Source organism: Balearica regulorum, chromosome 5 (genome assembly GCF_011004875.1).
Source record: "Balearica regulorum gibbericeps isolate bBalReg1 chromosome 5, bBalReg1.pri, whole genome shotgun sequence".
In the NCBI taxonomy this organism is placed as follows: Eukaryota; Metazoa; Chordata; class Aves; order Gruiformes; family Gruidae; genus Balearica; species Balearica regulorum.
This window is the reverse complement of record NC_046188.1, coordinates 29,690,182-30,266,897: the sequence shown is the minus strand read 5'-3', so window position 1 is coordinate 30,266,897 and position 576,716 is coordinate 29,690,182. Positions and strand designations below refer to the sequence as shown.

The following is a 576,716-nucleotide window of genomic DNA, read 5'->3' as shown; positions in this document are numbered from 1 at the left end:
TACCCGGCTTCCCAAGAGTCAGGGTAACTGTGGCCTGCAAAAAAAAAAAAAAAAAAAGCCAGTAAGTTGCTTTTCAAAATCAGTAATGCACAAATAGCAAGTCACGCTCCTCCGCCTTGCTTCTGCTCTGTCTCTTAAACTTTGAGTTCCCATCTGTCAGTATTTTCTCTGGGACATCTTGCGTCTCAGTGTAATCTTCCCTGCAATTTTCTTTGGCAACATTCACCAGAAGTCTCTTTGGCCATTAAGGCAACTCGAGGTGGACAAGATCTCCATTTTATTCACACTCCATGTTCTTTGAAATGTCTGGATGTCTCCTTTCATAAGGGAAAATGTATACAGCAAACAGCAGGTAGCCGTAAGCCTACTTCAGTCATGTACACGTTTTGCCTGGAGGTCAGATAATTAGCTCAATAAAGCCTGAGATGTTAAGTTCAATACGGTTTGAATGCCTAAACTCATTAGGTTTCTTTTAAAAACCTAACCTTCATTTGCGATATATTTTAACCCTTTAGGCTAGTTAATGACCTTTAAAAGATATTAATCTGGAAAACCTAAAGACATTATTGTATCCATAGGTCTGGGATTAGGGCCTTGGCATAGTGACAGGGCATTTAACGCCCCCCCCATCCATCCCCATCATCCTTTGAAAGACACTGCCTGAGCAACACACAGTTAAAGGAACAATCCAAGCCCAGAGCTGTGCTTCTGTTTCAAAATCTTCGGGGCATACAGTAAGGACGGCAGCTACATGGTGGCTGTGCACTTGGATTCTCAGCTACTGGTTCCTGGCCTTCAGCTGAGGAGCAGTTCAAGTTGACTGGGTTAGTCCTCCTGCCCCTTTCAGTGCCAAGTCAGGCAGATTAAGTTAAGCCATACTGGTAATGGTTTAACTTTGTAGTGAAATATATAAAAGAGTTTTCATGCATTCATCTTCTGCTTCTCATCACATTGAAACAGCAGGAATTTACTGTCTGGAGCAGCTGTGACATATTTACTTCTTAAACTGCTACAGCTGTTTCCCAGGCAAACTGAGGAGCTTGGCACTGACGCCCCTGTACTTTTCCATTCATGCAGCCTTTGAAGAGGAAGGCCAGACTCTCTTAATAAGCCTCTCGCCCTCTGAGGGCTGAAAGGCTTCCCTGCCCATTGGAGAAAAGGCTTCCTGGCCTAGGAAAATGGGCTGAAGAACAGGTGTAGCGTGAGGCTCTGGTCTCAGTCCCGGCTCTTAAATACCAATGTGCAGTCCAGAGTTGCGTCTGGCTTAAGTCACTCGACATTAACTCTTCTTGCCCTATCACTGTGACAAAGATCATGTGGCTTCTTTGGTAAAACCAGCTGTGGGAAATGGGCACAGGCTGTGCAAGTACCAGGAAAATTATGGAGCTGGCCCCACGAACAACCGCGGCCGTTGCCATACCTGACAGATTGCTGTCGTAACCTTGCAGAGGTGTGCTCATAAACCAATGCAGTGGTCATGAATGGGTTTACATCACTAGGATCTGAGTTTTACAGCTGGGATCTGTGCTCAGCATAGTTTGCACAGGAGATTTTGCTGCACTGGGACGCCAGTAGCTCCCTGAGAACGCCACAGGAAAGCGCAGGGGGTGAGCGGGAAATGGGGCAGTGCGATGATGGGCAGGCAGGACACTGGTAATATTGGCACAACGGCCCTGTGTGCACTACAGAGGAATACTCTGAGGCCACTATGGCCTTTTCACGTGAATGATTGATTCTCTCTGTCATCCTTTCTATCCCAGGAGAGGCAAAACAATCCGGAGGAGACTGAATTACTGAGCGTTTGTTGAAAATAAAAGAGGGAAGCTAATAATTACCTCAAGCTCAGCTTAGGAGTAAAATAGCAGTAATCAAATGAGCTGGGGATAGAATCGAGCCCTGTGCCTATAAAGGGACAATATGAAAAGAATAACAGGGGCTTTATACCATCATCATAATCAAGTTGAATGAGTGCACATTAGCCATCACATTGATGTTAATAAGAAGTGAAATCTTCTTTTCTGGATGCAGATTAACTAACAAATGAATCCTATGCATTAGTAATAGTGAAAATACTTTGTTTAAACCAAAGAAAATCAGAAACTGTAACTTTCTACCACCTTTCCTCATGAAGAAACTCAGCTGCAAAGATTTTTCAGCCAGCATGGAGCAAGGCTGCATGCAGGGCAGATCCCAGCATCATTCAGCCCTCTAGCAGCATTCACAGACTGACACAGCAGCCAGCTGCCCATCCAGCTCTCCCAAGGCTTGGCAAGACTTCCAGGGTCAATGCAATGCAATGCAATGCAATGCAAAAAAAAAAAAAAAAAAAAAAATCAGCAAGTTGTTCCGCACAGTCACTTGGGAAGTGCGGATTACAGTAGCAGGGGATGGCAGAGCTCTGCAAGAGAAGCTACAAGTATTTCAGCCCACAGGGGTGTAAATCTCTCTCTAGTCAGTGGCTGCTCTAACTGCTTTGGGAGAGCAGCCAGCTGGATATTGCATAGCTGCACTCCTGTCAGGGCCTGGGTGCTAGGCTTCTTTCCAAAGCCTGGCAATTAAACCAGGAAAACATTCAGTTGGGGGATAATTTAAAACCTGAACAGGAAATTCCATCATTTAACAAGATTGGTAATGGTTGTTTGCCCTGCAACGAAGGGAGAAGCATGGAACAAAATCTAACACTGTGAATAAATCTCTGCCCGCCCTAGCGAATCAAGATTCACCTTTGTAGCTATTTTACTGGGTAATTTCAACCTAATCATAAAGAAAGAGAAATAAAGAAGGGTCTTCCCTGCTCCCCCCAGAAGTGGTTGCTCAGCTGATGAGTGGTGGTGGGGCCTCACTGAGCTCTCCTGCAGGATGCTGCTAGCCAGCAGTTGAAGCATGACTGTCCTCTGCTAGTTATCTGACCAAGAAGGTGTGCTGCTTAGAGCAAGGACAGCAAGAGACCACGTATATATTTGGAAAAGAATCTCTGTCATGACATGTCAGCCTGCAGGTGCAGTAAAGACGGGCCGTGCTCGTGGAAGTGAAAAGCTCCAAAGAGACTGTCAATGGCTATTGCTCATCTCTGACAGTCTTTCGGGGCTATGTTTCAGCTCATTGGTAAACTTCAGGATGTTGACATGCCTGCCTATTAATTTTTGGTGGTTTCTTTTGGATTGTGAAGAAGAATGGAGTGATTGTAAAGTGTCTGTGTGTCTGTAGTGCAGGAAAGACCTGCTGAACTTTGCTTCAAACATTGCTTTGTTACGTATAAGTAGTAGTATTCCCGTTAGAGGAGAAACCGAAGCTCAGGACTTCCCAGGATGTGCCTTTACTAAGGCTATTAGACTGTTCTTTTAAGCTGTTTGCCCTATTGAATATTTAAGTGTTTTATCCAGACTATTTCATTCAATCTCCTCTAGCAGCAGGAAGTGGCAGTGCTAAATGACCAGGGAAGGCTTTGAGAAGGAAGAAGGTGGTGTAGGTAGTAGCTATGTCAAAATGTAGCTGGAATCTACTCCTACTTTCTCAGGATAACTTTTTTTTCCCCCATCTGCTTTTTGTTCCCTCCTCAGTCTACTGTTTGGGCAGAGCTTGATAGTGTGCTGGAGGGAAGAGGGAAAAGCAAGGGAGAGCCCTGCCTCCTCCTAAATTGCTGCCTGCTCACCTGAGCACAGCCAGGCTGTGAAGTGCCAGAGGGCCTGCCACACACTGAGGGGTTTTATGCTCTGTTTTGCAAGACAGGAGTGATGTAACATGGACACTGATGTCTAGAAGAGGGTGTAACTGTGAATCTTTATGGCAGTCTAGAAAGTGACAGCAAAGTCCATAAGCTCCAGCTTTTGTGCTAGAGTTTCTTGCTAGAAAGCTTGGGTTGTTGCCTGGTCTGTCAACCGATGTGTGTGAACCCCATTCTTCAGCACCTATTTCTCTCTATAAAACATGAAACTGTGGGCTTAGGACCAGGACTCACAAGGCAGCAGGATGCTTAAAATGTTGAACCTAATTCACTTTTAGGAATTAAATCCCTCTTTATTTCCTCTATACAGCACTGTTTGCAATCTGGCAAGTGCAATTAATTCATTTCTCAGTCTCTATAGATAAATAATGCTTTTCGTTTGCTTAAATCCCTCTACAAGGGCTTGCCTGTTTGAGAAGTCGTCAATAAGGCTGGCAGGGTGACTGCTGTATGTTTCTAATCCTTTAACCATTTGTTTACAAACAACAGTTGGGTGTCTATGCTGTTCAAATTAGTCAAGAAAAGGAGAATTTAACAAAAGGCAAATGAAAGAGGATTCAATTTTAACTGTTTATTTTTCAATTTCTAAGAAAATAAACAGAAATTCCTGGTTTTTAGGAATTTACATCCCTTAGTATTTGTTACCAATACTCAGCATTCCTTTTTGAGAAAGTTGCTCTGGCTAGCTGTCAGAGTCCAAGTCAGAGAGATGGAATGAGGCAAAAATATTTTTTCCACATTTGGGGATATCTTGAGTGAAAAAAACCTCACAAACTTAATTTAACATCATTAATATATTTTTTTTTAGTTCTAAAGCACCTAATTTGTATGCATGGTTTTCATTTGTACACTCTCATTCATGCACCTCAGCAAGCATGCCTAGTTAAACCTAACCCCTTTTTGCAAGGGAAACTGAAGCACAGATTTGAGTGCCTTCTGTTGTACAGCACACACCTGCAAATCTGTACAAAGTCAGGACCCCCCACCATCTAACCCAGGACACACAGGTATTGTACTACACCGTTAGGTATAAGTAGTGTATATATTGTTTTTAAACTTAAATTAAATTAAAACATCATCCATATATGAGCTCTTCTGTCATATCTGAGAGGTAACTATCAATTTATTATTAAAATTAGGTTAAATACACATGTACATAAAAAACAATCTTATCCTGAAGGAAACTAATACTAGAAGCCACTAATTTTCACAAATTATTTTGGTTGATAGTAGTTTGAGGTACCAAGCTTTAATGGACTCTGTGGAAAGATGCCTCAGCATGTTTCAAAAGGTGCAGGTTTTAAAAAATTCAAACAGTAGTAACCTGAAAATAATAGCCTATAATATTCTGTAGTGGGACTCTAAATGCAGTAAGTGTTGCTACATGCTTTTGGGTTATTTTTTTCTAGAATGCTGTAGTGTTTTTATAAGATTGTTTAGACAGATGTTTTTCCTTTTTTGTGTAAGAACTATTTGCTCTTCTGAGGCTCTGAGATATTCCTTCTGATGTTGAACTGACATCTGGTCTCTCTGTGGCAGGATGTCTGCAGGTAGAATTGCTGTGGAAATACATCTGTTAGCTAATTTAAGTACACAAAGTTTCAGAGTCATGTCAGACAACAAATTTATAAGATCACAAATCCTGACTGGTATTAAATGTACATCCTACTGAGTGTGAGAATTTAGGGATTTTTCAGATCAGATTTTTCTCTTAGAAGTTTCTGCTGCATTTTGAAAGTACAAGGACAGATCATTAATGTGACACTTAGTTCTTGGGAATCTGAACCATTATACAGTGATTTTTTTATGACTCTCAAGTCACAGACAAAATGGAGAAGTCCTGAGCCAGAGGGAGCAGTACTGGAGATACTGCGACTTACAGCTAGTTGCCTGGTTGTGAGACTGCTTGCTCCATGGTTGGGCAGTCAGTCAGTTTGTAGGGATGGATGATCATGGGAGAGGTCACAACAGTGCTCACCCTCACTGCCCTGTCCCACTAGGATGACGCAGTGGGATAACGGGATAGCCTTTCATCAGCTCAGAGAACTGATGTATTCGAATCAGTCAGTATCAACAAATGCTGAGCTAGTTATCTTTGGTATCTACTGACCATTGAACTGTTTTCACTTTTTCAGATATTCAAAGTTTCACACTAGTGAACTTGCCTCTTTCCAAAATGCAGAGCTCTCATACTTCTGTCCAGGATCTCCACAAGAAAAACATTTGCGTGCATGCCATTCATGTGCCATAAATCCAACTTGTGGATATGTCAGGCTCACTGTGCGTACATTTAGAGTCAACCTGATCATATTTAGTTCTTATCCACTCCAACCAGGATATCAGACATCCAGAAAAATAGCCAAACTCTTCCTCTTACATCCAGACATATCCAGAGTAACTCAGACACACAGCAGCCAAACAATCAGTGTGATTTCCTCATGCTTTTTGAACCCCTTTACAAGGACTGAAGTCAGAGATGAGAAATAATGCCATATTTTTTCTGTACAGACTGATGTTACTATCCTTCCACAGCAAACAGGGCTACTGTATCCCACAACCCGGCAGAAGAAGGAATCCCCTTAACTGGTGTGGAAGGGCTTGGTCCTCTGTGGTCTCAGCCCCTGGGTCCTGCACCCCCGTTCCAGCCAGGTCAGGTGTGAAGCCACCACAGTCCCCTTCAGATGGTTATTTGCATAAAGCATGAAGTCTGTTGCGATCAGTCATCCTTCCCTTTGGCAATTATGAGTTTCTGTTAAAGTTGTGTCATATTAGGAGCGAGTAAAAGAGATGGGAATGAAACTTAGCTGCCAATAGAAAAGAAGAAAGGAAATACAGCTTTGAATTATCCCATGTGTAATGGCAAATGCTGTCAGAAAAATAAGGTGTCTGTTGTAAGCTAAGCATCTGCCTGGGTCTGGTGCAAGAACAGGATGTTTGATAAGCAGTTCTCTGTTTACAGTTTTGCTGTCCCAGCCAAATTCAACCTTTTACCTATGTTTGCTTCTGGGGCCACCTTCAATGGGATAGCTCCCTGCAGAACTCCTGCGCTTACTGCGTTTACTGGTGTTCGTAATTCTAAATTTGAATGCATAACTGGGTAGCAGGGTGTCTTCTTATTTCAAAACATTGAATGCTAATTAAATATGAAACTACTCACTAATGAGTTCTGTATTCACTGGACCCTTTTCACTGTGGTACCTCATTATTTCAAGTCATATAATTGTCCTCTAACAGGAATTCTCATACTGAATCTTATTTCCTTCATGTGAATTTCCATAGGTGCGCCATTTTAAGGCACTACTACAGCTATGAGACATTTCAAATGAAATACTGCTATTTAAAACCAGTGCTTCTCAAGGACAGAAAATCCCTTTTTTTTTGAATCATCCCTAGTCAATCAGCTGAAAGCATCAAATTTGTCTTAATCTAATAGTGGTTCCAAAGAGTTAAATACATTCCTCTGGAGCAATGCCACTGAGACAAATTAGACATTCCAAGCAGAACCAGGTTCATTGTGTAGTTTGCACATGTGAGACAGTATTATTCATGGAGTTTTTATCAAGAAAAGATACTGAACTTGTCAGAAAATAGTATGTATTGGGCTAAATTGTGCAATTCTTATTCATGCTTGTGAATATTTGCACAAATAATGCACTGACTTCCCAATGAAAGTGTTTCATTATGATCATGCCTATTACAGTGATCATTATGTGATTTGAAATAATAAAGCACCACAGCCTCATTGACTTCAGTGACACTACTTGGTCCATCAACACAAGTAACGGCTGTGCGATGTAGTTAGGAGGATCTTAATAACAAAACCTCTGTTACCAAATTAAATATAACCCCCCACCACAACTCTGCCATAGAATAGTCACAAAACTGCATGGGTGCAAGCTCTCCTGTCTCCGTGCACACACGCACATCCCGCTCCAGTTTTTCTTTGGGAACAAAACCAGCTGTAACTAGAGGCTGAGTTTTACAAACTTAAAGGAGCTTGTAGCAAACAGAACAAAAGTGCTAGTGTGCAGAAGTCACCCTGCAAAGAATGTTGGCAGGAGAAGAAGCCAGAACCTTCCACTGCTGTAACCTTAAACTATCATTTGTTGATGTTGATGTATTCCTAATCAGTGAGGAAATGAGAACACAAGAAAAAGGGAGATGGAGAACTTGAGACCTTTTGGAGACTAGGCTTTTCACATTTTTATGTAGCCTGGCAAAGCAGAAGGAACTCTTTATTGAGTGATAATAGCATACACTGCACAATTTACCCTTACACTTATGTGAATGGGAAGTGCCATAATCTGCAGGCTTTTCATTTTACAGAAGTGAAACCAGTAAAGAAAAAATGCTTTGTTGCTCAAGTCCAAAGTGTAGACAGATACGGGATTGTGGCTCCAGTTTCAGAGAGAGCTGATGCTTCTTCACTGAGTGAGCTATTTAGCTATCAGATAAAGCAGTGTGATCTGGAGCACAGCAGTGCATTTCTTCAGTGTGAAAACACTATGAAGTTTGGTCTTCCCATGCACACTAGGAAAGAGTCTCATTTAAAAGAAAACACCATTTTAGTAGCAGCCTAGGGAGTTGCAGAGCCTGATGTATGGATTAGTCTACAATCTTGGGCTGGAGGGTTATCTTTATTTGCAAAAGAAAAATATCTCTTAGGCGTCTTCTAGTGGGTGAAGAAAACAAGTGAGTGTCCATAAGCAGCCGCTTTCTACGTGAGGATCTCTAACCACCTCAGAAATATTCAGTGTCCTTGCGCCCATTTAACAAACAAATTGTGACCAACAGAAATTGTGGTGAAGCCATGGCCAGCACCCACATTTGCTGGCTTATTCTCTCTTCCACCAGAACATACCAGTAAAAGGAGTTTCCTATGTCAATTTTATAGTAGTCTTTGACTTCGATTGGCTGAGGTGGAAATGACAGTTGCAATGAACTCAACAGCAATTTTGTCCCTCACTGCAGTGTCCCAGTTAAATAATGGATATTATAATAAAAATATTTCACAGCCATCAACCCTGTATGAATTATCAGCAGCTGTCAGTTTTTATACTGAAAGATAAAGGCCAATAAAAGACATGGTATCTTTTTAAGTTATAATGCTATAAGGATGAAAAATTCAGTCCATTCCAAGGGTTAAACTCAAGCTTCTTCTCTAAAGTTTCTATGGCAACTAGATGCAATCTATAGTGATATTGTAGTTAATGAAATGTTTCTTCCAGACCAACAGGGCAACATGTAGCATTCAGTAATGAGGGATGTCTTTGGGGAAAGAACAGCAGCATCAAAGCTGCCTTCTAGCCAACTATGTTGCATGCTAAAAGCCTGGGGTAAAGTGTGTCCTGAAGTCCAAATTCCCTTCTGTTTGTTCACAGTGCTTCCTTCATGTCTGTGCTGATGATGAGAAACACTGTTTATAAGAACATTACTTGAGAAGGAAGTGAGTAAGGAAAGAAAATATATTTGATCACTTCCTTAATTGAATCATAAAAAGGAAAAAAAAAGCTTGTGAAGATGCTTTTGTGTGTGTGTGTGTGTTTGAAAGAGATTTACTCTTCCTTATAAATGGAATAGCTAAATGTTGACATTTGATGTCAGCATACTATATCATATCTATATGTGCATGTGTGTGAATTGTGTGGATACAGATTAAGTCTCTGTCCTCGTCTTTACTTCTCAGAAGCTGAAACCTATGTTAGCCTCAATCCAAAACCCAACCCGCACATTTTTCAGCCAAGATTCATCCCATCGGATAAAAAATCAGTTAAAAGATGTGAAACCTGTGCATGTGTATCTGAGAGATGGAGGCAGCAACTTGGACACAACACGCTGCACTTGAGCAGTGACACAAACTCCCCTGATGCCCTCCGGTCCTTTATGGCAGGGGCTGACCGTGCTGCCAAGATGCTCTGCTCCTGGGAAGCAGTTCCTTCCCTGTGCACGGGGCAGAGCTCTTCTGAGGGAAGAGAGGGGGGTCAGGGCAGGGCTTAGGAGCCATCCGGTGGCCTTCTGCTCTGTGTGAGAAGGCTTCTTCCCTCCTCTGCTCTGGGGCAAAGCTCTGCAGGCTGCTTAGTCACTTGTTCAAACCTGTAGCTTTGTCCTAGCAGGCCCTCCAAACTTGTAAGAAATCTCACAAAATATGACCACAGATATCTGATTTTGGGTGTCCAGATTTAAGATGCTGGCTGTTGAATTTCTAGACATACTTTTCTTACAAACAGGCCTCGAAGAACTGCATTAATAAACAGTAAAAGTATCCTAATGGATATTTCCCAAACTGCCTCCCTTCAGTGCCACATGAATGCAAGTGTCAGAGCATGAGAGAAGGTTGGAACTTGCTCTCTCCCTAGCTAAAAGAAAGAGAAACCTAAAAGAGCATACCCAACAGACACAGAATTAATTTTCTGGGATGAAAATTAGTTGTTCTACTTTTAGATGCTATGTTTATGTTGTACACGATATACCTTATATGCTGTAGTAATACTGCTGTTATAGCTACGACAGCCTAAGGACATAAAAAAGCAAACAGGGTCTCCAACACAAAAATCCTTCTTCAGGGCTTGGAAAATAGCTTAGACGCTGAAATGCTGGTCTGCTTCTTCCAGTGCTGTAAATGGACCCAGTAAGATTAAGCATACATTTTCTTTCCACTCAGCTGGCCTGGCTTCAGATACATGTGCAGAAAAAGAGAATAAAACAGGTTACATGCAAAACAAATTCTTACCCTGGAAAGAGAAATGGGTGGCTTATGTCAGTGGGAGAGTTTCAGAAACATACTGAATAAGGACTTCAGAAGTTGGCCTTAGGGCTGTAAAGTGAGGAGCAGGATTGTGCTCAGTGCTCACGTGCTGGCCGAGGCACTGCGAGATGCGGTGCCATGATTTCTTAGCCACGAGGCAGATGCTTCATTAGGCTCTGATTTTTTCCAAAGCAGTGCTGAACAGTGAGAAGGCCACGTCCTTTTAGATGTCTCTTTCCCCAAGTAACAAGTGATAGGACAAGAGGAAATGGCCTCAAGTTGCACCAGGGGAGATTTAGATTGGATATTAGAAAAGATTTCTTCACTGAAATGTTTATCAAGCGCTGGAACAGGCTGCCCAGGGAAGTGGCTGAGTCACCATCCCTGGAGGTATTTAAAAGACATTGATGTGGTGCTTAGGGACATGGTTTAGTGGTGGCCTTGGCAGTGCTAGATTAACGGTTGGACTTGATGATCTTAAAGGACTTCTCCAGCCAAAATGATTCTATGATTCTATGGACCTGTCAAGGATCTCCAGCTTTGTAGGAGTGACTTCATGTGGTGTTAGCTGCTTTAGTTTAGGCATCTGCATTTCAGGATTTTTAGCAAATCTAGTTTTAAATACATAAACTGTACCCCCCCCCCAAAAAAAAAAAAAAACCAACCCAAAAAACAACATCATGGCTGTACCCCTACCTCTGTACTATTAAAATACACTGGAAAAGACTAAACTCATCTCTAGTGGCATGCTGGATAAAAAGCAATGTTTCCTTAGGCAAAATTACTGAGAATTTTCTTTACTCTCTGGTTCTTGAAGTGTCATTTACAGCCACAGGAAATAAAGAACAAGGTATCTTAAAACATCCTTGTAAACATTTTACAGCCACTTAAAATGAAGCATGGTAGTAATTTATTTGCAAAAGGTTGAACTTTGTAAAAATTTTTGTAACAGAAGATTTCCCTCTCCTTAGCCAGGTTACATTAAAATGCATAATGCCCACCCTCTGAAAGGCCTCGTGCCCTCTGTCTTTGCTCTTGTTGCTCTGGTGTTCTCCTTTCTACACTCATATCAAATATGTTTGGGGTTAAAGCATTGATAGTTAGAGCAGTGTTACGTACAGAAACTTCATCTTCATGGACAGGGATGATATTTGCCATTGTTTTAGCAGCTGCATAAAAAATTGTCCTACAGTATAAAACAGAAGCACTCTGTTTTCAGCTTTCTCCTTATTTTGGAAACTGTCTGGATCACTAAAATAAAAACAAAACTGTGCAGGCAGTAATTTATATGCCTGAGAGAAAGATTTATTGTTAAAAAATGCATTATGTTAGCAATAACAGTATTCATTTGAGTTAGATGATATGCAGTGGGAAGAGTTGAACACTTCTAAAACGGTATTTTTCCAGCCTTCAGCTGTGTCGAATACAACATCTCACTACAGATCTTTTGGTATTATCTATCTGAGGTTCAGAATAGCATTTCAGTTTGAGATTTCACCTCTGTAAAAAACAAAACAATCAACACAGTCTATCAGGATCACAATAAAATCTTGTGTCATCAAAATTCAATGTACAGTTCACAACAAATCAGAGCCAATCAGAGCATTTTAGTAGGACAGATAGTCATTTTGGTGTAAGGGTATTGCACGTGTCAGCATGGCAGCTGCTGTGCTATGAAAAGATCGCTGTGCATAGAGCTGAGGCACAAATAAAGCTGGCCTGGAACCATGTTAAGTTTGCTATGGCCAAAGAAATTAGGTTCTTCTGCACAAATAAGTCCACTTTGAGTTGAGTATGTGTTTTGCATTTGTAGAGATTTCATGCAAGCTTCATTAGACAACTAGCCTGTAAATACACTTGCTTTCTGAGAACGGTCTCAGAATAATTAATGTGTATGAACAGTGATCAGTTATCTGATGAACTGTGTATTGCAACAACAGAGAAAATTTTCTTTGACATGGATTACAGCTTGACTTTGTGAAGTGTTAGGATGCTGAAGATGCTGAATATGCACATCCAGAATATCTCAGGCTATAGACTGAGGCTGCTGAGAGCCTGTCCTCTCCTCCCGCCTTCTGTGGGCCCTGGTGCTCGTGTAGCTGTGTAATGACTTGTTTCAGAGAAGTGATGAAAACTTATCCTATTTCTTGGCTAGATCAGCTTTCTGGATGAGCAAAGCTAGGAACACTCCACCAGGAACAAGGGGGAAAGGCTTAGGTTGACTTAACTTGCCCTGGAGGCACTCTCTGAGGCTGCTTTCGCATGCCAGTGGCAAAATTCCTGAGAGGGGGGGATGGAGGACCAAACCTTTTGGGTGTATATTCAGTGAAATTTGTTGCTTTCAAGAGGAAAGGACCTGGAAATCCATGGTAGGAGGAGGCTTCTGCACCTTTGCCCGCTAGGTTGATCTAGATAAGCAGATCTGCATGTGTAGCTTTCGCTTTCCTTGTTCGCAGTAATTTGGCTGGTGTAGAGCTACAGACAATCCCCACGGTGAGTGGAATTAATTCCTTCTTGGATTTCTACATGGTACAGATAGAAGGTAGAAAATAGAAAATTCCTTGTTTGCCCTTTCCTGTTCTTTACAAGTAATTTTTGTAGCATACCTAAAGAAAGGGTGGTCTTACACCACAAACCCGGTACAAAACAGTACACACAGGATCCCTGCTCCTTCTATATCGTAGCAAAAGCACTGCATACTGACTGCAGTTTGTGAAGTCCCATGTTGCTGTTAGAAGTGACCTGTCCTTGCTCTTTCATTATTGATGCGTTTCCTCACTGCACTGAAAGATTCTTGACTCACAGAGTTTTTCAGCACATGACTCTCATTGCAGTGAATCAAACACTGTGATATTGCTAAAGATCATAATTTATCAAACAGGCACAGGACTGAATTCAGATCCAGTGTAAATGGATATATAAAGATTACCATACATCTGGTTTTACTGGGTCACTCTGTTTTCTGACAGTATAATGCTTCATATGAGCTGGGCCTATAGTGGCTGGCACTGCAGCTCTAGCAACACGAGATATTAGTTTATGCTGTTTTACCACTGTACCTACAAATTCAGTGTACAGCAGCTTTGATAAATATGATTGCATAAATCCTGAGATGCGTATAAAAGCACTGCAACCACTGCAGTAGGGAAGGATTTCTCCCAAAATACTGGTGGTGAAGTACATATAGGGAACTCGGTTTGGGTCCTGAACCTTTTCCCTAAGCCAGGAGAGCATGTGTGAGTTTTACACACAGAACATGTTTGGTTTTTATGAAGGACACTGCAGTACATCTTGGAGGCAGAGGTGTAGGGCAGTGGAAACCAAATATAACGATACTTCTCAGACACAGGGAAGATCGTAATCACAAAAGACCAGTTGAGTAAGGAGTCAAAGATGATTGAAAAGGAAAAACTGTACCCAGGGACAGGCCCCCTCTTCCTCTTTACATACTCTTCAGTCATTGTAGGTATGAAGGTCAAGGCTTTTCACTATTCTCCTGTCTGGACTCAGTGCCACAGCTAACAGTTTGTTGTTTTACGTGACGAATTCTTTGCTTCCCCAAATAAGTAAAACTGTCTGTATCAGCTTTGTCTGTCAAAAAGAACACACGCAGATTTGTACAGCTCCTGACTCCACAGGAAGCTCTAAACTTTTTCTTTTGTTGTTGTTTTTTCTTTTTATCTGTGTCATACCCATTAAGTAAAAAAAAAAAAATAAAAGGAATTTAGATAATGCTGCTTTTCATAATTTAAGGAATCAATTACATTACTATTACTCTGAAACTATAGGTGTGCTTTCTATTTCTAAAAGTACTTCTCCTAGAAAAACCACAATGTAATGGCCATCCTAAAACCTGGGGATGAAGGAGAAGCCTCATCTTGTCTTCCAGGATTTTTATTTTATATTAACTCCTTTCTTGTTGGACTGGCGTTGTCTTTTTTTATCTAATCCTATTCCAGAGCAGGCATTGCACCAGGGCAGGCCCAAATGGGCAAGTCATGAAGTCAATTAACTGCATATATACTGGATATCCCGGTCCTCAGATAAAGTATCTCTAGCAGGTACATGTGCTCTGACAGGCCTGATTCTCAGAAAACAAGGCCAGTGGTGCACCAGGTCGCGAGCTGGTGTGTACTATCATGCACCAAAATAAAAACCCCATGAGAACCTAGAGGCCTTGTAAGCACTGAACAAACACAGAGCTGGCTAAAGAGCCGGGGAGTGAAGTGGTGTGACAGGAGCAAGTATGTTGTTGCTGCTATCTCCAACACATGCTCATAATTTGTCTCATTCCTTGCACCAGGTAAAGTGCCTGGAGTGGTGCAAAAAGGTTTTCAGGCTCCGGTGGGGTGCAAATTCCCTGCATGGGCAGCGGGGCAAGACCCCGCTCGCAGACCCCTGCCCTGCCCTGCCATCAGCAGGGGTGTTGCGTGCCGAGCAGCAGAGACCCTGGGCAGCTGGTGGTAGAAACCTGGCTGTAAATGAGGCACCCTTCCCTGATTATGCCAAAAGCCATCACAGCCCCAGGGCAGCAAATGTACAACGCTGCTGCACGCCCTGGTGTAGTGCAACTGCCTGACGGCAGGAGGGACCGCTGCCTCCAGCAACCACGGCATCCCTTGCTCTGCTCCAGACTGGAACCAACTACTGCGGCCGTCCTGTCATTTTATTGCATGAAACTATACTACTAGGTGTGCACAGATATAAAAACTTTTTTTCTTGAATATTCTTCTACCACCGGTAATGTCACTAGGTGACCTAATTCCTTCATTCACACACATTTATTTTTAGTGAATGTCAGATAAAATAAGAGCATCGTTGTGCAGGAAAGAACAAATCAACTGTATGAACTTCTTTTCTAGAGGTGCACAGTCTGTGGGGAAATTAATGTCAATTTTGAATTACAATATCACAATAATATTTGACTCCCACTAAAATTTTTGCATTTCAAATGCAAGGGAAGAACTATAGTCTACTCTTAAATGCATTAAATAAATAAAGACAAATGTATACAAACCTACATTTGAAATGCATAATTTAACTGTAAAATAACTTAAAACGCAGCTGCTATTCACCTACAGAGGAGAAAGGAGAGACATTAATTAGTATAATTTGGCAGTTAATAGTCATAAATGTTATTTAAAGATTCTAATCATAATCATGCATAAGTAAATACCTGGAGACTATTTAGCACTCATAAATTTCTTCATGCTAATATATTTATATATTCTAATATAACACATACATATTACGTGTGCATATAAATATATACGTATAGCTCTGTACACACACCACATACATGGTACATCCATTAACAGAGAGGCATCAATTGGAGGTTTGCATCTATTGCAGATTGCTCTATAACTAAAAATCTTTTTCTTTCCCCTTCATAGGTACCAGGTGTGGTAGATATTGGCCTCAATGAAAAAAAACTTGTAATTTCAAAATAAAATTCCATTCAGTCATTTTACATGTAAAACAAAAGCTATATATGTGAATGTGGATGTACACATACACATTTATGACTATGATATTCATAATAGTAGTATGGCAGGGCTTAACATCTTTTTGAATGCTGGAGAAAAGACTCCACTGATGTGAAAAGTGAAAGTTGTCCTCAAGTATTCCCTGCATGCAAACTTTTTGCTGGTAAAATTTAATCAGTATAAACATTCTTCATTTTGAAAGAAAAAAAGGTCACTAATAATAGGTAATTAAGTAGAAAGAGAAATTACTTGAAATCAAATAATGTATCAGATTAGCTAGTGATTAAAATAGATTTTTTTTTTTCTATCAGGAATCTAACCATTAGTTCCAGGCAACAATACTTACTGTGTCAGTCCCAGGTTTCCTATAAGTAAGTTCATGTCAGCAGCAATCACCATCTAATCAGTGATGACCGAAAAGTTGTTCTAGATGTTGAAGGCTTTGATTTACGCAGAGAACAACCTCTGCACTGCAGTTCAATTGTGTGGCTGGGACCCAGGCTCTGTGAACCTGCTTCCCGCAGAGCCTCGCAGAGTTTGCGTCCAGGCCTGAACTCCGTGGCGTCGGTCTGTCAGCCCAGGCAGAGCTTTCCCTGTCCAAGTGACAACCCCTGATTTCCTTCAGATCGTTCACTATGAATTTTTCACTGAGACTAGACACGGGAGTTGTCAGGGAGAGCAGATTAGCTGCATAGGGGGTGAAATAGATGCAATGTAAAGGGCGAGATTAATTTACAGATACCTTTTATTTTTTGGGGGGAATGATCTTTTGTGCATCGGATTAGCAGTAGAAAAATGTTCTAGCTTACCTAATAGGTTTTTTGGCAGCATTATAAAGAATTTCCTGTGCAACACTTAGCATTGCTCATGAGGAAAACAAAGTCACGTCTGAAAGAGAGCCATAGATAAAAACAGTGTTAAGAGCACTCGTTTCTTAATGCCTGCTTGGACTCAATTAACTATAGCAACTTCTGCTTTGTGTCACTTGCCATCTGCTAGTCCTCAATTAGACCGTCCCCAGGGAACTGAGCTGCACGGCTCTGCCCTGACTGGTGTGTGCTTATTCCCAGGGTTGGTCCTCGAGACTACCGTGAAAGTGCTCCATGCTGCAAGGGTTGCCCAACCCAGCTCTTAGTCCCTCCAGAGGGACCAAGTGGATGGACCGTGTTCAAAGTGGTTGGCAGGAACTATTCTTTCAATGAAGGCAGCACCTGTGCCAGGGACCCTTGGGGTATGATGGAGCAGAGAGGGTGGGTGTCCATGCGCTGGTACATCTGATGGGAGCTGGAGCAGAACTGCATACTCTATTACAGTTCACTGACTTGCCACTCCTAAGGGCTTTTGTGCCAGTGCTATATGGGAGAGCAGGTCCTTTGCTACTTTAATGCCAGGGTTTTATCAGCCTAAATCATGGCTGTTATCTTAATAGCTTCATCTGCTGCTCAGCTGAGTGGAATTTGGACACAGGGAAGAATTGAATCCCTTTGCTTTACGAGGGAAGATCATCTTAAAGCACCACTAGAAATGTTGTAAAGAAATATTCCTTTGGAAAACCTCTCAGTGCCTGTCCAGTCTCAAGAAGTGCCTTTGCAGATAGATACTTCTGGAAATTTTGCCATTTGAGGAGTGCTGTCCTTCTGGAATTTAGTTGGCTTGGTTCTTCAAATGTTGCCTTTCAAAACCAAACTGGCACTGCAGCAGCCTACTAGAGATTCCTCATGCTGGAATCATTTCTTAAGCAATAATTTGCAGCTAAAATAACCAAGCAAAGTTTAAAACTATATGCCTGAATTCTAGGAAGAAGATTAAAGTTCTTCTGCTCTTTGGCACAGCAGCATAGTTTATTATTGCCTGTAGTCCCTGTGATGAGGATAACATGAACATGCTCATAGGAAGTAACTGAGGAAATGACCATTTATGCTGCTGCTGCCCAAAAGTTTAGAGCATATAGCTATTTATTTATCCACTGCAACAATTAGTCTGTAAACACACAGTACATTCTTGGAGAGAAACAAGCCAGTATCTCTCAGCAGGGAAGAGGGAGCCCAGTTGAGTGTCCCACCCAGCGAACACGGCCAGCCATTGTTCGGGGCTGCGTGCTCTGTTATCACGCGGAGGATCTCAGCCTGGGCTGAACACAGCCCAGAAAGCCACATTCCTGTGTCAAATGTCATCAGCCTCCGAGTCCAGATGAGAAACTTGAAGTGAAGCAGGTGAAGTCATCAAAAAGGAAGTGTTCCAATTTTGTGCCGATGTCCATATTAAATAAAAAGTGTGAGAAATTAAGCGGAGAAAATGATACTGAAGTAAAATCGTTATTAAAAGGATACAAATTCTATCAACAGCACTGAGTTCAGTAAATAGAAAGGTCATCTTTCTGCCTCTCCCTCACTCCCAACTGCAGCATGACTCAGAAGAATAAACAATTGAATAGGTTTTGTTAGATGCCTACATGCAGATTTGCCTGAGTTTTTTATTACTTGAAATTTCATTCAGTTCCCTGTTTGTACCACAAACAAAAAAATAAATTCTTAAAAAATGCAACTGTAAAAGCAATAATTTTTTGCATATGTTTAACAATCAAGTGTCCTGATTTCTGAAATATTTCAGCCACAGATCATTTTATTACATGTCCCTGCCTCGATGGAACTCTAGAAATTGAAGACAAGAAAGGGAAGGGAGAAGTGATTTGTAGATTTGTGCATGGATCCAGAGGTCGAAAGTGCATACACAGCAGGTGTGGATGTGCTTTAGAGATAACCATACCAGTAGTAATGGTTGTCGTAGTCTGAAGGGGAGAGGAATAAAAGGAGAGCTGGACACCACTGAAACTTCACTTAAACCATCAGATTTGAGCTGCCTCTCTCTCCAGGGCAGGCTTCTTTCCAAATGTTTTGTGCCTTCTGGGGCAGACAGAAAAATCTATTCCTTGTGACCTTTTTTTAAAAAAATGTGTAAGTAAAGTTTGCAGTATGATATTTGTATGCAGGGATTAGCTCTTGGTTTCATTACTTGGTACCTTAGGGTATATCTTTAAAGCACTACACAGAATTTCGGTCTCACTCGTCAACCTCCATTGACTTTAAACCTCATGAGTCACTTTGACAATATATCCCAGAGGCTTTCCATCTTACATTGGCTTTTATTTCAATTTCTCTGCTTTTTGGGGGTTATTTCTGAATTTGGGGTTAGCTCACATGGGAAGCTGGCTTGCAGGAGAATTTTCTTTGCATGTGGAGGATGGCTTAGAGATGTTCTGCCTTCAGCTTTTCACACAGTTATTTTCTCTTCTGTTTTTCTTTGTGGGAAAAAAGACGTTTTTGTTAGTATCTGCAATTTCTTTTGCTTATTTGGTTTACGCATGCTAGCAAGGGCTGCATTACCTCAAAGTCACCATGCACAGTCCCCTTGTGAGTGCTATTGTATCTCACATGTAACTGTAAAAGTATGTACTCGGTAAGACTCATAGTACTATAATGGCCAAGCACTATAAATAAGACCTAGCAAAGCATTTATAAATTACTTGCTTTGCAGAATGGCTATTTTCTTCTCTCTTAAGAAAAAATTCCAAGCTGATTTTCCATATAAAATCTTTCAGTGAATCACATGATGTGATAAAGCTTTATGAAAGTGATACGCTGCTCCATAGCAGTTGGATGCACACCTAATCCTCTGCCTGGTAATCTGTTAAGGTGCCCAGAACAGTGGATTGGCTTTTATTTGTGGCTTTCACATAGAAGTTATATCAAATAGAGAAATTCACAATGGCGAGAGAGACATTCTGTCCCTAGAAGGGATTTATCCCGATTCACTTCATCACTCTTCCAAAATGCTACATAAACAAACACCGTTAAGAATGGGAGCTCAGTGAGAAATAGGTCTGTGTTTTGCTAAATGCAGATGGCAACTAGAGTTACCCTTAGTTCCTCTCACTGACTGGTAGTACCAGGTAGGCTAAAAGACATGGCAAAGAGCCAGCTTCCTCGGTGCTGGAGAAATCTTGGTCAGTGTTAGCTGCCTTTACCAGGCTATGCCATTGTGTACATCTGGCTATAGCGTCAAACAACTGTTGCAAAAGAGTATTTCCCCTGAACTGTTTGGCAGAAAATAAACAGCGGGAGCAACTGTCAATAAATGGTTATTTCCTCAATAACATTCTGGTAACAATGGGAAGAGGAAGGAAAAGCCAAACAAACAGTACGTCTGTTATAATTGACACAATAGTTTAATTTCTCCTCTTGTGACTCTATGTGGTCATATGCAACTATGCAAATGACAATAAAGACTACCATTATTAAAGGCTATCGCTCGCCATCTGGGTATTCAGGCAGCAAGATGGTGAAAATTCAGGCTGAGCATTGTTTTCAAAAACATTTTCTACTTTGCCAAGAAATATCAGCTAATCTTCCATTTTCCCAGTGCCTATCTCATCTAACTGACAAAAAGTTGCTCCAGGATTGGTAAGCGTATCAAAACCACGAAACAATATCAATGAAATTCTTACTGTAATTGGACAGAGAAATTACACTCTCAGCCTTTCCTTAGTGCTTGTAAAGGTCTGGGCTATAACTACAGCATACATGATATTGCTGCACATTGTTATCAACAGTATTATTTTCATTAAAAGAAACATTTTCTCTAGTGTCACTAACCATTTCTCATTTGATTTTCAAATCAAACACTTTACTGAACTCTAATTAGCGTAGGTGTACTGCATTACCTTTGGCTAGATGGTTGGTTATCTTGGAAAAGGAAGATAGGATTTTGTTAGTATTTAACTATATTAAGTAAACTCATGTTATATTTCATTCCATTTTCATCGTGCCTTCAGATCAGATTGTTTTCCCCTTCACAACTCTTTGTTACATTTTGTTCAGATCAGTCTGATGGGCTTGTAGTGGCCCTGACCACTCTTCTTTCCCCTTCCTTGCTACTTCACATGTAGGTACTACACACGTGATTTTCTGGTTACTTGGTACCATTCAATTTGATAAATTTATTGCTAATACTTTGTATCAGACCTGGAACTTTCTGTGGCCCTTCTTTCGAAATTCAATCAAGGAGATGACCTAGCCCTTCACAGGTGGAGATTTGTTTCCAAGTCAAGACGAGTTCCATCCCCTTTTTCCAACCTGTCCCTGCTTAATTTTAGGAATAGACCTATATGTTCTTGAATAACTACCTCTTCCTTCTTGTATAATGAGCCTAATTTTATCTTTCCCTGCTTTTCAGTTTTATGACTAAAATGGGCATTGTTTTCATTTCCTTTGACTATTGAATATGTTGACTTTATTCTTGTACGTCCTGACCAGTAAATTGTGTCTTGGCTGACTGGTGTTTTTTTGTCATTTCCTTATCTTTGGTAATGTTTTTGAGACTTCTCCTACAATCTTCTGCCTTAGTGTATCAATTCCAGATAGGATTGGCGCCTTTGACTTAATGACATTCCCGCCTTCCTGAAAAAAGAGGTTTTTGAGCTTTTTCGCCTGGCTGACTTCACTAGTCCCCTCATTTCCTTAAATTTTGACCTTTTAAGTCCTGAGCTTTCACTATTATGTGCACTGAAACTCTTGCAGTAATAATAGTGCAATGTAAACATCCATGGCAGCTTTGAGTTATGTTATTCATGACCTGCTCTAACTGTAGCAGTTAGGTTTGCTGAGGCTAACTTACTCTATTTCTTAAGTAGGTTTTGCAGCCTGCCCTGAGCTCCAGGCTGCTTTACTTCACCTCCTGCTAGTGCCCAAGTTTATTACAGACTGCTGAGTTAAAGCCCTTGCTTTTTGTTTGTTCTTCCATCCATTTAAATTGCATCAACTTCAGATCATTCAATTCACGGTTATTTCCTATGACCAAGTTCTTTTATAAATGTCCTCACTACTAACAAAACCAAGCTTAAAATAGAATTCTGTCCAGTTGTTTTAACAATTATTTGATGAAAATATCTGTTGGTTATTGTACTGGGGAATAGCTGGCCTCTGAATTACTAGTGGCATTTCTCTCAATCCTTTTGCTTGGAAAGCTAATGTCACTTTCAATTTGTCTCCCTCCAAAGCCACAAGTTTCTCTTTATGTACACGGAATCTCCTCTAAATAGTTCTTGGTCAGAGGGAGAGTGTTTTTGACTAGACCTCATTTTGTCACTTGTTCCTAGGCAATAGTGTCTGGTTTGGCTGCTGTCTTTTCTATGATCTGAATAGTTGGCTGCATTTGCTCTTAAATACCTTCATTTCTCCTGTGATGGAAAAGTTACATGACTTGTTCCAGATCCAAAAGAAAACAATAGATGGCTATTTCTTTGGTGGACTTTCAGCTCCAGTTTGGTACCCTACCATTATCTCTTTGTGTAGCATCAACCCTGACCCTAATGAGTTAATTTCCTTTTGTATCCTTCTAGTTAGAAACAAGTGTTTGCAACACTTCTCTATGTATCTGGCGGAGATGCTAGCTGTTGCAGTGCCTGCTGATATTTGAGGAGCACTTGTTACTGACTTGTAGATGAGAGGCATTTCAGGGACGTGCTCTTAGGTATCGCCAAGTTGAAGAGTTACAAAGTCGGGGAGACTTCTCTCAAAGTCACAGAATAAACCTCATCCTTGTTCCTATGCACTGTTTACGCACTGACATCCCTTCAATGAAAATCAGATGAAAAATGGGTTTCTTAAGGAAGTCATGCTTTATCCATGGAATTTGGTTTGCTATTTATTTATTTAGTATTCTCAAAATTTTTGCTGAAAGGGTGGAAAACTGGTGCCTGGAAGTAAAATTGGAGAAAATTCAAAGCACAAATATAGAATTTTTCTTTGCATATTCATGTAGAATAAATATTCCACATTTTTGTCACTGTGTTCAGGATATTTTCTGCCTGAATTCACAGATAGTCTGTGGCTAAGTTTAAAAATGTAGTAGATCACCAGCCATTCTGTTTAAATAAATGTCATAATATTAAAAGGAAACTGAGAATATTAACTGTACAACACAAGGATTTGTGCTCATATTAATTTTATTTAAATATCTCTGAGAATCATAGTAATTTTTATCACTCTTTCTGAAACAAGTCAGTAAAAAAAAGGGTAGGGCAAATAAAATCCACCAGTTAGAAGCTTTCTATGTAGGATCTGTTAAGGAAGAGGGAAGTGTTTTTCTGCATCTTTTGCACTCATGATGTACTTTAACTTGAAGATGAGGCCTCAAATGCTCCACTTAAATTGCAGATCAACCTTCATTCTAATGCATTTTCATTTAAAAATGAAGTTTTAATTACACATATCAATAGAAAAATTCACCCATTCAGAAAATCTAAATCTTCATAAAATCGTTTCTTTTTGAGCCATGTTCTTCACAGTCAATACAAGCTATTTACATACAGGTTGGGCATTACCTATGTATCTATGTTTTTGATTCTTTTTTACTCTCCATGTGTACGTAGGGAAAGGCAAAAGAGGAGAGGGAGAAAGAAGGAGCGACAGAAAGTTGAAAGCCTCTGTTTTTATTGCTGATAAAAAGTTTCTGCAGAAGTGACTGGTGTTCAAGGAGGCTATAGAGAAGTTTAACCATCACAGTCAATAAACCATTTCAATGGTTTATAATCTCAAAGAGAGAACGCCTTTCAAATTTGTTGCCTCTTTCTATTACAAAATCTGCAGCTGGCTCTTCAGTATGCTTTGCCTGATATATTACGTTAATCAGTTCCCTTATTTTTGCTAGGCAGCAACCACTCCTTCAAAAACCCCACCTAATTGAGTGCACTATTTTGGGGTGTTTTGTCTTGCAGCTGGGAAGCCAGACTTTTTGCCAGTAATTTGTAGTCTCTGCTTATGAATGAAACAACTTTGTAGCTTCCTCAAGCTGGGTTTTTGGAAGCTATTTGTCAAAGCATTTTTCATAGTTCAAGGCAGAAGCCTCCACTGTGGAAGTAACGAAAAACATTTGGTAACTAGTGGAATTTGTTGATAGTAGTTTTTCTGTTTTTAATTGCAGAGGTGGTCTCCTGCTGGGATTTCCCCCCTTTATATAAATCTTCTGTAGAGAAGACATTTCATGTCTCTCTATTCTAAGATGTTTTGGATTCTCTAGATTCTTTTTGAAAAGTCTTTCTTCTCCTGTGACTTGCTTCTTTTCCTTGTTTCTTTTTTTTTTCCTGTGAAAACTATACATATTCAATAATATTTTTAGAAGTTTAAATTGTCCTTTTTTTTTTTTTTTTGTCTCCTTCAAGGCTTTTATTTTCTTGAAATTTAACAATCTCTGTGTTATTAAAGTTTAGTTCTTAGCTTTGCCTGCCCTTTCGCCTTTATAAGAGCAGTCTTCCGGTAACTGGTGCTGGAGAGACTGCAAAAATATTGACACGCTCTTCCCTCCCCCTGAAAAACTGCCTGAGACAGATTTCTTCTCCAGCCTGTTCCATTTCCAATTTAGTCAAGCCACTAGGATGCATTAGTAACTCCTTCTCAGTTAAGATTGTTTAAAGCAAATACTATATTTTCCTATTAAAGACTCTCCCTATTTCCCTCTGGAGAAGCACTGCTACCAGAGATTGCAGGGCTGGCTGCACAGCATGATGAAGTATCAATTTTTCCCTCACCAGCCGTGAATGAGCCTGATCACGGCCTTCAGTTTGATTAGGAGTGTTTGGATGAAGGTTGGCAGAGGGTGGAGGAAATGTATAAAGCATGGCTATTTCTGTTCACAGACACTGGTTGACAGTGGGTAGTATAGTCTTTCTCTGTAAGGAATGACCATTTCAAGTCTTTTGTTGGCTCTCTCTGCTGCTTTGGCAGATTCCCAGGACTGATAGGTGCAGGGTGGGCAGGCATGTTCCTGCTGAGGAACAAGGCCAGAGCACCCAGGGGATCGCCTCCACTGCAGGAGGAGTCCCACATGAGAGCTTTGCCACAAAGTACTGAAGACATGTTGTGGTTTAACCCGGCAGGCAGCTAAAACAACCACACGGCCATTTGCTCACTCCCTGCCCTCTTAGTGGGATGGGGGAGAGAATCAAAAAGAAAAAAAAGTAAAACCTGTGGGTTGAGATAAAGACAGTTTAATAGGAAAGAAAAGGAAGATGATGATAATAAAATATAGAAACCAAGTGATGCACAGCACAATTGCTCACCACTCAAAGCTGATGCTCAGCTAGTTCCTGAACTGCATCGCCTCCTGGCCAACTCCCAGTTATATATGGAACATGACGTTATATGGTATGGAACATCCCTTTGGCCAGTTCGGGTCAGCTGCCCTGGCTGTGTCCCCTGCCAGCTTCTTGGCTGGGGGCCTTCTCGTTGGCAGGGCAATATGAGAAGCTGAAAAGTCCTTGGCTGCTTGGCAACAACTAAAAACATCAGTGTGTTATCAACATTATTCTCATCCTAAATCCAAAACACAGCACTACACCAGCTGCTAGGAAGAAAATTAACTCTATCTCTGCTGAAACCAGGACAAGATGGGAAGCAGGATGCTAATGCCAGAGCCAACACAATCACCAAATATAGGACAGGATTTGGTGCAAATTGAATGGTTAGGAGTTCAGTAGGCTGAAGGCTGGAGAAGGAGAGCTCATAGTGACTGCTGAAAAACTAGAGGTGGTAGAGGTCTAACCAGAGGCAGTAAAAATCTAGCTATTTTGTCTTCCTCTTTTCCTAACATCTTATGTGTATCTATCTCATCAAAATTTGAAATTTTCAAGGGAAATGTTTACTTCTTCCTACTTTGGGAGCATGATGCTTGCTACAGTGCTGAGGCCACAGAAGGCAGGCAGTTACCTACTGGATTGCCTTCTACTTGGATTTTGCTTAGCTCCTACCAATAAATAATGATCTAAGAAGCTACACTTGTGGTATTTACAGCCTCTTCTGTAGAAATGAAAGGCATCTTTGCTATTAAAAGTGCAAGTGCATGTAGAGCATTCCCAAAGGTTCTTGACTTTGTTAAAAAGACCCTTTACCCAGGAGACAGTCTAATCTTTTAAACTTCCTTCCCATGAGCCCATTTTTTAGATAATCCATCTTTGCCTGCTAGCATACTACTCTTGATAATGAGCCTGTCATTACATCAGGTTAAAATGTATCACTACAATTAATTTCTTTAAAATATATTGTTCAGAGGATAATGAGAACTAAGCCCTATTTTAAAGCTGATCAGGCAGTGCAAGACAAGAATCTAATTCTTTTCATGAAAACTGACAGACTTTTACTTCAAAACCAACTACACTTCATTAAAACTGTGATAAAACCCTGCAAAGTAGAGCTGAAATATTGCAGCTGTGAGTTCTCCAAAGTAAGAGAAGAATTCTTATATTGTTTCATTATGACACAATGTGTATGTAATGGATTAACTCTATTTCCAGACACATTTGGACCTGAAGTATTGATTTTCTTCCTTCCTGTTCATATAACTAAAGGAATTTAGAGCCAGACCCAGCAAAGGACTTAGGCACCTTAAGTGGAACTTGGGTGGAATTTAGATGCCTATATCCAACATTTTAGTGCTGAAAGCCTCCATTTCAATTGCCAGCTGATGTTGAAGATACCAGAATTTGTATCTTTTGATTTAAAGCTTTCCAGGCATTTTTTGCACAAGCCCCAAACTGTCTCAGTTCTGTGCTCATGTCTAATCAAAATCACAAACTAGAGAGTAGACATTTTTCTTCTCACAGGCTTGAGGCTGTAGGTATTTCTGGAATGCATTAAATATTGCTGACCCCTCTAAAAATAAATTTGTGATAGCCACCACCTTCTTTTAAGGCACAAGAAGAAGCAGGTCTCGTTTCTTCCACAGTAGCCTAGGGCACTGAGTTACCCTCAGAGATTCAGGCTCAGTCCCCTCCCTTCCACCACCTGAGGAAATCGAACAGTGTCAGCAATGTATGGCATATTCTGAATGGGGCAGAAGGGAGAACTGAAGAGGATCAGAAATGTGATTAAAGACTTCACTAAGCTAAGTAGGAAGAACATAGCAGGTGGCAGAACTCTGTGACTAGGTAACTAAGGTAAACCTCATAGATGTTAGAGAGGTAAATTCTGCTTCCACATATCTTTTTCAATGTTTAATGTCAAACACTGTTTTATATTATCCAGTATCTTTTTGCCAAATAAACTGATTCAAGGCAAATTGATTTTTAGTATTATGGTGTAATTGTACTATGTTGTTAGGTTCCGACAGAATGGTGGTTTGTTTGTTTGTTTTAAATTAACTTAATGGCAAAGGTGCAATAAAAATACAAACCTATAAAGGAAGGGTAAAGCAAGCACAGAATGATGTGATGTATTTATCATGTACTTGTAGCTTGCAGCAATAGTTTGCCAGTTGAAGTCTTCAGGAAAAGTAATAGTACCAGAAATATGATGATCTCATCTGTATGTCACGGAAATACTTTGTGATTCAGGTGAGAGCTGAAACTCACTATCCTCTCGACCAATGAGCAGCTCAAATAAATAAAAATTCTAGGGATATCATTTTTATGAATAAACTTAGGGTAAGGTTTCTTATTGTTTAAAACATGAAAGTTAAAATTCCTTAGCTAGTAATAATTTCCCGTACATAAGAGCAATCATCCTAAGGGATGGCTTCGGCAGCCTGGCAGTGAATGGGCAGACACTCTGGGTGGATGCTCAGAGACACCCGTAGCATGACATTATGGAAAAAGATGGGTTACTAATAGTTCCATGTGTAATTGTGGAGATATTCCTATCAACTCATACAGTGAAACCAACTCGTCAGACACAGAGGAGGTCACTACAGGGGATGGCATTACATCTGGGAAAGCAAGATGTTGTTATGTAGCTTTTGTTCATCAGAAATGCAGACAGTGTGGTGATGATGAGGACTTGTCTGCTGGATGCTATAATGGACTGCTGAGAGACATCTATGGGACAGAATTGCAGTGCCACAGGAAAACACTTTGAAACATTTGTGGGTTCTCTGTGAAAACAACACAACAATGCATAGAGAATGTAATTAAATTTAGAAAAGGCATTGAGAGCAAACCAAAAAAGATTACTATTACACTTTGTGGACCTGTAGTGTTCCCACATCTTGACTATTGCATTAAGTTTGATGATTTAATTTCTAGATTAATATAGAAAAATTAGGAAAGAAGAACAGAATAGGACAATAAAAATAATCAACTTTTGCCTAACATCTACATGAAGCTAGAGTAGGACTTCAGGGGGAGGATAGATGTCCGTAATATCACAGATGATATGGAAAAAGAAAATGGGAAATAATTAATGAATATGTCTCACAATATAAAGGGGAACCTGGTGAAATTAGATTTTAAACCAAGCCAAAGGAAATTGTGCAATTGTACAAGTTCAGATGTGGAACTGAATATGTTGTCTAATCCAAAAAATGCTTGGAATAATTGATGAAAAATAAGGAATCTTCCTGACATGATCACATAGATCCAACATCTAGTTTAGGAAGTCCTTCTGTCCCTGACCTAGAAAAGGTTCATTCAACTTGTTTTTGCTCTGACTCAGTATGAATTTCTCAGGTAGAGAGAAGATTGTCAACATGAAAATTGTAGTTGCTGAAAGAACTATGCTAGCAACTTCCATAAACAGAAAATATTGCACAAAATGACTGAGAGAAAACTGTGAAAATTAATATAGACACCCTCTACAATCTTTCTCCCCAGCCCAATCAAAATTTGTGAAAACTTTCTAAGTCCTAAACTTGAAAAAACACAGAACTGCCCACTTCCAGAGATGCTATCTGTAGATGGTTTAAAGTTACTTATGATTGCAAAGCCTGCTACAATGTTTTAGGAGTGCTGCGAGACAGCTTGCAAATGAAGCAGCTGTAAGCCTTTTGTAGAAAAAGAGTAGAGAAGTTGAGGGGAGGGGAGCTTCCTTACTGGCCCCCAGTGAGAATTTTGATAACATCTTTTCTACCTCATCGTAAAGCCAGAAAGTTCTTTTTGGTACAGTATTGAGAAAAAATGTTGATTTACAGAAATAAATGAGTTCCTTAAAATACATTTTTTTAATACTGCAAAACATAGGAAGTACTAGAAATACCACTCCCAATGCTAGAATGTGTCTGTTTCCCCTGAAGACAAGCATTTTCATACAGGTCTAATCAGGATTAGGCCACCTTCTGAGGCTATGAATTTAGTGATTGATTTGTGAAAGGATATTAAAAATCACTGAAAATATTACTGAATTCATTGTCTGATCTGCCAGTAGGCAGCATCTGAACAAAAGTGTTATTTCCCTTTGTGAATCATGGGTACTATTGATTGTCTTTCCAGTAAATGTGGAATGCTATAGAAAGAATAGTAGAACTTGGCCCTGTAATTCATATTCTGAGTGAATGAGCTTTTAGAAGTGGAAGTTTTGGTGATTTAAATTTACAGCAACCCTGTCTGAATTTCAGGAGGATGCTTGTTAAAATTGTACCATGACGGAGCCTGGATGGCTTAGCCAGTGCCCGAAGAGCCACGGGACGTACAACTATTGTTGCTAATAATGAACAGAGCTCCTCCACCTCTCTTTCAGCACATCCTTCCCTGAGGCTGAAAACATGCAACTTCCCTACCTTGAAACAAGTGAGAGTTCAGATTATTAAAGCTGGGTGAGAAAAAACAAATATGTATATTAACTTTGTATCTATTTGTACTGGTAAGACATTTTCTCTTATTTCATGAGAGCCCAGTGCTGCAAGCTGCTGAGCATTCTTGATGTGCATTTAATGGAGGATGCTCAGCATTTTCCATTAGTCAGTTGACATATTTGAGCCCTTTGTGACCTTTCGATCTTTTGGTAATCCAAAGGTGGTGTATGCTTAAAAACATCAATGCACAAAACTTAGCCGTCATGAAATTTTAGCAACAAAGGAATTCTTGGGAAAGATGCTGAATCACCAACCCAGAAGGTAACATCTATCTACGTTCTGCTGCAACCAGTAGGATCTTACCTGTTGAATTCAGTGAAATGGGAAAGTTATTTCAGATGAAACTATAAAATTCACCTTAATCACTCTGCCCTAATTTTGGAATTGCTTATTTGGAATGACTATTGTATAAGTCCATCATCTTGCTCAACTGGGGTTTTTCAGCTCACTTACATCTATGTATATAATAATAATATAATGTAGAAAATCAACAGAACTCAGGTTAATGAGGCTGTATCACTTCTCTATCAATGACAGGGAAAAGCATGATTGTGTATTTGGTAAGTGTAAGAAAGGGGTGGACTAATATACCTGGTAGGACACGGCCAATATTTTGGGTTGACCTGACCCTCTCTCTCTCCAGCTACAGACACTTTCTTAAGAACTGAGAGGCATGATAACAATTCTGCTTTTTAAAATATTCATGTTGAATTATTCATTGCATTTTAATAGAGAATAATCATATGCAACAGGTGTTCCTCTTCTGGCCTGTTGAATTGCAGTATAACTAGCCTCCAGTTATTGGCCTCGGGGAAAGAAGCAGTAGAACAAATCAGCCTTATTTTAAAATAATTACTGCAATCCTACAGTGTCTGTCAGTTGTTATTTTGCTGTTTTATGTCAATGTACAGTACATGTACAAATAGGACTCTGAATCTGGGAGAAAAATGCAACCTACGAAATAAAATTTGAGAAAATAACTTGTGGATTTAGTAAATATGATTTGAGTAGAAGTGAAGGGCCCATTCCATACATTGTATTAAAATCCTTTTGAGCAAAGGAATAATGAATTGCTAGCACAATGATAATTGCTATAAGGATGTATTTGAGGGCCTCATTTTCTGGCTGTTACACCAGCATTTAAACAAGATTAATTTGATTTAAGCCGGATTAAGTAACATTTCAATAGGAATTGAAAGTATGTTTTACCACTCTGATTCTTTTACATTTCTAAAATACAATGGCAGTTAATAAGACATTAGTGCTATACCTAAGTGATGCTGTTTACCTATTTAAATCGACCGATGCAGTACGACCTTCTGATGGGTCCTGGATATTAACACGGGAAATCCAGCTCATTCCTCCCTCCCGCGCTTGTGCACTTACTTATAACCCTGCACAAAGTCTGCAGGTCAAGGGAGAGCTTGAAAAACAATCTCTTGAATTTGGGCCTCTCTAAAATCTACAGAAAACTCATATACTGGACGGGCCATTTTGGAAGAAGACTTAGTGATCAAAGACATGCATGTGCATGTCCACCTTTTCAACTGATGGTTCCTGTTAGATCCCTTCTCCCACACACTGCTCAGACTCCAACTCTGAATAATCTGTCTGATGCCAGTTCAGGAAGATGCTTCTTGCTGTGACGGAGACTGATACTGCCACTATTCTTGCAGCACATGTAGATGCACTTAGTAGGTGGAGTTCTCTGGTGCCCAGATATGACCCTGCTGAAGACAGTCACCCACACCTCGTGGCAACCATCCGTGACAACCTTTGAACAATATAGTGCAGCTCTATGCATCGGTTTAGGTCAGGGAGTTGAGGCATGCTGTTTTCAGAGGTGATAAATTACTCAAGAGAAGGCTTAGGACACACACTACTGAAAAGTTGCTATATTCCTCGTATTTTTTTGGGTCTCTCCCACGCTAACATATTAGCAGGACTGAGAGCTGTGGACTGCTGATCAGCTGCAATGCGCTGCAGCAAGACGTTGCCCAAGCATGCAGCTTTCCTTCAGCTGGTGCAGTGTGAGGTAGAGTTGTTCCCTGTAGTGGACTCAGAATATGAAAAATTTATTCCATTGTCCTCAGATCTACCCAGAGGAATGCAAAGACAAATGAGGAAATAGTTTAAGATCAAATTTGAAGTTATTAAACTTAGGTAAATGTGTAGACTGTTAAGAGGACTTTCACAATAATAAAAACAATATAAATGTTTTTGTTATGGTTTATTCTTGTAACCCCAAACCTGATAATTTTTTAATAACCTATATCTCTGCAGTGTTAGAAACCCAGGGACAATGTAGTTGCATTTCTGCATGAGGCTCTAAAGATTGTTTCTACTTTAACAATTAAAGATGCTCTCATAGCACAGACATGGACATAAATTGTTTATAAGTTTCATGTTGTCGCCTCACAGAAAATTATCTTCAGACCACGTAGTGCTATCCAAAAATTGAAAGATGAGATAAAAGCATATTTTCAGATTTGGAGAGTAATGTGAATAAGAGAAGATTTGTTGGACAATAGACTAAAAGAAATGAAGCTTTGCACCACAGATGATGGGTGGGAATAGCTCTTTTCACAATCTGTAGCATTTTCAGTAGCATTTCATAATGTGAAGACTAGATGATATACCAGCACGTAGGCAAATGATAACTAATATAACATATTTATTCTACTTGTTTTTAATTCATGTATTTTGTTATTTGGGTACAATCCGCATGTTAATTTTTTAAATAATAAAAGTATTCCAGTTAGATTTTTACACACAGAACATTAAAATAAGACAAAATGTACTCCTTGCATTTATTCAGAAATAATAAAAATTATGCATTTAAAATGTTAATGAAAGATGTTGAGTAATTAAATTTAATAATTTTGTACATTTATTCTTCAAATTATTCACTAGTCTTGTATTAGTGAAATATATAGATAATGAAAAGTAGAAAATAGACTTCACAGTTCAATTAAAGATAAAACAGAAGACACTTTAAAGGTTTTCCTTTCTATTCTATTTCTGTGCTGTACGTCTCCCTCTCTATTTCAGGGGGAGGCAGGAAGTCAAGGAGTTTCTGCTGTAATAAAAAGGCACTTCAAACACATGCATTCCCATTTCTCCCTCTTAGCTCTACGCAAAAATTTGTTTTCCTTTCCTTCACCCAGCCAGCAGACACACTGTGGGCCCAGTTCTCAATGCAGAGGAACTCTCCATGCCCATCAGTGAACTTACTGTGAACTTACTCTGAACTAACTAACTGAATTGTCACTAAAATCAGAATCCAACTCTACATCTCTGACAGGAGATGGAACAGCTGAACAAGAGTAGGCATGCAGGAAAGTCCTAACACCCTGCACTTTTCTTCCTATTTTCCTCCTTTGGCACCTTTGGCTTTAAACTAAAGTCGCTGGGGGAGGGGAACCTCAATCCATCCCACTCCTGCCAGTTTGGTGCCAGTGCCAACAATAGATGCCCAGAGCTGGGAGAAGGATCACAGGTCAGCAGGAGAGCACCTGAAGTGCAGCACAAAGGAATTCCAGCCACTCCAGCCAGTCAGTCAGCTCCATCGGGGCCCAACTGAAATGCCTCTATGCCAACACACATAGCATGGGGAATAAACAAGGGGAGTGGAGACATGCACATGCCTGCAGGGCTATGATCTCATTGGCATCACAGAGACGTGGTGGGATGGCTCCTATGACTGGGGTGTTGGAATGGAAGGATACAGGCTCTTTAGGAAGGACAGGCAGGGGAGATGAGGTGGGGTTGTTACCCTCTATGTCAATGACCAGCTGGAGTGCAGGGACCTCTGCCTGGGGATGGATGAGGAGATGACTGAGAGCTTATGGGTCAGGATTAAAGGGAGGGCAGGGACAGGGGACATTATAGTGGGGGTCTGCTACAGGCCACCCAACCAGGAAGACCAAGCAGATGAGGCCCTCTATAGGTAGATTGGAGCAGCCTCATGTTCCAGGAGGTTCCTGGAATGCATTGATGATCACTTCATTCTCCAAATGACAGAGGAGCCAACAAGGAGAGGTGCCATGCTGGACCTTGTTCTCACCAACAAGGAGGGGCTAGTGGGGAATGTGAAGCTCAAGGGCAGCCTTGGATGCAGCAACCATGAAATGGCAGAGTTCAGGATCCTTAGGGCAGCAAGGAGGATTCACAGCAAGCTCACTGCCCTGGACTTCAGGAGAGAAGACTTTGGCCTCCTCAGGAGTTTTCTTGGTAGAGTACCATGGGACAAAGCCCTGGAGGGAAGAGGGGCCCAAGAAAGCTGGTGAGTATTCAAGGGTCACCTCCTCCAAGCTCAGGAGCAATGCATCCCAACAAAGAGGAAGTCAGGCAAAAATGCCAGGAGGCCTGCATGGAGGAACAAGGAGCTCCTGGACAAACTTAAAGGCAAAAGGGAAGCCTACAGAGGGTAGAAGCAAGGGCAGGTAGCCTGCGAGGAACACAGAGAAACTGTCTGAGCAGCCAGGGATCAGGTTGGGAAAGCTAAAGCCCTGACAGAATTATATCTGGCCAGGGACACCAAAGGCAACAAGAAAAGCTTCTATAGGTGATTTATCAGTGATAAAAGGAAGACTAGGGAAAATGTGGGCCCTCTCCCAAAGGAAACAGGAGACCTGGTTACCCAGGATATGGAGAAGGCTGAGGTACTCAATGACTTTTTTGCCTCAGTCTTCACCAGCAAGTGCTCTAGCCACACCGCCCAAGTTCTAGAAGGCAAAGGCAGGGACTGGGAGAATGAAAACCTGCCCACTGTAGGAGAAGATCAGGTGCTCAAGTCCATGGGACCTGATGAGATGCATCTGTGGGTCCTGAGGGAACTGGCGGATGAAGTTGCTAAGCCACTCTCCATCATATTTGAGAAGTTGTGGCAGTCTGGTGAAGTTCCCACTGACTGGAAAAGGGGAAACATAACCCCCATTTTTAAAAAGGGAAAAAAGGAAGACCCAGGGAACCACAGGCCAGTCAGTCTCACCTCTGTGCCCGGCAACATCATGGAGCAGATCCTCCTGGGAACTATGCAAAGGCACATATAAAATAAGGTTATTGATGTCAGCCAACATGGCTTTATTAAGGGCAAATTGTGCCTGACAAATTTGGTGGCCTGCTACAATGGGTTTATAGTGTTGGTGGATAAGGAAAGAGCAACTGATGTTATTAACCTGGACTTGTGCAAAGCATTTGACACTGTCCTGCATGACATCCTTGTCTCTAAATTGGAGAGGAACGGATTTGATCGATGGACCAGCAATTGGCTGGATGATCGCACTCAAAGAATTGCATAAAAAGAAGGTGATTCTCATCCTCTACTCTGCTCCGGTGAAAGCCCACCTGGAGTACTGTATTCAGCTCTGGAGCCACCAACATAAGGACATGGACCTGTTGGAGTGACTCCAGAGGAGGGCCATGAAGCTGATCAGAGGGCTGGAGCACCTATCCTATGAAGAAAGGCTGAGAGAGTTGGGGTTGTTCAGCCTGACGAAGAGAAAGCTACAGGGAGACCTTAGAGCAGCCTTCCAGTACATAAAGGGGCCTACGAGAAAATTGGAGAGGGATTGTTTACAAGGGCATGCAGTGATAGGACAAGGGGTAATGGCTTGAAGCTGAAAGAGGGTAGATTTAGATTAGATATTAAGAAGAAATACCTTACTGTGAGGGTGGTGAGGCACTGGAGCAGGTTGCCCAGAGAAGCTGTAGATGCCCCCTCCCTGGAAGAGCTCAAGGCCACGTTGGATGGGGCTTTGATCAAACTGTTTTAGTGGAGTGTGTCCTTGTCCATGGCAGGGAGGTGGGAACTAGATGATCTTTAAGGTCCCTTCCAACCCAAACCATTCTACAATTCAATGATCTTCACAATTCCTCCCGAAAGCTGGAGCCACAGGACAAGGGAATCCTGCATTTACTCCAAATTGAGTATTCAGCAAAGGAAAACAGCTATTTTGCAACAAATTTAAGAGATGAGCAGCTTAGCTCTTGACGCCTTGTTTCTTATGAATTGTATTAATAAAAGCACCCAATTTTTTCCTGTCAAGTAACATATGGAGCAAGGTTATTTAAGAATTATAGAAGAGATTTGAACTATTTTAATATTATTTTCTCTTGAACCAGAGGGAAAGTATGAAATGTTTCTTACAATTTAAGTCTTTTTTCTTGTCTCTTACTGTTCTCATGGTGAATGATTAAAAGTTACTTAGGCGAAATATCAGCCTAAGTGAAGTTATTTATGGTGAATCTTCCAGTTGTAGCTCAAGATTTGATAGATCTTTCCTGCATTTTCATTACACACTTTAAAAGACCTACATAAATTCCAGGATTCCTTAATCTAAGAATGCATATGTGTACAGACTAACATGTCTTTGGAGAGATGGTCCTCAATTTATAGGGCTTTACCTCTGTTAGAAACAATATAATTGAGGTCCTTTTGGAATTTTGGATCCTAGTGGGATACTAAAAATTGCTCTAACAGGTGTAGATACTTAAAAGCTCAGTAGTACGTGCCTATGTGCATCCGCAGTTACATCAACATTTTTTAAACACCTGAGAGCTTTGAGTCAATTTTCAGAATGAAATTTAGGCTCCTAAAGTAATTTGTATGTCTTCATAAGTTTTACTCTGTATGCATTTTTTTCATGGTTTTGGTGTATTGCATCTACCAGTTATGAATTCATTTAATGAACATATCGATACAGAAATTCTCCTAAACTGAAAATATAAGCCCTATGATACTGTCCCACAAACTGGTTCTTATGTCATCTGTACACGGTTTTTATTTTCATCCTTTACAAGTTACATCTGTAGAAGGAACCACAACACAAATTGTACAGTTAAAATTGTACAGTTATTCAGCCAGTGAATTGTGACCAGAACCTTCTAATGGTTCTAACAATACTAATTAACCATCAGGGTCCAAAAGGTATGTGCACACTATCTTCTGCTTGGATTTTTTTTTTTTTTTTAATTATTTTTTTATTTTGGGTACTTGAAGCAGCCAGTGACACAGTACCTCAATTGTGTGCTTCACTAGAGAGGAAGATGCTTGGAAGTGTGTCTGTCACTATTGTCGCCTGCTGTAATTACCAGCATGCTAAGAGCTGTAAGTATCCTGGGAAGCTTGATTGCGTCACACATTAAGGAAAGGACAGCTCAAGAATCTGTGAGTCTTTTTAAATTAAAAACCCCACCATGGCCAGCCAAAGAAATAACCTTAGATACAGTCCTGGGTTCGGTGTGTTTGATCAAAAATCCTAGGTTAACAAAGTAATGAAGGTGATTTGACAAGGAGTGTCATTATAAGAGTTAAATTAAATAAATCAAGTGAATCTCTGATAAAATTAATTTACACATATTTAGACTATGGTTTGATTTGATCATCCTCAGTGTTTCTGGTTCATTATGATTATAGGGTCTGATTTCCCAGCTCTTTACTCCTGATTTATGCTAAAGAACGAGGTATACCGTCAGTGTCAGACTTCCTGTTTTAACTTAATGCTAAATTAACCTTAAATTATGGGTTGGATGTCATTACATTTCTGATTCCCAAAATTAAAAGTGTATTTGAGAAGCAGAGAGGGGGAGAGAGAGAGAATGCAAGGAAGAGAGAAAACAGGAGCACGATGTACTGCCCAGATGTCTCGGTAGGAACTGTCTCTAATGCCGGGAAGCGATACATTACACCGCTGTCCCTACTTCTCTTTTCTATTTGTGAATGTTTGCCAGAGATTATTATCACACTATTTCTCATCAGAGCTGGAGTTCTAGTTTATCAAAGTGTCAGCATAAGGACTAACACTAGGGCAAATTTGCTGCAATATGGCTAGACTGTGAGCTCCAGTCTGACAGCAAACTCACTAGACTGAAACCTATCTCTGTAGCTTAAAAGGTTTTGTAAAAATTATTGGGCAGTAAGGGACGGATTTTACAGGTACTTATGCCTTAAATAGTTCAGTGTGGTGTCTACTATTACAGTTTTCAAAAGCATCTGCATGTCGGGCACTGTTATTTTACTGGGAAGCAGGCATATAGGCATTTTGAAAAATCATAGTGATTTTTGTTTCTTGTGTTACTGCACGTCTGACACTACAAAGCGTATGCAATTTCTCAGTCATGGGGGCTTCACAAGACAGGAGGTGCCACACCTCTCAGGAGGCTCCAAACTTCTTCCTTAGAGCCTACGCTCAGAGTCACAAGGAGAGCTCCGTCTGGATTTATGATAGTCCCTCCCGTTCTGTTTTTCAATTGTTCTAATCATCAAGGAATTAATCGCAAATATTAGAGAGTTTCTAATTATGATGCATATAGCAAATATGAGCATGCATAGTCACTCTTTCTAGAAATTTAACTCATTTAACAATAATTGAAAGAAATGCAGAACATTGTGCTATTTTGCCCCATTTCCCTTGACAGCAGCTCTGCACCTATAAACTTTGGGTACTCCTTACCCCAAATCTTAATTATATTTGAGCTTTAAAAAGCTCTCAGACTACTTGCAATCTTTTATATGTTTAGCGTATTCATGAAGACAGAAACGCAAAGCTCATGGCTCAAACAGAGTAGGGGACAAAAGGGAGGCAGTAAGATGAGGGGCTGAACATACCAATGAGCTGACATTCATCGTTCTATCAATGGTAGCACATAGCTGTACGGACACCTGCAGTGAACTGGTTGGCAGCATAACCCCAAATGAGCACAACAGAAGATCGTCACAGAAAGGAGTCTGCAATGCTTTTTTTTACAGACTCCAACTCTGGCTTTGCGGCTCTGCATCACAGTATCATTCCCACTTACGTCACCTGGCCTTGCAGCATGAAGCTGAACAGTTTGGGATTTTAATTCCCATAAGCACCATTAATGCAAGTAATCTCATGGACTTCTCCTGGGACCAAATCTTCCCCAAAATCATGAACCCTTGTTGTATGCTCGGGTGACTAACTACAACTTTACCTCTGCCTATAAATCGATCGTTTATATCAGCAAAGTTTTTACTACACACATATTTTTCCTCAAGACGTGTTTGGTCAGTGGAACTAGAGTAAGTATTTCATAGGATGATAGATCAAAACTGAATGGCAAACAAACACCTTTACTGATCTTGGACTTGCTGCCTGGACATCATAGTGAAAGACACACTGGAAACTCGTGAATGGATGACCTGTCACTGTTCTCGGTGAAGCACCAAGTCGGCACTCAAGCCCCGGGCCTGAAGTGCTTATGCAGATAAAACACTGTCCATGGGAAGTCTGTGGGAGTTTTGCCCAGGTAAAAGTGGATGGAATGGTCCCAAAGAGCAGTCTTCTACAGGAGACCTCATGGCTTAAGGTCACTGCTGACTTTCTACAGGAGAGGGATCAAGGACCTTGTGCCAGGAGTGCTCTCCTGAGTCTAGTGACTCAGACTCCAGCATTGCTGACAGTCATTGTGGGCAGCCACTGTGATGAAAAATTACAAGCACATCTTTGAAGGGGTGTGATTTTTGTGATGTAAAGATTTTTGTTGTTTAGAAATAAAAGGCAAACCACACATGTTTAAGAGAGTTCTTTTTTCCTGTCACTGAAGGGATGTAAACATGAATTTAAGTAATTTTTTGTTTGTTTTTCCATGGCTCTGGAGCCTGTATCAAATTTCTACTGTTAGTTATTTTTCTTTTGTTTTAGAAGTACATGAAAACATTCAGTGTTCACTGAATATTTTCTCCAGAACAAAGAATCTTCTGAAGGAGAACATCAAATGCTAAAATGCTGTGTGACCCAAACCTGTTATTTTTAAAAGAAAAGCATTTCCTCCTTTTTGAAAGTTTCTGAATTATTATGAGCTCCTTTCTGTATCAGCTCTTTGCTACTACAAGAACTATTCTGAATAACCAAAAATTAGAAAAAGAAAAAAGCTAATTATAGAACAAAACTCCCCGAAGAAAAAAAAAAGATGATGCGAAATAACAACTAAAATACTGTCTTCTAACAGGTCTGTTTTTAAAATTGAACTTCACTTTCTTCTCTAGGGCTGTCACCAGACTTTTATTGCTAAACTGAGGTGTTTCATCCAAAATTTGAATAATACATTAGACCCAAAAGTGTATATTGGGGATTGAATGCTTGCCTATGTAATCAAGCCCCCCAAGACAGTAGTATCTCGCACTATGAGAGAGCCATGTGTAGGTGATGCTGTGTTGAAAGAAGCCGCACTCATACATGCCATTTATTACTATTTTTGTAATTCTTTTTTAAGGTGACTCACAGGACTTAGAATAAGGCAAATATATGGTTTGTGTAAGTAATGTCACTATGCTAACTCTCTAGGTTGGAATGGATTGCGAAAACTTCAGCTTAGTTGGAAAATGCTGTTGAAAAACTTATTTATTAGGGTTTGTCTGTGAAAGGCAGGTCTACTTGAGCTTTGTCCAAAGGTGAGAATCTGGCTTTAAATATACTTCATTTATTTAATAGAAACCTCTGCTGAATAATTCTGCCCCTGATTTTACAGCTGTGTGAATACGTTTCTGTTATATTTCAACTTAATAGCTTTTCTAAAACTCTGCTGTTTCACTTCTGGTCATTTTGAACTTACATGATTTCATTTTTGGGGGATGAGAATTTGTAGAACTGTGTTTTGAAAACATGCTGTAAATCTGGCATGCAGTTCACCTAATTGCCCCCTTCAGTGCAGGGTGCAGCTTCATGTCATACACCATTCGCTTTACCTGCAGTCAGATGCTAAAAATGACGCTCCTGTTTTCTTTGTCTCTCTGTCCCATATATTTCTACTGCATCCCTTATATGAAATCTAGGCTGAAAAATTACTTAATTCACTGGTCTGACAGTATTTTAGTTGTTATTATGCTTTTTTTTTTTTTTTTTTGGTCTTCTTCGGATGAGTCAGATTTCTGCTCAAGTGGCAAGCTGGTCCAACTCCATCCTCCAGAGTTAGTAGGCTGAATGTAAGCAAAATGAGGGGCAGACCATACAGATTGTGTATGGCACAAAATAGCAGTCTCAATGACTGTTCTTTACTCTTGATATTAGCTATGTCTGGGCCAAAGATTGTAAAGTTCTAGCATCACACTACAGGGGGCCGGCCAACATGTGGGGCAGAGCATGGTGCTCTCTGTGGGGTGCGGTGGGGTGACCCTCAGCAGCAAGGGCATGAGCCTCCTCATCCCGGGCATCCACGCTCCTGGCCTCTCGCCTGTCTACAATGGAAGTGGTAAGAGAAACAAACTGTACCAGTCTGCAGTTTCTTTCTGGGAAACAAAATGTGTAATATCGCACTGAAGAAATATATACAATCTTTCACAGACCTTTATTTTAACTGAGGAACTTAATCCTATGTAAATATATTGCATTTAAGTAAAACAATGCAAATATATATATATATATATATTTTCATGTAATTAGAAGACAGTTATCTGCCTGAAGGACCTTTTAATGATTTTATTGTTAGACTTTTTCCTAGAATGAAGAAAAATTGATGTGAATAGAATCATCTGAAGTCTCTGGGATATGTGTCCTATGTATCTTCTGCATGTGAATTTACATATATTTTGGAATGTAAATACAGTGACAGCCTACTTTATATGGGGGAGCATTAGGATCTAATAAAAAGTATAATAACAAAAAGTGTTGGTATGAATAATAGAAGCTTTTTGTTTACGCAGTAGAGAGAATAAGAATTTATATTAAATTAGGTAACTGGAAATATGTATCATTTTTACAATCCCTAGAAAAATACTTGGTGGAAGTCAGTGAGGGTAGTTGGTTACCACTGCCATTTGTCTGAGTATTACCAAAAGAGACAGTTGACTGGAAATAAAATACAGCAAATATTTTTAAAAGAAAGGAACAAATCACTGTGCAGTTCCTTCTTTATCATTCATAGCATGGGATGCATATTAGTCATCATAAATGCTGTGCTGGGGGAGTAGATGCTTTAAAAGCTTTCTTCCTCTTCTGGAAACATCTTGGATGAAGAGCGTAGAAGGAAATCCCTAGAGAAGAATAAACTATCATGTTTATAAGAACATCCTATTGACTGACTAATTGGAAGGATACTAAAAAATTCCCAGGGGAAATGATCTAGAGCTCTATGACTTTTACAGTCAATACTTAGAGCAAATTTCTTTTTATAACAGCAGAGAAATCCATTTAAATTGAAAATATTCTGTATCAAACTTCCTCATCTGACCATAGATTCAAACCCAACCAGTGACAGTGAAGAAAATGATAAAATTAAGCATTTAGTAGAGAAAAAAATTTCTGTACTGATGGTGTGGCTATAAGTTCAAGGCGGCTTTACTACTTAAATTTGTGAGAGTTTATTTCAGTAGGAAAAGAATCAAATACTGTATTTGACAAACAAAATGATTCCCTTAGAAGAAAGAAAATGAATGCCTCATATCTACAATCCCCTGTCCAAAGGGTTGGTCTCTCCTCTGTATTTCATTTTCATGCCACTTTCTATTACAACAAAAGTACTGCAAATGCAATCAGAGCGATGTCACCAAGGAAGAGTCTGCAAGCAGAAGCTGATGGGATTTCTCTCTTCACAGTAGAAAACATGGGAAAACTCATGAGCCTTTCAGGGAAGGGATAGGGAACAAGCAGAGGAGCAGGTCAGTGAATCCAGCATTCTACTTTTCTGGAGGATTCCTGCACCAACCATTGCCCATCTTTCAGTTTGTTTCTGATCTCTCGCCTCTTCTGTCTCCCCTCTCTCTCTGTCAAATTTCTTTCTCTTCAAGGAAATTTCAAGGTCATCTTCAAGAATTTACTATGTCAATTGCCAGCTACTTAGAGCTATCCTACAAAAAGTGCCAGTTACTCTTTGCTGTAAAAAGTTTACCTGATTATAGCAATATCTGCAGAAAAAACCACTCTATAATCGCTACTAACTGGTATGTGATTCAGCTGATCCATATCAGTTTATTTGAATGTCCAGCGAGTTTTTTTTTAAATTATGAACTGTGTTTTTGGTAAAAATTAATAATGATGAATTTGAAAAAGATAAAGTTTTGCCCCATATTTTTCTTAATTTCAAAGCTATCTTTGTAAGACAAGTTACAAGTTTGTTTTCAGTATCTTTACAGTGAAAATATCTTACACACTTATGAACTCGCAGGCCTGAAAAGCAAAATTCAGTTTATAAATCCAGTATGCTTTACCTGTCTGCTAGTAAATAAATATAAGAGAATATTCAATTCAGCAACACATTAGACCTATCCACACATCCTTTGTACTCTTCCCAGGGACGATATATACAATATGAAAGATTTATATGGATTGATTTCACATAATATCACGCTTTTCTTGGCGTTATGTTTTTTTGATAGCTTGTGTATATAACATCAGCATAGCCTAGAAGTTTGTTTTCATCTGGAGCTCTTCTACAGCTCTGTCTATCATATCAACAAGGAATTAGCATGGCTCTCTTCAAACACAATACACTCATTCTGAAGGTCTTTCTAGCTCCGACTGTGATTGAGCAGCATTCTGCTCTAAGTTCCTGTGTTATTTCACTTCATCCTAACATTTCATTCCCTTCGTCAGTTCTTTCTGGCAAATACAAATGATTCTCACGGTGAGGAACGAGAGGAGAATTGCAAAATAAGCTGTCCTTTCTCAGTGTCAGGCCTGCTCGCTTCCCGCTTCCCAGCTCACGTCTGGAACCTAAAGCATGGTGTGAACAGGTGTCTGCAGGCACACGGCAAGAGACAGACAAGTCTGGCCTGAAGTTTGTGGTCAGACTTATTTTTTCCAATGACGCTGTGCTATGTTTTTAGCAGCAACATGTTTTGAGAGCTCATCTGTTCTGCCAAACCGGAGCATTGCGGATTTTGTTTGGGAGTCCTAGACCATCAATGATCTGCATTGCCTAGGCACCAAGGTGCACTGGAGCGCATCCTGGGCTCCCTTTCTAAGGCAGCCTGTGCAGGTAGAGGTGCTGCACATCACGCACAGTTGCATGCCAGTGCTCCCTACAAACAGGGCAACGTAACAGTGGGTGCAACTCACCTGCAAGTCTGCCAAGTCTTGATAGCTCCTTAAATCCTACCATGCCCTCACACCTCGCACACATTGACCATCCTCAGGCACACATTGTAAAAAGTCCCTCGGTCCCACCTATTTGGCACCAGAGAAGTAGCAAAACACCTAGGAGCAACCTAAGTTCAGAAGAAATTCAGAGACTCTTCAGTACAAAGAGATGAGGATTCATCACTGCTCTGGCAAGGAGGCTGCCTGACAGGACCATACTCTGAGCATGGCAGAGTTGCCCTAGCATGGCTGTTCACAAAGCAAGGAAGAGTTACGCTTTAAGTCCAAAGCAGTATCCACATCTGTGACATTAACCTTTGCAGATGACACTAACCTTTGCAGACAGACAAGTCTCCAGAATCCAGGAGACCCACCTGTAGCTGCTTTCTCCTCCTCTCCCCTTCATAAGGAGCTGAAACCAGGACATGTGGACCAGCTAAACATCTGGAGAAGAGCTCAGCTGTGGTATGTTTAACGTTTTGGGAGTGGGAAGCAAGGGTTGTGTAGGTGATGGGAGACTGCTCTGCTTAGATTTGGGTCATCTGATAACGATGGGCAAGTTCTAGCCAGACAAAGAAAAAGGCAAAGGTCTCAGGTGAGAGAAGGAGCCTTTCAGAAAAAACTCACCCCTTCCCTATCCATCTGTTCTCCCCTTCTCCTGAACGAAGGGGAATTCTGGACTGCTTGTGGAGAGAAGCAATGGTAGGTAGCAGGTTGGCTGGCAACTCCACCTGGTAGCAAGCTGTGCCACAGCCAGGTTACTGCTGTGGCTGACTGCAGTGCTAGAAGGTGTTTTTTTTCCCAAGGGACATAGACCTTCCCAGGCACCTGCAGGTGACTTGTGCACACAACCCTCCTTCCCCCTTCTCTGCCAGCTGGATTAGCTGCCATGGTAGCATGTTCAAGTTGTTCTATGCAACTGCTGAAGGCAAATACACCATTCAGACTGGTAAACAATTACCTGGCAGGACTCTGTTATGATTACATGGCATGATCTGGTTGTGATCAGGCCTTCCCCACCCTAGCTAGACATCCTCTCAGGCACCTCCCCCTTCTTCTGGCCTTGGCTTGAGTCATGGGCTTGTTGAGGCACAAGTTAGCATCCTTCCCCCTGGGGATTTTCTACGCATGGTTCTGGTCACATTCCGGTTGCTTCACCTCCTCATTGCTAGCTCACCAGCAAAACAGGGTATGGCTCTGCACAGTATCAAATAACTCTACGAAGGAGAAAGGGGTTTCCTGGCCACCCACTGGGACAGTAGGACAAGTTGGTGACTGCTGCTTTCCTTCTGTGGAAGTTATCCCAGGTGAAGGGACAACAGTAGGGTTATGTGCCAGGTTTGGATAAATGTCTCACCCACTTGTCTCCTAGCTCCCCATGCCTCCAGGTCCTTGGTGAAGCTCCATTAGTAAGGCTTACAAACATCTATCCTCTGAGAATAAGGAAGTTTGGGAAGGGAGTGTTGTTGGTATCTCCCTGCGTGGACTCTGACAGACTGGTGAGGGCCATATGATCCGTAGCCCAAGGGTTGTACCATCTGTAGGGCAGGCGGGTAACTCAACATCATGAATGCCTCTGCTCAGGAAGGGAGTGCCACACTATGTGTGTTGAAAAATAACAGAATACCTGGACAGGAGAAGGTGAACTTGGTTACTATAACTGGTCAGGGCACCTGAGCCACTTGAAAGTGAGAAAACACAAAAGAACCCTTTCCAGGCATCCTATATTAGCTTGTTAACTTGGCTGTAGGTTTACATTTAAAGTGGCAAAATCTGAAAGTAGGTTCCTCAATTTTTCTGCAGAGAGGAATGTGTAACACTAGATTCGCATTGCGCACACGTATGCTTCATCCTTGTCCAGGCATTGCAATAGCTAAGAAAGACTTCTGGCCGTGGCAGGTTTGGAATGCTCTGTGGTTGGTGCTAGCTTCTCTTGTCGATGCCTGGCACTCTAAAAAAGTGAGACTCTTTTGCACTATACCTGAAGCCTTGTCTACAGACAGAGGCAGGCCAGGTGCACAGGTACGGGTCAGATGAGGCATGCTAGATGCCCCCCAGTTTGCCTAGACATCTGATAGAGGTGGAGGGTGGCCCTAAAGTGGTCTGGCTGCCCTTCAGTTTCAGGACAGAGCCTGAAGGACAGCAAAAAAATGAGATCTAGATTATTTAGAGCACGCTGGGGTGATCACGGGAGATATCTGAGGCAGGGGCGTTTACTGAACTTTGCATAGTATAAAAGCTTCCGGTTCTTGATTGCAAAGATCTGTGGGATAGTTCATGGTGCTCCTCTAAAAGCATGGGATGGACGTCCTGATGGGCCTTGCCAAGGCCAGGGCACTGGACTGGATCTGGCAAATGATATATGCACCTGTGTGCTGTTAACAGAGATAGAACGGGCACAGCCAGAGTAATCAGTTTAATTAAATGCTTTGTATCTATAATTTGTCTGATTTTAGAGCACATTAAATTGAAATTAAACTTCCAATATATTATTACAGGAACATATTCTGTTTCTTTTATGTCCCATTATAGCTATGATTAATATATTCAAAAGTATACATTACACTGCCACAATAATGAACAGAGCTAAACGAATATAAGTATCTGCAGTAAAACACAATGAAGTCCTGCAGTGCAATGTTAGTCATTTTTGCATGAACAAATGAAGGTGGAGTGTAAAATTCCATAACTCTGCTATGAACTAAAGTCTCCAGCTGGCATGGAGCATCAAGTCTTTGCAGGACCAGTCTGTTCTAAGTATTTATTGCTACTAATTTAATGCTTAGTCACAAAACAAACCTTTGTATTCTTCTAGGTGATTCCCTATCTCCACTGTGTTCCATTTTCATTCTTTTCTGGAAATGAAAGCTTGAGATTTGATTCTGACAGGGTCAATTTTGGATGTAAAAATCAACAGAGAAGCACTTGCTCCAGTCTCTTACAATAAGTGATTCAGCACTTGTGGCTGATTGCTGAGAATCCTTTGATGCTGAATTTTATTGGCCAGATTCATTGATATTTTTAAGACCAGAGAACAGTATCATTCAGTCTCAGCTCCTTCATAGCACAGACCATAACTTTAACTGAATTACAGCATATTTTAAAGAACAATAAAATCTTGTTTGCATAGAAAACTCCACATGCTTTGGTAAGCCACTCTAAAGATTAACTATTATTACATTTAAATATCTGCACCTTGTTTCTCTTCCCAATTATCTAGTTTCATCATTTTCATTCATTGTTTCTCTTACTTATGCTGGGCAAGTGGTGGAGTTTTTCTTTCAATAGATACAGGATAATAATCCATCCAGAACCCCGTGAATGTGCCAGTAAGTCTGCATAAAATATGGGTGGAAGCTCATGTTGGGAATATATAGATTGGCTTTTATTTTCAAGGACACGAAAAAATCTAAGAATATTTTGGGTTAATTCATAATATCTCTTCTATAAAGAAAATTAATTTATTTCTTCAACTGGCTAAATAAACTCTTTTAAGGTTTTTTATTTTAAAACATTTTTCAATTTCTCATTAGAAGTGCTACAGAAAAGGCTTAAACTCTCATTTAAAAAATGCCTTAATGAAAAAATTGAAGCAATTCTGAAAGACATTTAGCAAATGTTGAAATGAAATATTCTTATATTTCAAAAATTCTCCACATTCCTATTCATCTTTCTTTCTTTCCAGATACATTTGCCACCTTGTACTGAAATTTGTAATTTTCTTGGTTGTTCTGAAATACTACTTCACATCAAATGAATTGATTACCGAAATAAAAAAGTCAGCAACCTATAACTATTATTCCCTTCACTATTAGACTGAGGAGTCCTTTACTAGCCAAAACTTCTCCTGTGCAAATACATAGAGAGCATAAACAAGTCAGCCTTATTCTGTTTCTGACGTAAACTGGAGAAGTAAAAAGTAGAGTGTAAGACACACTTTCCAAACTTCTGCCGAAGCTTTGCAACTCTTTTCCAAAGTCTTTCTGATTTAAAATGCAAATTCTGAAAGGGTATATAGAGTTTCTAGTACTTCCATTACCAAATATGAGTACAGAAGTACTAGCAATGTATTACAGTGATTGATATTTGTAAAATTGGAGAATCGCGTAGTTTGGAAAGGATCTCTGGACCTTGTCTGGAACAACATCCTGCTCAAAGCAGGGCCAGTTGGAGTGGATAACTGAGGGTAATCCCCTGCCTGTACAAAGATTACCTTAAACCACTGCACTGGAACTTGTATTCAGATGTTATCTGCCATGAACCTTGATCCTTTCTCTGAGTCACCTCTTGCCAGGAAAGCGAGTGACAGCTAAAAAAGGAATGGTTTAGGTCTGTTGACCTTTCGGATGTGATCTCCATATCTTCCTAACAGATCCCCACTGCGTGTTAAAATGGTATAAAGTAACTCCAATGCATTTCTAAATGTGCTATTAAGGGTACCTTTGGCATGAAGGAATCCTGAGATGCCCCAAAGGCAGCTTTGTGTCTCTCCTTGCTGTCCCTGCCACGGTGACTTGTCAAGATTAGTTTGTGGAAGGAAGACTAAACCAGGAGCATCATTCACTCCATGATCAGTGGCTGGTTGCAAGATCTGTAGTTTTTCTGCTTTTATGGAAAAGTTCTAGCTTGTGTTGGGGCTTGCTTTGACCTCTGGTACCTTCTGGAAGAAGAGGAAGCCATTGGTTGCTGCCTTCCAGGGGTGTCTAGAACAAGGCCAGGCAGTCTCCTTAGCCTAGTAATTTGCAAACCTTTAGATCCCCTTTAATCCAGGCTTAGGAGGCTGAATAATCCAATCTGACAAATACTGCTGTGATGGTAGATCATGGACAGAGCCCTACTGCCAGGTTATGGGGGCTGCAAGAAAAAATTGTTTGAACTTAAAAATACACAGTTGCCTGCATCCCAGGTGAAGTGCTCTCAAACGTAGCAACTGAGCATTTTGTACTGCCTGCAGGTTTTAAGAGTTCTTGGATAAAAACTGTAAGTAGGACCAAAAAAAGTCACATTTCTACATCACAGCTGAGAGGTCCTCATATGAAAGGAATATGCACATTCTTCTAGGAATGTGGAAACAGTAGAAAAGGTTTCTTACTATTTATCTTGGTGATTATCAGGAAGAGATAGTGAGTTCGTGGGCTAACCACTTTTTTTTGACAAATAAAAGGACATTGTCCTACTTAGAGTTCAAATAAGGTTTTAGTTAAGTGTTTTGCTTTTTTCTGTTAGTGTACTTCTGTGCTGCCATCTTCAGCAGGTTATGCTTGAGCCATTTTTTTTTTCTTTTTTGAGACATTCACTATTTCTATTTTTGCAAATACAGTTGTGAAAACTATGTCAATGTCAAATACTGGGTAAAATCTGCTAGAGGTGACGGTATCAGAATATGGTTTTACAGGCTTGTATAATTTTTGAAAGTGATTAAAAAACAAGAATAGAAATTCCTTTCCTGACATGTTAATTCTTTTAAAAAGTAGGTTTTCTTTGTTCAGCATAGATCCTTGAAGGTCTTAAGCAATCCCACTAGAAACCTGATTTTATTAGCATTTTAAAATAAATAGTTGTGGAAAAAAATCTTTAAAATTTATTTGGAGATCTTTGGAACAGAGTTTTACTTTACTTATCCCTAGTATTGTCTGATCTTTTAAAATGAGAAGAGAATTTTGCCAAAATTGGCTAAATGTTATGATAGCGATGACCTCATGGTCAGTTGCAAGCTGATGGCTGATGGTACTGTTAAAATACTTAAAGTGTACCATTAATTCATTACTCCTCTGTATTATATGGATCTATCTAGGAATTTGTTAGTAGTCTTGGTCCTAACCCCTGAATCTGTCAAGCAGAGGCTTTTGGTCTATGTTATGACAAACAGTCAAGGAATCTGAATGAGAGGAAATAGAGTGAAAATGCTCAATTAGATTACAGCATAAAAATACATAGATAGTCTGAACTGAATTAAACTACTGACATTTATATTAAAATGTAAAAGGCTATAAGAACAGTATATACATTACTGAAATGCCCTAAGATAGTCACGCTTCATAAACCCCCACAGATTTACATACTTCTGGAAGATTTATTCAAAATGTATTTTTAAAAGATGAATAAAGAAGGTGACTATGGTATTTTTGAAAACTACCAAGAACCAAGGAGAAACTTTACCTGACACGGGAGAACGTATAGCAATCATTTGATAGACTACATTTATTTAAATGACAGATAAACTACTGACTTAACTTCTCAAGTTACTGTCAAATCTTGTAACTTTAGAAATGAAAACAATTGGAGGTGATTTTCTTATTGATTTACTCAGAAGTATGAATGTTATATTAAGAACATGATTTTTCTAAGATTTATGAAAACTGCAGCAGAGCAACTTGTTTTCAGACTTCAACTATAAGAGCAAATGAAGGGAATATAGTAACCATTCAGTGGAAAAAAAAAAACCAAAACAAACAAAAAAAACAAAACCAAAAAGAATGCTAAACAATGGTAAACCTATATGCAAAGGAATCAATTTTCCTATAAACTCATGAACACATGCATTTATAAATTCATAGAGTCATAGGATGGTTTGGGTTGGAAGGGACCTTTAAAGGCCATCTAGTCCAACCCCCCTGCAATGAGCAGGGACATCTTCAACTAGATCAGGTTGCTCAGAGCCCCATCCAACCTGACCTTGAATGTTTCCAGGGATGGGACAACCCGCTCCACTGCCTCACCATCCTCATCCTAAAAAAATTCTTCCTTATGTCTAGTCTAAATCTACCCTCTTTTAGGTTAAAACCATTACCCCTTGTCCTGTCACAATAGGTCCTGCTAAAAAGTTTCTCCTCAATTTTTTTGCAATTTTTTTGTAAATTATTGCAAATTATTTTACAGCAAATTATTTATTAGTTTTTCTTTGTTCAGATTGTCCGGTCAAGATTGTTAAAGAAATTCACAACACAATCTATAGTTTATAGCTGCCAAATTGAAATTAAATCAGTTAAGGTAGGCATCTTCCTTACTAGAAAATGGAACCAGAAAACACATCTTTTGTTATTTTAGGGGTCTCTATGCATTGTTTACTACAGATTTAATGTACAAATGGAAACTATAATCATTCTGCTATATATGGCATATCTTAGTAAAGCCACTTACCTATCTAGTCATTAAGGGCCTACCTGGAATTTAAGTGCATGACAGAAAAATAAAAGCATGGAAAAATAATCATGGATGTTATTTCTTCTAATGTCATTTCCTCTTATCCTGTACACAGGGAGAAGCTGTGACCCTGTAATCACTGAAATATATGCTTAACTTTACAAACGTCACATGTCAAACTTGGCTCAAAAGAATTACCAACACGTAGGAAGGTAACACATACAGGGATGTTCAGACCTATTACCTTAAAAAAATAATGACAGCAAGACTACTACTCTGCATTTTTCTGATGGTTTCTAGGTTTTTACAGATCTGAAATTAATGAGGCCTAACAATAACCCAAGAGATGACATTGCAATTTGTTTGTGGATCTGAGCTGAAAATCTGAGCTGTAGAAATGAAAAATTAGTTACAGTAAAAGGCAAAAGCACTTATAAATTAGGTGCCACAATTTTCAAGTTTAAGGTACCTAGTGCTAAGAATGGGTTCCAAAACCAGACTAGGTGCTCAGGGTCCCCTTAACAATTCATGCAGACTTGCTATTCAAAGCATCATCTGGCGAACGGAGAGTGATGTAAAGATGCTTGGCGGTTGGACTTGATGATCTTAGAGGTCTTTTCCAACCTTAAAGATTCTGTGACTTTATGATGCCCAAAGAAAGTTAGGGAAGCCACCTTAGGCAACACGCCACTACACCTCTTAGTTCAAAGAGCTGTGGAACAGAACACAGTGGAAAGTCATTTAGGGAAACAGAGAAAGGTACATGCTTGATGCCGTCTTCAGCTTTTCTCTTCAGATGGAGAGTATTCAAACTTCTTTTATTTCTGCAGAAATAAATCCCAGACAAGAGGCAAGTGTTTCCATTGGAGTTTTCTATTGGAGCTGTGCTGCCGGGCAGACGGGAAGAAAGGAAAGACTCATGTGACTGACACCGTGGTTAGGACAGTAGCTGTAAGGAGGATGCTGAAATGCTGGTCTTCCTATCCATCCTACGCGAGACAATCGCTAGAGGAAAAAGAAAAGAACCGAAGCAGTTTACAGCACTGCGACCAGAGTCCAGGATTCCTTACTCCTAAGGGAATGCACTGGGCAATACAACACAGAGTGATCTGAGAGTAGGTTGACAGGATTTTTCTGGATATGTTTGTGTTATATATGTATTGGTATTTTTTAAATCTGGCCGTAAGCAATTTGTCGATTCCACATAGCAATTTAACGGCAAAATTAATACATGCTTCTATACCGTGACCAGCAACTGTAACTCCTGCAGAGCGCTCTTGAAAGACATTTTAAAAGCCTGAGGCAGATGTCAGCAATTCATGTGACGTACAAAGGTGTGGCAAATAACAGAGAATCTGGTTACCTCTCCTGAGGGAGATAGGGTTTTTTGACAGCTGACAGAAGAGTTGATTCTTTTCATTGTTCGACCACAATGGATTGCGTATCACAACATAAGGTGGGGAAACCATGTAAGTATCTGGGCAAGAGTTGTTCCCGTATCTCTACTCTTGATGTAGGTTTGGCTCAGGTCTGCTGAGGTTTATTATTATATTATATTAATGAATCGTATACATGCATGATGAAAGAAATTTGGATCCTAGTGGTGTTATTGGCAAACATCCCACTGACTAAACAGGAGACTTGGTTGAACCCAGTGAAGCCTAAGGACATGGATGGATTCCTGTGGGGTGTTTCTCAGCAAAAATGACCTGTCCTGCAGCTGGCAACTCTCTGAAACACAGCAACCATTCACTATCCCATCAACTCTTTAAGTATTCCAGGTAATGTATTTAACTGCAAACAGAAATGAACTGTTACTTTTATTTTTCAGACAAAGATAAAATGACACTTTTAGAGAAGTGAAAATAAACGTTCTTTTTTAAAGCAAAGAGCAAAATCAACTAGTCAGCTTTCTGAATGCAATCTGTGTGATTAATGCGTCTCGAAGTACAAACATTTCTATAAAATATTAATTACTTCACTTCTGGACTGTATTAAATTACATTTAGCAGTTTTGAAATTCCTTCCATATATTTTTATGAGTAAATAATATTTATTAAATTTTTTTATCATGGAAACCACTTCCTGTGTAAATTTGCTCTTTTTGTTAAAAAAATCCGACTTGTTTGCCAGGCACAATAGAAGTCCAAGGAGCTTCCTAGGAGCAGAAATGACTTTTGTGAGCAGGAATCTGAGGAATGTGCTTATTTTTGCTTATAGTTATAGTGTCCAAAATTTCAGACACATGAATGTTGAAGAGTGACTGATTCTTTAAAAAAATATTTTATTTTTTTAACAAGACAGCATCATTGTAGCTTCTCTAATTTAAATGATTTACATAGGCAAATCTATATGAAAGTTATGAATACAGCTTAAATACTTGATTTACCTCAAAATACCCTGAATGACTGAAATGTGTTTAATTTTCTGTTTTACTAAAAAGAAAAATTTCCCTAACTACAAAAGTAATTTGGTGCCATATTAATTCTTTGATGTAATAAGGTTTATAATTCATAAATACATCTGTCACTTACTTAAAAAGATTATTTTCTGTTTTCCTTTCAGTCTTATTAAGATGAAACTTTGCAAAGAAGGACTAGATTATAAGATAACAAAATGGTAATACTGATAGCTACTGTTTAATAAACACCATATTTTTCTCTTATTCATGTGTTCAAAGATAGAGAGGAGTGCCACACCTCTTTCATGTGCACAACAGATTCACTGTCAGAAGAGGAAGAAGTTGGCAGGCTCATGAATAACGCTAAAGGAGAAGAGCAGCTGTTTAGCAACAAAACCTTCCTAGCAGAGCCTTTCAGCCAGTTGCTGCACCATTTGAAGTGGTACTCGGGAGAGTCTGCGCTCATGCGTACGTAACTGGAAAGGCAGGAGTCTAGGAAAAAAGATCACAGTGGAAGCACTGATTGTCATATTAATTAGGTAAACGTCATTTTGGTAAGAAGAAAGTATTTTAAGATTTTAATATGAAAGAACCACCTGAAAGGAACCTCTCCTCTGGCTCTTCTTAAACTTCGTTTTGTCAGCACGGCATATCTACACAAGGTACTCTGTCACTACTTCTGTTTCTGCAACACCCAGTCAGGTAAATCATGGCCTTCGGACAGTCAATCGAAATTACGTCATTTGTACCAACCAGATCAAAATTTTACCCTATGACTTTTCTTAGCTTTACCAATATACATGTATAAAATAATCATGCAATTGGAAAAGACAGTGTAAAAATTAATGAGGAACAAAAAATGGGAACTAAGAAAATCACCAAAAAAAAAAAAAGTACCTGAAAAAGATGGCAAAGAATGACTTTCAGACACCAAATGAGAAAAATGTCTATGTTGCTCTTTATTGGGACAGTTCCTGTAAATGTATATGCATGTAAGTTGTTCCTACTCAGCAGAGTAGTTCTCTTGACTGCAGACTGTATAGTCTATATATAGAGAATGGGAAGAATAGGCCTGTTATCGCAAATTCATACCACTGGGCAAAAGGAGAGAATTGCATATCTATTCAAGGCAATTAGCATCTATTATGAAAACATGGCTGTTCTGCATTCTTCACACAGGCTAAAGAGGCACATACACTTTTGGTGAAAAAATAGAACACATGTGCAGGAACAATAGGTTTCTAGAGGATATATTCCATAGCTGTATTCATTTGCTGTTGTCCAGGACTCCAAAACACATTCTTCACACCAGAGATTTAAGGATCCCAAGGTTTTGCTTTTCTAAGTAAGTAAAATATCTTTACAAGGATATTTTCAGTAGTAGAAGTCAATATAATCAATGGCGTGATCATTTTCTAACTGTAATCTGTTGGTAAAATTAACATTCCTGCTGCTCCTTACCGTAGAATTTGTTGCCTTTAAATCTCCTCAGATATTTCTAATTTGGAGGAAACTGTTCTTTTCATAATATTAAAAAACTGCAGTGTCTGACAACTTTTTATTAGAGAAGGAAAGGTGCTTGCCCTATAAGGAAGACTGCTTTGAAACACAATGCTTAGTGCTGTTTTTTAGAAACTTAGTATTTTAGCATATTTTTCTTGTAACAACTAAACTGTTAGTATCTGATACTACAACAACTTGGTTATTGAAATCACCTTGATATACTTGGAATTTGACCAGTAATATTGTAGTCAAATGAAGAGATGTATTATTCATGCTTAGTTAGGTCAGCTGAACACATTTCAGCCTTACCATGTTTGCAATCATCTTGACTAGTGTCATAATATTTTCCATCACCTCTCCCGAGGCACATTTAGCACCTTTTTTTTTCCCCCCTTTTAGAAAAAGAAATTCTCAATTATAGCTGTAAAGCAAACAGGCAACTGAAATCCACCCATTTCCTAAAGCTCTATTATGCCTGAAGCATCTGAAACAAAAACATATCGATACTAATTACTTAGCAGAAAGCAATCAAGAAAATCTTTTTTACTCACAACTCTCTCTTCTCCAGTTACTCCTACAACCAATGTGCTTCTGAACAGAAAAGCCTGAGTTGTCTGAAAGCACATAGGGAGACACGGTGATAGCAAAAGCAAGCCTCCTTTATGCCCTTGTCCCCAGGAGTCTTTTCTGGTATCTTCTCCTTGCAGCCCTCTTGTTCACCTGTGATAAGTGTAATCTCTTCTCAGCAGCTCCCAGTGCTTCACTCACTGATTTCAACAAGCAAGCAAGCAACAGAAGAGGTGTTGTTCATAAAAATCTATCCTCTTCTTCCTTCAACAGACTGACGCCTGTACTGAAATGAGTTATCATCAGTAAGTCCACAGAAACTGGTATCCAAACCGGTGTGGGTTACAGCAGTAGCTCTGTGGGCTGGAGAGATGCTGCGTGCATGCCTGTTGCAAGCCTCCAGCAAGGGGTGCGTGTGGGGTGCTGTGGGTGGCCTGGTGCTCTGCTGAAGCCAAGGGTGCTGTGAGGCTGCGCTAGAGCAGCCAGGGGTTTGGAGCAGGAGTTTAAACTGACTCATCGTAAGTAGAATACCAAACTGAAACAACTGGCTATTTCCTTCTGTACATTTAGCTAGGCAATAGCTCTCTCCTGAGTGTTTAGGTTTCATTAGTATATACATAAGTGCTAACCTTACCCTGAAAGGGTTTTTTTCTTTCTTTTTCTAAACTAAAACATGTAAGGTGTCTGTCTAAGTTTTTTTTCCAGTTAATTCTTAGAAATAGAATTGTATTCCATGTCTTTGCACACTCTCTCCCACGCTCTGTTGGTTCTTTTTGCACTCCTCTGGGATTTTCCAGTCTCCAAGAGTCATGGGCTTCATATTGGCAGAGTGGAACGTATCATGGCTTAGAAAAAAGGCAAGGAGTCATGGCACAAAGAGCTGATTATGTGAATCTGGTAGCTGTCATTCCTGATTTGGAGTGTGATATAGATGCTTTGATTCAACTGAAATCATTCCACAACTTCTTTAGTATGGTAGATTCCAGTTTACTGCTCTTTCATGGCAGAGTTTTTTGTGCCTTGCTCATGAGTACAGAGGAAGAGGAAAAAGAGCTTGCTTGTACAACATGCTCTGCTCAAAGCCCCCTTCAAAAGTGTTTTTTTTTTTTTTTACCCCTACGAAGTGAGTATTTTTCCAGTAGTACATAGAAATATGGTTAAGTAGCACCGTGTTGATTCACAGGAGTGATCAGGATGACAAGAATGTGATGTGTCAGCATCTAAAAGAAGACAACAAAAAAACCTGTTAAGTAGTAGCAGAGGTACTGACCATGCTCAGTTCCTATGGTTTGCCTACATGCTGCCCTCTATTAGGCAACATCATCTAAAATAATGGATTTTGTGGGGAGAAAAAGATAAATAATCAAAAAACCAACAAAAAACCTTTGGATGCTACCCAATTTTCTTACAGATGTGGAAAGAATAATGGTTCTGTCACCCACACTTACCCAAACCATAGTGAAGCCATGGAATGAGAAAAACGTACATAATTTTGTGACTATAGATAATAATAATCTTGACATAGAAATCATTAAACAAAATTATGATTTTAGGAGACACTGTTGCATATAGCCAACTTGTATAAAGCAGTGCACTGACATATTCAAATATTTATTTACATTTCAGTTTTCAATAGATAAAACTATCCTGCTGCACAAAAAGTCAATAAAAATTTAAGGGAAGAAAATCTTCCACAATTTATTTCCAAAATAATTGACTTCTAGAAATCCAAGCAGTGATATATGGCTAATTGATCATTTATTAATAACTTTCTGTATTTATGTGAAGAATCCTTAAGAGAAAGAGTACTGCAGGGAAAAAATGCTTGATTTTGCATAAGCCAGGTTCAGTGCAATCACTGATCATGCTCCTTACATTCCTTTTGAAATGACAGATCATCCAAATTAATAAAAAATGGTGATCAATGTAGTATTAAATTTAAAAATGAGTAAAAGATTTGTTTTAAAAAAACTCACAACCACACAAGCCAAACAGCCAATCAAGAACAAGGGTGGGGTTAGGAGAAAGGTAAAGAAAGGGGAATATTCTACCTACTGTCTGTTTTGCTGGGTGTACTGATGACCAGAAAATCAATAATGCTGCTGAGTTTTCCCCTTAACACCATGGAATTATGCAGTGATGTGGGTCTCTTAGTAAGTGAATGCATTTATTTAAATGACTTCTATTAGAAACCAAACAGGTTCTCCTTAATAATTTGAGAGATGGTGTAAGCATTTACGTTTCTATTTCGCCCTCTCTTCCTGTACACAAATGCTTTTACACGCAATGCAACGAATTAACATGAGTGTAAATAGTAGAACAATTTCAAAGTGTGTGAGGATTTTCTCACAGAGAAGGTGCTGTAACTTTGATTCTTAAACTTCATGCAAAACCGTGCCTTTTCCTTAGAGTGAGACAGACCTGGCAATTCTGCTGTTTAATGAGGGGTGTTGGGGAAGAGCTCTGAAAAGCAGCTTGGGGTAAAATAATACGTGCAGATTTCATGTTCTACAACCAACAACGGCACATTGATTTTTGGTTCAGTACACTGGTAATTTTGCTTGCTTTGCACTTCCAAGTGGTGTAAAGAAAGTGATGATGGAAGAGCGAAGGCAATTAAGAAAATGCTGTACCCACAAGAAGTGTGGGCAATGCTGATCTGATTTGGGGTTTGAAACAGAAACATGGGGAAAGTGAGATATGGATTTTTCTCCTGTTTGGCCCTGCTTAATGCAAAAGATTGAAAGAGGCTGGGAAATGGTGGATTGCTGCTCTTGTTTTGTATTCCTAGGGCCCTGCTGTCCAAAAGGAAAGACAAGCAAACTATCCATTACTTGCTTGCCTTGCAGAGGCTTCTAGATATCTAGAAGGTGCTTGCTTTACTTGTGTTTATAATCAGCCCTTGAAGTATGAGGGTGTTTCTAAGGGGAAATCTGCTACAGAAAAAGGCTCAAATCAAAATAGTCATTATAAATAACAAATGTTGCACATCGTTAGTGACTTTCTTCTGAGTTCCTCAAAGTTTACTAAAACATTTTTCTGAAATGTCTTTCTGTATAATTAACAAAACACTAGCCTAGCTGAATTATTAATTGAATTTCATTATTATACTTTATTTTTATGCCTTCTCTAAGTTATAATGCTCCCTGCTTCTTAGTCATGGAAAAGATTTTTTTCAAGATTTCTTTTGACAAATATTCACAAATATTTCTGAACTATTTTAATGAAATTTCATACTAAAAATACTTTGATCAAGTTGTTTTCATTTATCTTATTTCTTCATTAGTGACATGAAATCTTTAAGTAGCCCTATAGTTCTTACGCTCTCATAAGGGCATAAAACTACCTGTATGCCTACTGTTTTCTCATGGATTGGCAATTTTCTCACCACTTTCCCTCTGAAACTTTATAAACCTTGCACGTCTTCTTAATAAGCATCTGAAGTGGGCTATGTGCATATCTCTACCCAACAGTTAACACTAAACTGCAAATCTTATAAATTTCATAGTCTAGGAAAAACACTGTGTCGTAAATCTGCTTATAACCCTGCTTGCTGGTTCATTGGCCATAATTGTTGACTTTTGGTAGCTTTATCCAAAATCAAAGGGTTTAATAATCTCTGCAAAATCATAGCAAGCTGCCTATTGTAGCCTGCCAGAATTTTGCATGCTTCCTGGAAGGCAACAAGCAAATGGAGTTTCTGCACATCAGTTTCCTGTTATTGCAGTGAAGTGAGGAAATCTATATGAAAATCAATTTCTGACTTTACAATCTTCCTCTGGTATATTAATTTTTTGGGGAATATTTAGGGTCAGAGGAAGAAGAATTAGCTGGTCTAATTTCGCCTGGAAATCTGTTGCTTTCTTTCACCAAGGACTGGTTTGGAGCCAACGGTGTGTCTACTTGGGACTAACATCATGGGAGGCTACTTGCGCCTGTTGTCTTTCGTCTGGTCACTGTGCATCCTTGAGAAGACAGCACCTCAACGCTTCCTGTAACTAATGGTGTTGTCATCTGCCTCTAACTGACGCTCTCCTTGCTGTCCTTGCATGCTTCAGGTTTCAGCTTGCTGGGAAAGGCTTCCTGCTATTCCCAAGCTCATGTCCAGCTTAATTTCACTCTTTTTTTTACATCTATACCTATGTGAGCCTGCTCATTTTGCTGAGGTGGTTTGTTTTTTTTTTTGACTCAGATCAGGATCAAAGTAAGTGATACAATCAATTCCTACATGAGAGGTCTTCTACATGAAAGGTCTTCGACATGGAACTTTATGAAAATTCATTAACTGCTTCAGGTAATTAATATCTATGCAGTTTCATAAGGATACAGATCTCCTTTAAATTTCTAAGCTATGAAATTGCAGAAGTTGGATTTTTGTTTCATATGAATATAAGGTTTTAATTCTGGTAATGTGAAATGGGGCTTTAATACCCCAAGGTACGTATTTTGAACAAAAAAACCCACCCAAGAAACTCAGGCAATTCAAATAAAAATTAAGTTCTGATACTAGGCTTGTTCAGCTTGCCTGGTTTTTGTTTGGTATTTTTTGGGTAGGGTTTTTTGGTTTTTGTTTTTGTTTTTTTTTTTGAGAACTAGGATGTGACCGCAAAAACTCTTAAGTAGATGCTGTGATTACAGTGTCAAATAACGTTACATCTGAGGACCTACCTCAGAGAGTATTTCTAGAAATACTCTCCTGTAAGGCAGCGTCCACACAAGGCTGTTTGCTCAAATTTAACACAAAAAGGTTTAGCTAGTGAGAATTTTCTCAAAAATTCAAGTTTACAGGCACTTTGTCTTGAGAAAGGATCTGAATTTTTAAAACCTTTCATTTCATAATTTTCAGATGTAAAACTCTAAGATGTGCAGGCAATATGTAAAACTGCACAGAATGAACCATTGTGTTATTAAATATTATGGTTACAAGCAAAACCCTCAAAACTTGGAATGTGCCAAGAATAAGGTTGCTAGTAAACTATTGATTTGTTCCTTTGCATGTATACATGAAAACGATCTTTAGTAGTCAATGATGCACAGAATATGCTTTTCTGCATACGCACAAATAGGATGTACATGCATGATGCCCACAGATGCTGTCTCTAGCAGTGGACAGAATAGATTAGCACCTACTTACTATTTTTTTCGCTGTGTCCCATGGCCTCATCTACCACCACCTGGGGAAATGCATCTCCTAAAGGAGAATCACAAATACCTGCATTGGCCGCTTTGCAACACCATCACCGCGTGAATTCTTCACAGGCTTTAATTACAACCCAGGAGACCTCAGAGAGCGGGAGATGGATTTTTACCTCCCGCTAGCCACCAGCAAAATGGTGGCACGCGGGGATAACGCTGAAGAGCATGCACTACGTGGGGTTGCTTAATCTGACTCTGCAATTGTCAAGGCGGCTAATATTGTTGGCACCTCCCTGGCAGGTGATGCGCAGGTTACCTCTGCAGGCCGCAGAGCGGGCTCTGCTGCCAGGCATCACGTATTTCACGACTGAACAAAAATAAAGAAGTGCTGTGCTACACTGGCTAGACCTGGGAAACATAATTTAAAGTTACAGGCGGGCTGGCAGGACAGAAGTGGGCAAGCTGGGCTGACCAATGCGGCATTTTGGCATCTTTTAATCCCACCCCAGCCAACCGCCATTTTCTTCCCTTGGAGGCCCGGCTGCTGGGTGGGAGCACAGGCTGGGCTCCAGCTGCCTCCATCCCCTCGGCCGAGCCGGCCGCGCTCGGGAACCAGCCCTGCCGTCGCCTTACGCGCCGTGTGGACGGACACACCTCGGCGCCGCTCTCACGTAAGGAACGCTGCGGCGTCCCTTCCTGCGTCGCTGTCCGAGGCGGGACTAGAACCCACGGCCCCACGCCTCCCGGCTCTTCGCGCTACCCATGCGGCCACCGGGGCACAAGCTAGGCCCCCGGCGCGCGTGCCCGCCCGGGCGCGGGGAGGGGAGGCGGATCGGCGCGCGTGCGCGCGCGCGCGCGCAGCTGGCGGCCAGCCGCGCGCCCTCTCCCAGCCTTCCCAGGGAATCCAGCGGCAGCAGGAAGAGGCGCTTCCCCGCGCACGCGCAGCTGGCCGGGCGGGCGCGCGCTGAGCCGCGGCGGCGGGAGGGAGGGGGGAGGGGAGGGAAGCTGCTGAGGTAAAGTTAGGGGGAGAGAGAGACTCCGTCAGCGAAGCGAGAGCCGGGGAAGCTCGGCGGCCGCCATTACTGAGCCGAGAGCGCCGGGGAGGGAGCGGAGAGGTGGGACGGGGCTGCGGCGGCCGGGAGCGCTCGGGAGCTGCGGGCCGGAGAGCGGAGAGAGCCCCGCGGGGAGGAAAAGCCGCCGGGGGCGCCGGCGTGGAGAGAGCGTCCCGGGAATGCTGCCGCTCCCGCCGCTGCCGAGGAGCCGGATCCCGACGGCGCGAGGTGAGGGGAGGAATCCGGTCCCGTGGGACCTGGCCCGGCCCGGAGCGGCCGGCCCGGCGGGCGGAAAGGGAGCGGGGGGGGAGGAGGCGGCTGTAGCCCGGCGAGCTGGTGCGGCGGCCGCTGGCTGTAACCAGTTCAAAGGGCTGGGGCTGGCGTGGGGAGAGGGGAGCCGGCCCCCCCTCCTCCCTCCCCGCTCGTCCCCCTCGGCACCTCCACGCGAGGGAGGGGAGGCAGGAAGGGCAGGGAGCGGAGTGCCTGGTCCCAGACAGGTGATGAAGGCCTGAGCAATGGGAGGGTCTGAGGAGCCTGTACGAGGCTGCCAGCTGGTCACGGCTCTCCAGGGAGGGAGGGAGGAAGGCAGGAAGGGGAGCTTCCCTACTCCTCTCTTCTTCCTTCCTCATTCCCTTCTTCCCCCTACTCCTTGAGCTTCCTCCCTTCTTCTATTCCCACTGCCTCCCCCCCTTTTCTGTTCTCCTTTCTCTGTACTTCTTTTCCTCCTCATCGCTCCCTTCTACTCATTCTCATCTTCTCTGTCCTTTTCCTTCTCTACTGAATTTGAATAGTTGTCAATTCTTCTCCTCCTTCCTTTCACCTTCAAATATTGCTCGATATTAAATTTCAGAAAACTTCACTCCTAATGATGTGTGTGCAATTCTGTTTTTCCACCAGGTGGATTTTAAGGCTTTGAAATAGGGTAGCCAGTTGCAGTGTTGCAGCTTTAAAGCATTTTGTATCCCTTCAACCAGCATAACCTTTAGACTCTCTCCACCCAAGGAAAGCACCACAGATATACAGATATTATGCCACGGTGTTGTAAATACAGGACATAAGGACTATAAAACACTGTTTTAATTAAAAATAGAAAAAAAAAGACCATTTACTTATAAAAGGAAGACATACTTGTCACCTTCCCCCCAGAATCCACCCCACCCTTCCTCTGTACCCCCCTTTTGCCCTCTCCTGTATCGCTTTTGATATCAGCGTGGAATATTTCCTTAATAAGTAGGAGGGAAACGTTTTTAATCTAGACCAAAATAGGCCTGTGGGGGTATGTGTGTATTCTTTAGTTTAGTATCGTGCAGATAACTGGAGGATTTTTTTTTTTCCTTGATAAAGATCCTTGACAGAAATTTAAAAACTCTACCCTGCAGAGTAAAAGCAGTAAAGAGAGAGCAGCAATTGCTGGTCAATTGGACGTCCATTTTAAACATTGAAGCCAGTGCATTGAAGCCAGTTACAGCACCGATACTTGTATACTTATTTCATAAATGAATGAGGAGTTAATAGGTAGCTTTTTTCTGTTGTGCTGTCATACCTTTCTAAGGTTCTTCAGTATGACAGCTGTTTTCAGCAGTGACATTAGTGACCAGAGTTAAGTGCTTTGTAAAAAAATCCATACGTATTTAAAATTTATAGTACGTATCCAAAATGAGCCTATTACAGATATTCATCCAGGTGCATTTTCACAAGGGTTTATTTTCCTATGTACTTCTTTGAAAATTAAGAAGTGCTAAAATTCTTACAATTCTATTTATAGTACTCTACTGAAGCTCAGTGCTACTAGAGCTTAGGAAGTATGATGTAAATACAGTAGTTTTTTTTAAAAAAAGTCTATAGTATGTAAAGTATCGGAATTTGTTTAAGCATTTGTTACATTATCACTAGCTTTTTTTAATGTAACAAGTTACTCTTAAGCTTGGAACAAGTGGAGCTTAAATAGTAGTTGTTTTTTTTTTTTTTAAGTATCCCTATATAAAGCAGCTGCCAGCACTATAAAAATGTAAATAATTGCAACCAAATGCAACTTTATTTTAGCTAAGGTGTTGCATGTGTAACGTAATCCAATTAAATACTTTAGGCTCAGACTAAATTGTTTTAAAATGCTATATTTAGCACTAACAATCAAATGCTGTGCATGTTTTTGAGGTTAAAGATAAAATGTGCTTTCCTAAAGCCGTAGGTGTTTTTCCGTGTGCAAACTTTGTAGGAAAGAAACGGACTGATCATAATAATAGATTGTTCTGTATAAGTTTCCCCTTTGGGAGTTGTTATTTGAGTAGATGGTGCAAAAATAATTCCATTCTGTTTAATAAAGATATTTAAAGGATGCTGACGGTATCTTAAGACTTCCAAAAGTACTTTCTTAACAGAAGAGAAATCCCATGTACTGGCGTCCTTCAGGAGTATTTTGCATAAAACTTAAAAACACTCCACGTCGCTACTTTTAGTAGACTAATACGTGGTGTGTTCTTAAGGTTACAACATCTAAGGCATCCTTGAGGCAGGATACTCCCTGACCTTTCCTGAAAGAATGGAAGTTTGTGAAGCCAAATACTCAGCATTAAGTTCTGCTGGCATAGTTATGCCGGTTACCGAACTGAAACCAGTCACGTTTATGGACATGACGTACCTATAAGAGTAAAGCCCGTGGTGCGTTCTTGCTATACGGTAACGAAAGGACGCTTTTGGAAGGAGCTTGCGTTGTTTGGGGAGAGAGCTCACCGCGCCGCCGAGAGCTGCTTGGCCTGGCCTGGCCCGCACGGCCGCTAGGGGGCTTTGTAAGCATGCCGGTCCCGGGCAAGTCGGGCCGGCCGTGCCCGCCTGCTCCGCTGCGGGAGAACTTCGGTTCTCTGTCCATTTTAACTCGGTGCTTAAACTAAATAACGCAGTATTTGACCTAAGCTTCCCCTTGCTTTTAAAGTACTCCACCATGCTCATAACTATAAGAAAGGCTTTAGTTTCAGGGAGTCCAAATAACACTGGGAATTCTGCATTAGGACTGTCAGCATTTGATTTTCCCTGTATGTATTATTTCTGTCTGAATGGGTGCACAAAACTCTTAATAGTTCGTGGGTGGGTGGGTGTTTTTTTCCGTTTTATTTTTTTCTCCCCCCCCCGGAGAATTTTTAGCCTAAAAGTCACTGTAAGTGATCTGGAATATTCTTGGGTTTTTCCATCAGTTTTAAAAAGTACTTGTAAGGGCATTACATTTTACAGATTATTGTTTGAAGCCTCTCATCATTTCCTTATATTTGAGGATTTAAATGAAATATTTAAAGAAAAATGAGTTCAGAATTCCTTGCAGGAAAATCTGAAGCAATTGTTGTGAAGTTATTTTGAATTTGAGTATTAGCTGTGCTTTTCTATTGGAAGCCCATTTAATTAATCTGTGGCTAGTTCTGCACATTACATTTTGTGGTAAATTAGAGTTGTTTCTTTGGCTTTCAGTTACCATTCCCACACCTTTTTTTCAATTCTGCATCAGTTGACATACATGCATAACAGAAGAATGTTTGCATTTAAAAAAGTAAAACCAATACTTGCACACACAATTTTGGAAATGTGTATATTGTTGCTTCTTGGCATTAATCTGTTTAAGTTGGCTGATTATTATGCAGAATATTATTTGCTGCTTAACATACGACTTTTCACTTGCTCATTGCATAATTTAAGAAAGAAGTGGATAACCAGTGTTCTCATTTTACACAGGTAAAAATTACACATACAGCTTGTACAAGGTCAAACAACAAACTACTGTTTGAATTAAGTCTCAAAACTTATGGTGTCGGGTCCTGGATTGTCTGCTGCAGTTCCTCATGAAGCAAAATAATATGACATGATCCAGATATGTGGATCAGTGAAATTTGTTGAAGTTGCTGCTGCCAGGGTGTAAATTTTTCTTTTTGCAGGAAGTGCATTTTTAGCCCTTTATCTGTCCTTACTTTGATCCCTCTTTCTTCATCTGCTTCTTCTTTCTTCTATTTTATCAGGTCTTTCTTGGATCCTCTTTGTAAAATTTCTCCGTTAGTTCTTTTGTGTTCTTCCTGAATAACTTTGTAAATAAGCCTGATCAGGTAGTCTTGCACTAAGAAACTTCTGTGACCAGTGTGCATGTCTTCAGTAGGAGCTTCTGTGCGAAAATTATTAAGAATTTATTTTTCCTGTAAACGTGTAGTATTTCCTTTCCTGTTAAAATATAGGCTTTGAACACGTATTGAATGCTCTCAGATATTCAGAAATTTGTAGATAAGTAACTCAAGAGGCCTAAGTTCAGACTAGTGCAATACTGATAATTTGAACCTTTGCAGTTTACCTGTTTATTGTACCTTGATCTAATTTGTGTAGGTTGGTTTGTTTTGGTTTTGCATGGGTTTTTTGTTGTGTGGTTTTTTGGTTGGTTTTGGGGTTTGGGTTTTTTTTTTTTTGGTGAATAGCAACAATGATAATAGATGCCCCCTGAAATGCTAGATTCCAGCTAAAAAATGATGTTTTATTTTGGATTTAGAAATAAAGTTGAGGCCTTGATTTTAATTTTGGGTAATACACTGGCAGTCTTCAGAGTATTGTTATTAATAGCAGAAATTTAGTAAACTTAGTAAGAACTGAGAGCTTTGAACTTCTGTTTTTAAACACAGATTTGCATTCATTTGTAGTATGAAGTTGGGCAGTCAGGTTTTTTTTCTCTTTTTTAATAAATTGATTACTTTGTTTTGTATGCAAAGAACTACCTAGGCTACATAACTCCTTTAGGGGTGGTAGTGGGCCATCATACTAACCGAATCTGAAATGAATCATGGTTGGGGTAATCCATTGTCATCTTTCATTTACCTAGCATGACTAATCGCCATACTACTTAAACTGTATTCATTTTCACTCAGAGTATCACTATTGAAGACACTTCAAGGCATTGTCCTTTACTATCTTGTTATTACTTAATTGAGCTTATTTTCTGATAAGCGATCTGAATCTTTTTTTTCCTAGTGTTGGCTGGGACTTGGGGAATTTTACCAGGGACCATGGTCTTTACCCTTATTTTTATAAAGAAAATTTCAAGTATGGTTACGTAATTAAGATTACTAGCACTTCTGAAGGCAAGAATATTGGTGATGTTAGTAAAGAGGACAGGACACATTAAGTGGGTAGGACCTCAACAGACTTCAGTGAATTGAAATTGTTGATGACATTAGTATACTTTGTACCTGGTTTAGTTTCTAAAAAGGATTTTGATTTGAAGAGAAGATTTATTTCTTTTTATGCTTGTTTGAGTGAAAAAGATACCTCTTGGTAAATATTGAAAGAGAAGTAACAACGTTACATTAAGCTACGTCAACATTAGATATTTTTTTTATGGTTCTTGAAGTGAAAATGATTGAATTGTTATTCTGGCATGTTTTAGGTAGAGGTGTAATTACTGATGTGCTGATAGGCCTTGAAATTCAGATACCATACTAAATATTTTCCAAAGCCAAGTTTTGGTTCTCAAAAAGTGTGAAGTGAGGGATGACTTGGTATAAAAACTTACTGTCAGCAGTAACCTGAATCCAGAGCTGTAACTTCCTTGAGATCCTGGTCTTTGATAGTCGAAAGTGCTATGCATTCAAAACTTGTCCTACAAACCATTTCAGTGATATCTAATGTGTTTGAATTTACTTTGTGATCTGCTGTAGAGGTCACAGTAACTTTCTGTTGGTATATTCATATACCCTGCAAAGCAGATTAGATTGTGATGGCCCTTTTTTCACGTGAGCTTTTCTTCGCTTGGCCAGCTAATTTACACTGTCACAAGACTATGGTAATTGGAACTAACCCTGAAAAATACTGATCCGTAAACTATTGCATCTAGGCAACATTACAGAGTGAGTAAAGGGCTGTGGGAAAACACTCTTTCTTTCCCTGTTGGCATTGTTCGCAGCTGCTTAAATAGTTGTTGATCATGAGCAATTCTGTAGAGTCTTTCAGATGACATTTCTGCTTCAGCCATCTTGGGTCTGCAGATGGTAAACATTTTTAGGTTCAGAAAGCAATTTCGGAAGGTATTCAGAAACACTCAGGGTATTTATCTGTAAGGGACTTTCTTGGCTACGGACCTATCTACAAGTTCCTGTACAGCCACGATTACTAAGTAATGATAGGTGATTAACTATTTTAGTATTTATTAGTTGCTAATAATACAGCATTCTATGCTAATGTTTAGAATTAATCTCAGAAGACTTTGGGAGACACGTATTTGAAAATAGTGCTTTCTCTGGCCTCTTAATGCTTCTGGCTGATCTTGTGGGGGTCTGTCTTTGAGCTTTCTCTTGTGGCAGCATGACCTGCACAATGGCTGGTGTCCCCTGTCCCCAAGCCCCAGATGCATTCTGTCAGGCAGAGATGCTTTGCTCTTGGTGTGTCTGCTCTTCCCTATACTCTTCTTCAGAGTCCCATAGTCTGTTTCCTCATATGCAACTATCTGCTCTGCTCACCTAGCTGTGAACATAGAGTAGCGCTACAGCTAGGAGATAAGGGCAGGGAATGCGAGTTGCCTCCCGTCCTCTCTTTCAAGTGATAGAGTTTAGCTTTGCAGCTAGGCCAGGCTTGGTGTGGGACTGATAGCCTGCTGCCTAATGATTTTGGTGGTGTTTGGTACCTCAAGTTGAGAATTGCAATATTGGTATATTGCCTGTCGCTATCGCTGAACCTTTTTTGTCCAAAAGGAAGTTTAAAGCTTAGACTCTTTCATTTAGCTGTACTATTCCTAAAGCAAAGTGGAATTACTAAGAATATAATCATAAGCGACAAAACTGAAAAAAGCTCTACCATACCTTTTTGATGTTATGTTTAGCACATATACGGTGTGGTGCTACATCTTGCTTAAAAATAACGCCTTTCCTTAGTTAAAAAGAGGCTTACATCATGATCCAGTGCAAGTGCCTCAAGTTCCTTTCCATTTTTGCATCTTAATATATGCATCACTGTCCTGACATTCAAAATCTGGGTTTTGTGTGGATGCAAACTGAAGAAGTTCTGTGGCAGAGAGTTCTGGTTTTGGTTACTCTGTAGCAGCATCCCTGCCATAAAATCAACACTTATGAAGGTTATACTAATAATTTGTATCCTAGTTGGGAATTCATAATCTTCAAATATAATTATGCTTTCAATTTCTGATTTGTCACAATGTGCGAACTTTTATTTAGAAATGCTGTAGTAAAGGTAAAAGGGTTTTGAGGCAGACTATACTTTTTTCCAATAATAAAATTTATATACATGTGTTTAGACATACATTCATTTTATATATTTTGCACTTACTGCCTATACCAACTTCATCTTACAAACCTGTGGGGTTTTTATATTTTAAATTCCAAATTCTTCTACAAGTGATTAGTGATTTTTATATCTCACATTTTGTGTGTTACTTGAGACGCTATATTCATTTTTTTTTTTTCCAGAAGAGGCTTCTGCAACCTAGGTATTGTTAAAATACCAAGTTGAACTTATGGAATCGTGGTCACTTAAGAATTGTGCCCTGTCTGTCCCAAGTATTAATAGCCATGCTTACAGGATTTAAAGCCTCTAAGTTTAGAAGAAGACCAGCTTGAGCTCTGAGTTCTGTTTACGGGTTTAAAATGAGGAAAAAAATCCTCGTGCAGAGGTGAAGTGTTGTATGTTCTCTGATTGCTACTTCTGCTTTCATAATTTTGAAATCAATTAATAATTATTAATTATTAATTTTGTTTTCAGATCCCTCAGGGAAGGACTTACTGAAGGACACTGTTTAAATGTGTGACATTACTGCAGGAAGATCACAGCAGGATAATAATCTTGCTTTGCACCTTGTTTTCCTAGGGGTAAGTTTGGGCTTTAGGTCTTCATAGCCTTGTGTTTAAGGGGGGAGGTGGGTGAATAAGTACAAGATGATACACCTTATTTTCTTTATAACTACATTTGGAAATCTAAAAGCCTGTAGAGGCAAGGTCCTATGGTGCAGCGATTCTTCTTGCAGTGATGCCATACACTTTGTGTCTTCTGTAGTTCTTCAGAATTTTTCTATTTAAACACAGAAATGCTCTGTTATCTTCAATTTGAAGACTGAAATTAGTTGGGGAAATCAAACAACCCCTCCTTTGAATTTGTGACAAAGATGAAGAGGATGGGGGGCGATGAATTGGAGTCTTTTCAATTTGTTATAATAGAATTAGGCAGATTGAAGTAAGATAATCGAACTAACTTACCGTGAATTTCCAGTGTGTATATTTTAAAACTGCACAAGCTATATAGTACCTTTAAATTAGCGTTGTACTGAAAAGAAAAATCTTCCATTTGGGGAGCAATTTAATAAAGAATACATATTAAATGTTAAACCATTATGATGTCAGGTTTTTACCAGGTTTATTACTAAATTAATATAGATTTCATTCTGTGACTTTGCTTTGTGCAATCAGTGCAGAGTAGAAACTATATAAAAAATGAAAAGAAAACCACACTCATTTTAAATATCTTTACTGATTCAGCTCTCACTATGGTGAAAATCTTCCATGTCAGAAATTTTCTGAGAGGCTGTGTTTGTTTTCCCTTTGTCAGTGCCCCATTTCATCTTACTCTTTGTACTTACTCACTTAAAAATGTATTGATTTGACAAAACATTTATTGCTGAAGGAGGAACAACCTTTGCTACATGAGGATGTAGGGTATCTGAAAGTATTGATTGTTTCTTATAAACTAGTTGCAAATTGACAGCATCTTCCTGATTAAATAAAATAATCCCCTGGATGAAGATTTTTGTGTTCTAGTTTAGTCCATGTCAAATCTGTATTGTGCTGTGGTGAACAGAAAACATTTTATAGTGGAAGTGCTGACTAAACCTCTCATTCTAATAGTTTGAATGATGCTACTATGATAAGCTTTGCTTTAGAAAGAAAACACTGGGTTTATTTGTAGTAATATAAACACTGCTTGTGAAGGATTTACTTTTGCTAAGTATTTTTATTCCCAGAGCCATTTTCTGTTAGCTCTAAATTCTGTGTTTTAAGAACATAAAAAACCACAGTGGAAACGGAAAAAACCAAAATTTAAAATACAAGTTTTCTTTCTGAATATGTCTTTGAGTAAACTGACTTAAAAAAAGAAAAATCATTCCTAAAAGACAGCGTAAAAGTTTCAGTTCTTGCAATATAAAAACTCTCAAGTATAAAAATTAGACCAAGTTTACTTTCCTTTTTCATTTTGTAATGAAATTGATACTTTATTATAAAAAAACGTACTTTCCTTGACTATGATTTCTATAACTGAAAGCTGGTTTTATATATGTAGTTTTTATTTTATATTTTGGTCAATGAATTTCATTACAAATTTCATTACATAAATACTATGTTTCTGATCAGAATGTCAGTTTTCTATTTCTAGGTGTTAGTAAGTTGGAAAGCTCTGTTAGCCCAGCATTGATTCTATACAAGATATTAAAGGTTTCAATATTTTTATCTTCTATTGCAACTTTTAGTGATACAAATACTGCTTTTACTGCTGTGTGTCCTCAAACTCAGATAGGTTTTAGCAGTTGTGAAGTAGTTTTACAAGTATTAAAGCAGATTTTGAGAGTTTTTTGGATGACAGATTCTACACATTCTTTTTTTTAAACCAGAGGAAGGTACTACAGTACCATTCTCAACAAATTGTTGCCATGAATGACAAAATACATAACAAATAAAGCTGAGATAATGAGACTAAAATTTCACTATTGAGGATTGTTATACTTTTTCCTTCATATAAGGGCTATTTACAGGTTTGTTTACATACATTGATGTTGTTATTTAGTACTCCACAAATGTAAAACCAAATATGTTAAGTACAGTAGCCTGTACCTTTCATTTATAGTGCCATGTGACAGCTGTCTTTTTACCAAGAAAATGAGAAAAATATTTTTATAAAAATATTTTCACAAAATTTTACAACGATGTAGGAGGTACCTCTGGACAACCTCTGGACGTCATCTTGTCCTGCCCCCCTGCTCGAGCAGGTTGCACAGGACCATGTCCAGGTGGGCTTTGAATATCTCCAATAAGGGAGACTTTGCAACCTCTCTGGGCAGTTTGTGCCAGTGCTCAGTCACCCTCACAATAAAAAAGTGTTTCCTGATGCTCATATGGCACCTCCTGTGTTTCAGTCTGTGTCCGTTGCCTCTTGTCCTGTCATTGGATGCCACCAGAAAGAGTCTAGCTCTGCCTTCTTTGCACCTCTCCTCCAAATGTTTGTATGCATTGATGAGATGCACCTGAGCCTTTTCTTCTCCAGACTAAACAGCCCCAGTTCTCCCAGCCTTTAGTCCCTTAATCAGCTTAGTGGCCCTTTCCTGGACTCTCCAGTAGCTCTGTATCCCTCTTGTACTGTAGAACTGGACACAGTGCATCAGGTGTGGCCTCACCACTGCTGCATAGAAGGGAAGGATCATCTGCCTTGATCTGCTGGCCATACTTTGTCTAATACCGCCCAGGATACCATTAGCCGCCTTTGCCGCAAGTCCGCATTGCTGGCTTGTGTTCAGCTTGCTGTCTGCTGGGATCTGCAGGTCCTTTTCTGCAAAGCCGCTTTCCAGCCAGTTGGCTCCCAGTATATGCTGGTACATGGGGTTATTCCTCCCTGGATGCAGGACTTTGCAGTGCACGAGTTTCCTGTCAGCCCGTGTCTTCAGCCCGTCCATGTCTCCCTGCACGGCAGCGCAAACCTAAACCACTCCTCCCAGTTTTGTTATCAGCACACTTGCTGAGGGTACACTCTACCCCGTCATCCAAGTCATTAAGGAAGATGTTGAACAGTATTGGACCCGGTGTTGGCCCCTGGAGTACACCGCCAGTTACTGGCCCCCAACTAGATGTCATGCTACTGATTGCAACCTGCTGGGCCCAGTCATTCAGCCATTCAATTTTTTGTTTTCCTCATAATGTAATTGTTTCTAAAACAGTAAATATCTTTCTGCTTGCAGTATGTATATACGCAAAGTCTTCTGATTAATAACTGAGAGTTAGTGGTAATCATTATACTTGATGACAATTTCAATAAAGCCACTGGAACCTTGTAATAATTCTGTGGAAGTTTGAGTGTAGATATAGTAGGTTTTGTTTACAGTTATTAAAAGTTTTTGTTTTTTTCCTAAAGATGGAAGGAATAATAAAACATTGTAATCTCAAAATCTCAGACATAAGTCTTATTTTTCTGTACCTAGTATCTGTATGACAATATTTGTATTTTTCTGTAGAATTCAGGTTAGAAACTTCTCCTTAAAAGCAGTTTACTTTTTTGTATACAAATAAAGTAGTTTACTTTGGCAAATAGGTAGTGACTGAGCCATATTGCCAACATCCTGGTTTTACAACTTCTTATTTTGAAAGTTTCTTTACTGAAACCTAAAACCAAACATACAAATGTACACAAAAGTAGTGTTATTCATGCAGGTAAGCATGCTATCTAGTAGAAGTATGAGTGTGAATAGAAGTATATATAAGTGAATATTTGGTTTGGTGTAGAGTTTCTGTGTTGTGTTATCATAGTGGAAAATGCTTTCTTGTGCCTAGTGCCCATAAGCTATGAAGGAAAACAGTGATTTGGGGTGTGGGTTGGTTTTTTGGGGGGTTTTTTGTTTGGTGGTTTTTTTATTTTTTTAGAAGTCTGCTGATCACCTATCAAAATAGGTGATGAACTGCTATTAAACTATGCCTAAAACCTGTTTATTTTAAAATTTATAAACAGCATTAACATGAATGAATTATGAGTTTAAGACCTCATTTAAAGTGGTGGTAAAATTTTCATATACATAGAAAACAATTTCAGGGTAAGCAAGTAAATGTGCTATTTAAAATCTTTTCTGTCATGAATATTAGAAAGAAATACCTGCAATCTTTAAATTTCCCCCCCCCTTTGTTTTCTGTAGGAAGATGATGCTCCTCATCCTAATTATCTGAGGTTCTCTCAATGACAAGCTAAAGCAAGAACAACTGAAAGCTATTTCTGGAACCCTGGATATACAACTTAAATTTGTAGGAACTTTTCCAGAATGAAAACCACATACAGTTACCTCGATACTTGCAAAAGGATGAGAGGAAAGTTATGATGGCAAAAAACAAAGAGCCACGTCCCCCATCTTATGCTGTTAGTGTTGTTGGACTGTCTGGAACTGAAAAGGATAAAGGTAATTGTGGAGTTGGAAAATCGTGTTTGTGCAATAGATTCGTTCGTTCAAAAGCAGATGAATATTATCCTGAGCATACCTCTGTGCTTAGCACAATTGACTTTGGAGGAAGAGTTGTTAACAATGATCACTTTTTGTACTGGGGTGACGTAACACAAAGTGGTGAGGATGGAATTGAGTGCAGAATTCATGTAATTGAACAGACTGAGTTCATTGATGATCAGACTTTCTTGCCTCATCGGAGTACGAATTTACAACCATATATAAAACGTGCAGCTGCCTCTAAACTGCAATCAGCAGAAAAACTAATGTACATTTGCACAGATCAGCTAGGCTTGGAGCAAGACTTTGAGCAAAAACAAATGCCTGAAGGGAAATTAAGCATAGATGGGTTTTTATTGTGCATTGATGTAAGCCAAGGATGCAATAGGAAGTTTGATGATCAACTTAAATTTGTGAATAATCTCTATATCCAGCTCTCAAAATCTAAAAAACCCATAATAATAGCAGCAACGAAATGTGATGAGTGTGTGGATCATTATCTGCGAGAGGTTCAGGCCTTTGCTTCAAATAAGAAGAACCTTGTCGTAGTGGAAACATCGGCAAGATTCAATGTCAATGTTGAAACATGTTTTACTGCACTGGTACAAATGATGGATAAAACTCGTGGTAAACCTAAAATAATTCCCTATCTGGATGCCTATAAAACTCAAAGACAGTTAGTTGTTACAGCAACAGATAAGTTTGAAAAACTTGTTCAAACTGTGAGAGACTATCATGCAACTTGGAAGACCGTTAGTAATAAACTGAAAAACCACCCTGATTATGAGGAGTACATAAATTTGGAAGGAACAAAAAAGGCCAAAAATACGTTTGCAAAACACATAGAGCAGCTTAAACAGGAGCACATTAGAAAAAGAAAAGAAGAATACATTAACGCATTGCCAAGAGCTCTTAATACTCTTCTGTCAAATCTTGATGAAATTGAACACTTGAGCTGGTCAGAAGCCTTGAAGTTAATGGAGAAAAGGCCTGACTTCCAGTCCTGTTTTGTAGTGCTGGAAAAGACACCCTGGGATGAAACTGACCATATAGATAAAGTGAATGACAGAAGGATTCCATTTGACCTTCTGACTACTCTAGAGGCAGAAAAAGTTTATCAAAATCATGTGCAGCATCTTATATCTGAAAAAAGGAGGGTGGAAATGAAGGAGAAATTCAAAAAAACTCTTGAGAAAATCCAGTTCATTTCACCCGGACAGCCATGGGAAGAAGTTCTATGTTTTGTAGTGGAGGATGAAGCATTCAAATACATCACTGATGCAGATAGTAAGGAGGTGTATGGTAGGCATCAGAGGGAGATTGTTGAAAAAGCCAAAGAGGAGTTTCAGGAAATGCTTTTTGAACATTCAGAGCTGTTTTATGACCTGGATCTTAATGCAACACCAAGTTCAGATAAAATGAGTGAAATCCATGCAGTTCTGAGTGAAGAACCTCGATACAAAGCTTTACAGAAACTTGCACCTGATAGAGAATCTCTACTGCTTAAACACATAGGATTTGTTTATCACCCAACTAAAGAAACTTGTCTCAGTGGCCAAAATTGCACGGACATTAAAGTAGAGCAGTTACTTGCCAACAGTCTTCTGCAACTAGACCATGGCCGCTCAAATTTATACCATGATAGTGCCAACATTGATAAAGTCAATCTTTTCATTTTGGGAAAAGATGGCCTTGCGCAAGAATTGGCAAATGAAATTCGGACACAGTCCACTGATGATGAATATGCATTAGATGGAAAAATATATGAACTAGATCTGAGGCCAGTTGATGCAAAATCCCCATACCTGTTGACTCAATTGTGGACCTCAACCTTTAAACCACACGGTTGTTTCTGTGTGTTTAACTCTATTGAATCGCTGAGTTTTATTGGGGAGTGCATTGCAAAAATAAGGGCTGAAGCATCTCAGATAAGGAGAGACAAGTACATGGCTAATCTTCCATTTACGTTAATACTGGCTAACCAGAGGGATAGTGTTAGCAAGAATTTACCTATTCTGAGACATCAGGGACAGCAATTGGCCAACAAATTACAATGTCCTTTTGTAGATGTGCCTGCTGGTACATATCCACGCAAATTTAATGAGACCCAAATAAAACAAGCTCTGAGGGGAGTACTGGAAGCAGTTAAACACAATTTTGATGTTGTAAGTCCAGTTCCCACCATTAAAGATCTGTCAGAAGCTGACTTAAGAATCGTCATGTGTGCCATGTGTGGTGATCCATTTAGTGTGGATCTTATTCTTTCACCCTTCCTTGACTCTCACTCCTGTAGTGCTGCTCAGGCTGGCCAGAATAATTCTTTGATGCTTGATAAAATAATAGGTGAAAAGAGACGTCGAATACAGATAACTATATTATCATATCATTCATCAATTGGTGTCAGGAAAGATGAACTTGTTCACGGATATATACTGGTCTATTCTGCGAAGCGGAAGGCATCCATGGGAATGCTTCGGGCATTTCTTTCTGAAGTTCAGGATACAATTCCTGTCCAGTTAGTGGCTGTTACTGATAGCCAGGCAGACTTCTTTGAGAATGAAGCGATCAAGGAACTCATGACTGAAGGAGAACACATAGCAACAGAGATTACTGCTAAGTTTACTGCTTTATATTCATTATCTCAATATCATCGTCAAACTGAGGTTTTCACATTGTTCTTCAGTGATGTATTAGAGAAAAAGAACATGATTGAAAGTTCCTACATGTCAGACAGCACAAGGGAAACAACTCATACAAGTGAAGATGTTTTTCCCAGATCTCCCAGAGGAAGTTCCCTTGACTATAATTATCCAGATTCAGAGGATGATACTGAAGGACCACCGCCTTACAGTCCAATTGGTGATGATGTAAGGTTACTCCCAGCACCTAGTGACCGTTCAAAGTACCGATTGGATTTGGAAGGAAATGAGTATCCTATTCACAGTACACCACTCAATTGTCATGACCATGAACGCAACCATAAAGTGCCTCCTCCAATAAAACCGAAACCACTAGTTCCACGAACAAATGTGAAAAAGCTGGATCCTAACCTCCTGAAAACGATTGAGGCAGGTATTGGCAAAAACCCCAGGAAACAACCTTCTCGAGTGCCTGCAGCACCACCAGAAGATATAGACCAATCTGACAACTATGCTGAACCTATTGACACTATTTACAAACATAAAGGCTTTGCAGATGATATCTACGCAGTTCCAGATGATAGTCAGAATCGTATTATTAAAGTTCGAAACTCAATTGTTATAAATACCCAAGGCGAGGAAGAAAATGGGTTTTCTGACAGAATGTCCAAAAGTCATGGGGAAAGAAGGCCTTCAAAATACAAATATAAGTCTAAGACTCTGTTCAGCAAAGCTAAGTCTTATTATAGGAGAACACATTCGGATGCAAGTGATGATGAGGCTTTCACCACCTCTAAAACTAAAAGAAAAGGAAGACATCGTGGAAGTGAAGAAGACCCACTTCTTTCACCTGTTGAAACATGGAAGGGTGGCATAGATAACCCTGCTATTACATCGGATCAAGAATTGGATGATAAAAAAATGAAAAAGAAAACCCACAAAGTAAAAGAAGATAAGAAGGTAAGGCAATTGATTTAAATTCTACTTACAACTTCTGGTGCATTGTAAGAAGGGAAGAGTCAAAATATGCAAGAGTGTCACCCTGTTTTGAAAGAGGTGATTTAAAATTTTGATGTAGCATTGTTTGATTCTTGTACAAGTTTCTACTTAACTTGCTCGGAACTAGCAAACCTGAGGGAATGAGATGGTTTGTCTACTTAATCAGTTGTTCAGTAAGTTTCAGTTCTTTTCACCTCTGTACATGTGCAGTCTCCCTTTCCTATGAGTAAGTGAAGGCAGAATTTGGTCCACAGATCCTTCCTTGTTAATCATAACATTTTTTGTTTTTTAAAAACAAACAAAAAAAAGCTGCTTTATAAGTACTTGGGTAGAACTGGTTCTTTCAGTTCTTGCAGTTCCGGCTGTTGGAATGAAGTTTAGGGCTGGTGAACAAAAGGGGTGGTTTCTTTTTAATTCTCGGTTGTCTACCTGGAACTCTAAAACAAGAGCACGAAAAGGAAACTGTATAGTGTTTTTACAGACTGCTGCATTTTCCTGGTGTGGGCAAGCAAGTAATCATGTTGAAAGCTGTGCTACCTGTACAATTCTCTATTAAGAAAACCCCCAAAGGGAGCAAAATGCCTGCCCAGTGTGGGTTTCTAAATAATAATGTGATATTCTGCTTGAAAAATGTCTGTGTTTTATTTTGTTTTTTTTTCTTTATAGCTACTTATTTTTTGACTTACTGTTTTAAAACTTACTATATCAAGGTAGTGTTATGGTACAGGTACTGGATGCATACTCTTTTAGTATAGATTTCAATTTTTAAGCTAGATCATTGTCTCGCATATAGTTTTTGTTTAACATTAAATCAGGCGTATTCCTGGTCAGTTAGATTTTCTTTCTTGTCTCAAAATAACTTGACCTTTTTAATATTGTCTTTTGTATCATTTTAAAAACATTCCTTTTAGCTTAAATCTGACAGTACTTGAATAGCGTTTAGAAATAACCTTTGTTCAAGTAGACCAGAGTTAAATTTTACTAATAGATTAAATTCTGAATTGTACTCCCTAGTATGCAGCTGTGATTTGAATTACACATGACTGATTTAAAGGGCACTACATTTTCTTAAGGCTTACTCATAAGCATAGATAATGATGTCTTGTGGGTATAAAATAATTCGGTTAAAAATACTTTGAAGTTATTCTTTTGGGGAAGCTTAAATGTTACTAAAAACAATAATTTAGATAATTTTGATTGAAATAATCTTGCTACATAGAAATTGAAATACAGTATTCATAATCCTCCTAATGTCTCAGCTGTGTTCAGTTGACAGAAGGTTCCTCCGAGTTGGATATTTATGTTTGAACTGTATAGACCTACTGTAGTGGGATCTACTCTTCCTGGCACTGCGTCAGGAAATGCCCTGATATCTTTACCAAAGCCTTTACTTTTGGCTTTAGCCTGTTGAGAGGCAGACGGAGTCAGAAGCTTCAGGCTGTTCTAAATTTTTCTAGTGGTTAAGACTCTTGAAGATTACAAGAGACGTCTTTCAAGTTTTCTTTAACTTACCTCTTGGTTTTATTAGTGTGTGTTTGTTTGTTTTTTAACTTGCTAGTTGTGGTCCAGGGCTGATACTTTCAAATTGGAGAAAACTTTTAATAGTAGAAGTACAAATTATTGTAATGATGGAGAAAACAAGTTTAACTTGATAGCTAAAATGTTTGCAAGCATTCAAGATATCTAAGAATGTTGAGTGCTTAGTGCTTTTGATAAGTAGTGACTTATATGTGTGTTGACTTGCATTACGTTGAAGTGAGAGTGGTTCCAATTCGTTTGATGAGTCATTCTAGTTTATAATACACTCCTTTGGGTTTTTTAACTGTTGATTTTTTTGCAAGAGGCATGCAGGTTTCTTTAGTTTTGGAACTTATTCACCATGTTTTCCTGTGTTGGTTTAGATGATCAGCTAGAAGTCTTTAATTACAAAAACTCAGGAATTATTCGAATGGTCTTTTCCTTGTTGAATGTTATTTAGTCCTTGCAAGGGATGCTAGTGCACCACTATTTACAGATTACTTGCTGGTTTTTTTGAGAATTGTGACCCCTTGAATGTGAAAGGGATAAATAAAACTTTTGTACTCCTTTCTGAATATTTCTTAAAGCTCTTACTGATACTTTTTCTAAATTGTTCAGCTGTATGTAAAGAGAACATAAGATACACATGTAACTATTCTTGCTATAATTATAGTGATTCTGAAATACAGAAATTTTATGAACAAAATGAATTTGGAAAAACTCAGCCTTTGAAGTCTGAGGTTCTTGTCTCTGTCAAAGATTACAACTTGATCTCTCTCTCTTTTTTTTTTTTTTTTTTTAAACTGGCTTTGTAGTAATGCTGTTGCTTTTAAAAGCCCAAATAGGATGTAACATTCTTGATATTCCTTTCATCTTTGTTGGTTTGAGGAGTTTGAGATGTGGTGTTGCTGGGTGGGTTTCTTGTATGGTATTGCAGAAAGCTCCTATGCACAGTCGTTTCTGGGTTTTGCACTTTGGTTTTCAGTTATGCAAAGCAGGTTTCATCTAGAGACAGAATTTGCCTATGCAGATTTTTACATTTAGAATTAAAAAAAAAATAGTTGGGGGGGGGGGCATTGGAAGATAATGTGTTTCAAGAAAGAGACGTGACCTTGCTGAAGGATGCTCATTCTGTCCTGATGCTTTCAGACCCCAGTCTCCCAACTTACAAGATGAAATCATATAAAGGTATGGGCACTAGGACATATGTAGGGAGGCAGGAGATGGGTGTAGACTGATTATAGGATTCAGGTAAAAAAACTGAATAGAGGAAGGCAAGAGCTGGGAGGAAGGGAGTTTTGGCAAACATTAGGAAAAACAACAGTGCTTTTTTACAACCCTGAAATTAAGTCGTTGTTTGACTGATCTGCTAACACATATGTACCAATTTTTTTTAAATCTATTGTGAACACGTGTTATTAAAGTAAATACTCAGAATTGTTCTACTTGTTGCTCTTCAGAAGCATAAATTTCCAGCTAATGACATCCCACTGTATAGTACAGGTAGCTTATAGTACATGCATATTATAGTATGTACACATAGTACATGTATATTATAGTACATGCACATTCATTCTGCATAGTACAGGTTATAGTACATGCACGTTCCAGTGCATGATTTTTCCATTGGTCTATGACTTTGTCCTTTTTGTTGTTGAAACCATCCTTTTTCTGTTACTCCAGTTGTCACAGTAGATTCCTATATGCAGCCATCAAATGCCTTACTAAAGTCCAGATTGGTAAAACCAACCGATCATTGTAGTTTCGTTGCTTCTGGAAAAGAATACATGTTTTCAATGGAGAAGGTTGAATCAGTCTAGCATAGTCTAACTTGTGATATACCCTTTGTCCTATTTTATGTTATTGTCATGTTTCTAAATGGTCTGAAAAACTTATTGTACGGCATTACATATCCTGTTAACAAGTGCACTGTTATTATTTTTCGGGTAAGGAAGTATATGAAAAAAATGTGGAGAGGAGGAGAGAAAAAGAAAGCAGACTGGCTTCAGAGTCATAGGACTTTTTAGCCAAGTTGATGTGGAGTTGCATGTGCACACTGTGCTTCAAAGCTTTCTAGTGCATGTTGTATGCCAATATTTGTTAGGTTATGATGTGCTTTTTTTTTTTTGTCCAATATGGAACTTTTTTCTGTAAAAGTTTCTCTTGTGAAAAAGCACCTAGTCCTTTCTTCTGTTATTACACAAAGTATCTCTCAGATTAAATGCATTCTTTAGAGGGAATTCTCCCCTATATCAACATGCTTTCTATGTTTGATTATTTGTTTCCTTACCAGTGTTCACAAACTTGGAGGAACTAGGCACAGAGTATTTCATAGGCAACTTTGCCTCAGCTTTTTCTGCTTTGCCAAGTTACACCTCTGCAGCTGAGATGTGTGCTCATTCATCTCTGTGTCTTTTTCAAAAATTGCCAAGTGGGAACTACAAGTAGATGCTTATCTCAATTAGAATCTTTAACACTGTAATACGAAGGTCTAGTGTAAAATGTTATTGTGTGTTGGTACACAACAGTGTCTAAAAGCAGCAGCCTTGCAGGCCATATTATAGATTAATTTTGTCTTTAGTTTAACTTGATGAGTTTGGAGATATGGAGCAACAGAGAGAAAATGAAGAAAACTTCAGGACATGAAAGGGCAGTGAACATTCCTAGAGGATAAGGATCTTGCAGGAGGAAGCCTTCTTAGACCTCAGACGGGAGGAACCTCTTCATGTGTGTGCAATAACCCTAAAGCTGCAACTGTTATGCAGTTTATGCATTGATACAAGGCCCATCCCCAGTGCTCCTTGGCTTTTCATTCTTCTCACCATGTCCTCATGTGTTAACAAGCTTGTTAGAAATATTTTTTAAATTACTTATCAATTATTATTGATTTATCTATTATTACTGTTACTGCATTAAGTAATTGCAAGTTATTTTTGACCCTTGTCTTAATTCAGTAATTCCCTGTACAGCAGGAAGCCTGCCTGATCTGGAAACCTATAGCTATTGCATCTAGTTACAATTAATACCCTTATTATTTATCTTTACTATGGAATTTATAAGTATTAAAAATTTACCCATCTAATTTAGAGTCTTATCTTTGTAAACACTTGAGATATGTTGAGTGCCTAACTGTATTTTTCCCCCTCTTATATAGTATAGTTGTTTAATTTTTATCTTCCCCAGCATATCAAGAACAGCAAATATCCAGAATAAATTTCTGCAAAGGCAAAGGCAGAGCTTAATCTTGAAATAAATTCTGCAGATTTCTTGTCTTGTTATGGAAGAATTATTTTGTTAATACATTTGTAAAAGTAGGAATAAGATTAGTATGAGTATCTTTCATTTTTTTTATGGAAGACATTATTTGAAGTACTTCTGAAAACAAATCCTAACTACACAGGTCTTGTAAGCAATATAGTAAATTAACTGACCAGTGATAATTATTTGACATGTCATTGTTAAAAGTTATTAAATCTGAAAAAGTTTCACTATTTTTGTTCTGTGACCTATAGTCAATAGTTTTATTATTCAAGGTCTGATTTTTTTTAATTTTTTCTTTTTTTGTGACTGGAGTTTCCAGCTGTGTTGTTACATTAAATCTGAAAAACAGTGCTTTAAAACATTATGCCTTGTAACCTTGTTTGCAGACAACATTTGTTGCTTCCAAATAAGATTGTGAATTACATTCTTTCAATTTTCCTTTATACCAAGATGATTGTAATATGCCTTTTCATTTAAATTAATCTGAAAATTTCAACAAGAAAAATCCACTATCACCTGAATGAATTTGCAGATACCTTACTTTGACTTGTTTTAGAACATGATGTAAAATAGTTCAGGTTTGACATCTATTTTTCTATGTTCAAACTTGTTTGCTCTCATTATAATTTCAAAACTATATGAAATTTTATGTTGAAACTATTACTGAAATAGTGTCAGGAACTGTATAGCCCATGTGTGTTGATCGCAGTTTTAATAAGACTATTGTAAACATGTGACAAGTGAGAGATCAGCTTACATTTTTGTTCAGCTGTTCTTGTGTAAATTCAATGGTTGACTTAGCAAAGTACTGTCTACTTCAGACTGGAATATGCAGTGATTTTTATTTTATTTTTCCTTCTCCTGAGGAGTACAGGAAACATCAAAATCTGTACTTTCAGTTTTCATCTGTTCAAATTTAGCACTCTGAAAATGCATATTTGGAGCCATATGGCTTCTTGAGCCTCTGTAGTTTAAAACTTAGTGTAACAAGCTGGAACTGTACAAATGGCAGAAGGCATGAGGGGACGAAAGAGAGAGCATGTTAGGGACCATCATCTGCATTATTCATATGTTACATAGTTTATGATGAGGTAGCCATGAATTAGAGATTACAAATACTTTATTAAGCCTACAAAATGAATGTTGTTCATGGTATGTGGTTTTATGAAGTACTTTAATAGTCTCAAAAATATTGGCTCTGCCCTCCATGACCGTAGGGCTGACTGCAAATGAAGCAGGCAGAAAATTTCCTTTGTATTATAAGTAGTAGTGAAGTGTGTGGGAGGTAGAGAAGTGGCTGAATTTCTCCTTTGATAAATAAATGATGATGGCAGTTCTGGTGGGATGGAAGTGAGAGGAAAAAAAGAAGGGGAGCCCCTCTTCAACAGAGAGGACTTACTAGAGTGAGCAGCCTATCCATAAAGGGGTTTGATAAATAGGTTTGGACACTTTTTTAGTTTTCAAAGTTGATTTTAAAAGGTTGTTTCTAAGTGCATTGTACTCAAGACTCACAGCTGGCTGAAGTCCGAGTACTGCTTAGCTGGTTCCCTGGTACCTACAGTCAGGAGGGTTAATCTTGAGTATAATTTAAATCTACATTTTCATGGGTTTATGATTTTTAGAGTAATATTTCTAGTTTTGAAATCAAGAATTGGATACTGTGCCATGCTAGAATACATGTTTTCATGTTTACCTTGTCTTTTATTAAGAGGGCTTCAGCTGATCTTTTGCAACACACATTTTAGTGATTAAATTACTGTAATTAAAGCAATATTGCAGATAAATGCTTCTTGCTATTAGCAACGCAAGGCAAGTTTGGGATTCTCAGAGTTAAAATATTTTCCTGCCAAAGTACGTAAGGATTAGCTGGAGGTTTGGCGTTAACTTCTGTTAGAGTATGAAGAAAAGTTGTCTTTGGCAAGAAGCACGTGGTGAAACCCATGCTAGATAGCTCAACGTTAGTGCAGCAACCAATTATAAAAAAAAGAGATTTATATGAAAACTGAGGATTTCAGCTTTATGGTGTTGGGCTTGTGTTTTAACTACTGACATGGAAGAGTGGTATGTGAAACAATGAGCTTTTTGCTAGGATTAACTAACAAAACTTTTGTGCTGGTTCTTGTTGTCTCTAATATGGTGCCTACTGGTCCTTTTTTATTACGATATAGGAGGAGTATAGAAAATTGTCTTTGTGCCTAGATTAGTGCTCACTGTATGCAGTATTTGGTGACTGCTGTATCGTGGAGAGTAAGCATATTGGGCAGAGCTATTGAACTAAAAATACCTCTGGCAAAATCATAATCTCACTGCCAAAATTTAGGAATTTAGAAATTATTTACCTTTTTCAGGTGCTGTTTAACTAAATCTAATGTTTAACAGTGCTTTTGTTTCAATATTTTTTCATTAGAGAACTTCTAAAAGTTAATTTTACACAGAAATATTTATGGTATTAATTATCTTGCTTAGCACATTTAAAAGATCCATGCTATGACTGATGAATCGGAAAAGCTGCTATTTTCTCAGGGTTGGGAACAGGGATTAAAAAAAAGGTTTTACTAAAGCTTATTTTTGTTAGAAATAAGACCTGTATATTTTTCCTGAAGTCAGTTGATCTTTTGACAAAGATCAGGTCTTTTGCACAGTAACATGCCTTTTCATTGAGAACAAGTTCTCTGCTTAAGAAGTCTAGACATGCAACTTGAGTATGGAAGTCTCAAATCAGGAAATAACATGGTGGTTTTTTAATACCTTAAAGTTTTGTTGTTAATTTGCCAAAGTAATTTTTTTTGGTGAGTATTTTTTGGGGGGGCAGTGTTATTTCCAAGAAGATTTGGTCTATGCTGTCATGGGAGAGTTTACCCACTCACATGCCCCAAAAGAAAGGGAAATCAAGAGAGAGATATTTTAATAAATATTGGACAGGAGAGAGACAAAATACATAATGGGAAATAGCTGATAAAATTATTATCGTAACTGTCTGCCTTGTGAAATCCTAGTTTCATGTCTGTAGAATAGCCCTGCAATGATCATCCCTTTTCCTTTTCAAACTGATCTAAAAGTAGAGTAGGACTTCAGGGGTGTTTTTATTTTCTTTTTTTCTTTATTTTTTATTCTTTATTCTTTAAATTCTTTAGACAAATTCTCACTTTCCAAATTTGACATTAAACTGATTGTTTCAGGTAGACATTTCATCAAAGAAACATTTTTGCTTTTTTGTGTGTATAATGTCATATTTGATATCTCGATCCCTTACAACCATTCTTCTAAATGCAGGACAATTATTAGAGAAATACATTATTTATTTTGGCTTTGCAGACATATTTGATATTTCATACTATTTCCAGGTATTCTACAGAGATAATATTAATTACTATTATAATTGTCATAAAATTTCCATAAAATCCCAGTTTATTATTCCATTAACCAGACTGCTTTCCGCTCACACAAACAAAATTTGTTTATCTTATAATTATGTTATGCTAATATTATGTCTTAATCAGAGACACACAGTCTTTTTCTATCTTGAAATAACACAGTCTGAGTGTTGCTCCATCTATTCTAAGATGGTGGGGGTGTGCACAGAACCCCTGGTGGGGGGTGGGGAATAATTTCAATTTGTTTTTGCTTTTTTCATTGTGTTAATGTATGTATCTCTAAAATGGACTTTCATTCAACATTTGCCAAAAATGTTTTCACTGAATTTTGCATGTTCTTTAGCTTCAGCTTGGCCACTTCATCAGAACTGGATACATTTGTTGCCTAAATGAATACTATTTTGTCACTAAAGAGAAAATGGGCAATAAACTAGGTTGAGTACTGGGGACTTCAAAGCAGGGGACTGTCACAGTGAGAAGGAAGGAAGAAAAAGCTGTTTCTAATCTGAAGGCACATACTGGTTGAACCACCGGTATCTTATCCAAGATGAATAAAAGTTATGCAAAGAGTTGACAGCTGAAAAGAATGCTTTCAGATAATGTCTGCTTCAGTCATGAAAGTTTATCCTCAAGTTTTATCCGAAGTTTTTTTCCCCCTAAGCTTTTTATTAAATTTTCAGTTAATGTAAACTTCAGGAGAAATTAATTGCTGGAGAGCAAATTTTTTGTAATGTTTTTAATAACTGTCTAATAAATGCTCCTTTCTTCTAAATTATAAGTGCCAAACCTTTTACAAAAATCCAAATTTGAAAAATAAGCCTATATTTTTGTTAGCCTTCTGTTACCATGGTCAGTCATGGGTACTCTGCTGATTGGGTACTGATTTCAAGAAGCACAAGCTGTCTTACAAAGAAGCATTCCACATAAAAAGCCTTACTTGTTTAATTAGGTTATTGAAAGGCTTTGATTAACAGATTTAATTTTTAAAAATTTTTTTATCAAGTGTTGGAGAAGTAAATTTGATGGTACAAAAGTGTGAAGTTAACCTGTTGTTAGGATTTTTGTTTGGTTTACACAGAGATTGAGGCTCAAGACTTCTTGATATGTAAACCAGAAATGAGATATGTTTTCTTAATAGTTAGTTGAGGTGTAGTCTTATCTAGAAACCTTGTTACTAAATGTAAATCTAGCTGTTGTGCTTTTTTTTTTTCTTTTATCTTGTACTGTTAGATGTTGACTGAAGAGCTTTTATATGAAAATGTAACTGCTTTTAACTAACTTCTTACTGTATGTAAACTTAAAGATAAAATGCTAGATTTTAATGATGATGATCATTCAGTTGCCACTGTACAGCTAATTGATTGACCACTTTTGAATATTTTCATCAACATTCAGAGAGGAAACATGGTATCTGATACAATATAATTCTTGTAATCATCCAAAGGTGATTTATCAGTTGAACTGATGAAAGTACCTATCAGGGAAAAAAAATAATCAAAACAAGCAAGAAAACTCCATATGAAACTCATAGTCTTATTAGATTTTACTGAGTGCAAACCTCCTTTTGGCTAAAATCCTGTACATGTAACAAAGCAATCGTGCTTAATAGGGTTGCCTGTAACTCTTAAGTCTGAGATTGATTGCTATACATTGTGCATCATCATGTTTCCAGCATAGTTGCAATATAAAGATTATTTAGTATCTTTAGTGAGATTCATACAGAAGACACAAATTTTTTTTGTGTGTGATATGACACTTCACAATCTTATCCTAAAAAAATTCTATAGAGGTCTGGTTCAAGCATTATTCATGTAGATTCCTTTGTGAGTGGTGCCGAAAGCATGTAAAGACTTGTCGTAGCACTCTAAACTGGCGTGTTCATTTTCGTTCCTATAGTAGTTCATTTACTGGTGCATTGGGTCATCCAGTTCCTAATGTGATGCAAAAGTGACAAATTTATTAGAAGTTATTTGAGTGCTTTTTATCTAACATATGCTATATTAAAAGCACACTTATTTTTATTCAGTTTGCCACAGAGAAATTTTAATGTCTGATAGATGTATGATCTAGTTTTTTTACTGAATGATTGCAATGTGAGTTAGTTAAAACATTACTTGAATATCACTTAAATAACTCTGTTTTTGTTGTAGCCAAAAAAGAAAACTAAGACATTCAATCCTCCAATCCGTAGAAACTGGGAAAGTAATTACTTTGGGATGCCTCTACAGGATCTGGTTACACCTGAGAAACCGATACCTCTGTTTGTTGAAAAATGTGTGCAATTCATTGAAGATACAGGTAAGATAGGAGAACTGTTGGAGGAAAGACTTTCCTACTTTGCATAATGAGTAAAGCATTACATTTTCTGTTTTAAAGTACTTTTAGAATTTTTACCTAGAAATAAACCATTGTGGGAAAAGTACATTTTAAAAGTAGAATATGTTCTCTGAATTGTACACTTAATACGTGTTGGTCTTTTGTCTTTTCTTACACAAATATTTAATTTCTTTTTGACAAACATTTGAAGTTTAACATTTGTTTCCTGTAATTTAAAGAACTGATATCACTTTCTAATGCCAAATGACTTTTAACCCAATTGCATTCCAGTCTTACATGTCTCACTTGCCACTGTATTTGACTTCATATATTAAATAGCTCTGAAATCCGCTTTTTCCAGTTGCAGAAAACAGGTACTTGGTATGGCTTAATTAGTCAGTTTGCTTGCTTTATTTTGCTGGTAAACCTCGTTTAGCATTTTAACTTGTTACAGAGATGGAAACAGTTCTTTTCAAAATACTGTGTAATTCCATATGAAAAATGTTAAGCAATTTGTTTAACTTGCAGATTTCAGTTTAAGGTAAAATATTAATGTATATGTGTTTGCACGAGGGGAAAATTTCACAGTATGTTTCTTCATCCATCTCCTTTCTCCCTGGGTCGCTGGTTGTGTGTTTGTCCCCTCTCTTGCTGCTTTCAGCTTATTTACTGTGTGACCATGAGATGAGTAGGATGATCTTGGTGGTCCAAAAGAAGACTACATTTGGAGTGGGGAGTTGTTTTAAGGTTTGGGAGTGGCCTGTGGTTGGGGTTTTTTTGGGTTTTGTTTTGTTTTTTTAGATGGGGAGCATGAGTGTTCAGTTAGTGTCTACATCTTGCTTGCTCTGAAGTTGCATAAATGCTGTATTTGAAGCAAATGAGAGTGTGAGACTGGGGCTGAAACATAAGCAGGATCAGCTTTTGATGGGTGCCTGCAGTTCGATATTGTTTAGCATAAAGTGAAACAGCACCTTTTTTCAATGTTTTCTTAGTTCTGTAATACAATTTTGGCTGTAAGATGTCAGTAACAGTTTTAGCAAGAGTAAAATGGAAGGGTTTTCTTTCTTAAACTAAAATTCAGTCTTACTGCCATCTGTAAGAGTGTTTCCAGAAGAACTACTACAGGTTGTGAGCCTAGTAGCTGTTTTTGAAGATTTATATACTGAATTATTACAATCAAAAAAGTTAGGTGAAACCTCAGGCACTGATCTTTTGGGAGTCAGAGATGCAAGTATAAATGTCTTCAACCTTTACCTCCTATTGATTTCTTGCCTCAAGGTAAGAGCTGTATTTTCCTTCCCCTTGCTTTTGCTTTCCCCGCCTCACCCAGAAAAAAAAAAAAGGGGAAGGAGGAAGAAGGGCCAGGAGTAATAGAGTGGTATAGGCAGTTTAATATATATTTTGTATTTGCTACTGTATGTAAGAAAAAAAAGGAAAAAAGTCCAAACCACCATAATTTTATGGGTGAGTCACTATCTGAATTTGTGTTCTTTAAAAATGGCTACATACAGCTACCATGTAGAGCTATATAAAACAGACATTCACTAGTAATGAAGACCAAATGACTTTTTCAAGAGTTTGTAGAATCTAGAAGTAATATCTTAAATTTGAGCATGTTTAACTTTTAAGAAAGCTTTTGAACAACAAAATTATAAATCTAGATCTAAACAAAATTGTATTTGCTTAAAAAGTAATGTTTCCTGATCTCTGTTGACTTTGTGGTAGGTTTTTTTGAAAGAAAGCACAGTATTTCTCCCAAAGGATTTTTCACCAGCTTATGGGGTGAGAGAGAGAACTGTAAGAGTGTGGGAACATGATTCTTTGTCTCTTTTTCCCTCATAGTCATCAAATAACTCGAGCACCCAGAAGATTTAATGCTTTTATTCTTCTCTAATGACTTGTCTTTGAAGGATAAGATGTTTAGTTAACCTGCTGATGTGTTCAAAATGTGAGGGACTCCTCAAAAGCGTGACTCAGGAGTTACTGCTTTTCCTTTAGCTGGTTCAGTATACGTTGGTTCATCCTGGGATGCTGCTGTGCAGCTACTGAAAGCTCGAGAATTTTAATTCTAGCCATATGTGTAAGCTGGACAAACATTGTGCCATCTTCATGCTTGCTTTGTGGCTGCGAAGATGGTAGTTTTCCTGCTGTTTCTGTTAAGCATTTGGTAAAGATGGAACAAAACCTCTACTTTTGATCTGTATTACATTTTTTTTTCTCCTACTCTGGATTCTGTGTAAGTAACTGTGGTTGTCCTTTGCAACTTCTGTATTTGGCCATGGGAGTTTTATTTTTGGTGTGTATATTGGGTTAATTTGTAGGTATTTGAGTTTCAAGCAGTGTTCTGATAGAATGTATTTGTTGCCTTTGAGAGAGGAGGATGTTCACGGGCATTGCTTTCAAATCCTGTACTGAGATAGACTCACATCACTGACTTTGGGACTGAGGGAACATTCCACAAATACAGTTTTGCAGATGACTGGTCTGCAGAAGGCAAGTCAGGATCTATTGGCTTCAGGCTGGAGTCCCAGAATGGTACCATTCCCATTTGATAAAGCTGTTGTATCAGCTGTTGGCTGGGGAGTCATCCAGTACTTCAGCTATCTCTTAGCAAGTCAGTCTACTATCAGTACTAACTGAACTGAATACCAGCATTTACTGTCGTTGTCTTTTTAATGAAGAAGCGTAGTCTTTTCCAACTCTTTCTGAATGAGGCTAATCAGTGTATTTCTCTTACAGAAGACATATTTGTTTAGCTTTTCCTTTTAAGGTGCTTTCATGGAGTTCAGCTCCTTCCCTTTGTATTTCCACATGTAATTTGCATTGTAGCCAAATTACAGGTTTTTTGCAGATACGGTTAATCTCAAATTGAAGGGCTAATCTTAATTTTTAATGTTCCCTATCTCTGCCTAATGAAATTATATAAGACAGTGCTTTGTACCCACTCGTCTAAATTGTGGCTGATGCTAGAAAGTTCGCAGTGTGAAAAACAGTTTTCTCTGTTTTGGATGCTTAGATGAGAAGATAGTATCAGAAAGTGCCATTGAAGATTCTTGCTCCACCATAAACCTTAAAGAATTGAGCACATCCAGAATATACCATCAGATTTTTGTTTTATCATACTGCTCTGGAATATCCTCACCAAAAAAAAAAAAAAAAAAGTGTGCATCAGTAGAAGAGGGACAATTTGTTAAAAATAAAGTAAGTCCAGGAGCTGAAAAATTCTAGCCTTTTATTAATCCACAGATTTTTTCTTTTGAAGGAGCCATATGGATCCTGTCAGGCTAAAGGGAGATCTGGTAGAAATAAGAGACCCTAGGTCAGAGCCTACAGATATAGGTATTTTCTGTGTGTTTCTGTTTAGTTTGATATTTTCCAACCAGAAGTTTAATTCTGAACTGGTTTAGTTTTATGTAGTCAACTAACTACTGTTTTGGGAAGCTAATCTAGGGCTTGAATCTCATTGGAATCTTTTTGATAGTATTGGAAGTAGAAATTGAGGGAGGGAAGTGGTTAATACTTGAGCAGATCTAAACCTAATAAGTACTAACTATGTATTAGAACCTCCATTTCAGCAGCAGTGTGTATTGTTGCTGATATTAATAATACAAAGCAGTAATAGCACATAATGCTTTGTCTTGTTGGGACCTATTGATTAAAAAAAAAAAAGTACAATACCATGTAAGATTATCTTAAATTTAGTAACACTGTCACTTCTGGATAATGAATGAGGAAGGCTTGGCTAAATATCATAAACAAACTCTGCTTGTGTATTCAGGCATTGTCCATGATTATAGGAAAACTTTTTCTCTATCCAAGCCTTTAATTTTTTAATTAGTTGTAATTATAGCAGGATGAGTAATCTTTTGGTTGGTTGTCAGCTCTTTCTTGTTGGTTTATTGAACAGGATGAAAGAATTTTTATCTTTCAGGTAAGTAACTTGATAATGGTGAATTATCAAGTTTTCTACTAAACATCTTGGAATAAATGTATAATGTTTTCAGGAAAACTTTTTTTCTGGTACAGATATTGTGATCTTATCTGTAACCTTTTACAGACTCTATAAATACTTTTCTATCATTAGTGACATAGTGTAACATATATTAGAACTGCTAATGGAAAAAAAATAATCTATCCAATGTAGACTGTTACTTTTTTTTAGTACAACTCATTTTTTCTACATGTAGGCAGCAGAATTGAGATAATTGGTGAAGCTAAACTTCAGTTTGTTAACTGTATTAATAGCGGGAATTCTGTTTCTTTAAGAATTATGTGGAGACTAAGGAGGATATTCTGACACTCTGATAGTTTTGTTTGAGAGAAGAACACAGATTTCTGAATGCTAATTTAATGTTTAACTTGAAAATGTTGGTGTGATTTGAATTTTATATTGCAATACCATGTAAAAATATCTAGTGAATGTCTAATTTTTTTAAGTGTAAAAAGTTTACATGCTTATGGCAGGTTTGTACTTCAAGTCTTTTACTAGTAACATTTTTATCCTGTTGTACATACCACCAATTTAATTTCAAGTGTGGTTTGTGTGCTATTCAACACATACTGTTGATTATTTTTAACTTTCCCAAACTTATAATAATTTGGGCAGAAATTACTCATGCTTACTGGTAGTATTAGCATATGAGGATTTTTTTAAATACTTCAGTGTTTTTTTAGTTGGTGTTTTGGATTTACTTTTTTATGCATTGGTGAAAAGTTTGGTATAAATTACATTTCATTCTGTTTACCAAGGAAGGAGGCATCAAATATTTTTCTGGATAGATACAGTAACAATAGAGTTATAGCTGTACAATACATTTTGTGCCTTCCTCAAGTTTGTGAGTGATCCTAGAGTGGGTGGTGTGGTTAATATATTCAGAGTCAGAGCTTTTGTTCAGGGAAATGTAGACAAGCTGGAGGAATGGGACAACTGGTACCTGAGGGAATTCAGCAAGGACAAATGCAAAGTCCTGCAACTAGATTTGCAAGGACTAAACCCCTGCAGAGGTACATGCTGAGGGCTTGACTGGCTGGATAGCAGTGCTGCTGAAAAAGATCTGGGGTTCATGGTGGAGAATAAGCAAAGCATGAGTCAGTCGTATATCCTGCTAACGATGCCTTCTGAACTTAACTGTCCGAACAGAAGGGTAGGCATTACAGCAACAGAAGTGTTTATTCATTTTTACTCTGCACTTATTAGACCTCATCTGAAATACTACAAGAAGGGTGTTGACGAACTTGATTGAGTCTAGCAGAAGAGGATCAGGGGCTGGAGCTCCTGACCTGTGGGTTTGTTCAGCTTGGAGAAGGACAGGCTGAGGAGGTACCCAAAAGTGGCTTCCCATACCTGTGAGGAGGTTACTGAGAAGGTACAGCCAGGCTAAAGTACTGAAGTACATGCCAGGAGGATTAGAGACAATGATCATTAAACTGTGAAGTTTCAACTAGAAAGGAAGGAAAAACTTGCTCTGAGAGTTATTTAAGCACTGGTTCAGGTTGGCCAAAGCGATTGTGGTCGCTCTGTCCTTGGAGACATTCAGGATCAGATTTAGATAAGCAACCCAGTCGGAATTCAGTGTTGACCCATGTTTGAGCAGGAGGTTGGTCTAGATGACCTCCTGAGGATCCCTTCTGTGATCACTTCAAAATTGGCATAGAATAGGTTTCACTATTTAGGAAACTGTACACCAGTTTGTGTTCTGCAACTTTGAAATTAATCAACAAGGAGGAAACCCTGACCAAACTTGAGAGGAGGAGGAGAAAACAGGCATCAGTTGTATCTTCTAATGGAAGACTGACTACCAGACGGATGGAGGAGGAGCACGTGCATTAATTTATTAGTGTGTCAGAATCACTGAAAACTGTAAACAAATATGTTTTGCAATATTCATAAACACATGTTGTGCACTTGAGCTGTATTGCTAATTAAGGTATCTCTTCAAAGGAAACATCATGGGAATTATGTGAAGAATTTCTGAACAATGCAGATCGGTCTAAGATGTCAATATTTTTTGCAGAGTACTTAGGGTACTTATGCTGCCTCTCTTATTCACCTAGCTTTCTCCAGGCCCAAAGTGACCAAACAGCTAATATGCCTGGAAAATTAGAATATCTTCAGATGTCACCCATTTTTAAAGTAGTAAAGAATTCCACTACCTTTTCCTAGGCATGTTGGTCATTTCAATATTCTATAAATTATTTTATTATGAGAAGCAGTAAGACACTTACTTTTGGTTCTGGTTTTCAGTGTATGAATTGAATTCATGGATCTTTAAATGCCAGTGTTTGTATGCACAGATAAGAACACATTAAGAGTAGAATTTTAAATGTATTTTATGTAAGTAAATTTAGTGCTAGACTCTTCTTACTTGAAAAGAGTTTGGATTCTTTGCTCTGTGATTATGTATATTCTAGGTGTGTATAGAAGTTACCATTCTGGATCAGTGAGGTGGCAGTTCCTTTAGTCTTGTGTAGTCTGGGTAGCACAGGGGTTGAGAAGAGGTACACCAGGTCAATCTGTGGAATAAAATTACAGATTGATACAGATCACAAAATTTACAAAGGTAAGTATGGCAATGAATAGTCTCAAGTATTGTAGTGGAGAATGATTCCTGAAAAGTGAGATTGGTCATGGTAGGGTGCCTAAGAATGGAAGTGTCCTACAAACTAGCTATGTATGGTGGGTGCAGATCCACCTTCTCATTTTCTTTCAAATGCTTTGAACCCCATGTGAAGTTCCAGTTAGATGGGATGGAACCCTGATCACAACTGGCAGCAGAGAGGAAGGAGCAAGAAGAAAATCTGTTAGATGCTACGAGGTACTTCAAGAAAGGAATAGTCTAGACTAAGGAGATGAGCTCTGTCTTGAAGTAAATATCGGCTATTGTGACTTGAAATAAGGAGGATCTAATTCTTTAAACCTAAAGGTGTAGTAAGGCAAGCAGGACAGAGAAACAAATAAATTGGATGATTCTGATATATAATATTACAACAGTCATTGTGTCCAGTAATGATATCCTGAAAATTACAGCTGGACCAGAAGGGAAGCAGGATAAGAACATAGATAAGAATTCTGAAAATATCCACAGGCTTGCAGATGAAGAAACTGAATTTTTAAAAAGCCGTCAAGAAAAAATAAATGCTGTGTGTTGTCTCTCAATATGGGTATACATTATAGATATGCAAGAAGTTTAAAAGCTAAAACTAGTGAACTAGAGTGTCTTATACTTGATGAAGATGTTGACATAGCAAGTATTGCAGAGATCTGGTTGGATAATAAAAATCAACAGAGAGAATGGAAGCATTACTTAAAAGTTATACTTTCAGATTTCTAGCTGTGTGTACGCACACAGATTAAACTTGTCTCCTTGTGTGCCTTAGAGAAACAATATAACGACAGTTGACCAACCGTTTCATGAAGTGTTACTTTCTAGAATATAGAAGCAAGATTTTTTTTTTGTGTGTGGAACATAAAAGACTAATTCCGTTAGCTGAATCCAGAATTGCAGCACTTAGCTATTTTTGGATAATGCCTAAATTCAGTAGGCATCTCCTTGCTTAACCTGAAAATTTTCTGAAGTACTGTAAGTTATCATAGAATCATAGAATATCCTGAGTTGGAAGGGATGCATAAGGATCGAGTCCAACTCCTGCGTCCACACAGGACCAGCCAAATCAGAGCATATGACTGAGAGCATTGTCCAGATGCTTCTTGAACTCAGTCAAGCTCAGTGCTGTGACCATTTCCCTGGGGAGCCTGTTCCAGTGCCTGACCACCCTCTCAGTGAAGAACATTTTCCTGATATCCAACCTAAACCTCCCCCATCGCAGCTTCATGCCGTTCCCTCAGGTTCTATCACTGGTCACCAGAGGGAGGAGATCAGTGCCTGCCCCTTGGCTCCCCCTCGTGAGGAAGCTGTAGGCTGAGAACAAACCAAGGGACTTCAGCCTCTCCTCATACATCTTCCCTTCTAGACCCTTTCTATGTTTGTCTTTCTGTGTTTCTCAGAGCTGTACTGGTCTGAGTAAAGTGTCTACTACATGATAAAAAAAAAAAAAAGGAAAAAAAGCGCCCAGATACTGCAGTAGAGCATCTCTGTCTCCAGAGCAGCCCAGTAGCCCAGTTCAAGTATTCAAGGTTTAAATGCTCCTACTAAACAGTGACTGGATCACACTTCTCAGAAAATGCTATTGCAGCACATTCAATTCCTGTTCTGCAGAAAAAAATGTAATAGTAGTTGGATAAAACACAGAATACCCTGGAGCTTGTAGGGTCTCAAACTGAGAATTCTCCCATACTAAACAAAAGAGAATCGTCATCAATCCTAGCTTGTTCTTACCTACCAGTGATTTTTTTGTATTTCTTTATTTACAACTTCTGGAAGAGGAATGCAAAGCATTTGTGTCTGTGATAGCGTGTAGCACATTCAGGGCATTCTTTTGAAGATGGGTTTGAAACCCCTTCCAGCTGTGGAAACCACTGAATCATTGAAACTGCTTTTTGCCCCATGCCACCAAATTATACCTCCTGGTGCTTTTTGAGGACGTCAGTGAATGAGGCTCAGTTTTTTTGAATGGACTGTTGAGGTATATATTTACAAGAGAAAACTCTTGGCTATGAATTTGGAAAGCTAAATGATAGGTATAAAAGTTTATTGAAGAAAAGGTTACTAAAATAGCCTTGGTGCAGACAGTAGAGAGACATGTGAATTGATGAGGCATTAAGAAGGAAAAATTGACTTAGAAGAGTTCATATCAAATTAATTTGAATAAATATCCCAGCAGTATGAAGCAGTTATGTGCTTTCTGTACTTTGAGCATTGTAACAAGATTCCTTGTGTTTCTTGGTAACTTAAAAGGCGTACTCAGTGACTGTGGTGTGACAGAGGAGTTATGTATTGATCTGATAACCTAAAATGCATTAAATTACTGGTCTGTGATGGTAAAAAGCCAAGAGCTTTCATAAAGCTTTAAAACTTGTGAAATTTTAAATAGAACCATGTACTGTTAGGGAGATCTGGCTTATAGATAATTTTACACCCATAAAGGTAACTTGGAGAATTATGGAACTATAAACTGCTTGTATTACTTAATAGGTTCTAAATTAACAAAGAAAAAGATCTTGGGTAATGGTGTGATTAGCAGGATGGACGCTTTCATTCAGCGAGTAGCTGTGGGCAAAAAAGATAGCAATGTGATAGGAAGCGTAATCACTGCAATGGAGTGAGCAAATGTGTGTGTGTGTGCATAATAAAGGTGTATTTTTTAATGGCATTTACCTAGAATGGCTGCTGTAATTATGACAACTCCATTATGAGTAGTAAAACAAAGTAATAATGAGAAGCCTGGAGAACTGCTTCCTAACACCGTTCTCCCTCTTCCCCTGCCCCTAAAGACAGACTTGTAAATGACATGATAATTTACCTTAGAAAAGAAGTGAGGAGAAATGGATGCAAACTTTATAAAATATAAATGGTAAAAGGGAAAGTATGTTAGAAGATTAAGTCCTTGTCTCATACAGAAGTGAGACCATGAAATTAAAAAATCAGGAAACAATTACAAATGCTTGATTTTTCTGCGGAGTATTTTATTAGTGTGTGTTATTGCTTGCAATAGTAAGTTGTTAAGCCCAAATTGTGAAGACAGTTTTTAAAAATATAAATTCTGTGGGTACCAAGCCCTAGAATTAAGATTTTTTTTTTTTAATGATTAAAAAAAAATATGCAAATAACAGTCTTGTATCAGAAAGAGAATAATTTTGGGTAATTTATTCCACAGATGCTTACACTCAAGCTCTTGTTATCCTACAATATGGTTTCCTCTGGCTCGTATTAAATGGAATAGTGGACTCAATAAACAACTGGTATTCTGTGTTTTGGTAGTATGGTTAACATAGAATCACAGAACATGTTACTTTTTAGGCACTTAAGATTTGTATTCCTGCTTTTGGTTTCTAAATTACTAATTATGACTGGCTCTGTTTTGCTCTATATTATATAAACTTATTGTTGAATATTTTTTTTTTCTCCCCTACTAAGGATTATGTACTGAAGGCCTGTACCGTGTTAGTGGGAATAAAACAGATCAAGACAACATTCAGAAACAGTTTGATCAAGGTAATGACAGATTTTATTATTTAAAGCCAAAACAGAACTTGAATTCTCCATAGATTTATCAAAGTGTAATATAAAAGGATTGCACTTTCAAACTGATTTCCATAGTACTGAGTACTTAATGCTCTGGTATGTTGTATTGGTATAGTCTAGGTTATTACCAATGAAGCTGTGTATAAACCAAAGATGGGGTAGAATCTTGTTACAGCTGGGTTTAAGTACTGTTAAAATATTTTCTAGGTGGTATTCTAGTGTTTAAATGTAGTCCTAACTGCTCCTTGTGTTAATAGTTCATCAGTCCTAGGCATTAAGGCATTCACTTCCTCCTCTTATCCCCCCGCAAATGTAATACTTCTTGATTCTTATTTTATTGAAAGCTCTCTTAAAAAATATGGATTAACAATTAAATCTTGATACTAAATTTCTAACAGACCTTTTCTCATGCTAGAATATACTGGAATATGATTGGTAGATCATTAACATTTTGAGTGAAAACAGAGAGTCAGCATTATTTTTTTCCTTCTGTTTTCTCATGTAATTTATGATCTCAGTTGATATTTTAAAATGGAAACACTTCTTAAAAGTTCTTGGATACTAATAATGAAGTTAAGCCTTGTGAAAAGTTCCTCCTAGATGATAAGGAAAATAAATTTACTAGTTTTTCATGCCTCGCTATGCTGTTTCAGATTTTCTTCAGTCACCTTATTAAAGAATGATCTAGGGTTTCACGTGAAGTGGATATTTGAAAAGTAAATTTAGCATTTCCAAAATGTCACTTTTTAAATACTTGAAGTTCTGTGGCTTACAGTGGTTCCACTTCTAGCCTTGGTTTAATGTAGTCATGCTACATAATTTTTAAATTTCAACTAAAAATATCTCTAGTTAAAAAACCATAAAGCTTCTCTTATTTGGGAATCTAGCAGTAGATTATATGGCTGTGTGTGGTCACTTGTATGTTTTGTTGTCCTTTTTTAAAAGGCTTCATGTGGTCACATGAACACAATTACATGAATTCTACAAATTGCTGTGCCCTGTACCAGTTTTTAACAAAATTTTGGGAAATAGAATTTAAAAGTTATTACTGGGCAAAATTGATTAATCAGAAGCCAGTCAATGGCAAATAGAAAAGTATTTAAGTCTGTAAGGAGAATTAGACAACTGTATTTTTCTGATCTTCTGCTGTTTTCTTTTACTGTCAGATTTTCTTAAATTTGATTTCATGTGGGTCAAAGTGATGCAGTTTATCCATAGGTTCTCGTGCATTTTTTAACAGATGTTTGGCAACATTTTCGTTTTTAGTGTTTTGAATAAATTGTTTTCGTACAATACTAGGAGGAATGATAGCTATAGGTTTTTTCTCACACTGCTGTTTAATTTTGTTTTACAGATCATAACATCAGTCTAGAGTCTATGGGAGTGACAGTAAATGCAGTGGCTGGGGCTCTTAAAGCTTTTTTTGCAGACCTGCCAGATCCATTAATTCCTTACTCTTTGCACCAAGAATTGTTAGAAACATCAAGTAAGTAATAAACAATCTTGTCTTGATCTAATTATGTTATGTTGATTGCCCTTATTACAATTTTTACTTCATTGTAAGTTGAAAGGAATAACTGCACTGAAATATTTTTAAAATTACTTAGACATGTACATTTTTTATGTTCTTTAAAATTAACAGATCTATATGATGAAATAAAAGTACTACATGTACTTTTTTTTTTCCCCCATTCTGTGTTAGTGCTGTATATGATGAAAGCTCTTGAAACTGTATTGCAGCTGTTAACAGGGAAAAACCCCCTTGAATTCATAAAATCATAAATTCAAAGTAGGCTTTAGAAATCTGACACATCTCTGGAGTACCATGGTAATTTTTAGATTTTTTTTTTTACTTCTTTTTGAATTCCTTACAAGATGAAATGCTTAATTTTGTCTTAGAAACATTTTTACACGCTTCCAGGTGAAACGACTAAGTTGTTTCCTTCTATTGGCAGCAAACTGTTTCAGAAAAAAGACTGCTACCCATTTTTGCACAACTGTGACATACAATATTCTTAATGCTTTGTTGTTCAAAACATGAAAATACTAGTGTAAACCTAAGGCTTGGGCCTGGAGTTGATTGATATATAGTCCATTAGAAATTTTATATTTTCGATGGTATGTGTAGATACCCATTTGTGGCATTTCAGCTGTACTATTCAGCAAATTGCTTGTTTAATGTAATTACTTAGATTTTATTTTTTCTTAAAAGCATATCAGTTAAATTTCAGTCAAAACATGCAGTGGCTTAGAATATAAGTGGACTTACTGTTAAAATGCGATTAATACTGCTTTAAATTTCTATTTGGGATATATTGGAGCATATTAACATTATTTCTATGGTACTAGGGTACATGAAATTTCTTTTTAGCAATGCAGTCAAGTAATAGAGGTGAGCTTGTGTTCCTTTTTATGATATGAATCATCATGGAATAGAAGTATATTCTGCAGAATGTATGGTTCTACAATACTTTAGTGGTATTTTCCACAAGTGTTTTAGCAACATTTTTTTTTAAAGTGCTATTTTATTCCACAGTCCTTTCTTACATGTTGCTTATTTTCTCTTTGAAACATAAATATCTCCCTTGGGCCCATGAAAATCCCTGTTCTCCTTTAAACAGTATATTTAAAATAGCTGCACCAGGCTCATTCATAATCTTTTTATTATTTCAATAACTGATAAGCTTAAGATATTCTGAGTTCATGTGGATGTCTTCCTTCCCCCAAATCTTTATGAAACTTTAGTCCAGATAAATCTTATAGATATATATGTCGTAACATTTTGCAAGCAGAGGAAAATCTAACAAGAAATGACCCTGTCACATTGTTAGTTATCATTCTGCAAGCCAACAGTGAGCTAATCAAGTGATTCTTTGCTGTTAAACGCAGATAAATAATTCTGCTTAAATACAGAAAAGTGTTTTTGTGTTTAGCTAGTTACCTCTATAATAAAAAAATATTCTATGCAAAAGTATATGCAGATAGGAATTTTATCAAATATTTTCTCACTTGATATTTCTCTGTGGGTATCTTATCTGTACCATTAAACTAGGGAAAAAACTTAGCAACACATTCAGTATGTCTTTCTAGATGTGTCAGAAAATGTCACTTATTTCTACAGAAATCATGGATAAGACAGAACGGCTACACGAGTTAAAAGAAATTGTGAAGAAATTCCACCCAGTGAACTATGATGTCTTCAAATATGTAATAACGCATCTAAACAGGTTTAGTATTTTCCTACTAAAATTTTGTTTAAATTGTAACAATTGCAAAAAAAATTGTGTTAGTAACAATGAATTGACTACTGTAATTGAAAATTTCATGCTGTATTGCTTATCTGTTAGTATAAATGTGGAAAATGAAATTAGGAGTTAGATGTCGATTAGAAAAGGTTTGTATATTCTGTTCTCAGATTTTATTGATGTATAAATATCTGACATCATCGCTATTATAAAGTTATAAGAATGATTGGTGTACGTAACAAAAAAAGCTTGAAAGAATAACTATGCACCACTGTTACAGATCTCTCTCTTTCTCTCTCTCTCTCTCTCTTTCTCTCTCTCCTCTCGCTTTTCTGCAAGTAGCTATTAATAATATAATAAACCTAATATAGGTTTAAAGGGACCTGAAAGTCATTTGGCCTAAACCCACCCCCCCACCCCCCCCACTACCCCTGCCCCTTAAAGCAGGGCTGGCTTTAATCGGAAGCTAAAATATAGCACCCACCCAAATGTGGCCTTTGCAGTACTTGAGTAGAGGGGAAAGATCACTTCTCTAGACCTGCTGGCAGTACTCCTTATGCAACCTAGGATGCCATTGGCCTTCTGCCTCACAGGGGCACGTTCCTGGCTGGTGTTGAATTTGTTGTCCACCAGAACTTTCAGGTCCTTCTCTGCAATGGTGCTTTCCAGCTAGATAATTTTGTGTATACCAATAAGCTTTTCATGACATTTAAGTTGTTAAATTGTTCCAGATTTGTGTGTGTGTGTTTTTGCAGGTATTTGTAACAATCTAACTGGGCAAGTAATATGGGGGCTGAAATGAGACCTTTTAACTTCCCTATTTAGTCAACAGAGAACATAGGTGCTCTGTATTGCAGTTTGGGAGAAGTCTTCTCTTTTCACTGAATGTATGAGAAACTTTAGAATTTAGGCACCTATTTTTAGACTTCTTTCCACCACAGATACGACTTGCTAAAGCTTTATAAAGTTACCGAGTTTCCTTCACAGGGAAATGGATCAATTTTTCCGTTGCAGTCTTTCCAAATACAAATTCATCCCTAAAATAGATAAAATCGTATCACTGTATGTGTAATTATTCTATGCATTTACATATTACACACAAGCACATCTTTCAATTCTATATCTGAAGTAAAACAAAACATCTCAAACTTGACAAAGTTGTTAGTTACCTGAAATGTTTCAATAGTTCTTAATGGACCTGATAGACATTTTCGTGAAAGAGTGGCAATCTTTGAATTGTCAGAAGTCTTTAGCTGGTCACCTGTTAGCATAGCACAGCTGAAAGTACAGTGTCAAGAACCTGGATTGCTGCAAGTAAAAGAGCTAAATGTAATTTAAAAAAATCCTAAATAGGTTCTAATACATGCATTTCTACAGACAAATATATTAATTACAGACCTTATTGAAGAACAGAAGTGATGTACACTGACCTTTGCTCTCCAGTCCACTCTCTTTTAATGATGACTGATTTACATTGCGGGTTGCTAGTAACAAAATAATCTTAAGTAAAGAAAGGCTGTCATTTTTTTGGTCTCATTTGCAGTGTCAGGTAGTTGCGTTCCATTCAACGAGAGAACTGCTTGAGCATCAGCAATTGCATAGAGAGAGGTAGATATAGGTGGATGCCAGATCTTAAAGGGAACTTGTAACTAAATTCTTTACAGTCTGTATTTATTTTTAAGAGATTAATTTGTGATAAATTACTGCTAGTGTATAATTAAAATGGAAGTGTTGTTTGTCAAATGAATTGTTTGTTAAATGAGGTAAAACACTCTACTTAAATGATGGAAGACAGCTCTCCCCATCACAAACTGATGTTTTAAATGCTTAGTTTTTACATCATATGTCATTAGAGTAAAAAATGTGGTGTTGCTGTATAGTTAATAGTGATTGGTGCTTGATATTATTTTGGTGTGTCCACAAGGATAGAACTTGATTATTGAAACAAAAAATACAAGTGTTATCCAGATGAGTTTGCTATTGAAATACGAGAGACCAGTAACCGTAAGACTATAATAAATGGCAAAGTGAGATTAATTTTTCTTTAGTGTGATGAGCAGCTTCCAGAGTATACTAGCTGTCTAATTGTGGTGGATTAACTGTAAGCAGAAGTGAGTTTTAAAGATGGATTTGAAACAGGATGGTGTTGGATTGGCATTGGCTTTTTTGATATTGGTTGTATTTTATGTTTGTTCTTTGATAATGACTCCCTTTGTACATAAGGGCTAATATGGCATAATATGCTTCTGAAGTCTGGGAAAACATAGATGTACAGCTTTTAAAGTCTGATCATAGAGTGAGTTTACAGCCTGAAGTTCCTGAAGAGTTTGCAGTGGAGGAAAGCGGCAGGATCAAGAGAAACAGACTCTCTGTTTTTTCATTTTGAGTGAATATAGAAGGAGGTGAATAGACATTTGCTAAGCACTTAAGATTCTGAAGCAGTTTGGGGAAGTTTGGTAGGAGGTGGCATACAGGTTGGTACGTTTTTGTTTACCCTTGGAAAGGATAGAGGTAAAGTTTAAACACAGGAAAGAATAAAGTTGATTGTTATGTTTAATCTAGTTGTGAGCTGCAACCAGGAAAGAGGTGCAACGCTCTTCTCACTTCTAGCCATAGGTTCCCACGAATTCATTTGTTGGATCTAATGATTATGCAGCTGTGGCATCTTCTAAAGGAAAACAGAAATAAGGGAAATCTAATTTTCTGTAGAATACGCTAGCTGATCTCAGACACCCTGTGGGCACCCTGTGGTCTGATGCCAGAAAGTTTGTGGAGAAGGAGAAGAGGGGAAGAATGAAACTTCACCTGTTTTCCGCAGCAGCAGTCTACAACTAGATCAGATTAGATTTAACTAATGACTAACTAACTCATGACAAAGGGAGGAAAAAAGGTACATGAGAAGACCAAACATATAATCAAATCCTAGAGGTGCTTAAGGATGTCAGAGGGTATACATTTTAGCATATGCAACTGAAGAAGCCCCTTGAAAGATTTTTAAATTCAGAGCAAAAATGTCAGGAAAAAAGCAGTCTGCAAAACAGATGATCTGGCTTTTATTTCAGTATTATTTTATTATGTAGCAGGTGCTAATTTTTTCCCGGTTTTATAACTTACCTTGTTCTAGTTTGTTTTGTAATGAAACATCATTATAGAGCTTGAAATGCCTTTTGGTGTTTTTCATTGTACTCATTTTAGGGAAAAGATACAGGCAGTTCTGATTCAGAACTCTGACAAATTCATTGTCCTATTGCAATGTCTTACAATTAAATTTTATTTAATTCTTGGTAACAGTCTCAATCATTGTTCTATCTCTAGAGTATAGTCTAGAAGGAATTTATACACAGAATTCAGTGTAGGAAGAAAACTCTAATAAAATTGCTAAGCACGATGTAAGCTTACATTTATATTTTCGGGTTCTTTAATCCGTAAATGAAGTTAAAATGTAATTCTTGTAGGGAAAGAGATTATGAATATTACTGTCACTCAGAAATAGTATCCAAATATCCTTTCAACCAAACTAATTCAAAACAGATTGAGAGGCAATATTTGTGTACCCTCACACTATTTGGAATAAGTAATGCACATGTTAAAATGGAAGCCTACCCTTTATAGTTACCACTATACATGCATTGTAAATGAGTGAAAATATTTTCTTATAGCATTAATTATAGTGTTTACTATGGTTTTTCACAGTTTTTGAATCTATGGACTACAGCCAGCTGTCAGAAATTCTTGCAGTCTGCTCTTGTTAATCATCAAAATTGTAACTGACAAGTTGCTGAAGTTTATTTTTCTGTCTATTTCTGCAGGACATCTGTAGCTCAGTTGCCTTTGTGCTGTCTACTGTAATATAGGAATTGCATGTTCCCTGCTGAATGTCTTAGGTGTTTGTCACATTTATTAACACACGATTTTTTATGTATCTCACTAATTACTTCTAGATAAATTTGTGGTGTTACTTTAGAATGCAAAGTATTTTTAGAAAACAAAATACTCTTGCTCTTTCTAGCCTATTACTATGAAAGCAGTGCATTTTTTTTCTGAGGCGGCATTTAATTGTAGATGATAAATTTGGTAACAGGATGGTTTGTTGCATTTTTTTTTTTCTTATAATTGTATTGTATTAGTGAATTTAGATCGTAAGTGAAGAACCTATTTTGCCCCCTCCTTAAAAGCAGGAAATTTCTAAGAGGAGAAACCCAGTTGGAAGCCTTTGCGTTATATGTTAAAAAATAAAATTAACGTGTGTTGATATTAGTGAAATTTCCACTGATGATGTTCTTTACAGCTTGGCCAAATTCTATTGCTGGTCAGTATGAAAAAACCTGCAGAGATGTGCTTTAATCAACACTTGAATTTTTTGGTTTTGTGTTTATTTTTAGCGTGGGTTCTAATGTGATGCCTTTTTCTGTGAGTGCCATAGATGTTAGTTAGTATCTGGCTGTCCTACAGTAGGAAGCCATTTCTGTAATTTTTCTTCTAGATATTTTAATGGATGAAATTTTAATTTTATGAAATCCTGTAGCTAGTTGAGAAATTTAAAGCTTGTTTATTATCGTCACTTCACAATGTTGGTGGAATGTTGAATTTCTTTCTTGATTAAAAGCTCGATCAGATTTATATTTGTTAGCTATCCAAATCTGGAAAAGTCATGGTTTCTAAACTTTATTCTGCAAAATCACTTAAAAAAAACCCCAGGAATGGTTGTTTTAATGGATAGCTGGAGGAAATTACTGAAAATCTTGAGATTGTTTAATAATAACGCTTACAGTTAGAGAACTATGAAAATATTGGTAGTTGATTGCGTACCAGTTTTAATCCATTCTGTGCATGTCCTTCTCATTTCAGGGTTAGTCAGCAACATAAAACCAACTTTATGACTGCTGATAACTTATCCATTTGTTTCTGGCCTACTTTGATGCGACCTGATTTTGAAAACAGAGAATTCCTTTCTACCACCAAAATCCACCAGTCGGTAATAGAGACCTTCATTCAACAGTGTCAGTTTTTCTTTTACAATGGCGAGATCGTAGAAGCACCTAACCCAGTGGCGTGTCAGCCACCGCCTTCCAACACAGTGCAGATGGTGGAACCAATGGTACCTCTTCAGTTACCACCACCGCTGCAGCCTCAGCTGATACAGTCACAATTACCAGCAGACCCTCTTGGTATTATATAAATAGAAGATGATTGCAGGCAGCCTGGCACTGGACAGTAAAGACAAGCTATAGGCATGCATGTTTCAGGATACAGTAATGTACTTCATATTTATGAAAAATAATTCCCATCCAGCTGATTGGACATCTTTTTGTTATATCCCGTACTGTGTTCCTCATTTGTACACACTGCAGATAAAAAACTATGTGATAAGCATGACTGGAGAGGTTTAATTTTTAAAAGCAAAAATAGCTATAAAGTACAAAGCTGCTGCTGCATGATACCTTATTGCAATCACTATATCATTCCTGTGACGGTTTGTCACAATATATTGTGAATAAAATTTTTCTATAGAAATTTAATGATTTAAAAAAATTACATTTATGAAACATTCAATGCTTACAGCCTGCTTTATGGCTGTTTTTGTTATTTAACATGCTATTTTTGGCAATTTTATTCACATTCAGGCGTTCTGTGTAAACAACTAAAGCCCAGCTATAGTTTATTTTGTAATCTCCTGGCTACTTATGTGATGGTATGCTTAGGATGGTTTATGGAAGAATGCAAAATGCACTGCTGAGAATTTTACAATCCCTCACCATCCATCTTTACTTGTAAGTAAACCTGTGGACAGTTTGTTAAGGGTGGGTGAACTTGCTTATTATTTCTTACAGCACAATACCAAGGACATGCTTGTTGTAAAAGTGAGTTTCAAATATTGTACAAAAATTTTGATGTTGCCTACTTATTTCTTTATGTTCCATTACCGAACTAAACATTTTGTAAAACTGTTAATTCTGTAAACAGCTGCATGTTTAAAAGATCATTGATGGTCTTGTAAACTTAATCTAATATATTTTAGATATTTTAATTTTTCCCACTTGGGAATACATGTAGTGTTTAGAAAATAGTTCATGACATTTTCATATAAGGTTATATAACTTTTCATACATAAACATGAATTTTGTTGTAGTAAAATTCTCTAAACCAAACAATGTTTTAATCTAGGACTTCAATTAATCTATTCTTTAAATCTATTTTTATGTGACCCTTTAAAGATATACAAAAATGCATTGCTAATACATAGCAATAAATACTTTGGGTACTGACAATTAACCTCTTTGGAGTGTGTATATATAAAATCACATAAACTTGTATTCATATTTTTTTCCTGTGGTATGTTGTTCTAAAAATTCAGATGACTGATTTTATTTTTTTTTGCACCATATTTTTAAATTATCTCTTTTTTCTTTTTTTTTTTTTTCATTTATTTTCCTTTTACATTGGTACCAATTTGCTGTAAAAGAATGCTGCTTAATTTAAGTCTTTTGGTTAAATATTTTGTTAGTGGTAAAAAATTTAGAAGGTTACAAATTGTATGAAAGGGGAGACCATAGATAAACACTACCTGTGAGACTCTTCATAGCAGCTTTTTTTCTTTTGTGCTCAAAATATACCTTTTTAGGTCTGCAAAGAAGAAAAGTTTCGGCTCATTCAGCTGCTAGAATGTTTTGTGTAGTTTGAAAAAAAAAAAAAAAAAGCTTTATGATGGTCACTGTTGTAATCTTCACTTATAACAAGATTTAAGATCGTCTTGTATGTGTTATAGTAAATAGATGATTTTGAGAATTAAGGCTTTTAAGAGTTTGATTTGCTCCATTTTCCCAAAATAAAAATTGCCTTTCCCACTTATGTCCTAGGTATTGTACTTCTAATTATGACTTGGATTATCATTCTAGATTACTACGATACCATAAACCCGGCTGCTGTTGGAAGTACATGTATATTATAAATTATCTTGATATTGTGTTATATTCTTGCAAGTAATTATCTTTTCTAAGAAAACATAAACAAAAAAGAAAATTCAACCCTATTCCTATTGCAAAGCACACAGGAATTAATAGTACAATAAAGTCTGTCCTGTAAATTGTAGTATTCTTAACTTGTTCTACTTTACCTGTTGTCTGTATAGCTTTTATTTATAGTTGTCAGTCTAATCTTGGCATGTTTAGCAAAGAAAATGAAACTTCAAGAGTTTTATAAACTATTTCTAGGTTGCTAAAGAATTTATTTTTCTACTGTATATGGTATAGACAAAGCATCACCTGTACAGGAAACAAGTCTATTTCTAATAGAAGTAAGCTTAAAAATAAATGCCAGTCATATCCATATTTAAAAGTTCTATCTCTAGAGTATCTCCAGTCTTTGTAATGTGAATTACATTTTAAACTTTCTACAAATTCAAAGTAATTTGCCATAATATTTAACTAACCTTTGAATACTAATTTTTAGAATAATTTACATTCCATTTCATGACGAACTTTCATGTTGAACTTGTGATCAGAAGTATTTGCAGTATAGGTTGTTTCTTGTGTATGATGTTATAGCTAAATCACTTCATGATTTTTAAAAATCTTAACACTTACATTTGGCCAAATATGAAAGTGATATTACATTTACTGGACAAAACGTAAAAAGAGAAATAATAAGTTAGCATGGTGTGTGGCACTTGATTGTCACATGGAAGAGTTCCTGCATACTGTTTGCATTATGGAAACGTTATATGCAGGAATGTGGATATGTGTGTATGCGTAATATATAGACTTCGGTATTTTTTATGTGTTTGTGTGTTTATGTACACAAGCACATGTGCACAGACTTGCATGCACATACACCCACATAGTAAAGTTTTTTAAAAGATACTAGGAAATTATTCCATCATTATTAAAGATTTATAATAGAGTTTTCTCTATTATTATTTTTATTAGTGCTATAAAATGAGGAAGCATGTCATTATATACGAATTCCTCATACTTTGGCTCATGTAGTCCCCTCTAGTTTTAATGAAAATCCAAACAATAACAACTATATTTTTTAATGTGAGCATTTTTACAGTAATATCTATCTTGATAAAGATACAAATGTATATTATTTTTGGTTGAGCATCTCAGTGACACTTTATGGAGTAGTTTGTCTTTTTTATGTAAGATTGGTATAGACATACAGGTATTGTCTTTCAATGTTTTAGCAATTTTAAAATCCCAGACTTGAGCTACAAAAGTGCCATTTTAAGTAATGCTTAACAGGTTATTTCAAAATTCCTTACCCTCCATGATCTAGCAGAATTTTCACATATATAGTGTAAATAGTTTGCAGATGTCAACTTAAGCGAAAAGAAACTTATTTTCTTGTTGTATGTTTTCTCCATTATTGGAATCTTGGTTGCTAGGAAATTTATAGATATGTTTATTTTAGTTGCTGGAGTTTAGCTTCCAATATTTATGATAAATATAGAAAAACTATCAATTGGAGATTAAAAAAAATTGGCCTTAGCTTATGTACTTTTCAGGGGTTTTTTTCAGTAACTGTGATGCTGTTTGTCAACTGAAAAAAATGACACACATATAAAAAAAAATTAAAGTCAAAATTTTGTTCTTTGTTTATAATGTAATCTTTTGTTGCTACATCAGCAGAATACTGCAGTGAATTAAATATCAGTGAAGCTTATTCTGTATAAAAGATGCAACGAATAAAATACTAAGATGCTTACTGTGTATAATGTTCAGTGTAGTTGCCTACCAAATTTTTAAAGGCAAACCCAGCCTATTATCTCTTTCACATACACAGAGATGAAATTTAGCAGTAAAGCTTGCTAAACTGAGCGCACTGAGTGTTTAAGGCATTCTCGGGGGGAGGGTGTCTCTGGTTTTGCATCTGATACGCCTTGTAAGCTGCTGAATTTTAGAAGTGATTCTTACAGCGGTGAAGACTTCTGTAGGTCCCGCCCCCCCCCCCCCCCCCCCCCCCCCCCAATGGATACGTGCACGTGGTAGGGAACAGACCTCAGCAGGGACAGAACATAAGATGTTGGATTTAACTCTGTGGTGCATGTGAAATTGTGTGGCTCATGTGACCTCTTAGATTTTTCACCTGATGGAGCTGCTCAGCAAGAAAAGCTGTGGTTGTGCAAATCAGTTTTTTGGATTTCTACCATGCTAAAGGAACGAGTCTCTTAACGTTGTTTTCCCTATAGAATTTTTAAACCTGAAGTAAAATCTATGAGTTTTGAGGTCAGCTTTAAATTTTCAGAGTTGTATGTTATTGGTCATAATTCTGCCAACTATATGGGATAAATCCAACTTTGATAATAGTATTGATTTTAGTTCTTGAGCGTACAACACCTATGCTTAGTTTGTTTCTTCAGAGCATCTTGGCTGATGCAGAAATAACTGCAAACAAAAACTTCCGACAGCCTTCAAACTTGAATGCTGCTTGGATTTTATTATATGTCTTAACACTTTCAGATACCAGAACATTTTAATCTCAAATAAGATGCATTTTACCTATAACTTACTCAGTATGCAAATCTCAGTTTCTTAGGTTGCTGTGTCAGAACCCGTCTCTGCTGACCCTGAAGCCAAACGCAGTGTTCACAGAGCAGAGCACAAGTTCTTGAAGAATGGCTGTCCTGGAGGACCAAAGTGTAAAATCGTGTTCACTTGTGTCAAATTCGATCCTGCAACTAATTCACAGTTTCCATGGAATCAGAAGGGATTAATTTAATCTGTCATCATGGCTAGTGAAAGCGAACGCTTCCCTTTCTTATCGACAAATTCTTTCCCAAGTGTGTAGATGGTGCGCGCTATGGCTGTTGCCCATATGTTTCTCATCTTCCTTACAAGATGCAATGCACGTGCGTTTAGACCTGGTATTGTTGCTGAATTGAGTGTCATTGATGCCTAGCCAACATTCTGGTGCTTTTATATTACAGAATAGGGTTTAATAGACCTGATTGCATTAATCAGAATTTGTCCGTTACTGTTTTTCATTTGGTGTGATTTAGAAAATATGGAGAATTAAATAATTTCACTGAATGCCTACAGTGCGGTAACTGTGAGGATTCAGTCTTGGAGTGTGATAATAATGAAAGGCTGTTGTTGCTTCTACTTACAAGCTCTTTGAGTTAAGAAAAGATGGGAAGGGAATCTCGTGGTGGTACTTCCAGCCATGACTGCGTGTCAGTGCTTCAGATGTAGTTACACTGATTTGGAGAGTACCTCTGGCTGCTGCTGTGACTGGCCGACTTATATAGTGTAGCTGTAGCTGGTATTTTCCACAGAATTACGATATCACCATCTATCTGTCCTGACAGATTTTTCTGCTTCACAACTGAAGAAGTGAAGGGAAGGCAGACTAGCCTTTCTCCTCTCTTCCTGCAGTTCTCCCAGCTTTGCCACTGATGAGAATTGTCAGAGGCTCCTAAATTGCTCTTTGCCTGCAAAGAGCAGGCATGAATTGCCTGAATTGCAAAGAGCACCTGAATTAAAAGTAGAAAATGTACGGAGTTGGTAGTTGTGAAGTTTTTTGGTTAACTGACAGCGAGTGCAATGAATTGCTGAAGCATCTGGAAAAAACTCAAGTTGCACAATTAGTTGCAGGCGGTGCGGTCTCCCCTGGAAGGTTCCACCCTCGGTGCTTGGCAGCGCAACCTGGGTTTGCACAGTGACGGCCCTTACTTGCTCATACTGACCCTGTGCAAGTCAGGAATGAGGAGATCAAGAAACCTACCTCAAAAAAAAATCATGTACTTTGAACAGCTGCCTCTTAAAACACTGAGATGAAATTATTAAATGATAGAATGTAGCAAGAAAAAAAATTACAGAGAATGAAAAGTCTGTGGTTCATTATTGAAATATGTATGTATATACACACATGCTTTTTTTTTTTTTTTTTTTTTTTTTTTTTTACTTAGTAAAGAAGTAGATGTTGATATAGTGGTTCTAACATAGTAACAGGTGGCCAGCCTGCTATGGATAAATATTGCTTACAATTCAGATGTTAAGTTTTGAAAACTGAATGTAAACAGATGTATCTAATTTTGATATTCTATCTGTGAGTTGTCTAGCGCCAATGTTGGTTTCATTTTGTTATCCTATGTGGTCACACAAATAAGCCTGATTTTTATGTCCTTTATTTAACTGTATTAGAGCTGAAAAGTCTCTTCACAGATGACTGCTTTCTTTATTCTTTCTTCTCTTACTATTTCTTTTTGACTTAGTCTTAAAGTCAGAACTTACAATTTATAACATGATCATAATACTTGTGTCCTGTAAAACATGCTGGGTCCCACATAAAGTTTATAAAAGTCTGTCAATACTCTTTTGTCCCTTTTTGTCCGCACTTGTCTGTGTGCACTCATCTGCCATTTTGGGTGTGCAGGACCTGGGGCAACGTGGCACTTCTCTGTGTCTGGAGATTCTGATCTCCAGGAGGTGGAGATCGGGGTGATCCTTTTCCGTATCCTAACCTGCACTGAATGAAAGAGTGCTGGAAACAGCAGCTAGGAGATGGCTTTAAAATGGTGAAGGATAAATGTCAGGAGTTCTCAGTGTGTCAGTGAGGTGTAGATGCTCACCTCACTTCATTGCTGTGCTAGAAGTTTGCGTGTAGGGAGCTTTCAAGCCTTCCTCTGATCATGTACAGGGAGGAGAGGTGGGAAAGCCCTTCCCTATACCCTTGTCTCTGACCTCAAGGCCCGGCGTTATTCTGGCAGCGTTTGGGACATCAAGTCCTCTATGTCCCATCTGGAGTTTTGGCCTCACAGAAAGCGAGTCATGGATTAGCCTGGGGCCTTCAACCAAAATTGTTACAGCTAAATAGTGGGGATGGACATACCAACCTTAAATTGTTCCTCAGCATCCCTGCTCCCGAAGCATGCTGCCCTGAGAGACTTTTTTGTTGGTGGTTTTTAATATAAAATAGTTTTGAGTGGTATTACCACCATGACCTGCAGTTGTAAGCCATCTTTGCATCTCCTCATAGCTGGCTGGATTTATTGACCAGGATACAAAGCTTCCCTGACCTGAAATACTGGGGAAGTAGAAAGCAAGCTCTGTTCTCCTTGGGCTTCTGCATGGTGCTATCAAGTATTATTTTTTTCTCCCTTCTTTTCAAAGAAGGTGTTTTCTAAGAAAAACGAGAGGGCTGAACTATTATCTGTCAGGGGTGTGGTTTTGTAGCATGATAGTGACACCGTGCAGTAAATGCCCAGCTCATTGAATGAAGACATGGCAGTAGTGTATGAAGATGTGAATCCTGCTGGAATCGTTTGGAAGACTGTCCATGACAGAGTAAGTGAATCGTGGATCAAATTATCCTCACAGTCGTGGATATGGTTCCTCTTTGAAGGAAACTTAGTACTTTTTTTTTTTTTCTCCAGAAGGCAGGTGAACTGGTGTGTGTATAATGCAATTGTCAAAGCTGAGCTCTGACCCAGTGGGGAAATGAGCAAACAATTTGATGCCAGAAACACCCTGAAAGACTCTGCAGAAATCGGTATCTGCTCCTAGTATTCAAAGGATGGGCAGGAACTGGATGCTTCTGGTTTTCTCCCAGACTGTGTGTACTTCTCATAAGCTGAGGGGCAGGGTCTCACAGCTCCCTTTGGGTTGTGACCACTGCCCCACATCTAGTATTCTACTGAAAACATTGGCTGTGATAAATGTGTGTTTAAGCTGCTTTTTTTTCTTTTTTATTTTGGTGTTTTTTTTCTCTCCTCCTTTCCTCCCCTCCCCGGAAACAGCCAAGCTGCTCAGCTAGCATTCCTTCAATATGAAGAAGGGATTCTGCTTCAGGGCATTCTCATTTGGGGGTACTTGACGTTAGATCTCGCCTCTCCTCTGCACTACAAGAACGTAGGTTTGTTAACTTCTGGGCTTGCTACAAAACCTATTTTTCCCCCCCTCCCTAAAGCTGCTGAGGAAGAGTGGGCTGAAGCAAATGTCTACAGGCAGCTATTTATTTTTGTGCATTAATTTATGGGACAGATGCCCAGAGTCCTAGGATGGCAAAATTTCTTCTGAAATGTGAAGAAAAAAAATAGTTTATAACCTCTATGACTCTCTGTCCTACTGATGTGCTAGTTAAGGAAGCCTGCAGCTATTCTTGCACTGAACAGTAGTAAAAATTATGTTCTGAACTCATTTAGATGAGAAATGTCTAAATTCTGAATTGTCTGGCAAAAAAAGTAAGCAATTGCCTTCTTGCAGATAAGTGGTGCATGTACAGCTGAAGTGAAGGACTACTAGAGAGCGTGCTAAATATGAGCAAATAGCACATGCGACTAGTGTAGCTCATCAGTAGGAAGCGAAGAAAGAGTGGGAATTTTAAGAGCTTAGAAATTTTAAACTGAATCGAAAGAAATATTTATGGTGGGTTATTTTTTCCCTTCTAGTGTTTTGAGTGGCTTCTGTTTGCATTTTTATAATATGAGGACATGTTCCAACACACTCCATTCCCAGTGCTGCAATGCTCTGAACAGCCATCTAGCCGTACGCTTGATGAGGAGACTTGAAAAGGTGCTGAAGGCAGTTTGCACCAGCCTTTTCCTCTTCAATGGAAGAAGCAAGAGCTTTTAAAAAAATGCCCACTTACAGGAAGTCTTTTCTGCTTTCATGAGGATAAGAGACTTTCCCACCCTGACAAAGTTCTGAGGAATATACGTGGTTGGCCAAAACCACAATCTCTACAGTTTCTGTCAGGTTTTTTTGGGTTGGTTGGTGTGGGGTTAGTTTTGTTTGTTTGTTTTTAACTTTTTGTAAAAGGAGGGCAAAAAGAAGCTAATACACATTTTTATTGTTGAATTGGAAACCACATTTTTTGGGGGGGCTGGAATTTACTATTCAAAAAAAGTATTAGAATTAGCTAAGTAACCCTCTGGAAATATCAGAGAAGTATTCACATTGAAGAGAATAAACTTTTATTGTTAGTTTTCGTAGTGGCATCACAATTTTCTGACTAGCAACTAGATTCTTTCTTATGGCTTTGTCTAAGTATATTTTATTTGCAGGTATATTAATGTCATTTTAAAGGACTACAATTGCACTCAGTAGTTTCAAAAAAATCTTGCGTGGAAGTATCTGCTTATAGGAGGCCCTGGATTATTCTGTGTTCTGATGGTGAATAAAAGGGATCCAGATTTCTTACCGAGAATACAAAAAGGAGACAGCTGACATTCTTCCCTATTAAAGAATGACTGGGATGACCTTTTTTTTTGCCTGAACGGGTGAAAGTTTGTCTTCAGCTGCAACTGGCGCTACTGCAACTGCAACATCTGGAGCACCCATGTACAAAGGAAAGGGAGCCTGTACAGTTCGTGTACCTTTCCAAAGAGAGAAGGAAGAGGTAAAGCAGATAAAAGCATGTATTTCATTTTTCCTTATGGGAAATTTGGCTACAATAATGACTATCATAGCCTGTTTTATAGCCTTACCCCATAATCTTGCTGAGCATAAATGCCAAACTTACATTTTGTACCCTGTCTCTCAAAAATACTTAGCAGACCTGTGTTCCTATATTCATTATATTCTCATTTCTGACCTGTACCCAGTTTCTTTTAAAAGGGAAGTTGTCCACACATGTACAAAATTGTATTAACTCAGTGGCAGTATTAGTTCAATTTAGAAGGTTTAGTGAATGTTGTCAGAAAACAGTCTTTAGTTAGAGTTTATCTGATAGTTAGACCAAGACCTGTGTTATTGCTAAAATATTTCTCTCCTTCACCTTAAAAGTGTAGTAGAAGCTAACCTGAGATGGAAATGTTGCACCGCCTGCTTTGGTGAGGGTTCAATTAGCAAGGAAGGAATTACAGGTTTTGTTTATTCATGAAGTCCCCAACAGCCAACTTCTGCTTGATCAGTGGAAGTCTCACATGCGTGCTTGTACACATGGAGAGTTATGAAAATGACTGTCCAACACTGTTGCTTACTCGTTAATCTATTATTTCTCTGTCCCAAAATGTCTCAGATTCAGCTACGTACAGCACATGTTGAGTTTTCCACCTTGTGTTCAAAACTAAAACTCAAATTTACTGTTAAGTGCATGAATTTTTAGTTTGTCTGCTTCCTGAAGAGCATCCATGCTTTATCCACATATTTGGTGTTCAAGAAGCAGAGGAGAAATTAAAGGTGAGGGATTTTTATTTACCTCTGTTAATTTCAGCAAAATCTGGGAGTTTCTATATATTGGGAATTGGCCCCTGTTCTGCATCTGTGGAAGAGATCCAGCTGCACCGTTCCTACGGGTCCCTTGTGTCTTGTTTCTAGGCAGGGCAGAGGCTCAAAGGTTGGCCTTTCTTGTGCAGTTGTATCCTGGAAAGCCTGTGCTACATGGCTCTGTACTGCCCTCTTTAAATACTGCAGAGGGAGAGACCTTTCCTTCTGATTCTGGAAATAAGTTTAGAAAACCATCCTCTTGTTTCACATCAGCAATATGAGTATTTGCCCTTTTCCCCAAGAGGCTTAAAGGAACACACTTCTGTTCCAGAACTGCACGCTTTCCCTGATCCTTCTGATTTTAACAGATGTAGGAGATAAAGAATTGTGTAAACTAGTTTTCAGAATAACTGAATGGCAAAACGGAAGAAAGAAGTTCAAATACATACATGAGATCTTCTTGTGTACATACTCACTGAGCAGAAAATAATGAAGTCCTTTTCCCTTTTGACTCTGAAAAATAGTTGTTTTAAAGATGCATAGAAAAATGCGTGGGCACAAGTACAGTGGTCTTCTCAAATCTAGGGATGTGATCTCACCCTTTGGTTCATTACAAGAACTGCAAATGATATTCTGAGCAAGCCTACTGCTAAAAATTCTTCAGCCCTCTCTACTTCCCCAAATGAAACAGGTAGCAAAGAGCAAGGAAAGACGTTGCCTGACTCGCATCACCCGCTGCTACGCTGTGTGTCACCTTGCCCGTTTGTAATAACCAACTGTTGTGTCTTCCCCTATGCTTAAATCACAAGGTTTTGGAAGAAGAAACTTTTCACGCTGTGGGGCGTCTTTTTGGTGGTGCATCTAGGGATCGCACCTGTTATATAACGTTGAGAATAATTACAAAAGGCCAAAAAATAAGGAACCAAATATGAAAAAGTATAAGAAGTAGACTTAAGGCAAATGTTGTCCTAGTTTTTAAAGAAGTTGAAGATCCACTTCAAGATGCAACAGTAACCTACTTCAAACAGGAGAATGGCTGCATGTGTTAATGTAAGGGTTTTAGCTCAAGGTATGCAAGTGGGTTTACTTGACTACTTCTCTGTATTTAAATTGTTGTGCTGGTTTAATCAATACAAATGCTCATTAGGTTTTAAAATTTATACAGGTATTGAGATACAACTACTCGTGACCCACAAGAGATGTTATAAAAATAAATATTATCTTTGACTACAGAAATGTAGGTCTTAATCATTCTTGTATCTCTGATGGAACTTCACCTATGCTTTTCTTCTTCTAAACTTGTGAAATTGATTCCACAGCTTTCTCCATGTCTTATTTCAGTGATTCAGTATCCTTATGGGAAGAAAGATTCTCCTGGTAGCCAAGCTAAATCTTCCTTACTGCAAGATAAACTGATGACTTCTAGTTCTATTGCAGGTGGATATGGTGAATATTTATCACCGTCACCTTTATGGTGATCTTTAGATGCTGAAAGACTGCTCTGTCCCATTTCTCTCTCACTGCTTCCCACGACTGTCTTGTCTTTGTCCAAGTAACACATTCCTTTAAGCTTTTTTACAGTTTGTGTTTACAAACTAGGCTTTTTTACAGTTTGTGTTTATAAACCCTGTAGTATTTTTGTTGCCTTTCATGTATTGGTATATTGTTGGTCCAAACTGAGCCCAGTCCTGACCAGTCTACTAGTGCAAATTACACCAGCATAACATCTCTTATACCTTGTAAACAAGGTGTAAGGCTGATTAGTCCCTAAGCCAATATACTATAAGCCCTGAATTTCATTACCAGTGCATACTTTTAAAATGGTACCATTCAAACAGGGGCCCTGGCTTTAGCTGAAGCTCACGAGACCCAAGTTGTTCTGTTGCACTGTTCAGCATGTGTTTCTGTCCACTCAAGGAACTGAAATGGTGTGACCTGTTGGGGTGCAGGTGCCTTCTCAGTAAGCACATAAGTGACAGGGAGAAGATGCAGGATGGATGAGGTGTTCAGCAATTCTGCCTCTCAAAGAAGTCGAGAGGCAGGCGGGTTTGTTGTTAGTAGCTCCTGAGATACTAACGATTAAATCATGCTACAATTCTGTGATCCAACGCTGTCATTGAGAAGGACGATAGAGAAAACACGAAAGACACAGTGAGCCTTGGATAAAAACGAAGGCAGCCTTTCAAAATGGTTACTGAATTGAGTGGTGAGGAATAGAAGATGTGTCTCTTAAAGCATATATACTTAATGTGGGTGTGCAGTTTTCCTCAGTTATCATGGCTGGCTTGCTTTAAAAAAAATATTAAAATTGCTTTGTTCAGTGATGATTCTAGAATTAATGTTTGTTCTTTAGTGGATGCTTCTAACATTCAAGGGAGAAATATAGTTAGGTGACGTAAGTTAGATGTCTTCATTTCTGAATTACTTCGATGTATCCAAAATGTTAAAATACTTCCCATTTCTCAAAGCACCTAATTAACATTTTATAACTCCTTATTCTAAAATTGAAAGAAATGAGGATTTTCTTGCAGCGTTTTTAGCTTTGTCTGCAAAGATATATGTGATGTTGTATAAACAATGCAAATATCTTTGGCACTGAGTCCCATAATAAAGGTCTCCTTTAGTACACACTAATTTAAGATTTAATGTCATGTTTCCATAAGATTTGTTGACTACTAAATTTATGGCTCCTTTTGTCAGTTCCAGGACTAGATAAAAGCAACAAAAAACCCCAACAACACCCCCCCCTCCCCTTTAATTTGTGAAATAAATACCACTCTCTGAAAGTCTGTGATTTGGCCTTTTAAACACACAGCTGTCGTCCTCTCATTCTTCTCACTTTCTTTACGTTCACAGGAAGGTAAATCCATAGCACTGCGGTGTGACTCCTCATCGCAATAGAGGCCGTTAATCAAGTTATGCTGGTTTTGGAGTGTGATATCAATGTCATTCCCTTCGGCCTTTAGTGTTGACAGTGCGTTCCAAAATATTGAAGCAGCAGTTTCTTAAATAACACAGCGAACAACTTACAGTCCACCTGTAAAAGGTAATAACATGAAAGGATTGCTTTAAGAAAAATATCCTATTAGGGAGCATATTTCTCTAAGGTTCTTGTTGATATATTTATAGGTACAGCTATGCACACATGATACGATATCGAATGCACTGTATATTGTTCTAGAAATGCAATCCGTTGCAGTGTGAATGTAAAGGTTTTATTGACAAACATAGGACCAATTGATTGCAAAGCCACTGCAGAAAGCACTAGGACATATACAATAAAGAATATATAAATAGATTTATTTTCCTTATCTAGCATGTTTGTGTTTTGTTGAGATACTAACACAAAATGAATTTGTTTTCTTTCTACCCCAATTACGTCATCACTCTTCAACTGGAACTTTATTAAGGTATGTCTGGGAACCAAGAGGGGTTTTACTGGGGTACTGATCATGTTACCAAAGATCATGTGTCTTTGAGTTTGGTGTGGAAGGAGATCACCAATGCACTCAGGCTTATTTACTTACATCACATTGCTTTGAACAGGCACCGAAATAATATATATAACAGTGACATGTGAATTCTCTTGGCTAGCAAAGGCCTTGCTGTGAAGATGGTTTAGATAAGCTTCCTTCAGCATTGTTTCAATGGTTTGGGGGATCTGATGACTAGCTGGTGGATGTAGTGTTATTCATTTGGCCTGCAAGGGGTTATTTTATTCCCAGCAGCAGCCCACTGCTCTGGGTTGGCACGTGCGGATGTGCTCCTTGTGAAGACAGGGTAAGGTGCCATGTGGGCTGGGGTTTCCAGCCATAGACATGGTACTGTCTGTGGACCACAAGTTAGCTGCCTTCAGCTGAGATTCACAGCGGGGCCTCAGAGTGCAGTGAAGGAGTTTCTTTGTAATTATGAAGCAGGCAAAAAGAAAGCATATGACCTGGCAAGTAAAAAACAAACCCCAAAACATTCCTGTTGAAAGATAGCAAATGATTTATCTTTTCTTCTAGCTTTCTCTTCTCTATGAAATGCCATAGTGGTTTCAGTGAAGCGATAAGATTTGTGAAATATTTCACTACACATGCTTTCCATAATAATGTTTTAAAGGTAAAATGTTAATTTATTTAAAAATGCATATGTAATTGCTTGATTTATGAGATTTTACTCCTTTGAAAAATTAATTTATTACTTTAAAAAATCATACCTGCTTGAACCATTCCAAAAAATCACTTTCCTGTTTGCTTAAAATACTTTGGCCAGTTTTCATTTTCCTTCCCTTAACCAGATTTGCACATCTTGATGTTGATCATTGAAAGCATTTACTGCCAACAGCTTCAGGTTTCCTCAGGCTGAATTAGATGTAGGAGTGATCCTCATGTTAAATTTTCAGTCTGAATGCCTTTCTCCTTTCTCTCCTTCCTTTTTTTGGGGAAGGGATCAACTGCCAAGTGGTGGTTCTGATCAGCAACTCGGACGGCAAATCAAGCAGAACTCTTGCAGACCTTTTGCAGAAAGAAGTTGTTGAGCAACATCATACGAGTTCCTTCTCTCTCTGTCACTCACTCATCACTCTCTTGAGGTGATGGTTTGTATTGGCTGCAGGCCTCCAGCCACAAAATATTTGCTAGGGGACAGGATACACCTGAGTCAATGCTCCAGCAGAGAGACGTGCAGTAAGACAGCTCAAGGTCAGGAGGTCCCATGGCCCCATGTGCATATGTAGTGTAGAAATGAGGACAGGATGCCTTCCCTGGGAGGTTTGATATCATCAGTCAGATCTCCAGGTGAACATCTGGAGGCTGGCGTGCTGCCAGCCCCCGTGAGCAAACTGGCCGAGTGCTGCGAGCGTTCCTCTGGAGAACAGACCCCTGCAGGGTTCATATACCTCTGTTCCTTTCTTCACTTTCTCCCAGATCTCCCTTGGCCACAATGCTCCACTGAATGTTTGCTCGTATTTTATCACTGTGTTTTGGTTTCTTTTCTCACAGATGGATTACCTTGTATTTGTCCTGGCTAAAAATCTCTAATTCTGCCAATACTGAAACCTTCCTGAACCTCTTTTCTTGGTTACAGTGATGTTCATGAGATGTATTATTGACTAAGAATTTGACCAACATACTTCTCTCTTCGTAGTCTCCTCCTTTCAATTAATCAATATAGCCATTAAACAGAATGGGGACAATACGAGTCTCTGGGATGCAATGTTGTGATAAAAGTTTCAGCTTCATGTTATGTCATTTACTGTACAGCCAGTTTTCATCTGTGTGACTTGCACAGCTGGACTAGCCCTCAGTTGAAGACTCTGCAATAACTGTATTGAATGTATCATTACTATTTCATCTGAGATATTCTCATCATCTGTGATGTTCATTTGTACAAAAAAAAAGTTACACGTGGCATCCTCTCAGATGTGCTATTGATCACCTCTGTCTCCTTGTGTGGCCACTTTCTGCGCAGCCTAGCGTGCAGAGTCCTGCCATTTCCCCTTCCACCAGCAGCAAACCCAATAAAACACTGGATAATATGTCATTATTACATGGAAATTTATGAATAATTTTGGTGGGGAGTTCGCTTCTTTGATTCTCATATTTAATTGGTTTTCAGTATAGTTTCTTTTTTTTTAATGAGGTTTTTATGTTCTTCTGAGGTCCCATCTAGCTATTCTAGACTATCTAGAATTTAGAGTTAACTCATTTGGTTTTATGAAAGGTAGAGTAATAGTCTTGCTCACTCTAAAATAACTTTTTTTTCCCATTAACATACCTAGGCAAAGTGTAATCCCTCAGGCAAAGTGGATAGTGCTGTTCATCCAGTTCTCAGTGTGGTATCCTTTCTACCCTTTTCCTGAAACTGCGCATGGGACTTCATCCAGATTTATCCTCTGCCAAGTTTTGCCTTGTTTGCCTTAAAAGCACACATATGACTCAACCTGAAATTTCTTCTAAGCATTATTTTTGAATGTGAGGAAACCCAGAGAATTAAGTATTTTCATATTTCTAAAGGAATTCCTTCTTTTCGTCATCTAAAAATGTCTTTGCTTGAGTCTGTTCATGGTCAGAAAACAAGCATATGTAGTGGGTAGGACATAAAACAGAACTCATGGCATTCACATGTATTTTTGTGTTGGCTGTTATCTTGAGGTGTCCTTACCGTGCCTATAGTTCTTCAAGTCTGCATTGTAAAGAAAGCAGCTTTTCTCTTTCTCTACCACTGCGAGAGACTCACTACTGCCACTTTAAGTAATTAACTTTACGAAAAGGTATATTCAACTTGCCATTGCTGCTGTTACTTTATTTTGTCAGCAATGTGACGGAGGCAAATACTTCACTAAAATATCTCTGTGTTGAGTAATGACCCTACTGTAAACACTGACTATCCCTGTTTAATAGAATATGTAAGAAATAGTAATCTTCACCGTGTGTTAGTTTTAGAAAAGATTTTTTTTCCCCCCTATGTTTCGTACAGTAGGTTTGACCTCTAAACTAAAAAGAAAAAGGGCTGTGAAACCTCCATTCACGTTTACTGTTGAACCTTAGAGCACAGCAAATATATAGGAACAGGAAAAATAAAGACTTAATGCATCAGGCCTGCATGACGGACAGACCCTCTCTGCACATCACATCTCTTTTAACCAGATGTGAATTGTATTATAGCTAGAATAATGGTTATGTGTGCTAGAGGCTAATCTCTTGAATCAGAAAGCCATTTGTTTTATTATTCTTAAGGCTCAGACTGCAGGGACCTGCTGCAATTCAAAAGTGTGAGTAGACAGGCTGATGTTGCTGAAAGTAAATATTGCAAAAAACCTGTTTATAGAGAGAAGCATAAACTCATGTGTCTGATAACGTCATTTCCATTTAGAAGATTTCCAGTGTTGCATCAGTGCAATTCACCACAGATAATTGAAATTAATGTTGGGGTTTGTTTTGTTGGTGCAGATGTTACTGTGTCTTTGTGTCTACACGTACACATTTACTACATGTTGAAATGATTTGCATATTTTGACTTGCAACAGGTTAAAATAATTAACATTAAAAAAAAAAAGTCACTGCTATTTTTCTTTTCTGTCTGTGTCTGTGCTCTACTGAATGTTATGTACATAAATGTTAATTGAAGCAAAGATTCAAAGCCCAGTTTTTTAAAGTGATTGAAGCAGCCCACACCGTCACTGGAGATAGGACAAAAAATTTGAAAGTATCTCAAGAGGAGAGTGGATTCGGACACAGCTCTTCTGTGTCTCAAATGAACATTGCAGCCATTTAACTATGGGATGAAACTGAAAAAACACCGCTTGGTCTCCTGGTTTTGTTTTATCAGCAATGGCTGTTGGAGATACCACGTTCCAGGAGAAGGTTCACAACCACGATTTCCGCGCAGACGTGACCCCTAGTCCATATTTCTTCTGCCAAGACTGTTTTTTGTCCGCCCACTTTTTAGTTATCAAATCTTTCCACACATCGTAATGGAAGTCTGAGCCCCAATTCAAGCCTGTGTGTTGTACTAGCCCGTGAATGACGTGCCGAAAAATAGGGGCTCTGAAAGCCAACTGTGGATCTAGCCTGATTAACGAAGGGAATGCTCAGGCCTCTGAAAACCACCCGGAAAGGCTTGCGCCAGGACAACTTTTGCAGTAACTTCTCCAAGTTTGCTGCCCTACTCTGTGCATGTCCAAGTTGTTTATGATTCAGGGGCTTATGTTTTAGGTTAAAATGTAACATTTTACAGAGCACTATCGCTCATTTCCACATGCTTTAAAACTGTACCGTAATACGGCCCTTTGGGAGCTGTTTCACAAAGAGTTTGAAAGTCCATGCAGTGGAGATAGAGAGATGTAAGCTTGTCATGTGTCCCAAGGTAGTAGGTTCTGGATGGTTAATCAAATCCTTCGGTTAAAGCAGGGATTGGATGACCGCCTCCTTTTCTGTCCTCAGAGCATAATTTGAAAATTGGTGCTTAGAAGACTTAAGAGGTTATTAAAAGATACTCCTCGGAGGGAGAACTGCTTGCTTTGATGCAAACTAGTTGTCTAACAAGCAGCCAACTCAGATCCGTTTGCAGCGTCAGGAGAGGTGGACTGCAGGGAAACTTCTTTTGACTGTCTGTTCAGTTGTCATCTAGAAAAAGTGGTTTGATGTGCTGACATTTCAGTACGATGTTGGGGTATGTGCCTGATATCTTTTCAGAATTACTTTTTATTGCTTTTGTCTTGGTTTTGTGACATGAAACAGGCAGGAAGCAGGAGATAAAGGTAGTGGCTGAGAGACAGCAAGGCTTGTTTAGCTGCCTTCCTCATGCCATGCTGACACAGTTGTCTTTAATTCTCATTTGTATTTGGTACACTGGATTTACATTTATTCATACTTTTTTTGCTTTGCTCACCTTTATTTGGTTCTCTTTTTCAGGCAGTTACTCTGCTTTATTGTTCTTGTGTGCACAATTCCACTTCAGTTATATTTATGAAAAAGAGTTTAGCCAAACAAACCAGCTTAGCCTATGCTCCACAGGGACCTATTAAAGTTCTTGTTATTCTTAATATTCATGTTAATGCTTTGAATTTTAATTACTTTCATATGCAGATAAATAGTACATGTTCTTTATACTTGTAAAGCAGGTTCTATGAATTCTGTAAAATCACTTTTGTTTCATCTAGTATTTGTTATATAAGATTTTCAAAGGAGCAAATTCTGTAGAGTTTGCTGAGTTAAAATTCACATTAAAGTCCTTAGTGATTTTCATCTGTGCTAGATTTAACTTTTTACAGTGTTTTGTACATAATTGCAAGTTTTTAAAACATGTGTATATCACGTCCATGTTTAGCTGTATTGGCATGCTTTTAGAAAGTGAATGTCACTTGTGATCCTTTTTTGAACTTTAAACGCACACATGTGTACACACTTGAAAAGCTTAAGCAATGTTAGAGCACACCAAACACATGTTGAGGTCGTGAGGTAGTACATGTCACACAAATAATGATGCAGCAACTGAGTAAGATCTTATTGAGCCGCAGAATCAGCAAAGATGATTTCTAAGGGGGTTCACAGAGTGGTGTGGATGTGTTGGAGTAGGAAGACCGCTGCTCTCCCCAAATCGCCTTAGGAAACACCCCCATGGGCAGTGGCTGCTTCAGAGGCAGACGCGTTCCTTGCAACTTTCTGAAAGCCAGCTCCTTCCACAGACAACGTGGCTAAGGGCTGCCACGTTAATTTGTATTGCGCAGCTAATTCAAGTTCGGGAATGACACTTAAATCTGGCTAACATTGTAAGACACACAGCAGTGGAGTATATTATGGGTTGCAGTATTTTTCCAAGGGAAAAGAATGTTTATTGACACCTAAGATAGTGCTAAGAAACCATACAATGATTTCTTAATATCACAAGTAATTTGGTTGTTAAGTAAATGATTCCATATGTAGAATAAACCACAAAATATTTGGTCCTTGAGTTCTGTTGTTTGAAATGCCTCTCTAGCTGTGGATTAGGAAGGAGCTTTAGAAGACTTAAAAGGTAAAATCTCATAGAAGGAATTTAAACAGGAGTAATCTTTCATTTTTTGTTTTGATTTTCCCCTCAGAGAGAACATTTCTACCTCTGACAAAGGTTTTGAAAAGTTTAATGATGTTTGGGCTTTGCGCTTTGACTTTGATAGACAAACCCGTATATATTCTTCTCTCTTCCAACACAGATTTATTTCAGATTGTAGCTGGTATAATGTTTAAAAATAAAATTACATAGGTTTTCCTTGGGCTGCTGTAGGAAACCATGTTTTCCTTAAAGTAATGAAATTTATTTCAGCTTCCAAATTAATTTGTGCAGATACTTAATTCTCTAGAATATTTACAAGAAAAAGAACCCCTTAACTCCCTAATGATATAAAACCCAAACAAAGCCATTTTGATGTAATCTTCTAAATCAGCAGGTGAACCAAGATCTTTTAACTTCTTCGTAGCGTTGAAATGAAAATTTTAACTCAAATGATTTTTGCAACAAAGAAACAAAGAAAAATTAAAGCAGAAAAAACAATGCTTAGTTTTCACTGGAGAGTAGTATCCATTTTACTTAGGTTTACAACAGACCGGTTGTGCTCAGATGAACAGTTAGTACATCGTAACTCTTGCAACAAGGCTAACAGGAGTTCAAGCATTCATCATATTAAAACCTCTAGAGACAGGAAGGCAGCTTATATACTTTAATATTCTCTGGCTTGGTGCCCTGATTTAAAATACTCCTATAACATCTTTTACATGTACTTTGGATTGGCTGCGTTCAAAGAAATGGTATGCAAGTTGTGGTAGTTAACAACGACTTAGAATATATGTAGTGTTTTCCATCCAAAGATCCCAGAGCAGTTCAGCGCATAATTTCCTTGTGACCTTTCTCAAAACACAGCTTAGATTTTAAATCTATATCAAGACATATTATAACTGTTATGAGAGTAACTTACTGGTATTTTTTTATTCTTTCTTTATTCTCTGTTATGCATTTGGTTTATCTGCTTTGGAGATGGAATGTTACAGAGCCAAGCAGAATTACAGCTGGGGTGAATTTGGCTGGGTACCGGCAACCACTGCATGTATTACTTAAATTATTTATATGCTCCTTTGGGACACTTTCTTCACTTCTGTCAATCATAAAAGAAAAAAACAGACAATGAATACCTTGTGATTCTCTCTTTGGCAGGATGGGAGAAAAGGTATACAGAAATATTTGGGTGTTTCTTTCTTTCTCTTGGCATCTCTGAGCAATTTTGCATACGGATTGATTTTTCAGCTACTAGGTGGTAAGATTCAATATCCTCAGGTTTATTTATGAGGGTCTCCACATAAATGTTCTGTACAAAAGAAAGCAGAAAGGCAATTAGTTATTGGAACGGAAACAAGTAAGTTCAAGGGCAAAGCTGATATCATTATTGCAGAGGTTGGCTAGTTAGGCCAGATTCTTCAGCTTAACAACTGGGAGCTGTGGATCATTTCAAGTATTTCTATCCCTATCTTTAGAGTTTGTAGGGGAATGACGTTTACTAAAACCATTCCTGGTTTTTACCTACGGGAAGAGTGGCCGGCACCTCCTGGGGTCAGGGCTTTCACTCTGACCTGTATCCTTGATCCCGACCACCCTCGTCCAGCCCCACTGGCAGGTAGCGGAGCAGCGGGCAGGCACAGGTGGGTGTCTGTTCCCAGCTCCTTTGAGCCCAGACCGAGGGTACTGCTGCCTTACTGACCTGCCGGGCTCTTGCCCCTTCTTGGGCCCTTTCTCTTCTCACAAGAGCCCCGTGGGACTGTCCTGCCCCAGCATGTGCAGCCTTTGTGCGTCCCTGCAGCCAGCTGCACACCCTTTTGCAGGGCACTTCCTGGATAGCAGGCTTCTTTCGGATGTCCAGGTAAGCCACAATCATCACCCTCAACCCATCCCAGCCTTTTTTATGCTGTGGAAAGGGGGTTGAGATGGGGGGAGGATGCTAAGTCCTGATACTCAAAACTTGAGACTGCATCTTGGCTCTGCTTAACAGGAAAGAGATGGAGTGCCCTGGGCTGCAGTAGCCTGCAAGGGCTGACCTCACCCTCATGGCCCTTTTTACCTGGACTGCTTTTGGCTGTTGCATGTGTGCATGTTTGCGCAGTTTGTTTTCTTTAGAGTGGCATTATTCATAACTAAAACTCTCTTTTCTTCTGACTCTTGACCCTAAGCAGTGCTGGCTGAGATTTAATGCTTTCTCCCTCACTGGCAGTCCCTGCAGCTGGCTCCCGGTACAAGGCTGTGGCAGGACTTGGACTCCAGCAGCCTTAGTACGAATTCCAGCTCTTTCTCGTTTGGACTGAGAGGTATACAGGAAAAGCAAGCTGGAATTCGTAGTGTGTTTCATTATTGCTTCCACATTATGAGCAAGAAATAATATTCAGACTTTTTTTTTGCACAGACAGATGGTGAATAACTGAGCCTAATGAGGGGAATAAGTTGGATCATGGTGGCAGTGTCAAAGAGGGGATTACTGGAAGTCTGTCTTGTACAAGCTGAGAATGCAACAAACATAAATTGTAGCCAAAGTATATTGCTGCATGGTTTTCTTACTTAATTTCTTGCCTCTTTGCCAACATTTTTGCAACTATCCGTGTTACTGAAAGGTAAATCAATGCCATTCACCTATAGGCATGTGTCCTTGTCAAAAAATAGCTTTGAAATCTTTTTTCATGGCTCTGTCCATACGGGCATTTTAATAATTCTCCTCCCAGATCTCAGATTTTCTCTTTCTTTTTCTCCACGGTGATAGGAATTGAATTAAATCTTTTATTTTTCTGTTATTCATGTCGTATGCAGAAAACGTTTGGCAAATGTTGCTCTGCCTGAGGATTGCTCTGACTGGTGAACTGAGAACACTTAATTGCACTTTGCCGTCTCCGTCTGTCCTTGGGAGATTATGGTTGTGCGTGCGTCCCCAAGCCTGGCAGTTGGCCTAATTTAGGTTTAGGACCCATTGTATCTAGAGGTATTCAGGGCTGGCATTTGGCCAGGCCTATTTTAATTGCAGCTTCTCTCAGGCTCCTTCCTGGAGTTTGGCTTTTCTCTCTCCCCTACTCTTCAGTTGTGTGGCTGGAGGGGGCGTCAAAGAGCAAACCGCTCACAAAGACTTGAATCTTGGAAGGCACGCACAGGCAAACTCCTTTGCTGCAGACTAACCACCCATGAACTCTCATCATCCAACTGGGTAAAGCCTTTGGCACTCAGTGGATCCAGTTTTTTTGGACTCTCGATGGAAACAGGAGTGAGTTCAAAAACCAGGAAGGAAGATGTAGTTTTCACCCCATCTATCTCATGAACAAGTGATCCTTGCCCATGAAAAAGATTTTTGTTTGCAAAATTATGGCCTGCAGTCGGGCTTCGGTTCCTGAGTGGGTTGTTTAAATCAGGCTGTGCCTTATGCTTTTATTTGTCAGAGGATGAATCTTGAGCCAGAGCCCATTTACTGCTGCTTTTTGATTTGCAGTATGCAAATGCTTCAGCAGACAATTGAAACTTAGGGAAAGAAATATGATTATGTGTTTCTAATGTCTTAAGACATTAGAAAAAGAAGTGTCTTGGATGAGAGTTATTTCTTCATTTTCATGTTATCTTTCATAACTCACTTGCCATCTAACTATAATTTTTCTTCCATTTGATTTTACAGCAAGAGGGAAAGGAAACCTTCATGTAACTGAGCTCCAGCGTTGCAGATAGGTTATCTGCTTCACTGCTTGTGTGTGGAGTGATGTGGGAGCATTTCGTTCAGTAGGAAACTTGACTGCCTTTGTCCCCTGTCTTTTACTTCAGCTACAAAACTTATTTTCATTCCTTCCAAATCTGGTGGTACCACTCCTGCTTTCTTGCTAACACATCTTTTCATCTACTTACAATTGAAATGCAAAGTCATGAAGCTTAAAATGTCACATAAAAAAATTATTCAATACAGGGAGATGAATTGAGTTTCAGAGGAAGGTGGTGAATCCTCCTTAATATATTAAAAAAAAGAAAAAGAAAAAGAAAAAAAGGCAGAAACCTTGGCACCATATTTTAGAAAGAACATGCAGTAAGCTAAATGTACCAGCATTTCTCTCTTTCCTGGAAAAGATTTAGAAAATTACCTCAAAACAATCAGTCCTGCGTCCTATTGCCACTTTATTTGCAAGATTGGTTGCACATCTGGAACAAGGCTGAGAAGAAGTTTGTTTCCAAAAGGAAACAACTATTAGAGGAACTGCTCGTTTTTTCACCCCCTTTTTATTCCTTCCTACCTGGTCTGTTCTGCAGCATAACACGGGTGCTCCCAAGCACCTCTTCCTAATGTAATCATTGACTAGTATTTCCAGCAATAGAAAGGGCTGTCCAGAAAAGGTCTTTGGTTGACGGGTAATGATAGGGGATAGAAGGTGGGGAACAATTTGTGCCTATAATAAAAATTGCAATTAGATCTGCCAGTGAGAATAAAATTTACTTATCTATTGAAGTCAGCAAGATTTTTTTTCAGAAAAATTGCTCAGGGAGAATAATATTGGGAGACTGTGGCTCAGGGTATCTGCTGTGATGATACTGAAAAATCTGGTAGAATGACTAGCTAATATGGATGACTGACTTTCCTGATCACAAATTTGATTTGTGGTGATTGAATTCAACTGCATCTGATGTTACCATTGAAAGATCTGAAAAAGTTAAACACTGAAAAATACAGGAAGAAAGCACATGAACCTGAATGATTGCATCTGATTCAGCCAGAAGAAACTGCTGTGATCAATCCATAAGACAACCTTTCTTCTTGAAAGCTCGCGTACCTTGCACAGACTGCCAGCCTTTTATAACCAGTCCCTGTTCTCCAGAAAACACAAGCTTTAAGGCAGTCTCACCCTTCTCTGAATTTTTATTCTAAACACCACCCATACTGTGCCTGTTCACTATATTGGAATACAGATAAGATTTTTGCATTTCTGAACGGATGTTGCAGCTGAGCTTCCGAAGTCAGTTAGAAATGCTAATGAACGAAGCCTCCCAGGCTCACCTTGTTTGACAGCTACTGTTAGGCGCAGGTTTTCACAACCAAAGGCCCGCAGTGTTTAAATGAAGGACACACGTACAATACTTCAAGGAAAGAGAAGAAGAACTCAAATTTCCTGTCCTTCTCTCTTGAATATGCAGGTTCTCTCTTATTTCTTCTTTCTCTTCTTCTATCTCACAATAATAATAATAATAATAATAATATGGAGCTTATGCCTTTTTGACTCCACGGTTTGCTTGGTTCTTTTTTTCCCAGTGTGGGAATTTAATTTCACCTTTTCCTTGCCTAAAATAGGCAACGTTTTGTAAATTCTTGTTCTTTCAGGACTATCTCCAACATTCTGCTTTTCTTCAATTCTTTATTTTTGGTAGAAAAATATTTAACACATGAAATTTCTGTCAAGTTAATCCTGCTTCAGCTAAAATATTTTCCCGCCTTTTTAACTGTTTTATTTTGAAAATGTTTTAAATCTTTGGATTAATTTGCTCTGAACCAGACAGGGCTATTTCAGAGTCTTACCAGAATCAATCAGTAATCATAAAAATAATTTTAAAAAAAATGTTTTCCTTTTCAGTTAATCTGAAAAAGAAAACTAAACTAAATTTTTGAGAAGTCTGATGCTTCTGATTTTTTCAAAAGGTAAAACCACAGTTATACTGCAAAGGAGTATTTTGTCACTCCTTTGTCTATTTTCTGGTTTTACAAGGGCTTTTTAACGTGAAACTCTTTTTACTAATTGGGGGAGCAATAATGTACTATGCAGGAAATGTCGTCTTGACCTTCTCAAGCCCTGGAAGTGGTTATCCTGGAACATGAGGATTAATATTTCCTGGATTCTAATAGTGTGTTTTACAACTTGTTACATCACAAGATCTCAACAGACATCTGAAATATCGGTATTACTTATCTAGCAGCTGTGAGTACAGATAATACTTTAGAGCACTAACAACTGAAAAAAAAAAAGAGCAGAAGTTAAGGCAATGCTACTACTTATCTCTGGTAAAAAAAAGACTATTCTCTTAACTTCTGTTCTGTATGTGTATGATTGCATTATCTCCTTTTCATGGTTTTCAGAAGTACAACATTCTTCCTCTAATTTCTCTTATTATCAAAGCACCACCCTCTCTAGTTGTTTTTCTCTTGTCTTTTTTTTTTTCTTTTTGTATTAATTTTTTTTTTCAAAGAGATGCCATAAGTCAATTCTTTATCTTTTCAATATGGAATATAACATCAGTTTGTACGTCAAAACTTGCATGATAGGAAGGTAAGCCTTATTAGGAATGTATATATTACACCTTTGTCACTCCTTTGTCTATTTTCTGGCTTTACAAGGGCTTTTTAAGATTAAAATCTTTTACTGATCGGGGGAGCAGTCACGTACTATGCTGGAAATGTCATCTTGACCTTCTCAGCCTTCTCAGGGAGGGAGAATGTGGCAGAGGGGCTAAATAAGAAACTGGATTCAAGACCTAAAGCAGGAGCAGAATGGGCCACAAATGTAAAATTCATCCCATCAAGCAATCATCCCATGAAAAATCTCCCTGGGAGGCACTTTCCAGGCAAACACTCCATTTGAAGCTCCCTGAAAGTGAACATTTGCCTCCAGATTACTTGCTGGCAAGGATCCGGTCAATTTTGTGCTCTGAGCTATACAGACAAGATATTGGAGACTGCCAGCTCGGCCTTCATTTTTCCCAGGCCTCTCTCTCCTTTCCAGCCTAGCAATAGTTGCTGTTTATATAGCTGGGTCTGGTATGTTAATCCCATAAGAGATTTTTCTTTCCTTGACTCATATACAACTTATGGGAAACATGCCCATCTGATGTAAAGAAATTCCAAGTGTCACCTTTATTTAAGTCCATAAAATTCCTTATCCAATAGGTTTAACTAAGTATGTCCCATGTGTGCCCTACGGAAACAGAAAATTTCAAACACTAGTATTTCTTGAATTATCTTCTTATATATAAGTACATAACTGAACTTCTTATACGAGGAAATTTTAGGTTTTGGAAAAAGGTCACTTGTCACTACTTCCCCCACTGTAACTACTTCCACTCTAAAATCTGTCTACGTGCACTGGAGCCTACCTATTAAAATCCAATTACTGGCAATCAGGGTAGGATTTGTTTTCAAGCAAGTGTGGCATGATTCATCTTTCTTAGACCAGCTTATAGCACTTTCTTTATAACCCTTGATTAGTCTTTGGCTGTTAATATTAATTAGATGCTTAAACATCCTGTACCATCAAGGATTATCATGCTTCATTAGTATTTTTGTTTGAACTGAATGCCAAGAGAGTGTTTGGTCACAATCAATTGTAATATCTGTATTTTTAGAAACATTTGAATTTGCTGCCTCGCTTACTAAAAGGATCAAGCCTGTATCTCATTAAGACACGGGTAAAGTTCAAGTTATTAACAGATTTCAGATGCTTTTCCTGTGAAGGATGATACCATAAGATTTGAGTTAGGATGTTTTTGTGTAATATATTTACTTTCTTATGGTTTCTGTAGATGCCAGTAAATTAGCACATATATGGTATCAGTAAGCAATATACATTATCTACTGCATGTGCTAGGAAATTAGAACGCATTTGGCAATTATGTATTAGCATTTCAAACTCTTAATTACTGTGATAACTAGTGATTATTAATAACGCTAGGAATCCTTTTATACACTGTTGTTTAATGACAGAGGATGGGCATATACAGATAAGGATATGCTTATTTCCTGAAATAACCATCACCAAATTTCCTTATGAAAATGGCAACTCTGCATGTTCTGAAGCACTTTCTGAAAGGCGAGTCTTTGAATTGCTATCCATTATTTCAATTTCTTCTGCATTTGAAGCAAGTATCAAACAAAGTTGGAGCAGTCTTAAAAAAACATCACTAGGCTTTCAGTTGTGAACAGTTTGGTTTGTTTCTTTGGAACAACAATACCTATAGAAATGGGGGCAGAGGCTGCATTTCCATGCGGCAGACTTGCTGCTGTCAAAGAGTCACTATCTGTGGCAAGTTCTGGAGTGCCATCATTTGTGTGTGGCAGGTACATGATGAACCTATCATAATCCGTGCCTCCAGCTGCTTCACTGAGGACATCTGATTTCCAAGAGCTGCCCAATCATGTGGGCCAGCACAGTGGGGGATTTTTGATAGAGGAAGGATGGCAAATACTTCTCTCCTCCTTCCCCACCAGACTGACTCTGGTTGCCAGCTCCATTATCTCATACTTCTATTTTTAAAAGGTTGCCCTAAGCAGAAGTCAGTAATGTACACAACAACTATGGTGTGATGTTAGGAGCATATATTTTTTTCTGTTCGCCAGCTGTGTCCTAATGTGAAGGATCACCTGTGGCAGTTCCACATCTTCCTTCTTTGGTCTCTGGCGCACCTTCTCAAACAGCCGGTCAGGAGGTCTGTTCTAGGGGGTATGGTTGGGGAATGAAACTGATATCAACTGGGCTGAAAGGTTTAATGTATGGACAGTTACTGTGGACCAGCAAATTCATAGTAACGCTTTGTGTATGGGCTTTTGACCAGAAAAACTGTTAGGTAATTAGATGTAGCCCATTTTCATTGAAATTCATTAGTACAAGCTGCTATATAGACTAATTACCCCTGCGTATTAGTCAGACCGATACTGCACTAATGCAACTGGCTTGTTTCTGGTATTTGAATTAATGTTTCTGGAGGCAGCTCGGGTAGCTCACCTCAGGTTTGATTTGTGTGATGTAGACATACCGTGTCCCTGTTGTACCATTTAACAGAGCTATGCCAGGCCACCCCAGCACATGGACCAAGAGTAGGCAGTTGTGGCTCTTCCACATGTACTAGAGGTCAGGTCAAAGTTGATCCAAATCAGCCCTAGCAAACAGCTAGCTATACTACAAAATGCCTTATGCTTCTTGGGAGTATCTAGGATGCAGCTAAAATAGGTTGTAAGACTTCTTTTTTCTATGCTAAACAAAATCAATTTTTTTGCAGCCAAGATGTATATGCAGTTGTGTCTTCACTTTACTAAAAGTAGCCTTCAGCAAAATGGCTTAAAATCTTGAAAACACATTAAAGACATTAAAGTAGTGGGAAGTGTGTTTTCTTCTTCTATAGGTATATCTTTTGGTCAGTGCTTTAATGCAATGATTGATGAAAATGTTGTCTATGGCTGACATCTGGGATTATTAATGGATGTAGAATCAAATTTTTTTGGCATTAGAGGAAAAGAGTGATCTGTGTCTCACTAGATAAAATGTTCAAATGGGAATGGACCTTCAGTTTAATTTTAGGTATTACATTTTAAACCTGTCAGGCTAACAAATGATGCTTATTGCTCCTATTGCTTAGGTCTATATTGCTTATGAAAATGTGTAACTTGGTAATGGATAAGAACAAGAGGTTTGAATTCTAGGGCTAACATCCGAAGCTTTGACATGTGCAAAATTCTAATTGAAGCCGAAAGATGTCAAGTAATAAAGCAAATAGGCAAGTTTGGAAGGTGGCACTTTGCTCTGTATTTGTTACATTTTACAGCACTCCATGAGTTAAAAGTAGAGCACTGCACAAGGCTGCTATTGTGAGAAGCCAACTCAAGGATTTTTAATGCTGTAAGACAAAGGGTTCCCTTAGCTAAAAATAATCTTTTCTTTCCTCCTGCTCCTAAGCTTTTTCCTCCAGGGAGCAGGTTCATTATGCTGCATGTACGTGTTCAGTGCATTGCAGGAGTTGCTGAGGTTTATGACGTCATGGCTCTAAGCCTTCCTCTTTTGCCACAAGGTCTGCACTAGTAGCTGTTGCCCTTTGTGTCTTGCTAAAACGCCACTTTCATGTACTAATGTTCTTTTTACCTACGCAGAAGACGGCATTTGCCGTTCTAGGTCAGTAAATTTGCAAAGAGAAAGCATGGATAAAGAAAGCGGGCTTTTCTTGTTGTTAGACAAAGCTTCCCCTCAATTTTAGGGCTTGCTAATCAAACAAATCAAAACACACACCTCATCAAGATTTTACACGGTTCACTTGTCAGGCAGAAGTGTGCCTGGAATCCATTTCCAGTGGAGGTCAAAGATCAGAAGTGCTAAGGCAGCCAAGGGAATGATTCCCCTGTGACACTTTTGCTGTGTTTTGATGAAAGTGAAAGCCATGTGGTACATGGATGAAAAAGCAAACAGATTTTTTTTTTTTTTTTTTTTCCTGTGGCAGTGCTGAATTTTGAAGCTAAGCACAGCAGGTAGGAAGAGTCTAATATTTGAAAAGCACTGGTACATTGAGCCACCAAAGCACTTATCTCTGTCTTTTTAACCCCTTGCTACGATTCTTATACAAGTCTGTGTTTTTAAGATTCACAGTACTTTTTAAAAATTATTTATTTTTTATATTCTCCTAAGAGCCTGGGTGTTTTTCTTAATTAATCCCACACTGGGAGCAGGAGAATTGTGTATGTAATGCATGGGAGGTCATAACGTGGCAAATGATATGTATAATATCTTACTAGAAGAACTATACCTGCCCAGTAGAAATGGCCGTGTTAACTTAAATATGCGAGTGATAAATATTGGAGTATTACCTAAGGATGGGACTAAAAACCAAGGTTATAATTCACTTACTATAGCTTTTTCACTATGCCAGAAATAATGTCTTGTTCATACATTTGTTTATACAGTTCTGTTCTTCTGAGAGAATATTTCCTTTCAATGGGTAGCAAGCCTCTTACTTCCCACCCCTTTGACTGTTATATAGTGTTGATTCCATTGTATTGCCACATTTTGAGGGTCATTTAATGCAAATGCTTCCATCTCTTCTATGTGCAGCTTTTTATTATGCATTTTTCTGAAGCTTGATGAGCATGCAATTTTTATAAGATAATAAATAACAATACTGCAAAAGCCACCTAGAAAAAAATTATCAAGGGATTTTATGACTCAGGGGATCAGTAATGGAATACAGAGTTTTTCACCTCTAGGGCACTGATTCAAATATAACCTAGGTCATTAGTGAGCAAAAATCATTACTGGCAGCTGTTCAGTGACCTACAGAATGTGAAATGAATTTGTGGTCTCAATATAGTTTCTACCACATGCGTATACAGATAACAGAAAAATCACAGTCAACGTTGGCCTCCTTGTTGGCATCCTTACTGGAGAAACTAAAATCCAAACAGATGTATGGCGTGACTAAATGGGTCTCACATTTGTGAGTATGAAAAGCATTTGACTGTTATAAGGAAGGAGAGAAATCCCATTGACAGCATGTTTAAGAAAATGTACAGCTGACAGTTATTGATTGAAAATCCTCTCTCCTCTAATAAGGATAGATTCCCTTTCAAGTGACTGTTGCTGTGGACATCTGAAGGTCTTGAATTAGGCTTGTAGTGATTTCATTGTTGTTAACATATTATGCCGCCAATGAAGCAAAGAATTGTGGGTTGAAATAACAAAGCATTAGGACTGCCAAGAGATGAATTTCAGTTTCTTAAAGTTTAGGTGGGGATTGTGCAGCAGCACAAACAATGTGGGAGGAAAAATGTTGTGGGTGGTGGGAGGGATTTCATGGCAGCTCTTTCCACATGACTGAATTAGTTATTGCCTTATCTTCTAAACCAGTTATGTGTTCTCGCCTCAGCTGATGGATGTAGGAAGAAGATAGATTTTTTTTTTTCTCGGCCTTTTTGCTAAGAACAAATGTATCCTCAGCTTACTATCTGATACATCTTCTGTGACAGCCCTTGCAGTGACATAAATTTGATGAGCTCTGTAAGTCATTTCCATCTTAAACTACAGTGCAATTAGAGCTTAACTGACTAAGGATTTGACAGTGAGCAAATTTTCTTCCTGTGTGATTTTTATAGAATTTGCTAAATTCCTGGTTGCATTAATTTCTTCCTTTTTCTTCTAGTATTCCCAGCAAATGAGTATACAGTATTATAAATGCTTTCATATTTTTAGACAATTGATCAGATTTGTCAAATTTTATGACAGGCTTGGGACTTTCTTTTAAAGAATTGCAAACTTGATTGCACTTCAGATAATGTTTATGAGAATAAGAAAGATGTAGCCATGCTGTCTCTGCCACACTTAGTTAAACAGGTTAATTTGGGATAAATCATCCGTGAAGATGCCACAGAAAAAAACATCTGCAAGGGAGGTTCCTGACTGCATTGCTTTTAGGACTTTATACTATTTATCTAGGTATGACGTTAAATGATAGTGCTAAGTAAGAGATATGGAGTGCACAAAGCTATCCTCAGTTTTGCACAGTGGGCAAGGCAGTTACGGCTGTGTGAACGTGACCGGTAATGGCTGTATTGGATCTGTGGTGTTTTAGCTTGGCAGTAAAGTGTCTTCCTTCTCTGTAGTGCTCCAGTAACTTATCTCCATTTTACCTAAGCCCATTTCGTCATAATTTTCACTGTACCACCCTGATACTCATTAACTAAAACAAGTAGCTTTGCAAAGTAGATTATCCCTTATATAGTGAAACCGCCCTTGTTGAAAGCTGAAAGGAACCATTTGCTGAGTTTCCTCCAGCTCATTCTTCTGGGGGAGGGAGCAGGCTGTTCTTAGCGAGCAACTCTGGTATTCAGCATTGAAACCAGGCAGCTTTAGAAGACTGCAAGATCTCAGCAAAAGGACATAAAAGCCAGCGTACTGCTTCATTTCCTTCATTCCTGCATGTCCCATGTTCTGGCAGTGTGAAAGCCTAAAAGTTGTCAGCCAGAACAAGCATCAACCTGGTATAGCATAGGGGTGCTTATCAAGGGGAGAATTTGCAATATAGACTGGGGAAATCAGTACTGGCTCTGTTTAGCTGGACTTGGAAGTACAGATCTAGCGTACTCTGGAGATGGTGTCTTCATGGAGAGAGTACATTTGGCCTACTCTGACACACTTCCTTCTTAGCTCTGATGCAAAATTTCTGGGGGATCAGGGCAAAAGTAGAAGAACAGAAGCTCCCCGACTCAACACCCTGTGCAGCACCCTGTGCTCTTATTTCCTTTCTCCTCTGTGGTGCCATGAACAGTTTAGTGTAAGCATGGAAGGGCATTTTATTGATGGTTACCTTATTAGTCATCTTCTGTTAAAAAAAGTGAGCCCTCAGCATTTGTTCCTGTCCTAAAAAGAAGACAATCTAAGTAGATCAGAAAGGACAGATGTGACACACCACCTCCATCATTTCCCAGGTGAGAGCAAAGACGCAACTCACCTGAGGCCATGAGAAGAACCTGTGAACATTCAGGGTGACAAATCCCTGTCTCCTGAATTTCAGCTGCAAAATCACCTTTTTTCCAGCTTAGGTCATGAATAAGATTCATCTTTTTCATACATGAAATTGAAGTACTTGAAATGTGCTTTCTCTTTCTGTGAGGAGAATCTTGTTAAATGCCCTGGCTTCTCTCAGATGTAGGGCAATATCTCTGTAGATGCACAATCCCACTGGTATAAACAGAAGCTATTCTTAAACTCCACTAAATTACCTTGGAGACTCTGGCTGCTTTAAACTGAAAATCCAAAATCCAATAAAGGATACTACAAGGTTTGCTTGTGGCATCCCAAACATGTTAATGTATTTCAGTGAATTAATTTATTTTTAATTTAGGCCTGGCTCACCCGATTGTAGAAGAGGAGGAAAGGCACAGAAATCCCACTTCTTAGGTCAGATGGCTGACCCCACGTGGACGGGACAGAGATGGAACTGAGGTACCTCTCTGCAACTCTGATGGGTTTGCACAAAAAAAGGCCTTACTTCTTACAAACCTGTTTCCCTGATCTCTGGGCCTGGAGCAGGAGGGGAGGGATGACACTGCTGAGGCTGCAGTCGCTGTGGCACTATGGTGGACATTGAAGCTGCCACATAGCACAGCACAGCTTCTTATAGCTGCTCTGTTTGTATGTGGGCAACACATTCAGTCAGATGATGTACTTTCTTCCTGACAAGCAAAAGTGATTTAAAAATCCCTTTTTTTACAGTTCACAAAAATTTTAATCACTTTAAGCTGATTTTTAAATGCTTTCTTAATTTGATTTTCTGGCTTCAACAGACTTTGGAATAATTTCTCAACAAAAACACGGACATTTTCACAAGTTGAAGAGGATGTTTGTCATTGAGACAAGGTCGTGTCAGGCCTTCTCAACAGATGACTGTTTACTGCCATCACTGCTGTCCACTTGGCTTTAACACTTCTGTCTGTTTTAACCAGCTTTTGCCCTGACTTCTGGTTATCTTTTGCTTCTTATTTTATTCTGAAATAACTACAACAGTCGGTTCCACTAAAAAGATATTTCATAAATTGTTATTTTTTAAGCCTCTTAAAAGGCCAGTTACTCATATGGTATGCCAGGGCTGGAGGCCTTTCTGGAGGGTGTGAGGAGTATTCGTACTGTTGATCCTCAAGGGGGAAATTGCAATTTATTGATTGGAGGTGTAGATGAACCTGGGAGGATCTGGTATAGAAGTAGAAGAGGGATTCTTATATACATGCAGCATGTCTTTTTATCTGCTGTAAAAAAACAGGGTCAGACGGACACTGAGATAGATGCTCTGGGGGGAGTGATAAAAATATGGCAAGAATTGCTTCCCTTCTGAATTGCAGTGATCAGTTATAGCCAGTTTAGGCAAATCTAGGAGACGAACAGAAATTAAATCTCTAGTTTAGAGAAGTGCCTTAGAACCTTTTTGGAAGGAGGGAGCCTGTGGTGCTCTGCAGGGCCCTGGCCAGGCCACGGGGCTTCAGGCTCAGCCCCAGGCTCATCCCCTCCATGGTGCCGGAGGGCAGCCAGGCGTGGAGGTCAGCTCACAAGTTGCTCCAAGCTGCAGACTCTGTTATCATGATCCCAAGTCTCATGCTTCATGCTGAATTCATGTCTTGCTCCTGCCCCTGCCCTGAATCCTGGATCTCCTGCTGCCAGCCTGCCCCGCAGCCTTTGCTCTGCCTGCCTGCCTCCGCACCCAGCGTCCTCCTCTCAGGCCAGCCCTGCTCCCCCAGAGCTGGCTGCCCGCGCCGTGCTCCTGTCCCGCAGACACGTGAGCGGTACCCCATTTCATGGCCAGAGGCACAGCCCTGTGTCATCCGGGGCTGGGGGGGGGCCATCCCCATACATGCCCTTTGCCCTCATTACCCATCTTGAAACTTATGTTTTAAAAGCCACTTTATCCTGAGCTTCTCTTTCTGAAGCTTTATTATCTGAAAACTCATCCAACGTGAGGTTATTGCCCTCCAGGCTGGTTTCATTTATATTAAAATATGATCCTCTTTCTTATCCAAATTGCTTTCATATCCATTTCCATTCAGATAACCAAGGTATCACTGGGCGGCATTTGTGCAATGCCTACATTTGCATAATAATGTTTGAGTAGGTCATGATGACTAAGCAGTTTAATCTCTTCTGGTTTTGATCTTCTTCTTTAAACCTTTGTTATACCATATGGATATATTGCACGGTTCCAATTAACATAGAATTAATTGTTTAAGGATTTATTTCGCTTGGGTGGCAGGACTTTTAAAGTGGCAATTCCGTGACAAGACAGAGGTTGGTTATAACCATTATTGGTTAACTGTGTGGTCTTTCTGCCACCTGGTGGAGAAGAATCACTAAACTGTCAAGATGAAACCAAAAAGACAACATGGTTATTAAAATCCAGACTTTTCATAAACGGGTCTAGGAATTGCTGTAGCAGAATGAAAATCAATGCTCTCTCCAAAAATGTTTTACATTTAAAAAAAAAATAAAATGCTGAGATCACTAAACCCTAAACTGTTTGCAACTGTACTAAACTATTACCACATGTATTCCTTAGGTTTTGTTTTCTGCATGGCCTATCTGTATCTTCCAAGTGGAGCCCAGTGATGAGTGGCATTCCTCAGGGGTCAGTATCGGGACCGGCACTGTTTAACATCTTTGTTGGTGACATGGACGGTGGAATCAAGTGCACACTCAGAAAGTTTGCTGACAGCACCAAGCTGGTGTGATCAACACGCTGGAGGGAAGGGATGCCATCCAGAGGGACCTTGACAGCCATGAGAGGTGGGCCCATGCAAACCTCATGAAATTTAACAACACCAAGTGCAAGGTCCTGCACATGGGTCAGGGCAATCCCAAGCACAGCTACAAGCTGGGTGGAGAATGGATGGAGAGCCGCCCTGAGGAGAGGGACTTGGGGGTCTTGGTTGATGAAAAGCTCAACATGACCTAGCAATGTGCACTAACAGCCCAGAAAGCCTCAGTATGCTGAGCTGCATCAAAAGAAGCATGACCAGCAGGTTGAGGGAGGTGATTCTGCCCCTCTACTCCACTCTTGTGAGACCCCACCCAGAGTACTGCATCCAGCTCTAGGGTCCCCAGTACAAGAAGGACATGGACCTGTTGCAGCGAGTCCAGAGGAGGGCCACAAAGATGATCAGAGGGCTGGAGCACCTATCCTATGAAGACACGCTGAGAGAGTTAGGATTGTTCAGCCTGGAGAAGAGAAGGCCCTGGGGAGACCTTCTAGCAGCCTTCCTGTACCTAAAGGGGGCCTGCAGGAAAGCTGGAGAGGGACTGTTTTCAAGGGCATGCAGTGATAGGATGAGGGGTAATGGCTTTAAGCTGAAGGAGGGTAGATTTATATTAGATATTAGGAAGAAATTCTTTACTGTGAGGGTGGTGAGGCACTGGAGCAGGTTGCCCAGAGAGGTTGTAGATGCCCCCTCCCTGGAAGTGTTCAAGGCCAGGTTGGATGGGGCTTTGCCCAGCCTGGTCTACTGGAAGGTTTCCCTGCCCATGGCAGGGAGGTTGGAACTAGATGATCTTTAATGTCCCTTCCAAACCAACCCATTCTATGATTCATAACACTAGTCTTCCTGGCCTCCCTGGCTCACCCATTTTCAATAATATGGGTTGATATAATTGTCCTCACTTGGATCTGCGACTTCATAGCCTATTTTAGCAAAGTTATCATGCATATTTTCTAATTCAGTCATAGGACATGTAATTAGCCTAAGAGATGCACTAGCCTCTGTTCATTGGCTATGATGCGCGTCAGTGGTACCAGAGGTTCTTCATTTCTGTCTTCTAATTCCTGGCTGAGCCCCTAGAATCCTGACTGTATGTAGATACTGAAATTATGCTGTTGCCAAATGGGGAAATATCTGCCAAGTGTAACTAGGTTATCCAAAGATGAATTTCATCTGGAAGCATGATTTGTTTCACCCAGACATGTCAGAAGTTGTTAAGTGACTTATTTACCTATCATTCATTTGCAAAACCTTTAAGTTTTTGCTATACACTGTACATAGAAAGTTCAGATCATTGCAGCTCTGTGCATTACAGATCTTCAATGAACCAGGAGGTAAAATGTTTAAGCTTCCTGGCATTTGACAGTCAGTCAAGAAGTGTCCTGCATTTTCTTTCTTCTCTTCCTTCTCTGCTGTGTAAAGGACAGAGAATCCAGCTTCTTCCTTTCTGTGTGTTGGGACTGGAAAAGATCCAGTTCACTCCCACTCCCATTTTGCATGATCATTGATTATGTGAATGTTTTAAATTAGATATGGAAAGGAAAAGCTCCTTTGATTTTAGAGTGTTTTACGAAGATGGACTATTCAAACAGAAGGTTTTTCTCAGCCTACTTGTACTACTGTTAGAATGACATATGCCAACCAAATTTGGGTTCCTTTTGTGCTAGGTACTCTACAGGTATATACTAAGAGAGGTCACCCAGACATATTCTGATCTGATCAAGACAAAGGGTGGGGAAATAAAGATACATAAGGAGAAAAGTGTCATTACCCATTTTATACTTAGTGAACTGAGTTGTATGGAATGAATGACCAATGCTGCAGATAGATAGGTTTGTGAATAATTTAACCTATGTGAAAAGAATGTGAAAAGAAGGGGCTATTGGCATGAGTGAGATTTCTCATCTGCAGGACAATATATATGATTGCCTCTGAACCGTCCCAAGATCACGCAGATAGTGTACATCAAAGCCCCCAAATAAACTCAGATTTCTTTTATTCTAGTCAAATCATATAAACAGTTTTACTCTTCAGTATGAATGCTTCTATGGAGTAAAACATGGAAAGTATCTATTTAATAGAATTTATAAGTTTGCATATCTATATTATCCATTATTACAGTTTCTGAATTATTTCAAGTTTAGACATACAATTAATATTTTTAAATGACAGCATTGCGCTTTTCATAGATGACAATAGAAATTACTTTTTTGGTAGCTTGGCTTTCTTTGCTTGTATAGCTCTGCAGAGAAAGAGCTTGTGCATTAGTTTATCTTTGTTTTATTTGTTGCCTTTTTTGCCTGGTAAGAACAAATGATACAACATAGATGGTGGTGGTAGGAGTATATGTATCTTCTTTTTGATTAGCTGTGTAATTCCTGTCCCTGTAAAGAAGTCTTTCCCAGGCCCACTGTGCCAATGCCCTGAGTCCTCATTGCTTTGGGTGACAGAAATCTACTGGTATTTCCTCGAAGATCTGTAGCAAATAACCAACATTTTGTGGAATGCTTTTGGGGAATGCATTTTTGGTTTGGCAGTTCTGCTTTCAGTTCACTTGGCTTTCTTCTTACATTTCACTGCCAGATGTAGCAAAGAACACAGTCCCCAGCTTTTACTCATACTTTAACATGTAGTTAAATACAGGTTGTGAACATAAGTGTGTCAGAGAAATAAAGTTGGTTAGCATGCTGTATCTTACAGTATTTTTGACTCAATGTAGGCCAAAGCAGTACAGCAGAGGAAAGCACAATACAGATTGGAGTAAGAACTCTGCGTGTCACCTCATTCTCCTTGCTACAGAAGAGAGGAGGCAGATTTTCTGTGTTGCAAGTTGCTGCATTAAATCTTTCAGTGTCACGTTGGCTATCTTGGCACTCAATCAGGAGAAATCAACTAGATTTTCCTTTCTGCTGAGAATGACTATCACAACATGAAATTGCTTTAATTGCTGTGACTGTTAATTATCATACCTACCTATTCCACTGCACTGTTGAGAATTAATTCTGAGGTAAGTACCTGGATGCTATTTCATTGTTAGCTGAGCCCTGGCAAGTTTAATTGCAAAGAGATTTGGAGGGGGCTGTATGAGGGAAGCAGACACAAAAGCTGGAGAAGAAGGGAATTCCCACTCCCCCAGAGGGGCTGGCTTTTTGTTATGGCTGTCTAGCCTCTAACAACTTTTATCATCTCTGAAATCTGTCCTTCCCTTGAGGTATAAATACAAATGCTGAGACTGAGGTTAGTTCTGTGCATACGATATCGGGGCAGATACCCATACTTAAGAAAGAAAAAAAAATAAATAAATCTGTTTTCACTCCTTGAATCTATATTAAAAATTCTGTGGAGTTCCTGCCCAGGTGCTTCAGGCTGAGATAACTTTACAAAGAAGGAAGGTAGCAGCTTCTTCCTTGGTGCCTGTGTCACCAGGAGAGAAACTGTCTTGTCTGTGTAAATAAATGCAGAATATCACTGAAGAAAATGGGATCTTGACATCTGAGTCAACAAAGTTGAGCCTTAATTCAGTACTGTGCAGAACTGGGCCCAATACTTAGCAAATTCACAACTGGCAAGTTATTTTGTCTCTTTACTCCTCCTTCCTGTTATGTTGTTGTTTAAATAAAAAAAATAAATAAATAAATAAAAAGTTTACACTGGAATGTGTCCAGATCACTTGAGAGCGCCAAGCTCATCTAAAACCCTGGGCGGAATATTTTGATTAGGGAGGTTAAATTCATGGAAGTGCCGCAATGCAGTACCACGGAGGTACATTTTTCTGGCTCACCTTTGTGCTGGCGTAGGCGAGCTAGGTGGGCTACAGCCTGTGTTTTGTATACATTGAAATATTGCCTGTTGAATGAGCAATTCAAGTGGTAGGGGAATGATTTCTCCAGATATTTTCACATGTAGGATTTGATCTACTTTATGTAAGAACCTGCTGAACTATTCCTGCTTAGACTAGAAATGCTGGATGCTAAAAAGTTTTTACATTACTATCTTTTTATTTAAGGAATTTGCCTTGGAACATGTGGCCTTTTAATGTGAGAAATATATTCTATGTTATATTTAAACACCTACCAAAAAAAAAGAGAAGAAATAATTCCATTCATTCAAAATTCACACTTGAGCCAATTAATTTATTGCTCTCATATGACATATTATATGTAAACTCTGAGAATTTTAATATATACCATATGTAGAACAAACTAAGCAAGGCAGAAAAATGTATTAGTCGCTTGTATCACCTTCATTTTTTTTATTTTTTATTTTCAGAGGGCTAAGCATCCTTCCTTGAGGGAACATACCGGGGGTTGGAGTTTTATTGTTTTCCCTACGTAGTTTTTATATAAAGAGGTCAAATACCAGAGTGTGATCGGACCTGGAGGGCAGTGGCTGAAGCAAACGAAGTAGTAGCTACTGAATAAAGCCTTTTGATAAGCATGTAAATATAAAACCTGTTTCATAGTACAACTCAGAAGTGCTATTTTGAAGAGTGAGATAAAGTGGTAGGTGAAGCTCCATGTGACAATCTTGGCAGAATCTCTTCCAAAATTTTCCAAAATAAAAGCTCAAGTATAAAGAATTTTCAATGACATTTAGGATTCTAAATAGTTGAGCCAATCTGCAGTGTAGGATTTGGGACCTTAATTTTTATATTATTTTTTTAGATCAATTTAATCCCAATTACTGTCATGCTCTATTGCATAGTGGTAAGCTGTAGGTGAGGCATCCTACCTGTGTAGGCTAAAGTCTAGACTCAGGCGGTCTCATAGACTCATTCAATGTGTCAGTAAGAGGAAAAACTAATCTTCCAATTAGAGTGAGATGGTTTTATTGCAACTATGTCAGTCTAATGCCCTTAGGAAGCTTTAGCAGGTTTTACATCCCATGGTGACTGTTTGTCTCTTTCACACTTTTATGCAGAAGCTTAAAGCAGAGCAAAGCTGTGCTGAGATGTGCAATCTGCAGCTGACCAGTTCCATCTTGTCCACTGTTAGTAGCATCCAGTGTCTTGCAAATGAAGCTAAGAAAAGTCTTTTGCAGACAGCAGGATTTTCCCTACTTCCCCTGCAAAATCTGTGTAGAGGGGAATGACCATATGTTTCCCTGTCTTTGAGCCAAATGGCGTTGTGAGATGATGTTCATAGTCTCATTATCTCAGAGGTTCCATGCAATGATATGATTCATGAAATGATGGAATGTCTTTTGAAAGCTATGGAAATAGGCTGACACCTCCCATTGAAACTGTCAGAACGTAGCTGCTCGCTCTCTCTGAACCAGGAAACGCTCAGAGGGCTGGAGGCAGCATGATTCAGGCTGACATGTCTGAGGCCTAGGCTCAGGGAACAGTATCTGGGGAGACTTGATTGTCAGACTGGTTTCAAATCTGATGAAAGAGCAGTGAATAAATATTTGAAATAATAGTGAATTTAGATGCACACATTTCCTGTTGCATTTTAATTCTGCCAAAGCTTTCAAGCCATTAAATTGTGCCTCTTTCTAAGTCCTTAGTCTATGAAGACTTTGAATTCCACCTTAGAGCCCCAATGCTCAACCACTGTAGCCTAAATCTGACCTCAGGTGCTTGAGGCATGTCAGTCAAAGTCCTGCATGCCTCAGCTTAGCACAGGAGGTCCAGAACCGGGATGTTCCTATGTCATCTGCTATTTGTAACCCTACCTTGTTGGTTCAGGCCATTTTCAAGAACGGGTAGTGGTCTGTGTAACAAAGGTTCTGTTTTGTTTTTACAGGGGCAGTTTTGCAAGGAGAGCAGGCCTTCGTCCCTCTATTACCTACCGTGTTGCTTCTCACTGTTCCATCATGGCACTGGTAGGTACTTCGTATGCTCTTTGCTGTTATAAGTTGCCACTGCTCTTTCCTAGTTCACCTGAAGTCAGAGAGAGACCCTGACACTGCCATGAGGATATGCAGCATATATAGTGTGGGGTTTTTATAATATCTTACTGTTTTCCTACTTTCCACTCCCATCTAGACAAAAAAAGCAAAACAAACCAGCTTCTTCACTAGGAGGGTAGAGTAGCACTGGAGCAGGTTATGCAGAGAGGCAGTGGAAGCTCCATCCTTGGAGTTTTTCAAGACTTGGCCAGACAAAGCTGTGGCTGATCTGATCTAGTGCTGGCAGTAGTCCAACATTATTCATGGGTTGGACCAAACACCTTCAGAGGTTCTTTCCAACCAACATTTCTATGATTCATCTCTCCTCTGCAGCCATGAGCTATAAAACCTTGGAGGGGGATGACCCAGCGTAAGGAATGGATTCAGTTTTCATCTTTCACAGTGGAGCTGTGTCTGCTGCTAGTGTAACATGCATGTCTCTTCTTGCCTTGCAGTAAGATTACTCAAGCACATCTACTTTTATGGATTTTTTTTTTTAATTTTTTTTTTGCGTTTTGGTCATATCATAAAAGGGAGCAAAGGAGGGAAAAAAGAGAGAAGAACTTTGGTGTTACTACTTTCAGAGACTGAGTAGCTACAGAAAAGATGGAGTGGAAACCCACACCGCATCAGATTCTTTTGCAGATTCAAAGCGTACATGTTCCTATGCATATTTGCTGCTTTTGGGCAAATTTGGATGGTGACCAAGTGTAGCTTACCATGCATATTGCCAAGAAGAGATGATGTATTGAAATAGGTGCTCATTTTCCTGGCAAGACCTGGCTAAACTACCACATCACTCATCCCATTGGGAAAGAATGTACATCCTTAATTAGCCTGGAAATAACATCAGTGATGTGCCCAAAGGCATTTCTGGGATATCTCTCTCAAAATTATGACATAAAATTTATGGGAGGATTCCTGGAATAGTTGTCTCTTCTCTTTCAGAGTTTCCAAAATACCCTGTCTATAATGTTCAGTTATTTCTAAATGTTCAGTTAGTTCTATATCTTACAAAAATACATCTGGAAAATCCATTTTTTGAAAGGTAGAAAGCTTAATCTTTTCACAAATTGCCCTAGGATATGGAAGCTATGAATTTCTAACTCTTTTCATTTTACAAAAATTTTACTGTCATGCACTATGCAATAAATATATAACTCTCTATCCATGTTCCAGAGCAACTATAAAGTTTATAGGGAAGTATAGCTTATTAGGGGATTGTTCATTAAATTATGCTGCTTTATAGATGCTGAAGTTAGCTCTTTGCATTATTACTGAACGTATTTAAATCTTACTGCACAAAACCCCACAAATATCTGCCTTCAGGTAAGGAAACACATAATCTTTGTTCCCTTTGCCATCTTCTCTGTGGCTGTATACATCTTTAGGATACAGAAGTTACAAGAGTTGAAGAGGCAGACATTTTGGTAGTCTCATGTTGCACTACCGACTCTATTAGAGATTTGAAATAGTGCCTTGTAAAATGCAGAACAAAATTGTCACCAAATATCTGAGAAGTCAAATATTCTTGCAATCTTACTAATAACAGGAAGCAATTAATATTTAGGAAAAGGTAGATGACAGCCATTTAAGCAAACTATACTTTCATTCCCAATTGCACTAATATGATTGATATATTTTTTAAATAACCTGTCTAATAGGGAGAGTTTCTAGACAGACATTATAAAATACACTCAAGGTTTAACTTTACTGAAGAACATGACAGGCCACTCATTTCTAGCTTCTGGGAGCCAGCATGGGAGCTTCAGTGCACTGCCAACAGTTATTCCCTCAACAGTTACAGCAGGATGGCTGGTAGAGTATTTGAGCACTTTCAGGGAGAACTACTGGCAAAGATTAGACTTGTATGAGGAAATTATTGGTCCTTCCTGCTTGTGGAGCAAAGGGGAAAAGCCACCAGAATTTCTGTGCCAAGGAGGAGAGACAGATGGGCTGTGGGCTCGCTTCCAGTAGGGGAGACACTGACTTGGGCTTAAATACCTTTATTACAGTACGATGAGCGCTTGCTTGTGCTAGTCTGTCAGGAAGTAAGTAAAGTGTTTGATTTGCTTTTTTGATTTCTACAGCACTGAGCTCAGGTTTGCATTGAATTATTTATGAAGTCCACAAGATTTCATTCCTGACTCACAATGGACACCTCAGCACCTAGCACTGTATTTGCAAAATTAGGATAATTTGTCTTAGGTACATTACTTCACACTAATGTCTGCTGAATTTTATCTGCCATTTTAATGCACAGTCGCTTACTCTTATAAGCTCTTCCTGCACTTCTTCAGAGACAGCCATCATCTTTACTAGACCAAATAACTTAGAATTATCAACACACCATGCCACTTCACCTACCAGCAGAAATCCTCTGGTGACCTCCTTCTACTGTAAAAACTGTTTTCTCCTATCCTTTCTTTCCAGTATTTCATCTGAGAATTCCTTTTTGTTGCCAGGCTGCTTAATATCCTCGAGAGCCTGTGGTGAGAAACTTTTTTGAGTACCTTTTGGAAATCCATGTGGATAGTATCACCGGGACCTTTTTTGGTCATACACTGGCTGATGCCCTCAAAGGTCTCAGTAGATCTGTGAGGTACATGCTCCTTTATTAAAATGTGTGGTGACTCTTCCTCACTATGTTGTTTGTCACAAATTCTTTCTTATTCTACTTATTCCTCAGTGTAGACACCAAATTAACTTGTTTGTTGTTTCCAAGCCATTCTGTGAAATCCTTTTGAAAATCGGTGGCAGGTTTCCTACATGCTGTGCTTGAGTTACGAAGGCAGCATTAAAATAGGAGGTAACATACTATTGTTAGAATCTTAGTTATTTCATGTTTGAGTTTCTTTTGTACTCCTGATCCAAGACTGTGATTATATTAGGCTTTTTTACCTATTTGTTTCATAACAGCTTCTCAATACTTCAGTTTGAGACCCATCTCGTGACTCCCCTGCAAAGAGTTTTGGGGTATGAACTTTGTAAGTCTCTTCCATAGTAACTGTAGAAGTGAAAAATATATTTAGCTTTTTTGTTATGGTCTTAGCTTATTAGTACCCCTTGCATGTTCAAGAAGGAAGTTATAGCCTGTTTTGGTTTTGTGCTTGTGCAAGGTTTTATCCTCAAACTCTTTTTTTTTTTTTTTTTTTTTTGTCCCAACTTATCATATTTGAACTGCTATGGTTTATAGTCTTTTCTGCATTTCTCGTTTGGACATAGCTTTTGCTGTTTGAATGATGTCTTCCTGCCACTAAAATCTTTGCCCTGCTGCTTAGTGGCTTTTTGCCCTTCTATAGCCGTCTTTGAAAGATGATGTGTTTTTTCTGTGCCTATAAAGTGGTGTCCTTAAGTAGTGGGTCTCCAGTCTGCCTGCAAGGATTTAACTCTTAGATTCCTCATTCAGCTTCTTTTTAAGAAGCTGTTGATGTAGTATCTTTCTGAGTTGATCCAGTTATGGTGGATTGTTTCTCCTGTTAGGACACAGCATTTGTACATTACAGCATTACAGTTGAAGTTACAGATCAGCTTCTGATCATGACTTTTTGAAACAGGTCCCCTGTGCTACTCCAAAGTTATGTTAGTTTGATGTTACATTTTTATTCCATGCTACCAGCTATTCCCTCTTATCCCATACACAATATTTTATCCACCTTTCTCTTTTTGGGAGAATCACTGTATCACATCTTCTCTCTCCAGCACCCTTTTTAATTTACAAACCAGTTCTGTTTTCTCTCACATTGTTCTAAGATTTTTTTTAAAGCTTTTATTCTCAGCTTGTGCATGTCTTTGAAATTCTTTATGTTTACAAAGAAGGACTAACGTTTAATTTTGCAGTTTTGTAAGTTGGTCTAATGAAAATATGTCCTTTTCCAACTTCCCTTCTAGTACTGGTTGGTTTGATGGGATGCTGGTACCTTGATACCTCTGCCTTACGACCTACACAATGCCTAGAATAAGTGAGTTTTAAGAAGAGATTTCTTTGAAATTGAGAAGAAAGTTCTTCAGATGCTTACGAGGAGCTTTGCCAAAAAAAAAATTAAAAAAAATGCTAGTAAGCAAGAAGTTCTTGGGATTTTTTTAAGAGTGATGAAGTTTTGCACCTTAAACTGATTTGGAGATGGAATTGCAAAGAGATTGGTGTAGTGGTGATGAGTTAGGAAAAGAATTGAAATTGAAACAATTCACACTTGTGAGAAAGCAGAGGAGCGCAGAGAGCAATACAGGCAATGGGTTTAGTTTTAGTTCTATGGGAATCATAGAATGGGTTGTTTTGGGAGGGACATTAAAGATCATCTAGTTCCAACCTCCCTGCCATGGGCAGGGAAACCTTCCAGTAGACCAGGCTGGGCAAAGCCCCATCCAACCTGGCCTTGAACACTTCCAGGGAGGGGGCATCTACAACCTCTCTGGGCAACCTGCTCCAGTGCCTCACCACCCTCACAGTAAAGAATTTCTTCCTAATATCTAATATAAATCTACCCTCCTTCAGCTTAAAGCCATTACCCCTCATCCTATCACTGCATGCCCTTGAAAACAGTCCCTCTCCAGCTTTCCTGCAGGCCCCCTTTAGGTACAGGAAGGCTGCTAGAAGGTCTCCCCAGGGCCTTCTCTTCTCCAGGCTGAACAATCCTAACTCTCTCAGCGTGTCTTCATAGGATAGGTGCTCCAGCCCTCTGATCATCTTTGTGGCCCTCCTCTGGACTCGCTGCAACAGGTCCATGTCCTTCTTGTACTGGGGACCCTAGAGCTGGATGCAGTACTCTGGGTGGGGTCTCACGAGAGTGGAGTAGAGGGGCAGAATCACCTCCCTCAACCTTCTGGCCATGCTGTTTTTGATGCAGCCCAGGACACAGTTGGCTTTCTGTAGTTGTGCTTGGGATTGCCCTGACCCATGTGCAGGACCTTGCACTTGGTGTTGTTGAATTTCATGAGGTTTGTATGGGCCCACGTCTCATGGCTGTCAAGGTCCTCTGGATGGCATCCCTTCCCTCCAGCGTGTTGATCACACCAGCTTGGTGCTGTCAGCAAACTTTCTGAGTGTGCACTTGATTCCACCGTCCATGTCACCAACAAAGATGTTAAACAGTGCCGGTCCCAATACTGACTCCTGAGGGTCATCACTGGGCTCCACTTGGATATTGAGCCATTAATGCAACTCTTTGATTGCGACCATCCAACCAATTCCTTATCCACTGAGTTGTCCATCCATCAGATCCATGTCTCTCCAATTTAGAGACAAGGATGTCGTGTAGGATAGTGTCAAATGCTTTGCACGAGTCCAGGTAGGTGACATCTGTTGCACTTCCCTTATCCACCAATGCTGTAACCTCACCACAGAAGGCCACCAAATTTGTTAGGCATGATTTGCCCTTATTGAAACCATGTTGTCTGTCACCAATCACCTCCTTATTTTCCATGTGCCTTAGCATAGTTTCCAGGAGGACTAGTCTAAACCTATCAAGGTCAGATGCCAAAAGGTGGCTGTAACTGAGTCATAAAATGATGCCAGAGTAGATTAAATCTGTAGCTGTGCCTATGGACAGACAAGAAGGGCTGTGTCCTAAAGTCATAAGGCAGAAAGACCCCATAGGGTTTAAAGCCCATGGTCATTTTGCTGACTGTTGAAGAGGGATTCAGGCATTTGTTTTCCTTTGTTAAAGTAAACTCTGGCCTTTGGAGGAATAAACAAATGAGTGAAAGCAAAACAGGACAGGAGATGATTTCTGTATTTTCCATCACTGTTCAGTGGTAGAAGTTGGAAGTCTGCAGCGAGTACAGGAAGATTTAAAAATGTAGGCCATTGAGTTCAGAATGGCTCTTGCCTGTGTTTCTGCCTCTACTACAGAGCTTCTGTACAATGTTGGCCAATTTATTTAAGCTAAACTTCTGTCACATTGATACTTGTTTCCTTGTTTTCCTTGGGCCTGACTTGAAACCCTGGGAACTGGCTTGCTGAGTGCTCACAGCTGAAACTGAAATCAACAGCAGCTGTGCTTTGAATAGAAAACATGCTATAGGAAGCCATGTGCTCTTGAAAAGTCAAGTCTTAGATGCACAAAATTAGTCATACTTTTATTTTTAATCTTTGTGTGCCTTTGTTTATCTTCCTTAAAGCAGGATTAAAACCTCTCTCATTATAGGGATTTTGTGAGCATGAAGGAGCTTGGTTTTGTGAAGCTTTCAGGTACCCCAGTGAGGAATAACACAGAAAAGTTGACAAGGAAATTTAATCATTCTGCCTCTTGAATTCCTACAATGAATGACAGCCAATGGCTGTCCACTGAATGAGAATAAAACAGGATGAAGGAGCAGCATGCTAAATAAAGTTGACCTACCTTATATAGGGAATGAGATGGCATTCTCTAGATCGCCAAAAACATGGTCTGAGTTGAACAAAAATATTTCTGTTCATATAACATAGTGGGGGATGGACAATTATTTCACAAAACCCACAAAAAAGGTAAACCCACTATAAGCACAATGCGAAAAGACGGACACATAAGAGGACCAACATATACAAGCATTACGTAACCACAGTGAAGTAAGTGTCAGGCTGTCTCCTGTCATCGCCAGCCCTGATCCAGCATCAAGCACTCTCTGAGGTATGAACCCTTCCTGACCAAGCCCAGAAACAATATGTCAGAGAAATATGCAGTTTGGAGAGAGAGGTGAAACCATCTATTAGCTTATTTCTCCTAAAAGTGGGAGCGGCACAGACTCAACTATTTACCCTCAGCCAGTCAATTTATTTTACTAATTTAGCAGGAAATAAACCCAGCAAAAATTAGATCATTTTCTGCTGAACTACTAGTGAGTTAAATGGGCTGATGAAATTATCTGACAAGTTTCATTAGTGTGAGGGAAGGGGTGGAACTGCACTGCTGGAAAGTTAAGAAGAGACTAGGAAAGAAGGACTAAGATTTATCTTCTTTTGGTAGAAAGTGAACAACTGGATCAGCTCAGCTGCATTTGACAAATTTTTTTATGTAAAATTGTGGAATCCAGTCTTGCAATAGTAAGATCTCTTTTCTGTTTTCCATCCAGAGCACAGATGCCTGTGCCTTCCCAGTGGCAGGCAAAGGCCAGACTAGACACCTATAGGGGTTATGAAGCCATGGGGCAGTGTCAGTCTTGCTGTACCAAGGACTGCGGAGGCTCAGCCACACCAAGTGAGAATGCAGTCTTCAGAGACTGTGGCCAGTAACACCTGAAAAGTTCTACCAACACATGTGAATTGAGGTTTTGAGAGATTTCAAAAACTGAGAGCACGTGCAGGTTGAGTGATACAGGCAATTTGTTAGGGAAGGATGCAAGCAAAGGAGAGGAGATGGGCTGTGGCATAGGACGAGGAGGGTGGGGAGAAGATGTGGTTTTGTTGTAAGATTGGGAGGGGAAGACGCAATGATGCAGAGCCAGCTCAGGTCTACTAGGACTTATTAGATCAGATGCTGTGCTGTGTGAATGCAGCTGTACTGTCTTCAGGGAGAAGCAAGATTTTGAGGCTATGTGGTCTCTTTAAATACAGCACAGAGCTAATAATGCTGGTCCAGAGCCAGCTGTTTCTGTAGCTGTGAACTGTGAAGGTGCATTGGAGGGACCTCACAGGGCCAGCCTGGTCTCACAGCCCTGCTCAGTGGCAGTGCCCACCCAAGCCAGCCCTGCCTTTTAGCAAGAGCAGAGCTGTGGAGCAGAACAGCTGGTGCTGGGGACCTAACATTTACGCTAGAAGTATTGCAGGAGGTTTCACTGCAGGGTAGAGCATGTCTAGTTCCCAGGATTAAATAGTTCTTAGCAGTTGGAGTGCATTGGGTGCACTCATGGAGTGCATCTTCTGGTTTAGCTTTGTGAGAAAGGAATGCAGTTCATGTCCTTGGAGAACTCCACAGTGGATTTAAACCCAAGTACAATAAATGTGGATTATTGGGAGAGTTGCTTTAAAAATGTTTTCCTGCTTTGACCAGAAGCTAATTTAAGCACACACGTGACGATCAACCAGTCCTGGAATCTTGGTTTTTGTGTTTTGAAAGGCACCTGGGTGGCTTGACATGGCCTTGGCCACTCTGGGCCTAGGGGGACCATTGCATTCAAAACGTCACGGGGCTAATGCTGCCTCTCAGTGTTCTGTCCCTGGCTGTCTCAGGGGACCAGAGTGCCACAGGAGGATTGAGTTGCTACTGAACATCCCCAGCATGGTTGGCCCTGGGGATAAGGGTCTTCCCTGAGCAGCAGCAGGCACGCTGCACCCACGTTTTCAGAATTTAACCCTGTCAGGGCTATCTTTTACCTCCCTCACCCTCGGAGGATAAAACCTAACTCTTGTACCCACTCTTCCCACAGCAGCTCCCTCAGTTTGTTTTGCATGCACATTCATTGGCCAACTGGCCATAAATCTGCTCTGTGGCTGAGGTTTGATGTAAGTTGTTTCACATCATCTTGTGAGCACATTTAAAACTCAGGGAGCCATTCAGTACCTGTGCCCTGGCGTAGCTTTGGCCTTTTCCTTTCAAAACTCTCAACAGCTTTATCACTTTGAAGGAAATTCTGGTAAAACAGGTAAAGCGCAGCCAGGGTGTCTACTGTAGGTCACTGCAGCCGCTCTCTAGCAGGAAATCCACTCAACCTGTACTCCAGGGTCACATGGGGTTTTGGGGCCTTGATGAAGTGGCCAGAGCTGCAAAAAACTTTTCCCCCCCCTGAGACTGTCTTGAGGACCATATTTAGCATGGCCTGGGCTGGGTGGGGGCAGGAAGGACCCTGCAGGTGGGATTCAATGGGCCCTGATGAGCCAGGTTTTGGCCATTTCAAGCCTGCAGCACAGGGCGTTCTTGTGGTGGCAGGTCAGTAAGGGGGATTTGTCTCTGGTGCGGGGGGGGACACACACAGGGATAGCTATTGATAATTTTGCCTTTTCTGCTTGTGGGAAAAGCTGGTTTTGTCTTGTTTTTTTGATATAGACACTAAGTCACGTAGGCAGGCAAAGGAGGGGGCAGGCTTGGAGCTTCAGTGTGCCACTTCCATCTAGAGAAATTGTTTTTAGAGCAGTGCTCTCTGTAGTCTGTCTGGATTTGCTGGGATATTAAATCTATGCTGTGCTCCAGTCTGGGTGGTAATGTAACGCTTGCTCAACTGTTTTTATTGTGTCTGAAGCCCAAAACATTTGTACAGCCTGTAACTGTAGCTAGAGCCACCTCTTGGATGTAGAGAGGCAGTTAATGATACAAATAGTACCTCAACTCTGATGGGCAAAGGGTATTTGTTCAAGATAGTTAATGCCCATTCTGATATGAAGATGTTTGTAATATATAATCTAATTTAAAAGTAATAGATGTAATGAATAGTGACTGTATTTTCAATATATGAAGTGAAGTATTTAAAGATATAAGTGTATGCCCATGTGGTAGAGGTTCTGAATAAGCAAGTCGGCAACAAGATATTCTAGCTATGATAACATAACTAAGTGTATTTGTCCTTGGATAGTAAATGTAAGCAGTTATTGTTTATAGCACAGAGTGAGGTAAACTCGTGAAGTTTGGTGAGGTCGGTCCTACAGCACGTATGTGCAGTGCTGGTAAGGCAAGAGCTGTAGCTGCTTGTCCTGAAGACGGGTAGCTACAGGCTATCCAAGCACGGGCATCTAGTTTGCATCCTGTTCCCTTGTTAGTGAATGTTTGGTTGCTGTTTGATGCCAAACAGCCAAGGTAAAAAAAACCAAGCTGCCGCCAGCTTTTTTAAAGTTTTTTTTTTCTTTTAAGATGAATGGTTTGTCTGGGTCACTTTAAGCAAATGGTTTAATGACTGGAATGTAAAATGTTTTATTCTGCTTATAAAAGTGCCTGCTACACAAACAGTTAAGTTGAGGTAGGTAATATGCCAAGTAGGCTTGTAACGTGCTGATGGACCTATTCTGCATTTTATTTCTAAAGCTGTCTTTCTTCAGGGGTATCAAACTGGTATATTACCATTAACTTCCTAAACATATAATGAGCTGTTTTCTCTGCCAGTGCTAATTTACTTCTGCTATGTAGTGAGTTTTAGAACCTTGCAGCAATGTATAATCATCCAAAGTGTTTCTGATAATTTTCTTGCTGTATTCTTCCTGCTGTGTTTTTCTTTTTTTTTTTTCCTATAAGCTCTGTATTCCATTACACTAGTAGCCAGACTTTTTGACATCTTACTGTGTTTAAATACTAACCTGGGACTCCACTGAACATTGAACTGTTTTTTAAAAAGAGAATATGAAAGATTAAAGCAGCCTGGTTGTAAATAGATGCTCTTAAAAACATTAAGAAACTTTTTTTACATTATTATTATTTTTGTTAAATGACTGTTGCTTTCAAATTCTATAATAGATCCCTGCTTTAACTAGTATGGGTAACCATGCTGTGCTTTAGGCCTTTGTGGGTATACATACAGTAGATGACTTAGCTTTAAACTAAAAGTTTAGCCTAATAGTGCAATGCCTGAACTAACTTTAAAACTAGCCAGTTTCAGAGAAAATGGCTGTAAATCCAGCAGCATGAAGCCAAAATTATTATTCAGCTTTTCCCGTGGATTTTTCAGTCTCTTTTTTATGCCGTTAGCCTGTTGTTCCTAAAAATGCAATACACAGTGAATGTGTGAAACAAGTGGGGAGGAGCATCGCAGATTGACTGGAGGGGGCTGAGGTGGAGGAAGGAAAAGAAAATGTTTTAGAACACGTTGGCCTAGTATAGAAGTCAATCAGTGATGGTAGTCAAGCTTGTTGTTTTCCTGTTTGTTTACAAATGGAAGTTAGAGCTGTGCAAACAATGTTAGCAGAATTTTAATGAAGATTAAGATTGTTTTCTGTTTGTTTTGTTGTTGTTTTTCTTTTGACTAGGGATTTTTCTTGTTGGCACGAAGGAAGTGGAAAAGGAAGCGCTTGTAGGAGGAATAGCCTGGAAAATTACTGGCAAAGTGTAGTGAGTTCTGTAAGAGCAGGAAGATGAAACTATGCAGCGTTTACAGCATGTTTGAAGTAAAAATAGAAAAGAATTAATTACATAGGATTTAATGCTCACTGTAAGATGAGCCAGAAAGATGAACTTATTGGTAATATCCTGAACGGAAAGGAGCAAAATTCGTCTTTGGTGGTTGGAGAGGAGGATTTTGCAACTTTCAAGATGTGAAGTGATCTGGTCTCAACCATGAAGCAGATCAGTATAAGTAGAGAGGAAACATGAGAAACAAGTTCAGAAAATACGGAAAGGTGCACACAATGAGGTATGTTAGTCAGCAGATACGGCTGTAACAGGCAAACCAAGACTGTGACCTCTGGTGCTATCTATTATAGTAAATGATGGAGTAGGCAGAAATGTTCAGAGGCACGACTTACAGCTTGATTTGGAAAAGCTTAAGTTTTATTACTAGAAATGACTGGTCTTTATATTGCAGATAGGTTGTATTTAGTAACATAAGGAGAAAAATCTCAAACTAATTTTACTTTTTTTTTTTTCCTCATATAAATGTTATTTTAATAAGCTGAAGACCTTCTAGGGCATTTTCTTATTGTGCTAATAGTATACTACTTAGGTGGTTGAAAGCATGAGACCAAAGGAAAACAAATACAGTAATATCACAATATTATATGCCCTGGAGTGTTCTAACAACACAGTATTTGGTCCAGAGCTCAATGAAAACACCTGGAGTTTATGTGTTTCTCCATCTGAGGACCATCAGCTCATTAGTGGCTGGCAGAAGTGTCCCATTACTCATGTCTCTGCTGTAATCTTTCGGTGTGTTGGGAATGAGGATGCTGCCTTGCTTTCTGACACAATACATTGAGTCATGACTAAATAAGGTTTATGCTGGAATGGAAAGATTTTATTCTACTATATGGATGTAGAAAAGGGGTGAATTAATTTTTTTCAGGTTGTATGTTTACTGCTGTCTTTATTACATATCTTTCACTTTTTAACAATTTGTGAAGCTATTTCTGAATAGACCGAGTATTGGATGTTTGCGCTAGATGCATTCATGTTACAGGGAAAGAAGAGACAAATGCACCACCAGTTACAGATGTATTAACTTTACAAAAGAAGCAGCAAGATAGTTCCACTTAGGGAAACTGAGTTTTCAGCCTTTTTATTTCAAAGCCCACATGTAGATAGGAATCAGTGACAGAGTTCCCTTCAGGCTGTAGTAACAAGTGTGAATGTGTTCATCATGTAAATAGGGACTTTTCTGTGTAATGATTTAGTATGAATGAGGGGCTCCAAACTCAAGAGAAACTAGTGTATGATTCTGGCCAGTGTGTTTGAGTTTAGCTGTGGGAGCACTGCTGCTTTTTCTACTGTATACAAGGGTGCAACTTTGCACCAGAACAGGAGTTCCCACACCTAGTCTCCCTTCAAGTAGGAACGGAGGCTCAGATGACCTCAGTGACAGAGCAGAAAATGTCCCCTACCTACAGTGGAAGTCAACATAGATGTTTAAGGAGTTTAGTCAAGGCAGACTATGTATATCTCTCACCTTTGCAATGCAATGTTCAGGTGATGGATTCAATACAGTAGGTTCAATAAGACCTCTATTTATATCCCTTTCCTTTTAGAGGAAGTCAATGGTGGAATGGAAGCCCTGATATATAGCTTTTTAGTTAAGGTACTCCTTGGAAAATCTGGGAGATAGGATCTTGAACTGGACTGCAAAATCTTGAATGGGAATCATGGCTTCCTCTACTGAGCGTCATTACACATTGCTGATCTGTTGTGCATCAGCATTCAGTACTTACAATTTTGTTTGTTATGCATTTTATTTTTAATTTAAAGCCTGCTTCTGGCTTGTCTGACAGGTAATTCAGAATATGCAATTCTCATTTCCTTTGGTCCTTCAGTGCACTTCCCCTTTTCTCTCTTGGCTATTTGGGTAGGGTAGCTGGCAACTGGTAAGCAACTGCTTTCCTTCATTTGGAGGGGGAAACAACACAAAAGGAAACATCTGGATTTAGCAGAGAAAAGGTCTGCAATGGCATTTTACTTTGTTTAGCTGTGTTTGTGAGTTGGCTCCTAACTCATTTCTTGAACAACGGTTAAATGGAAAGTAAATTATGTCAAGGTCAGTCCCTGGCTTATTACTGGGCTTTCTGAGGGGAAATAGAACTTTTTAAAGTTAAGGCAGTGCCTACTTATATGGCAAAGGCTTGGTTATTGGAAACCTCTGTGGATTGTGCAAATGTTAGTTATCCACATAAACTGATCGTAAGGGAAAACAATGGCGGTAGGTAGATGAAACACTTCTTCCTTTCAGATGAACATCAATAACGCTTGTCCCCTTCAAAACAATTGGGGAGATCCCAATGTGAGGAAAGGGAAAGACACTACAGCTCCTGTTGAAGAGGAAGAATGTGGTTAAAATAAGAATTTAGAGTAAGAAATTTATGCCCAGCATTGGCCTGCATTGTTATGATTGCAAGTAGGATAAAATATTTCTATTTTGATAGAAAAACTGTATAGTCAAAGCCGTGTGGTTTTGGCTTGGAAACCCACTGGTGATACTTCAAAGTGATCAAGGTGTTCATGTGGCGATAGGATGTGTTGGGCTCGCTCTCTCCCCGTCTCCTGTTCCAGTGAACTGGAAGGAATGCGAATGGAAAGCAATTGTAAAGCTTAGATTTAAAAGATATGTCAGTCCTGGGTTGGCTGAATAACTGCAGCTGTCTTAAAACAAAGGCACTTTTTTTTTTCCTTAAGGGCGGGGGGGGGGGGGGGGGGGGGGGGGGGGGGGGGGGTGGGGGGGGGGGGGGGGGGGGGGGAGAAAAAAAAAAAGTATCCAAGGCAGCTAGGCTGTTGTGGTTAGCAGCCAAAACCAGGACATAGGCCCAGCTCTCTTCCTCTAGATGTGCAATTTTAATTAGGAGGTTGCAAAGCTTGTGAGTGCTACCTTTTGTATTCATAAGGCAGAAATTCCTCTTAGCATCTAGTGGTTGTAGTCCTCCATGTAAAGTCGCTATAGTACCTTTCATAACACCTATATGACAAATCCTTAGTTTATACCGTGCCTGGGATGTTCCTGGTGTAGCTGTCTTGCATGCAATCTGACACGTGCCCTGGCTCATGATAAACATATTTTGGGAAAAATAAACAGCAGACTGATATTTAAAAAATACCAAACACTTGAAAATCACTATAATTTTGTCTCCATTTACTTATTATCATTTGCATATGTGAATAGACAGACTCATACAGTCTGTAGTTGACAGTAAATAGGCAGAAGTCTTTGTAAAAATATCAGGCTATTTTCCCTGCTCCTGCCTGACCTCCCTCCCCTCCCCATATCCTGTGTGTCCATGTTAACCATGCTTCTACTTCCCCCGTGCAAAAGGAGCTTACACGGAAGTGTCACACAGCCAGATGCGTTCTGGAGGGTCTGCAGCAGGATCCCTGGTGGGGATGGCTACCACACTTGTGGTGGGGCTAGCCCAGGGTGTGCTTCCCAGATGTGCTGTGCTTCCCAGATGTGCCCGCCCCACCAGTTGCACTTCCCCAGCATTCAGGAACAAAGGCTGAGCTGACGGGCATGAGGCAGAGCCCTCGTGTCAACTAGATTATGACTCCTGGCTTGCTGTAATGATGATCCTCAATCTCATCATTTTCCTAAGAAAAACAAAAGCTCACTGCCTCCGTTCAACTCCATTCCCGTAGCAGTAAAAGTAGTAAAAATTATAAAAAATAGTAATTAGCAAAAGAGAAATAGTTCATTTGATGAAAACTTTCAGAAACTCATGTCATTTGAACAGTATGGCATTCAGCATACTGTAAACTTTGTGAAGTTGCAATGACGTTCCTTAACTTCCATGTCAGTCCAACCTAATTCATACTTCAATCATTTTGTCCTCTGTTAAATTGTGAATTATATCCTCAAAGACCTATGAAAGTTTTAAATGTTCAAAAATCTAGAACTGTAGCTCTTTTGTGAGTAAAACTTTATTCTGGGTCACTAGACTGGACTTGATATTGAGTTAGTTTGAGAGTGTTATTTTGTTGTTTGGAATGACGTAGGTTTAACGTTAGAAGAGAGAAACTGTCAAAAATGAGAACATACAGGGTCAAGACAGCACTAATTTGGCTATGACGTTTCCTAGATTCATGGAGAGGCTTTGTTTTTAGTCCATTAATTAAAAGGTATGAATGTACTTTCTTTTTTTTTTTTTTTTTTAATTCTGTCCCCCAAAGGTGTTGATGGGGAAGAGGGTATAAACTATTTCCTATGGTTTCCTTTGAAATCAAAGATTAAAAATTTTGCTTACAGACTGAAGTTTAATGGAATGAAGGGCTTCAGACAGTGGCACCCATATTTATTGGACATCTTCAAGGCACTGAGGCGTCTTGGTTCAATTTGGCCTTTTGTTTTACTCTGGGCTTCAGCATATTAAATGTATAGGGTTCAGCCTTTTTGTACTTTTTTTTTTTTCCCCCTACCATGTAGAAAAGGATTTTCATGGCTGGAGAAAGCAGTTTTTGCCAGAAACTTTTCTCATCCAAATAGAACTGGCAAGTGGCCAAAAATGTGCTGGTTCTTCTTTGGTTGTGAATTTTAATTTCCAGACAGTACTTGTTCGCATAGCCTTTGCTTCTCTCATCACTGCCGTGAACAGAGGATGCAAGCAGGTTCCTGGTGCCAAAGGTAACATCTACAGGCTCAGCCTCCAATCCCAGCCCCTCAGGTAGGTGACAAGGAGGGACTCTCCCCTTTCCTGGCCTTCCCACTCTACCTGGGAGGTGGAGGCTAGTAGCAGTGTGGCCCACTAGGTACGAAGCTTGCCCAACAGCTTTCAAAGTCCTCACTCATCTGTCTGCCTGATGGGCAGATGAAAGCCAGGCTATTCAGCATGCAGATGGTAGCGCAGGTTGCCCTACAGTTGAAAAATGATAAGGAGGTTTTTACTTGGTTGGCTAGAAACTTCTTTACCCTCTTGTGAATAAAAGGCGTCCGTGTCCCCCCCCACCTTTTTAAACTCATTGTCATTCATTCAACAGTGTGAAATCTGCTCATTTTGAAGTATTGAGTGTTTTTCCCTAGCAACACGATTTTTCTTGTAAATGACAGATTGGATGTAGGAGCAGGGTGGGGCAGGGTGAATATATGTATTTCTTAAAATACTGTTCGATAACTATTGTCTTTACAGCCTTAGTGTTAAAATCATACTACTGACTGTTTATTTTAAGTAAGGTTCCCTTACATGACAAACAAATTTGACTTATAAAATTTGTTCTTAAATTGACACACATGATATTAAGTTTTAAATATAAAAATAATTTATAGCTCATACATCTCAATTGTGTATCACCATGCAGGAATAATTTGTCTAAAGTGTTCCTTAATAAAAGGCATGTAGTTGAATGTGGGCTCTAAAATCTATGGCACAGTACTTTAAAAGCCTGTTTGCATTTCGTCTGTTTCTTTAAAGGGCTTCCGTATTGTCTCGGACTCCCCTGGAAATGCAGTAAGGATTCGTATCACATCTCGGTTGCCATGGCAACAGCAGTCTTTCCCATAATGAGCTGCATCATCTGAACTGATGTCACAGCATCATGCAGCAGGTCACACAAGGCACCTCCTAGTATTGCATCTTACAGATGTGCTGTAAACATCAAAAGAGGATGATTTGAACGGGACATGGTAAGTGCAAAATGTTGTGCTGTTTTTAATTGCACCATTATATTTTCCTGTTTTATGAGGTTTTCCTAATATAAGATTGTGTGGGTTTTGCCTTGTGAAAATCATTTTAAAGAAAGATGCTGCATGCCTAAATATTATTTTTCAGGCAGACAGGCTAAGACAAAGGCCTACAGAAACGCATTCAGTCTGAATGTTCAGACTTGTCTTTGCATTTCTGATAATACCCTGAAGATTTGAAGAGAATATATTTAAATTTCACAATCCAATTAAAGTTGCTACAGTCTGATTTGCTTAAATGGAAAGAATAGCTGTTTTCAATTTTAATCGCGTAAACATAGCTTGTTCCTTTCCCTGTCTCTTTATTTAAGCATTCCTAGTATGTGTAGCTCTTCTTTTAACCTATTTTATTTTAATAGCATGAATATCACCTATTTACTTTCATTGGCCTTCCATAACGTGATAGTACAGAAAATACTTTGCAAACCAGTACTGAACAAGCAACTGAACAGTATTGATTTTAAACATGGCTCAGTCCTGTTCTATTTCTCTTGGTATTCTTAAAAAAGCAAAACATTGATATAATTGTCAAACAATAACCAGGTATTTTGAAAGTACAGTAGCTTTTAGCTTTTCTACTGTTTGACTTTCAATCTGGTTTTTTTAATAATAATAAGAATTTACTGAATTGTAGATCTATCTTTTACTGGAAGGAAAACAACTTGGTGGTTTGGTTTTTTTCTGCTGCAACTGCAGTAAAAGGTGTAGCTAAAGATTCAGGCATTCTGAGGGGTTTTGCTATGAATAAAACAATAATAGGAATAATTATAACATCTTCCGCCTCTACCATGGAAAGAAATACATATCTCTTATATTTAGCAAGCTGGTTAAAATCACGTTTATAATATTTAGCAATTCTTTACAATGTCCAGTATTTTTTATTCTCTATTAAGGTCTTGCTTCTGGAGGCCATGCTAATTTTGCTTAACTTCAAGTTAATCTTGCTGGATGGTATACAACATTAATTGCTTGATTTTGCACATTTAAAAGATTCAGTCTTTCAGCTGCTTGCTATTAGAAGGAAAGAAAAGACCAGACACATGTCATTTTAATTGATCAGTATGTCCACTAGGAATTAGGGAGTGGTCTCTGGCTCTGCTCTCTCTGTGTAGTTTGTATTACAAAAGTGCAGCAAGAAAAAATAGCAACTGCTAATCTTGTAGTGATGTCTGTATTTATTGTGAGGCTTAGTCCCTTATACTTGATAAAGTACGGAGTAGTAAATATAATGAGCTCTTCATAGGGATGGGTGTGATGCTCTTGTCTGGCACAAGCTGGAATGGAGCTCCTATATCTTAATTAGAGTCCGTACTGCATCATGTGTGTTTTTTTCAGCATGGTCTGGGTACATTTGTTGGCTTTTTTTCCTACTGCAAAACACAAAGCAGATGACTGTAAATGAGCATTAGGATGATGTTGCTTTATTTATTTGTGATGCATTTTACAGCGTGAAAGTAGTGCTCTCCTGCACTTGCTGTGCTCTCATCAGGCAAACTCAGAAGGTATGAGTTAGCAAGAGGAAGGGAGGGAGGGAGGGCGGGACAGCTGATGTCTGGTTAGTGTCAGAACTAGAGATGTGAAGAGAGCTGGTGAGCAACGCGTTTAACTTGCAACTTTAGGGACCATCAAAGAACAGTTAATAAGGCTTGAGCGTAAGACATGCTTGGTTGGAATATTATGCCTTTATTAATAATAGCAACGTATTTTGTTAGATTTTGCCAGTGACTTGATTATCACTACAATTTCTCAGACTAGAGTTAAAAATTAGGGGAAACACTGGGGAAAAACAACAACTTTTGACAGTATTCATGGAGAGATGGCCTGCTATGAAGCCCCTAGTGCAGATTTTATTTTTCTAATAATGAGAATGCAAATCATGTTGTTTTCCAAACATAATTGTTTTAAAAGTTCTTGTTACTCTCTATTCCACACCCTTCTCACAGCATTGTTTGCCCTGGGAAACACCCGCTAATAATGGAGCTGGGATGACACTACTTGTTTCTTGGTGAACATCTTGGCTTATTCTGACTCTAGCTGAATGTCTTGATTGTAGAATATTTCCTACTCATTTTCATATGGGCCCAACTGTTTCACTGAGGTCCATATATGAGGATATGGAAGAGTATGGAGTGATGAAGCAGATCTTGCTATAAAAAGCAAGCCTGATTGCCTGAGTCAGAGCATGACTGAATGCAGAAACACTACAGATGTAATATAATTTTGCTTGCTGTTGAGGCAGATTCATAATTGATACAATTATGTGTAAGACAGTGTCCAACAGCAGAAAAAGTGTGTTGCTTTCAGTTTTGTTCCACAGCTGGTTTTGCTCATCATTACTGAAGGCAATACAATTTGTAAATACATATATTTCTGTCCAAAGTAGCTGAATTTGGACACTTAATCTGGAGGCTGGAGTACTTCTGTATATGCAGTTTCATACTGATGTATAGTTGGAGATGGGCGTATACTAGTGAGCTGAAAGGATGTTCCTGTTTAATCTTTGCTAAAGGATTTTATTGTATCGTCAATTAAATAGTTCCTACGTAGCTTAGTACTGAACACAGAAACAGGAGCTTGATTACCCCCAAAACAGCTGTGGGAGTTGATGACAAAACCCAACTCCAGTTGGTACAATTTTAACACTCTGTGGATTTTTTTGTCAGCATATGACAATGCAAAGCCTACTGAGAGGGGATCAGAGCATGTCCTCTGCAGAAGAAAACCTTTTTTCTTCTCTAAACAGTAGTTGAGGGAACCCTGTGCTCTAGACTTTATCTTCTGTAGGTCATGTCTCATGGTGGGTGTCCCATCCATCCCAGCCCCCAACGGCACTGGAATAGGTCTGCGTCCAGGAACTCATCCCTAGAAAGTCAAGTCAAAGGAGTCCTCTTCATCAGAGGTGCTCAGGCCTTTATTAGAACTGGTGGCACTTCCAAAATGCTGGTGAAATATTTCCTTCAAAGTAATTGAGAAATTAAAAATAATTAAAAAAATCATATGCCATGTCATAATTTACTTGCACCCTTCTCTTAAAACCACTACTGTGTCGTGAAAGAAATATTGACAGAATTCTGGGCTTGGTGGGGTTTTGTGTGTCTGCGTATGTTGAGTGCTACTAGCTTCAGAGAGAGGTACAGTTGGTCAGAACATCTGAAATTCCAGATTTGTATTTAAAAGAAGAAAGATTTATATGTATTAAAAGATACTGAGTTTGTCTTTTGAAATAGTATATTTATATTTTGTGTTGTAGGTATGGCCTATGCTATACAATGAAGTGTCTGAATATTCTGTAATGAGACATCGTACTGGGATAAAAGTAGTCATAGATGAATAGAAAGATCACTTCAAAGGATCATCTTGCAACTAACGTGTCTGAATACTAACATTTCTGTGGGCTGGAGGGGAAAAAAGTGCCCTTTGCTTTGTCCTTTTGATGAAAACAGCCACTCATTAAGGCAGATTTCAGCTGCAGAAAATAAAAGTTGTATACCTTACCCCTGTGACCAGTCACCTGGGCAGGGCCAGGTCTTCCTGCCACAGGAAAGAAAGGAGCAACAGGAAAAGCTGAGCTGGACGGAGAGCCAGGAGCAGTCTAGATTGCTGCTTTATGCAGTGGGGGAGCAGGATGCACAGTGGATGGCAGTGGCAACCGAAGGGCAACCATATCCAACATCACTGTCATGATCCAGAACTCTCCTGAAGAGGCAGCTGCCATCCTGGGCTTCTCAGTTTCTGCAGGCTTTGACATAGGGGAAGAGAAACTTCAGCTACGTTCCTAACCCTAACAAGTTCTTGCTATAGCCATTTTCTATTATGTCGGTGCTTAAAGGATCCTTGTCCCCTGTTTGCTGAGTGGACACGTATGCTTTTTTAATCAGTTCTCTTGTACAAAGGCCCACGGAGTGTTTTCTTTCTCATGCCTAGTTTTGTGTCGAACATTTTCTACTGATTTTAAAATCAAAGCACCTAACCCCACTTCACACCCATCAAGTCAAACCTAAAAATGCACAAGTCCCTTAATTGGCTTGGTACGGTCATAATAACTTTAACTACGTGAATAGTCATGCTACATATATGTACACACACGTGTATATATATGTTACATCAGAAGGATCATCATGAAAATCACCCTTTAAGAGTATCAAAATGTGCTTTTCTGAAGCAAAAGGTTTTTTATTTTTAAAATGCCTTCAGAAAAGCTTTGCTTCATGAAGAAAAGGGGTGGGGAATAAAGAAAAAAACAATCCAGATAGCTTTTCCCTTCTTGTTTTGTGATTGAACTACAGGTTTCAAATATCTGGACTCTTGGGTACTTTGAATCCCAGCAAGGCTGACTCAGCTTTTCATCCCTCCAAGGTCAAAAAATTCAGCTCTGTGCAGTTTACAATGTCTGCCACTTCCAGACAAGATGTTTAAAGCCAGGGATGCTCTCCGCTCTGCGTGAACTCTCAGTTCTCATGGCGCGTGTCAGATACAGGCTTGCCGCGTCACCCTTGGCCAAAATGCTGTTGCCACCTGCTTCTTGTCCAGTATTCAATCCTGATGCCAGGCAAAGAGGGGCTTTCTCTCACCTGGTGAATTACTGTCTTCTAAGGCACCTGGAAGTGGAGATAGCTTGTGAATATAAGTGAAGTGTCCTCCAGCCTGGAGGATAATCATTGTGTCCTGTGGAGAGTACTGGCCTCAAAGTTAAGGGTGGAGGATGAGCACTGTGAATTGTAATGACACTTTCTTACCTTCACCAGCTAAGTGGCTTCTGCAACTGTTAAGAGCACCCAGGTCAAGTAGTCAGCTCTCTGGGTGACTGATTTGCAGGGTGAGGCAGTAAAAAGGCGCTGTGCAAGGGGAACTGCAGGACCCTCCATGCTGCAGTCAGGCTTCTGTGAGGCTGAGGGCAGGCACAGAAAGGCCTGACCCCAAGTACTGCTGGTCCACTGACTCTAATTACTTTCTCAGAGACATCAAGTATACTAAGCATATAGCCAAAATGTGCTCTCTCTCTTTGGCAAAGAGATTTTTCAAGTCATACTGATTTCTGTAAGGAAATAGCTCTATGAAATAGATTCCCCACCCCCCCATGGTAGAGTGTCTTTTGGGAGCTGACACATTTAAAAAAAAAAAAAAAAAAAAAGGCCTTGGTTAGTATTAGGTTGTACTAAAAGAAGTCCTAGCTTTTAGGTGAGGGAGCACCTAACTGCAATAATTAGTTCTGTTTTCAATCTGACTGTAAATCTATTACTTATGCATATGTTTGGTTTTTTTTCTTTTTCAAGAGTTGTCCTGTACTGATTGTCTTGTAAGCTGGACGTTGTCATAGTTTCAGGATTAGGATGCAGACATGAAATTGCTTCATGAGCTGTCAAAGGATAATATGAATTTTTTACCAGCTTAGTGCATGGATAAAATAAAGGACACACGTATATGAATATAAAGCAAGCCTTTTTTTTTTTTTTTTTTTTTTTCCTTCTTTCTGCTGTGTCATTTTTGCAGCATTTTCTTTCTGGACTAAAAGCTTGCAGCTGAGTCTCTTCTTCAATCTTAAAATGCATCCTACCTAACCTCCATAACTCCTCCTTGTACACTGTGTTAGACTTACATTTCTTGTTTTCAGCTCCTGCTCAATTCTATCATGGATTGACTTCCTCTGTGTCTTGCTCTTTCCAGCTTTCTGCTCCTGAATGTTACACCTGTAATTGCTCTTTTCTACCAAGTTGCCCTTCATTTCTTATTTAAATACCTTGGGGAAAAAAGCTGCATTTCCTCTGGACAGTCTCTAAAAAGTGGTTTATAAAAAGTTATATATGGAAAAATTATAGAACTTTTGGGTTGTTACTATGTTTTAAAATAACAAAACACAATTCAGATATCTCTACCAAAGTTTAGATAGGACCCTTCCAGTGCTAGGAGCTGTACAAATACCTGAGAAATGTTTAAGTCTTTCTTGACTAGATTGCATTAATTTTCAGTTTAAATTAAGATGAGAAACTATTTTCCTCACTCTTCCTAAATATCCCTCATAAGGGATAAGTAACATGCCCAAGTTTCTCAGAAAACCTTTGGCAGACCTGGGAGAAGAAGTTTTTTTTTTTCTTATTGCTCGTATAGTACTTCAAGAAGAATATAATCTTTTATCTGTCTTTGTACATTCCTGTTTGTGTTTCTGTGTTTGTTTTCTGAGGTTGGTTGGTTGTTGTTTGTGGTGGATGCATTGAGTAAAGCTGAGCTCATACTGGAGATCCACAAAATTTCAAGGGATTTAAGGCAAAAAATGATTGTTACCTACCCTAACTTAGGCTGCAACTTAACACAATGAGCTTGGGAATGTTCTAGTCTTTAAAAAGAGGAGGATCTGCTTGCCAACCTTTTTTAGACAAACCTCAACTGTACAGTTTAAAAAATTAAACAAATAATAAAAATCCATATCTTAGTTGCTGGAAGCTGGATCTTTATATGCTTAGTCGGCAACAAAAAGTTGTGTGCCGCTTAGTTTTTTTAAAGAAATTAGTGTATTTGTTTTAAGAGTTTTAAAACAGTGTTTTCTCTATTGGCTAGACAGTGCTTGTCCTTTGACAGGTTGCTGTGACAGAATATTCATGGCCAAGGAAGTTTATTAAAAATGTTTCTGCAAAATAGATAAAATTAAGAAAACAACATACCTGCCTACTGAAATATGAGGCTCATTAAGTAGGAAACTGGAAAGTAAAAATCAATGCCTTGTTTGCACTACAAAGTACAGCCTTATATGGTTGTAAGTGAGCCTACTGAGAAATAATGTTGAACAGGTGACTTGTATTGCATTTTTGCCCTTTCAATAGACTTAAGATTTTTGACAGGTATTTATTTGATGGAGGCTTATAGAACTCGTACAGTGAATGCAAACCAAAAAGAAAGGAGCCAGATAGTCTCGAGTCTGAGGGCTGTGTAAGATTGTTTTTAGTTGATATTGCAAGACAAGCCTTAAAGAAACTCAAATAAAATACTGACTAGTTAGCAACGACAAAACTAATGAAAGACTTTTCTCAACACTTAGTTTTTGTCATGAAAAACTGCACTTCAGAGCTGAGTGCTATTGACAGAATAACTAGGGTCTATTGAGAATGTTTTCAAATAAGGACATCTTTCAAAGCTGTTGCATGTAGCTACTCCAGGCTGCTTACAATTTTCAAGTGTGTTAGATCATGTTTAGAAGCAGCTTTTCCTGCTGAGGAGGCTAATTCCTTGGCCAAGGCAGTTCTGTATTAACAAGTGTGTATCCTTCCTGTACTTCAGGCTGCACTGCTAGTCTCCTAAAGCATACCATATTTTGATAGAATAATAAACCAGATTTTGACTGCCACAAAAAACCCCACCCAAACCCCGTATCTTCAGTTGGAAAAGGCTGCTGTCAGATTTCAGCATGTCTAGTCTGTTGCTAAGGCAGTGACACAGCAGATATGCAAGTTGCCATTTTAAGGGTCAGGTTTTAAAATATGCAGGGTGTATTTTATAGATACTTGGAGTATGATCTAACCTTGTTCCTTCTCAGAACTTCATTGTAGTATTTTACTAGGTCATTACCACCACCACCATCCCCGTTTAGTTTTTGATGACATTATGCACAGATACTTTGGAAAATAATTAGGACATTTTTGATTTTCTTGTATCTGGAGAAGGTGGAGTCCAAATACGCTCAGTGCATGATGTAGGAACAGACAGTGTATCAGCAACAATGATGACTGCTTTTTCAGAAGAAAACAATTTTAACCTTCCAAGTGCTTGGCACCTGTTTGCAATGCTATAGCTTTTTAAAGGAAACAGTGAGACTTGATTTTGTATTTCTGTGAATTATGCAGAAAACTTCTTAATTATTCCTTTTGTTTAGCTTCATTATGCCATTTTGACTTGGATTGGAACTTTAGTTTCATTTGCTGGTTCCACCTATGCGATCCCTTTTCTTTGTTGTAACTTGTAAAATCACTTTGGTCAAAAAGGATAAATCCTCTTCAAATGTCTGTTGTTCCTTCTTCTCATTGGGTAATATGGAGAAATGTCGAGGGCCTGAATGGTGAGTTATGTGGGAATGCTAGTACGAGATAATATTTGAGGTAAAGGTCTTAGGTGTTCTCCCTCCTGTACTTGTAATGAAAACGTACCAAAACTAGTTTGAGGACTTCCTGGGTTTAATTTAAAATTTTAATGGAAAATGATATAGAATAAGAACTGGTCAGAGAAATGATATGCTGCAAAAAGGTAGCCTTCGGCAGCGGCCTGTGACACTTGAATCAAGGAGACCTGGAAACTGCTTCTGGCTCTGGTACTAAATGTGCCCTTTGGACATTGCCTCTGAACTTGTGCCTCTTGTTCATCACCTGTGGAATGGGCATGATACTGATGCCCTTTGTAAAGCACTCTGTGGAAGTGCTAGATGACACTACTATCAATTTACATGCACACACATATACGGGCAAGAACGTAGCAGATGCCAGACAGAATGGTGCAAGGGAACATTGTTGAATAAAAGACAGATGTGGGTGCTGAAAATAAAATGTAAAAATCTAAAGGAAGGAAACTAGCTTTTAGGATTTTTGTGCGATCCTTTATTCCAGAACAGTAGAAGACTTACCAAGTGTATGGAAAACTTTGTGGTTTTGGCAACACAAAAATTACATTTATAAGTAGTGTATGCCAAACTCTTGAGCCTGCTTAATTGAAAATAAAAGCTTAATTCTACAATTAAGTTTGAAAAGACCAAGCACATATCTCTGCTGGCTGAGTCTAAGTGATTTCCATATAGACAGAGAGGCAGCAACACCCAGTCTGTAAAGCGAGGCAATACAACCTGAATACAGCCATTCTGCTGTAGAAGAAATTATTCCTTTTTTGGGAAAGAAGGGGGACCCACCAGGCTTTTGCATGGTCTTCAAGGGCTCCTTTCCATGATTAGGGCTTGATAAGAATTATTCTACAAAATGCTGTTTTCTCAGTCACTGCTGATTCATTAAAACCCCTATTGTTGATCTTGATTAAACTTTTTTTGCCTAGGTTTTATTCAGAGAGCAAACAACCCAAACCAGCTAATGACTGATGGATTAAAATGAGATGTAAGATACATAGGACTAACATCTGTTCTGAATTAGGCAAACCCCTGGGTTCTGGTGATATAGTTCTTTCCAGTCTAATAAATACTTATTTATTTATAGAAACCAGAACATTTCTAAGTGTCAAGTGAGCTAAAGATGTGTATTTCCAATTCATGTGCCATTAGCTCAGGGAAGAGGAGCATGGCAAGAAAGGCACCTTATGAGTGATCAGGAGTAAAAGTAACCCCCACAATCAACCTGTATTGTTTTCTGACTCCAAATATAATTTAGAATCTGCTTCAGTTTAGTCTTTCTTAGACCTATATACTGGTACGTAGCTTTGATTCCTGTATTCATCCTTTGAATTGTTAAGGAAAATAATCTAAGGATGTACATAATATGTACATAAAACAAGCTAGTATGCTATACTCAGCACCTAAAATTAATGTTAGACATATTTGAATTCCAGCAGCATATTTTCTTGAACTTCCTTGAATGGCTAAATGAAATTGTGTGGTTCTCTGTGTTCCTATTGGGTGTTAATTGTTGATGGAGTATGAGTGGGTTTTGGGTATTTTTATAAACTGACTAGTACATCATGGTTTTAACTAATCCTTAATAAATTCAGGCTCTGGACAGCAATTACCTAATCAAACATATGAAGACAAAACAAGGTTCTTTGATTTGTCTGGTGCTTTCATTGGTATGGGAGAACCACAGGGAAGGCAGAGGTTGTAGAGAATATCAACAAACCTTCAGTCTGTGAAATGGTATTTCCTCCCCCTCTACATCCGATTTGAAAATTGTATGTTCTGAAAGTGAAATTTGATAGCATTTGGAGCCAGGAAAAATGCCAGTTTGGCAGGGCTCAGAATTATTATTTTTGTTTTAGCAATATTTTCCTAGACTGGAGAAGGCCTTAGGGATTATAATTAGCCTGTCTTGGGCTGATTAGTATTGGGTACTTGAAGATCCTTGATCAACAAAATAACATATCCTGACAGCCTAGTGGAAGGAAGTCCAGCATTTCACTCCTCCCTGCAGGGAGCTGAGAAAAGAATTGTTTTGGTAGATTAAATCTTTTTATGAGAAAAAATGCTGGATGTATGTACTTAGAGGTGGTTATCTCCTGGGCCAGCATGCACAGTGCCTTATTCCCACCTTTCAAAGCCTTTTATTGAAAGTGAAGAAAGTATGATCTGTGCCATAAGACCCTGTTTAAGTCCTCCTTGTCTTCTTGATAGTTCATAACTGCTAGCTGTGCCATAAGCAAAATGTAGCTTTCTTAAAACCAAAAGCAGGTATCACAGAATCACAGCATGGTGGGGGTTTGAAGGGACCTCTGGAGATCATCTAGTGCAACCCCCTGCTAAAGCAGGATCACCTGGAGCAGGTTGCACAGGATTGTGTCCAGGCGGGTTTTGAATATCTCCAGAGAAGGAGACTCCACAACCTCTCTGGGCAGCCTGTTCCAGTGCTCGATCACCCTCAGAGTGAAGAAGTTTTTCCTCATGCTGAGATGGAACTTCCTGTGTTCCAGTTTGTGCCCATTGCCCCTAGTCCTGTCACTGGTCACCACTCAACACAGTTTGGCCCCATCCTCTTTGTCACCTGCCCTTTAGATATTTATAAGTGTAGGTGAGATCCCTTCTCTGTCCTCTCTTCTCCAGGCTGAACCAGACCCAACTCTCTCAGCCTTTCCTCATACAAGAGATGCTCCAGTTCCCTAATCATCCTCGCAGCCGTCCGCTGGACTCTCTCCAGTAGTTCCTTGTCTTGCATCTACATCTTGAACTACACACAGAAATGCACTGATGAATAAAAGACCAAATAGATCTTTTCTGCTGATCTATGTAGTTCTATGATCAGAAAAATTGTAAACAAGCATTTCAGTTTTAATTACATATATTTTAAATCTAACTTCACAAATTAGTTTATATTATTTGCTAAAATGGAAATGCTATTGTCTATGTTCAACAAAGACTAGAGAATGAATAATTAAATGGGATGGAGAATGTGTATATTGGAAATGGTTCAAATTTCCTTCTGAAAATTGTTTCAAGTAATCCTAAAAGATCTGCACAAAAAGAAATACAATACTCAGTAATATACTATTGCAACATGACTATTTTTTCAAACTAAACCTCTATGAATGGTTGCGCTGTTTGTAATCAAAGAAACTTCAGAGTTGGTTATACTAACAGACGTCATTTGCTACAGTTTGTTTGCAGCATTTTAACAATCTCTTCTAAGACCTATATTTTAAATATCACAGAATCAAAGTTAAATTCAAATGGGATGAAACTGGCAATAACAAACAAAATTCCTTTCAGTGACCCTTTAGAGAATTGATAAAGATGTGGGTCAGATTACCAGCCTATTGATATAAAATTTATGAATCTAGTGGCAACTCTGTGGTGCTGAGAGTAGAAAAAAGTTTCGCCATCATTATCAATCGTACTAGGGCCTAGTATTACACTTTTTGGGTGGTAATGCAACACAAATAATTTCCTTTTTTTTTTAAGGGGAGGAAAAATATTGTTCTCTAAAATTAAAGAGATTAGAGGAGTAGAAGTATGGGGGTGGGAATGGAGAGTGATAACTAAGCATTCACTTGACTAGCTCATCAAGTGTGTGTGCCAGGGACATTAACTTTGACTCCAAGAAACAAATTTAGAACATATTGAAACACAGCAGGAAAAACCTGATTAAAAAAAAATGCACAAATAAAATGTGAGCTTCTGAGAGCGAGTTTTTTGGTTCTTAAATAAGAGTGAGGGAGCTAAAAGGATATAATGGTACTTTAATGGCCCCCAGGCGTTGCAATGAGATAATTCCTGCTGCAGTGACAAAGAGGAAGACTGTCAGAGTTCCCTTGAGAGCAGCGCAGTGCGGAGGCTGGGAGGAGCAGGGTCTGCAGCTCAGCAGCTGTGGGTGCACTGCTGCTTGGAGTGGGGTTTAGTCTAGTTATTACCTGTGATGATCATGCGTGCTTATAAAATATGTCTTGGAGCAGCCCAGAAATGTCAGCACAAGGTTAGTCTTGAAGCTACCTTAGCACTTCTTTCTTTTCATGATCATTTCTCAGCTGCAGCTATTACAGACATGCCACTGAAACTTGCTTCATGAGGTGTTTAGTTCTTGTTCAGGTCTAACTCTGTTCGTACTGATTTCTCATGTTTCACTTCTAATGGAAATATCAACCTCTGGGTCTTATTCTTATAGGCTTACACTAGTCATTAATAAGCGTCAGGCCCAGTATCTTCCCATGTTGTGTGGGTTTTGGTTTTGTTTTTTTTCTGGTTCTGTGGTTTCCCCAAGGAAAGCGTCATGTGGTAAATGGAATGAAGCCAAGCAGAATCCTTGGAAGTGGCAAAACCATTTGAAATGTGTGTGCCTCATTTGAGATTCAAAGGTTTCAAAAAGGGCTGTGTGACTGTAAAGATTTGGGAATAATCTTGCTCCCCAGTTTCCTGCCAAATAATGAAAATGTTATTGGTATCATCTGTGACGTTCAGGTTGCTGTTAGAGTCTTGAGGAGTGCTAAAGTATTTCTTGTGTGTTGGAAAGCCGATTATGATCTGAGCACAAGTAATATTATGCAGGTGCATTTTAGATTCATTTTTCAAGAAGCTAACATGAATTCTTTGCCTTCCTGAGTGATGATAAAATACCTTACCAGATTTGAAGGATTTTATACTGGCTTTAATTTTTGAAATATAGTATCAAGCTTTAAAAGTGTAAAGAAGCCAAAATTTGAGGAATGCATCAAGAGCTTTAGAGATGTGTGGCTTTATTTTCTAAAAGGCCAAGAAAGATATCCATGGCCTGAAAGTAAGATTTAAAAATTCGTTGATTTTTATGTGGGGAGAGCTAGACTGCTTGATATTGGCTTACCATTTTGGTGGTTTTGTTTTGCTCTTATTTGTAATGTGAAAAATTCCCAATACTGAATTTCAGAATAAAAGATTCTTGTTGTACAGGAAACAAAGTTTCAGGTAGTGATTTCTTTGAACTTAAGCATAATGGCAAACTTAAAACATGAATTTACACGTATTATTTATGATAGCCTCAGGGAATGAAGTCCTATTTAATGAAAAAGCAGGGAAAATAGTGACAAAGTACACAGGCAGTAAGAACATTAGTTTCAAGATCCACAGCTCCATCTGCTAATGTAATTCAACCCAATTTTGGAAAAATCAACAGTAGGTACAGTAGATGCCAGTTGTTTTTGTAGAATCTAAACACAAATAGGCTGAACACAGTATTATGATCTGTTTTGGTATTAGCATTATGTTTCTAATGTGGTGGTTGTTATTGTTAATGTTGTTGGAAAGAGAGAATTAGCATATGAAATCATGCACAGATGCAAACAAAAGTCCTCAGTGTCTCCTCCCTACCCCAAAACACATACTGTGTGAGTCTGACAACAGGCCTGCAAAGGAACGTACTGGAACATGGCAGGTATGTGAGAGGATATTGAAGATTTGTAACATGAGCTCCTATGTGACCTGTTACATTCTATGAAGTACTCCCTCCATCACTTATTGACAGGTTAGATTTTTTCTTTCTTTTTTTTTTTTTTTTTAAGCCATTCTTGCTGCTGGAAATACGTGGGGAGTGCTAAACGAGACAGTCAATAGTATCCCTTTGGGATGCTTGGGCAGACAGGGAAGGGACTTGAGAGGAAGAAAGAAGGTGCTTGTGGTATCAGGGCACCCTGCTGCACAAGTTGATATGGAGAGGCAGCCAGGAAGAGCCCAGCTGGTGAATTAGTCCGGAGAAAGCATTAGAGAAAGGGCACAGACCGGGAAGAAAGAATTTGGAAAGAACTACCTCAAGCAAAAGAGGGGAGAAATTGGGTTGCTGCAGGCTGAATGGGTTTGCTGTGGGCTGTAACAAGCTGAGGGAGAATGAAGTAAGAGCTGATACAAGCAGGCCAGAAGTTAACTGCTGCATAAAGACTCCACAGGCTCCTACTCCTATTCAGCTCCTGTCAAAATAACAAGAACATTGCAAACTCCTCTGTGGCCATCTAATGGGTATGATGCACTATTTCTAGTCGTATTGGGAATAAGTCTAAGAAGTTTAAAGTACAATATGCATCAAAATATATCTAATGGCATTATCCAGTATGGTTACAGCATGCAGAAAATGAATCAGCAGCAATTTAAGAACATAATAATAAATTTAACTTCGGCTAAGCAAGCTCATTTTTTAAATCCTTGGAGACTCTGCAGGATGTTTTAATGGGTCTTTTGTGATGTGGATATTTCCTCAGTTTAAAAACTGGACTAAATAGGTTCATTTTGCATAACTTAGGAAGGAGCCTTCATATGGTAATGATTTTAGGTCACTGCTAAGCTAGACCAGATGTGGATGAATGGCTTAACAGTGAAATGCTGCATATCCCATTACAAAGCTTTTTAGGCCTATGTACTTACCCCCTTGGCAATAAGCTTGCAATTAATGAGTAAGTCCTTAATACATAGTTATATGTCAAAAAAGGCAATAATACTTCCACCACAGTTCTCAATGATTTTGGGGAACCTTTGAAGGCAGTAGTTGACAAAATAAGTTGATGGAGCCATCTGTACTTAGGAATAAGTTGTGTATTATTGCCACCTAGAAAGATATTGTCTCCCTCTGTGTTACAGAGGTTAGCAGAGAATCATACCGAAACCATAAACTAAACGTATTTTCCAGGTGAAAAGAAGGAAATGGTGTGATGTAGAAAGCTGCTAAATAAGGAATGAACTTTCTGAAATACCAGCTGTAGTCTTTAAGATATGAACAGTTATCATCTTAAAAGAAGACATTATTGACTTGCAGAGATCCCAAAAAGTTAACTTTTCTGTTCTCTGAAATATCAAAAATAACAAAAGATAATTTATCAACCTTTCTTCTTGTTGACATTTAATATAGAATAGTTCTATATTATAACCTAAAATTATCATCTAGTCCAACTGTCTGATCACTTCAGGGCTGACCAAAAGTTAGAGCATGTTATTAAGGCATTGTCCAAATGCCTCTTAGACACTGACAGGCTTGGGGCATCGATCACCTCTCTAGGAAGCCAGTTCCAGTGTTTGACCACCCTCTCAGTAAAGAAATGCTTCCTAATGTCAAGCCTGAACCTTCCCTGGCACAGCTTTGAACCATACCCACGCATCCTGTCACGGGATCCCAGGCAGAAGAGCTCAGCACCTCCCTCTCCTTTTTCCCTTCTCAGGAAGCTGTAGAGAGCAACAAGGTCACCCATCAGCCTCCTTTTCTCCAAACTAGACAAACCCAAAGTCCTTAGCTGCTCCTCATAGGACATTCCTTCCAGCCCTTTCACCAGCTTTGTTGCCCTCCTCTGGACGCATTCGAGTACTTTCACATCCTCTTAAATTGTGGGGCCCAGAACTGCATGCAATACTCAAGGTGAGGCCGCACCAGCACTGAATACAGCAGGATAATCCCCTCTTTTGAGTGGCTGGTTATGCTGTGCTTTTTGATGCACCCCAGGAGGAGGTTTCCCCTCTTGGCTGCCAGGGCACACTGCTGAGTCCTACTGAGCCTGCTGCTGACCAGCACCCCCAGATCCCTTCCTGCAGAGCTGCTCTCCAGCCACTCCTCTCCTCATTTAGACTTGTGTCCAGCATTACCCAGCTTTCTATTATATTTTAACATAATATAAAGGTAGATGTGAAATGCTTGAAATGATTGGGCTCGTAAGCTCAAATAGTGTTGAAAGCTTGGTTGCGACTGGGGCCTGGTCCTCTATTCTTAAGTCACTTGTAGATGTCCTCTTTTTAGTTTAGACAGGTGTTTTGCAGTCAGAAATGTTACATGAACCCTTTGACAATGAAGGACCTTTCACTAAATATTATTGAGGTGCCCAGTCAATTAACTGATGAAGCCCTTATTGCATCTGTTTTGTCCACCATTAATTTTGTCTATATGTCAATTTTTTGTCATAGATGAAGAAAACAAAATTTAAGTAACAGATAAGAATACAATTAGAATCCATGTTTATATCTTTACTTAAAAGTAATTATCAGTGTATATATATCCTGAAACAATAGATTTGTCCTGTATTTACTTCAACATCAGTCCACGCTGAAAAATCTTTTTTAAAGATATGTGCTGTGTTTTTAAAATGAAGGGGGGGGGGGGGGGGGGGGGGGGGGGGGGGATATTTTTACTGACTTTGCAATATCTGAAATATTAAATGTAAAAAACTGTCTACTTGCTTCTGCAAAACAACAAACTATTAATACAAATAGTTGTGTTACTTTCTGAAAATAATAGCTACATCCTTCTGGCATGGAGCTCAATTTAATCAATGCTGACTTTGGATCCTTTATTAATCATTTTTTTCCCTGGCGTGAGTGATGATCTCCTTAATAAATTGTGTTGGTTTTGTGTGGCAAGGTTTTGGTAGCGGGGGGGCTACAGGGGTGGCTTCTGTGAGAAGCTGCTAGAAGCTTCCCCTGTGTCTGATAGAGCCAATGCCAGCCGGCTCCAAGACGGACCCGCCGCTGGCCAAGGCCAAGCCAATCAGCGCCTCTGTGATAACATAGTTAAGAAAGAGAAAAACAGTTAGAGAGCGCTTTTGCAGCCAGAGAGAGGAGTGAGAAGATGTAAGAACATCTGCAGACACCAAGGTCAGTGAAGAAGGAGGGGGAGGAGGTGCTCCAGGCACCGGAGCAAGATCCCCCTGCAGCCCGTGGTGAAGACCATGGTGAAGCAGGCTGTCCCCCTGCAGCCCATGGAGGGAGGATGAGGGGGTGTAGAGATTCCACCTGCAGCCCATGGAGGACCCCACGCCGGAGCAGGTGGAGACACCTGAAGGAGGCTGTGACCCCGTGGGAAGCCCGCGCTGGAGCAAGCTCCTGGCAGGACCTGTGGATCCGTGGAGAGAGGAGCCCACGCCAGAGCAGGTTTGCTGACAGGACTTGTGACCCCGTGGGGGACCCACGCTGGAGCAGTTTGCTCCTGAAGGTCTGCACCCCGTGGAGGAGACTCACGTTGGAGAAGGTTGTGAAGGACTGTCTCCCGTGAGAGGGACTCCATGCTGGAGCAGGGGAATGATGAGAGGAGTCCTCCCCCTGAGGATGACGAAGCGGCAGAAACACCGCGTGATGAACTGACCGTAACCCCCACTCCCCGTCCCCCTGTGCCGCTGGGGGGGGCGGAGGTTGAAGCCGGGAGTGAAGTTGAGCCCGGGAAGATGGGAGGGGTGGGGGGAGGTGTTTTTAAGATTTGGTTTTATTTCTCATTCCTCTACTCTGTTTTGCTTAGTAATAAATAAGATGAATTCCCTCTCTAAGTTTGGTCTGTTTTGCTCGTGATGATAATTAGAGAATGATCTCTCCCTGTCCTTATCTCGACCTGTAAGTTTTTTTTTTTCTCATTGTACCTTTTCTCCCCTGTCTAATGAAAGAGGGGAGTGATAGAGCGGCTCTGGTGGGCACCTGGCCCTCAGCCAGGGTCAACCCACCACATAAATGCAAGCATAGTAAAACTAGATCTTTAAAACAGCAGTCGAGGACTTAAAATACTGGCATAAATGACATTTTCTGTGTGTGAAACTAAACAAGAGCCAAAATTTCATATTTTTTTTTTTTTTTACATCTGGAGCATATAGGTTAGGCATACATTTTTCAGCAAATTTTGTAGACAAGCTTAATAGGCAAGTGATTTTCTTTTCTCTGGGAAATAATGCATTTTCTTTCAACAGTTTGAAGACTGCTTATGGTTTTAAAAGTATCTAAGAGGACGTCTACTGACTTAGTACCATAGGTCACTAGAAGAACTATCCAAACACTGGAGTGAGACCCAGGAAATTTTTTTCAATGCATTTGCATGGGCCAGAATTTAAAGTTCCTTATGCATCCCACAGTAAGAAAAATTGCTTGGAACAAGACTGAAAAAGCCACTTTGGTTCCCCTCATTTAAATTTTTCTATGATGAGATCACTGCAGCTTGTTCATTAGGAGATATGTACCATAACTAAATTATCTTAGTGCATTTTATAGAATTTAATTTTTTTTTTCCTTTAGAAAGTCAGAGATGCAAGTGATTCATGATTCTTTGTTTTTCATTAAATTGATGGAAATGGGCATTTCCATTGAATTTTCTGCCTTGATGAGTTTATTCTTAAGATTTTTTTAGAAGACATTTACTTTCACATACATATATGAAATCACTAAGAATGGTTGCATTGCAAAGAATCATTAAAATTGTTGATCAAAATAATAGGAAAATGAAAAAAATATTTATTTTGTTGTAGAGCTTTCTCTTGTTTCCAAGTTTTAAAACCAATTTGAAACTGATTCTAAAAGATATTTTGACTGGTTCTAGAACTTCATCTACTTTATTCTGAGAAATGTAGGTACAAAGCTATTATTTTTTGGAGGTTTTTTTCAAACAGTCTTGTTCCTCAGTAGGCTGACTTACAGGTAAAAGTTTACAAATAGATTTTAAAGAATCAGGGAGAAGAATTTGGAATTCCAATGATATTTTCTGATGTCCCTAAGAGAAATTTCTGATTAGCACTGAAAAGACTAAAAAATTGTGACATCAGAGGTTAATGGTTGATGCAATATTAACAACAACCTAAGAGGCAAAAACTGTGTAACACTGGCCATGTCTTTACAATCCCTTTCATGCATGTTTTCTAATCTTTCAGATAAGAAATATCTCCCTAATCACATTAATTCAGAATCGTCTGTGTTTGTAGGAGTATAGTGTTATCAGACTAAAACATTTTCAGATATAAAAATAAATGAACTAGTAATAGTAAAAATAATGGTAGTAGTAAAGCTAGTACCCACTCCAGTCCCTTTCACGGATGGCTTCCTAAAGAAAAATGTATTATATATATTAATAGAATTAATTAAATTAAAGCTAAGTGAGAAATTGAAGTGCAGCTAAAAATAGATAGCTTTGAAGTCTGCAGCTTTAATGTATAGTAAAATATATTGGCCTTTTCAAACTATTTGGTCTTCTCAAGCTATTCAGTCCTCTTAAAAGGGAAAAGAGGCATTCCTGTGGCTAACATGTGGATTAGCCTAAATGCTTGTTTGGGTCTCAAAACAATTTGTGATGTGAATTTTTGGGAAGTTTTGTCCTACTTTGCTCTCTGTTTATTTCTTTCTGCATTCGAATATTCTGAAGTACTATGGGAACACATTCTTGTGGCATTTCTGACCTGACCCAAATGAAAAATTAAACACTAGAAAACGCCATTACACTTTTGGTGGCTGCTGCTACATATTGCCTCTGTGAGATTCACTACCATCATAACTTTGTTCAGGCACTGTAACTAGCTACCTTAGGAAACATTTTGCTGGCTACCAAGCATAAGAACTGTTTCTCAGTTTATGCACTCTTGAGGCTTAGATGAGACATCGGTGTTCACTGAACTTTGATTCTGCTAAAAGCTAAGTAGCAGACATAACTTCTGAATGATTGGAAGTTGACTTAAAGCTAAATGCTTTATCTTCATTTTCACAGCCATTACCTTTAATTCAAAAGTGCCCTTGATTTTATTCCACGAAGTAAGAAGTGATGGGTGCTGCTCAATGAACAAATTAAGACTGGAACAAAATAAAGTACGGTCTGGAATGAAAAGCATTGATAATTGAGCTAGCAGTCTCAATCTGTAAGTCATCTAGCACTCAATAACTTTCATTCCTGTCAATGGAACTAATGCAAATGCAAATCTAGGTGCATTGCTTTTTATGGATGTTTTATAAAGGGTGAAATCCTTTAGGAAAGTTGGAGAACTGGATCAGCAGGGACGGTCCTTTAATAGTTTGTTCCTAAATTGTACAAATGGTTGAGCTTGATTACTGCAAAACTGATACACTGGCAACTCTGAACATGCCCATATTCAAGCATTGGCTGGTGAGAGCTTGGAAAAATCTATACTGGACAAAAAATATGCTGTGTGTTTTAGCACATTTTTAAAAGATGCACATCAGTGACTATCAGGGTACGAACAAGTAAAGTTACAATAATGCCCCACAGTTCCTAAAAACTGGAATGCATGTATTAAATTTCTTTGCAAGAGTACCAGGACAAGTCTGGTGCTGGCAATTCTATAATGAAATGCACTTTTTAGAAACCCTGAGATAACAGTAAATGAACTTGATAGCTTTGCACCATATAGCACATTGATAACGGAGAGCTCAAGCCACTAAAGCAGGAAGGCCACTTTAGTGGAGTACTCTACCTGAGGCAACAAATTTATCTATCAACTGGACTTTTTACTCATGGAATATGGCTACTTTTGGATTAATCAAATTCACAAGCTTGAGAAGCCACTCACTGCATCCTGCTGTGTTTTGGGGATGATTCCAGTGTCCACCTCACACATAGCCTCACCTGGTGTCTAGAAGCAACTAAAGTCATGACTAAAGGGAATCTTGAAAACTGACTAATAACTTCAAGTGAATATTCACTGTAGAAGAATTTGCATCTGATAGATTTATATGAAACCCTAATGTATGCATGTATGCATACATATGTATACCCATAGATGTTATGTAATGAGTTCTGGAATACTAAAAAGCTTTCCTATATTTAAAAATCTTTGCTTGATGACTCAGTTCATCCTAATTTCAGGAAGTGTCTTTCCATTTTCTCATAGAGAGGTGACGATTCTTCACTTCACCACCTGCAGTTTGGTCACTGGCAGATGGGAAATGGGTCAAACCCTCTCAGAAGCCATATGTTGGCTCCCAGTTGGGAGCTGAAGGAAGAAAGGATTGATTTAATCCTTATTACTGCAAGAGCAGCCATGTGGAAGGTGGATTTCTCTTAGGACCTTAAAAAAAGTAATTCTAATTAAGGTAGAAAGTGAATTGGAAGTGCAATACAATATAATAACTGTGTGTACATGCATTTCTATTTCATCGTGATGGGTACTTTCTGTTGTTGCTTGTTTGCTGCCAAGCAGCTGCTTCAGCATTTCCCTGGCTTGCTGTTTCCTCAGCTGTTATCAGCACTGCCTTTCCTCCTCCCCCTCTCCTTATTGAGATAATGGGCAATATAGTTTGCTAAAACCTCCTGCAGCACCCGCTGGGCTGCAGACCAGCCCTGGCTGTTGTGCTACTCTAGAAGCTGGTTTGACTTGTTGGCAGTTTTCTTTGTAGCTCCTGCAGCAGCTTGCCTCCAGCCATTTCGCTTTTCTTGTTTCTTGGGATTCTTGTTGCTTTTTCTGACACACAATCACTTCTTTGGACATGCCTTGTTTGGACTGGAACAGAGTTTTGTGAAAAGCAGTGTAACAGTACTTTATTATTTTGTCTGGAGGTGGAGGAGAATTTTTTCCCCTTGATGTTACTGAGTCCCAGCAAAGAGGAAATGCTAGCTCTTGATTTGCTTGAGGTATAGGCTTAGATGCTTTGCTCAGAAACTGCTGTAACCAGTTTAACCACAGAACAGGATAAGACGTGATAAACAGAAATTAGGAACAACTAATCTGGCAACAGGGCAAGGATCTTGCAGTGGCTATAAATGATCTTGGCAGTAACTGAGGCATCACTTGCGCTGGAATGTGACCGAAATGTCACATTCTGCAAGGTCCAGACTGCAAGAGAAAAGAGGCTTTTCAGGCGTTTCTTTTGAAGTGTGCTGTATTTTCTGATAACTTATACAGAGATTAAGCTCTAAGAAGTCTTGTGAGTAACAAAAGCTTAAAAGGACCACAGATGAATCGTTCTGTTGTGTCCTGCCAACATTCGATAGTTTTTCAGACCTGCAATACCAAGAAGATTTCAAAAATTCCTGATTTGAACAGCCTTTATGCATTGGCTTTTTCTTAAAATTCCTCAGTGCTGGTGTTGATGTCACAAAGCACACATAGTGAAAGCATATATAAACATGTATGCCTGTATTTGTACATTCTGCTCTACTTGTGCTAGTTGTTGCACGTGGTGCTGCCAAGCAGAATAGCCTGCTGTTTGTATGCTTATCTTTCTCCCAGCTTCAATTCTCTCTTGAATGTCTGAGAGGCAAGAGTGGAAAACCATAATTCTTCAGGCTTTAATTTCAACAGCAAAATGAGATTATAACAGGAGCAGGATTTGCTTTATGTTACAATTTAACTCCTAATGTACCTACCGGTTTCTTCCTTTGCTGCAGTAATCAACGCCTTCTGATTTTTCTCCCTCTCACAGTATTCTTCAAAAATTCTGAGCCATGAATCTGTCAGCAGAGTGGGTGTGGGCACCAGCACCACATCTTTGTCTTCGCTTGTTCTTGGAGCTGCTATTTCTTCACTACCTCTCCTTTGTCAGCTAAAAGTAGCCAGTGAGAAAGGGAAAGGGTCAAACTCCTTTGGTAAATCCATGTTGTATTCCTTCGAATTTGAGCTATAGCTGTTTCGTGTGCATTCTCAAAAAAATTGGTTTTTTTCTTTAATTATTTTTTTTTTCTTGGGCTCAAAGGGGTATCCTCTGATACCTCTCTGCTTTTGCTTGAAATTTTTGTAGTGGAACTGCTGCATCTTAATGCCTCTCCAAAGTCAGGACTCCTACTAATATTCACTTTACCAGATTCTCCAGAATCTTCATGTACTTTTTCTTTTGGGGGCTAGTGGGCAGCAATGTCAGGAGGAGGACTTGTTAGGTCAAACCTTTCTGTTGAAATGCTGTGTATGTGGAAATATGGCCAAATAGCCCAGGATGTAAAAATCAAACCAGTGTAAGACATTTCTAATAAAGAAGGGCAGAAAGAGGAAACAGGAGAATGTAGCTGCACTGGAGAGAAGCCTCAATGCATGCACTGGAGGGCTGTCAGCTCCTACGCTTACATCCTCATCCTCAGAGCTGAGTCGTTAACCTGTGCTGAAGTAGACTGAGGTCAAATCTCTCTCTCAGACTTACCTGTTAGGTGAAGTTTCGTAGGGCTTGAACCAGAGAGTTTTTGTTGGCTGGCAGAGAAGTTAGAGAAAAAACTTGTAAAAACCATAATTAACTTGCAATGAAATTTTATGTTAGGGGTACTAGAGGTGTTCTTTATCCCAAGGTTTATATATTTCATTCTTCCTGTTTCCCTTACTAATGCAGCTCTGTTTGTAGTAACATTCATAGGAACATTGGTGCAGACCAGCCACTAGCGCTTTAATCACTGTGATATGTATACATATATTTCTAGTCCTGTTTGATAGCTACATGTACCATGATGGCAATCCCAGGATGCTTTTTCTATGCTTAAAATATGCTGTAATTCCACAATGTTCAAACTGCAGGCTGGATACCACCCAGAGCAGTGATCTCTGACTCGTCAAAAGAACCAAGTGCTGAGAAACCACTGAAGATGGTTGTGTGTGCAGGCTTGGATTCGCAGCTGGAGCTGTGAGACAGAATGGAGAAGGAAGTATATGTGAATATTGTCATGGGATTGGAAGACTTAAAAGATCACCACCACTAAGACTAAGAAATGAGATCAGGGTAATTCTCCACTGTATTGGGAGAAGTATCCGGAAGCATTCTAGTGACAGGAGGGTGATGCATGTTCTTCACTACATATTTAACTAGGAATAAGGTACAATTAGGACCAAGGCTCAGCTAGGAACAAGGTTTAATATGTTTCTCTTGCATCTTTGAACATGCAGACTTAAACCAGTTGTGCAAGTGGAGCAGATCAGTGTAACTCTATTACCCTAAATGAGTCTGAGGATCAACCTCAAGGGGCTTATGCTGTTTGTTTTGAAATTATTCCTTTTACCCCACTCCTAAGTCTTCCCCCCCCCCCCTAAATTTAGCTTGTAGGTTTGCAAAATTTGATACAAAGACTATTTAACTTTCCTTTGTCCAGTGGCTATTTTGCGATTGCGCAGGGTGGGAATAAGGGGGTCACAGCACAATACTTAGGATGTAGAAAACATTGCAGCTATGCAAGTTGTGCCCATTCAAGCAAAAATACAATCTATCTATTACACAAGTTAAGATATTCTCCTCTACAAGACCTATTTACTTGTGCCTGGATGGTCACATAAAGATATAAATGCATTCATATTTATATGCAGGTGAATTTTTTTTTTTAATATCTGTGTAAAGCGGTGTGTAAGACCTTGATAAATGGTTACCATTTGACATGAAGTTTTCCGGATGGATAAATACCTCAGGCTGAATTTTCTTTGGATTTCTCTTGGGAGAGGGAGACAGCATTTTTAAAAAAATATGAGAGAAAATACAGATTTGCTAGAATTAATAGAAAAATGAGCAAACAGACTATAAGAATTTCTTTAAGATGCTTTAGTATCTTAAAAACACTTTAAAAGCACACTGTAAAATAACAACTTACTATTGGTAGGAGGTTTATCCTCATGTCTTGCATGGTTTTTTTGCTTCCACAGTCAGGCAATATGGTCTTGAAAAAAACATTCTTCATGCGGGTGAGATTTACAGTTGGTTGCAGTTTACCATGTGTTGCCCCTTGAAATTTCCAAACGAGAGCAGGAATGTAGTTTTCCTCTCTTTCTGGTGATCTCTTTGCAGTTTTGCAAGCAGCGAAGAGGTAAAAGTGATCTACAGGTTCATAAAAAGTACAAGATTTCCCATATCACAAAACGGTGTTCTAGCATCAGATTGCATGCATCTTGACAGAACATTCAATTCTCCATTTTTTTTTCCTTTCCAAGTATTTAACAGGTTCAAAATTATTTGTCAGTAATAGAGTAAAACCCCTTTTTCGACTGTAGATTGCTTCATTTCCCCAAAAGCCCCTTAAATAGAAAATACAGCCAAAATGAGTTTTACATTTCATTCCCTACCTTCAACAAGTTTCCAAAATTTGGATCCATTAAATATCAGGTAAGCATGACGTGCAGATACTCTGTGTGCTCCTGTGTAGCCTGAGCACCGACATCAGTGTTGCAATAAAACTGATTATATATAATGGGTGTTGCTGGAGTTGCTCTGAAGAGAGCAACTACTCTTACTTGAGTAAGCTCCAGGAGTTTGAGCTAACTTTATTTGTTGGACTGTAACTGTTTCCCTTTTTCTTTACTTCCTGTTAATTAACATGATAATCTCTTTGCATTTCTTTCGTGTGCTTACAGTAACTTGTATATGGTATATAACTACACATCCACTTTTGTTCTAGAAATTTTCCAAAACTGTGAATGATGCTCAATAACTGTTGACTTATTATACTTGATATGTTTTACCTTGTCTGAATCTGATGTTAAAATAACTGAGCCACAGAAACAAGAAAGGTAATTTTCTAGTGCCAGTTTTTAGTAGATCTGTAACCCTGGAGTAAATGATTTTCTGCTTTTTTTTTTTTTTCTTTTCCCCTAATGATGCTTAATTATTACAAAATAATTATGTTACATCATGTAATTGGGGATTATAGATCTTTTAGAGTTCTGTGCATTTTGGAAAAAGCTATAAGGCAAGGCATGGAAGATATGAGGAAGGGAGGAGATTTAAAAGCTGTAGTAATTTGGATTTTTAGTTTATATAGAGCTAATAACTGGAATGTGAATATATTTAGAAAATTAAAAAGCCTGTAACACTTTAATTTCCTTGCCCATGATATTGTCCAAAATCAATGGTAGTTAATGTGGTTAATCATACAGAAGTGGCCCCATTATTAGAATTATGCTGTGCCTAGGAGAAGCCATGGAGATCTGTTCCCTTCTTTGTAATATTAAAGTGTATCAGAGAACTTCTTTGCCTACCAACTGTTATTTACCTAATTAACATTATAATGTCGTGTTCTAGTTCCAGTATGCATTACAGACCCCAAATCAGTTCATTAGTCCGTTGTGATTGTTTGGTTACTGCTAATTAAGATGCTCATAAAAAGAGCCATCCTTATTATCACTTTGAATTTAAGTTGCACGCGTGCAGGTTTCTTGTCTTTGGTTTCATTTGACTCTGATTGCTGTAAACTACTTGAACATAAATTATAAAGATAAGGTACAATTGCATCAAAGCATGCCTTATTCATGCCTGAGTGAAGCCAAACATTGCGCGTTTGGGGGTTTGTTTTTCCCTTCTTCTTTGGTGTGTTCACCATGTGTTATGGTGGCATATCATCATCTCTCATCTGATAGGGGTGCATTTCAAAGGAAGACAGCTGAGACTTTAAAGATATCATGTGTTTTTGAGAGTATGGTGTGCACAGAATTCACCAGCTATGCAAAGTCTCGTATGTTTTCTCCTTAAAGATTTACTGTAAACATAGAGCAGTGTGATGTTGGTTTTGTGTGCATTTGAATGCACTTATGAAAAGTTTTGTCAAAACTCTGTTAGTCAATGTTCTGTTAATCTAAACAAACAGATTTGTCTTTGTATTTTTACTTGGAAAGAAACAGTTTGGCATCTTTTAATATGTTTTATATGAACAAACATGCATGCAAAATATTTGCATAGATGACTCTCTTCTCCTTTTCCTTTCTTTGCAATATACCCCATCGCTCTTATCCCTTGTATGATTCTGTTACACAGCAGCAAGATGCACTGCAGAGATTGCTCCGTTCTGACCCACTGTGGTCTTCGTGCTCAGCCTGTATTTCAATTTCTTCCATTAATTTAGAAAAAAAACCCCGACCATATATATATTTGCGAGAGCATTCCCTACGCAGAAATATGAGGAACACAAAACTTCTTACCTGGCTTTCACAGCTGGGTTACAAGACTGAGGACCAACACCACATGTTAGTACTTCTGAGACTTGTACTTGCAGGAAACAACTCGCAGCCGTTTCCTCCCTGCTCCCTGCAGACTTCTGCCTGCAGGCAGTCTGTCCTTGAGTTAGTGAGGGTCATGGTAGAGCAGTTAAAGCTACTCTTCTGTGCGATTGTGATCTCTTTTCCTTCTCCCTATGAAATCCTGATCTCTCCCAAACAGCGGCTCCTACGGTTCTTTATCTGCAGCTTGAGACAGCTGACAGCTGGGTTTTTATCCTTATCAGAAGGGAGCTTTCTGAACAATGTTTGGCCCCATTTCCAGTTTGCCTGCTATTACTATTTCCTTTACAGACTTTCCACAACAAGTGAGTGTCACCTTTGCTTCCATTGTGCTCCAGCCCATGCAGAATATCTCGCATATACTTTCTATCAAAGGACAGCAGTTTACAGCAAGGTGTTACCTGCAATCCAGAGAGGTAGCAAGCCAGGCAGTTGTCACAGTTTCTTATTTTTAGATGTAAAGGAGCTGTATTATTTTGCCTTGAGCCTCCTAGAAACTTCACTGTCTATGAGTAACTGGTCCAAGCTTTGAAAATCAGGTGGGTTTTTTTCCCTCATTTGTAGTTAGGTGGCCATTATGATTCTATTCAGAAACATCTTTTTCTTCCACTGAAAAGCATCTGTACGGTACACTAGTCTCTTCTGTTTAGTCTTTCAGCTATTGCATTTCTTACTGGTGTTTATGAAAGGATAAAAAAGGAGCATACATCAAAATGAAAAAAAATCAGAGAAAATATTAGCAGACAGTCTATACTGGTGGATATTCCTTTTGTAAACAAAAAGCCAGTCATTTTAAAACAAACCAATCCCCAGGCAGATACGCATAGTTATGGTACTTCTGCAGGACTAATGTGTAGTTAAGCAAGAAACCTTGATTGAGTAAAGATTACAAACCAGACCCTTCTATGGGGTCGGAGAACAGGGCAAAGGTGACAGTGCTTCAGGTGAGGAAGGCTGTTGTGAATTGGACAGGTTCCCAGACGTTGTCTGGGTTACCTGTTCTGGGGACTGAAGACGCCTTCCAGAGTAAGGACTCAGAAATGAAAAAGTAGCTTAAAGTCACTTTTACTTCTTGTTCCTCTGGAGTTATGAGTTCTTGTGTTTGCCTTGAGGACAGACAGCAGGTAGCTTCACCATATAGCCACGTGAAGGCAGACAGAAAACTCTTCCGAACAGTATTATTATATTTGTTCAGATGTATCTAAAGTGGTGTCCTGGGAGAGCTAGCTTATCTCACATTGTATTTCTATCACTTTTCAGTTTTTACTTTTAAAAAAGCAACTACCCTTCAACCCACCCTTGCATAAATCCTACACAAGTAACTGCTGTAAATGTATGTGTATGTTAATTATGAAGAGCAGAAATAAAAGATCGCAAACACAAAACAGTTTTCTGACCACACTGTATCTCTGTTATGGTATGTTTGGGGGTTTTGGGGGGTTGGTTGGTTTGTTTGTTTGTTTCTGTGAACAGCCTGGGAAAAAATTTGGCTTAACTACTTGAAAACAAGCTGGTGAGAGTCAGTGAATTAAAGGAATGAGATTCTTTGGAAGGCACACATGTTGGAGGGATAGGCTATAGCTGCAGCTTCAGAAAAGGTGTTGCATTCAGGATTTTTATTTTTCCTTGCTATGGACCGATAATTTTTTTTTTTTTAAGATCTTTTGAAATGTGCAATTGTTGCCTTAGCAGCATGCTCATTATGGTTGTCATCTGATCGTATGAACTTTCTCAGTCATATTCATACCTGTCATGAGTTGTTAAAAGATTCTTCTTACTTACGTCCTTGTTTGTCCATGTTTAAAATGTACTCTTTCATTTTACCTGTTTCATACAAAATCCTGAGATTTTTTTTTGTTTGTTCCCATACAAAGCAGGGTAAGTAGTGTAGACAAAGAAATTCTTGCTTTAGTCCACACTTAAAACCTGAAATTATAAGGAGAAGATTCTTAAAGTCAGATTCTAGCTTCAGAGCATTTGATTAAATAATAATAATGACCAACTCTGGCCTTAAAAGGAGTGTTTAAATATGTATTTTTCACCCTCAAAATTTCAGATTTTATGCAAGGCTTAGTAATGCTTATGTGCAAGGCACACAGAGTTCTGGCAGGTGGGAGCATGACTGAGTGTAACATTAGGTGGGTTTTGGAAAAGACAAAACGTGTCTACTTTTTTGAAAAGGGTAATAGTAAAACAATGCAGTATTTTACAGCATTATCAGGAGCAAGGAAAGGAGAAGGGCAGCATTGCTCAAGTTCAGTATGTCACCTCTAAGGGCTTCCTACTGTGTAGAATTAATAATCTCAAAGTCCAAGGACATGGAGGAATAAACTGTATTTGATGGAGTCCAGCATATTGAACAAGGAGCTTCTTAAACTAAAAAAACCCCTTCCAAAACAAAACCAGCATAACATAAAGAAAGATATAATTTAAACACAACTTCAAATTCCTTCCCTCAGCTCAGAGTTAGATGTCTATCTCCTCAGAGGCTCATGGCTTTGCATTTAAACAGAATTATTTTTCTCTCTTGGAATAAGAGGTGATGACTTCACACCATGCGCAGATAGTCAGAGTGGAGGAACAATTGGAGTCAGCCTCCCAGGAAAATGTCCTAAACATGAAGGTGTAAGGAGCAAGCTAAAAGATTTCATGATGTAATCTGCTCCTTTTTGTTTAAGATGTCAATTGCGCCTTGGGAATGAAATAGAAATCTTCAGTCTTCTATACAAGTTGTTTAAACCTTTAGCTGGAGAGCTGTTCTTGTGTGTTGTATAGCTCAGTGTATATTTAATTATTACATCCAGGTGAAACAGCTCAAGAAGAGGAGTTCAGACTGCAAGCCTAGTAACTTAGAAGATAAACTATCTCTTGGGAAGCCGGAGATCTGACTTCAAATCCCTTCTCCACTATGGGTGTTTAAATCTGTCTCACTTCCCAAGAAAGCAAATTTAATCAACTTTTCCAAACTCAAGCTTTGATTAAAATAGCCCTCAGTTCCATCTCTGAAAGTTTGGACATATTTTGGCCACATCCACTGGAGCAGGTGCTGTATGGAAGACGTTGGGGAATTTATGCATCCTGTTGGGGTCTGAGATGACCAGTGAGTATTGTATAGATTTAGGTGGCTATATACAGGCTCAGGAACAGGAATGTAGCTGCCTCAGAGATTTTATTGGACGCTAAGGATGCAAAGTACTTTGCTCTGAATCTCACAAACTTCCAAGGATTTTGGATAGTTTTGGATAATGTTAATGATCGTGTGGTTTTCCTATAACTTTGCAGTCTCAGGCAATCACAAGTTAGTCATCAAAATGCTGTTACAGCCAGAAGCAGGTATGATAATCTCATTTTATTGGCTTATTGACCTATCCTTTTTTGTATATGTAGGTGATATCTAACCTCTTCTTATCTCTGCCCGGGGACACAAACTGTTGGAAGGACATAGTATTTATAATGTGCTGTCAGTATTAAAGTATGCATGTATATTCCATCTAGCACTACACACTATGACAGCTTACAACGCACTAACTTCTCTAAACTGACTGATGCCTCTCCTCTGTATTTTGTTTTTGCTTCTGCACTTTACATCCAATGGCATTCATAAATGAGCATTGAAATATGTAGTGGGACATTGATCCTGAGTATTTGAGTGTGGAACACAGGTGGCATGATAATAAAAAGTTGAAAGAAAACTGTCAAAACAGCAGGACATTAAAATATAAAACAGAAGACAGAAGAAAATTTTACTATATAAAGACATTTATATAGCAAATATAAATACATACAGCAAATGTGGCAAGATTTTGCCACAACAGAAGTTCCTGAAATAACTACATAAACAGTGGTTTGAAGGTAAGAACACAAACCTTGGTCTGTTTAAAAAAAAACAAAAAGTACTGACTGTCCTGCCCCTCCATCCCCCTGCCTGTGAATTTACTTTATATTGCAACATAAACTTTAGCTCTTTGAGGTGAGCGATGGAGTTGGTAGCGGACAGAACCCACCTGTGAATATGAGTTTAATATGACCTCTGATTTTCTAATATAACATGTAATATATAAAAGTAACTGATAAAGAAATGTATTGACTTTCAATTTTTTTTTTCAATTCTTTTCTACTGTGCAGTATGACAGTGAACTTTTGAATGAAAGTTAAATTATGCCTCATTACTTTTACTCAGACTGTAGTATGTAGGCAAACTGAATCTCTGTTTTCTCTAGTTCATGTTATCATATAAGAACCAATTGATTCATTGTATTTTCTGGATAGCCAGTTTGCAAAACTGAACAAAATTAGACCATTGACATCTGTGTTTTCCTTTGCATCTGTTGTAGCTAATCGTTTACATAGCAACACTTGCTCTAGAACTTTAATTTTTAGTTAAGAAATATCTCATTTGCTGAACTGTGGTCCAATGCATACAAATATTTTGGCATATAAATTTGATCCACACTTTTAAAAAACTGCATTTTTTTGTCTTAATCTGATAAGCTTTATTTATAAAAGTTGAGTGCAGGTCAAAATTAGTGGATAGATTCTGAACATAACAAAGTTCAGTCTTTGGATCTCTGTTTGCTTTTTGACAGGGAACAGTGGTATTCTCAAATGCCTGATTCAGATTGCTGATATTGTTCAAATATTCTGTAGTTCCATCCTTCCATGTACAGTGTCTTTGTTCAAACCATGAGCAGTCAAACAAGAATGTGATGTTCAAAACCAGGATAGTAGTTTGGCCCTTACCAGTACGGAAATCTCATGCAAATGCCTGTTCTCTAGAATGTAAACAAATGCCATCATTGGTAATACCCTCTGGGAAAGAGGAGAAAAATCTCTGGGAAAGAGGGAAAAAAAATTAAAACAGTAAAAAAAATTGAGGTCCTTAGGTTCTCTTGTGTTCCATAGTATTAGAACCTTCTTTGGAACAAGTACAAAATAAAAGGAAAATCTATTTGAGAAGTGACTTGCCCCAAACTCGTATCTTGGTTTATACACATAAAATGCATGCTGTACTATATGTTTTCCTTGATTGTGTTTATCATTACATACAGCTACTGTTATACAGAAAAAAGGAAAACCACAGTTCAGTGTTTATGATGGCAAAGAAAAATATTAGCAGTCTAGAGGAGGGATGAAAGACAGACTTTTACTGTAGATCAAGGTATTGAACTGTGGAAATACTGCAAAAGGTCACATCCGAGGTAGAAAGAGTAAAGGGAAAGAAAGAGAACAGTGACCTGGACACAAGGACTCTCTCATATGCACATATACACATTACAGAATGTACACATATCTAGATGAATACATGAAAAGGAGACAGTCTAATCCATGTTGTTAGCATATAATACAGGGTAGCTTAAGCTCACCTTCTTCGTGTGGCTTTTCTATCAGTTTCATCTTCAGATACCTGTTATGTAGAACTATAGCTTGCTGGTTTACAAATCACTACTTTGGATACATCTGTTTTACATACTCATTTTGCAAAATTACCTTGATATATACATTACATTCCAAATCAAACTATATTAGGTGGATAATGTACCTACCATATTATATCCTAAAGAATGGAGCTTGTTCAGACCAGTAGAGAAAATGGTTGGATTTTAGTATGTGCAGTACCAATCTATCTATAATGAGATTTATGCTAATGATGTGAAGTACCAACTTCCGAATTAGTGCTTTTCTGATTTCCTTTTCAGGCAAACTTTGTAGGAATAACACTCCAGGGGAGAATCCGTAGATATCTGAGATGTACACAGAGGAGCAGGAATTCCTTACCTGTCCAGATTTTACATTTTTTTTTCTGACACATTTTTCAAGTGAATACAAATGCAAATTCTCAAGGCTGTTTGCAACATCTGTTTCTTAGAGGAGATGTGTTTTTATTAATCTTTGCTTTACTAACAAGCTACACATGCAGACAGCAACTATTGCACAGATTTTGAGTAAAAACATTTTTTAAGCAAAACATTGGAGGGAGAAAAAAAAGCAGTGATTAATAAGTTTGCGGCCTTAAGGGCAGTTTTTAGTTGAACATAGGAAAAATGGTTGCATTGTGCTAAAGAGGTATAATACATCATGAACTTTAAAATGTGCAAATCAGGCGATAAAGAGAACTTGTGTTAATGGCCCATAACATAACGATGTAATAAAAGTGATAGCTGAACAGCTGACAACTGTGATTATAAAAGACCTTCAAAGAAAGTGATAATAATTCTGTAGAAAACCTAGCAAATCCGTTATGGCTTTTCAAAGTAACGTGGGTTGGTGGAAAATTTAGCTTTGTGAAAGCAGAGTCTGCAGTAGGCATGCAATCTCAATTACCAGGGCCTGCACAGCTGGAAGTGTGAAGAGTGCTCCTCTGGAGTTAGGGGACCCAGGTGTAGGGTAGTAGTAGGTTTACATTGCCCTTGCCATCTAGCTGTCCTCATTGTTCCAGCGGGTGAACAGCCTGTCTGTGATCAGCTGTCCACTGGCTCCACCAGCTGTCCTCTGTCACCTTCTCTCCTAAAAGGACCTTGGACTTGGAGCTGCATCTTTTGTGACTAGTTCAAGCGACTGCCAGCATGGTCCCCAAGAGCCCCTCAGGCATGATATATGAGCTCACAAGATAGTGAAGTATGTGTGTGCAGCCAACTGCGTTACTGGCAAAAATTCAGTTGCATGATAGGGCGCACGTGCACACACCCAGGTACGTGACAGGAGTGTCTCCGTACCGACCAGCTGATGGGGAAGGCTGCAGCTCACTTTCCTCAGGAGAGTGAGCAGCTCTGCTAGGAACAACTGCCGACAATATGAGATGCAAAACTTTGGAGCTTGGAATGCAAAATGCATCAGGACTGTTTATACCTACTGCAAACAGGCATTGACAGCTCCATATCGCATACAATACAAACGAAAGCCGTGGTAATGGCAACTGATATAAATTCTTACTGTTTAGCTATGCCAATGTTCTCTCGCTCGGTGTCAGCTAAGATCTTGTAGAGATTGCGTGTACTTTTTCCCCAAGACAGGATCATGTTTTTTTCAAGGCTATGAGTCATGCTTTGCTATTCTTTTACTTTCAAGCTCAATGGAAAAAAAAATCCAATGTGCAGTCGATGGAGTGCAGAAGTGAAGGTATAAATCCCTCATCCTGAAATGTATTAAACTGAGCCTATAGTATATACGATAGTAGTGGTTTGACAACAATCACATGGTGTGTCATAGCAGTTTTACAGGAACTGCAGGCAGACTTGCTGTTCCTAGAATCATATTCATATAAACAAGTCTGCAGCTCTTCAAAGATGGAGCAGTTCTGTAAGTCAGTGAATTTTCAATTGCTGCAATGTCAAATGAGAAAACATCTAGCAGAATGAAACCTTGAGCAATAAAGACTGCAGCTATATACAAGATTGTTGTAATTACAGAATATATTGCTATGTTTTTGAATTGATTATGAATATAAGTACAGAACTTTCAGAATCTGTTCAGGAATGTTATGAATTAAACAGAAGCATTCCATGAGTATGTCCTATATGAAAAAAAAAAAGAAAAAAGGATATATATTAAGTATAATTATAGTTCCTTATTTACGGAATCATTGTTGAGGTTGTGTTCTGCAAAGTTCAATACAAATTTTTTTTTCTCTACTTTTATAGACCTGTTGCTTCACTTTTAAAGAAAGAGTTGAAAAGAAATGGAAGAGGAGGTCTATTTTTCCCTCCTCCTGTCAGGCTGTGTTTGCAGGGGATGTAATATACAGCCAAACTATTCCTGACTCTCTGACTCTGCACTTTCAGAAGCAGAGCTGTTCTCTGCAATTTATGATAAACACCTCACTTTGAAACTCATTTTCAACCTCAGAAACTTATATTGCCAATAGGCTGAATCAAACCAGCATGATACGCTGAGCAGTATAGTGTAAATGAAGGCACCCAGAATAGGCTCACTACATTGTCAGTCATGTTACTTCAGCTCTACTTCAGGAAAGAGTATTGAAAGGCTACCCTGAAGATGATACTTTCATTGTCTGTTTTCTGAAGTTCTGGAAAAAATAGTGGTTGGAAGTTTATTGGACTATTTTATGTACTGGATCCAAGGAAAATTCTTAATCCAAATTTGGGGTTTATTAATTGGATTTGGCCATGCTGAATTTTCTAACTGTAGAAATATAGAAAGATACAGAAAAAGAGAAAAAAAATTTCCATAATTACTAAAAAGTGTTTTCAATGTAAATCTTCTTTCATTTCAGTCTCTTTTCCCTTCAGAAATGCTTTGAAATGAAATTTTCTTTTTCCCACAGAAGAAAATATTTCAGAAGTGCTAGCAGATAGTAAAATCCATTATTTACAAAGCAATATGTGTTTACTAATGAATCTCTTCACTTGGTGGGGGAGAGGGGTTATAGCTGTGAAGCGGTGTTAGATATTCAGAACAATAATGACAATAAATCAAGAATTCTTTAGAACATGATTAGGAGGAGTCAGTTGCTTATTTTCCTGGTAGTTGAGCATTTTTTACCTTAATGTTGTGAAATGTAGTACGACCTAAGGGTCTGAACACTGACTACAGAGATCCTAACTTCTGTTCCAGCAGTCTTTTCTGACAATTTTCTTTCCTGAATAGTTTCTAGGTTTTAAAGTTATTAGATTTTTGCATATGTTTGAGCCCAATAACGTTCATTTGGCAAACTGATATCTTCCTTTCTTGATCAGCAACAGGCAGAGAATCTACCTTTTTTTCTCAGTAATTTGATTATAATGATTAATTACCCTTATGACTTCTTTCATATTTTGAACTTGTCTGGCTTCAACTTTCACACCTGAATTTTCCTCTGCTTTTTAATAGAAAACATTCCTCTTTGGAGGTTCACGTGTCCTATATGGAAAATGTCCCTCAGTTTTCCTGTTAATACATTAAGCAGCTGAAGCTTTTTATGCCTTCCAGTTTAAGCATCTCTATTATTATTTCAGTGACTTTTGCAACACATAGTCCAGTTTTTCAACGGTTTTTGAAATGTGTGTACCATACCTCCACACAGCATTCCATTCTCACTGTTACTCATATTCAGAGGTAGCCTTAGTTTTTTCCTACTCTTCCCAGCTCCTGGTTTGTTCCAAAAATCATATGAAGTCAGGTGATCGCAGTGTACCGTATAGTGCTCATTTTCAGTTTGCCCTTAACAATCCTTAATTACTTTCCTGAGTCAGGATTCCCCCATAGGTTAGTTACTGATTTCATTCCTTGATCTCTACCTTTGCTTAGATTAAAATGCATTTTATTTATTGGGCTAATTTTGAAAAAGCATGACCTTAGCCACTGGTGGGGCTCCTCTGGAAAAGCAGGGGAGGCTTCTTGCTTTAGCAGACTTGGACTGATCATTCTTTAGTTTTCCACCAGTCTGTCTATCTGCAAATATTACGAGCAGTGTTTTCATATTTGCCTCCAGATTACTGGTGAAAATGTCAAATAGCATCGGGCCTCTCTAATCCCTGTGGAATCTCACTCAAAACAGACTTGTTTGATTCCTCACCAAATGTTTCTTTCCAAGATCCCTCAAGCTAGCCAGCCGCTTCTTAAATCTTTTTGGTTCTTTGTCTATTGAAAAAACAGTATGTGTTTTATCAGTGTTTACCCCTCCTCACTGTAAGCATGACTTTGGGGTTAACAGGCGCTCGCTCTTGCCACAGGAAACCCTGCCTACGTGCCTGAATGGAAGTAATCAGCTCAGAAAGTGGGTAGGTTGTTATGGGAAAACTTGCATTATTTCAGCTTGTTTCTTCTTTCGTCACTGGAGAGATGCATTTCCTATCTCCAAGCCTGTTTTACTTGTATCTTTTAAAGATGACTCGATTTGTTCAACCAGAAAGAAATTCAAAGAAGCAGAGAGGTGGCACAGACTGTCACTGTGTATTACTCTAAAGAGCTACTGTTTCAGTTAAATTTTTAAGTTAATATTCTGTACTCTCTGTATTCTCTGTACTCTATCAGTAATATTCAAAGTTAATATTCAGTACTGTATCTCTCTTCTCTGGTAGGCAAAAAGCTGGCTTCTATTCTGACTAAAGCTGTTTGGTAACATCAAGATAAAATGGGGTCATTACTGTTACAGAAGAGAATGCCAGTTGCTATTGTGCTATGCTAATGCAAGAGGATGCTTTCACAAAGAAAGAAGCTTGAAAGAAGATATACATTAAAACTCCTACAGGGAGCACTAACAAATGCCAAAGTTCAGCTCTTTCTTTGGCATTGCAACATCCTTCTGATTGTTTAATGCCTGTTTATATTTAAAGAATGAAAGTTAGGTGATGTTCATATAAGCAGTGTTCATCCAGATACTCCTATGCACTAAAAAAATTTTACGAGTGTTATATCTTCATATTTCATTTATGTGTTTCTGTTACGTAGTGGTGCATAAACTATGTGAGCGAATTATTCCAGGTTTCAGAATATTCAGTGAGAGTATGTACTCAAAGAATTGCATGTCTTGCATGTCTTGGTGTTTAGAATTGCTTTTTGATATATGACATGAGACTCCATATACAGAGTCCATACTCCATAGTATGACAGTTTCTTACTGATGAAGTAGTAAGTTGAAACTTGGGGCATTTTTGTAGGGTACCTATTCAACTGCATTGTTACTGTTGTTATTTAATTAATCAACAACCAGGATGCAGTGAATCTAAACAGTTTGATATTGACATAATATTTGTAATTAAAATATTTTTAAACCACTCCTATAATTTACCAATTGGAAGATTTCATTGTCAAATGTTTTCACATTCTCCTTCCTGCCTCATTTATGTTTTTAACAGCAGCAGAATTAGTTCCCTCATTTCTCTTTAGCATTCTTTCTTTCCAATGACAATTCACTTTCTCCCCAGGATCAGTGTGTAACTCATCTGGAAGCTTTTGCTACTCAAGGAAAAGGTACTGAAGTCGTCATGAAAATAGTCCTCATGGTACATTCAACAGCTTTGTAATACAAAGTAAATCTCAAGTTTATTTTAAAATGTATTACTCAAATTCCAACACATTCTGCTGTACAATTCTTCTTTCTGACTAACATTTCAGACTGAATTTAGTTGGAAAGTGTTTCTGTGTTCATTTTGGCCTTAATACTGTATGTGCCATCAGATATGCAATACTGCACACAGACCAGCTTATCTATTTTGAAGAGACAGCAAATCCCTTAGTAAATGAAAGCAATGACAGAGAATAAAGAATTTAAGACTGACAGCTGAAATACGACCAAATGTCTCTAAAGTGAATCTGTCCATTAGCGCAGGATATTTAATTGTTAATAAAGTAATATGCATTATTTCAGAGGAATATGTATTTCTCATAGATTGGTGAAAAAAATAGTCCTCCTAAGTTTTGATGAAGAAGATTTCTAGCTGGACATACAATTTACAAGGAAGATTCTCATTTGTCCTGAGTAGAAAAAAGACTCAGGACAGAACGCTGTGGGGTCTCAGACTGTGATTCAATTAGGGCATATACTTTGAACAAAATTAGAGGCCAAAAGGTAGATGAGCAGATGAAAACATGTTCTAATGGGACGTGTTAGGAAAATGAGGTGTGCCAACCATAAGATGGACTGTTTGGCTTTGATTCAGTTGGCAATAGGCATTTGAGATGTCCCGGAGCAGTGGCAGCTTGAACGCTTTTAGATGGTGGGGATCTCAGCAGGTGAGGGCACCACACTTTCTCTTCTGGCATAGACTGCTGCTTCTGGTGAATTGTGCAAGGCTTGATACTGGCATGTGTGTGATTCGTACTTACTGTGAGAAGGGAAATACAATTGTAACACGGATTGTAAAGGTCTGGTGGAGAGGAACTGTCTCCAGGATAAAAGCTGCACCATCCTAGAATATTCTGCCTGGCCCCCGGCTGGAATATCACAGTTTTCCCATAGCTCCTGTGTCATAGCTACTAGTCCCATGCAACTATCTTGGATATGGAAAGGGCATGGTCCTAGGTGCTGATGTTAGAACAAACGCGTTGAGGTTTCTCATATCTAATGCTTTGATGCAGGTAGGGAAAATGGTTGCAACTTAAGAATTACTGGATGTGAGGTTGTTTCGTAGGTAAGTTTAAGAAGAACCGATGATAAACTAATTTTGGGAGTGAGAATTTAATTCAAATAGAAATAAGCATCAGAACAAGGTAAGGGATAGAAAGCTATTTAGTCATAGATGTTTAATGAGACTGCAAACAGTCTAAACAAATTGTTGGTGTCACTGTTGCAAGCACAGGAATGCCTGTACTTGCATGAAATCACATGGAGAATTTTCAAAATAATTACAAACAAAAAAAGTTTAAACTATGTATGTGATTGAAACTTTACATGTCTGGTATGCTTTCTAAATATGGTAAATAGTTTATTGCTGTGAAAATTAACTGATTTTCTATCAAAGAAAAACTCTTTGTGAAGTGACTATTAGAGTTGCTCCTGAGCCTCACCCACGTTTTTACTGTTTTTTTTTCTTTTTATGCTCCCATGACTGACTCTTTTTTCAGTTACATATTGTCATACTCTTTAGACCTTCCCTTTATCTAGCAAGCAACTGTTTAGAATAATTTTTCACTGCTGAATTACTGAATAGTGGATTATAACTACATTTTAGTTATGTACATTTACGGCTGGTATAAAGGAATGATAAATAAACTGGCATGTGATATCATTATTTACCTGCATTATAGTATCAAGTACGATCCCCTCTCAAGGAATATAACGCTATTGTGTTATGTGCTCTTCAAAGCAATAGGAGAGGTAAAAATGCAGGATCATGGAATGGCTGAAAAATGACAGAGCAGTGAACACAAGTGAATTCGGGTATCAAACAGATCTAGAAATGATTTTGCAGTTCTGGTTCTTTCTTGGCACTACAAAGGAGGAAACGCTTAAATTTGCTTAAAGCAAACTTGTAAAAGGCCTGTGTGAGTTTTACTACCACGGATTTTTATTAGTCTTTGCATAAGGTGATATATACTATGCTTATTTAATTGAGTCTCCCCAATCAGTTTGATTATAAGTGAGTGGGATTGTCTTCAGAAACTGGCTAGGATGTCAAGCACACTGACCGATTTGTATAATTAATCCTAGTGATTATCCTTTTTAATTCCTTTATGCGTATTGGATCATTCTGGGTGTACCCATGGCTACAGAAAATGTGAGATGACATTCTCAAAAATACCTGATATGGGTCTAATTCTGCTCACCTGACAATAAAATCTTTTGAGTTTGAAAGGCAGCATTGAGGCTAGTGCTGCCTATAGCTGTAAAATGCTGCCTTCAGCTGTAAAAATGCTTTGGCTCAGCCAAGATCGTAGGCACATAAACAGATATCACATATGACTTTAGCTGGACAATTTACATAATTCTATTAAGCACGTGATTTGATGTTTCTCTAGAATGGCTTTGATGTAGGCCATAATTCTCAGTAAGCCAGATAAAGAAAATGATTAAAATATTGAACGGAAAAGAACATTTTTGGTCAAAATATATACTTTGTATATATGGTTTTGGTCAAAATCTATCATTAATGTTGAACTTGCAATTTAGAAACACAAATAAATACATATATAATTATAAATGTATAGGTCATAAATGAAATTAGTATTATTATATGATTAATTTAGGTAATTTTTATTTCTTTGAAATCTTAGCAATTTCCTCATAATGGCAATTTTAGCTAATTCCATCGGCAATCTTTATTGTAATCAAATATAGCATCTTGTATGAGCATATTAAAAGTACTTAATAGCTATACTTCCCTGCTTTTAAAGCGCTTCCCACAAATAATCTCTGAAGAACTGCATGCCATAAACATGCATTTGAAAAACCTACACTGGATCCTCTCACAATCTTTTTATGAGATCCATCATACTACCATACTTTAGCATGTGTGAAACTGTTGTGATTGATGAATAGTATTAGTAAATCTTATACTAACTGAAAAGGAAGAAACAGGAAATACTTGAATATGATAATCAAAATGGAATAAAATACTTTTGAAATTTGGCTTCCAAGATGACTTCCAGGAAAGAATAAGTCTAGTTAACAAGCTAGATGTAATTTATGACAAGTACAAGCATTTGTATTCCTAGTTTAGTTCAAACAGATTGCTAAATGCATTACAGTAAAAAGAAAAAAAAAATCCTGTTAAAGGTAAGAAGGGTGGAGTTGATGTTGGAGGAGCTGTGCTAGGTCTTTGTATTTACTCTGTTTTTTTTCATAGCTTCATTTTACATTTTAAGCAAATGATAAGGGATCATTTTCTCCCAGAAAAGAACCCTGGTAACAATTATTGCTCAACAAATGTATGTCTTCCATTTTAATTATTTAATAGGAGTGAAACTGGGTTGCCCTTCATAAACAAGGTGTCCCTACTTCTCTATTTGGAGTGTTCCACTCTGTGTCATTGTTAGTAGAGCACGAACCGATGCTGCCCAGAGGGAAGATGGTAAGTCCTGTATGTTCAGGAGTGGCTGTTACTTCGCTTGTCCCTTTACTTCACAGCCTGTAGTGCTGTAGCACTACTACCTGGAGTGCATAAAATTCCCAGATATAATTGGGTTCCGTTTTGTTACTTCTGGTGGATATTGAAAAGAGTTATTAGCCTGAAGAATTTTCTCATCAAAGGATGCAACCAGAGGTGCGGGGAGGTGATTTGCTTATTCAACAAATGCAGAATCAGCAGTGGAGTGCAGGTGTCTGACACAACTTGTTCTTCATCTGCACAATGGAAAACGTGAATGACAGCACTAGAGGAGCAGGAAAGTGTTTTCTGTGTAACTGAAAGCCCTAGCTTCCTATGATATGTTCCATATTATAGTATGATTTTATTCCTCCTGAAAATGTTTATTAGTGAATGAAAGAACAAGCTTGGGAAAAACAATTATCGTATTATACTGTCCATCAAAAATGACTATTCTAAGCTTAGAGGAGTTTTTAAGTTGTGATAAAACAGCATAGTTTTCATTCCACAAAGAAGCATCTGTAATCCTTGTAAAATCAATTTTTCTCAACATAAAGGACAACCAGATCCATTCATCCATGATGCAGTTTGCCTTTTGCTTTGCAAAATAAATTTGTTTAAGACAGAAGCATCTGTTCCTGTTTAAAATATCATCAAGGGGTGTAGTTACCAATTAGAAGAAGAGCGATGCAGAAAACATCCATGTCATCTTAATTGTATCAGATTTTGGCAACTGCAAAGAAAAATACCTTCCCAGCAGACCGTTCATCTCTCCCTCCCTCTTAGCTTTTCACCGATTTCAAGATTTTTCTGGAAAAAATGTTATCGTTTGTGGCAGGCTCTATAAATAGCATTTAATTCCACAGCTGCTGGGAATGCAGACATTTCCAGCATTTTCCACTGTTTCTGCTGGTAGCTTTCCGGCAGCTGGAATATCTCTCTCTGTTATGTTCTTTAGCTAGGCTCAAGAATAACTGAAGCTCATCACAGTATTTTCTGAATTTATGAGGTAGACCACTTTTCTTTCTTTTCTTTTTCTATCCTGGAGCCCTGGTATCTGACCTAAACCAGGTAAATCTCAGGAACTCGTGAAGTGGCTGCCCTCACATTTATTTAAGCTGCTTGTTTGAGCTTCCACTCCTCCTTACTGCTGAGTAAGTCAATTATTTGTCTCAGATGCTGCTCACAGATTTCCCAAACAGCAAAATGAATTTTCATGGGCAATGCAGAAAGAAAAACAATATAATGAGAATGTAGCTTAAGTAGGCCACAACTTTTGAATGAAACACACTTGGGAACTCTCCAGAGATAACTTATTTATTGCAGATTGTTTCCTTACCTCTTCTTTGCTCAGGCAGTTAACCTTAACCAATGCTTGATGTTTTGGTTGTTTCTATGTGGAGGGACCCTAGTCATAAAACTGAAATTACTGAGTTGAAGCGGTTTTTATCAAAACAGACTTAGACACAAATGTTTTTCATGGGTTATCTCTTTCCTTGTTCAAACTGTGAGACTACTTTTTCACAGCCTAGGAGTAGATGTTTTGGCGCAAAAAATATGTTCCAATCACTATTAAATGGGTAGCTATATTTAATAAATCAGTCACTGATTTTGACCATCATATTGTCGTATTATACAGCCTATATATATTATATCCTTTGCATTGGTTAAATGATGGGATGACTGAAATGTGCAAACTCTATGGTATTTAATAGCATCATTTTTCATACTGCTTTGGTTTCATGTTAGTCTGTTTCTACAGATTTTTACTATACCTTCAATGCACTGAAGTGACCCTTTGGCATGAAAGAGGTATAGAAATAGGTACTGGTATAATGATTTCTAAAATATGTGGGTTTTAGTAAGTGAAAGTGCACTTCTGTACTGTTAATTGTGAAGAAGCAGTGGGTGTTTCAACAGGAGAAAAGATAAGATAAGGCCTTTAGTTCCAAGAAAGTAATTTAGGTCCAATGCCATTTCATATCCACTGCAGCTGCTCAGAACTAATTTCAAGTCAGTAGAGTCACATGAGTGGATATTGTGAAGGTAGAATAAAACATGTAAATTGGAATTTGACAGCTGATTAAACAGAGCTGACAGTATGTCATACGATATTTTCGACTAAATGCATTTTTTGAAAATTCAGTTGTTTTAAATTTGGACATATAATTTTTACCTGCAAAACCAGGTTCCTGAGAACCTAGCTTGGACAGGAGTTACAATGCTGAGGGCTTGCGAAACCTACCTCTTGGTGGAACAGAATGGCCATCTGAGTTAAGAACAGAACTCTCCTTGCAATGTGTGAGGCAAGAGATACCTTAACTGCAATTCACCATGGCCTCAGTGTAGGCCAGCATAAGCCAATGAAGGATGCTAAGGACAGGAATTTATCTTACATCTTGTCCTAATCAAATAATCCAGTTCTGTATGAAAAGCATGCAGAATATTAGTTTTTCTGTATTTTCTGTGCACTTGATCAATTTTCTGAAGACTTGGCTACTTGTCAAGCATGAATAAACCACGCGTGCTAAATTTAAAGCCTAATGCCCGAGGGAGAATCACTTCCTTGTATTTAGTAAGAGAAAGTTGTGATGGTGGTTTTTCCTCCATGCACAAATGGTTGCAGAAATCTTAAGCCAAGTGAGAGCTCTAATTCCTGCTCCTTTTTGGAAATGGCCTCCACTGTCAAAGCAAGTACCTTTAACAGAACTTTATGAGGTGCTTTGGGTGGAGCTTGCTCAGTCACTCTGATTTAATTCTACTTTTTGTAAACTTTATTTTTATATATAGTGGCTGGAATCTAGGACTGAGGCTTCCCAAGTGAGTATCTTAAAAGTTCAGGTTACTGTGGGGTCTGTAAATCATGTTTGTTTTTCTCTGTCTCTGAACAAAAACTTAAGTTTTGAGGCAAACCCCCAATACTCTAATTTATGCTGAAAACCTGTATTTTTCTGAAATACTGTGCTAGTATAATCATCACAGTTGTGTGGTTTAATGTACCATAGGAGGTTGGCAACGGTGAGTAATTAAACTGAAACTCTCTAAAAACTATTTCAGAGTAAGTCTGTAAAATAATCAATACATGTAATCAAGATGTTAACTAATGACACAATTAAGGGGCTGATCCTGAACAACTTTGGTAGGCCTTAAAGGAAGTGATAGGCTGTCAGAACTTCTCAGAAAGAAGCCATAAATAATAATATAAAATTAATATTTAAAATTACTCTCTGATTTTTGAAATTATGCATTAGGAGTGAAGGAATTAGAGGCTTATGCTTATTAAATTTTTCATATGGCCTTGAGAAAACAGTTTAACGTGTTTGGGGTTTTTTTTGGAGGGGGGGTTTAAGCCTTTTATGTTCCTCTGAAATTCTTGGTTTAATTGAGGAACAAATAAGTGTCATAAAAGAAATTCCATTTTGCGAGCATTGCAAACCTAGACAGTGGTGACATCTGGTGAGGGCGAGTCTTATGGAATTTCAATCCCAATTTCCAGACTAAAAGCTACATATAAAAAACAGATGCATAATCTTTTCAGCACAGAATTTGCTATTTAAGGTTAGGAAAGCACTTGTAGAACCACATGCCTTTGTATAAATTCAGTCATTGCACACTTAAAAAAAGTTATTCTTGTAAGTGCATCTGAGATCACAATCATTATTATTTATCTTCATGTACAGCGCATACAATTTTCAAATGGCTACATATTTTTTCTACTTAGCAGTAGTTTTCCATTGTAACATTTTTCTGGATGTATGAAATATCAGTCACATTTCTGCATGCGCATAGTTTGCAGCTGTATGTTTACCCAGCTTTCTGAAGAAATTCTACCTATCTATGTAACTTGCTTTTGCTGCATAAAAATGGTTGTTAATAAAAAAAGACATAAACTGAAGACATATGAGTGACTTCTAGCAATATGCTCAAAACAATGATGAAAGTTTCTTTTCTGAAGTAGGTACTATTCCATCATAATAAACATTTTGGTTTTATACAAAATTTGAAAATCATACACAACAAGAAAATCTAGAGTAAAACTTTGAAGAATAACACTGGAAAAAATTTGGCTTCTGGATAAGTGAATATTTCTCCATTCTGCCCATTTATACTCTTCCTTTTTCAGGTACTGTACACATATTTGGTAGCAGGATGAAAAGGTCTCTGAATTGGAAATGCCTGTAATTATATGTACTGACTTGAAATTTCACCAAAGACAAATGCTAGTTCAGATCAGTATTTCATTTCTACAGAATGTATCAAGATCCTATTGTTTCTGTAGGTGCTTGATCTAAAATTTAAATTGCATATCAAATTGAATGGACCTCCTGTGGACTCTTTTATGGCACCTCTGTTTATTAATTCATATTATTGAATTGTTCAGTACAATTCTGAAAATAATGAGAAAATTGTGTGAGTTGAGCAGATTTACCAGAAGCGTACACCATGTATGGTGCAGAGAACAAGGAGTTTGCAGCTTGTTTACTCATAAAAAGTGCTGGTGCAAATGTCTGACCGCCTGCTGGTGGCAGCAGACAGGGTAAGATCCATCATTGTCGAGCTACTCTTATGAAGCAAATTATATCTTAAGAGCCTATTTGGGCTAGTACAATTATTTCTCGCTCTGGAGAATTAAAATATAATTTCCTGGTCACATCTCTAGGAGAATTCTCTGTGCTTGAAAGCATTCAGAGAAGTCTTTGGAACATGACTTGGAACTTTTTGTAGCAGGAGAAAAAAATAATAAACCCAAATGAACAACCATAACTGTCTGTACATTCTCACAGTACGAAATGAGCGTAGCCCAGTCATAATGGGCCAGACAACAAAGACAATGCTTTCTGAGTTTTAGAGGTCCATGAATCTGAATCAGAAATGCCCAAACCTGTTTATTCCCATGTATGGGTAGCTTTTGTAACAGAGGACTGCCATCCTTCTCTTTCATGCCAGCCCACAGGTGACTATAAAAATCAAATTGCAATCTGCTGTGCAGGTGGTCTGGTTCTGTGATATCTATTCTTCTAGTGCATGCTGGCCAGGACCCATTGTGCAAGGTCAGCTTTGAGATGGACTTTTTGGAGTATTGTAAGGTGATCTCTGCACCATCATCCTCCTTTGGGTCTAACCAAAAAATCTCTGTGTTTCGTTGACTCTTTGGTCCATTATCATAGAACCACTCACACAAGAGTCAAAATCCATTGGGGAAGGGAGTGAGGAAGAAAGAAGAAAGGTATCCAGAGTAAGTAGGACTTCATTCAGAGTCCTTGTTACCTATAGTGAATCTCCAAGCTTTAAATCTATATCCTTTCCTTTCGTTGCTGAGCCAGAGTCCAACTCCCACACAGACAGCATTGATGCTTCAAGCCACATCTTCCAGAATTCTTGTGCCATTTCTTAAGTACAGTCGCAACAACATCTAGTCCATCTTACGTAGCCTTAGAATATAGGCAGGTGCCTCCCTGGTGATAGCATGCCATAAATAAACAATGAAAACATCCTTATAATTTTATAGATGATGCTGAATAGTACTGATTTTTACTGCCTCTGCTTGCCTTTAGGGAGTAAAGAGTTCTGTCCCTCTTAACAATTTGTAATTACAGGTATAGTTAAGCTTTAAAGCTAAATTTGTAACCACACCTATTTGCGATTTGGGGGATTGCATAAGTATCTTACCACTTCATTGTGTGGGATTTTGAGAAGTATATCTTGCAAGATTAAAAGAGGAATATTTTTCTGGTAAGGAAGTTTTGACTGGCAGAAAGCATAAACATAGAGCTTTTCATGAGCAGGGGCAAATGGCTGAGAGTTTTCTTTTGCTACAGTAAGGATGAATTGTTCATGGTAGAAAATATGTCAATAAACCACTTGAGCTATATGAGTGAAAACTACTGCCTATTCATTTCTTGTTTGATGATATCCTGTTCTTTGTGGTGGTATGCTCTGAAGTCTGGACATTTTGTCTTGTGGAGGTTTAATAAGAGAGTACCATCAGGCAGGACACTGAATGTTTATCTTTTACTAAACCTTCATTCTGGTGTTGCCTTCTTGCTGATTTTTTCCGATATAATTGTTGGGCCAGAATTTCTTCCCTCAGTCTTTCTGTTACTGTTGACTGCAGATTCTGATAAGCTAAGCCTCTTCGCTTCACTGGGGGCAAAGTGCTTCTTTTTGCCTCGGCGTACTGTTAAAGTGTCATGGTTAAATGTGCTCAAGGTAGTGCAAGCTCTAATGTTGAATAGATGAATTTATGGGGGCAGTGCAGTGCAAAGATACACTAGTTTATGCTGATAAGCAGTGGTCTTAGTTCTTAACCTGCTAGAAGCTTTTTTCATTCTAGAACTGACAGAATAATAATAATTGAACTCTTCCTGTTTCTGCTTACATCTTTTCCTTGTTTCACACCAGGTAAGCTGTATTTTAGATTGAATTTCCTTTCTATTACTCTGATCACCTGGTTTTTGAATCTATTCCCTAGCATCTTTTTGTCTTGTATTTAAGCTTCTCATTTTCTCGTAGCTACTGCTGACCTTTTATTTCTTTTTCTCCAGTTTGTAGTCCTTGCACTTTTGCTTTATCTGTGCTTCTTTTCACAACACTGCTTTCTTTTATCTTCTGGTCAAATGCTTAGCTTTTGGAGTTCAAAAGTCACCTTCAAAAACAGGTTTGGTTCCTTTATCCCTGATCCTTCCAAGGATTTGTTCTTCAAGGATTCAGCTTTCTTGGAAGAATCCTGTGCAAGAATCTGTAGTTTTCAGTGAAACATTTCAGTCATTTTTATAGCATCTTCAAGACAATATCTGTCCAGACTGGAAAAAAAACCTTACCAGAAGTACTTTTTTCAAGTGCACTCAGACTGCAGGGGTTTGGATTTGCCCTTAATGCTAGAAATAGCTGAGGTATTGATATGCACCTGCATGAAGGGGATAAAGGGGCAGGCTGATACCTTCCCTCCTTCACTCTTATTTTTTTTATTGTTGCTTTTGTTGTCCTAGTTGTACCCTTCTGTTGTAAAATGGTAGACAAAGGTGCTTCCTTTTTGTTTCTTCTTCTTCAGGGATTGTGCTTTCAACAGCACATGTCAGAACTATTGTTTCTCTACTGGAGTGCATACGATAACTAACATTTGTGCAAAGCTACCCAAAGCATCAGTGTTAATGCTGAACGACTTATATTACAAATATTATTTTAATCTTATAGATAAAATTTTGAAGTTCTAAAGTTTCAGAACAATCAAAATTTTGATTCTTCTTCTAGCTTAACTTAATTTTGGTGTATCTGATCAAGCTTATGGTAAAAGAAAGCAGTGTTAGGTAACTAAGAATGACTTAATAGTGTAAAAATGTTTGTGCCTTAATTTTCTGTGTTCAGCTCTAAGAGCCCTTGAAAGCCTCCTTTCTTACTTCTTACATTTTATCGACTTCTGTGAAGTTGGTCTTAGTTAAAAAATAATCAGAGAGAGATCAGAATCAGAGTTACTTACGTCAGGGGATGCAGTCTGTAACAGTGCTGGTGGATAGTCTTGGTGCATATTATGTACTTGTGTACTCATAAAAGTGTATTAGATGAAAATTTGAGAGAATCTGATACTGAAAAATGTCTTGGCCACTATCAGTATTGTTGAAACTGATTTTGAATTTAAGAATTAAGTTCTGCAATTGCCAATATTTTTAAATTTGGCTAGAGTGCAGATGCAAAATGAAGCTGGAAACATGCTTGAACCCTATCTGGAGATGCCATTGATACTGTTTATCACATAGCTTTTTTTCCAAAATTTGTAAGGTACAATGTGATGAGAAAGTAATTTTTTGGATTGTATTCAGAAGATGAGTGATGGTGAAACTATGAAGCTCTGAGTACAAAAGTTGAAGTTGTCTCTGTCATTTAGTATAATCCAGCAACAATAGTTCTGCACCGGGGTTTGGGGAAATACCCCCAAATGATGCTTTGAGTCAATCATAAATGACCTTGTAAAATTGCACAATAGAAAGGAAGGGGATAAAGCAACTGTACTTATTTTCTTGGGTGATGGTTTCAATCAACTGATAGCACAGCATGACTGGGTATCTGTTTTTAGGTGGCGAGTAAGTCAACATCAATGGTCAGGATTTTATCCAAGTAGTAATAGAGGGAAAGAATTTGCAAAATAGTTACTGAAGCAATGGTTCATCCTTGTAGTACAGGAAGTCTCTTATTTTCATCTATACTAAAAATTAATCCCCGAAATGCAAAAAATGTTTAACAGTGCACTGTTATTGTGATAACTGAATGTCCAAAACAACTGAATGTACACTTTTGATAATGTATTACTGATATTAGATAGTACAAAACAATAGAGCAGAACCCTTTAGTATGACTCAGTACAAAACATGATTTGTGGTCCAAAGAGTTTAGTCTATTTCTGTGAATCCCCAAATTGAGACAAAAAGCAATGGCTGTGGCATTCTTCTAGATTAGGCCTGAAAATACTGTATTTAACAGGTAAATTATTTATAGTTAAACTTTACATGACAGCAAGAATTTGCAGGGTCAGCTAGCCGCAGTGTTGCGTGTCTCATATGATACAGAATACTGATTTCCAAAATGGATCCGGCTCTTTGGTCTCAGCAGCTGAATTGTTCATTGTTCCATAAAATAGCAGTTTCTTCAAAAATCTTTATTTATTCTAATACAATTATTAAAATTTAGTGCAACAAAGCTGGTTTCCAAAATCAAAGCAGTAGGCAGGTAGGCAGTCAAGGACCTGTGGTGGTATACACACCAGCAAATAAGCAGATACTCTGCAAAACAGCTCTGAATGTTCTCCCCTACATCTCACTGCCTCTGTGCATACTTTAAGATATTTTTTAAATCCAGATTAGTATTCAGCCAAGCCTAGTCTTGATTTTGCTGTCTTCCTATTTAAAATATTTTTTCATATTAACTCTTTGGAGAAAAATTTTGGAACAAGGGACCACCTTCTTGCTAGAATAATTATTTTGTGTCCTTCACTGTCTGACACTTGTAGCTGGTGAAGGAAAAAATTATGTTATGATTGCAAATACTTTGCTTACTACTGATCACTAGAATGACAAAAATGGCTTTATCCAGGGAGATTAAAAAAAACCACACCCCAAACCACAAACCAAAATCCAACGACTGCTCATGTGTATGTTGAAGAATCAGCATATGAGAGTTGCCACTACGTATGTCTTCTATGTTCTGACATTCTGGAGTAAAAATTAGGACAACAGATGCCTACGGTGGTGTAGGGCAGTTAAGTAATAAAGGATGCTGAAGTAATGATGAATTTATATGAAGCAGCTAATTTGTCTTTGTCCATTTTAATGCTAATCTCTTCGCACCACATAATTTCCCAGTCACTGTTTCTTACTGCAGGGCAAACCTGCGCTGAGTCAGAAAAGGCCCGGAAACACAACTGCTCGTCCAAGTGCGTTTGATTCTCTGAATACATTCCTCTACCCGTACGAGTCTGGCACTATACAATTGTTTTCAATGTCTATACGTGCTGTAGTGTAGAATTTTTTCTGATGTACCTCATAATGGTTGTCTAATGGGATCATTGCCAGTTAGTCTCCCTCCTTTTTCTTAAGTGAGAACATAAAATGATATGAGCCGGGAGTGTGTAAATTTTATGCACTGTTTCAGGCAACATTTCATTATACATCACAGTGTTTAGGTTTTTACATAAGCATGTATGACATATTTTCTTTAGTAGAGAAGTATTTCTTTCTCTCCATGCTGGCTTTCTAGGCTCAGTGTGACAATTCCAATGCTCAATTAATTTCAGAGGAATAGTTAAATATAAGGTTGGGGGTTTTTTGGTTGATTTTTTTTCCCCCAGCTATTCTTTTTGAGAATAATTGCAGTTAATGCTGGACTAGAACTATTGGATATATTTTTAGCTGAACTTGGTGCTTGTGTAAAGGTGCACACAGTTGGTACCTCTTGAGATGTGAACTCTGTCTCTGAAGGAGAGCTCTGCTTTGCCTCAGGTATTAATCCACTGATTAATTGTAGGGCTGTAATACTGTACAGTTTCCACCGTATGAAATTCCTGGACTTGGCAATATAGGTGCAAATTTTTGATATGATGAGTATATTGGATTTATACCCAAACCTTTTATTCATATAGATTGTCATACCTGTAGCTTTATATATATGCATACACACACACACACACTGAATGTACATATATATACTGAAGTATATACACACATTGAAAATATATATATGAATTTATACATATATATGAATAGTATATATATGAATATATATACACATATATATGAATTTAGATCAGGGATTCACAGTTTATTGAAGTGGCTGAAAACACTGAATAAACTGAGGGCTTCATAGACGTGAGTTCAGGACTATTTGCTGTTTGAAATTTTCAGTTATGCTTTCTTTAAAAGGAAGCTGTTTGCAGGTTAAGGTCTTTTGGTGAGTTGTTCCTGAAAGGGGTCCTGCTTGGATCCACCAGGTCCTCCTTTGGAGAACTGCCTGCAAAAACCAATGCAAGGAGAATGGCTGAAGCACCCTTTTAGCTGTATAAGGTGGTGGTTAGGCAAAATACTGAGACCCTGAGAGGAATTGTGGTCTACTGCTTTAAAGACCTTTGGACAAAGAGCACATAGGAAATATAATGACTGCTTCATTGACAAGAGGTTGGGGTCCTTTTGAAGAATGAAGAGACCTAGGTTGTGAAAACCAGCAACATTTAAGGTTCCTGGATAGCATGGTCTTAAAGTGCTATTTTATGACCTCCATCCTATCCTCCTAAGTCACCTTTTTTTCAAGGCTGAGAGTCTCAGTTTTCATTGAACAGAGGTGATTATGTATTCTTCTTTGTCCTTCAAATTGCCTTTATTGAGCCCTTTTCCAGCTCCACTGGATTATCTTTGTGTGATGAGAGGGGCAGAATGGCACATAACATGCCAGATGTGTACCATGGATATATATAGCGATGTAATGATTTTTTTTTTCTTAATTTCCTATTCTTTTGCTAAATGTTCTTAAATATTTGTTTTCCTTTTGACAACTATTGAATATTAAGCTGCTGTTTTTTTACGGAACTTTGATAATTTTCCTTCCAAGACATTGCTCTTGAGTATTAACATTCATCTTGGAGCCCATTCTACACATGCAATTAGGACTCTTTTATTTCTCATACACATAATTCATATTTGTGTATAGTGAGTTTAATCTGATATTTTATTGCTTTTTTGGTCTTGTAAGGTTCTGCATTTCCTCAGAGTTTAAATTTGTCCCAAGCACTTTGATACTTTCTGCAGACTTTTTCACTTGATTGTTCACCCCCTTTTCAGGTCATTCATCAGTTTATAGAGAAGCACAGTGCCTAGCAGAAGTTTTGGTGAAACTCTACTTGTGATCTCTGTTTGTCTCCATTCATTCTCCATTCCACTGCTACTCTTTCCAGCCTTTTACTCAATTATTTGTCCATTCAAAGACCTTCCTCCTTATCCCATGGCTATTTAGATTCCTTTAACTTTTGGCATAGAGTCTTGTCAAAAGCATTTTGTAATCTGTTTGGTTTTCAAAAGCAGTGGAGTGCCTTCCTCTAAAAACATGGTACTTTTTTAGGTATAGCCTTATACTGTTTCTACTAATTTTCCTGGTATAAACATCAGGTGGAAAGGTCCTCCAGAAACTTTCTTTAAAAACTGGTATCCTAAGAACAAAAGAAGTTTCGAGTGAAAGGTCATGCATACCACAATCAGCAATTTGGCTGTTTCACCCTTGGGTTCTCACAGATTGCCTGGGTAGATAATGCCTAGACCCTGTGATCTATCAGTTTGTTTCATAGTCTCTCCCACTATGCTATCGATTTCAGACAGATCCTTTGCTAAATCCTCCAGAACTTCCTCTTGCCCTGATTTGCCACAATATTTTCCAGTTTCTAGCTAAACACTGGCCTTATAAGATTTACATTTTCCTTCATCTTGTATTGGAAAACGAAGCAGCAGATACCAAAGAGCATGTTGGGTCACTGTAGCGTCTTAAATCCTGATTCACAGGCATAATCAGGAACGCAGGCATCCATGGTGGGATTTCCGCAGTTAATCATTGGTTGTCTGGCTTTGCCATTAAAGCCTTGGGGGTAGACTATTTAATGGACTTTAAATCAGTCACATTAAAAATTTTAATCATGATTCACATTAATGTTCAGGCTTAATAATGGCGTTACTATGCAAGGCTCTCTTGTCTGTATCCTGCAGGAGTTCAGGTATCATTGTATTCCCTATAAGATATACCTTCTAAGAGTCTACACCCATCAAATAGGAGGCCCAGCAGTGCTAAATGAAATTTTTTCTCTTTCTGTCCAATTTGTTCAGATTTTTAGATGTAATAGTAGGATAATTGTAAAGGAGGTATTTTTGAAATGTATTCACAGGGAATAATATGAAGAGAAAAAACTAAATTGGGTCTCTTAGAAATCAGTTCTTTGAAAGCTTTTTGAAATTGTATTTCTTAAATCATGTAGGAAATCAGCAACAGAATCAGTGTAGCATGGATAGTGTTAATAGTAAATTCAAGTTGCTCTCTATGTAGTTACGGACATGATGTATTTCTGGTTTTTGGTGTAGTGACACAGTTTATCTTTGCAGTAGATACAGTAGATTGCATTTTCAAGGAAAGATGTAATGAGCCTTATAACTTGGCAGAGAATTCCTGAGACTATTGAAATGAGAAAGAAATGGAAATATAACTTGGCTCCCTGAGATATTCATTTTGACTGTATCTATTTAAGAAAACTCAACATCAACGAACTCATTAAATCTGATGTTAAAATTTACATCATTAGATTTCAAAGTCAGCAAGCAGACATAATTATTTAATGATGGAGTTTCTCTGGGTTTTTTGGGCCATTTTGGAGAATGAATAGTTTACTTGACAGGCAGGTGGCTGTATAGTGCTTATGGCTGATTTTAACAATATGTGACAGTAAGAAAAATTAGAGCTCATTAACATTCACTCAACCCAGTGTCTGCACCACTGATCAATGCTTGGACTACTATATGGCTTAAAATGCTTAATGAATCTTTGTTTGACAGGATCCAACTGCTGTTGGAGGAAAACGTGGATGATCTGATAGCTGGCAGAGTGAATATGGCCCGCGCTTTATAAACAAGGAAAATGTGAATAATTGGGGAGCAGAATGAGTGAGAGAAGTCTTTCAAGACTTGCGGTGATTGATGAAGTATATTATGGTTGACACACACATTCTATGTTTTGCATAAAAGCGTTAGCATCTGATTGAGCGGAAAACCAGGGGAAAGCGAGATTGCCTATGTGATTAGTGGAAGGTAATCAGCCATCTGTTAGGCATAATGCACTTACTAACGATGAAGATAGAAAGCATATGTGTGCATGTGCTTACACAGGATCTCTCACCTTTTATACAAGCATCCATGAAAATATAGAACTGTATAGAAAGAACTAACACAAGGCAAAATATAGTCTAATTCATCTATTTTTTTTCTCCTACCAGAAAGAGTACAAGCTTGTAGGTATGTTGTGTAGTTCATAAATGTGTCCTTTCAGCAGACTGAAACACTAGCTTCAGAAGTGAGAGAAACAAATCATTTGAGGTGTATTTTTTTAAAAAATAATGGCATCATAACTGTCTCTTGCTATGATTGTGATGATGAAAATAAGGCTGTGCCCTGAAAATACTGAGAGATGAACTTTTTATTGATCAGGACATTTTAAAATGTGTTTTCAGCTGTTCACTTGAAAAGTTAAAATCATGTAGTTTATAAAGCTAATTCAGATACAGAAAGGATTTGGGTTAGAAGAAAGCTAGAGGCTGATGTAGCATTGCTTGCCCACCTAAAACTGTCATTGATGCCACCAGGATTTTGTGATGTAGAAAAGACAACTGATCTTAGCTTTTCATGTTTATAAAGAACTTTAGTGGTGATAGAGGTCTGGCATAGCAGGAAATGAATCAATTCTTTACGTCTTTAAAAAAAATATTTTTGCATAGTAGTGTGTAAAGAGCAACTCTGAAAATGTATTGAGTTTTAATATGTGTTCTAACACTTGTTTTAGTGGTTTATAATTCACTATCTGTACATATCACAAAATGTGGAAAGACAAAATACTCCAGAAATTTAACAAACTCTAAAGCCAGCATTTAAAATCAGTCACTTAAAATACCAAACACCACAATATATGAACCCATAATATTGTTTAACTTGATCATCCATTCATATTTTTTTTTAGCAAATGTTTTAATCTACTAGAGGAGAGTTTGGTATACAGAATATTATTCTTAAATACACTTTTTCAAATTTCAAATTAAAATTGGTTTCATTGAAATTTATTGCATGTCACTGATGGTATGTTATGCGAATACTGGAACTGCTGGAGAAGGATTTCCATGCCCTATCTTGCTGTTTCCACCTTCTATGTTTCAGTATAAAAGTAATATCCTAAATATTGGAAGGGTAAGGCTATAGCTAGAGGACGATAGATACAAGTGTCTATACGAGAACGGGGTGGAAAGCAGCAAATTTAGTCATCTTCAGTAGACAGTGCCTTAACAAAACATTATGAATTTAGTCCTCTGCAAGGCTGCTGACCTAGTTAGAAATATGGAAGTCTAACTTGCATGCGGTCAGTAATCCAAAAAGCAGAACCTACTTCTGATCAAAAGTATTTTGGCAAGTTTTATAACTCCTAAATTGCTTCAAGTCACTACGTCTGTGAGATTTGCTGTTGCAGCTGGGCCTTGCTGTTTGCCATTTAGTCACTCAACATTAGAACTTTGTAAAAACCACCTCTGTGGCAGCAGGGATTTCCCTGTTTTCCTTTCATACCCAGTGCCTGAGGGTGACCGAAGCTTGCGCCCGCAGCGCCTTGCCAGCGCGTTTGGTAGCTCAGTGCAGGCGTGACAGGGAACTGTTGCTTTGCCACAGTTGCGGAGGAGCTGGGGGAGGGATAGCGGGGTGGAGCTTACTGTTTCTCCAGCGATTTTGGGAGCACTCCTGTGAACGCCCCGCTTCAGTGCCAGGTTTCTCGGAGAGTGCAGGAGAACCTTTCAGTTTTCCTTACTCGCAGCGTAGTTGGATGATGATGCCTTTTTATTCTGCCAAGAAACAATTTAATGAATCCGTGTCCTAGGGTTTGGATTCAGTCATTTCTAGCTGCAACAGTTTCTTCTTTCAAGCATTTGTGGGCTTTTTAAAGCTTTCCCAGACCTTGCTAATTAGTATCCACAGTGTGTTTTATTACCTTGTAGGATTTTTTTTTTTTTTTAAAGAATGTGAAAAGAATGATCTATTTTAAAGTTTCTCCACATATTCTTACTTGAAGTGTTGCAGCTTGTCGTGATCTGGCAGAAAGAAAAGGATTCAAAGGACTTTAAGAGCAACTAGGATTAAGGAGGTATTAGCTGTAATGCTGGAGAGCCAGTATATAGAGTCAAGCACATCGTAACAAAAACCAGGTCAGCAGGTTCCTAATGGTTGCTAATTGCAAACTCAGTGTATCAAAGCTTAGAGCTATGCTCTGCATGCAGCATGTACTAGCTTTTGTTTGCTTCTGCGGGAGCATGTTTTAATTTCTGTTTGCTAATTGCTTTAATGTCCTTACTAGAGCTGAGTCATATTGAAAAACTCTCACAGAGTGCCAGGGGTTTGTTTTGTGGAAAAACTACTAAGCAAGTGCTGCACTTCCTGTGTTTCTGTATCATTTAGTGATTCAGGACCAACTCTTTTGCTGGTAGGCATGTTTAATTTGTTAACGATAAACATGCAGAAATAAGGACCACATGCACTTCACTAAAATGTCATTTTCAGGAGGAAATTATGTAAAGAATATGCTTGAAGTAATAAGATAGTTTTGGCTGTTAGAACAGTTGGTTTATATGCTTTAAAACCGGGACTACGAGCAGCAGTGTCTAAGACAAAAATGTTTTTGATTCGAGTGATTTGTCTAACAATGCATTTTGAGTATGTATGGCAACAGAGTTTAAGCTGAAAAACGGGCAGTGAAAAGAGATGGACTTGAAAAATACTCAGCATCTTGAAACGTTAATGTCGTACAGTCTTGCTGCAGAGCTTTTTATATGACACCATTTAAATCTGAATTCTTCAAAAATCTAACTAAAAGAGTTGGAAATTGTGCAGCAGGCACTGAGAATGATTGGAATCTTCTTTCATTCCCTTTCTTTGATTGCACAGATTGAAAATTTTGTGCTGAAGTGCCAAATTAATATGTACTAGCTTGATATCAGTTCTAAATATTGTTTTGTGGGGGTGATAGATGTGCAAAAAATAATTTACTATGTAGTGGGAGGATAGAAAATAAAATCAAATTAACATTAAATGTAATTTTTTTTTCCTACCCAGCTGTGAGAAGTAGGCTGGTGTTTGGATACTCCTTTGGTACCTTCATTGCCTGCGGGAGTTGTATGGATGCTGAGACCCCACTTGAAATATTTAGAAATATAACTCAGTATTCACCGTGTAGTTGATTTAATAGTGAAAGGCACTGGTTTCTTTTCTGCAATCTTATAACTGTAATGCTAAAAGCTCAAATGCAGTCTTTATAGAAAAGAGGGTCAAACTGTAAAAACTTGGAATGATGCCCAAATTAGTAGCTGCATAACTGAGTTATTTGCAGTCTTAGCACTGTGGAACAGGAATACAAGCAAAAGTTACTAAACTGTAGTTGAAGTATTTTTACTATGAACTGGGTAAAAGAAAGAAAAAACAGCTTTAAAAGGACCTAATCTTCCTAATTCTCTTAATGTCTACTTATTGAATATAGCTTAGGGTTGCAAAGATTGAAGAAACAAGTAAGTGCTCATATAAGGTTTAGTGAAGTTGCGTGTCAAAGGCAGGCATGTGTCAAATTTAAGTCGCTCCAAAATTAGGTAAAAAAATACATCTCCTACTGAATGAAAGTTTTCATAATGCTTTAGGTACTTAGCTCCAAACCAAGTGCATGCTGTTAAGTACTTTTTTTCTTGGGCATAGTGTTTACGGCAGCCTTCTGTATTACCTACAGCTAGAATGTACAGAGAAAGAGGTACAAAGCAAAATGTTTTACTTATCTACTTTTTCCAGTGAACCTAGTAAGTATACATTCGTGACACAGATTTTGGGCTTTAATAAAGCCACTCTTGTAAAATGATGTTTTAGTTGTAGGTACATATTTTGACATTTGGAATTTTTATTTATAAGTTTTGATAGAGTTGTTGCTTATTGCAAATAACTACAAACTAACTAACAAAACTACAAGAATTTAAACTTCAAAATTAAAATCTGCCTACAATAGATCAACCAAGTGTCCTCAATAGTAGCTTCAAATTTGCCTTCAAAATTTTTGTGGTACGTGTTCTATAGTAAGGTGGACAGTTGGGAAATTTGAATAAAACTTGAGATATTTTGTGTTTAGTCATGAATATCAGGCCAAGGAATATGTTCTATTACGTGCTAGTTTACAAATACCAGTCCTATATTAACTGGTGGAGTTCAGTAAAGTTTTGCTAGCTTTGTCAATGCTCAGTTTATGTTGCAGTTGTAGAAAATAGGAACATATTTTTCATCAGTGAAAGCTGTCATTTCCAAGGTGATTGTCTACAATGAGAGAAATGCGGTATTTGTTATTTTTCTCAAAGAACGTGTTTCTTCAAATCAACAAAGTTGATTTGAAAAACCTATTTATTCTTGAACTACTAGTGTAGATTTTCCAGGTGAAGAATTTATTTAGAAGTATAATACCTCTCAGATGTTGCCATTTACTCCTTGTCTACTGAACATTTTTGTTGTGAAATTTGGTCTCATAACAGCAGCTTCTCTTCTTTTTATGTTTGCAGCTCTTTTGGAAAGAATTATGGTTTAGACTTTCCCATGTTAGCCATGGATGTAGCACTTTCTCCCATGAGAACACAAGAACTGGATCCCATGCCGTCTGATGCGTCTCCCATGCTTATAAACATGACTCCTACAGTGGAACGAGATGGGGAAGAGGATGTCATGAAGGAGCTTGATTCTGGCCAGCAGTACGAAAAGCCACCTCCTCTACACACTGGGGCTGATTGGAAGATTGTTCTCCACTTGCCAGAAATTGAGACCTGGCTTCGGATGACATCTGAAAGAGTCAGGGATCTGACCTACTCTGTCCAGCAGGATTCGGATAGCAAGCATGTGGATGTGCACCTAGTACAGCTGAAGGTAGGATAAATTTTATATTGCAGACTTTTCAGTGAAGGTGGTTTGCATGACTCTGCTACTGGCAAAGTAAACAAAAGGGTTTTTCATAACTCCTGTAGCATGTCTGACAGCCTGTGTTAAAAAGTGTATCAATCCTTTTCAGCGAGATAATAGAAACTGTATCATTCTCAGATTTTTTGCAACATTATTTACTCATCACTTAATTCAGCAGTCATAACCGTTTTAATGAACATGTTCACACTCCAAGAGCAGGTAATACAACACTAATGATAACCTGACATCTCAGAAGTGCCCAGAAATATTCCCATTGATTTTAATGGGCCTCAGTACCTAAAACTCCCAAATTTGTGTCCCAATAAGCATGACCGCTCATTTGAAAACTAGGCAAGTTTCAGAGGCAGTAGTATAGAAAGGTGGTCTAATGTCTGGCCTTGCAGTCATGTAAAGGTAACGTTGGAGATTGAACTCAGGTGGGACTACAAGCAAAATGGTAAATGTGTAGAATTTTTTTTCTGCTCTGAGTCTTGGTAAAAATATGAAGTGACAAGATTCAAACAGTCACAGCCAAGTAAATAAACCTTTCTTCCCCCCCCCCGCCCCCCCGCCCCAGCAAGAAAACGCATTAGCAAGACTAGACTTTGTCCCCCCCAAAATCTGTGTTTTGTGTAAACTAAAAGAGCAACAATTTCCCTTCCCCCAACCTGACAACCGAACACAAATATCTGTAATCAATTATCTCTGTCTTGGTCCCAGATTTAAATTTCTGTGTTGAATCTTTAAAGATATTAAAGAAATTCAAGGTGAAATTCAAATAAATAGTGTCTGGGACCATATGTGTATGTTCATTTGTGTGGCTTGGTTTGCTGTGGCAGATGAAACGTGCTTTTGAAGGCAGCAAAGAGTCTCCAAAAATAGCAGGCAAATGTTATCTCTTCAGACTGAGCTGTCTTCAGAATTGCATTCTGAGGCCTGTTTATGCGAACATAGTCTTCCTTCATACTCAGTGCGATGGTATTTTATTTGTGTTTATTTTAGGACTGGAGCTGTAGGCTGTCTTAAAATACAACTCTGTGTACTAGCGCTAACCATAGAGCGATTGTACTGCAATCCGTCCTAACCAGGTAGAGAGCTGATCTTAAGTTTTTTATGGCCCTGCCATTTTTCTGAAATATTTGGGGTAGACATTGCCAGCTTTGGATGAGAGAAAGGACTATGTCCACAATGTGCAGTAGGGTTTTAGCAAATGTGCCTAAAAGGTATTTCTGCTGGCAGACATAACAAATCTTGCTGGACTGGGTGCCAGTTCTGATCTGGAATTGCTTGTGGCTCTATTAGTGCAGTGCTGAGCAGAAACTAAAGAGCTGAGGAGCTTGTGGATGGTATTCACACACAGCTGTGGGGTGGCTCAGAGCACAAGCAGAACTGATTTCTGCCTGCTTACAAAATAACAGTATTTTGTACGTATAATTCACTCTGATACTTCCACTAAAACATTTTATCGTGGTCAGTGAATGAATAGCATTCGTCCCAGTTTTCTCCTTTTTCGACTTTATTTGTGAAGTTGCAAGAGTCAATGGTAGTTCATAAAATACTTTTCTAATGTTTTTTTTTTTTTTCCAGGTAAGCAATTGCTGTAGCACCTAGGGATTGTTTGGGACTAGGAGGAAATCTGGTTAATGCAACTGTAAAAAAAGGACAAAAGAATAGCATGAAGGAATCTCAATTATCTGCAGTTATCTGGTCTGTCAGCCTGGGGGACCTGTCATGGAGGCAGTCAAATATTCTGTGTACAGAGCCTGGACTCACAGGGAAATGCTCTTTTTCTGAGTGTTTATACACATGTGTATCTCTGTGTGTGCACAATAATGACTCGGATTTGAAAAAGCTGTAGCAAACACATTAGGAATACAGAGCTTCTGTAACCTGCTTACCTTTCAACCTGTGTACAGACAAAAAGAAAACTGTAAAAGCAAGTGTTGTGGAAATGCTTTTATTCAGACTTTAGATATATTTTAAATTGTTTATCCTCTTGCATTATATAACTTAAGGAAAATCAACTAAGCAAAAAAACCCACCCAAACATAACCTTGTGTATATCTTCCTTTTCTATTTCTTCTGTGCTCTGAAACTTCTGCTTGAGGGGCTTCTTCCAGCTGATTTGGGTCCTTCTGGAATTGTGGTGCCCAGGCTGGACACAGGGCTCAACATGAAGCTTCACCATTACTGAGTGAACTGGAAAAAGCATTTCACTTGTCTTTCAAACATTACGTAGCAGTTTAGTATTTTCTTTTTTTTTTTCACAACAGCAGGAGGTGGTTGATTCATGTTCAGCTTGTGAGTTAGTTAACTCCCAAACTCCTTTGCTGTACTACATGTTTTTCACCTCTCTCTTATCCATTGTATCTGTGAAATTTTACATGTAGGATTTTACCTTTGTCCATTATTGAACTTTCGTTGGGGTTTTTTTTTTTTTTGGTCTCCCCTTCCTCAAGTGTGTCCATGACTTTTTCAGTTCCATACCTGTCTTCTGCTATGTTTGAAGTATCTCCCTCAAGCGCATGCACTGTTATAATCTGCAAATTTAAGAAGCCATCTCTCTACTCCTTTGTGCAAATCATAAAGACAAACATGAATGATACAGACTCAAGATAAAAGTCTATAACATACTAGTTTCTGAATATAATTTTTAAACTGCAAATGTAGCAATAAGGCAAACAATTTTTCATTTTTTCATAGTTTGTTTTGCTCAGCCAGGAGACGTTCAATTCCATTTTCATGCAACTTTCTATTTGTTTTGGATGTTTAAAGGTGATTACCTTCCTCTGGCCGTCAGTTGGCTCGTGGTGATAGGGCTGATTTTAGGATGTAGGCCATAGCAGACTTCTTGTTATTCCTTGGAAAAATTGCTCAGCAAACAAATCATCTCCTTCTCTTGTGAATTTTTGCTCTGTTATCCCTGTTGCAGATCTGTCTGTGCTTCTGCTCTTTCTGTAATCAAGAATGTTGTTTCTTTTTTGTGACTTGTTTCCTGGGGATTTTGGTGTTTGCTGCCAGTCTCTTTTCATGCTACATGCCTTGGGGCTTCACTAGCCACCACTGATCCTTTGAAAATACTTGTTTCTCTCACTTTTTGCAATGCCCTTTCTCAGAACTAGCTGTGCAGCATGAGTGGGAGGCTTCTCTTATGTTGTCCCTTGGGAAATTTCCTGGAAAGCTCAGCTTCATATGAGTGCTTCAGTAAGCTAGATGCATGAATCATAACTCTCCGGGGTCTGGAATGCCTTATATTAGTCATTTATCTGGTCATCATTCTTAACTCAGGCCGTATCATGCTAAGATACATTTACATCTCTCTAACACATTCAGTGTAGCTGTTACTAATTGCAAATATTTGTAAAAGAGATGGAAAAAAAAGAGATGTTTTTCCTACAAGCAAATCTAAAGTGCACGCTTTGTCCTTGTATTGTGTTAGCCTGCCGAGATGCTTTCACGACTCATTTACCTTTTTTTATTCTGAATAAAATATGCTTGCTTTTACAGCAAATTCTTCCTTGGAATCTTCCTGAGGTTCAACTTGGATTCAACTCCCATTCTTCTGCTTTACTTTATATCCCTTAACCCTCTCAGGGAAGGGTCTAGTGTTTTAAGTCATTGATTACTGCTTTCTGTCTTTTTGAAAAACTGTAATTTTAGATGAGCTAGTATAATCTTCTGTGTTTGAGATGTCTGTTAACTTCTAACTTTTTGTGGAATAAAGCACTCCACCACTGTTTTGTGACTTAAATGTCTGAACCATATGTTGTATATTGACGTAGAAACACCCTTCATGCTATGATAATGTCTTTAGATCTTTGTGGACCACTGATCTTTAATCTCTTTCCAAGTAGAGAGACTTCAGTCATCTTTCTCCAGGATACCTGGCTCAGCCTCAAACATCTCTTGACTGGATCTTTCATCTTTCCTCCTGACTCCTACAACAAGATTTTCATGAACTTTGATTAGAGGTCAAATATCATGTAACCATTATCCTTTTGCTATCTCTGTTTCTACTTTTTGGCGGCAGGGGTGCCAAAAAATTTTTAATTCCTTTTCTCCTTTTATTTAAATCCTGGATAAGAGATGAGTGTAAGGAATGATTAAAACAAGATATTAAAGACTATTAGTTTCTAATATATCTGCATTAGATACAAATTATTCCTTTTTTCATTCCATTACAAGCATTTTGAAAAAATGTAAACCCAGGGTACTGTAGTTGTCTTTCTCATCCCCTCCTCTTGAATTCAGTAGGCTTTTATTGAATAAATAATATTAAATATTACTGGTTTTACTGAATCAATACTGAAGACTGGACCAAATGACTTTCCTGAGTACTTTTCAACTTTTTTTCCCCTATGTCAGTTCCTTTTGAGAGCAAAAAAATCAAAATTTTTTTTCAGATGTTAAAAAGAAGTCACTCAAAATATGGTTGAGTCTGGAAGATAACTTCAGTAAGTTTAATTTCTTGTAATTTGGAACTCAGAACTGTCTTTATGCTAATCTGTAAAAGGACTTAATGCTAGCAGCACTGCTGAAGTATCTCATCTACCACATGTCTTTCTGTAACATTAGAAACAGGGCTATTCTTCTCATCTTTGGTTTGATGACTCAATGTCTCTGTTACTCTGAGGCTCGTGACAACATACCTTGCTTCTGCAGTTGTATGGCTTTTCAGTTGTGCTATCTAAAGCACCTTTAACTAAGGGCTCAGATGAAGTTTTCCTAGAGTCCAAATCTCTAGACTGTACAGACAACTGTGTATTATAAGAGAATTTGGAGAAGCATTAAGCCTCATTGTGTTACCAGAATATAATTGCTACTTCACAAATGATCACAGAAAATGTTGGTGACAGTCTTTACAAAAGGATGTATAGGTGAAGCTCCTAATGGAAATACTGTGTGGACTGCTTTATCACAGAAGTTAGCCACAAGAGACAACCGTCGTACAAAGCGGGTGAAAATAAAACCTTAATTGGAGAGGTTGACTGCAACTTTGTTCAGCTGTTTTGCTTGCAGGCAAGTAGGATCCTGATACTTCAAGTGAAGGGTTGCTATGCAAATTTATGAGAGCTGTTATTCTGAAGGAGGTGAAAGGAAAATAATGATTCTTAAATTCACAGAGATATTTCTGAGAAGACTTCTGGGCATGTTTAACAGTTATTCTTCATGAAACAAATTTCTCTCACAAATAGTTTTATACCTTCCACATGTGGGTGTTAGTATGAGTGTCTATAAAAGCAGACATTTGATTATAAACTATGCCCTATAGCTCAGTGGAGATAACTTAAAGGCATATTATTATGTTTAGGTCTGAGGACCAAGAAGTTGTTGCACATAAATTTGTGGAAGTGTTGGTATTTGCGGAGAGTCTCAGGTTTAGCAAACAGGTTGAGAGCCAGTAATGCAGTAATTGATTTTGTAACAGTCCTACACTAAGAAGCCACCTTAAGTTGCATATGAAATAAAATTAGTTTAAACATCACTGAAATGCAATTCAGATTAAAAAAGAACATGTAAGGATTATCTGTGCAATATGATATCTGTCGTGGTTTTACCCCAGCCGGCAGCTGAGTACCACGCAGCCGCTCGTTCACTCCCCCCCATCAGGATGGGGAAGAGAATTGGAAGAGTTAAAGTGAGAAAACTCATGGGTTGAGATAAAAACAGTTTAATAGGTAAAGCAAAAGCCGCGCGCACAAGCAAAGCAAGGAATTCATTCCCCACTTCCCATGGGCAGGCAGGTGTTCAGCCATCTCCAGGAAAGCAGGGCTCTGTCACGCGTAACGGTTACTTGGGAAGACAAACGCCATTGCTCCAAACGCCGCCGCCCCCCCCTCTCTTCCCCCAAGCTCCTTATAAACTAAGCATGACGTCATATAGTATGGAATACCCCTTTGGTCAGTTTGGGTCACCTGTCCTGTCTGTGTCTCCTCCCAACTTCTTGTCCACCCCCAGCCATCCCGCTGGCAGGGCAGTGCAAGAAGCAGAAAAGGCCTTGGCCCCGTGTAAACACTGCTCAACAATAGGTCCATAGAACAAAAACATCTCTATATTATCAATGCTGTCTCCAGCACAAATCTAAAACGTATCCCCACACTAGCTACTATGAAGAAAAATCAATCCTCTCAGCTGAAACCAGGACAATATCTCTACTCTGAAATGTGATTTTCAGGTTTTGAGAACTATTTTAGATTGTCGATAGCTAGAGGACAGAATGTGCACACTAAATCTCCTAAAATGAAAGTGGACTGTAACTACAGGGAAGCTGTAACTTCTTTCATACTGAACCGGTTAACATGTCCTAAATGTGTAGGACTGTGCATCCCAAAGGGACTCTGTTAAACTAATGACACTTGATAAATTTCGGTCTCCTTAATCCGCCTAAAGCTGGAAACTTCTCTGAGAAAATTAATCTGAAAAGTTAAAAATTTGAAGGAGCTCGAATGCTTCAGTTGAATGCCGAGGAGGAGGGGAAATATTCCCATGCTATCAACAAGCATACCTAAGCCCAAATTTACTGAAGAATTTTTTAAAAGGCATTTTCTTGAAGTAGTTGAGGTTTTGGTGTCCACTACAGATTTGAAGTAATTAAAAAATTACTCAGAATCTTCAAAGTCTTTATGAACTTCAAATATAAAAAAGAAAATGCTAGCTGCAGCTGTATAGCAGACTCACAGTTCTGCGTATAAGGATTTCTTTATTGCAGATTGGTAAAAACCCTTTAGATCTTGGTTCTCTATGTAACATATGGGATATTTCTGTGTTAGATTAATTATTTCAAGGAAAATATATACAAAACCACTTTGCTCTTATCCTTTTTTTTTCTTTTTTCCAAATGCAACCCAGAATCTCATCTGATGACAGTTTATATGTTTGTAAAGCACGTAAACACCGAACAAACAGTAATTTGACAATAAGGATATTATGTATTACACTGGTTTTTATTTACAGTCATTCCAAAGATTTGACAGTCTTTGTAGATTACAATCTAAATAACTGCAGATGTGACTACTCTTTTTTTTTTTCCAGATGGTTTAATACAAATACACCACAGGCAGAAATATGCTACCTGACTGGCTGCAAATCAAAACCAAGTTTGCTTATGGAAATATGGTGAAAGACTAGATAATAAATACATTTATCTATATGGAACATTGCCAGTGGAATATATTTATATAAACACATACAATATGTTTATATTACACTGGTATTGGAGAAATGCTTTTTTTGAAGGGGAAAAGTTAGGGTTAAGAGAACATTCTAGCTAAGCCGCTGGTCAAACGCTAAATTTATTGAGCACTCATCCCAACAACCTCAGCAGGGCAACTTTATATGCCTTAATTCACCTAGCATTTAACCAAGGGGTAATAGGATTTATCTGGATCAAACCAGATTTGTTGTGGATATTTTTTGAACTGTTTGTAGGTTCTATCATATTTCTTACATTCAAATTATTTTTCAGACCATATATTATGCACTTCAAAAATGTCAGGCATTCAAAGTAACTCTGTGGAAGCAGATGATATATAATGATATTTGTCTATAATGCTATAATGATAGCTTGATTTGTCTACATACTGGCAGAATATATCTGCTATATGTATTAGTTCTATGCTTTGTAAACATAAGATTTCATACACAATTTAAAGGCAGCAACTGGTTGGTTAGGAAGTTGTATTCTTATTTAGTTTGCCTCTGAACAGTTTGGTGGAATCACAGCATTAAGTAGGGCAGTCGAATGTAAATGCTGGTAAATATAGATTAACTGTTCCGAAGTTGGGTTTTGCAGAGGCTACCTTTTACTTCCAGTCTAGACTTGAACATCAAACAGGTGGGTTTATTAGCTCTTCTTATTTGAGTAGTTGAGTGTGTTTACATTTTTTAATTTTTAGTTTTTCCTCTGTGCCCTGAGCATATTTCCCCTCTTTTGGAAAAAAAGTCAGAATAGAAGACATGGAGTACCAGAAATAAACCCGTGTTTCTCAAACTCCATTTGGTCAATCATATTGTTTAGAAGCCTTCCAAGTTGTATGGCATTTCTACAGTCTTGCTCAGATTGACGTTTTTAAGGAAAAAGATGTGACTTGTTTACCACATTTTAACATGCTTTCATGCTTTACTACAATAACACTACACCTATAAAAAGTCATGTTGGTGTTGTAGCTTTTAGGCTAAATTCTCTTCTGCCTGAGGGCAGCAAAAACGCTTTCCTCAAAAATTGTCCTAATCCCTTGGCTATACATTATCAAACATAAACAGAGGCTAATGCTCTATTCTATAGAGAGTGCGATCCTGGAGGCATTAGGCACGCTGTTCGCTCACCTACCGCGTCAGTGCCTTCAGGGATGAAAATGATGATCAAGTAAATGTCAATTTTCTAGGTGCTAACTAGGTTTGGAAATTAGGTGCAACGTGGCTCAGACTAGTGAGGACTGGTGGTAGTCTGAGCTCAGAAATGCAAAATTTTAGGCCGCTGGATACTTTTAATGGACTGAGCAACAGAGGTGTACCTGTGGTATTTAGATATCTATGAGCTAAATGGCAACTGAGCAAGATGATTCAGGACTGCATTGTTACCTGCCTTCTGTCCTAATGTTTATTCTGCTCTGGACACTAAAGTTGCTAAGAATGCATTCCTGAAAGCCCAATCTTAAGTTCCTAATGGGGAAAAAAAATTACTGTTCTGATTGCTTATAACATTTCTCAATAAATACATGAATGCATTGGATTGCTGCTAGCTATACATTATTGTTTGTCCTGAAACCATTTTTGGTGTTATGGATATTTTATATAAATAAAATTATATAAATATAAATATAACATTTTATATTAAATCTATGTAGGCTTTAACACGTTTTTAACTTCAAGTACCTGAGTATTGCTAGTGACTGTATTGGTTTATTAATGTTCAGACAATCAGTTTTTCAACAGTAACTTCAGAAAAAACAATAAATACCAACCTATGTAATCTAATTTTAAATTATGATCTAGTGTAGTTGTAGATAATACTGCAGTTTCAAAATGAAGATTTGTACCCTTAATGCTTAGCTAATGCACGTTGATACTTAATTCTTTTTTTAAAAAAAAAAGCAAAACCAATGACAGGTTAACACAATACTTCTTAAAAATTAGGTGGATTTATATTGTGTCATTCATCAGCCTAATAGAAAAAAAGTTTCCCCCTCTCCTGCCAGTATTGTTCAGTCTGTGTAGATACAATGACGTTAAGCTGATTTTCTTTCTCCTGTTATAAATTAGTCTTTATAGTCCTGTTATATAAATTATAAACATGTCTATTGATACAGCCCATATTTATGCAAACCCACTCTTCTCTGTGTGCTTGCGTGCCATAGGAGATATAGTACAAACACAGAAAGAGCATACATACTTTATTGGAGGTTCAGTTGCCTTCTAAAGAAGCGTTATTTAAGAGGATTAAAGAATTGGGAGCTAATAAAAAAGAAGAAAAAATGGAGAAACAATAAGAAATTCCTATCTGTTGTGATATCATTTTTGAGTAGAAAAATGAGAGCTACTTGGTTGGTCTGCTGTTTTCTGTGTTTCAAGGGAATGAATGTAGATAAGAGCTGGAAAGGACTTAACTGGTAACCCCAGTCATAATGGCAGATCTGGCTTGCATAATTTATCAGGATAAATGAATAAATAATAAATGTTGCTTACAGTGTGCTGGACCCCTTTTAATTTTGGACTTTCTAGAAGAGCAGGGAAAGGATACCAAGAAAAATGATTGGAATTACTGCTTTTGTGACAAGGGGACTTGAATATTCCTTGGAGTGGTAGAAGACACCAGCACTGGATATCCCTTCTGGGATTGGGCAAAAGAGATTTAAAAAAAAAAAAAAAAAGTTGTCATCATCATAGGTTACCCAATTGACTCATTTGGGGTCCATATGCACGGCCTTTGGAAAGGAATTGTGAACAGTGTGTGGAGGACCTAAGCCCTACCGTTAGTGCAACGACGCAGTCTGAACAGCTCCTTAAATCAGCTTGAGTTTCCTCCAAGCAAATCAGTAAGGATACATTGAGCAAAAATACTGCAACTTGTGACGTTCCTTCCAAGGGAGTCCTCGTCTTCAAAGGGTAGAGATGCATTCCGTAGTTTCTGAGCAATGTATTTGGACATAGACAGGTGATGTGCAATTCAGGGGGGTATAGATATAAGAGTAGAGTAGCATCTGCAATGCTATAGGCATCTTCAGGTTGTCCTAAAACAGATGTTTGGTTTATTCAATAGTCAGGAGACTCAGGAGAAGAAAGGTGAATATTTGCTTGTGAAAAGGGAATTGGAACTCTAAGATGAGGAAAAAAAGTAGGTGTTTAACCACTCTCCATTTCTTCATCTAGTTCTAAAAATAAAAACTGCAAAACCTCACTCTCATTTGGATATCTACACTTTTGAAATATATACTTATTCTGGAAATTCTGGTTTAGACCTCAGCAATACATGAATGCATGTAAGTGCACTTTGACCAACTATAATGATTATTTCTCCCTCTTCTCACTTCACATTGCTCCTACCTTAAAATATGCTAATACAGGATTTAGAAAATGAGCTGATGTACTCTACCAATGGTCTCTGGAGAAATATTAAAGTAAATATCAAATTCCAGCACAGATGTTACCTATTACAGTCTTCTCTAGTCTGTATCCTAATCTGACTCAAACACAAATGTTTACTGGGTATAATGATGTAATGATACAAATACTTTTCAGTATGATGAAAAAAATGTATGTTAAGTCATTGTGCAAATTAATTAACCAAAACATGTGCTGAGGGAATGTATTTTCTTGTTTAGTATATGTATATGCGATGATAATAACACCTACTGATGTCTGGATTTCCTGGAAAAAAACTAATACTATTTCAATGGTATAAGTAAGATTTACTAATGTCAGCTTTTTAAATTAAAGGTCATTGATACAATATCATTATTTTTATTTGAAAGTAAGGATGCCAATGGGAATTTTTATTATGGTAGCAGTGACCTGGTTGAAAGAATTTATTTTATAAACAGATATGAAGATATGTAAATATATATCTGTGTGTATAAACAAAAGCTTACACACAAAAAGCAGTGCCACATAAATCCTCCTGGTGATTTTTTTCATGAGGATTTTTTTGAGTCTGTCCATAGTTCTGAAAGTAGGATATTATTATGTTTTATAACAGTCATCTAGTTCTGATCTGCATTGTGAACTATTATGTTTACAGACGTTTTCTTGCTTTGCCTGTTTCAGTAAGCTTTGTGGACATGTTTCTTAATAGTCATTATACTGGCAGGGTTTGTTGCTTTTTCAATTTATAATTACATGTCACTTATAACAGATATCTAAAAACTGTAATATGGCGTAAGGGAGCAGTCAAAGAACAGGCACAGAAAATTGCACAAAATGTAAGGAATTTTTTAGTTTGCTTCATTACTGTTAAAATTGCTTGATGGGCTTTTATGATGAGAGAGTTGGCAGAAGAAATATCAGGTTACAGGATGATTGCTGTCTGAATGCCAGAAATACACATGAATATTTCAGTAACATCACACACTTGCATTTTAGTAAGAACGAGTTCCACAAGTTTGTGATTTTTAAACATCCTTGGATATTTGTCTCTCAAATTACATGAATTCTTCCTCAGAATGAAATCCCTTTCTGTATAGTTAACCATTAAAAAGCCTTCTGTGGATTGATGGGATTCCTTCGTAAACCAAGTAAAAGCTCCCAACTAACGAGGAAGTAAGCACAGCAAAAGGGTGCTGTGTATTTTCAGGTGGAGAACGCAATGACACGTCTGTATAGCTATACTGATGCTTTTCATTGAAATGTTGCCCTGTGCATAGTACCCATCCTGTGACTGAGGTGTCTTCTGGAGGACCGAGATGAAGTACATGTGGCCTTGCCCGAGCCTGATCTGTCTTCTTGGGACAGCCTGGGAACCGTGCTGGGCCCTGAGCTTTTCTTAAGGGTTGCTCGGGAGCTTGGCCTCATTTGCATCTCACAAATACAGCTGGGTGGCAAGTCTGGGCAGGAGCCTAGGTTCAGGCTAACGTCTGACTGACATTGTAGATGTGGTGATGTCATCTTCTTCAGAAAAAATTATAAATTCACACTAGATTTTTTCCTTGGATTGTCTTAGGCTTCCTTGAGTATGTGTAAAGAAGCATTAGCAGTATTACGTACGTTCATCCAAAAGATTTGATCTGAAGATTTTAACGTGTTCCATGAAACTGTCTCTAGTGACATTGTGCAGAATCAGAGACGATGAACAAGCTTTCTCTTTGAACAGGAGTTGAACTATTTACAATGGACTGGGCAAAAACAGGGAGGAAAAGGAGAATTAATACCTACCAGTTCCATCTGTTAAAGCTTTATGCACACTCTCTCCTCTTTCTCCTTGTAAATGATTCCCTGGAGGAAGATAATAGCTTTTGTGGAGTCAGTTATGATTCTAGGCTTTGCATTTCAAAAGATGGAGCACTTTTTTTTTTTTTTTAATGTTTCCATTTCTTTTTTGAAAACACATGTAATTTAGAAGGCATAAAGCAGCACTGCATTAGCAATCGTAGCACTCCTATATTCTGGCAGACCTTTCGTAAGTTTTCACAAAATATAACATCTACTGGATCTAGTAATACATTGCAATTTCCCTTTCCCATTGAGCAGTGTACTTACTTTTCATAATCTGTATTAGCTGAGAAAAGTCATCTCATAGATTTCAGTGAACCACACTGCTTTTATTGTCCTCAGCTGGCCCTGCAACCATACCTGCCCTTAGCTGTGGTTACATACTTCAAAAGGGACTTGAAAGAAGTTACAATATAGAGTCTTATCTTTTGGTGTGGCCATTCATCTCTTGGTGTTCTGATGAGTACGTTTGCTTCTGGTCACAACTTTTACAGACAATCAACAGGCGAGAAAGCAAGTAACGTTTCTGCAGAATAGGTTCTGTAGATTTAATCAGAATTTCTCTGGTAATGTATAGGGAATAGATATTTTTATATGTGCGTTTCCAGTGTGACATTCTGAAGTGATGCAAAGTATCTGTACTTTTGGATATAGTAAAGTAACCAAATGGCTGCCAGAATAACAGAAACAGAACTGAATTTTTAAAGCTATTAAACTGTGTGGGATGAGCAAAATGGTTTATACACCACTCAGTGTGTATGAAAGGTATGGCTGGAATTTGTCACTACATCCCAGCACTGTCCAGCAACTAGAGGACAAAACCATCAAATGTAAGTGTGCAAAATCTTTAGCCAGCTATGCTCTAAAATCAGAGCTGAAATACTAAACCGAATATTCTTATTTGCTCTTCATCAGTTATTTTTGGGGCTATATTTTTAAGAAGCAAGCAAGGCTAGAAACCTTAAATCCAGGCTTTTGAGGTAATAAATGAATTTCACAATCTTAAAATCTGGATATTTAAGAATATTGTCAGGTATCATGAGACTCATGATAAAATAAAAGGAAGAGGGATATTTCCAAGGGCAATACAGCAGGATTTATATAGATGTGGTACCATTTAAGCTATCCTATGTTTTCTTTGCTGAGGTCATCTGGACTTCTTTCATACAGCATTTATAGGGACCTCCTGAAAGTTCAGATGTCTGCTTTAACTGTGAAGACAGGACAGTTTGTTACACATTTGTTTGTCCATCATCAGGTACAGGGATCCCTTCTTTACCTATTTTTCACATGGGGCTAGCATCTTAACTTGAAATGGATAATTTTGATTAAAATAATTGGATTAAAATAACAAATGTTACGCAGTGCGTTACCTGTAAATGTGTGTAACCTCATATGGATTCTCGCATATGATGCACACGAACATTATCTTCTCTTCAGAGGGTGGTTATGTATCCACCTTGGTTCTGAATCTAGGGCAGCAGTTCAGTATGAGGGATTAAGGCAGAGGTAAATAGGAAGAGTATCATGGGAAAGGAGCCAGTCTCTTTTCTCCATAAGAACATTACATCTCTGGTTACAAACACCATTGTTTTCTTCCAAAGAAACACCAAATACTGACAATGCTGTATTTCTTTCTAACTTCAGGTAGAATAAGTAAGGAATGCTGAAAACATGCTTTTTTACCATGTTACAATTTAAATTATATACTTTTGGTATTCAGCTGAGATCTGCAAGAATAGCTTCCTTGATTCAAATCTTGATCCTAATTATGAATGAAATTCTTATAATATCTCTCAATGTCTACCCCTGTTTTCTCTTTCTTTTTTTTAATGCTAAGGAATAAATAAATACTACATCAAACTAAGCATTTAAGCGGCAAAGACTTCATGGTGATCTCCACTGCAATTCAAGCCACTGTTTTCTCAGTTTTGTACTTAGAGTATTTGGGACTGTTTCATTAATTTTGCGCCAGTTCTTAATTGTTTGCTGGATTTTCTTTGCTATTGTGTTGTCTTATATAGGAGATCTGAAAAAGAGCAAATCAGAATGAGAGGGCCACACCTGTAAGTTATTATAGAGGTTGCTTGAAAAATTACCAAGGAAAACCCCATGTTATATAGGTATCTTACAAACTGCTGAAAAAGAGATTTTCCTCTCTTCAAAAGAATACACGTGTTGGTGTAGACCAGCTCAGGAGTTCTATTTTGCTAGGCTGCAAGGCAGTTTCTAGCCATCACTCGCTAGCTTTATTTTCCAATCTCTCCCCTCTGTTTTCTTTTCCTTTCTGTGCTTTTGAGGTTCTCTCTCACACAATTTTTGTCTTCAAAACTCCCATCTGATTCTTGTCCTTTTAAGTTTTCTTCCTCCTGTTTGTCCTTCACCAAAAGCACGTTGCCAAGTCATCTGCTACTATGCTGAATTGCTGCTTCAAAAAGCCATTCTTTCTTTCTTAACCTGGACCAATGCCACGTTCTGTGGAGAGGGCAAGAGCCTGCCAGAGCACATGTTTAAAATACTTACTGCATTAGAAATGAAGGAGGGATGTAGAGGACAACGCTGTTCTCTACGCATGGGCCTTATTTCATTCTAGTGCCTTTTTTTAATTGTCCAGCTTTGTGTAATTTTATGACTATGGAAGAGTAAAGAGAAAGTTCAGTTTAAAATCTTTAATACCTTTTCTAGTATGCTCAAAACAATGAATGCATAGGTTCTTAGGGTGTAGGACTTGCTTCTGCTTCAAAGAGTTTCTAGTATGGTTGTGGTATGTTCCTGCAGCAAATTACCTAGTCAGCAGTTGGCCGTGTGTGTTGACACACAGTTCTGTGTTACTAGAATCTGATCTTGCTGACTTTAAGGGAGGTTTTACACTTAGTCTTGCATGTTCCCTTATTAAAGACAAAGATTCAGTTGTTATAATTGAATGGATACTGGGTTTGTTGCCTTGCTGTTTGAATAATCTCACCTTGAATAAGAAATACAGCTATTAGCATTTATAGAAAGGAGGCAACTTAATTTTTGTAGTGAAAAACGGCAATTGAGAAGAAACTATAAATTAGACATCTACAATAATTTCCAAGAATTCTTCATTAAACTGCAATTATTAAATACTTCAAGTCTACTTTGAGGGCCTCACTTCATCAAACTGTTCCAGGCAAGCGGACTTTACTCTTTTGCAGAACCAGCTGCAATTGGGAAATTACCCAGTGCATAAAAGTCGACTTACCAGGGCCGAAATGAACAAAACAAAGCTACACAAAGTCAAAACCTCTGCCTTTAGTAATACACAGAAAGCCAGAGATGTAATGTACATTTAAGACATAGTTTTGCGAATGTGCATGAAGTGCATGACAGATGATTAGGGAACTGGAGCATCTCTCATATGAGGAAAGGCTGAAAGAGTTGGGTCTGTTCAGCCTGGAGAAGAGAGGACGGAGAGGGGATCTCACCTACACTTATAAATATCTAAAGGGCAGGTGACAAAGAGGATGGGGCCAAACTGTGTTGAGTGGTGACCAGTGACAGGACCAGGGGCAATGGGCACAAACTGGAACACAGGAAGTTCCATCTCAGCATGAGGAAAAACTTCTTCACTCTGAGGGTGATCGAGCACTGGAACAGGCTGCCCAGAGAGGTTGTGGAGTCTCCTTCTCTGGAGATATTCAAAACCCGCCTGGACGCAATCCTGTGCAACCTGCTCCAGGTGATCCTGCTTTAGCAGGGGGTTGCACTAGATGATCTCCAGAGGTCCCTTCAAACCCCCACCATGCTGTGATTCTGTCATTTGTGCTCCTGGGAAGCCCTTGAACTGTATGGAACCACTTAAACGTGGAGTTTAATAACATATTTTAATTACTTTTTAGCATGTAAATAACATGTTTATAATGTTTTACCTCACTGAGTCATTTTTATAAGGATTAAAATGTCTTTATTGCACTGTACCCCTATAAGAGAAATTACTTTCACAATGTACAAGTTTTGTATCATGTAGTATTATAGGAAAATCTTTGTAATTTATCTTCTTAGTTCACTAAAAACATAAAGGAGATAAATTATAAGTTTCAAAAATAGCAGCTTTATGTATAATTAATTGCTTTTATTATGTACATTAATTTTCTTTTTCATTTGTGAGAAAACCACGCTAAATACAGTGTCCTAGAAACCTAGAATTTCTGTAATAAAAAAAAAAGCAAAAAACCCCAAACAATCCCAACACGAAAACCCAGAGCCTCTGTGCAATAGTCTTCAGCAATAGTGTTTAGTAACTTCAATATTCAAAAACCCCAGACATTTCAGCTATGGTTTACTTTACACCAGGCAGGTTTTGCTGCGATTGTGCTGCAGCACCACCTAGTGCTCCAGGGAGCTGAAGGAGTTTCTGCTCTTGCTGCTGAGGGGGCCGGGGGAAAGAAAAAAAGAAAAAAAAAAAATCAAAAGTTTGGTATCGCTTGCACAGAGCTTTGGAGCATCAATAGTAATTTGCAAGGGTTTTTTAACGCTTATCTGAAAAAAGTCGTTACTAATGTGTCAAATTTAGCATAATAAGACTTACAAAATAAAACGCTTGATCTTGCAATGCTAGAGCTGATATAGAGCCCTTAGGGAAATGTGTGTACATTTATGTATATGCTTATAAATATTTATGCTGGTAGTCCCATGAAACATTCGATTTCTACAGTGCTTTATATGAGAAAAATAGCAGCCTGGCAATGCCGCTAATGGGAGACAGTGTTTAACTTAAGGGCGTCCCTGAAGATGGAGGTACCTATAATCCCAGAAGTTTCTCCTTGGACACAAAATTACATCTTCTCTAGTTATGCATAGATCACTGGATAAATTAATGTTTTAGTTGTTTTTACAGACTATTCTAAAGTTGTTTACACAGTGCAAGTTAGCACGATCACACCCACTGTATGCTTGATATAATGCAGACCATGCAGACACAATGTGACTTGTACTGAAGTCCAAAATAAACTGGTAGCAAAATCAGGAGTAAGAACAAGTTATTTCAGTTCCACCAATCCACAAGACCACTGCTGTTATCACCTCCTCGCCTTCTCAGGCAGTTCCTGAGGCAAGCTCTCCCTCTGTAATAGCATGGCTCTTTTACTGTTTTGTTTACACTTCACAATTTATTTTAATGAAAACAAGCTTTTATATTTTGCAGTAAGCATTATTACAAAACAAGTTTTCTGGAAGAGGTGCAGAGACAAATATAACAACATTCTGGAAATGTAATGCATCCAGCATGATAAAATTTTAGCATGAGAAATGCCCTTATACATTAAGCAGACTAATGGATTTTGTTTAACTTCCTTTGATAAGTTAATGACCATCTGAGTATCTAACATCTAAATATGTTTCTAAATAGAAATATGATAAAGTCCTTTTATCCAAATGTACTCATGTACTCACAAAATGTACTCACAATGTGAGTAATGTACAAACGTACTCACAAAACCAAACCAGTGAAAAAGATGTAAGATAGGCTGAACTTGAAGCTCAAAAAGAGGCCGATTGTATGAGCTGGCACGTATCCTCCACAGTATCTGTGCTCTGCCTTCAAAATCTCTGTGTGTGCTTTCCCTTCTTTTTCTCCCTTCTTTGAAGTCCTGTAAGAATTATTCACACATAAGACATACAGCTGTGCACAGCAAACCCTGGTAAGAAGCAATGTGAAATATGCAACAAAATACTGTACTCATTTTGCGTGTGGGCTGAATAAGGGGCTGACAGTCCACTGAAGCAGTGATAAGATCAAGATTTTTGTATGCCGCGTTTCCCCTAAGCTCAGTTTTCTTTCTGTTGCCTTGGAACAATATGTGCATTCATTTAACTGTGGAATAAGACTGTTTGGTCTTTTGCAGTTTCATTTTGCTGCAACTCAGATGGACTGAAAGAACAGCTGAATAACTTGATATTGAAAACTTAAAGGTCATGAATATTGCGTGTAACAGCTGTTTCCATTAAAAAAAAAAAAAAAGAATGATGTAATCCCATTGCCTAGAAATGTCTGGAATGTGACAATCAGTCACTTGGAATAGGAGAAGGAAAACCAGTTTTAACCAGCCTTTCATTTCCTAGGAAAGCCCATGTTTAGTGTTTTGCATGATGAAATCCTTCAGGGCAAAAGCTAAAACTGTCATTTGTCTAGCTATTTATTCTCTATGAAATATTAGAAATGCAGCTTACAAAAAGAATTCCTGTGCAGTAGCCTTACTCAGCTTTTGGTTTTTCAGGAGGATGATGAAATCTTATAAGAGAAGTCTGGGTCCACTTAGAGTCTTTCAATTACAATATATATCTCTGAATATGTCAACTCATGCTTTGTAATGATAATGCATTGAGGATTTTTTTAACAGGATATTAAGCTTGAAAAGTGTGGGTGAAATCTGCAGCTTCATCTGTTTTCACTGCACTTGTTTGCTGGAATAAATAGGTAGCCAACATGCCAACATGTGTGCACTCCAAGCAGCCCCATTTAATTCCTTATTTTCTGAAGGAAAGAATTTGAAAACGGAGGGAGGAATAGATTAAACCTTCAGTCTCTGCTGTGTGCAAATGGAAGATATGCTGCGACAAAGGGCTACATAATAGCTATGCAGTGAAAAAAATGATTTAGCTTCTCAGTGATTCTCGGTTTAAATGCCAGTAATGAAAATGCCAAAGGCAGTATTTGCTGATGTTTTCTTTATCAAAAGGAGAGGTTAATGTCTATACTACTTCTCTGTGCCTCATGTAGGTGCATTTCTTCACATATTTCTTCTGAAGACATTAAATAAATGCAAATGCGTGCAGTAGGACGAGCACTTGGGACAGATTGGTTGTTAAACGTCATTTTTTAATTAAATTATGGTGATACACATGCTGCAAAAATCGTAACGTTAGAATGTATCTGTTTTGCTCTCAACGTATTGGCTGCTTCTAACTGGTGTGGTTTACTTTTTTTGTTTATGATGACTTAGGGGAGTGCTTAGGGAAAATTTAGGGAAATGATGAAAATATCAGTTAATTTAAACTTCATTAAGTTTGAACATTCCCGCCCTTGTATTTAGACTTGATTATATTACCTGCAAGAGAATGAACCCGTCCTTTTATTCTGATCTCTTCAATGCCCCAAACTGCCTTTTGTCTAAAAATTCACAGAACAACATAATATCACGCATCTGACACTTGTCTTGATACCCTTCTAGAATTATGGTGCACGAGTCTTTGATGTACTCCATGCATAGCTACACTTGTGAGAATTAGTAAATACCAAGCAGAAAAGAGACCTGAATTTTGGTCTCTTGCATCCCGCCTGAGAACCACAGAAACAGAAAAGAATTTTTTTTAATCACGCTCATCGAGTCACTTAAAAAAACTGGATATCATGGCCAAAAAGCCTGTTCTCTTTTTGAGAAACTTTTCCAGTCAAATTGTACACAAATTTCTTTGCAAAATTTTGATTTAAATTAATAGATATTTTTTCCAGTAAAGATTTATTTAACTGGAAAACTTGAAACTAGCTTAACTCAAGTTATCCAGTTTTGTTTGCCAAACTCATAAAAGATCAGGTTGGTTGCAGATGAGGGCTGCGTTCTTAGTCTGTTATATAAAAAATGTAAATTTGTAATATAAATTATGTAGGCTGGTTGGTAAAGATAGCACAAGGGAAAAACCATAGACGTTAAACCCCAAACAAAAGTGTATCATTGAAAAGAGTTGCAGTGATGTTACAAGTTTGAAATGAGAAACCTTTCATATCTTATTTCTGATATATTTTTGCTGAAACCCCCAAAAACCTCATAATTAACAAATCAAAAAAACCCCACCCGATAATTCTGTTTAGACTGTATAAGTCAACCCATGAGTAATGTAACTGATCATAGCTGTCACTTAATTGAACATTTGCATTTTACCTAACCCTTCTAGAAGTATTTGTATTTCAGGGAAAATATATGACTCATTAATTCTAGCCCTGAGTTGTTTCCCTTACTGCCTTCTCTCTTTCACATCTCCAGAATAAATTGCTGAAAACGTGCCCCATTGTGCAGCACTACTAGCAATAAAGATCTTTCAAAACACGATGAAACCATCCAGCTCTGCTGAATTATCCTCCTACTATGTAGTGTTTGTTTATTGAAAAGTCAGCTCATGTATATTATTCTTCTTGTATTTCTTTCACCATGGATTTATTAATGGTCTTTATAGTTTTTCTGATTAAGATGGTAGTCCATGTCCAACTCACCAGTAGACTACATGCCTTTCTCACCCAACTTGACTCATCTATAGCCACCTCCTGGAACAGGGAGTGCAATCAGCAAATAAAATACTAGCTAGTAATGCAAATGACATGCTGAAATGTGTTTCTTGGAGTTACCCGGTATTCAACAGGAAATAGATTTCCTGCTATTAGACAGCTATGAATCAAGTTTCAAAGAGAGAACTGAGCTGCTGATGCTCAGTTATACTTTCTCAGCATTTTACAAGTTACGCCCCAAAACAGCAGAAGCCCTTGCAGATTCATAGCATCTGAAGGTGTCACGCCACTGTTTCATATGAACTAAATACAGGTTTTAATTAACCTTGGAAAATCTATTTCATATTGTAAAACCTACTGTAGCCTATGCACCTACCTGTTTAAGTACTCGCACTTGATGAAAACTGATATTTTTCCTATGAAAGATATCATACTTTTGAACCAGAATAATTTGAAACTGGAAATGAAATAATTTGCACCTGAAATAATTTTAATTAATTTTAAGTCATGATTTTTTTTAATTTTTTTTAAAAATTTGGCCAGACAGCCTCATATAACATTGTTCCAAATGACTTGAGTAAAGCCAGGTAATGCAGTGTAGGATAAAATCTTTGAGCACAGAGCAAGCAGCTGTGGCCAAACCTGGAGATGCTGTTTCAGTCAAATTTTTCTCACCTCTACTAGTCCTAATCTGCTTTTTTACTAAGCACTAAAACAAAACTTTTGCTGGTATTTTTCCTGCCATTTTTGAATCAAATACTGTTACTCTCTTTTTTAAAAATCACTGCTTATTCGTACAGAAGTCCACCTATGTATATGTTCAGGAATTGTTCTAAAATGGAAAACACACCTATTTTATTCTAGATTTTGTGATTTCCAGGTTTTAAAAAAGCAAATGTATGAAAGAGGAAAAAATCTTTTTTTTTATTGACTTCCTTCTTAGAGTTCTTGGTGGCTGAGGCAATCCTGCATTACCAAGTCAATGTGTTCATGATGTCTTCAAATAGTTAGGTTATGATATTTTGTAAGAAATCTTATGTTATAAAGGTATTCTTCTGAAAAAAGGTAAGTGTGTATCCATGACAGTAGGGTTTCTCTCCTTATGCTCAGGGTTCACAAGTGTGTATGCATTCAGGTACTGTACTGTTTATGGTGACTACGGTATCCTTCTGAGAGTTGACCATCTCGAAGGTATGTGAATGGTCAGCTCGCTCAAAATCTCTAGCTCTTGATCTTGTGATATATTTGAAGACTCTGGTGCCAATATTGTAGTTTAAATGTTGCTATTTGGGATGCCTTTAACAATCAGCTTGTCACTAATTGCTTTGAATGCCATCTCAAGTTTGTACATAATTCAGGATACATTTGGTATTTTTAAATGAGGACAAAGTGAACATACGTTGGTTTGACTATTGTTTTCTCAATATTTTTAATTCTCAAAAGTACGTTTTGCCTCAGGTAAATTTTGCTACAAGATCAAGGGAGCAGTTTCATTCTGATTAGTGAGGTATAAAAGTTACTAAAAGCACCAGCTTCTTTTGGTGGGGATTTTGTTTGGGTTTGTTTTCTTTTTTTTTTTTTTTTTTCATCATTTACTTTCTCCTTTGAAACAAATCTCTCTCTTTAAATGGTGTTTCTGATTGTGGTGCTTTCAGAAAAGCTTGTCGTGCGTGTGTGTGCACACAAGCTGGCTGACCATTATAGGTCTAATCTGGGGCAGTCGGAGGAGCTGTTTGTCATGGTTCCATCTGCGAGGTTAGATCTGCCACTATTGGAAGTATGAGGATGGGTGGGAACAAGAAAGCTGATCCATGAACAAAAAAGAAGAAAAGAAGGGGGGGAGGAATGAGAGTGAACAACGAATGAGGGTGTGGAGATATGACTGAGCCTTTCGACATGACTTTGAAATAGTTAGCCAGCCAGAGAATTCAGGAGGAATCCAGGGCAAAGGAGAGGTTACCAATGGCCTGTACAGAAGAGGGAGCCCTCTTCAAGAGAACCGAGGAAAAACTAAAAGATACTGTTAGAGTCCAGCTGTTGTAAGTTCAGCTCTGTAAGTGATTTTCTCCTCCTGTTCAGGATGGAATAGGTATTAATTACAAATGCGAACATTACAAAAGTAACAGTCTCTGTTTTGTAAGTGATGAATCACTCCATTGGGGAAGTCATAACTTCCTATTAATACATTTGTTCCAAGCATATGATCTACCAAGTCCTAAAATAAATTCTAAGCTTCCTAATATTAACCCAGCAAATATTTCCATTCCATTTGAAGCTTAAAAATGAAAATCAAAATAAATTGGGAGTCAGATACTCACTTTTACGCTGTGAATTAGAGGGTCTCTCCTCTCCAAGATCAGCTTTCCAGGGTTACCAAGTGACCAATATTATACTAGATTCTTTCCTGTCATAATGCCATAAACATTCTGCTGGAACTTAGGTCAGCGCTTAAAATAACCTTGCTAATTGCAAGTCTACAAGTGTCGGCTGAAATTTCAGTTAGCTGCCATAGAGCAGATCTGAATGCTGAGAAATCCCTTACTGTAGCTCTGAGCGTGCAGGGGAAGAGCAGACAGGCCTAAACTTGATCTGCACAGTTACACAGGTAGAGGCAGCAGACTATTTGCTATATTTCATGCAAAACAAAAGCTGTCGACTCGGCACTGAAGATGGATTGGATTACAGATTATTTGTGGCTTACATGTCTGTCTTTTAGACAGACACTTGTTTTCTGAATTGCTGGTTGTGTGTGACTCCTTTAGCTGAGGAAAGGAAATGGGACAGTCTTTTTTTTTGCAAAGCTGAAACCTGAAAACTCTCCTTCCAGTATAAATGAGGTAAGACACCGTTTAAGTGAAATACTTTACAAAACATTAGAAATGTCTAAAGCAATAAATTTTCAGTGTTTGCAAACTGTTTTTATCAGTAAGGGCAATTTATTTATTTTTTTGTTAATCAGCTGTTTTTCAACTTCTAAAGAAGTACTGCAGGACCTAAATGTGTTTGGTTTGAAATAATACAATTAATTTCCTGTGCACTGTAAATCTAACTTGCAAAATTGACAGATCTTTTTCCCTGTGGATGTAGATTTCTTAATATTGAGAAAAGCTTGTTCAATCTCTCTCACTCCCTGTTCTACATAATGTAAAGTTTCTGCAATCACATTCTTAGGCTTAAACAATTTAAATCTTTCGCATCCGAAGGTAAAAAAGATGTTTGTCGTGTGTAAAGCTCTTAGTCCCTAGTTTCGACGGGGAGATTATAGCTTTTTTCTGTGTGGAGATGAAACCCAATCTTCTCTATTCCCTGAGACATTACTCAGCTAACTTTTTATAGGTCACAGTATAATTAGAAATAGACACTGTAAGATTATAATTACATTACTTTGGCTAAAACTTTGACCTATATTGTGAAGAGTTGTGTTTAGTAAAGACTCAGGAAACCAACAGACTGAAAATAATGTAAGTAATGGAAAACATGGAACTTCATCATTATATCTAGAATTTACTATCTTTATTAGAAACTTAATAAATTCTGGAGGTCTTCGTAGGGAGACTGAATGTGATGTATGAACACTGATGCTTATCACAGTTGCATTAATTTAGGAGTCCATTTTCAAAATATTCTGTGAGCTGTAACCTTTCCAAAGGCCCTTTGTTTTATTTTTGTTCTCAGCTCACGAAGTTGTATGTGTGCCATGTCCTGAGGAATATGCTCAGACTGCTCAAAAGTGCCTGTTCTCTACAGTGCAAAATTATTCATTCTCTTGAAATCGTACCTACAGAAAAAGTTCAGGAATTTTTTGTTAGCCAAGATTGTTTTCTTCAAAGATTTGGATTGGATTAAGATGATAAAGCCTTTTGATTTCCTAAAGCAAAAGTTGGCACTGGATGGAAAATTGTTGACTGATGTATAGTTTGTACAAGGTGCCAGAGGAATGGGAAATCAGCCATAGATTATGGCAGTGGTTATGTCTGCTATTTGAGCAGGAAATTCTCATTGACTTTTAAAAAGTTTTTATTTTTGCTCTTCAGCTGCCTATGCATCAGTTGCCAATTGCTCATTTAGACTTTGCTGGCTAAGCAAGTTAGGACCTTCATCTGTATAATGGCAGTCATTGCCATATTCTTCTTGTGGTGGGTTGATCCTGGCTGGGGGCCAGGTGCCCACCAGAGCTGCTCTCTCACTCCCCTCCTTAACTAGACAGGGGAGAAAAAGTATAACAAAACGCTTGTGGGTCGAGATAAGGACAGGGAGAGATCACTCACTAATTATCGTCACGAGCAAACAGACTGAACTGAGAGAGGAAATTCATCTAATTTATTACTAAGCAAAACAGAGTAGAGGAATGAGAAATAAAATCAAATCTTAAAACACCTCCCCCCACCCCTCCCATCTTCCCGGGCTCAACTTCACTCCTGGCTTCAACCTCCGCCCCCCTCAGCGGCACAGGGGGACGGGGAATGGGGGTTACGGTCAGTTCATCACACGTTGTTTCTGCCGCTTCTTCATCCTCAGGGGGAGGACTCCTCTCATCGTTCCCCTGCTCCAGCACGGAGTCCCTCTCATGGGAGACAGTCCTTCACAAACTTCTCCAACGTGAGTCTCCTCCATGGGGTGCAGACCTTCAGGAGCAAACTGCTCCAGCGTGGGTCCCCCACAGGGTCACAAGTCCTGCCAGCAAACCTGCTCGGGCGTGGGCTCCTCTCTCCACGGGTCCACAGGTCATGCCAGGAGCTTGCTCCAGCCTGGGCTTCCCATGGGCCACAGCCTCCTTCAGGTGTCTCCACCTGCTCCAGCGTGGGGTCCTCCATGGGCTGCAGGTGGAATCTCTACACCCCCTCATCCTTCCTCCATGGGCTGCAGGGGGACAGCCTGCTTCACCATGGTCTTCACCACGGGCTGCAGGGGGATCTCTGCTTCGGCGCCTGGAGCACCTCCTGCCCCTCCTTCTTCACTGACCTTGGTGTCTGCAGAGTTTCTTACATCTTCTCACTCCTCTCTCTGGCTGCAAAAGCGCTCTCTAACTGTTTTTCTCTTTCTTAACTATGTTATCACAGAGGCGCTGATTGGCTTGGCCTTGGCCAGCGGTGGGTCTGTCTTGCAGCTGGCTGGCATTGGCTCTGTCAGACACAGGGGAAGCTTCTAGCAGCTTCTCACAGAAGCCAATCCTGTAGCCTCCCCCTGCTACCAAAACCTTGCCATGCAAACCCAACACACTTCTCCAAAGTGCTATTCATGAAAGTTTCATTTAAAGCTCAGAAGCATCAAGGAGTGGAAAATTCTGCTACAGCTAGACGTGCTTAGCACTACCCTAAGTTTAACAGGTGCTTATTACATAAATATTATTACCCCATTTCTTATCCTTTTCTGAATGATGTTTCAGATATGGAAATGCATCAGTAAATTAGGAGTCTGAATCCCTTCTGCTCGATATAAGAAGGACCAGAAAGTGGAACAGGTTGCCCAGAGAAGCCCCCTCCCTGGAAGTGTTCAAGGCCAGGTTGGATGGGGCTTTGGGCAACCTGGTCTAGTGGAGGGTGTCCCTGCCCATGGCAGTGAGTTGGAACTAGATGATCTTTAAGGTCCATTCCAACCCAAACCATTCTATGATTCTATGATTCTATGATCTTTTTGCTCTTCCATGGGTACATCTCTGTTACCATTTTAGTTTGGGTTGAAAGCATGATTTTGAAGTGAATCTGCTGTTTATCCCCCTTCAGCACTCTTGGGTTCATGCTGGCAGCAGTCTCCCTGTGTGCAAACTGCTTGCTATTGCTCTCTGGTCTCAGCCAGTTTCTTTTTTTTTTTTTTTTTTAATTTGTTTTCTCAATCCCTTTGTCTCTATTTATGTTTCATTTGTTGTCACATCCGTAGTGATACTTTCTTTTGCATTTCATCGGAGTTGATGCTTTCTTGTGCAAGTAGGTTTTGCATCCAATGTATATGTGATTGCCTTGAATGAGTTAGAGATAAACTTAGCTGGCATAGTATTTGCCTTTCTCATATCTATTGCCTGTACTGATAAATGAAGAAACTTTCTCAGAAATTAATATTTTTGCTGGTTTACTTTGTTTTTGCAGTATGCTCATCTCAGAGACAAAATCGTAAAGTGTAGGGTCAAGCTCAGTTTTGATTATTACCTGAATTTTATTTTAAGTCTGCAAAACACAGTTTTCATACCGTATTTTCTATAAATTCAAGTTTAAAATATCTTCAGGAGAGATTTTTTTAATTATTTTGATGCTCCATTGAAATTGTAAAAGACATAATGAAATATAAACAGTAATAGTAGATTTTAGAAATTCTTCACACTGTGAGCTTCGAAAGAAGGCATGGCTGATGTTCTGGGACCAGGTCATGACAATGAGCAATTTTGTCATCCCTCATGCTCATGCTTCGATCTCAGAATGAGAGACTGCTCTATTCATTATGAACTATGGCTTCCCCAGCCCTTTATTAAGAGAGCTAAACAGTCGGTATGGGTTTTAGGTTGTCTTCTTGCTGGAAGGTAATTTATAGTAATGGGTAAGAGGAGTCATAATGTTCTACTTAACATATTAGTGTTTGGTTAATGTATTTTTGTAGGGCAGGATATTGAATTATAGGCAGTAGTAGAATTTTAAGAGAATGGATGTAGAAGGGATATATATATTACGTTTGACAGATTGCTGTTATCAATACTATTTCAAGAATTTCTCAGCTGACCAAGTTTCCTATTGGCTCAGTGTGACTTAGTTTCTCACAAAACTCTTGATGAAGACCTCAATTTTTAAGAGTATGATAAAAAGATGATTTAAAAATACCAATACTCCTTCCATTTTAATCAGACTTGCCAGCTGTTATGCCAGGAATGGCTGATATCCTACTGTGGCTTGTCAAAAAAGAGAAAACAGTTGCAGTTTTTGCTTTTTCTGTAGCTTAATGGTTTTCCTATTTTGGTAGAAGATGACCTGTATAGAAATATCTTGTACCATTGAAATGTGTTGCAAATATAAAAGCTACAGAATCCTCTTAGAATGTAGGCTTTTGGGGTATATGGGGGGCTGTTTCTTGTTACCAGTTCTGAAACAGAAATCACGGTTTTGTGGTCAGGGTTGCTGAAAGTGTTTTTCTTTCCCAGATTGTCATACAGTAATGCTGTCTTTAGCCTACCAGAGTTAGTCAATCCCTCCTTGTCCATGGGCATTTTATATTCCAGAATATAAAGGCAGAGACGCAGTCCAGCTACCTCTGCAAGGCAGAGGGAGTCAAGCTTTGGCCGGGATATTAGCTCAAGTGTGACACCACGAGAGTACAGTTACTGTATTGCCAGGGTCGCATCCAGTCCTGCAGCAGTACGGCCACTTCAGCACAGAGGACAGCCTGTGAGCAAAGCTAGGTTTCTGCAGACCCACTCAGTTGTTCCAAGAAGAATATGGAAATACAAGTGCTTGCAATTTGACGTGCTTCTTACTTTTCCTTCTTCCCTGTTTACACTTCGGGTTGCCACAGTCCGGGGTTCCTATGCCATTTCTTGTGAATCTTATTATCTGTAAATTCAGGATGCAGTTCGAGCGTAAATTGATAACTATTTTTGCAGGAAATAAAAATATTTACAAGTGAATAAAATACAGAAATATGCATTTGAAGCTCGAAGTCACTTAGATTCATTAACTTCCACACAAAGTTCAGCTATTGAATTTCAAAGGGTTATTTTACAAGCCCAGGCATGGCAACAGCCTTTCTTTTTCCTCATTGTGCCTGCACAGTGGTAAGAGTTACACTCATTGCTGAAAACTACAGTCTAGACAAAGACAATTTTTAACTTATCTCTGTATAGCTAGAAAGTAAAATGGCATATAAAGAAATGCAAAGCTGTTCCAAGATAAAACCTTTGTTGTCCTTGTCAGCATAAGAAACAATTTATCTCAACCAAAACCACAGGTCATGCTGTCTTGCTTTCTTAAAGATGTGAACGACATTGACTATAAAGTGCTTTATAAATCACAGATCTTATTCCAGTTAGCAACATGTAATAAATATATTTGCCTTTATATACATATGTGTATATGTAAATGCATAAATATTTAAATAAGCACTGCTCATTTCCTGCTTCTTTCAAGGCACTTCAGTCCTACTGTGTAGTGCACGAGTACTTTCTCAAGCAGCATCAACATCTTAACAGCCATTAAGCCTGTCAGTGCTTTACACTGGAAAGTTCTCTTGCAAAGCTAAAACTGGCACTATTAGGAGAATTATCCTGACAGAGCCCAAGCTGACTTCTCAGAATTGTCACATTGGAATATGCTATGTATGAATATGCCGTTGGAATATGCTCTATAGTCTTGTAACATGTTTCTAAATTACAATTACAGTGTATTTAAGTAGTTCTGTCTATAATATTATGTCTAATTTTAAAATTAAATATTTAGTTCTAAATACAGTATTAAAATGCTAACGACTGGCACTCTCAATCTTGTAAGCAGCCAGAATAAGCATCTATTATTAATGACACTGAATTTTAGGTTCCTTAGAGCAAATTTAATTGGAAATAAATGCTTCATTGTGCCTCTTGGATATGGCAATTTTTACTAGATTATGTTAGAAGTATTTGTGATTAAAGTATTGCAGATGTGGTACAAAATCTGCATTTTGATCATTTGCTATTTATACAGTATCCTCTTTACATCTAAATCAAAAAATCTAGGATATTATGGACATGATTTTGTTTGAAAAGAAGATACCATACACAAATCTTTAAATATACATCTGTATTAACCAAGAGCCACCTGTAGGATGACAGGGAGATTTGGAAATAATCAGATAGTACAAACTACTAGATAATGTATGTTAATTGTTTTTATATGCAAAGTCTCATGTAAGCATTTTGATACTTGCCAAAAGCCAATTACAGTGGTTTGGGTGGTTCAGTTAGCTTTGGGTGTCATGCCAGTCTCATAATTCCAGGTTTCCAATTTAGTCTCCATTATACTCCTTCTCAGAAAAGCCTGCAAAAAACCTACTGTATTCTTCCTTCTGTGGATGTACATTAGGCTTTTTGTTTAGTTCTGTCTTTATTACATTTGAGGCCAAAAAACACAAGAACATTCTCTGTGACCTACGCTGTCCCTATCACACACAAATTAGGAGTGATTTCTAACATATTGTCTAATTAGGAATCAGAATATGGGGTTTGATTTGCCTGCTAGAAGAGCTCTTTCTGTAAGTAAATCAAGAAGTTCCATGCGTCTTTTCAGAAGTGAAATTAGAATAAAAATCTTGTACATTTTAGATGTCTTTAAGATTCAGTCCTTTAACTTTTAGATTTTTTTCCAAAATTTGCTTTTATTTCTTCATTCACTTAAGACTTCTAAGTTTGTAAAATAGTAATTTAAACTTTCTACTGATCTTTCAAATTCTTCTTCCTGGATATAGCAAACTTAGGTGTGGGCTTTTGTTTGTCTGGGTTTTTTTTTTTTTTTAACTAGCAGTGATACATACTCTAATCCCGACTCTTACAAAGAGAGTGAGTGATATCCAGTGTGGAACAGGCCTGCTGGTACACTGAGTAGGTGGTAGCTGTTTCAGACTACTGGAAGTGGCTCCACGTGCTTGGAGTGCTTTGTAATTGTTACTAACTTATTGGAGGGTCTGCAAGAGCTTTCCAGCTGACTTGAACACTTGTCGTTCTGGAGAAAGGGCAGGAAGGTCACAAACAGCAAGCAGCATGCAAGATAGACTGTAAGGCTTCTTTTCTGTGTTTCTGAACCAAGCAAAAAGATCTCAGTGATCTCTGTAAGGGTTCATGGATTAAATGTTAGCTTTCATTGAACAACATAAAAGGGAACAACAGTGCTAATAAAGCAAAGTCTGCTAATAAAGAACAAGAAAGTTTGTGTCCTTTTTGCTGTCCTCAACAGTGACTGATGGAAAGTCATTTCAAAAACCTGTCACAGAAGCTCTTGAAGGCTTAGCTGCACTGATATAAAAGAGCCACTTATCTTGAAAACTTCCTATCATGCTATCAATTTTCATTATTGAAAACTTGGCACAGATGGTAGTTCTTCACTTCTGACCTGTTCTAGAAAAGAAGGGAGAGCACAGTCACCATATTGAGCATTTGACATGAGAGTAGAGAGTCTCACCATCCTTCATCAAATTCTGTTATAGCCACTAAGATTTAGGTAAAGAGAGTGAATGATGTTAGCATTCTTTGGCTTGAGCGAGTCAAAACATTTTGATTAAAATTTTTCTCGTGTTCTGCATGTCTATGCAGAAGGACAGAATTTTTCTCCTGTGTGAACTTGCAGTTCCTTTTATTTATTTATTTTGACGTCTTACATTTCAGTAGTTCGTTGATGCCTAAAATACTTTGTGCTATTTATGTGGGGTTACACTTTGTTTGTTATTTGAAACTTCATTATTTCAAGAATGAGACTTCTTTTTCTCCAAGAAATTTTTCTCTTTCATCTAAACTCTTGTCTTTAAGGGCAGCCAATCTCCACCAAAGATCCCAATTAAATCTATTGAGTTTAATAAGAACAAAAGTCTTCCTGAAGAAGTCTATAAACTGAAAAATCTTTTAAGAGAAATGCATCTACTTTCTTGTATAAACAATAAAAAGAGATTGGTTCATCAGAAAACAGAGCTCAGACAACAAAGATCCTATGGACCTGCAGAAGGCTTAAAGAATTCTTGACATTTTCCTGTTCTATGTCAAGAATAATCCAAATCTTCTTCAAACTAAAAATGAGGCGAGAACAATAGTGGGACAGATTCAGAGCTGAGCTGTCAGAGTAATAGGTTGGCTGCATAAAGCTTTGAAAACTCACTGTCTTCAAAAAGATAATCATTTTAGTAAAAAATTACTGAACTATTAGTGCACTAGCTAGTTATTTTATATTGCAGATCAAATTATGAAAGTTCAATCAAATAACAGGAGTGCTCTTCTTTCTGCTTCTTCATGTAGCTGACATGGTTGTTTATCACATTCAGTTATTGTATGTCTTGCATGAAATGATAGTAGGGGTTTCCTCACAGCCAGTTAACTGCTCTCTACACTGAGGTCAAAAACTGTCTAGTCCTGCCCAGGCTACCAAGAACTGGTTCTTTTAGCTACAGCAGACTGTGTATGTTCACCGTGAATAAAACGTCCTTCTATTTGCATACTCTGTTTTCATTTGCATGTGGGAATTAGACTTGTTAGAAATGCCTTTAAATTCCATTTAGTATATATGGCTTCAGAATGCAAGAAAGTGCTGAGTAAAGAGGAAGAAAAATAAGGAGCAAAGGTGGTTACCTAGATGGTTGCAAAATATGTCCTACATACTTTCATTATTATAGAAAAAGTATAGAGTTGTGTGAAGATATTTACAAGGTATTTGAAGGATGTTTTAATAAGTCTTCACTCTTCCATTTCAGTAGATATGAATATATAATACATGAGTATGCTTACTATAAAGCTACCTCATCAGTTTTTTTCATTTCTTTGTGATCTTAAATGATCAGTGCAAGATATATATATATGTTGTTATAATCCTCCGATGAGCAGGCATTTGAAAAATGCTTATTGTTTTTCAAAACTTGCCTCTACTACCAGTTACTTGACTAGGTTTTCATACAGGTTTGGGTTTTGGTATTTTTCCTCATTTGTCAGAAGTAGCTAGAATCAAAACCCACTACCGTATTGCACAGTTCAGTACCATCTATCTTCTTGCACGAAAAACTGCTCTAGAGTACCTGTGGAACACTGTCTTCCAGGGTGCAGTACAAAACCAGACTTCAGTGAGCACAAATATGACTTTTCTATTAAGTTTTAAATTTTTTACACACTATTATTTAAAATTCAGAAAGTTAGGCCTCTATAAAAATCAGTTTGTTTTAACATGCTTAAAGTAAGATAAGTGAAAAATTGTATGGTTACTCATTGAAGAAATGTTGTATAGTGATAACTTTAATGGGCAAAGTTTCTGAAGATTGTGAGCTTGGCTGACTATGGGATATACAAGAATATATTTCTTATGCTGAAATACATATGTCATTTCTTATTCAGGTCATAACTTCAGGCACATTACATAGTGGAACCAGTGGAAGTTCAGGAATATGAAAGCATCGTTGAGCTGCTGATGTCACATCCCTTTCCACATCAAATTAGTTGCCATATTCAGTTCATATATGTGGTTTTTTACAGAAATGAAATCCATGCATAAATCTTACTGATGTCAGGAATATCCCAGGAATGGCTAGCCCAGATTTATTTACACAGTACTCTTTCAATACAGTTCTGAGGTGTCTCATTTTACTGCCATAACTTCTCCTGTGGTTCTTCAGTTCAATCCCATCCCAGGCCTTATAGTAGAGTGGTTTTGTGCATCAGCTGTGCATGGTCTGGGTGGACTAAATACTTCCTTCCATTTAAGAATCTCGCCTGTGGTGAATGCTGTTACCAGAAAGTCTTCTTACATTAAAGTACTGATTAAACTTAATAGGGGAAATAATGTTTGAAAACAGTCTGTCTTCTCTGCAGCCATCCCCTCCTGCAGAAAAGGTACAGGCTGGCCTAGGTTTGTACAGCACTGCAGCTGGTCCTGGAAGTGAGCTGGAACAGCTTCCAGCAGCAACTGCCCTGCTTCTGGACAAAAGAATCCTTTTGCTTCTTCCCAGTATGTTTGATACTTTGGCCCCAGCAATAGCCCATATGGCAAAACAAATGCAAGTTGCTGGAATCCTGAGACAGGAGCTTCACAATTAACATTTCAGGCGTTGTTACTTAACAGCCTGAAGTGCTTGGTGAGTGATATCATATCACATCTTACTCCCTTCTTCCTTTCTTCTTACTCATTTTCCTCACAGATTGATAGTAAACCAGTATACCTGCACAAGAAAAATCCTAATAAAACATGTCACATTAGCTACTAATAAATTATTACAGAGCAGCTCCATGTCTGTAACGATCCCAGGCAAGCCATTACTATTTTAGCAACTTTGTCAAAGAATTGGTGATTTGACTTACATTTCACATTATTGTGAAGTACAGGGATATAAGAATGTAACACACTGAATCTTGAGAGAACAGAATGCAGTAGAAACATGCCTACTTAGAGTTCACCTAACTGGATATTTATTTTCAAAAGTTTTTCAAGCAATATTTGCACAGTAGAAAATTGAACATCTTTTCTTGCATGTGTGTCACAATGACTAGCCTCCTGTAATACCTGAAGATTTCCATTGAAGTAATGTTTGAAAACAGGGTTCTCTTAAAGAAAAACAAAAACAAAACCAAAAACAAACCCCAAAAGCCCCCCAAACCCCAAACCTAAAATATTTTTGTACCGGGAAAAGACATCTGTCAAATTAACAGCTTTTCCATATTCCAACAAGTTTCAGAATTTTATCAAAAGGTAAAATGAAGATTACTTATTGGAGTTTTGCAATTTGATAATGTCACTCACGTATAATGATGAGACTAAATTAATCAAAATAAAAGCCAAGCTGGGAAAGAGAATAATGTGTAGAAAATGATGGTGCACCAGAAAAAGTTTCTATCAGTAGTATGCGTATGATCATGAGAGAAGAGCCGAGAAGCTTGCTTTGAGGACCAATGTGTTTCCAAGCTGTTGGTGTCAGCAGAAGGCAGGGTCAGTGACCTTAGACCCCTCCTGGTAGCTGTTTTCCTGCTGCACTTTGCATTCTTCACCTGGTAAAATGCATTTGTTTCCCCTAGCCACTGAATGCCACAGTGATACCAGCTACAATACTTTAGCACTTCAACTCACTTTCTGACAAACTTGTGACTTACAGTGAGTCTAGAGCCTTCCATGGCAGCTGATTTTGCTTTGTCACACTCTGGATTTTTCATGTATGTTTATGTTCTTTGACTTAATAATTTATTTAAAAACTGCTGCTGCGGCTGCCAAAAAAAAAAAAAAAAAAAAAAAAGAAAAGAAAAATGAGTAGAATTTGCTCTTAAGTTTTCACCAATAATCCAAAATAGAAAAGAACAATTCTATCCTTATTATAACACTGTCTGGAAGTACACACAAGTAGAGATGAAAAACTATTTCTCTTTGAGATGTCAGAGTGCATTTTGAAGGAAAAATGCCTTTCTGAAAACTGCAAACCTTTATTTGTTCAGCAATAAACCCCCCTCCATTTTGTGCTCTTTCTTCATGTATAAGCATAAAAGGGCAGTGCAGAGAGTGAGTTTAATTCATAATTTTCAAGTACATTTAAAAAAAAAGAATCTGAAAATTCTTTGGCAGATATTCTAATTTTTTTCTGAAGAGAAGAATTTGTACATTCTGATTGGAATATTTGTCTTATGAGGATTTAAATGCACTTAAAAAGAAAGACCAAATAGATAGACATTTTCTTAAATCATAGATTTTGTTTTTCTTGTACAGTAGTCGTAAGACTCAATGGCAATCTGTTTTTCCTACCAAGGTTTTACTGTGAGATCAAAGAACAGAAATCTGCAGTATAGCTCCTCTGTCACTGATATTAACTTTAAAGCAACATATTGCAACCTTTCATTTTTCTGTAGTATCATGTACATCTTCACAGAATTTCTGGAAGAGCAGAGAAAAAAATATTTTTAAAGTCAACATCGAAGCTTAGTTTTCATTGACTCTTGAGGGTTTGGTTATGAACTTTTTCTTTGTCTACTGCAGTGTGTGCAGTTCAGGCTATTTTAGTTGACGTGGAGGGCTATGAGCAGGCTGACGGATTCAGCAGCTGCACGGTACAGGATCAGCTGTCTGGAAGACTGAGTGAAGTGGGCAGTTGGCAGCCAAATGGATACAACCCCTGTAGCCTAAGAGATTCCACAGTCAGTGCTACAGGATAGCCCATGAGAGGATGACAAAAATCTTTACCGTAACACCACTATGAAACTGTGTAAAATAAAAATGCGTAGTGGATTTTTGAGATCACTGATTACAAAAAGTTGTTTTGGAAATGGTACTGTCTAAAAATCAGGCTATAATAGCTTCTGATATGAAACTATATAGTGATAAAATGGGGAAGGATTTCCATGCTTATGTTTGTAGGCATTGCATTGACACGGAACTACACATATTTAGAAATAGATGCCAATAGATAAATGCTATTTTCTTATTACTTGAAAGTACATAGCTTATTTTATCTACCTGCCACTTCTGGTAAGAGCAACTGGCACTCATGACAGTATTAAGGTACTATCTTGTGATACTGCTGTTCTTTATTTATAAATACAAAGTGTAAAAATGGCACATGACAATATTCTGCTGGGTTTGCTCTATCTAATGCTAAATCACCTACAAGGAGTTAGGAAGAATGAGGACAATAGGCCATGTTGTACCAGCTCTGGATATTGAGCGTTAGTAAAATTGGGAACTTACAGAATCATAGAATACCAGATTGGAAGGGACCTCAAGGATTGTCTGGTCCAACCTTTCTTGGCAAAAGCTCCATCTAGACAAAAGCACCGTCTAGACAAGATGGCTTAGCACCCCGTCCAGCCAAATCTTAAAAGTCTCCAATGTTGGGGAATCCACCACTTCCCTGGGCAGATTATTCCAGTGGCTGATTGTTCTCATTGTGAAAAACTCTCCTCTAGAATCTCCGCAGGAGTAACTTGCACCCGTTACCCCTCGTTTTTTCCATGCGACTCCTTGTAAAAAGGGAGTCTCCATCTCCTTTGTAGCCACCCTTTAAGTACTGGACCACGGTGATGAGGTCTCCCCTAAGCCTTCTTTTCTCAAGGCTGAACAAACCCAGTTCTCTCAGCCTTTCCTCATATGGCAGGCTTCCCAGTCCTTTGAGCATCCTGGTGGCCCTTCTCTGGACCCTCTCCAGCCTGTCCACGTCTTTTTTGTACAGTGGGGACCAAAACTGAACCCAGCATTCCAGGTGTGGCCAGCTAAGTGCTGAGTAGAGTAGGATAATGACCTCTTTATCTCTGCTGGTGATGCCCTTGTTGATGTAGCCCAGCATCCTGTTGCCTGCCTTTGCTGCTGCAGCATACTGTTCACTCATACGGAGCTTGTTGTCCACCAGGAGCCCTGAATTCCTCTCCGCAGAGCTGGTCTCCAGCCAGGTGCACCCCAGTCTGTGCTGCACTCCTGGATTATGTTTTCCCAGGTGTGAGACCCTGCACTTGTCCTTGTTGAACTTCATAAGGTTCTTGTTAGCCCCCTCTTCCAGCCTATCCAGGTCTTCCTGCAGGGTGGCTCTCCCTTCTGAAGTGACTGCTTCCCACTCAGTTTGGTATCATCTGCAAACTTCATCAGAGTGCACTTGATTCCATCATCCAGATCACTTATGAAGATGTTAAACATTGTTGGGCCCCGTATTGATCCCTGGGGAACCCCACTTGTGACAAGTTACCTGTTTGAAAAAGAGCTACTTACCACCACCGTCTGGGTGCGGCCTGTCAGCCATTCCCCACCCACCACACGGACCACTTGTCTAGATCATAACGTATGTAATTTTTGTGCTGTATTTGAACTGCATTAATTATTACTGAAAATTATTAAATTCGCAGCTGCGCTAGATATAATTATTTCATTTTGCTGAATTACATGTAAATCTAGACATCAGATACAGTAGTAAGAAAATGTTGTACTAGATTATGTCAACTGGATTTCACATTACATTGTTTCCTCTAAATATGCTGTTTTGTGCCAGACAAGTGTAAAGAAAAGATGCAAGTAAATAGGCTGCAGTTTTATTAATGCTCTTCTGCTGAGGACTAATCAGCATTAACTTCTACAGCAAAAGGGATCATTTCTTTGTAATCATGTTCTCTTGATAAAGGGCTGGCATTAGCCTTTACACAACTATTCTTCTGTCCTTTGCATAGCTTTCACCTTTCCATCATCATATGACAGTTAAAAAACATGCAAAGGGGATATCAATAGGGGCCTAAATTCTTTTTTTCCAGAGTTTATGTAATATGAACTTGCCCCAAACCCAGGTCTTATCCATTTTATCCAGGAACCTGGCCTGCGGTGAAATGAAATCCAGTTCTTTAGACAATGGCTACAGACTCAGATGAAACAGAAGTCACCCACCAAAACAATGTTATGTGATGCAGGAATGTCAACTTATGGCTCATAAGATTTTTTTCAAGACATGCCTAATAGACTAATGACCCAATGACCATGTGTCATGTGTGCAGTCTGACATGTGGGGGACTGCTGATCAACTACTAGCTGTCACATAAGCAGTTAGTAAATGTTCATTAAGACTGTTGCATTGACACTACCGCTCTTGAAGCACACTGTCTGAGTGCATGTGCAGGTGGACTACACAGCATACATGCAATATTGATGGCACTGTTGCAAATTAAATCAGACTTCCTGAACAGTTCAATCAGATTTTCATCTAATAGGAAGAGAAGAAAAAAAAACCAAACCAACATCCCTAAAGATGATGTCATGTGAACATACTTACTGGCAAAGGAAAAAATCCTTTCTAGTCTCCCTTTACTTTGAAAGTAAAGACAAGACTACAGTGGCAGTTCTATGCTATACTAATTCCAGGCCAGAAGGGAGAGGGAGCTGATGATAAAGTCAGAAAATGGAGCTCAGAGTTTACATATTATGAAAAGGTATGTAGGGACTTGATTTCCTTCCTGGCACTCAGCGACTCAGAAAACAGCTTCCTGTCTTTTGGCACCCACTGTTTCTAACACCTAAATCCTTTAAGAGCTGGTACCTTGTTTGTTTCTGACTGAGACAGTAGTCTTATATGTTAAGATTAGAGTATGTGACCTTTACTTGCATATGGATTGGGTCAACCTTAGGTTCTCTCCATGTTACTGAAACTGTCAAGAGCAGTTAATTATCTTGTTAGTACATAAAGCATTTGGCTGCTGCTATGCTTGCAGTAGTCTGTAAGTAGTTCAGACTTTGCTTTTTGAGGAAAATGAGCAACTTATAACAAGCCATATAAAAATTAACAGTATGTGTCCTTGAATATGTGCTTCTCTCAAACCTCTAGTGGTGCTGGGATTTGCATTTCCATACAATATTTTCTATGTTGTTGGGGAAAGTTTGTCTACTTCAGAAACCTGAGATGCTTTGGTAGCTAGCGTAACAGTAGCTCAGGAGAAAACTTGTTTGAAGTATGGATCTGAACTCTTGATTTAGAGTATTATCTGCATTCATTAGCCAATATTTTCAGTACGTTATCTAACAATTGTCAGGAGATGCTTATTGTTAATACTTTCTTCTTATGGCTTCATGTTTTCAACCTCTATGCAAATTCTTCTGGCAGTTGGATTCACCATGTAACTGTGTGTGTAAAGCTGGAAAATAATGAAAACTTGTTTTGCAGGTTGGCACAAACTTAAGCTCATTCACATGACTAGTCTAACTGAAGATATATTAAGTGTTTTTCTGTAGACTGAGTCTACTTTACAAAGTTACAGTTACTGGGCAACAACCTATTTCCCTGAAATTAAAATTAAACTGCTTTATGGCCAAGAGGAAAAAGATATTAACAACGTTGGAGAAGTGAATGCAAATTCAGTCAAACTAATTCACTAAAAGTATTCTTTACAACATTTGAAACAACATAGAAATACAACTGTGCTTTTCAGTCAAGTTTCAGTTGTAGTTGGATACATGGATAATAATATCCTTTTCCAAAGTTTGGAAAAGATTTTGCTGAGAGTTTTAGCTTTGTGTGTCTGTAGAATTAGATTAGCACACTGATCTGGTAACTAGAGCGTCCATTTTCTCACCTGGAAGTGTGTGGATATTTTAAGCCCTGAGCACTTGCAGCCCTACATGTTGCCAGGCGAGGCCGTGTGTTTTGTATTTGCAAATATAGATGCTGGTTGTCACAACAAGGGGACTGAGGACAGAGGGGAAGAGATACCGCCTCTCTCTCAAGGCAGCCCCAAAACTCTGCTCATTGCAACTCCGTTTTGTGCTCATCTCCGGCATTTCTGGGAGCTGCTCCTACAGGGGACTTGATTTAGCTGTCTGAGCTTTATTAAAATGAGTTACTACTGATAGTACTCAACCATAATAGTTTATCAAGGGCTAATATTGTGCTATCCGTTGTACAAAAATTATTTAATATTATCTAGGGATTTGATGTTGGTTTAATTTGTTACATACATACAATTACATGTTCAATAATTTGGCTTTGCTTTCAGACTGAAAATGTCAAATCTGAAGTGATAAAAATCACTGTATCATTAATTTAGAATCAGCTTTACTGATTTTCTTGTTATTCTACTGCTACACTCTACAAAACCACAAGAGTATAAAACAGAGACATAAGGTTTCATTGTAGTTGTCTGATAGAATTGTTTTGATAGCAAATTTGAAATTAATTAGAGTTTTGATTTTTATTCTCATTTTTATTGATGTTATGCATATACTACCTATGAAGCAGTGTTGTTCAGTCAATAGTATATGCCTAAATATTCCTTAGTCTTGTGACTTACCCTTCACAAAGAAAATTAAGATTAGATTGTAAAGATGTTACACTGCATGCAGCACAGCTTAGAAATCTGGAATATTAATTGTTAAATGTGGAGGATACCATTGAAACCTTACTTTTATAACCTGATAACTTACATTTTCTTTTCTGCTTTCTCAACACAACTGTTCACAGCTTCTCTCCTCTCCCTCTTTCTCCTTCTCCACTCATCTTCTTCTGTTCAATTTTGAGTCCAGAACAAGACTGTGCAAAAGTTAGTGCACTCTCATCACAGCAATCAGCAATGGATCTCAGAAATAGCTTATCCACATTGAGTCTATCCCAGACTTTTGCCCTACTTGGCTATAGAGGCTAGATTAAAAGCAAATTCTGTCCAAAAGAATTTTGTTGATGATGGCACAGATTGTTTGCATTTTAAATGGTGGTGGGGAAGCAGAGAGGGAGACTGCTTGTGGCAATCTTACCACTTTCATTCCTATTGCTGTCTTCTAGGATGTCACTTTACAGTGTTAGTTTTCTGCTTCCGATTCATGTGATCTTGCTGTGCCATCCTTCTTTACTGTATGCCATCTCTGCACTTACTGAGCAGTTCTGCCAAACAGGACAGCTGCTCATTCAGTTGCTGCAGCATTGCCATAAATAAAAACCAAAAAATAAAATAAAAAAAGAGAGAACCCTGGATATATTAATTACATTATCTTTACTCTCTGAAATAATCTATTCTGCATTTAATAAAAAGTAGTTGAAAAGTAGAGCTGACCCATGAAAGGACTATACTTGTAGCTAAATAGCTACTTTATTTTTCCATTACAGGATATTTGTGAAGATATATCTGATCACGTTGAACAAATTCATGCTCTACTAGAGACTGAGTTTTCCCTGAAGCTTCTGTCTTACTCTGTCAATGTGATAGTCGATATCCACACAGTACAACTACTCTGGCACCAGCTACGTGTTTCTGTTCTGGTTCTGAGAGAGCGTATTCTCCAAGGACTACAAGACGCCAATGGAAACTACACCAGGCAGACTGATATTCTGCAAGCATTTTCTGAAGAGACTAAGGAGGTACAGTAAATAAATTTTGAGAATGTCACCTGTATTTGAAGCAGCATATCCATGTTACACATTTAAAATTGCTAGGATAACAATATTAAAGATTGCTTACTTGTCTTCAAGATAGTTTGCTAATGTTGTATTTTAAGTGACTTCAACTGATACCTGTTCTTGTTGAACCAAATTAAAGCAAATTAAGGTCAACTTTCAGAAGTGTCATGCTAGTGGCTAGCAATGTTTTCTCCTGATTGAAATATTTTTCATAAAGGGTTGGAAACACAGAGATGCGTCTGGTCCAAAGTCCCTGGTGTGGTCACTCATGAATTTAAGGTTCATATCCAATTCAAAACTCAATTTTTATGTGTAATGAATTCTTTAATGAAAAGCTTAGACATTTCCCTTCTTGCATACACAAACCGGAAGCTTACACAATGTTTTCCAAAACTTTCCAGACTAGGCCAACATTGTTTTAAAGCAGAGAGCACGGACTTTAATTTGTTTGAGTGGCAATTCTGCAACAGGCTTCTAAACAGTCATACATTTTGTCTGAGAAACAATGATGCACGAATCATACATTTTTTTCCTCTTAACAGGGTGTCAAATTCACACATGTGTAAATGCTTTGTAAATCTGAAATCATTTGACTGAAATGCCTTTTCCTTTCAATTCATCATTACTAAATTAGCTTTGTGTCCTTCTGGACACTATTGGCTTAATTTTTAAAACTGAAAGAAGGCACACATTTTTAATAGATAGGGTAATTGATGATTAGTAGAAGATACCTTAGCATGTAGAGGATTCTTCACTTGCTGATAGTCCTAAGATTAGGATAAAATGCTTTTGTCAGGATTAGATAAATTTACAGAAAGAGACCTCTAGATCAATGCAGTGAGATTCTGCAACCTGTGTTACAGAGGAAGTCAGAAGTCCCCTAAACATGTCCTGAATTTCAGATCACTCGAGTTTAAAGAGAATGGCCATATTTCTCTGCTCTCTGTTGGGTTATGTATTTGTCTTTGGCACAACAGAGTGGGTGGTCCTGAAATCAACACTCAGATATGCCCAGGCCCACCTTCCACACCCCCTCTTCCTGATGTATACATACCTGGTGCTTCAGATTCAGCTTCTGCTTCTCTGTTGCTGGTAAACCTTGTCTGGCAAGTCTGAAGGAAATCCACACTTGTCTGAATATCCAGAGTGGTGGATTAGGGTGAAGTCGTCATTTTATGCCATGACCATGGTGATTTCAGGCCAGAAGGAAGGGGCAGATTCAGATACTAAGAAACAGGAAATGTCCCATCTGGATCTGATTACAACTGCTACAAAAACATCTCCCCCAGTACAGGGGAGGACTGACTGGGGAAGGATAGATTATTTTTAGTGGGGAAAAAACATGTTGCCAGATAAGCTTATATGGTAATAAAAAAGACAAAATATCCTGACATGATTCTTTTTTTCCACCCCAACTAAACCATAAATAATATTTGAGAACATTAATGGCTAGCAATAGTGGGGACACAATATTAAGTTTCTGTTCTAATGCTTGAATAGGTTCCCAGAAATTGCTCTGCAGTTTTTAACCTTCAGGTATTTATTCAAGCATTTCATCAGGTATGATGGTAGTGGCTTTATTTGATGAAAATAAATAAATAAATAAAACGTAGAGACAATTTTATCTACTCCTATCTACCTTTTTTTTGAGTGTTTCCCCCATATTCTTTCCCAGACAGGACTACATCGTAGGACTACTAAGTGCCTCATGATACAAGTATTATCTATTAGGGATTTTCATGCATATGTGAATAGTGAGACTGTTTGAGCACATCTAGAAACCTTTGCCCATATAGATAACCCTTCCTTGCAGAATCATTCCCCTAATTTTCAGTACTCCTTGGGGATTATGAACCAGGAACGACAGCTTATTTTTTTCTCCTAAGATTGAGAAGTCATTTGGTTTTAAATCAATAGAAGGAAACTTTTGCACATACAAAGACTTCTATTTTGGAATTCACTACGGCAGGACACTTAGAAGGGGAAAGACGTTCAAAAAAGACATGTGAAAACTAAGCAAAGATAGGAGGAATGTTAACTTCCAGATGAGGAAGTCCCTGTGCTGCTCTTTGGTAGAAGCTGGGAGTGCAGGTAGAAACGTTGTGTGTGCAAGGGTGTATGTATACCCATGTCTTATAGCTCAGCTAGCAGAAAACATTTAGAACTGATGCAGAAACAGAATACTGGGCTAGACAGAAATTTGATCTGAACCAGTACAGCAAATGCTATGCTTTTCTGTAGTCCATGAACCTACCATTTCACAAAATGTTTGGCTCACTCCTTAAGTCAGCTGTCTTCTGTATAATGGTGAAGAGTGGCTTTGGCTGCCAATGTTAACTGATGAACGCCATGGAAGAAGTGACCTGCCAAGGTTTCTTTCGTGTCCAGCAAGACAGTCTCATCTCGTTAATATTCACTACTCTCTGAGTTCATAGACTGCGTGGTCAATCACAGCGCAGCAGTCCTGCCTGGGCTATATTTACACTGTAGCTGTAACACACATAAATGTGCACAAGCTAGCCTCAACATGATGAACAGGGATAACACTGGTAGAGTAGCTACCAAAACACGAAAGTGTACAGCACAGGCTGTACTGTGTTGGTTAGGAACCCAGCTCTAACTGGGCAGGCAGAACCGTGCTTTTGGCTATCCCAGCAGTGCCATACTGAATAAGGTGCCAGCAGGAAAGGGCACATAAAGTTTTCTGGCTTGGAGGAAATAGAGGGACCAATGAGGCCAGCCTGCCTGCCGTGATGGAGATGCCAAATTAAGAAAATACTTTTTTAAATAAAATCTTTGGAGGACCATTTCTCCTTCAGGAATAGAATACCTGAATGAACAGAATTCAGAGAGAGACAAGAAAGAAAGAAAAATGCTTTCTGTGCAGCTGAACCTAAGCTGTGAGTTTTATTTTACAATTGATAAAGCCAGCCAGGAAATAGGGAAAGGATCAGGATAGGGCTATGTTAAAGTGAATCCTGATGTTCTCAAACAGTTGATAAAATCACAAAATAAATATCTTACAAATTAAATTAGCTCATTTGAAAGACTAAAAAGAAATGCAGGATTGTGCTAGTTTAAATATCAATACAAGAAGGTATTGGAAACAGCCTACAGAGCATTACAGGAAGCATTACTGTGTGAAAACGGACAAATTTTTTGAACTAAGGTATTTCTGTTGGTAGCCATAGAAATAACTAAATGTAATATTTTTTCTGAAATAAAAACAATAATAAAAACATGGTAATATTGGCATTAAATAATTTTCCTTTGAAGCACACATTTAAGAGGCTGCTTGGAAAATGACCAAGCAAGATGGTTTAATGCTTGTGATTGTAAATTTTATTAATGTTAATAAACACATTTTTAAGAGATGAAGGAATGGAACTCATTACTCAGGAGAAATGAAGGCCCTTAGGGCCTTGGAAAGGGTTTTGATTTATATATGGTTTTACAGTTTCTAATCTCTTCCTGAGATTAGAAGGAAAATGCAGCTGTAATACTGATCATTGTTTAGTCATTATTTTCCTTAATAAATGCAGCTCCAAAATATACATTTGACTGATTTATAGAAACTTCTCCTTTTAATTCTGAACTATTGACAATGTACTATTTGTGGCATAGGTTCTACATCTGGATAGAATGTGCTAAATACACGATATTTTCAATGTCCAAGATTATGGTGGATAAATACTTTCTAATCAATCTTTTCTATAAATAATATCTTTAGCTGGAGGATTTTTTATATTTTTACTGTGAGAAATGCAAGTGGAGTGGGTAGAGTACAGGGCTCAAACATTATATGTTTACAGAAGATGGCAAACGATAGCCTTCTATATTGAGACTATTCTTGTTCAGATCAAAATCCAAGGAGTTCATTGTGGAAAAGGGACACAAGCCCTCGGCCTCTGGAGGTGATTTCTGTCAGGCGTGAGGGAAAGGTGTCTCTTCCAAGAAGATGGTATATGTCACCCAGGCAAGTGGACGACCACGGAGAGAGGTATCCAGTACCTGAGGGTACTGGTTTATTATGACCCGGACAATGTGCAGTACCCACAGATCCAAATGAAGTCCAGTGTACCTCACTCATGTGGTGGAACTTTGTACAGAGCACACCATCAGCATATGCCAAATCATTGGCAGTACTGGCCTGGAAAGATGAAGAGGTACCAATGGTGAATGAAGTGGCTGGCCAACTCTGGCAATATGAAGCAAATCTCTGTTCCTCCCTATGGGTCTCTGTCTGAAAAATCCAAAAACCTCTTTGAGAAACTGTCCTGGTAGGTCTGGCAGCTCAAAGAGGATATGTCGAATTCCCTGCCTGTACAGACCAGTATCTCAGCTATTAGGAGCAAGAGTTCCTCTGCTCAAGATCTGGAAGCAATCATGGACTGCCCAGAAAGCAAAGATTTTGGAATATCGCCAGAGGAGGAGGTGACGCATGCTGAAGAGGCCCCACCGTATAATAAACTGGCAGAAAATGAGAAGCAATATGCCCTGTTCACTGGTGGGTCCTGGCACATCGGAAGTGGAAGGCTGCTGTATGGAGTCCTACATGACAAGTCGCAGAAACTGCTGAAGGAGAAGCTGAATCGAGCCAGTTTGTGGAAGTGAAAGCCATCCAGCCAGCTTTAGACATTGCTGAATGAGAAAAGTGGGCAGTACTTCATCTCTGTACTGACTCATGGATGGTGGCCAATGCCCTGTGGGGATGGTTACAGCAATGAAAGCAGAGCAACTGGCAGCGCAGAGGCAAACCCATCTGGGCTGCCCCATTGTGGCAAGACATCGCTGCCCAGCTAGAGATGCTGGTTGTAAAAGTACATCACATAGATGACCACGTACCCAAGATTCGGGCCACTGAGGAACATCGGAAGAACCAGCAGGTGGATCAGGCTGCTAAGATTGAAGTGGCTCGGGTGGATTTGGACTGGCAACATAAGGGTGAATTATTTATAGCTCAGTGGGCCCATGACACCTCAGGCCATCAAGGAAGAGATGCAACACATAGATGGGCTTGTGATCAAGGGGTGGACTTGACCATGCACAGTTTATCCATCAATGTGAAACATGCGTTGCAATCAAGCAAGCTAAGCAGTTAAAGCCTCTCTGGTACAGAGGATGATGGCTGAAATATAAATATTGGGGGGCCTGGCAGATTGATTATATTGTACTCCCACAAACCCACCAAGGCAAGCAACATGTTCTTACAATGGTGGAAGCAACCACTGGATGGCTGGAAACATATCCCGTGCCCCATGCCACAGGAACACTATCCTGGGCCTTGAAAAGCAAGTCCTGTGGTGACATGGCACCCCAGGAGGAATTATGTCAGACAACAGACTTGTTTCTGAAACAACCTCATAAACACCTGGGCCAAAGAGCATGGCAGTGAGTGGGTGTATCACATCCCCTGTCATGCATCAGCCTCTGGGAAAATCAAACAATACAATGGACTGCCAAAAACTATGCTGAGAGCAATGAATGAGTGGTGGGACCTTCAAACATTGGGATACACATTTAGCAAAGGCCACCAGGTTAGTTAATGCTAGAGGCTTTACCGTTTGAGCTGGCCACACCCAGTCAAAACTTTTACATACTGTAGAAGGGGATAAAGTCCATTACTTCCCATAAAGAGTATGTTAGGGAAGACAGTCTGGGTTATTCCTGCCTTGGGCAAAGGCAAACCCATCCATGGAATTGCTGTTGCTCAAGGACTTGAGTACACTTGCTGGGTAATATGGAAGGATGGGGAAGTCTGATTTGTACCTCAAGGGGATTTGATTTTGGGTGGAAACAGCAAATGATTTAAATTGTATGATGTTAATTGGTACATAATACTGCATGTTATCACTACTATGATTGCTATATGCCATAACAACAGTATTACAGTAAGAATCACCCAAATTAATGAAGAATGAACTTTGATGAAACAGAGCAATGTGCAGAGGTGATGAAACCAGAACTGGCTTCAGCAATGAGCACCCAGCAACCTCCTCAAGACTGACATCTTCAACCCACAGACTATGAGCATGGACCACACCAGATACACTAGCTGCAAGCTCTGGGTGCAGCATGCAACAATCCAACAGCACATACCATCTCTTCTACCCTGAGAGACTGTTATGACAGATGGAGCCCAAAGTCATGGATGAAATAAACTCTATGGACATTTTAGAGGGACGGCTCATAGGCCAAGAGAATGATATCTGCGTGTACATATCAAAAGACAGGAAAAGTGATGGTGATTAATTGAAATGTATTAGGAAGTATAGGACCTGGGCATGATGTAGATGGTATGGAATTAGTGGTGGATACTGTTGTGGTTTCATGCCATTTTTCATTCTCAAATACTTTGGAATCGTTTGCTCATCTACAGGGTACTGCAAAAACAGGCAGGTCAGTGATGAATGCTTTTCTAGATGTTAGGCAGTGAAACATAGAAGCTGATAGTTCATTACTTTGTGTGTGCTGTATATGAAAATCAATCGTCTAAAAAAGTACCATTTCTTTGTCTGTTTCAGGATCGTCTTGACTCTTTAACTGAAGTTGATGATTGTGGACAGTTGACCATCAAATGTTCTCAGAATTACTTGTCACTGGATTGTGGTATTACTGCGTTTGAACTATCTGACTACAGTCCTAGTGAGGATTTGCTTGGTGCTCTGGATGATATGACCTCTAGCCAAGGGAAAGCAAAACCATTTGAATCCTGGAACTACAGTGAGATGGATAAGGATTTTCCAGGACTTATCAGAAGTGTGGGTTTACTTGCAGTAGCAACTGATTCCATTGCTTCCCAGTGTAACGAAGCATTAAATGAGAAAGAAACCCACTTACCTCTTTCAGCAGAAGATGGAGAAGAAAGCAAAGACAGGAAAGCACCACATGAGCTGTCACTAGTATCTCCTCCTGCAAACTCCTCTCTTTCTAAAGGACCTTGCTCTGAAGATGGTGTTTTACCTACTGACAGCAAACCAGTTTCCCCATTAAAGAAACCAGAATGCAATCTTCCACAGCACACCAGTGAAAAAATCAAACACTCTCACTGTGAAAACTCAACTCCTAAGAGGTCCATAAGAGACTGCTTTAACTATAACGAAGACTCCCCTACACAGCCTACATTGCCAAAAAGAGGTCTGTTTCTGAAAGATGATGTGTTTAAAGATTATATGGAAGCCAATGATTTAAAAAGGCAAATCTCTCACTTAGTCAAAACTGAAATGAGTAGAAGTACACCCTCATTGTTAGATCCACCAGACAGGTCCAAGCTTTGCCTAGCTTTACAGTCACCCTACACTAACAGTCTATCTGCAGTTAGTCAGTCATATGATTGCTTAAATACAATAGGTGATAGAAATCTTGAGTACACAATAAATAATCACTTTAAGGACAGTTCCATAAGTCTAGGGAAATCTACTTTCTACAACTCTAAAGAAAAATCAAAGCACAAGAAGTCTCATGACCCTCCAGAGAAAGTGAAAGCTGGCAGAACAGCTGGAGGTACATGTAAAACAGCTGCGCCAATACCGGTCAAAAAAAGAGGACGTTCTCTACAAAATGGAATTACTTCTCATAAGTCTCAGTCTCTGGAGGAGACAGAAACAGATTCTTCTGCGTCATCAGATTCTCACAACCAGAGAGACCCAAATGGGCAATCACAAGGTAAAACTGAGCCTTTTAGTTCACCAACGCGTAGCCAAAAGAGTGCTTCCTCAGCTGATTCTGACCTTACCAACTCATCACCTCTTCTACTCAGAAGAAAGAATAATAAAAGCTTCTCCTCAACACCAAGCTATACTCAAAAAAACAGTAAAGATGGTGAGGTCTGGTATGGATCTGATGAATATTTAGCACTTCCTTCACATCTCAGACAGACTGAAGTATTAGCTTTAAAACTAGAAAATTTGACGAAGTTGCTGCCCCAAAAGCCCAGAAGAGAAACCATTCAAAACATTGATGACTGGGAGCTGTCAGAAATGAACTCAGATTCAGAAATGTATCCAACGTACCAGACAAAAAAGCACAAAAAAATGGGTAGAATTTCACCAAGCTCTTCAAGTGATATAGTATCCTCCTTAGGTGATAGTATTGAATCTGGACCTCTTAGTGATATTCTCTCTGATGAAGATCTTTGTATGCCTGTATCGTGCATTAAAAAATACATTGAAGAAAAGTCAGAAAGGACTACTGTCACTCAGCCCACTGAGACTTCTGCCTCAAATAAATCAGCTTTAATTCATCAATTGATGCAAGATATACAACATCAAGAAAATTATGAAACCATATGGGAAAAAATTGAGGTAAGGCAGTAATCCTGTGTTCTACTGTGTTAGATAAGCCTATACATGGAGACGGAGCTGTGGGCAGAGGTGGAGTTGCTTTCTTTTAATGATGAAAATAGTCTCATCTAGTGACTGCTAGAAGTAAAGAACAGCAGTGATCATTGTAATTGTAATAGACTGCAGTTAACTTTTAACTATACAGAATTTTCCTAAGTTATTTTACTTACACCAATGCCTTTAAACTTGCCAAAATATTATTTTATCAGTAGAGCTTCTCTTTGCCAAGATCAGGTACATGATACATTATTTTTTGGATGAAGTGAAAGATAAACATTGGAAAATCAGGGATCTTTGTTGTATTTGAATGAAGTTATACTTAATATCATCTGCCTATTTTCTTTATAAAAAAGAATTGCTTTAGTCCAAGAATAGAGGAATAATTTTCTTGATTCCTGTCATATCATGTATAATAACCACATTTCTTTTTAATCAGTTCTCTTCCCTTGCAGTGATTATTTTCCCTCCAGAGTTGGTGGAACTAGGCTTAACATCTTTTTTCTTTTTTCTTTTCCTTTTTTTTTCTTAAATAATCCTTCCTAAATAATGGCAATTTAATAGTACAATATGCTAGAGTAATAATGGCAATATACTATCCCATTAAACTTCAGATGAGATAGGATTTCATTCTTGGCTTCTGGCATTACTTCTTCAGAAGTAACTCTTCTTTATAAAGTGGAAACATTTGTGGTAGTTAACATTATGAGAGATTTTTTAGAGAAAAAAGATAAACTTTGGAAAAGGAAGTTAATTTGAATGAATAATCAAATAAGGACATGGCCATCTCAATAATATAATTATTAGCTTAATTCATAGTAAATTTTTGTTTTGATTTTCTGGTGGGTTTGTCTTCCTGGCCATTGTAGAGAACTCTCCTATTCAGAATATTTCGTGTCCATCCTCAAGATAGTTCAGTAAAATGGCTGTCAGAAACGAAAACTCCATCTCTACTAGGTTCCAAAATCCTTTAAAATTCACAAAAGATGCATTAAAGGGCAATCTTGGCATCTAAATGCTAAATCTGGTATCTGCATTATCTTCTCTGTTATCAAGCTCTATAAGAGCTAAGAAAAAAGGAGGACTTAGTTTTATAATTTCAGTAAACACTTCTTATGATGTGTGATTGCTATAACTTTTGAAGACATTGCAAGTATTATGATTAGTAGAAAAGTAGTTGAGCTAGAGATGTTTGAGTATAAAGCCAGGGTAGAAAACATAGAAAGAGAAATGTCTTTTAAACAAAGAAGGGAGCAGCAGCTGTCAGCCTTGAAAGAGTCAGCTCTAAAGGGCAGCACTTAATGATTCAAGTTGTTCCCTCAACTGGGGTTCATCTTCCAGACTCTGATGAAAGAACTGTCTTCATAAGTGCAAGCTGTTTCTGTGCTTAAGTTTGTGTAGTGTTCAAAATTAGTCCAGATGAAGCTGACAGATACAGAGCCCTTCATTCTGTGCAAGCAATAAATCCCATCAAAGCTGCTTGTGAATACGTAAGATGCTGTCTTTCAAATGATACTGTAAAAGTCTGTTTAAGGAATAGAATTGTTGAGTGTCTAGGGACCAGCTCCCTCCACTAGACACTGACTAGCATCCTTTTGGCAAGAAGCAGGTGGCAGAGAAACTTTTTGCATCCCCCTATCAAATCATCATGTTTATTTTTCTCAAACTTTTTGAAAAGGTGATTCTCTTTTTGGGGGTCATCTGTCTTTGTGCAGCTGCAGTTCAGTCCTACCAAGACGGAGGAATAAGAACCAGCTGTCACTACTGGCTGCAGCTGTAAACACCCACTTCTCCATACCCATCCTCTCTTCACCTCCTCTGTAGAGTGGATTGAGCTCCTGACAGCAATTAAAGGTAGTTAGCTGTTCTCTGGCCAGGGTAACCCTTCAAGCTAGTGGTTACAGCTGCTGCTCTTGTCCTTGAGGACTTTGCTACTGCTGCTGCTGCTGCTTCTACAATTTCTCAGTGTTCCTGGTTGTGATGAATGTTTGGGAAATGTTGATCACAAAATAATCTTATGAAGTAAGTTGTGGGAAGGGGGTCAGAGTAGAAGAAGGGCTTTAAACAGGATACCAGATGTAAAGAGCACTGCTAGGAAGAGAGAGAGCTCAGTAATCCATGCCCTTAAAAGCAGCACACAAGAAGGTTTCATATTTATTTCATGCAGAAAGATGTATGCTAGCTATGGTAAATGGCTTGAAAATGTACTTCCTGAATGGTGAATAAAAATAATCTAGAGAAAAGTTTTGAAATGTTTTGCAAAGCAATTGTAGTATTATAATACTTTAAAGAAATACAAGGTTTTCCCAAGCTGCTTATTCACCTGAGGTTTTTCCATTGTTGCTAGTAATTATATCTTTTGCTTGTAAGGCTAGTAAAGAACTGATTTTTCAGCTCTTGCCAAAGTAAATCCTGCTTCAGTAACACTATAGTGTCATGCTGAGGTACTTTAATTTGACGTAAGTAATAGAAAAATAGAAAATTCTTCCCTAACATTATGTTACGAATTTTTGTAAAGAAATCTACCTAAAGATACCATACCTGTGTTACAATTGATTCCTTTCTTTTGCTAGATCTCCTGTTTCGTAATTTCCTAAGCAGAGTATCAAAAGCGTACCATTGCTTTTTTAATCATCGTTTGGCATTTACATGAATTCTGTTAATTAATAAGAAGTCTCCAACTGAAAAAGGAGTTCCTAATTGCATAAATGCGTGTCTTAGCAATAATTCAATACTACTTCTGTTGGCGGTAGTTTTGTGCTAAAAAAGTTAGATCTGAAATGAGAACTTAATTAAGGACAGAAGAAGCATGCTCATGCCCATTAGTAATCCAGTTACACTGCCGCAAACATCTAGCCTAATATATTTATTGAGATTGTAAAATAAAACTGAAATAACTCAACCTTTCATTTTGGGATAACAACAGCTTAGAAATGACTGGCAGTCTCAAAATCATTGAAAGTCGTATTTTAGCTAGGTAATAGGGCAAGCAAGGAAGTCTCAGTATTTTGTTATGACAGGAATAATTTTGAATTAGTATAAATCTGGTAATATCTTGATAGCGAGCAATTTGTTGAACATATGCTAAAGCATTTATTGGAAGCCTTATTAATCTCAGTTATATGGAGGATAGTCATGGGCAGAAACTGCTAAAATGTAGTTTTTCATACTTGCAAATTATGGACATGTCCTTGCACGGGTATTATCATGCTGTTAATCTATCTGTCTACGAACAGAATTCTGCTTGACTGATCCATTTGCTGTTATACAGGATCACTTCCTTGCTCTGCAATAAATATGGCATGCTCTTGTCATATTTTGCCTTGCACTGCAGCTATTCTTTGGCATATGCTTCTTATACCTTTAGTACTAGGTACCTCCATTCTGGCGTACATAACAATTTCTGTGGCAGTTTCTTGTATGACTCAGAAATTACTTTTTGGAGTTAAATGTGAGAACGAGTGATACCAAGTTCTGAATGTTCCTCTTATTGTTAAAGTATAGTTCAGCTTTTAGTTGCTAACCCAAATGAACTTTTAGAATGCAGATTAAGCTCTGTAGTTTCTGTTATACTAACTGGACGGAAAAAAAGATACAACAACATAATTCTCACCGGTAAAGGCAATAGAGTTCTTTGCCATAAGAAGATGACTCATTGCCACTTATCACATGTAACACTAGGCCTCCATGGTATCAGTTTCAGAATGCTTTAGGGTTTACTTTCTTTAAGAAAACTAAGTTTTCCTTAAAATCATACTAATAATTGATTTTTTTCCCCCCATTTTTACGTGCAAACTGAAAAATTGGAAGAAAAAACTGATCTTGGGCTGATCTAATGACAGCGCATTTTCAATCATCTTATGTGAATAAAATAATAATAGCAATAACAAACCTTGTTCAGACAGTTTTATCCCCTTCTCTATAGTCAATACTAGATTGACTATATTGACATCTTTGTGCTGTAATCTGTGGTCACTGATAATCCCATTCTACTTGATTTTTGAGGGCACTATTACAAAGGATAGAAATGTAATCATTTGCAAGACACTATTTAAATGAAGATGCGTTTGCTTTGTAGGCCTCAGGGTTAATTGTATGGAGCAAATTGCTGATTTTTTCCTGTTATACGGACTTCTAGATTGTTTTATCGCAGGCTCCGTTTCTGTAACAGGCAGCTGAATTTCCTCTGAAAGAAGCAATTTGATATCTATTGATCCTATCTTTTCAGCTCATCAGGTTTCATGAATTTGCCTTGACCTTCATTGGCTCTGTATTTTGTCTGAGGAGCCCAGTCAGCCTTGGCACTGGTTACCCACCTTCTTGACGTGCTAAGGGAATAAAGTAATGCTGCTGTGCGTGTTGTTTTGCTGTGGATTAGAGCATGCCCCGGGGATCCTACAGCAAAGAGCCAGATAAAAGATTTTGCCACCTTCCAGGACCCAGTCAGGGATGCCCTCACCCACGTGCAACCATTTGTCCTCTCTGAACCCAAGATCCCTCAGTGGAGCTGAGATTAAAGACCCCTTTTCCAAATTACTGGAGTAACAAGAATAATTTTCCTGTCTGGGAGGAACTAAGGATCAGTGCAGTCTGCAAAGCAGGCTGCAATATGAGAGCTAAACTTGTTAGTGTGACAAATAACTTGGGTGCTTGAGTGGGAAAGATTTGCATAAAAATGGTAGTCACAAAAGCTGACTAAGCAGTAGTCTTCTGCAAATGGTATGATGGACTTGGTAGAGCAAGTTTGTATTGGAGATACAGCTGGGAGTCCATTTGGGAGAGCCAGTTGATTAGAAAATATTTGGAGAACTGACACAAAGGGGACACAAGACACAAGAATTTGCGTGGTTTAGATTGAAAAGGGACAGAGTTGCTTCTGGGCAGAGAAAGGACTGAAAACACACTAGTTCAGTCAATGCAGAACCTGGATTGCTTTGGAGGAAGCAAAGTTTGTTTGTTTGTTTTTAGAGGAGATTTTTATCATTAAGGAGAAAAGCCTGCATAGAGGACAAATGAAGTTTGGGCTGTCGGCTAAGGTAGTGAAAGACTAATAGGAACTGATAATGCTGATAGGGCTTGGTAACAAAGGAAAAACATAGAACAGAAATCAGTAGTGACAGAACAGGTAGAAAAAGCAAAGATAATCAACAGGGTACAGGACTGGCTTATTTTGGATTACCAGATAAAGGATTTTCAAAGTGTTGTAGTGCTCCCCTTAGCCTTCTTGCTTTCAATAACTTAGTAACAGTGCCTCCAATGCTGACCCTCTTAAAATAAATGGATTACATATTTTTCCTAATAGATAAAGTGCTTGCCAAAGTTTGTTCATCTCTGAATCTTACTATACTGCTTCATACAATTTAGATTGAAACAGTACTCTTGGTTGATGACCAGTTTATAAAAAACAATAAGTGAAAGAGGTATCAGATCCAGAAATTCCTTGGCAACTCTGCAGTTTTCTCAGCAGTCTTGCTGATTTGCGCAGCATAATTGAAAACGTCACTTCACATTTTGTACTCAGGTTGTAGTCAAGTTTGTGCTTTGCTGGTTTGAGTCTGATGACACTCCCCTGCTTTGAAAGCCCATCCCTCACTTTTGAAGCTGGTTAAACTATTATTAAGCAGTAATGTAGTACACATATGGAACCCTCACTTTTACTCAGACAAATACTTCTTTACTAGAAGATGATATTGGAATACAGTGAACCCTCTGTTTCTCCATAACACTTAGCTCCTAACAGTTTGCTTGAATTTTAAATAGCTCCTCCAAGGACATTCGCTTTTCTTTGGCATTTGCTTTACCACAAATAATGTGAGTGAGTTTGTCACGAGCAATTTTTGCAAAAACAGCAACTTCTATGTAAGGTGTGCAAATTCTGAATTTGTGACTTTACATCTAAAACTAACTGCAGGAATTATGCTTCCTTAATGAAACACATCTATTATGAAGCGTATGCTTGTTCAGAACTGTTTGAATTTCCAGTCTAGAGACCTCAGAATGATTTAGCAGTGAGCAGTTTCAGAGCAGGGATCTTTATGTTCAGCATTTGGCAAATCATTCCAAATAATTTTTGGGGGAAAAAAAAGAGAAAGGGAGAGAGAGAAGTAGGAAAAAATTTGCTCACAAATAACTTTAGTAGCATTGATTTGAGGGTATGTCTTGACTAGTATTTAGAACTGATTATAAGGGATATGTCTACATCCAGTGTTTGGCTCACATCTGATGTGAGACCTTTGGCTGCAAAAAGCATCCCAATTCTCTCTTGTTGTGTACATAGTTGGATACCACCTCTCAGCTCAGGGATGGCTACTAACAGCTCAGATGAATGGAGGAACAGCTGCTTTTTCATACATGATTCTGTGAGCCCTCCTCTTCTATTCTAATGCAGTCACTCAGGTCAGCTTTAAGTGACCACTGGCTTTCCAAGCCAGAGTTATGTCTTAGTCATCTGTATCAAAGCCTAGCCACAAGCCTGCACCAGACCCATCCATATTATTGATTTGTGAACTGGAAACTTTATAGAAATTGGTCAAGGATTCTTTTTTACCTTCTGGATCTCTGCTAATTGGCAAAACGGTGCAGCAGAGCTGACGATGGGGAGAAGGAATGGTAAGACTGCAAGAGGTGGAGTTCTTGCTCTCACTGTACCAAAGGACAGGTTCGGCGGTGAGCAGTGGGTGCCAAATCACCTACCGGGAAAGTCAATAGACGCTCCAGGTAGAAAAAGGAGACAGCGATAACTTGGAGAACTAAGTAGTATCAACTTTTAGATGATCTTATGATCGACTCCTTTCTATCAGTGCAGAGCCACTCTTTATTGTCTGGGATTGTTCAGCACTTTCAGTTCTCTCATGGAGGTAGAAAGGCACTCAGAAACCACTGAAGTAGTTTTGGAAGCTTTCAGTGATGGAACTAGCTTTCAAACACAGAGTCCAGCTGCTATTGGGAGTTTACTTCAGGGTGCATATGGTGGTTTAAGAGGAATGTTTTTGTGTTGTTCCAGACTGAATCCTCTGTAACTGCTGCCTTATAGGGGTCAGGTACTGGGGAGAGGGTTGGTTCGTTGTGAAGAGTTTGAGTTAACTTCTGAGCTACCCTGTTAACTAGTTACTGTATTGATTTTAGGGCTCCTTGAAGTGCCACAATTTTTAAACAGGAAGCTATTAAATTTAAAATTGTGGTTTCTAATATTCCCTTAAATATGGTAAATATAGAAGGGTGAGAGAGAATGCTCATTGCTTTATATTTTCATAGTGATAGGCCTTTCCCAATATTTTAAGGTCTAGCTGTTCTGTTACATAATATACTTAGGCTCTTGGATACTTATGATTTATGCATCTTCTGTGAGGAAGTACAGGATATTCCAGAAGCATACAGTATACCCAAATCATGCTTTATGCTAAATATTTAATTATTTAAATAATACATTGTGTCTAACTTCCACCTAAATCAAATTCCAGTCTATCTACTGTTGTTGACGCATCATTGCCTTAAAATGTGTACGTGCTGGAGATGAGTCAGAGCAAGAGAAATGTTCAAGGGTCTAGAGAGGATTAACCTGAGAAGAAAGATCAAGTCCACTTATGTAAGATTATTGCATAACTCCACAAAATATGTTCATATCTTTTTCTTCTTGTGTATCTTTATATGTTTTGACAGCGACTGGTTTTCATTCCTTCATCCCTTCCAGTATGTTATGATCAGAAATGAAACATCAAATCATGCTGACTCTTAAATCATAGTTGTCATCATTAGGCATCAGAGTGAATATAATTTGTGGTAAATATGGACCGGAAAGTGTCTCTCAGAGGCTTGTTTCAGACTGGCTGTATGCTTATACAGCTATTTGAGAGTTACCTTGAAAGCAACCAGAGAGGAAAAAAATTGTTTTCTTGCCCTTGCTTTACGTTTTGGAGCACAGATGATAATTCTCACAAACAGTTGAGCTGTCCTTAGCAAATCAAACTGGAATCTTACCTGAATATTCCTTTATTGTTAGCAAAGACTTGTTTTGAATGCTGATTCTCATGTGGGTCAAGTAAGGTTACCAGAATGAGGGCTAGATTTGCCTCTGGTTTCCCTCGGACAATGTTCAGAAACTCTCCAGGCTGACAGAGGGAGAACCAACAAGCAGATTTTTGATAGACATTGTACATGTTCAAGTCACAGTAACTTAATATTCCTAATTGCTTTTTCCCTGCTGATGCCAGCATCTGACTACATGAATGTTTCCTCATTGTGCTCTACAAGACTGAAGACACACAGGGTAATTCAAAATGTAAATACTGCTGCACTATTAGCAGCAACTGAACTAGAGCAGCTAGCATAATATTGGCTCAGGTAAGTCCAAACTAGGGTCAACTTCATCTATGCAGGGCAGCGCAAATCTCCTACAGCTCTGTTGAGATACAGAAAAACAGAAAAAAATAGCAAATTTGTTAGAAACAGCAAAGCTTCTGGGGTTAAAAATAAAGAACAAGAAGAAAAAAGACTAGAGATTGTTTTTATTTTATTCTGTAAACATATCAAAATTTTGGGATGCCAAAAGTATGTCAGAATTAGGGTCTAAAGAGGGTGTTCCACTAGAGACCACTGAAAAAAGAAACTATCTAGAAGGGAAGGTAGATGAATTAAGAGGCAAAAGGAAAGCAATTAATGGAGGAACTAATAGTGACAGGATTTCTTTGGAGACTGCAGGTGAACAAGAATCAAGCGCATAGCAGGAGGTTAAATTAGGAAACGAGACGAATAATAATGGAGTAAAGAAAAGAGGTGGTGAATCTTACTCTCTCCTCGCTGCTGCCATATTTAGTCAATAGTGGCAATCACCATTTCCCTTGTTTTTAAACTCAGAAATCTTAACTGCAAAACAAGTTCATGGGTCAAAGAATTATAATATCTCCTGTGAGGTGACAGACTTAACCTCTTCTAACCAATTAACCTTGAATAATAGGAAATGCTGAATTAAACGTTCTGATTTTGAGGGGGAATCATGGTCATTATATCTTAAGTCATGTCAATGATATAGCAGAGGTCAATATATTTAGCAGTTACCCACAAGCACACAGTATCTTCTATTTTAGTAAAAAGTGCTTTTTTCCTTAATTTTTGAAAACTTTTAGACATGGTGATATATCGCCCTCTTGAGGCCAGAACTTGTTACTGCACCGATTTTACAGAAATTTTGTTTAATTTGCTTCACAAATGAACGAGACTCACATAACTTTACAAACGTAATTGTTAGAAATTCAGTGATTAAATACATCATAAGATAGAATCTTTCCTCCTTGTGAAGATATTTTTTGCTTTAGTGTAGTCTCCAACAATTTTTTTTGCTATTTTATTCCACCAAATTTAATGTTTACATAGTGTTCTGATTTTGAAAAGTAATAGCATGTGTATGCCAATTAAACTTTTAAAAAAAACATAACCTGCACGTGCACTTCTACAGATTTTGTGAAATATTTTAACAAAAATAAACCCTATCCTCTACAAAAAAAAAAAAAAGAGATGTTGTCTCCCTGCAAATATAACTGCCATTTTTATTCTTATTTATAGAACTATAGTTATATTATTTAAATAAGCAGTGTTTAATCCTGCTTTGTGACCATCAGGCCAAGAATATAGTGGCTTGCTTCCTTTATCTATCCCTTACTGGCTAACTTACTGGAAATGAATTCAGGGCTTTTTTTAAAAGCACTGAAAATCCTGTGGAATTAATTTTGTGCCATTGGGTAAAGGTATACAATTAGTGTCTGGAGACACTAATTTCATTCTTTTAAAGTGATTTGTTCTTTGTTTGGGAAAAGGTAAAATTTTTGGCAGTGCCCAAATCTCTGTTTAATTGACATCGTGTCATAGGGCCACTCTGATCTCAGGCTACAGAAGCAACCATGATGTATGTATATCAAGCGCACCTTTCAAGGAATTAAATGCTGGGGAATGAGGGTCATTTCTAGCAACTATGACATCAAAGAGTAAAGAAATGTTGGGACTACTTAGGGGAGGTACCAGCGTGGCTCCGATTGAGTGTCCTCCGGTGCTGCCCAGCGTGCGTGCAATAGCAGCTGACCCTCGGCAGAAATAACAGCTGCACAAGGGCGTTCCACCCCCCGTCCACTGTCTGAAGTCCAAATACTCAAGGTATGCAAACCAAGGAATGACGGTCATCCATAATTGTCTGTTTTTCAGAGCAGAATAAAGCTGTATACTAATACATTACAGAGGCCATTATATGGAAAAATTGCAAATGAAGATTAGTTTGTCTTTTGGAAGTAGTTCAGCTCATAATCAATACATACATTAGCTGTAAAACAATCTGAAAATAAGGTATGTTGCCAACACAACATTTAAAATAATTATTTGAAGAGGCAATGCAGTACTTCCAAGTACCCTTACATCACTGTAAGTTGCTTCAACATCAATAGTTACATTGGCAGAATTTTTAGAAAAAGTGCATCAGACAACTAGCTTCACTGAAAATTAAGGTACCGATTACAGACTCCCATTAACCACAGAGCTTGGATCAAGGTTGCTGCATAACAAAACGTTCATACTGAAAGAATAAGGACAGTTCTGATCAGGAGATTTGATTTTAGGTTTATCTGTAGAATAAATAATAAATTTGCACTTATGAACAACAAGTCCTGAATTAACTTCTACATTTTCTGTTCTAGTTTAGAGTTGCTCAGAGTGGACAAAAAAAAAAAAAAAAAGAAATTTGGGACTGTGAAATAAATGTGAATATCCTGCAGCATTTTGCCACTATCATTTACACAGGACATAGCAACTCATTTTGGGGGCTGGTATTTTTACCAAAGGCAGGCCCCTCTCCTGTGCTGTGCTCAGGGTCCCTCCAGAATCCAGACGCTTGTTCCAGCTGCTGCAGCTGGAAAGTTCCCCTTTCTGGGAGTTACTAGCATCCTCTGGGCTCAGGCAGATTTATTTGCTGTTCCTGTCCTTCCCTTGATGCATCGCTGGCTACACATTTCTGGAGACACTATGTTCATAACTCGCTCCCTGGCTTACCAGCCGAGTGAAACAAGTATGTGGCCTAAAAACATTCACATCTCTTAGCTGATCTCTAGATATGGCAAGTCTTTGACATAGACAGGGACACATGAGGGTATAATCTAAAAAGGCCTCAATTTAGGATATTTGATGCTGTGATACATAAGAGAACTGTACTAGAGTACGTTTTGGGCACCTATCTTTATTCCCTAGCTACTGCTTAGGCCTCTTAGATTTTATGTAGAGAAGAAATGACTCATAAAAAAGTTATTTTAAGAGTAGTGAGAGTTTCTGTGAGTCATGACCAATAACAGGCATCGCTCTTTGTGAATAAATATATTTTCAGAAACAACATGTTCAACTCTAGTAGCATGATTTGGATGGTCATTCAGAAGTTTGTACATCACTCAACACTCAGTCACAATATCACGGCTGCTGATTCTCTGCTTTTAACTCTAAGAGCTTTTGCCTGCCTGTTTTATTCCCAATGACCCAAACAACATCACGCTTCTTTTTTTTTAACTAAATAAATAGAACTATCTTGTTCTTTGCTTATATGTCCTTCTCCTCTATTTTTCTCCCTGTTTATGCCCCATTTCCTTATCACCTGTTCTCCCTTCCTGTTTCTGTCTCATTTTCAGGGCTCTTGGTATCCTTTAACTCCTGTATTTCTCCTTTCTGCTGCTTATACTGTTCACTCCATAGTTTCAATATTGTTTCCTTGGGAACTTTTCCCAGTCAACCTCAAAATTTCACACAGGCTAGGGATGCTGAGAGAGATGAGTGCTAGAAACACGTGAATACAGATTTACAGATTTTTCTGACAAAAGCCAGTGTGGATTACAACAGTGGAAGATATTTACTACTTTAACTAATATACCTGTGTCTGCATAACGCAGTGGTGATAAAACTTATTTGTGCAAGAGTGGTGGGGTTTTTGTCAATATTACTTTCATCAGTTTGAGAGGATGCTGTAGCTAGCTTGCAGAAGAATGTTTTTCAGGCGGTATAAATTGTCTCCACGAGAGGGCTGGCGCAGGCTGCGTTCCAGCAAATGCGATCTCTCGGAGGCCAGGCTGCTGCTCCGGCTTTGCCGCTGCCATCCGGCACTGTGGCCTGCCTTGGAACTTGAACAATTTGAAATATTGCCTCAAAAATAACTAAGATTCTAATTAATATGCATGATAACTTAGGAGGCAGATAAGCAAAATTATTTTCTGTCATCTAGAATGTGAAGGCTTATGTGAAATTTTTCCATACAAAGAAGGATGTGCTAATTTACTTATTTACTTGATTCCCAGGAGTGCTTTGAATCTCACACCACTTTTGAGATACAGCACTAGCCTCCCGTATTTTCTCGACATGAACTCTGTCCTCACCTGAATGAATGCAGAGGCTTAAAACCTTATCTGGCTTTGTGCCCGTTAACGTTACATCTCAGGTAGGAGGCATGGCCACGTCAGTATGAGGAGAGATTAGCAGCCATTTTGTATGCCTGGCATTACTGCCATCAGAGCAGATGGCATCTCTGGAGGTTTATAACCAATCCATATTGCTGTTAAGTTCATACCAGATGATTCTTTAAATTCTCTCTACTAGTCCTCTCTACTCTTGAATGCTTGCAAAGTCACAATGTTGCTGGTCTTTCCTGTGCCACTATATGACATTCATATGCATACCTGTCTTGACCTTGGGGCTACATGGATCTCTTCTCCTTGGCAGTGTCCTTCCAGCCTATGGATTTTGGTTCTGTGGTTCCAGGTGTTCACTGATCCTTCAGAAGGCGGGGCGAAATGTTACCAGTGGTGTTGGAAGCTTGTCTGCCATCTAAGAATATACCTCTCAGGAACAGGGTTTAGGAAGCATTTGGCTTACTTTTCCTGTATCTATCTTTGCCCCACAGTCAATCTGCTGAGGCTAAGAATGTCCCTTTTTAGATCGTGTAAGTTTCAAATAGAAGTGGAGGCCTTGTGGTAGTTCTTTTAAATAGAAACCAGATCTTCACCTTGAGCAAAAGGTAAGACAAGGCATTGGGTAAAGAAAGAATTATGTCTGTGGCATGATGGCTTAAGTAATCTACAGAGGCACATTTAGGAATGATTCTTAATATTCAGATTAGTGTAACCTGCTCTTTGTCTAGAAGCAGAAATAAAGTCAACAGTCCCATGGGGATAGTGAACTTTTTATTACACAATCAGGTTCACTGTCTTCAAATGTAGTTGGCTTTAATGGATTGAAAAACAACACTTTGCATCTTTCTCTGTATCACTCTTTTTAAGCCTGTCTTACCTTTATGGTTCAAGCTCTTTTACCTGGAAGGCTTTAGGAAACTGAGAACATCTTTAAAATCTTGTCTGCCATTCCTGCTCTAGTCAGAGCAGTATGGAAAAATAGCTTGGAAATGTTAGCAAAATCTGTTGATTTAGTAGTGGGCCAAAAGGTCCACAAAAATTAAGAGTACCCTATCATCAACTTTTAGGGACAAAGCTAGAACTGAGTTTGTGACCATTAGGGAAAATGCATTCAATAGTAATTTCTAATTCTGTGTGTGGTAGTTGGGCACAAAGCCTAGAGGTGGCACTCATGAAAGATTTGTATAATTTAACAGTTGGTCTTAAAAAATTCTTAACTAAACAGTATATAGTAGAAGACGAAGATGTGTCTTTACATGGATGTCCACTAAGAAACGTATTTAATCTTTATCTTTTCCTTGTTTGCAGGGAACATTTAATTCACGCATTCTCATAGGCTGGGCTTGTTGAGTAAATGTGGACTTCTTTAGCAGAAAGCTGCTACATTTTATTTCTGAAGTGTTTGTGAATGAATGTATCCTGAACTGCATACTAAGTATTGCCATGCTACTGATGTGTTTGGTCAGTTATGTTTCTGTGAGGTCATTGTCTGCCACAGAATCTTGACAATATCACACAAAGAATATTTTCCATTGTGGCATCTTGGTTCCTTGGGGATCCCTAACATCTGTACTGCTAATGGTTTTATTGTTGCCTCTGGGTCTAACTCCAATTAAACTGACTGTGGCAGTTTGTTTCAGCCTCATCCTCTTGAGTACCTGGATTTCTTTGACTTACCTTTGCCTATGAAGAAAGTGCACTTCTATCCTTTTGAAAATAAAGTCCATGGGCAGGAATGTGTTCCTCCTGAGACTAATATGCAAGTCCTTTTGTGGTTAGACAAAGGGTTTTCTTAATGCATTCTGTGATAGAAGTGCCCTTAGAGCCAGCCCATCCTTGTACACAGACCCCTCTGTGAGCTCAGTCTTTTTGTAAATCGGGAACAAACTTTACAACACTGCTTGCAACAAAATTGGACATTCATTTTTAAGCACACAGACTCATAACCAATTCTTTTAAGAAGAGAACTACCTTTGTGTAAGAAAAGGGAAGGTGGAGAGAAAAAAGGTCTGGGGTAGTGATTTAACAAGCACTGTTGTCTGGTGCTTCCACACTGAGGTTTGTGGAATACAGTAGGCTTTCCACCATCACTCTTAACTACAATGGCAGATGATTTTAGTATGTTTGCATTTAATAATTTAATTTGTCACATCTCTCTTATTCTGATTTTACTCTTAGTTCAAGTCATTCGAAGGGCTATGTACTTTTGCAAATGCAATGACCAGAAGTGCCTTCAGTATAAGCCAGCATGTATGTTAAATGAAAATGTTAGACTAATAAAACTGAGCGGTGTTAACAGCTCAAAATTACAAGCCAAAAGGTATCAAAATAATTTTTCTACCTGTGCCGTATAAGCACAGTAATTCTGGGATTTTTTTTTTTCCATAAAAAGCAAAAATAAAATTTGGTCTAGGATGAGGGGCATAAAACTTTTCATAATGGTGTTAACTGGATGCAGTTGCATCCTCTGTGGTTTATGGCATAATTTTGGCAATGTTAATGCTAGCTTCCTTAAGTGTACATATCCAGATTCTCCATCTAAAGGAATCTCACATCAGAAATATACTAAAAACATCTAAGATACTGCTGCTTTTAGTATACACCAAAAAAAAAAAAAAGTTGCTTTTTTAATATAGTAAAAATTCCATGCTTTCACGTTCTTTTTTGGTAACCATAAATGTGCTATCTCTTAGACTAAAGCTCAAAATTATGGAATGGGGCTTTAGTCTGTTTCCATTCTAAATGTGGTCTAATAAAAGCTGGATTTGTAAAGTGATAGCTGCAGCTGAGATGGAAACTTCCTCCTTTCCCATTCCATTCAATTAATGAAAGCTGAACTTCAAAGTCCAAATGAGATCATTTGAAGTGCTAAAATTATCGAACACCAGAACTGTTTACTTTCCTATCTGACCAAAAAAAAGAGAGAGCTTGTAATGTAAAAGTAAAATCAAACCGCTGAAATGAAGTTCGGAAACTTTAAAAGTTCTAGTGCAAGACGTGGTGTTAGCTTAGTTGAGAGGCATTTGTGCATAATTTTAAGTGACTCACTTGATAGTCACACATTTTTTTCATGACTGTGACAGTAAAAGCTTTTCTGGGAGGTCTTAGTTGTGTGCTGCTCAGAAAATTGCAATCCAATGAGAATATGTCTGAGCAACACCCCTGAGAAGCTAAGAGCATATCATCAGGGACTGGAGCCTTTCTACAGTATCATAAGCACTTACGAGCACTATAAGCTCAATGGAAAAGTGCAGGAGGGGACTGTGGAAGCTGGAGAGACACAGGAGGCGAGGAACCTGGGTCGTGTCAAGAGGCAGTAGTGGGGTGCAGGTAGTAAGCAGTGAGGTGTGCTGAACAGTTGTCGTGAGTAGGGAAGAATATGCAAACACGATCCAGCAAAACAGGAAAAAGGAATGGAGTCAGGCACAAACTGCTAGAGATGCCAAAGTATGCCTATTTGTGTGTTCATTTTAAGTAATTAATTTTTCTGACACACATTTGGGATAGACAGAACACACACAGCCCTATTAAAAGTAATGAATTACATGTGAGACTTGACCACCTCCATAGGCCTTCCCGCCATGCTCCAGGGTTTCTTGCATGGGCAGCACAGCACCACAGCTGCTCTCCCGCTCTGTTAGCCCACGTGCCAGACACAACCGGGCTGCCTAACCCAAGATCCTTTGACCAGCTGCACTGGGTGCAGGGAGCCCTGCAGCCCCGTGCAGCAGCTGGGGGATCTGTATCTTTTGTATGCCCTTACATTTAATAGAACAAGGGTGGGAGGCACGCTTCCAGGTGCACCCTTCCTCGGCCCTATATCCACGCATGGCTCTGAGCTGATCCATCCCTGCCCTTTTTGGGTGACTATGCAAGTGAATTCTCATGTCTTATGATTCAAAAAATTGAGCATTCTGGTCATTAATGAGGAAGTCTCAGGATATTTAGTTAAATCCCATCAAATTTATTTTTAATTCTGCAGTTAAATAATTAATTCCTTAATTCTATAGAACATTTGAATTAAGTATATTTTCATTATATAAGACACCAAAGCAGACACACTGAGTTACAGCTTTTTTTTTTCCCCTCAGTACTTAAAATTGTCTGTCTTTTTCATTCTTATCCATCCAGAGCAAATAGAATTAGACCGCAAAAAATAACTTTGTACATGCCAAATTTCAAATGAAGCCATTTTTGCTCTAGCTTTGTTCAGGGATGTGTGATTAGAACTTTCTTCCTCCCCCTAGGAAAATCTATTAAATTGTCATGGAACAAAATGGAAAGCTGAATGTTTTAAAGGTGAATGTTTAAAAAATTTCTGTGTGGAGAATGGGAAGAGCTTTATCATTATTTGCAAACTTTACCATAGAAGTTGCTACAAATCATCCAATAACAACCCAGAAACATTTGTTTCTGTACTAAGCAGCATAGAATAAGAATAGCTTTATGCTGTGTCATGTAGGGGCTTGATTTTTTTAGCAACATCTAGCTTGCTAGCACAGTACAAAACTATTACATTTGCAAAACTGAACCAGCTGGTCAAAAGGCAGAGACTGGATTATACTGGTGTTTTGTTTTTTTTTTTTCCTGTTCTGTTCCCCTCTTTTCTCTCTGAGGAATTCTTGGACAGTAATTTTTAGCTTCAGTGTGGCTTACTATGGGTTTTCAACTTCCCAGAAGTTTTCATGGAAAATACAATAGTTTAACTTCCTATTACCAAAGCATGAGTTGGGTAGAGTTTACAGTATTTTCATTATAAGCGCGATACTGTCTAGATCAGTCGAAATCAGCATAGGTTCACTGAAGTTTGTACCTGTTCAAACTCTTTTCCACCTTAAGAATGATGAAGAAAAAAAAAAATCTAGAGAAAGAAAAACATAACTTCAAACAGAAAGAAGCAGAAAAGTAAGAAGTGTCTGGGAAAGGATGTAAAGTGGTTTCATGGGCATCTTATAAAATGAAGAAAAAAACTGAAAAATATGCTGTATTGGCCAAAAATTGTCATCCTATGAATTTATTTCTTTCACTGGATTTGTATGTAGGACTGCATATTAAGCTGCATCATTTGTTTTGATACAATTTGTGTTGTAATCTGTGGGGTTTTTTTCAAAGCGTAGTTTCATGCTCTGTCAGAGTCTCACAACAGATCTTCTGTATTGTAAAATAACATTTTTTCCCCTATTAGTTTTTAGAACTTATTTTGTCTAAAGCTTTTATTTAAAACGTATATTCTGGGAAATATCCTAAATGATGAACAAAGCAACTGTTACCTGCCTGGGCCAGCTGGGTCAGCAGAGCAGAATCCTTCGTACCAGAGCTAGGCTACAGCTGATGGGGAGAACCGGCCTAGATCTCAGTGCTTGTCAGTAACTATGTCTTCACAGAAAAGTCTGTAACTCCAGAGCCGCTGCAGTTGATTATATTTGCATAGGTTTCAATTTCCAATCCGGAGCTGCCTCCCAGGCGGGGATGAGTCATGGAGCTGGTGGCTGGATGAGAAAGGTGGCAGCTCCGTCCTTGCTCGCTGCCGTCAGGCTGTTAAAATAAATAGGATGGAATCGTAGGCACCGCTATGGGGAAATAACAAAAAAACCCCCCAAAAACCGAAAACAAAAACCATCCCAAACAACACCGGGGCGTTGTTTTGATCATTAGTTGTGACGAATGAAGCAGGAACCGCATTGTTACAATTTAATCTTACATACAACTGGAGATAAAAACAGTTTATCTTTCGCGCGCCTTCTAACGGCTTAAAACACTCCGCCTGTAATTCTGCTGCGATGTGCGTCGCCAGAGGGATGTCCCGGGTTTGTTTCCCTCCCGCCGAGGAGCGTGTGCCCGGCCGGCGGCACACCGGGGCTCCGGGGGGGCCGGCACCTCACGGGCAGCGGACGGGCGACGCTGGGGCCGGGCGCGGGGCGGCGCGGCGCCGGCAGGTGGCGCTGTGGGCCCAGGCACGGCGCGCGGGCGAGCGGGAGGCGCTCCCTCCGCCGGCGGCCCCGTGCTGCCCGGCCTTCCCTTCCCGGCCCTCCGCTCTTCTCGGTTTCTACAGATGTGCTCTTTTGAATGGTTTCAATAAAATTTTATTGCCGTCATTTGAAAAATAGTAGGATTATTGTGATTTGTGCTGCCTGGCAGAGGAAAATCCCCCGCGGTGGGGCCGGGGCTGGCCGTGGCTGGTGCTCTCCTCCCGCCGTGGGGCACCCCTCGGATGCCGTGTCCCCAAGCCACGATCCTAGCGTGCAGGGGGCACTGGTGCCTGCAACTGTACCTCTTTTTTCTCAGATAACCTGGCTCATTGGGGTTCTGTAGGAGACTGTATCTGTGTTTTTTTCCTAGGCCCCCGAACTAGCCCCCAGACGTTCCTTGCGCCCCACTGGGGCCTGCTCAAGCCCACGACCTACCTCATCTGCGTGGCGAGGGGAGGTGTGCCAGGCTGCTGAAGCCCATTGCTTGGGAGTGTTCAACTGCTGACCTGAAGTAACAAACGTTAAAACATGGACACCTTTTGTGAGAGGGTAGAAGTAACTCGGTTGCTGGTAGTCGCTTTTTGTACTGGTGCAAGCCTGCGATGTGTCTGAGCACCCTTCTGAAGGCATACAGACATCGAGTACTGCAGGCAGATGTTATACGCGTCTGTCTCCGTAAAATACGTGACGCATATACAAGAGAGAGCCTTTCTTCATTTTTTTGCGCTTACCATATCACCTTGTCTCTCAAGGACAGCACATTGCTAAAATGCAGGCAGAGATTTATTGGAGGGACTAGAAGGACTTTACTCCTCCTGCTCCTCTCCCTCTCAGCTCACGTCTCCCACTCCTCTGCCAGTCTGGCATCTCTTCTGCTCCACTGTGAGCTGGAAGAAAGCAAGCAACAGAGCCATCTTGCCCCTCTTTGTCCCATGGCTTGATGCAGGGAACTTAGCCCTTGCAGCGTGGCCTGCTGAGGGAGAGGAGGTGCAGCTACTTAGTTGTCCCAGAGTGGAGGCACGTCGTCTCAGGCACCGCATCCACTGTTTTTCCTGTCTTCCTCCCCCCTTCAGTAAATGCTGTCATACCTGCAGTATGCACTGGAGCATCCTGCCAGAGGCTAGCTTCGGTTCAGAAGCACTGCCACTTCAGCTGGAAGCCAGGAGTTGATTATTGGATCCTGCTTCTTCGCACAGTGTTGGGCTAAAATGACCCTGCTACCATGAACTTTGAAGGAAGTGCGGCTCTGCTCAGTCTGAGTTATTACCATTGTGCTTTGCGTAATGCAGTTGTGCGCCAACTGCTCAAACTCCTGTTTCTGTCTCGTTTAGAATTCCAGTTTCATGTGCAACTTTAGAGAAGGGGATTTGGGCTCCTGAGTCACTCGGGAATCTTTAAAAGTTTTGTGCTTAGCTTGCTTATAGCTATCTGAATGGACTAATAATTACCAGAAATCATTCTGTAAATAAAGCGTTGAGAGTGAGATACTGAGTATATATACCGAGTTGTTATTCAACTGGAAATTAAAATTCTCACCATACTGCAAAATTCATAGTTAATAACTAATAATATAACCAGTATTAGATCTAACTTAATCTAGTCTTATGGTGCTTGTAATAGATGGACATTCCTCTTCAGAGCTAATTTTCAGGGTGCTTGTAAACATCACGGTCAGTTTATTCCATTTACTCTCCTGCTTTGTGGTAGATAAGACTTCAGTAAAATTGTCTGTACTCAGTATGTGCCTATAGTATCATCCAATCATCTAAATTCAGGGGCACTATTTTTAATCAGACAATATAATTGGTACTAATCTTGAAATAAATGGTGCTCCTGAGAAGCAGGAGCTCCTGTCTTCTCAGGAGCACCATCTGTGTGGCTCATATGCAATCAGCAATATTTATATTAAATGCTATATATTCTGCCTCTCCTACTGTTTGATTTCTTCTGAGTCTCATGCTATGAATCAAAACAGGAATCACAAGACCCAAGTTCTGACAAGTAGTTTCTTCCTTCAGTCTACTGATGTATACTTTGATAATACAGCTTTGTTCAGCACTTTTTTCAACTAACAGTGCTCATGCTACACCCAGTCTGCCCAGCGCAAAGTCTTCAGCTCAGTTTTCATTGTAATCTATATGAAGCTTTTTATATACCCTCCTCGTACCTTCTAAAACTTTGCTGTTTTCTCCACTTCGTCACAGTCATATGGATCTCACATTGTCCTGTCACAAAATATCACCTTATATTATCTCCAGTAGCACCTTTCTGCTCTTCATTTTCTAGAAGACCACTTGCTAATTGTTTTCTTCTTTGCATGCTTATAAAAGGGAAAAATTTACTGTACAATACTCTCCTGAGTAAAAAAAAAAAAAAAAAAAAAGCGCGTACATTTTTCAGATTGCCATTTTACTAACAAATGTGCTTTTCTTGTTCTTTCTTTTTTCATATCTGGTAAGGGGTTTGTAAGCAAGCTGGATGAATTCATTCACTGGTTAAATGAAGCCATGGAAACAACAGAGAATTGGACTCCTCCTAAAGCAGAGACAGACAGCCTTAAACTGTACCTGGAGACACACTTGGTAGGACAAGATTATACTATGATTACTATCAGTAATTGAAGTGTTCTGCTGTGCTTTTTACTTGATTATTATTTTTTAATTACTAGTGTGCATCTATATTTTAATGTAAGATTTGCAGCATTACAGTTTATTTTGATAAAAATACCAACAAATTATTTTCTGTATTTGAACTGTGTACTGATAGCTTTTAAAAAATTACATTAAAAGCCAGAATTACATTGCAATTCAGAAATTATCTCCAAAACTGAAAGAAAATGGCAATAGCAAAAGGAGAAAGGATAATGCTTTTTCTGCTGATTATTCTAGGATTTTTACTACACTGTAACATAACAAAACTTTTACTAGTAAGGAACTCTTATTCTCCCACCGTTTTAATGTAGTAACAGAGTAATTTAAATAAAATATTTGAAATAATTATTTCAATCATTTCACTTGATGTGCATTTCTGTCATGTAATTAATACAACTGTCACTAACCTTGTTCTTGTGCAAAAAGCTAAAACATTGGGTGGAAGTAGGAAACACTTGCATGAATAATTTTCTGAATATATTAGAGGCTAGAATTATAGATTGAGTAATATTTGATAAACCTCAAGAGACTTTCACTGAATTCTTCCAAGAGATGTTTCTGGTTATGAGGAGGTGAAACAAAGACCTGAATTAAACCAGGTATTAAGTTCTCAAAAGCAAAATTTTACGCTGTAGGTAGAGAATAGAGATCAGTATATGCAGTTCAATGGGTAGGTATTTTATCAGGGAAACTACTCTATCTGGTTAAAAAAAAAAAAAAAAAAAAAAGAATGGAAGATTAAGCTAAGAAATTCCTTCTTCCTCTGCCAAAATCTTAGGTTCTTGCCAGTATGAATTGAAGAAAACCCAGTGATAGCACTATTCTGACCCAATGAGCTAGACACCCTAGCTAGATAAAACAGTGCATTAGCTGAACCCACGTCAGAGCATCAACTCCCAAAGCTCAGTCTCATTTCCAGTCTCTGATAATCTGATGGTGAAAAATTATTTGACAGTCCCAGGAAGTCACGTGATGCATTACAGGAAAAACTGTCATCCTAATCTATCGTAATACTAGAGTGACCGTTATTAAATTAATTAAGTATACAGTAACCACATATACTATTAGAACCAAACTGAAAATCATCTTCAGAATTTCAGATATACAGAAATCTCCTTTGTGTCTTTTGTTCTTAAAAATTCTGTTGTAGTAGCGCCTACGGGCACCCCCTAGATTAAGTGCCCGCTGTGGTAGTAGTCTGTCAAATGCAGTATGAAGACACTGCATTTTCACCTTATGTAGCGGATTTTGGAATTTGCAGCAGTTTGGATTTTTGCCTTGTACTACACACATTTGGGCCCATGATTCCCATTATGGTTACAGGTGCTCTGAAGACACTGAGTACATCATGAGATCAGACCTCAGAAAAGGCATTGGTCATTTCAATTTGTTTTCCTCTTAGTCTGCAACATGAAACTTTTGGAGAGATGACTTTTTATGAGTTGCATTGCAGTTTTCACTCTTGACTGAATATAAAGAAACACATTCCAGGAACAGGGCAATCACCAGGCTGAGTCTCTGTCACAGTCAGTTTCTTTTTCCCCCTCTTCCATGGGGAGGAGCACAGTAGCTCTTTTGCAGGCAAATGACTTCCAACTTTGCCTTGTGGTTCTGTGGGAGGTGAGGCCAATACCATCTATCAGGCTGGAATGTGGAGTAGTAGCCCAGAGGCAACTCCTTCATTGCTAGAGGCAGTCAGAATAAGTGAGTATGTGGGCACCTGTACAAGTTCACTTTCCCCTGTAAGTACTTAGGCTCCTGTCTGTACTCTCTATATCTGCATCCTTGGGGTAAGAAAATCTTTGTACGTTTCAGGATGACTATGTTATGAAACAAGGTGGGTTTTTTTCTTTTCTTGTTTTCTGTGAATGTCCTGGTTCTGGCAAGGATAGCGTTAATTTCACAAGGAGCCAGGACAGGTGAAGAAGTAAAATGTCTAAAGAACAGTTCAGTTTCAATTTGATGATGTTATAATTATTTTTATGGCATATATAGCCAGTGAAAAAATCATTGCACAACCTGAAAAAAAGTAACCGTGACTTTTCTTTTTGGATTTCAGAAAACATATGCTATCATATTCATTTCTACACATCAGAATTGAACTATTAAAATACAGATCATTTTTATAGTGGGGAAGATAGTTATTTGTGTTAATTAGATTGTCAGCTTTTCAGTGGCATTTGTCTGTCAGAAATCCTAATCTGTGTTTAAACAGAAGTACATGAACTTCAATTCACGTTAAGCTCAATCTTAAAATTTCCCTCAGCTGAGTGTTGTAAGACAATTGTGATCAAGGTCTTGTGAGGGTACTTACAATGCTCATTTTCTTCTTTTGCCAGTCAGGTTATACATGCTGTCAGACTCAACTAAGATTTGTTGAAGTAAAGGGGGCTTAGTATTTTAGAAGTTTAGGTTCCAAACTTATGGGTTCATAGTACAGACACCAGTAGCAAACTAACCTGGAAAACAAAGAAAATGTGTTGGTTGTTTTCTGTATACTGCATCTGCACTAGCAAACCTCATAACTATGATTCCTCACTGGTGCAGATTTTCTGGTTGTAGAAGGAGTGAAAACTCGGTGTAGATTAGTATTTTTATTTTTATTAGTAGAGACAAGGCCTTAGCCTTTGGCACACATTATCAATTTCGCCACCTGTGATATTGTTTTCTTGGAAATATGTTTGTTGCAATAACAAAATTAGTGCCATAAAGAGAGAATATTTTGCATTCATGAATTAAATCTCTGCTGTCAAAATCTAAGAAAAGAAAATATGGGAGCAGGAAAACAGAAAAATGTACTCGTTCCCTTTCTCATTATTGGCTGGGAAAAGTCTTGGAGAGGAGACAAGGACAAGGTTGTGAACATCTTCCAAATTTTTCATTACATAAAATTCTTGACTGTTATTTTAGAGTCCCATTGTAAATCATTGATAAAGCAGTGAATCGCTCAGCCTCACTTTTATACATCTTTGACATTTTGAGAAATATTGTGGCACAGACACTTAAAGAGAGTGTGTTTATTAAAAAAAAAAAAACAAAAAAAACCAAAAAAACAAAAAACACCACAAGAAACCTACAGTATCAACTTATTAGAATGCCATCTTCAGCTTAAATTGGTAGAACTCCCAAAACTGTTGTTCTAGTTAATTCTTCTACCTGGTCTGGCAAGATTGTACACCCAGGATTTTAATCACCACTTTGAAGCATAGAAGTAGTGTCTGTCTATTGCTCTCGGCGGAGCAGGAGCTGCCTGCAGACATCTCTGTGGTGACCTGAAGGTCCTACCTGGACAGCTCCTGAAATAATTAGTGAATCACTTTGTTGTGGAGGTGGACAGCAGCCTTGCCTCAAGTTGGTCCGTTGTTCCCAATTAGCCCATTATTATGTCATCTGCAGAGATGAGCTGAGGAGTTCTTGGGCCACCCAGAGAATTCATGAGCAAGTGCATTGTGTTTGCACACAGGCACAGCCCTGATACCCAAATACACCACAATTATAATTATTAACTGTAGGACAAATTGAAATTTCATTCTTAAATCACTGTTACTGCAACTTAAACTCCACAGATTTTGCCATGATGAGTAACCATACAGTTTGGTAAAGAGTATGATTTTTTTCTACAAATTGAAAGATAGTCTGCATCTGGAATGTGTGCCAAAATAGACAGTCTTCAACTTGGAGGACAGGTTTCTTGCAAATTTTAAACCCCAGTTCCCTGATTTTCTCCAGAACAGAAGTTGCTATATGCTTCATTTTAGAGAACACCAAAACATGAAGCTATCAACGAAAATACTTTTGGAGGTCCCTGGAATGGTGACTGAAATTATTCTTTCTATTTTATGGGTCTTCAGAACTGAGTAACATCAGTGAAACTGATTTGGGAGCTGTGTGCTTCCCACTCATATGGGAGGGCTGACATGGAGCTGCCACCACTTGAACTTCTGGCACCCCTGCAGGCAGCCACTCAAGCCGGCAGATGTTGAAAACACTAATATGTTTTCATAAAACGGGTGTTTTTCAGCACAAATCTACTTTGCCACAAAGACCTCAGTCAGCCCTACTAGAGAAAAAAGTGAGGCAAGTTTTGAATTTTGGGAACGATTCGGCTCAAATCACTTCCTAATGAAAAGATAGCCTCGTTGACCTTACCAAAAAGGAACTTCTGAAAATGGTTTCTGATTCGCTTCATCTTTTGTAGCTCTTCTTTTCTATTATGCTGATTCTTGCCCATTGGCACCCTGATCAAAATCAGCTACTAGCAGACCCTATGCATAGACTTGGTGGTATGCAAATCAGTTCTCATCAAAAACAGTGGCCTAGAGGCAGCTTCTGAGCTAAAAGCATCTGTCTAGATGTTATTGCTGTGCTTGTGAAACCAAACAGACTTTCTTACCAGCTCAACAAATAAGAATTCTCCATGTTGCTCTTGACCATTTTAGTTTGCTAAAATAGACATTTTACCGCTCTTTATCCCTTACCTGAAAAGATACACTGTTTTAGCACAGTAAAGAAGTAAGCTAGCAAATGAGGAAAGGTGAAGAGGAAAAGGTTCAGATGAAAGGCACTATATATATTTGCTGAGGCCTAGGACTTTTAATTATGTAGTCTTAACTTTTCCCTTTGTTGTTAACACAGTGCTCTGTTTTCTTGTTGCTGCATAACTCCTAGTTGTGCACCTGCGTAACACCTAGTTGTGTGGTATACTCTTAGGTCTTTTGACTAAAGCCATTTCTGTGTCTAGTGTCATACTTAGAGATAGATAATACAAGACTTTTAAATGGAAACCTACAAATGAAAAATATCTTATTTTAAACTTATTTGATGAAACTTTTAAAATCCTTCTTACATTGTTAGTAGATGTTGGCAAACAATATTTTTCACTGGAGATAAAATTAATTAAGGAGATGTCTTCTTAGAAATTTGGAACTAGTAGTCAGGCGTTTTTGTCCTAACAATCTTACTCTTCAGAATTTCTGTAAGATTAAAATTCTTAAATCTTGAGTACAGGAAATGTAGAAGAAATATATATATATTCTTCAAAACCAGCTAAAGAATGGTCAGAGGTTCCCATGGTGATTTACTTTCTTTCAAAGTGTCTGTTGCCTTCTGCCCTTTAAAGTAAGACCTTGGCTATACCTTGCCTACATTTAAGTTTGCAGTTTGGAAGAGAGGAAATCATAGACTTATAGAATAGTTTTGGTTGGAAGGGACCTTTAAAGTCATCTAATCCAACCACCTGTGCAAAGAGCAGGGACATCTTCAACTAGATCAGGTTGCTCAGAGCCCCATCCAACCTGACCTTGAAAGTTTCCAAGGATGGGACATCTACCACCTCTCTGGGCAGCCTTTCACCACCATCATTGTAAAAAATGTTTTCTGTATATCTAGTCTGAATCTACCCTCTTTTAGTTTAAAAGCATTACCCCTTGTCCTGTTGCAACAGGTCCTGCTAAAAAGTCTGTCCTCATCTTTCATATAAGCCCCCTTTACTGAAAGGCCACAATAAGGTCTCCCCAGAGCCTTCTCTTCTCCAGGCTCAACAACCCCAACTCTCTCAGCCTTTCCTCATAGAGGAGGTGCTCCAGCCCTCTGATCATTTCCATGGCCTTCCTCTGTACCTGCTCCAACAGTTCCATGTCCTTCTTATGTTGGAGGCCCCAGAGCTGAACACAATACTCCAGGTGGAGTCTCACAAGAGCAGATTAGAGGGGCAGAATCACCTCCCTTGACCTGCTGGCCATGCTTTTGATGCAGCCCAGGATACAGCTGGGTTTCTGGGCTGCGAGCGCACGTTGCCAGCTCATGTGCAGCTTTTAATCCACCAGTATCCCCAAGTCCTCCACAAGGCTGCTCTCAATGACTCACTTTACTCTCGTTGTAACTGTGGATATAACATATCCCTAGAAAAGACGGCAGCCAGTGGTTTCCTATTTCTCGAGACAGCACAAACATAAATTGTCACTCATGGGAAGAATGGAGGAAGATGGCCTTTTTGAAAATAATTGTTCACACCAGGTTTGTTGGTTTGTTCAGTTTTTTTAGGCAAAAATATATGTTCTGTTTTGTTGAAACTAGAATAGCAAATATTGTTCTGTAGAAAGTACAAGTGGCTAGGATTGCATGGAGTCATTGCAGTACAAAGTGTTTGGATATACTAAGTGATCATTTCCATGAATCAGAATTTCTTGGTTTTCTTTTCTAATAAATTCATGATCCCTGTCTGTAATTTTTAGCTCAATTTCTTTGTAAGCTTTGTGCCACATTAAGATGCTTTTTAGCCCAGAATTGTTGCAACATACTAACCTTCTCAGTCACTATATTTAGTTTACAAGCTACAGTCTTAAAAATATCATAAAGTATCACTAGTATTTCAAAACAAATTATACAAGTTGATTCATACTAGCATTTACTTCTCTTCTGTATAAGAAGTTTAGATGTCATCTCAATTCCAAATCTAAATTCTTTTTAAGATATGGGAGTTTTGAGAGTTTTATTATCTAAAGAGAAATGAAATAAGAATTTTCCTGTGTCCAGTATAAATGTTTCTGGCAACATCATGGCCCAAAACTTTCTTAGCTGTAAACAGCAAATGCTTTCATACAGAAAATAGATTGTATTTTCACATTTAGAAATTGTATTGGTGAAGTAATGATGCTTCTGTGATGTCTCATGATAACTGATCATCTGTTTGTAACAAGTCTGCTATGTCTGAAAAAAAATAATAATTCTCATCTCCCTGGAAAATCTCATTTTCTGAAAAATGTCGGTTTAGAGAAGTGTTAAATACCTATTCTCATTGAAAATAAGGTTAAATACACATGCCTTGGCCTAATCTACTGGCTGTCTTTGTGGTAGCAGTGGTAACAGTAATTTTATTAAAGGTATTAAAGCCTCTGAAATGGCTAAGTTACATACTGTGCTTTTGCTATATGAGCATTTCCAACATCCATAGCAACCAATTTAGATTTTTTCCTCAAAATACACAATAGTATCTATCTGCAGGGTGATGGTGCTAAAGAGTTTGAGCACCATGAGTGAACTAATCTCTTGCTTCTCTAAGGACTTTGGTTTGAATCTATTTAGCCTATTGTTAGTTTGAATTTCTGAATTTTATGCTGTTATCTTGGGAGGTATTTTGGGTATGCCTGGGTTCCTGAATGTATGTCCTTTTATATAGGAAGCACTCCACAGAATATACTAATCAGAGGAGAAGGGAAAATTGTAATGTCCAAAATCTAAACTCAAATCACTTGTGAGGATTTTGAAGTCTTTTGATCTAAGTGTATGGAAATACAGTGTATGAACTGTAGTTCACATAGTGAACACATAGTGTTTGATCTATGTGTCAAGAACAACTGTATTGCTCTGTTGTTGTGTGTTTTTAATTCATGATGTTTGAGGTTCAAAAAAATTGAATTTTATTTTCACCAATATCCAGGATGCTTTTAAGCTAATGTTTATTGCTTTGGAGGAGGGAGCAGTGAGATCCTTAAAACACAGTGTTCTTTTACATGCAAGAATATAGAGGGTGGTATATTCCTCTGAGTGTGTATTAGATAGTTGATGGAATTTTCTTAGAAAACAAGGCCAAATGCTGTCATAGAGCACATTAAAACCCAGATTGTTCAGACTTTGGGAAGTGTTTAAATTCATTTGCATTTGTGGGTGAAGCTGAACAGGGCAGGGTAACTTGATTTGGCACTGTTACAAATGTTCATCCCTTTTCAAGTCTCACCACCCAAAACTCTAAAACTCTTGGGTGCTGAGGTATCCCAAAACACAGATACTGTGAGTTTGAGCAGTGAAAGTTAGGAATTCCACTGGGTCCATTGTATGCCTCACCTGCGGAAGAAATTGTTTGTATGCAGGGGATTCAGTGCCAGTAATAATATAATGAAATCAAACTGCCATTATAAAATGTTTTGAACTAACTGGATCAGGAAATTTCAGTGAAAAAAATATTCCACACAAGTTCTGACTTAGAAGCTTTATAGCAATTGCAGAATAATCACTCTTTGAATGATAACTTGGTCATGCTTTTTACACTAATTTATCATTGTAACAACTTTTGAAACACCTTTAAAAATTTGATTCGGAAGTAATGTTTATTTTACTAATAAGTTGCATAATGCTTATGTAGGAACTCTGTTAATTGTAATTTTAATGTCTATCAAAGTGTATGCTATTGCCTAAAATTTTAGTATGCTGGTATGATCAATATAGATGTAGTCTGTAATTTGTTTTTGAAAGTGAAATGAAATTTATTTTTAAAAATTCTGAGACTGGAAATCATTAAAAGAATGTAATACCAGGATCTCAAAGGACAAACAAGCACACTTTCAGCAACATTTTAACTATATTTGCTTTTTCTTACCTGCCAAGAACTATAGTCCTCTGCCATGGGTTCTGTGCTATGTCTCTCAGAGGCATAATATCATTCCCACTTTAAGTACTAGAAGTAATACAATTGCTGTCTGTGTTTTGGTGTTTGCAATGCCAAAGCTTTCAGCAGAAATATAGACAATTCAGGGCATGAATGGAGGTCTTGATTGGTAAATGTTTTTCTTTGCATCTCCTACGATAGTTTTTTTTTTTTACATTTCTTAATTCTACAGATGAATTGGGTTAATAATTTGAGAACTCAGTTTATTAGATATATTTTTGCTAAGAAGGTGTTTTAGTTCACCTTTAAATTGCCTAAAACCTTGTATCTGTACATATATAAAAAGCAATTACATCTCCCTCATATTCTCCTGAAATTTTAATAGAACTAAAATCCATCAAGGATTGTTCTAAAACTACATAGTGTTATTTAGTGCCAGTGAGTGCTTTTTGGTCTGTAAGTTAGTAAATTTATATTTAAATAATATATACATACATAGGTTTTCTCCCTTAGTAACTCTATATTTGCCAAGGCTGCTATGCCCCATGAATTTATTTTTGGGTTGGAAAGGTCTTTTCTCTTGGTTAGCTTTTTTCTGTGTGTGGTAGGATGATATAACTTAGGCATATTTTGATGAAATAGCTTTCGAGTGTAGTGGGTCTCCAGGTGGAAGAAGTGTACCTAGAAACGTGTAAGATCATAGAATCATAGAATTGGAAGGGACCTTGAAGATCATCTAGTTCCAACCTCACTGCTGTGGGCAGAGACACCTTCCTCTAGACCACGTTGCCCAAAGCCTCATCCAACCTGGTCTTAAACACTTCCAGGGAGGGGGCATTAGCCAGACAAATGTCATCTTGATAGAAAAAGGTGTCAGCAGCCTGTGACTTCTGCGGATTATTTCCTGAGTATCTCAGGAAGACAAGAAATTATCAAGGACAGTTATATATGGTGGACTGGACATGCAGTTTACCATGCTTATGGCAGCTTAGGAATTGTTTCATTGTTTCATTGTTTCTTAAACTGAGATTCAATTTAGGAAACCTCATGTTACTTTTTTAACGATGTAAAATGGTTAGACAGACAAAAGCAAAGAGAAATTTATGTAGTGAAACACAAAAAAGAAATTAGAGTTGGCAGCAGAAAAACTTACGTGCGTTTGATATATGAAATATCTGCAAAAGTAGCCTCTATGCCTTCTAAACTAAATCTGCTTAATAGGCTTCCTGGAGAGTTAGGCTAACTATCCTTCTTCTCCACATCTAAAATTATGCATTCAAAACTTGGCTAAATTACCTAAAAGATGACAAACACAACAAGGAATGAGAAACAGAAATTAGGGAACCTAAAGTATTTAATGTGAGGAAGATTGTGCTACTCATATTTAAGAGGTAATAAAGGAAAAAACCCATGTTTTGCCTAATACTGGAATGGCAGAAGCTATGACAGAGAAAAAAGGAACGAGGTGGTTTTACACAAGTATGAATTACTGTAGGACTACTGGGGTAGAGCCTGCCCCTTTGTATGTAGTTTTTCTGGCCCATTACAAATTCTGTGGGATGTGAAAGACCTAGGCTACTGCTCTGTCAACCCATTACATTGCCGTCCTTACTCCTACATTTTTATCCAGTCTAGATTTAAAGGTCTCAAGGGATCAGGGCTTTCACTGTTTCCCTTAGGAGATTATTACACAATCTAATAGATCTGACTTTCCGGGGAAATGTAACTGGTATTTCTCTTAAATTTTCTCTTTCTTAATTTAATTCCATTAGTCCTACCTACTATACCATCTGATACTCTACTATGCTAGTAGGTCTTCCTTCTGCTTGGTGTTCAGATTCTTGGAATATAAGTAGATAATAATGGCCCTAATCATCATTTAGTCTTGTTCATTTCTTATAATCTTCCACCGTTTCCACCTTTGCTCTTCGCTGAAGTCCCACCAGTTTGTCTCCACAAATGTGTGTGTCCTCCCAGGCAAAAAGTACAGTCAGATCAAGAGAAAGGTGGAGAATGCGTATCAATGATCAGAAGGTAAAATCATTCCTGTGGTTGCTATGATTATCTCATTACTAAACATTTTGAACTCAGAATGTTCAGTTAATATTATGTTTAAATGAATGATAAACTTACACAAAGAAATTGTCTGAGCAGTCAAACCATCTTACATCTGATATACATCTACAGTGGCACAATGCCAGCATGAGGTGATGATTATAGGATTTGAGTAGTGAGGTTCCCAGATCACTTGTATGTCAATTTTAAAGGCATTTTAGATTATAATCTGGTATTGTGAATCAACATAGACAGTGATATTTTGCCCATTTTTATCTGCCTACAGATGCCAGTGGAAGGAATTACCCCCGGAGAAACCCAAGAAATTGTTGTCTTTTAAAGCTTTCTCATTGTTGCAGGGGGTAGAAGACAACACCTTCTTTCCACTAGCTATTCAATCTTAAAAAATATCTACCAGCTCCCATTGGTTAAAGAAGAAAATACTGTCTGGTTCATCTAAGAAAAATGATGGTCATGTTGTATTAGGCATTAGAGGTTTGCTTAGCAATTGGCGATAATTGCATCATTGCTATAGAGAGGGCATGCTCTCAGTCTTGAGGAGGGAAGAAAAAGACCCTTAGTGGGTGCTGCAGCTTCAGAGGAGGATTGACCATGTTCCCCTTAAAAAAGCAAAGGTAGAATCCTTGCTATTGTGGTAAAAATCAACCTTGACTATGAGGCTGCATAAAGCATTTCCACAGTGCTTGTGTTCTGTTTAACGGGTGGAGTGTCACTCAGAAATACAGCTTAAAAGAAAAGAAGAAAATAAAAAATTCTTTATAGTCACCTAGGTTTTATGGAAAATGTGAACAAAGGAGACATTGACTAGAACCATTTCACATGTAGCATTTAATTTCCAGGAAAACATGTCCTAGTGACTTGTAATACTAAGTAGGCTTTATATTCCTGATGAAAAATGTGAGAGTTTCCTAAATAAGATATTTCTCAATTGTTAAAAAGTCAAATAGTTTGATGATATATTTGTAGATGTAATACGTGAAATGCACTGTTTCATAGAAGATAGGATCTTTTTCCATGTACAAATTGCATATGGATATCCTTTTTATATAACCATTGACCAATTAATTATGTATTTAGTATTATGTCATTAGAACACTAAATATATGACCATTTCCATGTTAATGTAAGGGCAGCTTACATGCTAGTTATTTTTTTGATTTACTGAATGTCATTGGTAGGCAGTGTTCAGGAGTGTGAAAATACCACTACATTATTACATGGCTTATTAGGTTATTAACTTGAGTACGTAAATACTAGGCAATGGCTAAACAGACACTTTCTGTGTGGTCAGAATTCCTCAAGGAAAAAAAAAAAAGCTACCTTTCCATAACCAAAAGTTGAATTCAGCACTTGATATCTAGATATTTTGTCTTAGCAAGCTATTGGGATGTAACAGCCAGGACCAATACATTTGCAAAAGTAACTGTATATTAAGAATATAAGAGTAAATTTTTAGAAACTGTTTCCAGTCATAGTCCCTTTAAGACAAATGAAATGTGGTAATTTAAAAAAAATAAAATCTAATTTTCAACATTTTTTTCATTGAGATTATCAGTATATAGCATATATTTAATCAATAAGTGACACGTTTGTTGCTCCATTTTCTTAGAACTTTTACTTGTCTGTACCATTGATCTCAAAAAATAAATGCCCTAGAAGCAGTGATACCTTTCTCAAAGGTACTTAAACACATTAGAAAAGAACCTCAAGAAAATTAGGTCTCAGGGGTACCCCAGTACACCACACAAGCTAATAGTCTGATTGACAGAAAATTAAAATATTTCTTTTAATACAGTATCTTAATCTGGCAATAGGCGTAAACTGCTGTGTCATTTAAACTAATCTATATTTATGTATACATTGTAGGTTTACATGATACCTAGTTGCTTATTTGTGTTTTAGAGACACAAAGCATACTGGAAATAATTAGTTGGACACATCATGACTTAAAAAAACCCCGACATGCTTGTACAGAGTCTGTGTGCCTCTGGAAACAAAAATATTGAATAGTTGACTCTCCTTGCAGCAGATAGGAATACATCAAGACTCGGGTTGTGTTTTACCAAATTACAAGGATTAGTTAAGAACAGAGGGTTGCAAAATAGTGAAAGATTGCATATTGGAGCTCGATATGTACATACTGTAGGATACCTACGCAATAGAAGTTTCCCAAATTTAAGTATCTACAGCCATAAAATAAATCCTCAGGGGATCTTAAAATATTTTTTTAAAATAATTTTTCTCATTCCTAGTTGCACAGAGAAATAAACTGAAAGGGAGGGATTATTATATGCTGGAAAAGCACTCTCTTATTTTCAGTGTGTTCAGAGCCCGGTATAGATCAGGAGGTGCTGCTTTTTCCCCCATGGAGGTTCTGCAGTATTGCTGTTCAATGGATCAATCAGTTTCCTAAAAGTCAGGGGACAGCTTCATTTTGTGAAGGCTGGGCTCCTTTGCCCCGTGCAATCAACAGAAGATAGCACTCTGGGGCTTTGCACTTATGCTTTTGGAGTCCCTATTCCTGTTTCTTTACAGTTCTGTAGCTTTAATAAAACAGCATGATTCCTGCCTCACTTTTCCTTTCTTGCTAAGTAAGAACAGTTGATATTTATGTATAGGTGCATGGTGACTGGGAAAAGTGCAGAGGACTTCATAAGGAAATTTTGCTTGTTGCAGCTTGTAAACTACATTAAATACACTGTAGTGCTAGGGTTGACATTAATGTGTTGTTTAAAAAGCTGCTGTCAGGCCAGTGCACATGCATTTTCCATAATGTATATGTGCTCATGTGTGATATTTAGACTGCTCCGTAGCTACAAATGTGTCTGGGAAAAAAGGCTTTGATTAATTGACTTTCCTCCTCTTCTCCTTTCCTCTCTTCAGATGCAAACTCTCCATTCATTATCAGGGAAGATCAGAGGAGGAGGGGAGCAGAGTACACGTGGGTCACACGCTGTTAGAGTTACAATTTTCCAAATGCCATAAGTAAACAGTAGGGAACGGGAAATATCCAGGACGGGAGAGGACCTCTGTGTTTGAAGGTCCTCCTCCATTCCAAATATTTGGTCTGATTTTATCTTTATCTGTACAAATTTGCATCTCTCCATTGTATATACATGTAATACTTGTTACATCTTCAACTCTCTTTGCCTTTTTCATGTGACACATTTTCAGCCCTGCATGTATGAGGAACCATGAGCACTGATGTATTGATTGAGGGCTATTCTTGCCAGTGTTCCTTGCCCATTTGTCCTTTTTCTTAGGAAATTAGCACCCCTAAGAAATTATATATACGTATATAATTCTAAAGCCAAAACTCATACTTCATTACATCAACTGACAATTCCTTTCACTTCTGTTTGTATTTATACTTATATGAATGGTTCTCTCCTTTTGATGCCTCTGTGCTGATAAGAGTTTATTTCTGCTAAATTTCATGTATGTTCACAGTGTTTGTGCCATGCATAATTTATCTATAAAATCAGAATTTTGCACAAGGAGGATATTGCTAGTCAAAATCCAAAAGTTTGGCCCCATCTTTATTCATCATATTTTCCTTCTTCAGTTTAACATTATTACTGGTTAATAGGTGCACCTGAAAATCAAGCTGTATTGTAGTATCTGGTGCGTTATGTTAAATGAATCTTTTCTAGGACAGCAAGTCTCTTTTTTTTTTCCTAATGAAAAAGAATACCTCATCTTTTCCAATTTTCCTATCAAACACATCCACATCATCTCGAGACACTGCCACATCCAGCTGCATCTATACTCAACTTCAATTATATGAAATTACACAACCTACTCTCAGGTCCTTTAGGTTCTCTTTTGCTGTGTGAGGCACACGCATAGTGCATTTCCTGTGAAGTGCATGATTACAAACTATTCAGTACAAGCCTGTTTTAAGTAAACAGTAAATTAAATATTGTCAGTGCTTGTTCAGACGTGCTCTTACGAAGGAAAAAGAACTTCTAGATTTGGGTTCATAAAACTCTAGATTTAAGAAAGGGCCAGACATAAACTAGTCATCCTTTTTCCTTTTTAACTTCTCTTGGCTGACCCAGTTGTTCAACAGCTGGTACAAAACAATATATTCAGGTGCCCATACAAGGAAAATTGGGCTAGACAAAATGCTGAAGGTAGCAAAATTCCTGTTTATTGCTCTTTATTTGAATGGAGAATTCTCAAAACCATTCTGTCACTAACTGTCAGGTACACTGCTGCCTGAAAGACTGTTAAGAGTCTGTCTGAGCAACATGCCTTTTTCAACCATGACAAATACAGTAAAAGAACATCATTTTATTACAGTTCTGGCAATATTATTTTCTGCTACGCCAATCAGCCTGCCTACAGGAGTTAGGAAAGAAAGGAAATGGTTGCTTCCCTAAGAAATGAGGCCATTTGAGCGTTTTGTGCTATCTGCTACTTCAGTACTAGCATGGTCACCAGTATTTGGAAAAGAATAAATAAGTTTTATAAAAACCAGAAGCTACAAATGTGCACTTGCAAAGTCTCCTTTCATCTCTGCCAGTTAACTCACTCCCAAGAGACAGCAAAACTCTTTTCTTCCAAGGGGTCAAATATTGTTTTCATTCATTCCATAGACATTTCAAAGAGAACAAGAGTTGCATGTGTGTGTTCAGGGCTGCGCATGATTTATGATTAACTACAGCAAGTACTCCTTTCTTTATTGTATTTTGTTTCTCTTTCTTGCATGCATTTATGAGTGCGAAGCTCTGGCAAAAAATTCACAAATTTATCCAAGTTATCAGTGGTGTATTAAATGGCATAACATATAGATAATGTTTCCAGTTCCTCTATTACTAGATTTTAATGCAATTTGTAAAAAAAAAAATATAAATTTAAAAAAGAAAGAAACTATTTGAATCACTGTTAAAGCAGAGATCCTTTGTAAAACTAGTAAAAATAGTGCAAAAAAGGATGAAAAATACTTGCTTTGCAAATTAAGAATGCAGAGATCTAAAGCAGTCTGATTTGTTCTTTGAAAATGGATATGAGAGTTAACTCAGAAACACAATATTAATAGATTTGTATGAGTGCACATAAGGCCAATATATTCAATGCTGTAATTTTTTTATGGTTTCATAAATAGTGCTATCACCAACATTTCAAAGAAATCTGAAAAAACCCAGAGCTTATATGTGGTGGCATAAATTTAGTGTATTTTATAGAACACTGTTACTCCAGATATAGCCTACGGGTTGTGACTTTTCATAAAACCTAATGAATTTCTAGATTTGTCAGCTGTTTCAACACAGATGCACTTTGCTGATCTAATGGAAACATTTTGAGCCCAGATCCAAAATATCAATAGCTTTTAGTATCGCAAATTAGTTTGGCTATTGGGTAAGCGGGGATGTGGTTCTTGATAAAAAGCACTGAGTAATTTTGTACATGTGTTTTATGACAACTGCCTCTCCAGTGTCTGAAACTGAGGGGTTTTTTTCTCTGTCTTTTTTTTTCTTTTCTTTTTTTGCAGAGTTTTAAGTTGAATGTAGATAGCCACTGTGCTTTAAAAGAAGCAGTGGTAGAAGAAGGACGTCAACTTCTTGAGCTTATTGTATCTCACAAATCAGGTAAATCCTTCTGAAATATTGCAAGTCTTTATGTCTCCAGACTATTAAAGAATGAAGAAGCATTGCTGTAAATTACTGCATATATTCACTTCCTTATGTATTATTAATATTTACATTATCAGATTGACCTTCAAGATTTATAAATGTTTCATATACTGCATACAATGCAGTGATACTTATAAAATGAAATACTGCCTGCAAATAGTCTGTTCATTTTATTTTGGTCTTGCTGCTCAGCTGAGTTTCAATTGAAATCACATCACTGAAAACTTCACACTGACACATTCTTTGATGTAGGTGCTATGGAAATAACATTAAGATAATGAATTAGGATTTCAAATATATATATTTTACATACTCTGCATGGGTAATTGCATTGGTAAAGCTTTGTTTTGCCACTTAAACTAATTCTTATATCGATTTTAATATATTTATGAGGAATAGATTAAAATTAAAAATACCTTTTTCCTTTGGTTAGGCTTGTCTTTTTCTGCAGAGGCCTTGAATTGAGAGGAGGGGGAGAGATATACTGGTTTCCCTTTCTCTGTCCCCATCATCCCCTATATTTTTAGATGTTTCCATGACTTGTATGATAATAGAGTTTTAATCAGCATATACTGCTATGGAATGCCATCTTAATTTTGGTCTATTTAGCATGCTTTTCATCGAGGTTGAAGTTATCCTTTGGTCTACTGTATTCTGATCATGTTATACATTGTGCCTCTATTGTTTCACAGCATCAGACAGATCTGTGTAATGTGAAAGCTATAGGAAATTAGTGACTTCTATGTATAGATCCAAAAAGATACAGAAACCATAGCAGAGAAGGGTACTGCATGTCATTATATACTTAGAAAATGGTAATGTGTAAATTACGGAAAATATTTACAGGAGTTGGAGGTAAGAAAAATGTATTTGGAAGATCTTGAAATGTTTCAAAATAAAGACTAGGTATTAGAGGGTAAGATTACCATAGCACTTCCTACTGCATAGATATCACAGTTTATGTAGGATTTTCCTTTTCTTGAAATTGTCAGCTGAAACATAATCAGAATTTAACGTGATGGCTAAATGTTTTGACCCTGTAGCATTGTTTTGCAGTATGAACAATAGTAATACTTGAATTTATTGCTGAGAAAATATATTAAAATTCTTCTTGCATTTATTCTTTTAAATATCCTACTAATTCTTTGAATAAAGAATAATATTTAAAGACGCAGTTGAGTTTACAGCTTTTATTTGTTTCCCCTTCATTTTGGAGAAGGACTGAAGGACATGCTGCAGATGATTGCAAGTCAATGGAAGGAACTACAGAGGCAAATCAAACGGCAACACAGCTGGATTCTTAGGGCTCTGGATATCATCAAAGCAGAGATACTGGCTACTGATGTGTCTGCAGAGAATGAGGAAGGGACTGGGAGCCCTAAGGTAAGTGACTTGAAGTTTGCCTTATTTCCTCTTATTTCCGTCTTCTTTTGAACTAGGCTCCACTGAAGTTTTCTTTCCACCCTAAGGCTTTTCATTTCTACTGGGTAAACTTTTTTTTTAAAATAAACAAAATGAAATGCCTTACTCTGAAACAATAAAAAATCTTAGAACTTTCAAGTTTTCCAGGAAGACCTGTCTCATTGTGTGTAGAGGGGCATGAGGGGGAACACAAAACATTTAGTAAACAAAACATAAAGCATCTTTAACATGAATAATCAGAATGGTTTTAAATTGTTTTGTTGCAACTATAAATCACTATAATCAGTGCAATCACTCAGCTCTGACATCCATTAGCCGCTTGGTTACAGCAAATTAACAAAGAAGAGAGAAAGTGATTCATTATCTCATTCCTGTTAATGACTATCAGATGCATTGCTTAATTAGGGGATGGCCATTGTAGTGGGAAGAAGGTCATATGCCTTTTCACAAATCTTTTTGCTCTGAGTTTAAGTCTTCCATAATAGTGTGGAATACAAGTACTTTAAGAATACGGTATTGACACCTATCATCATATTGCAGATATTAATTATTAAAGAGGGCTACATTACTTACTAGTTGCCACACTTAATATTTGTAAGAGCATTTTAGAATGCATTTAGAAACTTTTCATTACCATCAGTAGTAAGCAAAGGTGGTTGGGGGAGGGTGCATTGGAAAGTGTTGGTTTTTCCAATGCATTCTAAGCAAAGAATATGCAGCAGAGCAATCCAATAACTCTTAACATCTTGGCATGCAGCAGGATGAATTTATAGAAAAATTCAAGATTCCTGTTTCTAGAAATAACAGAGATGGTTGTGCTGAGTAGATTTTCAGATTCTGATGCCAGATAATTCTTTGCATTGAAATTCAGTGCTTCCTAGAGAGTAGTTTGTAGAGTGACTCTTGGCTAGGATTACATGAAATGTTCTGGTGGTTTTTTACCATAATTCTACATAGCAGGAGTAATCTTAGACATGGGGGATGAAGAGCCAAGGATAACAATGAAACAAAAATACAGGAAAAGGCCTGCATGCAGAAGACACAATTTGAACTGATATCCCTCATGAGTTGTTTGGTGGAAAATGCTTCTGTGCCACATAGCTCTTACTTTAGGAAGTAGATGGTGGATCAATGCTTTGTTTCATAGTTAGGTCTGTTAAAGTAAACAGACTAGTTCAAAGTTAGGTTTCTACCCCGCCAATACTATGACCCTATATCTCTGAAAAGCTTGACTCATCCATGGACAAATGTCTAACTGTTTAATCCAAGTTATCATACAAAAAGTGTTCTAAAAATCCAGCTTGATTCTACTATGAAAAATATGGAATCCCTAGGTTGGAATAATTATACTCAAATATTTGCTTGGAAAGAGAGAAATGGAGGCATGGTTTATGTTGCAGTAAATTTTTCATATAGATAGGTGGTGTCTCCTTGCCCTGTGTTTTTTATCATAGAGATAGGAACCTGAAGCAATGCTTTTTTTGTGCCTACAGTTAAATAAAAACACAAGTACACAAAAAAAAAAATGACCAAAGAAAAAGTATTTTCAGGTTATGTCATTCATTAAATCACATCCCTATATGATTCTTGTAAGTATGGGCAATAGTGCAGTCAAATACCATCTACTTCTTCATGCTGAAAGATTAACTAAAATTAAAATACAGTTGGCAATATAACTGTAGATTTCAGTTTGCATTTATTTCAAAAGCCAAAGGGAACCTGAGAAGTATAATAGGAAATCTAAAGATTATATCTAGAGGGTATTTTTCCTTTTGCCTTGTTTGAGAAACTACAGGAACAGTGTTGGTGTTAGAAATCTGTAAAGAAGTAGGAAAAGGAGGAATTTCAAAGACCCTAGGAAACCTTTCCCTTAGGACTTTTTAAACATGTTTTCATAGCACTATGGCATCTTTTATGCAAGCAATGGAGAGTGGAAAGGAGAAAGGGACATTCTGCACTCTAGAAATACTTTGTCAACATTTGTATCCAAGAATTCAGATTTTGCTTGTGAAATTTTTCATTTTATTGCATGTAAGTTTCATAGTGGTTTATAGTGATTGCTGTACAAGACTTAAGGGATTTAAAATATTTCTGATGCCTAAGCTCTTGTAGTGTATTGCATTCTCTGTTCAGTCTTAGAAAAACAATGAGATCTCCTCTTTAAGTATTTACTAAAACTATTATTCTGTCATTTTTATAAATAAACAAATGATGACTGTATTCAGCTTAAATTGGAGGATATAAGGTTTTGCCTTCTTACCCCATTGAAAAGTACCTTTAAAATTAAATCTCAGAATTGTCAGGATACATTCCAACAAGTACTGATCTAACATTATGAGTAGTAAACATGATGTACATCTGACTTTCAGAATCTTAAGACACTTAGCTAACAGTAGGGGTTTTCTCCTGTTGAATATAGTAAGTAATATTCTAAAATATCTGGAAAATAGGAAGAATGTTTGCATATATATGTGTATCTTGTGGTTTTTCACCTTCTGAAGATGTCTGAGACCACTTGTTTCGTAACCGTTCTCGTTATAATTGAGCCACTACGCCATCAGGAAAGGCCTACTGAAACAGTGCTGACAATAAACAGTAAAGTGTGGCACTGAAAATTAACAAGATGTACTTTCTTATCTAGTGGCTGTGAGCGTTACTGCCTGAATATTACCCTGATCCATATTAGTCATAGTTTAGTGGAAAAGTCCATTGCTTTCTGGACAACTTGTAAGTTAATTGTGCAACTAATGTCCTTGAAAAGTATACAAATCTTAATAGCATTTGCCTATAGTAAACATTCTCCTTCATTCAAAATTGCATGGAATAGTATTCTTAGGGTCAGTTGTAAGTTCTAGTCCCAGCATGCATTTGGACAGTTAATTCATTACTATAATTTTTGGATCTGGATATTTTTGTTTTGCAAGTAAATATTTGAATTAAATTCTGGGGTTTTTTTGTGTAACAGTTCAGAGCATCAGAATCTAAAGACTGGTAGGTTAAAAGGATAATGGGATACTCTAGAAATATATGTATAGTCTGTACTTCTGGACATGTTCATTTCCAGAATAATTGCTATATTACTGAAAAACATTTCTACTTTTCCATTCCAGCTTTAGAGAAATAAGCATGAAACTGGTTAAGGCATTGGGCCTAATGCTTAGAACATTGAAATGTGACTTAGTTGTCTCAGGTAAAAAGCACTTTTTGGAAGATTGTTTTAACTCTATAATGGACTTGTCTGTCAGTGGATTAATGACAGAAGCAGTAAGGATTTGAAGAATATTAGAAGAAGAGGTAAAAATATATTTAATAAAGTAAATCTAAAATCACAGAAAAAGTAGGTGGCTCAGGATAACAGAGTTTGAAGTGGTTAAACAAACCTTTGTATAAAGGGAAAAAGAAAACCAGTGTAATTTCCTCTTGATATGTAATTAAGCATTCCACACTTCCAGGATCATTCAAGCGCTGGAACAGGCTGCTCAGGGAAGTGGTTGAGTCACTATCCCTGGAGGTATTTAAAAGACACATAGACGTGGTGCTTAGGGACATGGTTTAGTGGTGGACTTGGCAGTGCTAGGTTAACGGTTGGACTTGATGATCTTAAAGCTCTTTCCAATCTAAACGATGCTATGATTCTATCATCTCCCACTCAGTTGTGCATAATTTTACAGTTTTTACAGTCATTCTAAAGAAACAGTCTTCAATACACAGAAAAGTGATTTTCATGAAAAACAATGAAAACTTGGTGAAGCTATTTAATATCTACCACAGTGTGAGATTCTGAGAATGCTCCTTGACAGACAGTTTTATAGTGACACTGGTCTCAGACCTAGTGGGTGGACTAAACACTGCAGTCCAGAACAACTGCATCCTGCTCAGTGTTTTAATATGAGGATGAGTTTGTGACATGGACAACAAGACAGAGCAAAGGTTAGAGAATGGTAACAGTCCTTTATTACTTCAGACTTGTAACTTGTCCTGGTCATCCAAGCATGTTGCTATGACTACAACATTTAGATTAATACTTTGATACAAAAGGAATGCACAAATGAAGTGTTTTGGCATCTTTGTCATCAATGCAGAGAAATATCATATTTGTGAGTAGATATTTTGCTTTTTCTCAGTGTCTTTTATCAGCTCTAGATTTCTAATCTGCAGACATCAGTATGATGCATGTACTGTAATATTAAAGCCAACACACCCGTATTTTTTCTGATGTCTTCCATTATTTAAAAACAGGGAAAGTCTGTTATTGGGACAGTCTTAAATGTTGTCAACAGATAACAGAGAGCATGATTTCAGAATCTTACTTACATGACCACTTTGAAAACTGGGTTTCTAGTGTCCAATGTATGCAATCAGAGTATTGCATGTATTATTGTAGTAGTTAGTGCTTTGAAGTTTCAAACGGCATGTGCAACTGGCCTTCATTCTCTTCTCCTTGAGTTAGTTGCTTCTAGTGATAGGGCAGGAATAGCATATGCTAGAGGGATCGTTTTACTTGGGTTGCTGGAGTTTCTTAAGTCACAGGGGACTTTTAAAACTTCACACCTCAAACTGAATTTATTTATTTAACTTACAGTCTCTCTTTCTCTGTCTTCCACATGCACAGACTCAGAATCAGACACATGCATTCAATCCTGTGTCTCATGTTCTTAATATTGTGGAATAAAATGTCACGTAAATAGCCATCACTTCGTCAGTAACAATATGAAAGATAATGAAATGGAAATCAGACTTCTATCTCTGACATTGTACAGACATTTGGAAAGGGAATCTCATCTGGTGATACACATGCCATCCTGGTCTACGGTTATCTCATGGCTTAATCAAGTCCTTTCTTGGAAAAGAAATGTACAAGGAAAGTTGGTATTTGTGCTTTAGCAGAAGTAATTTTTTTCTCTAATGTGACCATAATGAGCTGCATTCCCATCTAGACACGAGAGAGTTTTATGCCGTGAATGCAACACCTTATAGATCAGACATTAAACTGAAGTTCCAACCACCTTTATCCAGGCTTACTTCCAGTATTAGTTAATTACCATCTGCCACCTTAATTCTTTGCAGTTTCAGCTGAATGTGTTAGTCTCTTCTGTTCAGAACAACTGGATAGTCTTGGGCACAGTTAAATAGTTACTACTTTTCACTTGTGAATATACTTTAAAAAGTATTTCTGTGCTGAAAAGTATTGCAGTAAGTCAGTAGCTCACCATTCACTACTTCAAAAGATGGCAATAGGAAAAGTGATTTCCTGTAATTAGAACAGAAGGTTCTGCTATGTTGCCATTGAGGCGTAGTCTTAAATTGTTGAATATTTAAAAAGCTGTCTGTACATAAATTGTATTATTGTGCCTAACAGCTGAACAGTTTAAAATCATTCATGTGACATTTCAATTCTGAATCTTTTGGAACTTTGGAAGTCTAAACTAAAGATACCATGATTTCACAATCTTAACGATGCCATTAATTCTGCCTCACTAGGAAAAAATGCATCCGCAGTTAGTATTTTGCTTGGGTTTAGGTATTTTAGTATGTGACATTACAGTATTCTTGATCTGTCAGCTTCTGTGGTGGGGGCTTGAACCATGGATGAGTTGGTCAAATTAATAGAAAGGGTAGTGGTATTTACAAAATCCTTCTGTAAATCAATAGACAAAATTTTGGTTTTGTGAGGAATAAGCCTGCCTTTTAGTGTTTTTACTGGAGCATGTGAAACACAATGGAGTTCTTTTTATGTTAGTTATCCAAATGTAGGATTGAAAGTACCACTAAGAATTTCAAAGCTAATCAAAACAAGCTATGTTGATGTAACAATGAAAAGAACCTAAAAAAGAAGCAAGAAGAAGGAATCTTTGTGTCTTTTAGTGCAGCTAGACACTTCAAGTTCCTCAGTTTGCTAGTTTTTAATACCTTGCTTTATAAGTTATGTATTTTTAATCTTACAGACATCACCTAGAATGTGCACAGCCCTAGCCATCATTGTAACAAAAAGCATCTTCAGGAAGGATTTGAGAAGTGCAACCATAATTTTACACACCATTTCAGAGTGGATGAATAAAAGGAAACAGAAGGGTGTTTTAGAATAAATGTAGTAGCAGAAGCTGGTAAAAGGACAGCCAGAATATGGAAAATTGAATGGGACTGACTTACAGTGAGTCTTATTGTAGAAACAAGAAATACAGGTAAATGGGATCTACTGAAGGGTATCAAAGACGTGATCATGACAACTGGGCAGAAAAGCTTTGTTGAAGGTACTGTACCAGACTCTGAGAATTAGTTGGAAAATTTTACATGAGACTTTTAGTATAGATAGAAAGAAAACATAGAATTTTAGTACCTTTTAGTACCTTTCTGGTACAGGGGGTTTTATTGACAAAACCTGTGCCTTGCCAAGAAAGTCCCTCTCTTTATCACAGTTTGAAGCTAAATTTTCTGTAGATAAGCAGAAGCTTTCAAAAACCCATGCAAAGCCAGAGTAGCCATATAGTCTTCTATGTATAGAATGTTTCCTTAAGTTCCTAAGTGAATGCAATCTTAAATTGATAGATTGCATGCAGAGTAATATTCACAGAATAGCTCCTCTTCATCATAAAACTGCTAAGATTCTTCTGTCTCGTGTTTCGTATCTATCCTAGAGTAAAGGAATTATGTAGTTGAACAAGTTCTTGCTTAGTTAAAATGCTTTAACTGAGCAAGTAATTTTGGGGTGAAAGATTGTAAGTTTCCAAGCTCATAAAATTTGAATTTTAGGGTCATTAGACCAAGGCCTTTTTCACAAACGCAGGCACAAACGAACTGAACCTTAAAACCTTCCTTTGGTCAGCTCTTTTACCAGGGCTTTCTCCTCACCACACCCTGAGAGATGCAGGTGTCAGAACTGTTGTTCCTTTCTGGAGGAAGAATGTTTCATTCTAGCTGGCTATTCATAAGGATTTACACAGCTGAGATCTTCCAGGAAACACTGTAAATCAAATCGTGTCCTTGGTAGCCTCGTCTTGTTGTGCTTCTGTCAGCCTGTTGTGGGCCATGCTGTTGGTGGGCTGCTTCACAGGGAAAGAGGTTGTGTGGTTCTTCCCCACTGCCTTCCTCCCCATGGGCTGGAAACCCACAGCTGGCGTCACTGAGACGTCCTGGGGTGTATCTGACCCATTGTTTTGGGGGTAATATGCTATGACAATAACTACATTTTTTAAAAGGATTATGCAGACATTCTTGTAAATGGGTTAGTAACACTTTACCATTGCTTTTGGAAGTAATTTTCAGTTGATAGAAGAATTTAAAAGTTACGTATCTGGGAGAGCTGTATTTTGAAAATGTTGCTTTTGTTTAAACAGTTGTAGATTATATTTTTCTGAATGATTGAAAGCAAAAACATGAGAGGTTCCCAAAAAAGAAAAATTAGGGCTGTTGGATGTACAGTCAGCTTCCACATGGTAGATTCACTGCTATTTACTGGAAGCTGTTTTTCCTGAGTTGTTAATTGTGTGCCTTTTAGTAGGCAGGAGGAACAATTTTGTGTTTAATTCAGAGCCTCCCTGAGAGAGGCTGAGAGGAAGGAATGAAGCTAAGCAGCCAGTGTTTGGACTGTAATAAGAGAAGACAAATGAATATGAGCTTTGTCCTAAACCTCTTCTTTCATGTTACATAAGGCCTGTTAAAACTTCTCAATATCACAAGTTAACTAAATATTTTGCTACTTTTTCATGAAATTGTGTCCCTGAAGTCTTAGTTAAGCAAACCTGGGTCCCATTTTAGCTCACAGAGATTGTTTTCTTGCATATCCATCAACCTCCTTGCATATTTGCTGCAAATTCCTCATGACAGTATTGTTTTCATGGTATCCAAAATAATTTTACTAATCTTTTAACAAGCCAAATTTCTAAAATGGTAGCAGAGCTCCTCATTTTTTTCCAATTGCATCTAAAAGTAACCTTATCTCTTGTTTATTAAGCTATGAAATATAAAATGTAGAGACTCACATTTTAAAAGTCATGTTTTTGCAGCTAAATTGCATCTACTATTAAGCATAATATTCAATCCTGTTATAAAACATAGGTACTTTTTAAAACCAACATATTCTAATATTTATTGCAAAAATATCAAAAGTCATATTCTAATTGAAGATGTGAACAAGGAGTCCAAGGTATCTGTGATATTTATAGTATGCTTCTATAATTGTTACACTTTGGTGATTCTAGTTACTGTATATTGATTACTTCTGGCAACTGTAGGCTCTTTAACAGTCGTCACTGTTAATAGAAACAGTTATGCTTAAACAGCAAAGAAATGATGATTTTTGACTTTAAGAATAAGGAAGGCTACTTTCTATTAAAACATAGATCAAGTTCAGTTTGAAAGATGTTTTATATCTAAATCACTCCACTGAGAACAAGTGCAGACTGTGAACTTGATGAGCACAGATATTTAAACTGACATACGCCCAAGGGGCAAATTTTATCATAATGCTATTTGAATCTTGAACACTATTATCTGAAACTCTGAAAGTGTGTTAGGCTATTGTAACTTCACTTGCATAACTGGACCAACTCTGACGAGTTTTGTTTAGGCAAAATCCCAGCTGGGTTTGGCCTGTATTTGAAAATATAAAAACACGTGTGTATTTGTGCATATATTCATATGAACACATTCATCTTCAGTGACTTAAACTAAATGTTAACCACTCAAAGACCTTGATTTTTTATTTTGCCAGTATCTGTTCATTTTGCTTTCTCCATACAATCATATTGATTCATTTTTGTTCTATTAATTTTAATAGAACAAATTTTCAGCAATGAATATTGCTGGAAGGCTTCTCTTATTCATGTCTTCCTATTGTTTCACATGCTTCTCAGATTTCCAGAGAAATCCACATTTAGTAAGTTTTTAGTAACACACACACACAAATACACAGATTCATTTTACTGAAAACTGAACATCTCCCACTCTAAAGCAGAAATTTCTAGGTTAGCCAGTCAGAGCTATTACTTGTCTCCTTTTCTGTGTGGGCTCAGTCTCTTGTGTGCCCATTCAAGGCCAAGTTACTAGAGGCACAGGAGAAACAGAGTTAGTTAGTTAGTTTGTTTGTTTGTTTATTGTGTTTGAATTCAGAAGTTGATGGAACACACTAAAATAAATTCATAAACAAGCAAGGAATCCTAGCTGACTGAAAATGTCTTGGTGGAACAAATTTGTGGTTGACTTTCTAGGTAGTGATCACTAATGAAGCAAATTATTTGATATTTAGATCTTTTAAGTTAACTTTCCTTCCTCATTTCTTATTCCTGCTCCCTTGCCATCCGTGCCATCTGTTGCTCTTCAAAATAGTTCAGAATTTCACCAGGATCACAAGTGAAACAAAATACAGGAGTGTGTGGGGAGACTTTTGTCATAGGGTTCACTGCCTGGTCAGACCCAGATGGAAGTGCAGTAGGGCTGAAAGCTAGCACTTTGGAGACATCGTGGCTGATTTGCAGACAAAATTGGTTCCGGCCAGCTTAAACAATAAAGTTTGCATGTGTGTTCTACCCAGGTGTTGTTTACCAGTCATCACAATGATAAATATTTTGGATTGTTCAGATAGTGTGGCATAAGAGCTAGAGGTTGGACTTACAAGGTTTTCTTCTACTTTCCTCACTAGCCTATTTTGCTTTTTCTAGCTCTAGTAGTAGCAATGCCGTATCACCTCATGCTTCTCATCCAGGTTACCTCTGGTGGTGCAGGCTCCAGTGGAGCAAACCCAGCTTGCCTCCTGTACTGAGATGTTTGCTTTTTTTTGGTGCTGAACTGTTCCACCATGTTTTGCTTTAGAAAAAAATCATGCTTAAAAAGCTAGTTTTTCCCTTTTGATATAGTTTCCTAAAAATCCCGTACTTTAAAAATGGCAGCTTAATATGGATGCTATTGCCAATTGTCATTACTAAAGATTGTTGCTTCTGTTAATAGCATTCTATCTTTGTCATTTTATTAAAATGGTATTACTGCTCTGAAAACAAAAATTACTGCTTTATTCAATTGAAGAGTGACTGGCATGGCACTCCTCTGATCTTTCAAAAGAAATTTTACTGTCATTGTATTTGTGCATTAAATTAAGTGTTCATATCTACAGAATAAACTACCATCTTATAAATATTACTGTGTTTAATTATCAGTTCAGTATTTGAGTTTTTGCTGTTATGGTTGATGTCTAAGAGTGATTAAATGTGTAATAGAGAACAAAAGGAACATTGATGTGAACAAAGATACTATTAGATAAAGATAAATTTTATCTTCTGCATGTTTGTATTCTTTTTAAAGTATTTTAATTACTTTTATATTCAGTGTGATTGGGTGGCATTTCCTTTTTTTCCAATTCAATTCCTATTTTAGTCTTTCAGAACAACATCTTCTAGCAAAGATTTAATCTGTAGAATCTTTCAATTCTGGTCTCAGCTGTATACTTAAAGCAGCTGTTCTTCACTGGGGTGGTCACAAAAGGGAAATCAGGTAAAACAATGTTTGAATGAAAAAACTACTTGGACATCCTGCATTTTAAATCTGACTTGTTCGTAAATGTCTTGTAGCATAGTACATTTGACTACACTTAAACTTTAGATTCAGAGTGATGTTACACATTTTGCTAGTTTTTTAAGCTAATCTATTACAAGGCAACAGAATATGAAGCTGAGCGTTGTGTGACTTGACTTCTTTATGTGTATCTACATTATGAAAAAAAAAACAACCAACCAACTTTTTCAGCACAGCACTTGGTGAAACATAGACTTACATATTAAAAGACTGCAAGATGCTTATGGTAAAAGCATATGCAAGTTTGTATGTCAGGTCTAGTAACTTGTGGATAATTTTTTTTGTATCTTTTTTTTTTTTTTTAGTATTTTGCCAGGATTTTTAATTAAGCCTTTCCTATAATATCTCAGATGCTCCTAATTTATCGATAATTATACTTAGCCAGGGTAGTGTAACCAATGTGGGAGATACAATGGGGACTGCATCACATTTAGAAATTTAGACTTGCTCCTTAAACGCCTGGAAGTAACTGCAGAAAAATATGTGTGGTAGTCGTGTACTTAACCACATCCCATGGGCAGCTGTAAACATTAATGACAGTTAACCTAAGATGGCTTTAAATGTAAAATGGGATTTCTGACCAGGAGACAGGTGGTACGCCATATTCTTTTATAATCGCCCCATAGCATGCTTTATGAACCGTCATCAGGCCAGAGAGAAAGAATAGCTCATCTGGGCATGTACACTTCATTTCTTCATCCTTTTTCCTCTTTACAATCGTGTTACAGAAAGGAGCCAGGCATTTAGCATAGAATGCCTTAATCCTTGAGTTTATGAGCCCTAAGGACATCACAAGTATGGTTGATGCTGACAGGTCACATCATCCCTTATGGAAGAGAAAAATGGTGAGAAAGGAGAGCGAAAATTGCAAGGGAAAAAGTTCAGATCTGCTAAGAGTTCGGCACCATGTGTTCTGACATACTGAGCCTTAAAGCAATGATATGCAACAGAAGTCTAGAATGGGGCATTTATGATTGCTTACTGTCATTTCAGTTCAGAGGAGGGGGGCAAGAAGGAGGTGACTGAAGTCAGCTTGTCTTTTCTGTCCTTGCTGTTGGTTTGGCAATTTTTCCGGGAGACTGCAAGGGTGTTAAATACAAGTATTAACTTGCACAGGCTGCCCTCCTATCTTAGATTTGAGGTGCAAGACTTTAGATCATTGTATAATAACCGAGTACTAGTAGAAGAGCAAAATATAAAGAGGAATGCAAGAAAATAGGATCATTTTCTATTTTATGAACTCGGGGTGTAGTAAGATGAAACAGCCCTGCAACCAGGAGTGGAAGTATATGGCCAGCTTTTTTCTAAATATGACAATTAATGGTTTAGTTTGCAAATCGGGGGGGGGGGGGTTTGTTATTAACTAGTCAACAACATTAAGGTTTAAAAGTTACTTTCATAGGTTTCTAATCTAATAAAATATTTTAAAAATATATTGTTTATCTGTTGGACAGGAAATATATTAAGCAAATAAGTAGAATATATTGAAGTTCATGTTTTTGCTTGTTCATTCATTGGGGCCTTGATTCTTACTCTTTACTATAGATATTGTATGAAGCATCCGTATTTATCTCAGTGAACTTATTCCTGACATGTATGACTACAAATACTTTTGTTTGTAGAGTATCAGCTAATTAAAATAAATCCAAAACTGGACATGAAAAATGTTGATTTCCAATTCAGTGAATCCTAACAATATTATAATAAGTTTGTTTTTAATTCTTGAAAAACATATTAAAATTAAGTTTTCTCCCATTTACGTAATGTGTATAACTAAACTTCCTTCCTACTGTGAGACAGTTTCATTTATTGTTATTTGTAAACAGCTTAGTAAAGATGCATAGTGGATTGGTCTAGAAACTCCTTGAACAGTTTCTTTTGAAATAACACTACATACGTTAAGCTCAATTACACATCCAAACAGCCACAGCACACTTTTGGTAATTTATTCATTGATTTAACATAGTACCCAGAAGAGTCATGCCTGCTGTCAATTTTGTAATATATTATGTTTTAAATATACTCATGCTCACCCATGCACGCCATTAAGGTGTGCATAAACCTGTGTTTTTCTCTCTTGACAGCTATAAATGTTTGTTATTATTACACAAAACATATGTTCATGTTGTTTTTGTCTAAATTATTCTATCTGGGGCTATAAAGTTTTAATGTTATTAGTTGCCCTTAGAATTTTAATGTTTCACTGCTGTAACCTTCTTAGGATTTCTCTGCAATTAAATAGAAACTATTTCACTACAGCCTGGAAGAACAATATATTTTATACAAATAATAAAAAAAATCCTTCTTGTTCCATTTTCTTCCAGTGTAGTAAACTGTCTACTTGACAAGGTTCTATATACAGCAATCCTACCTGTAGTATTTTCCAGAATAGAATATTACACTTTCCTACAGTCTTCTCATTAAGAAAAAAACCCCCTAGCTTAACCCCTTTAAGATAGGAGGTATGTCATAAGCAGTTTGCTTTGAAGGTCCTCTCCCTGTTGTTCTCTGTTGTCCCCTTACTCAGTAAAGTGGCTCCATTACAGACAAAACCTCAATCAATGTAACAGATACACTATGAAAGAAGCTGGGGTTTTAGGAGATAGCATATTAGTGTAGAAAAATCATTTAAAGAAATGTCTCCTGTGTTGTCTTCTAAATAGCAGCAGTGTTGGCAATAGGAAAATGTATTACTTCCCCCCTTTCAGTTTTCAAGGCCTTTTTCTAAGGAAAGAGAGCAGATGGGAATTCATCCAAGGCATTAAAAGATATTTACTGCTTTTAAATGAGCAAAGGACTCATTTAGGACATTCTTTTCTATACACTGGATTAAGGCATTATATGGACCTTTTTTCCTGTATTTTGTGCCAAAATACCCTCTCATAGAGCTAGTAATGTATAACAGTGCCATGCAGATTATAAATATCTGATTCATCAGGTTTTGTTCCACAATCTGCCTATAGCTCCTTCACGTGTAAAGGAGCAAGAGAGCAACAGTGATCAGAACATTCAAAACAAACTGATTAGAATATGCTTGCTCTCTTAAATTGATTAGGCAAGATTTCTTTTAGGAAAAAAAAAAACAAAACACAACTGAATTTGTGCAAAATGCTTGAGATACTTCAACCTGAGCATTTGAATTGGAAGGTGCTTCATGAATCTTGTGTTAAAAACTTGAAATCAAAATTACCTGCCTGACATCTTTAAGAAAGACATGAGGAAGATGACATAGTTAATGGCATTAGTAGCTACTAATGCTTGGTATTTTTAAAGCACAGCATATGTAAACTTCAGAATACCTTTTGAAAAAAGGTATTTTTTACATTTTATAGACAAAGAAATTGAGGCAGAGGGGTGAAGAGCCTTCCCCACAGTTACTGGGAGAGTCATTAGGCCAGCTGAAATTAGAATTCAGGAGTTTTGTCTTCCAGCCTTGTGTTGAGCTCACTGAACCAGTAATTCTCACACTTCTACAGTAACAAAGATCCTTTAACATTTAATGCTTCCAGGACTCTGCCAAAAAGATTTCTTTCTTTATGAAAATGAATTCCATCCACCCAAATTTAATTTGTCTCCCCTGCTTTCCTTGTTCATCTTTATTTGTTCTTTCATTTGCTTTTTCCTTTCACTTCCCTTATGCTCCTGAATCTTTCTGTCTTTTTTTAATTCATTTTTCTTTTTTCCTCCTTTTGTCTACATGCTCTTAGAGAATTGTGTCTTTTCATCCCCAATGATATTTCTTTTTCTGTTCCTCATTTTCCCAAGGTATCTCAAACTGGCCCTCAGAACTGCTCTGTCTTACAGGGCCACAGTTGCTGCTCACAAACAGTGTTTCATAGCACCCTAATTTTCAAGATTTTAATTATATCTGAAGCTTTGCCAATTACATGGTGAACTTCTGCATTGGAAAGAATAAGACCACAGCCTTCTATCCTCAGAACTGAAAAGCCTATAATAGAAAAAAATGTACCATTTGTTGAAGAATAGAGATAACAGGGAAAAAGCAGTGTGTCAAGGTACTTGGTTAAACAATAATCTCTTACAGAGCACTCATTACTGCTAAATAATTGACTGTGTTGGGAGAAAGGTTTCTATGTGAAGAGAGGTTCAAGAAGGTCAGTTATCTAGTGGTAATGACCGTAGCGGTCATTAGAGGGTATTAATGCTATTAAGAACAGAACTTTAACTTTTTATTGAAGTTTTTATTTAAATTATATTAACTTTGATTCAACTTTTAATTGAGGTGCAACCATCCAAATTCTATAGTCAGGAACCAAGAAGTAATGAACATAAAATTACATGTTCTTCTGATAGGCTGATGGGTCTTTAATATATTATAATTTCAAGAGTCTCTACAGAGCAGTTATTAGTATAAAACTATTCAGAGGTATTCTATTAGAATTAGGATTGGGTGACTGATTCAGGAACAAATCCGACTTGACCTGTAGCAAATGCAGATGGGTATATTTTCTGAATCAAAAAGAACTTCTGTTCATAAATACAGTTGCATGTGATCTCAAAACACTTGCTAAGTTAAAGCAAAAATCCTTTGATGCCTAAAATGATCTGTCTTATAAGCCTGATGCATGGTGGCAGCAGCACTGAATTTATTCTGAATTGAGTTTATAGTTCCATACTAGGTTCAGTACTCGTTGTATAGAGGGCCTCATGCTGAAAGTAAGTAGGGACAGTATTGCTGCTGTTCTTCCAGCCACTACAAGAACCAGAGTCAGGGTATGTCTGGGGCTTCCAGTAACCTGAAATGTGAGCTACTAGGTGGAAGGACTGAGCTAATACACTGGTAGCCCTCCTGCTCCATCTTTCTATGTTGTCTTTTTCTCTAGGGCATTTCGGGAATAGGCTCCTGAGTAAGTCTAAAGTGCTGGAGGGCTAGAGAAGAGGTATGAGACTGTAAAATCAACTCTCAGGGGACTAGAGAAATATCGCATGTCATGCCACCTTCTAGTCTTCTTGCAACAGAATTTTTTGTCCTTGCCTTTCTAACCTGAGGACGTGGTAACATGCTTTAAAATCACAGCAGCAAACCCAACATGCTACCAGAACAAAATGCTAAACACTGTTTCATTCACGCAGAGGAATGATGAGCAAAAGAATGGCTGATACATGATGGGAGTTAATCACATTGCCAAGTGCATGGCTGGGCAGGTGCTAAGAGACTTTGGTAAGAAAGGAACAGCATAGCATACAGAGGAGTGCAAGCTGAACAGAATCCTCCATGCTGTCATGGCAACTTTTCAAGGTACAATTTGAGAGCCAAAAGCTATACTGTGTTTATGAAAAACTGTGACATTACAGATATCTAGCAGTCTTATAAAGTAGAAAGGTTAAAAGAATCTCAGGATGACTTATTTTTAACAAAGGAGAACAGGAGATTTTTTTGTTGCTTGTATATTAATGCATCAAATAAAAACAGTGAGGTTAAACGGTAGTTACTTATTGCATTATTATCTGTCAGGTTTTTTTACTGTGAGGAAAACTAGTTACTAATACTATTAATGCAAATTGACCTTACTACAGAAAAAATATGCTGGGTTTTGGAAATGTTCTGGGTGTTTCCAAAACTTCCAGAATGATGTTCAATTTGCAGTTCTGTTGTTCGTTATGTATTTCTATAGTTTCATGGTATGGAGTGATGCACAGTTCTATGAAAGCATTTTCGGTTTCTAAAATCCTTTGAACTTTTTTGTTTTCTCATAATTACAGACTTGGGGAGTACTTTGTATTAAATTGGTCTGCTGCCATTTTCTTGCAGGGAAATTTGCTATATGAACTGATAATGGCTTTTTTTCCCTGTGTAAAAAAAAAAAAAAAAGTAAACTGCTTTACATTTTTGGTAGGAAGCCAGGTTTTTGTCATTTAGACATGTCACATCGTTATGAAAACATCATGCATCATAACACAACATAACAATGTGATTTGCTGAGATGCTGACTCCTCTTGAAAAATTGTAAAGTGGTGTGTGCATATTTCCATGCAAAAAATTACTTGAGCATTTTAGAGTGTTTTCCTGGGGCTGCCTGGAGCAGTGGTCTAATATATTAGCCTTTTAACGGGGAGGAGATAGGTTCTACTAATAAGTGATGTGCAAGTCTTTGTAGCTCTACTTCATAGGTACATGACATTTTCATAAAATTATAGAACAAATACTAAGAGACATTCCAGGAGGTCATTTAGTTCTCTGCCCTGCCCAATGGACAAAAAGTTAAAAATCACATCTGAACTGTTTCTGCTGTCTGACTGTTTTCTTAAAAACAGCCAGTGGTGGGTATTCTGCAACATCCAAAACAATTTATTGCAGTGCTTAGCAAACTTGAAAGCTTTTTCCCACTGTCTTGCCTAAATTTACTTCACAGCAGTTTATGCACAGTTGTTCCTGTCCTATCCCCAGAAGACACTGAGAATCGTTACTTCATTCTGTGTGGCAAGCTTTAACATATTTGAAGATCACCATCAGTTTGCTATTCTGTTTCACATTGCATGGGCTTGTTCTGTCAAATTGTAAAGCGAGTGTAAAACTAATAATAAATGAAAGTCAAGATAAATGACTTCCATGGTAAACACAGACAAACAAAAGAAGTGACATCCTCTGTGCCCCTTGAGATTCAAACATTATCCCAATATTTTGCAGTGTGGCAGAGAGCCCTCACTGTATCAACGGTCACAGGAGGATGCTTCCATCTCCCCTGGTACTTTGGTACCAGCCCTGTACGTAGCAGTTGTTTCTCACAGTAAGACCAGTTCCATAATCTCTTAGACACAGTGGAAGAGGAGCCTGGAAGCTGAGTCACTTCCAGTCAGGAGTATGTTGTTGTATATGCTTACCTGATATGACATTTGAACTAGATTAAAGTAAAAACATAAGAACAAATATTTAAGAGAGATTAAATAGTTAAGATGTTTAGAGAGGGCATAAATGAAGTAATAAAATAAAGTGTGAATCTAACCTTTAAAATTACATCAAAAATTCTCTCTCTGATTCAGCCTGGTCTCTACTTGCCTCCTGTCAAGGTGGGAGATAGGGCCTTGTGCATGCTCTGCATCTCCCGTTCAGATCTTCTAGAGGGTCTAGACTGGTTTAATCCTTTACTCTTCAAAACTCATATTTTCTTCTTCAGCACGGAGACATTCTGGCAAACCACTTTATTACAACAAAGTTTCTTTCCTTTTGGTAACTATATAGAAATATTCCTTAATGGTACTCCTAACAATCTCCTGCACTTCGCTTGCTAGTAAACAACTGTTTACTCAGGGAGATGTACACTTTCCCCCTACTCCTTTTGTTGCTACTTTCAGTTCTCCTCAGTGTGTAATGTAACTTTTGCTGGACCTTACGTTCTATAGTAATATGGACACTAAAAAAAAATACAGGATAAGTCAGTTGTTCTTAGCTTTTTACTGTCTCTTGACTAAGCCCAATGTCACTAGCATTTGGGGTGTTTGATCCTCAGTTTTCCTTTTAAGGATACGTTAGTAGAAGACAAACAGATAAGTGGTTGTGGAGGTGTAGCACTGGCCAGACAAAGGCAAAAATACTCTAAAATTCTCATCATTTAAGTATTAACACATCTATTTATCCATGTGCTGATTTAAAGACAAAGGAACTAGTAACATGAGTAGACTTAAGCATGTTCTCAAAGGTTGCCAGAACTGAAATGTCTGTAGAAACATAGCATGATAAATGGTAACAAAAATTGGTGGAGTTTGGAGAAATGGAGGAAAACAGCAATAGGAGGGATAGGCATGTGATGTATGCGTGTGCCACGGTAGCTCAAAATTGGGAGTCAAAGTCAGGTTTGAATTGTTACAGTCCTTTCACATTGTCCTGTTGGAACTGTGTAGGCTGAAGTAAAGTAGTTGCGGAAAAGGGAGGTGTCTGAAGCAGGCTGAATCTGATGAAAAATTGAAAAAGCAATGATAAAAAGATAACAAACTGAAGCAATACGGAGTAAAATAATGGGACAAGAAATAAGGTTACTATCTTCTCCTGGTTACTGACTATCCTATCTAAGCAAGGGAGAGGGCAGATCTAAGCTTGCTGAGATCAGAGCTGCTGTGCACTACCTGTCATGAATGGGTATTCTTGATTTTCTGAGGTGGTAAAACAATGGGGAATGGGAATGACACCACCAAATGATGCAGTTATGAATGATACTGAAGATGTATATGGAGAAGTTACATTTATGAAAAGACAGCAGGGGTGAACAAGCTAGGCAGACCTGAAACTGATTTTCTTTGCTTTTCGTGCAAGCTGATGGGGAGTTCAGAGCTCCCCTGGAAAAGCTGAGCTATTCTTGGGAACTTTTCCTAGAAGAGTGGTGGAGATGGAGGCTGTATATGCAGTCTGGAATGAGTATTATGCCCATCCAGTGGCAGCACCGGGGCATATGGTGATTTCCTGTTTCTCAAGGATTGCAGTCTCTTTGAAGTATGCAACGCAAAAAAAAATAAAACAAATTTTCATGCTGTCCAGTTTATTTTGGGAATTTTATGCAAGATCAACTTGAGTAGAGTTCCTTCCTTATAAGAGCACTAATAATATTATCCCCAAAAGAATGGAAAAAATAACTTTAAGAATCGCTGACTATCTGAATAAACATGAATCATCTTTTGACAACTCTCGTGAATTGCACCATTAGGCTCACGTGTGCTATGTGAGCAACATTTTGTCAGGAAAGTCAAATGACTTCATGTATTGATATTTAACTGTAATTGAAATAGCTTAGTGTCGCATGGTATCTGGTTCCAATTTGTGACTTTGATTTGTAGGAATTGTGAACTAATCTTGCCATCACGTGTTACATTTGTAAACCAAAGTTTTAAATTGTGCTGATCAGACATATGTAGAAAATTACAGCTGCACTGCAGGCTTGCACCTGTGTCTGGATTTCATCTTTTCTAGTCTCTACTCAGGGCACATGTATAAGCTATGAGAAAATTTATGGTGTGGGAAACCTGTATTAGTAGTATGTGTACCAGAAACAAGTGGATAGGAAGTAAAATGTGGGTCTGTTTTATAGTTAGGAATCAGAGACAAAGAGATGGAAGCATTATTAAGAAGTTCACACAGCAGGTCAGAAACGAGGCAAAATCACAATCCATATGTCCTTACTCTGAGTTCCTCTCTGTGTAGACTCTGTAAGTCCAGCCTGGTTCATTTTTTGGTCCATTGATTGCTACTTAAACATGGCAGAATGTAATGTAATAACATCTTCAATTAGCAAAGGCAAGGAATGGTGGAAGAGAACCCACACAGAGTGGTCAGCAGTGATACTATTTCCTTTGCATCTAAAAGCTTGTCTGCATGGTAGGCACCTAGGAGATCTTACTAAATCGATGAAGTTATTGTGCAAAAGTTAGACAGAATTAAATTCACATATGGATGTTCTAAAAGTCACCGTAGCTTGCTCTAGCTCCTTTGAGAAGGATTAAGCTGCAGCAAATTAAGGCCACTTCAGTCCTGAATGAGTGTCCACGTAGGGGATTAATGCACTTTAACTTATGCACATTAGTTGTGAAGCATTAGTTAATTAATCTTAGAAGTCTTGTCCCCATGCTAACAAGTACACAGAGAGCTTCCAGAGATGTTGATACCCAAAGTGCTAGTGAGTTATTACTTTTTGCATCTCTCCTAATGTGACATTTTCTGAAGGAACGTATTCTTAAATATTTCAAAGTTCAGTATTTAAACACATAGTTTCTAAACATGTGCAGTTCTATTTGTTTGGTCATTTAAACTTTGAAAACACCATCTCAAATAGATGATTTATGTTGACATCATAATGGTGTCAGAAAAGAACTCACTCCAACTCAGTAAATCACAATAATCTTTAAAAGGGGAAACATCACATAAAAATAAACAGGGTTAGGTATACATTTTCCACACTATACTATGATTTCAGCTAAGTATAAAAACTATTAAAATTGTATTTGCCCACTTAAGCTGTATCAATGAAAAGCAAAACACTATGTGAAAATATCCCTTAAATTTGATAGTTTCTCCTGGCAATGCAGTTGAATTTGATTAAAGTATTTACTTTCCAGAGCATTTTTATTAACTTCTGAAACAGACTTTTTAAAAGATACTACACAAGACATATCTTGTATTTAGAACAGAAAACTAGTATTGCAAATAAGGAATGAACGCTAGTAAGTAGTATTGTCATTACCCAAAATAAAAATAGTTCCTCTAAAGCTGTTCAGAAGTTGGATGTTGAAAAATGGCCAAATGGACATTAATTTAAATGGAGGCACTTCAAGAAGAAAAATATGATAGAAGTTACTGGTCTGACTTCACTTATTTGCCATTATTTTCTTAAATGTTCATCTTGACTGCAGCTGTTTGAATAGGAAGCTGTCTAGCTATAAATAGTGAACATGGCAAATTCTCTGGTTTTTTTTCCCTGTTGCCTAACTTTACATTGTGTAATTGATAAAAGTAACCCTGGATAAAACTGCTGAAAAGATATGCTTGTATGAAAAACTCAGAAGATATGCTTGTTTTCTTCCATCCCAGGCCAAGATATATCCAAAACAGTACTTAAAAAAACTATTTATGTTATTAAGCAGACATTCATTTATCTGCTTGTACACTTTGTTGCTCAGATTGTGGATCATGCAAAAAAAAAAAAACCAAACCCAACAGAACAAAACCCCAAAACAAAACCAAGATAAAGTCTGAAAGGGAAAAAAGATAATTCTTCATTCATCATGCATGCAGAGTTGTCAGTTCATTAAAGTATACCTATAATTAAAAACTTAAGTTAATTAAGTTTTTAGTTTTTTATATTCTCGTTATCATAAAAGAGCAAAAAAAGCATTCTGGAGGGATCTTAATGTCTCACAACTATTGCTGGTTGGAAAACATCCCATCTTCTTTTTTTCTCCATGAAATACTCTTACTGCAAGAAACAGAGCACAGTTTTTCCAAGATGAAAACTAAGATGGTTTAGGCCATAATTTATACTAAAAAACAGTGTTATAAAAAAATTGTTGTAAAGTACTTTTTGCAAAACAACAAAATATATTGTTAAACAACCCCTCACTGAAAAAATGGTAGTGCTCGAAAATTTCCAAAATGCTTTATTCAGCACAGTAAAATTTTACATTTAATTCATTTTAAGAAGTAAGTCTTACTGGCTTTGGCAATAATGGCTATTGGCAGTTTTGTATTTATCACTAGTAGCAGATTTTGTTGGTTTTGCGGTAAGCTGCTTCATCTGAAGTTTCATCAAAAAAATGTTTCTAATGAACTTATGGGCTCAGAGAAACTCGTGAAGAAGGGACTTGTGCTAGTGTCTGCAGATCCTGTGGGAAAGACAATGTTGAAATGAAGTCTTAGTTTTACAAGATCTCGTTTATATACTTGGTTTCAATATTCAGATTGTGATAAATCAGGAAAGGCAGCTAACTTTAAGTTTATATTCACTTTGAATTTTCTGTCTGAATGTAATCTTTACTTTTGTTTTGTGTATTAGGTGTTCTCATCTTTCTGGTTTCCAAAAAGAAAAGAAAAAATCTATTACATGTTGCAGAGTGTAAGTGCTCTCAGATTATTTCAAACTGAAATAGGGATGGATGAAGAAGTTTGCTCTGTTTTGGTCTGATTTGTTTGTCTTCTTTTAAGTACAACCCACAGCTTTTCTGAGCACAGGTCATTCACCAGAAAAATGAAAGTGTAATTTAAAGTGAATTGTCAGACATGTTTATTTCCTTTCAGTTTCTAAAATTAATCTTCACTTTTATGGATATCTGTAGCACAGACACTGAAAACTCGGTAAAAAGAACCCAACAGTACCCCTCCCCACCCCCTCCCCTTTTTGTTTTTTTTTTTTTGGCATAGAGTAGCACTTCCATTAGAAATCAGATCTCTCAAACAAGATGACCAGTCTTTTTCCAAGTGGCAATGAGCAAGGGTTCTGCAATGGTGGCTTCAACTGGATCATATGAGGCTCCCGAAAGTGCTGTTCTGCTGAATTCTCCTAATTCACTGGCCTATGGTCCTATGTGACCAATAGAACATGTGAAGGATCCATTGCTGCCAATAATTAGGAATTAGTTCCAATCTCTTTATTGTCTTAGTTATGCACAAAGGAATGTCCTGCATAAACATGTCTTCATCTGCAGAGACACTTTCTACTGACTATTTACAAGTACATTATCCACGCCCAGTTTGGTCAGTTCTGCACCAGGAGCTGCCTGGGGGGTCTCTGGTCCTGCCAGGCTGTCCACCCAGGCTGTTAATCAGCACTTTGAAGCATACAAGTAGTGTCTGTCAGTTGGTCTGGGCACAGCAGGAGCTGCCTGCAGGAACCTGCAGGACTGAGAGTCCCACCTGGAGAGCTCCTGAAACAATTAGTGAATCACTTTGATGTGAAGGTGGAAGGGCAGTCAGGCAGTTGCCTCTTAAGTTGGTCCATCGTCTCCATTCAGTCCGTTATCTCTGTTCAGAGACTAGGCAGAGTGTTCCTGGGCCACCCAAAGAATTAATGACTAAGTGCACTGGATGTGCTCACAGGCACATGATATCCTTGATTTCCAGCTGCACCACGATTACAACTTTAGCACAAACCTGAATTTCATCTTTATCTTACGCCTATAACTTAAATTCCATAACCCTTGCCACAAATCTCTGCTGTGAGAGACTCATTGAAGGTAGGTAGAACTGGAATATCTCTTGCAAAGCTATGTAACCATGAAGAAAAAAGAATTACAGAGGTGTTAGTATGTAAAATATGAAATTCTCTGTTTTGGCATATTAAAAAATAAGCATGAAAGAGAGAGGATTTGTATTTGTGTATTTCATTGTCTATTTTTATTTGTGTATCTGTCACTCCAAAATCTGGACTGAGCGCACAATAGAGATTAATTAAAATCAGAGTTACTTCAGAAAGCACTTCCTATAATAGAGCTGTATTAGTAAATTACTTGTGACTAATAGTCTTTTGTAGCTGGATTAGAGGAATGAATTAAAATGTAATCTGAAATAACATTGATAGAAATTATGTCTGATAAATCCAAGGTAACTTCTATCCTTGACTGGAAATAGAATGCCATTATGCCATTGTGTGCTCCTACAGCAACACAGACTACAGAAAGTAGCTGTGCTCTGGCTGTCCGTTTTCAAAACATTCATTAGCAAGAATAATCAAAAGCACAAATAATGGCCACTTATCAATTAGGTGAGTCTATCATTGGATTCTACCCACCTAGTGCCCTCTGCTTGTCTATTTCTACCATGCATTAAATTAAGCTAATGTTATAAGTATGTATATGTATGTATTTTCTATATATAATACATTTTCATCAGTATCTAAGGGGTTGGTATCATTTAATTTATTACTGTGACAATTTACTGCTACTCATCTGGTCAGAAAATTTCATCCCAAGTAATTTATTAAAAAGATGTCTGTTTTTTCAGATTCAGATTAGCCCAGAGGCAGATGAGGTGTCCCTCTTAAAAGTTACTAGTGTAGGCTATTACCCCCAGGGTATTTTCCAGATTAGTTGCCATGTGAAAAATAATGGATGACATAATAATTTTATAAACATTTTGGTGGAATATAATAAATCTAAGGCAATATTAATGTACATCTCAAGCTGTTAACATTCCAGAAATGCTTCTAAATTAAGACACAACACTTCTCTACAAGCAAAGATGACTAAGAAAAGTATTCACATTGCACATGTCGAGTTTCTGAAAGACCTTTCACAAATTAGCATTGTTCTGGACTTCTCAAATTCCATTTGCAAGCTTTTAAAGTCTATTTTGAAAAAGCATAGTGAAAGTAGTAAGCTAAAAGCAGCTTGCATCATTAATTCAGGGTTTCAACACCAACACCAAAGTTTACTTTGGGACACATACAAAGTTTAGCAACACTTCTTCACACATCTTTTTTTAGGTGGAGCACTCTTCAAGTCCCCAAAGCATCATGTATTTAGACATTGGAAGCAAGGGTGATTTTTTGAAAGAAATGGGTTTAAAGGGAGATTTGTATAAGGATTCAGTGATTGCTTGACACGCAGGATTTGAGAAGCTGATGAAAGCATTAAGAAGTAGTACGAAGAAAGTATAAAGCTGGGAGTGGGACTAGATAGAAGATGGAAATTCACTGCTATGCAAAAGGCCAGCACAAAATCTATACATCACTTAGATCTTACTTAATCCCTCAACATAGGGGTTTATATAGCTATGAACTGTTTGAAGAAATTATGATGGAGCTTAAGTGGGACTCATGCAGAGGACTGATCTTGTGCCAACTCATTGCAAAATGAGCACTTCTTACCATATGGAGGAGGATTGCGTTGAGTCTTAGGAGTCATATGGAATGTATATAATGAAATGAGAGTACAGGTATAGAAGAGGTCAAATGATGAAGACTTTGAAAGTATAACAGGATGAAAGGAAAAAATATTAGGAAGTGTAAAGAAAATAATATTTCCACACGTACCTCCTTTAAGTAAACGGTAAGTTATGACTCTCCTCAGACTAACATAAAAAATGAAATTAAAAAGAAAAATAAGGTCTCTAACACCTATCTTGTTTATACTAATCAGGGTTAGCTTTATCCTAATCAACAATCTTAGATTCAATCTGAATAATATTTCATTAGCTTTTCAGATCTACCTTTCCTGTCTAGGTCTAATTATATCTAATGGAATGTAGCTCAACTCACTATATTAAATCATTAAAAAAACCCTCATCATTTTAAATGATTATGGGGCCTTGGGAAAGAATAGTCCCTCCTTCTTCTAAGACCTAAAGGGCTTGCCCCAAATACTTGTCATCATTTTTCTCCAGCCTGTTGTATGCTTGCAAAGAAACTTAATATATCCTTTTTCACTTGTAACCATCTATAAACAGCGATACAAGTACGAACATAAACATCTGTTCTAATCAATCCTCAGAGAAGGTTACTTATTCATAGAAGTCTGCATTCTCTGAGAGGCGGATATTCTTACAATTTTAATACTTCCATATTATACTTTTTTCTCTGTTTGGTATCTTGCATATTCTGTTATTTGTAAAAGGGTTAAAGCGTGTATCAAACTGTATTCAAACAGGCTATGCGTGGAATTGCCAAAATAGTCGGTACCATTCACACACATTGCAAATATTAGAAATACAGACATATATCACTTAAAGGATATTTGTCAGATCAAGACATATTAAAAAAAAAAAATAAATTCAAAGGAGAAATTCAAATTATTTTAGAAATAATTAGTCCCAAGCAGATTAGATCTCTGAAGAGCGATAAGGAGCCTTTACTAGAGAATCCACAGAAGAATGTAGCATACTGGTTGATCCCAGGCTAGATCCTAGATTTTTAGGAGAGCAGTGGGGCAGAAGTTGGTGAATGGTAAAGATGCTTGAACCTAAGATAGGCTTGAGAAAATGGTACATCTGTATTTCATCTCTTCATGTTTTGAGTAGCTGTAAGATGTGTCACTTTTTAAGGGCTAAAAATATACTTCAAGAATTCCCAAGAATTTAAGGAATTCTGGGAAAGAGTTATAGTAATAATATTGCAGGTTTTATCACTGCTTATTTATCTTGCTGGCAACTCTAGTTCTGTATATGTGTGACTGTGGTATCATGAGCCCGAAAGAATAAAGGAGTAAAACATATTGATTCTGTGTTTTATGTAGTAAAGTTGGAGACCAGATGCACATATCTTAAGAATGAAGGGAGAGACTCTTCTGGGAAATTTTAGGGAATCTTGACTTGAGCTTAGATATTACAGCTACTTATGTGAAGAGACACAGTAGTCGTGTTAAGGTATTTATGCTGAAAAATGTGTTTCCAGCTCTCTAACCATTGAAGAATCCAACTCTATCATTAAGAAAAAAAGTGGTTAACATTAGTTTTCTGGAAATGTACTATCATTTGTAGAAAAGAACAAGAGATGATTAATACAGTCTTTTTGTTTGAGGGAAACTATTCCACAAGATAAAAGGCTGTTGAGGTAATTAACTAGGTATCAGTATTATTTTATTTGCTTTTTTCATGTTTGCAAACTAACTTTATTGCTATTTTGTTCTTGTTATACTCATCTATATATTGATGATAAGAGAATATAATTAACATGAAAAATTATACTGCGGTAGTTGGGTCTGTATTTTGAAATTTTAGCATTGCCCTTTTTGGAGTCGTATAGTTATTTCCCACTTGCATTCAATAATGGACTTGCAGTCAGGAGCGTTGTATTTGCACAGTTTTGTCAAACTAGTTTTATCTCTAAAAGATTTTTATCTACATTGGTGGAAAAGTTCTGTTTCTGTTTAAAATTTTAATGTAATTCCTTGCCTCCCTATTTCAAGCAATAGAAGATTTTTTTTTCACTGATACTTCCTTGGTAGCTGTCTATTTTTCTCATAATGTGTGGATTTTATTTAATAAAATGCAAAGAGAAAAATCCTTGAAATTAGATATCTTCCTTTTAAATGAATGATGCAAATAGCAGCAAATTGGAGCAACGTCCATGTATAAAATCATGGAAGTTACTATTACGTTATGCTACATAAAAAGCTATGTCCTGGCTATAGGTTAAATAGGCCCCAATAAATTTATTAACATAGGAATATATTCTTATCTTGATTCAGAAACGTTTATTTTCCTTACTATCCTATATAAGACTGTTATATCGTAGAAAAAATGTTAATATTTGTATAAATGAAGCCATAAGGGTGTACTAATAAAATATATCTATGTGTACATTTCCCAGGGTGAATGCATGATTAGAACAATACATTGGGAAATGGTCAACACAATCAGAAATCAGATTATGTTGACAGTCTTAATTATTTCATTGGTTTTTTATTAAAACAACTGTATCCTGACACAACATTATTGTACATACAAATTTGCCAATAAAGTATATACATATATATAACGTGCTTATCAATATATAAAGAAAGGAAGGACAAATAATAGAAAGAATAGCCTTTCACTCTTGGAAAGGAGGAATTCTGAGATTTTCTTTCTGTTCACAGTGTGTTTATATGTTTTATCCAATAATTTTTTGCTGAAAAATTACTATCAGCCTGTAGGTTAGGGCCAGGATTATGGCTGGGAGCACAGGCTCTCCTTTTCTCTCTTTTCATTTACTCAGAAGATTGTCCTTCTCACTGGGTGCTAGGCAGGATCCCTCTTGCTTCTCTGGCATCAGGAATCTCGCATTTCTGATTCTCATCGCCCAGCTTCAGCAGGAAGAGCAGACAATACCTCGCATGCAGTCTAGCTGTCTGAGCAGTTACTATGAGAAATCAAATCTCTATTTTCAACTTCCCAAGAGAATGCTCTAATTACCAAGCTATCAAGAAACAGATTAATCGTAGCAGCTCCAATCCCCTGATTTTTTTAAGAAAAGAGTGATCTACTTTTCCTGTAGAGCTAACCTGCAGGGATCTCTTCTGTGCATTTTGTATGTTCAGGAGGCATTTTATAGTCTGACTTCCAGATTTCCATGACACCTATTTTAGGTTTATAGGCGACTGTGTGAAATTTGGCCTTTCTTCATCATTTCCTATTGGTTCCTTATATAATGTTCTGCTCAGTGCACTGAATGTCAGGAATCCTATTCTTACTACCCAGCTATCTCCATGCCTTGTAAAGAGGAGCTGGCCACCTTGCCTTGACTGTGAATTCTATTTTTAAATTGCCTCCCATGTGTATGTTTTGATCTGGGTCTCACCTGTCTCTTTAATTTTACATACCTCTTAGGTACATACTATTCAGCATGTGTATAAGTCATGGCAAATTCAGGATTTTAGTTACAACTTTCATATTGAAAAAAAGATAGATTAAACAGCAGGGAGCCCAGTATTAAAGTGCTGAATTGAGTAGGTATAAGTCAACAGAGAGTTATGCATAAAATTTTTCCTGACCTTGGGAAGGTCACTTACGTAAAAATATTCAAACCCCAGTGTTTAAGACTGCATACCTAAATCAACACTTCGATGCCTGAGTATCTTAGGTTTTCTTGGCAATAGCTAGGGTTGTGAGGCACCACTTCTGACAAGCAGACTATTTACTGTAATGTCCAGGTAGTAGTTTAGCTGTATAATTGTACAAGTGAATGTTTTTGTCTTATTAGCTGATATCAGATTGTCTCCTGGAGGAAAGATTTCCCCTTTGAGGTTCTCCAGATCTCTTCACCATTTGTTGGTCTGAAGTTTTCTTTCACCTCATTAAAGAGGAAAAACAGTTAAAGAATATGAATCTTAAGGATTCAAACAATATATAGGGACAACTATATATCAGCTATGGGTGTGCATATTGTCTACAGCCTTCTTAACTGTTATTAGCTTGGGCTTTTTGTGTCAGCCACTGTATGAATAATCCATGGTTATTCAAAGTAATACAGCCTTAAAGTTTGTCTATTTTCTTGTAGGTAGGCCTGGGGGTTATGGTAGGAAAATGCACCTGGACCTACCCTTCCATATCCTAATTTATAGCTGATAATTTTAAATTTCATTCCTGTTGCCTCACCAAGTTGAAAAATTCAGTACAGATAAACCATAGTGCCTGCTTCCAAGCTAACGTTCATTGCATAACCATACCTTTTCCTGATAGTAAGTAGGAATTACTTTCTGTTTTCAGCTACACACCATCTGTCCATTTAGGAAAAAAAAAGAATATCCTGTCTACAATGGTCTGGTCCTCAGGAGATCGGTAGTTCAATTTTATATTCTCTTTTCCTGTAGGAATATTCAAATGTGTACTAAGCAAGATGCTGATCTTCACTTATTTTTTAATATACTTTTCACATCCTCCTCAGAATTCCATTTTTCCTGATTTACTTAATTTTACCTTCACTCCCCTCTTTCTCATAATCTTATGATGACATTTTCTTTGACAAGGGGCTGGATACTCCTTCACTTGGAGACCAGCTGAGAATATCTAATGACAGGAAAGGTTTTCTGAGAGTTCTCATAAGGCTGCCAGCACTGAAGGGATGGTTAGCGTAAGCACCACCGTATTCAGCTGAAGAAGTCACAAACCAGTCATCTCTGTTAAAGATTTATTTTGTATGGTGAATACTGACGCTAAATCCTTTGTTATTATCTTGATCATAAAATGTTCACGGGCACATTACTTATGTTTACACAGTTCCCCTATAAAAGAAGAATATCTGCTTTCCTAAAAAGACCTTCCTTCTTTCTAAAGGTCAAAAGGAGTTGCTACCATTCTGACACTGTGGACTGAAAAAATAGATCAGAAAAAGCTGTTATTAATTTCTCTGTATAAATCTGTGCACATTTTAAAAAGTGCTAGTGGCTAAAGCTTATTTGTAGCAAGAGCCAGAGTCATATAAACGCTGAAAAAGTACCTTTCATTAAAATCACAGGAAGCAATCAAGAATATTGTTTATTTATCCTTTTGCAACAGTGCAATTGCCAAACTGCCAGTCTGAATCCAGGCAGTCCTACATTCTGGAATGAGTTCGTTTTTGCAGTTCAGTCTTGCCACGCTTCTACAAAAGACTGCAGGAAATCTCAGCATCCAACTATCACTATTTTTTTTTCCTTCTGTTTATATATATATTTAAAATTATGTTTCTTCTTAGTTACTATCTCATGATTCCCAAATCATGATGCAATGCCATAACCCTGTGCATTTGACATAACAGTAATTTCTGAGAAGATGAATTGTCATGAAACAATGAGATGTAATGCAACAACAAAAAAAAAATCTGGCAGGCATAGTAGTGTCCTCAAAAGAAGAGTTACTTCTGTGGTATTTACAGGTGTATGTTGTGGTAATTAACAAGCATAAAAGAGGAATTCAGATGGTAGTCAGAAAATATGTTATTTTCATGCTTCAGAAAAGTACTATACTGCTGCAGACACTTGAAGAGACATTTGCTGGGATACTTTGGTGCCCAAACATCCCAGGGGTCTACAAACTTCTAGAGGCATTTTTAGAAGTGCCTATACAAATTAGGCATTGATGTCCCCCAGAAAATAATGGGAATTTGAACACATGCATGCATACTGTTGAATTTAACTACTAGTTGAATTCCTGAGCACTACAAACACCTTTGAAAATTGGTTATTTTGAGCCTTCTCTGTATTTTTGTTAAAATCTTCATCTTCCAACTACTTATGTCTGAGCAGATACCTACTGATTTCTGTGGAGCCTTCTACGCTGGGGTCCACAAGGGTCTGCCAATGTGCAGCAAACTGCAGGAAGTGAAGATACCATTTCTAGACATTCAGTCTCTGGGAAGTTCTCACTAAGGAAATTGAATTGCAGGGGTAAAAATTTGGGCTGATTTAGTTTAACCATTTTAATTAAAATTAAAAGATATTAAATCAATATGGAGGAATAATAAATAAAACTTGGTGAGAATTATGCTCTTGCTTGGTTTATAAAAGTTAGTGTGGGTATAACTAAGTCCTGAATGTCTGAAAATGAATTATCAGTAAAAAGAAAATGTTGAAGTGTAGAGAGCACATCAGAAAACTTGTGGAAACACCCTGGGAAACTTGACTGAGCAAAAGAGATTTTATTCATCCCCACAATGAACGGGTAACTTTAACTGACACATTTTCTCCTACCTCTTGCATAAATGCTCAGAAGATGACCATGGCATGAATTCAGTGAAAAGCTTAAACATGCACTAAAACTTAAAGCATGTATGTTGCCTCATTGACCTTGCTAAAGCCGCTCATGAGTCTAAAGTTCCTCTCTCTACTGGGACCAACAAACACTGCAGTCAAAGGGCAGATTAAAGATAAAGGTTTTGGGAAGGGCAGTCTTCAGTTCTGGAGGTAGTGAAGATAACGATCTTCATCAATGGTGGTTAAGCTCCTGGACATTCCAATTTCTCTGAGCTTCTTTTTTTCAGAACAAGAAATATTTAAGTCCCAGTAGTACAGCCAGAAGAGTGTGTAAGACCTCTCTGCCCAGTATTTCAAGATATATGTTTTCTTTAAAACCTTTGCTTGGAATATTATTTTTTTTTTAAAAAAAGGATAATTGTTAATGCACCACCAAAATTATAAATAGGATAAATTATGAGATATAACTGTTGTAAGCATTAAATCCTCTTTGATATTATGCTCACATCTGTGTCTGATCATGAAACTGTTAAAATTAAACACAATTATCCGTAAGACAGCTAGGTTACTTTATAAAATTTAACCTCATTAGTGCATGCTTTTTGAATTGTATGTCTCTACATCTGCATTATGGACTGTCTCTAAATTCCTTGTGAATGTGTGTTCAGCGAGGACTATGAAGTGTTGAGGTGTTCTTGGTCACTAGAAAAACCCCAAACCCAGAAGAATCACATTTTCCAATGTTCTTTTTGATGGTGAAGTAAATAGTAAAGCTTTACATTAGCATCATGTTCCATTAACACATAATAATACATAATAAATAATACATTTTCGCATAATTGAAATAAAAGGTCTTAAAATCTTCCAGCATGCAGTCCCTGAACATAGGTAGCCTAAAGGTCTCTCATGAAGAGTCAGCTTCTATGTATGTGTTGGGCTCTGTGAGGACCAAAAGGCAGCCTATACTGCCTTGATAAGAAATGAACTACTCAGTGTTGGGTTGCTACACATCTGTTATGGAAGGTGGCTGAGCCGCTGTTTTGGTAAGACACACTTTCACCATTCTTACAACGACTGTGGTTTTGTTTCAGTACATTTAAAAAAAAAAATAATGTACAGTCCTCTTGGTTTTGAAAGCAAGCTACTCCTTTTTTGAAGGAGCAGTGAGTGTAAATTTTAACTTTCACCTAACCTAACTGCTTTTGAAACGTTTCTGCACTGAAATCCAGAGCCCCAGTGAACATATATTGTAAGCATTACCTAAGAAAACCAGTCTTTTAACATTTTTTAAATTAGGTGTCTTTTATTTCTGAAAAGCTAATATCCAAACTAGCAACAGTAAAGATGTCCAGGTTTCAATGAAATATATTTCATAAATTAGCTTATCATTGCACTGATTTAGCATGCCTAGCAGGTGAAAGACAAAAACATGTGTTATCTTCCCTAGGGAACCTTCAATGAATGTCATTCTAGCTTCATATGTCTTTCTTCTCTCCCCTTCTTGAACTGATATAAAATTCTAATGTGTGCCCTCTGGTTCCATCTTCATTGAAATCTAGCAAAACCGCTGAAGGTAAGATAGTGGCAATGGTGCATGAAAAAAGGGAAAAGGAATACAGTGATTCATAGCATACTTGAAGAAAGTTGCAGTTGTTAACAGCACTACTTTTGTATGTAGACAGGTTAAAATGTGTCATATATCAGTGTTAAAAATAAAGTTATTCATCTTGGCTATTTTCTCAAAGTTCAGGAAAAAAGGTAGTAAAACCTATGCTATGTGTATCTTTAAAAATTATTTCAGATGTCTCTGAAAACAAACCAATGCAATCGCTCCCAATGGAAGCAATAGTAAAGGCAGCATTTTTACATGGATTTGCTTGTGTAATTTCTGTAGTTTTGCATAGTGACTGTTCTTTGTTGAAAAGCTTCCACATGTTTTCAATCCTCTTTTGTCCGTGGACATTCGAGTTACTAACATACAGTGACTTTTTTTATTTTGCATTTTCCTTGGAAATCATCATTGAAAGTAGACATGGAAAACACCCAATAGATCATCGCTGTCAGAATTTTAATTTATAGGCACCACATGGTCAAGGGTTCTTCTGTAATTTAACAAATTTGCACAACAGAGTAGAAAACGTAACCAAATAAGGCAAAATGATCCTGTTAAATATTGAGCAAATCAATAGCAGAGAATTAAATGAAAAGAACGTAATACTGTTTCCCCACATTCACGGTAATGAGAATGAAAGCAGCAATAAAAGAGTAACTGAAATAAAATGCTATGACCAAGTTCTTTAGTCCTTCTCTGAAAGGTGAGAGGAATACATTGTGGCATTGAGTATGTCAAGGAAGCAGAATCTTGACCAAAAGATTGATTGGCCTTGCTGCCTTCACTGGAACAGTACATAGTCTATGAAAGTTGGTAGGTCCAACTTTACCATTCCCTTTCACAGCCAGAGCGAAAAAGCATTAACAGCCTTATCCTGCACACCTATACGTGTGGAAATGAGTAATCACTGGAGTAGGTGCCGTGAATTCAGAAAGAGCGCTATATGAGTAAAGTTGCTGCATGAGTACATGTTTGCAGGAAGGACTCTGACTTGGTGTGTTAGCTACTGGACTCGCACTGATGTCATGGAAAGCTGCATGAGTAAAACCACGTGTAGTGCTTTGAAAATGTAACAATGAGCACGTCAGGGGAGTGGAACATCCACTGACTTCAGACGGGGAGCATGATGCTACACAATTCATCTTCTTCAACCCCTCAACTTAAATCTTCTGCAGCTCACAAATGCACAAGCTGGTTTTGGGGGGGTTTTGATTGCTTTTTGCAGTTATTTGTTAAAAGGCAAGGATAACTTTTAGACAGTAAATCATTGGAAAGACCTTTAAGCCACCCCATTCATAAATGACTTGTGACTGTACACAAGCCACTGTCACCTAACCGTATTTCAGGCTTATATGACATTTTAAAATAACTGTAAAGAAATGGAGTTCTGGAGACAAATATTTTGATTAAGGATATTTTCATTGATTCATTGGGCTTTGCATCAGGCTGTGAAATTAGTCTTCATTAAACACTTGAAGAAAGAGGGGAGAAATATAAATTATACTGACTGCATAAAATAGATCATTAATGTGTTTTTGACAAGCCTGAGAGTCCAGTGTCGTATCTGTCTGCAGAGGAAGGCTTTCTTCTTTTCCAGACTGGAAATGAAATAACCTACTGCAATTAGTCTTTCTGTAAGAGTGAAGTTTTTCTTAGATTTTTGACCCCATATGTACGTAACATTCAATCCACAAGTAAATAACACAAAAGGAACAAATATGTAGGTGTGAAGGTGTTGAGTCACCAAAACCTTTAAGCAAATCCACAACTTGTAGCGGTAACTGTGGGAGTAATCCTATTGCCCTTCAATGGGACAGATTATGTGCTTGAAGTTAAGCTTGTGTCTTACAGAATTAGGGCTTTAGTTACTGGTTTTGCATTTTCACTGTCAAAGTACTGTCACTTTCCATATAGAATATTCTCAATCAGATGTTTTAGAGCTAGCAAGTGGTAACAAAATGTGTTCTTTATAAGACCACAACGTGTCCTTATTTGGTATTGAAAAGATACTAAACAGTTTGATTTAAATCTTCTTCATACTTCAGAAAAAAAAAAAAAAGATTGGTTCTTCAGTGGATTAGTGGCTCATGTAGAAAGCAAATTTTAGATAGGTAAGACAATAGGGTATGAAAACAGTGAAATACTTGCACATGTTTATGTGAGCAAAACTAAGTAGATAAATTTTCAATTAATATTTAAAATTAGTGTTTCTTGCTAATATTTATTTGCTGAATATAAATGGAACTGATATTTTTTTTCAGTACTACATACTGCATATTAAATTATTATTTGCAAAAGGATCTCAACCATACTGAAAGCATTTCTGGACACACTGCAGATAGTTTGGTTAATGTCAGTAACAATAAATCCAACATATTTGGAGGCACACACTCCATATTTGTTAGATTAGAGATGCTAAATGACTGGTAATGGATTCAAGTCTAGAGCCAAATAAAGCTGCATTACTCATAAGCATATGTATCCTCATATTCAAATGTAGAAAATCCAGTTAAGCTCCAGGCCTTCTTAGTTCTTCATTCATGAGATGATACCTTTACAGCAAAAGCAAATAAGTAAAAAGTTTCTTTTACCCCAAATTAAAAAAAAAACCCACAACATTTTTAAAATATAAGTTCGAAGTTAGTCTTCCACAGATAGCCAATTAAATTATGCTAAAAATGACATTTTTAATTAAACACCAAGGTAAGCATAAATGGATTTCAAAATAATTAATCAAACATCAAAAAATTGAAACCTTTTTCTGCTTGAGCAGCAGAAATGAAAGAACCAGTCTTCAGGTCTCATAGAGATTCAATCTAATTTAATTCTCTGTCTTCTCTAAATAAACATTCCTAAAACCTTTTTTTCATCTGGGGGAATAAGGATGAGAGGGGTAATCAATATTTCTAGCATTTTAATTAAAACCGTTAGTGGAATAAATCCATTTAATTATCAGTTAATGAAATACAAGGTCATTTACCTGACAGGAACTTTGAAGGTGGATTACTAGCTGGAATAAAGTAGAAGAACCCAATGTCACAGCCATTTAGCTTCTGTCAAATTTAAGGTTAAAATCCTTTTAGACTGTTTAACCTATTCTCTACCATTTTCTATTATGTATGTCAATTGGCAAGAAGAAATACACGATCAAAACTTACCTGCTTCTAATTTTTCTCCAAAGTTTCTGCTAAGTTTCTATCATTTCTTTTCCATTTTTTGTTTAAGAGATACAAAATGCAAATGAATCCTGTGGTATTTCCACTTATTGCAGAAGGTCTGCTCCTTGAATGAAGTTAGCGTACTGTGCTTGAACTTTGTTAGGAAATTATTAGCAATTAAACAAACTAAGTGCAAATGTAGCCAGTAAATATATCTGTTGATGAGAAATTTAGAGCTTCTCTATTTTTTATATCTAGTGAAGAAAAATAGGTAACTTGATTACAGAGGACTTTTAAGGCTGATGTTCTCATGGCACGTGCAAGGAAAACGGAAACAGAAAGGGTTGTCTCTCTGAGTACAGCAGCAAACTTCCCATGCTCCTGGTAATGTCTCAATAGGACAGCAAATCAAGTGGTGAACAAAAGTTCTGCCAGGGACACAAATAGTGAATGTCAGTATTGGCAAGCAGCAAGATCAACAGAGAAAGAAATACTCTTTCCAGGATTCTGGGACAACCATGCAAGCACAGGAAAAAAAATCAACATTTAAGTGGACTGTTCCTACTTCATGGTAGGATTTTAAGTTCAGAGTTGATTTTATGTAATTAAAAAGAGGTTATATCAAATTGAAATGGATACTAACTGGAATTATGAGGTCACAATGTAAGTATACACTGCCACTTGGTAACATGCTCTACTATCTTTTTTAAAAAAAAAAAAGTAGTTCTGTAAATGACATGCCATGTAATATAGTGCCTATCAGAGTGACTGTTTCTAATGATCCAGCATCTTTTATATTTTGGCATTTTAAATGTAGAAATTTTGAAAACCTACATTTTATTTTGGTTTAGTGAGTTAACTTCAAAGTTGCATTCTCATATTCATTGTAAGTGAATGTGACTTACACTTTTGTAAGTGTAAGTCACATTTGCCAAATTACTCGTAAACCTTCACAAGACAAAAATAATAGTTATCATGCCAATTCATAAAGGATGTTGGCTATGTATTTTCACAGCCTAAAAAAAGTCATCGTTCTTAACAAAAGGACATCAGGTGCTGTGTATCACGCACATTTTGCATTTAGTAATTACAGAACTGTTCCAGGGGTGTTTAAAGTGGTGCTTCAGAACATGTCAAACTCTATATGGTGCAAGACTGCTGATAACTTTAGTTGTAAGGACAAGTTATGAACTATAGACAAGGGAGGCAAAGTCTAATATCTTTTATTAGACCATCTGGTAGAGTCAGAAAAAGAACAGAAAGCTTAAGGGAAGGCGCTCAGCACAATGCAAGGTGGGTGGTTGTCTATGGCAGCGATGAACCCTTTATTGTCCTGTTTTCCTCATGATAAAAGGGGGCTGCATTATTCTTAGAGGAGTAAAATTCAATTTTTCCTGTAACTGCTGAAAAGCATTGACTCCTCTGCACTTGGTTTCAAACTTTTCTTTGCTTGCAACCCCATACCATGATAGTTACACTACAGTATGCATTTCTTATCTTAAAAATATGTAGAATATTGGTGTCAGGAATCCATGTCTTTGAAATTATAAGTTTATACATATATATACACTATTATTTTGTCACATTTGTAAGAGCATATTTTGCTTGCTTGAAATAATAATAAGAAAATTGCCATTGACAAAATATAACCCATCCTTCATTTTTGAGGTTTAGCCTATTTTGCTAGAGGTACTAGAAGATTTTGAATGGCAGCACTTTAAAGACCTCACTGGGGAAAAAAAAAAAACCAAACCAAAAACCTTTCAAAATGTCACGAATGCAATGCACTTCATTCCCTGTATAATTCTTGTATTACTGCAAGTCCTGAAACTTCCTTTATACAATTGCTTACTAAAGAAAAATACCACACTGAAGAAGGACATCATCCCTACTACACTGACCAGTTTGAGAAGTCAGTTTTCATATTTAAAACTGATGGTTTTAGCAGATTTGGAAGTTGCTTATTTATAGTATTGTATGACGTGTGTGTGTTTTTGCTACGTTCGGACTCTTTTAAGCTGTTCATTTTTAATAAGAGTCTGAACAAGTTTACATAAGGAAACTCAGTAATGGTGGCACAGATGAATGAAGAAGTGATTTTAATATGGGAGAATTTCTGGGCCAATTATTCCCAACTTTTAGTTTGGCATTAAAAGGGAAGCATGTCTATTTTAACTTTGATATCAGGACTAATGAAGAGTATAGTGTTTGTAAAGTCCATCACCCTAACTTCAGGCTCATGTAGGTACTGCAGCCAACTGTGAAAGCAATCAGAAACTCTTTGTCACACCCACCCAACAACATTTGTGGAAGGTTACTGCAACCAAAATGGAAGTTTCTCATTGTATCCTTCTGTTGTCCCCATTGCCCAGCAGCAGGGAGGATTCCTCTGAAACAGTGAAAGAATGATAGGTAGAGCCAGCTGTTTTGCTATGTGGCAATGATGACCTGAAGATGATTTTCTGATGGGGCTATAGAGGAACTGCCTTTTGGCAGAGTTATTGCATGTTCTACAGAGGAACAGGAGTTTCTGTGGCTCCTTGATCCTTGTGTGGTCAATACGCTGTGGGTTTTCTACCTCAGGATGAGACTACCTTGATTCTCAAGATGCTGCTTAGAATTTTTTTAAGCACTTTCTTTACTCATTTTATTCCTGTTTCTTTGTTACTTCCCATGAGAAGAAAATATGTAGTTAAATTCAACCAAGTAAAAAAGACAAAAAAATATATTTTTGTGGATTCGTTCAGAGTTACCTGTAAATCTGAATATGCACAGACCTCGATGAACTCTGTATTGTGAAAATCACTGTTTTAAAAGTATTGTCACATTGCTTTACAGAAAACAATAGTTTCCTGATCTCTGTGGGTTACTCAGATGCAAGTCAGGACAGATTTTGACTATTTATGTTGGTTTCAGTCTAGCTGTGATTTTACAGGATATAAAATATGGTGAATTCCACAGCACATCATGAAAAGCATTCAGCAAAGTATTCTTTTAGCTGTAATGCTCTTTTAATTTCAGGGAGAACAGTCAAAATTCCACAATATGTCCTGCAGAATCCCACAAAATCTGGCAAGTTGCACCAAAGAGATCTAGCTTTTTTTTAGCTGGAAGCTTTGTAGATTCAGTGTCTGGAAAGCCTTACATTTGAGATGCATGTGTGTGTTACGAATATGAAACACAATGTCGGATTTACTCCCATGGAGAAAAAGTGCTTAAAATTGATTAAGCGAATCTTTCCAGTTTTAAAGCATTTTTTTGTCTTCATGTTTCTTTCATGGAAGTTCTTTCCCATTTAACAAAAAGAAACAAACAGAACCCTGATGTGACATTGATGTGGTACTTCTAGGAGCTTCAGAAAGGACGTACTCTTTTCTCTGCACATGTACATGCTGTCTTTGAGATCTGCAGATATTTGGATGCAATATGAATAGAGTATATAGTCATTTAACATCATCCATTCCTTTCACTGCCAAATGCAGTGGAGATTCAGAACGTGCAGAAATTGTAGAAACAGATTTAGGTTTCTACTGACTATATTATTCAAACCAACACATCCAGCATCTTATTATGAGAATTGTATAACAATAATTAATATATGTTCCACCTCTACATATTGAGAAAGGAAACACACGAAATAAAGTCAGTGGATCAGAAATCTTCTTTGTGGTAATAATGAGGTTGTAGAAATGGAACTTACCATATTTAAAGCAAAGCTGTCAGGATCATATGAGTAAATGCATAACAGAAGGAAAGGATTAGGAAGATGAAGGTATCTTTGCATTGTTTGGAAATGTCTTTTGAAAGATACTGATGTTAAATTTTATTTAAAGGAGGATTTTTAAGCTGGAGCTCTGCACCGTCTAATTTCACAGGCTTGGATGGAGTTCCTTATGTTAGATGTGTCTGGGAACATACGTGCCAGACATTACTTCTAAATAAGAATTTAACTTCAGATGCAAAATAAAACAGTCCAGAGCCATAAAGACCTTGTCTGTATCAAAGAAATATTCCTGTATTTGGTTTGAAAGCATAAGTGTAACTGCATTTGTTCAAGTTCCCTTGCTTATAGGCCTGTAGAACTGTAAATGGGTCCTGCTGTGCAGAAAAGCTGATCTTGAACCAGCTCAGTTACATCACTACAGCTCCCCAATGACTTGAACTCTCAGAGGTGATGATGCTCAGCAGCGGGCTTTGTGTCACAGCAGGACAAAAGGTTTTGGAGCAGCAGGCTAGTTCTTGAGGATGTTGTTTAAGGCTCTGAGCAAACTCAAGAAGATGTTCGGTTCATGTTTGCAAACATGTGTTTGCAGTCATAGGCTTACTTACTCTGGGGAGCAGCATGATATTAAAATGTGTTAAAACAAGCATGATGGGAAACAAAGCTAGTGCAGTTGACAGGACATTTATTTTTAAAATGCCATCTCTGGAAAATACTGTCTTGGACTCTGCTGTAGAATTAACAGTGAGCAGTGTTGTATTTTAATCAGCAGATCTGATTACAACTGAATTATTTTCATTTATAAAGGGACTGTTTAGATACAGACACTTATATAAAATATACATATTTATACACTTTAGACAGAAATTTTGAAGTACTATGTGAGTTTTCTTCATATTTTAGAAATTCTTAAGAAATCTTTTCCACCATTTAAAATGTTCAGTTAAACAAGGATGTACATTTTATATGCGTATTTCTCTTTTTAAAATATCTTGATGTATTTAAAGAAAAAAAAGAATTGATATGTTGTATGATTTACAGTCTTGGAAAAAAATAACATAGTCATAACTTTGCAGTTTTTGTGATGCATGAAGATCAGATTTTTTAATGTTGGTTAATGCTTTACTAATTAAAGTGTGCATGTTAATTAAAGCAGAGGCTAATGTTAATTACCTATATTAATGGAATCTCATGTAGCACCTGCCTGAAGCAATGGGTTCAATTTTCAAAATATCTCAATTAAGGCTGAAACTTTTGATTTGCATCTAGTAGGGTTTCAATTAACTGCATTGCAAACTTAAATAACACACTTAAAGGGATAATATCACCAATCACATGCAGCACAGTGGAATTGGTCGGTTCAATTATTGACTGCGGCTATGAGAGCTTTAACAGTTGGTAGGTGAGTACTATGGTATTGGCAAGTGATTATTGTCTAGGGCTGTCATCACTTCTGTGGCTGTTGTAAGAGAGATGTTGAATTGCTGTAGTTGGGTCTCACTGCAATTCCATTGTTGAGGGAGACAAAAATAGAATGATGTTTGCTCACATCCAGCATTTAATGGTGAAGATTCAGCTTGTTCCTCTGAAATAAATGACCACTGTTCCATGACATGGTAAGGCATTTTATCAAATGGGAAAGCAGCATTTGTGATAAAGTGCTCAATGTTGCAGTGTGCTTCTCAGCCAAGCCAAGAGATGTGATTGTATTCCCAATCTCTGTTTCAGCCACCACAGCATTACGTGTTGACATAGGAGCTTTTAATGAGCAGCTTCAGGAAGCGATTAACAAAGCACTAGAAATAGATGCAATCATGCTGATTGGAAATTCTACCTAAGCTCCATAAACAAGATCGTAATGTCCTGCTACCATACAACTTTCTATGGTAATTATTCCTGATAGCTCCAAGACTTGAACTTTTAATCTGAGCCTACTCCAATGAAACATTGATGGTTCAGTTATAATGAAACCAAGATCCAAAATAATCGTGCTAACTTTTGTTATTTGGACACACAGTTGAAGAATGGATGTAGGGTTCTGTGGTAGGATCCAAATTTTGTTTGTACATGTAATGCACAAATATCTCCAAGCATAGTTCTTATGTGGCCTCTGTGGAAACAGACCACTAGAAAGTCAGTTTTCAACCATGCTCAGCAAAGAGAACCTGGAGCACAAGGTCGGTCTGTGGCTATATTATCAGGATCTCTCACCTGTACCTATATATTTTCCTGCTAAAAATGGCCTTAGGCCTTAGACCATCCCACTACAGTGGGTGCTGACTATCTGTATAAGAGATTGCCTGTGCCTGTTAATAAAAGCTGTAATATTCTATGGTAACACTCAGGCTTAATGCCTCCATTTTAATTAATGCTCTGACAAAAGCAAAAAAATCTTCACAGTATCAGTCGATCTGTTTAAGGAATTTGTGAGATTAGAATAAAACCCTTTTACCAAAATGCATTTAGAATATTTGTTTTAAAATATTGTAACAACCCTTGACTTATGAGTTATCAGTTTGTGACCTCTCTTGGGTCTAGATTTATCAGTGTGTAAGGATTTCTGTTGCTATTTTCTCTTCTAAGGAGTCTGTGTCCCACGTCATGCTGTAAGGTCATTAGATGGTTTAGAACTCACACTTTTTTTGTCTATGGAAACAGATTAAGGTCTATCATAATCTGAGTGCCCAGAATCCCCATGTGGTAATACTCAACTTTTTTAACAGTATAAGTTTTTACATGTACTCTATCGCCATAAAGTATTGTCTTATTTATGGTTACTGGAAATGTGCATCTTTTAATCAAAGCTTTTACCTGACAGATATTTTTTGTCGTAATTGAACTTCAGATTCCTGGAGTCAATGTGCGTTGTATTTTAGCTGTAGAAAAGTCACATTTTCATGGGTCAGGTGTTAAAATAAAAAGATGCAGCAGGTATGCATATTATACTGTGATATGTTATTGCAATCTCAGTTATACTTCCTAATATTGTTTGAAGGAAAAAGATTAAATTATGCAATTGTATAGTCAAATGAAGATTTGTTACACACACAGATCACCTTTGGACATCTACATCTTGAGAAGGGTGATTTTGCTATTATCAGTCTGCTTTGGACCTGGCTCCTTTTCCTTGTGAAATTAAAACATTTTTCTATATCTGTGTAAATATCTGTCTAAACTTAAGTCAAAATAGCCAAATGTCTCCTGTGTGTTGAACTCTTGGTAGCACAGAGTACTGTAACAATAAATTGTGTATTAATTCAGCAATTTTGACTACATTCTAAATGAGAAATAATAGAGCAGCAAACAGGCAGTATCTTGTGTAATGGTCACGTCTTTGATGAAAATCTGTTGAAATCATTGTGTTTATAAGATTACTGAGTTTAGGTCTCTCTGGGTATTAGTTGGCCGAAAGGCACTTAGCCAATTAAGGCTATTGGAAAAAATGAAAGCAATCCAACCTAAAGCTTTCTGAGAGGAATCTTTAACACCGTTTACTTCTCTTGCTGTATAGGGACTATGTTATACCACTTTCAATATCTTGGGTATACTTGTTTGGTTTTATTTAGCTGGGGTGTTTTTGTTAGGTATGAGAGAGAGAAAAAAGTTTAATTCATTGTTCATATTGCAAAATAATATTACATATAAAACTTCCTGAAAAAGTGATTCTACGGTATCATTTTACTAGGGAACAAGGAAGAAGGCGGCTATGCAAATTTGTGTGGATTTTTGTCAATGGTGATTTGAAAGGCACACTTGTAAAGTTCTTATTCTTACGTTTTGGCATATGTACTCCCCCCAGAGTGTTTGCTTTATGAGTAAGTGAAGACCTTAGGGGATTTAGCCAAATCAGCTGTCCAGGTTTGCGCCTGTTTGTAATGGAGGTCTTGGGGAAGAGTAAAACAACTGCAAGTACATAGAATGCACTCTGTTATACTGTGGCGTTTTCAGCAAAAATGGAAAGAACAAATAGGTTGAGTCGCGTTTGATAGTCATGGGCTGGAACGTGTGGTATATTTTTTAAAGAGTTCACATAAGACCCAATTGTACAGTCTTTACTCTGGAAAAATTCCCTTTTAAACTGCAGAAAGCTTTCCTAAATACAGCATCTAAAGAATTTGAGTGCTGGATATTGGCTTTTCTTTTAAAGTTATTTTTGGAGCTTTGACACACATAACATAGATGTGCATCAAAATCTACCTTAAAGTGCTGAGATAAAAGGTTTCCACTAAATTTTGTCTTGGTAATGCAATAAAGTGTTATCACATTAGAATCCTTGTCAAAGTAAGGTGTCTAACATGTTTCTGAAAAGGCAGCATTCATGAAAAAAAGAAGTTTTTATTGTTAGAAAAGAGGTGTCACTTTTGTTATATTTTAGGGTTTTAATAGTTCTGTTACTTTGTCTTAGCCTTGAACAGTCTCTCCACATGAGTGGATCATATCTTAATATTTTATATGTATATATAGACTGAGGTTTTTAAAAATAATTTTATATCACATCTGTTTTTACTGCATGTTGCTGCATGTCTCTAGAGGCATACAGCATTTTTATTTTCAAGTAAATTTATATTAGTTACAGTCTCCAGCTGTTTTAGATATAGGATCATTTCCTGTTGGTACAGTTTCCAGGACAATTCCCTTTTTTTCTTCTCAGAAGAATGAGAAATTTAATTTAACAAAGACATCCTATAATTGCCTTTGTATCTAGCAAGGTATCTAGCAATCTAAATATTTTATTTTATTTAAAACATCTGTCTACATAATATCATATGACTATACAAGCCTATATCAGCCTTCTGAAAGACAGCTGCTGCCACTTTTATTTAATTTATAAGAGACCAACAAAATTGCTCCTTAAGATAAAGCCCGTCTGCCACTGAGTCATATATAAAAAAATTGTGCAAGATGAAAATTGCTTGCATTTACAGTTCTTGTTAAACTAATCTAGGTCTTTTTCAAATTTAGAACCATCGTTTTTCCTTTTCCCTCTGCCCCCCCCCCCCCCCCCCCAATCACTATGGAAACATAGGAGCTTTACATATACATTTTTTAGAAGCTCATTTTATTAAGATTGAAGGTACATTTCTTTTTAAGATGAAATGCAAACTAGAGTCGCATCATAATTGCTCACTTGTGGGATCTATTTATCTCCCGCTATCTTCATTTTCACAAACATTTGGTGCAAATTATACTGGTCAGAATTATCATGCAGTTTTTCAGAAAATATATAGGGGAAGTGATAATGTCAATATAGATCGTTATCTGTTTTTGTGTTACTAAGCTTTGTTTGCAGTGATTGTAAACTGTTTCTTTGTATGAAGCAACTCATACTGAAAAGAAAATGTTTAATAGATAGTATCAATTTAGGCACGGCAGCCACCCTAGAAAAAGAGACATAGGCATTTTAGAGTATGTCTAAATAAGACGAGTTTACCTTTTCCAGGGAAGTAATCAAAATATTCCTTTTTGGAGAACTAAGAGTATGAAAGGAAAATGTTTATGGTTCCCTACTGGCACACAGTTATGATTGACAGGAAAAACCAACATGTATGCCACATGAGACATCTTGTTCAGGAACTTTCAGGAGGGTAGTAAATTGGTGTTGGCACAAACACAAAAAAATAAAATGACTTGATTCAGCAGTTTTCAATTCTAAATCCCCAGACTCCAAAGAAAGAAGTAAATATTCATCAAATGATCAAAATTTATATTGATTTTTATTCTGCATTAGCAGCTCAAAGTCAAGATTCTTGACAGGGTGGATGTCGGTTTGAATGATTCTCTTTGAAATAGGGATACAGGCACTGGGTTGAGTGCTACTGTGCATTCCTGAACCATAGGAAAAGACTAGTAGAACCCTAGGAAGCTAAATTTTTTAAAGAATAGTATAAAGGCATGCTTGTTCTGTACTGTTTTGATAACTAAATTGTTGTTATTAGCATGTAAAGTAATTCTTGTTGTGCCTGCTTTCTCCATCTTTGCCATTATCATCTAAGGACAACTTTTCTATAGTACTTCAAAGGGGAAGGGTAGTTCACGTACTGTAGTAACCGAGTTAATATCAGTACTTCCCGAAGTAAGTGTATTTTAGAGTGAAGTGCTAGCCTGGCGGAGCGAAGGAAGCAAAGATTGTATCTGCACATTATACATCTTTAATTTTGCAGTTTCTGCCAGGAAGTAAATAAAGATCTTGGGGGAGGGGGTGGGGGAGAGGCGGATGGAAATCCAGGGGAAGAGAATGTGAGCCTGAATGCAGCACTGAAACACAAATGTGATGACTGTGATTACCGAGCTGTGAGATTTAATGAGAAAGCCCGTATTAGAGTGAAGTAGAAAATCATAACCAGCACCTCTAGTCTATAGGAGTATAATTGGATCTCAGTCCCCAGCAAAAAGTAAATAAATAAGTTAGTGACATTTTTAACAAACTTAAATATATTGAGAATAAAAGGGGAAGTTATCTCCATTACTGTACTGTTGCAGTATACTTGGGGTTTTTTAAGTACCTCAGCTTGCATTAAAATGAGATTCATTGTCATAAAATGGAAGACGAGAATAGTAAGCGTGTGTTTGGAGGGGGGTTAAATAAAAAAGCAAAGTGAGGCAGAAATACTGTAACTATCAAAGTGTTAACAAATTTCCCAAACGTCCTAGGCGCTTACAATTCAGCAAACATCTTTAACAGCATAGCTTTAAAATTAAATTTTACAAACATTATGGGTAATGCTTTAATAGTATGCAAATTGCAATGAAGTCAGCAGCGGCAAAGCTGACCTCTCAGCAATACAAATATTTTATGTTTAAAACAGTTATCTTTTTACAGTTCCCTCTACCTCGGTAGGTGTCAGGTGCTTCAAGAGGCTCCTCATCTGAGGATCATAAATAAAGTCAGAGGAGCAGCAGTCTGTGCCTGCTTTTTATACATGGCAAGGCAGTTGTACAAATCAACGTATTAAGCTATATGTTTCACTGTTGCTACAACAATTACAAAGATTTTTCCTAATAATATTTTTTAAAATTTCCTCAGAATTTTCTGTTTCTAATTTTCCTCAAAAACCATAGATATATATTTAACATATGTGTAGGAAAAGTAATGTTTAGAGAAAAATACTTAGCCTGCATTTCCCTGCTGTTATTTAATAAATTAATTAATTAATATGTAGATTTTATCCTCCTTCGTAGTCTGCCTATTCTTACTTAGTCTTGCAGTGGAGACAGACTCCTGTGTTCATATCTGTACAATTTTATATCATTAATAGTTCAATATCTAAAAAAGTTGTTGAAAAGAATAAATTAATTTCTCCCTGTAAGGGGAGAAAAAGTGATCTTAATTTAAGAAAAAAACCCCACCAAACAACTTACATTGTCTAGTAAGAAAACATTCCCATTTCTAGGGGTAGTATAACATCAAATAGACTATCTAGGTGTGGAAAGAATCTCCTTCCATTGCAGAACAAGTCAAATAAGCATTCAATGAGTCTGTGAGGTACATTCAGTGTAGGAGTTTGGACTTGAAAATGTTTGACACTGTTGAACCTCTCAAAATATGGAATCTAAAGGAGACTTTAGCTCAAAACTTCTGCAATTTTGTGAGTTGGTATGTATAGGAAATTGTGGAACTAGTTATTAAACATATATATTTGTAATGTTTAGCTTAATATGAAACATTTCTCAAGCATATAAAAGTTTAAAATTGAGCTACTCGGAAAAAAATCAAACTGTTTATGCAGTACTTAAAATAATTGCTATGTAACATGCTCACAAATGATGTAGTATTACAGAAAAAAGATTTCATGTTTTTTCTGTAATATGGCATCATCTTACTAGTCATTTCTGCATTTTATGAAGGTTCCTTTCACATTAAATAACAGAATTATACAAAAATCTCTGTTCATGAAAAGATATCGAAACATAAAACAGGAATACTATTACAGTATGGTAAAATTAATTAAAAGTCAATGTGTATTACCAAAGTAACTTCCTATTCATACATTGCAAGCTTAAAGAAGTAAATAATTACCTTCTATTTACTTCCAAATGAAATTTTTCAATATAATAAATTCAGATAACTTGAAAGCCACTTTCTACAAATAAGTCATCAGATTTCGCTTCGCTGTGAGGCAGTACAGCTCCCAATGGTGAGAAAAGAGATTTCTCCAAAATATGCACAAGGTAGCTCTCTGAGCAAAATTTCCAAGGAAGAGGCCGTTATATTTTTATATTAGCTCAGTCATACCTTCCTGGGATGTCTTGGGTAGTTTTCCCTAGGAAGTATTGGTTTTGCAATACCTGCCTTCCCTCATTATTTTTAAATAGAAATGTACGTGTCAATCTGCTGCAGAGATGGGGGCGGAGGAATGCGCGCCGTCACTCTGGAATTTCTCTTGCACACGTGTGCTGTCCTGAATGCTGAACATCGGTACCTTTAACCTCGAGGGCATGGCCATTCTGAATGCCCAGCCCCACAGATCGAGTTAGGTGCATTGCTCATCCATGTGGTTTGGTACACAAGCCTTTTAGAGGAGCATGACTTTTAGAAGTATCAGTGCTTTGGATGACAGGCAGACTCTTTAACAATCTCTTTTTAAGCCACTTCATTGCTCTAAAAGTGCAAACAGAGGGAATGTTAGGAACAATCAGAACTGTGCAAATAGTGGAGGTTTTAATTAAGTAAGATTAAGTTTACAATTTTAGCACATTGAGGAAAGGCTTTCTGTGTCTTTCTAGTCTCTCCTCTTCTTGACTACTTGGGGATCTTGAGGCTGGCCCAGAAAGGTATTCAACCTTCTGTTTAAGCACAACATAGCTGTGTTCTGACCTCCTGTAACAAATTGTTTTCTCTGCTGGACAGGAGAGAAACCACGACAAAAGGTTGTGTTGATGAATTGCTACTTTAATAGGAGAAATTCTTCTGGGTTTGTATGAATGGGACTCTTTGGGCTTACAGTTCTTGTGGCATGTGAAGAGGTGTCACTGACGGAGCTGGAATGCACGTGGCAGTTTTGATGCAATGCACTCCTTTACGTTGATGGGTTCATCTGGTTTTGCATCCTTGTTAATTCTGCTTGGTTTTAGCAAGCACTGTTCTGTCATACCGGCCCTTTCTGTTGTCAGAGCAAGCCTGTTCCCCATTTGCCCCCTGATTATTACAAACCCTTCTTTTGCATCCTGGCTGTCACTCTCTTGTTCTGCAGGCTGGAGATGCAGACCTGCAAGTCAAGAAAAGTAGCAAAAGATACTGGCCATTGTTCAATTCCCATTCTTACAAGGACTTTTTTTCACCTTGCAATTTTGGGATGCTATTGTCAGAAACTATTCAGTCTTGGAAGTCTCTGGAGAGGTCAATCCTTTCATACTTCTTCAATGCTTTTTGGTATTTGTGATATAGGGAACTTCTCTGGGTACATAGCTGAGATCTGTTTGATGCACAGGGCATGCCACACGCTTGCGTTGTATTTAATGTTACACTGAACAGAACCAAAGGCAGGGGGACAGTCAGGAATTAGACACCAGAGGTCCAGATTTTAAATTAACAGCATGATCAGGGCACCTCCATGGATTTGGTCAGACAATGCTGCTGAGGCCACGCTACTGATTGCATTTGCACTCCACGGTCCTGAAGTCACAGGTCATGTTCCTAATCTTTATAACAAAACAGCAAAAAAACTATATACTTCTGAAGGCCAAGGGAAACCCTGCAAAAAAATATTGCTGTTATTTACTGCCTTCCCCCCCCCCCCCCCCCCCCCCCATTATTTCTGATGGCTCTGGGAACTGCCTGAAATTCTGCTTGCTATAATACAGCCCTACTCTATCTAAAATTTCATTTTATGGCTCCTGTGGACAGACTTAAAATTCACTGTGCTGTTACTGTTGTTACTTAAACCCTATGATGAGTTTAAGTACCTTAATAAGTAAGAATGTTGTTGCCTTGTAATTTTGCTCATTCTGTGTGGTTTCACATTGTTGTGATAGTTTTAGTACACTGAAAAACAAAGTGATAAAGTTATTACCAATATAAAAGAATTTCTGAGATTTATGACTATAAAAACACTTTGCTAAGATTTTAACTGGTAACAAGCATGCCCTGATTAACAGAATTAATTTCCTGCATGATCAAAACACAGCGTGTCCTTTGTAATAGGACTATCAAATGTTCAGCTCTCAGTAAACAGATTTTATGATATAGGGTTATATTTCAATCTGAATCAGTCCTGAAGAGAGTGTGCAAGATGAAGGATGGAAGAGGCAGAGGAGTCAAAAGCAGGAAGGGTAACAGACTAAGAAAGAAGTCAACTGCAGCAAGGTTCCTGTTTTAATTAGGGGGGCGGAGTGAGGGGTGGTGGAGATAGAGAAAAGAAAAAAAAATGACAGAAGAGTTCCTATCTTGCTTCAACCACAATAACAAATGCCTACACTTGGGGTCGAAGCAGCACTTCCAAGAAGCCACCTATAGTGCCAAGAAGCCTAAGACTGCCAAGGGGTTGACTTGATGATCTTAAAGATCTTTTCTGACCTGAATGATTCTATGATTCTATTATACAATGCCATTTAAAACGCCAGGGTGGCTTCTTGGAAGTACCACTTCTTTTCAGCAGCAGAAGACCTGTTGGCTGGCTGTGGGGATGGAGTGGTGGATGCTCAAACTCTTGCCTGCTAAAGAACTCTTTCTGTAAGCTACATCTCCATGGAAGATATTTTGAGCTGTGTATTCCTCAACATAATTTTATTCAGTAGCTGCATCTGTGACAGAGCCAGGGTCTGTTTCATGTACTGTAATAAAGCCTTCTCCACAGCTTTATAATGTGGAGAAATAGACAGAATATTGTGGCAGAAAACAACAGAAAATGCTTGAGGGCTCAGATACGACCACATAAATGCTACTGTGATCAACTTAATTCTGGTAAGGAATTACGCCAAATTTTATCTCCCAAGAAATTCACCAATTACAAAGATACAAAGAGTACCAAGCTGGGATGTGCATCCTTTTGGAGTGGTGCAGCCAAGTTTGCACTTCTATAAAATATACATATAGGTGAACCTTCTAAGTCTACATGCTGTATATGCCATCTGACCACCTCCTTGTTTGGCAGAAACTGGAATTTGTGCTTTGATCTAAGAGACAATGTTTTTACCCTGCTTAAGTTCAACTAATGACAGAGGAACTGAACTATGTCTGTATTTCATATGTAATTCTATAGTAATTGCAGTCTAGTGTGGCAGTGGTATAGGTTTTCTACAGCACTGTAGAGAAAGGATACTTTCATAATTTAAATTCAACTGAATGTATTATAATTTGTATATTTAAAACACAGAATAGTTTGCTTACAGTAACATAGTTCATAACAAAAGACTTGTGCTCCCTAGGAAACGGTGTCTGAAAATACTTTCCTTTCAATACCAATTCAGTGATATTTATTCTAGTACATTCCAATATAAAAATATTTTGCAGCAGAACAACACTAGTACTGAGTTCTTATCTCCAGTTTACACTGGTGTAAATTTTGAGTCTCTCATTTGGCACTCTATATATAATATAACCTTTAAATCTCCTTCCTCCCACAGTAACAGCCATTATCCCTTGTCTTGTCTTTCTCCACTTCAGAATAAGGTCATTCTAACATGTAGGTCTAACAAGAAATACAATGTATTTTCATTGATTTGTATTGTCACTGATTACCCCTTCGTGTTATATAGTGATCTGTATAGTAAAGGACCTTCTATGTTGTCATGCAAAGCCAGTCTTAAGGAACAGATTCTGCACCCCAGGCTCCCTCAGTTTATTTATAAGGTCTTGCTTTTTAGAAAATGAGCTTTCTGACAATAGCCTTGAAAACATTTACCATTATTAATCGATCGCTAGAGCTGAATATTTGGCACTAGTATAGAATTTTTTCACTGTTTTTCCCCAGAGACTACTGGTTTTTCATAGTCTTGTTCAGAGATTGGATCCTCCAGGCTCAGGAAAATGAGAGCATTTTGTCATTTGATTATTGGAAATATCTCAGTTTAATTTACAACAGAATATTGTAAACTCATTCCATCCTGGTAGGACAGTGACTGTTAGAGAATCTGTACAAGTGTGTAACCAGACCGTCACCAGCATCTTTATTGTCTTTTTCCTGCAAAAATTGTCACTTAGAAGAAGACGATGAAGTGGGAAACAACTGCTGAGTATCATTCTTTGGCATTTTTTTTTTCCATGTTCATTTTTTCACTGATTCTGACTTGCTACATCTTCTGAAAAAGAAGAACTGAATTCCACTACTAAGATGGGGCACCAAGAGTAAATGAATGATTGCCTGCCACCCAATTTCTATTACATGTATTTGGGATGATGCATATCTCAGTAGACTTTCTCAGGATATGCTAGATATCCATGTCCATAGAGATTAAGTTCTTATAGCTGTGTTAAGTACCAAGAAAGCATATGTAGGGCAATCTGAAAATTCACACTTAAAATAAGCTAGAAGGTAAAGCAAGTAGCTTTTCCATATTTGATTAGCAATTAATAAAGTTGCTACTTTATTGTTCTGCCAGAATACTGCAAAACTGGTCCTTCATTATCACTAAAGATTTTAAGTTGAAAATAAACTGCCTTGGATTTATTGCATATCTGTGCTGTGTACTATTTTCTGGACTCTGCCTTGGGCCTGTTAGTTCAGAAGGTAGGTTTTTCAGACTTGAACTGATCAGTACTGACTCGAGGTCTTCAAAGCCTCTTTGGATTTGCAGTTGATATCAGTAGAACAGGGACCAAAAAAATGCTTAAGTACAACAGTGAGATAGATGAATTCATACAGAAAAGAAATCAGAGAGATCCATCTGAAACTCTACACTGTCTGAGTTTGAGTTGCCACAAGAATTCACAATAGTTGAAGACAGAAATTGTGTTTAAAACCAAAAATAGTTGATTTATTGAGGGATCATATTTCTGAGGTACAAGAACTGGGACACAATTGCTTGTATTCGGGATTTGTAGAGTATGATGTTGATGGAGTTCATAATCCTCAGTACAATAGGGCCTTATAGCTGTGAGGAAGAAATAGTGGATTCTCATTCATCCCTCTCCACATATTTTCTTACCCTTTCCATCATGTTTTTCCTTTCCCCCTCTATTCTACTTCATCCTCCTTTTTCTTCTCCCATTTTTCATAGACATTAATGATTTGCCTATTTACAAATATTTTTGCAAGTGAACAGAGAATGAAAGATCTGTGAAAAGCTGCTTTATTTTTCCCATTTCTAATTTTAAAATATGGAGGAAAGTATATGGAGGGGAATTAGAAAATGCCAAAAAAAATATGTATCTCAGGTATTGAGATAGTTGTGCTATTTGAGAAATACATGTGTTCATAGTGTTCAGAGCTGAGTTTTAATTCATACGTGTGAGGTTCCACAGTTTAGGCTACATGTAATTTCCCTCCTTTTGGAGTATTGGGGGGAGGAGGGAGTTGTATACATAATTTCAACAACAGCCAAAAATCAAACAAACAAAAAAAAACCACTACAAAACCAGCCAAAACCCCATATAAAACCTATAACAAAAAAGCAAGAATTATTTATCTTGATTTCCAAACTCATCCTGAAAATCGGGGAAATTATTTCCTTAAAGTTTTCCACAAGATTTAACCTCTAGGCTTGAAACAATCATGGAAGATTTTAATTGATAATGCAGTTGTTTTAGAAAGTTACTGGGCTTTAGACTGAAAGTGTCGTGTCAACTGTTATTAAAATAAAAACAAACAGTAAATAACTCCTTTCTGGTAAGAATAAATTAAAAGAAGAAATTCGTAGCCTTCTGTGGACAATACAAAATACTCAGCTGAAAGATTATCCTTACTGGTGAAGAATCCTTCCAAAAAACATATTTGATCAGGAACCCCTGTATACTATGGAAGTGGATTGTGTATCAACTTAAAGGTAAATGCGGCTGGAAGGGGAAGAGGAAGGTGATGATGTTTGGGAAAGTGATGATGTTTGTTTATTTGCTGCTTTTGGTCATTTCTGAGTTATATAAACTGCAGTTTTAATTGTAGTTTCTGAAAAGCATGTTTTATAGCTCTCTCAACTGTTAATGTTTTACTCTAACTGGATAGTCCCAATTAGCCAGTTTTGTATTCAGGTAATGTTTCTTCATTGGTAACCCTGTGTGGTTTAATTTTCCATTATTTTAGACTAGGTATGAAAGCCTTGTGTTTCATTTATGTACACGCTAAAAGACCTGCTTGGTTTACTTGGAATTTTTGTCTTCTATGTCCTTGGAAAATTGCTAGCATTTTTTGTTGGTTTTTTATTTTAATTTCTCAAAAACATATTGGGGTTTACTGCCAAACATAACAAATCTCACTTTAAGAAGCAAGTGAGAAAGCTGTCAATGCTTGAAAGAGAAATTTTAAAAGGAAATGGAATTTCCAAATCAGCTACATTATTACTCAGCAAAAATTGCACCAAGGCAAGGCATAAGCAAATATACATAACTGTTATTACCGCAAGCTTATAAAGACATTCCAACCTCCCTTCTGACTTTCCCTCCTGATGTTCTTCAGTGCCCATTTCTATTCACTTGCCTACATTTTTCCTAGATTTTGCAGATTTCCCTTCTCCTCTCTCGCCCTTTCACTGCTTTCTCTTTACAGCTGCCCGCTGTTCCATAGATCGGTAACTCTGTCATGCTGTCAGCGGCCAAGGAAACTCTTCACTTCCCTACCTCCTGCCGTAGAAGATGCAAGAGGGTCCTTGTAGAAAATTTCCTCCGTGCTTGTTGCATTTGCTTGCCATAGCACCAAATAGTTAAACAGGCATTCTCCTCCTAATGGAAATACGAGTATGGAGTTACCCAGAAATAGCAGGTTTTGAAGCATTATCAGAATTCGTAATGTGCTTTTCTTTTAGTGAAGCTTATTAAAAGAAAACAATAGCATATTGGTCCCAAAGTGCTTTTGAACTTACTCTACCCTCTGTTCTTTGTCCTGTTCCTAGGGGCAAGTGTGGCAAACAGCAGGTTTCATCCTTTTATGGTTCTCTGAGCCCCAGAATCAACTGATCACCACAGCTGCAATAAATAAAGTCTCTATTCAATAAGTTATGATACCAAATATTATTCAACATTCTCCTGGCCAGGCCCAGAGTCTGATGGAAAACAGCACATCTCACTTATTGCCTTTTTCCTTGCAATCAAAATTGCTGAGTAATCAGTGGATGCCAGATATGGGAAAGCAGAATGTGAATAATGCCAATTTGCTTGGTTTTGTTTACACTTGCTATTTAAAACAAAAATACCTATAGCAATATGGCTTTCATTAATTATGAAGCACAGACAACATGTTAACAATATCAGTCTTGAAGCCTGTAAGAAAGGTAATTTTATGTATCTACCTGTTCTGTCATAGTGCGTGATTTCTAATATCTTTTTCATTCAAGTCCAGACATTTTTATGCAGCATTTGATTGGACATACATCTCATGGAATATATAGCACATTCTCTGACAGAAACCTAAATAGTTCAGTTCTAGCATTTGGGAATACACTATACTTTTATCTGGCTTAATGGTTACAGCCTTTTTGACTGTCGTGCAAGGACAAAACCGATGGTGTATATCATTTGGTTAAAATTGTTGCAGTCCAAAAGTATTTGTTTTAAATGCATTCTTTCTGGATTTGTTTTTTAAAAAGCTCTGTTGTGTTTTTTTTTTCTCTTTGTTTTCTTTCTCTAGGCTGAGGTTCAGCTATGCTATCTGGAAGCACAAAGAGATGCTGTCGAACAGATGTCCTTAAAGCTGTACAGTGAGCAGTACAACAGTAGTAGCAAGCGAAAGGAAGAGTTTGCTGATATGTCAAAAGTTCACACAGTGGGAAGTAATGGGTAGGGAACTATTCTTTTTGTTGATTTATTCTCACTGATCTGTATTTTTTTTTACATGATATACTTTTTCTTACTTCTAGTTAACCAGGATTTTTCTTCCTAGGACAAGAGACAGGTGGAAAAATCTCTCTCCCTATATATTTTTTTTTCATATATGAATGCAAAAAAATAATGAGTTCTCAATAATTTATCCCGGTCGTGGTTGGTTCATAGGACTACCCAACATTATCTAATAGCAATCCATTATTTTGATTTAAAAAAATGTAATGTGTCCTTTTGCTTCAGATTTTTCTCCTCCAATGGCTTCATGTCTTTTGGTTGCTTAGCATCTTCCAAGGGACCATCTTTATAATGTATTAATACCTCTGCAAGACAATTTTCTGTAATTGTTATTCTACTAGTGATGAGGAAATATGAATGTGAAGCCGTTCACTTATAGTTCACCACTTCGAACATCCCAGTTTTGTACTTCTAGAAAGATTTAATTTTAACTGTTTTGCCTTGACTTGGTTGTCTCAGTCTGGTTTTTAATAAATTTAAACACACATACCCCCCCACACACATATGTATGTAAGTGTATATATAAAAGGACTCTTTCTTAATAGTTTGAGCAAAGAATCTTGGACAAGTTAATCACTGGAGTATGCTAAAATGAAGTTTTGCTGCCTCTCCCTTTTTCAAAACCAAGAAAACTTGTAGTTCTGGTTTAAGACTTTTTCTTGAAGGTCTTTTGAAAATCATATCTTCCAAATGGTAGCTCCCCTAAATGAAGATAAGATCATACCTGTGAGTTCATAATAGCGTGGGGCAAAAACAGTTTGAAGGAGCCAACTAGTGCTCATTGTTTGGGTACACCATCATCCTGATACAAGGTTTTTTGTAACCAGTAAATACAGTAGAACTTTTGCCTGCAGTTTCCTATGCAAGAAAAGTCATTGACCAAGGTATTCGGGAGTCCTTTATCTCCAGAACTTCCTTTACCAATTCTTAACTCAATGTTGAGGTCTTGGAAACACAGTTTTATTAAATTACCGACTGTAAAGATAAATGAGCCTTGTAAACATCCCCTCTTATTATACGGAAAGATGACTGTTTTAGAAAAGTTGATGTGGGCTAATTATGTAGGATTACTGAGATCTTGATTACATATGCAGAAATCTGTCAGATTCTCAAACACGCCAGTGCAGCTACTGCCAACCATAAAAATAATTTGTTCAGAATTGGTGTGTATATGTATATAAATGTGCACTGGGGGCTACATGTTCAAAAACAGCTTCTAATTTTGCAGCCACTGTTGAATGCGAGCAAGACTTAAGGTTGGAATTTTGTGGGGGATGTGAGACAGTAAGGCATCAACAGACATTTGATTTTATTGAGGATAGGGGATATAAAGCTTTAAGCCTCACGGAAAAATCCAGTTTGTAAGTCCACATACCATATGTGTAAAGCAAATAGGCTCTTAAATGCACTTGTTTGCACTTGTAATTACATGCTTATTACTGGGAATTGTAATCTACAAGCGTTCCCTACCTTTTCTGTGCTGTGGCCACCTTTCTGGGCCCTTAGGTCCATCCCAGCCCTTAGAGGCTCAACAGTGGCTTAAGGGGCCAAAGGACCAGAGGGAGACAAATACAATACCATGTATTCAGCCATTATAGAAACTGGATTGCGCTGAACTCAGACGGAAAACTTCCAGTAGAACCAGTCTGCGGTATTGTATTGAACACAATGGAAATGCCTTTCAGCTCTTTGAAAATACAATTGGTACAGCATCTCCCTACTGCATAAAAACTGTGGACAAAAAACCCTGTGGCCAGAAATTCCACAGCAGGACAACCTAGCTAGAGACTGAGATCTCTACAGAGAAGGGGCCATTTACACAACTGGGAAAATTAGGGTGTCTATCCATTAGATGTTGTGGAAGTTTGGCCTAGGAGAAAGAGTGTCTACAGGGAGAACAGGAGTTATAGTAGATGGAGAATTGTTTATATAGTGGGGGGAAAGATTTGGGACGTGGCTTTGTGTAAGAAATAGCTAAACTGAGATAGGCAAGGAAGGATCTGCAGAATAGGGTCATGCCAGTGGATGTGTAAAGAACAGATTTCCTGCAGAACAGCGATCCTGTTACAAAAGCGAAAGACTGTTCTCGTGTATCTGCATGGGAATGGCTGAAGTGACAATGGAAGAGAAGAGAACTAATATACATTGCAGGAGAACATCAGCTAGCCAGGCAGCAAGAGGTAACCAAGAGCAGCCGAGAGCAGCTATAAAACGTTATAGCAGATCTGGCTGGAGATACTGCATCCCCTCAAAACCAGGGAGGAATTTATACAGGTGCTATTGGGAGATATGGTTACGATATTTACAACACCATTACACAACATGAAGGACAGATCCTGGGATCCTGTCATCACCTAGTATTGGGCCTTCACGGATGAGGCTTTGAGAAATTTGCATTAAAAGAGGCTTCAAGTATGCAGAATATAAGGCAATTTTAAAGCTGTTAAGGTCAGAGCTTTGATTTCTCCTATATCCTCCTGATAAAAACATGTGAATGGAAAGGACTTCCAAAAAATGATGACCCAGAAACTTGAAAGAACTTTTTGTCTGGCTGAATTTTTTTGGTAGGCATACCAATGTGTTTACAGTATTTCTAAATACCATGTGAGTTATACCATCAAAGAAATAATACAAACTGTAAGTGTGTGTCAAACATGGGGAAAAAGGCTGATGGAAATAGCTTCACATTCCTTTTTATTTATTAATGCCACAGACGAACTGGTTTTCTCATGAGAAAGGTGCTCATGAATTTTCATTCAAAATAATAAATTGATGTCCACATTTTAAGAAATATGTTTAGGGTTCAAGGGATTAGACATGCAACTCTGCATATCTGATTCCCTGTTTACCAAGATAAAATATACTTCTTAATGTCATTTCAGTTATTATGTAGCTAATGGTTTTAGCTTATTAACCAACAAACCTATATTAAGCAAGCTGTAGTTACCTGCCCTTTAACTAATACTATAGCATTCTTGTTGACAGTGTTTGGGTACTCTTAATGGACGGATTTTTTTTGCAATAAACAGATGACCTAATTTATTCTTTTTTAGCGATTGGTGGATTTGGATAATTAACCAAAATTAGATCTTTTCTATAGTTCTTGCCTCTGCAACACACATCAGTATTTCAGAAGTTATGCTTTCCCTGATTCTGCCTGTGGCAATATGAAAAAAAGATCTGCTAAGCCCAGGAAAAATAGATTCTGAATAAAAAAGAAATATTCAATATACCACAGAAATACTGACAGGTACATTTTAATCTTAACCTGTCACTGATCCTACAATTGCTGGATTTTCTGAATATCTTTTTAGTGGCTTAGTAGCTTACATCCTCTTCCAAATAGTAATTTAATAGTAATCACTAGATCTATCCATGTAGATGTGAGGCATTCATTTTAAAAACAAAGCTTTTTTTTTTTTTTTAAATCAAAGTTATTTTAGAACTAGTAACAATTTTGCAATCAATTTTTAAAAAAAAAAATCACAGATGATGCTTTGACTTTACTATCTTCAGGCTCAGGCAAATAACTTTGATTAAAGATGCTCCCAGATTACTTTATTTTACCCCAGAGAACCAAAACCAGAGAATAGGCACAGTATATAAACTGTGGCAGGAAAAAAATCCCCATTACGTCTTGCATCCCTTTGCATCGTCTTTTTCCAGTGAATCCTGTTTCTCTTTCTATCTGTTGTTTAGAACTTTAGCTAGAAATCAAAATGTTCAGCTGCTTCCTAGCGCTTATCTGGGTTTTATAAAGGTCAGGCAAAAGTGCTTTTGTGTGTCTTTAAAGGATCGATTCATTCTATTACACCAATAAATGGACAAAATTGGACTGTAACTAAGACGTGGTTCTATAGATGCAAAGCAAGTGTTTGGATCCAGCACATGTTCTGCCCATTATAGTAAAATCCCAGTCCACTTCCTGGTGCAGTTCCCAAAGGCACCCCATCCCATTGTGGCAGCAGCAGGTCATGAACGTTAGTTAAACGTGGACTTTGATTCCCATCATCTTCATAACTTGATTTAGATTTTCACTGGTACAAACCAGCCAAATTCAACTGAATCTGTACCAATTTATATCAGATGAAATCTAGTCTCTTATGTGATAAAACATATGTTTTAATAACTGCCTGCCAGTTTTATCACTTGGGATAATATTTGGATAAGACTGAAGGGGAAAAAAGGAGCAGTAGATACTGAAGATACAGAATGGTTATACAGTTTTCTGAGGAAGGGATAAAGATTCAGTATCACTGTAAATACACCATTAAAAAATGGAGTTTAGTTTTATTTTAGTTTGAAAATGATATCTGAGTCAAATACCTCCTGAAACAGGAGAAAAGCCTTGAACTCCAAACGAAACTATTATATTTCAACAATAGTAACTTGCCCTTTTATGCTTGCCTTTCTTTATAATAGCATCATCGCTTACCTTCTCAGGGCAGCAGGCAATTTTAAGTAAGTGCACCTCATAAATTATTGAGTAAAAGTATACTAAGTACAGTGGATTAAACTAGAGAGTTACTTCAGAAGCAGGAATCAACACTTGTGCATTATACAAGACTTCCTTTGTTGTCAACTCATTGAAAATAATACCACAGAAGGCAAATGCTTTCTTCTCTCTTGCTTGCTTTCTTGCAGAAAGACAGTTCTACTTGTCACAACTTTATCTATAAGCTTTCAAAATTACCATGCATATGGCACTCTAGTTAATAACTGAAACTGCGATAGTATTAATAACATTAAAACGTGTTTTGTTTATTGTTTCTCTGTTGAAATACTGCTAATTTTTTAATGGCATTGCTAAAAAAGTTGTTAATAATCGGAGAAATTAGCTTTAGCGGAACATGCACTATTATTTGATCAATATGGGGGTTTTTTGATACTACTGACAAGGCTTTTGTTAGTTCCAATTTTGCAAGTTTGAAGATCCCTTTTCAAGGGGTATCTTTTTGTCAAACGTGCAGTTTTTCCACATGTACCTTCTGTCTTCTATCACAGTGTTTTAGAAGAATCTATGCTTTACTTATTCACTAGGCTTTCAATAGAGAATCACATTAATCCTTTTAAGCTCCTTATTCTAATGATTTATTTTGTTGAAAACCGTAGTGATCCTCCTTTGAATTTTAATGATTGCTGGCTATTCAAGGATTCATTGTTTTGACTTCCTGTCCTTACCTTTGTTTCTTACATGTCTGTAGGGAACACCTGTCTAATACTGTATCTGGCCTTAGTTCTCACTGGCTTACCATATTCACTCAAGCCTATCTTAAGGCGTTAAGTTGAAATGCTAGCTACTCATCCATGAAAATAAATGTAGGATATTTACAGAGATAGGCAGATAGACAGCAGAGGGATGGCTGAATGGATTGAGTCATTTTTCGATGAAAATAATATTTTTATATGAATTATATCAAGATGATTGTTGCAAAGTTTGCTCGATATAAAGCCAGCACTTTAAAAACCAATAAACAACAACATCTATGGGGGATTTCTATTTCAAAATTTTTGAAGCAAATGCAGTATGCCAACAGTTGTCAGGATTTGGCATTAGCCGCTGAATTTAGGTCATGGCACTGGCTTAAATTGGATTTCAGTTTTCATTTTCATCCACTCTGTATAAATACAGAATGTCTCTTTAGAAATATAACTAGGAACATCATGAGTTTTCAAGAATATATTATTCTAATACAAGATTTTAACAACTACACAGTATTTATGCATAATACATTTTGTTCCTTATCTACAGCCTTTTGGACTTTGATTCAGAATACCAGGAGCTCTGGGATTGGCTGATTGACATGGAATCCATCGTGATGGACAGCCATGACCTGATGATGTCAGAGGAGCAGCAGCAGCATCTTTACAAGGTTAGCGCTACCGTTACTGCCTTTACCTAGCTATAGAAGATCTGATTAGCTTGACAAGTCTTTCTCTCACAGGATATCGCTGCGTTCATTGTATGTATCATGGTGTCTATTAGAATTCTCTTCCCTGTCCCCAACCTCATTTCCATCCCCTGTGCGCTGACAGGCTGCACCGACATCATAATTGCAAGAAAGTTCCCTTTATCACATTCTATTTGGTGTAATTCTGTAGAAGGACAAAGATTTGTCTTCAAGATGAATAGAAATAAATGAAACTGCATTAATAAATAGACTGAAACAAAATGAAGGAAAAAAATGAAATGGTAGCATTTAACAAAATGTGTTTTGATTGGAGCTTTCAGCTGGATTTTTATCCACCTTTCAGACCTCTTCTGGGAAGAAAGAAATTTGCCTTGATTTTGGTTTGCTGCTGCCAGGATACAGGACTTTTCAATTTAATTTTTATTAGTTATACATAAAGCAGACATTGTCATGTTAAGTTATCGCACTTGCTTGTGATTTCAGCAAAATGATTTTGAATTTGCATATTGATTATAGGGTCCTCATCTAACATACATATATATATATGTACACACACACACACACACACACGGTTTCTCTTATTTGTCATAGCAGCCTTAGCCCAGAAGCTTTTCTTCTTCTTATAGATAGACAGTACTTTTAAGAAGTTCCCCAAAACGTGTGATTTGATCTTAAAATTGGTTCAGGCTTTACTGTGTATCTGAGAAGCTGTAGTCTGTGGTCTGAGGGGCGATGGGGGAAAGAAAGGAGGGGCTTTCGACAGAAATATCAGGCTGCAGTAAATCTTCCTCATTTAGGCAATTTTTATTGGAGTAATTCTGACAGTTGTCATCCTTGAATTGCTTTGAGCATATGGCATATTTCAAAGAGCAGATTGTGAATCATAAAAAATAAAATTAATAACTAACCACAGAATCAGCAACAGTATAATGACAAGAAACAACTACCCTCTAGCTTTTTTTTATTTCTTATCAAATAAATGGTACATTCAAGGTCAAATAGAAGTTGTTTTCTTTCTTCTATGATTGCATGATTTGATAATTTCTTAAATATATTTTATTTTTTCTTGCTTTGGCATCCTAATTTCTGGATTGTCTTCTTGTATTTTATTCTTTCTAATTTTACTCCTTTTATTTAAAAGACACAACGAGAAAGGGTTGTCACATGAGTTAAAATATGTTTATAAATGAAAATATGGTTTGCGTCCAAACTATTTTAGGCTTCAAGTGAGTTTAATTCAGTGACCTCCATTTCTTGCTTTGGCAATCATTTCTTATTTTTGCTAATGTCAATTTCCTAACTTTCTAAATACTTAGTCAGACAGTCCTGGCCCTGGCTAGGCTCGGAAATAAACAATGTCAGAAATGGGTATAAAGTTTCTTGCGAATCTAAAATAACGTGTTCTGGTAGGGCCTGTCCATACAAGACCAGCTTGTACCATGCCTAATCTAACCACTACTTGCAGTCCTACACTAAAAAAACAATAAACATAAATTTTAAGGAAACAGTCCATCCATCAGTCTGAAAAGGAACAAAGCTTAAGCAGCCAGCCCAAGTATTTTAGGTGCTATTCAGGATACTTCCCTTTCTGATATCCAAATGTAACCATTAAGAATACATTAAGAATGGTAAGGCTGGGATAATAATGCATGGTGAGAAGAATAAAAAAGGGCAATAATTTAAGAATTAGTTTGCAGTACAGTGTGGTAGCAAAATGAGGAATATTGTATATTCAAAATGGGAAGTAATAGTCTCTTAATATTATGAAATTCTGTATTATGATAGGCATGACACTTCCAAAAGCAGAAAGTTTCTTCCGGAGAGAGTAGCTGAGTCTGTAGCCTGTGCAGCACAGACAAACCAGCACTGCTTCCAAAGCACAGGCAGCTTATTTGCTCTGCAGTTTCCTCAGGGCGGTATCTGCTAATTAATAGAGCCCCCCATCTGAAAAGTACCTGTCTGGTCACTGTAAAACCACTTGAAGAAGGGTAGAAACAGACTGCCTGCCCTCCCGCGGTGAATATTCTTTGCATATTCCTTTCTAACGAAAGCAGCAAGCAAATTGTTAAGGATTGAAGGAAAGACTTAACTAGAAATGCGGAGTTTGGTTTAGAGATGACTAAGGAGTGTCCATAACATAAAGCAGGAGGAGTATTTGCAGGTAATGTAAAAAGCTTGAGTGCATAGCATTAAGATTTATTAGCCTTTCAAAAAAAAAACCAAAAAAACCACCTCCTAAAGAAGTGTTGAAAGCCCCATAATTTCAGACATTTAAAAGTAGACAAAAGAAAACATTAGCAAATGTAATTGAGGGAACAATTCTGCACGAGCAAAGGAGAGATCAGATAAATCACTAGGTCTTTCTCATCCTTAATTTCAGAGATTCACCTAACAATGAATCATGCCCTCAAAAACAGTATTAATAGTTTTATAAAACTAGCCTAGCAAACCTCTGTTCTAATCAGTAGTGACACCCTTTTTATTTGGAGGCTCTTATACAGAGTGGTGGATGTTGTAGTGCTCGCGGCTAAGGGGCAGGAGCACTGCCTCCGCTTCACGGGGAACACAGCCCTTCTGGTCTGTAGGGAGAGAAATCTGTGAAGAGAAATTCAGGCAGCTGTTATTATCAGAATTCCTCAATGATGTGGGGTGTTATGAAAACACAGGTCTTGCTTTAGTTATTCTTTATCAGTTACAGCTTCAAATGTGAACCTGCTAATTGTACTCTCTGCATTTTGGTGGATTCTCCTAAACCCACAGATCCCTCTTAGTTATTGAGCTGACAAGTAATTGCACCTCTGAGCCAGCTCAGCAAGCTGCCTCTGCCAGGGAACCTGCTGTGGTATCACTATTACCAACAGTAATCATTGCCCCTAAGGAGTCTACAAATGGGAAGGAGCAATGATAAAACAGGTAAATCGGAAGGGAAAAGCATACATTAAAGCAGCACAACGTAATATATAAATGCTGAAATTGCATATGGGAAAATAAAATGTATTTTCATGGTTAGACTATTTTCCCAGTACTCTATTTTCAGATTTAATATAGATTTAAGTCAACTCTCAGCTTAATTTTGTTTTGTAATATTCCAGGAGCTTCATAGTTTTTTTATTAGGATCCTTATTATCTCTCGTTAACTAGGTTTTATTTTGCCCTTAATATAATAGGAGTAGCACAGCCATATTTTTTTTAACTCTGCATATGTATGTATGACTATCTCTAGATTTCTTAGATTTTAGTGCAAAGATTTACAAAAAGAGAAAACTGTTCTTCCTCAGTATGCTCCCCCATAGCCCTAAATGATTTCAGCTTTACAGTCTTAAACTAGCTAATGATTTTAAAAATCAACTAGTGATTGATAAAATGGCAGTCACGGAATGAATTGCTGACAGTTTATTCGTCCTCTAATGCTTTACCTATTAACTAAGAAAAAATTAAAAGGAGCATTTCCATGTTTTCGGACTCTCGGTTCTTTGTACTGTTCTAATAGCTCAGTTTAATGCCAAATGTATCATGTTTATTTCATTTTAATCTACTGCATGTGAGCCTGATCTCATAAGCTCTGAGTACACAGAACTTGCATTGACTTCAGCTGTATTCATAGGCTGTTACTTGAGGATCAAACCCAAAGAATTTAAACTCTGCTAATTAGCCCTTTAGTGGGAACTTGAGTAATTCTGTACCTTGAATGTTCAAAAATGAAGCAAATCAGTATTTACAGGAACAGTGGAGATTAGAAATGAGTATACTAGGCAGAAAAGTTAATGATAATTCTTTCCATTTTCCTCCGAAGATTAATTGCAAAACTTAATTGTGTTAGATTAAAACCCCATTTAAATAAGTACAGTATGATTGTTAAAATTGTTAGTATGTTCAGAATAAAATTAACTAAACATTTTTAAATATCAAATAAAACGAACATTTTTCTGTCTGATTACAAGTAATGTATGGTGGTTTTAATTCAAACTGCATAAGCCGTAAGTCTTGCAGTACTAAGTCTTCAGCAACGATGGTCATGATAGATGGAAAAAGACACTTATGTAGAAGTGCAAAGATTTTGGAAACATTTAGTTGGCACGGCTTTTGAACAGGTTAACTGCAAAACTATTTCATCAAAGGGAAGCGGTTCACCGTATTAAGTAACATGAAAATGCACATCAAAGGCTAAGGATACCTTTCCAAAAAAAGTTGAGGGGAAAAAATTCTCGCAGCAGTTTGTGTTTGCCTACTGGAAGCTATCCCTCCTCGGAAGGTGCAGTTCGTTTTCTCCTCTGGGTGTGCTGCTGCTCCATTGTGCCTTTCTCTCTGGCTCAGTGTGCTGTGGCCCTGAGTGGATCAAACAAACCGTGGTGAAAGTTTCCCTCATTTGCATCACTTCTAGACAGCCCTGTCGTACTCTTTGCTGACAGGAAATCACTGTCTTTGTCACCTTTTTTCAGTGATCTCCTTTTGGCAGAGATTGGCCATGTGACCAGGATTAATCACAACAACAGTTCTGGCTCGGAACTCAATGACATGTTTTCCTCAGCACTTCAATAATGGTGTAGAGGAGTCAGTAGGAAATGACTACATTAATTTCAGAGTGAAAAGATAATTAACACTTAAGGACTAGTGCTATAACCTATGGAGCTATTATTCAAATTAAAACTAATTTATTGCAAACTTGCGAAACCCCACCACCACCACCCTGTCCTTTAATGCAACTGTTAAAATAATCTTACAAGAGTTCCCGAGTTTAAAGAGAAGCACAAACTATATTTAACGCGGTAATATAAATACAGAAAAACTTAAACATTTGAAACTGGAGGCTGAAGTATGTAGAGTGCTTACTTAGATGATATGAATAGGATACTGGCAAACAAAAGCAGCAGTGTGCTCCTAGAATGCTGTGCTTCAAGGAGTTTCCTTGGCAACAGAAATGCAGTTCCAAAAGTAGACAGAACTTTCCTCAGAAAACATACTATTAATAACAACCTTCCGGAACAACTTGGAACAATTTGACTACTTGGCAATAATAATGCCAAGTGTTCTGCAAATTAATCTAACACATAACAGTTATATGTTTCTCTTGCCCATAATTCTCCTGAACTGGGGGACTGAGTTCTCTGCTGTTAGAGGATACAAATGTGCAAAATGGTTCCAAATGCTGCACAAACAGAGGGAAGGCTCAAATAGCAGCAGCCTATGAGGATCAATTAATGTGCTTCGTATCATTTTAACTTGTAAAACAGATTAGTTTAATTGGATTACTTTGTTCCATTTAAAACAAGTCCTGCGTACCTACTGAAGCCACATTGTAGTTCAGTCTTTATTTCAAGCAGATTTTCCATATAAAGAAAACTTATTAAAAGATTAACAGCCTGTAGAGTGATATATTTGGATAATATGCTTAGGGGACTGGTTATAAACTAGAAAACGTGAAGATTTTTGCTCCTACGCTGCGTATTCTGCACGGTCCGGGATGCCTTCTGTCTGTCTGGTAATCTGTCAGTGCCTGCACAGAGCTGCTAAAGCAGTCAGTGGGAGATGATGATGATCACCACTTTGGAGGAAGCTCTCAGCACACTGCAGGATTGAGCCCATTGTAGGTAGTAACTACAAATCTGCTATGCGTGCAGTATTTTTAGATATGTCATCATTTCTGTATGAGCCAAGAGAATAAACTAATTTCAGATTTGCCTTGCCAATAAGAATCATTAGAATTCCACTAAAGGCCATAAGTTTACCAGACAGGAAAGGTAAGCTGTGCTACTACCTCGACTTTTCCTGAATTCTTAGATCTAAAGGTTAAAAGTAATCAATATCTCATTGTGCAGCCTGATAATAAGTAATAACCATGATGTTAAAATCTAAATGATTGCAGATAGCACTTAGGTGTGTTGATCCATTTGGAAGGGCTTTTTAATTGCAATCAGAATAGTCATTATAGTTTGCTAATAAACTTTTAGGCTACCTTGCAAAAATTACCACCTTTTTGAAATATGTCTTTAATGCTATTAGCAAATTATGTCCCAAAGTGAAAGCTTTTATTTTATCTGACAAAGCATATGTAACACTTTTTTAAAAAGTGAAAGATTATTCTGCTAAATAATATCAATGGAGATATTCATTAGCAATAGTAAATTACAGTACTACTTATAACTCCATACATGGATTGATACATGCCTCAATGGAAGCTATTCTTTGCCGTTGACATTGTAGTATGTTTTTAACTGTCACGTATAGTAAAATGATTGCGCCAAGTTTTGCTCAAAACTCTGACTTCAGTTACTGTTCTTCACGAAGTTCAGTAATTTCCATTTGCTAGGCTGGGTACAGATCAAGCACCTCTATGACTTTCCACACTAGGTAGGAAAATGAACTGTTTTGTATGAGAGGTCTCAAAAATGCCTGATACCGCAAGCAAGAGTAAAATCTGACTGCTGTCAGAACATCAATTAAATGAGTTCAGGACCTGACACAGCAAAGTTTCCTAGTCTCTTATTGCAGGGGGTGATGAAATTGGTTAACTTTTTCTACACAAGTATTTTCACTTCAGTTGCATTGGAGAACAGAGTGAAAACTCCTTTGTGACACATCCTATAACAACCAGCTCGTTCTTCAGTGGTCCATATGTTTAACTTTGTAATATGATTAAATTCCTTGCTACTTCTGGCAAATTTTATATGTTAAAAAGCAGAAAAGAAATAATTGTTGGGGAAAAGTCTTACTTTACTTAAAGCAGAGAAATTTTAAGTTTTAATGTCTCATATAATTACAACAGGAAAACACTGATTACCGTGTCTACAGAATTACAAAATCTAGAGAATGGATAAAGAAAGAATACGAAAAATATTTTTACATTTTCTTGATTGCTTCCATAATATATTTCAAATGTAAACATGCATTTTTAAAGGCAGTGTTGTAATTTCTGTGGAGCAGACTCCCTGTATTTCTGCAAGAAGTGGCTTCATGCATTTCACAAGAGTAAGTGGGTTTCTCCCATTTCTTCCCAGCATGACATTGAAGATGAACTTCACATTGTAGCAAAGCAGTATTTACTGAGCTTGTAGCAAAAGCCAGCACAGCTTTTGGGAGATTAAAGCAGTGTGTCTAGAATGAAAGAGGCATTCGACTTCAAACAAAAGTAAATGTGTACCACATAGCTGTCATCACCATTCCTTACTACAGCTGCAAAATGTGGACAATTTACAATCATCACGTCAAGCATCTTAGTCGACTCCACATGCTCTGTCTTTGTGCCCTTGCTGGTATAAAATGGTAGGATAAGGTCCCAAGCAGTGAGACCTTAAAGCATTGTCAAATACTCAGCACTGAAGCAATAGTCTGGCACACTCAGCTGTGGTGGTTTGAGCGTGGATGTCCAGCAGTAAAGTACCCAAAGCTGGTTTCTGTTCATCAAGCATGTGTATTTTTTAAAAAAATGGAGATGGCACCTTAATTCACCCCAAAGGATGATGAAAATGACAACCTTCATTACTTTCTATATGCTAGGGCTGCCTGGTGTCCAAACAAGGTAGAAAGGGCTCCAAATTAGTCTCAGATATACTAAATTATTCACATTCTCTGAAGTACAAGTAAGGATAGCTGAAGTATAGCAGCAGTCTAGCTTAATCATTGGACCAAGAGCCCCTAAGAAAAGGTCTTATACTTGTGCTGTTGTACATGCAGTCAAACACCAGGGACAACAATACTGGTGCTGCAATGTTCTTCAGTACCCTGAACTGAGTAAAGAGGCCATAGGATGCTCCAAAGCATGGGCATGTTCTGATTTACATTGTTCTTAGAGCAACCTTTTCAAATCTTATCCTTTGGTCTAAAGCAGTTTAAGTTATCTGTATTTTCTTGTTTCCTGACACACTGGATCACATGCAGACCACATGTAAGCAGTGCAGAGTCCTAGGAGCTGCCCACTCTGAGGCTAGTATTTAATGTATTACGGCAGATTTTATGAAAGTTCGTACGAATCAGCCGACTAAAAACATCTCATGAAGTGATTTGTGAACTTGCACTCACAATTCACTCATAAAGTCTCGTATACAATAATGTCAAATAAGGGGTATCAGCTCTCTATAAAGACAAAGAAATTCAAAGCAGTGAGGGCTGCTTTCTCTTTGTCACCCTGCATCTCAGAACCTTTAGTCTAATATTTCACAGCCTTTGTTCTGGGTTGTGAAACCATGTACTATCTTTAAGATCTTATATAATGACTATATAACATAAAAATGGCTCCATCAGGTCAGAGAATGGTGTGTCCTATGCATTTCTCCAGATATTTTTCTTCCATGGGGTTGTCCAGTAATCCTAAGCCCACATAACCTTAGAGAAGCCGTAGCATCCTGTCTCAAGGAGTTCCACAGGTTTAACCCCACACTGTGACGAGCCACCTTCTGTGCAGTGTGGCTGTGCATCTGGCTGCTCTAAAGCTGCCTTCCACTGGTCTCACCAAATAATATATTGAAATAAAATAGAATTAGGAGTGTTAATAACACAATGACAACATAGTTTTTGAAGTTGTGTGTGGAAATGTTCTTGGTTTTTTAGCAACTTGGTGGATTAGGCTTTTTTAGAGGGATGCGGATAAAAATATCCCTAGCAAAACATATACAGGGCAACAGTATTACCCTATTCCTCATGTTAGTTGCCAATTTTTAATTCACTTTCCTATTTTTTCACCTCATGCTCCAGGAGAAAATATATTTTTTTCTAAACTCATAGGAATTATGTGCTTTATCCATGATGGTTTGCTTCATAAATGTAACACAGGAAATACTATTTTCTTTCCCAATTACTCCTCATCAGTACACCTCATAAATAATTGATACTGTAATGTTTCTTTTTAAAAAATAAACAAAAAAAATGACCACAGAAAACCTTTTTAGCAGGTGTTCTATATGAAACCCGAATTCACTAAATCTCAATAAAGTTGCAATGGCAATACATTCAACGCATACATACCTAAATTATAAAAAATAGATTGCAGTGAAGTATACCAGTTTATAATCTCCTGAATTTCTATTTGTATATGTATTTGTATTTTTATATATATGTATTTATATTTATATATTGAAAATACATAAAATATCAAGATAGAATATTGATATAAAATTATTTATTTGTCTATACTTGTAACCTTTTTACATAAGGTTAGGTGATGTTTTTACATTGTGTGCATACATTTTTAATACATTGTACTAAAAATAGCTACAGCATTTTGTGCTAACTTCTCCTTCTAACAAGGTAAAATGAGAGATCGCTATAAATTCATTCATAGTTGTTGCAGTTGTGGTTGCATTGGGTTCAATGGTGTCCTAGGGCAGGCTCCAGCCAAGTCCTGTGGCCAGTGAGAAATGCCTGTGGTTCTTCTTAACTTCTTGTGGGTGCTGATATTTTAGCATTGCAGAAAGCATGGTTGCTATAGAATTCCAGTGATCGTGAACTGTAATTGTTAAAGTTGGCTCTATGGAGAGATGCTTTTGGGCGAAGACAGCAGTTGTACCCTTCGCATCCCGTTGTTGCAGAATGACAAGTGTTGTTACAGATGTGCAGGACAAACTCCAGCTGTGTCACTGAGCAGACCAGCAGCACACTGTCACAGGCTGCAGGGAAGGCTATGGAGAGGTTGTAGTTTCCCCAGTGATACACTGGGAGAAGGGGTCATCTGTGAAGACTAAATTAAATGACTACAGGAGCTAAGTAGACCAGCCTCTGTCATGAGGAGGTTCCTCTAATGGGTGATTCAGAGCAGAAGCTTAAGTTAAGCACTCTGAAGTAGTTTCAGAAGAAACGTTTTCTCTCTTATCTCTCTCTCCACTGATTGTATAAAGAGGTTATGAAGATCAGCCTCACTCAGCATTACCTCTCACTGACTCTCAGTTATCATGAAAAGAAGGGTTTTTAGTACCATTGTGTCATGTCTATGCAATATTCCAGGTTGAAACCCTGCTGTGATGCATCCAGATTTTGACAGACATTACACTGGAGTTTGATCATCTCTGCTTTACCAATTGATTTTTCTTAGAAATGGGAGATGATAGATACAGAATTGCTGTTAGAGTTTTTCAGGTGGTAACCTACTAAAGATGAACATTAGCCTTTTTGAATCATGTATGGAGACTGACATACATGGTTTTTGCTGGCCTTCATCAAGGAGAACTATGTGTCGGCTATGCAGGTGGAAGAAAAATAATTCCCAAGATCTCTTAGTGTGTTATCATCTGTGGAGAGATCAAACAAACACCATCAGAGGTGAGAAGTAGTTAGTTATGTGATCCCACTTTGCTGTCTCAAAAAGTTCATCTCTATTGTTTTGGGTTTTCAGTAAGCATATGTAATTTATAGTCAGGGTTCAGCAAGTCAATAGTCAAATGTCTCGTCGTTTGAGTATGGAACATTGTTGCCTTTTTTGCCCCAGGTCCCAGGAAAAAAAAAAAAAAGGATAGAAAATACATTTTTTTTTTCATCTGAAAATATTTAGTTTCCTTATTGCTTCAGTTTGGGACAAAGAAAAAATTCTACTCTTCTGCCTGAATTAATCTGCAGTTATGGGTTTTAGCTGTCTCTTTTTTGTTAGCTATCTACTAGGTGTTTATGCCAGAAGTTGAAACATCCAATAGAGAGACTGAGAGAGAGAGAGAGAAAGAAAATAAAGCAGGTGATAAAAATCACCCCTCTTTTCCACCCTTCTGTCCATTCCTCCAACATTAATGGTTAAAGGCTACGGCCATTGTGTTGTATGAACCTTAGAGTGTCTTTGTGCAGTTAGTTTCCTTGCTAAGAAGAGAATAAAATTCACAAGATGCCTACTAAATTTAGAATGGGCATGAAGATATCTATTTGATGCAGTTTTAATAAATTTATGGGATGATTTTTTTGTAAATATGGCCAAACAGCAGTTCCTCATCAACTCCTGAATAAATGGAGCCCAGAGGATTAGGCACAAGGGAGCAGGTTTCATTCCAGGTATAGACTATTGGTCTGGGCTCCCTGGGCTCACCAAGGTTCAAGAATCAATCAAGGGAGTGAATAAAGAGCCAGTTTAAGACTGGAAATATTAAATTCTTCCATCTTACTTCCCCAAATGTAGCATATGAGATCTGAGACAACAGTCATATTAGAGTGGAAGGAAATATCTGCAATTACCTGGGTAAAAAACACCTAAAAATCATAGGACATAGGTAGCAGTAACTCTGAGCACCAGGAAAACTGGAACTCCAAACAAAAAAAGGCTTTGCTTTCAGGCAATAAAAATAATGGTTTAGTCTCTAAAAAAAATTGATCAGAATGATACAAATAATTCTAAATAAATTTAAACCTATAAAAAGGTTTTCTTAACCAGTATCAGAAACAGAAGAGAGGATATGGTATGGTGCCAGGAACTAGAGCACCCGTGTGTAACTGGAGACAGAAAACATTTCTTAATTGTATCTCTTCCCCAGAATCGCTTGTGAAATACACAGTTCCCATTCACAGGGAAGACATTAGAGGAAAGCTGATATAATATATACCTCCAAACAGTGGCCAAACTGTCCAGAGAAGCGCCAAAACGGAAAGAGCAGAACACACACATAGATGTAAGTCAAAAGAACCCATGAAGCAGGGCAGATGCAGACTGGCTGAAAATGTAGGCATTTTAGTGCAACATAAGTAGCGTAACAGGCAACATGAAAAGTAGAAGGAAAAATGTTCTTGAGAAAAAGAGCCAGGCAAACAGATTGAATATTGCCGTTACCTTTGAAATTAAAATATAGTGTCTGAAACCATTGAGAATTTAAGGTTTTAATGAAGAAGGAGATATCTGTAATGTGACTTAAGCTGATCTAAAGATTCTCAGTGTTCTGGCAATGCAGAAGGCTGCCAAGCATTCAATTGCTATATTTGCAACTATGCTATTAGATCAATGACTAATTTGATACCAGCTGGATTGTGGAGCCAGCTGCAGTGCAACACTGATAAGGAGCAAAATTAGACTGGAGAGATGCAACCAAGCACTGCAGATGTGCAATGAAATCATTATGAGACCAGTGGATAAATGTAGTCAGTCAACAAGGAACCCCTGAAATGAGAGATGTCATCACTTAAAGTTTACTATAGTTGTTTTACAAGAATTCTACACACCCGTGGCCGCAGATCTGTACAAGCTCTGGTTTCAATTGGAAGGCAATATTTAAAGCAGTACCTGAAAGAAACATGAAAGTCACTGTGATTGCTCCCTAGCATTCTAGCTGAATATAACATATTTGAAAAAAAAAAAGAGCACTTGGATGTTAAATTGAAGTTAGCACAAAACCCCACAAATCACCCTAGAGTCCACCAAACCAGAATTCTGTTAGTGTTGAAAAGTGCTAAAAAAGGCAATGTGGCAAAGCAGAGACCATGCGCCCACAGAAAGTAATGCAGAGTGGATAAACGAACTATTAATGGTCGGAAAATCTTGGAGTAAACTGATTCCAAAATCATTGAACAAAATGCTGAAAGCCTGCGACATGTTAGAATTTTTTTTCAATGTTCACTGTGATGTCGAAAACACGTTTTGGCATATTGATCTGAAAGAACAACACAGGGACTTTTTTGCTGTATATTTTGTCAGGTATCTGTAGGCTTCTATGCTCACCAGTCTGAGCTTCTAGAGGTATTCCAGTGTAATATGGACTAGGCACCCTTTCTCTAGTGAGTACCTGATGGCAATCTAAACATAGGAAACAGAAATGTCAAAGAGGCAACCATAAGCAACTCCTAAATGGAGAACTGGACAGGAGTATTAATCTAAATGCAGAAAACCTGAAAGAATCTGAGTAACCTGTGGGTGGCATCTGTTGATTTTTGAAGGACTTTGCTGCTGGACATGAGAAACCAGGAGCTCCTCAGGAAACAGTCAGAACACTTGACACATGGACAGTTCAGTTTTTCACAGAGAGAAACAACTGTTTCTGCAAAGTTTTTGCACACTTGGCAAAAGCCTATGGAGTTATGCCATGGTGAATACAGAGTGACTCAAAAAAAAAATAAAATTAAAGGACCAAGGGCAAATGGGGGGGGGGGGGGGTGGATGTAAGATACCAGTCCTTAAATAGTAAGACTATTTTAAAGGACTAAGCTATGGTCTTCTACTTTAAAGAAGTGAGGTATCCCCATTAAAGAATTGCAGAACTTTAGGAGAATCTCCTGGTGATACAGTGCTCCTGTAGCAGCTCCTCTATCATTTTTCCCCACACCATGGTAAAAGTAGTGAACGAGTGTGGGGCTAAGAATGAAAACAGCATTCCTTCCAACAGAGATCCCCAGAGAGCCCTGGTTTCTGAAATCAAGGAAACTAGGAAATTCTATCTTGCCCAGAAGCAACGGCACATCTTGCTCTCTTCACATGCACAATGCACTTGTCTTGCAGCAGAGGTAATGTACCACAAGTTGTCTGATGGGCAATATCTCACCTTTTAAACACCACCTGCTGCCTCCAGCTGCAGACAGACCCATGCCTCTCTTTTTTTAAACTCAAATCAAGTACTGGATGTATCTCTACAAAATAGTGAACGGTACTGAGTCCTCCATAAAAGCAGATTAACATAGTTAGGAGCTTGGTATAGATGAAAGCAAAGACAATATAGTTATTTAAAGACACATGTCTTCATTTAGGTCAGTTGTCTGTAAGATACATATCTATATACATGTATTTTGTCTAACAGCACAAATGCTAAATAAGTGAGCTTTGCTATTCCTGGCACATTTCAAAGTTACTCAGAGTATTAAAATGTTAAGCAATAAAATGTGTATTTCATGGAAAATGTTTCTGTTTGGCTCACATTAGTTAAAATTCAACTCTTCCTGTTAGAAGCTAAATTAAAAGGAGGTAGAATATTGCTGGCCAACTGCAACAGGCAACAGCAAGCAGAATTGCTTATTGGGGGGATAGATTAGATATATGTGAGGAGCTTTTTGCATCTCTCTTAAAAGCCATGTGTCCCACAAACTATTTCTTGGCTGAATGGCAGGGTATTCTCTCTCTGTGGACTGACTTTTCCTACAGACACTGCTCCTCATCGCCATGGTAAACCAGCAGGTAGGAAATCCTGACCTTGGTGCTGAGGCATGCTCACATGATAGCTGAAATTTTCTGGGTTGTCCCTGCATGTTTAAACAGTGAGGAAATATATTTCCTGCACTTTAACCAAGTGAATTCCTGCCAGAAAATGAATCTTCTACCAATTTCCCCTGTTTCCTTCCCTTCAAACTAGTCACTAGTAATATACTACTATAATAACTCGCACATCATTTAAAAGCTGTTATGCTCATGGGTGCCTATATACGTTCTGAACATCTCTTCACTGTCTGGGTAACCTCTAAACATGGAGACCTACAGTGATGGGAGAGCTGATGGTTTAGGCATTTGGTTTGATTAAAATCAGCATGGACCATTTGGATCATGCATATGATTTGTTTGTGAATTTGATGTAGAGTTCTTATGAGAAAAAGCTTTTATATTGATATTTATGGTTTTATAAGACTAAAAATAGCACAGAACACCCACCATTTCCAGTCACATCTATACTGCTTTGCTCTCTGGCACTTTCTAAAATCTTCCCTCCTGAAGCATATGGTCCCTTTTCCAGGTTTTTCAGAGACTGCTGCATCTTTGAATTCTTGTAGTAGCCATATCGTTTAGCTTGCTGACTCAATCTGCCAGGGCAGAATTTGCTACCCTGGCGCGATAGATTGTAACACCAGCAGATTCTGATTGCATAAATCTCAACACCAGGCACTCTCCTATGTTCTGATCCCTAGGTGTCAGGTCATCTGACAGTTGAGGATCTTTCTGAAGTTTTGACCTTAACTCATCTGTTCAGGCACCTCAGCTCCATGTCACTTGTCAGCAGTGACCTTACAATTCATATCCACTTCTTTTGTGAGTCTGAACGCACAGCGTCAACAACAGCTTGCACTGCTGCCTGTTGTCATTGCTTTGTATGGCCTTACGGTATTTGGACCCAGATCTGTGGACGTGGTAGTTTTAGTTCCTACATCCTTTTAAGTAGTGGGCCTGGCCAACATATTTTTGTGTACCCTGTGTTCAAGCTTCCCAGGGAAGCTCCTGGAAAACAGTCATGGATTTTGTTGATTCAGAACCTGTTCTGGTCTTGCCTAGGGAGCTGAGGGGTATAGTGTGATAGACTGACCTGTTATGGAACCTTATTTTGTAAAGCAGCTTGGAGAAGCCTAGGAACTTAGCTACTGTTCATTTTTAACACAAGAAAACATTAATCAGCCTTGGTATCCTGCTTCAAGCAGTGACCACTCCCCAAAAACCTAAGATAAGATGAAGAAACACTAGCTTTTAGATATACTTACATTAGTTCCAATAGGCTTTAGTTGATGGGGTTTATGCATTTCTTTCATGTTTGTCTTTTCTTTGTATAGTCCTCTAATTTTGCATTAGTTAAAAATTGATAATTAGCTGATTTGACCACCAGGTGGCCTACTACACTGTGTTGTTGGCATATGCCTAACTCACGTCTTGAGAAGGGTGTACGATAATATTTATTAAAACTTCTGATGTTAGATGGCATTATTCTGTGAGCGCAAGTGTGGCATTCGTAATCTTAACTTGGTCCTTTTTGTTGTACCAATCAAATGTAAAGGTATTCGTACTAGTGGGACTTCTTCAGGCCTATGAAATGTAGCAAAATTAAATACATAGATAATGTCCTTAAAGATTTTTGCATGGTTTAAACATTCAAACCTTTTTCTTAAGTGCTTAATGGCTTTACCAAAGGACAGTTAACTTCTGCCTCTGCCATTTCTTCCACACTTTATTAAAGAGGCAAAGAATAAAATCAATGCAATGGCAATTCTTCAAACATCAGTACCAAATGCCAATCACCAATGAGCTGGAAAAATTACCTTTAATAGGGTTAATGTAGTGCTAGTGTAGTCGCTTAATGTACAAAAGCTCTATGACCTGTTCTAAAATATGTATTCATTACTTTAATTTCTTTAAACTTCAGTTCTATAGCAACATATTATACCTCTAGCATAATAGCTAACAAAATGACCTAAAATAGTTGCCTCAGATGTAGATTTGAAAAAAGTAACCTAGTACTGTTAGGAACACGGAGTATTCAACAACATTTACTCTTTTTTATTTTTAGAATTATCACTAATTATAAAATGATTGTTAAGCTAAGAAGTACAGCCACTTAAACTAAGACGTGAAACCACCTTATTTATGTCATTGAAGTGCAGATACGACTCGTGAAGATTCTGTCACCATAAAAATTGGAGTCAGTAATTTTTTCTGATATTCTCAATAGAATGTATTCCTTAAAAAATCTGAAAAACACAGAATAAGCAATGGGGTCTTGTTCTTTACCGCTCATCCTTTTCTCAGTTTTTCTCTTACATTTTTCCATCTTCATTTGGAATTACTAAATTCCCTACATATACAGTATAGTACAACAAGCATCCATTGAGCAGGCAGACAACAGTTAAAGTTGAAGACATCAATACACATTAAGCATATATCTTTTCTCAATGGGCACAGATCTTTCCAATTTGTACTTGAACAGCCAGACAGCTATCATGGCATGCATGGTTACCAGGATAGGCTTTCCACAAAGCCAGACCAGAATGTCTTGAGAGAATGCCAGAAAGACAAAAGTTCATGTCTTTCCTAGTGTTCACTATAGCTGAAGTAGATTCAAAATATCCTGAATTTGCTTCCTCTTACTTCACTACTGGCTTTGTGTCCTGATATTTCCTGCTGCTGTGGTCCTTTGAAGCATTTCTTTCCTTCTCAGATATATGCATATCTTTTCCAGTTTTCAAGACATGCCTTTTTCATCTTCTTTACGTAGAATTCAGACATTAAAATAGCAATAACTTACCAGTCTTGAAATCCACTGACGTTGCAAGTGTTATATAGATTTGAGTATCAATGCTATAGTCACCAGTTTATCAGTCTGCTTAGAGCACAGAGATTAGCTTTTCAGTGATGCAACATAAGTCAACACTAACTTGTGGGTGGGTTTTTGTGGTTTTTTTTTTCCAAAAATCCACTTTTACAGTTTCCTTGGAGTATCTTTACAGAATTTTTTTTTCAATTGCTATGCTGTGTGCTGGTTTCAGAGAAGCTCATTACAACATGCTAAACACAAAGGGGCAGATTCCCCAGTCTGTCAAGATCACTTCACAGTCAACTTTACAATTTCCAGAGTGAATCTAGAGGAATTGGTGATGTACACTAGAAAATACTCTCCTTGTGGGTGAAATTCTCATTGGTATCACTCACTTCATCTGCTACTATGGTCTTTTTCTCCTGCTCACTACCCTCCTTTCCAAAATGAATAGCAGCAGAAAAAATCTTTAAGTGAACCAGGAGAGCCTAACAAGTAGAAGCCAAAACATGAGTAGGGCAATATTATCCATAAGCACAAATTAAATCCAAACCCATTATTTTTCATTTATATCAGGGCCAAGTTATTGAAAATTGGCTTTCTGACAGCCCTAGGAAGAATCAAGCCTTAAGAATGTCTGAAGTGTTTGTTCACCAGCCTCTGCAAAAATTGTTCTTTTTCTCTGTGTTTTGGTTCTATAAATTGTAATCCCAGAAACACCAAACAGAGTTAACCTGAAATCAGTGCAAGTCATCTGGTTTCATGTTTGATTCTTGTAGTAACGTCATGCTTTCACAGACATTCAAGCTATTGCCAAAGGTATAAGACGATAAAATAGCTGGAAGTTAAAATTAAACAAATCCAAACTAGAAACAAGCCGTGCAGTTTCTAATAGTGAAGGAAGCTAGTTATTTATCATCTTACCAAGGAATGCTATGAATTTTCCATCATTTGAATCTTTAAATCAGGGCTGGATGCAATGCCAAGAGATTTTCTCTAAGCCAGAAAGTTGAGAGGTTAATACAAGAAGAGAAGGTAAGACTATGGCACATTTTATACAAGTGGCGAGGTTAGATTATGACAATTTCTTGAACTTCAGATCTGTGAATCAGCCCAAGTTTTGTCAGAGAATATTTTGGCAGAATGCCATTAGAGATGAGAAGAAGCTTTCAGCTTTCATCATGCCAGCAAATAACAGAGTTCACATTTAGCAGCAGCATAAATCCTTGAAAACAGACACCTGAAATCAGGGAAATAGAAAGAAAGAGAGGAAAAGTTTCTTTTGTTTCTGTCTTACTACTTGTTCAGTAGACAAAATGAGTTCAGTGTCACTGCGTTCATGTATTCTTTTAAAGGTAACTATTAGTGTTGGTTCCTAAACGTCTTGTAGAAATAAAGATTTACTGAATTTAGAACTGAGGTATTTTCTATGATGACTAAAGTGTATTATAAGTACAGTAATTCTTTTTTTTTTTTTCAGTCTATTGGGAAACAGACAATGTTAAGTAGTTCCGAGCTCAGACGATACGTTCTGTTGGACAGAACGCTGCAGTGGATCTCAAAAGACTTGTGTTCCCACATTAGAGATCTTCCCTGACACCAAGCTCGATGTCCATCTGTATCCCACTTTCCCATTTTAAATCAAGAATAATATTTCTCCCCCTCACAGGACTGTTGCAAGTCTGCAACTATATGGAGCACAGGAATGGCAAGCTTGGGCCTGCTTGTTAAAGGCTGCATTAGGAGTACCCTTGCTGGTGGCCATTTGGAAAGAGGCTAAGTATCTCTCCTAGGCACAGCAGCTGTTGGACATGCAGAGAGACTGGCTTTCAGCATGTCCTGGATTGTTTAGTTTGCAACATTTCCAGACAGAACTGAAGTTCATAGTAACATCTCCCTGCGTTACATCGCATTGCAGTATAGCAGAATGCATATTTCTGTTCCTGATGGTCCGTGATCACGCCTCACGTATTCCTCAAAAGTTACAAGGCTCTTAAAGGGCAAACCTAATGGCACATGCAGGTGGCCAGAAGCAGGATTTCTTTGTATTTTTCCCTTTTCTTTTCCCATTATATGTGTGATAGTTCCTCTCATTTTTATTGCTTAGGTTTTGTCTGTCTGAAATTATTTAAAATATTAAAATATTATTACATTCAGAAAGCCAATTTTTAGAAATGAACTCAGAGTTCAATTTTCTAAGACACCAGAGGTTATAAAAAAATCATATAATTTATCATGTATCTTAGTTCTTAGAAACAATGGCCACACTGATATAGTCCTTTAAATATCATTCAGCAAACATATTGGTGTTGTTATGTGATCTAGAATTGAAATAGATTTTGGAAGAAGTTTTTCCACCTTCAAGATAGTCTGGCTCTTGTTGAAGAAGCTGCTTGGGCATAGCATTATGCTGTTTCCATCACCAGCGAGGAAGAGGGAAAGCATCTGTGTTAAATACCCATAGGTCTGTCAACGTGTTTCCAGTCTCAGATATTCTGAAGAAGGCTACTTGTTAGTTCTTGATGTCCAGTCATCTTTATACACTTAGTTTGTTTCAGGGACTATTGAACTTCCTATCGATAAAGCAAAAAATGATCACTGCTGTAGCTTTCGCTATCAAAGCTGTTAATACCGTAAAAAATGAAATATTTTCTTCCATGTTAAAATAATTCAATGACATTTGTGAGGTGCACAACTTCTTGCCAACTCTTCTAATTTAAAACATTATCTGTTTGAGGAAAACATATGTTAGAAGTTTTTAATTCAGTGATAGGAAAGGCACTAATGAAATATGCATGTATGAATTTTGTATTGCATAAGTTTCCTCTTTCTTGAAATGTGATTAAAAGCCAAACATCTGGATTATGTTTAAAAAGCTCGAATTTCCAGTTTTCAGAGAGATTCAATCTATTTTGACACTGTACACTTAGCCTTAACATTTTCAGCATGCTGTTAACATTACTTGCTATTGTAAAAAAATAAGTTCAGGTTTAAACAAAGTTGGACTTCTCCTAATGCTAAAAATGTTTTCTGAAATAGCTGTTTCTGCAGCATTCACACAGCCATGGTTTAGGCTGTGTCAGCAGTTCCATTATGAATTTGCTCTTGAAAGCAATTTGTAGTTGATCATAAAAATAGCTTTTCAACTTGAGAGTATTTTTTCTTTTATTATAAAAGTACTATGTTTTTACTTGAATAATATTAAAAACTAAATGTTGAGGTTTTAAGAATTTCTGAAATTCAGTATAAAATGGGATTAGCCTACTGTTAACACAGATAATGGCATTGGGATGCCAACTTTCTCCTTTTGTTTTAATAACATTAATGTGTACTGGAAGAGTGAATAGCTATTATCTGCTATGTCTCTTGAAGGGTTCAGGATATGTCTGTCTGAAGATGATAAGTAATTAACTATATAACTTTCTTTTTAACATGTTTTAACAATAGTTTTGATGCAGTACGTTGTAATAGTATTGCTATAAGAGGAATTACGGTGATTGCCAGTGTTTTAGATAGTGGAGATGTTTCAGCACTCCTTGTGGACCTGCTGCATGTGCCAACTTTGACATAACTCAAGGGAAATTATAAGGAACAAATCAAATAGCACACTATAAAAACTATTAGCTTTCACTTTACTTAAAACACTACAGGATGTGCATTTAAAAGAAAAATGACATTTTTCATTATAACTTTGGGGCAAATTGAGAAATCTGCTGTCAACACCCTTTCTGATCAGCACCTAGATGGGCCCTCAAACAGGTGTAAGTTCTGTTGTGTAGAAAAAAGTTCAAATATTTTAAAGATCATGTTGTTACCCTGTAGATTCTACAGGTAATGAGAACTCAGATCCACATGTTCTGAGGTTAGGGACTGAGCAAGCTAGCTGCAGAGTCTGTCTGGTCTTGACTTGAGGTCGCTCACCAGCCTGCAGAGATTGCCAGGCTGTCACCACGGGCCAGGGATTATTTTCTGTTCTCACAGTTAAAAAGGTCTAGTAATGTGGATTACTAAAGCCACTGTGCCTTAAATGGTGAGTGTACTGGCCTGTGTGGATTCTCCTGTTCTTTGGTGGAGACTTTTGAGTTCTGCCTCTGTTGGTCTGAGGAACTTAGATTTCCATTTGGCTCTTTTTGCAGTGGAAAACCTCTTCTCCCATGAAACGGTATAGCAAATAGGTAAGAAGAAGAAGGATCCAGAGATATTCTAGCCTCAAACATATCCCAATAGGTATTGCTAGAAGAGAGGATAATTTATTTGTCGATTTTCAGTCAGACTTCACTCACGGGAGGCTATTACTGACCACCATTAGCATTCTGGCTGAGTAACAATGGAGTAAGGACTTCAGAAGAGCCAGTCTGTGCAAGATAAATGCACAGGAACATCCATTTCAAAATAGAATGATGCCTGTAACACACAGCCTGACAATAGTCGGTGCATTTGGAATTAAATCTTTGTGTAGAGGAGTTCCAATTTTGTGTTTCATGCATGCTGCAGAAGCAGGCACAGCTTGGCGGAAGGGAGGATAACAGGTTATAAATTACTTTCTTTGATTATCTTTTTCAAAAAATCTCCATAATCTTACATTGTTGTGTTTTATTTTGTAAAAATGTAAATGTGAAAATGTAGCTATATGAGATTTGGTACATGCAGGGTCAGCATTTCAGAATATCCAGCCAAGGATGGAGCTGCAACTCCACCTTTTTGTTTCCAGGCCAGACAGTCTCCCTGCCATCAAATACATTTTCTGCTCAGTAATGGGCTAACTGCAGTCTACACAAGTATTTTGGATTCTCCCTTACTCTGTGGGTTTTTTCCTTCATAAGTATACCTGAGCACTAACCCAGAGGTACGGTAGTTATTAATTCCTAAAGAGCACTATTTTTGATTTATTTAATATTAATTATTCTCCAGGCAGCTAAATAAATGTAAATTAAGCTAATTCCACATTTGGTATTTTAAGCATGTCTGTTGGTTGCATCTGTATTAGTCTGTGCCAAAAGTCACACCTCTGGTGCAAGGCGTGAAAAAACCCTCAAAGCTCTTCCAGCATTGTTGCAAGCAATACAAGAGGAATCTCAGAAATTCCTTTGTATATCAGCCAAAGATCCCAGTAAAACACATAGTTTACGAGATCGATAGATTGTTCTACATGAAGTACACCAACTCTGTGGCCTTACCTGAACTGTGCTATAACCTGTATTGTGGGACTGCGTTCTACCATCGCCTGGCCAGGGTTTGTCCTTATACGTAGACGGGCGGCACTTTGTAGATCTAGCGGAATCTCGTGCACCTGATACTTGATTAGCCTTGCTATATGAATTCAAACTGCTGTATTTTGGCTATATGTTCTTAGCAATTTAATTATATTTAAAATCTGGTTAATAGTGTAGTAAATAACTAGTATTGCTACAAAATTGCATTCTGAAGGTAATGGGATTGAATTTCAACACAAGTTGACACTCAATTAAAATTTCCATATATCTAGTGAATTAGCCAGTTCTTGGCTGTTATATTAAGGTGGATGTCTTCCTGCTTAACTGAACACTGAGCAAGACAGGCAAAATGCATAATAAAGCCAAATCAAGACTTAATGTACCCACTCAAATTTTTATTGTTTGTATCAAGTAGTAAGCTTGCAGAACAAACTCAGGGATGTGGATTAAAAAAAAAAAATCAAATAATCAGTATTTAAACAAAATTCCTCTATATTTAGGGTAACGAAGCTTAAAAAAAAAAAGAGAAGCCCTTAAAACTTCTTACTGAATTACTGCCATCAGCCAGTAGATCCATGGGGCTTGTTCGGCTAAAAGCCACAACAGACTTTGTAATGCAATGATGTAATCTTGGCTTTGTGTCATTTATATTCAACCTAAAAAAACAATTTTCCTGAATAGACAGGCTGACAACAATATTGTTCGGTGTTGGTTTTTATTTGGATTGTTTCCAAATGGTTCATATGCCTCCACAGCAACACCCCATGCCTGCTTAAGTTTTTACTCTGAATTCCGAAGTTTCCCCCTTTTTCCTCGCATTTTATTTTGCTTTTAAAGTCCCAGTTATGTTTGTGAAACTAACCAGCTCGGCCACAAAATTAGGATGTATCTTGCAGAGTGCATTCATTTTACTTTTTGCATATTTTTCCCGAGGTCATGTCAAGGTTAGTTTGAATTCCATCCTACATTAAGACTTCTTTCACAGCTATTTAGCTCTGCAGCCTACTCCCCGCTGGGGTCTGCCCCTTGGGCACGTCAAAGCTTCAGACCTGACAAATCACACACAGATGAAGCTGTACAGTTTTTTAAACAGTTTCATCAGTAACGTGGGGTTTTTTTCCCTTTCCTTTACACTATACTTTTTTTTTTTTTTTCCACTGGAGTTTATTCTCTGAATTGCAATATCCTGAAGACTGATTTCCGTATGGAAAATTCCCTTGCACAGACGAGTTGTAAAATAGAAATGGCGTTGTACAGTACGTGCCACTCACAGCCTCCCAGAAACTGAAAGTACTGCAGATCCTCTTAATTAGTAACAAGCTATAGCTCCTTGTCTAATAACTGTAATCGTATTGTTAACATCTATTTGCACAGAAGAGCCTGAAACTATAAAGGCTGATAAATATTCAAAATTTATCATCCATATTGCAAACCTGTTAGTTATCCAGGAGAGCTGTTAGTTGTTCACAGGAATAAACTTCTGTCATCCTTGGGATTACTCAGATGAGTAAATGTTCATCGGTGTCAAGAAATGACGCTGTGCTTTAGCAGCAATCCTTATGGGACTTGAGAAATTTTAAGTGGGTGTATGTGTGTGTATATATATAATTAGCTTCACAACTATATGGAGGGCTTTCACCACCTACATTCACACGCAGACACACACACACACACCCCCACACCCCCACCCCCGTGTATGTGTCGCTGCACAAAAAACCGATTTGAAGTCTGTAATGCAGCTTGCAGGTGAAAATACATTTTCTAAAATTCTTAGCCATAGACTGCTATCTGCATTTTAGCATTTTGTGAAACTAATGGTGCAACACCATTTCCCGTTTAATTGATGAAGTTAAAATGCTTGGCTGCTAATGAGTGTATTAGCAAACAATATACCCTTAACAAGCTTAAGCAGCTCAGGATTTTAAAAAGCAGCTTACTGTCCTCCTCATTTTTATAAGACAAAATGTACTGCCTTCTACAAATTGCTTGATCGACTGATGAAGTACTATAATTATAGTTGTATTGCAGTTTTGACAAAGCCACAATAACAGATTGTAGTTTAGTCCCCACTCTAGGCACACAACTCTTTGCATTACAAAACCCAGTTTTACTGGTCTAATTCTTACTGAGAACAAAAGGCACCTGGAGATGTTAACTATATACTAAAAGAAAACTTGGAATCTGGGAAAGAATAATATTGAAGCATGACTTTTCTTCTTGCAGTTAGTTCATTGGGAATGGTATCTAATGAAGAGTTGTCTAAAGGCTTGCTTGTTTGGAACTAATTAAAGACAGATATCCTAAATAGAAAAAGGATCATGGGAATTACATTAGGTGTCTGGAGACTTGTTATTCTTTTGGTACTCTGAGTAGATTGTGGAAGTTGTTAGGGATTCAAGAAATAAGGCAAGCTAATAAAAAGTTCTATTTTTCTGGTTATTGGCCAACTATTGTATTTTTGTTTGCAATAAGATTTGTGCCAACAGGCTAGGGGCTTGAATAAAACATTTAAACATTTGTGCATTAACACATTATGGTGAAAAGAGAGTCTTGTGCTTTCACTCAGTGCATTTCAGCCTTCAATTAATGTGAAAGCACTACAATGCCTATGCAACTTCTCTTGCCTAGTGGTGCACCATTTATCATTGCAGTTTTACATTGACCTTGACACCCACTTCATTAGAATAAAGATTGTCTACCATTTAGGTTACATTGTTCCTCTGCACAGAGACCCCATGCAAATTTCTGTTCAGATAGAAGAGCTGTGAGCCTGTCAGAGGTCATCTGCATTAAATGATTGCAGCTATTTTCCAACTGCTTCTTTTCATTCTACTCAATTCAGGCTAGGAGGATCAATCAAGCCCTCTGCCTGAAACAGTGGGACTGCTGGGAATATAACTGTTTTTGGTAGTAGTGGATATGCCCTAAACAGTATTAAATATTTAATATAAATTCATTAAAGGGCATACAAAGTCTTCAAAAAGATATTACATTTATAGTAAAATTTAAAGGCTTGGGATCACCTTCCTTAAAAAGAAGGCAGAACAATGGGTACCAACTGCATAATTTTTTAATGTAGGCAAAATTTAGTTCATGAAGTTACTTAACGTTTCTTTCAATGTGTTTATTTCTCTAGCTGCCATAGAAAGGAATGCGTAGCAGAAGTGTAATCCGCATTTGCTACTTTCTGCAACGAAAACGCAAGGTGTCTGCAGGGGTTTAAGACAAAAGTGCTAAGATTTGTTTTGTTTTACAGGCAGGCACCCATACGCACATGCACTCTCACACAAATACATATTGTACTATTGTGCTTATTTGTAGGGGAAAAAAGCAAATGGAAATAAGTTAGTGCTCTCCTTCTTGAGTTTTCTGAGTGATATAATTGGAATTAAATTATTAATGGGAGATACTTTAAAAAGATTGTTTTATGATCTTCTATTAGAGAATTTGCAATTCATTTTAATATTTGTAGTTTGATTTATATTAAAGATAATGCAATCTATGTCCAATTAACAATACATAGCCAATGTAATATGATTTCCAGATCATGCAAATGGAATAAACTAGAAGAGGAAAAACTGATTCTTAACCTCAGATGTAATTTGCTGTGTGAGTTCTGGCAATTTTAAATGACATTGCACTTTTTAATTTTTCCAAAGGCTCAGCAGCAAATTTATCCCAATCAAGGAAGCCTATTATTAATTTACAAGGACAATTGTAGGAGTCTTTATAATTTCCCTGTGCAATTATTTGCCATAAATTGCTAATAGTGAAATACATGAAGTTTGCAAGAAACAGCAACTGCTATTTATCTAGACGGATCACTCAGCCCAGATCTTGAATGTTGTCCAGAGGTTCTAGTGCTATTGACAGCATAAGAAATATAACCGAGCTTCTGGATGGTTTCTAAAATGTTTCACACTGATAGTACCAAAAAGGTAGAAGCATTAAGAGCTATTGTGAAGGGTAGGCTGGCCTCTAGCAGATTCCTTCACTTTGCTTGTATACAGCTGAGCTTTGGACCCTGGACTTTGGAATAAAAAGAGTCTTTGTTCATCACTGAATGGCATTAGGCATGGGCTTCCTAAGGGGCCACCATGAAGCCTAGCATGAAGAGTGCAAACATTATCCAGAAAGCGAAATGAGAATCTGTGTGGAGAGGTGATGGACAAATATTGCTTGCTATATGTGCGTTGCTATATGCTGACGTATGTTTATATTACATATTTGGTGAATTTGCTTGCAGAGTATTCTGTACTTGGTTTTATGTACGCAGTAGATTTTGCGGATGCGTGCCTATGCTGACTATGCGCGCACATAGAGACACTGAACATGCATGTGTATGTGCTTGTGTCTGCAGCAGTCGAAACACCCCAAAAGGCAAGTTTTTAAAAATTTAAAGATCCAATCCAGGTGAAATTAAAGTTGCAGGTCACTCACTTCTGATCTCAGTTGTATATCATACAGTGCCATTCGACTGAAGATACTTTGTTAGTAAGTGAATGATGGAATGCAGAACATCTACAAATAGCACACCCTTATTGCAATAATGGAGAAAGTTCACTGGCTTAATTCTTCTGTACTTCGTAGCCATAGCTCCACTGTGTGTTCGGTATGTCTAGTCTCTTTTCACTATAACCAACAGAAGCACCATACAAAAGTCTTACAATGGATGTCTTAATCTCTCTGTGTGCTTTTAGAGCATTATTTTGAATTCCATCATGCAGGCTTTTTTTTTTTTTTTCTTTCCTCTTCTGAAGTTTTATTACAACAACAGAATTCCCAGGGAGCTTTAGGGGCAAGGTTCGCATAATATTGCCCTAAAGTTTTGCTCGAGGGGTGGAATCTGCACCCCAGTCCTGATCATCTTTTTGTGGTGTTTCTCTTTCTGAAAGATGCAGTGTGCAGTCTTACAGAGTTGTTAACTGTGTACAGATTTTTTTATTGTTTACCAGACAGTGCACATCTACGAACCTTTCATGATGATTTCTTTCTCTGACCTCTCAGTGACTAGGCATCTTGTTCCTTAACACTGAGGGAGGCTGAAAAATGCTTGAGTTGCTCAATGTGTGCCTTCTATACCAGTTTCAAAATGGCTTATTCTTCTGGTTTCCATGGTGACAATTAACACTGTTACAAGGCATTGTTCCAGTCTCCATTTGGGCAGAATTTTCGGGTGTGATTTTTCACACAAAAAATGTTTTATATAATATTTTAAAGAAAAAAAGAAAAAAAGAAAAAAGAAAGAAAAAAAGAAAAAGGGCACAGTTTGGTGTAAAGTGTCAAAAATGTGTCTCAATCAAGCCTGCCTGGATTTCTTAGAATATTTTTATCAGAGGAAGTAAGGTTTTAACTTGCTTTGTTTTGAAATTCAACTTCTTGTGGTTCTAATATTTTTGCCAAACTTATCCATGGATAAATGCTATTGCCTTTTTTTAAACTCTACTATTTGTCCTTTGAGAAATATTGATCGCATTGACTGAGAAGGAATAAAAGCCAAAATTCTTTAACTTACGTATCAATGTTTTGGATTTCTTTTGACTGGCTTCAGGAACACAAAACCAGCCATGCATGCACACAGCTAATCATGCTGTAAATATTTTGCAGTTTTTCCAATGTGTTGTTTAGGGGTTTTCCCCCCAGTTTTTTAATATGACAGGTGTTGTTGGAAATTAAATATTACTCATCTATTTATTATTGTGGTTGTTGTGAGAAACCTGTGACTTTAACTTTCTTAATCTCATTTTTGGCTATTAAACAGTAATCTATATCATAGCATCCACAGATTGTCACAATGGAGCAGCCTTTGCTGACTTAAAGCTGAGGAAAGAATGAATCTGAAGATTAAATTATCTTCTCACCGCAGGATTAAGTAGTCCTACCAGACTAGGGTTGTGCAGCACTGATAGAGCTGGTAGCTAATTTTTCCATGCAGCTGTTTAGAGTGTAGGTGTTTAATGGATTAAAAAATAGCATTAGCTATAGCATCTAGTGCTATCAGTTCTTAAACTGTACCTCCTGTACATTAAGCTCTTCCCTTAACTTAAAATACACCCTGCATGTTAAATATCCAGGCGTGAAACAATACTGACTCTGAGTCACATACCGATACATCTAATAACGATCTGAATTCTTTCATCTTTTACAGTTGCAGTATAATGCATTTTCTATCAATCAGCACCTTCATCATGCTTGTTTATACAGTAGGTTACACGGTGACAAAGACAGAGCACGTACATAAAATCTAGCTTATTTATTTTTTAATGTAATAACCTTTTATAACATCTGTCACACTATTTGGATTATGCTGCACTGAATTATTTTACCTAGTCCAAACCGAAATGAAATGTCTTCTGTTTCTGTGTAACAAGAGCATTGTAGTTAGGAAACAGGCAATGTATTTTATTTCTTCATCAGTCCTGCACCGTCCAGGAACGTACCCAGCCCGGGCAGCAGCAACCGCCAGCCTAGAACAGGTCATGAGAATTAACTAACGGTGCCTGCACCGGTGTCACACAGCTAGAGGACTCCCTCAGTCTATTAATTCACTTGACAAAAGAAAGGGAGTCGCATGAACTGGATTTCAGTGCCTGGCAAATTGGACTCTGGATTCCCCTTGATATTACACGTACTTATGGAAATAATTATGCAAATCCTTTTCAGCTATATCATCTTTAAATAGAAATCAGATTACATAAAGAAGATTGTAATCTCCTCCAGTAACCGTTCTAGCTGAAAAGGCAATAATACGGCGGCATACTTGTTGAACATTTTACTCCAATAAAATGGTGTTGCCTCTTGGCGGATCCAGTCCCCTCCTGCCAAAGCTGGTTGATACCTACTGCCGTACGTTTCTAAAACCTTAGCCACAGTGCAGCAAGGAGCACAAGGCAAGTTCTTTGTAAACAATTCCTTGGGTTTTACTATGCATATTCATGTAATTTTGGATACGCAGACACCTGATCAGTGTTCATTAATAATGAGAAATGGTTTAAATCACCTCATTTAAAACATTTGCTCTATGATCCACAAATGACTAATATTTGCTGAAGTTTACATAATACAAATGATGTGCATGTGTTGTGTAAATGAGAGATTAAAATATGAAACTAACAATATGCAAACATATGCATGGAAATGCTGAGGACCTGTTAGCTGAAACAGTGATTTCACACCTTTATTATTTTCTTTAAGCTGTCTCCAATTGTATTTTTGCTTTGTTTTCCTACAGAGCGTGTTCTTGGATCTGGCAAAGGCACCCATGTTTTAAACATTCCTTATTCTAGTTTAATTTTTTATACTTTGCCCAGTTATTAACATTTTCAGTATGAACTGCTATAGCAGTTTTCCTGGCTGAATTTAAAGCAAAGACAGCTTAATGTTTAGGATGCAATTTGCTAATAGCTATGCATAATTTATGTATGTCTTGTAAACACCTTTGTAAGAATGTGTGCTGAACTCTTGTCTTTCACTAAAAGGTGTGGTTTTGGCGGTATCAGAAGTTCTATTTCTATGAGGGTTTTATACATAAGAGGGAGAGGGAATTAGCTTAACTCTATGTAGGGTATGTATATGAGTGGATGCCTGTGTGTTAAATTTTATTTTTTTACTTACTGTACCAGCTACTAAAACATAATTAATCACTATAGTAACTATTATATTTAATATATAATACAGGTTTTCAAAGAATACAAGTTTTAAAGAGATTTATTCCCCAGTGTGTCTGTAGGTTAAAATATACTTTTATAGATTATGTAAGTAATATACAGTTAAAATATTTAGAAAGTCATACTAAAATAATTTTGAAAGAAGCTTCTGTTTTTCTTCCTGTTTTCTCTGTCCTTTTTTTGTTTTTTTAACAATAAATAACAGTGCAGGAAAGAAAAGGTAGTTTCAACTTGAAGGAACTATTGGACTGTATGAGCATTGTGGCTGTTCTCGTTTGTGTGCCATTTCACTGCTCCTGTTGGTTGATGCAATAAAAAATCAACTTACTGGTATTGTGTTGTGAGGGAGTTATGCCTAATTGTTTTTCTGAGGTGAAACTCTCACGTTTTCACATGTAATAGCATTTCAGGCCCGTATATGAGACAGAATCCACAATGAGAGATGAAATACATGGCACAGGAAACATAATTAGGAAATTATTTCCTTGCTGGTTTTTTTTTTTTTTTTTTTTCAATGGAGAGCCTCAGTGTTACTTGCTGAAGTAGCATATTTGAAAAATAAGATACCGCTGACTTGAATGAGACAAAGGCAGCTCAAGCTTCAGATGAGAGAGTGTTAGTGAATATTACTGTACAAGTGAATAGTGTGAGTGAATATTGCTATATGTAATCAGTTGCTAACTGTCTGCATAGATACGTCACCCAGAAGGCTACGTGCTTGGTACCTAAATCTCTTACGATATGTCATGAGAAGTCCATGTGCTGAAAAAAAAATAAACTCAAAAAATGGCATAGTGAGCATGATCATAACTGGACACGTAGAATTAAAGTTTAATTTTTTAGAGAGAAAATGCTTTACAGTAGCTAATATTATCTATTTCTTTTCATTTTAGAGATACAATGTAGAAATGTCAATCAGGCACCCGAAAAAGATGGAACTGCTTAGTAAGGTTGAAGCTCTGAAGAAAAGTGGTGTTTTACTACCAAACGATCTCCTTGAAAAAGTGGATTCAATTAATGAAAAATGGGAACTGCTTGGGGTATTTGCATTTTTATTACTGTTTGTGGGTTATGTGTACATTTTTGTGTGTTGAAGTACGCTGTCTGTCTGATTTCTAATTTGAGGCACAAATATCTCTCTCTTTCAATTCACCACGTACATTTCAAACAAGCTACTCATGCTATTATAAAAACTCCATAGTATTTTCCTCTTCTGTTGATTTTTTTTTATTCCATGCTTGTCTCCTGTCTGACTTTAATAATTTTAGTTCTTTAATACATAAAAAATGTAAGTAAAATATGCCATGTATTACGGGTATGCACCAAGTCAACTATAATGCAGTATATCTGATATACACTGACTGTCATGCTTGAGTGAATGTTAATAGAATTTATTCTGAAGGTACATGTTAGAGACATCTACTGTTTAACTATTTACTATACCCTTAAGATGAAAAGTGGGGTTGTCACTGCATATTTCAGGTCACACTGATGGCTCAAAAACAAATATGCAGATTCAGTACAAATCTGAATACCTGAAGCTAAGCATACAGCCAGGATATGTTTCATGCTGCTGTATTCAGCTCACTTTGACAAAAGCCAAAAAAGTTTCATGTAATTCATTTCACGCTATGATGGGCTGGGTCTCAGCCAAAGAGTGAGATACAAGAATCTGGCAAAAAAAGCAATATAGTGATTCGGTTACCCAGAGACTGGTGATGGCACCGTGCAGGAGACACTATTGTCCTATTGTTGTAAAACAGCTGAGAGAGAGAGAGGTCAAACTATATATTTTTCCATCCACTTCTCTCCTTAATTGCCTTCACTTCAAATCAAGGGTAAGATAAATTTATAAATTACTTTAAATGATTAATTATAGATGTGTGATATTAGCAATACAGTTACATTGCATAATTTTGCATGCTATTATCTGAGTTTAAAAAACATTTCTAATATATTACAAGTAAGCTATATGTGCAACCTGCCAACAGCATTTTAAATCCTGACTTGTGTCAGTTTAGCTTATTTGGTAATGCAGTAGCCACTTTACAGAGGGTGGGGCTTGCTTAGTTCAGCACAGTTGTTTCTAATCGCTTGATTTTCTGAATGTGCAAATTGTCGGAAAATGTTAAGAGTTGCCTTATGACTACTGAGCGTATTACTTTTTAATTTTAACCTGCAGCATCACCGTGAGCATTTTGAAACTATTTCAACATTAATAAATTTACTGATAAAAAGGGGGCTTAATAACCTATTCTTTTCCATCCGATCATGACAACTTAGATTTTCAAAATAATTTCAGTTGTAAGCATTACATTTATGATTTTCAATGTTAATTAATCAGGTTAATTCAGTGGTACTGATTAGAGCTGGTAGGATATAAAACTATGAGATAAGTAACTGATCATAATTCTAAAAATCTCGAAAAACTCTGTTTTAAAAAAAATTGAAGCCCTCCACTTCTCAGTATGTTAAAATCAAAAGACACCTCTGGTTTAAGTTTTGGCATTAATTTCGGCATTTACAGAAAAATAAGATATAACTATTACAGTTTTTCTGCTAAATGCGATTTCATGAGTAATAAGCAGAGTTTGATAGAGTTGTGTTTAATTTCATAAAAACCTCTGCAGCAACTAACGGCACTAGGCATACTGTTTTAATTGGCATGATTACGTTTTAATTGGCATGAAAAAAAAATAAAGACAAGGATTTTAACTTCTAACAATGGTAAAATAGAGGGATATGGTTTTTAATATTACTTTCATCTAAGGTGAACAGTGTGGAATGGAAATACATTAGAATGAAATGTCAGTGGTGCGTACAGTTTAATCTGTGAAATTTTGTCCCCTGTGCTGAATATTACTCTGTCTCAATTGCATATTAAACAACCCTATCAAGGCAGGCATTGGCATCTGCTGTGCTGACACAAATTGTGAATTAAATGAAATTGATGTCCTCTGTCGTATATTTATGAAGACGGACCATTCTCTGAAGTATTCTGTTTATGAAGAATTTATGATTGCAAACTGTTCCAGAACAAAAAAGTGGCAATAAATTCTTTTTTGTGACCCTACCCTCCAAGGGCATTGATTTCACCTCCTGCTGCTACTTTTGTTACAGCATAAAAACAATAGCTAGCGCTGGATTCCACTGAGGGTCTTCAAATTATCAATATTTGCACCATGAAAATAGAAGGGTGTTGCCAAGAAAGCATGTTTTTCAGTCATGATCTCCTAAAGATGTTATTTACAGAATGCCACACAGTAGATTAATGTCTGTTAATCTAATTTTATTTGTGTTTTAAAGCTTATTTTTGGAAGCTAACTTCATTGGTATAAATTATTTTCCAGTAACTTTCTAAAGCATGTATTTTCAACAGACAGCCATACTGGGTCACCTAAAAATGTATCTTCATGTTACAACAATTAACCACTGCTAATTATCAGTTTAAAAGGTTATTGGATGTGATTGTCAGTGTATATTCAATATTCTACAATCAGTAACACAGATCTAGTGCTTATAATAAGTGTCAGCCTGACAGCCTCTTATAGGTCAGATAAAATACTGCTTGCCATAGAAGAAGCAGGCAAGAGCATATCTCCCTTGTGATGTTAAAAGATTGCCTTTCAAAATAATGAAAAGGAAGGTAACTTTCTATCCCTGGCCTCTTCAGAATATTCATTATGCTCACAGCGTCCACTATCAAAATGTTATTCAGTGGTTCTTTTATTAGAAATACTACTTTGAAAAGCCGGAGTAAATTAGTTTCATTAGCCATCAGAGGTGAATGTTTATTCTGGGCCATTATTTTTAAAGTGGATGCTTAACATGGAGAACTTAAATCCGAATTTAGTTGCCTAAATAATTGGCCTGATGTTCAGGAACATTGAGGCTTTGCAATTTCTAGTTTATCGGCATGTGAATGCGTTCATCCACTTTTAAAAGCAAACCAGCTGTTTTCTGACCTAACTGCTCCTGTATACAACCTCACCTGTATACAGATCGTACCTCAAAAAATATTTCAGTATTTCAGTGTTTTACCAAAAACTTAGACGGTACCTTGGATAAGAGGTTAGTGACCTCAGTGCTTGTCATCTTTTCCGTTGCTGCCTAGAAACCGCTAACTCTCATGGTCATAAGCATCTAAAGCCACGGATAAATTCTGTAAAGTACTTGAAAAAGTTGTGTACAATTTTGTCTCCTCTGTCCATAGTTGCTCTTAATAAACATTGATTTATCATGCTTCCAGCAAAGTCAGTGACCCAGAGAGAACAGCATAAGTGAGAAACAAGGATACAAAAAATCAAATTGATTGAAACAAGGAAACAAAGAATGAAATTGATTGATATTAGTAGTAATTATTAAAAACTCCACATCTCTAGTCATCTAACAGATGCTTCTTGTTGCACATTAACCTGTATATATTTTGGTACATAAGACTAATCTATGTTTTCTTTATCCGATGCATTAGAAAACCCTAGGAGAGAAGATCCAAGACACAATGGTAGGGCACAGTGGGTTAGGTCCACGTGACCTGCTCTCGCCTGAAAGCGGCAGCCTGGTAAGGCAGCTGGAGGTCAGGATCAAAGAGCTGAAAGGGTGGCTGAGAGATACAGAGCTTTTCATCTTCAATTCCTGTCTGAGACAAGAAAATGAAGGAACAATGAATGCTGAGAAACAACTGCAATATTTTAAGGTAATAAAAAAACAATCATAGTTTTCATAGAGACTCCTCTTTATGGTAGGATAAAATATTTATCTTATACATAAGATAACGCAATGCATGTACATATGTGATCATATATTCATATTTTCACCTTCATTTATGTACTATGTATTCATTCATGTTGATTTTATTGAATCTTTCCAATAATATTTATTCCTTAGACTTTTTGCAAAAGAGAGCTTTAGAGGGCTAATCACACTGCAATCGGAAAAGCAATAGTATTCTTTCATTCTACTTCACCATAAAGCTGAGTTTTGCCATGAAAAGCTTCACTCTGAATTTCACTCCCTACAACGGTTAAATTAATTACTGTGTTGTGTGACCATCAGTTTAATAGCCTGTTTCTCTGCACATATGAGTCAAGAATAGCCTATTTGAAGTTACATTTACTGAGGTGTAAATTTAGCATACAGGAGAAAGCATTCAAGTTTGTGGTAAATAGATATGTGGAAAAAGACATATACACTATGAGATTTGCATTAATCTAGGCCACATCTTAAGCCTAAGACTGAAGATTTATGGAAAGGAGGGAAAAGAGTTGTAGTCACAACGCTATATTCAGATGGATAAGCTCCTTCAACTGAAGGCCAGCATTCAGCTTTGCAAATGACTTAATGGAGGTTGTGTGTTTTGTTCCATTCCCCAAAAGTAGTAGGACCGTTTAGGAAAGAGCGCTACTAAGTTGGCAAACAAACCTGGTAGAACCGTGCGATTTTCTTCTGTTCATAGCTATCACTTCTAAATAAACCCTCACCTGAGTCATCATTACAGGTCACTTTACTCTGCAAGTGATCTTTGACCAAAGAATAAGAGAGGAATCACGAGTAATTGTTGAGTTTTAAAGGTAAATAGGTTTTTCTCTTCCACTAGTACATCAGGGTGTCTAGGGCAACAGTACTCTTAAGGTGATGGACAATTTATTAAATACCTACCTCAAAGGGCATGTTGCAAACACTTCTAAGCATCATTCTTATACAAGCGTTCAAGAAAACAACAGCAGAAAAATGAAGCAGTCTTCCCAATTAGTCTTTCCTTAACTCTTCCTTTTCCAATCATGACAATTAGTGAGAAGGTTATGTCAATGTAGATAAAGCTGGTAGGGATTTTTTTCAGGTTCCGGAGACTGTCCATTTGAATGCAATTTTAAGTTTTCTTATGACATCTATATTTTATTTTTTTAATGATTTATGGTCTTCTGCTAATGGGGAAAAAAGTCATGCTGATTCTGTTTGTTCTATTGATCAACTTCAAAGCTAGTGATTATGAAGGACTGTTGATAGACCTGCAGAACTTCACAGCAATAGTTCCATGTTTTCCGTAGGAAATGCTGGATGCTTTTTATTTCTGTGGAAAATTGTGGCATTTATTTAAGTGCATAACTATGGATTTAAAAATCTAATTTCAGACGAAATTGTTTTTAAATATACTTTTTTCTATATATGGCTAAGACATATATATATGAACAGAAATACCATAGCAATGTTACTTACCTATTTGGAATGGGCATAAATCTCTCAAATGAAATCTTTAAATATATTTATATGACATGATGTCATGCCAAGAGCTCTAGAGATGTTAAACAGGATCGTACCACCCACCATGATGTAAATAGAGTATTTCATTGCTCAGTTGATTATCTATTAATTACATAAATAATACATTAATTATTTTCAAAATGGTAGCCATTAGAGTATAAAAAATAATTACCTATCAAATATGGTGAGAGCACATCACTTTGTCATATATATTAAGCCATCTTTGTGTCATTAAATCTGAAATCTACTATAAGTAAGTTTCCCATTCTTCACTGATCTCCTGGGGAAGTGTATAAAAGAGAAAATGGATATAATTAACAATACTGCAATGTATAATACATATGTTTGAGAAAGAACATTTAGAACATTTTCAAAAACATTAGCTATGCCACTAGTAGGAAACCTGCTGGGGTTTAGTTTGACTTACTTTCCACTTAACTTAAGAGTTTAACCTTATTACTGCTTTCACTGTGGTAAGTGAATCATTGTTTCTTAATGGAAATTTATTGTGCTGCACTGTCCCGATTATACACATAGCCACTGTACACAGAGAAACATTTTTAATAAAATAAACTCAACAATGCTGTTGATTTTCATTCCATAATGTTACATTTTAAATTACACTTATGCCTTAGGAAAAACAGTTATTTCATTTTTTAGGTGCTTTCCTTTCATTTTGCAATTGGAGGATGAATTTAATATATAGTTCACATGCAGTTGCAACCCAAGATGAGAACAATGTGGTGGGAGGAGGGGTTGTCAAATTCACTAGTAGGAAATTATTTTAACTTCTTTTATTAAAAATCATGCCATATTAATTTGAATTTTCTTTTTATTAAAGAACGTACTCTGCATTACTTTTGGGATATTGCTGTACACTACTTATACTTAGCATTTCTATAGTACTATCCATTCAAGGAGCTGTACATGCTGTACAAACATTAATGAACTAAGCCCCACTAAACCTTTAAGGTTGGTATTATTATCCCCTTTTTAGAAATGAGGGAAATAAAATGCTGAGATTAAGTCAATTTTCCAGGTTTTCACAGAAAGTCAATGGCTGCATTAGGGTAGAACCCAGCTATGGTGACCCTAATCTTTGGCACTAACCACAAAGCAGTCCCTCCCTCCCTCCCTCCTTTCCTTCCTTCCTTCCTTCCTTCCTTCCTTCCTTCCTTCCTTCCTTCCTTCCTTCCTTCCTTCCTTCCTTCCTTCCTTCCTTCCTTCCTTCCTTCCTTCCTTCCTTCCTTCCTTCTTCTCATATGTGATGAAAAGAGACTACTTCCTTGCATTTACCACTGTTTCTTCTTTATATTCAAAGTTCAAATCCTGCTGAATATGTTTGGCTGATTTTTTTTCCATTATTATTAGCATATTTAGCTATTAGAATTGCTAGAATATTATTAGTTAAGGTCATTACTCAGCTTATGTAAGGTTCTGTATTTATATTGGTTTTGTGGAAACTGTGGTATGCTTTGGTCAGCCCAGGGATCTCTGTACAATACGATGTGAGGCTGTTCTGCAGAGCCATTTTGTTACTCATTCCACCTGCTTTCAGTGCTCCTGGCTGCCTCAAACATTTTCATATTTAATTTCAAAGGAGAGGCACAAACTTTGCTTCAGTCTATAGTGACACTTGCTGGCCATTCCACAGCAGCATTAAGAGAGCTTGCAAGTGTAGCCTAACCCAGGCTCCCGTCGAGAAGGTGGAAAGAGCGAACGCAAGTTGCCCGGCTGTACAGGGGGAAGCGTGGATTTCTTACTCCTGGCTTGTTTTCTTCTGCTGCAACATGAAAAACCCATGAGTCTTGACTAAGAAAATCAAGAGATTGACTTAAAATTCATGAGATCTTCATAACTATATATACATTTATTTTATTTATTCATCCTTTTTATTTCTGTTCTGCCTTTTGAGTCCCTTGAGTTCATGTTTTCTAGCTTTTCACTGAAACAATGAGGACCAGAACCAGAAACATACTTTTTAAATAAAATACAAGATTCTCAGGTAAACACATAATTCTAGCAGCTGAAGGACCTAATGTCATGAGACTAATAATCGGCACAACTGATTTCCTAACCTAATGATGTATGGCAATTTTGTGGGTCAGGAGAGATTTGGAGCAGGAAAGAATGAGGAGCAATAATAAAAAGAATTCACATTCTTTCAGGAAAGTTTTAGTAAATTTCATTTGAGTAAGGTCTAGCCAGGAATTTTTTTGCTTGTTGGCTTGTAAGTAGAAGTGTTCTGCCACATTTGCTTTTATATGTCTGGGACTTAAAAAAGCACGATGTTTTCTCTGCAAAATGCCCTCCAGAAGACAGCAAGGGAGCCTAAATGATTATTCATATATTTCTGTCACTTGCAATAAAACTTACGACTTCAAGTGTTCAACATAGAGAAATGACCCATCAGCATCAGACAGGTAGTTGTTATGGCTTTGGCTCACAGGTTGGCTACTCAAGAACAAGCCTAGACTTGTGAGTATCTGTCCATCTCCAAACCCCTTCTCAATCACGTAGAACTGGGAAAGCTTCTATTGGTTTTGGTAGCAAGATTTATAAAGGAGCCTGTGTTCCTTCCAGGGGAAACAGGGTTTTCCTGTTCAGAACAAGATTTTAGCGGAGGTTTTCTGCTAAATGGTGTTCTTTGGCAACAATAGTGTTTCATTTCATGTAGTTTTCTGATCTGGTTATATTTGAAGCAATAAGCAACATGCTATATATATTGTCATGCCTGTCTCCTAAATCTGTATTTGAGCCTTAAAAGAAGAGAAGCCTGATTTTCAGCAGTAGTGAAAGCTTGTGGTTCTCATTGACTTTAGTCAATGTATTCATTGAAAAGAAAGAAATCAGACTGCCTATTCGTAACAAAAAAAATGTTGGAAATGTTTTCTCAGTTAGTATTTCTAAAAGTCAATGGTCTATTGAATTCTATAGCTAGTAGTATTTGTAGCCATTTCTGTTTGCCTTGTAAACAGTGTAAATTATCTGATGCTTGTAACTATTTCTAATGACTAGACTCACTCAGAAGTGTAGGTTTTCGTCTTCCACTAAATTTGTGACTTAGCATACCAGATGATGCAATTTCATTTAAAAAAAAAAAAAAAAAGTATTTCTCAGCACCATCTCTTATTTCTCCAATGCCTAAAGCAACTGAACTTTCTGATTAAACAATACAGGTTGCATTGGTAATTAACAATCAATCAGTTAATCAGTATTTCTTATGATACTTTATAAACTGAAAAGTTTGCGTAAGAGTCAGCACTGCACATCTTACAAGCAATTCAATTAAACATAATTCTGTCAACTAAAACACAAGTGAGTTTGGGAGCATATAAGATTATGGACAAACTGAAATCAAGACTCAGAGATTGAAGAAAAGTGCTGGCTGTTACTACAGGTGCCAGGAATCACTTTCGCTACTGCATTTTGGATACTTTACAATTTTTGGAATTATGTTCCTGGCAGAGCTGCAATCAAAGAATTACAGAAATTCAATGTGCATGTAACAACAGTATGCAAAACCGTTTCCAATAGAAAGTCCAAAAAAAGTCAAGGAGGATTTAATTTTTATACCTCTAAGATTACTAAAAAAAAAGTTGTAATAATTTTATTAAATATCTCAAAAAGAGTGTGACTTCAGAGCCCTAAATCTTGTCACAGATGAAGAAATGTTTACCCAAATTTTGTATGGATTAAATTTTAACAAACAGCAAGGCATGCAGTATTAAGTCTTGTGAAAAATAGGTAGGATTCCAAAGTCAAATATAGCCTGATGCCACTTACAGTGGTTTGAAGCAAACTCAGACTGAATTTACATGACCCACCATCCCAAAGCAGTACTTCTGTAGACCACTTAAATGAGAAACCACTTCTTTATAGTAAAGCAGCTCTACATATTTTTTGCCAAAAATGTGGTATTTATGCCCAAATACAATACGTGGTTTTATAGCTCTAATTTGATTTTAATATATTCAAATATTAATGCTCAGTACTATATATATTTATATATGTACACACACACATGGTACTCAGATACTTAATATACTCAAATGTATCTCAAATTTTGATTTAATTTTCTTATTACTTAATGAAAGAAAGTTTGGTTTGTGTTTCAATAAGCTCTCCCCGTTTAAAGCAATACCCATACAATTTACAGTTCCCATTTAGGACTAAATATCCCATCTGAGACAGGAGCTTTCATTCCATCATCCCATTTAGATTGTGAAGCTTAAACTGTGAATTCTCTCAGGTTTTTTACATTGTTACTTAGTTTTTAACTAATCAAAATCTCAAAATTAATCATAAACACCATCCAATTGTCTAAAATAATTTTGCCCCACAAGTGGTCCCTTTGCTGGGGGAAAGAAAGGGACACAGAAGGTCTAGCCGCCAGGGATGGTTAGATCTGACATGCTGCAGGGTTCCACAGAGCTGTCATAAATATCTACATGCAGTTCTACTTCAACAGTGGCAATGGGCTTCTGGATTGAGATCGGGGTGTGGGATGGAGGTTACTGTAGTAACAAGAAGAACCCTGAGTTCAGCGGAGCTCAGACACAGCAGTACATTGAATCCTTTGGTGGAGGAGAAAATAGCCTAGTAGCTATTTTCAGGCTACTAATTCATATTTTGCTTCCTCCTAGGTCTGTTTTTTGTACTGTCCCCTTATTTCTGATATACCAAGATGATTACCATGCAGACAACATAGCAATATGGTAGAGTTATGTTAAAACTGGCTAGCTTCAGTGTAGAGATCTTTGAGCTTCTTTTATAGTAATTGAGGGGGGCGGGGGGGAAAGCACTTTGGGGATGTAATTAATCTGTTCTGTTTTAGGCATCTGGCTACAGAGAAGATATACTGTACCTCAGCATATCTACTTCTAGATGACTAGCTTGGGCATCAAGTTCTCCATTAGCTCAGATGAATCCCACTCAAGGAATCCATCAGAAATATCTTTAAGACTTGAGGGGCTTGAAGATGTTGAGACAACTGCAATCCCAGCTAAGAAGGATTTACTGCTAATATCTGTGAGGTTCTCCCACACTAACTACAGGCTCATTTCTTTTCCAGAAAAGTTGAGCCCGAATTTCTCTCTCAGCCCTCCTGAATGTGCAATAGTGTACTTGTCTGAACCAGTGTCACCCTGTTGACTGGAACTGGTGAGAAGGAGGCAATGGGGCTCTTGTCCCTGCCTTTCTTACTGTACTGGAATGGTCTGCATTTAATTCCCATGTCATGAGTAGGCTTGTAAGACTTGAGGTCTGACTCAAGCTGACTAGAACAGAAGACACTCTGTCTTACAGTGAAAACTGTCCAAAACTGGCCATTACAAAGTAAAACTTGCAATTTCATAGTGACAAATGGCTTACAGTTCCTTTCCCAAACCTTTTGCATCAATGACATCTGTGGACTTTGGGCTATATTTCCCCTCTCAGTCATGGCCTCTTGAAGAGTCAGATGTGTAGAAGTGAAAATAGCTGACTTGACTTCTTTTGAGAGAACATTGTCAATTCCATCACTTATTATTGTCATTATCATTGAAGATATAATTGATTTTCTGCTTTTGACCCACCCAAATGACTACTGGAAAATGTGACTGCTTATTGTCCTGCTGTTGTCTTGAAGATCTATTATTTACTACAAAACCAGAATCTTTCTCTTCTGTTACTATCAACCTGGAAAAGGAAAACGAGAAGAAAGCGAAAGATGACAAAAGAAAAAGAGAAATAAATATTTCCCCTAAAAATAAGACAAGATTGACCTGCACTAATTTACAGTGAGGGCTGGTACTTTGGTTGGCCTCTGGGCTTTATTTCCTTTGTTAGAGATAACGTATAGAAAAACAAGTACAGTGTGGACTGGAAATATAAGACAGTTAACAAAAATTCACTGTACTGTCTCCATTAAGGTCCACTTTGTACTACTGCATATGATTACACAATTTATTTGATTGTCTATAACTGCCCCTTTGGAACCATAGCACTGCATTTTCAGGTGCAAATCTCTCTGATATTAGTGGATTATTGATTGAATAGTGTTCTCTGGAGCCATTAAATCCTACTAACGAGGTTTTTCTTTAATTGGCGGATCATTGATCTAGTAGACCGTTGCCTAATTTTGGTTTCAGTACTGGACAAGTTTCCCAAGTTTCATCTTTGCATGTAAGTTAATAGATCATAGTCCCAATAGGGAATAGTATTATAGACTGTATTAGTACCTTTACTCACACTAAAAATAATTTCATACTGCCAGGAAACCCGTTGATTTTAGTAGAATTATTTGCAGGGTAAAATGTAATTTAGTATGAGTAAGAATATGAGTGTAAAAAGAACAGACCTTCAGTATACATTCCGAAGTGTTATTGCAATCCTTATCAGGTATATTATGTATCACAGGTATGAGATGTCAGTCAGGAATGGGATTTGCAGACCGGCAACATATTACTAGAGACAGCAGAGTGGCTTAAATTATGCTTGCTGCATAAAGTCAATGGGTTAAAAAAAAAAAAAAAAAAAGTATGTGGATTCCTGTCCTTTGCAGGATGATGCCCTTACTGGTCTGTTAGGCAAGTGCTGCATTTCCTCACCTCAGAATAAAGCTGAAGGCCTGGCCTCTAATCTGATGGATTTTCTGTGTATTTCGGCAATGCCTGGCCATGCAATGACATTTGTCATGCACCACCTTTCCCTTTATCACAGCGACGCTTATTTTCGTGTTTTGGGCACCATAAGAGGAATCTCATTATGTTCTCTAGTCTAAGCTTTAGTGAAGGAAAGAAAGCCTGTTTCATGCCATCTTTGCTTTCATCCTATCTAGTCTTCTTACCCCAGTCCTGTGGTCCAGGCAATGGAGGAGTGACAGTTGATGGTGCAATAATAGGAGTAACACTGAGCCTCTAAGACCGTCATACACAAACAGTCACCTCATCCAGACATTTGGCTTTTGACGACCCTTAGATTTTGACTGCTGTTCACAATTCATCTTGACCACATCACCTGCTTCTGTCCTCACCTCTCATTCTAGCCTTCCTCCTAGCCCTGGGGCTAAACTGTGCATGTCAAAGTCATGTCTGCCTAACTTGTAGAAAAGGCAAGTTAATGTTAATTTAAAATTTAACATATTTATGCCAACACTTGCCTAAAACTTACTATGCAAGTAAGATACTGAGGTAGGCTATGAGATATGAGTGAACGTACCTCATCGCAGTGCTGCCTGGCTCTGGTTGATTCTGCTGCAAGTGACTTCTTTTGTTGGGGACTTAGTTTTGTCTGGAGCTGAAACAAAAAAATGTGTGTCTCTGTGTGTATTTATGATTAAGATATGGCAAAAGAGTGAAAATTATGTTTTTATGCTTTAATGATATATCCATTCTGAGGATGCACTGCGTTTTTGAAATAAGATGAGGAACACCATTTCTAGAAAAGCCCGCTTGTTGTCCTTGTGCATATACAGATACACATGAAAGCACCATAATATATTTTCCTCTGTTTACCCTGGAGCAGCTCAAGCTGTACATTTTTGAATCCAGGCTAAATTTGCTTCACTGACACAAGAAAAAAGCCAAAGGAAATCTCTTTTTCCTTACTCATTAGATGTGTTTATTTTCCCTTTCCTATCACCCTGCCTGTCCTGAAGACTCCAAAAGATTAGTCTAATTTATTTTATGTTTGCTGCTTTCCCATAAAAAGGTAATACCAATGCACTGCAGGATGTTTTTTCCTGTAATTCAGAAGAGGGTAAATTCTCACTACATTTCAGAATGTACCAGGCCCATTGCACAGGGACAGCAAAAATGCATGTCTACCATCTGTGTGGGAACTAGATTAAGAAAGGGAGTAAGTACAATATTATTAACATCTGAACCTCAGCCTGAGGGTTACAGGTATTGATGTACATCTGTGCAAGGAAGTTTTTCTTTTAAATCCTCTCACATAGTTCTGAGGCAAGATACAAAGTTTTAACGGTTTTAACTGTTCATTAAAGATGGCTGAAATTCTGATACCTAAGAGTTTTTAGGCAATTGGAGGGGGTTCCTTGGCACCTAATGAGTGATGTATGTTGAGAAACATCTTGATTTCTTTTAAGCTGTAATTCTAAGTGAATTCCAGCAACTGGAAGTAAAGTTGACCCTAATTTATGCCTTACTAGATTTTTTAAAGTTTCCACCTCTACCTTAAGTCATTTAATCTCTTGAATTTCCACACACATTCATTGGAAACTGCCCAGTGTGGTGATCTAGCAAAAAATTCAAGTTTGTAATGTCCACTACAGGCAAATGAATTTTTGGGTAGTGTGGTTCAGGATTTATCAGTGCAGCACTGATATTTATCCTATCTGTCTGATGCTTTCCCTACTCTTATTTTAGCATTTTCTGAGGGCAAAAAAGAAACCCTAGCAAATTGTGCCACTTGTTTCAATATTTCTCTGTTGGATCTGTTTCTCTGGAAAGGGAACTTCTCAATTTGAATGAGAAGAGGGCACGAACCAAAGGCATTTATAAACACAAACAGTGCCAGACTAGAAAAATGGATCCTCCTGCCATCACGTCTGGCTCCTCTGTCTCAATGACTTGGCTTATCCCCTGGAACCAACTTAACCCCAACTTTGCAGTGTGTAGTAAATAGCTCTAAAATATTTCAGTGTGAAAATGAATCTAATTAATCCCCTGTATGATACACAAGAAAAATAAGACTTGAAAATCTACGTTGTTTTTCAGTAGGGAAGATGCATTTACATCCGACACTAGTTTTCTTTTATTTTTAAAAGTTACCTTCCTGTAATTGCACACTAGTTTAGTGCTAAGATAGGAGCATCTTAACAATAATGGGCACTTTTTTAACAGATTATTGCCAAAAGTGCATTCTTTATTCCAGGGAGACATTGTAATAGATATCAGCGCTTTAGTAATGATACAAGCAATCTGTAAGCTATTATAGTTTCTTTTATAGTAACTTAATCTTCATATTGTTTTATATGTCTGGAATTTTAATAGTTTTTTTAATTTATGAAGAGAAGTGTATTACATATTACTAGTTGCATGGGAATATGAGCTAAATATCAGACCATTGAACTATATTCTTACAAACAAATATTTTGCAGTACTTAACGAGTATAAGGAATAGAACAAAGAAATTAAAGAATGTCGTACAGATATAATAGCAGCTTTTATGGAATGAGCCCAGAAGCATCTGTTCTGGATTGTTACTGTTTTTAATGCATATATTGTACTTCTGGAAAAAAATGGGAAAGAACATGGGTACTTTTAGAATGCTATTTAAAATAAATATTTTATTTAAAAAAATATATTTACCTAATTAACAAATTTATTTGCATTATTGATTGCAAATAAACACAAAGTCCTATGTATTTTTTTTAATGCTAGTGAAATGAATGAATTAATATTTAACCTAACTCTATTAAGCACTTGATTATATGTGGAACACAAGGTCCTATGTCAATTCTTGAAGCCAGTGCGAAAATGAAGTATTTTTTCCTATTAGTTCATTGCCGGTTTTAATACATATAGAAACAGACACAGTTCAAAAGGAATATAGTGAACTGTGCTCAGACTTGTAAGAGAGATATCGTAACACTTTGCTAAGCAGTGAGATACCGAGAGATATGATCGGCGTAGCAATTTAGTGGTTTTAATGTTATTAAAAGTAAGGCTTTTAAATAGAGAGGACCAGTTCACTGTTTTGAAAGAAGTCATAGTCTACTTTAAACTGTCATTCTGTATTTCTGACTTGCAATTAGATGATATTTCTAAAATGTCAGTCCCAGATTCTGTTGTGACCGTCATCGTAATAAAATGTGACAGCAAAGATATTATATCAATACTTTTTCCATAATTAGCATTAAAGATCTCTCAAGGGTTAAGTACAAAGGTTTTCCGCTGAATGGTCTGCAAGCCTTGTGCCTTTAAAATCTTTTAATATAGCCAAGACTGGTGACAACCAGGAGACAAATCTATGAACAAACCCGTTTGGAGAGAATAGTTTTGTGGTGTGTGATGTATGTTACGTAAATGAGCTTATTAGGACTCTCATCTATTTTATTATTGGTGCCCAATTTAATAGAGGCATTTAAAAAACAATATTTCTGCCTGACTCCTTGAAATGAAGAAGATACATTGATATAATTGAGAGCAAATGATTGCATGTTGTGCCATTTAATCATGTCATTTTTCAATTGCTGTTTTTTGCACTTCACTGCATACTTATAGAATATTTAGCTTCAGTATAGATTAAGTCCCACAGTATGCAACTGAGTAGAGTTCCCATATTAGGTGACATTTTCCTTTAACCTTGAAATCAGCAAAAGCAGACAGGTTTGGCAGTATTTTTCTAAAAGATGACAAGTCATCATTCATTTCCTATCTTTGTCATTTAGCTTTTTTATTTTGAGGAATTACTTTTTTTTTTTTTCTTTTTGAGGAATTATTTGGTTTCTCTTTCATTCAATAACAGAAATTCTTATTTTCATCATGTGTCTTGTAAAGATGGAAATACAGGGATACATCACCCCGGACAAGAGAAGTTCCAATTGGCATTGCCATTTCACAGAAAATACTGAAAACTAAACTTTATCCAGCAATTGCAAGCATATCGTTTCCTGTTTTCCCTTTGTTGGTGTATTAGTGATGTTAGCTGTGATTCTTAAAGTTTTACATTAGCACATTTGAAAACTGAAGTGGTGTACAAGCCAAAAAATCACATGTAAAAAGGCAAATTACATTTTTTTAAGAGTTGCACTTTGATTGTTGTAGTCAGAAGGGTAGCTTCCATTCTCAGATTTTTGCCTTAATTTCTGCGTATGGCTGTTGTACAAAATAACAACAGTTTCGCCTTCATTTCGTCTTCCATCAGGCAACAACTGATGCACTAGGAAGGGCACCGTTCCCTCCCTCACATACCCACATCCTGTAACAAGGAGAAAGGGTAAGCCTTTAGCAGACCATGGTTAGACAGAAACTTCCTCTTGGATCTGGGCGTTCCAGATTTATCTGCAGTCGAGCTTCTTTCGTTTTCCTAAAAACACTCAGTATTGCTCATACATGGAAACACTACATAAGCCTAGAAATAACATTTGTCTCAGCATACCTTGGCATTTCTTCTGGACCTGAAAGCACAAAGAAAATCCATCTGTTACTATCTGTCATCTTCCAACTATTTTCAAAGCTCTGGGCACCTCTGCGTGGACCATTGTTATTCCTAATTGCAGAGTGAAAGCAAGAAAGATGGAAATGGTTGAAAGAACTTCAGATCACATCAAATATATGTGGATTATGTGGATTTATGTGGATAAACTAATCTTAAACTGACTTTTAAACTATTTTTAAGCACAACCAGTCCCACAGAATTCACTGAGAACCTTAGTACTTTTAAATGATCAATACTAAACACCTGCTCAAGAGCTTTGATGTAGCAGTGCTTCAGTGGCCACCTCATCTACCATGTTGTGTGAGAAAGCCTACTTCCCGTCCATGTCCGTCAGTCATGCAGAACAGGCAGTGCAGCACAGCTCAGGCATTGATCCCCTGCAGGAAGGCTGAGGGATGAAGGGGGACCGAGGCTTGAGAGACTCTAATATTCCTCAACTTCCCACCTTTCTATGCCTCCCACGCTCTCTGGCACTGCCTAAAGCTGCGCACGTGTTTCTGGTCATGTGCCATTCACTTAGGAGTCACACAGCTATGCAGAACACCTTCTGTTCGGATCATGGCTACTTCCATCCCCATAGATAGTGCCATTAGCCCATGGCTTGGAAAGAGTGTTTGATGTCATTCGACTCAGCAGGGGCTTTTCCAGATGATTTAAGGCATGGTATTAACAAGCTGTGAAAGTAGTTTCAGCTAGCCCTTTTTAGCTATGCGGGTGATAACTTCAAAGCACTGAAAACAGGAGTAGGCAGAGGGAAGAAAAATCTTCCAAGATTCTAACAGCACAGACAGGAATCCTCAGTATGGGAAAATATGACTTGTAATAACATTATAATGAATAACACCTCAATGTTATCATAGTATCTGTTGTGAAGCAAAGGACTCAGGCGCAAAGTCAAGTTCGTACACGGCAGCTGCAGTTACTGTGTATGCTCTTAGCCTGCAGCAAGAAGTCAAATGCATTAATTTAAGTCTCGCTGCAAATGATATAAGTGAATGTGTTTCTCCCACATTTGCAAAGGTATGGATTGTATTTACAGTTACCACAGCTCAACGGACGCATGATAGTGTGAGGAACCACAACTGAAAGTGTCTGATCTCTTAATCTATACTTCAGCAAATCTTCTGCACACACGGGAGCCTAAGTGATGCTCCTCAGTCTACTGTTAGATCATTTCCTAATTTTCTGAACCATCAAGTACCCAGCAGCTTATTGTAGCAGCTGTAGACCATCAGACCCAAGCCCTAGTAGAGATACTAATAATATTTTTCCCTTTTTTTTTTTAATTAGTCATGAATTATAGCTGTTAATTCACAATGTAGAATGTACCTTGCAAGTAATTAAAGTAACCATGGTCCTGGAAGCATACTTGGTGTGTACAATTGCCATATTGACAGGTTTTCATGCCATTTTAACCATAGCAGAACTTGGATGGATGTACAACACTGTGAGATGTCATGTTATAGGATACGGGCAATTATTGTCTCCCTTTAGGACACTGTATACCAGACCCTAATACTGCTTAGATTCATTATTGCTAGTGCTGTTATACAGGGTTTAAAGATGTCTTTACATGATTAAGTTCTCTGGCTTTTAAAGTATTGTTACTATAGCCAACTCTTTCAACACGCTGTAAGCTACAAGCACTTCATTCTTCTCCTGTTTAATATTAACCATAATATCATGTAATAAAATTGAAACAAAAGTGCCATAGGCCTAATTGTACTGTCACAGCCATGTAAATCAGAAATAGCTTCAGTAAAGCTACTGTTATTATGCTGGTGTAAAATTGATGTAAATTAGAAATGACTTGGATGTTGTAGCTCTGCCTTCAGATAACACAATGTAAAGGCCTCACTTAAACTCGCATATAATGGCTTATGAAGGAAATACTCTTTACCTCATCATATTATATGGTATTGTATCAAAAATGAACAAAATTTATAGGGGATGACATAATCAGATAGATCAACGTAAGTTAATGTTATGGGGGCCAGATTCTGAGCTGTATTGACTTCCATGAAGTTAATACATAGCTTTTGACTGCCGTCAGTACGTAACTTACCATCACTTCCATAAAACTGAATTGCTTAGCTGTTACACAATGTAAAATGACAAGCCAGACTTTAGGTAGATTTTTCGGTTTGGTTTGGTTTGGTTTGGTTTTTTTCTGATGTGATGTTAGGCTAATGAACAACATCAGAAAGGAAATGTGCCAGACGTGGTGGTTACATCAAGAACTATGTAGGAAACTAGTAATGAACTCTAGGAAAATAAATAAGGGCAAGTTCAGGAAATGTAAGTGAAAATGCAGCTCTGGTATAAATTGAATAATAAAATTCCTGGTCATATTTTGCCATAAATAGTGGTTTGGGAATTTGTCATTCACCTTATTTAAAATTCAGAAATATTAAAGGTACAGGGTTCTCTCATTATAGAAGTAATAGAATTCTAGCTATTACAGAGTTAGGGTAATTTAAATAGCTATAGAATGCATTATATCAATAAGTGGAACATCTGTATGAAATGTCCACCTGCTGATATACTACTCAATGTACTTTACAATGAAATGTACTTAATCATTTTAAGACGTCTTCTAATGAAGCCTTATCGGGATTAACATTTTGAACACAAATACTTTTAGGCATTAAAACTTCTGCTTTAAATGAGATTGCATTGTCTTGTTTACCCTTGTTGATTAATAAGCAATCTGTTAACTGTTAGAACGGCCCAATTGTGCCAGTGAAAGTAGATTAGTAATTCAGCTATGTTTGTGGGTTTAATCATCATTTCTCTTGAAGGCTTTGAACAAAAAAAAATCATTTGCACACTATCTGTAGGCAAAGAAAAGATATATATTTTTCGATGTTTTGCTTCAGACTTTCAGCTTAGGGTTATTGATCAAGCACACACTTCCTGCAGCAAAATACTCATTTGAGGTACAACATTTCTAAGTATAATTCCAATTTTAAAAGAAAAAGTGATACAAAAATCTGGAACTTGAATTCACTTTCTATAGAATGCTATTGTTTTGCTAATAAAATTCAGGAGGGCAGGTCCTGTTTTTTTATCAGTTAACGCTTGTGAACAGCTTTGAGAGATGTGGTGGCTTTTTTGTTTGCTTGTTGTGATTAACTGGAGGCTTAAAGGCAAATACCCTGTCTTCAAAAAAGATGATAGTTCAGATTTTCTCATGGGGTCATGCACTTTCATCTGTGGCATCCCACAGAGGGAAACAGATGTTGGCAAGTTACGATTTAAATTATCTGGAAAGCTCCCACGTGTGGAGCACAGTCCTGTTAAATTCAGGAGTAGCACAGGCCTGTGATAATAGTTGAATACTCGAACCATGCAATGCCATAAAAGTACAGCATCTCAGAGGCTGGGCTGAAGCAGTCATCCTCAGATGTGTTTGTGCCTTCTGTACCCCAGCTTCATAGCTATTATTAAAACCCATTATGAGTTAATAAAATCCTGATTTGATGTTGAATGACGGTAGAGTGTGATTGTGGATAAAACCACGCTCGAAAGCACTCTATGCCATTAACTGCTTCCGGGTGGTAGATCTCTCTTTAGTTTTGGCATGTAGGATGCATTATTTATACTGCTGTTCAATGAGATTCTCAGTGTAGTTACTTGGGTTTCTGGCGTAGAAACAACATATCCTGGCTCCCATCAATATTCAGCAATATTAAGGCTTAGCGATTGTCTCCCATCATGCAGTTCATGTCAGACTGCATTCTTGGTAGCACTGGAATTGGTATGATGAAATAAATGCAGTGAATTACTCATCTTTAAGACGGGTACAGTTATCACAGTATTCCTACATTTTCTTGAATATGGAACTACCGTGGAAATATTTCATGATAACCAAAAACATCTGTAAAGAATTTTATACTGAATTTTCTCTTTCCTTAAGGTTTCTCCTCTGACAGGGTACATATGACCCATAATTTCTATTGTTTTTTCTAAAAATATATATATTCTCATTGCATGACTACAATTTTCCCCCCCATTTTTTCCTGAAGAGTTTCTGAAGCTGATTACTGTCAGGATAACTCATTTCAGATGTATCCTAGTTGAATGAAGAAAAAAAAGGAAGAATAAACCAGTCTACACCATAAAACTTTCAACATTATTGAGACAGTTAGCTATGTATGGCATTTGTTCGAAGACGACTGAAAGTAGCTTTACTCTTTTGCGCTATTAAGATTAAGATTGCATTTATCTGAAAATAAAACACTAAGCTTTGACACTAAGTATGGGAATTTATGGAAGAGCTGAAAAAACTATTGTAAGACAGACATTGGGCACCATTTAATATCAGATAATAGTTAATGTTTTAATTTGCAAAGTATTCCACACTGACATCTGTTGTCTGTCTGTCCTGCAGTCTCTATGCTGTGAGATCAAACAGAGACGTCGTGGGGTAGCCTCTGTGCTGCGATTATGCCAGCACCTCCTGGATGACCAGGAGACCTGCAACCTAAATGCAGATCACCAGTCCATGCAGTTGATAATCGTAAACCTTGAGAGGAGGTGGGAAGCCATTGTCATGCAAGCTGTCCAGTGGCAAACAAGGCTACAGAAGAGATTGGAAAAAGACTCGGTGAGTGATGCTTGCTTTAAAAAGATCTCATATGGTTTCGTTCTTCATGAGACACTTTTTCAGTGCAAGGCAAACACATTCATCTCACAGTGTTTTCTTCTGACCAAAGATGCCCTTCCTAGTCTTTAGTGCCAACAAGTGAAGCTTCAGTTTTTCACAAAGCATTGTATTCTATGGACAAAACTGGTTAATAAGATAAACTCACAATATACGTGTTCTGTTTGCTGGATATTTAATCTCATCACATCTGATCCTGTCAAGTAATGAAAACAATCTTCTCCCATTGACAAGTTGCTCAGTACCTAACAGAACTGGGCCCAGAGACATATTTCACTGATTGTAAATATATTTCAGAAGAAGTATTTTCTATGTAAGTAAGACTGGTTTTAATTAGCATCCCAGCAGTAGATGTGTATTTCACATAGAATGCCATGGGTATGTGATTAATATACGATTCTGTGTTATTTGAATATAAGTAAAATGCATTAATTTGCTTTTATCTCAGGAAATGATTCCTAAGAGGCAAAATAGCACTTTGCTTAAACCATCCATTAAGTGGCATAAATTAGAAAGGTTTTCTACAGCATAAAACTATAATACAAAGCAGTATCTACATTTAAACAATAAACCATAGGGGGAACAAAATAATCCCTACTGTAACACCATTGACTGTAATGGATGAATTGGCTCAGCATGTTTTGTGCTACTATCATAATGCTGCAGTCTGTATACTGCAGCTACATTGACAGCAACGATAACCCTGTGTAGTGCATATACTGAAGAGCCTTGAGAGCTGAGAACAAGTGACATATATTTAGCTTACATAATTTTTTAGGTTTATATCAAGCAAATAAAAGGAAAAAAACGCTTGACACTTACATGCGTCCTAACAATTATCTGACTAATAGTGAAATACTTCTTTTTACTTCTTATTGTTAAAGTTCCTTTACAAAAATAACAGAAGCTCTAATTCTCTTGCTCAGTTATGGTAGTGTAGTATGAAGATATACAAGACATTGTTCAGAAACACTGGCAGTTCCTGAGTGAAAATACTATTAGTCTAAACAGGCCAAGAAATGGTGAGTTAGTGAGGAGGATGCTGTGGACAAGTGAACTGTTGAAGGTAATAATAATCTGTTTGTGTGCCTACCTTTATCAAATGTTATAAAGTAGGAGTGCTCCTCTGCCTGTTTGGTTTATTGGCTGCTTTGCTTTAGGTATTGAGATAGAAATGGAACTTGAGAAAGGAACAAGGTTTGAATAGACTTTCAGGACAAGTCAAAAGGGGCATGTCTCTTTATGAGGCAACATAGAAGGAAGACATCATTGAAAAGTATATGGAGTGTGAATGTTGGTTTTATAAGCATGGGAGTAGTCAACTGACAATGTAAGAAGTGTAGGTAATTGAGGAGAGTCAATTAAGCCCGCAAAAATTTGATCTGGTTGGAAGAAGTGTAAAAATGATGAAGCTACATGTGATTGTAGAAGGATATAGAGAAACGAAAAGAATATTTTTCAGCCTTTCCTTATACATCTACGTGCAAAGAGGGAAGTATCAAATGAAGAGGAATGGTACTGGAAACAACCAAGGAGATCAACTAAGACCTTTCACTGTATCACCAGCAGAAAAAGGTCAAATCTTAATGATGCTAACTTTCCTCTCATAGAGCTAGTGAGAGCTGTAGATGTCACAGCTGACGCAGATTACCAGAGGGAGAACAGTCATACTGACAGAGCATGAAGAAAAGAGGAGATCTGGGGAGGACAGAGCAAGAGTTCCATTTTGTCTGTGCTTAGTTTATGTTAATGGTCACTAAGAAGGAGATATTTAAAAGCCAGGCACAAGAGCAGGGTTAGAAGCAAAGGAGTTTACTTGAGCCCTCAGTCCAGAGATGGGAACTGCAGGTATCTGTATAGTAACATTTAAAAAGGAGAAAGGGAAGCAGGTAAGGAAAAAGGCTTGTTCGACCTAGTGAAAAGTAGAAGATGAAGGAAGAACAATTGGCAAAAAAAAAAAACCCACTGAGGAGGTAGAAAAAGAATCTAGAGAGCAGAAAATCCAAGGCAGTACTTTTTTGGCAATCTGATCAAGTGGAGTCAAAAGTAAAACAGAAGCTGGTAAAATAAAGATCATGAGAAAATGTTAGAGAAATTTCAGTGGAATTAACGGAAGAAGGAGAATTAGTGAGGATCCGGAATGAAGCTGAATAGAAAATAGAGGTAGGAGTTTTAAACAATGCATTCACATTTACATGAGAGGTAAGTCAAGAAATAAAAGACAAATGCCATCTCAACAGTGGCAGAGAGACAACATTCTTAAGTTTTGAAGATAATGAATCTGGAAGAGCAAGAATTGAAAACAGAAGTAAGAGAAGTCAGCAGTGAAATAGGCTGGGCACGTGAATGGGTTGCAAAATAAATATGAGACTGAGGAATAGAAAAGATTGATAAACAAAGAAACTATAATAGTAAAGTTTTTTAATTCTCTTGAGAAATGCTGCTTGTATTTTCCATCTTCAGAATATTTTCAGTTATAGCACTAATATATTACATCAATAGCTCCAGTAAACTGTTGGTTAGTGCCGCACAAAAAGTTTAATAAGCTGACCAGCAGTAGAAAAAACAGTTGAATTTTGGAGCTTCAAAAACAAATTTGCGCAGTATTAGGCAACAGCCAAACCAAAAAATAGTTCTCAGACTCCTGAATTTTAGTTGCTAGAGACTGAGTATCTATTGGGTTTATAACTGCCCAAGAGAGATTGGACTGTGTTTCTACTGTGTTTCTCTAAAAGGTAACATACCACAAAGATGATTAACTGCCTTTTTTCATCTACAAAACTTATCATTCTATTGTAGTGAATATATATCTTCTATTGAACTTGGAACAGAAGCAAGTTGCATTTGTGAGGTAGCTTAGAGAGTGCTGAACAGAAGTCCAAGTTACTGTAGTGAAAGCATATTATCTCCTTTTGAACGTGAGCAGTTGCCGTGTGGAAGCAGTTTACTGTTTGTAGCTGCCGTTACTCTAAATAAACTGTTACGAGCTCACTAGAGCTTGGTGCTGCTCTTGTGTTTCTGTTTGGGATTGCAATCGATCAGGAGTTGAGGCGTGGTGAGGGTATCAGTATGGCACCTTGCTTGATATCTGGACACTTGGAACTTCACGCAGTACACGCTGCGTTGTTCCTCCTTTGCCTGAGATAGCTTGGAGTTACTTGCTGGGCTGAGCTGACTTTCACCGGGCAGGGGGTGTATCATTCTTTCTGCTGAGAAATGGCAGCCATTTAGAGCAATTGTGATGCTCATCTGATTTTCACTGTGGGCTGTTTTGTTTTGCAACCTCTCATCCTAGGCTTGTTTATAATAATATGATGATTTGAAGCGTGTCAGTATCTACAAGTTTCTCATGTTGATAAAACTATCTGTATTCTCAACATTTAAAGATGCCCCAGCCACTGCAGGATTCAGGTTTCTTTGTCTTCCTTGTCCTGAGTTGGCATGTTCTAGCCTTCCTTTTCACTCAGTTCCTGTGTAGTCATTTCTTGGGTAGGTACCAGGACTGTTTCTTCTGCTTCCCTATCTCTCTGTATTTGATGGTGTGCCAGTCCTGGCACATAAACAGTATCCCTTGGTAACAAGTCTTTATTTGTGGTTGCCCACAAAATACTGTAATTTATGAAAACAAATAAGATGTTTTTATACCCTGATGGCATCTGACTCATTCATGGCATCTGACTTGCTGACAGTAAATAAGATAGCCCAAATGATTATATTGCCTCATATAAGTACCAGAGTCACTTGCATCTTCTACTGTCTTCTTAATTTGTGTACTGGGATCTTCCTTTGTCCTGTTTCCGCCCCTTCTTACATTCAGTCACTTATCTGGACCACTTATAGCATTACAAAGGTATGCTGGAATTAACCACAAAAGGCTTTTAGGTTTCTTTTGAATTGTTTGACTTCATTGATGGTTTTCAGCAGTGTTTAATTTTGCTCTACTTTTGCAACAGCGGGCACCACAAGTTTACAAATAACAAGAAGATATTAACATGTACTACAAGCACCTGAAGTCTAGTAAGAGATCTCCTTTTCATAAATCAGAAGTTATGTCTAGAATGTGAAATTATCAATGAGAATCACTCCAGAAGGATGAAATCTGGTTAAATTCAGTAGGCTAATCTAGCTGTAAAGAATGAAGTATTCATACAATGAAAAAAACCACGAAGATTACGTTTAAAAAACAGTAGGACACTTGTCTGTTACTGGAAGCAGTCCTAATCTATTTTAGCAAAAGAGGTTTTTATTTCCCCCATCTGTTTTTTTGTGGTAAATTCTTTTCCCCCAGATTTATCATTCCATAGTTTGCCGATACAATGTTATACGTCACCTAAATTTTAGCTTCAGAATTACACAGATGCCTTATAGTATGCCTAACAAGACCCTGCTGGCAATCATCTTAAAAGAGAAAGGAGTCTGTCTGGCAATCGCAACAGCAATAGCAACAATCTTCAGTCAACTAAACCCAAATTGCCATCTAAAATTCCTGCTCAACAGCTGGAGAATCTTTAACTCACTATGCACTTTCCTTAAGAGGGTCTAGCCTACTAGAAAGACTGAACAGTTAAAAAAGGATTTGGGACAGACTCAGTCATGGTCATGCCCACAAGTTTACAGCAGTTAAGTCAAAGTGGGAATATGTAAATTGTTTTATGCAAATTTTTTTTGATCTTTTGCTCAGCCAGTGGTATACCCAATGTAAGTTATGTGTTTAGCCTCAGTGGATTATTCCAGCAGCTACAGATGTTCACAGTTTGGGGATGTCCTGTCCAAGTCAGATATGTCTCTGTATAGAAAGCTGCCATGAGGTGACCATAGAAATTCACTTTTCTGGGACTGTTTTACCAATACTGGAGTATATAAAACTGTTGTACTGCTGTGGCTGAGAGAGAGAGAAAACTGTGGTTTCTAATGGATTTCACTTCTTAAATTGCAATTCAATATTCCTGCCTTTTTGGTGACTGGATGTGCTGGTTTTGGCTGGGATAGAGTTAATTTTCTTTATAGTAGCTAGTACGGGGCTGTGTTTTGGATTTGTGCTGAAAACAGTGTTGGTAACTATTTTCATTACTGCTGAGCAGTGCTTACATAGAGCCAAGGCCTTGTCTGCTTCTCCCAGCGAGTAGGCTGGGGGTGCACAAGGAGTTGGGAGGGGACACAGCTGGGACAGCTGACCCCAACTGACCAAAGGGATAGTCCATACCATATGACGTCATGCTGAGCATATAAAGCTAGGGGAAGAAGAAGAAAGGGAGGGAACGTTGGGAGTGATGGCGTTTGTCTTCCCAAGTCACAGTTATGTGTGATGGAGCCCTGCTGTCCTGGGGATGGCTGAACACCTGCCTGTCCATGGGAAGCAGTGAATGAATTCCTTGTTTTGCTTTGCCTGTGCATGTGGCTTTTGCTTTACTTATTATACTGTCTTTATCTTAACCCATGGGTTTTCTCACTTTTACTCTTCCAATTCGCTTCCACATCCCACCGGGGGGGGGGGGGGGGCGGGGAGCAAGCGAGCGGCAGTGTGGTGGCTGGGGTCAAACCACGACACTGGAGAAACTGCTTTTTCTCCAGACTTCTCATTCATTGAATGAGAAACATATCTGTTTTATGGAGCAGGCAATCTCTTCTCTTATTCAACAGAGAGGGCTAATTATTGAAGGGACAGTATTAGTCATGCTTTTAAAATGGAGAGTTTGAGCTAAGCAATTTGGGTTAAGGTGCTGTAATTCTTACATTGTCTTGAAAATGTCTGAAATATTCATTTCTCTGATCACTAACTTCACTACTATGCTTCATGAAAGAAGAAAAATTATTTCTCTTGTTCTCCTGAGTCATGTCATGTGTACACTACACTGTATGTCCAGCAAAACCCCCATCTGTATTGGCTTGAAAGTATGCTGTACATCCAGCCACATAATTGAAAATAATAAGGCCACAATAAATGGGATGGCCTTGGGGTATAACACCCAAGAGATTCAATTGGTGTCGCTTTGCATCAATGTCCATGCATCATGGTAATTGAGGTAACATAACCAATTACCACATTTTAATTAGAGTTGTAAGGACTTGGGAAAATCTGCAATGGTGAGACAGCTCACTTGGAAAAAAAAAAAAAGGCACCTCTCGCTTTTCCACAAGCTTGTTTCTTAGGAGGTAAAGAGCCTGCTTAACACTCTGTTTAGGATTTTTTCCAACTTCCTCTTGGTTTCATTCTTTATAATGCACTTTGAAAAACAAGTTGTTAAAAATACTATATTGCTTCGATCTGGTATCTTTATCCCTTTTCTCTGTTTATCTGTTTCTGTGATGCTTTCTGGAAAAGAAAAGTTTTTAATAATGCTGGGCATGGTGTCTCCCCTTCACTTTTCTATATTTAATTTACTGGTGCAATATTTTTTCAAACCATGGACTGACACTTGTTCCAAGCTTAAAAAAAAAAAACAACAAAAAAACCAACAAACAAAACACCACCACAAAAAACCTGCCTTCAGAGGTAAAAAATGAATTTGTCATTGTTCAGTTATTTGTTAGATAGCTTCACTAAGCAAAAACTTGGTTTCTTAATCTTATTTTATCACAAGCCATTATTTTGTAAGGTGGGATCTAGATAAAAATCTTACATAAAATTTAGAAGTTCATCAGAAGTGCCTAGTACCGCAAAGTACTGAGCGATGATTAACTTCACTGTCTGAGAAGAGCACACTACATGTTGTAAAGTGCTGAACACCTATTACATGATCTAGCCCTCACAAAGTAATTATTTAATGACTTATGTTTAAACCTTTACTAATTGTTTTTTCCATTATCTATCACAAGGCATTTTTGTTTTGATATTGGACCTCTTCACAGTATAGCGTATGACAATACAATCTTGATTGCTTGTATTTACTTCTGTCCATCATCTTGGTTTATTCATATTTCAACACTGAAGACTGCTCACTTTGGCTCTTCCTTAAAATATGGATTTTTTTAAGTGAGTGAATATTTGATTGTCGAGTCTGCAATGTGCTGCACCATCCTCGTACTTGAGATGCGTTTGGTTTTGAGCTTCTGGGTTGCATTGCGTGCCTGATTTGTGACATGGAATAATTATCTGTAGGATCTGAAATGAAGTTACATAAATGGTGAACATAGGTCTACATTCTTCTTGGACTTTAATTCAAGATAGGTGATATGCCCCGCATTCTTGCAAGACATTCTGTATTTCTCATAATTTTCTTGAGGGTCAGCTGTAGTTATGATGGCAACCATCATGACAGTATGTGAAGTCTGAATGATCTGGCAAAACTGAAGCTGGTAAAATCCTTCTTGTTGAGTAGATCTTGGTAAAAAATTGCAGAGCCAGTGGACTTTAGTCAAAATTAATTCAAAATTCAGATAATAACTCTCCTGAGTGGTCACCTGCGGTGATAGCATTTTAGAATGAATAGAAAAAAAAAAAAGAATACATCTAAGTTTTCCCACAGAGGTCTCTTCTCAATCCTCAGAGAATGCAAAACTGTCATAACTAACTAACAGTTTAGGGCAACGATACAGAGGTGAAATACACTATGCGACGTTACCAATTTGCTAAATTATTCAACTGTTTCCCTCACCTCTGGCAGATGTTGTTATGTTTTGCAAAATGATAGGAGGCCCAAGGGGTATATTCAAACTCATAACCCCAGCCAAACCAGAACAAATTCCAGTCCTCTGAGAGAGCAAACCCTCAGAGGCGGTCATCTGAGCTCACTGCCACCAGGTCAGACTTCTAGCTGTTGCTCTAATTTTAATCACTTTATGGGACTCTTTAGTTGTCTGTTGTATTAGGCAAGAAAAGGCTAATGGTTAATCCAGACTCCAGAGACTAAGGCAGCCCTATTTCACTATTTCACAATCTCTGTTAAACCATAGGAGGCCTGAGCTCTCCCCCTGGCGAGGGTGGAAAGTAAAGGTACATACTCCTAGCTGTCTCTAGAGTCCCAGAAGATGTTTTAGGAGTAAGCTGAACTGTTAAGTTTGGGAGCAAATGTACTCACCAGATCTACCTTGTTGCTTGCATGACCTTTGTTCTTTTCTGTTAATGAAAAGGGAGCACTGCAATAAACTCTTCACGTGTAGGACAGTTCCAACATGGACAGTGCTAGCAAAAGGCATTCCTGTGGAGCCTCTTCCAGTGCAGTTTATCTTTGCTCTATAAGGTGAGCCACCTAGAGCAGAAAGAGTAGTTCAGCATTCTTGCTCTTTCAGTCCTTTTCTCTGCACTGTTTCCAGACATACAACGTTTCCTGCTAACGTTGATGGTGTTGATTACATATGAATTTGTAGTTTCCAGTATAACGAAACCTACAAGAACATTTCTTGTAGCTTGTTCAACCATAATCCTACAGTAGCACGTTTCAATCACCATCCACCTCAACTGGACTGAATATACTTCTTTGAGATGCACGTTTCTCTTCTGTGACTCTGATAATTCTGCAGACACATTTAGTTTCTTTGCCCTCTCCAGGGTACCCAGCAAACTTTGTAACGAAAGGTGAAAGTTACTTTTTTGTTGTTGGCATGAGCACAGGAAGATAAATGAAATTACATTAAAAGTAAAGAGTTATTTTAATGAGAAAATCAATTGCTGCAGTACTTAATTACTCCAAGCCCCCTTTGATTTTCTTTTCTTGACGAAGCACACAACATTTCTGTGTTTGAAATTTACTTGCTTTATTAGAAGACAGGTTTCTGTATGAAACTGGGAATGCTTCAAAATGGCTGATGATGGTTTTAAACAAAAAGGCTACAAAAGCCAAATAAATAAGACATATATTTCCCAGTGTCATTTTTAAACCAAACATGGTTGCTTGACCATGTATAACTACTAGCCAGAGCTCCTACTACAGTGAAAAAAACTGACTTCAAGTATTCAAGGCAGAAAATGTCATGATCACAGTGTTGCAGGAGTAGGTTCCTGGTGCTATCATTAGATCAAATCATAATGTCTGAATTGGGTATAAAATACTGTGTCTGTACTAATGTTTTTTAGTAGTATCCTGTGAGCAGTTTGTTTCGGTGACTGACAATCTTGTCTTTAAATCACAGCTACTTTGAATTTTTTTCTCTATTATGCTCTATTATGTTAAAGGAAGAATTACATATGCTTGCCGGCACAATGCCACAAAGTTTTGTATATACATCTACATCTATATGTATTTATATTTAAAAAGAATTACGTCTTTGGGCTTCGTTAACCTTTTCTGGTTAATGCAGTTTTAATCTATTCAAATGTATAAATTCAGAAAGAGGGAAAATTGACGTATTTTAAAGTTGCTTAAACACTTTAAACTCTTATTTCTCAGGAAATGTCAAGGCTGGTCAGTGGTGCTGTGTTACCCAGTGAGAAACTGGAAATCTTTCCTTCTGGGGATATACAAAGCTTCTGTGTTCATCCATGCAGCCGGAATGTACTTCTGTTTCTCAGCTATCTACTGGCGACTCTGTGTTTCAGACTGGTGCTGCTTTGGAGTTGGGTGAGGGAATTTCATAGCTGGTAGAACGTTGGTAATACTCCTCTGCTGATCTGATTATTTTTTTTAAATGGTTGGTGTTTACAAACCCTCAAGAGATTTAGAATGCCAGTGAAGCCCTCAAAAGTGTCAATTTATCACATGGCTCTGTAATTCAATATATGATCATGAAAACACTGTCATACCTCTCATAGGTATGACATACCTCTCATAGTATTTGACCCTCATTGGTGGTGTATCTAACATTCTTAATTTCTTTGCATTTATAGGTAACTACAATATAAGTAACTCAACTTACCACAATTTTTTAAACATAAATATTCAACAAGAATATTTAGAAAAACTCAAGTTTTGAGACAGTAGAATTCAATCCTATAAAATAACTTATATATAAGTTATAACTTTATAATGGGAAAAGTCAACATCACAGTAGCAGGTTTAGGTCTTTATAGCGTGGTGGCATATATTCTACCAACCGTCTGTCAATCTATTCATCTTTTTTCCCACGCTACAAATTAAATAATAGGTGAAACAGTGTGGGTAAAGCACTTTCCACAGCTTTGATAAAAAGATATTCCCTGCTCCTGAAATGTTCATTAGAACTGTAAGATGCGGAAAATGTTCAAGTGAAATCTCAGGAATAACCAGTTTTAGTAGGAAAATATGTAATATTCAGAAATTGGAAATCAGATGTTTCCAATGCATATAGATGCTGAAAGAATTGTCAAACACAATTTCAGTGGCCATAATAACTCATTAAAAAAGAAAGAGAAAAAGTGGCTCAGTTTTTATTTTCAAGGACTTCAAAAGACCTCACTTCCTATCTAGGCACTTAAGTATAGGGCCAGATATTTGAAAGTGCTCAGCAGATAGCTACTCTCATTGCAGTGCACTGTGTGCAGATTACAGGATGAAGCCAGTGTTTTATTCAGATGCCTAATATCTGCTAATCACAAGAACATGAGTCAGGCCAGCATTGTTTAAAAAATTAGAGTTAAGGGAAATACAAAATTCACAAACTTGGGATTTTTTAATTAATTTAATGACTTGTTGCACTGCATCTCTAATGACCCCAGTTCTGCAAGGAATGGTACGTGAGTGTAATTGAAGCTAATTTTCTGATGTTTTGTTTCAAGAGTTCTCAAACAAAATAATTTTTAGAAAGAGAGGAAGAAACCTTGTTTATATATATATAGGTTGTACAGCAGTTATTTCCATCTTACAAAGGTCTTCCATTTTGGATGATAGAGTCCCAATCCTCCAGCCACTATGCAAATGTATTTGCAGGATCTTCAGTAAGCATATGCATAATCAGTGTTTCATTTTCAATAGTATAGGATGTTCAAGGTGCTGTAAGCAGACAGGAATACAATAAAGAACTATTTAAAAAATGCATGAAAATAAATAAGGTACAATTATTCATTTTTTTTTCTTAACACACTAAGTAAAAGGTATCCAATGAAGTGATCAGGCAGGAGATTTAAAACAATCAAAAGGGAATACTACTTTCATGCAGTGCATAATAAAACTGAAACTTGTTCCTACAGGATATAATGGATAGCAAAAATACAAATGAGTTCAGTAAGTAATTAGACAAATTAATAGAGGAGACATCAAGTAATGCTTATTAAATTCCAACTCTGAAAGTCCCCACAGACTGGCTTCTCAACTCTGAGATGGCAGCTTCTATACCATTCTATGTGTTTGAGGATTTTTTACCTTTTCCATAAACATTCACTACTGGCCACTGCAGGAGATGGACTCAGCTGAACGGACTGTTCATCTCACTCAAAATGACAGATGCTTTTTGAAAGCACATGAACCTGCAGATTTGAAGGACTACCTATACTATAATTTTGTGTATAGAAAAGAAGTTTTAAGGAATGCCTAGAGGGTTTTCATTGTATTTGTGGGTTTTTTTCACTATTTCCAAAGACTGGGATGTGGTCATTTAGGTAGTCTGCTTTCACCAGAAGAAAACTTTGAAAAATGTACCCACTTAACAGTTTTTCAAGATATTTCTAGCACATTTTCCTGTAAAATATACAGAAAATAGAATGCATACATCTACTTAATATTTAAATATGTACATACATTTATGTGTCAGAGGTACTATGCCATACCTTAAATAATAAAATGTAAATCGTTAGCACTGATGATCTGAATTTCATTTCTCCTTACATATAAGACATTTGTGTCATCGTTGTAGCTCTAATCCATATTCAGGTCTTCGTGTTTGGTGTGCAGTAATATGTAAATTACCTAGCCAGCTGCATTAAGCAGTGTTTGTTTATTCTATTTCTTTTGGCATAGCATATAACTGAATTTCTGCCAAAAATGTGGCTGCTTCAGGGAACACTGTTCAAGTAGAAAGAAGTTTTGAAAGGAAACGCACATCGTAAGTCTTTACTCCGTGAAACAGTGAAATCAGAACAAACTTTCTGTTTATAAAAATATCTGTATTAATGTAAAATAACGTGCTTGTAAAATACAATGAGCAAACTGAATCTTTTTAGAATGCTCTGTTTACATTGCCTTTATAAACAAGAATACAATACTAAGAGGCAGTGATTTTTTCATATGTAGGAAGGGTGACTAAAACTGGTGAAACGTGAAAATGGAAAGTTTAAGAGAAATTATTTTAAAATGGCATATTAATCTCCCTTAACACATAGCATTTAAATGCATTTAAATGTAGAAAGCAGTGAAGTTTAAGTGTTAAAAAAATTGCATTAATGATGCATAGAGCTATCTACTTATGCTGGCAGTCCTTTCAGTCTTCCAGTCTGACACTTCCTTTTCTATCCAGCCAGCTAATTTCCCCTCTTTTGTGAGGAGTAACTGTTTTCACACTAGTGCTTACCCAGCAAGCCTCCTCATTGTTTCATGGTTAATTATCTTCTTGAGCTTCACCTTCTCCAGCGAAGGGAGAAAGACTGGGCCTCCCCACAGCTCTAATGAAAGCTAGGTTTTAGAGATGCACTGTGTGAATAAATGCAGTGTCTGAACTAGCAACATAATAAATGAGTTGCTAAACTTTATGGAGTCACAGCTCATCCAGCAGGTTTACTGAACGATGCGGAAAGATGCTTTATTTTAAATATCCTTTTTTATTTTTAAAAAGGGGGAGGAATATTGCTTCGGTGTGAAAACAAATACCATAAACTGTTCCAAAATCTCTAAGCATTACACAAAAGGTGCATGTCAAACATTCAGTTTCAGTGCAAACCCGAGCTGCTGCTGAAAGACTTTGAGCTCTGTACTTTAAAGTTGTACATTAATAGCATTTATGCCAATAATATTAATACTAATAGCCCTGTGCCCCTCAGTTATTACACCACTTTGTAAACTCTTAGTACTCATTGGACTTTTTGTGCCTCACCAGCACTGAAAATATTAGTTGTGGGTAGACTTAAATCTTCAGTTTATGTTCTAATTTGAGCCCAAGTTTAAACTGTGTAACATTTAAAATAAACTCTCCTGTAACAGAAGGAAGTTGAACAACAGCAGTAGTGGTTTTGTAATAATGAGGTACTCCTCACTGTAATTCTGTACTCAGCCAAACTAAGGCAGGCAAATATAAACCTCTCACCATTACAAGATATAGTTGTCCATTACTTTGTCTTCTTGTAAGTGAATTTCTGCAAAGTATGCTTATATTAAATAATTTCTGAAGTGACCAAACCAAATTGTGCATATAACACTGGTACTTGAGACATTGCACAGGATCCATTCAATGCACTAGATTAGACTGAAAATTCCAATCCTTTTTTTCCAGCCATCTCCGGGGCTGTGTTGGCATCTATTAAGTACAGAGAAAACTATAAACATCAGTACTTACCAGTGATGGAGACAAGAAAAAAGATCTGGAAGTTCAAGGATGAGATGATCTTAGTGAAAGAGCTCTGCCTAGGGACCTTTTACACTTGGAGATAAGGCCAGTGTTTCTATTTTGCAACATTTGAAAAGCAGCTCTTTTTAGATATAGGCTGGGTCATGGCAAGGAGCAGTTGTATTGTTGTAGCCTCAGGGTGCTTACCATTGTAATTTTGATTCATCGCCAGGAGAACTCTCTGCCACTTATTGACAACAGTGGTGTTTAACTTAATGCTTGGAAATCCATAGGTAGGCAGACTGTGAAAGTACTTATAATATGTAGCATTCTTCAAGCCTTTGACTTCACAATACTTGCTTATTGACTCTCCTCTAGTCGATATCCCAAATTTACAGATGGTGAATCAATGACTTCAGGAAGTGCCTGAACTGAGATGACAAAGAAATTGTGTTGAAAATTTAAAGGGGCGGGGGGGGGGGGGGGAGTCTGTTCTCTTTGAAAACATGAGTTAAGCAAATTTCGTAGTCTCTCAATTGCTTCATGAGGAAGAGAAACTGATGATAGAGCCAGATATTGTTCATGCAGTCCTGTTATTCATAAATAATAGATAAAGTCTCCCATTCTAGTATACAGGAAGAATCTTTATTTAAAAATTCAAGCCTCTCTCCTGTAGCACTCAGTGAGAAAACTTTCTTTCTAGGTTTCTCCTAAGGTCAAGCTCCCAAGGGCTTATGTCCTCTCCTTTTGTACCTTATATCTATCTGTTTCTATGGTGATTCTCACTCTAGTGTTTCTCACAAACATTCATTTCTGCTGAAACAAAGCTCTTAAAAACTCTATGATTCCAGCTGTCCTTGTGTGCCTGTTGTAGGTTGGAGATGGCTACCGTGTCTGAGTCCATTCATAGTGTCCACTGAGTTCTTCTGGTCTGACTGAGAGTACACCATTAAAGGAGTACCAGTTCCAATGTAAATGATACTAAATTGAAAGTATGTAGGCATCTTAACTAGTACAAAGACAAAACAATAGTGATTTTTATTATGCCACTGTAACTTTGCCAGTACAACTTTGTCTATGGGCATCTGAATGCAGAATGCAACTGATTTGCCATCAATAATGGCATACCAGTGAAAAATTGTGCTGAAGTTCTGCAATGTAGACAAGCAATAGTTAAATCTGTTTAAGCATGGTCAGTTCCACAGATTTCCTGGTTTTGGTGGATTTTTTTGTCTTAACTGTAAAGACTGATCTTTGCTTGGGTCAAATTCCGAGACTTGGCATGGATGAACTCCCACCAACTTGCATGGGCATCTATCTGAGGTAGAGTGCCAGGATGAACTTTTCTGAACTAGGTGTGCATGGCAACATTTTGGATTTGAGTAAAGCTGGAAATGTTTTTCTAAGAGTTTCATAAAGGGCTTGTGTTGGATTCTTGCACAAAGAAAATCATATATTCCTCTGAAGTAAAGGTGAGACCGAAATGACATTCAAGGGCGAAAAATCCTGTCATGTAACCTCTTGACAGATGAAAAGAAAACTACAAAGCAGCAAAAACAACAGTCAGTAAAATATGCCATGTAGCCAGGTTTTCTCATCACAAAAAAAAGCAAAAAAAAGCCCAAATACACAACTTGGAATATAGGTCTGGGATTGTAAACCTATTTGGATGACAATATGATTCGGTATAAAAATGTTATAGATGTTCTTCTGCTCTCTAGTGACATTTAAAGGGCTTCTCTAGCAAATGAGAACTGGAGATGTTAGAAAGCCATATGAGGATATCGTGGCAAAAAAGGAAGCCACTGCTTCCATAGTGCCTGGAAAACAAATAATGGGCAGTGTGTTAGCAGTGATACTCTGGGTAGAGCGCAAGGACTAAACATGTGGAGTCCCTCCTTTTGCCTTGGTCCGTGATAGAAGTAAGTTCCTGCAGGCCTTCAGCAGAGGCGGCTCACCTTCTGTTCCAGCCTGGCTTGTCTGCACTGAGTGGTGTGTGGTGGAGGGGCTGGAGCCTTTCACTCTTTCTTTTTGCCATCTGGCACTGTGGGCAGCCTACCAAGAAAGTTAGAAGACCCTCACAGGACTCATGTGTAGGCACGACTGACCCCAGAGTGTTACCTAACACCATCAAGTGATGTTTAAATAGCAGCAGATTGGTTAGAGAATGGCCAATTTCTCTGACTTTGTAAAGGACGTCTACTACTAGTAGGGATTAATAGTTTTCAACTGGGCATGCTCTTAAAACGTCATTGCAATTATTTCATCTGTTGCTTAGAAGATGTGCCCGCAAAACCACTATCATGATAAAGAAAATTATCAATTTTAAAGCCTGGGTATGACAATCCTATCCTCCAGACTTTAATTTCTGAGCATTATAAGAGAACTTCAAACATCATCATAAAGACAGGTGCCTGAGCAGTGTTGGAACCTCAGTTGTTTCCATATGACTCAGCCTGCACGGAGACCCTTGCAAGTGACATCTATGACTGCAGAGAGCAGAGGTGAAGTCAGTGTCCTTCCTGTGGTACAGGAATCTGTACATACAGCCACCCGCGTGGTTCTGGCCATACCTCTAAGCATCCATAATGCCTAACAGAAAAGCACAAGTTCTGCATGTGCAGGACTGAGCTATCAGTTCCTCAAGGGAGACAATAATAATTGTAAAATGAAGCAAGGGAAAGTATGAACCATAGTTTTGGATCTTATTTTCTCAGGAAATAAACATGTACCACCTTCTTTTAACTGCAATTAAATCATAATCAGTTTCTCTAGTGATCTGTGATGAAGCATACTGCTTCCATATATTTTGAGACCATACCGTAATGTGCAGATCACTTTGGTATTATGCACATGGAATGTTATGCATACGCTTATGCACACTGAAACCTTGCTGTTGGGAAATGGGGACAGTTTTCTTGTTGGCTATGGTATAGGGAACCTCATTTAGAAAATGAACTTCAGTGAAGCAGAGGTGAAGTGGGTACTGTACACATGACTATTTCCCTCAGCAGAAGTACTTGGCATGCTTGCATTTTTCAAAAGACAAAATCATGTTTGTCTTCCTTGAATGTGCACGCATTCCTGGAGATGGGGGATGGTTTTCTTTCTTTCTCTTTCTTTTTCCCCTGGCCCCTAAGTGCAGTTGAGTTTGGATAATTTGTCCACAGCAACTGAAGGATATCTTGCAGGGGAGGGAGGAACAGAGTTTGTATTTATTATTGTAAAAGCTCTTTTTTTCATGTTAATTCCTTTAAAAAAATATAATAGTACGTAGGGGTTACATTACAGGCCTGTTTCACCAACACAAAGTATCTGTACTGGAGTAGCACATGCAAATGAAGCTGAAACAGAGAATCATTGTTTAATAAAATTTGATACAGTAAAAATAAAACTATCTGTGTTTTAGTAAAGGAAACAAATGAAAAAATGCATTTTTAGGGCTTTTTCTTAAAGAGCACTGTGCTTGAGGAAATGTCTTTATTTGACTTAATAATCTTGTTTCTTCCCATTAACATTTTCAGCGGGTTAACTGTTTAAACATTAAACACCAACCCTACAAGCATTTAAGTGCACACTTCACTCTGCTCACAAGAGTTATCCCACTGAAATGGGAATACTGTCCTGAGCAAAGTAGTTCAGGGTTCAAATTAGGAGTAGCCAAACTCCTTAAAGCAGCGCTTTCAAATCTGTTAGAATGAATTCTACTTTTCACTCTTCTGAGTCTGTAATTTAATTGATTCTTGGCTTAATGCTCTAGTTTGGGCTGGGATAGAGCTAATTTTCTTCATAGTAGCTAGTACGGGGCTGTGTTTTGGATTTGTGCTGAAAACAGTGTTGATGATAACACAGGGATGTTTCCGTTACTGCTGAGCAGTGCTTACACAGAGCCAAGGCCTTTGCGGCTTCTCACCACACCCCAGCAGCGAGTAGGCTGGGGGTGCACAAGGAGTTGGGAGGGGACACAGCCAGGACAGCTGACCCCAACTGACCAAAGGGATATTCCATACCATATGACGTCATGCTGAGCATATTAAGCTGGGGGAAGAAGAAAGGGAGGGAACATTGGGAGCGATGGCATTTGTCTTCCCAAGTCACCGTTATGTGTGATGGAGCCCTGCTGTCCTGGGGATGGCTGAACACCTGCCTGTCCATGGGAAGTGGGGAATGAATTCCTTGCTTTGCTTTGCCTGTGCATGTGGCTTTTGCTTTACTTATTAAACTGTCTTTATCTCAACCCACAAGTTTTCTCACTTTTACTCTTCTGATTCTCTCCATTAACTGAAATGGGATAAAAAGCATGGTGCAGTTCTCACATGAGTAAAGTTTTCCCAAGTGAAATGGCAATAGAAGATTTGTCTGCTTTGTGTAACAGATGCATTGTGCAGTACTATACAGTTCTTTGGAATGAAAAACAAAATAGGCAAGAGAGGAAACAACAGCATTTTTTCCCAGCAAAATGAGCAGTCAGAATTTAGCTGTGACACCAGCTGACATAGCGTTCTACCTCCCATCCTCTGTATAACGCCCAGTAAAGGATCAGTTTAGGGAAATTTAAATGTTCTCTTGGCAAGACCTAATAGTCTATTACTATCGTGATAATTCTAATCCTCCAGCATGCTACCTATGCACTGAGCAGCCTCATAAGGAGACACCTGACATGATAAAAATAGTCCTCAGAGATTCCTGGGTTTTACCTTGCTACTGCTGTCAGTGCAAACATAGGCTGGAGTGACACCTCCTCCCATTCTTCACTCCAGAGCTTTATTCAAGAGTCTGTATGGTGCTGCTCTCTCCAACAACTACCTCAGTGTCTAAAGTCTCTTTCTTGTTTGAGCAGCTTGCTAAATTTTGTAAAAAAGAAAGGGAGAGTATATATCCCTGCTAAAAATGCCAAATATAAAAAGTTTGCAACTTAAGCTGAGTGGTTTGTTTCAAAGTTAAAACTTGGTCTGTACTTGGGAAGGGCTGCCAATGTAGCTCGTAACAACTGAAGCCGTAGTTCAAGGGAGGTGATGCTTATAAGAAAAGTAGTATTTCACTAATATCAATTCAGTCAGTTCCTTGGACAGAGAAAGCTACGCTGGTAAAATCACCATATCTACATAAGAGCCTTTGGAAGTATAGCTGTGACAATCAGAAGGGAAAAAAAAAATCAAATCCTTTACCATCACAGTTCTTCCTGCACAACTTCTGAGTATATACCAAGCCTCAAAAAAGCATGTGCATTTGAAGAATAAAAATTAGGCTTTGAAGTAAGGAGCACTCAGTAAAGATGAATGGGCTGAGGTCACAGCTCTACATGTTTTATTGTTTTAGTCCATCTGACTTGCAGAACAAACAAGGCAGGCAAGTGCTGATTTACAGGGGGAAGGTTATCTTCCTGACCAATAAGGACCAAATGTTTTAGTTTTGAGAAACAAAATCAGATTCTGTGGAACATAAAATCCTTGGAACCTGCTGCTGGTTTCCTGCCTTCGGGAATTTTTGTTTGCAGCTGGCAGAAGCTTAAAACAGTAAAATCGTGCAGTTTAAGAAGTTTTTCACAGCAATGTCTTCCTCATGCTAAGTATGACAGAGTTGTAAAACATGCCGCAGAGAAAATGAGTAATTGTAGCTGATTTCTTGTTTAATCTGTCAGATTTTCAAAATAATTTAATCATTGTCATTCTCTTGCACCCATTTTTACTTGCAGGTAGGTTAAGGGTCAGCCACAGGTGGGAAACTGGGTCCAACTAAGTACCAGCCAGGAGCCATTATGAAAACATGGCAAACTGCCAAATCTGAATATGGGTTTCTGAACTCTGCAGTGTACAGAAGTGCTCTGATAGCTGTAGTTGTCTAGCAAATGGGTGTTTATGGGAATTTAACATTTAAGCTATCAGTAGCCAGTATCTCACAGGAAAAAAAAAAAAGCCAAAACCAAAAACCAAAAAGCACTCTAACAAATTTACTCCATAAAAGCTTTGGGGTAGGTAGATCAACAAAGAGACTCTAGCCTTCAACATTAGACACAACAGAATCTCAAAATCCCAAAAGCCTCCTAACCTGCCAAGGAGGAAAGAATTCTTTGGCATTCATTTTTCTGCCCATAATTATGTGCAATATCTTAACACAGCTGCAGTACTCAGGGACCTAACTTACAACTAAGCCCAATGAAGCATGGTAACACAGATTTATCTTACATGGAGAATGTCTCAGTTTATCTTATATATTAATAATCATATCACCTTGCTGAATGGCTGGTAGCTGCTCTGCCCAATTTGGAGAAAATAATTCTTCCTTAGGTCAGTTGAGTGTTTTTAGCCATTGGTCTGCTGGACATACTGGGATAGCCTTGTGTCTTGCATAGAAACAGTGCCACCTATATCCATAATTAAATAGATACTGGAACAGGGATTTGGACCTACCTGTGCCTCTTGCCAGTCAAATGTGCTGAACGCTGCACCACAGGATAAAAGCCTCCTCATCTATCTATGACCCAATTAGTATTTAATTATTTTATGCAAAATGAAACAGGAGAAGCAGGCTGCTTTTCAGAACGGCATGTAGGTAGGGCTTCTCCTGAGAGAATGGGAGCCTGGTTCGAGTCTCTCATGCTCAGCCTGACAAAGTGTCCCATGCCCAAAATCAGTGCCCTAACTATTGAGCTGTTGGAGAACATCCCATGATTTCTCACAAAAGGGATGAGCAGCTTTAGTTTCTACTTCAAACAGACAGTTCCCAGCTGAGAATCAAAGTCGGAGATTTGTGCCTTCCTCTGCACAATTAACCTTGGCCGAGTCTTGATGAATCTAAGTCACTAAGTTGTGTACAACTGCACTTCATTGGACTACAGCCTCATTTTATCTCCTTGTATTTCAGTAACTTTGTAAGTTTGTTGTGATTTAGATTGCTGTTTGGCATGTGATCAATGCTGTATTTGAAAAACAAAACTTGCTCCAAGAAAGCTCAAGAGAGTGAGAGATCATAGTTGAAAGGTTTTGTGGAAAAAGTGCTTGTTTTTCTGGATGCAGTGATCATTGTTCAGCTGTTAAGATGATTTAAACTAAACAGTTCTTCTTTAGCTAACAGTTCCATTACAAGACTTATTGTATAAGCAAAATCTTACCTAAAGTGGATGCCTCTCAATAAATAGAAAAATAAAATTAAATTAATTTGTGCTCAGAATACCAGCCCAAAATCAGGGACCACTTCTATCTTATTTTGAGAGGTGTAAGGTAAGTTGGTACTGTTGGCCATTTGACACATCACATTTGAGTGAGAAAAGTTGTCAAAGTGTTCTTTCTCTCCCACACATGTTTCTAGAAGGAAAAATTCTCGATATGATGTGTTCTAAGCCTATAATAGCGAATATTACTGGAAAGTTGCAAAAGTCTTGAAAAAGCAAACGAAGTTCAGCTCAATTATTTATTAGCCCTTTCCCAGAGAAAGGTGTCAGCACAGACAGTATTTGAAATTCTTGTAGTATTTGATTAGACTGATTGATTGTACTTACAGCTGAAGATATTAACATTCATTAATCTTACTTACTGGTCATTAGTATTGCCTTTATTATCAAGTAAAGAATAAATAGAAATTCTAATAAAAAGTCATCAAGTCTTGTGATTTCCAGTGCATTAGATCTATTGTTTTAAGGTTGACAATACAAGGTTGTTATAAACATATAAAAAATCCTTCAGTAAATCCTTTATATCTTAACTCTTTTAAACTTAAGCAGGCTAAAAGAGATTCTCGTATATGCAACATAATAAAGTGCTAATCGCATGGTTTTTTACTAACACACTAATTCACTCCTGTGTGATTCTGCAAAATGGTTAAAGCTTGTTACATATAAAATGACTATCCACAATTAATCTGTATTTAAAAAGTCAAATTTCTGTATTATATTTTGACAGCAAATAAGACAAAAACCTTAAGAAGACTAAGAAATCATGCAAAATTTAGTATTTTTCATTTTAATTGATCATTCTAATGGTACACAAAACATAAAAAAATTAAAAGACTATTAGCGATCATTGTTCCAAAAATGCAATTTACTCCCATTAATTTACTTCTGTGATTTCAGTGGAAGCATATTTAAAGTGCAGCTGTAAATATTTTTAATCTTTGACTTTTTTTTTTTTTACAGGAGCCTCTGAATGTTATTGATCCTAGTTTGATGGATCTAAATGGTCCAAGTGAAGATGCACTAGAATGGGATGAAACTGACATCAGTAATAAGCTGATCAGTATTCATGAAGACTTAAGTGATCCTGATCAGGAACTCAAGAAGGAGGATCTAAGCCAGAAACCTGCTTCAGGAGAATGCGGTGATAACGATGTGAACGAAGATGAAAGTATCAGTGATCGTGGAAGTCCTCTTTATTGCCCCAGCATTACTTCCCCTTCAAATCCTCACATCTATCAGGTCTATAGTCTTCATAATATTGAATTATCAGAAAAAACCCACATGCCTAATTTGAAAAAAACTTCCAAACTCTCCAGTGTAACACAATCTAACATTTTAAACAAAAGTCTTAGTAAAGACTCATCATTTTCATCTACCAAATCTTTGCCAGACCTAATAGGGGGGACTACATTGGCAAAACCATATAACTATATGTATCAGAGTGGAAACATAAGCAGGCATTCTGAGAGTGAGAGTGGGATAGTGAGTGAATGTGACACAGAAACTACAAATAATTCAGAAATTTTTTTGCTAAATGATATTGAAAGCACCCAGAGTAATCCTGAAATTGGGCATACAGAAACTCAAGTGGATGATATAGTCGATGTAATAAAACAAAAAATAAAGCAAGATGAAGAAGACCATGCTAGCCTCTCAGATAATTTCCAGTTGGCACCTTCTGCGTGTTGTGGAAGTGAAAATGATGAGGATTTGGACAGCATTACCATGCGTAACCCTGTTTGTCTAGAAGAATTGCAAGGAAAACATGACGTGTTTACATTTTATGATTACTCATATCTTCAAGGCTCCAAATTCAAATTACCAGCGATAATGAAACAATCGCAAATTGAAAAAACACATGCAGAGGGCAGTTTGTTTCATGGCTTTTGTTTTGATAAAATACCTGCTAAATCTGAACATAAGCCTGGAGAGTCACAACCAGATGGGTTTATTCATGACCATACTCTGGCAAGTATCCCTGGAGAATCAGATCCCAATTCCTGTAAATCTGCAGAAACTGTAAGAAAATTAACTGTTACAGAGAATACAAGACAGTCTTCAACTTTATCTCGTAGTTCTTCATTAGAATCTCTGTCTGTAGTAGGTGATTTGTTCAGCTCAGGTATTTTTAAAAGTGGGGATGGTCTTCAGCGAAGCACCTCTTTGGAGAGCTGGCTGACTTCCTACAAAAGCAACGAAGATCTTTTCAGTCATCATGGCTCAGGGGACATTAGTGCAAGCAGTGATTCTGTTGGAGAGCTCAGCAAAAGGACATTAGATCTTTTGAATCGCTTAGAGAATATCCAGAGTCCTTTAGATCAAAAGATAAAGCGCAGCATCTCTGATATAACACTGCAAAGTAGCTCTCAAAAAATGTCTTTTACTGGACAGCTGTCTCTAGATATTGCATCCTCAATCAATGAAGACTCAGCAGCTTCTCTCACTGAACTCAGCAGCAGTGAGGATCTTTCTCTCTGCTCTGAAGACATTGTACTGCACAGAAATAAAATACCAGATTCAAATGCATCATTTAGAAAACATCTTAATAGATCTGTAGCTGATGAGAGTGATGTCAATGTCAGCATGATTGTTAATGTCTCCTGCACTTCTGCTTGCACTGATGATGAAGATGACAGTGATTTGCTTTCAAGTTCGACCCTTACCTTAACTGAGGAAGAGCTAGGTATCAAAGATGAAGATGATGACTCCAGTATAGCAACTGATGAGGATATTTATGAAGAATGCAATTTAATTTCAGGACTTGATTATATAAAAAATGAGCTCCAAACTTGGATTAGACCAAAATTTTCTTTGACAAGGGAGAAGAGAAAAAGTAACCTCAGTGATGAAATTCAGCGCAGTAAAGAAGTTAGTAATGAGACATCAAAAGCCACAGATACATTGAGCATCGAAACACTATTGAATGGTTCAGTACAGAAAATACCAGAAAATAATGGCAATAGTAAGAATGTACCACGTGATCGTGAAAAAGGGACAAAGAGTCACCTGATGAAAGATATTTCTCAGGCTGTGAAGGATCAACTTGTGGATGATATGGAGAACGGCAATGTTGAAAATACTCTTGGAAGTCAAAAGGAACGTCTTGGTAGAACATCAGCAACTCCGAAAACTCATGCATCGCTTGATGGTAGAGAAGCTGAAAATGAATGTTGTGTCTGTGAAGCATTTACAGACAGTTCAGATGATTCACATATGGATGGCAAGGAGACTGTTCTGTCATCAGATGGATCCAGAAACCCTCCAAAAGAATGTCAAAGTCATCTTCAGCCTGATCATCACTCTGTTGCTTCCTCTCCTGCTAAAAAGCCTTGTCTTGAATCTTCCTCAGAAATTAATTGTGTAGACACACAAGATACAGCTTTACAAACAACCTTACCTAATGGTCATCAGCATAGAATAAGCATTACTGAAAAATCTACTGATTGCTGTACAGCCATGAAATCCAATGAAGCAGAATGCGACTCTTCAGCCAATGGTCCTGATTTGTGCTGTAACTGTGAATCTGCTGCTTTTGATAAAAAAAGCATGGAAGATGGCTCAGTACACAATTTTGTGAAGGAGATAATAGACATGGCATCAACAGCTTTGAAAAGTAAGTCACAACCTGAATGTGAGTCATCTGCTCCAGCTTCATTAGCACAGATCAAGGAAAAAGTGTTAGAGCACTCTCACAGACCCATTCAGCTAAGAAAAGGGGACTTCTATTCTTATCTTTCACTTTCTTCTCATGATAGTGACTGTGGAGAGGTAATCAAATACATAGAGGAAAAGAGCAGCACTCCTGTGCCACCTGACTTCACAGATGAGAGAGAAAATATTGAATGCTTTTTTGAAGCCTGTCCTGAGGAAGAACGGGTTGAGCAGCAGCAATCCATTTCTAACAATGTTTCTGAAACATCTCCAGAGTCACTAGGCGAAGTGACTCCAGAAACATTAGAAAAAATTAAAACTTCATCTGAAGGTAGGGATTTATCTTTCTTATGTGATGATGACAATGATATAAAAGTCCCCAATCCTAACAAACAAAGTGCATCAAATTTGAAAAATGCTGCTGCTGATTTGCTGATTTCAGATGGGCAAACTGGAGGTTTGGAAAAGAATTATCCAGAGCTTAGCACTAAAAAGAGTAGTACAGGAAAATCACCTGGAACTGAAGAGCCCAAAGGATGTGTTGCTTCTTCTGAAGAGGCTTCAGCTATAGAGTTTCAGTTAAAGCCTGGCCACCCACAGAAAAAGGATGCTTTGCATCAGAACAGTAAAACTCTTACTTGTGAAGAAAACCTCCTGAATCTTCATAAGGAAAGACATATAAATATGCACAGATAGAATGTAACCTCTCCAGACACGTACATTATCCTAAAACCAGGTATGTACTCTACAAGTTGCACTTCTTTTTTTTTTTTTTTTTTTTTTTTTTTTTTTTTGTGTGCAATGAAAGGAGATGAATTACCATCCAGGGCTTCTGTTTTATGATAGTGTTATATCATTTGTTTTGATTACACTATAATCCCAATTTACATGCCACTGGTCAACAAATGCAGTGAATACTAACTGCTTCTTGCCCTTTGGCTTTGCACTGACTGGAGCTGCTCTCTTCTACAACAAATCTGCTATCTTGCAGAACTTGGGAATTCTTCAAAAGTAGTATTTCTATATCAGCCTCCTCTTCCCTCCTCAAATGAGTTGTGGAACCAGGAACCAGCTCTGCTCATTGATCCCCTTCTCCACAGTCAGTTGGCCTTATGAGGTGTTCAAAAGCACTTGATGAAGCTGAACTTCCAGTTTTACAAGAATTTTGGGTTGGAGTTCTACAATATTTCCAGACAAGCCATGAAGAATGGCTAAGCAGACTGGAGAATAAGTAGAGAGATAAGAAGTCATCTCTTGATGTCAGTTTACCATGATTTAAGTTCAGTAAGCCATTCTTAAGGACACAGTTATTACAACACAGTGTTAGACCAAAAGTTGAGGTTACCAAAATCAGAAATTTTTGCAACATCATTAAAGAGTATAATGTGAGGGTAATGCAGAATAAAGACCTGAATACCAAAGCAGATGGAAACTGATAGCCACACAGCAGTATTGGAAGCTTCAGTTCTATTTTGTGGTAAGCATTTTGAAACATAAGATGGTGGAACCTAAGATGAAAAAGTGGCTCTGATCTCTTCCAAAGTTTGAAAGTGTTTCAGATCTGGAGTTTCTGACCTCACATAAATGTCTAACATAACTGCACATTTGACAACAAAGAAGATCTACAAAGCAACTTCTGGATCAGATCCTAGTGTGTAGCACTGCTGCTTTGAGTCTCATGAGTTGTTTGGTGACCCAAAAGCCAGCATAGCTGTATGAGAATGCTGTTAGTCTTTGGAAACACTCCTCCAGTAGACCAGAGTCAGCATGGCAACTCCAAATGCCACTCCAGTTTCCAAATGCCGCTGCTTGCCAGAAGTTGTAGCAAGGGAATTTCCAGTAAGACAGAAGGCTAAGCATGGGACCAGTTTTCCCCAGGAAGTTCTGAATCTCCATCCTTGGAGGATTTTCAAAATTCAAGTGGACAAGTCCCTGAATAATCTGATCTACCTTTGAAAATAGCCTTCCTTTGAGGCAGGAGGTTGGACCAGATGACGTTCAAATTTCCTTCCACCTAAGTTATTCTATGATTCCATGATGTTGCTAGGAGAAAAGGCTGTTATTCGTCACTGCCCATGAAAACTGCTAGTACTCTCCTATTGCAAACTATATAGCTATAGCAGAGGATCTGGGCCTATTTATACAAAATAGATTGCTTTGCTGCTATTAGATATCTAACGTCTGCATTTCCTAATTTTGCTATGTTATATTAGTATGCTTTGGGCTTTTCTTTTGCACATATTGGCAGTTTACCCAACATTCACACAGTTGCATATGTATAAATATGTCTAGCAAAGTCTTTAGGTTATGACAGCAATAGTCTACAGCTTGCCACTATCTCTTTCAACACGTATCTATTTGAATAATGCATTATCTTGGAACCATCATAGCAAAAAGGATATTTCTTGAATGGCTTTGAAATGGGCTATCATGACCTAGTGATTGCCAATTAGGTTAATACTTGGACACATCCAATCCAAACAACTGGAGAAGCAATGGAAATCAACGGGGAATTACAAACCTCATAGAAGATATTATATGTTCTAGAAATACATTAAAAGGATTACGTGTATGGAAGCCTCTATTTGGAAATTGAGATGATGAGAAAAGTCTGAGGTTTATAAGTGATAATTATGTAAACATAAACTTTTCCTAAATTACTGTTTTATTAGCTTTTTTTTTTCCCCACTCATTTTTATAATATTACTTTAAGGAAGAATACTTACTATAGTGAGTGTGATTTTATTCTTGTTCTCATTCTTTCACTGATGAAGATAATAACATGTCTTTTCAATTCATTAGTACTTTACCTCTGAGGATCTCAAAATACCTTATAAACTTTCCTGCAGTCTTCAGAACTTCATAGTTACTTGCATGGTAGCCGGCTGTGTTTTTCATAAGACTGGGATATGACAGCATCCAGTTAAAAAGGTGTAAGGACTAAGATTGGACATAGAGGATGGATATATTAATAAATGCCCCACAATGCAATAAAATGTAATGCAGATTCTGTACGCAACAACTTGATAGGGTTATGTTATGATTTTAATTTTTGCCCAGGGGTTGACAAATATTTTTAAGGTAACAAAGCTCTTCACGCTACATCCCACTTTTTAAATTTAGGAAGATATACTGGTTCTGAACTGATACATGCAGCATTGCTTCCATGGAAATTATGTACTATATTATTCCCAGTAGTAAATCCCTAGGATACATGTAGTTTATCTCTGGCACATCAAAAACCGAAAATATGAGCTGCTAGATTTGGTTTCACTAAAGTCTGAGCTCCCTTCCCCCACTCACAAGCTTGGTGCTTTAACTTCATCTCTCATGCTATGGGGAATGAATTACAGAAGCAATCTATCCTAATTTGTTAACTTATTCAAATAACAGTTATTATACTTAACTATGCTAAAGATTATCTTTTTGGTGGCAGATTGTTTATTTTTTGATGAGGCTAATTACTGATTTTCCAAAGGTAATTTACATTTATTACTAATACATCTTTTAAAATGTGACAGATAAATGTTGTTCCCATAAGTGTATTATGAAAAAAGTTACTATTTAAAAACACATTATTTAATTTGAAAGATAAATGGCAAACACCATTATTTTTCCTGTAGCACCTGTGCCGTAAGCTCATTTAAATGTGTAATTCCATGTGTAGCTGCAATACTTAGAGAAAAATATTCTATAGTATATGTGTACCTTAAAAGCATACTGAGAATTCAAAGCTGAAAAGGCATAGTTTCAAATGTTGTTTGATTTGATACTGGTTTAGTATTTGCCTTGGCTGTACAGGATAATAAAAGTTACAGTGAAGAAAATATTTTTGCGAAATGTTGTAATCCTGTTATTTAGCAGTGTGCTACAAAAAAAAAAAAAAAAAAAGATTATGGGAAAATAATAACAATTCTATAAGCAGGCTTAAAAATATCTCTCTCAGCACTGACTAGTCTCTCGTATGAGCCAACATGGAGTTCTTCAACAGAGGTGCTCATAAAGCTATGCCAATTTTATTGTCCCCTCAAGTAGGGGACAGCTTGAAAGAACTACCTTTCTGTATATGAGATCATGCAATCTTCTGCTGTCACTGTGACCCATGACTCACCAGTGGGATGGGAATTTTTAGTCACATATGCGTAGAGATCAATACATTAAGGAGGTTTATGTGATATGTCCAAAGTCTTTTCTAGAGGATACATTTCACTTCTGTGTGTAATCTATTAGTTCTTACAAGTAAGTCACAAAAGCTATTTCCTTCCTTTTGTACAGAACTTGTAATTTAAACTTAAGTTTTAACTTAATTTAGGGAAAAAATATTTTACTTGGGCTTAAGAAAACTAAATTGGTTTTATCTGAAGAGCTGCAATGTTAGCCAGAATATCCTGCCACTTACTATAGCCAGGAGAAACCCGGGACTGGCACTCCGAAGGCCTGACTGTTATTGCCTGCTCAGCAATCGATTTTTTGGTATGACTTACTCCTTCCTTGCCTCAGTTTCTTTAGCAACAAAATAATGAGAATAATGATCAATGGGACCTGTGAAGCATGATTTATTCACTGAAAAGTGTTTTGAGATCCACAGATAAAAGATGATACATAAATGCAAAGGACTGTTAGTTAATTATTCATTACAAGAGAAAAAGAATATACAGGTTTACACAACAGTTAATATATAATCATTTACTTTTAGAGACTGGGACTACAACAATAATCTAAATCTTTGCTTACCATTTTTTTCCTAGTAGTTTTTATGGGGAGGTAGATACTGTAATGTTTCTTTATAGAGTTTAAAACAGTCTGACTTTTTAGCTCCTTACAGTAGCTGACTTTAAAAAAATTAAATAGAATAAACTGATAATCCTATATTGTCTGTGAATTACATAATTTTTGAAAAACCTGACATAATCCGTTGATGAGACTTTTCTTACTACACATATATGAAACTCATGCCAGAGTTGTAGAAACCTTTTGATACAACCTTCCCCTTTATTCAGATCTATTCTTCATTAATTTCTAAACAAACTGTTGAGCTTTTCACTATTTTCATGTAAGTACATTTCTTCTATAAATGGGGGTGGGGTGGGGTGGGGTTCAGTTACAACAAATAAGATCAAAGGAGAAGGCAACTGGATAGATCCAGATATTCCTGCTTAATTTGGAAGGCACATAAGGCATGTCTGGAGTGCCTCCTAGGAAATGCCTATGAGATGTACTTTTCACTAATCTTTGAGCTGTACTCTGACAGTTATTTCTTCATAATCCTCATCATAAGCCTATGCTGTTGGATGAATAGTTTAACCCTAAACTCTGAGTTGGATAATTCTATAGTATGAAAATGTAACTCATTGCTGGAACTAGAAGTGTCTAAATAGCTCTTTACAATTTGAAAATACAGTGGTGACCCTGACAGTTCTATTCATGGACCACTTCTGTGACAATCTTTTCCTCCTCTCCGTTGTAATCTCATTCTATATGTTTACACAAATATTAAAATAAGTGATGGGTTGATGTTTTTGTTACTTGGCTTTTGAAAATTCCCATGTTTTCATTGATTGGTGCACTTTTGAGTGCGCTGAAGGTAAGTTCGCAGGTAAAGATGAGGACAGGATGCAGGGAAAAGGTCAGACTTGATGACTTCCCTTGTTTCTTTAGAAACAAAGTCTTTACAAAAATCAATGAGTTTTCTACATCAATACAATTTTTTACACTAACTTGTACCTCAGGCTGTTAAAAGTCATTGTTTGCCTACTGTATGCTTCTGCATTAAAGGCTCTGGCATGTGATCATTTAATGACTATCTATAGTTGTTCTGGAAGAGCTATGTTTTGCAAATAAAATTTCATTTTCTGTAACCTACTATTACTTTTTTGTTTCCTTTTAGAAACTTGGCTGCAATTCAGGTGCAGGTTCATCCTGTAAACCCTGGGATGACCTCCAATTCCATTGTATCACTGCCTTTCATTACACTGACTCCCAAGATAAATTTTCTTTCCAAATGTGATTTGTCCATGTTGGCTTTGTGATCTGACTGCATATGCTAGTCCTATTCCAGTGATCATTTTGTATTGTAGCAAGGCCATTTGCTTTCTTAGGGATTCCTCTCCCAAGCTACCTCTAATGACCTCCCCTTCCTAAATTGGATGCTCCTGTACTACTTATCACTGATTCTGTTCCTTAAAGTTTTGAAGTTCCACAGAATTCATGATCAGTTTGGTTCACCTTTTCAGAACTGTACCTGTCTCTCCTCTTCTATTTTATGTATCAAATTTAATATTTATGTGTATAATGCATAAGTTTATTGAAACTATTTTACTTTTAAAGTGACAGTTTTGTTGGATTGCAGCAAAAAGAAGTCATTAGCCCTCCTGATTCAATACATCTAAAAATTAAGCAATTAAAATAAATGGCATTTTATTTATTTAATTTTAAAATTTAATCTATGCAACACTTCAAGAAACAACTACATGGTGTTGTATATTAGGAACTGTTGACATTCTACTGAATTAAGTACAACATTTTGGTTTTTTATGCTTCTTGAGGTGGTAATGAGAAAAAAAGTTTTTAAAAAATGTGTGCCTTGCTGTATTTCTTATACCATTTATTAAAAAGCTGCTTTCACAGTAAAATTATGTTGGTTTGAAAGGAGGAAATAGCAAGGTTAAGATGTGTGAATAATTTCTGTATATATGTATAACCAAGTGCAAACATTGATGTATAATGACAGTATAAAATGCTTTCATGTTTGTGATGTCCAGTGATGTGGAAAATATAAGCCTTAAAACCATTAGATTGCATGGTAATTAGAATTGGCATAATAAACATAGTTTATTGGGGAAAAAAAGCAGAACTGGTGATCTGTTTTACCTGCGTTCCAAGAACAGAATTCTTTATCAAAGTACAGAAGAATATGGTCGTCTTTGCTAATATTCCCTAGAGATATGCGATTCCACAGCTGGTGAAGATTTGTATTACCTGGCTCAGAGGTAAAGAACCTTTTCGTTAAAGATTCTGCAGGTCTTTTGGGCCAAACAAGGAGACACAAATATTTAGGAGTTTAAAGTAGTACACCGCCGACCACAGTGGTGGCAATGATCAAGCACACTTTTATGGCAGGTCTTTTGTTTGTTTATCATTAACAGTTTGTTGTCTGAGTCTTAAAATTCCATTCATTTACATTATTATATTGAATAAGCTTTATATATATTTATATAGACACTTTCACAGTTGGTGTTTCTGTGACTTAGACTCTAGATTTTAAATGTTAAAACTATATTGGATGGCCAAAACAAGCCAGACAGCTTTATAACCTCTCTCTGCAAAATGGCATTCATCTCCTAAAAACACTATTGGGAAGGGACGTCAGGGAAGTTAAAAGGCAAGGAATGCTCCCCTGTACCACCTTTTATCATTATTTTTCCAAGTATATCAATGTTTTTACAAAAAGCTTCAACATTCTTCTTCCTTTAAAAAATGTACATCAGTTTGACAAGTTTAGCTAGTAGCTTAGAGGAACTATACTGATATGTTCATACAACACTGAAGGAACAAGTATTTAAAAAAAAAAACAACCTCATGTTTACCAAATTATTAACAGCTTCCTATTACTGCAAGAGAAAAATTAATTATCTCTCAATTTAAATTTCCACTGCATAGCCTTGAGTAGGGCATATGATGTGGGTAGGGCAGCAGAAACAACTCTTAGCTTAAAGAAAAGTGTAAATAATAAGAAGCAATTTTTAAGAGAGCCTTTTGAATACCTGAAGTTTTCTCCTCTTGCATATATCTTGTATCATGCGCAAATCTAAAAGGGTAATCTATAATTACCTAATATATATAAAAATAACTAAATAGCTAAAGATTACTTATATATATTTAAATATTTTTTCATTATATATAAAGTAATTTGGAATATAACCCTTAATTTTAGTAAAATATTTACAGTGACAATTATGTTCATCTATGAATTATTTCAAAAATAATTTTTAAAATTGTCTTGACATGGGAATTGAGTTTGGAATCATTCTTTTTTTCTTCCTAGCATTTTCTGATTTATATTGTATTTTTTTAAACTTACTTTGACCATAGTCATACCTTACACTGTGATGACAGGAAAACTAGTAAGTCAGAGGCTTTTCAGATCTGTCACCTCACCCAACAGACTGTGCAGAACTCCATCAATTACTTGTACCATTCTATTAAGCCATTTGCCACAAATTCACTTTTTTCCTGGGGGGGGAAATAGTAGCACTTGTCAAATCAATAAACCACATATTCATGATACAATATCTGGAATATTATATGGCCAAAACTCAAATTTCTGTGGTTCCTTTCTGAGAGATGCTGAACATTTTAATTTAACTAGTATTCCCAGATGTATATTATTTGGTCTTATGAGATAAAGTCATCATTTTTAGGACTGTGATGTAAGACTCATCATTATCAACTATTCCTTGTTTTTGTCATGGTTAGAAGCTTTACCTTTTTTTATTTTTCTTCTCAGAATATATTGGACTTTATTGTCAATAAAAAATGATTTCTAAAGGAAAAGAAATCTCTGATAAGTCATATGCTTATGGCCGAACTGCGCCTAGAACTTGCAAGAAGTTCTAGTGCTAACTCCCTGAAGAAAAATATTGGCGTAGTGTAAAATTAATGTTGCTGTACCAATATTACCTCTAAGATCAGCCCATACGTAGATTCCTGTATAGATCCTGTTCCCTGCTGGTGAAACTCTCTCGTGGCGTAGACGCGTGCTGCTAGCTTTCTGCAGCATTTATCCCCACCTCAAGTTCCATAGGCTGCTTTTTATTCCACACACTCCCTGGCTCCTGCTTGAACAACATCTGCAATGTGTGAGGAGGCCATTTGACAGCAATGGCCCCGACACGTGTATCCCCCTTTCCTGCCTGCTTCACATTCCTTCCACGGAGAGCCAGAGCTCTCCAGCTCTAAGCAAAGGGAATGCACGCTAACGCTGGTGGTAAAACACATGCCTGGGACTACGATTTAAAAGGTGTTGTGTAATCACAGTAGTTTTCTATATGGATAGCCTTGTAAACCATGTCCCCAGTCTTTCTCGCTTCATGGTTTGCCTTTTTCCCAAGGTAAGTCGAAGAGTTTTTATGGAGCAGCACCTCTGCACCTTTGTTACAGCAAGAGAAATGTCGGTGGCATCTCTGTGTCCTTATGGTTGGTTGTGCTATTCGTTGTATACATGCGTACATGTAAGCATACAAACACAGGCAAAGATACTAAAATTGTTCCTGTTTGTTTCACAATAAACTCAGATAAAGAGCTGCTGTCAGTTAGATGGCATCTCGACCTTCCTCCTTGGTGACAGGATCCATGGATGACATAGCCTCCCACATCACATATTTTAGAATTTTATTCCAATACCCCTGTGTTGAGCAAAACAACAGAGTTTGACTAAAATGTATCTGGTAAAAGGGCTGCTTTTTTGGGTTTTTTGGGGGTTTTTTTGGTGGTTTTTTTTTTTTAGTTTGAAGACATCAGGAACAATGTTGTAAAGGTTCTTGTGCTGCAGTGCACAGAAAAAGGGTTATTAATGTTTAGGCCAGACCATACTCATACGTGGCTCGAGAGGATTAACGGGGGTGTCGAGTCCTTAGCCAAGTCAATCTCCTTCACTGACAAGTTTCTACAAACTTATTCCTAATAACAGCATCCCTTTCAGAGGGATCTTGGCCAACAGATGACAGCTGATCTATTGCCTTCAGTGCTCTGCTTCTAATTTTTCAGACTCACCCTGTCTTTTTATACCTTTTCTACCAACCTGGCTCACTTACTTACATTTTTCATGTGACTACTGTTTGCTTAGTAAATGCATGTTCATCCCTGGTTTTAGAAATGTTTAAGGACTAGACCATAAATGAACGTGGCATCACTTAGGTCTGTGCACTGGATGAATTCTAAGTAAAAGTGCTTCAGTGCTTTAAAAATGGAATTTCCTATGCAATAGCAAGTAGTATTACTTTATTTCTGAGGGAGTGGGGAAATAGGCTAAGTTAAAAGTGAAGTCAGAATTGTATAAAGTGGTAATTTCAGTGTACAAATATATCATGGTTTAATCCCAGCTGGCAACGAAACACCACACAGCCACAGTGGGACGGGGGAGAGAATTGGAAAAGTAAAAGTGAGAAAACTTGTGGGTTGAGATAAAGACAGTTTCATAGGTAAAGAAAAAGCTGCACACGCAAGCAAAGCAAACCAAGGAATTCATTCCCCACTTCCCATGGGCAGGCAGGTGTTCAGCCATCTCCAGGAAAGCAGGGCTCTGTCACGCATAACGGTGACTTGGGAAGACAGACACCATCATTCCCAATGTTCCCTCCCTTTCTTCTTCTTCCCCCAGCTTTATATGCTCAGCATGACATCATATGGTATGGAATATCCCTTTGGTCAGTTGGGGTCAGCTGTCCTGGCTGTGTCCCCTCCCAACTCCTTGTGGACCCCCAGCCTACTCGCTGCTGGGGTGGTGTGAGGAGCAGAAAAGGCCTTGGCTCTGTGTAAGCACTGCTCAGCAGTAACGGAAACATCCCTGTGTTATCAACACTGTTTTCAGCACAAATCCAAAACAGAGCCCCATACTAGCTACTATGAAGAAAATTAACTCTATCCCAGCCAAAACCAGCACAAAATATTACTGAGATATTGTAGTTATTGTCAAACTAATAATTAAAAATACAAGAATTACATCATACTTAAAATGAAATTATATGGTATGGAAAAGAACAGGTAGACAAGTAAATGATTTTACCTCTGCCTTATATTGAGCTCATGTCTCTGTGAAATTCTGGGTTTGCAAATAGAAGTGAAAATAATTTTTAAAAGCACACACAATTTTTTAAAGATTTCTCTCGTAATTACTGTGAGGATGTTTTAAATGCAGCAAGGATCCAGTTGTAGCATTTTCCAAAGAAACATGAGAGTAACAGGGAAAGGGAAACATATTTGACAAGATTTGAAGCAACAGTGGAAAAACACAAAACATTCTTGATGCATTTCTTTTACAGAACAGAAAAAAAAAAAAAAAAATCAGACTCTGGAAGAACTGATACTGAGCATCAACCATTTACCCAAATCTATAACTTTTTTTTAAGGGGAGATAAATGGTACTGGAAATAATGTGCCCTCAGGCGAGGTGGTATGGCAATTTTTCGTACAGGCTGCTGTATATCTGTATGTGTACCTGAACTACTTCTCTGTAGCTCTTGAGTCAATAGTCTGATGCCAGAATTGTATTTGGAGGGCATGGGTTTTGTTGTTTCTTCAGGAACAAATTTGGGCTGAGAAGAAGAGAACCTCTAAGCTTGAACATGAAGTTGTAGCACGCAGATTTTAAATGATGTACAACGGCAGACGAAAAATTATAAAAGAAAAAGAAAACAAAAAAGCAATCTTTCTGTAAATCCTGGTGGTCCCCTGCCAGTAGTTTAATCAAGAATACTCTAAGCTTTGTAGGATTGTGATAGTTCTATTAACTGATCATTATTTGTCCTGACATACTGATGCCAGACAGATCTGTCTCTCTATAGTTTTTGGTTTACTTACCTCAAAGTAGGGCTTTTCAAAGTGCTGAAAAGATTATGGAAATGTCTTCTCAATGTTAAAATCATGTTAAAATCAAAAAAGCCAAACCCCACAGCTCTGTTGGGTTGCTGAGCATCTGTGCCAGCCCAGCTGATCAGTGATGCTTTTGGCCGTATTTTGGGGAGGCAAAGTCTTTAAAAAGCTTTTCATGCAGATAGAGCTCTATTTTCCACTATTAATATAACTACTGAAGAAAGCTGCCCCTGAAAGGGGAGTTTGCCTTAAATGAGAATATAAATGTTTCTCAAACCTGTTGCTGTTCACTTTACATATTCCTGCCTCTGGTCTTCCAAGCTGAACAGTTCTCCACTTCTACCTTTTCTTTTTGAACAATTCAGCCACTAAAGGAAGGGTTTGCAACTTATGTCTGTAACAGGCAATTCACAGGCAACGTTTTGAAAGGTGGGCAAGTGGCAGGCAGAACAGTAGGGGCTTGGAGCAAAAAGGTGGCTGGTGGATATGTCATGCTGCAGCTGTGCCAGCTAGGCTGGAGGGAGGGTTTGGATCTGCAAATGCCTGGCTGATGGCTGAAAAAAAAGAGAGAAGCTGAGGAGGAGGTGGAGCTTCAAGGGTGGTTGATGAGAACTAGCTCTGGTTAAAATATTTGTGGAACGATAGGAGCACATGCTGTATTGGAACAGATTTATCTCTATTGCTAGACTTGTTATTGCAAACTGTAAAGTGATACTATTCATGAATACTCATTTTTCTGAATCTGCTGTTCAGTATGCCAAGCATATCAATCAGATGTACCATTGTCAGTTAATTAACATTTGATTGCATTAAACATAGGGTGTTGAAGAAGAGGTTTCTTCTCGGAGGGGGAGGGGTATCTATGTGTGAGTTCTTCGGAGGGGGAGGGATGTCTTCTTAATAATTATAGTCGATTGTTAGTAAAATCAAATTGTAATCTGCGTGTACATATTTCTGCGCCACTCGCCACTCTTATGGCCACAGTAAGAGGGGAAGATAAAGGCAGTAAGTATGTCAGCACCTTAGTCCATAGCCATATATCCTGCATACTGAATTTTCATATGTAGAACAGCATCTGAGAATGTAAAGGTCATCATATTAGACAAGTGTAGAAGTAAGATATGTGAGAAGAGAAGAAGAGAAGAGAAGAGAAGAGAAGAGAAGAGAAGAGAAGAGAAGAGAAGAGAAGAGAAGAGAAGAGAAGAGAAGAGAAGAGAAGAGAAGAGAAGAGAAGAGAAGAGAAGAGAAGAGAAGAGAAGAGAAGAGAAGAGAAGAGAAGGAAGAGGAGAAAAAAAAGACAAGAAAAGGAAAAGACAAGAAAAGAAAAAAGGAAAGGAAAGAAAAAAGAAAAGAAGGAAAGAAAGTAAGGAAGAGGGGAAAGGGAGGGAAGAATGGAAGGAAGGGGAGAGAGAATGTTGAGTTATGTCTACAGGATATATCTATAACTATTTGGTAGCAATTTGTAACACAACAGACACGATAGTATTCAAATTAATGAATGGTTTGGTTAAGACAAATCTGTCTTTCTTCTTCCCCCAGCCACATAATACCAAGTCACTCATGGAAATGGATTGGTAGTGAATTTAGACATGATGGAAGGAGATACTGTACTCCTTTGCACGATATATAATTAATCTGTGGAATTTCATTTCTACAAGAAATTACTGAGGCAAATAGCTTAGTGGGATTGTAAAGGAGTCTAAATATAGAATAGGCAGCTGTGCTAAGATAGCAGGTTAGTTCAAACTAATGACAGTGGAGAGCAAACTTCATTCTCCATGATGAAAGCTGTTGTCTGCTGAAAGAACAGGGGAAATTTCCCAAACCCAATGCAAAAATGGCCAAAGCAAGATGGAAGATTTCTGCTTTTCTCTGAGGCAATCAAAAATGGGCCGCTGACAGATACAAGCCACATACAAAAAGCATAGAAAATGCCTGTGTTTCTTTTCTTTCCTCTTCATTCCCCTGTTGAGAAGGAAGATGTGATGTCAGAAACAAATTATTTCAATTACTTCACAAGCTATTGTGCTGAAGCATAAGAAATTATCTCAAATATGATTTTGTGGATAACTGTAACTAGCTTTCCATTTGCCGTATGTAACATGTACACGGTTACATAGGAGTTAACTATGATAAATTATATTTCAATCAAGAAAACACTCATATTTCAGGCCAGTTGGGTAACAATATTTCAGAAGAATAACCCTTCTTTAATCATATACTTTGATGGAGGAATGCTCATAAGCACATCAGCACAACTCAATTCTTTCCACGAGGACTGGCATCTTAAACTGCTCTACACAATGAATCACCTTGTCAAATAAAGTGCGAAATGGAAAACCTGTTTTCAAACTCATCCGATATAATGACATTTACAACAACATGTTTGAGGTGATAAAGCGACAATAATAATTATATTTCTCTTAGACTTCCAGTGTACTTTGAAAGTTTTATGCAATCATATGCTCTTTTTTTTTCCCTTTTCTTCAAGAAAATTCTATACCTTTTTTTTTTGCTTTATGGGTCTTTAAAACAAGCCAGGAGGGAAACCACATTTTGCATACAACTGGAACTCTTAACTTTAGCATTTTCTTAGAAGAAACTATATAGTTTCAATTACAAGCCAACTTATGATCCTCATCTGAAGATTCAGGTGGTTCTTTTAGAACATGATATACATTAAAATTATTTTCTTATGGATTTTCAATGGTGATCAATAATATTTACCTTTCCTGATCCTTATCATGACAGTAAACACACTAGTGAAATATCTCTGAAAGTATTTCTTAAGCTTAGTTAAATTAAAATGATGATATGAAGAGAGTCCATGTTAATCTTAGAAATCTACATTCTAATAATAATATTTTATCATATGCTCATGAAGTCTGTGGAAGGATAAAAAAGAAAGCAGTTTCAGGAACTTCCTTCCAGTTGCTCCTGCCACTACCAGAACAATGTTCTTGGCTTGCCCTGTGTCACCTACTGCAACTGGCATCTCTGAACCGGGGCTGAGATTTCACCAAAACAGGTCTGCAGCTGAACCCTGGCATCTCTGAACAGGGGTTGAGATTTCACCCAGCTCTTCTAAAAAGAAGGTTTGACATGACATTTTTTAGAGGTATTAGAACTGCAATTATTTAGTATCTGCAACAAACACATATAGATCTGGTGCTGTAGAAAAATAGGCCTCTGGGGAAAAGCTTGACTTTCAGTACTGAATACGCGTGTGGAGCTGAAAAACAAAGGCTTAAGAACATGGGATAAACTTCCCAGACACTCTGGTGAACAGCAGCTGACAGTCTTTAATAGGATGGAATGAAATGACAGATCAGGTGCTTGGAAAGTAGAATTTGATACGTGATGTATATGAGCCAGCACACGGAGAAGAGAGGATTTGGTGAGGCACAACCAAGAAAAACATTTCTCAAGGTAGGTGTGGGCTACTAACTGTAACTGCTACAGTTATATATTTGCATCTAAATCACACTCAGCTGGTAAATATATCATTCTTACAATATTATTTGCTGAAATATCAGTTTGGGTAAAAATGTCCTTATCTTATGCTTCATTACCAATTGGACCTCATATCAAAATGTTCAAATGAACATCTCATTTAAGTTATTATTTCCCCCAATGCTCCTTCTTCTATGACTATATTGTTGCACAAAAGGTAACAATAGACTGGGTTTTGGAAGAGTATCTGTTTGTTATTGAAAGAAGAAAACAAACAGCAACACACCAACGCTTCCTCTCTACTCCTACTTGCAAATAGATACATGAGCATTTCTCATCAGCCAAATTTAAAAAGAAGCAAAATTACGCAGTATACAGTTCTTCCATTTATGCCTATCCACATTTAAAACCAGGTCCAGAGTCCTTAAACATAATTTCAGCGTGACAATATAAGTGAATGGAAGCCCAGCTATTCCTGCATCAGGATCCATAACTACTGGTTCTGAAAAGGGAGCTCTTGCTGATTCGTTGACTGGTAACGCCTGTGCCATACAGCAGGCTACAGACTCTCATTGTCTGTTTTGCCTATCAGGAAATTCTGTTCTCAGCACAGAGGACATGATTAGAATGAAAGGGGAAAAGATCCCTGAGTATTTCTTCCTTCGCAGTGTTGGAAAGTGGAAGTTGGATAGTGAGGTCTTGTATTCATCAGGCAAAGCAGTGTATAAACAAACAAGTGGTGATACAAGCTACAAGTATGGGAAACGGGATGAGACTAGGAAATAGTGGCTTTAAAAGGCAGCGTTGTTACGATGTAAAAAAAAAGCCACAGTGGCCCCATAAACAGCCAGTCTTTATGCAAGATACTTTTCCCCTACATCGATGGAAACCAGAAGCGACTAATCTGAACTCATTAAAGTGCTAATAAAGTGGGATGAATCTGCCTATAGAATCAGAGGGCCAGCACCTGTTTGAACTGTGGCAAATGATTGAAAAAAAGTTGCAGCATCTTTTCTTAGCCCAAATCCTTAAACATGTTTACATACTGTATGCTTAAAAAAGGCATAGTGATTTCTTTGTGCTATAGCAGTTTCATCCAGACTGTATTTCATCATATATCAGTACTTTTGTTGATGTAACAATCTGGCGTTTTAAACATGATAAGCTTGCCGTGGTGCTGCATGTTACTTACTACTTCTATACTGGATGACGGGGATTTCATTATTTCCTTCTGGATCTACAAATCTGCTTCAAAGTCCCGTTAGAAATAGAAGGTTTAAAAGGTAATTTATTTCATAACCCAATCTTAATCATAAACCTAATTTTTGTAGTTGCGAATATCTTTGGAAACAGGAAATAACAGCTCTTTGAATTTCAGTATTGAGTTCTATACCAAACTACACACTTAAAAGGAAATACAAATACCTGCATTCTAAAGAAATTCTACTGGTTAAATAATAAATTAACTAGCTATGTTTTTTAAATTGCATGGCAATTTGTGATTATTGCTGCCAGTACAGGATTTTGCAGAATTTAAATCCTTTTCACAAAGTTACTAAGTGCACAGCGCCATCGTAAATGACAAATTGCCCTTTGGCACTGGCTAATGACAGAGACCCAGCTTCTTCATAGCATATCATGTATGCTAGGATATAAACGTGAAAAAAGAAAGTAGTGACAGGAAAAGACCTTTAAGATCCTTTAGTGGATCAGTGAGATAAGTGCCCTAGGTTAGATGATGGAATGGTGCCTGGGTATGAATTCCTGGCCACTTTTGTGAGACTAAGTTTTTAATTTTTTTATTTTTTTTAAGACAGAAAAATGGAATAGGTATTGCGCTATTAATTTGTTTCGCAATCTATGAGTTAAGAGTATTTATATACGACAATGCTGAAAGGCTTAGGTGTTACTAATGTAAAAACAAAAGCGTTAATGTTTTTATATATTTAATACTTTGTATATTCCTAGCGCTTGTATATGAACTCTGAGCAGCTGAATAATTTTGTGATTCCAGAAGCTGTGCACTTGCTTTTCCTGTCTCAAACAGTACTGGCCTCTTTGTTCTCACCACAGCTAGACAAGCCCATACTTTTGCAGAGGACAGAAAACTCTTTCCCCCTTCCCTTTTTAAAGGCACAGAAAGCTGAAAGTAAACACACTGGAGAAAGTGTAAAGAAAAGTGTGTCTCAAAAAAGGGACTAGTATGGGGGGCTTCACAGCAACAGCAGAAGACTGACTGTCTTTGCTCACACTGGAGCAACCTCGAATTTTCTTAAAATCAAGTCCCATAAGGCCAATATTCAAGTTCTGAGGCTGCCCAGAGGAAAAGGTTTGTCAGACTATATTCTTTGTGGAAAAGTTGTTCCTTGACCTTTTTTGCCACTGTATGTCTACTGCAGCATAGGGAGGTCAAAAGTGCACTAGTTGTTAGCACCAAAGATGAAGCTTAACCAGACACTGAGAGCAATGATTGTCAAACGGCTGCATTTGCAAGACAAGAAGTGTATCCTTAGCAGAGCAAGGGAGATGAAAGAGATTATTTTCTAGGGGTCACATTTGTTCTTCTTTTCTGACCTCTCTCAAGATTGCAAAAGAAGCGGTAAGAGTTTTCTATAGCAAAGAGGTGCTACAAAGAAAACGGGACTGTGCTTTCCTCATCTCTTCTCTGCTAGTCTTCCAGCCACGGTTAAGCTCTGGTCTGCCTTTCTTTCTTTCTCTTTCATAAGACCCTAGTGAAAGCATAATGATTGAATAGAGAAATTAAAAGGACAGTTTCAAGTGCCTGTAATTTTACATTTTAAAGCCCTTCTTAGAACCTGGAAATGAGTTTGGGCTGTGGTTTGGAGCTTTTGTTTGTTTCTTGTACTCCTTCCTCCTGTTCCTGTCATTAGTACCAGTATGGTGGCAGCACCTAGGAGCCCTAGCCATGGCTCTGTGAGGCACTGGAGATAAATAAGCTGTTTCTGGTGTGCGTTTCCAGCTGTCTTCTGTTTTTTATTGATGATAGCTTGAAATGAATTTATCTGATTTAATTTCTGGTGACCATAAACTCAACTCCATCCAAGGTGTGGGAACATTTCAGGGAACAGGTGGGTTACAAAGCCATCCATATTCCATCCTTTGGTTGGCGGGCCCCACTCCACCAGGGTGCAAAAACGAAATCTTGCACAAGGACAAACTCTTTTAATAGGTACTCAGAGTTCTGAAGATACTGCAATGATATTATAGCAATTTATAGAATTATCTTAGCTGATTTTTAAACCAGTTCTTTGCTTCCTCTTAGAAGCAGGCAAAACACATCCAAAGCTATTCTAGCTGTAGAATATTGAGGTTTTGAATTTGAAATAAAAAATAAATTTTTGGCCAATCCCTGAAGTCTTCAGGTTATCATATATTGATAAGATGAATTGTCATTGAAAGTGATGTGCCTTTTTACAAAAAAAAAATAATGAGTATGAAACTCATCAATTCTCAGCTCTTTGATAAAAGATCAAGATGGTGGATAAATGAAAGGGTTATTATAAGGCACAGTGTGAAGTAGTTACTGATTTGTATACTTCTCTATTGTGACCTAAAAATCAAGTTTGACCTAATTTTTCAAGATCAAGGAGAGGGAAAAGTGAAATTCGATCCAGAGGTAACTTGGAAATATCTTTGAAAGCAATTGACTGGAAATATGGGATAAAACTCCCTAACTTACCACAAAAAAAATAGCTATTGATTACATTTTTGAATACTTCCATCTTGACAGAGTAGTTAACACTTGATAAACATCCCCATAGTGGGAAGTTCAAATTATGGCCAAACACTTCAAAGCTATGCAAAAATTTAAAAAAAAAATAAAAATGCGGTAAGTCAGTAGGATATAAGGCTAAGAAAAGAGAAGAAATTCTGACAGTAATGGGCTACATTGTTTGGCTTCAAATGGGATTTCATGTACCTTTGCAAAGCTCTCTATCATAGCAATGGATTCTGTGATTACTTTTCTTATGACTTTAATTTATGTTTTACTGTCAGTCATCAGTGTTTGTTTAACATGTGGAAAAGTTCTATTTAAACAACCCCTCAAGCTACTTGGCTAATCTTGCTATCCATTGGGTGCCTCGGAGGATAAATTATTGAAATCTAAGCAGATTAATACCTCGTGCTTATTCCCATGGCTAATGCACAATTTTGCAGTTGGAATAAGAATTTTAAGCCAAAATTTTAAGCGAAGGAAAATTCTGCCTATCTTATAAAGTAAACAGGTTCAAGTTGCCTTTTCAGTTTGGGAGGCACCCTTAAAAATCCTCTAATGTGGGAGGGATGGGCTGGTCGCCCCTGTCAGCCCATTGAGCAGCTTTTCAATAACTAAAACTCAAGCAGACCATCTCCCTAGTTAAAAGGATAACCTAGGAATGGAGAAGATCTTTAATGGTATTTCGTCTTGTTCTTGAATATGTTCACATCAGATAATGTTCTTCTGAAGTGAATAAAACGTCATCTTTAATGGGACAAAACTGTCACTACTTTATTCAAATTTCTGGGCTGCTTCAAAACATTGTTTTCCTGGTAGTTAGAAACTTTCTTCTAATTTATTTTATTTTATATGAATAAGAATATTTTTCAACAAGATACTGATGACAGTTATTATATATAAAATATTTTATAGCTAGGACACAACATCTTTCTCTCTTCTTTAATCAAAGATATGAAATGGATGTTAAATGTCTTCAGTCCTGTAGGTGCCAAATTTCCTTGATTCTATTAGCCCTTGCCCTCTCTAATATTTGTGCCCTACTTCTTCCTGTCAACAGCGACTATTTGTCTCGCTGCTTACAATTCATGTTAAAAGCTCTTAAGTTATGGCATTCAATATCGAGGTTGACAAAAGAACAGTCTTTTTTTTTTTTTTTCCCTTATCCTAGATAGGGATCTTCTAAGAAGTTTTAGAATTTCACAGTACACCCCTCATGTCTTAAAACCCCCTTAGAAATACTTCCTCATTTAACTTCAAGGAAACAGGGGAAAAAAAGAAAGAAAAAACCAAAAGAAACAAAAACAAACAAAAAAGCCCCCAAAACCACCAAAACCAAACCAAAAATCCCAGAAATTAATCCATTCTTACAAAACCAAGATCTGAATAGAGAAATACCTCTGCAGTACAGCTGTAGACACTCTTGGTTTCCTCCCCACCCACTGCAGCCCTAAAAGCAAGAACGAACATGGTTATCTAGTGCAAAATAACTGAAAGTAGGTCTCAAAATCTGAGGATCTCAGTCCTTAGCTGAATCTTGAAACAAAAAAGTTGTTTTTCAGAAATTCTGATTAGCCCCTATTTAAATGACAGCTTTCAAACTAGGCCATGTAGATTGAATTTAGGCTCCTAAACCTGAAATAACTATTTTAGGTGCCCAAAGTAATTAAATCTGATGATCTGAATGCTTTGTAGTGCTATCAGAAAACTTTTAAGTGTCAAGGGCAATATTAAATATAGCTTTCAACAGATAATATGGCTTGTGGCCCTGTCTCTCCTGTTCTCTCTCACTCTCTCCTTCTCTTTCTACACTTTTTCAACTCAAAGATCATCCTTCATTTTAGCAATGGAGTGTTAGGCAAAACTCAACATGTAGCTCAACACTAATGTAATACAAATTGACTGTTGTGATATGGACTGTGCTTCCAGCGATGAGTACAAAATACTGTAGCACATTTATTTTTTCTGTTCCTCTTCTCTTAAATCTTCTGCAAATCACATTTTAAAGAGCAGGCATGACCTGGATCATTGTGCTCAGCATCTTTTATAAACTCAGCAGAGCTGTGGAGAACAAGTACAAAAAAAATGCTTCTGCCTTGACGTATCAGAAAGAAACAAGAATACCACGGAGATTGACCTGAGCATTATGGATGTATGTTATGGACCACAGCCAGGATGTGTGTTAGGTTAATTACCTCAGAAATAGTTGAGTGACAAATAGCAATGATTAATTTAATAGAGAAAAAAAGTTATGCAAAATGTATCAAACCTAATGAAGATCCTACTGCAATTATTTCCTTGCGCTTGCTAAATCTTTCAAGATCCAGATGCTCTTCCAATAATTAATTGTATAACTTACCACACTTCTCTGATTTAACTTTTAATTATTTGCTTTGGAGAAAGTAACTACTCAAGTTGGTTTGGGTTTTTAAGTGCAACAGTAGTTTTTCAAATACAGAGGTTACAACTTACATTATTTTTAATTATTTTAACTACTTTCTAGAACGTAATTCATTCCACAAAACTCAATATAACTGTTCATTCTGCACCCAGAAGATTTACTGTTGGAATGACTGGCATGCAGTAGGCTAGAACTGAAGTATGATGCCCAAATAATATAACCTTCATGCAAAGAATCAATTATCTGGTTGGTATCTATTATGATAAGATACTCTTACAAAAGTAAAAGTATAATAAGATACCACAAAATTAATAAGGCCTGCTTGTTCTGAAAGATAATAATGGTATATGACTTGGATACAATACATAATGTCCTGACTGCATATAAACAAACTCATTGATTATAATCATTTACATATGGCCCATATTTACAGGAAAGGCTAAGAAAACAGAAAGAATGTGCATTGTCATCAGAGGAACAGGTGCCATTCAAATTTCTAAGCCATCACTTGATACCGGGTGATGTTGATGCTATAGTTAAAACATGCTTGGAGCTAACTTAAATGTTCAAGTTGGTTTTGTTTCAAATTCAGTAGGGGATGCAAGTTCAGCTTTAAAATCCAGGAAAAATGTCTGCTTTCATTGTACTCCTAATGCAAAAGGCTGAGGATTTAAACCCAGGTCTTTTGTGCTACATCCCCATACCCTTCAGTACGTGTCTGAACTGGTGCAGGGCTATGCTCACAGTCTTTGTCCTTGTGAATATTTAATAATTCAACAGGCAGGACTAACAAGGATTTCCCTTCCAACATCCTTGCAGCCTTGTGGCTATAGCACTAGCCAAACAGTTAAAACTGAAGGCTGAAGTCTCCTCAGGCACGGTAATTTAAACTGGCTCCCACATTTGGGGAGTGCTCTTATCACAAAGGTACTGTAGATAGGATGGGATTTTCTTTTCAAAGAAGACCAGTCATCACAATGGCTGTTGAGTCTTGAGAGGAAAAAAAGGTTTCCCAATATATCATAAAGCATCTTCAGTTTAGCAGGATAATGTATAAAACTCTATCCCTTGTTTTGGGAAGACTTTATTTGAAAGGTATTTCTTCAATTATGTGGCCAGGCTATTAGCTGAAGATATTCCCAACTTTTTCTTCAAAATTATGAATGTATTAGCTGTCATTGTGATTATTCTTTCACTGTATATTTACCAAAATTGATACCTACGTATTGTATCCATGAGATAGATGATAAACTATTTTTGGTGGACAAGTAAAAAAAAAAAAAAAGGTTTCCTTTTCTAGTAAAGTGTTGAAGAGTTTTATTTGTTTGGTGTGTTGTTGGTTCGTTTTTTTGTTTTGGGTTTTGGTTTTTTTTTTTATTAATTACTTGTTCTGACAATGCTAAGATAATGGAATCTATCTTTCTGGAATATTCAGGAAACACTATGTACAAGACTTTTAGATTCCTTTGAAATCCCTATTCAGAGCACAAGCTCATATGCAACGGTACACTATCATAGTGTCCAAAAAAGCCACTGTAAATGGAATGATCTTGCAGCTTAATGAAACAAGCAGAAGTTAATCATCTGATTAAGGTTGTGGCCTGCTTAGATATAAAAGCTTGTCATGGAATTTGTATATAAATTCCATATTCTCAGTACCAGAAGAATAATATTTACTTCACTGCAGTTAGGCCTCTTTAACAGAAGGAGAAATAAAGCAGAAAAATTGGCATTGGGGAATGAATACATGAGCAGTTGTACTGAATCTATATGAGGTGAGCACTGACAGAACAGCTATAAAAAACACTCAGTAATAAGAAGAGAGTTTTACATTAATGTTTCTTGGCCTGCTTTTGAGGAAGGCTATGTCAACGATCTTAATGGCAGATTTAGTCTCTGCTCTTGTAAATCACTCTGGCTGTAAATAAGAATCCATTTGTGTGGACGTCTTCACTGGATTGGGACCACTAAGTGTTGTATTTTTGCTGGAAAGATTATGAGACTCTTCAAACTGTAAATCTGAATACATTTGGATACCAATCAGGCAGTTCTAACACCAGCAAAACTCTCGCTGACTTGAAGGGAGTTTTGTCTGTGTAGAGAACAGGATTAGCCCCTCACATAGTTATTTCCTCAGAGAAAATATTAGTGGAATGAGACATGATGCATTTCTTCTGAATTTAACATCATTTGCTCAAAATATTTTTCTCCTGTTTGGTATCTCCGCATCCATATAAACTCTTTGTGTTATCACATACATCTGAAGGCCATTGCCCTAAGGATCTTCATTCTGCCTTTAAACCTATGTTACACAGATCAGGCATTGGCTTCTCATCTATCTTGACACTATTTCTCAGATTTTTTTTATCGTGCTATTAATTTATCATTAACGAGAATAACCCGCATCAGAACAGCTGTGGCAGAGCCACTTCCGAGAACTGCACGCTGACAACACTTTAAGTTCACTTGGTGGGAAGCTTCACAGATTCTGTAGAACTGGTGTATTTATAAATGATATGTGTTTTCCCACTTCCTAGCAAAAGGCAATGAAAGAACTAATGTCTTCCTTGGCAGTCTCAATCGATAGAGCCCTTTTCTAGACTGAGAAAATTAAAACCATGATAGGAAATATCTGATAACACAGGTTAACAGCTACTGTATTTGAGACTCTTGTGTAGCTAGAGACTCAGTGGGCTGAACTAATACCATAGGAAAGAAGAGTTTTGAACGCCAGCAATAATCTTTACTTCATAAATACATGAGGAATTTAAAGTTAATATCACAGCTTTTATTCAAGTCTAGAAAGGAGAGAGCAATCATTGCAAGAAGTCTCCAGTCCGAATGCCAGTTTTGCTCTAAAAACAGTCGATTCAGTCAGTGAATTGGACAAGTAGTAATGGGTAAAATTGGACAATTGCTACTAATTCTTCTATATAGATCAAGAGAGGATGTCAGCCTCCAAATTACCTTTCAAAAGTACTATTTTAGCATGAGAACAGACAATTTGATTCATGTCATGTTTTAAGAAGTATAGGTAATGGGAAAGCTGTAGAAGCTAAGAAGTAAAAGATGTTGAATGTTTTGAATGTGCACTGGCTTTCCTACACCATGGCCTATGTCTACATGTACCCTCAAATGATGACTATTAAATGAAAAATTAACAGAAAACTGAAATGAGTGGTTGCACGTGCACCAAACTCCAATGGTGTAGTATTTATTCTTGCATATGCACAAAACTCCCATGCTTATCTTACTTTATATAAAGATGGTTCCTAGAGCAAAATTAAGTGACGCTAAATGAAAATATTGCTTTATGTGTACAGGATGATGAATAACTTCCCTGTAATTCCCTCCCTCTTTAAAAAGGTTCTTAGCTCTACCAGAAGTGCCTATAACAAATCCCTGCTTGTTTCCTTTCCAAGCTTCCTGAAAATCTTAGTTGGGGACCCTCCAGTTTCACAAGAGAAAAGCTATCACTTTGTTCTTTGAGGGGAGGCCCAGAAAAGAATATTTGAACTTTGCATCATCTTGCTGCAGCACATGCAAGCAGTATCTATCATTGTCGCATAAGCTTTACTCAGTTTCATCGCTGCGTCTGTTCACTCTGTAATATCATTAGTTCTGCAGCACATTTTTTTTCTTCATGTGGAAAAATAATTACATCATGCAAATATTGTTCTTCTGGTGCTAGGCACTTTATATTTCTGTTGGAATTTCAAGAGAAGCAGCGTAAACATCAGCCACAATTATTGAAAGTATTTCCCTCTGTTAACATTACTTAAAATAGTCAGTTTTCAAATGCTTTGAACAAGAAGTTAGGCTAACTCATATGAGATGCCTATCTTTGCATAGTTTAGCAAATGCTATTTGCTGAAGAGTTTTGTGAGAAAAGTGAACTAAAAAAGCTAACAATGACTCTGGTTTAAAATATGTATGTTTATTGATCCCCTTTTGGTTGTGGCAAGGATATTGCGCTCTTGACAGCAAGGGACTAATAGGATTTGCGCAGCATATTCTTTCCTGCAATAAATTCTTATGGATGGCTATTACGGCAATTATGTCCCAAAAAATTACTGGAGCAGTGCTCTATGTAGACAAGTAGGCTTATGTCAGACTTTCTGGTACTTCCCATCTTTCTGAAATCTGAGCCAATATGTTGTGAGGAGTGTCTTGGTCTACATGGGGTCATGGGGGAATTCTGAAAAAAATCAGTAAATGGAATTCGTTCTTTGCCGGTTTCTCTCATAGCTCAAAGCGCAATCTTTGTGTCCTCTACACGTAGCAGAATCTTTCACATAAATGAGATGGGAAAGTGAGGAAAAAAGAGACGTGGGGAAAAGTGTGGAGAAAAAGAGTCATGAAGGTTACAACTGGTCAGAATTAATGTACACATTAGGATGTTACACACCCCTTGGACTTCATTTCCTTTGGGTCTCAGAATTACTCCCTGAACTGAGATCCACAAGAGTTTTATTACAGTAATCAGTAGTGCTTCCTCATGAAAACATCAGCAAAAATTTCATACAATACTCTTGATAGGCAATTTAGAAATTGAGACATACCATTCCATGTCCTAAACAGATTTCTAATTAATTAAAGTGCTAGACTAGTTGGCGTTTCATCATACTATGGAGTAGAATCTAAATGGAATCTCAATTAAACCAATTTTACACTAAATCCATCAACTTCCACAATTCAAATAAAAGGAGAAATATATGACAAAGACAAAAAGGAGAGACTCAAAAGAATACTAACACAGGAAATGTAAAATGTGGAGTTGCAATAGAGTAAATAATTATCTATAATCACTGCCCTATGACAGACTTTTATTGACATCAAAAACACACTAAATCTGCGTTTAGTAGTGCTTATATTACATTGAGGAATATTTCAGAGACATGATTACATGGTTGCATCACTTAACAAAGAGTTGGTTATCTTTATGGAGACAAATCCAATATTAGTACCACAGTTTTCTGTGCTCTTGCTTACACATTTCCTGGTCAAAAATTAGCTGCTATATGTCTCTCAGTTGCTGAGCCTAAGATCCCATACAACTTTTATGGCCTCACTTTGTTGCAGATCATTCATATTTAAGACGATTCATACATATCCTAGCATTTTCGTTTGGATTCAAAGCGTGCTTTTGGATGGTAGCTCACAATGATTTCCACTTTCCAGGCTTTGGTTCACATTGCAGGTGGTGTGAGGGCATGCAACCTGGATTGCTCTCAAGTAAAACATTTTAAAAATTGTGCCTCAACACAGTAAGACTAATGAGCTCTAATGTACAGGAGCTCTAATGCACAGCTCTGATGTAGATGAGCAGACTAGAGCTAGTTTGAAAGAATCCTTTTCCCACCCTCCGGGTAGATATACATTAGAAAATGTATGGTACGGATGCTGGATCCTCAGCACCAGCTGTTCTCCTCTACAGCTCTGACGTAGGCTGTGTTTACATGATGAAGTGGTGCAGCCAAGAGAAGCAGATTTGTAGAGAAAAACAATTCAAAACAGAGCAAAGAAACTTCCAATTTATACAATATTTTGGTGATTGATTTGACTTTTACTGAAATAATGCCAGTCTCCCCACTGATTTGAGAGCTGATTCTCTGTGTCTAATGAGCTGTAATTAAAAATAACAAACACTCTCCTCTCCCTTCCCAAAACCATGCCTGTTGCTCGTTTGAAAGCTCACTCTTCTCAATTTGGTAATTATCCCTACCATATTTCATGATTACATTTTTCCTCAAAGGAGCAGTGCCAAAAATTAGGAGGCTGTATCAGTCTCAGTGGCAAGGTATTCACAGGATGCTTAAGCTGCTTTGTAATTTCAAAAGGATGGTTGTCTTCACCTGCCTGGCAGCCGCACATAAGACTCATGAGGTGAGTTTAGTGTTTGAGCTCTGCCCGGAGGGATGGGAACTCAAGACCAGAGTCCTGCTATTCCAGTACTGTGTGAACATAAAATAAATAAATAAATAAATTAAAAAAAAAAAAAATCAGCTAGGACTTGTGTCCTGAGCAAGAGCATCTGCTGGCGGTGGGGAGTCAGCCAAACTGGCTGTCAGAAAATGAGTCTTTTTTTCTCACAGGCTGAAAGTTAAATTACTTGTGAAGAGCTCTCTACTCACATACGTTGAAACCAAGTTCTACAATAGTTTGTTGGTTAATGTTGCTTTCCTAAAGCCTTGTTATTTTAATGCATCATATATATTTCTTATGTCTCCTACATTACAAAGAAAGAAACCAACCACGCTAGGAGGACTGGCCAACCATTTACAACAGGGTGCAAGATCCCCTGCCATCACGGGTAAAGTTTAGACACTGGTTTGTGCTCCGTGATTCCAGAACTTAAGTTCAGTCACTTCTGAGACTGCCCATGCAGATGTGACTGATGTTTTTAAGTTGGCTTTTAATGCTACAAAGAACCTGGTAGAAACAGACTGCTTGCAAGCCTCTGTGGTTATGTCTTCTTTTCTTTCTTTTTTTTTTGTTTGCTTGATTTCTTTTGTTTGTTTATTTTGAAGATCCACATTCAGTCTTTGTCCAGTTTTCTTTGACTGAAAGTTATTCACTGATGTTTCTTGAATTTATTTCAGTTATTCCTTCAGCTATTATACCAGCTGTCTTTTTTTCTGTATTATTTACAACAAAAAAGAGTCGTCTACTTCTCAAGTGCAGGTGGGCTTCCTAATGATATTAGTGGGAGCTCTGTGTGTAAAACAAGAGAGGATTAAGTTATTTCATTTGGGGGAAAAAAAAAAACCCACAACAAAAACAGAAAAACACCTGAAAGCACCTTATTTTTTTTCAATATAAAGCAAACATGGTGCAAAGACATTCCACCTTCTTCATCACTCAGGTAAAAGGAGGGCCAGGGCAAATAAACATACAGATGACTAAAGAGTCCTACAAAATAAGCATGGTGAGTTTAAAACTAGTAAAACTTACCTGTTGAACACGATTACTTTTTTTTTTTTGACAGAATAACTGATGCCCTTATTATATAAGCTAAGAAAGTCCGTAAGAATCTGTCTGGTTGAGCGTGAAGTTGATAGTGCTGCCTGTACTACATTTGGATTCTGGTTAAATATTACACTGTATTAGCTTCTAGTTTTTACAAATTCAGATTAGTTTGATTTGGAAGATAGTTCTCACTTGATATGACAGCCTGGACAACTGTATACAAAGAATATACAGTGTCACAGTCAATGGGAAAGACAATGCTAGATTACCACAGGAATCTGTATTATTCTAGGCCTTGTTTAACTTCATTAATGATCCCAGAAAGGCAGTAAACAGAGCTACTAATTTTCATAAATGATGTTGAATTGTGAGGAGCAGTCATTACTTGTGAGGAACAGAGAAGTAATAGAGGAAATTTAGAAAAATTAGATTTGTTAATAGAAAGTAATCAAATCAGATCCAATTACAAAAAAGAAAAGGTAACACAATTAGTACATTAATCCTAAATGCCCTAAAGATAAGAAGAAGACCTAAAACTGTTCTTTGAATAAGATAGTGAATTATGGTGAGAGCAAGCTAGATATGAAGATGCCATTTGATAGAGTAGAAGAAAAAAGGAGCACTGCAAATGTGGCCTCTTTGTGCTTGTCTACCGCATCAGGAAGCCAGGAGGCAACGTCCTTATAAAATAACTGATTCAAAGCCCACTGAAGCAAATGGAAGGACTCCAGCCCCTGTCAATAGGCTTGGATCAGGCCCTAGGCATGTCTGTGTGAAGTCACTTGGAACATTGCATTCCCTTTTTAGGCACAACCATTACCACAAAGACATTGAGAAACTGAAGGAAGGCCAGAAAACTCTACTACCACAAGCACAGGGACTGGAAAGACTGAATTCAGGGTGGATTGATTTAAATCAGCACACAGGAAGCTTGGATTTGTACAATTAACTATCATCTTGTTGTGCGTTTGTACTTTATTTTCCTTAAAGCAAAGTTTATTCTTTCCAATAAATGAGCAGTAAAACATGTTAATAAGTAACTTTTTTTTAGATTCCTCAAATTTAAAGTTTTTTTACTTAACTGACAATTAAGTATATTTATATAAATATCTTTTTAATTTAAAACTGATTTTACCGAAGACAGAAAGTAAGAGACATGATTCTTTCTGGCTACCGTGTCCAAGATTCTATAAATAGTTAATCTCAGTCTTTTCCCCTAGTTGTTATTCATAGACTAGAAGAGGAAAAGTTGTTTTCCTGCTTTTTAAAAATTGCAATCAGTTTTTCAGCTTTGAAAGGTGTAGCTGCTGGACTAAACCAATTAGAGATAGGGAAATGACGAAAAGATTCTCTCTGGATTTATGGGCAGGGCTGCCATCAGGAGCTGGTCTAGCTTTCCAACAAACTCTGGCTTTAGGCACATGGCTACTGACTTTTCTTTTGAACTTCCACAGCAGATATACGCCGTGCTTTTAAAATGAGAAATTACCTTAAAATTACAATAACTTGAGGTTTTAAGATGCTTGGATCAGCTGTCTTATACAAATGTTCCTATGGAAAAATATCTTGTATACTGAACTTCTTGCCGTCTTTTCCAATTTCCATCCACTTGATTGCCTTACCGTATCTTCCTTTATTACTACTAAACTGTTAACATAACTTGAGAGAGAGGGGAGCAAGGGAGAGTACTATGGTTAACAATCTGTAAGTACTTGGAGTACTTAATTACTCAAGTGTTAGGCAGTGTGTTGCATAGCCGCCTGGAGAAATGGCTACTAAAATAGGTAAGGAGGAAAAGACAAAATTTCACCATAATCCATGCTTTCCACAGTTCTGGATGGTGTCTAGGTACGAGAACTAAATCATAGCAGCACCTGGAGCTCGATGTCCTCTTCTCAAGCCCATTCCCTCCAAGGGTAGAATCTTGTGTCCTGTTCTTGACTCGTGATGTTTAGGTCCCTAGCAGACAGAGGAGTTGTTAAGCAGCTGTGTAGAAGCACATATGGGAACACCATAAGCTTGAGAATGGATCTTATCTACGGTTACACAGGCTGACAATATATATGGCATATCATAAAAAGATAAGAGACCTACCAGAACAACTGTCCTTCGAAGTGGGCACTGTAACGCTTTAAACCAAACAAATTCCCAGAGAGATCTGAACAATTTGATGCATTCAGGCCAAAGAGTCTCAAAAACAGTCATGGTTTTCAGGTACTTAGCCTGTGTTATCATGAAACTGGTTTGATGTAGGGATTTTATCACAGGCTACTCCCACTGACTTCAAATCAATTTACAAAGTTTCATAGCTTTGAGAAGGTGGTACAAGTAATTTTAAATTGCACATAAAAAATTAGTACATGCTGGTCCAGAGCAGCTTTTTTATTTTTCTATAGTCACACCTGTGTAAAACGTTGTTGTAAAACATTTTGTATTATTTAGTCTGTTTTGCAAACTTGTTTGGGAGAGCAAAGCTATGGCAAAGAGGGCTAATAGAAATAAGAAAATGGATGAGGACAAAAGAGGTATCATTAATTCTGGACAGACTTTTATTGATAGAATCCCTCTTCATTTTCCCAAAACAACAATGAAAAAAGACATTGGAAATATTTTAAAAGGACTCAGAAAAACACAGGAATGTCTTCAGTTAAAGTTGAAAACACAGGCAACTGTTTCCTACTCTTTTTTTCACTTGTCAAAATGCTCAAATCTAAGTACCTATATAGGATGTCTGCAACTAATCACAAGGATCTATTTACTCAAACAGACAGGGCATAAAATGAGCCAGTGACTGAAAATTGCAACTAGAAAAATTAAAGCTAGAAATAAGATGCATTTTTTGACAGTAAGAAACTTACCTTGCATCAGGAAAAGTTATATTTTTCTTAAAATTTAGATGGAATCCTTGGACTTTTTCTTATTATCACAAGAATGGGGCAAGTAAAGGCTTTGAACTCATTTGGTTCGGTGGTCTACTGCTTGCTTAAAGCGGCCTTCATCACACAATTTTAGGTGCCTAAAATTTTGGGATGTCTATCTTAGCTGTGATTGATTTATTTCAGCAGATGTCTATTTCTCTACACTAGCTAGAGAGGTAATCCCGATGACTAATTTAGCCCGGGAGAGTTAAATTTGCAGACCTTAAGCTAAGTGAGATGAATCCTACACCAGTAGTCCAGTTAGACCTCCTTAGTTTGTGCTTGTAATCTGTATTTCCAGAGTATCTTCCAAGCAAGTATCGGGGAGGTTTATGAATTTAAATGTTTAGCTTCCAATATCCTCTAAAAGAAGTTGTACTGATCCTAGAGTCAAGACGGGATGTGTTTCTAAAACATATTTTCTAGTTCAATTAAAATTTATGGTCGCTGTTATTCAGCACTTTTAGCCCAGTTAGCCAGAACAGCTCCTTCTGATCTCAGAATTTTATTATGAAAACCACTGAATGGAATCAAATTTTGTTATTTAGTTTCTATCTATAAATTTAAGAAAAATGAAAATAGGGAATAGTCTACAATGCCAACACTGAGAAAAAAAAATCGCCCCCTCAGTACTTAATGTAAACAATGAGTCAGGAAGAGAAAAATCTGTGGCATCCCTTACCTTTGTGCTGCAAAAAAGGACATAATCTGGAGAAAAAATAAAAAATAAAATCATCCATTTAAGTATATTGGCTGAAGTACTTCATAGCCTTTGTACTTCTCTCCATGATGAGGGAGAGGACCAAAGAATCCATGTAATGATAGATCACGTCTTACAGCTATTGCTGCTCTGCCACCTGTTCTCAAACGGTCATGCCAGAAGTCCCTTCCAAATGAGCCCCTGCTGCATGTAGAATATACACCCATCCCAGGAAAGCTTTCTTCAGCATGGTCTGCCTATTCAGGAGCTACTCACAAACATTCTTGCTGGTGTTTCATTTGACAATAAAGGCAAACTTTTGGTCTAGTCACAGGGCTTTTTTCAGACATTGTCCTAGCTCCTCAAGCACAAGATGTTAAATGTACCTTGTATCTACATAATTAGCTTTTCACGAGGGTGTGAAATTTACTCAAGAGCTGAGGACCTGAGCCAGGTTCTGTGAACCAGTTTGCTGTCTGATGAACTCCAAAAAAGAGATTAAGAGCTTTGAGTTTTAATGGCTACTGCCCTACTGTCTTTAGTGCTGGATGAAACTATATTGCACTTGTGCAGCCTTTTATTGCCAGGAGAAACATCACGCAAGGTGACAGAGAATAAAGAGATGGTCTAGTGATTAAATGTTTATGTTGCTCTTGTTGAAAACATTACATGTAAGTGCCAGTAGTTATATAAACAGCATTTTATCTCATACTGCATTTTTAAGATAGCTGGTTTCATCTTGGCCTCCAGGATATCTTGTCAGAAGGGCATATAGCCACATAGGCTGCGGTCTTGTCCAAAATTACTCAACATTTGGATCTTTGTGTTTCAGAGTATTAACCAGATTACAGGTCATAATCTGTAAAAGCTCCCCTGCCACTGCTCTGCTTGACTCCATTCCAGATGAAATCTCTTCAAATAAATCCTGGATCGCAATGATAGTGCTTTGTGTTTCTACAGCCAAAAAGAAGAGAGCAGAAAAGAAAGGAGGGAGGGAAAAAATTGCATGTACATAAAGAGACGTTTCCTTCAAGGGTAAAGACCTAAATTAATGAAGTTCTTCATTTATCATCTCTGGAATTTTAAAGTATCTGTTCTTGTAAGAGAGGCCAATTACAATATTTAGGGTAAAGTAATTCATCTAGTGATCTGTCTTCCATTTGAAACTTCTTAATTTCTTATGCCCTTTTCTGTGGATCCACAATGTGAACATACCTAGGCATGCATCTGTTAGTTATGGCAATTTAGAGCAATTACTTAATTAACTATGACATATGGTTTTGTTTTACATTGGGAGTATTAGACCTGTTTTCTTTTAAGAGGAGAAAAGAAAGCTAGTTGCAGACAATACACATGAAAGGAATTAATTTAATTTGTTGCATCACATTAGGCCATTTACTGTTTACCATTCAAGACAGCTAGGGATCCAACTACCTGTTTCTAAATCCTTCATGAAATGAATTCTTGCTCAACTGCTTCCATTTATGGCAAAGAATACTGAGTGCACAAGACAGGGAAGACGACACTTGCAATCAGGGACATAATTAAAGTAAAATGTATTTATAGAGTTTTCTGTAATATGACTCCCCACACTATATGACCACTCCATACAGACTAATCCCTATGCAAAGGTGAAATTTAACATCACTAGTTCCATTACAAATGTATTGGGTCTGGCTGAGATGGAGTTATTTTTCCCCATAGCATCCCCCACAGTGCTGTGCTGTGTATTGGTAGTGAGCAAGGTGTTGGTAACACACCTTGACAACTTGTCACAAGTGGGGTTCCCCAGGGATCGATACTGGGCCCAACAATGTTTAACATCTTCATAAGTGATCTGGATGATGGGATCAAGTGCGCTCTGATGAAGTTTGCAGATGATACCAAACTGAGTGGGAAGCAGTCACTTCAGAAGGGAGAGCCACCCTGCAGGAAGACCTGGATAGGCTGGAAGAGGGGGCTAACAAGAACCTTATGAAGTTCAACAAGGACAAGTGCAAGGTCTCGCACCTGGGAAAACATAATCCAGGAGTGCAGCACAGACTGGGGTGCACCTGGCTGGAGACCAGCTCTGCGGAGAGGAATTCAGGGCTCCTGGTGGACAAGCAGCTCAGTATGAGCGAACAGTATGCTGCAGCGGCAAAGGCAGGCAACAGGATGCTGGGCTGCATCAACAAGGGCATCACCAGCAGAGATAAAGAGGTCATTATCCTACTCTACTCAGCACTTAGCTGGCCACACCTGGAATGCTGGGTTCAGTTTTGGTCCCCACTGTACAAAAAAGACATGGACAGGCTGGAGAGGGTCCAGAGAAGGGCCACCAGGATGCTCAAAGGACTGGGAAGCCTGCCATATGAGGAAAGGCTGAGAGAACAGGGTTTGTTCAGCCTTGAGAAAAGAAGGCTTAGGGGAGATCTCATCACCATGTTCCAGTACTTAAAGGGTGGCTACAAAGGAGATGGAGACTCCCTTTTTACAAGGAGTCACATGGAAAAGACGAGGCGTAAAGGGTGCAAGTTACTCCTAGGGATATTGTGATAGGAGTCTAGAAGTAAGTTGTTCACACCGAGAGCAATCAGCCACTGGAATAATCTGCCCAGGGAAGTGGTGGATTCCCCAACATTGGAGACAAGATTTGTCCAAATGGGGTGCTGGGCCATCTTGTCTAGAGGGATGTCCTGGTTCTGGCTAGGATAGAGTTAATTTTCACAAGGAGCCAGGACAGGTGAGCCAAGCTGGCCAGGGGCTATTCCATACCATGTGACGTCATGCTCCCCATAAAAGGGGGCCAGGTGGGGAGAGGTGGGTTTGGTGTGGCTCTGGGATGGGCTGAGTGTCTGGTCGCTCTTCGGATCGGTAAATTGCTTTCTGTTATCACCCTTTGTATCTGTTATCAGCACTGCTGTTGATTGTGCCCCTCTCCCTTGCCGTGCCCACACCTCAACCGGCGGGGTTGTGCCTGTGTTTTCCCCCTCTCTGCCCCATCCCGCCGGGCGGGGGGTGCTCAGCTGCGGCTGAACCACGACAAGGGTGCTTTTGTCTGGACGGAGCTTTTGCCAAGAAAGGTTGGACCGGATGAGGTCCCTTCCAACCTGGTATTCTATGATTTTATGGTATTGATGCTTCATAAACTAAAGTGAGTTTCTACACTACCTTGTTGACTGTTTTTCAGACTCAGTGTACCGAGCAGTCCTGTATGTGAGATGCCATTACTCAGACTGCTAATGGGCTGATATTTTTTTCTATTGTCTTGTAATGACCACGGCAGAAGTTAACATACCAAATACCCATTAGTCTGAGGGTCTCCCAAGAAAGTAATTGTAGTATACATAAAGGAGGGTACCTAAAATGTCATTGGTATTCTAACATGAGTTTCCTTTGAATGTGTCTAGCCAGAGGAAAAAAGAAAGAACAAGGTATTTGCCCGAGGTGGAAATCAGAATGACAGTACCCATTGTTTCTAATCAACAATTACCCGAGGAAACTCAAAAGAAAAAAACCACAAGTAGATAACCTGAAAGCCAGAGACTTGTGAAGAAGATTCCCATTCTCCAGGTTGGCAGGGGCCATGGAGGGCCACCCACAAGGGTTTGGCTGCTTACCTTGTTAAACACTGCCTGGTTTCACCTGACATGATCTATAAGGCTGTAAAGTAGTCACCCTTCAAGTGCCTTTCATGTGCACTTCAAATTCTTTTTCTTTTGAGATATTCTTCACGAACAGGATTTCCCACTTTGAAAGGGAGGATTCTTTCAAAAGATGACAGAGCCTCTCAAAACCACATAAAAAATAAAGTAAAAACAAAACAATGCTTTGGCACAGCCCTAAAAGGTAATGTTAAGTAAGAAGGGTTTTATTTTCACCTCTATCAAACACTTTTATTACCTGACATGATTTTTCACTTTAGTGTTGTTTAAATGCAATATTTTCCTGTAATATATACGTACACAACAAATTACGTGACAGACTAAATGTGTTTGAAAGTGTCCTTGCATCCTTATCATTTGCATTTTGAACTGCCCATGTGGGTTGTACACATATCGTATGGCTTGTTGCCAAGGCATTCAGCTACAACACAAAATGTTTTCAAGTTCAAAGCTTGTATCATTGTTCACCTCATTCTTATGTTTTACCCTCACTTTTGTTATATCACTAGAAGATGTTTCCTTTGCATCAATAAAATCCTTAATAACTTGCTCACTTCTAAAATGTGCAAGCCATAAATAAAAAAAAAAAGACTGATACATAAAGATAAAAGACGCCAGCTTTGTGCAGCTGCTATATTCAGCTATTTTTAAACAGTCAGTGTATAAGGATCCGGAAAGTTCAATTAACCCATCCATAGAGATTTTATTGCTTTGTTAGTGACTTTGTCTCCCACCCCAGAGCACATCTGTGGACCCTGCTGCCAGGATGGTTCCACATGGGCCTGGGGCTTCAATGAGAAGTCTCCAGCTGCAAGACCAGAGCCTTTGTGCTGGAAACCGCTGACAAAATAAAAAAATATAGTTTAAAATATAGGTCAAGTTACCTGAGTATGCTCTACTTGCATATAGTATCAGTGGTCATCTTTCTTTTGTATGCTTCCTGGTGTTAAATTATTCCCTTTCTTAGCAAAGCTTTTTAAAAATAAATAAATATATAAATAAAACATGATAGAGCTGCTTTTCCCCTCTCAACAGTCAGGTTTTCTCTCTTGAGTGGTAATTGGGGAGGGGGAGTACAAACCTAGCTTTGAATTTTTTGATTGCACTTTTGTGCTTGTTGCAGAGATTTTTCTTTTCTTTATATATGCACAGTAACAACAGAGATTGGGAATAAATTCTACTTGTAAAATACTTTTTAGATGCCCTGAAAGTGTCTATAAAGAAGGTATATGATTGAGTGGAATATAAGAGCAGAAGACAAATATCTCTATGGGATCCAGAAATTCTCTGGGTTTTCTGATCCTCCTTATTTATTCAGCAATATGTGCAGGACTTCATTGTGTGTCATAACCTATGGCATCTATGATGATTTACAAAGGTTAAGGATTGCATCTGCATAGTCTCCATTCTCTTGTGTTGTACACCCTTTTCCTTTTTGATACTTCTACTCATTATTTTTCAAGAAGCACCTACCTCACAGGCATTTGTACTAACAACAGATTTTTGGACCCATGTGGTCAGAAAGAGCGCATTAGGCTACCTGTTACTTACTAAGTATATTGTATCTCACTTGAAATGGTGACACAGTGCAAATACAAATCACTAAGACACAACAGTTTATGTTATGCTGTGAGAACAGGTTGCTGTGGTGATTGTAGGCAAGCAGTCGAAGGACAAGTACTGTCACTGGATAAAGCATGTCATGATTAGACTTCACTACTCAACCCCATCCAGATTCTGTCTTGAAATTCAAAAAATCCAAGCTTATTAACTTAGGATACATTACTTGTATCAAAGAATGTGTGTGTGTTTGTAAAATAAATAAAGGTTTAACATGAGGAAGTGGTGGAAAGAAATCACTTTCCATTGAGTGAGAGCCTGCATTTCAGGAAGACGGTCTTCAACCACTGTGTTTGTATTGCGTTTGAAATTTTGCTTGCATTTACCTCAATGTCAACGTCATATGTGTTTATCTAAAAAGGAAAAAAGATTCTTCTAGAGCTACTCCAAACACAAGGAAATAGTACAGAGTATGCGTTGTAATAACCTTGCCCTTTTTACTTTTTGGTGAGACGGAATGCTTTGCAAAATGTTCTGTGAAGATTCAGTTATTTCAGGTCTTGTGTATTTTTAATGAATGTGTCAAGTTATGCATGGGCTCAAGTTATGCTGAATCAGAACCTATGAATATGTTGGAAACAGAAGGTTTCCTGAAATTCTGGAACTGACAATTGAAATTACACAGGAAAAAGATAGGGAAAATGCAGACAAGGTCAAAACAGCTACAAGAGAGACTCTTCAGTAAGAGCAGGAAAAGGGAAAGTTGATGAGGAAGAGTGTATCTGAAAAGTGTAAAGTGGCTACAAAAGAAAGCACTTGGCAGAAGAAAAATGGGTTGGTGGCAGGAGAGAAATGTGGGAATTAATGGGCTGAAGCTATGCATGTCATGGGAGAGACTTAAAGGAGAAGCTGTGAAACTGCCCTTCCTTCCGCCGCTCTTCCGCATTCCGTGTTTATGCATATGTCTCTGAAAAGAAATCTTGGTCCAATTAAGTGAAATGGAGCTATAGCACCAATTTCAAGTGAAGCTTCTCAACTCTACCACTTGCCTGGCCAGGAAGAAGAAGAGTTGACCATGATCAGACATACCTCAGTGCCCAAACGTAGGTGGCTAGTGTTGCTTTTGCTACCCAAGGATATCCCACCTGGGCTGTACTTGCCACTCCAGAAGCACACTGGTTTCCCACAGGACCCGCCAGCTCCGTGTATCCCGGGATGACTCAGGGGCCTACAAGCCCATGATAAGGCATCCAAACTGCACCCTAAATTCACTCATCATGTATTTATCCAGAATATCGGAGCTATTGACAACCATAGTTTCAATGAATGGTCAAAAGCAGTATGTGGCAAATAATCACACATTTGTGCTAAAAGGTCAACAGTAGGAAAATGTACAGCTAAAATGTTAATTTTTTTACCATGTCTACATAGTAAAATTTAGCAGATCTACATACACTGTTCTATTCAGTATAATTTAATGCTGCTTCAGTGAGTATTATACATGCTCCTTATTTCCAATACCGCCAATTTCAACTTACAGAAAAGATTTCACAAGTGGAGAATGTCTCTCTTTACAAACCATAAGAAGATATTTAGAGCTGAGGACAATCACAGAAATTTTTCAAGTTACTGTTTGGGTCAGTGTCAAATGTTAAACCAGGTTGTACAGACAGAGAGCTGTAATCCACACACTAGTGCGTTATTAAATTTCTGGAAAGTAATGAACTGGCACTGGAAGTGAAAAGGAAAAAAAGCAGTAATGTGGAATGGCCCCTTATTCAGGAAACTTTGAAAATGTGCAGCCATAATAGCTGTGGTGCAGTTCCTTTAAATGAGACCTTGGTATGCTGTGGAATAAAGTCAAAATAGGAGATTGTGGCATTCCAAGTCATACTGAATAAATGCATACATTGGGCCAAATTGTGGTCTTATTCACAAGGGAACATTTTTTCCCCCCTTTTCAATAAAAAAAAAAAAAAGAGCCGAGAACACTTTAAGATACAGGGCACAAATGTGTAATTATTCTTGGCTAACATGGTAGCTGTTGATCATTTAATGAAACCATAATTACCATATAATGGCAGGGTATTTATATGACAGATTACTACGTTATTACAGGGTAAGTGCATGATTATTTCTGTCCTCAAAATCAGAATAAAAAACACATGGAAGTGGAAAAATAAGTTGAAAAAAGAGGAGGAAAAAATCTGAATTTCCCAATGCTACTCCCATATTGTTACTCCATCCCCACCTCAATCGCACAGTGATGGCAACGGCCACCAGCATTCACGATGAAGCCAAATCTCCGCAGGAAACCTATGCCTGGAAAAACAGCAGATCGTGAGGCTCTTTGCCAAATGGCTACAGCTCTAGGCTTCATTGTGCTTATAGTTCAACTGATTCAATAGCAACTTGGTCACTGGTCTCTTGTCCTCAGAAGACACCATACTCCTGCTTGCTTAGAGAGATGGTATGTACGATGGATGTAAGAATTCACACTGAGAAGTACTTGACTCCTACGCCTTTAGGAGAGAGCAGCGAACTGATGTGGATTTCAGAGTAATACCGGTTTTGTACTGGGTGGAGAAGTTGAATTCGGCAGGACTACGTATGGGCTGAGCACTGATTGGTATGGTTTGAGTTCAGTGAACGCTGCTGGTGTTCACCGCCATGGGGAGTTTTGACGATCTAGTAAGGATTGATTTAAATGGTGAGAAAATACTTAAATGATTCCTTGTATGGGGAAAAAAAGTATTGACAAGTTGTGAATTTACAAAGCTACAGAGAGAGTTTTCTATGCTGAATGCAGTCCAACTCGAGCTTTACAAACAGGATGGCAACTTTCCATGTAAGAGACAAAACTAAATTGTAAACCCATCTGATTCACTGATCAGCCAAGTCCTACCTGGATGTTAAAAGATCTATGCAATCACCTGCTCCACCTGAACCTTGCCTCTGCATCTTCACAGTGCCACTGCAGCTGTGCGGGCGAAGACCAGCACTCCCTGCTTCCAAACAGCACTCACCGAGCCAGTATTCTAAGTTACAAGTTATTGTAAGTAGAAGGCTGTGGCCCTGAATAATAACTTCTGAATTTGATGGGATTCTTAACTCTGGTTTTCCTAGATTTTTATCCAAGAAGCAGCATTGTTGTAACTATTTTCAGTCTTTAGTTATTTCTCTTCCTTTTCCTTCTTGAATGTCTTTGCAGGGAGGGAAAATAGACTCAGGTAAAAGCCACATGCTGTTATGTTTGCTCAGGATTTATCCTATATGTCTGTAAAAGAAATACAGGTTGTAAGAAAAAGAATGTAAAGGCACTAAGAAATCAGTCTGTGTATACTTACTTAGAAGACAGCTATAATTGCAGTACCTTTGTAAATAGCTCCCTTAATAAACTGGTTATTACTCTGAATGGTCAATGATTGCTCATAATTCACTGCTGCTAGGTTATTTCTCTCTGCAGAGAAAAAAAAAAAATCTTTGGTCCTTAAAAGGGTAGTGCACCCAGGATGCCGCTGGGAATTCGGTTACGTTAGAGTCTAACCCTGCTCTCCCTGCAGGCAAACGGAGCCCCAGCACGCTCCCACAGGCAGCAGTGTTGGTTCATGAAAAGCAATAGGTGGGGAGCTGACTACACGCGTCACCTGATAGAGTAACGACTTCCTTAAACTATTTCATTGATACACTTTATTCAGTGTGGTGCCTTTGGTGAACTCCCCCCCCTCCATGTTTACTCTAGATGAACATTAATGAATGAAAGAAGTTTCATGAACTGTACCCTCTGCTTCTGGTATCTCTTCATTACAGGCTGCTTCTGCCTCCTCTGTGGTTTTGGAATTATAAATGGTTTACAATATATTGTCCAAATACTATTAAAGTAGCTCCTGTAGACAAAATGGAAACTAAAGTCAATATTATAAAGGTCTAAATTCAGGAGATTGAAGTGTTAACATTTTTGCCTATTTGGTGTTCTTCATAAAGTTTATTCTTATGAAGTTAAATGTGGCTAGAATCTGAGTTATTTTAATGTTTTGCAGATTAAGTGTATTTATAAAATCTTCTCTTAGGAGTGCTGGTTCCAGAGGAAATCAACAAAAATTACGGTATTCAGCACCAGAACAGGAATAATCCTATTCTTCTTTTGGGGATAGTGATGTTTTGACTATTAACATTTCCATTAGGAAAGTAATCAAAAGAGTTTTATCAGGTTTGTTTTTTTTTTTAAAAGTCTTTATCACTCAACAGGATATCAGGAAACATTTGCCTTCTCACCTCCCCATCTTCCCCCAAATACTCATTTTTGAAAAAAATCTTCAAGTAATCAAATGCTGTGTTACTCTGCAAATCCTTTACAGCCATTATAACGTTGTCCTCAAGGACCCAATTCTTCTGGCGCAGTAAAATTTCACTGACTTCAACCTAACATGGTAGGACTTCAAGCAAGTCTCATGAGGAAGGGCTTTAAAATAAAGTTCAAAACAATTCGTAATTAACTTCTTAGACATGTGCTCTATTTGTCAGCTGTTGTTGTCTGTACTCTTCCTCTTTCATCCACCTCTGAGCAAAGGTCATATATTAGTAATCTTATTTTCAGATTCTCCTGGCAAAAAATCAGACACTCAGGAAATTTTCTCCCAAGCTAAAATAAGTCAACTTCCAGGATTTCAAATTCTGGCAAACCAACTTCTCCAAGGTCTCATAAAAATTCTGGGCTGTTATCTCCATATGCCTGATAAACTTTTTTTGTGATCGTAATTAAAATCGTCTGTCCTTTCTCTGTGGCTTCAGGAGAATGGCAATGAGTCACAAGAGCTCTGAAAAAGCTAGAAGAATAGAGGCTGAAGCTAGCAGCTCAGAATCACTTAGTCTGCTATATTTCACCCACAGAAATGTAGATCCAAAGCACTGCCACCTGCCTCTTAATTCAGGCGACTTCAGAACAAGTCACCGTGGCAGAAGGCTGCATCACAGTTAGCATCAGGAGACAGAGGGAGTCCTGGGTTTGGATTGAACCACAAAGAGATGTAAAGTAATTAACTTGATATGGAACATCGTTATCCTTGTAACACTAATTTTTACTCTTCTTGTATAATCTATTAGAACTTCCCAGTAATATGTTTTCAACAATATCTGAGTGAAACATATTTCTCGAAATACAAGAGCATGTGAAAAGTGAAATGATGAATATATGAGGCACAAAAATGACACTGAAACTTATCGTAATATTATTAAGGGGAGAAATACTTAAATTTCAAAATACAATTTAGAAAATTAGTTCACTTTGACGTTGCTTTATTCTGTAGTATTTGTGATTGCTCTTTATTTCTCAAACCTTGACATCCATTCTCCAAATTTAATTGATTTCCTGTCTTTTTTGAGTATTCTTCAGTTTTGAGGCTTTTTTCGTCACTTAGAGGAAGCTTGCTCAGCAGGTGGATCACTTCCCCAGCTCCTAGAGCCCTGGTCTCCTCCCCTTTTAAAATGAGAATGAATTTCAGAAACGAAATGATCTGATGTTAGAACAGGAGATGCTGGAAGATATAATCTTAATGAAAGCCTTAATAAGCTAATTGTATTCCGGAGGATCTTCTACCTTGGTAATCTGATGCTGAGGGAAGTAAAAATGGATGTTTGACATGTTCCTTGGAAGTTCGGTTCCTCCCTGATGAGTCAATTCGTTATGTAAAACTAAGCAAACGTTCATATGCCCTGGTCCCACCATTCTCAGGATGAATATCATCACCTGCTTCGGCTCCCAAGTTCGGGGGAAAAAGTTGAATGTCACGTGAGAATGACAGCATAGGTCTGAAGCATCAATACGCTGGCTGCCTCCCGAGACTTGATGACCTCGGCACTCTCCGGAGTTCAGAAAACCAAGTGTCTCTGAAGATCTGGATCTTAGGTATCTTAGTATCGCTTTTTTATTTTCAAAAAGATTTGGGTACTTAAAACTATTTGAGGACCTGGATCTAAGCTCTGCACGGGGTCAGGCTTTTTAAGTAGAATCAGGTTTGCTGATCAGAGATGGGATCTCTATCAAACAGCGTGCAGTGCTGCCCTAATAAAGCAAAACATGTATCTACCCTGAAACAAATACTCTAAAAAGAACAAATGCATTCCTGGTATAAGTCTCCTGAAATCAGCACAAAAGATGAAATTAGAAGCAACCTTCTTAGGGAAAATCTTTCATTTTTAATAAATAATATTTCTTCAGTATATAGTAATTTTAAAAGGCTCTCTTTTATCAAATTGATTTTGATTTCATGAAAATATGTACAACTACTAATGTAAGCAGGCTTATCAGTTCAATTTCCTACTGAATGTTCTTTTTGTTAGTTTTCTTTATTTTCTTTTTAGTTTCCTGCTTTATAATTCAGAAGGTTTGCACCATATTCCTGTACATATTTGGTTTGGTGCCCAGAAATGTATTATTTTAACAGGGCTAGTTCATTAAAAGTTATTACTTTAGAGGGGTTCTACCATGCATACATAATTATATATATGCCCTTCTACAATGAACAGTGTGGTAAAGTTACCATAAAAAATTTTGCTTTTTAGGGTTTATCATCTCTACCATTTCAAGTCACATTGATTTGACTAATCCCGGCATCTAACTTTCTTACTTCAATTATTATTTTTTTAAAAGGTATTAAGCTGTCAAAACATAATTGCCATTCTTTCTTCAGTAATATTAATCCTTCAGAAACTGTTGGGACTGTGAATTGTCCTCCCTTTGTGCTGTCCAAGGAAGAAAGCAAGCATAGCTGCTAACACACAGAACCTGTCTCAGCCAAAACCAGTAAGCCACTTTTCATTGACCTGCACAAGGACTGACTGCGATGCGCACTCAAAATCCTTCTCGCTTACTGTATTTTTCAGTAACTCCATGTCACTCTATGAAGAGTTTTTTGAGAACATCTCCAGATATACAACAGAGTTCTTTTTTTCAAGACTTTAAGAAAGATTTGAATGACCAATTTTATGATGACAAGAATCTAAGTGAATTTGTAAGATAAACAAATAAGTAAAAAGAATGACATTTCCTTGCAACTGTCTGCTTCTATGAAGCTGCATCACAAGGCCACGTAAGGGTAGAAAATACTCTACATGACCTTTGCTGAGATTTGGCATTAAGAGACTGAGGATCAGTGCGAGCAGTGTAACAGAGCATTGTACTAGTGTAGCTGGTCAGGAGCCAACATTTCCAAGATGACCTGAAACGCATGTTATATGCTGGTGCGACTTTAAAGTTGCATAAATGTCTTCTGTACTGAGATACTGGATTTGCTTCCTGCAGCTAAGGCAGTATGAGAAAATTCATTGATTACAGTTGAAGGACACAGGACATTTAGCATTTTGCTGCTTCGTTCTCATCATTGCCCACCTGGAGTTCCAGAGGATAGGTTTAAGACTATTTAAGCTAATCTACATTGGCTGACTTTGACTGTTAAAGTCCTATATTGACTGGCTTGCACATACTTTGTTTATCTTTTCTTATCCTATATACAACATCTAAGTTGGCTTATGTCCTTTGTCCCAGTGTTGATGGGACATTAATACTTTCGCTCCAGGGGCTCCACAAGTACAGAATTATTCTGAGCGCAAAGACACTTGTGAATATAAAGAATTAAACATTTAAAGAAACTCAGAACTGCTGTACTTATACTTTAAAATTAAAAATGTTTACAGTATCATTTTTAATCAATGGAAAATAGATCTAGAGCACAGAACACTTTAGAGTTGTGGAGGAAAAAAACAAAACCCAAAACTATACATCAATTATACAATATGTGATCCCTTTGAACTCTTCATATATCTCCTCATAACTAGTTCATATTTGTGTATAGTATTTGCCCATTGACTTTTTTTTTTTTTTACCGTAATGTGATTATACAGTGGTAAGAGTTTGGGGAATGACAGCATCCATGAAATGGTAAAGCAAAGGAAGTCTCTCACTCTGAACTCCTACAAAACAGAATAGGATCTAGTCGTGCATGTGAGTTCCTCTAAACATGTGAGAAGTTAATAGTGATGAAGTTTAAAAAAATGTTGAAGATTCCTTTCCCGATGATAAGTAACTGAATTTATTCTCCATTAGTCATGTGTTGCAAACCCTGTAAGCGTTTTGTGTGTGCGTTTCACTGAAGTGAAGGTATTCTTGCTCTTGTGGCAGAAGACTTGTTTCTTTTGTATTGGGAGAGAAAGGCAGCGAATGTGTTTTTTGCAATTGCTACCCTTCGCATGAGACATCGGACTCCTTCCGCCAAATTCTCATGGCTAGCTAGCAAAAGCAAGAGCTTGAGGCACTGTAGAGAGGGTATAGGATATGCAATATCTTGCCTGATATTTCTCTCTTGAGAACATGCTGTATGATTATGTGAGTTGTGCTGTTAAATGGTATTGTACAATTATGCTAAAAGCCTAGCTGCAACATCTCTTTACAGTCACTCCACTGGTGTCTGTGATACTACTCTGGGTTTTTTTCTTTAATACATTGTGTGAAAGTGATGATACACAAATCTCGTACTTAATATCTTTTTTTTTCTTCACAAGACAAGGAAGTATTGAATGTAATTGCACTGCGTGGGGTTAACTTTCTGTAGCCTGTTCCCTTTGACTTCAGTGGCTTGATATCAGAAATTAATCTCCACAACTTCAATGAGTCTCACTTCTGATAATGTTGGCCCATTGACTTCGATGAAACACTATTAAAAATTATTCTCAATTCACTTGAATACTAATTTTTAATAGTAGCAGACAAATGATTCCACTATCATACTTTTAAGGCCAAATGTCAGACACTTCATAAAGACAAAAGCAAACCTCAATATAGTGCATTGAAAACTTGTTTCTTGTGGTTGCAGTTTGTTGACCCCAGATAAGCAGTACTGAATACTACCTCATATGAAAAAGAAGCATCTTGCAGACTTTTTTGCTAGTTCCTTTTTATAAGCCCCATCTCTGGAAGTGTTCAAGGCCAGGTTCGATGAGGCTTTGGGCAACCTGGTCTAGTGGAGGGTGTGCCTGCCCATGGCAGGGGGGCTGGAACTAGATGATCTTTGAGGTCCCTTCCAACCCAAACCATTCTATGACTCTATGATAAACATTTTTTGGGGGGTGGGGTGAGCGGGAAGATGAAAAACCCAGAATGACACTTTCAAAAACAAATGGATCAGCACTCTTCCTTGTCCTTCATGAAACTCATATGAAAAGTCCAGCATGATATATTCAAAATACTTGTTCATGCTTTTTTTTTTTTTTTTTGGTTATACTTTGTTTTGTGTGGTGTTGGGAGTTTTTGTTTTGGTTGTTTGTGGGTTTTTTTGTTAGGAGTTGTTGTTGTTCTGGGGTTTTGGTTGGTTGGTTGGTTTTGTTTGGTTTATTTTTTTTTTAGGAAGCTACAGAATTCCTCCAAGAAACTGACAGTGGACATAGTTGGGGGAAGGCAAGCATGCTTGCTTGAAATAGACTACAACTCAACTATTACTCAAATTCGTGTCTGAATAAGGTGTGTTGCAATTCTAACCACTATACTGTACTAGAATGCTGCTCTTATTTTTCCTGGTTTCTCAAAGGGAAGGTGTAATCTGAACTGGTTTTTTTTCCTTCCATCCATCCAGATCTCAGGTTTGGTATCTGTTCAAGGCATACACATCTGTTATTTATGCATTACAATTTGCCTTGTTTGAGCTCTTCAGAGTTTGTCATTCATTTAGATTTTTTGTTGTAACCACTGATTTAACTTGAAATCTATCCCTCTACATGCAAGACAATTTTGCCATTTTCCTTCAGAAGCCAGACAATTTATAGATGAGCTCAGACCAAATAAATCAGGCAAGATGTATTTATAGGTCTAATATACCATATATATTAATATATATTTTTAATCACCATCATACTGTCACTCTGCAGAAATAATTAGCTGTGAGCAGGGCATACACATCTGCTATCTAAGCAGATACTATTGCTGGTATCCAGGCTAGAACACTTCAGAACAGCCCGTGTTTAGAGTCGGTCACTGCATACTGCTTGTGTCCATTAGTGATGAGGTGAGCCTTCTTCGTTTCCCTGCACTAATTCACCTGAATGACCGTGTAACTATAATTATCTTTAGACTGAGCCATTTCTCCATGAGAGAACATTTACAGTAATTCTGAACAAAGAAATATAGATTCACACTCACATTAACTTCAGTACTTAGTGGTGGAAAAAGGCATTGACTCAGCTTCTGCTCCACAGCTCCTTTTCTCACAGCGTGAAGCCTCGGGAAATCCTCAGTTTTGCTTTCCAAACAAGGACCGTGTCTCAGTGGTCTCCATTTTGGGTTGATGAGATTTCTGAATATTCATATATGAAAACCAGTGGCTTAACATTCAAAGATACTGTTTGCCTCCCCCCGCCCCCCCCAACTCGAAGTGAAGTTAATGGGAAAGTCAAATTCTAGTTTCCCTATATGATAGTGAGGATTCAACCCTGGATCTCTTTTGAAAGGTTAGTAGCAATTTTATCTTCCTGCAGCATCATAACTGAGCCTAATAATAAATCATTAGGCATCTGCTTGCAAAACTATATTATTTTTTGGATTATGGAATAATGTCTGTATGGTAAAACGAACAATATCGACATGCAGTCCGTACCTGAAGAAATATTGTTTGGTATGTTTGTTATGAAGTGTGGTATGCTAACATTCAAGTTAGCAGGTTTTGCATGTATATGGTATGTATGTTTGTTTCTTTTTTTTTTTCCCCTAAATGCTTGTTTTCCCTGAAAACAATATTAAGGGATATTCTTTCAGTTTTTAAAGATCTTCCTAAATAACAGTGAAGATAGCAGATATTTTAAACTCTATAAATTAAATAATTTAAGTCAGCCGTGTGTGTTCTACTAACCTAACAGCACCATATGAAAGTATGTACAGTCTATTAGAGATAGCAGGACTTTTAAGTAAAAGGAAGACAAAATGTTTTGCAATGTCAAGCATCATCTGTTATAACAACAAGGTCAAAGAGCTTACAGTCTCTCCAAAGTCAAATTATTTTGTGTTATTCCCACTCATGGACTCTTCTTCACCTAAAAAGCAAATGCAAAAGAGTAATGTTAGTGGAAGTAGCAAGGACCCATAATAAGAATACTCTGAAAGTTAAGAATATTATTGCTATTTAAACTGAATATTTCTTCTTCCTATCTTCAGATATGCAAACTTTGAATATTATTAATGTATACCATAGAAAATGTAAGATGTACAATGAGTTCAAGAAAAATCTTAACCTTGGTATTTTTTTTCTGCTTCAGGTGTTTGATATATCAGCTTTATTCATTTTATTAATTCAAGATTTTTTTTGCATATAATATCTTCTTTATTATGCAGATCTTCACCCCTCATACCTCTCCATAAGCTGACAACAGTTGAGTAAAACTGATTAGAATCAAAAATTCAGCTTCAGAAAGAGCAATAGATTATAGTATATTCTAGATAAATCTAGTCGCTGTACTTGGTTGGCATATAGTGAAGGACTGGATACGCAGAAAAGCTGTTATTGAATTGATGGCATAGAAAATATCATGAACTGTTAACAACATTCTTCAACACAAAATTATAACTTTTAAATTAATTCAGTGATTGCATTTGAATATTGGAAGAATTAGTGCTATATAGTCTGGATATGCCCCAAAAGATTGAAAATTAGTTGCACCTGTATGATAGTTTTTATCTGCATATGGTTTAATTATTTTAGGAATACTGATTTAGTCCAGTTAAAGGAAGTCATCTTTCCTTTTATTTTTCTAATGATGAAACTTCCCATGATGCTGCAGACTTTGAAACAAAAACATTTTTCCAGAAAATTGTTGCAGAAATTGAGAAGCTGAGGAGACAAATAGTGATTATTACAAGTTGCAACTAAAAATAAACTCTGTCATTGTGCAGATGTTGTTGCTGTTGTTATAACATCTACTTGTATGAACTCTCTGATACTTCTTTTTGTTCCAGACTGAGAAGACCAAATCTATATTAAAAAAAAAAAATGCTTGAAAATCCATAGGAGTTTTTCTCCAGAATAAAGGACCCATGTCAAAAGACATTATAATTTGGCTGGAGGAGTCCCCTTGCTTTTACTTCTGTATTATGTATGGAGAAGAAAAAGGTGACACTCTTAGCAAGTGCTAACTTTCACCACCCAGACCTATTAATGGAATAGTAAAAGAGTCAATAATTTTTTTTTTAAAAAGTGTGTACAAATAAAGCAAATGCAGTTATTACTGGTTGTCAAGTTAATAAAGACAAATGAGTATCCATCTTGGGACAAAAATAAGAAAGGTATGATAAAGCCTGTTTAATGAATTTTGAACTAAGAGAAATTATAATTTTCTTCATATAGACATGCATATCTACCCAAACTATACATACTTCACAGCTAAATATATGTTGCCTCAAATGTGTAATCAAGAGAATAATGATCAAATTCCATAATATTTAAAAAAGAATATATTGATGACCAGGCAATAACATCACGTGTTTCCTTCAGAGTCCAGAAATTCTCCGTCCAATATGTTGCCAATACCTAATAAAGCAAGTCTCAAAAGTCGCAAAGACATTTTCGATGTTGTCCACTTGTGTATAAAAATGAGATAACGTGATCGAACAGCAGTGAAAAGAAAGTTAGGTAGCCCTTTTGAGCAATTTCCAGTGAATGCAGTATTCCGCTTTATTTAGACAGAAACTACGCTTCCTGATAATGAAAATACCCTTTGTCATGGTGAGAAGACCTACAACCAAAGAACATAAAAGAAACTCACTCTTACAGTTTAGTATGTTCTGAATGTGGTGCAATTTATGGCCAGTCTGTGGGCTACCCTGTCTGTGAAGATGAAAATTAAAATAAAGGTTTAGCAGTGGACTAAAAAGATCTCAGATTATTTTCTGGTTTTCTGGTAAAATTAAACTCCCCAAGGAAGGAATTTTGAAGAGTGAAAATAAGGACACTTGGTTGGGTGCTGCGTGTCACATTTGCTCAGATCTTCTCAATGGTTACTACAGTATGGATAGCAATGACAGAAGTGCAAGTAATGTGGATGGAGGTCTAACTTTGAAGTAAATAAAGCTATCTCTTTAAGGTTCCTGATAGACCATGTGTTAATACTGGAAAGGTTTGTTTGGTTTTTAACCCAAGAGAAGTTTGAAATGGAAAGAGTAAGATTTGAGATGTGTTTAAACTTTGAAGGCCTCCTGTGAATACGCTCAATACTTGAATTTCTTGATTAAGAAAAAAAGGAAGGAATGAATTTGGACAATCAGCTTCTTAACAGTGAGGACTGAAACTGCAGAATAATAAACAGTTGTAAATAAGAACGGTACTCTGTCAGAGATTCCTATCTCTCGACTTGGATACATTTTCAGACCGGCTAGCCTGCATTCAAGTCTTTGACACATGTATTTTCTTACAAGTTTTGATTATTTTTGGTAAAACACTAGGGCCAAAGATCAAAGTATTTATTTCTGAGTCTTATGTATGCTTGAAGTTTCAGAAACTGTTAGCAGAGTCCCAGATTTACATGGCTGCCCACCTGGGACCACGCTATGCAGGAACACAATGCACTATCTTCAGTGAGTGGAAAAATAATGCTGGTGTTATAAAACAGGGGAAAAAAAAAACCCAACTGTGGAGAAGCATGGCTTTAAGGACCTAGCACAGCTTTAAAGTGCACTGGATGCTTACCAGCTGAAAGATGCCAGCTCCCACTTATTACGCTGCTGGTTTTGGTGCTGACTGGGACTTCCAACCTGGGCAGTGAAGGAGGAAACACAGGCGTGGGTAATCTTGTGAATTTTTGTGTTTGGTGTTCACTGCTGCATGACTCAGCACAGCACTGTTGGTAGCTACCAAAGAAGAAAGGCTACCTTGGACTGTACTAAGCTTGTCTGAAAGCACTCCGAGAGAAAGCTCAGTGCTTTTTTTTTTTTTTTTTTGCTGTCTGTATAACTAACTTGGATTTGATACTCAAAAAACCCCAAAGAATTAGGAGAAAGAGAGCATGTTTGGTTTCTGTTTCTTCTGAATTAGAAGGGAATGACTCTTAAGTGAGGGAAAGGATAAGAATCAGTCAAAAATCTTAAGCTGCCTATTGATGCTGTCTTTCCAGGACACACCAACAGCTGCTTCCAAAAATGGTTTTGGTTTAGGGCTGACAGAAGCTGAAATTAAAGGTAAATAAATAAATAAAAGGAAAAAGTGTGTTGACTAGCCCTGTGTCCTTTATAAGTTTCACTTATCTTATGGACGAGCAGGTCCAAAGGGAATTACTAGACCAAAAATCTGAATGTGGTGAAAGCACAGGATAATATGCTGGTATCTCTTAGAAGCCCCGGAGATAAAAAACATCTATGTGATTTGTTTTTCCACTTTCTTGAATTAAGCTTCTTATCAGGCTGTGTGGTATGAATCAGGTTTTTGTGGAGGTGGAAGCTGCACAATTTAGTTGTGGTCTCCATGACCCCAATTTGATGCCAACGAAGTAGCAGATTACTCTACTTTGGAGGCATAACACTGATCTTGAAGACAAGGGAAATGGATACACAAGTGCTAAAACTGCCTGGAGGAACGTCACAGATTACACGCTCTCTGCAGAAGCAGGTAGAGTCTGGAAAAGCTGGCTGGCTGCCCCTTGATCTTCTGTTCGAGCTGCTAGAAAATTTGTGGGGGATCAACACTGCAGGAAACCTCCGGTGCTAACAGATAGCTCATTCACTAAAATTTGGGGCCAGAGCAAAGTATACAATGCAAGAGAAATTGACTTTAATACCAATGTTCCAGCCTTGGAAAACGAGCTATCCTTTGTCACGACGCAGTGGGCCAGAGGCGCTCTCTTGCTTTCACATAGAGAGCGAATTAGGCTGGCTGACGACAGAGAAAACCCGACACTGCGTCCTGAGACAGCTTAGGTGGTCAAAACAGAGCCTAGGTACGTACTTGTGGGCACGCGAGCGACGTATCGGTCTTTCTCCACTGTGGACTCTCCATCCTCGTCAGGCGCTCAGCTGCCAGTACCAATGAGCGAGATCCTACGATCAGCCTCAGACCTTAGCTGTGTTTTCCCGGTGGCGGCGCAGTGTGCTAATCGCTGAGCCATTGGGATAGCCCTGTAGGGCATTCTTCTAATAGTTTTTCTAGTTCTTCCACTGATGTCCTTATACATCTTTTATGATTTCGATAGTGATGCTACTTTCCCCAGGCACTTTCCTTCTATCTTACTCTCCGCTTGCTTTTCTTTTGAATACAGGGGGGAGGGGGCTACCTTAATCTTGCCCTTCATTCCCAGCGCAACCTTTCAGAAAAGACATTTCTCTCATCCGCTCTTCCAACCCTGAGTACACGTCAAGGAATTGTAAAGATGGAAAATATTTGAGTACTTCCTATGTAAGTTTTGATGGTCTTTTTCCTGACTTCGTGTTCTATATAGAGGTTTTTCTTCCGAACGGATGAACAGCCAGTTCTTTGTGATTTAAAATTAAACTCCAAATATTTTCTTTAAACTGCACTCATTGCTTTTACAAAGGAATGAAAACAAAATGCAGCACATGACATCATTTGAAGGAGAAAATTATGTTATCTTATATAGTTCTAGAAAGAAACTGTATTTTTTTAACTGCAGCTCTTCTCTAATGTACACTGCTGATAAACAGTAAAAAGGAATTCTTTCCTAACTATATATTTCTCTCGCATTATACATATATAAATTCCTTTGGGAATAACTTTAGCAATATAACTTGAGATATGAGGTAGCTGATATATGTGAAGTATTAATATGAAAAATATTTTCACTGCATATATGTTATAAAGCTCTTGGAATACTACAGGTAACAAAAGTATAGGTCAGTTAAAGAGTTTTCTTATCCCTGTTCTTCCCATAATTTTTTTCCTGCAGGTCTATCTTCTCTTGTTTTCTTCTCCTCTGTTATTTTCATTTCCCTCCTCATCGTCCATTCACTATTATGCAGGGTGCCTTTTGAGGAGCTTCTTTTGCTTCACACTGACAATACATATTGGTAGCAGCAACTGAAGCAACAGTCAGTGGACACTTGTAGAGATGGCAAGTTGTAAAATAATAAATCGAATATTTAATGCTCAGACAGAAGATGTGGACTTTATCTACACTTAATGGGTGGGGAGGCTGATTACTCATTCATAGCTACGCCACTTGTGAATGATGAGGTCACCCCTATCTCAGGAAGATAAATGCCATATCCTGTTATGACATATTCCTTTTATATAAAATTAGTTCAATTTTCTCACTAGTGAGGAATCAGTATAACTAAAAAAAAAAAAAATCGCTTCAAGATAAAGGCATTTTTCTACTGTAATTCATTATATATCCTATTTTCATTTTATTTTATTTCTGTTCTGTTTTGTTCTATCTTATCCTGTTCTACGTATAGTATTTTACTCTCTACCTAAATGATATCTGACTAAAGTGAAGCAAAAATTAGATGATACAATGAAGCTTTGTAGCATTCTCTCTCATACCTGTCACAGGCTCCTTCCAACAGCAGATAATGAAAATTCAAAGTCAAACCATTTAACTTTAAGTAAATGGAAATGAATTTCCAGAGAAGAGATATTTTTTCACCTGTGAAAGAAAGGAACAGTAGTACACTGACAATGTGAATAAAGATATAATATATAATTGTGATAGAGAGGTATATGTAAAGCATAAATATTAAATGTTATTGTATTACACACTGTCATGTGTTTTTAATTTTTATCTTTACTATGTTTTTGCCTAAGAGAGGAAGGTCTACAGTGAATTGTTAGAAACAGCAGTACTCTATTAGAATATTTCTTAGCTTGATCAATACTAAAGCAACTTGCAGAATATCCTACAATAGTATATGGTATTGAGAGAAAAACTCTGTCACTTAGACACCAGAACCTGTCAATAACTTGAGCAAAATGAGAAATAAACTAAATTAAAAATATTGGGCTTAATTCTCATCTCATTTACACTAGCATACTGCACTGAATTAATTTAAATCCATCACGGGATGTTGTAGCACTGGTGAAAATGTGGCAAATTGGGTCCACGCTATCTAATATGGCACAGAGTATAAGCTTGACGAGAGATATTTTCCTCGGTGTATAAAATAAGTCTCACACATTCTTACTGGACTTTACCATCATGATTAATTTGGGGAAAAAAAGATACAAACAATCAAAATGGACTTTTCTTCAGATATGAGATAATGGGTTTTTTTATTTGATATCTTTTAAGGGCTATGAGAAAGAAAATGCTTCTGTATTCTGTAGACATTCACAGACCTACCTTTGAATCCTGCTCATCTTACAGCATACAAAACTGTTTGTCAGTAGTTCCACTGACTCAGTGGGACTCCTCGTGCAAGCAAAGTTATCAAGACTGACTTTTCAGTTACATTAACACTTAAATTAAGATATTCATCAATAGCCATAAAAATCTTATTAAATATCAAGAGATCCTGGTTCTGCCTAGGCGGATGAAAAGCAGTGACTTTCAGGACTAAGCTGAAGCAAGCTTGGCTAAAGGCAGGCTCTCTGTCCTGTCTGTCCCTTTGAAACATGAAAATCTCCTTAGAGTTGCCACTGTAGAGCAGAGTGACAATCAATGGATGGGGACTTCGACATGATTACATCCACTCTACTGCCTGGCCATACATTGACAGACAAAACTACTGTAATGGAGTGATCATTTGGAAAATGGCTACTGCCCACATTTAAATTCCTTTCAGTGTTATTCCATAGCCAATTAGAGTGGTAGCCCAGCCTATATTCATGCCAGTCTTGTACTATATTGTAAGAAAAAGGAAAGGAGCAGCTCAGAAGTCTTTAATTATTCCTCCAGCCATTTATTGACCTGCTCTCTAAAGGCCATATACGGGCCTTCATCTGCATGCAAAATTCCTATTGACATCACTGGGAGGGCCACAGGCAGATGGAGGGTACTTTGTAAACCTTACATTTTAAATACGTTGCAAGAGAAAGACACAGAATTTGTAGTCCTTTAAAAAAGTGAGCAGCTTTATCTAATATTGCTCTTTAAACATGGAGTCTGAATAACATTTTTCCTAGCAATAACCTCCCTCCTCTTCTCCGCAAGCTATCTAACCTACACGTTTCTGTAAAGTCTTCATATTTAACACTCAAACAATTGATGTCCCTATAGTATAAACAGGGTAGATAATGAATATAAGTGGGATAGAAAATTAATCCTACTTGCGAGGAAAGAGAGTCATAATTCACTTAGGCTTCTCAGCTCTTACGTTATGAGGTCTTCAGCTAACTCATGGGATCCATTCCACATCCCACAGATGCTCATTATGAATTCTTTTTATGTGCAACATGTGGGGACTAACCAGTTTCATATCTCCTGGTATTAGCTGCAATCCAAAGCATTTTGTATTAAAACAGAATGCAAACACAGATGCTATTTAATACAAAGGATTTGAATGCAGTCTCTGTTTTAACATAAAGTTGGTGTGTCTTAATTTGGTTTGGAACAGCAGTGGAAAGAAAAGTCAAGATAAGAGGATATTGTTAGATTAGGAGCCAAGCTATGATTCCAAGAGACACACAGTTGCATGGGAAAAGAGGGGACTGGCCCAGGTGACAGCTTTGATTTATGGAAGTAAAGGTTACGATGCCTTTGGAGTGATGGGGCAGCCTGGGCCATCCGCCCCCTTCAGAGATGCTGCCATAGCCTTTCCAACACCATGCGCATTCTGGAGTGCAACCTGTATTCTGTCCCATGCAACTCCTCTCGGTATGAGCCTCGGTTTCCTCAGAAACCAGTCAGCAGTACAGCTGGTGTTTGTGTAAGGTGCACTAACACGGTGCGTTACTTTCTTCCCTAGCTGTCCACTCACTAGGCTGGCAAAGGGTCCAGTTCTCCCCCCTCCATGCGCGGCTCTTTTAGCTCCAGCAACCAGCGGCTTGGAGCTACAGGTCCGTGGTTTCGGAGTCACGCCAGATGCGGGGAGATTTGGTGGGACCCTACTATGGGAGGGGTCCCTTTTTCTCCCGTTCCCCTGCTGCCCTTGACTCGGCACGCCGCTCCTCTCCTCTCCTGCCCTCCGGGACGGGCTCCTCACCCCTCGCCTCCCGCTGCAAGGGAGGAGGGGACACAGCGCAGCCCCGGGAGCACCCGCCGAGCATCATGGCGAGGAGGACTCGTGTGTCCGTGCCCCCTTCCGCAGCGGCTGCGGCCCCCACGTCCGCAGCAAGGCGGGGGAGTTGCCCGGGGGAGGGCGTCCCGCCGCCGACCCGCGCTCCCCGCCCAACTTTCCGCGCTTCCCTCCCCGCGTCCGCTCCCGCGCAGCGCCGCGGCCGGGCGGACCTGGCGGCGGGCGGCGCCGGCCGGGGCAGGGGCACGGTTCCGGCGGGTTGGCGGAGCCGCGCACCGCCGCGGCTCGGGATAAGCACTTGGCGGAGGTGGAAGAAGGCTAACCCGCCCGGAGGGCAAGGCGGTGAGGGGTCCGCGCAGCCCCCGGAGTGGCACAAAGGAGCCGCGACGCTGCGGCCGCGCGTCCCGCGGGGACGGCTGGGGACGAGCCGCCCTCCTCGCCGCTGCTGGTGCGGTGCGTGCCGCGCCCGGAGGGGAGCTTTGCAAGGGCGGGTTGCGCGGCTCTCGGCGGTATAATTGATATGTTGAAGCAGCAGTAGGGATCAGTGCGTGCACACACACCACACACCTTACAAGTTTGACTAGCAATAACATTGCTGCACACTAGGAGGGGAGGAGAGTCAGCTCCCTATAATAGGGAACAAACTCTGCCATTGCACAAAAGCGGCGCATTTCCTCGCTTGTGAAAACCGTCCCTTCATAGAAAGAAAAGAAGGGGGGGGGGGGGGGGAACCAAAAGCAAAAGCAAGTTACCAAGAGCAAGAACTTGTGCTGCAACAATCCTCCACTCTTCCTCTTCTCCTCAGGACTCTGGGAGCAGGGATATTCCTCCCCCTCCCCCCCGCACAGTTGGCGCTAGCCCAGACTGTGGTCAGCCGCCTTTATTATTACTTCATTGAGACAGAGAAATCCTCTAAGACTTGCATTTTGGGTGGAGGGTGGGGGGTGGAGGGACGAGAAGGAGGAGGGAAAAAAGGCAACATTTGCTGCTCATCATTTTCACTGCACCGCTAAAGTAATTGCGCCCCCCTCTCTCCTCCCTGTCCCTCCTCAGCTTGGATTTTTCTCTTCTATCTGCAGCTCCAGTGGTATTAGACGTACCTTTTTTTTTTTTTTTTTTTTAACTGTAGCTCTGATATTCCACCCTCCCCCCCCTCCAATCTTCAGGCGTTGCATGTTTGCAATTCGGTAAAATCCCCCCCCCCCCCCTTTACCCCCCAGCCCCCCCAAACTCCTCTCAATCTCAGCCCAGCAGCTCACATCAAAGCGCCCTTCCTCACTCACAGTGGCCGCCACTCACTAATGGGATTGCAGTGTGCCTGGCTCTGCTGCTGCAGCCGCCGGAGGGAGAGTCGCTGCTGCTGCACCTCTTCGCCGAGACTCGCCGGGTGCTGAGCCGCGGGGATGATCAGGATCTTCCCGGATTTCAGCGTGCAGGTGACGGCGGCGGCGGCCGGCGGGGCGGCCGGGGGGGTGCCGGCGGCGCCGGGCATGGGGCGAGCCGGCGCCGCGGCCAACGGCAACCCGCAAAACGTCCAGGGCATCACCTCCTACCAACAACGGTGAGCACCGAGTGGGAGAGGGGTGTGCGGCTCTTCCTGAGGCTCCCTCACTTGCTTTTTCTTTGTGCTTTTGTGTTTCTTTGTTTTCCCCTGTTTTTTTTTTTTTTTTTTTTTTTTTTTTAAATATCTCCTTGCTATTTGTTGGGGGGGAGCTTGGTTGGAGGGGAGGGTTTTTTCTTTCTTTCTTTTCTCTTTTTTTAAAAATACACCATCTTTTAAAATGCACTGAGAAGTAAACACAATCTCCTAGTTTTGTCTTGGATGAGCTGGAAAGCAACAATAGAAAAAAAAAAAAAAAAGAAAAAAAAAGTGAGACCCCGGCAGCGTAGCTTGGCTGCTGCAAAGTTTGGGATCCCGTCCGCTCATCCTTTCTAAAGAGGAATTTCTCAATGTCAATGCCTTGTGCAAATCCCAGTGTGTGGCAGCCAGGGGGATAATTGATCATGGTATGCTGATTGATAATTTGCTTTCAACCAAGAAAGAGAACAATTTTCACTTGGGGTTGCACACTTGCAATTCCACATTGTAGTTTAACAGTATTATCATGTCACCTGTTACTACAGGGAAATATAGCACGAAACTCAGCACTGATATTTTTTAATCTTAAATGCATTCTAATGCAAATGCAGGAAATTCACAGAGAGCGCCTTTAGGAAGCAAAGCGTAGAAAGTTGGCAGCAAGTCATAATGAAGTTTAAAGACCTTCCCCATTCCCCCTAACAATTCATCGATATGTGCTGATACTAACATGAAGCTTAATTAATTACCTGACATTTCTTTGTGTTTCTACGAGGCAATACCTGAACTTTGAATCTGTTAGTTTTCTCTAGCATAAGCTTATAAACAAAGCCGAATCCTCAAAAAAACTAGATGACAACAGATAAATGTAGGCTGAAATCGGAACAAAACATTTACGTTTCTCTAAATGCAATAAAAATGGCACTGTCCCAAGTATCTTGCTTTCCACTATTGCAGTAAATTAAATACTGAGAAAAAATGCGGTATAATCTCAAATATCCAAACTAAATATCTCTATGATGTAAAAGAAAAAAAAAAAAACATAGGAAGTTTCAGCGTAATATTTCAAACTTAATTGGTTTAGGAGCCAGATTTAGATAATTGACCATTGCCTGTTTTGTTGTTCAGCAACTTTGAGTTGCTTCCTGTAGTTTTGGAAAACACATGATGTATTTTTCCCTTTCATGCCCATGATAGAAAACGTTAGGTGGTAACTTTTGTAGATTTTAATAAATGAAAAATTAATAGGAAGCTGATACTCCTGAAATAATCCCTGATGATGCCTAAGCACTTTCTTAGCTGGGTAACATTTGAAACTAAGCACGAGTCTTGTTTTGCTCAAGCAAACACACCGATCTTTCATATATATATATATATATATAAAGATTGTGAGAGATATAAAGAATGGATTAAAGTTTATTTCTTTTCATGGTTTCTGTATAATTTTTGTCGCTTATAAAATATTTAAATTACAATGGAAACTGACGGACACTTTAACGAGGAAGTACAGGCAGCAATCACAATAGTTTAGTCTGTGAAGTGGGGAAGTCAAGGGTCAGAAATGTCAGATTGGCTTTTAGACAAATGAAAGAGACCTCTGGAGACTTTAAGTTAAACAGAAATATAGAGACAAGGCAGCATGCAATTTTTTGGTACTTTGCGTTTAATAGTTTGATGATGTCAGTCTGTAATCAGGAAGAAGTTATAAAAGCAATACTTCTCTGACAAACTACTAACACCTCTAATCCAAATAGTGCTTAGCAGATAGCCAAGTACTTTGACTAACAGGCATCCAGACCAGGCTGGCTGTCTCGCACACTAACCTAACAAGGGGAAACATTTTTTGCACTTCTTCCAAATTTTCACTATATGTTATCGATAAACCAGCGTGTTTTACGTCGAACGATTTTTCTTCGTGCTTTCTGGAAACGCTTAAAATATGCCAGACACCGACACCTTCTTACGCTATTGCAAAAGCCGAGGTGACACCTGTTAACTTTTTTTTTTTTTTTTTCCCCCCTTTTTGGAGGCGAGGAGACAGGTTTGCCGGCAGGGAACGGCATGTGGTACTTTCTAGACCCCCCTCCCCTCTCTCCAGTCCTTCATCTCCACCTGCACCCCCGAGCGCCTCCCGCGGCCCCGGCAGCGCGGCCAGCCCCGGGGTACCGCCGCCGCGGGCGCGCGGGACTCGAGGCCAGGCGGACGCCAGCCCGCCGGCGGATGCGCACGTGCGCAGCGGCCGCGCGGAGGCCGCACGCGCGCAGCGCGGGGCGGGCGGCCGCTCCCCTCCCCACTCCTCCTTTCCGCCCCCCCCCCCCCCCCCCCCCGGGGCTGCGCGGGCGGCCAGGGCCGGTCCCCGCAAAGTTACGCCGGGGCCCGGTTGCTTCCTGCGGGAAGAAACCCTCCGGCCCCCGGTGCGCGGGCGACGCCCCGCAGCCAAACTTCCAGATGCTTTGCTAACTTCTTCCCCACCGGCTCTCCCCTGCGGCTCACACGCGCGCGCATCACCCCCCCCACCCCCCCACCCCCCCACAGCTTTTGGAGTTGTCGCGGAAACGTTTCTTGTGAATAAACACCCCACACCCCCCTCCCGACTTTCGGGGCTTGCTCCTTTCCCCAAGGAAGCCCGCTGGATTTTCCCTGGGAGCAGGATCAGGCCCGGGAAGCTGCACTTCCAAGGCAGCAGCAGAGCAGCCACAAAGTTACCTTGGAGATGGAAAGCTTTTAGCGAAGGAGTGATTTCTCCTTTAAAAGCTCTCAGCGCTCGGGTTTTCCCGATGTCCTGGAAGGAACAATTAAGGTAGCGGTTTCTTTTCCCCGCTCCTTTATTTCATGATTAGTTTCATAATCTCCAATAAAGCAGCGTGAAGTGCTACACCCTTTCCCAACAAAGCGGGTCATCACTCTCAGTTAACGTTTCCAGCATTACGCCCTTTATTCCGCCAGTACCTAGCGCGTACTCTCCGGACGTGCGTGCGCATTCCCGGAGGGGGCCAGGGGGGTGCGCGGGGTCCCCCGGGTCCACGCCGTCCGCGGGGGCGGGCTCCGCCAGGCACCCCCGCGTACGGTTCTGTGGGGCCGCAGGGCGCTCGCATCCCCCGGCCGGCGGCCCCCCACCTGCCCGCGCCCGGGCCCGTCCTCCGCCGTGGGAGCCCACGGGGCGGACACGCCGCCTGCGCGCGGTGTGGAGCCGCCGCGCTTCTGCGCCCGCAGAGTTGCAGAGAGAGTCTCTGCCTCCCGCAGCCCCTCTTCCCTGCTGGAGCCCAGACTCCAGAGGAGGAAAGTGTGCGAAACTGCAACTGAGTGGCGTTGTTGCGCCGGCAGCGAAGGCTGTGTCCCCTGCACGCAGAGTGGGAGCGGAGCTGGGGAAGCAGCTGGAAAATGCCCAGAAATACTTTCACAGCGGTCAAGCCCGGAGATCCCTGACTCCCCTCCTTCTCTCCCCCGCCCCCGCCCCGCTAGCCCCATGGCCTGGCACCCCGCGTAGCCCGGCCCGCGGGTGCGGGGGTGTGAGTGTGTGCGAGTGTGCGAGAGAGTGTGTGTGTGTGTGTGTGCGTGTGTGTGTGTGCGTGTGTGTGTGTGTGCCGCACCTGCCGGGCGATGCCAGCGGCCGGGCTGCCCGCCGGGGCTGCGCCGCGGCTCGCTCTCCCCGCCGCCGCCGCCGGCCGCCGCCGCTGCCTCCGCTGGGCATGTCTCTGGGGCCGGCGGGGCCCCGGCTCCCTCCGCTCCTCGGCTTATGGACGGCGGCAGCGGCAGCAGCAGCGCTAGCAAGCAAGCGAGCAAGCAACCTGCACCAGGACTGCGCGGAGGAGTGGGAGCCCGCGATGCTTTGGCCTCAGTACTTTTCCTTAGCCTGTCTGGCTAACCAGGGCCATTGCTGGCGCCGCTGCTGCTGCTAGACACACAACACACACCAACATCAGGAGGGGGAAAAGTAAGGGAGAGAAAAAAAAAAAAAAATCCCAGGAAGATGGCGCCCACCAAGCCAAGCTTTCAGCAGGATCCTTCCAGGCGAGAACGGTAACACTTTCTCTTTATTGAACCTGCAGCAGCAGCAGCCGCAGCAGCGCCGGGCCGGGCCGCCGCCGCCGGGGGCCGGGGCTGGCTGCCATGCCGGGGTGGGGGGACCTGCCGCCGGCACCCGCTGCTCGCACAGCCGGGCACCGGGAGTTCCTCCTAGTGCGTACCGCCAGCCGCACGCACACACACACGTACACACAGACACACACAACACACAGACACACACGCAGGGCGAGCCGCGCAGCAGCAGCTCCGCTCCGGCAGCCGCACCGCCGCGGCTTGCCGAAGCCGGTGCTTGGCAGGGCGCGTTGGCGAGCGGGCGGGGGTGTGTGTGTGTGTGTGTGTGTGTCTGCGCGGAGGCGGCAGGCCCCCCCCGGGCGGCCCCCGCCGCTCGGCGGTCCCGGGGGCGGCGAGGCGCCGCGCCAGGCCCGGCTTGCCGGGCGGAGGGGCCGGCCCCGCCGGTGCGGTTCAAGTGCGGCTAGGCCGGAGCGGAGGGGGGGGTCACGCCGCCAGCTGCGACCGCGGGGCTGCCCGGCTCAGCCCGACTCGGCCCGGCCCCCTCCGCCCCGCCGCCGCCGCCGCCGGGCGGGCCGCGGGTGCCGGCGCCCCCCGGGGTGGGCAGAGCGGAGCCGGTGCGCGGGCGGGCGGGGAGGCGGTGCGGCGGTGCGCGGGGCCCGGGGAGGGAGGCGGGAGCCGGGGGGGGGGGGGTCGCGTTACCCCCCGTTTGCTTCCCGGCCCGCCGCCTGCCCCATATACTTTTGTTGGGGGAACGCGCTTGCTATTAATCTGCTCTGCTGCTGACACGAATTGCCCGTAGCGGATTTGTTCTAGTAAAGTGAATCTTTCTAGAAGTGACTGGTAGGAAACAAGAGTACAAGTTCATGTGATGTTACTTTGTGATTCTTACAAAAGTATTCAAAGCTCCGTTGCTACACTGCGATGAGATGTATGCCCAGAAGGAGAGCAGCCAGAGTGGTTGGGGTGGGCTTTCCCTCCCACCCCCCCCCTTCAGCGTTACAAGTGAACTTGAGGGTAAGGGGTGAGGAAGGTTCCTGGTTAGTTGTAAAAATGGAAATTAACATTTAGAGAGCTTTTAAAAGTAGCTGGATCGTGTGTTACTCGGTTTGTATTTCACAGCACAAGTAAGTCTGAAAAAATGTTTAAAGAAAAATAAAGTCTAGGGAATCAGGCTCATTTTAATCTTAATTTCAAACTTACATTTTTTAGTGTGATCAGCATTTCTAGTACAACTTCCAAAATCCACAGATTTTATCTAAATAGCTATGCCATTTTTTCCTGAGGAAGCAGACTGCCCGGTATCAGAAAACCATACATTTCATATTCGCCACTGAAGTGTTAGTGCGGCTGTGTTAGATGCATTAGTATTAACTGTTGCACTTTGACAAGGCTATATTGATATGTAGCAGAATTTGGAGATACATGTAATGGGAAAACAGTGCATCCTCAGAAGTCAATGACTTAACTTACAGATTTTCATCTTCAACTATAAATTTTTTTTTTAAAATCTCCGTTTCAGTGGCTGCAAAGGCATTTCTACTGTGTTGATAACACTTACAGCAGCAGGCTCTTCTCCTGCAGAGTTCTTTGTTGGAAAAACAATTTGTATCAATAAGTCCTGTCCCCCCCAACACGCAATTCTGCTGTCTTCTTTCTGAGAATGGTACTATATTAGTGCTAAGTGTATTTGCCAGGATAGCTTCAGTAATCTCTCCAGCAGAAGCATATTTGTGTGCCATTTTGGGAATTTCTCTGAGATAGGAATCTTGAAGATAGAATTAATTTCTAGGGGAAACTTCATAGCCTGTGCATGAGTGCTTTCTTTATCACCTGTCTCCATTTGGCATTCGGAGAAGGTAAATCAAAGTGCGCGATTTGTTATTCTGCTCCACTTGAGAGCTGAACTAAATAACACTTGGTCTGAAATTCTGATTGAAGTTGTAGGAGGATATACTGTATTTAATTTAATGCCCTTTAATAGCATCTTCTTGTTCAGCTCTGATGCTGTCATTTTAAAGGTTGGATCGGAGTAGTTTTTCTCTGTAGGGAGTGGGAGGAGTAATCATTTCAGGGGAAAAAAGTAGTCGAAATTCCTAGAACGCTAATAGCCACAAACTTGGCCTAGTGTCCAAGCAGTTGTTTTTTGCCCTTAGGGTTCACTTTGCTATCACTCTTTACAATGCTCTGAACAGTTGAGGTATAAATATTACATGTAGAAGTTGATGACTTTTTTTTTTTTTTTTTTTTGTAGCAGAAATAACGGCAATCTGTTTGTTCTTTAAAAAAAAAGTTTTGGAGAAGATCGATCAGTGTTTCAATAAACAGGCACTCATGTACATTTTATTAAAAGTTACGTAATGTGCTCCTGACGTCTTGCACGTAACTGTTTATTTATGCTGTCTTTGTAGACATCCTTTCAGCTGTGTGCACCGAGCTATTTGAAATACAGGCGCATTATCAGTTACTTAAGGGGTTTTGCAGTTTCTTCTTAGTTGCTACTTTAGTAAACTGGCTCTCCAGATGAAGAATCCTGTAAGCGAACTTTGTGTACGTTCTTTGTTTAGTCTTCACTTCCACAATATTTAGGTAGATTGTGTTACATTTTTTCCAGCAAGAGGTTAGTGATTACAAAACAAATGTAAAAAGTAGTAGTCTCGAATGCAACCAAGCACTTGAATTGTTTTGAAACTTTTTTTTTCCCCCCCACCTGTTTAGGTTTTTTAAAGAATGTTTGAAAAGTTACACACTTACTTTTGTTTGATTTTCTTTTCAACTATGAGTGTTAGGAAATTTTACAGTTATAGTGGCAGTTTAGAGTTTTTCAGTTGTGTGGATATATAACCAAGAAAATTAAATAGACAGAAGTGTCATGCATATGATATGCCAGCATTGATTTGTAAAGCATATCATAATATCAGAGTGCTATTGGTTTAAAGTGAAAGAGAAAAAAACCCCTCTATTTTGGCATTTCTTTCTAGAGCTTGAGCTTAAACATAGCAGTGATAAATGATGATATGCATTGTCTAACACTTGCTTTTATATAAATAGCTCCAGAAGATTGCTTAAATGATAATCGAAAATATGAAATAGGGTGGCCTTCATATCACAAGGCCAGGGGTCTACAAATGGAAAAACTGAAATAATGAAATATTTCCAAGGCAACAGACTGTCAACAAGAACAGTAATGCATGGGCATATCATAGAGCTACCAGAGAGGATATTAGATCTTATAGCTCTAGAGCCAGGAGTTATAATGACCTTTATTAAATAGAGCCCTCCCACATTACAACAATCTTTCCGATTTCTGATTTATGGATTAGCAGTCATACTACTCTTCATAATTTGAAACATTCTCCCACCATATTTGATTTGCTGCATTTTTCTCCACTAGAATCATACATTATTTAGAGCTTACATGAGAGTATTGATCAACAAAAGTTATATTACATATTTTCAGTAACTAATGGGATTCTGAAGAACACGGTTTTGTCTGCAGCACTGTTTCTACATTCTTTACAGCACAACTGGGTTTTTTTACAAGTTATATCCAGTTAGCTTGTTTTGTACCAATTTAATGGCATTATATTCTAATGCTGTATTATAAATAAGGTATCAATAATTAGAGAGGTTTGTTAACAGATTAATACAGCACCCAGAACCATAGGTATTTTTAAGACAATATCAAGATATATTGCCAACATCCGTCTCCTTTTATTAGTGTCTCACTTGAATTTTGGAGTCTAATATACTGGCAGTTTCAAATCACATTTGTTTGAAACTTGGCACACAAGTTGCCAGCCCAGATGGGAATTTTACTGCGAGAGTGATGTAAAACAGTTGTTGAAAATTGACATTCTAGGCATTAGCTTCATCAGCGTCCTTCCTAAAAAGTACAATGTTTAAATAAATGTTTGTTTCATAAAACTATCTTTGTAACAATACCCTCTTTAGTGGAAAATGTATTCTAAGATAAGAATTTTGCATAACTGGTGCTGACCATGAAAACTAACTGCTACCATTTTATTAACATTTTGGGATTGATTCTGCTCCCAGTGAGACCAGTAAGATGAAGCCGATTTACAAACATGGCAGAATTTCATTTGATATCAATTAAGTAATTGGTTTTTTTGAATTTAATGTTGGGAGACCATTTCCTGAAATCTCATCTCATGTGAATAAACCTTATATTCAGTCAGTCCATCAGATTCATTTTATATTACTGTCACTAGTAGCTCTTGCAGGTGTAAAAGCACCTCATGTGAGATGAGATTTCACCATTAGTCACGTTGTTTCAAAATGACTCAAACGAACTTGTTCTGCAGGATGTCAGCCTGGAAATTTGTTTTTATATTTGAAACATAAGATATTTTTAAGGTACATAGCCAAGACTTTGCATTTTCACCCCAGTCATTTGTTTCTTTGGTTGGTTGGTTTGTTTATGGTTAATGTTTGGCTTTTTTTTTTTTTTTTTTTAAGAAGCTGCCAAAGATTTATGGCCATGAGAGGAAATGTTTTGAAAATTCATTTAATAATAATTGCATTTTTTTCAGAAGAGGCAATTTCTTTCTATGTAATATTTATAAGGCTACTGCATGTTATCTTTAACATACAAAGTTCCATTAGGGCGAATGAGGTGCGTGACTTTTTGTTTAATAAGACTTTCTATAATAAGGATAATTTGTAATAATATTGCATTTTGCTGCATAAGAAGATGTGCCGTAGTAAGAATATAATGGTTGCTGCCATGTCTTATATGACTAGAGCATTGTTCTGTGACTAGCTCGAGCAGTAGTTTTGCAATACACAAAGTCCTAGTCAAATGAATGGGACCGTTGTGCCATTGATTTGAACAGGACTTTGAGTAGTAAAAATATTCGTTAGTTTTGTATGCTATAGTAATATATTACACAGGACAAAGAAGGTACGGTAAGGGTAGGATAATATTTGTGTCTGTAACTTGGCAGAACTGGACCCTGTCTTGGGCAGAATATTGAGTTCAAGTTGTACCTTAATCTTTAAAAAAGTCCCAGATGAAATTATGCATATAATTATACTACAGAGAATCACAAGCAAGGATACAAGTATTTTTACCATATAATTCAATAGATTTGAATTTGTTCTCAGTGAGATCGCAATGACGAACTTTAATGTACTTAGTGGGAGGAGGAGTGAACTTTGCATCTGTGTATTATTATAAAATGCGAAAGTCATGAGATTCTCAAGTAAAAATGGAGCGGTGCTCAAGGAGATTCTGATCTCAGCCTGCTGCAGCTAGATACTGAGAGTTATGCCAGCCCTTACCCAGCACTCTGCATGCAGAGAGAGTCAGGCACATTAAAGAACAAGTGATATGTAAGCAAGAATTTGAAACGGATTACCGAAAGCAGAGTTCTGAAGATTTGTTACAGGCTATTTTCCCAGCCTTTCTTCTGTGTTGCATTTTGGACTTTCACTCTTCGGTCGTATCTTGTCGTTTGTCTGTTCTAGGGAACTTCTCACTGATGTCATACGATGTCTGAAGAAGACTTTAATATTAATGCTGAGCATTTCTGTAGATACGTTTCTTTATATAGCTTAGTGTGCTTCGAAAAGTCTGTAAACACTGTTCTACACATTTTACTGATGAGATAGTTAGGCACAAAACATTTTTGAGAACTGGCAGAAGTGGCAGAAGATGTCAATGTTAGCACTAGGAATAAAATTCCAGCCCCCATTTTGACTGTGTATTCAAAGATTACACTGCCTTCGTTAGAGGGATTTACATTTCTTTTACAGGCAAAACCTCCACTGAAATAAAGTGCTTTCAGAGAATGGCTTGATTGCAATTTAAAATTAGCTGTTAGCTTGATATATAATAGAAGTTCAACACTTACGTTAAATAATTTAAGTGGAAAAGTACTGTTCCATTACCTGCAGGCATGTTAGGTTTACATATGTATATAGTGAATTTACGGGATAGAGTCTGAATAATATGTATGTGTGTAATCTACAATAATGTCCCTGGGGCTTGGATTTTTCTGAAGAGCCTATTGGATTTAGGCATCCAAAACATACTGCATTTCAGTGAAATATGGGCACCTAAATCCTATAAGCCCCTTTTAAAATACTTGCCTGGGAATTTTGTCTCCAACAGGAATTTAGAACAGGCTTCATTACACATTACATTGTTTGAAACTGAATTTTATTGAGTGATGAATAGTCTTTGAACAGTCATTTTGGATTAAATCCTAAAGCGTTATAGTTTTGCTTGAATTTAGGCACAGAATGGATACATTTATATTATGATGGGGGGGGATTTTTTTTTTTCCTCTTGCTTATGCGTAATGTTTGAAAGTCATGTGCAAATTCACATTTACGATCAGTTTACTCACAGCCTAGGCTTATATGACTTAGGTAGCTCAGAATTGTCCTGCCAAAGCTGTAATTCATTTAGCCAAAGTATAACATACCAAATTTTAGAAGAATGCTTGTTAGAAAGCTGTTTTTTCTTAGAGACGATGGGAGGTAGAATTTGTTACTTTGTGGGAAAAAAAATGTAAGTGGGCAGTCTTCACAGGTCAAGGTTGAGGTCAATAGAAAGAACTGAGTGACTCAATCTGTACAGTGCTGGCAGTGGGATTAAAAAAGGAAAAAAGTCTTAAAAAGGAGAATAGCTGCCAGTGGTACTTATCCTTCAACCCTCCCAGCTGCAGAAAAAGTAGCTGATTTTATTTGTCTGACTATAGTTAGATGTAGGATTGGCATGTTTGCTTCACCTTTGCATAAATTACTAACAGTATGGACAGGAAGTTCTCAAAAAAAACTGCACTGCAAAAAACCAAAACTGTTTTCTCTCGATAAGTAACAAACAGAAGATGAACATAAAAAGAGAAACAAATGCTTTGGGCTAATTTATTTATTCATTCTTTCTAAGTTGCTGTTCAGTTTTACAACAAAACTTGCATTTCTTGTGGAAAATCAAAAGTACAGTAATTTTTTTCAACGGCTGAATGAGCTAGATAAATGGTACTTAAGTAGCAGTGTTTGAAGGATCCAAGTAGTTTACTAAAGTATCTTAATTAATTGGATGTTCACTTTAATAGTGAGGTTTCCTGTTTGTAGGCAGTGCTCTGTAACAAGAACATATATTTGATACGGAAATGATACATATGATTTCAGAAGGCCCATTTTTATTCAAGATTGATTTTTACTAAACAACTGGTTCAGATCAACAAACAGCAAGAAATAAATGGAAGTGACAGAAAATACAGACCTCAGATGAGAAGCATGATAGAAAAGATACAGCAGGTTCCAGATCTTTCAAACATATATGCTGTGCCTTTTATCAGTCAGTCTACTTACACTCAAATTTTGAAACTAAGAGGCGCCGTCTTTCCTTTATTCCTTTGTTAACAGGAAGAAAAATGCTTCTTTACAGAACCGCAATTTGGAAACTGTTACTCCATGCTTTTTGAGGGCAGTTTTTCAAATTTTGTTTTTGTATCACTTCTCAAGACGGCAGGATGTAGCAAACACTGCAAATCCCCTCTTTTTCCCCCCAAAATTATTTGACATACTGAATGTGCATCTTTAGGAACACCCAGTATTTAGAGTCTGGATTTAGGAATCCTCTTGGAGTTAGGATTTTTTTGTTGTTTGTTTCTTAATGGTTTTGTGATACTACTGCAAAAAAGTATTTAAGTCCTATTCATGACTTACTTTTTTCTTGTGGCAATTACTTATATATTACAATGTATCAAATAGGAACAAACCCCAAAATGATTAAGGAAAAAAGTGTCTTTTAACTGACAGAGAATGGCAGAATATTCCACCTGAAAAGCAAAATTAGAATTATTCTATATTTATTCTTCTTGTTGTTAATTGTGAGGAAAACTTTAAAAGATTTTCCATGGACTTGTACACATGTATACTGCAAAATGTAGGCAGTGTTCAATGTTAGATAGATGCAGAATATGTATTTGCTTGAAAGGAAATAATGCTAGTTGATTGTCTTCAGCAAGCTATAAATGTCTTACTTTAGATAAAGTTAAATGTAAATACATGCATTGGAATGGCGATTTTTCCCCCCTCTAATGCTGTGAGGGAAAAGTAGGCTCATCCTTTTTTTTTTTTGCACATTTTTATTGTTCTGTGTAAATGTAATTTGTTAATCCTGTGAAATTTGTCATAGATAAATTTGCTTGGATTATCTTGTCACCACCGTATCTGCATTCTTTTGTTCATTGCTTATTCATAATTTAACAGTCTGGCAGTGAGCCTTTTTGGGATGCTCACAAAAGATATATGACCTCTACCAGCTGCTACTATAACCTGCAGAATGCACAGCAAGACATTAGAAACGTGAGGATTCCTCTACTGATTAAAGTGCTCTTCATTTAAACAGTCTGTTCATAAGAATCTCAGGAATCTTTGTGGATAGCAGTTTTGATTTTTCTTTTCTCACAAAATTAGTTCTAACATTTCCCCCCCCACACCCCCCGAGTGGGAAAACTAACATTGAATCTTAAGATGGTGGTGCTTTGCTTTCAGATGGACTAATGGAAATTAAATCCTCTGTTATATATGCATATGTATACATAAGTGTGCATGTGCATACACACATTTGCATACATCTCTATGTATGTCTACCTATGCACATATATATATATGTATTTCCTGCCATTTTACAGTGGGAGAAATTCAAGCCCACGTATGTTATTTTAAAACTAACTCTTCTATTAGGATATTTTTCAGCACATATTATTATCCAGTACTAATTTACAGAAGAGTTGTCTGATTTAACCCTGCTTTAGCCCCGGCATCTTACAGACTGTATTGTGTAAATACTCGGTATTATACAGTACACGAAAGACATTAAATAGGATGTTACTTGAAGTGTAACAACATTTTAGCTTTTCATTATTCTCCTGACTCAGTTTAGCATATAAATTTTTTCCCCTTTTTACTTTTTCTTCTTCTTATCTGCAGATCAGCTTGTGAGTAATGGCTAGTTTTTACCTCCCCTTTGTGCTGGCACATGATTATAGTTCAAAATAATTCATTGCTAATCCATGCAGTATTGGTTCATCTCCATCACTCTGTTTTGTGATTAGAGCCTCGGGCCTGTAAGAACATCCTTCTGCACAGTTTTCTATCCTGATTTTCTTTGACCGCAACCCATATTTTAAATAGTTCTGTCATTACTGTTCACCTACCAATCCTTTTGCATTTTTCAAAAACATATCAATTACAAGAAATTAATATTTTGGTGGGGGTTTTTTCTGAGGGTTTATGAAAAATATTTGTTTTCCACTGCAGTGGCGTATATAGGTCTTGATTCATCTCAGCTGATGATGGAAATCTGACTTGAGTTTCTCATTTTTCCTTAGCAGCCTGAATTTCCTGTCTACTTATTTACATTAGGTGCCTCAAGAAGTCCAGGATCTTAAAAAGAAACACCGTGTCTTTCTGAAACAGACTATAGTAGAATAGTAATTACAGTCTTGTCATTTTTAACACAACGTTTCAAACAGAGCCGGTGTAAAATAAAGCTGACGGAGGAACTCTTAAAATATATGTCAGGCCTGATCCCGCTACGATCACTCTGGTTGAAGTCCCTGTTTATTGGGTCAGATATGAACTGATACGACGTTAGAGCTGGGCTTATATGATATAATGATACCGTACCTTGATCAGATTTAAATTTAGTATTTCCAGATTATGAAGCAAATCCATCATTTTATTTCACATCAAATAATGCTAGTTTTATGGGAAGGTCATCTAAAAGATTTTTCAAGACTTTGTTTCAGCATTGAGTAGTCCTGTGTTCCTTTTAATAATTACTTTCATCTCATTGTAGCCGTGTGTTTGAAAGTGTAGGTCAATAAGGATGATCGCATTCAGAATTTCATGATCTGTGTAGTGGAACAAATTGAAAGCAAAGCCTGTATCAATCACTGTGAAGGGAGGGTTAATTGTTACTGCTTCTCAAGCCTCTGGACAGATAAACCAGTAATGAAATACTTATTGCTCTGATATGTGAATGGTTAAGGATGAAACAATGGAAACAGAAGCAGTCTTCAAAGATAACCAAAAAAAAGCAAAGAAAAAAGAAGAATCTGGACCAAAGTAAGATACTGTATATGCTGTGTATTAACATTTTTAAAGTTTGGTTTGGGTTGTTTGTTTTTTTTTTAATCTAATAAAGCCTTCTAGTAATGATATAAGACAGCAGAATGTATTAGGTTTGTAAAGCAAATATAAAGTATGAATTTAAAAGCTTTTATTATGCAAACAATTTAAAACGGTTTACATGAAGTCTGGACCTTAGGTAAAAGTAACATTTCTAGCATTAAGTGTTTTCTTTTCTTTTCTTTGTTTTTCATTTGTGGTACTGTTAAGTGTGGGGTTTTTTTCTTCTTTCTTTAAAAGCACAGCTGTATTTACTAAATTGAGTGTGTTTTGTTTTCTTCTGAAGTCATTTTAAAGCATTTTGTCTACAGCCAACCAGGACTCTAACGGAGTGTTTAAAGATAGAAGCTGCAAAATAAAAATGAGTGCAAAAACAAATTATGATATTACAGTAAACATTAACTATTTCTAGAATGTGAACTTAACATTTTAAACATCTGTTAGTTACTTATATGTTGAAATATATGCAAAAATATTTAGCCAAATTGAAGTCTTAGGCCCATGACAATCATCTCAACACAGTGGGTAGTTCTGAAAATTAATGAGAATGATAATACTGTAAAGACTGTTCCAGAGTTTGCCCAAATTCATTATCTAAGACTCTTGTTAAGAACATCTCAAAGAATTTTAACCAGGAAAATATATTAATGGTTCAAAAGCATTTTTCAAAACGGTGATTTATAAAAGTATAATGGAATTATATATGCAAGAGCTATAGTTAGAAACACAAATAACACAGGAGCAGCACATTATGAAGGAACATTTTCCAATAGCTAGGGTACTTGGCTTTGATTTTTGTCCATAGGTGTCAAGCTTTCCTTATTGATTTATATTTTGGGATGGAGGAAATGAAAAAGTAGAGGCAACTTACAAAAAAATGTATTTTTGACTCCTTGTTAGTTACTTAATGAGGCCTATAGCGGCTTAAAAGCTAAGTAAAGTAATTAATAATTTTAGAACTGGTGTAAACGTCTTTTAGACAATCGAAAAGCACTTTTAGGAGGAAGGGTGATGAGACACATCTTTAGATTTCTCTTCAGAATGTTAAGAATTTCCTGTTGCCTGTTTCCTGATGGGATTGACGCAGCTGTGTATCATATGGAATGAAAGAGGAACCGAGTGCCTGACTTTGTTTTATGCAAGTCCTTTATTTAAGAAAATGTATGTGTTGATTTTGCCTTTTTTTTTTTTAACAGATCGCTGATATGAATGCTATACACAAAATTATCCAAGTGGGAGCTAATTATAATTAATTTATCTATTTTCTAAGGGGCAGAAAATTTTAATAACTAAAGTATATTAGTTAAGAATGTTTTTTTTTCCTTTCTTTTTTTTTTTTTTCTGTGTGCAATGAAAAAGAAAGCAGAATGCTTGGAAGATTACTATGTCGTTTCCATTTTTATTTTCCGAAGTCATTGATATATAGGAATATGTGTATGTGCATGTGTAATTGTTGGAAAACAAATCAGTTTACAGAGTTTCTTACTCATTTTGGTTGTTGTGCAATCTGTAGCACATGTAGAAAACAGTTTTCATGGGAGATGTGAATTCAAAAAGAGGAATGGGAGGATCCAAAATATTTTTTAAACAGTAATTTTGATTGAGACTGTGCCACTTCATGGACAGATTCTTTGAGGAGAGTTCAGAGTGGGAAACTGTATTAATTAAATTTTTCAGTAATTTCCTTCCATGGTGAGAGAAAGCTTAGCAGAAGGTGGCTAACCTGGTTAACTGATCTGGGAATGGGTGAGGGAAAGGAGATGCAGATCTGTAGCAGAGGGGCCACCCTTCCACTTGTAGCCCAGTTCCCGGTAGAGTCAGGAGCTGTGTCTCGTAAAGCTGTGTAATACTCAGTTCCAGTTGGAATTCATAGTACCTCAGTCAGTGTTAACTTTGGCTCAGAAGGCTGTATAAGGCAAATTCAGTTGCTTTACAGCAACCCTGGGCATCTCAATCACACGAGTGAAGCAGCTTCTTAGCATCATGCTGTAGCGCTGTGCTATGAAAGCAGAAGCAAACACAAATGCAGAGGGCATTGCAGCGATGGGCAGTAGTGCCAAGGGCATGTTAAAAGACAGAGCAGAGACATATGCAACTAAGTGGGGTGATCCCACTGGGTTGCTTCTGAGACTGTCTCTCCATGCAAGATACGGATTTCTAAATCGTTATGCAAATCGCACTTTAAATCTTAAACTTTGATCTGAACCTGCCAATCAGCTGTGAAAACAGTTGACCATCTCCCTGTTCTTTTTGCCCTGTGACTTCTTGGCAAATGTCCTCTTTCTGCTGTCTTTGGGTACTTCGATCGCTTCTTCAGTGCATCCTTTGGACAATCTTTCTCATTCGCTATCCAGCTTTGTGTGGGAGTTCTGCAACGTGTTGTCTCTCAGCCGCCTCCTTTTTTTCCCTTATTCTGCTCTTCATCTTTGCATAATCTTATGTGGAAACACAATTCAAGTATCATCTTTTTGCAGATGATTCATAAGCTCATGGTATTCCTATCCCAATGAAAATGTAGTCTTGCTTCTCTGTCATCTCCTTTATTGTGTAGTCAAAATAGATCTCCTAGAGTTTTTTCCAAGCCCTCCATCTAGTTTTTGGGATAACACTGCCATATTGCCTGTTAGGACAGGTCTGTAATTTGGCCATCTCACTGATACAGACCTGTGCCTCATAGCTTGGCAATTAAAAAGGCAAGCAGAGTATTTGGTATTAGTAGGAAAGAAATAGAAAAACAAACAGAAAACATGAACATTGATAGAATTATGCCAATCCATCAATCCACAATGTGTGTGGTCTATGTATTATGTGTACTTTTGTTATCGTAATTTCAAAAAGATACTGTAGTTTGAGATAAGGGCATGAAGGCTGATTAGATATATGGAAGGAATTTTGTCAGAGGAAAAGTTAAATAAAGTAAAATACTTCATCTTGGAAAAGAGATGCCTGAGGGGAATTGGCCATAACATCATGCAAGGCCTCAAGAAGGCAATCAGGAAACAATTATTCATTATTTCTAATACTATAAGAACAAGGAAACATCCTGTGTAATTCTCAGGAAACAGTTTTAAAACATCTAACTTTTTGTTTTTGTTGTTTTGGGGGCTTTTTTGTGTGCTGCCCCTCTTCCCCCCAACATAACATGCAATTGAATAGTGGCATTCCTTGCCAAAGGATGTTTTAGAGGTCAAAATATGAACAGGTTCAAAAATGGATCAGGCATTACTCTATTATGTCTCTGAGGAGTTATTAAATGTGATGGTGATGATGCAACTCAACTTCAGGAAGTTTTTACACAGCTCACTGTTGGATGTTGACATGGGATATGATGGAAAGGAACACTCTTTCTGTGCTGCATTTTTTTTACTGACCTAGTATAACTGTTCTGTTTTGTTCTTAAGTTCTTTGCATTCAGACGACATCTAAGTCTTGTAGGCTTTTTCTGCCTAACATCCCTGCTGTATGTGTTTTCCTGCCTACTCTTCAGTTAAATTCTCATCCTCGCTACCATTGAGGATTATTCTTTCTCTAGTCATACCTGTCCAGAAACCTCTTACAGAGATAATTTTCAGTCACAGACTGTCACTCTGACCATGTCTTTTTATATCCTCACTGCCCTCCCTTCTCTGGTCCATCAAATGTTAGGAACTTACCCTAAGTTTCAAGCCTTTCTTCACCTAGCAGTATCTTACCATTTCTCTTTGTCAAGGTTTTCCTGTGGCCCATTTACTGTATTTGCAAACACACATTTGTTTGATACCTTGTGCTCAGACTAGTACTCCTTTGTAACCTCACCTTTTGAGTTCATCTCTCTTCCCAGGATGTTCCTTACCTGAAATGCCCACAAAAGCATGACACCATCAAGCTACTAACAAGATATCACTTCTTGTGATGCTTGCTGCTGTTGCCTTATTGCTTCTAAATAGTTTCCTATCTCTTATCTGATACTTGCACTGTAAGATTTTGGAGGCTAGGGACAAGGGTTTTGTCCTTTGTTACTTGGCTACCTAGTTACTACAGTTACTGCTGCTAATCTGAATATTTTTGTCAATAAAAAAAAAAATAATAATGTGTTACCAATCTTTACTTTTCTGTGTGCTTGGTTGATCTGGGATACTGAGTGCCTGTAAGAGGAAGTGATGTCTTTTAAGTGTGTTGGGGTGTGAAAAGCTTTTATGAATTTCAGAGGAGATGGGACAAATTAATGGCTGAGAAATCATAGAATCATAGAATGGTTTGGGTTGGAAGGGACCTCAAAGATCATCTAGTTCCAACCCCCCTGCTGTGGGCAGGGACGCCCTCAACTACACCATGTTGCCCAAAGCCCCATCCAATCTGGCCTTGAACACTTCCCTGGATGGGGCATCCACAGCTTCTCTGGGCAACCTGTTCCAGTGCCTCACCACCCTCGCAGTGAAGAATTTCTTCCTAACATCTAATCTAAATCGACCCTCTTTTAGTTTAAAGCCATTACCTCTTGTCCTATCACTACACACCCTGATGAACAGTCCCTCTCCAGCTTTCCTGTGGGCCCCTTCAGGTACTGGAAGGCTGCTCTAAGGTCTCCCCGGAGCCTTCTCTTCTCCAGGCTGAACAACCCCAACTCTCTCAGCCTGTCCTCATAGGAGAGGTGCTCCAGCCCTGTCGTCAACTTCGTGGCCCATCTACTGAATGGTACTAAATAGGTATCTATCTGAGGAAGTGCCTGCACTGAAAATGATTGGAGACTGCGGGTGCATATCATATATGCTGTCACTGTTATATTGTTCCTTGCAACTCCTTTTGGGGATTGTTGAAGATGGGATACAGGAGACACTGGTCTGACCCAGTACACCACCTGTTGCGTAGGATGTTTCTGGAAGCTGTAGCAAGTCTCTTTGGTGATTCTCTCTCTTAAAAAACTGTTGGAGAAAACGGCCTCAGCTAAATAGTTTTGGCTGGTATTATTTTCAGCACATTTCATGAATGGATATGAGATGTGTCACAGCTTAATTACACTGCTCCATAATGTATTTTTGTCTCATGTTGATATGACTAAGAAATACCTTATTGGGGCTGTATGGACAAGGCGTCATACCATATGATGCCTTGCAAAAAGAAAGAAGAGTCCTCCTTTGAAGAGTTCATAATTTTAATTGCTGTTTATTTTTCATTTGTTGGAAAGGGTTTTCCATAACGTAGTAGTTAATTTTAGACTCATATTTGAAGTTTGATTTTTTTTTTTTTTACCATCAAGCAAAGTGCATATTAAACAGGCTGAATTCAGTAAAATTAAATGCTTGGATATTATTTTGCTTGATGAAACCCCAATGGCATAAAATTAATTGCATTGATGACTTGAACATAGCAATGAACACGTGTGAACCTCACTGTGTTTTATACTTTTAAACTGGGATGCAGTCTATTTTATACATGCTAACAGTAAACGAAACCAACTAGTACTGATATGGACATTAGTTTAAAGGGCATATACTCTAAGTATATATTGATAATTTTTGTCAAAGGTATGTAATATAAGTCCCCGAATAATTCCTGTATTTCTGTCATTTTTGGAGAAATAACTGATTCGTAATAAGTTTTTTCATAAATATGTAAGTTTGCATACTGAGATAGGTTATCATGTGTGTAAATTTAATTAATTATATACGCAAGTATTTGAAGTCACATTTTGCTGTTATATCAGCATAGACGGGGCATTATTAGAGAGGCTTCAGATTTACTAAGGTAGAAGCAGGTATACAGTTTGCACTTCATAAGTTCCTCTAGCTTGAAATAATTCCTCTCGTGTTGATTTGTTTAAGGCAGGGGAGGGGAAAAAGAAATTGGTTGTGGAATGCTGTTCATCAGAAGGTTGATATCCATACCTGATTGTGTAATGAAGATCTGATAAGCAGATCTTGAATCAGTGGTGAGATTTGGAGAGTTCCGGAAAGTGAAATTGAAACTTGGATGGTCACATTTCCTAAGACCTTGAGAAGGAAAATAGTGCTGGTTCTAGAAAAACATTTTACTAATATCACTGTGTAGCCTTCTGAATGAGCTAAATACAGCTGAGAAGCTTGAAGGAATGTTTTGGAAGGAGAGTGAAAGGAAGGTTGATTTCTTCCATAGCATACTTGGAAGAGGAAGAAACAGCCCGATTTATTTTCAGGTCTGAATGTGTATCACAGTCTTGATACATTTACTTTATAATACTTTTTTATTACATTTACTGTATGATGTCATGAGAGGCTTAGACTATGACTTGCTTTGAATCACAGAATAGCTGAGGTTGGCAGGGACCTCTGGAGATCCAACCGCACCATGGCCCCTGCCCCGAAGCAGGGTCAGTTAGAGCAGGTTGTCCAAGACTCTGTCCAGTTAGATTTTTGAGTATCTCCATGGATGGAGATTCCACCATGTCCCTGACCAGCTTGTAGTATTTGACCACCTAATGACAAAAAAGGTTTTCCTAATATTTAATTGTAGTTTCCTGTGTTCCTGCTTGTGTCTTTGCCTCTTGTGCTACAACTGCACACCTCTGCAAAGAGTCTGGCTCCATCTTCTTTGTAACGTTCCACTAGATAGCTGCAGAAATGAGACTTCTCTTTCACCTGCTGTTCTTAGGGCTGAGCAAGCCCAGTTCTCTCGGCCTCTCCTGGTGCGTTATGTAGTGCAGTTCTCTATGTATCTTGGTGGCATTCTGCAGTGACTTGCTCCAGTCTTTCCCTATATTTCTTGTATGGAGAGCCCCAAACTGGACTCAGTGCTCCTGATGCAATCTCACAAGTGCTGGAAAGAGAAGGGCACCCGCTGCGTACAGTCTAGTTAATGTAGCTCAGCCTGCAGTTGGCCCTCTGTGCTTCGAGGTTGCAAGGGACAGAAATTCACTTGCAATGAAACAGTGGGAGTCAACGTCTAGGACAGAAAGATAGAATCAGATTCTTTTAAAATGTTTGGGATTATAATAGATGCTAAGACTATGGCTGTAGCATGGTCCATAGGTAATAAGCATCAGTTATTTTCTAGAGGGGAAAAAACAAAAAAATTGGAAATGGACAATTAACAATAGTAAGAAAAGTTTTACTTCCATGAGAAATGGGTACATGAGAAAACTGTAAATAACTTTTAAAAACTCATGAAAGTTGCAGCTGGTGACATTTGGGTTAGCTATGTCTGATGTTTCTCCAAGAGATATGCGATGCTTCAAGAATGGCAAAAATAAGATTAGATATTAAATTTTCCCTTCATGGTGCAAGAATGTTTTACATCACGCTGGCAGGATAGAAATGCACAAAATAAGGTGGAGTGGATGAATAATTTTTAACAACTGCTTCCGGACGTTAAAAAAGAGCTCCTGTGAACATCCAGCTCTTCAAAGCCTGATTTTTCAACCAGCGTTGCAGCTCATGTTAATGCCTATTATTGACCTGGAAACAGTATTATTACAGGAAAAGAAATCCTTGTTCTGTGGGAGCAGCAAGCTGCTGAAGAAATGCCTACTGCTCAAATGGGCAGCACAGAGTCTCAAACATTATTTATAAGGGGAGCATTTTGTTCTTGCAGTGGATCATAAAGGATTACACTGGCTGCAGAACACGAAAGACCACTACTAATATAATTAGGCAGTGTTTTACTCTGCAGTCATATGATTTCACTGTTCAGCATAAAACATGTTATAATGCTTGCTTGCATGTCTGGTGCTTGTTTCTGTCCTTGAAGTACTGTGCTTGTGTGTAGGAGGTCGGAGGGCTGAAAAGAAAGAAAGAAAGAAGTTCTCAAGGAAAGCTGACCTTGGTGAAAAAGGAAATGTCTTCATGAAGAAGAGTGTTTTCTAAGGGACTGGACTTCTTCATTTGTGGAGCAGGGGATTCCAAATGGAATCCCTGAAGTGAAGAGTTACCTTCTAAGTAAAAGTATTACAGGGTATTACAGAGCTGTCGAGAGCTGCATGGCTTCTTCTAGAAGGACCAGATCAGAGGTACTGAAAATTTTTTCCTGTAACCCAATGGCTGGATTGAGGGTAGAAAGGGAAGATCTTTTGATCTGCAGAAGGGAAGAAAGGAATGTTAGGCAGTGGGGGTAGCATTTTGTCTGGAAAGCTTTTTAGCCTTTGGAATTATTCAGAGCTGTATATGGTGTGGACACTTCTCTCTTCTCCTCTTGATCCCAGGAGCAAAATACATTCCATGTATGATGACAAGGGTGTATCTGGCCATGCAGGGAGCGCACATGCACTTCAGGTCAAAGCTCGGAGGCTGTGTGTGTATCTCTTTACATGACAAGATGGGACACTTTGAGTGATGAGTGTGGGGGTCTACTTACTGCTCTCGCTGTTCTTAAGGAACCCCAGACATGGACAAGGACAGGTCATAGGTCAGCTGAAGGATTTGGTGAACCTGATTGCTGTCCACATATTGGGTACTCTAAGCTCTCTTATTAATGAAGGTGAAGGCAGGAGGCAAGATCGAACTTACTACGTTTTATCACAAAAGTATTCATTTGTAAAAAAATGGAAACCAGATTTGTAAAGTACTGCCTGTCTCTCCATCAAAGCAGTTGGATAGAAGAAGGTGGGGGTGGCTGACCAGGAGTTACGCTGGGAAGCAGAAGCAGGACAGAGTGCGAACAGGAGACCAGGTCTTGAATGCTCATTGATGTCCAGCAGTTGGTGGTTTGTGGATGACACTTTTCACTTTGGAAGGTAAAATATACTATAATCAAAAGCTGTAATAAGCACCTCTAAAAAGAAGAGAAAATTGGTGTACTTTCCTGCTTTTTATGATTTCATGCTTTTCATGACTTTTAAATTGGAGGGAGAAACCTGAACGCTCTTACAGGCGGACATTACAGACCCAGCTCCCAGTTTGTAATCAGAAGTGTATCATGCAGGGCAACACACAATATACTACTAGTTTTACTTCATTTGTAAAATTATTTCACAACAGAGAGAACTAAAACGATAATGCAGTTTCACCTAGGTAGACAGGTATTTTTCATTGATATCCTTAGTCAAATTCTAGGGATGGTGAAGTAAATTGCAATATTCCCACTGACCTCAGTAGGATCAGATCTTACCCTTCTTTCACTGATAAACTTGGAAACATTGGACAGAGGAGGTAGGCTTAGTTTAATAATAATAACAACAACAACAATAATGATGATGATCATCGGGCATGCTAGGAGTTGTTGATCTTTGCACTTCCTATTGGAAACTCTGAGACTGTAGCTGCAGGCAGTGGCACAGAGCTCCTTACGCTGAGGCCTTCTTTAACAAAAGAATAGGTGTTCTAAAAAAAATATTGGTACGGATTTAGAGAACACTGAAACTGCTTTACAGTATTGAAAATATGTGGAAGCTATCAAGTTGCTGGAAACTTTCTGCAAGAACCAATAGATTCATCATTAAAACGGCACCACACAAACCACTTAATAAAGTGCTAATAAGATATTAAAAAGTGTGCCTTGTAATAATACCTGAGATACACCTCTCTTAATGAGATTGTTTTAAGATCAAATATTGACAGATACGTTTTTAACAGTGTTTGAAATTATGTCAAACTTGAAATTTATTGCCCCTGGAGAGCTCTTAAAAACTTTTTTTTTCTAGCAAACTCTTTGTTAGGATAAAGTAATGGATTCCAAGAGATGAAATTTGAGTGTTTAATCAAGATAAAATCTCATTTTTGCATAGGCCAGCAGCTTTAAAACCGTAGAATTTTGAATGTTTAGAATTGAATTTTTACCTGTATGGTGTGATTCAGTGGAAAAAGTAATTGTCACTGTACATTTCTCCACATCAGATTTTTTAAGATAGTGTCATCAGCTGCTTTGCTGACACAGGTAGGGTGTTAATTGATTTTATTTATTTGAGTTCGTATCAAACTACAGATCATTATTTGTCCATAGAGATAGCAAAATAATTAATCCAGAAAATGTAGTGCTGAAATAAGATAGAGTTAACTTTTGGTCAAGTATTACCACTTGTGTAGAACTGAGCTGGAAAAGTAATGATAAAAAAGATAAAATTATCACTCTTGATCAAAGAGAGTCTGTAAAAACTAGTTCATTGGCTGCCTCTTTGCAAAGTAAAGGTGATGAAATGTGTGAAGCGGACTGAAGTTCTACATTTAGGAAAATATATATATGGCTATAACAAATGTAAACACATCCTGTCAATTGTTTTGTGTCTAGCGCAAAGTTTTTTGTTTTTTCAAAAAACTTGCAAGTCAGTTACATGTTTTCACATATTCAGATTTTTCTGGTTAAGACTAAATAAGTTAAGGTGGATAAATAAATAAATATTATACATACTGAAGATACATATATAAATAAAGACAGTACTTCGGTAAGATATCCAGCTGTTGATAACAGCAAAGCAAAGTAATGGTAAGTCCATCGCAAGCAATTCCCTGCCCAGGAAGCACAAAGCTTCTCTTAGAGGGTGTGACTTGGGGAGTGGGGAAGAGGTCTGTGGCAGCATGTGCTGTGATAGAGTTGTCGGTATTTGCACTGATTTTTCCTATCGGACAGGTGTTCATTACTGTTGTAGTGATGAATTTACTACCGTACGATGTAAAATAATTTGGCAGATGTGTTTTATATAGGTAAATTAATATAAATCAGCCCTAAATGGTTTTTGAGAACTCAGCTGTGCAGCAGAAATATACTAAAGCTCTTTAAAGCTTTCAGTGAGAAACATTAGTTTAAAGATTAGACGAAGAAACTTCAGGATGCCTGTTGATGGGCAGCTTGTGCAGAAATAAATAAATTGCTGCAGTTAAGTCAGTTAATTTATCTGAACTGATTAAAAGGGTGGAAATAATTAAATCGATTAATAATAATAACAAAAAAGTGCTTAATATTATAACAATTATGGTGGAAATGGAAATTAACTCCTGGAATATTTTCATTTCTTACCTGTGATAGTACCTAAAAAATCTAATGGCTCTTCTAATGTAAATGAGGTCAAATACTCATAGTGTCAGAGAAGGAGTTTATATATATTCACAAAAATAATTGGAGTAGCATTAGGGAAGGCCAGCTTGTCAGACATACTGAGAATTCCTACAAACCAAGGGGTTTGAGGGAAAATCTGTGTGACTCTTAACTAATCTTGAGCATAGATCAAAATCCGAGCCTATCCGGAGTGATTTGATTTGATCCGCTGATATTAAAATGTTGAAGAGAGCAGCAGTATCTAGTGTTCTTCCATTTAAAGTGGATTCAATAGTAACAACAATGTCAAAATGATTGAAATTTGCATTTTCCAGGCTTTAGGATCGTACTGGGAATATCGGTGTGGATTAGTCGTGAGCTCTCTTGTCTCTGATAGAAAGTACTCAGAAAAAAAAAGGTGTAAACCGTGAGTCAGTTTTTGCCGTTAGTTATATCCAAACAATTCCACTGGTGTTAATGAAGTTGCAGAGTGTAATTGAAAACAGAAAGCGGCCCTCTGCTATTGAACCTTAATATATATTCTGAAAATGTTTTCTAGGAAAAATAAATTAGTTCTACCAATAATTCAAGAAAAAGATGGGATTTGCTTAGCTTTAGGTTACAGTCTTGATGGGGTGAACACTTTTTTGCCTCAAAGTTTTGTGATTATTTGATTAATACACTGGTGTTGATTTTCAGTTTATCAGTTAGATGCCCCCAAGAAGAAGTGAAATTGAAAAAAATTGATTAATTGCTGCTTATAATTAAACACATAGAAATTAAAAAAGAATAGTATTGATATTTTATTTTATTTTAATGCTGGACTCCTGGGAGACAAGATTAATTGAAAGGAGAAAGAGAAACAAGCCCTTAAGGCTGGATAATGTATTGCTTTCAATTTTACTTACTAGTATAAACAAAGCAAATGCTAAAGTTGCCCAAGAAATGGAAACTTGGGTTTGCAGATATGTTTAAGTGAAAATCTTCAGTAAGTCCTAGTAAATGATATTGAAATTGCTAAGTTAAGAGAAATGCTACTTTAAAGCAAACAAATAAGCGATGTTGTCTATTGAACAATTATTTGAAGTTGCAGGGTAATATTTTCAAAACAGCCAGAGTTGTTCAGGACCTAAGTTTCATTTTCAGATATGATTTATGTACACAAACTTTAATCTCATTGAAAAGGACAAAGATGTGTAAGCGCTTAAGGGCCTCTTTTGAAAAATGGGACTTTGGTTTCCCAATCACTACTATTTTTTTAATTGTTGCCCACTAGCAATAACATGTCATTTGGGTTGTGTTTTTCATAGAAGAAAATGATGGTAACACAGAACCTCATCCACTTTTCAGTAGAAGTTGGACTGGGTTCTTTATTTTTGCCAGATAGGGATACTTTTGAAAGAAACAGTTAAATTCTCTGAAGATGTGAAGACCTGATCCCAAGTAGTAGATAGCTAAGGGTGTCAAGATTTCACATGTGAACATTTAAAGTCTGATAACAGTATGTGCAATATGCAGATGCTACAGGTTGAATTTTAAAACCAGTTATTATCATGTGGTTTTAGGCAAAATAACATTCAACATGCACTGGTGCTCCGCTAAGTGCATGCTGATGCTGCAAACATGATCATACACATTCAGTTCCTGTTATAGAATGCATGGCCAAGCCTTTCAAATCCTTACCTTTCTACTTCTGATTTAATATCTAAGTACAGGGATCCTACCCAATTAAAGATTTTCAGGATCATTCATATATTTAATGAATGAGTGCTCAGTGGCAACATATGGTATGCCAGAACATAAAGTTATCCAACGAACAGAGCATCCATTTAATATTTTTTTTTAATTTAAATAAGCAAAACTAGACAAATATGAAATTACTTCAGTGCTACAAAATGTAGAAAAACCAGGCCTGGAGTATAACTTTGTGTTAAATATTTTTCTTAATTTAAGGAATTTGTATACCTCTGTTAGTCCTGTAATGGTGATCTGTTTTATCCTCACCATTCAGAAGCAAGCAGGCAGAAGGCTTTATTTTAGAATTTTTACATCACTATCTAGCCTTTTCTTTTTTATTACTTTAGGTGCATGGAACCAGTTTATTTTTGCTTGTGGCTAGCGAAGCTACCGAACGCCTCCCCAGAAAGCTGGCCGTCCTCTGAGCCGATTGAGACGTTCTGTTCTGCCAGCTCCTCGGTCAGGGAATCGCTCTGCTGGCAGGAGCACCTGGCGTTTGTCGTGGAGGACATTCCCCTATTGTGTTCAGGCCATGCCATGATCGCTTTAAATGCTTCAGATTAATACGTACCGAAAAAGGCAGAAAGAACCCCTGACAAGCAGTGTAGTATTAACAGAGCTTTGTGAAGCTACACTAAAGATTACCGAAGAGGTGGCTTTTCTTCTGTCATGATAGAGGTACAATAATTCCATATTTGTCCATTCCTAATTGAATTTTATTTTGTAATGGATCTTGGAGCATCATTGCTGACCAATTCAGACCCGCTTCAAAGCTCACAGAAGTCAATCAATGGGAAGGCTCTCAGTGACTTCAAGAGATTTTGGATCATACTCTTAGTCTAACTTTCTCAGAAACTCTCCTTCAGTGGTAGCTTCGGTGTGTTTAATATTATTAACTAGACTTGAAGAGTAATAAAATCAATACATTTTACTTCGATTTTTGTCTGATAGATTATCAGGGTAGTCACTGCGCTTACTAGATAGCGCCTGTGAAATGAGTCACATTACTTCACAGAAATTGAGAGTGGTTTCTGAAGGTTAGGACAGCAAGATACTTTTCACATCATAGGCTTAAGAAAACCTGTAAAATGTGGACTATCAGATAGACTAGCAAGTATTTTTGTAGGAATTTCCAAAACACAATCTGTCCAGGTTGCATGTTATACATCGTCTTCAGGTGTCATGTGAATTTGCATAGATTTTGAAAAATTATTAACTCACATTGACTAAAGAGTTTGATTTTTTTTTTTTTTAAATGCTATTTTTCATGAAGAAAGATAGCTGACTTGTTTAATCCTTAAGCATGCAGCTGATCGCTAGTTATTCATGTTTGGCCTGTCCCATAATACCACCACTAATTTTTGTGAATTTCTCGAAGGGTGTCCAGCATACTTCGCAGGTTTAAGTAGCTCTTTCCGTGCTGTGTCTTGGGCTCGCAGTCCCCCATCAGTAAGTTTTTTCTCTATTTCCGTGGAGTGCAAAGGCACACATTGCCATGGGCACTATGCACACAGCTAGGGAAGATTTTCATTTTGAATCTCTCAGCAGTGAGATTACGCGAGGTGTTATTGCTCTGCCATTACCCTCTCTGTCCCTTCATCATTTCTTTTGATAAGCACAAAAGATTCAGGAATTCCCCACACACCAGCGTATTCATTAGGGTCACTTTTATATTTTAATCTTTTTAGTGGGAAAGCTTAAGCTTATTTTTGTCTTGACATCAGTAGATAGAGCCAGATTATTAGTTAGTGTTAAGTACTCTGGCTCCATTGGCTCCAGTGGAGTGTTGTCAGTTTACACAAGCAGAGTATCCAGTTGAGTATGTGCAGTGCAGCTAGGAAATCCCATCAAAAATCATTCCAACTTTCCTTTTCTGCTTTTTCTATTATTTTCTCTCCATTTGTATGCATGGTTTTATGCCTTAGATGCAAAAACCTTCTCTTAGTGTAGGTACTAGAGCCAAAATTTTATATAATGTCTTGATATTAGACACTGAAATAAGTCAGTGCCAATAAGGTCCTCTTAGAAGCTGGCCACTTATATTTAGGACATCCGAATTTTTTTCATCACTTGGGACCTGTCCCAGGTGAAATCAGTAAGACACTGTTCTTTGGTTTCAATGAAAGCTAGGTAACGCTGTCATTTCTGTAATTCCAAATTGTAGGTAGATACTGGAAGACTGCTATATGCATTCACATATAAGTATGGGAGCCTTAAAAAACCATGTGATTTCTATTCCTGACAGCTGATAAATGTTTGGTATGTTGTAAGATATAGAGAGGATTGTATCAATGCACACTGTGCCTTGAACTTCTACCCATTGCTTTCCTTACTTTTCTTTGTTATTTTTTGTAAGCTCCTATGGTGCTCTTTGAAAAGCCTATTTTCTACCTATAAGGCCTTTAGCTAAGAGCAGAGTTTTCAGAAAATTCTCTTTACTTTAGCGCTGTTGGCCAAATAGCGACAGATCCTGAGTAAGCATATGTCATTGTTAACATTAGTTATTAAAATGTTATCATTTGATAGTGGTGTAGACTTTGGTAGTTTCAAAAGACTCTAGGGTGTTGAGGTTTTTCTTTGAGCTCTTTGGATTGCTATTTACCAAAACTGTGTTGGAGAAAATCCATTTGATCCCTCCTTTCTCTTGATATGTAAACAATATATTACACACACACACACATATATATTTGAACCACAAAGGAAATGATATTTTAATTCAAGTGTTTTCATAAGGTGAGCTTTACTCATATTAGCTGGAACATGTTCATCGCTATTTTTGATCTCCTTGCTTTTGAAGAGTAAGACAGATTTGTTGAAACTTTCAGAAAGACTCTGGTCCTATTTATGTTGGTCTAAGGAGGATGATAAATATAGTTTCCCCTTTTCTTAAGAAAAGCACCAGCATTCCCTAGGAGGACGAGGAGTAGGAAGGGCCAGCCAGAACGGCATGGGAGCATGTATGTCATGCCTTCAGAGCCTCAGTGACATCACCGTATGCTGACTTTGTTGTTTCTTTCTTTATGAGGTTGGCCAAGGGTACTTACAGGTAGGCAGAAAAAGAGGTAACTGAGAAACTGATTGATTGTTTCCTATTTTATGAATAAGTTAAAAAAAAATTAATTCTAGAAGAGGATCACTTAGAAAATAGCAAGGCTGCAATTATTAAAAAATAACAAAGGTTAAATTTAGATGATAAGTGAAATCCTGTTAGTCATAGAACTAACAAGGTTGTCCTCATCATCGTTGGATTTTGGGAAGGAAAAGGGATGTTATTTTAGTATGTTTTTCTTCCTTTGTCTTCGCACATTGTAAGCCCCCTGTAAGGACTGACCATTATATGCCTTTTTATTGCCAGCACGCTAAAGCCTAGAGCTTGATTAACCTTTGGGTAGTCCTGGATTATAAATGATTGGTAAAATAATAATAAAAAACGAAACCAAACTTATGAATGACTGGCTCTAAATTGAGGTCTAAATTCAGATAGAATGAGTTTTTCATTTTTAAGTTACAGGGAGTTGACGGTTTGGCAGAAATTTTGCTAGGAAGTGGTTTTGGATTTTGGTTTACTGCTATGGGAGTCACTAGGAATTGGAACTGGGTGTTCCTTGAAATGCAAATTTTTGCCAGGGGTTTTTGAGCATGGCCATGGAAACCCAGGAGGCTTAGGTACTCCTTGGCATTTCCCACCCTTTTTTGTGGAACTCTGTAATTAAGGGCCCATCAGTCTGGAGTGGCTGATCGGAGAAACAGAGGGTTCTTTCTTAAGTGAAAATATGCTTTCTCTGACTCAGATCTACCCTCTGGATCTCATTCTGAGTTGTCTGGAGTGTCAAGTTCAGTTAATTGTATATTCCTGGTGAGTAGGAAAACTGGAAAAAACTCTTGCTTTTGGTTTGTTGTTTCGTATGTTCTGAGGCTTGGATGGTTTTGTCTTGAACTCCAAGAAGGCTGTTGTAAAGGTTGAATCAGTAGCTTGAAAAATGTGAGTTATTATTGACTGGCAGGATTGGGTTCAGCATAAACAACTGGTCTGAAGGGAAGATCTGACTCACAGAAACCAAATTTCCAGGTTAAAAAAAAAACCCCAGACCAACAAACATTGTGTGGATTTGATTGAGCTTTACCTCAGTTAAAAAAATAATGAAGAGCTGCGTGTTAAATTTTCTACAATGTCATGAATTATAATACTGAATCCAGTGTCATATAAATTGTAGTTTTTTGTTTCTTGTCAGCTACAACAATTTCAGCAGAGCACAATCCGTGTGAAAGTATGAATAAAATTCAGGGAGTAGCATCAAGGACTTCTGAGCTCAGGAAACTGAGTTTGGCAGTGCTAATTTGTATTAAAGTTGTTGTTGCATGACAGCAGGAAAAAGATTTAATGCTTGCCACCTGAATCAAGCCATGGAACATTGGTTTCTATAACTGCCATGAATTTGAATCAAGGCCAATATCTCTAAATTTGAAATAAACTGATACTCTGTCTTGAAAGAAGATACAGGCCACTTATGTTGCGGAAGGTATTTAGAAAATGTATTTCAATTTAATTTTTAGCAGTATATATATCTTTCAAATTTTTAGGCACTTTAGCACTGGCCTTTCTGGCTTTTTCTATATTCCAGCAAGTATGCAGCCTTTCAGTCATTTATTTATCAACGTCCAGTCTTCAACTAATACTGATTTGCACAAGTCCACAGATGCTGGTTTTACTCCCACTATCACTATGCAGCCACTTACCTTAATCTGAAAGTCATTTTTCTTTTGTATATAACTGCATTAATGGAGAAAATCAGATTTCAAGCCAAGTGGTCACACTATGAAGCTTTACAGTCATCAGATACAAAGCTTGTAGCATGAGCCTAGTGTAACAATATTGCCTTTACAATAGCATATAGTGTGGTGATACCTTTCTTTCTAAAGGGTCCCCAGATGCTTTACAAGCAGGTAAAGTGTACGATTTCTTTGCTTCTCTTCAGAAAACAGGCAAGAACTGTATGAAATTCTTTCCTGGATCTGGACTGGCTTTGAATCTCTGCATAAATACCACACATTTACCCGCAGACATTATTTGTCATTGTAACAAGAATAATGTGAATATTTACATAGTATCTGGGAATACTGAAACAGAACCCTTTTTTCCGAAATGTAAATTAAATTTTGAACATCCTTCCATGGCTGAGTGCACAAGATCGTGTGAAGTTTCAGGACTGGAGGTGTGAAGACTAAGTAGCAACACTTGAACCCAGCCGCTTTCTTTCTGCACATGTCCTCTTAAGAGTAGGTTCTGGTTTTTGCTGCATACAGAAGGTCCTGATAATTGATCCATTACGTGGGAATAACTTAATCCACCATTGTAATTCAGCCATCTAGATTGAAATGTAGCAGCTGTTTCATAGCACGTAATACACAAAAATCTTGTGATGGAAGGGGGAAAAGATACAGTATGCATCTGGAAGTGCCCGGGAAACTTGTAGAGGTAGAAGGCAGCTATTCTGCTAAAATTATTTGATGTCTTTGTTGTCATATAACATACTTTCTTGGGTTGTCTTTCATGTCCCTGATGGAGCCCTGAGGATATACTCCATTTCAACCCTGTTTTTAACCTCTCGCTATGCTCAAAGACACAGCCTCCTTGCTGAGGAGGATGGGATTCTCTTCAGAGCCTATCAGTGCTGCTCCTTAATCGGCTGAAGTGGTGTCTGCACGATAACAAGAGGTACTAGTCTCACCCCAGGTTGTGCCAGCTTGGGAAGCTATAGAGAGGCTGGAAATTTAACCCAGATCTGTGGCATGGTAATACAGAGCATTACCTTTAGGCTAGCAGGCCTAGCTACAGTCCATAGTTGAAATTTAAAATGATTTTTAAAAATGCATTCAATTTGAAATGCCCCAAGGTTCCTATCATTTGTGAAGCTGCATCTCTTTCAAAATATTATGAGCGACATTGAATTTTTGCTGGTGGTGGATGTGTTATAAATATGAAGAATGATAAACTGGGGGGGTGCAGAAGAACATAAAGGAAAACTTGCACTGTCAAGTGTTGCTGCTGTCATTTAAGTGGCTACATAGCATTAAGGTTAGGGACAACTCCTATTATTGACCTTATGCCAGAGACTTCATGAAACAAAAATGCATAGTTCATAATTTATGCCTCTCTTTTTTTAAAGGGTGTGGGAGGTAAACTTCCTTTTCAACATTGTCTTTCCACTGAGCATGAAAGCTGTTCTGCAGTATTTTTCATGGTTGTATGTCTATGTTTGTGTAGCAGCCTTTCTTTCCTTTACACACTTGCTGTCTTTTGTGTGTAGGGCTAGTGCGTTCTAATGAGTCATAACACTTAAAATTATATATAGCATATATTACCAAAACATATATGAACACAATATTATCGCTTGCATTTCATGGTACTGTGTACTCCCTTCTAGTATCAAATGTTTGTATTACACAATGTATTTAAATTTTGAGGGGGAATAATTTTAAGAAGGGCTGAATAACTAGAAGACAGAACAGTCTATTTTTTGTTTGTTTGTTTGTTTTGTTTGGGTTTTTTTCCTCCACGGCAACTCAAAAACAGTGGTTAAGAAACATGAAGAAACACTGCCCTGTTTAGCCTTTGTCTGTTCAGCAATCCTGCCTGCAGCTGATAATCTTACATTATTTTCACATTTAAACCTCCTGGTTTTGGACTGCTTCTCTGAAGTATTTTAACATGATTTCCTTCAAAAGCAGTCCCACTTTTTTCCCGTTCCTACTTTAATAAGCATACGGCACAGTACTTGTGGTGGACAACAGGCTGACATTGTGCATTCGATGCATGCTGTTGTTGCTTTCCTAAAGCAAGGACTTCTCTTCAAAAATCTATTATCTTAAAGCAGCTGATTGTCTTTCCTGGGACAATTTAATTTACTGTGTACAGTCAAAGGGGAGAAGGAGTAAGCAAAAAGGTGTTTTTCTTGACTACAAATGCCACAAGCTCAATCTGGAATTTGAAAGTCTAGCTACGTGCTTTCTGGTTCATGGATCACCAACAAGGAGGACTCCACAGCTGGGACTTAGCTAACAATTCTGCTGATACAAGAGCCAGAACAGAATCCAGTGTACTCTCCCATAGCTGTGTTGACTCTGTAAAAGAAAAATAAAAAGTAGAAAAACATTTTTTCCCACTAAAGCAATTATGACTTAAGAAAGAGAATGTAATAAGACGGTACCATGTTTAAAGAAATCTGTTGATATTTTTCCTTTTAAGTGGTGGTAACAGTTGCATCTCTTCCTGTCATTACTGCATTTGGAGGAGTGGATTAAAGTAATAGATACCTCTTGATATACTGTTAAAGATCTCTTGGGAGCAGGTTTCCCTTCTTTCCGCAGCACAAGACTTGGATCCCAGTTCCAAATGACACGTGAAAAGCCAAGGGTGTCCCAAGTCCTACCTTCTGGCAGAATGTGCTCCAGAGATATTTCTACACAAAAGATGACAGAAACCAGGCTTCTCCTGGTGTAATTTCTGTGGAAAGAATAAAGGTTCACAGTGCCTGTTCAATCTCCCAGTTCTCAGCACTCTGTTTCTGTCCATTGTTGTTGCTTGTAGTTTCTTCAGAGTAAACATTTCTGTTTAACCTGCAGGATTTTTAATATCGACTATAGTATGTGGAATCTAGGTGCCCAAATAATCAAAAAACAAAACCAAGGAAAAACCAGACCAAACCACCACCACCAAAACCCCCTCCTAAGGAAGCATAGCAGTTTTTTGAGAACTATATGGCATTTGTCTACCTGAAACATGGTATGGTTTTCGCAGAATATGTTGCAGCCAGTGCACACAGGAAAAAAATGTGTATGCGTTTATTATGGGTGGTAAGGTGACATCCTTATGTTCTGTATATTATTTTATTATACATCTATATATACAGAAATGACCAACATGTCAGTTCAGTAATAATAATATCCAATAACATGCCCAACCTGAAAGTGTCTCTATTTCTATATTTACAGAACACAGAAGTCTATATATGTGGTGTTCCTTGTGACTGCGACAGCAGTTGGAACTTCACAGTTCAAACAGGCTACGCACATATATCTGTGCATATGTAGTATATATTTCTATACTGATAACATTTGACACTTTCTCTGGGCCAGTGATGTCTTTGTTAAGGCTGGGTTTAACATTCTGAGTACGGAACCATCTTTAAAACAAATAGCATTTTTTAAAGTACTTGCAAAGTGCTTTCTTTTCCTCCTCCAGATATAGCAATCTTCTTTTTTTGTCTCTCCCAGAGTTAAAGTTTTCTGACACCCAAAATGGCAAGAATAAGCCTTTGGCTAATTATAGCTCTTCTGTATGGAAAGATGGCACAGTTCTAAAGTTCAATGTCTTGAAGCTCTTCAGGGCTGGACTCAAAATATTTAATGCCATTAGAAGAGAAGAAGTTGAATGTAGAGGTATGGTGTTGGTTTGGTTTTTTGGGTTTTTTGTCTTTTTTTTTTTAAATGGCTGGAATGATCTCAAATATATTTCCAATTTTTTTTTAAACTTTTCAATATTTTCAAAATTATTTTTGTGTAACATAATGTAATTTAATGTAGAAAAATATGGGAACTTGGTGGAATGCTCTAGTAGTCTAGCATATTATGATATAAAAGTTTTATTAATTATAATTGCATCAATTATCATGGGATAACTCCCAAGCTTTGCCTCTTGTAAGAGGAGTTCTTGTCCTGAATCATGCTGATGATACTTTTAAGCAATTTTACCTTATTATATACCCTTTATATCCACACCTGTGGATATACATTCTGTGTAAAGTACAGTTTCACACAGTGAGAATTCAGAGTATGTGCAGAAATGAAAGTTATTGCTAGTACATGTATTTATTCTGTCGAGAATTTTTCATGGTTCCTTTCTTCCTGTAGTTGATTTTTTCCTTTCCTGTGTTTAATTGGGAGTGATGACACATAATACCCACACAAAAATATACAACGTTTGGTAACAGCGCAGTATTCTAGCCTGGACCAGGCTGTAGTGTGGAAGTGCGGGTCTTTGGGGTAGATAAGATTTCACTTTTGTAAGGTGCAGAAGTGAATGAGGGCTGCATTTATGTTTTACACCTTGGCCAAATAGTGGACTTCTCTGTGATGTAACCTGTTAAGTTGGAGAAGCTTTTCTGTGTAGCTGCCCTGCGGTGCCGAAAGTAAGTTATGAATGCTGTACTGTTTAAGAGCAGAAAGGTTTGCCTGGAAGAGAGCGGTGTGCCTGGGCCCCCTGCTATTGAGAAGATGCCAGTCAGAAATGAAAACGTCTTTCATGAAACTATAGCGAACTTCCCTGTGATACAGTACAATAATGCAAGGAATTTTTAGTCAAAACCTGTAAAAATAAGTATAATGCCTTGGAAATGGCAAAGAAGTACTTGCTTATAAGGGACTATTTTAAGAGGTCGCTGCCAAAAATATGTGTGGTTTTGACACAGTTTTAGAAGTGACAGGATTGAGGAGTTTAAGCGATCCCCCTCCTAACCCCCCCCGCCCTTTGAGATCTCCAGTTTCTTTTGCCTTTTGGTTACAACTACAAAAGATGTCTTCTGAGAAAAATGCTTTCTGCATGACAGCAGAATAAAGGAATGTTCCACACTATTCAGCATGCTTAAAAGTATTGGTTGACTGAAATAACATTACATTTAAAATGAATGCTGAACAGAAGGCCAGCTAAGGGAGAAAACAGAGCGGATCATGTTTTTGCAAACTTTTATCTTAAAGAAACATTGATTTATTGGACTTTGTAGAAATGTTTTCTTTAAAATAATAAAGTTATGCTGTGTGCAACAGCACAGTAAAATAAGAGTACTGCTTGTGCGTGATAGAATGCATGTAGCCACAGGTAAAGACTGAAACGTTTGGAATCAGAACATAAAAATACATGCATATAGACATTACTACAGATAGGAAAATGCTGTAGGAAATGTATTTGCTTTTTTGTAAGAAGTCTTAGATTTTTCTCATTGTCAACTATTTTTATTTTGTCTGACTTCAATGTATTTTTAATATAGTATTAATAAAAGCTAATTATCCTCGTAACTCATGCAGTTATAAAAGTGTTTATTTTTCTTGAGCAATAACAGATACATTATTCCTTGGACACTAGCCTTTATTCTTTGGCATACTATTATTTTCCTCAGCACTTGTGACAGTCAAAGAAAGGATTGGAAGAGTGTTAAAAATAGCAAAAGAAAAAGGTAAAGCTTAAGCAAATTATCTTCTAAACAAACAAAATATACATAATAAACAGTAGTGATACTAGTTACTGTTTTGACTTAAGAATTGTATCAGTTATAAATGTAGGGCCTCATTGTCCAGAATCATGAAAATGTTAATTTAATTACTGCTTGTAGTGTTAATGAATAATTAGTCATTACAGATCAATGGATCACTTTCCTTGTTGCAGAGAAAAGGAGGCTTAAGGTGTGCTTCAGTTTGTAGGTGAGAAGGAAAACTTAAGTTTACATGGTCAGATAGTAAATGCTTTCATATCAAACCACTGGTGCATTGCTGTGAAAATCTGCATGAGTTTGTAGGGCAGAATAGGAGTCCAAAGGCCGGCCTTGAGAGCGTGTGGTGGCAGGAATTTCACAAATACAGATGTCAGCCACATCCTTCACTGGAGGCATGGAAGACTGGAAGCTGGGAGAGCTGCCAGTCCCCGTCATCAGTCAGACGTTCTTGCAGTGCAGCTGTGTTACGTGGGTCCTGGCCATACGCTGTAGGTGTCCTCTAGGTTTTAGTGTTGGTTGTATGAGTCCTCTTAAAGTTATACTTCTAGTTAATAAACTAAAACCACTCCAGAGACTATAATCTAAGCAGAAAAAATGAAAACATGTCCCCAAAGTGGCAGCATTAGCTCAAAGAACAAGCGAGGCCGTCAGAGCAGGAGGCTGCAGGGAGGCACTTGCATCCCCTCCTGGGAGAAAGCTGCCTGCTCTGGACCTTTCTCACCCAGCACCCTCGGAGTAGGAGCCCGGGCGAGCTGAACCCAGGTGTCCAACAACCTGAGTCACGGCAGAGCTGCAGCACTGAAGCGAACCGAGGAATTATAGATTTTTGTTTTTCAGAAATGCAAGTTTCCATGTAGGTTTGTCCAGTTCTATAGAGTAAACATTTGTGGGAAGAGCGTTTGTGTTTTTATAAAGCTTGTGGAAGAAGGGAGGAACAGGAGAGAAAGAATTGCATGATAAGGGTTGCTGCAATTTTGCCAACTCTCATCTAATTATGAGTTAATGAGACTTGAAGTTTTACTTGAAATCCCCTGGCATCATGTGCTTGTGTGGTAGTTCTTCTAGCCCTCTTTAACGAGACTCTGAAAACCTTACAGGCTCAGAACCAAGACAACATATACCTTGAAATTTATTGATATTATTACTATTTTAGTATTTTTATTCTGCATCTCATGAGATTTTTGTTGCTGCGGTTGTCAGCCCTTCTACAGTGGGTACCTATTCGATGAATGCATACGATGTCTCACACCAAATGAGACACCACCCATTGTCGCATCTTGCGGCATGAGAAGCATCACAGTGCATGAGAAGCAAACCAGAGGAAGGGGACATACTGTCCTCTGTATGGACTCTGCAGCAAGTCACATCTGCACGACAGAATATTTTGGATAGAAGAGTTTTGTTGCCTGTTTTCTTTTTACCATCATCTGTACAAATAATGAATTTGCATTTGATACAGTCATAAGGTTATTTGGGGAGATACCTAGAATATACTTGAGGTGAAAAAAGGAAGAAAAAAAATTATATTGTTCGTTTTAACTTTGCATTTTGGAAATAAATACTAAAGTAGTGAGGATAGCACCATCAGGCAGACAGCAGGTGGGCCAAGCAGCAGGAGGGAAATGATACTTGCTGCACCTGCTCTGCACACTTTAAAAAAAAAAGAAAAAAAAAGGAAGAAAATTTGGTAATTCCTGCATGACACCTACTTCTATTCTGGTATTTCGCTTCTGTATTTTCTTAGTTCATCTTAAAATACATGGGAGGGATACCTGGAGATTTCAGACCACTTTATGGTGTGTAGATTTATGTGTATACATATATTCTTATATGTATCACCATGCTACCTGAACTGTAGTGTGATGCTAATAACAGTAATAAATTAAGCCTCTTTTATTTTCCTGATCGAGATAGTCCACTACTATTATTCCCATTTTACAGGTGGACAAACACTAAGCACAGGAAGAGGTTAGCATCAATTCATGGCTTAACCGTAAACATAATTTACGGGTTATAGCTTAATTGTGTAGAGGATGGAGCCAGTACATAAAAACATCTTTAGTTTCCTTTTGCTCTCTTGCTTCTCTGCTGGTTCAGTAACCCTGTACTTCACTGAAGAATTTGCTGTCTGCTCTAATTTCACTCAGATTGGAAACAGCTGCAGGGGTCAGAAAGTGCATCAAATACCAGCGTGGCAAAGGAAGTGGCTAAACCTGGCCCTATTTTTCTTGTGCAAGGAGCAGTAGAGAAGACAACAGCATACAAGCTCTAGGTTGGATATGTGGTGCAGTGGGATCAGCTGTTAACTAGTCAAGGCAAGATTACCCAATTAAGTCATTATTAGGGCTATTGTATATGGAGCATGTGTTGCAAAGCAGCTGGTTTCTACCAGTAGGTTTGGCTCCAAGTTGCTGGCTCCTAGAGCTGACTATGAGCTATTAGGGGGTGTTTCTTGAGAGATGGTTGGTCTAAAAAATGTGTTCAGGATTAAGGTGTCTGGTGTTCCTGGCTTCCATTTTCAGTCTGCTATGACTTGTTCCAGATGATCTTCGGTAAGTCACTTTGTGTTATTTCTCTCAGCTTCCTCCTTGGTGGAATTTTGTCCTGTTGCCTAACATAGACACTACAAACATTACTTGGGTAATAACACTGTTTTGCTTTGGCCACATGAATTGTCATAAAATACAATGATACTGTTTGTCTTATTGCACTGTAATTTCTTCCTTGGAAGTAATCTGCTACAGAATATAGCACATGCAGGGATTTTTAATTTGACGTTAGAGCTAAGATGTATGGAGTAAGGCATATTGAATAAATTAGGAGGGGATGAGAATTCACTGTCTAGTTTGTCTCCTGGTGATTGTGATTACTGAGAAAACTGTATTTCTTCCTTCAGAAGTTGGATAATAGTCAAGATGCCCATAAAACCTGTTTGAAAGTTAAGCATTTTGTGCTACTTGATAAAAATTGTGCTCCTTAAAAAGAGGAATTTTGCAGCTTTAAGGGCCCAATTCTGCAAAGAAATGCTCCAATATGCAGTCTGTAATTACAGTGTGAGAAGTCCAATTACTAGTAAACAAAGGCTTCATAAAAGTAAGTACGATGACTAGTAATAAGAACCACAGGACTGTGTCATATACCGTAGGAATTAAATAATTGCTATATTGACTAATATGTTTTTCACTGGCCACCAGCGATTCAGGATTTTGCTATGATAAAATGAAGCTTTTTACTTGAAATCACATCCTGCTTATCAAGGCTTGTACTTGATCATAGCTCCTTAGTTGTAGTATAGATGCTATTTTTTATGTTTGTCTCATTATGAAAGAGGAAAAGAATCATTGAAGAACTGACCGTAAGTAAAGATAGTGAACAGACTGTCGTCTGAGAACTGTGACATTCTCAGGAAAATCAACTACTTATTACAGCAGTACAGAAACTTTAGCAGTAAACTACAGCTGGCTTGAAATGAGAATTATAGATAGCTTGATTGACTAGATTAATTAGGTGCTGTATTCTTTAAATGAGAACCCCCACAGTTTATCTTCCAAGTGTGTGAAGTACATTTTACATGGTTGTTCAATTATTGTGTGCATAATGGTGGAAGAGCCCATTCTGCCTGCAGAAAGGTGGCTCATATCCACCTTAAGAGAACTCTTTATGAAATGGATTGCATAAATAACAGCTAAATTTTTGGGGGGGAGATCCCCTTTGTCTCCCAAGTGTCCTGTATGTTTAACTAAGCTATTGCTGTCAGATGACTTGATAAGTAATCCAAATATTTGAAAGAGAAGCTGAACATTGTGTCCATAAAAAGAAAACATTTTAAAACAAAAAAATCTTTGCAAATAACACTGTATACATGTTTTTGAAGAGAAGTTTCATATTAGGTGGCAAAGCTATTATCAATACATTCATCCTTTCAGGCAGAATAAAGGAAATCCTTCCCTAATGTGAAATTAGGACAAGTAAGCAATTCCAACAAGTTGTTTAGAAGTTTGTTCCTTTTGTTAGTCACTTATAACTGTAAAACAGCTTTGCATCTTGAAATACAGCAAGTCAGGGAAAAAAGCAGTGTTGCAGGTTTTTTTTTTTTTTAAATTACTTTTCCCCAGTGAAGAATGAATATGTAATTGGGTAGGTACAAAACCTTTGCAGAACATACAGTAGGGTAGTTACAAAAGACAGACAGGTTATTGCGGATGGGCTGTTGTTTGGCTCTTTTGCACTTCAGCAAGAGGAAATTTCTCTTTAGTATAGATTGTCTTTTGCAAGCTGACAATCATTATGTTCAAGTGGGAAGAAAGCTAGCTGCCTTAACTTTAGCTATTCATTGTCTGTGAAGTTCTAATCACTGAGTCGGCTAAAGTCCTGTTTCTTCACAGGTCGGATGCAGTGCTGGTAATCAGAATTAAAGCTTCTCTCACCGGGACTGCTTGCTAAGACACCTTCCTCATGAGTTAGAAAAGCAGGGAACACCGGCCAAAACTGGCAGTGGGGTGTTTTGGGGTTGGGGTTTCTTCTTGGTGGATTTTGTTGTGGGCTTTTTGTTGTGGTTGGTTTTTTTGGTGTTTGGTTTTTTGGTTTTGTGGGGTATGGGGTTTTTTCTTTGAGATAGCCTGATTCTAGTCTGTACTTATGACTTTGTTTGTTGGTACAAGTATTATAACTGCATCTGAAAATAAGATTAAGTCATATGCTATTGCACCTAAATACCAGTTTGTATGTCCTGCTCTTTAAGTAATCTCTTATTCAGAACTTGATGTGGAACTATGTGTATGCACTTTCTAGATTTTGATTTTAATTTTTTTAAACACTTGACCTTTTAGAGTCTGTGTCCTGAATTACCTTTAAAATACTTTTTTTTTCCCCACTAGATACATTAAATCTTTATAACTTTGGTGATCTTTATCCTCTTTTTTTGATAATACATGTATATATTTTTGTTGGTGTTATTTTAGTTGTTAAAGAAATTCAGTTTACATACTGCAAAATGAACTTGATATCAACATACTGTATTAAAAAGCAAAAAAGCCTACGATGACACTCTGAATTTCTTTAGAGAAGACAGGGTTTCCCAATTCTGAAGTTGTAAATCTTCAGCCTTCTGATAGGCCAGAAGCACAGCCACAGGGTTTGCAAGCCTGTAACTGTTTGAGTACCGCACAAACTGCAGACCACTGATGACTACAGAACTATGAAGCCACGATACTTGTTTATGTGGTTCTGTCCTTGGTATTGCAATGCATCATCTTTGTAAATTCATCTCATCGCTGGAAATCCCTGTGCAGTTTAGGTGCAGGGATTGATAATAAGGCTTTTTGTATTTTATAACAAAGGCATCTGAGGAAAGATGGAGAAAGTAATTGCTTCTTTTTGGGTTGTCATCAAAATACATGACTCTATAGCTGAAAGAGGAGTCTGGTGTGCTAACGTGCTATCTGCGCTACGCACTGAGGACTAAATGCTTTCTATCTCTCACAATAGTAATGACAAGTAATTGAGGAGCTCTGCAGGATACAGAGAAAGTTTTAATTTGTGTGTGCTAAAGACTGATGAAAAGACACATCATGTCTTGCTTCTCTTTGATGCTGTGACCATGCCTGGTTTCCTTTGCCAGCACTGTAGGCTTTCTGCGTGCTGTCGGTCCATAAAGTTACCCTCCTGGAAAGCAGGCTGCTCTTGCCTCCTATTTCTTCAGCCTCCCTTTCCCACTGATAACAAAAGCTGTTGTCAGTACCGGGTTGGACTGGCTCGCTTTGGGCCATATACCATAGGTTAGTAATTTTATACCCATGGGTAACGTTTTTGGGGAGGTTGCTTTTACTCTGTAATAACATATGTCATACCGATGTTTATAGTCTAGCATTATAAAAGTAATCTAATAGTTACATGTGGGTCATATTAGCCTTCAACCAACAAAATACTTAGACATATGCTTTAACTCTAATCCAGTGTATAATCCCATTGACTCCAATGCACTGCTCACCTACTAAAAAATAAGAATGTTTAAGTGCTTTTCCAGACTGAAGTCTTTATTAGTAACCTGCATATTATGTATGTGTATTGTTCAGATACACAGGATATTCATGTGGTGAATTATTCCTTTATGTTTGATAGGATTGAATAGTATTTTTGTATCTGTCTGCTCTATTCATTTTTCACGTTAATGACATTCATCTTGTCTATCTGTGGCGTTTTTAATGTGCCCATCACCAGAGTATCTGCCTGTCTCTTCTGTAAAATAAATGCCTCTCAAGAAGAGATAGGAATGGTAATGCATGTGTAATTATTTTAAAAAAAAAAAAAGGTTATTACTGAAACATAGTAGCCTTCCTTCCCCCACTCCAATATTTATTTTCCCTAGTGACAAAATCTGCAGCAGAAAGCACTGAGCAACAAGTTTATCAATTTGAACAGGCCAACTGCACAACTAAATGTATGTGAAACTTAACAAATCCCTTGGGGAAGCTGACTGTAAGAATTTCCTAGTCTGTGTCGAGTTACTGAGGTGCGACATGGTGGATTGAACTTAATGCCTTAGGCAAGCACAGTCAAATAGAGAGGGTTTAAGATTTTGCTGTGTCCATGAAGGGATCTGATGGTAGTTGTCGAAATTAAGCTTTCAGAAAAGAATATAACACTATCATGAGCTCTTTCCCTTGAATATTTTGGCAGGTTATTCTGGTCTAAAAGAAATCCAAGTAGGATTTCCTCTGTGTAAGCCTCATAGCAGTTGCAACAAGATTGAAGGGTTATTCCTCTTACCAGGAACAGCAAAATACTGGAACAGAAATTTTCCATTACGCTGTGCTGTCTATTTTAAAGGCATAGCATCTAAGCCAAAAACAAGGATCCCCACCTGCATGGGAATCGACTGCTATGACCCCGTCGGTGCTGCTGATGCTAAGTCTGTAGGGACTGCACACCTGCCCTAGGTTTCTCACCACCTCCTTTCTTCTTGCCTCCATCACTGTGAAGGGAAAATAGATCCTGGTGACCAGTCTGGCCTTAGTGACCTTTATGATCCTGTAGCAGCTAGTCTGAAGAAGGCGGCAGCAGCTTATGGAAGAGCCTGTACACTTGCTACAGAGCTTAAATGAGGTTTACCAGTGACAGCAGTGCCTTCAGCTTACAGTGCTGAAGAAGTCACTTGCTACGTACATGCAAAGAGTTGGAGAGCCACCAGGAGGGAAGGGAAAAACATGGCTATTCAAGTACTGTGCACAAATCCAGACCAATGAGCTTGAGCATTTTTGGAATTTTTTTTTGAGCTGAGGTGAGCTGGCATCCTGGAAAGTTGGAGCTTTTGATCACTCGTTTGCAGCACAGCTTCAGCTGTAGATGATACAAGCATAGCCTTGCCCCATGCCTGGCATGTAGCTCAAGTTCTCAGAGTGAAGCCGGAGCTGCTGGTAGAGCTGGGTCTCGAGTAGAGGGACAGGATTTGAGCTGCCTTGGTCATAGCCCTCAGTGGTGGCAAAGTGAAGATGGGGCTTCAGAGTTAAAAATCACCTCCTGTCTCCTTGAAAAGAGGTTGGAAACCTAGATCTCACTGTGTGCTGTTCACCCTCAGTTCTCTTTGGGATTTCTAGCATCATTTCTTCTCTAGTGTGTACACACAGCTGTAAGTGATGTTATGACTTCTTGCATCACTCTTTTTCCACAAAGGACCCAGCTTCTTGGGTCACTGCAGTGTAAATAGCATATCTACAAGGTGGCCTGTGTGTAAGGCACAGAAAACATCACACTTTTCTCATAATCTGAGGCAAGTGTTCATTGGCTGGCGAGTGCTTTTTTCTTTTTCCTTGAAGCATCCTGAGATTTGGACTTCAACAATTGTTTTACTCATCTCTGACTCTCTGGAGATTTATTTTTTTTAACTTGTTCTTGCTTTTTTATTATTTTGTTGTTCATTTAAATTGGCTAGGTGGCAGTTTGCCTTGCTGCGTGGTAAGAATTCAGCTCTCTGCATTGCCAGCATTGGTGGTGATCTCAGCTGTAGGATGAGCCTATGCGCTTTTCTCATTTGTTAACCCAGGACCTCCAGGAATTAGCTGGAGTCATATAAATATCATGGGATATAAGAATAACACTGAGCTCTCCAGCTGAATGGTATGTTTACACTGAATCACTACTTTTTTAGTTAGATGACAGGAATTGATGAGTACATTTCTCATGCTGTCCTAGACAGACTGTTAGTCAAGTGTTGAACTTGAGGGCCAGGGGCCTCCTTAGCCATTGATGCCACCTCAGAGTTTCTGGTTCCAGGGAGATGAGACACTGCTCCAAAACCTGTAGGAACAGGGAATTAGGCATATGAACGAGTGTGTTTAATCTGTCTCCTGTTGCTTAGAGCAAGCAGTAGTCTGCCAGCACAGTGACCAATCCCTAGAGTTAATTACCATAATTCATTAGCAAAGCCTCACTTCCTGGATGATTCGAGTTGATTAGTAGGCACTTTGTTCTGTCACCTTTTTTGGCTGAGCGTTCAGTTAGAGGTTTCAGGCTCCAAAGACTTAATGGATTTACATGTAGCACTTACCCAGCAGGGAGAAACAATTGGAATCTAATGCAACCTGTTGCTTCTCACGTAGCCTTTGGGACGTGGTACAAGGATTAATTTGGGAAGGAGACTTTTTAACTCAAAATAGGTAAACTTTTTTCCCGTGCTTTCCTTCTGAGCCCTATGACCTTTTTATATCAGCTGATTACAGCTGACCACTTTCAGAGAACTTAAGGTAATTCATTGCTCAAATGCTAATAACTTTGCAGTAGGTTGTAGATCTTCCTGAAGAAGAACAGGAGCTATACAAGTTTTCTGTGGGACTGAACACATGTATATTGACAGGAGCCATTATTTTTCAGGTAGAGGGAAAAAAGGTACTTGTTTATTACCAATGTGTGACTAAGAATGACCAGCCTTTTATTTGCTTATGTATTTTAGCAGACAATGGTATGTAGTAGGAGCCTATAAGTCATGATGCTGTGGGAAGGTCCCAGATAAATCAGATGATGTACTAGCTGCCGTGAACCCTAATACTTGCAGGTTTTGAGCAGGGTGTAGTGACTGTTCCTCCTATTTGTGAATTTTAAGTTTGTCCATACCTTTTTGTATGTTTGGACTGAAGCATTGCTCAGTTCACCTGTCTGTGTTGTCCCACAAGTGGGATCATTTACCTGGTGTGCAGTATGCTGATATACAAACAAAACCCAGGATATATAGCAAAATTTTGATAATATCTTGTTCAAGCTAATTTGACTTACAGGCAAGATCAGCTCTTCCCGGTATTGTTGCCTGAGGACATAACACTTCCATTTTTATTTTTTCTTTTAATTTTCTTCTGTTCTGCTTCTCATTCAGTTACAAAACTAATAAAAAAAATTTAGAATAAGAGGTATGTTTTTGAAGAAAGGCTAAAAATGCTCCCTTTCCTTCCAGAGTGATACTCCGGGGGGGGGGGGGGGGACGACGATGACACACACACGACAGCATTGATGGTCTCGATTTTTAAGTATTGAGCTGGGAAGGGAACAAGTTGATGTGGGGAGAGTCCTTTTTTTTGATTCACACTAAAAGGATCTATAATCCTTGAAGTACAGGAGTGTAATATTGACCTTGTATAATATTGCAAAGCTGGCTCATAAACTGATGCATTAGGTCAGAAGTTAGCAAGTAGTGAAGTTATTTTCTTCAGCGAGGTATGTTAGCACATATATAAACTGAAAGGTGGTTCCTATGACAAATTATGCACACACTTATTACGTGAATTGAGTAAAAGTAATTTACACCTTATCTGATGTTAGAGTTACTCGAAGACTTTTGAAAAGATGCTAGGAATTCAGTACTCTCTGACTAGGTTTGGTTGAGAAGAGTCAAATACTCTTGATTTGTCTGGTTGTCACTTTTTTGTTGAAGCCTTTTGCCAATTTTTGGGGTATGTCCAGTAGAAGACAGGAAAGGAAGAATTACTGCAAAGGAATGTTTTATTGCCATATACAGGTATTACCCCATCTTTAGTATCTCAAAACAAAAGAGTTCAAGTCTCATCAGTATTAGTAGACTTAAGAGTTTGACATTAGGGCTGGACTGCATTTCTTTGGGGTCCAGTATATGTGGTGTTTTGCCTTGGGCTCTCATTATTTACTACTGCAAGGACTATTGTCTGTCAGATGATACTGTAGTGTGAGTTACTGTATTTCAATAAAGCTGTGGCCTTGGCCTTTAATCTGGTTACCAGAGATCTATGTTTTCTGTCTGTGTAGTTCAGAGTGGCATTTGCAATGTAACAAACATTTTAAAGATTTACTTTCTTCTGGCACATAAGGAATGTTATTCCAACTTAGTGTTTCTTCCTGAAAAGAAGTATGCATCTTCAAATAATTAATTTTCTAATGTGAACGAGTAACCTGACTAGCCTTATACACCTTAAGTGTCCTGGCTTTAAAGAGAAGATTTTCCATTTTGCTGAAAAGAACTTGACACTGTTCTTTCTTTCCATAGCGGGTTTTGTATAGAGGAAACTAGCCAAAGTTATTAGAAAAGCGAATATTTCAGTAAATTGGGATATATTAATGATTTTAAGCTTTGAAGTTTATTTCTAGTAACAAAAGCAATTCTGTAACATCACAATATATTAATATTTAGTTACAACTGAAATTCTATGAAAAGATAAGCAAAATTTGCATTTAATTTGCTATACTCAAATCTTGATAAAATTATTTTTATTTAAATACAGTACAAGCAGCAATAGCATGTGGCGGTCTAAACTGACTTTAAACCTTTCCTAGTTGTGGGGTTCTGCTCGAGCCCTCTGGCACAGTGAAGGGGCTGGCCAGATGCAGAGCTTGCTCTAAGTTGAAACTAAATGAAAACAGAGCGATGGAGGGGCCTGGAAACTGGCAGGGCATGGCTCTGCCTTCCATCCCCTGATAAGCAGATCTGGCCAGCTTCCCACTGATAAAGATGATGCAAAAATCTGTTGCATCCTGGACTACTGGTGCAGCCACAGCTGTGGGAGGCATTTAGTTTCTGTTATTATTAGCAATGTATCCTACCAGGCTTTTTTATATTCTCTCTGCCTGTCTCATCAATACTATTCTGTTAAAATCGAATGGTCTTATAATTAACATTTAGAGCATTAGTAAATGGAAACTTTTGCCAAGCTTTTGTTTTTAGGAGTTCTGAAGTTTGTATGGCAGTATCTCCATCTAATCTAGTGTGCAACTGACATATGACACAAGTATTATTATGAACCAGCTAATTTATTTGTGGTAATGGGCAATAAATAACAAATACTAATTCATAACAGACTTTTTCATAATGAAATATCTGTAAACATTTTCCAAAACATATTAGCTTATTCAAAAGTTTCAATTGCAATTTAAGTAAATTTATTTCTTACTGATTTGGGAGGTGCTGTTCGTGAGACTAGTTGGGATATGAAATTTAAGCTCTTCCAATTGGGTCCATGATCATTTTTATTCCCTGATTGAATTGATACCCAATGTTAAAAGTTGTAACTCAAATGCTAGTGGTTAGAAACTCTGCAGTAGGCAAAGCAATTCCCTATTTCCTTACGCAATTCTGTCAGGAAACCATTTTGCCAGGGCACTGGTAGAAAACAAACACAAAAAGGTGAATATCATAGAAGTGATGCTGGGAAACCACTAAAGTGAACAGTTATCAGTTTCTGCAGCTTGGGAAAGGAAAAATAAATGGCTGCATGTGAAGAAGCATGCTATGGATAAGGATAATCTATTCTGAGCACTTTCCTAAATATGTTACCTTCCCAAGAACTTCTGCATATTTGTCCCTCTTCTATCCTCCTTCCTTCCAAGTAAACATTTATAAACTACTTAACCTCCTCTCAACATGTGCGTATAACTTCCACTGACACTAATGGTAATTACTTCTGCTTAGTGCCAAGGAAATGGGACCTCTCTTAGGGTCAAATCAACTTCGTTTGCATAAAGCCATGTAATTGACGGGTCCAAAAATCCACTACTGCAATCCAGGACCAAAGTGCTGGGGCTGTATGCAACGTATAGCCTTTCAAGTCACTCCTCCAGTTGCTTGGCCTTACTTGCTTATCTCTAGCATTTCCACGGCTACCATTTGGCCAGTTTTCAGATTTTTTGATTAATTTTCTTGTTGCCTTTCTGGCTGTCAGATAGGAGTTTGTGCAGATTTCAGAAGATGTAACTTATCCCATGATTAAAGACAGTAGGCTTCGAGAAAGTGCACTTCACTAAACTCCGAGAATATGTAGGTAGCTTTCTGGAGGAAGCAGGAGCATAGCAAAGTGGCATGAAGGCAGTTGATGGTTCTTCAGAGATACGTTCATGAGGGCAGAAACTCTAACTTTTCTAGTACAAAGAAAGGAAGTTTAACACAAGTCTGGTTTAACTAAATACAACCTCTTCAGCTTGAGGGATGTTGCCAAAAGCTGAAACTGGGTCAAATTATTATGGATGTGTATAAAAGAATGGTATGGAGAAGTGGAGATAAAATTTGAAAGACTTGGGCACAAAGTGGAAGTCAACTAGTAAGAGACAAAACACTGAGAAAGGAACGATGAGAAAAGGGCTTGCCCATTACTTAGGGAGTAGGTAAGAGATGGATAAATGCTTTGGCATCCTCAGAATAATTTGTTAACTTCTTGCTGCTTAGTTTTCACTGGAAGTATTAATAGACATCAGATTAACATCCATGGCAAAGTGTGAGAAACTTGGGCATTTTTGTCAAAAAAAAAAAAAAAGGAATAAAGAATACCTAGGGAAGTAGAGTTGTTATGTGGGTGTCTTTTGTTGTGATGTTTGTTCGTTTGTTTTAAATTCAAGAGTAATTGAGAATTGGCCAGGCTGCTCACATAGCTGGCAGCATCATCTATGAAAGCTCTTGGAGAACTGGTGAGATTCCTAGTATGCTAGCAGGTATAGGTCTGTGTTTATACTCCTTACTTCAGCTCATGAGCTAGATACCTGAAGTAGCAACTGGAGATGATTCAAGACTCAGTGGAGGCAGGGTGCTCCTCTGGCAGTGCCCTTCTGTATAAGAAATTCTCATTTAGGCATTTCATTTCCTGAGGGAAGTCTGTGAATACTGTCTCCTCACTCAACCACGCTTCTTTTTAAACCTTATTAACCCAGACACCAATAGACCAGTCAGCAAACTTCAGTTATTGGAAAAATACACATTGCTTATAAGCGTCTGGAAGATAACAAAGACGTATGTAACAGACATCATGACTTCTTCCAGAACTTAGTGTCAAACCTACCTGATTTTTTCAGTAGTAGGATAAGCACACCTTATAGGTAGTAGAGAAACAAGGTGTATCATACATCATGATTTTAACATACATTTTCGTAGAATTATAGCTTTTAGTAAATGTCTTAGTTTTGATATTCTTTCTTCAGATGTTCTATGATAAACATGATTAAGATGAATTTACCATAAAAGGGGTGGGGACGATGATTGAGAGAAAAGTCGTAAGCAGATGGAAAGCCTAGAATCCTAACATAGGTACCAAGCTCGTGTCCTAAAGTAAGCACTGTGAGTCCAACTTCAATGCAGAGGGAGTTTGTGGGATGCCTTTGGGACCTGACCTCAGTCTGATAACACTTGTCTTCACTGATGCCTTGCATGAAGGAGTACTTAGTTTGCAGTTGTTACCTAGAGCTACTTGCAGCAGGGAAGGTCTGTGAGCACTTTAAATCATAGGGCTAGAATTCTAAATTGTATTGATAAACTGAAGAAATAAGATAGATACAATTCACTGAAGAGAAGTGCTAAACTTTGATGCAAAGACTTTAAATACTTGGTGGGAAGATGATCTAGGAGAAAAAAGCATCTTGGGGTCATGGCAGTTGGCAACAAGCTGAACGTGAGGCTAGTGTGGCATGTTAATGCAAAACCAGAGATTGGATCGTTCTGAGATGTGAAACAGGAGTTTTGAGTAAGTATGTGAGATCTAGAAACCTTGGTCTAAAAGGAAAAATTGAAAGAATTTGAGGTTTTTTGATCAAGGAAATCCTAATGAAAGGGACGTAACTGTCTTTAAATATGACAGGTAAAGTGTTCCGTGTGTTGCCTGAAGCTGGGACAAGGAAATGGAAGAAAACCACGATGACCCTTTTTCTCAGCCACACATGAGCACATTTGGATGCTGTGGAAGGTCAAACAAAATCTCTTTTGGGTACAAGTAATGGCAACAGTTTCTTGAATTGATTTAGACATGCTTCCCAGTCCATATAATGAGCCAGTTTGAGATGGTGCTTATTTACTGATTAAAAACACTCCTTTCATTAAAAAAAAAAAAAAAATACCAGTGTGCATATCTGCACTTTAACAGGTAATAAAGTTAGCGTTAAGTCATGAACTGACATGTAGCCTGCTCCTAAACACTAACTTCATAATACTTCAAGTATACAATCTTCATATTAGCATTATTATGCTACTACAGTAATCTTGTTCTCTTTATGTATATACTGTGGCATCAGTGTAGCATGTAAGTGTAAATTGAATGTGCATTAGAAGGGTGTGTTTTGGCATGGGTTTGGGCTTTAAGTTTATTTTGCACAAAGCAAAAGTCTGGAAGACTTCTCTTCAAATTATGGCACAACATGATTTGGGAGATGATGCTAGATCATCGTTCCATGTTTCCCTTGTTCTCTGTGGTGGTGATAGATGATAAAATCCTAAAGGCTGCTCTTGCTTCCAAGCATCTGCTGCTCCTTTCTATTTGGCTATAATATATTTGTCTTATGATGTGTTTTCTATTTGGATATATTTGTCTTATGAAATGTTGTGCTCAGATTACTTAGAGTAGATGCAAACAGAACTGTTTTGATTTGGGAGAAAGTGAATATTTATAAAGATCTTTGGAACTGAATGACAAATATTTGCTGTTAGATATAAACTGGTTCTCTGGTTTACTACTGCGTGAGGCTTTGGAAAAGATTAAATAAGGCTCAGGACTACTGAATCATGGAATTCAAACGTGGAGAAGACCAGTTAGATCATCCAGTCTTTCTGCTCATATACAGTGAATCTCCACAGTTTATTTTCTAGTCTAGCTTTGTTATAAAAGTGAAAAGCTAGTAGGCTTCTGCCATATGCCCAGGGGGACTATCTTATGGACTAATACACTCCGCTTTTAGGAGGATTTTCACAGTGTGTACATTCATTCTTTAACCTCATCCTAATGTTTTTCGTGGTTTCTTCATGTTTCCAGTTAAGTGGATACAAGTTTTCCAGCCATAATTAGACCATCTTAAATGGTCCTTTGCAGCTGTAGCACGATGTTCGTGTGTGTCAATGGAGAATCTATACATATTTGGCTAGACTTTTGGTATTCTTTGTCTCTCTTAAGCCAACTGCTGTGAGAGTGGGATTCAATGTTCAGCTTTGCATCACTGGAGAGTGCCTAGAACAGACTGGATAGGTGAATAGCATACCTCAGCAGCAGTCTTCTCTTGGTGTCTATATTTGCCTCTCTTTAGGACATCTGAGTATGGTATTAGATAGGATACCAGAATTTTTGTGGTTAAAAATCGGATGCCTGCATATGCCAAAGCTACACGGAAGTCACAGACTGCAAATGTAGAAAGTTTATAAAAATGTGGGCCAACTTCTTTGCAAGTTCAGCTTTGAATGACTGAGAGGGCTGATCAGGGTATAGGAAGTCCATTCTTCCTTTATGTAAGAAAGGTGTGGGTTTTTGGCAAGTGGAGAGCTCAGTAATCTATATGCCTCTAAAAATCAAATTTTTGTATTTGCCAAGCCACCTGAGTATTACAGGCAATAAGAAATACCTTCTTAATGACAGCTGGGTAACATTGATCAAAAGAAAGCTGAGGCAGTGCTGTCTGGAAAGATGGGTCACTGCATCCAATCTGTATTTGTTTAGTGGTTATGAAACTGATACCCCTGGAAGTTATTTGAATGTGTTAAGTGGAAGGGTTAAAAGAACTAGAGCTATAAGCTTAAGGGAGGTTTGTAGAATAAAACCGAGTTTAGTAATTCTGTTGAATGCTTATGAAGTAAAAAAAAAAAAACCTTAGACCCGTGCCTCTGCATTCTAGTCCTGCACTTGGCTACCCCCTGCAACTCCTTCTACTTCTGCAAAGCCCGAGAAACATAGGCAGGGATTCAGAGAATGATGTATGTCTTCATGGAAGATTAGGGCCTGAGCTCTTTTATCCATCACTCTGAAGTACTTCTACCAATAGCTATCATCAGAATTTGCCTTGTCTTTCAAAATTATCATGATTCCTTTACTTTAGTGGTGCCTTTTGTAAGAGATCTCCGTGGCTTGATCACAAAATGATCTACAGAAATCTAGAAACAAAACTTTATTTCAACTTTTGGTAGAAATGACAGAATTTTGATGATTTGCCCTACAGCTGATTTTGATGCTGTCCTTTTATATCTTTAATTACATAGAATACCCACTGATACAGGAGGTGTGGCTTGGCAGAGGCAGTGAGAGCAGAGCACTAGGTCGGCCATTGACATGCATAACTGATGGATTTTACTCACTGTGGGCTGGATCCTGGCTCTTACATCAACTGTAGTTCCCTGATGCTGGTCTCGCAACACAATAGCGTAGAAGAGCTGTAGCTGTATTTATTTGAAGAGGAAAGAATGAAATGAAGCATAGTGCCATCAGTGATAGTTGCAATTGGTAAATAATAGTCATAGGGTGTGGGAGATTGTCTGACACGTTCACGTCTGTACGTCTAGTGCTGACAGTCTGCAAGATGTAGCATGTTCGCTGGCCTCTCTGTACAGCATCAGTAGGGAAGGAGAGCTCCCTGCGCCTCTGCTCCTTGTCTGAGACTCCCAAACACTGAACAGGACAGGGCCTTTTGGTTCCTCTTTTGGGAGATGAATTATTATATAAATAGCAACAGCATATAAGAGAACCATTTTGGTCTCAATTGCGTTCAAGCAAAAGGGAAGAAAAAACCCAGAACTCAAACCACATTTCTACAGTTTGTTTATACAGAAACATAAAGGAGTTATTTTCTGTTTCTGTCTTCTACAGACAAATGCTAGAAAAGCAATGAAAAGGTTGAAAGGGCGAGAGATACTGTTTTTACTTGCGGAAGATGACTTGTAGAGAGGTAAAATGGGTGCTTTTACAGGTGAGGTGGAGAAATGAGGCAGCAAGTAAAGAGTTGTGGAGTGGTCAAGGTTTTTTTTGTTTAAATACTATAAATCTTGTAAGGAAGTTTATTTGACTGAATGTGTATATATATATAGAAAGGAGCTGGCAGAAAAGAGACTAAGAAAAAGATTTGGAAGACAGAATGTTTGCAGTTATAGAAAAATCATTTTTCTGCCCTCATGTGGTATCGTGCACATGTAAAAGTAATTTATAAAAACATTAATTTGAAGTTTCTGTAATTGTAACTACAAGTTATGAATAATAAGTGAATGTACACATAATACTATAACAATAATATGCCTAGATCATTTCTTATACTAGGTATTAAAAAAAAAAAACCAAAACACACCAAACTTCATGCGGTTATTTGGACTGTGATAAAGGTTAGTCCATTAAACAGCACATTATTATTTGTTCTGTTAAGAGAATAAACCTGTTGAACTGGAAGAAAGCAAATTTGTTCTTACGTATTTATGTGATGGAGCTGTCTTAAATTAGTAACTAATGAGACTTGGCCTTTTAAAGGAATGAATTTACTGATGAAAAATTACGTGGTTTTGTTTCTTCTATGCCATGTTAACTTTATGGGTTAAATTGATTTCTTAGAATATCATCAAGCCATGGTTAGAAGAAACATTTTTCCCCCCCCTTATTTTGGAAAGTGCCAAATGCTGCAGTACTACCCATGGATCTACAATGGTAGTTCATGTAACTAAAATCATAATACGAGAACCAGTTGTTAGATTATTTTGGTTTTAATTAGAAAAAAATTACCCTCTTTCTGAAAATATTTCTGTCCTTTTTGTAAGAGGCTTTATGTCCTACACCTTGTGTGTGTGCACTGGTTTTGGGGTTTTTTTTCTTGTTTAGCATTGAAGCCTGGAGCATGTTAAATAGTGTCCCATGTGAACAGTGCATTTCGTAGATTTTTTTTTGTAGTAGCAGCTTAAATGATTATACAGAATACAGGACTGCAGACAGATAGGTCTTATTTTACTTAATTTATTTTGCAAGGATGCAAGGGAAATATGAGTGTGCAGGTTCTATGTGAAACGCCACTGATGGCACTGGGTTGCTATCAGTGGGATTGCAGAGGTGTAATTTGAGTATACTTAAGAAGTTGAATAGATGAAGCCAATAATGTCCCAGTGGTCCTTTGAATTTGGCCCCATGAAATTAATTTCCACCTCAGCTTGTACACAGAATAAATTAATTCATACAGACCCAGTACTGCTCTTCTATAATCTGTGTAATTGCTTGTTTATTCCAGCACCTGGTAGGTCTCTTTATCTCTGAACTTTTGTGCTCTGCAATATTAGCTTGTCTAAGGCTGTAAAATTAAAAGTTACTTAAGGATTTTATTGAGCTGAAGCGATTGTGTTTTCCAGCCATAGAGGGTTTGTTTACTTAGCAGTGATTCAACCCCACCCAGTTGTAAGGCCAGCCCAAGCTGTTATCACACAATAGGACTTGGTGTTTGACCATAACTGCACGTCTCACTCAACAGGCAATCAGCATTTTAATTAGTGATTAAAGGAAAGTCATTGTACTCTAGCTGCTTTATCACAATAGCCTAATAATTTTGTGTTGAATAAATAGATAATGCAAAAGGGAAACCTCCCCTCATAATGTTGTTGTCATTAAGGGCTCTTTTACTCATTTGTGTATGTATTAAAACACACATGACATGAATAGAGGTAATTATAATTACTACAGGTTTTTTGGCAGATTAGCTGACTTCTTTTTTCATTGTAAACCTTTTCCTTTATAATGCCACTCCAAAATGAATGCAGTATTTAAAAGTTCAGATAAAGGTAAGTAGTGGTGGCTCTGGCTCACCAAGGTGTGTGGATGTGAATGATTGATTTGCTGTGTGCATCGCTGGAATTGGGTAACTTGCATTGTGACTGTGATGTACTGTGTAATTGATGCAAGCCCTTTCATAGCATTCCGAGATTGAAATCAATATTTATTTGGAGTGCAACAAATGCAATAAGTTGCATTTCTTGTGTAAGCATTGGTCTAGCTCCATTTCTAGTTCAGTTTTGTAGAAGATAGTTCAGAAGCACCTAACCACACCAGAACGTGTGTCAAAGAATTAGTTAAGAGGATACAAACAAGATATGGAAAATAATCCAGTCTGAAACTATGAGTGTACAGAGCTAACATTCTTTTTTTTGTTATGAAAGGGATGACACTTATTAATTTTATTTCCTACTACAAATATTCTTCATCTCCCACATAGATGGGAATTGTGTGTCATTAAGCTTCACTATGCTTTTATCTATGTTAACAGTGAATGTCAGACTCTAAAACATGCAATATTGGAGACAATTAACAAAATCTCACCTTCTGTGTACCCAAGAGATTTTCGTCAAAGTAAACAGGTTATTGCAAAAGTATACTGCTGTAAATAGAAATTTACAGCAAGGATGCTCCTTTGATGCTTGAAGTCTTGGTATGAGGGTTTTCTGTTTCTTTGGTTTTTTTTCTTTTGAATAAAACCACTCGAACTTGTAATGAACTCAACCATTTCTAACTAAGAAATCATAGGGCATGATAGCTAAGGGGACACTGTCAAATAAACAAATAAATTGTGGGTATTTTGCAAGGGATTTATATACCCAGTTTTGATTACTTGGAACAGGGAGTTTCGAGTGCAGTGCCGATTGTTGTCTATGCTTGCTTTGCTAAGCTGTTATGCTCAGGTATTAAAGTTCAGAGAGCTGTGAGGGCAGGGACTTTTTGTGGTCCCGTTGCTTCACAATGCGCTTTTGAAGTGTTACAGTTCTTGTTTCTAAGAGTCAACACCCACTCCGTGTTCTCTTGATATGCTCTTAGTAATCTTCTCTGCTGGCAACTTTGGCATGTTGAAACAACAAGCTCACCCACACCTGACTTGATAAAAGGAACTCTGAAATAGATGCAGTGGTAATTTGCCACTAGTTTTTTTAGAAGTGATGTTAAATGATTTTGTGTGTTACGTGCTTGAAAGTATTGGAAGTGTTGTGTGAACCATGTAAGGGACACCTCTCGTGCACAGGTTTTCTGTTGGTGGTTGGGTTTTTTTTGGCTGTCCTCTGTCCCCACCTTCCCTAGCAGGTGAAGTCCACAGAGATATTTGGCCTTTTTTGGCACTGAAGTAGGAGTTAACTGCTGCTTTTTTTTCTTTTCCCCCCAAAGGTGGGTGATAGGGGGATTGTGAGGCCTGTATTGCTAACACATACGTTGCTTTATAGGCTTTTTGAAATACCTTAAATGCTCAGAGCATGTATTTGTAATATATAACTTAATGGAAAAACATCTATGGAATAGATGAGGTACCAGTGCTGAAAGTTGCTAACCGAGCCATAATCCCTCTTCCTCATAGGTTTGTATTCTCAGCAACTGAATTATCTTGGTAAATGTCAAGTCCAGATGTAGGGTGTTCCCATAATTACAGTACTGTTGAAATGTTACATCCATATAACCATATCTAATAATATTCATGAAGTCAGTCAGTATATTGAGTGATTGGTAGTTCACATAGCAATGCCTTACGGCTGTCCAATATAGGAAAATTTTGGATACAAATCTGAGCTTCAGTTGTCAGTTCTAACACCACCAGATGAATCGAAAGATGGCGGCTTTACAGATACAGACATCAGCTTGCGTATGGAAGTATGCACATCTGAACCCAAACTCTTATTTTTCTTCTTCCACGTATCTTCCTATCTGTTCTGTGTCAGATTGGACCAGAAGTCTGCAGGAGTGCCAGTGCCAGAAGCTCTCACCGGCTGGGCTGCCAGCCTCCAGTGCGGCCACCAGACCTGCTGTGATCTGGTCTCTAGCAAAGCTAGAGACCATCACTGACAGGAGGCAACCTGGAGAGTTACGAAAAAGATCTGCCTGTGTTAGTTTCTTCAGATGTAAATGTTAGGAGGCCAAAAAACATTTTTCTGGGAGCTGAGACACAATGTTAGCATTACTTTTGAATTCAAAGATGTCCTCCAACATCACTTCTGGGATGTACCTCTTTAAGTACAAAGTACTAGCTGATCTCCACCCTCGTCCACCTCCACCTCTCCTTATGTATTGTATTTTAGTCTGGTATTTAAGTTAGCTGTACTTTTTCAGATTGCTAGTGAAAAGGTTTTTCTGCCTTCTGCTGCTGGGGATGTTAGTGTTGTCAGCTGTTTACAATCATATCCTCTTTCCTAATGTGTTAGAATGATGCTCTGAGACACCTGATCAATTTATGTGCATTTGGAGTGACAGGTGAGTTAAGGCATTTTTAATGAGATGACTCATAGGGAGAATGATGTTGGCCCATTTTGGTACAATGACAAATCTGTATTTCTTACTGGAAAAAGAACTGGAAGAATAGAAAGAACAAAAATACTTCAAGTTCTGTACAAAACAAGATTTGAAGTCAGTCTTAATAATTTTATGCTTGCTATCCAACTTATCTCTGTTCCTTTGCACACTACAGAAAAAAATCCTTAAAAAGAGAAGTCTCTTGTGGATGACACTCAGAAGTGTGAAGTGCAGTTGTATGTCAGGCTTTTACATTGTCCATGTTAGTGAAACAGTGATGGGTGGAGAATTTTCCTGTGTGAGTTACTGTAGTCACTACTACCACCGTAAAGGTGTAATTCTAAAATACATGATACCAAACAGTACTAAAACTATGTGGTGCTACTGTGATTCCTGTAATATTTGTGATAGCAGTTGGGAGCTATGTTGTGTTTGGCTCCATCAGCTGTGCTGTCTCTCTGTCTTCTCAGTTTTGCCTTTAGCTGAAGCAATGCCCTGTGGGTGGAGTTGGTCAGGAGGGAAATGAGTAAGGGAAGAGTACTAGGGGAGAGGTGGGCATTTATTCCAAGCTAGGATGACAGAGCTGTCCTGGAATTAGGTAACACTGAGGACGTACATCCTATATGCTTAAGAGTGACAGATGGGGAGGCTGGGGAAGGAAATTGGGACCATGTCTTTCTGCTGTGCATCTGCATGATGGAGACCCCCAGGCGTAGATCTTGTACAGGTAACACGTAGGTCACCATTCCAGAACAACCAGATTGTGAGCTGGAAAGTCAAAAGGTGAAAGATCCCTGCTAGGATGTGCGGTCCCCTGAATCTCCACTGACTTTTCTCCCCAGCCTAGTAAATTATCATATGACAACTATTCTTTTCAGTTGGTAGTTCATTTTCAAATTGCTTAAAGGCTAAGAAATATCTCTGTGCTGCAGAAAGCAGCTGGACATCTGGGGGAGGTTTTAGTGTTGGTGGATTTACTTGCAGTCCAAGGCTTAGTTATCTCCCTCATGAACAGTGTGACAAGCTTTTTTTTTTTTTTTAAGAAAAAAGTAAAATTGGTATGAAGCTTGACATGTTATTTGCAATGACTGTTAGCCAAACTATTGCAGAATTGCATATATTTTTCTGCTCCTTTCTTTTGGCTTGAGGTTTTGATGTAATGAGCAACTTCTCCTGTAACACTATGTAAATAAAGCAAAGTCCTCTTTACTGTCATCATTAATAGTATACTAGCTGTATTATATAATATGTTATATGTGCATAATCAATACCTGTGAGAGCAGGATGGGCATTACATCATGAAGCTTTCCTAACAATGGAATTACTAAACGAGTCATTTAGATGGGTTTTCCAATAACTGTTTTGTACCTTTAATACTATAATCACTTCTGGTAGATGGTAGTAAATATATGACTCTCATGCTCTTTATAATACCTCTAAAATGAGTTTAATAGTAACTTGATACTTGTATCAAGTAGTATCATGATAGGTTTTATCATCATGAGTCAAACGTCATCCTCCATTCCTATGCCGGATGACATGTGTGCATGGAGGGGAGGTTTGTCTTTTTTTTTTTTTAAGTCATTCACATGTGACTTAGGTGTCTCTTAATTGGTGACCTCCTTCCTCTGCAAATATCAGAGAAAAACAGACTTGTAGAGTCCTGTTGTCCCTCCTTCCTGTTCTGGTCTCTTGTAATCTTGTTCCTCCTGTTGTGTATTCCTGCTGAGATTAAACATAGTGGCAACATGCCAATCCATTTTGGAGAACCTGCCAATTTGGGAGTGGGATGTTTGTTGTGATGTGGTCCATGCCCTTCCTTCCTAAATAGCTCCTAACTAGCTGACTTAGCTAGTTCACACTGAATTCCAGATCTTATTTCTGTTATATAGTTGTACCATCCTGGTTGGTAGTGGCTTGGCTTGCTGTGAGGCAAGGGGATCGGTTTTCTTCAGCCTCTTACTCAGTTTTTGTGATTTCTCTTTTTCTAGTGTACAAGCACATTGACAGAAAACCCATTATATTTTTAGCACTGTAAGAAGGTAGCTGCAGAAATGTTTGCAATTAACAGAATAAGATCTTGAGAACCCTTAAATTATGGAAATGTTATAATTTTTTAATAGTCAACATTGTTGATGTGAAGTTACAAGGCAATGTATATTTCCCTGCACAGTATTTTATAGCAGTCTGTTCATATTAGCTGTTCAGAATCCTTTTGTAAACATTCAGATTCCCAGTAGTCCTTTCTCACTGTAGTTATTAAAGCAGCCACTACTTATCACTGGTGCTATTATCCAGAATTATAAACAGTTAATAAACACACTATCCTCCAAAGCTAAACTTTAACAGTGTATGTTTTATTAATAAAAAAATCATAGAATGGGTTGGGTTGGAAGGCACCTCAAAGACCATCTAGTTCCAACCCCTCTGCCATGGGCAGGGACACCCTCCACTAGACCAGGTTGCCCAAAGCCCCATCCAACCTGGCCTTGGACACTGCCAGGGCATCTGCAACCTCTCTGGGCAACCTGTTCCAGTGCCTCACCACCCTTACGGTGAATGATTTTTTCCCTAATATCGAATCTAAATCTACCCTCCTTCAGCTTAAGGCCATTACCTCTTCTCCTACCACTATGTGCCCTGGTGAACAGTCCCTCTCCAGCTTTCCTGTAAGCCCCCTTCAGGTACTGGAAGGCTGCTCTAAGGTCACGCTGGAGCTTTCTTTACTCCAGGTTGAACAACCCCAACTCTCTCAGCCTGTCCTCATAGGAGAGGTGCTCCAGCCCTCTGATCGTACTTGTGGCCTCCTCTGAAGTCGCTCCAACAGGTCTGTGTCCTTCTGCTACTGGGGGCCCCAAGAGCTGAACACAGTACTCCAGGTGGGGTGTCACGAGAGTGGAGTAGAGGGGGAGAATCACCTCCCTCAGTCTGCTGGTCAAAAAATAGACCTATAAATGGTATAAAATACATAAGCTATTTATAGATCTATTAATAATATATAATACATTAATATGTAATTCATTTTTTAAACATTAACACAAATGTTCCTAGCCACTTGTCATAGAAAAATGTTATTCTCCAACTTTAGGTTATTACTATTCACATAAAAGTCAGAGGACCTATTTGGAAATGAGGATCCTTTCTACTAAATGTATAAACCACAACAGAAAATTACAGTTAATCTTCTATTGGAGCTGACATGATGCTAGTTAGTACTTCATATCAGAACGCCTCCTCCTAGACCTAAGGCATAGACACAAATTAATTTTACAACTAAATGTTTACAATATACAAAACAAAGTTGTTTATGGTGTTTTTTGAAGTGTACATCTGAAGAATTAATTTTTATTTTAATGAATTTGAAATTCTTTACTTGGTTTGGGTTGAACCAAAGCCTGAGGTGAGGGGGATTACCTTTCTTAAATTGTATGCATGTTGTCTGGCTTCTGTGAAAATGCATTTGTTGTCCCTTAAATGAAGTCACTGTTAAAAGATCCTTCATTTGCAGTTTACATTTTTGGACATGGTGCAAATCCAGTAAGGTCTTATGACATGTGTTCTCCACAAACTTCTTCAGCATTTATTTCCAGATCTGAATTATCACTCTTCTATAAAATACATTGTACCTGTGTTTGCAGAACCCTCTCTAATCCTCTAGTTTCTCATTGTACATACAGTGAGGTTTCATGTCATGAACACTTTGGCTAGGATAACACTTTCAAGACTTCTTAATGATTAGTGTTTTGTAAACTGTCAAATGGTGTTATTTTTGGCAGGCAGTAATGCAACTGTCTTTCTAATTAAGTTTTATAACTTCATAAGCATAGAGTCCATTTAGATGGGAACTAGAACTGCAAGAGTGGACTTTGTTGTTACTCAGTTATTTTGATGCAAGTCTGCATGTTGACAGTCTTACATGGTGTGAGAATCCGCTGAGTCCAGGCTGGCTGGTTTTTGGTTCTTGTGGTGGTGGGCTGTTTTGTTTTTGTTTGGGGGGGAGGGCATGGTTGGGGGTTTTGGTGGTTTGTTGGTGGTTGCTTTTTTGTGGTGGGGTGTCTGGTTATTTTGTTTGTTTGATGGTGTTTCGGCTCTAGGTTAGAGATACAGGAGAAGCTCTTCAAAGAACTTTTAAATCATGGTATATTTCAAATGACCAGCGCACAATGTCATTTTTAGAGCCAAATTATGGGCTTTTTTAGTGTAGATGGTGGGTCTGCTTTTTTGACCTGCTTTCATGAATATATTTTGATGCAGGAATATTTCATTCAGGTGGTTGGTGTTTTCTGTTTTGCTGATCAAAACAGACTGACCACGCAGCAAACCGGAGAGCTGCACAGTGTTGGGGAGAAAACAGTGCAGTGGGGAGAAATGAAAAAATCATCTATACATTTACCAGTCACTGTGTGTGCATGTGAGCATTGCATGGTTGATGTGCTAGACATATTTCATGTAGAACATGTCATTTCTTAACAACTCATTTTTTTGGTTCTTGTAATGTGCTATATTACAAATAGAGCATTGCCGTAGGCCCTCTTAAAGCTGTGCCAGCCTTGTGCCAACAGGTGCCTTCTCTTCAAGTGGTCTTAACTGTCTGTCTGAGTTATATAGCCTTTCAAGTATGCTTGATAAATGAAAGTCTGAAATGGTGTTTGTACTGCAGCTTAAAAATATGCATATTGTAAAGCTATTCAGAAGTAAGGAGTTGAACCTGCACATTGGGTTTCAGCCATTCAACCAAAGACAGAAAGATGATTGAATTCAGTCTTAAATTTTATTGAACTAAATTTAATGGTGAGCACAATCACACTCTGTGGTGATTGTTTTCAGTGCTGCTTTATTAAGTTATGTAATGGCAAGAGTTCAAACTCCAGAGATTGTTGAAATAGTAGATTTAGAGACTACGTTAGGATGCTTGTCAGTAGCAAGTATATGGGTTTTCAAAGTGCAGAGATTTTTACCTCGATATCGCTGCAGCTTGTGATTTTTATTTAAATAGTTTGGAGGGTTTAGACTTAAGACTGTGCTTTTTAAAAATGTTTTAAAATCTTGTTTTATTCCCCAAAGATTTGTTTTCCGCTGTTGCGATTAGATGATGACAGCTAGCTGGCTTTTAAAATTGATCAGGAAGTATTCTGGCAGTCATTCAGTGTTGTAATAGCACTTTAATGGATATGAGCTATTCACCCAGATCAGACTCAATGTCAAAACAGGCGAAAATACAGCTGTCACTCTGGACAAGAAGTTACACATATGCAAGCAGCTGCTAATAATACTGGAAAGGAAGCCTTATAATAATGCTTTAAAGGTGCATGCATGTATATGCATAAATACTCCTACATGTGTAGACGCCTCTTAACAAACGTGCTGGAGACATTATTTTCTGGCCATGGGTGTGCTTAAGAAAAAAAGGGAAACATACTCTGACCTGTGAGGAAGCTGTGATAAGTACATTATGTGCCTATGGCCTCCCAGGTTTTTTGAAGAAGCTCTGGATGATGTGCTGCTGGGACTGTGGCATAAATTTTACCTTTTAACAAAATGACGACTTTGTGGGTCCTCGTTTAATGCTCGTGTTGTGCTGTTGGTTTCAGTGGAACTTTGACCATGCATACAGATCAAAAAACATGGCTGTAGAAATGCAGTGGCTTTTTAAAAGGCAATTTCCTGTCAGAAAAGTTAATAATGCTATCTTTTTTTATGTTCATATATATGTTAGAATCTCATTTTTTGTTAGGGTACTTTACTCTCCTTTGTGTCCTACGGTTTAAACTGGTCACATATATGGCTTATTTTAAGACCCTTCGATGTCAGAGGTGATTGGATAATCTTCATGTGGACAAAAGCATTCATGCTTTCCAATTGTGAAGAGCATGTGTAGTTATACATAGAGCTGATGCTTGATATAAATGAAAGCTATGATTTCTAGGGATGGTATGCTTTCTGTCCTATTCGGAGTTTTATGATGGTGGTGAGTAAATAGAGTACAGAAATACTTTGGCTAAATAATGCCCAAGAAAGTCAAGAAACAGTGAGATTGGGGAATGCCTTGTACCCTCTTTTAAAATACAGTAGTGCATCTCTTGCCTAATAGAGGCTATAGCCAAAGCTAATTGGATAGCGTACAGGTGATGGGGATGGTCTTGCTTGATTTTTTCTACTCTTGCTTGCATTAGTGAGTCTGGTGGCTTAATTTTGTCTTTTTAAGGGATTTTTTTTTCCCCCTAGAGTTTTAGCTTGATGTATTACCCAATGTTAAAGTATGTGGGAATTGGGATATGCAAATTTGCAAGAAATACAGGATGTCCTCTGAGTATATTAAAAATGTTCACATAGCTCCCTAAGCTAAAGGGACAAATCCAGATGTTACAGGAGAGTATTTTGAGAAGGCTGTAAAATAGTAAGTCACTTATATTGTGCTTGTGTATAAATGTAAAGATTCTGTAATGAAGTTTGAGAGTAGAAAAGAATATATATAGATATGCACACACACGATTATATTCCTGAGGTTTCTCTTTTTTAGACACACACCAAACTGCATTCAGCAAGTGTGGGGAGTATAAAATTGGCCAAAAAACTTGAGGATTAGCTCTCCTTTTGTGTGGCTCAGAGGCATAGGAAGGACTCTGAACAGGCCAGCGAAGCAGTCTACACTAAAATGCGAAGTCGTCTGCCTGGGCTGAGACGTTGGAGACAGAGCTGTCCTGGGGGACAGCAAGTAGAGGAACGTGTGTCACCTTAGATCATTGAAGCACTGAGAGAAGGAGGAGTGGGACTATCCTGTATGCAGTTCTTGTTGGCTAAAGCACTTCTGGGGTTTGTGTCATTTCAAATCTATAGTGAAGATAAAAGTAAACACTAGATAGTGCTACATGTGACATGCATATAAGGAGTATGCACTTAATAGACTCATGTTCCTCCTTAGACATGTAGGTCTGCATTAGACTTGAAATTGTGCCCATATAAATAGAATAAGGTTATGTTCTATATAAGCAAATCTGTATTATGTATTGCTTGCTATATACCTGAAAGCTAGACAGCTGTTGCATCCTTTTGTAACCTTCTCCTAGAAAAGGGAGCTATTTGCAAGCTCATGTATTTTTCCTGGATGGCTGGATTTTCAGAAAATACTGAGTTTTTAAGTCTTTACAAAGTACAGTTTAGGAACCATATTGTTTTGGCTATTTAAAACAGGAATCTGTTTGCCCTAGCAAAATTTTTGAAGAGAAAATGAGCAGTATGGCATTTACTCACAGATGCTGTGGTTTTACTTGTTTGTTTGTTTTTGTTTTGGAGTCAAAGTGAATCAGGAGAAAAATTATCTTAAAAACACTAACCAGAAAGAATGTTTTCCTACCTGCAAATTGATTTTTTTTTCCTTCTACAATAGTGTCTCCCCCTCCAAAATCAAAAATTTACTTTTTTGAACAGTATTGTTTGGTATTCATCTGCCTAATGCTCCTTTTCTTTTCTGCTCTCTTGCTATTCCGTGGAAGATTTACAGTGCCTATAACCACTGAGCTCACTGAGGAGAGAAAATATGCTCCTTTTGACTTACAGGCTTTTAGAACTGGTTCCCACCATGGTAACCACGTATGGCTGTGGAGTCGGGATCATGGCAGACTTGCAGCACAGGCATCTAATGACTTGCTGTGCCTGGTATAAATTGCTCAAACAGCATTCTTCCAGGTTTCCCTCTCAAGGGAGCAAATGCTTTAAAGAATGACCTTCCTCTGCCCCAGCACGTCAACCTGGAAAGTTTCTATTTGCTATTGAATTCTTGACAAGTAATAGGCAGTACTTAAACCTACTTAGGACATAAAATGTGAAAGATATGCTGCTTTTTTTTTCTTTAACCCGGCATTGTTGTTTTTAATATCGCATAAAATGTATGTTGCTTGCATTTCAGATTTTTCTTTGCTTTATCTTTTTTTCTCGTGCCAAGGCATCCAAAAAGGCATTTTGTTTTTAAATGCCTCTTCTAAAACTAGAAGACCTAAAATATCTTTTCAAAACCATTGTTCTCAACCTTCTCATCCTTGAATTACACAATATTGAAGTGTTCATTGCCTCAGAATTGGAAGGACTAGTAGTACCCTCCATGTTGTCAATAAATGACAATACTGAAAATATTCATTATCTTAGTCCTTTTTCTGAAACATCAAATCCATGAGTGTGTTTTGCTCTAACAGAAAAGGGGTTCATTTTAAGTCATTATGAAGCAAGCAGACAGCAATTGCAGCATTGTCTTTGTGATCAGTTCTGAACTGAGTCTTGCTACTTCCACTCAGTGGAAATCCCAGAAGTTTTTTCATAATCATTTCTCTTACTGCAAAATTAGAAATTATTGTTAAGATTCAGGGGGCAAAATGTTATTAAAAACTAGAAAGAATCCATATCGGTGGTTGTTCTTTTTTAAACTGAGAAAAATAATGTGCAATTATGGCTAATTACATATAATCCTTGGTAATCCTCCATAGAAAGTACAAATTGTCAGGCCACACAGCTCTTTTCAGGACTTGAGTTGCTTACATGTGAATCTGAGGGGGTTTTTGGTGTGGGGGTTTTTTTTTAAATATATTCAGTTCAGTGTTGACTTTTCAGCAATCTTGTTGTGATTTAATATGGAATGCTGGTTAGGAAGGTAGTGGAAAAAACTAGCTGTCTATAAAGCTGAAAAGGTAATTAAAAAAACCCAAACCTGATTTTTGCCCTTCTTTAGAAAGAGTAATATTTATGAGGTTTAACAGTGTTATATTTGGAGATTTTTTCACTTGGGCAAATGGTTCATGTGAAAGAAACATCTGTGGATATCTCAGAAATGTATTTGTTTGTTTATGCTTTTAGGGGGGTATATTTGCCTCTTTTGTATTAGTTGCAGCAGGGGGGGAATTCTTCATTCTTAAAAGAATTGTGTTACTGTCATCTTTGTATAACTGAGATCTGTTGGGTTTTGGTATCCTTATTTTAAGAACTAACAAAGACAAAAAACCCAACCCACCACACAAAACCCAAGTGAATCACAAGTGGTGGGGATTGGGGACAGTGTTGTAAAAGTATGCTTCTAGCAGATTTACTTCTCCTCTAGGGATTAAGTTGACTGTGCAGAAGCTCACTATGTTTTAGGTCAATCTGTGAAAATGTCTAGTGTAGAACTGAAAGTTTCTATTCACACCATTTACTCCAAATATTGTAGTTTGGATGAGATTGTTGCTGAAGTGGCTGAATGTTTTGGTAAAAGCATCTTACAAGTAGAAGATGCAATTTAATGCTTTGCACTTGATTGAGTTTCATTTTTTCAGGTTGTTGTTTCTCTATAGAAAGTAAACGGCAGTGCAGTTTACTTGGAACACACCCACCTGCCAGGCTCTCTTTGCTTAAAAGGATGTATATTGTGTCCGTAAAAGCTTGAGGTTTTTGGGTTTTTTTTCCCTTGCTTTTTTTGGTGTGTTATCCAGAGAGGGGTTAGTGTTAATTAACACACAAGCAATATGACCATTTATCATTTTCATTGCAAGGGTCTAAGGTTATTCCTTTTACACTCGGTAAATATTAAAAAAAAAAAATATATATATGAGAGGTTAGAAAGACTCTTGAAGTTTAATTTGTCTATTTACCACCATTATTCCCCGAGGCCTGTATTTTATGCACACACCTTTCCAGAGCATGCTTTACTGCTAATTGAACTTAACCCAAGCCCCTTTGCTTATCTCTCTTCTTCCTTATTCCCATCCCTCACATTCTCAAAGAGAAAACTATACTTGGATTTCGATTTCTTTTGAATCGTTAGTCAACTTTTTTTCTGACAGCACAGGTCATTTCAGTTAGTGGGGTGATGGAGGACTTTGAGGGAATGGTAGAGTGTTCTTAATAAGGGGACAGAGTTCTGCCCAGTAGCCACAGTAACCATTCAAGCTTGTGGTACAATTGGCACTCCTGCCACATGTTCCTTCATTCATGGAGCACGTGGCAGCAGCTGGTACAGCTGTTGGTGACGTGTTTCTGAGGAGTCCCCGCCGCGGTGCCGCGTCACCCTGTGCGTTCTTTCCTGCCTGAGGAATATCTGCAGCAATGGCTGGCATGACCCTTTCTGTGGTGTGTGCAGGCCTCGGGCTCAACTCAAACTCTAATGAAAGCAAGTCCCGCAGCTGTCCGCTTTCCCTGTGTGCCAGCTGGGGTGTCCCAGGTAAGCCTGGCTGCCGTGGGGGTGCCTAAAACAGTGGGGACCCGTGCCACTGAGGTCACTGAACTTCCGATTAGGCTCAGAATTGAAATTAGGCCCGGTGTATGATAGGCAATCACTGTGGACTATGTTGAATTACTGTGGTTTGGTTTTGTTTAACTATTCGGGATTTACAGTCTGTTCCGTATGGGTGGCTTGCAGGCTCCCTTTTCAAAATGGCATGTTAAAATAGCTTAGTCTACAGTTGTCCTAATGATTTATTCTCTTGCTAAGGTCCTTGTCCATTAAATAGCAATCCTCTGTCCAACTGTAAATGGAAAAATGACTTTATCTTGGCTACCAGTAGTACCTGGGAATCCAGTAAGAGGTAAAAATGTTTTGAGACTCATGTTGTCCCCTCTTAATGGGAAGAGGTAGCTCTGGATACTAGCACCATGAGCCTAGAGAAACACCTGTCCTCTTGGCCTCTGCTCATGGAACCGAGTCTGGGGCTACTGTACAGTTGATGGTCTTTAGGAAACAATCCTAAGCACCACCATGCTTTTGGATGTTCCTGAGAGGAGCCATCACAGGCAGTTTAACTATACTCCACATATTAGAGGAGATGATAATCATATGGTGCGTGGTGTCAGCAGGAGTCTGTAGATCAAATAGCATTAGTGGGTTTGACTTTGTCCGTAGCCAGCAGGTGCTGATCCATTGAAGCCTCACTCAAAGCTGTGTAAGTTTTCTGTACGTTTACAGCACGGCATTATGGAAGTTGAAGAGTTATTGAGAGGTAGTAACTATGATGGAGTTTTGCAGTGCACGTTAATGACATTTCCTTGTGGATCATTCTGCACGGAGCAGCAGATCTCTGA

General features: G+C 38.0%; 3 protein-coding genes and 2 long non-coding RNA genes across 15 annotated transcripts in view; 3 read left to right on the top strand and 2 right to left on the bottom strand.

Annotated features, from left to right (window-relative positions):
- The first annotated feature begins 61,256 nt into the window (after window positions 1–61,256).
- On the top strand, window positions 61,257–108,196 carry ARHGAP5 (Rho GTPase activating protein 5). 2 transcript variants are annotated; one of them, XM_075754015.1, is made up of 8 exons: window positions 61,257–61,638; window positions 69,139–69,245; window positions 73,319–77,217; window positions 87,560–87,707; window positions 97,760–97,837; window positions 99,222–99,353; window positions 100,989–101,094; window positions 105,961–108,196. In XM_075754015.1, the coding sequence occupies exons 3-8, from the start codon at window positions 73,495–73,497 to the stop codon at window positions 106,289–106,291; spliced, it is 4,518 nt and encodes a 1,505-aa protein (XP_075610130.1). In that variant the 5' UTR covers window positions 61,257–61,638; window positions 69,139–69,245; window positions 73,319–73,494; the 3' UTR covers window positions 106,292–108,196. The 2 variants fall into 2 exon arrangements, with proteins under 2 accessions (XP_075610130.1, XP_075610131.1); XM_075754016.1 differs by lacking the exon at window positions 69,139–69,245 and having other exon boundaries at window positions 61,310–61,638.
- A 55,950-nt stretch (window positions 108,197–164,146) lies between these two features.
- Window positions 164,147–456,221, top strand: AKAP6 (A-kinase anchoring protein 6). 6 transcript variants are annotated; one of them, XM_075754011.1, is made up of 15 exons: window positions 164,147–164,292; window positions 223,417–223,774; window positions 264,705–264,956; window positions 271,520–273,298; window positions 294,185–294,307; window positions 310,333–310,429; window positions 311,694–311,857; window positions 367,247–367,395; window positions 373,208–373,328; window positions 404,027–404,173; window positions 407,605–407,829; window positions 424,954–425,169; window positions 434,553–434,723; window positions 446,684–450,110; window positions 455,262–456,221. In XM_075754011.1, the coding sequence occupies exons 2-14, from the start codon at window positions 223,451–223,453 to the stop codon at window positions 450,068–450,070; spliced, it is 7,155 nt and encodes a 2,384-aa protein (XP_075610126.1). In that variant the 5' UTR covers window positions 164,147–164,292; window positions 223,417–223,450; the 3' UTR covers window positions 450,071–450,110; window positions 455,262–456,221. The 6 variants fall into 6 exon arrangements, with proteins under 6 accessions (XP_075610126.1, XP_075610123.1, XP_075610128.1 ...); XM_075754008.1 differs by having other exon boundaries at window positions 311,691–311,857; XM_075754010.1 differs by lacking the exon at window positions 164,147–164,292 and adding an exon at window positions 220,533–221,040 and having other exon boundaries at window positions 311,691–311,857.
- Window positions 240,871–246,907, bottom strand: LOC142601912 (uncharacterized). Its single transcript, XR_012835485.1, has 3 exons — window positions 246,791–246,907; window positions 243,301–243,362; window positions 240,871–241,842 (listed from the first exon to the last, which is right to left on the bottom strand). It is a non-coding gene; the product is annotated as an uncharacterized LOC142601912 (long non-coding RNA).
- Window positions 456,222–479,396: 23,175 nt separating the features above from the next.
- Window positions 479,397–509,891, bottom strand: LOC142602027 (uncharacterized). The gene is made up of 6 exons (XR_012835653.1): window positions 509,786–509,891; window positions 502,871–502,973; window positions 501,317–501,384; window positions 497,365–497,420; window positions 496,534–496,687; window positions 479,397–479,508 (listed from the first exon to the last, which is right to left on the bottom strand). It is a non-coding gene; the product is annotated as an uncharacterized LOC142602027 (long non-coding RNA).
- Window positions 506,721–576,716, top strand: part of NPAS3 (neuronal PAS domain protein 3) — a 628,549-nt gene continuing 558,553 nt past the window's right edge. For 3 of the 5 annotated variants that reach the window (XM_075753987.1, XM_075753989.1, XM_075753986.1), the window contains exon 1: window positions 506,721–507,061. In XM_075753987.1, the coding sequence (XP_075610102.1) occupies window positions 506,904–507,061 (158 nt within the window). In that variant the 5' untranslated portion in view covers window positions 506,721–506,903. Of the gene's footprint in view, window positions 507,062–510,502; window positions 511,100–576,716 lie in introns of those variants that run through there. The other 2 variants (XM_075753990.1, XM_075753991.1) reach the window with 2 other exon arrangements.

Excerpts from the sequence above, each read along its gene's own strand:
- ARHGAP5 (XM_075754015.1), top strand. The coding sequence starts at position 73,495 with ATGATGGCAAAAAACAAAGAGCCACGTCCCCCATCTTATGCTGTTAGT. Across the intron at positions 77,218-87,559 it reads AAGTAAAAGAAGATAAGAAG|CCAAAAAAGAAAACTAAGAC; the intron begins GTAAGGCAATTG and ends TTTTTGTTGTAG. Across the intron at positions 101,095-105,960 it reads GTAATAACGCATCTAAACAG|GGTTAGTCAGCAACATAAAA; the intron begins GTTTAGTATTTT and ends TTCTCATTTCAG.
- AKAP6 (XM_075754008.1), top strand. The coding sequence starts at position 223,451 with ATGTTAGCCATGGATGTAGCACTTTCTCCCATGAGAACACAAGAACTG. Across the intron at positions 373,329-404,026 it reads AGCAGCAGCATCTTTACAAG|AGATACAATGTAGAAATGTC; the intron begins GTTAGCGCTACC and ends TTTTCATTTTAG. Across the intron at positions 404,174-407,604 it reads AAAAATGGGAACTGCTTGGG|AAAACCCTAGGAGAGAAGAT; the intron begins GTATTTGCATTT and ends CCGATGCATTAG.